Source organism: Thermobia domestica, chromosome 5 (assembly GCF_964235325.1).
Source record: "Thermobia domestica chromosome 5, izTheDome1.hap1.1, whole genome shotgun sequence".
Classification (NCBI taxonomy): domain Eukaryota; kingdom Metazoa; phylum Arthropoda; class Insecta; order Zygentoma; family Lepismatidae; genus Thermobia; species Thermobia domestica.
In genome coordinates, this window is record NC_137458.1 from 307,134,058 (window position 1) to 307,710,773 (window position 576,716).

Consider the following 576,716-nt stretch of genomic DNA (forward strand, 5'->3'; position numbering starts at 1 on the left):
TCTATAACGAGACAATAACATATTTTTTATAACGAGACAGTCTCAAATTTCGTGAGCACCAATAAAAGTATCTACTGTACTTCTTACCATCAAGGCTGAAACCTGCACGGTCGAATTTTTACCCCAAGCAGAAGCTTAATCTGGGTAGTGATGTCAACCTGTTCGGCTCGGTTCAACTGAGCGAACAGCTTCAGCCGGCTCGGTTGGGATGAGGCACCGACTCGGCTCAGGCGAGTCATTGGCTAGAGTCAGCTCCGTTAAAACGAGTCCATAGGCTCGGTTCAAGTCGACTCAACTAAGCCAATGGCTCGAACCGGCTCGGTTGGCTGAACTGTTGGCTTGGCTCACTTCTCAGTTCGGTTCAATAGTGAATGAGTCGAGCCGCTCGACCCGTTGACAACCCTAAACCCGAATCGAGCAGTTTTGAACATATTTGGCCGGCGCCCTATACCTTTAATAATGTTTTGCTAGAGTTCAAATACTTGTTCCTCCGGAACTGAAACCCAGAACCTCGCAAAGCATGTTCTTGCTTCCGAAAGACTTCTCGACGACCAAGATTAGAAGTAATAATAATAATAATAATAATAATAATAATAATAATAATAATAATAATAATAATAATAATAATAATAATAATAATAATAATGGTTGCATTAGTAATAGTAGTAGTATCATTGATAATAATATTGTCTATGTAGGATACTTGAAGAGAGTACCTGAAACTACAGGGTTTGTATGATAAGTAATGAGACCAGGTCTGGAAACATTGTTTTATTGATCTGATCTGTACAGGGACTTAAAAGTTTTCGAAGTACTCTCCTCTTGCGTCGATGCACTTCTGCAATCGATGTTTCCACGCTGCAAACGCCCCCTGGAAGTCAGCTGCCGGCATGTCCTTTAGAAATGTGGTCACGGCTGCTTGGATGGCTGTGACGTCTGCAAAACGGGTTCCTTTCAAGCGTGGCTTCAGCTTCGGGAAGAGGAAGAAGTCGGCCGGGCTCACATCTGGGCTGTAGGGTGGTTGTGGAAGGACTTCCACCCCAATCCGGGTCAAAAAGGAGGTCACTAAGAAGGCGGTGTGGGCAGGGGCATTGTCGTGATGCAACTTCCACCGGCTAGCGATCGCCGGTCTTTTCCGCTTGACGCTCCTGTGCAGTCTCTCAAGGACTTGTTTGTAGAAGGCGGCGTTGACGGCTTGTCCTTGGGGTACAAACTCCTTGTGGACCACCCCCACATTGTCAAAAAAAACAATCAACATTGTTTTCACCTTTGACTTCGACATTCTGGCCTTCTTGGGGCGCGGGGACGCAGGAGTGTGCCACTCCGCGCTTTGACGTTTCGTTTCAGGGTCGTACTGGAACACCCACGACTCGTCACCTCTTATGACGTCATCTTCAAAGTTAGGGTCACTGTTCATGAGGTTCAACAGTTCCTGACAACAATCAACACGTCGTTGCTTTTGTTCGTCAGTTAACACTCGCGGCACCAGTTTCGCACAGATTTTTCTCATTCCCAATTGTTCCGTCACAATCTTGTGCACTGTTGTGTGGTTCATATCGAGTTCATCAGCAATCAATCTCAACGATAATCGACGGTCTGAGTTCAGGAGATCCCTCACTTTTGCCACAGTTTCGTCCGTAGTCACTGTTGTCGGGCGTCCAGCCCTCTCCAGATCCTCAACGCTTTCCCGGCCGTTCCGGAACGCACTGTGCCAACGAAACACCTGGGCTTTGGATAGGGCTTCCTCTTTGTAGGCCTCCGTGATGAGAGAAAGCGTCTGAGTAGCCGTTTTCCCCAGGCGAACGCAAAATTTGATCGCATAACGTTGTTCGATGGAACCCTCCATGTTTGTTGATTTTCCGCCGTGACAAGAATGTTCACAAGGGCTTTGTCCAAGGCTTGTCCGCGCTCCACTAAGGCTCGGAGCCAACTGACGCGCGGTGCGTTGCTTTGCTCGGACCCCCCCCCCTACATCCTCCATCACCGACAAACCCGCTCCAGCGACACGCGCGCCGCGGCGCGGCGAGTCTCATTACTTATCATACAGACCTTGTACATGCATGATTTAGCTCGATTTGGCTTGTTTTGGCTCGACTCGACTCGAAACCCGACCTGAATTCGAGTCGAGTTGACGGAAAGTTTTCGAGTCAAGTTCAAAGATGCCTGCTTCGAGTCGAGTCCGGTTTCAAAGAAAACTCGCTCGAACTCGCTCCTTCCCAACCCTATCGTTTTGTATAGACTGGAAGGTGAAAAAGGATAAAACAGACAACCTCAATCAGGCATGTCATTATTCCGGATAACGACATACGGTTCATTTACCTCAAACATAGACTGAACTATATACCAATAGTTTTCAATGTAGTCTCTAATATTACGTAAAGATTCACTTTTTCTACTCCCCATAACAGGGCATAACCAATAGGCCTATCAATAAATTTAACTCTTATACGTTACAGATGTTGTAGTGGGAAAAAAAATGTGTTTAAATTCATAGTACATTCACAAACGCGACATATTTTATTTTCTTGTATCATAGTACAAAGCAGAATAAAAGTACTATTATAGTATCTACCTAACTTTATGAGCCCTGGAACCCGGACGTTCAATGCCGTATTTACGAAAGCTCTCCATTGACTTCTGTCTTCAGCTAGCTGTGTGTCTATTTCTATTTATGCTAGATCCAGGATAATATGTTTCTCTCATCTGCACCTAGGACTTCCTAATACCCTTTTTTCAGGGTGAGTCCTAAATTAAATAGCAAGGCCACTTACCGAGAATAATCTCAGTCTTTGAATTCCGATTCAGCTACGACATCAGTCTATGCAATTCGTAATATATAAAGCATAAGTCGTTGTACATTTTCTACTTCGACGCATTCCAGTCGGTGCCGCCTTACAGCTGTGACTTCGTTGTCGTAATTCTCTGTGGTGTTTGCCCATTTCTTTTCCCTCCGTCTCTCACATAACAAATTTCAAGCCGTTGTCTGCTAATGTACTAAACTTTATATTGCCCCCATAATCAATGGGGCTGAAGGGACTTGCCCAAATAAATTTTCCGTCCCCTCAGACAACAATGCTTAGTTCAGTGCTATATTACTACAAAATAATACAATTTAGAAACTTATGAAAGGCACTTTATGTTAAATTAATTTTAATCTCTGCTATGAAAATACGATTTGAAATATAGAAAAAAACAGGCAAACATTATAGACAAGAGTATCTAATTCACATGTTTTGAGAAAACGTTTTAGAGAATTTTCTTGGAAGATTTCCTATGACATCAGAGATAAAATCTCTCTAACAGAACTTATGAGGGTAATCCTAGTAAGCACAGTGGCAGAAACGCATATAGATTGGGAAAGTTCCGAAGTAAAGATACAAATGAAGTGGTATAACCTACTAATTCCGTCTGAGGCTGAGGCATTGTTTGTGTACATAAATAGACATCTAGGAGATAGCAAAAAAATCAGATTGAACACAATAAGAAGCAGCAGGGAAGATGGGGTGAGGAGAGGTAAAAAAAAAGAATGTTTTAAATAACAGATTAGTGTTAAATCCATAATTTAGGTTTTATTGAGCTATTAGAATACAATCGCCGTGACATTTAATCTGAAGTTTCGGCATTAACGAGAATGTCATCTGGATTGGGAATTTACAAAAACAGCGGTGAAAGTGTTGCTTGCTCATCTATAAATATTTCGATGTATGTTTTCGAAAGTATGAGCTAGTTTAATCTTGAAATGACTGGAGCAATCATAGACAAACTTGATAGACATATGGTTCAGTTTGGGAAAAATAATGTGGAAAGCACCCCAAGAGTTTGAGTTTGAAGGAATGCCATGAATAATTATGCAAAACGATTGATATTAGGGAGTAGTCTGTAGTGCTAGGGTTCGCTGAAATGAGTATTGACTTCCAATGACATTTAAGTTCAAGTTTATCCACATCGGCAGAAGAACCAGAGGATCGTAGAATGAGAAACAAAATGTCAAAAATGGCAGAATATTTCTCGTATTCATAGTTTTCGAGGTCGGCGAAATGTCTGGCCCGTTTGAAATGACCTCTAGAAGAAGGTTAGTATCCACTTCAAATTGGGCTATTTAATCATACGAATTTGATTAAATAGGCCTACATAATTAGTGGCGGTAGTGTGTCTCAACATTTATGTCAGAAGTGCAGTATTTTCTTGATGTTTTCATTAAGTTTTCATACATTAGGTTGTATGAGTGCCTGTTAGTAAAATCTGTTGAGTATATGTGTAAAAGTAGGTATCCGTCTTTTTAAGTGAACATTAAAGGGAAGTATCTGAACAATTGAATAATGAAATCTTGAAGTTTTACATCCCTGCCTGCTTGGTTAAATGAGACGGGAATGATGAGAAATGAACGAAATGGTGGAACGAAGAAAGTCGAAAAACCGGAGAATCCCAAGAAAACCCGCGCACTTGGGGCGAGTTGGGATCGAGCCAAAGACCTCATATACCAGAGGTGAACGCTCTACCACTGAGCCACCGCAGCATATGAACAAGTGAAATATAACTAAAAAGAGTGGCATGAATAAAATAAAACTTTCGAATTAAAAAATAAATATTGATAATATAAAAGCATGGCAAAGTTGAACCGCCAATCACTTTATTACAAAAGAAATTTTCCTGTTGCTTTTTCGGCTCATAGTAAATACATTTCAGACGTCGCCCAGAGAAAATCTATGAGCGTGCTGTTTACAGAAACTTAATGATCCTTATGTAAGTGTGAATTATCCAATTGCTAGATAGTGACTCTTTCATTTGCATATTCTCGGTTTGAATAAGTTAAGAGTGTATTTTGTTTACATGTTTGAGCTCCCTCGTTGCTAAACGGTAAGCTTAAGCGCCTTTTGGCAGGTTCGATTCCTGGCGGGTCCTGATGTGGTTCGGATATCACATTAAGCTATTTGTTCACGTCTTATTAGCCTCGATCCTGAAAGGGACACTAAAATCAAATCTATTTTGTTTACATAGTAGTCCTCCTAACATTGTATGCGTGTCTATGTTGAAAGCGCGTTGTACAGGCTTGGATTATCCGTGAAACGTAAAGTTTACAATCAATGTGTCTTACCCGTCACGGCTGTGAAGCTTGGACGTTCAATGCACAAACGATTCAAAGATTAAAAGTTACACAAAGAGCAATGGAGAGATGCATGTTCGGAATAACCAGGAGCGGCAGGAAAACTAATGAATAGATTCGCGTACAAACGAATATAGAGGATGGAATCAAGACTGTGAACAAGACGAGGTGGAGATGGACCGGTCAAATAGCAACACGAACAAATGGAAAATGGAATAAAAATGAACCAAATTGGATTCCTAAGGAAAAGAAACGACCAAGACGACGTCGAAATACGAGATAGATAGACGAAACCAAACGTTTTCAGGAGCTACATGGATGAGGATAGCAGGAGACCGAGACTTGTGGAAAGAAAAGAGGGAGACCTTCATCCAGCAGTGTATAAAACGGCTGAATAGTATATATATATGGTACAGAGTGGCCCAAATGTAGGTATCCATAGTAGGGGAAAGTGCCGTATTTTGTCCCCACGCCTAATTTCGTCTCCCTGCTTATCTACGTTGATATGTGCCGCAACTTGGTGGCATATGTTTGAGCTCTCCAATTTCCGTAAAGGAGGAAATTGTGAGCTGGACGTATCGGTGTGAGAAGTCTTTTGTTCTGTAGTGTTTGTTTTGTTGTTTAATAATTATCAGAAGTAAGAATGTTTTGTTTTCCTGGTTGTGACAACAATTAGCACCAAAGGTAAGTAAATGCAGCACAATTTTCTGTCTACAAATAGATTATAATGTCTATTTTAAGATTGGAAAGTTGTAATTGTTTGAAACACGAGTGTTCTGCGCACTTGTTGTCATATTTGAGAATGGATGAGTCCCTAATCTCGTCCCTTTAAGTATACCTAATTTTTTCCCAGGGACGAAATTTGGAACAAACGTTTCTCTCTCGTCTCAGTTTAGATGTTAAAATAATGGAATCTGATGATTCGTTTCCCATCTAATTTCAGATGCCCTTGTCACCGGATCTCCTCAAATGACAAACGTCAAAAGAAAAATATTTCAAGTTGTGTTTCTACTGATATAAATAAACCTTTAGAAAGGGGCATGAAAAGACTTTTTTGGAAAGTTCTGCAGAAAGTAGCAGTAAAATATCTTAGCCTATTGAACCAAGCACCTCTATGTTTCGCCTTGAGTCTCAGCAGGGACCATTTACACCTAAATGAGCAAATACTTTTTTTGCGAAGAACAAGAAACTGAGAAAATGACTAAATTTTACATCATCAAGTGAGGAAGAAGAAGACGACGACGAAGATACCCCAAATGTATCAACTGACAATGAAGACAGCGAGAATGAGGATGTTGACTGTAACATTTATGGAGAGTCCTTCTCCGCAGACAAGAAAGGGGAAGAATGGATACGGTGTACATGGTTCTTTGAATGGTGTCACGAATTGTCTTCTTCCTCTCCTAGTACATCATTTATGTGTGATTTATGCCTACTTTAAATTCTTAAAAAGAAACCTCAATGCAGTTTAGTGAAGCATAATATTTCGTTCTCGACTATTTCTTATGCAGGTTTTTTTTTTTTTTAAGTGACTTCGCAAGTAGCAGGCTATTACGAAGTGGGCATTGTTTTCAAAGAAACTAGTGGCCTAATTGCCATTTTTATAGGCGTAATATTTCATTTTCCGAGAATTTCTTAAGTATTAACGGGTTTTTGTAAGCAACGTTGCAAGCGGCAAGGTATTACAATAGTGGACATTATTTTCGAAGAAACTCCTATTCCTAATTTTCATTTTTATGGGCATAATATTCCAGTTTCCGAGTATTTATTACGTATTGACGTTTTTGTATAGTAGTTTTATAAATAAAGCAATTTGTACACTTAAAACTGAAACTTACACATTCTTTTCTCTCAAAATAATGGGGTACAAAATTAGGAACACTTTTTTGAAAATTAAAAATTCGTACTTTTAAAAATTTTTTTAGCAGTTCTTTTATTTAATTATTATCTATCCAAAGTTCAATACGGCATGTCTTAGCTAAGTATGCAAACTACAATAGTAGACCCTATGTAATTTCGATGTGTCTAAACCTATTATTGTTCCAACAGGAGTAAAAAAAAAAATGGGAGACGAAATTTGGGTACTTTCCCCTATTACCATAACTTCTTATTTCTAACTTCTTTTCTCTTAGTCTTTTTGGATATTTCGATAATTCTGTCGTATTGTGTGTCGCAGCCTTCTGGGTAGGTTTGAAGAACAGAAATGTTGAATGAGGACATCTCGAACACTTGCGCACCTGAAAATTGTAATTAAGATTTAGATGCCGATGTATACCTAATTTTGGGCCACTCCGTATTTATATATACAGGGTCGGATCCAGGATTTTCTGAAAGGGTACACCAAATAACTGCCACTACATTTTAATTAAATTGAGTTTTTTAAATGCTCTTAGGCATTTTTGGTGTGAGTGAGTAATTGCCCTGGAAACGGTAAGTGTCTGCTCTCGCTGAATCCTTTTCCTTCAACATTTAGAAAACTTACTGAAACTATTGATTTTTGCAAAACTGAATGCCATCTTCTCACTTTACTTAGTGTATATTTGCAACGAATTGGGGTGCACGTGCATCTTTGCACCCCCTACATCCGGGCCTGGATACATATCATATTGAAGCAGCCGATTCAGCCGTTTTCTAACCACTGTTCCCCTTTTCTCGGAATAACGAGGAAGTAGAATCTGGCCAATAATAGCAGCCTGTGCTCACGATTGTGTTCGGGAAAGACCCTCAACCAAATTCACTTGCCCTGGGCCGAAGATTGTCTTACGCCGCCACTGCTCTTGTACAGTTTCTAATATCATACGTTTTGCTTACGGTAGCAGAAAACATTTTAACTGGACTTGTTTACTTAAAATTTATAGATCGATTTTTATACGTCTAACTTCGGCATGTTATTTTGAGATTTTGGTCTCCCTGTGGCCCGGCCATCAACAGAAGTGAATAATCGCTTCTTAAAATAAATCAGTAGAACACCTGGATGGTGGTAGGTGAAGCAACCGTGAAGTAAGCCGTCTCAACTCTTTTGCTCTTGGTTTTAATGGAATGGTTAATTCCATTCCAGTCTATTACTCCGAAAGGAAGCATTTGTGTACCCAGGATGGTCTATACTTTTAGTCTTATCTTTGTGTCAGGAATCACCTCCCACATGTTGTCGGTGTTGTTTGAAACACCCTATAAACACTTATCTTTGATTAGAATTATTTGGTGCAAAGGTATTTCATCCTGATCGATCCATAGTTATAAAAAAAAACTATGGATGCAAACATAAAAATAAATAGTTCTTACATTCAAAAACACTGGGTCGCTTTCATTTTGGCCTATTGGAAACACAGTACACGTAGTTATATTCCTGTAGAAAAAAGTAATTATATCTGTCTACTTGAAATTTAAATAGTTTTAAGAAGATAATGCACTGTTAACATTTATGGCCTATAGATACCTAAGGCTCAAGCAGGAAAAGAAGGAAAAAAGGACTCAGGTCTTGCCTGAAAGGGCCATCCCTGTATTTGCTTGGTGTGCCTAAGTATAACCCCTGGAAAAACGTGTCACGATGGTCGAACGCTGGAATCGAATACATGATCTATTGAATGCTTCGCCAACATTCTACCACTCAGCTACGGAGGCTCGGTAAATGATGTCCTATTGAAAAGACTAGTTACATTATTAAGAATTATGATGATGATGATGCGTATTCTGCCTGAAGATCCCAGAGCTAAGAGAACCGATGATGATTTGCCATTGCCTTCCAACACATGACGATATCATTACAAGGATGGGACCTAGAGTTTAAGGTGGGTTCCTAACCACTTGTGTCAAACCGGGAATCCAACAGGGATCCATTGATTACAATATTAACAACAATAGAAATATAAATTTAAGATAACAACAAAACTAGAAAAGAAGCTCTTCTTGTCGGTTATCGTTGTCGGCAATAAGTTATTCGTGAATTCTATATACGTAAAGTCGGATATCACAATCTACTTACTGACAAGCCGTAGCTCTGTTGTTGAGCGTTGGCGTAGCATTCGGGAAGTCATGGGTTCGATACCAGCGACGGACCATCCTAACTGAGATTTTTCCAGGGTTCTCTTGAGTCATACTAGGCAAATGCTGGGATGGCACTTTCAACGTAAGCCCAGGGAGACACCTTCCTTAATCCCTTCTCCTCCCCATCTAGGCCTGAGCCTTAGATACATAAAGGCCACAATATTAAAAATTCAAATTCAAATAATATATCTAATAGATGACTATTCGTATTCTTTACAACATAAAGTTAAAACATCAAAAGCTAGAAAAACAATGATGCTTTTAGCAATCTTAAAACTGACTTTAAAACATAGGGTCCAGTCAGCTCCACTAGATTTTACACACATAATGAAAAATTATCCAAAGTACTCATGTTCCGCCAGTACAGTTTCGTTAATTATGGTACCATCGCGTTTGATTCCTCACATAGTACAGGAATCAAGTAATAAAAGATAAGGCCCAGTTCCTCCCCTTCATTATACATTTAAAACTAAAAAAATACCCAAATTACTCATGTTCTTCCGGTGCAATTTCGATAATTTTGGTACAATCGTGTTTACCTCGTCAGGTGATACAAAAATCAACCGAAAACAAAATGCCGTCCAGTTTGCTCCCTTCATTTTACATATAAAAATTTAAAATAACCCAAATTACCCATGTTCCCCCGCTGCAATTTCGATACTTACGTTACCATCGTGTTTGTCTCGTCACATACTAAAAGGGTCAAGTGAAAACTGATGGGGCCCAGTTTGCTCCCTCCCCTTCATTTTCCATATAAAACTATAAATTTACCCAAATTACCCATATTCCCCTGGTGCAATTTCGATAATTTTGGTAATATCATGTTTGTCTCGTCATATAATACAAGAATCAAAAGAAAAAATGAGGATCAGTTTGCTCCCTCACCCTTCATTTTACATATAACACTACAAGTTCACCCAAATTACCAATGTTATCCCAATGCAATTTCAATAATTTTGGTACCAACGTGTTTGTCTCGTCACATACTATAAGAATCAAGCGGAAAAAGAATGGACCCAGTGTGCTCCCTCCCAGTCTTTTTCCTACGTAACTACATTTACATTTAAGACTACCGAATTACCCATGTTCCCCCGGTGCTATTTCAATAATTTTGTACCATCGTGTTTGTCTCGTGACATACTAAATGAATTAAGCGAAAAAAAAAAAAAGGATGTGTTCCACTTTGCTCCCTCCCCTTCAATTTACATATAGCACTACAAAATTACCCAAATACCAAAATTACCCAGTTTGCTTTCCTCTAACCCAAAAAAGGTATCGGAGATTTGGGTAGCACCGTGTGCAAAAGTTCTATTTTCTATATGGAACTTAAGCCACGATTTTTCAACTATTTGAAAGAAAACCAGGCCGGTACGAGCAACTGAGAGAAAAAAACTTTGTCTTCTGTAAGGGGCGCTTTGCTTTACGTTTATTATATTATAGGTACCGAATTTATTTGTCTTAGTGTGCAACTTGATATTTTCCTAAACCGTTTCTGGCCATTTTTAGATTAGTATCAAGTTGGCCCCACCACTTTTGGACGGAGAAAAATAAATAATGCTATTTGTTTGTGCTTCGTTAGTGCAGGTTAGTGCCCAAATTTCAGCGTTTGTGCAATCAAAATAACAAAGTTATGAACAATTTAAATTTCGGGGCCAACTTGACGTCAAGTTGGCCCCGCTTTTTTCCCTAACTGAGATAGAGTTGATTTTCTAACGTCAAATGTTTGTGCTACGTTAGTGCTGGTTACTACCCAAATTTCATCGTTAGTGCTGTTCAAATAACGCAGTAATAACGAATTAATTAGCGTCAAGTTGGCCCCGCCTTTTTTCCCTAATTGAGATAGAATGGATTTTCTAATGCTAAACGTTAGTGCTATGTTAGTGCTGGTTAGTGCCCAAATTTCACCGTTAGTGCTGTTCAAATAACGCAGTTATAACGAATTATTTAGCGTCAACTTGGCCCCGCCTTTTTTTACCTAATTGAGATAGAATGGATTTTCTAACGTCAAACGTTAGTGCTACGTTAGTGCTCGTTAGTGCGCAAATTTCACTGTTAGTGCTGTTCAAATAACGCAGTTATAACGAATTAATTAGCGTCAAGTTGGCCCCGCGCCTTTTTTCCCTAATTGAGATAGAATGGATTTTCTAACATCAAACGCTAGTGCTGATTAGTGCCCCAAATTTCACCGTTAGTGTTGTTCAAATAACGCCGTTTTAACGAATTAATTAGCGTCAAGTTGGCCCCGCCTTTTTTCCCTAATTGAGATAGAATGGATTTTCTAATGCTAAACGTTAGTGCTATGTTAGTGCTGGTTAGTGCTCAAATTTCACCGTTAGTGCTGTTCAAATAACGCCGTTATAACAAATTTATTAGCGTCAACTTGGCCCCGCCTTTTTTTCCTAATTGAGATAGAATGGATTTTCTAACGTCAAACGTTTGTGCTACGTTAGTGCTGATTAGTGCCCTAATTTCGCCGTTATTGCTCTTCAAATAACTTCTTTATAACGAAATTAATTTGCGTCCAGCTGGTCCCACTTTTTTTCCCTAATTGAGATAGAATGGATTTTCTAACGTCAAACGTTAGTGCTACGCTAGTGCAGATTAGTGTCCAAATTTGAGCGTTAGTGCCGCCCGTACACCGCCGGTACAACGAGTTAACTAGCGTCAAGTTGGCTCCGTCTTTTTCCGCTAATTATGATAGAATAGATTTTCTAATGCCAAACGTTAGTGCTACGTTAGTGCCCTGATTTCACGGTTAGTGCTCTTCAAATAACGCCGTTATAACGGACGTAATTAACGACAAGTTGGTCTCGCTTTTCTTCCCTAATTGAGATAGAATGGATTTTATAATGCCAAACGTTTGTGCTACGTTAGTGCTAATTAGTGCCCATATTTCACCGTTAGTGCTCTTCAAATATCGCCGTTATAACGAATTAATTAGCGTCAAGTTGGGCCCGCTATTTTGCACTAATTGAGGTAGATTTTTTTATTTAATGCAAACAGTTTGTGCTTGATCGTTGGTGCTTGGTCGTGCTTCAATTTGTCCGTTAGTGGTGTTGAAATTACACATCCATGAACTTGGCGTCTACACTTAACGCATTAACGATAAAATTAGTGTCAATCATTATTGCATCGTTAATGATACTTAGTGCAGCAGTCTCTAACGTTAGTGCTTCGTTAGTGTACATGCTACAAGTAAAACAACTTTAGGGTTTCAAATTGGCGCTGGGCCTCACTTTAAGGACTAACGAAATAATTAGTGCATTCATTTGTGCATCCTCAGTGCTTCTTACTGCACTAACCACTAACGCTAGTGTTTCATTAGTGTAGGTTTTTCGAGCCAAAGTAATGGTCCTCGCTGATCTCTCCACACTATGCATTAGTGAAAAAATCGTGCCATTCGTTTGTGCATCGTTAGTGCTTTTAGGAAACACTAATAGTTTCGTAAATGCTTTACTACTCGTGTAGATATAGCCAATTATGTGTCACGAAACTCCCTTAAGAAATATATGGGGAATTTTTCATTGCGTGAAATTCATTGCAAATTTAAAAGCACTAATGAATTCTTCTAGTGCAATCGTTAGTGCTTCTTAGTGCACCATCCCCTACGTTTGTTCTTCATCAGTGTCGCTGCAACAAGTGGAAAACCTTTGTGATCAGCGTGATCTTGATCCCTACTTTAAGCACTGACGAAGAAATCAGTGCTTTTCGTCCGTGCATCGTTAGGCTTCTGGAAAACACTGATTGTTTCGTGAATGCTTCACTATTAGTGTAGACGTAGCAAATTATAAGTTCCAAAACTCCCATATAAAATGCATGGACAATTTTCTAACTGCGTGAAATTCCCGCCAAATTCAAAAACACTAATGACATCTTTTATTGTACTCGTTAGTGAATCGTTAGTGCTTCTTAGTGAACCAACCAATAACGTTAGTGCTTTTTCAGTGTAGATGCTACAAGTAAAAAACCTTTGGGGAGCTAAGTTCACGCTGCTTCCACTTCAAGCAGTAACGAAAAATCAGTGCCTTCATTAGTGCATCGTTATTGCTTCTTAGTGCGCCAACCAATGACGTTCGTGCTTCATTAGTGTATTCTCTAGAACCAAATCAATGATAGGGAGTAATTACCCTATAAGCCCCACTTTAAGCACTAACGGAAAAATAGTGGAATTTCTTAGTGCATCGTTAGTGCTTCTAAAAACGCTAATAGTTTCATTAGTACTTCGTTATTGTTGTAGATATAGCCATTTATATGTCACGAAACTCCCAAAAGAAAAACGTTAATTTTTTTACTACTCAAATTCTCGCCAAGTTCAAAAGCAGTAATGATCTCTTCTAGTGCAATCGTTAATGGTTGCTAGTGCACCAAGTCCGAACATTAGAGCCTCTCATTGTGAATGTTTTTGTAGGGAAGAGCTAGCGTGTAGTTAGCATTCTCTAAGTTTTATTTTATAGCGTCCATACTGTTGAAGCACTAATGTTGGGAGTTCTGCAATAAGACCTATTAACGAAGTAGTAACCATTACAATACACGTCGTCATTAGTGCTTTTAAATTTGGTCTTAATTTTACAAAATGAAAAATGCTACGTCCGTAAAGTTAGCCCCGCACGGTCCTCAAATGCTACTATTTTTTTTACATATTTACAGCTTTTTTAGTGCACATTAGTGCACTAAACACTTACCTTAGTACCATAGTACTTTAAAAGTTATTAATGAATAACTAGGGCAGTTCTAAGTTTAGATTTTTCAACTTACGCACAATTTTATAGTAATTGTGCCACAAAAGTGAGCTCCTCCGTGGCTAAGCGGTTAGCGTACGCGCCTTTGGCGTGGGAGTCCCGGGTTCGATTCCCGACGGGAGCTCATGTGGTTCGGATTCCACGTTAATCAGTAGGTCCACGTCTCATATAGCCTCGCTGCTGAACGGGACGTTAAACTCAAAATCAACTCAACTGTGCCACAAAAGTGGAACTGACACCAGCGGTTAGTGCATTGTTAGAGCTCTATGACACAGTAAGCCCTAAAGTTAGTGCTAGCATATTTTAGGAGTTATAAGTGCATAACTCACTCAGGACTAAATTTAAATTTATCGAATTTTACAATGATTGTCTCGCAAAGGTAGAATAAACGTCGAATTTTTGTACATCGTTAGTACTCCAAAAAGTTCTTACGGTAGTGATATTTAATCTGTAAAGTTAGTGCTATCATAGTTTGGGAGTTACTGATGAATAACTCGTGCGGGGCTAACTTTAGATCTTTCAGTTTTTTGTAGAATTTTACATTTATTGTCAGATAGAAACAACATCAACAACATTAGTCAGTGTATTGTTGGACCTCCATTAAACAGTAAGCACTAACGTTAGTGTTGTCATAATTTAGGAGTTATTATTGAATTACACGGATGGTACAGTATTGAAACTTACTGAAGTTTACACTAATTTCCCCATAAAGATAGGACAAACTCTAAAGATGAGTACATTGTTAGTGCTACATACAACTCAAAACACTAACGTTAGTGCTATCATAGCTTAGGAGATACCAATGAATAACAGAATTTAAAATTATCGAATTTTACTCTAATTGTTTCACAAAGGTAGGACAAAAACTGAAGGTTAGCGCATCCTTAGCAGTCAAAAAAGAAAAACAAAAAACTAGGTACTAACGTTGTACTATCTCATTTTAGTGGTTGTTAATGAAGAACTCAAGCGAGGCTATTCATTTTACACTAATTTAGATTCACATTAGATTTCTCATTTACACAATTTTACACTAATTGTCCCACAAAAGTGGGACTAATACCAGGGCTTAGTGCATTTCTAGAGCTCTATAAAACACTAAGCACTATCGTTGTAAAATCAGGGATAAAATCAGGTTTTACAACTTTTACACAATTAATGTAAAATTCAATAAATTTTAATTTAATTTCGTTCGAGTTATTCACTAATAGCTCTTAAACTATGATATCGTTATCGTCAGTGCTTACTATGTTTAGAGCTAGCGATTACACTACCTTTTGATTGATAATTATTGTAAAATTCGATGAATTTAAATTTAGTCTCGCGCGAGTTATTCATTAATAACTTCTAAATTGAGATAGCACTAACGTTAGTGCTTAGTTTATGGAGCACTAACCTCTGGTTTTGTCTCATTTCTGTCTGACAATTAGTGTAAAATTGTATAAAAATTGAAAGATTTAAAGTTAGCCCCGCCCGAGTTGTTCATTAATAACTTGTAAACTACGATAGCAGTAAAGGTAGGCCTAATGTTTAGTATCTTTTGGAGCACTAACGATGCACTAACCTTTGACGTTTACTGCACCTGTATGGGACGATTATTGTAAAATTCGATAAAACTGAATTAGTCCCGAGCGAGTTATTCACTTATAATTCCTAAACTATGAGAGCACTAACGTTAGTGCTTGATGTTTCGGCAAGCAATAATGATGCACTAACTTTTGATGTTTATCCCACCTTTCAAGAACAATTATTGTAGAGTTCAATAAATTTCAATTTAGTCCCACGAGAGGTATTCACTAATAACTCCTAAACTCACATAGCACTAATGTTAGTGTTTAGTGAACGAAGCACTAACCATGTGAACTGTTTTGGTAGTAATTCAGATGCGTGCGAATCTAAATTTAGACAAGTGGCATTTTCCAGTTTGTAAAATCCCCGCCAAATTTAAAAGCACTAATGAACATATATAGTGTAATGGTAACTATTATATTAGGAGGTTTTATTGCAGAACTCCTAATATTAGTACTCCAATTGTATGGATGCTAAAAGGTGAAACTTGGGGGAAGCTAACTACACGCTAGGACTAGCCCCTCCGCACAAAAGCATTCACGACAAGAACCACTAGTGTTCGGAATTGGTGCACTAGCAAACACAAACGATTACACTAGAAGAGATCATTACTACTTTTGAATTTGGTGATAATTTGACTCAATGAAAAATTCCCCATGTATTTTTTATGGGAGTTTCATGATATAATTTGCCATTCTACACTAGCTACTAGTGAAGCACTAACGAAACTATTAATGTTTTCTAGAAGCACGACCGATGCACTGGGTTTCATCGTTAGTGCTTTCTCGGGAAACTAACATGTATTTAGACCTCCCAAAGTTTTTTCCTTCTGGCATTCAAACTATTGAACCATTAATGTTGGGAGTTAATGCTCCAAGAAGCACTAACGAAACATTAACGATTTTACTAGAAGAGATTATTAGTGCATTTGAATTTGGTGCAAGTTTGAGACAATAAAAAATTGCCCATGTATTTGTTATGGGAGCTTCGAGACATAAAATTGGCCATATCTACAGTAATAGCGCAGCACTAATGAAACTATTAGAGTTTTTTAGAAATACTAACGATGCACTATCGATTTCACTAGGTTTCATCGTTAGTGCTTTCTTAAGGGCTAACGTTTTTCGCTTCTAGCGTCCAACCTATTGAAGCATTAATGTTGAGAGTTAGTGCTCTAAGAAGCACTAACGAAGCAATAACAATTACACTAAAAGAGATCATCAGTGCTTTTAAATTTGACCAAAATTTGAGCCAATGAAAAATTCCCAATGTATTTCTTATGGGAGTTTCGTGACATGCAATTGGTCATATCTACTCTAATAGTGAAGTACTAGCGAAACTATTAGTGTTTCCTAGAAGCACCAACGATGCAATAACAAATGGCGCTAATTTTTTCGTTAGTGTTTGAAGTGGCGACCAGAGTGTAATTACATACTATCATGTTTTGGCTTTAGAGCCTCCACTAATGAAGCACTAACGTTAGGAGTTTGTGCACTAAAAAACAGGAACAATCCACTAACGAATGGCACTACCTTTTTCTTAGTGCTAGAAGTAGGTTAGAAGGTTTTAGCCCTACTAATCCCTACTATTGTTTTGGTTCTAGAGCTTACATTCACAAGCACTTACGTTAGTGTTTGGTGCATTAATAAGCACTAACGATGCACTACAAACGGCAGTATTTTTTCGTTTGTGCTTGAACTGGGGGCAGTGTCAATTTGATCCCAAAGGGTTTTTACTTGTACCACCTACATACACCAATGAGCACTAACGTTAAGGGTTGCTGTACAAAGAAGCACTAACGATGCACTGAAGATTACACAAAAGGAGATCATTAGCGCTCTTGAATTTGGCGGGAATTTGTTGCAATCAGAAATTATCCGTAACTACACTAATAATGCAGTACTAACGAAACTACCAGAGATTTCAAGAAACACTAACGATGCACTAATGAATGACAATAATTTATTCGTTAGTGCTTAAACGGGAGGCTAAGTTATTTATTTATTTTTTATTTTTATTTATTTATTTATTTATTTAAGTTCACATTGGCCCTCCAAATATGTTTTACTTGTAGCACCTACACTAATGAACAACTAACGTTACGTGTTGATGCACCAAAACGCACCAATAATGTACTAATAATAGCACTAGAACAGAGCATTACTGCTCTCGAATTTGGAGGGAGTTTGACGTAATCAGAAATTACCCATGTATTTCTTATGGAAGTTTCGTGACATGTAATTAGCCATGACCTCACTAATAGTGAGCACTAACGAAAATATCACAGTTTTCTAGAAGCATTAACGATGCACTAACGAATGTCATTAATTTCTTCGTTAGTTCCTAAAATGGGGGCCAAGTTCACGCTAGCCCTCCAGAGATGCTTTACTTGTACAACCTACACTAATGAAGAACTAACATTGGGGGTTCGTACACTAAGAAGCACTAACGATTCCACTAGAATAGATCATAAGTGCTTTTGAATTTACCGGGAATTTGACAAAATGAAAAATTACTCATGTATTTCTTTAGGGAAGTTTCCTGAAATGTGATTCCCATAACAACACTAATATTGAAACATTACGAAACGATTAGTATTTTCTACACGCACTGACAATGCATTAACTAATAACTGATTATTCAGCTAGTGCTTGAAGTGGAGGCCAGCGTGAAGTTGGAGCCATGAAGGTTTTCTTTTACTTGTAGCATGTACACTAATGAAGAACTAACGTTAGGGGTTGTACACTAAGATGAACCAACGATTGACACTAATTTTATTGTTAATGCCTCAGGTGGGGGCCAAGTTCACTGACGTGAAATTTCATCACAACTATAGAACATATGGAAGCACGACCAAGTTCTAACATAGCACAAACGCTTGGCATTATAAAAATTCTACCTCAAATAAGAAACAAAACCGGACCAACTTAACGTTAATTAATTTCGTTATAACAGCGTTATTTCAACAGCACTAACTATTACATTTGGACATTAACCAGCTCTAAAGTAGCACTGACATTTGGCATTAGAAAATCCATTCTATCTCGATTAGAGAAAAAGATGGGGCCAACTTGACGCTAATTAATTCGTTATAACGACGTTATTTTCGGGCTCTAACCAGCACTAACGTTTCCCATTAGAAAATGTATTTTATGTCAATTAGGGAAAAAAGACGGGGCCAACTTGACGTTAATTAATTCGTTATAACAATCTTATTTTAACAGCACTAAAGGCGAAATTTGGGCACTAACCAGCACTAACATAGCACTAACGTTTGATATTAGAAAATCAATTCTATCTCAATTAAAGAGAAAAATCGGGGCCAACTTGACGCTAATTAATTTCGTTATAACGGCGTTACTTCAAGAGCACTAACGGCGAAATTTGGGCACTAACCATCATTAACAAAGCACTAACGTTTGATGTTAAAAAATTTATTCTATCTCAATTAGGGAAAAAAGGCGGGGCCAACTTGACGCTAATTAATTCGTTATAACGGCGTTATTTGAACAGCACTAACGGTGAAATTTGGGCACTAACCAGCACTAACGTAGCACTAACGTTTGGCATTAGAAAATCCATTCTATCTCAATTAGGGATAAAGGTGGGGCCAATTTGACGCTAATTAATTCATTATAACGGCGTTATTTGAAAAGCACTAACGATGAAATTTGGGTAGTAACCAGCACTAACGTAGCACAAACATTTGACGTTAAAAAATCCATTCTATCTCAATTAGGGAAAAAAGGCGGGGCCAACTTGACGCTAATTAATTCGTTATAACGGCGTTATTTGAACAGCACTAACGGTGAAATTTGGGCACTAACCAGCACTAACGTAGCACTAACGTTTGACGTTAGAAAATCCATTCTATCTCAATTAGGGGAAAAAGGTGGAGCCAATTTGACGCTAATAAATTCGTTATAACGGCGTTATTTGAACAGCACTAACGGTGAAATTTGGGCAGTAACCAACACTAACGTAGCACTAACGTTTGGCATTAGAAAATCCATTCTATCTCAATTAGGGAAAAAAGGCGGGGCCAACTTGACGCTAATTAATTCGTTATAACGGCGTTATTTGAACAGCACTAACGGTGAAATTTGGGCACTAACCAGCACTAACGTTTGATGTTAGAAAATTTATTCTATCTCAATTAGGGTAAAAAGGCGGGGCCAACTTGACGCTAATTAATTCGTTATAACTGCGTTATTTGAATAGCACTAACGATGAAATTTGGGCACTAACCAGCACTAATGTAGCACAAACATTTGACGTTAGAAAATCCATTCTATCTCAGTTAGGGAAAAAAGCGGGGCCAACTTGACGTCAAGTTGGCCCCGAAATTTAAATTGTTCATAACTTTGTTATTTTGATTGCACAAACGCTGAAATTTGGGCATTAATTAGCACTAACGTGGCACAAACGAGTAGTATTATTTATTTTTCTCCGTCCAAAAGTGGTGGGGCCAACTTGATACTAATCATTTTTAACTATTGATTTTAGCCACTTTTTTTCTGGCTGAGTGTTGGCAACACTAGAAGTGGTGCTTCAGGCTAATCAATACAGTGCATTCACGCATCACGCTCCTAGAATCGAACAAACGAGGCGTCCAAACGTGATAATTTTAAACAAGAATATTCTGTGTTTCATTAAAATTTGATTGCAAGTACCATTTAGTTACTTTCTTGAACGTCCTTGTAAGTCATTTTATTAATTCTGGCGGTACAAAATAAATTGAAAGTACCAAACTCAGTTCCAAATTCTTATTAAATGTGAAGCGATAATGGCTGATGAGGCGTCTAAGTTGGAATTGATGTGCAAAGAAGAAATCGAGAATGACTTTCCTCAGGAAGATCCACTCGAGGGGTTAGGGTGGAACTACGAAATGATGACTGACAACAAAGAATTAATATTATCTACATCGGAAGAAGAGCAAACAATGCAGAATTTTGTAACAACGTATTCTTCGGATGTGAAATTAAACATCGATACGGTGAAATCAGAATTTCCAGTAGAAAATCCTGTATTTGAAAGTAATATAGTAGTTGAGGAAACTTGCGTGTCGTACTCTAATGATTACAAACAATTAACAACAAAAAGTTTACTTGAGCGAGAAAGGTAAGGCTATATTTTCTGTATAGTAATTGGTTCAGATTCATGATGCAGTTAAATAGATTGGGAAATTTTATAAGTAAAAAGCAAACCCGGTACTTCGCGTGAAATCTTTAGCTGTGGCAGATACCTTGAACGTAAATTAATAATCTACAGATCGGAAGTAGAACGGCATACATTGACTAGCTGTACACAAAAGCACAAATGATCGACACCACACATACAAATCTTATAAAGCTCAGACTATCTCGATGAAGTAGTTTTTACTTTATTATTGATTACACATTTGTCACCAATTCTTGTACATTTTTACAATTTGCGTGCTAAACGATAGTGTATAGAGCCTTATGTAAAAGAACAGCGTGACTGAAGGGATCCGAAATTCAAACGTAAAATATGTTGTACTGGAACAAAAAATATGGGGATTTGTGATTTTGCTCACGATTTATCTCAAATTCCCCCAGTCACACTTTTCCGGATAGCTTCCAAAGACATTAGCAAAACATAACACAATAGATAATTCTTACCTAAAGTGGGTACAGATTTATTGTAACGATTCATGCAAAAATTCATTACATATTTACTTTTTCAGGAATTCGGATTTTTGTATTTTCGGTGCTGCGGTAGCTCAGTGGGAGAGCACATCTGATGAGTGGGTTCCTTGGTTCGATCCAGGCTTGAGCCAAACGAACTCTCTGTGGACAAACACAGTATGCGCTGATTTTCTCGTGGTTTCCCGTTTCCTCCGACTTTCTTCTTTCCTATTTCGGTCCATGTTCCGGTAAGAGGTCCAAAACTACACTGTAACCCCTTAAGCTAACCTAACCAAACCTAATATAACGTTATATTATGTAATCAAACGAAAATCAATAGAAAGAAGTGGTGTCAAATACACTAGACTCCCTTAACGGACCATTTTTGTTCCCCTTTTTCATCCATTTCTCATTATCACCGTCTCGTTTGCCGTAGCCGGCATAAAAATTGGACATAAAATTTAAAGATTTTGTTTCCATTTTACTCTATATTCATTTCTGCAGCAGTCTGCATTCCTTCATATAGCTTCACTTAAAGGGCTGCAGTGACGTACATGATAAGAATTGTCTCCAAAAGACACAAACAAACGTGTGCTAGGTGGCCATTTTAAAAACACGAATGGTATATGAGAGAGTCAGGGCCGGAGCGTAGCATGTTGTCCCGAGTGGGTTGCGAACAGGCGCGTCACCGAAAGTGAGTATACATATAAATGAGGGTAGCACAAAGCGATTAATATGACATTAAATTACTTACCTTATGCATTGAATAATGTATTTTTACGCTACTGAAGGCGGTGTAGGTAACATCCTGATATGTTTTAATTGAATAAATATTTATGTTGTACAATAACACATAGCTAACGTAAATTTCGCGATAATGTGGATTCTTTAACTCTCTGATATTTCTATACTTGCTAGCACATTTACTTTTCAAACCACATTTCACTTATAATGTTTACTTATTACTTTGTTTGCGAATTCATGCATAACAGGTTTGACCTTCATTAACTTATTTCTACGTGTATAGGCCTCTCAAAGGTAAGAACACAACATATTTAGAACGTTTACGCACTGTCTAATACTATTACAAATTTGCTATGTAAAATTTACAATTGTGTAAATTTTACAGTAAATATACACCAGTGAATGTTTTCGTGTTGGTTTCTCTGCTATAGAAATTCATTCTGGAGAGTTTGTATACTTCGAAGTAGTGTTATCGAAGACATTTTTATTCAGAAGATATAGCCTATTCTTAATATGTTTCTTTATCTTAAGTGGGGATAAAGTAGTGTCAAAGGAGTAGTACTAAAGAATTTACTCCCTCTCTCTGTCCCTCGGTATATATATATACAGTATAGCGCTAAATTCGTTGTACAAAAGCAGAGGATTGATTCCCGAGAGTAAAACAAACAAAAAAGTTTCAATAAATATAGGGCGAAATCCCCATCGTTTACTTGTTATATTCTGCAGAAAACACGAAAAAATAAATTCTAAATGTCCATAGCTCCAAAACTATGGCATCTACTGTAGTCGGGTCAAGACTTCACTTGGGAACAAGTATGTGCCCTATCCAAAAATACGTGTTGCAGAATCCCCAGGTGCTTTCACAACAATTTTTATAAAGGGAGTTTGACTACGAGCCTATGGTATAAAGTACTCTCCAACTAGCTCTATAAAAATTGCTGCGTGAGTACCTTAGAATTCTAAAACATATATTTTTGGATAGAGCATATACTAGTTCCTTTACTAAGTGAAGCCTTGACCCGACTACAGTAGGTCACATAATTCTAGAGCTATAGAGCTATAATTTTTTTTCCATGTTTTCGGCAGCCTATAACATGTAAACGATGGAGTTTTCGCCCTATGTTTATTGGAACCTTTTTGTTTGTTTTCCTTTCAGGAATCATTCCTCTGCTTTTGTACATTGAATATAGCGCCATACTGTATGTATATGACTCAGTTTTGAGTTCATAATCTTAAGTGTCACTAAGGGGAGTCAGGAACACTTCTCAACTTGCCTCGTAATTTCTCATTGATATTTGTTTCAGTTATAATAATAACAATAATAATTGTTATTATGAATAAGCAATGGTAATTGTATCTGAATGGACATGGTAATTTCAAAAAAGTTTATCATCTCTATTTATTCTCATGAGTTTTTGCTTCTAAATATTGTGCATAAATGTTTTGTTTTGTTTTCTTTAAATATTGTGCATAAATGTCGCACAACTGCTGGAATTTCAACTAATACATGATTAAATAACAGTTTATGCACTATTATTTTTAGCGAAGCAAGTGCAATAAAAGTTTTCAATTTCAAATCAATTTTCGAACAAAGCATACAAGAAATATCCCTCCAAATTGTATATTTATAATTATACTCTTTTGGGTAATCCAGGAAAATACAGTATATAGTTTATTTCACTCTTATAATAAAAAAAAAAAGCAAAACAATCTCAGAAACACTCACTCTTTTTAACATTTACAGTAGCGGAAATTGGAAACATTTTAAATAGAAAAAGTAGGAAAGAGCTCGAAAATCATACCTTAGTTCATATTTACCTTTTGATTTTAAAGAACAATAACTCATTCTACTTGTTTTATAAAAATGATATGATTTCAGACTGTGCCCTTCATTATCAACACAATATCCGCCATTTAATACATCAAAATTCAAAACGGTACAAATAGAAAAATATGGGAATTTGTTTATGCCTCATACCTAGATCAATCTTACCCTTCTCTAGATTCTACAAAATAACTCCTAGTTTATTTATCTCATCGTATATCGATAACATGATTTCAAGTGAAACGCTTCCACGGCGTAAATAAAACATCAAAATTTAGAATAAGTGAAAAATAGAAATTGATAATTTCTTGTTGCCGGCATCTACGGACAATCTTACATCCTTTAGATCGTATAAAATAGAAAGAAATAATTTATCTCACTCAGCTAATAAAAATAACAAAATTTTAAATTGCATCCTTTGCGTTGAGAAGCAGAAAACTATAATTACTAATTTCAATATCGATAATATTTCAAATAAAACGATTGCAAAGTTTTTCGTAACGTGTCGCAGGTCTGTACCTTTAATTGCAACTATTCTACTTCCAACTGTGGATTGTAAGTTCTTATTATTATTGTAAGATCTGATAATTATTATACTGCACAAATTTGGGTTTTATCATATACAAATGTTCGTTTATTTCATTTCCTTTCCTATAATGTATTATAATGCAGTTTCTATTGAAAATTTTCTTTCGCTTTGTTAGCTAAACTGACCTGATACACTTTCGTTAGGGTCGTGGGTAGCTAGCTGTAGATAATTCGTACGTAACTTCACTAACTTAAGTTTTTGCATAAGTATGTATTTTTTGCGCCGTTGTTAGAGAGTTTATCAATCTCTTAGCTACATGATATAATCGTATAAACACTGCACATAGTCTTTTTTTAACTAATAAAATGTGATATTATTACGATATATATTTGTGTGTGCATGTACACACTGCATTTTACACTAAAATCTGAGGGAGTTGGCAGTGGTCAAGTGGCGAATCTAATGTAGTTATTACTTAAGTATGCAGAACACTAGTTATGAGGTTCCTAGAAGGATCCTGAAAAAGAAACATACATACTTTACCAAATACGGGTATTAGATTCCCGTGATGGCATTATCGAGGTTGGTCCCAGATTGTTCCTCTAGGCGAATCTTCCTTAAGCAAGTCTTACATTGCTGTGAATTCACACAGAGTAGGTTTCGGAAGAGTGAGATTAAAGGAGAGTGAGACTGATAGAGAAGGTTCGATTCCGACACACCTTTCGTTCACGACGGCGTCTCACACTCTAATTCAGTACTTGCTTAAGCAACTCCCAGTATCATGTCCCTTGGATAAGATAGTGTGTAGTCAGCTATCTAAACAGCCTCGAGAAAACCTGTCATCAGCGCCAAGTTCACAGGATACTTATAAAGAAAACGGAGACGTTAGCTACAATACACTAACGGGATCGAGTAGCATAATATGTCTATCGACTAATCCTCCCAACAACTGATAACAGTCATTAACTCTAGAACAGTAATCCATTGAAAAATTAAATAATTCTTTAAGCTAGTAAATTTATTACCAGACTAGTTAAAATAATTTATACAGTGAAATTACAAAATGAGAATTCCAAAGTAACTCAGCATTTCATTAAGATTTACAAGAGTTCTATTCAATATCACAGTTTAATCATTTATGTAGTTTATTTTCATAATATTAAACACCAAATTGAATACCCTTGATTTCACTGGCTATCTCACGACTGTAAGGTAGTCTACCTACGTCCAGAAAGGAAAGTATTGCAAAAATAATTTACTAAGCTAGAGTTAATGATCAGAATGACGGGAAGTTGTTAAAGTCCAAAGTTTCAGCCTCCCAACCTTCATATCTGCACTTTCTTTGCCGTTTAGTAGTAAATATTAAAAATTCATTTCTTACATACCTGAAGAAGCTTCAACACTAATATAAGTGTTGACTGACACTCCCTGCGACGACGTTGAACCAAGACCCGCACAAGGTAAACACCACACAAGACTCACCCCCAATTCCCCGAGAATTTCCTTTTCTAATTTTTATATACGCCGTCTGACGTAAGATCACCCACTCAGGAACTGAGTCGGCAGAAGCCGTTCTTATTTTTTGAGTTTGAGATAAAGCTGCACAATTTTATCAAACACTGTCATTCCCTTCCTTTGGAGAAATAACGCAACCCAAGACTTTTAGGATGTGCAGCGACACTGACGAATTTAGAATAATTCTCAGCGTCATACTTCAGGATAACTCAATTCCGTAATTTTCTTAATTGCGTAGAATAGAGATCTCAGAAACGCTCTGACTTTTGTTCGTCACGTACTTCAGGGAATTGTTTGTTGATAATTTAATACGTGTTTATCATTGGCTACTTATTTACGTCAATCTTTTCATCGTGGCTTGCTCTGTTACCTTTTCCAAAGGTGTGGGAGAATTAAAAAGACAATAAAAAATAACAATAATGTTGGCATGGTGCCTACAAGAACCGAATTTCAATAACGAACCTCTACCGATTTTCCCTAAGATTAGGGTCTCCTCACGTCAGTAGTGGCCGAAGTAAATCAGTGGCGGCTTCACCCTAGTTTCAAGACCAGGCTAATGTTACACCGTAACAATATATATATATAATTATCTACAGCTATATATATATCAGGTTACGTACAGCAGATTAAGAATAGACTTAGCAATAGAGAATAACTATAACATATCTTTTCGACAAACTAAACTATTAGTACGTCTAGGAATGGCATCCTCTACTCCACACTGAATTCTTTTGTGCAGGTTTCCTTCGAAGGGAAATGATCATTATGACTATAATTCGATATCTAAGTAAAGTTAGCCTCAATTATGGGGCGCTAACTTTCCTCATAAAATATCGCTGAAACGTTCTTCGTTTTGTTTATAATTTAACCCCCTAGACTCAAATTAAGTGTATTGGCATTACAAAATTATTAATTGTGTAAGAGTCCATCTCTCAACTTGTTGATTTTACATGGAATAGCTCAGCGCTTTCATCTTCAAGTGCACAAAGTATGGACAAATACAGAAAGGTAGTATGAATTGTATAAAGTGTTATGAATGCACGACAGTACTGGGATGATACTAGAAACCTCTTATCTTGGCGAAATATTTTCCAAAGTAGTGTGAAGAAAAAATGGAATCGCGAAAATTGCAAATTAAGGTACGGGAAGATACATTGGAATCATAAAGTGTACTAAAAACTGATATAGAAGAAAACTATAAATTGTGCCTCTGGCTCCATAACCTACTCGTCTGTCTTAGTTGCTTTCACTCTCATGCTCCTACGTTTCTCATTAGTTCATGCAATTAATTGTCGCCTTCTAAAAAACAATAAAAGTAAAAATATATTTATATAGGCAAGTTAGTTTAATGTTTTTTTTTATAAAATCTTGGATCTATATAGATCATTGAAATGACATCTTTTACGACCCAAGTTTATGCCGGTTAGGCTAAAAGAGACGGCGATTATGAAAAATGAATGAAATGGTAGAGTGAAACAGGTGAAAAGAAACGTGGGAACTCCGACGAAACCCACGCACACGGTGTTTGTCCACCACAAAATTTATTTGACGCGAGTTGGGTCAAACAAAGAACCCCGTGCACTAGAGGTTAATGCTGTTCCACTGAGGCAGATCGGCCCCTTATAGACATCGTTTCTTTCCTAATGTAAGGATCATGAAAGAATGCAAAGCCACTTAGAAGGTGCGAAATTTTTAACGCTTTTAGAAACTTTTATCGGAAAAGTGGGAAGAAAACGCCGAGGTATTTCATGTAAAATCAACAAGTTCAAGGACGGACCCTCAACAATTGCAGTTAGTTTTCATATTCAAATAGTATCAACAGTGTGTTAAAAAGGTGGCAAACACAAATTGATTTACCAGACAATTTTGAAATTACAGTTCCCCAAAATACTCATAATTTACCAAAAAAATTGTGCATGAAATTTATTCGATTGCCATGTACAGTTGGCATAAAAGACATAGGATACTATTTTGGGTGCTGTTTTTAAGTGTTTGCATCACAGGTTACAAGAGTTTCCATTATTAGACGTGATTTTTTATTTGTATTTTTTTTCCGTTCTAGATTATACCCTTGATTTCCCAACTTCACTAGTCGATGTCTTAGTCTTTTCTATGGGAACTTCTCTCTTGCCGGCTTTCTTCTCTCTATTCCTTCTTTATTTCCTTTCTTTCCTTTTTCCGGTTAGTTATAAATCAGCATGTTATTGTTACACATTTTAGGTTTTGCACGGTATATTAAACTTCTCTGTATACCCTTTTTGGCTCTTTTCCTTCTATTCTACGTTATCTTTTGTATTTAAAAATACTCCAAGAGGATATAAATTACAAACAAGAAAATCATAAAATAGTTGAGAGTGAATATATTAAACTAGTTTCTCTTCTGTGTCTGCATTAAAGAATATTGTTTGGATGAATTCTTTGCGATTAATTTCCATTAATATCGTATTATAGAATAAAACTGGGTGAAAATGGAATTGAAACAAGAGGATAGTGCTTACAATGAACAGGGATATACTGTAAAATTATGTTCTTGGCTTTGTTTTATTTGTTTTAAACATCATTTTCTTACGTTTTGTTGCCTTTTCCATTTGATTTTTTTCCACTTTAAACATAAAAATACCTGCAATCACACTTATATTATAAGGATCATTAATACAAAAACAAACTTAGTTCAGCTCTTGCAGGTTATTTCCGGGAAACTTGATTTTGATCATATCAGGTTCCTACGTCTTTTTATATATAAAAGTTTTTTTATAGTTTGTGCTAAAGTATGGTATGACTTTTTTTGTTTTCATTGTATTCTCTCGAGCGGCCCCGGGTTCTGTTCCCGGTGGATGCACTCGGTCGGAAAGGTGTAATAGCTTTTTCAGGCCAGCCACCTTAAATGAGCTTTTTCTGGGTTTTCCTCATTCACACCAGGCAAAAGAAGGGGTAGTATCTATCTTACAGGTTCCAGGTCGCTTCCTTCCTTCCCCAATCATTTCTTCAAATATGCATAATGTTGTCATATGTTCCGTGTTTGGTCTAACCTGCAGTAGCACGTTTGATTATATTTGATATTTAATCTATTAATATAGGATTAAAGGGATGTTTCGTTGTTTAATTCTCTTGTTTCTTTTCTTATTTTAATTGTCGGAATATATTGTTTCAATTTCACTTCTTTCATTAAATTTTCCCCGCCTATTTGCCATTTTATTTCCACGAATTCGTCCGGATCTTATTCATTCATTTGAATTTTACCAATTATTTTTAAATGTTTATTAATTTTTTTGTTTTTAGTTGAATTTCTAATTACTTGTCCTAGTACACCTAACGATTAAAGTTTGTGGATTCTGGAGTTACAAGAAATAGTAGTTCTTTCCTCCAGTAGAATTTTTCAGTGTACACCTGATAGCTGGACATGCAATATGAAAGAACAAATATAGGATAAAACATGACATGTTAGGATATTCCAATACTTGGAGCAAGAAATCGAATAGTATAGCATCGCTTAGAAAATCACAAGATAGATGAAATTCCATTCATATTCACTTCTAAAAGGTTGCAATTAATGGAAAGAAAATAAATATAACAATATCATGATACAGAGGCCGAAAAAGGATAAAGAGCGATGAAACTTCAACTCATAATTATAAACAGTGCGTTTAACTTCACCTCCTTTCTCCGCCTTACGGGTAGCTTCCTTTAAAGATAACTCTATCAGTGACAATTGCGATCACAATTTACAATTCTTATGTCCTTGAAAAAAACATGCCGTAATTTTAGGTTGGAAATCGAACTAAGAACTTGTAGAATGAGAGTCTCACACACTGCCCACTTAGTTACGCAGACCGTAACAGACGTTTGGTTAAATTAACAATTAAACTGGCAACTGTCGTCGAGTTAACCCTCTTTCTTTTAAAAATTTAATTGTATTTGCTGTCCTTAGGCGTCTATGGGTCAGCCTTTCTTGATATCTGAAAAAAGCATTTGATTTGTAGATCAAGGTCAAGAAATGTGTACTTACAATCTTGAAGACGTATTGCTGAACTAATATATATATCGGACTAGTCGATAGTTGTATCAGTACCTAACTCGGAGCGCACTTTTCTTTTTGAGCTCTTTGAATACCAAGACTATATGTAACATTTTACAGAAATTAATTTCTGAACTACAATAGCGCAATACCGGTAGAGAAGAATTTAATTAATTAGACAGTTATGATGTTTAAAATCACAAAGATCTTAAACTTTTGTATCGACAAGTTTCTGAATCAGAAAAATCGAACTGTAAATAAAAAAGTTACAAATTTAAGTAACGCACGACCATACGAAACATAAAATAAATAAATTAAAATTCAGTTACTTTTAGCAAAACTTCACTGTTGGAAGAAATTCTTCCGACTACTTGAGAGGAGCGTCGCTGGATTGTCTGATATTATATTTACCTCCGAAATAAACAGGAATTGTTTGTTTGCCCGTAGTTTCTTTTATTTGATTCCCGTTTCCTTGTGCTCCTGTTTCCTTGAATCATAGTGGAAGAACGCAGTGGAAAAAGTGTTAAAAGCTTTTTCAGGCCAGGCATCCTGAATATGGTTTTCCTGGCTTTTCCTTATTCACACCACGCAATGCCGGTATGGTACTTAACGTATAGGTCCTAGGCTGCTTCCTTCCTTCCTTTGTCCCGGATAGTTTGTTCGCCGAAGGAAGTCGTCCCTCATCGGTGACGGGTTAAATGGCCATAGATGCCGAAAGCGGAAAAATTTAAGATTTTATATCCATTCTGTTTGCCCTAATTTTTACTTTCTTCCGCTTAATTCCTTTTTCTTGGGCCGCATCTACTTTACGCTGCTTTCATTTTTAATGCTGAAAGTGCTTCTATAACTTTCCGCTCAGCTTCTCTTTCCCTAGCAGTTAGCCATACACCTTGCCCACCCAATCCCTAATTCTCTAGTGATTCCTCCATTCAACTTCTCAAATCCAAAGACGCCCAGCCACACCTATACATGAGTCACAGACGTACAAGCATTGTAGTCACGTGAGTTAGAGCAATAGCAGACCACTTGTATCTTTAGACTGGTGAATTACAAATTTATAAGCTGGCCGCTCTAATAAACTACAATTTCGTGCAAGGTTTAAACATACGTTCTCGGCAACTACTAAGTTCTTTTAGTCAAACACTCTGCCGTGTGGACGTCCTCAGAGCAAAGTGCCGCAAATCGGGTTTCATGTATATACAAATATTTGTACAAGTAGCGACGTCTATCAGCAAAGTAATAAACTGAACAATAACGAACATCACCAATTGAGTAAGCAAGTAACTGTTTAAATGTGATCCGTTTCCTTAATTGGCAGGAAAGTTCAAACGATCAAAGCTACTCAGTCCACAGTTGGGAATTACAGAGTAATAGCAATTTCTGTTTTTACTTGAGAAAGTGTGTAGTGGGATGGGATCCTGAATCCAATAACTACTGTAGTTATTTTTTAAACATCTACTGTGAAAAATTTATCGCGGTAAATTGAAACTTTCAAAACTTGCAGTTTTGCCAATGCACTAAACCAACATTATCATGAGTACGAATATCTTAAGAATAGTTATATATACCCTAAACTTTCGAATTTACGCCTCCATAAATAAATATGACAATTTTCTAATAAACCCTTGTATTGGTTACACTTAATATACATATCTTAAATTGCAAAATCTTTCAGATTTCAGCTTCTGATTGATAGGTACTCAAACTTCAAACGGGAGTAATTCTAATTGACACTCAAATTCGCCGTAAATTTTTCACACGAATACCACCCATAGTTAACATTTCAATTTTATATCTCGCCTGCTAACAGACGGATTTTGAAAATACTAATGGAAGTAGGTTAAATTGACACTCGTAAACTCAGCCTCAAATTTTTACCCCAACGCACTCCCAAGTATATTCGAAATTAAGTATTCGTCAGCTTGTAAATATATTTATATAAATCAAATGAAAATTTATAAATAGTTGAAGCAGATTTTCCAGATGTACCACGGACAGTATAATTGTGAAGATAAACATATAAAAATAAAGTAATTCACTTTTTCGCCAATAAAACCATGAAGCTTATTTAAATTTTACACAATTACAAGTTTGTATACTGGTATTGGAATTTGCGACTTACTTCATTTTCAATTTGAAAGAGTAATTCCTTAAACTGTGTCCATTGATCATAATTTAAGAAAAATTGGCGTACGCCATCACAAAAACAATTTGGACACTCTCTTGTACATTTTTACAAATAATTTAAAGTCTCTTATAATAACGAATCTAGTTACCGGATCCATAATAACCATTAACTTTTTGCTTCAAGATTATTTTATAATTCCATTTTTTAAAATACTTCATTCTTGAAAAGTAATTGGTGTATAGGTGTTAATTATTTAATGTTTTGTTATGGTCATAACGCATAAAGACTATATTTTTGCATAATTTTGAACAATTACTCAATGTCTTCATTATATCTTCGCGGTAATAATGTTTCATGTTTTCCACTTAAGTGTACTAAAATTCTTTCACCTCTATGTTGTGTTCCTATTAATTTCGTTAATGTTATTTCGTGTAATTTATCTTTCCCAATTTTGGAACTTGGCAGATTTTAAAACTTTAGTAATATTCTTCTTTATACACAAGAAGTCATTTCTTATTCATTATATAGAATATCTTTAAGAATGTTATTCTTTTTCATTTACAGAAGATCAACATTTAAATAATTGTCTTTCAGTGAAGTATATTTCATTCTACATCCATCTTTAAATAAATCACTTTCATTTTATCTGTCATACCTCTTGTAAATGTAGGTGGAAGAAATATTTCAAAATTTTCGAGCTCAAAACTTATTTTTCAAACCTGGTATTTATCTTTTCCATGTTTACACTTTCATATTTTGTATCTAAATCTTGACAACTTCAGCCAATAACTGGTTTCTTTTTTTAATTGTAAACAAATAAGTCTTATTGTTCGGGCGACATTATATAACGATATTGTGTATTTTTAATATCATTACTTGTATTTGCGCGCAATATGTGCTATTAAAATATGCACAAGCTAGTGAGAAGAAGAAAATATAAAAAGAATTAGAATTAATTTCTTTCTTATATTATTGATATTTTTATGTTAACATGGTGATTTGACAATATGTGTTATTCGTCGTCATAGAAACGAGAGATATAATATATAACAGAGGATCTATCTTGTAAAATAAATATGCATGTTATTTAAAGGGTTTAAATGTTTACTTCATTACGTATTATAATAAAAAAGTAATATGAAGATATAGTATTTAAGTGGATTTTGATAAAAGTAGTAGACTAGATTATATTTATTCGAACTGTAAGCTTAAGTGTACCCACAAAAAATACAAAAATAAGTATAGTGGTTGCAAGTTTCAAAGTGTATTCAATATCACTTGCAATTTTTCATTATATAGAAAATGTTTAATTTCAACTTTATGGATAATAATCTATAAAAAATTTTTAATATAAACATATTAAAATACAGTAGATATACAGTCCCGTACTGTATTTTATGTTGGTTCTTATTGCTAACAAACGGTTAAATGCCGTTTCTTTATTATTTGCTCTTAACGTCTTATTATTTATAACTTCAGCCCGAAACAGTCAAAGCAAATTAATACATAAACTACAATGATGTAGTTGATCAATGCAGAAGTGTATACCTACTTTTGTTCCACCCTGTATAATTCATATAAAACTCTTCAAATACTTTCTCATTCTTATGATCATAAGTTCTTTTGACCGTAAAAATCGTATAACAAATTGTATTAATAGCTTCAGCTTCTGCAACATCAAAAATTACAATTATTTCAATCCTAATTTATCATCTGTTTAGAAAACAGCCTTTTATGTACGATGCTTCTAGCTTAGTCATACTTAAGATTCACACGGCAGTAGATGTTATTGCCGGTAGGTCATTTTTATCTGTAGCACTTCCATGTTCTCTAATTTCTATGCCAGAAAAGAAGAAAGGAAAGAAATTACCTACTAATTTTACTCTATCATTAGGAGCAAATTCTTGTCCAGCTTGAACACCTAAAACTTAAAATTTCATATAACAATCTACTCTGTGAGGATGAATAAATATATCACCCACATCAAAATTATTCAGTATGTTTTTAAACTCATTCAAATTATTAAGTGTTCTTCTGTTTGTTGTAAAACTTTGGAACTCATAACTCTTAACAGTATCAATCTTATTTGTTATGGGGAAAATTTTGAGAAAATATTCTTTATTTCTAGAAAACCATAAAATTATTTACAAAACTACCTTAAAATTATCATGCTCATCCTAACCTAACTTCAGCATTGATAGCAGTACCAACTCCAAAAGGTGTAAGTCTTTCTCCAACTGAGTCTTAGTAAATACTTTTTTTCCAGGCCTGATTTTCTACTTCCTATATTTCAAAACATGTCTTGATACTGTTCCTTCATTGTCTCTGTAATATATATCATGTTGTATGCAAGCTTTGTGTAATAGATAAGTAACTTTATCTCCTCTTCCTAATTTTTTTGTACCTCGATTCCCGAATTACAATATGATATACCGGGATTATACAATTTAAATGGAAGTTTATTAATCAGATCGTTTACTACTTCCTTTCCATATTTCTCAGTATTTCAAAATCTTTTTGCTAATGAGTTTAGTATCTTTGTCAAAAAACCTATAGCTTTTGAATTATTAGGAATAAGTTGTGATAGCTTATTATTAATCGTATCCATAATAGCCACTTTCTCATTATAAAATTTATTTTCATCTTTCTCTCTTCCGTCTATAACAATCAATCTTCTATTAACTTTTGAACATCATCTCTGCAAACATATACTTCAAATAGTTTTGTGTCTTTACCAAATTTAGCTGATTTCTTTTTCGTCTCATCCCAAAATTGTTTAATATACATAAAATATTAAAATACGAAACATAATTTAACTTTTTTATTTATTGTTGTCTTGATACATGGGATTGGTAAGTATTATATGCTTATAGTTCTCTATACCTTGTTAAATTCTTCGCGATCTTAAATTAATCACTATTATCATGTTGCATTTTGGATGTTAATAACATTAAACAAACCCTAGATCTAAATGACTGATGATCAACAAATATATTATTAACTTCTGTTCGTGCTTCTTTATCTCCAATTTTATAATAACCGATTTTCCTCGAACCTCTTTTATACCAAATATATGATCACGTATGTATTTTGGTCGATGTAAGTAATTAGCAATTTTTTTCAGAAACAGCAATTGTAGATTCTAAATTTTCTATCTTTTGAGATATTCGAAATGTAATTTCTACTTCTCAAAATGTTTTCGTTTTGGGATCCTCTCTAAATAACGTTTGCCCAAACGACGTTTCTGATTGTGTTTCAGGGTAATATGAATTCTTAACGACTGGGGCAAGTTTTCATTAGAGTTTTGATTTATTTTCTTACTTCTTTAATCTCATTTCCTAAACTGTGAATAACATCAGTTTCTGCTTGTTCGCTTCTTGTATCTATCATATTCTTACTTTTTCCCTTTTTTCAATTTTTAAAACCTTTAATCAGTTCTATCTAATTTATGATTACTCTCAATTTCTTTGTTATTTATTGATTATAAAGAAAATTTTAAACGTTAGACGCTGACGTTAGGGTGTTTGAACGTTGAGATGGGTGGTTGTTGGGATGTTTGAACGTTAATGTTGATTTTAAATGAGTGTCTTGATAAATGGTTATAAATAAATTAATCTTATTCTTGTACTTTACATTATTAATATTTTCGTCATTTCTATAATTATAAAGCCATAATCATCTTTCCTGTACTCAGAGCATATGTTTTTAGATTTATCACAAGACATACCTTCCCCTAACTCTTTACAAACATCGGGGCCGCGGTGGCTCAGTGGTAGAGCGTTCACCTCTGGTGCTTGGGGTCTCGGGTTCGATCCCAGCCCCCGCCAAGTGAACTTTGTGGTGGACAAACACCGTGTGCGTGGGTTTTCTCGGGGTTCTCCCGTTTCCTCCCACTTTCTTCATTCCACCATTTCATTCATCACTCATCATCACCGTCTCCTTTAGCCTAACCGGCATAACTGTGGGACGTAAAACTCAAAGATTTCATTTCATTTTCATTTCATTTTTCTTTACAAACATGGTTAAGGTTATTATCATCTTGACAAAATTTACGTAAAAAAGTAATATTTCTCTTAATAATTGTTTCTTTTGTTTGGAGTATGATTGTGCAGGATAAAAAAACAATTTAAATCCTTGATTTGTTCCTGTGAAACAATCTTTATTGTTGTTCTGATGTTATTTTTAAAAGTCATCAAGCACACCTCTTGAAAAATATTTTCATTCATCAATTTTAATAATAGAGTCATACTCCATAAGTGTGTTGGTATTCAATCCTTAACTTTGAAACAGGTGATAGTAATTTTGCTTCTTTAAATGGTTATTGTACTTGTTGATATTTCTGCTGATTCATGCTTTTGGAATAAATAAAAAAGTAATTATTAGCTAACCATCCTGCCTACATTAAAAAGTTAAATAAGTAAAAGGTCTTACCATCGCCAGATGATGCTGTAATAAGACATCGTATATCATCAGCTAATAACATCCCATTTCTCTTTTTAACTGATTTTTGTGTAATCGTTTCTTGTATATTCCAACTAACAATTTTCTCAAGCATACTCATTGATTCTAGATAAAATGTTTTAACTGTTTCTTTAAATTTAGTGACAAAATTTTTCACATATATATCTCTATATATCATTATAATCATTTCTAATTTTTCTTTAAATGTTTTAATACAATAAACAATGTTTTTATATTGATATTTTTCCTTCTAATGTTTAATTTAGATGATATACCAGTAATTACTCTACTTTCAGCGATGAGTACAATTATATTTTTTTATGCAGATAATGATATTGATAAAATGATTAATGTACAATATGCATATTTACCAAAACGTAACTTTCTTTTTTCTTTAAGCTGTATTCTAATTTTCAAATGATATCTTCTATTAGCTTTTACTATTCCTATCTTCCATTAATCTTTAAAATATTTATTACTTTTTTTATGAAATAATATTGGAAACATTTAGGTCATTCATGTACTATATAATAAATAACTAAGTTGTTCGAGGTTACTAGTGATATTTCTCAATTCAACAGGTAATTACATGTAAATGAATATGTGTAAATGAAACCAAAAGTAAAGTCCGTGTAGGAAAACTTTTATCCAGGAGCTTTCACGTCGAGAATGACCTCAAAAACTCATGTAGACAGGATGGAAGCAGGAACGCTTTCAAAGTTTGAAATCGAAGGCATATCCGAAAGCGACCATTATCAAGACCTAGACACAAATTCCAGGACAATACTAAGATTTCGTAGAAATAGGAGTACAAGGTTGAAAACTGAATCCAGTTAGCTAAGGATAGAATTCAGTGGAGAGCTTTTGTGAAAACAGAATGGAACCATCAGGTTCCACAGATCATTCAGTTAGCTAATTCCTTCTAAGGTAAATAACAAGAATATACAAAGGAAATTTTATGAACAAGAATTAATGTGAATATAATGGTGAATAGTTTGCAGAATGTTTTACGAAAGAAAAGTGATAAAGTGTATGTTAAAGGTTTAGGGTTGATATTTCACATAATAGCTGAATAGACAAAGAAAATGTTGTAGTAGAAATTTCATACGTTTAGCTTTTTATGGATATTAACCGTGAAACGTCTTGGATAAAATATCAAATAAAAAAATCGATATAATAAATATGAGTACTATGGATAGTTCTTACAAATAATATTATCTTCAAATATTATGTTTAATAGGGTGATTTTAATTTACTATAGATAAGAATAATGATACTTTCACTCTAGTAAGTTGCGTAAAAGTGATTAGCATGTTTCCAAACACAATACAGAATTTTGATTTCTTCGAATAGCAACACATTGGATTATTTCAAACTTTAATTTTGTATGATAAGCAGAAACATAAAATACCAGAGTTATATCTCTGTTTTAGAAACTAGCGACGTTATAGCATAATAATATTGATAATTTTGATAGCCACTAACAGTAATAAGCTAAGAGAGACAAACGGAGAAATGCTTGTCCTCATTAGTTTAGTTGCAGTTTCTGCGACCTTAACATTAAATAATTCTTACAAGTAAATAAAAAATGGCATACAATTGAAAGCTCACAGTTACTCAAAGGGCTATATTTGAGAAGGATAATTAGGTGCGTATATCATTTAGCCAAGTTGTATATATCAATAGTCGCAAAGATTAAAATATATATTAAAATTGAAATATTAAATCATTCAGGCGGTAAAAAAATAGAAAAATTTGGTGTACTGCTTGAAATTACGCATTTTTTGAAAAATTTTAAAAGTTGTTATACCCTTCTTTTGTTTCTTTGTCATACTAGTAACAGGTTTAGTAGCTGTAATTGCTAAAAGCTCTCCCAATTACTGATTCTTCTGGCACAAAAATTAACGATGTAATACATAAACATTTTCAGTGTCATCGCCCCTCTATTTTCACCTAATTAGATGTTCATTCCATAGTTAAATATATGAATTTATTTATGTTCTTGTGTTGTCTGATATCGCTTATATAAAAATATGTATAATTTGAGGTAGTAAAACTAATAATATCCTCTTGTTTGGGGAATGGAGAAAGATGAACATTCCGCGATAATTCTCGATTACACATTTCTACAGGACTTTATAAAATATTAGAATATTATTAGAAACAAATTTGTCAAACTTTAACGTAAGACTAACTGGGAACGCCTCACATTTTAGAAAAATGTTTTTGTTCTTATGTTTTATATGCAAGTATTTCCATTCCTTATGTTTACCATATCAATACCGGAGTTTTGCATTTCCTAATTTATTAAATTTCTTCCAGGGGCCGTAAGCATTCTCTTCCCGCCAAACCGAGTACGATTATCTGACGAAAGGAAACAACTTCTCATTCAGATGACAATTGTCACATTTGGAAACAGTTTGATGAAGAATTTACTCGATCACGTTCGGCCATACACGTGTTAAAACATAGAAGTACAAAACCTCACACATATGAAGAACGTGGATTAAGATTCAATCGAATTTCTGATTTAGAAACACACATGTCAATACATACCTTTGGAAAACCTCATACATGTCAAGACTGTGGAAGGGCATTTGGAAGAAGATTCAATTTGGAAAGACACACATTAATTCATGCTGGTGACATGCCTCATACGTGTCAAGAATGTGGCAAGAGATTTAGAGAAAAATCATCTTTGACAAAACATATGTTGATACATTCATGTGAGAAACCATTCACCTGCCAGGAATGTGGAAAGGGATTTACACAAAAGCCAAATTTGACAAAACATATGTTAGTACATACAGGTGAAAAAGCGTATAGCTGCCTCCAGTGTGGAAAGAGATTTAGTCAAAATTCACATTTGACCACACACATGTTACTACATACAGGAGAAAAGCCTCACAAGTGCCAACAGTGTGGAAAGGAATTTAGAAGGAAATCAAATTTGACATCGCACATGTTAATACATACAAGCGATAAAACTCACACATGCCAAGAATGTGGTAAAGGATTTAGAGGAAGATCAAGTTTAGCAACGCACATTTTAATTCATACAGGGGAGAAACCTCACACTTGTCAAGAGTGTGGAAAAGGCTTTAGAGGAAGATCAAATTTTGCATCACACGTGTTAATACATGCCTCTGAAAAACCTTTCAAATGCGTACAATGTGCAATGGAATTTACAAGAAGATCACGTTTGAAAAAACACATGTTAAAACATACAGCTGACGGAGATTACACGTGCCAATAGTGTTGAATCAAGACCGATTTAATTTTTGGACGAAGAAAGACTCCTTCTTTTATGTTTGCCTCATTTAGAGAATTTGTCCTTAATGTGTCTGAAAGCAAAACCTCTATCTAGTCATTTAAGAAGAATGTTTTCCAACCCAAGCTTCAAATTTGACAGTTGCAAAGTACATCTTGACGGTTTACAGCTGGTTTACGGGATTTTCTGTCCCACGAATGAAATCCTTGTTTGATGTCAGTAGTTACAGTCGTAGTGGTTTGTGTTATCACGTCTATGCCAGTCACATACTAAACAAAGATACTTAGTGTTTCTTGTTGCATTCTTGTGAAAATATCTAAAACTTTCAAGCCAACACACACTTGTATCATTAAATAGATCTTTTTATACAGTACAATCCAATTTCGTGCTCATACCATAACTGTTTCCTCTGTATGATTCTCATATGCTACAACAGAACATGGGTGGGCATTTCTAATATGATGAAGCACTGCCCTCAGACTTCGTCTGAATCTCCCAAGAAAAACGCGATACTCGGTGAGATTATATGTTCCAAAGTCTGAAATAAAGCATGTCTAACTTTGCAATAAACAATGCTACCATTTTCCACTAAAAGTCGTCAAATTGTCTTTGTTATTTTCTAATCACGCTTGACTATAACATCTTGAAGTAAAAGACTCAAGCTTCGAAGCGTAAAGACCAACAATCCCGTTTTACTTAAAAAGATTTGTGTCGTGCACGATCCTCAAGCCCATCTTATTACGCTGACTTGAATGCAGATGGGTGAAGTCTACAAATTCCCTCTTTTTTGGAACGTCTGAGGAATCTTGTACTTAATCCATCGTGTAATGTTCTTAAGTATTGTGTATTGGAAGATCTTTACTGTAGAGAGTTAGTCGAATACCTTACTTTTAATTAGAGTACCTTATCTGTTGTTAGATTTAGATAAAAAAAGTAAAAGAAAGCACTTTACATATGTCTAGCAAAACTAGTATTCAGATGTATGATTCCTATTTGTTCGCACCAAATCAGAGTAACAGCAAGTTTCATAGAACAACGATATCCTTGCAACCAGTTTCTCAAATTCCTGGAGCAATTACTGCAACATATGTATGGAGTCCAAGACTTGTCGTGGTCTCAAACCTACAGGCAAAGCGCAACTCATTAGCATTTTTAACTAAACGTCCAATGGTGCTTCTTTGAGCTTTGAACGTTAGTCCACTGCACAGATAACAAAATGTGGTTTATTTAAATACACGAGACATTGTATTTCGCTGCCCGAAACTAAGAGTTTATTCGACACTTTCCTGAAACACAGATGTCAACACTCTACCACAAAAAGGCCCAACGCGGCAAATCAGACAACACCTAAAGATACACCAATAGGCAACTAATAATGCAATCGAACCAAAAATTATTAAGATGCTGCAACATATTGCACAAGTGTTAGGTAACAAAATCTGAACTCGCTTGCCACTAGGTGCTAACGGGCTACTACCTGAAATGAATGTAAACAGTGAACAGATATATGCCAAACAAGTGTTCCCTATTAAAAAACTTATTCACTAGCAGAAAGCTGGGCCAGAAACAAGTATAATTTTCTTGAAACAACATATTAATTCTCCCAAGAAAAATTGCTTGCATCGCAGTACAAAACGGAAAGGACAACGCTGATGCTGCTGCTATAAAATTTTTACAAACTGCTTCTCCAGGTGCCCTTAACCACACCAGGTGGTTGACGCTCGCCAATCGAACCCTTCGTTTCTTCATGGGCACAAAAAATCCATCCAAAAACCTATTGCAGCTTGTAACCTACATCGTTACGGTGTATGCTCCAAGTTTGTTCGAGATAGAAACCCATTCCAACTGCACTGATGGATCACGTTACTTCTATTTTATTTTGGAGTAAGTTAGAAATCTACCCGATAGTGAGATGAAGGAAGCTGCAATAAGATCTCTAAAGTTAAATTGTTATTTTGCCCGGAGTGAAAATATTCTTGCAGATCCAGACATTGAAGTAAGAAAAGATGCAGTAAACAAGATTGTTGTTTTAATAACGACCAATGAAGCTGGAGTGAGAAAATTTTATAAATCATATATTATGATTCATCTCGAAACAGAAAACTACTACAAGATGATTGACTGGAATGCTTCCGTCACAACGCTACCTCCACTTGTAAACTCAATGTCAGGTGAAGAATTGCTGACAAAGAATGAAATAGGACCACCGGAATTTACAGGAATTCAATGTCATTCACAAGCAGTTGAACGAGTCGTAAAAGAAGTTTGCAGGGTTTCCACAAAAGTTTTTGGTCATAAAGCCAGACATGGAATGATTGCTTCATCCGAGAAATCAAGTACGAAATTTGAAAATTTGGATACTAAGCATGTGTTTCTGAAAGTAGATAATTAAGTAATACTTCTTTAAAAATTTTAATGCATGTTTTAGAACAATAAACATATTGAACAGAAAAAAAAATACTTTTTATCATATGCCAATAATAGCTTCATTGTTAACTCAAAGTTGGGACCCTTAAATCAAAAGATAAAAATCTGAAATTTTACATACGAAATTATCTTTACCTGTATCAACTTTTAGAACTAGAGGCAAAAGCTTCTCTTTACATTTCTTGAAGTTCGCCCCGCCCTATTGTACAAGTATTGAATTTAATTCAGCTGCGGCTAGCTTGTTATGAATTCTAATTTCGTTGTAGTTTGGCCGTAAGTAATAATAAGGGGGATTTGCTCCTTACTTTTATTATTTATAATATGATGTTATTTTAAATGAAAGATGTGGGCTTAGAGGTAGCTATAATTTGTAATTTGGTTATAACTTATTTGAGGTGTTTATTATATTTTATTACATTTAATTTAATATTGTACTTTTATTTTAAATTATGTCAGATAATTTACAATGGTGTTATTTGTATACTGGAGAGAATGAATAGAAAAAATCGGCAAAATTTTCCTCCGCCTGTTTACCAAAAACATGTCCTTTTGTTAAAATATAAGGTCTGGCCTGCCCAGTGAGAGTTTAAACGGCCGCTGTATCTTGACCGTGCGGAGGTAGCATAATCATTAGTCCTTTAATTGTAGGCTTGTATGAAAGGCTAGATGAGTGGAAGACTGTATTTATTTGTGATGCTGAATTTTACTTTTGAGTGAGAGGCTTAAATGATTTAAGAGGACGATAAGACCCTGTAGATCTGTATATTTGAGTAGTATTTTTTGTAGTTGATAATAAATATATTTGCTATTTAATTATTGTGTTGGGGCGACGAGAAGATAAATAAACTCCTTTTGTAATTATTACTTTTGAGTATTTTTATGATCCTTTATTAATGATTATTCGACTAAGTTACCTCAGGGATAACAGCGTAATTTTTTTTGAGAGTTCATATCGACAAAAGAGATTGCGACCTCGATGTTGGATTAAGATTTTATCTAGGTGTAGAAGCTTAGTATATAGGTCTGTTCGACCTTCAAAATCTTACAGGATCTATGTTCAGATCGGCGTGAGCCAGATGGGTTTCTATCCTTTATTTTGATATAGTACTTTAGTAGGAAAAGACCAAGTACTAAGAATATTTATTGTTGAGGAATAAAAATAATTAATAATTAATTTGGCAGATAAGTGCATTAGATTTAGGATCTAATAATTGGATGCAGTGAGTCCATTAATAGTGTATTATGATTATATTATAGATGTAATTTCTTATTTAATTTTGATTATTTGCCTTTTAGATGGAGTTGCATTTTTAACTTTATTAGAACGAAAGGTTTTAGGGTACATTCAGATTCGACGAGGTCGTAGTAAGGTGGGTATCTGTGGTTTACCACAGCTTTTTGCAGATGCAGTTAAATTGTTTACTAAGGAGCAAGTTTTTCCTAGTATATCTAATTATTATCCCTATTATTTAGCTCCTGTTTTTAGCTTATTTTTGTCTTTATTAGTGTGATTAAGAATTCCTTACTTAAGTATTATATTGTTTTTTTTCTTTAGGACTATTATTTTTTTATGATGTACTAGAATAAGTGTGTATACAGTAATGATTGCTGGGTGATCTTCTAATTCTTCATATTCTTTATTAGGAGGGCTGCGAGCAATTGCACAGACTATGTCTTATAAAGTTAGTTTGGCTTTGATTTTGTTGTCTTTTGTATTCTTAGCTGAGGTATATAGATTGTTAAATTTCGGTTATTATCAACAGGAATTGTGATTTTTGTGAATTACGTTTCCTTTAGCATTAGTCCGGTTTGCCTCTTGCTTAGCAGGGACTAATCGAACTCCCTTTGATTTTGCTGAAGGGGAATCAGAGCTTGTTTCAGAGTTTAATATTGAGTACAAAGCAGGGAGATTTGCCCTTATTTTTATTGCCGAGTATTCTAGTATTTTATTTATAAGAGCTTTGTTTAGCACTTTGTTTTGAGGTTATATTTTTCTATTTCATTTTTTGTAGGCTAGTATTTATTTCTTTTGCATTTATCTGGGTGTGAGGGACTTTACCTCGGTTTCGCTATGATAAACTAATATATATTGCTTGAAAGTGTTTTTTACCTTTATCTCTCAATTATCTTTTATTATTAGGAGGCACAAAGCTTCTTTTTATTTCTCTTTTAATTTAAGTGTATTAAATTGAGAATAAGTTCTTAGAGCTTTGCTCTGTTGTATGTTTTCAAAACATATGCTTATTCTCAGCCAAAGAACTAGATTTTATTTAGTAAGGAATCTCATAAGGTGGAGAGGTAAGGTACAAACAGGAAATAAGCGAAGTAGATGACTGTGAGAGTTTGGCAGGTTAAAATATAAGGATCTTCGACTGACCGAGCACCGATTCAAGTTAAAAGGAATACTGTGCCAACTATAATTCAAAACATAATTTGATTAATAGGGTAGAATTGTAGGCCCCGTATTTTTCTAATGTGGAGAAATGGTATAATTATAAAAATGAGGATTGATATTAATAAGGCAATAACTCCTAATTTATTAGGAATAGAACGAAGAATGGCATAAGCGAACAAGAAGTACCATTCTGGTTGAATTTGTACAGGTGTATCTAGAGGAGTGGCTGGAGTGAAATTTTCAGGGTCTCCTAATATATAAGGATTCCAGAGAGTAAGTAATATTAAAGCTAATATTATTGTTAAGAATCCAATAGTGTCTTTTGTTGAGAAAGAGGGATGGAAAGGAATTTTATGTTGATTTCTATTGAGCCCTAAGTGGTTGTTAGAGCCTGTTTGATGGAGGAATAGGAGACGTTCTATTGATATGGCGGCGACGATGAAAGAAGAGGAAATGGAAGGCGAAGAATCGATTTAAGGTAGCATTATCTACGGCGAATCATCCTCAAATTTATTGTACCAATATTGTTCCTAAGTAAGGAATAGCTGAGAGTAGATTTGTAATAACTGTTGCCCCTCAGAAAGACATTTGACCTCATGGTAGGACATCCTACGAAGGTTGTTGCTATTACTAAAAGTAGAATGGCAACACCTACTCTTCAAGTGTGAAGATAAAGATAAGAGCCGTAGTATATCCCACGTCCAACATGTAAGTAAAGGCAAATGAAGAGAAGGATGCGCCATTAGAATGTAAGGTACGTAAAAGTCAACCGAAATTCATATCTCGGCAGATGTGAATTACTCTATTAAATGCTAACTCAATTCTTCATACATCGTGTATTGCTAAAAATATGCCTGTGGCAAATTGAATAACTAGGCATAAACCAAAAAGAAACCCAAAATTTCATCAATATGAGATGCTAATTGGTGCAGGAAGACCGACTAAGGCATTATTAGCAATTATAAAAAGAGGATGATACAGACGATTGGTGTTGGCATATGTCTTAGAGGGCCACAGAGGGCCTTGATATAAAGAAGTAATTTTTAGGTACTGCAATTAATGTGATAAATAGATATGTAGCCAGTATAATAGTATTTATTAAGATTGATGTTATGTAAAATTTTATGCCGTGAATTTCTTGATAAAAAGTTGTACAGACATGAGGATCTGGCATAGAAATTATATTTGGTAGAAGAAGGGGGTCGACAATTGTAATGAGGATTAAGAGCAAAGAAATAAGAACGGCTAATAAGAAAAGGTTAGGGGTTAAGGTGAATTTTCATTTGATGCTTGTCTTGTAACATAAATGAATAGAAGTAACATACCCCCTAGAGAAACTAGAAAACGAAAATAAGAGAATCAAGGAGATTCTATTATAATTGAAATAGTTGGACATGTAGTGCTGATGTTGATAATAAGTATTAGTCCTATTGATAAGAGATGAAATATTTGAATTAAAATGAATCTTAAAAGTATTAAAATCATAAGTAAGTTCAGGTTTTAATTTCAAGAGGTAGTTTATTAAAATATTAGTTTTGGAGACTAAAGATAAGTTCATACTTTCTCTTGATGCTTTTAGAATTTGATTAATTAATGGTTGACAAGACCAACGTTTTGGTTAAACTACAAAAGCTTATGAAAATAATATTTGTTTTGTTTTCTAGTTATTTTGGGAATAGCTTGTTTTGCTATTCAGAGTAAGCATTTGATGATGGTTTTATTAAGACTTGAGTTTATTTTATTTTCTGAGGGTTCATTAATTCCTACATTGTTTTAATTTTAGACTGGGGCTATCAACCTGGACGAGTACAGGCGGGAATATATTGTTTTATACTTTATTTGCTTCATTACCACTTTAGATTGGCATTTTTATTTGGAATATGTCAAGGGTACTTTATTAACTATTAATATGAGAAGTGTGATATGTTTGGGCATTATAGTGGTATTTTGATTTAGTTGGTGCTTTTTTTATTAAAATGCATATATTTTTAGTTCATCTTTGATTAACTAAGGCGCGCGTTGAAGCGCCTCTAAGTGGTTCAATAATTTTGGCAAAGGTCTTATTGAAATTAGGGGGCTATGGGCTATTGCGTATTATGTATTTTATGGAAAATGTGGCTATGAGTATAAATTTAATTTGATTTGGTATTAGTGTTGTAGGTATTTGATCAGTTAGATTAGTATGTTTACGGCAAGTTGATGGAAAATCTTTAACTGCTTATTCTTCTGTTGCCCTGCGGAAGCTCATGTGGTTCGGATTTCACGTTAATCAGTAGGTCCACGTCTCATATAGCCTCGCTGCTGAAAGGGACGCTAAACTAAAATCAACTCAACTCTTCTGTTGCCCATATGGGCTTAGTGTTAATAGGATTAATAACGATGGGGTTATGAGGATTTAGAGGTGCTCTTACCAGTGTTGGCAAAAACCATGGTTTTTATTGAAAAACCAAAAAAAAAACGTTTTTTTTTTTTTTTTTGTTTAAACCAGGTTTATTTGCTTTAAATAATTTACTCTATATATTCATATCATATATGGACAGAAATAAGTTTGTTTCGCCTTGATGTTATTATGCAACAACCAGGTTATGCCGGAAGGGGTCACATAAGCTTAAAGCGGAATAAAAACTGCTTCTCGAGTTACATCCGGGAGAAATTGTCCTCCATTTGAACTCGGAACCAGGACCAATTGGCCACGAATGCGATACGTCTGCCGACTCACCCACGAAGGAATCCTGATAAAAATACGTTGTACTCATCTTTACACCCTTCTTAATATAACCGTCAAGAGTCATTTCAGAAGGACAAAAAGATAAACAGTTGCAAAAGAGAAACCATTATACAGAATTACATATGGACAATTTCAAAGTACTACGGAGTACAGAAGAACTAATTTAGTTCAAGTTAGTTAACAACGACTTCTATTGATCCAAATTAAAGAAATACAACGACTTAATTTGCATATCAGTAAGAAAAGTGAATAAAGATACGAATTATTTGAATCCACTTTGGCTCAGACTCATTTATACATAAATAGATAGCAAAGATACTTCTCATTTCACTAAATGCCTCTCGTGGGGTCTGTATGATCCCCCCCACACACACAGACAAAAAGTACGGCATTTCGATGTATTTTATCAATAGTAAACATTGAAACGAAACAATATTTAGTATTTTTCTTTGATTGCAATTACATAACAATAACTACAAAAAAATCACAAAACAAACATTTATAAACTTATATTTAAAAAGTTGCTTTTGTAGTATAATCTTTTTGAGTAATGAATGGGGAATTTAGGTCTGAATATAATACAAATAATATACGGAAGTGAAACGTGATAACCCACAAATGTGTGTTCATCAAGATTTTACAAACACTTACACTTTTTACAAACATTTTTCGTTTTTTGGTTTAAACCAGTTGTTTTTTTTAAAAAAAACAGCTGGTTTAAACCAGCCAACCCTGGCTCTTACATTAATAATTGCGCACGGCTTATGTTCATCGGGATTATTCTGCCTTGCAAAGAGAGAGTCGGAGCGCCTAGGGAGTCGGAGACTATTAGTTAATCGTGGCATATTGTCTTTTATGCCAAGCATGGCGCTATGATGATTTTTGTTAAGAATTGCTAATATAGCCGCACCAGCTACATTAAATTTATTAGGAAACTTAGTCTATTGAATAGAATTGTTGGCTGATCGTGGCTCAGTATGTTAGGATTAGCCTTACTTTCCTTTTTTAGAGCTGCTTATAGATTATATTTATATTCATATACACAGCACGGAATACCTTATTCTAATTTATATTCTTGTTCAGGTGGGAGTGTGCGGGAATATTTATTATTAATATTACATTGATTACCCTTAAATGTATTAATCTTTTTGCGGGGCCGAGATTTCTATGATTGTAATTGCTTGAGTAGGTTAGGAGAAAATTTTAGGTAGTGGAACTAAGGAAGGTTTAATTACCCTCAGGCCGTGGTTTGACCTTTTTCAATTTGTGTTGCTAGATTTGTTTTTGAATACGATAGGAGTTTTCTTATTTGTAATAGGCCTAAATTTTTTAATTAATAGATATAGTGTATTTATTGAGTGAGAAGTTAAGGAATACGAAACTATTTAAAGGAGTACCGTAGCTTAAAATAGTATCAGTGCATTAACTATAGTATCTACAGAGAAAAAATTTTAAAAAACTAAACTTCAGAAGAGTTATTGACAAGTTGATTGCCCAGAAGAACATCATCCGTAAAGAAGATCGAGAAGTGCAATGGAACCTGATGGAGACTTTTACGTTACGCTTCCTAGTAATAGTTCTAAGGAATATTTTCCTGAGAACACCTTAACATCATACACTACTAAACGTCATCAAAGAATGGAATTCCGTGAAAAGGGGGAAGTGGCTATTGTTGAGATTCAATATTCTCATTCAATATTAAATATTAAGGAAAAAAATTATTTTTTTACAGTAGATAGCGAACCTCAGTTCTGGGCCAAAACTCCAAGTTAACACATTTCGTATATATTTTTAGTCAACACAGAAGGACCCAAGAAACTATACTAAGTTGCATAGCCCAAAGTGATATTGCATAGGCTTTTATGACATTTAAAATCATAAAAACTTACATCTAAAAACTTATAACTTATAGTGCTGTCTTTGAATGAAAAAATAGTTTTTGTTTGGTCCAAATCGGTTCAGAAATAGCTGAATTATAAGAAGATAAAGTTTAGTATGCCGCATAGGCTTTATGACATTTAAAATGATAAAAACTCTATAACAAATAAATTTTCAAAGTAAAAAGCAGCAAAATCTGTGCACAGGTGGACCTGAGAGGACTTACGCCTTTCTCTTATTTGTTTGTTTGGTTTGCTTTTGGCTGCCTCTCAGGCTCCTTTTTCTGTTTGTTTCTCTTTCTGTTGCTGCTTCTCTTGTGCCTCCGTTTTCTTTTCCCGACTAGCGCTAGTCTCCATTCACGTCAACTCAATCTGATTTGCTTAGCTTATAGAGGAGAGAATGAAAATCCTTCTTCTGGCTTGGAGGCGACTCGAACCTGCGACGACCATGCGATAACTACTCATAGCTGGCCAGACCATGAGCGAGCACACTCGGCTAACATGTACTCAAAGAAATCAAGTGAAACTCGGTCCTTATATATGAACAAATACTTCTACAAGTAACGCCATCTATTAGCAAAGTGATAAACTACACGATATGCAGCACTATCTACTGAGTAAGTGAGTAACTTCTTAAAATGCCCACCTAGCTAGCAAATATAGCTAAAACATCAATGTTCAAAAACGAAAAAAAATGTCAGTGTTGCCAACCCACTTCCCAAATATTATAGTGTTTACCCAAAATATTTTTAAGAGGGTAGTTTTACCCCCATAGTAATAATGTGCTAACTCATCAAATAAAAAAGTTGGCAAATTTCAGAAAACAATTGAGTTGGCATACACTGCAAAAAATAAAAATTCAGATATTTGAAAAATAAAAAATACTAGCATAATCTACATAAAATTCTAAGACTTTTTTAAAGAATAACATTTTTCCGAAAACTCAAAAATAAATCGTCAAAAAATTCCCGAAAATTTTGAATTTTTGCTAAAATTTGCTGTAACTTCACCGAATATTAACCGATTTTCAAAATTCAAACGACAATCGATAAAGACTTAAAAGTACTATTTTCTTCATGTATAACTGGTTGCCTACCTTTAAGGATACGATTCTAATTTTTAATAATTTCACTAATTATTGATACCTTTGAAAAATAAAAAATACTAGCATAATTGTCACAAAAATCTAAGACTTTTTTAAGGAATAACATTTTCCCGAAATCTAAAAAATAAACCCGCAAAAAATTCCCGAATCTTTTAAATCATTATAGATCCGTTGTTTATTAATCGATTTTCAAAATTCAAACAGCAATCAATAGAGAAATAAATTGACTATCTATTGAATGTCTTATAAATTGTTTAACTCTAAGGATATAATTATAAAAAACTCAAATAAATCCCTTATTTATACATATATCTTTAAAATTCAAATGATATTATGTTCTATATATCCAAAGGTCTTAGTTTTTATAATCTTGAAACTATAAAAACACATATACACTTAAAATTACAAGTTCGGATATTGATAACGAAATCATAAAAACACTTATACACTTAAAACATACTTAAAATTGCAAGTTCGGATATTGATAATGGAATCTTCTGCTAACCTCGTTCTCAATAGGAAACAATGAGTTCTTAAACTCTGTCCACTGATCATAATTCAAGCTGAATAGACAGCCGTTAATATCAAAAACTATTTCAAGTTCGGTTTGCACATTTTTCACAATTACATTGAAATTATTAGTAAGTATAAATTTCTTTTGAGGATCCATTCTAACCACTCCATTTTTTTACTTCTGAAGACATATTCTAGTCATTTTTATTATTTTTTGGATTCACAAAACCGATCCTCATTTGAAATTTACATACAGAACTCAAGAGTTGGATAATTATCTTTTAGTCCAGTGTATTTAATTTTTATTCCATCTTTAACGATCCCATCAATCATTTTATCTGTTAAATGTTTTGTAAATCTAGGTGGAAGAAATACTTTAAACTCTTCACATTCAACTAAAATGCTCTTTACAAACTTAGTTTTAATCCTTTCCATTTTCACAATCTTATATACTGTATTTCATTCTAATTCTCTGAATCGAATAACCTGTTTTTGTTCAAGACTTCCAAGTTTATTTAAAAAATCAATGTGTTGAGCCATCTTTTATTATATAGGAAAAATCGATAAGAGAATACAATCCTGACTCATTAATAAAGACTGTGTGTGGTTGTGAGTTTGAAAGGGGTCTTGAAACGAGACCCCTTCTTGTATATAGATAATTTTATCTTCTTCATCAACATGTGTTCTAATTTTGTATTCGAGCTTCTTTTTTTTTGTTTCTAATTGTCTCGAATTTCATTAAGTATATCATTGATTCTATTAACAATAATTTTTACATTTTCATCTGTTAATTCACCATTCATTAACTTAATTATATTAAGCTCATCTTTAAACAATTCAATTTGATTCACCATTTTTTATAATATTCTTTCTTCGAAGCTATATTAAACCGTGTTCATAGACCAGTGATAACACCAGAAGCCGAAGCAAATGCAGTTGTAATAATTGAATATACTGTAACAGGAATAAACACATTGATGAACCCTGTAGAAGCTGATAGAAGAATTGATAACGTAATAAGAGTAGTATAAACACATTTTATTCTCTTAAACTTCCTTTTGTTTTTCATTAATAACTTCTCAAGATTTAATATAGTATCTTCAATTAACACATTTAAATTCTCACGTGGTATGTTATCTGGAATATTCATTTATTAAATAAGTTTTTATGATATTGTGATAAAAACACTCACAAACTAAACAGATCTAATAAATACATAATTGATTTATATCTTCTCAATTATTTTTTCTTTCTGTAGATCGTATTCTAAATTCTTCTTACCAATCAAAACAACATAACAAATCGTCTTATCTGGTACATCGCTTTGAAAATTAACAGTCAGTTTCAAATTAGTTCTAACACTTACAGTTACTGATTTATGTTTGCTTGTTTTAATTACGAACATTGGCCTATTTTCTAAAAACTCTTTAGGAAAGTAATACATCTCATTGTTTCCAATTGTAGCTCTCTTATATATCGTATACATTTCGTAAGCTTTCAAATACTTATGTTTCGCAAAATCTAAGTTTAAAGATTCTAATGGAAAAGATTCGTTTCTAGAATTACGAAAATTTGATATTCTGAACTTTACAATGATCAAAATAGCTTGAATCTCTTTCTTGATTATCATTTCTATCAGTTTGAAAAAAGGCAATCACAAAATTAGGCATATCAAATTCACTTGAGTTAAATTGTGTGGTTAAATCAAACTCATTCAACATTGATATGTGTTGAATGAAATAGGAATCTTACCTTCTTTTAACATATTAGATTTTAGCAAGGTAGCATAGTTAGGTTCATAATTAACAACAGGCATTCTTAACTCCATATTTGTAATCTTAACTTTACCCGGATGTGGTTGATTGTCCTCATATGTTCCATCTTGTTTCTTTGTTTTCCAAACAGCAAATGCATTATCATCAGAACCACTTCTTTTAAATATATATTTTAATCCACCTTTCCACATAATATCTTTATAATCTGAACAAAATCCTGGCAAAAGTCTTAGCAAAAACACTATTTATTCATCTGTTCTTGCCCACGTAATTCCTTCCCATCCACATTCATCATAGTGATTTGCCTCTGGTTTTGAAATCGTACATGTGTTTACAGCTGTTGAAGTTAAACCAGGATAATCTATAATATCTAATATCTGTCCATGCTTACTAACTTGAATTTGAGAAAACAAATGTGGGAAGAAATTATTAATAAGTCTAATATTTTGACCAGCAGTATATTCTCCATCAGCGTCTCTACCTCTAATTTCAAAAGTTACATAAATATCAGCATAATAAGGATGTATGAAGCCCTCACCCACGTCAATATCAAATTCAATAGACCTGTTTGGCTTATTTAAATTCTCGATTGTTTTTGATTAGGTTTAAAGGATTGTAATTCATATGAATCTATCTTATCCATATTTATTATAAAAATATTAGTAATCGTTTTATGAATTAAATCCATAAAATAAACCCATAAAAACTTAAATATAACTTCTCCAAATATCCTTATTCCTATTCACCTGACTAATAATTTCTGAGAAACTATACCCATCTGTAAACATTTTTAACACTGTAATGCATAAATGTCCACAAATTACCTCGTTAAAATGTTGTGTACGGCTGCTATTGTACTCTATATTATGACCAAGATATTTTACGAGTGTTTTTGGCGGATTACCTCCAAATGAATAAAACACATACTTTCTATTTCCTTTTTTCCAATAACAAATCCAATGCGTTCCTATATTATTACACGTATCAAAATTAACAATACCACACTCATTCTTCCTTAGTTGTTTAGGCAATTCATCACTCATAAATACACCTCTAAAGTTTCTTAAGTTTTTTAACAAGTTGTATTAGGTCTAAATTACTTAAAGGTTTAATTTCTTCTTTTTCTTTACTGTTTTGGAGTTTACGTTTTTTGAAAGCTTACCACCTTGTTTTTCTTCCATTGCTAAGTTATGCCGCTTTTGTTCCTCTAATTCCATTTTATTCTTTTTTGCATCATCTACAGTCTTAGCAATAGCAGCCGCATCTCCAGCAACAGAACCTAGAGCACCTATTAAAGCTAAAATCGTTGGAATAGTAAATATAAAACCACCATAATGAACTTTATTATCATTTGTCTTCATTTCTTTGTTTATTTTCTTAAGTTGTGGTATAGAAAGAGATAGAGACATACGTTGTCCTTTACTTAGTTTTGCTTCCTTTTGTTTGAGTTGTTTGTTAGTTAAAATGTGATCTATATTTAATTGTTTAAGTTCCTGATTAGGAATCGTAAATGTAAAACATTTTAACTGCATATTTATTATATAATTAAAAGCTTTTTATGAAAAATTTCCATAAAAAGTACATATAAACCTAAATCTAAAAATACTTATAAACCTAAATCTGAAAATAGTTATAAACCTAAACCAAATCTTACTTTTGTGTTCATAGCTAAAGCAGTTCCTAAAGCTGGTAAACGTTCTGTTATCAAGTTTGCGTCTTTCTCATGCTAGAAAACTCTTTCCCATGCTTTATTTTCTAATTCTTTGTCTGCAATATGTCGAGAAGATGTATCTTTATTATCTCTGTAGTAAATATCATGTTCTTTACAAGCTTCATCTAGTGGGTTAATTCCATTGTCTCCTCTTTCTAAACTATCTTGTAGTTTTGTAAAAGGTCCGCAAAATTCATAGCCTGGAATATGTAATTCAGGTATCCCCTTCATGTTTAAAATTTTATTCATTAATCCTTTTCCATACTTCTCACTGTTCCAAAACTTTGGTGGTAACGTATTCAATATCTTTATCAAATAACCTATACCCTTTGGATCATTAGGAATAAATTGTGCAAGTTTAGAATTAATCATATCCACTATGCCTACTTTCTCATTGTAAAAGTTATCATTCCCAGCTTTTTCTTCTCCATCTATAACTATCAACCTATCAATTAACTTTCTCACATCATCCAACCATATATATTCTTTAGGTAATTCGTTGTATATTTTTATTCCTTCTCCTGACTTTGGTGTTTTCTATTTCGGTGGTGTTAGTCCTAATGTTGGTTTTATATATTCATCCCAAATGGGTTTAATGATTTCTAGATATTTTTACCTCTGTTAGACCTTTGTTTTCTTCTACTTGGATCGCTATCTTGAAATGCAACATTAGAGTCAATAACTATCTGTGTATATTTTTGTAAATCATCCTCACCATAATTTGTCGGACTCTTTCTTGTCAACAGTCCCATAAACCTTCTGCTCCTGTATAATATCGATTGTTTATTATTAAATCATCACCATTTACTTTAACTTCTTTATCTCCAATCATATTTATTATTTTTCCATCCTCATTATATGCTTGTATTCCGAAAACCTTATCATCTCTTGTTGTATAATATTTTGTAGCAACTTTACCAAATCGTGTCCCTTTTTCAATTGGTTCTATACCTTCTACTTTATCTTTAATTTCTTTTCTCATATGCTTAATTTCTTTAGTTAAACGTGAATTATCTTCACCTATTGAACTATCATAGCTTGTTCTTGAAGGTGTTTCAAATAAATCAGAATCTAATCTTGCACTTTTCTTTACAACTGGAACTAGCTCTTGAATTAGATTTTTATTTTCTTCTGTTACTTTTGCTATATTTTGTCCTAAGCCTTCAATCGCATCTATAACAGGCTGATCTTGTTCTTTATATTTCTCATATTTACCTCGATTAGTTCGTTTAATTTCCTTAAATATTTTCACAAGTTCCTCTTTTAATTTTATATATTTTTTAGCTTCAGCAGCATCTAACACTCATTTATTATATAAAAAATAAAAACGTAACATAACGTGTACGTTCAATCACGTTTTCTATACTTTTAAAAAGTCTTTAATTTTATTTCTGTATTTTCCATTATTCGTTTTCCTAGTCATATCTATTGTTAAGAAACCATGTTGTTCTTTCCAACACCTATTGCAGAGTGATTGTAATTTTTCAAACGACATATCAGATCCAACAAATTCATCATATATTGTTTTAAATTTACATTGTCCTGTCTAAAAATACAAAGAAAATTTAAGTTATCTCTTATTAGCTGTTTTGGTACTTTAGAATATGTTTGTCCAAGATAGAAGCAGTTTAAACCTTTATGCCTACCTCGAGTAAAATATTCTCTAACGTGGTTTTGTTGTTCTAAAATGAAATCATCAAACACAACTACAGAATCCTTCTCACACTCATCTAATGGAATAATCTCTTCGTTGTTTCCTTTTACTATTGCAATTGTCTTATTAATATCTCCTTCTACGTCTTGGAAAAGTTGTATTAACCGTTGATATTTAGGTTGATGTAGACTTTTAGAATAGATATAAACATTCGCATATTTAAGCCAATCTGGCGCTAGTAAAAAATTATCAATCATTAACGTCGTTTTTCCACAACCACTAGGTCCTATAATTAAACATCTTATATCATCAGGTAACAATATACCATTCGTCTTCTTTTTTACAGTTTGGTCTAATAACTTTACTTGAATATCCCATTTATTCATTTTAACTTTTATTATATAATAAATGAAAGTATTTAATTTAAATGGTTATTCATCTGAGCTAAGCATGTACTTACATTATCCATTTGAAAACGATTTAGAAGTAGCAGTTGCAGGATTTTACACAACATACTTAACTCCAAACATTACAGAAAAAAATAAGTTAATAATTTGTAGCAATAGTCCTGTACTTTCAGAGCAGGTCATAGTTCAAACTGGTCAATATAGTTTAAAGGAATTAGAAGAATATATTAAATCAAATCTTCCAAACGAATTCATATCTAATAGGAGTATTAAATTCACCGAAGACAGAAAGACCAATAGAGTTAAAATACTTAGCAGTTTGTGTGATATTACCTTAGATACTATTAACACTGCATTAGGTTTTAGTGAGAAGAAGTTAACTACAAACTTAGAACATATTGGAGATAAGCTACCAAAATTTCATCCATTTGATACTATAAATATTCACTGTGATTTAGCAGAAGGTATGATTTTAAAACATAATGAAACAACACACAACGAAACAGATTTAATAGCAACGTTTAGAACAAATGCAGAGTTTAGAGAACCAATTATATATGAACCTAAAGAGAAGATATTTTTCCCAATACATCACACCAAATTTAATAATATAAAAGTTTCACTTCGAGATGAGAATGGTGATTTGATTGATTTTGTTGGAGCTCGTATAACTGTTCTTCTCGCTGTTAAATAGATATAAATAAATTTTGTATATAATAAATATGGATATCTTTGGTAATACTAAAAGGAGGACTACAAACCTCAATCATGTAAGTGAAGTTTTTACATCAAATAATATAACATGGGTTGATTTCAAAAACAAAAGACTTGTTAATGTAGGTGATGCAATTGACCAACATGATGTAGTAACATTACAACAGCTAGATTCAATCAATATTAATGTTAATAGTCAATTGGAAGGTGATAGAAACAAATTTGAAGATGTATTAAAAACATTACAAGACACATATATAAAGAAAGAAAATTTTCAAAAGAATAGAATGGATACTACTAAATTGATTATGCAAAAAGAAACTATAAATTTATTATGCCGATTGAGAACTAGAAATATTCCAGATCCAATCTTTAGAATATTTAATCTCTCTAGTGGTTACAAATTTCTCTATAATGGAAAAATAATGTACATGGAATTAAGTTTCGATTAACACTTTTTAGAGATATATTTGGGTAATACTTTGATTGAAAATTTACCTGTAAACATTAAAAAGGGTGATACTTTGATTAAAAATTCACCTGTAAAAATTAAAAAGGGTGATATAATTACGTTTCAAGCAAATAAGAATTCAGGTATGGAAGAAGGGCAATTATTGTTTGTTATAATGTACATAGAAGGAGAGCGTTCATAAAACCATTTGCTATATTCAATCTATATAACAACATTCTAATTCAATCTATATAACAACATTCTAGATTGAATTACACAGATGAATTATAAATTGTTATATAGATTGAATTATTGTTTGAATTATAGACTAAGTTATAGAATGTTATATTGATTAAATTATATAGATGAACAGTGTTTGAATTGTAGAAGTTATTATATAGATTGATTATAGATTGATTATAGATTGAATTATAGATTGAAGTTCGTGATCAATTATAGTATTAATCAACAAATACCAACAACAGCATTAATTATAGTATTAATCAACAACAGCATTAATTATAGTATTAATCAACAAATGCCAACAACAGCATTAATTATAGTATTAATCATCAAATATCGACAACAGCATCAAACATATGCTTGAATTATAGTTTGAATTAGGCCGATCTTTAGAATGGTGTTGTTAGTTGAATTAATGTTTGAATTAGGCCGATCTTTAGAATGATGTTGTTAGTTGACTTATAGTTTGAATTAGGCCGATCTTTAGAATGATGTTGTTAGTTGATATAGTGTTTGAATTATAGATTGAGGTTAATAATTTTCCATATAATAAATAGTATGATGTGTTAAGTGTAAGAAATCAACAGATACAAAAATAGACAACATTAGAATAGAACAAACATAGAATGGAAGATATATTAAGAAAGGTGTATGTGTTGTATGTGGTGCTAATAAATCTCAATTCATTAAAAAGCCCGATTGACTAGAAGAAGGTAAAGGTATTAGAGAAGACATTATAGAAGAAATTCATAAACCAGCAAGGAAAAACTATCCCAGGTTAAGTGTTATTGTTAAAGGTATAGATGACTTATGGCAAGCTGATCTTGTAGAAATGGATAGTGGTGTGTTAAAAGGAATCTCTAAGTTAAATAAAGGCTATAAGTATTTGTTAACGATTATAGATGTATTTTCGAAATATGCATTTGCTGTTCCCGTTAAAGATAAGAATGGTAAGAATGTTACAGAAGCGTTTGAGCCAATATTAAAAATTAGAAAACCTAATAACTTACAAACAGATCAAGGTAAAGAGTTTTACAATAAAGAATTTAAAAAGTTGATGGAGGTAAATAAGATTAATCATTACTCAACCTATAGTAAAAAGAAAGCTTCTGTTGTTGAAAGATTCAATAGAACACTTAAACAGAACATGTGGAAGAAGTTCACAACACAAAGAAATTATAAATGGATAGATACATTACCAACACTAGTTAAAGAGTATAATCATCAAATTCATAGAACAATTGGTTTAAAGCCTGTAGAAGTTAATAAAAAGAATGAACAAACAATATTAAAGAAAGTGTATCAAAAAGAATATAAGCGTGGTAAGCTCAATTACAAATTAGGCGATCATGTTCGTATAAGTAAATCGAAAGGGTTATTTGAGAAAGGATATACACCTAATTGGTCAACAAAAGTATTTGTTATTAGCGAAGTTATTCCATCTAATCCACCTACCTATAGAATTAAAGATTTAAAAGAAGAGGATGTACAAGGTAGATTTTACGAACCAGAACTATTAAAGACGAAACACAAAAATGAATACTTGGTGAAGAAAGTGTTGAGAAAGAAAGGTGATCAAGTATACGTTAAATGCTTAGGATTTGATGAATCACATAATAGTTGGATAGATAAAAGTAATGTTGTAGTGTAAATATACAAATGTCTTTTATGGTTATTATTACATAAAAGGTTAGTATGAATAGCGAATCATTCTACTTTTGTTTAAGCTAAGATGAATGATGATTGTTTTAGTTGTAAGGGAGCACCCAAACTCAATCAACCTTCTAAATAAATTAAAAGAAAAGTATGATTGTCATGTGGATGGAGAAGAAGATGATGAGATAATTATAAAGGTAAGGGTTATGTAAATATAACTTTTATGATTATTGATCATAAAAGTTTAACATTAATCTACACTAACCTAATTTTTCATAAAAACGTGTATCAATATCTAGAATAAACCGGGTTATCAATTGTGATTATTATGTATAACCGTTCTACACAAAGGAGAAGTGTTATTATTTCCTAACCAGGTAACCATACACTCAACACAGAACACATGTTCGCATCCTGTTTTACACAATTTAGTTTTTGTTTCTTTGCATATTGGACATTCTTCTGAGTTTTCTATTAAGCATAAACCTGATGAAAGTAACATTAGTTTGTTTCTAAGGCGATCGCTAACATGTCTATTCATTCTTAAGAATTGAACTATATTGATCTTGTCTTTGATTCTCATTATAAAGCTTTCAGAAAAACTCCTATTCCAACAAGCATATACTATCTGACTTAAATTTAAACCTTTGCTTTCAAACTCGAGAATGAATTTTTCGCTTTTATCATCTAAACTAACATATGGCCAATAAACTTTATTTTGGTATTTTCTTACATGTGTTTCATCTAGTTTCGGTGTAATAGCTCGCCAATCGATAAGAGAATTAAATTCGCTCAAGAAGGTTGTTAGTTATTTTCTTTCAATATGACACTTTATAGAAACTATATCCCAATAGAGTTTATCTTTAAAGGTTCTTAGGAACTCAAGTGTGAGCAAATTTGTAAGATAAGAGATTATATCCCAATATAAGTATTCTCTGAATTGTGTACAAAAATTAATAGCTTGTTTCTCTCTATACTTTCTCTAGTTATTTTTTTCAGTGAAGGCAAGCCAATCAATCTCTTCTTTAAACTCATTAAGAAAATCTTCCGTCATTTGTCGAGCATATTCATCAGTGTAGTAATGCCATTTTATATGTCGTCTTGTATGTTCTTTATGTTTTAATACGAATTCTGGTTTTAGATGAGAATATCGCCCATACCTTGTATCATACTTTGGCTCACACTATTTATCCCAGAAAATCATATCGCCATACTTATTAATAATGCTTTCGTGTTGAGTCAGATCTTTTCTTCTTGATAATCTAACCCAATCAATGTGTTCTTTGTGATTTTCAATAAAAGGAAGTGATAGATTATGTTTAAATGTAACTGAATACCAATCTAGCTTGTTTTTGAAAGTATGTAGAAAGTTATCGGATAAATCCTTTATTTCTGAAATGTCTCTCCATTCTTCGACATTTCGATTATTAAGTACATCCATAATTATATTTTTACAAAGTGGATTTTCAAAGTAGTTTACGATATGTTCAGGATTTAATTTTTGGGCCATGTCTTTTATAAGTTCAGTTAGTTGTTGTGAACTTGTGGTAGTTGTTCTGTGTTCGTTGATTAAGGTTATTAGTTCTGCTTTTGTAAGCTTTGAATAACCTCGTATTCCCTTTTCTTTACATAAGGTTTTTAGTTCAGCAACAGTATGTTTAATTAAACTCATAATTACTCTATCGTTTTATATATAAATTTTAAAAAATAATGATCATTTTTGCTAATTTTCTATATAATAAATATGAAGACACATTTTGATATATTACATGATAGGCTTAAACTAATTCATCATGATCTTAAACTCATAACAGCACTACTAGAGAAGCAAATACTGTTAAAGGAAAAAGAATTATTAATAATACAACAAAAAACATATGATTTGGATAGTGATGATGAATATAAATATGGTAGTGATGATTATGACGATGATGAATAAGTTTACAAAAATGATTTAATTTTAATATGTGTATATGTAACTTTGATGGGTTATACCCATAAAAGTCGTTTTCTAATACAACGCGTAATATGTAGACAATGGTAGGAGTGTACAATGTTAAGTGTTGTATTAGGATATATAGAAGTAAAAATAGTACAAAAATGACTAGAAATAATCCGGCGAAGATAAAAAATTGACTAATAGTAAGATTTTCTATATAAAACGATAGAGTAATTATGATTTTAATTAAACATACTGTTGTTGAATTAAAAAACTTATGTAAAGAAAAGGGAATCAAAAGATATTCCCGATTAAGAAAAGCAGAACTGATAGACATTCTTAAACAATATGATGATGAACAGATTAGAAATATATTCCCATTTAAACAAGAAGTAATTGAAGAACCAAGAATCAAAGTTAAATTAATACCAATCGATGTAAAACGTCAGAACATTGAATTAAAATCAAGATTAGAAACATGGAGATTTACAACAGATTATAAATCACAAGATCCACTTGATCAATATATTACTACAACATCTAAAGCCATATTAAACAGATTACAAATTAGCTTAAGTAAACATAGTTCATTGAAAGCTAATCTTTATATAAGTTGTACATATAAAAAAGGTGGAGAAACTCAAAACTTCTATTTTAACACTGAAAACCAAGAAATATATCAATCAAGTAATTTAAAAGAAAAAATAACTAAGATGAAACAAAGATTAAGAACCAGAATGGATGAGTTCCAAGCTAGAGGTTCTGGCTGGGCTCTTATAAACATTAACTTTTTACAACTAGCAATCGTCAAATATACACCATGTAGAGGATCAAGATACATAGAATTACCTAAACAAATTCAAAACAAAAAGGCAGTAATTAATGTAAAGAATGAAGACGAAAAATGTTTCTTATATTCATTATACAGAGCCTTATATCCTACCAATTCACATCCTGAGCGAGTACCGAAAAATAATGAACTTTTGTTAAACTTAGAATCTAAATTAAAAAATATTCATTTTCCTGTAAAACTAAGCGATATTCCAAAAGCTGAAAAATTACTTGATATTTCTATAAATGTTTATGCATATGATAAAGACTATTCAATCTATATACTACATCACACGCAAAACAAGCAAGAAAATCATGTCAATTTATTATATATAAAAGAACAAAATGAAGATCAAGTTAAAACACACTATTGTTGGATTAAGGATTTAAGCAGACTAGTATGTGCACAGTTAACTAAATGGAGAGCTTGAAAATATTTATGTGACAGATGTTTGTTATACTTTTACTCTCAAAACGCTTTAAATAAACATGAGCAAGATTGTTCGTTAAATGAGCCAGTAAAAATAATAATGCCTGAAGAAGGTAAATGTGTTGAATTTAAAAACTACCAATATACAATGAAAATGTCATTTGTGATTTATGCTGATTTGAATGTTTGTTACATAAAGTTATGGGTTGTGAAGAATGTTATCCAGATAACGAGCCATATACGAAAAAATATCAACAACATAAGCCATCTGGATTTTGTTATTATGTCGTAAAGAGCGAGGGAAGTAAAACTAATCCTGATTTGTATAGAGGTAAGAACGCTGCTAATAAATTTATAAGACTGTTAACAAAAGAAGCCAAACACATATCGAACATATACAAACAAAATAACGAATTACCATTAACAAAAAGTCAGAGAAAAGAGTTCAATGAATCTAAATGTTATTGCTGTAAGCAGGAGTGTACTAAAGAAAATCATAAAGTTAAGCATCACGATCATATAACAGGAAAATATGTAGCACCTCTATGTAATAACTGCAATTTAAAAGTCAAAGTACCAAAGTTTGTACCAGTGATCATACATAACTTGACAGGATATGACTCACGCTTGTTTATAAAAGAACTTGGATGTAATAAAGAAGAAATAGATCTAATACCCAATAATGAAGAAAGATACATATCATTCAGTAAAAAGGTTGGAACTATTAAATTGAAATTTGTAGATTCATTTAGATTTATGGCTTCTAGTTTAGACAAATTATCATCAAACTTGAAACCTGAGCAAATGATACATACACAACACTTTTATCCTAATCAAGAACAGTTTCAACTTGTAATAAGAAAAGGTGTTTACCCATATGATTATGTTAACAATTGGGATAGGTTTAGAGAAAGAAAATTATCACTAAAGGAAGTATTCTTCAACAAGCTTATGAGCACACATATAAGTGATGAAGATTATGAACATGCAAAGAAAGTATGGGAAACATTTGACATTAAGAATCTCGGACAATACCATGATTTATATTTGAAAACAGATGTATTATTGTTAGCAGATGTGTCTGAGAACTTTAGAGAAACATGTCTTAAAGCTTATGATCTTGATCCAGCTTGGTATATGACGGTACCAGGTTTAGCTTGGGATGCAATGTTAAAGATGAAAAATATAAAATTAGAATTGTTGTGGGATTATGATATGGTATTAATGGTAGAGAAAGGTATAAGAGGTGGGATTAGTCAATGCTCAAAAAGATATGTAAAAGCACACAATAAGTATATGGAAGATTACGATAAGAATAAAGAAGATTCTTACTTAATGTATCTAGATGCCAATAACTTGCATGGGTGGGCAATGAGTCAATATTTACCGTATAAGTGATTTAGATGGTTAAGCGAAGATGAGATAAGAGAAATATATTTTACAAGTATAACTGATAATTCTTATACTGGTTACATATTAGAAGTTGATCTTGAATATCCTAAAGAATTACATGACTATCACAAAGACTATCCACTAGCTCCTCAAAACATATGTCCGCCTGGTTCAAAACAATCAAAGCTATTAACAACTTTATACGATAAGGAAAATATGTAATTCACTATCGAAACCTAAAACGATGTCTTTCACGTGGATTGAAACTTAACAAGATACATCGAGTAATAGAGTTCGAACAATCAGATTGGTTAAATAAATATATTGATTTAAACACACAGATGAGAACGAAAGCAACAAATGATTTTGAAAAAGACTTCTATAAGCTCATGAATAATTCAGTATTTGGGAAGACTATGGACAATATTAGAAAGAGAGTTAATATTAAACTTGTAAGTGATGAGAAAAAATACGAGATGCTTGTAGCAAAACCAAATTATAAAAGTACTACAGTTTTTTACGGAAAATTTAGTAGCAGTTCACATGAACAAGGTTAAAGTGCAACTTAACAAACCGATTTACGTTGGTATGTCAATTCTAGATTTGTCAAAATATTTAATGTATGATTTCCATTATAATGTGATGAAACCAAAATATCAAGACAAAATAGAAGTATGTTATACAGATACCGATAGTTATATATACCATATCCAAACAGAAGATGTGTACGAGGACATGAAAAATTATATTGATTACTTCGATACGAGCGATTACTCTAAAGATAACAGATATAAGATACCACAGGTTAATAAGAAAATACTTGGTAAGATGAAGGATGAGATTAAAGGTACAATCATAGAAGAGTTTGTGGGTTTAAGAAGTAAGATGTACAGTATAAAAGCACCTCAAATAGATTTAACAGATAAAGACTTTAAAGGTAAGTTCGATAAAGAAAAGTGTTGTAAAAAAGCTAAAGGTGTTAAGAAGAGTGTTGTGTATAAAGAACTTACATTTAACGAATATAAGGACTGTTTGATTAGCCAAAGAGAATATTATAAAAAGATGAATTTAATTAGAAGTTATAAACATGATTTGTACAGTATAGAAGTGAATAAGTTAGCTTTAAGTTGTGTAGATGATAAAAGATGTGTTTTAAAGAATGGGATAGATACTCTACCATGGGGACATTATACGATAGAAGAAAATAAAATATACACAATTCATTTATATAATAAATGCCTAAACAAAACATAATAAAATTAGACTACTTTCGATATTATTGCACAACATGTAAATCAATGGCAACGCAAACTAAAAAAGAATGTACAAGTGACTTCTGTAGGTTTGGAAGATGTAGTAGATGTGAAGATTATGGATATGATTATATTTGTAAATGCGTAAAATAATTTAGTTGTAGTTTTAGATGTAAGTTTTTAGATGTAAGTTTTTGATGTAAGTTAATGATTTTAAATGTCATAAAAACCTATGCAATCTCACTTTGGGCTATGCAACTTAGTATAGTTTCTTGGGTCCTTCTGTGTTGACTAAAAATATATACGAAATGTTTTAGCTAAAAGTTTTGGCCCAGAAGTGAGGTTCGCTATCTACTTTTTACAAACCTGCAAAAAGTGATGAATGGAAATTTGTAACTATTCCTGTACGTTATTACACTAACATTTCTGAATTGCTAAAGATAATTAATACGCATAACAGATTCACAAATTTACATATTTCCTACACGATAGAGTGATATCTGTTTTATACGACGTTGCATTATCACCAAGTGTTACTGCGATTTTGGGATTTGATCCAAACGTTAATTTAAAGAATACCCAAGAAGACATATTTGTGGGACGTTAAACAGAAAAAAATCATCTCTCCCTCTCTCTCTTACGAGGGAATGATTGCGTAAACTATCACTTAACTCAGTATGGTGTTCTTATTCTGTAGCAAATATGAAAATTCAATTTAGAGGGCCGTTCAAACTTCAACCCCCATTAGATATTAATGAGTTCGGAATTTCATTACTGAACACAACGGTCCCGAAAACTATGGATTTGAAACTAATATCAATCATTTTGAATTATTTTCACTTGTGTCGATATCACCCCTGGGAGGCGGCATCCAACCCCTTAGATGATGTGTTATTGAGTACGAAAGTATCGTTAGTGATGGGCAGTGGGAGTATTCCTGGTGGGAAGGAAAATAAAAATGTGAATATTCCCGAGTTTTCCCTGGCATATAAATTCCCGGGAAGGAATTTATTACATTCTTTTACTTTCTTTTCCAATTATAAGAACCAAATGACTAATTACTTCATTATCATTTACTATCATTTAGATCTAGGTTTTAAATTATTTGGAGGTTTAAAAAAATTAAATTCATTGACTGTATTTTATATAATTACTTGATTTTTTTAAAATTGTTCATTTCCCTTACACTAGAAAGTAGCAAAGTACTAATTTATGAACAATTTTGTAAAGTAATCTAGTAATTCTGTAGAGATAGAGGTGAAATACTGTCAATACACCCCAAAACACCGTCAGTAATACGACCCGCTCGGGAGAGTAATACTCCCGGAAGTACGTTCTTCCGCGGGCTACTCTAGCCAGCTGTTTTACGCGCTATCCTAGCCAGTCACAAAATTTATATCATGAAGTACAAGAGGAACAAAACGAGCCCTATATCATGGAGTACAAGGGCATAAGTACTACAAATACTTATTTCCAAAAAAAAGTAAATAAATCACTTTTTAAGTATTATTTTCATATTATTTTAATTTAATAAGTGTTATAAAAATGTAAAAAAAACTGTGAAAAAACTTTCCCCCGGGCCGGGTTTGAACTCGCGCCAAAAGATACTTTTCTTATTAGCATATAGCGCTAGTCCACTCGGCCACGAAGACCGACAGCAACAAGCGTTTTATTTCTGCTATTTTAATGCAACGTGGCAAGAAGTGAATAACGGCAACCAATCAGAACTGTGTTTCTCGTTTCTACTTCCGGGAGAATTACTCTCCCGAGCTAGTCCTTCAGTAATAGATGTCGATCTCTCTGCTGTCTCTGATTCGAATTTCGCTGCAAGAATCAGATATTGAATAAAGAAATCTCTGTAGTCGTAAATACATATAATTTTATGAGGTAATGTTTACATATCAAAATTAAGGTTGCTTCTCAGGATGTTTCATTGGCTAATTTTCGTAACACAGTGTATATTGTTCGAAATTGCATATCTTCTTAAATTAGAGATTTAATAGTATACAGTAAGAACACAGTAACAAAGCACAGTGTACCTCAAATCAACATTTTGTATATATGCTATCCCATACGCTGCCAACCTGACGAAATTTTCATGTTTTCTGGCAGTTACTAACTTAATTTGTTTATACTGTTTGAGATTTTTTCTCATTATAATGTTAGTAGTAGGATAAGTTTAGAAAATCTACTTGCATATAAATTTAAACTGATTCAGCAGTGTAAAGATATGTGGATTTTCTATACAAAGTGTAGTACATGTTTACTTAATAAAACATAGTAAGTAATCATACGTTCATGCGTAGTGTCTAAATACAATAAAATAATAAAATACAATACCGTTCAGATTATACATTTTAAATAATCCTCTGGAGACAACAGTAAAAAGTATACTGTAGTAAAAACGAATTTTATTTTCAAATCATAATATGCTAATAGAATGAAATTTTATTTGTGTTTGTACATAAATTTCCGGAATATTCCTACTTAAGGAAACTTCTCTGGGAATATTCCCGAAAATATCTTCCCGGGAATTTACCCATCACCAAGTTCATCACTGATCACAACGACCCCGAGAACTATGGACTTAACACTTATGTAAATCATTTTAAATTATTTTTACATATATCGATATCAACCCTGAGTGACCATTGCTTCAACCCCTTAGACGATATGGTAATGAGTTCTGAGTTTCATCATTAAACACAACGGCCTCGAAAACTATAGATTTGACACTAATGTTGATCATTTTAAATTTTTACATGTATCGGTATCACCCCTGGGGAATCCTACTTCAACCACCTTAGATGATGTGTTAGTGAGTTGGAAGTATCATCACTGAACACAACGGCCCCAAAAACTATGGATTTCACACTAATATCGAACATTTTTAATATTCTTTATGTCTCATTATCACCTTTGAGGCCCCCACTCCAACCGTCTTAGATTATGTGTTAATGAGTTCGGAGTATCATCATTGAACAAAGCGGCCCCAAAAACTATTGATTTGACCCTAATATCGAGCATTTTAAATTATTTTTACATGTTTCGTTAACCCACCCCTATAAGTGGGGTGGTCCTTACCTCATAAGTGTTGAGATAACTTTGAAAGTAACGTAGAGTTTACCACCCCAAAACGCTTCGTCTTAGTCTAAGACCATCACCAAATTTCGATAACTTTTCGGCTCCCTTGTCTAACCACCCAGATCACAGACAGACATATAGATATACACTAGTATTTAAAGTTATCATATAATATCAATGGCTAAAACACATACAAATATCTTCGTTCCGTCTTCATTTGACACCATGACCAAATTTTTGTTCACTTTTCGACTCATTTCTCTGATCCCCAGACCGCATGCAGACACACAAACAGACGGATGTAAACTTTTATTTATATTCCATATGTATAGGGACGAATGTTCATTGTTAAAATATTCATAGGGTGGCAAAACAATCATTGCATGAGTGTTGTAATTTAACCTTTCTCTCGTTTCATGGGGCCTCGGTGGCTCACTGGTAGTGTTCATCTCTGCTGCATGGGGTCCCGGGTTCAAAATCCTGCTCCCACCAAGTGAACTTTGTGCTGGACAAACACCGTGTGCGTAAATTTCCTCTGGGTTCTCCCGTTTCCTCCCACTTTCTTCATTCCACCATTTCATTTATTTCTCATAATCACCGTCTCCATTAACCTAGCTCGCATAAACTTGGGACTTAAAACTGAAAGATTTCATTTCATTTTTTCTCTCGCTCCACATTTTATTCTTTTATCATTCACATAGTAGCACGGTGAGCTCAGTGCTTAGGGATTTCTTGATTCGTTCCCAGCTTGCGTCGTCAATGTTTGCTGGTCACCGAGCACACACTAGAGACAGAAGCATTTACATGTCATTTAGATTCGCTTATATGTATGTGTTTTTAACGTTAGAATTCCTTCTCATTATCAAATACGGAAAGGCTACGAGTAAATACACTTTATTCCTTGTTGTCTCGAGTGCCTTTATAGTTAAATGAAGACATAAGATACTGTTTTAGTCCTTCAGGTATAATCATGGACCATAACGTTTTAGTAATATATTTTTAATTACCTATTTTAATAAAAACGTCCGATGATAACATTTGTTCACAGCTATCGAATCCAGCGGAATAAGATTCACAAAAAAAACACACACACACACTATTACAAGTTTGAAGCGAAAGACGATGTACTGTACACAGCTTCACTCTGTTAAATCTCACTTACAATTACTCTTTTTCCGTCCTACATACACACATACAAGCGCACACACACGTGATTATCTTTGACAAAACATGTCATAAGTTCACACACATCCTCATAATCGGGGTGTCATTAATCACATCTAATTTCCCGCAATTCTTTTTGCTATGGGAATGTGTTTCAAAGCAATATCTCAGCACGTGCAACACAAGAGCCCTAGGGGACTTGAGTATACAAATTTTCATCCTACGTTGTCAAAACATTATGATATGCTATGAGAAACTCCCGTTATTAGACCTGTTCAATCAACAAAATCCAAAACATTTTAAAATAATCATGAACTACGAGATTCATCTTAGCAACCCAGTGCCCAGGAAACGTTCCCAGGACGAAAAGTATCCAACAAGGGGTCATAACACTTAGCAATAGCATGTTTGATGATTTTCATTACTAATCATCATTTTCTATGGGAATGTGTTTCGAAACTAACCACTCAGTGACCAGCCTATGAGAGCATCTGCATATGCCGTTTCTCATCACACGTTTTCAAAAAAATCATGAAGTACAATATTCACCTTAGCAACTAAGACCAATTTCATACAATCTGGTGAGAAGCTTCGATCATTGAATATCACAGTTCATAACCTGCAGGAATTTCGTGGGAAAAGGCACAGGAGGGACGACGGCGTGCGGGGGTCCAAAATAACTACCGAATGCTATGACAAGCTTCCGTTCTTGTCTTCGCAGAAGCGGGGCGGGGGTTCAAATAACTAGCCAATACAAGACGAGAAGACGAAGAAGAAGTAGAAAAGACATTTTTATCTTGTCTCTATAGCTGGTAGGCATCCAAGACTAGGAGCATAGCAACATACTAGCTTAGGCCGGTTTAGGGCCCCCTGACAACAGTTTTAGGGCGAAAAATTTCCCACGGGGATGTATGCCTGTACCACTACTTCACCTGTATGATTTCAAGTTTATTGTAGGACTGTATACGCCTTGCGAACCGTCCGTTCCGGGGAAAAACCTTTAACCAAAACTTATCTCAATGTGTTGGTTCTTGTCCATCCTCTTCGTGTGAAGACACACTTTTTGCGATTGTCTTTGTTTTCGTTTATTGTACAGTTTTTTCTTTTATCATTATAGATTAAGTTATCATAATAAATTCATATTTCTCTTATTGAATAGTTAAATATATTGATGCAACGAGCCACTGTTAAATTTATTTGTTTTGTTTTTCGTGTTTTGTAATGCAAATTATTATGAGTAATTAATGTTATTGTAAGTTTAAGCAAAATTTTTGTACTGTAACCAAATGTTTTGAAAATATTTACTTGTAATTTTATTTGAGTTTATAGTATATGTGATATTATAGTTTCATAGTAGTAATAATGATTAAAATAATATTATTATTAATAATAAATGAAAACATATATATACATTAATTGCGTTAGTTTTTTAATGTGTTTGATGTTGTTTTTAATAAAAGTAAATATTAAATATGAATGCTTTTCATAATAGTAATAAAATTAATTTGTGTGAAACTTAAGAGTACAAGGTATTACATTAGTAAATATCTTATGTTATAATAAATATTTAGTACATTTATAAGCATAATATTGCTGTGTTTAATGGTAAACAATAAAAGTAATTAGTTACTTAAATTATTGAAAACATTTTAAAAGAATATAATAATAACTGCTTATATTTTGATGTGTTTAAAATTGTGATACTTAAGTATTTTAATACAACAAATATTAATATAATAAAAGACATTAATAAACTTTATTAAAATTATGGCCTAACCGTAATTTCAAATTTGTTTTTATGGTCCATATGTTTGTTACTGTATTTTGAAAAACTTTTTGCCGTATTATAAAAAAATAATTAATGTTAACCTTTTGAACACCTAAAGAACTTGGTGACAATAATAAAGTGATTAGTGTTGCAGGGTTTTGTTTGTTTTTAATTTCCTTAAAACAAACGTTTTGTTAAATATTTATGTAATTATATAGTTTAGCTTATTAAATATTAATAAAAAATTTAAACTTTTTAAGTATACCCTATATAAAAGCACTCTTAAATTTTTAGCAAATAGATGAATATGGATATTTGTGTGTACAATAAAGTGCTAAATATAGTGCTACGTGTAAAATAAAGTGCTAAAATTTAACACAAAAAGCAAACTTCGTTTTCCAAATTTTTGCCTATAGGTTGTCATAGCTATTTTTAGCTTTAACATTAACAGGTAGCATTGTAAGTCCCTTTGCTTGGGAAAAGAACGAAGAGATGGGGGAAAAACTTAAGTTAGTTTGACGATTGCCTTTGGTGTAATAACACCATATAACCCCGCAGTGTTCAAATAAAAAATATAGATGAACAATGCACGAACTTTGTTAAATATGAAATGCATTCAATTACACTGTTTAGCGTATTAAAAGTTAAATGGTATAACGATAAAGTAACACCAAATATTTTGTGCATTGATTATGACAAAAATGTTCCCGAGAAGACAAAATATTAGTTTAAAACATTTGTCTGTTAAGGTTACTTATAAAGTCGTTTAGAGAGCAAGGAACTAGCTGCGCAATAAGAAATTTTTAAGAGCACCCGAAAGAAAATCAAATGAAAAGTAAGCAGATTTGCTCCACCAACGTTAAGTGCATTTCCCTCGAACCACCAGAAATATTTTTTCTGTAGTATTAAAGTGGGTAAAAAGCTAAAGTGTGAAATAATAAAAACGCAGAATGTAGTAAAGTTTAATCGGTGCTTCGGCGACTATCGCGTCTTTTGCGCTTAAAGCGAAGATAATTTGGCCAAGTGTTAAATTTTATTATTATATTTAATATTTTAAATTAAAATGTCAGTGTAATTTATTTCGTGTTAGTGAAATTTGTTATTAATTAAAATCAAAAAATATAATTGCACTAATACTTTTATCATAATTTATTTAAATTATCACCGTGATTTAAATTTGTATGTTGGAATTTAAAATAATTAATTTACTTTTCTCTCCACCATAAATAATTAATGCCTATATAAGATAATAATTTTCGCATTATTGAATTGTATCGGCATTAAAAATAGAATTAAAATCAGTCTTTATGTTAATTCCCCCAAAATATTCCAACACAAACTTAAACCATACTATCCAGTGGCTATGTAATTGGCATTAATTAAAATTCTAAACCGCTATTAAAGCCTAAAGGAGACCTTTAGAATACAGAGGATTAAATCCCGTACTATCATAAAGGCCTAAGCCCTCATAAAAACTGTAGGACTCAAACAACCTGCAGTCATAAGATGGCGCCCGAACAGAGACGTTTGGTAAAATTGCATAAGGGCAACCCTAATTGTATCCTTTATTAAAACAAATTGTTGCGTCTTTCTAGTGTCATTTACTTTTGTTACTTTGGCATTAACAAATCAATCATCATGTTTGAAAATAAAAAATAATACCTGTTTTGCATAAAATGCAGAAAATTTGGAGTGAAACAAAATATCTAATAGTAGAATGTCAATTCAAATACAGAAAAGATTAATTTACATTGCTAGACGTCAAAAAAGCTTTAAAGGTAGATCAGGAAGTATGCGAAATTCGAAAAAGAACTAAGCAAGAAATTGAAAATCTATTTTGGAAAGGAACATATTGTTCATCAATTGTATCTTAGCGTCAAATACTATGATTATGGTATAATGTATTTCGAATGAATGAAGGAACAAAGTTACAATAAATAAAGAATTTCTTTTTCTACAGACTTTACTTCGAGAACATGCTGACACATCACATCTCATCATGTAGATGCTTCCAAAACACTTAAATGATCATAATTCCATTTACAATTGTTATTTCAAACCGTTTCAGAGATACCAAATAAATGAGTAGATTGTCATACTGCTTAAAATGACATATTTGTGATAAATTTTTATAATTATTGTTGCTTTACTTTGCTTCTATAACATTACATCAATAGTTTATGGTGGTTTTAATTGTAACAGGTCGTAGTTCATTATTTTAAACAGTGTTGAGAATTTAAACAAATTACTAAATATAGTCCAAATAACATACCTAAACAGCAAAATATTTAAAGTTACTCGTAATTTGTCTTATGGTGCAAGAATGTTCTCAAAAGACTACGTCTTTCATAGTGTTTAGGCTACTTATAATGTTGTCACAGTTTTCATTCCAGCAATACATGTAAATGCAAATTTTAACTGAAATTAAACGTAACATGAAACTCCCCATTATCACTAGTTGTATCCTGTATTTCTTAGGCCTGGTATACACTTTAGATGAAAACTGTGCTTAATTAAATGTTCTAATTACACCCTAATTACATATCTTAGGTCTGGTATACACTTTAGATGAAAACCGTGATTAATTAAATGTTCTAATTACACCCTAATTACATTTCACTTGCTTTAGTTTGATCATTGACCGCCTCAATCTCGATCCATACCTTTTAACTACAGTGGAAAAAGCCAAGTCCAGATATAAGAAGAAAACGAGGATAAAATGCTTTCTGTTGGGAACACCATGACAAGACGGTGATGCCATTCGTAATACTAGTTTTAACACCCTTATTTCATGTGGCGACGCACGTCACTGAGAGCACCAATTACTCCTGTAAAAACAGTAATCACCGCTCTCACTTACTGACGGACATCACCATAGAAAATAAGGGTGTTGCACCCAGTATTACGATTGACACCACCATCTCGTCACGGTGTTCCCAACACAAAGCATATTATCCTCGTTTTCTCCTGAAATCTGCACTTAATTTAATTTAATTTACTAGAACTTAATTGTAAAGGCAGTGCTGCGGCTATATGAGACAAAGTCTATTGCTAAAAATGAAATATGGGTTACTACTAAGGTTGTATCCCAGATATAATACCCACTGACGGTTGAACCTGGAACACAAGCATGGAAAGCATTAGAGCTAGCAAATTATCTATAAAGAGGTACATCATGCCATAATTGTCAAGAATGAAGGCAAAAAATAAGAAGCGGAAACGACACACTGTACGATAATAATACTTTCAGAATTTAAATTTCTCACAATTTATTTGAGACTTTCGAGATAAGACCGAGATTTGGTCCTCGAGACCGAGATCGAGACAAGCATATGTTGACCGAGACGAGATCGAGACGGCGATTTTTGACTCGAGACGAGACAGCTATTTATCAACCAAGACGAGACCCAGACTGCACAAAGTCTCGTCTCGTCTCGATACCATCCCTACTTTGCATATTCTCCTTAGACTATAACATTTGCGCATGCAGTTAGTTTTCCAATGTGTTCGAAATTGCTTTCGATGAAAGTAAATATTGAATATGAATGCTTCCTTATAATAGTAATAAAATTAATTCATATGAAGCGTGAAAGTACAAGGCACTGCTCTAGTAAATGTTTTATGTTACAATAACTATTCAGTATACTTATAAGTATAATATTTTTGTGTTTAATGGTAAACAGTGACCTTAATTAGTTACTCAAATCATCAAATATATTATTTTGAAAGAAAATAGTAATAACATTGTTTATATTTTGATGTGTTTGAAATTGTAGCACTTAAGCATTCTAACACAACAAATATTAATATAATAAAAGACATCAATAAACTTTATTAAAATTATGGCCCAACCATAGTCCAACATTCGTCTTTCATGGCCCACGTTTTCCTCGCCATATTTCCAAATAGACTTTAAAAAATTTTCGCCGTATCATCATAAGAAAATTTCATGAAAGTTAACCCTTTGAAGACCAGTGGAAGAAACTTGGTGATACTAGTCTAGTGATCAGTGTCGCAGGGTTCTGTTTTTCAGTCCCCTCAAAGCAAACGTCTTGTCAAGTGCCTATATGGTCTAGCTCATCGAATATTAATGAAGCATATTTCATCTTTTTAAGTGTACCTCGTATAAATGCACTTTTAAGAATTTTTCTCTCAGCATACAGACATGCATATGTGTGTGTGCGGCGCGTCTGCTGCGGAAGTCCTGTTGGACCCTCTCGTCTCCAAATAAGATGCTACAATTCGGCATAGGGAGCAAACTTCGTCTGCCAAAGTTCCTGCCTATAGATTGTCATACTTATTTTTAGATCTAACATAAACAGGTAGCATTACAAGCCCCTGTGCTTGGTCGAAGCATGGAGAGACGGGGAGAAAAGCCAAGTCAGTCTGACGATTGCTTTTGGTGTTATAACGGCATGTAACCACGCAGTGATTTAATAAAAAAATGTAGATGGACAATAATGCGCGAACTACATTAAATATGTAATGCATTCAATTACACTGTTTAGCCCATCAAAAGTTAAATAGTGCAACGATGAAGTGACACTAAATATTTTGTGCTTAGATTTCGACGAAAATGTTGCCGAGAAAACAAAATATAAGTTTAAAACATTTTTTCGTAATAGTTACTGTAAAGTTTCTTGACGGCAAGCTGAGCAATAAAAAAATTTAAGACCACCCGAAACAAGATAAAATGGGTAGTGAGGAGATTCGTCCCTCCAACTTTAAATGCATCTCCCTGGAACCACCAGACATTATCTTTCTGTAGCATTAAAGTGGGTGAAAATCAAATGTTTGAAATAATAAAAACGTACAATGTAGTTAAGTTCAATCGGTGGCCCGCGTCTTCCGCGCTCAAGCGAATATAATTGGGCCAATTGTTAAATTCAATTATTATACTTAATAATTCAAATCAAAGTGTCAATGTTTGATTTATATTGTATTAGTGAAGTTTCAGTGTTATTATTTAAAATCAAGAAATTATAATTGCACGTATCCTTTCATCATAATTTAATTAAATTATCACCATGATTTAAATTTGTTTGCTAGAGTATAAAATAATTAATTTATTTTCTTTTCAGCATAAATAATTAATGCTTATACAACATAATAATTTTCGCATTATAAAATTGTAACGGCATTGGGAATTCGATTAGAATCACCCTTTATGTCAATTACCCAAAATGTTCTGACCCGAACTCTGAACCATTCTGTCCAGTGGCTATATGATCGGCTTTGGTTAAATCCCTGAATCGATATTAAAGCCTAAAGTAAACGTTTAGGATATAGAGGATTAAATCCCGTACTATCATAAACGCCTAAGACCTCATAAAAACTGTAGGACACAAACAACATACAGTCATAGTTTAGATTGCCTCTCCACGATTGTCAGCGAAAAATCGTATTACATCATGATCACGTGTGACTATTATTTAGCTATACTATTCCTAGGTGCGTGATAAGGCAATTTCCCACCCCACTTTGCTCTATCACTACGTCTTACTTTACAGACATGTGTATCAAACATTAATAATATACAGTACGGCATTAAGGTCTTTCTACCTCAAAAAGATTACCTAATCGTCGGAAAACATTTTCTTTATGAAACTTATTTTGAAGTAATTAAAATTCAAATTTATGTTTTGGATGTATTGTTTCATTTTGAAATGAAAGTACTAGTGAATTCTAGACAGATTGTTTTGACCACTATCCCCTTAATAATGGCAAAATTTTTACTAGCTCTGGATTTGCACTTAAATGCAGTCACTATATTATATCTACTGCTGTCCTCTTATTCTTATTCTTCTTCAATAATTGATTCTCCTCCTTTTCCAACTGAACGGTAAACACTGTATCGGAGAACGAAGGCAGCGTTGCTAGAGCTACTGATTTTGCAGGAGATCTACTTTTTCAACGTTCTACTGATCTACTGTGAAAGAAAATGAAAAGGTAACAGTCTCCTGCTTTTTTCCTTACTTCGAGAATTCAAAGAAATATTTTGTTATTAGTATTGAATTTTCATTTTTTCCTTACATAAAAAGAAGAAATTTCTCTGTATGCATACACAAAGCTCTGTAAAGCATATAGTTAATAGAGCCTTGATGTATATAATATGAATACAAGGATACAACTATACGCCTTCTTCTATATGCATTATGGTTGGCAATCTTTATGACTTACTGTAAGATTTATGAGTAAGTGTTGTTTAGATTGAGACTTGGGTTGAAAGCAGGGTAAAAGTAGGAGCATGCTGAGAGGACGTTCTTCGCCACTTCCAAAATATATCTATGGCGTCCCGCACTTCCTAAAAAATTACAGTAAGTAAAGATATTAATGGCGGCGGTATGACGTCATGCGTCACCCTTCCATTTCAGAACCAGTTTTACTCCTGGTTGGATGAGTAGCTTAGATCTCTTCTCCACGATCGTCATTGAAAAATCGTCTTATGTTACGATTATATGTGACTGGATTATATTGCTATACTAGGTGTATGATATTTTCCCAACCAACTTTGCTCTTTCTACGTCTTACTTCACACACGTGTGTATCAAACATTATTAATATAAAAGGCTGTATGACAGTCTTTCTATCTCGAAAAGGTTACCTAATCAGCGGAAAACCTTTTCTTTATGAAACTTATTTTCAAGTAATTAAAATTAAAATTTATGATTTGTATGTATTGTTTTATTATTTTTTAATTAAAGCGATAATGAATTCTGGACCGCTTGATTTGTTCACTGTCCCCTTAATAATAGAATATTTTTTAGACCCCCTGGATTTGCACTGAAATGCTGCAACTTTATTTGTCTACTGCTTTCTCCTGTTTTTTTATGTTCGAATCTTTTCTATTTCGATAAAGCAATAGATAAATCTACTGATTGGCTGTTTCACAATAAATTAAATTTGAACCATAATAAAACAGAGAAGTTATACTTTCATCTCAGCAGCTTCACAACTGATACATAAGAATGCTCCTCAGTTAATCTATTAGGGATATACTTAGATACGAAATTAAACTGGAATGTGCATACTATGCAACTTTGTAAAAAATTATCAAGGGCAGTATATGTGTTACGTAAATTGAAAATATCTGTAAGTAAAAGTCTATTAATCACTGCATATTATGCTTTCTTTCACTCTCATCTGTCGCATGGCATACTATTATGGGGTAATTCTTCCGGAGCACAAACAGTATTTAAGTGGCAAAAAAGAGCGATAAGGACGATAACAGGAATTCCAGAGAGAGAATCATGTAGACATTTTTTCAAGGATTTTGAAATAATGACCATCCCGTCCATGTACATATTATCGTGCCTTATTTATATCAAAGAAAACTGTACAAATTATGTTACTCGAAGTAGTGTTCACTCACACAATACAAGGCGCAAAAATGAAATAAATATTCCCCATGTACGGCTGTGCAAAACTCAAAATAGTTATAAATATATAGGGATGAAATTGTATAATCTATTGCCACCTAGAGTGAGAGAAATGGAGATTAAAAATTTTAAATGTTTTTGTAAAAAGTGGCTCTTAGAAAAGTGTATATATAGTATTTCAGAATTTACGGAAGAAATTTCAGTATTAGAATAGAAAAGTAGTACTAGGTAAAATATAAAATATTGTATTGATTAATTAAAATTGTAAATATTATATTTACGCAAACTTAAATTTTGACGTTGTCTATTACAACATCATGTTGTTTAACGACAATAAATAATTCTTATTCTTATTCTTATTCTTATTTCCAATTGATCGGTCTGGCAACGCTGAACGAAGGTGACTAAATATGGTGTTTTCAGACAGCAATTATTCTGTTTTATTAAAATCTGAGCGTATTTTTGATTGCAAATATTAAGTTGCTTCTACCAACGTTCTTATAAGTCACTTGATTAACACTGCCAGTATAAAATAAATTGAAAGTATCGAGCTCAGTTGCAAATTCATATTAAATTTGAAGTCGTAATGTCTGACGAGGCGTCTATTAAGATGGAAATGATCTTCAAAGAAGAAATAGAGAATGACCTCAATCAGGAGGATTTACTCGAAGGGAATGGGTGGACATATGAACTGATGACTGACAACAAAGAATTAATATTATCATCGGAAGAAGAGCAAATAATGGATAAGAATGTAGTAATGCATTCTTCCGATGTGAAATTAAACATCGATACAGTGAAACCAGAAATTCGAGTAGAAGATCCTGCTTCTGAAAGTAATAAAGAACCGCTAACAAAAATAGTGGTTGAGGAGATTTGTGGGTCATACTCTAATGACTACAAACAATTAAAAACAAAAGAATTAGTTGAGCGAGAAAGGTAAGGTTGTATTCTGTATATAATACGTGGTTCAGATTGATAAAGCAGTTGCATGCATTCGGGAATTTTATAAGTAAAGATCAATACTGGTGCTTCGCAAGAAATAGTTACGTATTGGAGATTCCTCCATGTAAGTTGATCATTACATTTTTGAAGTGGCCCGGCATAATAGATTACCTGTACACAAAGACACAAGTGATCGATACCACACAAACAAATCTTATGTAGCTTCTATCTCCATATGGTAGTGATTAATTTATTATTGATTATAGATTTGTCACCAATTCTTGTACATTTTTACATTTTGGGTGCTCCATATATACAGCCTTATGTAAAATACAGCGTGACTGAATGGATCCGAAAATTTCCGACACCCAAATGTGGCATGTGTTGTACTGGATTTTAACCAAAAATGGGTGCAGATATTGTAAATTCATTGCATATTCACTTCCTTTTAAGGAATTATTTTTTTTTGTATTTTCGGGGCTACTGGGCTCAGTGGTTAACATTCATCTCTGGTGCATCCAGTCCTTGGTTCCATCACAGCTCACGCCAAGCGAACTTCGTGGTGGACAAACATTCTGTGTGTCGGTGTTCTCGTGGTTCTCCTGTTCCTCCCACTTTCTTCATTCCCATTTCATTGATTTCTAATTATCGCGGTCTACTTAAGCGAATTCTGCATTAGCGTGGTACATAAAACAAAGGTTTTTTTTTTTTTTTTCATTTTTTTGTATACCATTACCCGGGCAGACGGTTCTACCAAATTTTCAAACATTTCTTGCAGTTCCAGGTTAGGTATGAGCTTTTTATTTGTTTTAGCAGAAAACATACAATAAAAGAGGATCTTCCTCACTACTTATATCTTTGCTGCTGTATTCTAGGACCACGGGAAAATCGAAGAAGTTGAATATGATTTACTTTCTCCCGCAAAATAGTAGGATGTGACACCAGCTTACTTTACAGTGATTATTACTCGAAATACAGTCTGGACGTACGGCATAAAAACAAGTGCATAAAACAAAGACAAACTTGTGCTTGATGAGCATTAAAAGCATGACAGCTATCTAACTGAATCAGGGCAACAGCGCAGCAGGGCACGCGAGCGAGAAGAAAGAGGAGGGTACATAGCGAGCAGGCACATCAGCAGCATACTTGAGGAAAGTGGAAAAACCCTAAATGTCACAAAATGCATGAAGTATGTGTTGCACAGCTTAGGGGGAGGTACTAAATGCCATCCAATAAAGTACCAAAATGACGTCCGAGAAATTGCCCCCCACCCCCACCCCATTGATACACTAATGATCTCTTCTAGTGCAATCATTAGTGCTTCTTAGAAAACCAACTCCCAACATTAGTGCTTCAATAGTATGGACGCTAGAAGCAAAAAATTTTGGGGGCGGCCATCTTCACGTTAGCCCCCCCGCCCAGAAAGCACTAACGATTAAACCTAGTGCAATCGTTAGTGCTTCCAGAAAACACTAATAGTTTCGTTAGTGCTTCAATGTTAGTGCAGATATGACCAATTACATGTCACGAAAAGCCCATAGGAATATATGGGGAATTTTTAATATGGTCAAATTCCCGCCAAATTCAAAAGCGTAATGACCTCTTCTAGTGCAATCGTTAGTGCTTCTTAGAACACCAACTCCCAACATCAGTGCTTCAATAGTTTGGACGCTAGAAGCAAAAAATTTTGGGGGCGCCCAACTACACGTTAGCCCCCCACCTCAGGAAAGCACTAACGATTAAACCTAGTGCAATTGTTAGTGCTTCCAGAAAACACTAATAGTTTCGTTACTCCTTCAATATTAGTGTAGATATGGCCAATTACATGTCACGAAAAGCCCATAAGGAATACATGGGCAATTTTTAATATGGTCAAATTCCCGCCAAATTCAAAAGCGCTAATTATCTCTTCTAGTGCAATGGTTAGCGCTTTGTTAGTGCTTCTTAGAATACCAACTCCCAACATTAGTGCTTCAATAGTTTGGACGCTAGAAGCAAAAAACTATGGGGGCGGCCAACTTCACGTTAGCCCCCCAGAAAGCACTAACGATTAAACCTAGTGCAATCGTTAGTGCATCGTTAGTGCTTCCAGAAAACACTAATAGTTTCGTTAATGCTTCAATATTAGTGTAGATATGGCCAATACGTCCGAGAAGTTTCCCCCCATTGAGGCACTAATGATCTCTTCTAGTGCAATCGTTAGTGCTTCTTAGAACACCAACTCCCAACATTGGTGCTTCAATAGTTTGGACACTAGAAGCAAAAAACTTTGGGGGGTTAATTTCACGTTAGCCCCCCCGCCCAGAAAGCACTAACGATTAAACCTAGTGCAATCGTTAGTGCTTCCAGAAAACACTGATAGTTTCGTTAGTGCTTCACAATTAGTGTCGCTATGGCCAGTTATATGTCACGAAATTCCCATAAGAAATACATGGGGAATTTTTAATTGTGACAAATTCCCGGCAAATTCAAAAGTGCTAATGACCTCTTCTCGTGCAATCGTTACTGCTTCGTTAGTGCTTCTTAGAACACCAACTCCCAACATTAGTGCTTCAATGGTTTGGACGCTAAAAGCAAAAATCTTTGTTGGCGAACTTCACGTTAGCCCCCCCCCCCAGAAAGCACTAACGATTAAACCTAGTACAATCGTTAGTGCTTCCAGAAAACACTAATAATTTCGTTAGTGCTTCAAAATTAGTGTGACTATGGCCAGTTATATGTCACGAAATTCCCTTAAGGAATACGTGGGGAATTATTAATTGGCTCAAATTCCCAACAAATTCAAAAGCGCTAGTGACCTCTTCTAGTGCAATCGTTAGTGCTTCTGAGAACACGAACCCCCAACATTAGTGCTTCAATAGTTTGGACGCAAGAAGCAGAAAACTTTGAGGGGCAACTTCACTTTAGCTCTCCCAGAAAGCACTAACGATTAAACCTAGTGCATCGTTAGTGCTTCTAGAAAACACTAATAATTTCGCTAGTGTTTCATTATTAGTGTAGATATGGCAAATTGTATGTGACGAAACTCGCGTAAAAAAATCATTGGGAATTTTTTATTGGGTCAAATTCCCATCAAATTCAAAAGCGCTAATGATATCTTCTACTGCAGTCGTTAGTGCTTCTTAGAACATCAACTCCCAATATTAGTGCTTCAATAGTTTTGACGCTAGAAGCAAAAAACTTTGGGGGGCAACTTCACTTTAGCTCCCCCCAGAAAGCTTAACGATTAAACCTAGTGCAATCGTTAGTGCATCGTTAGTGCTTGTGCTTCACATATAGTGTGGCTATGGCCAGTTATATGTCACGAAATTCCCGTAAGGAATACATGGGGAATTGTTAATTGGCTCAAATTCCCAACAAATTCAAACGCGCTAGTGACCTCTTCTAGTGCAATCGTTAGTGCTTCTGAGAACACGAACTCCCAACATTGGTGCTTCAATAGTTTGGACGCAAGAAGCAGAAAACTTTGAGGGGCAACTTCACTTTAGCTCTCCCAGAAAGCACTAACGATTAAACCTAGTGCATCGTTAGTGCTTCTAGAAAACACTAATAATTTCGTTAATGCTTCATTATTAGTGTAGATATGGCAAATTGTATGTGACGAAACTCACGTAAGAAAAACATTGGGAATTTTTTATTGGGTCAAATTCCCACCAAATTCAAAAGTACAAGTGATATCTTCTAGTGCAATCGTTAGTGCTTCTTAGAACATCAACTCCCAATATACGTCCGTCAAGCTGGCCCGCACAAATTTCATATTCAAACTAAAACAGTACCAAAAATTTGTACCCAATATGTACCAATTTGTACCACTAAAATTAGAATTTGTACCCCCACCAATTTCGAAAAAAATGAATTTTTGATGGCGGGCCAGCTTGACGTCAAGCTGGCCCGCACAATTTATTTTTCTTTCCAATTCGAACAAAAACGGTACCAAAAATTTGTACCCAATATGTACCAATTTGCACCACTAAACTTAGAATTTGTACCCCCACCAATTTCGAAAAAATTGAATTTCTGATGGCGGGTCAGCTTGACGTCAAGCTGGCCCGCACAATTTATTTGTCTTTCCAATTCGAACAAAAACGGTACCAAAAATTTGTACCCAATATGTACCAATTTTTACCACTAAAATTAGAATTTGTACTCCCACCAATTTCGAAAAAAATGAATTTTTGATGGCGGGCCAGCTTGACGATTAAACCTGGTGCAATCGTTAGTGCTTCCAGAAATCACTAATGGTTTTGTTTTGCTTTACTATTAGTGTAGATGTGCCCACTTATATGTCACAAAGATGTCCAAACTCACGAGGTCGGCGCTCACGAGTTCGAAACTTACGCTCACTCGACCTCAATCTTACGAAGTGAGCGTGAGATAAGGCTGGTGATGTGAGCGTGAGGTTGAGTGAGCTGTAGGTGAGACTGGTGAGGTGAGCGTGAGGTCAGACTGTTGATGTAAGCGTGAGGTCAGACTGGTGATGCGAACGTGAGGTTGAGTGAGCGTGAGGTCTGCCTGGTTATTTGAGTGTGAGGTCAGACTAGTGATGTGAGCGTGAGGTTGAGTGAGGTTAGGTCAAAGTGGGCACCTCTGGTTACGAAACCCCCATAAATACATGGGGAATATTTCACTGGGACAAATTCCCGACAAATTCAAAAGCGCTAATGATCTTTAATACAATCTTTAATACAATCATTAGTGCTTCCTAGAGCAGTGACTTTTAACACTAGTGCTGCAATAGTTTGGACACTAGAAGCAAAAACTTTGAAGGACAAACGTGAAGTTAGCCCCCCAGGAAGCACTAACAATCAAACCTAGTGCAATTGATAGTACATTGTTGGTGGTCCTAGAAAACACTAATAGTTTCGTTAGTGCTTCATTATTAGTGACGAAACTCACGTAAGAAAAACATTGGGTATTTTTCGTTGAGTTAAACTTTCGCCAAATTCAAAAGCACTAATGATCTCTTCCAGTGCAATCGTCAATACTTCTTAGAGCACCAAATCCGAACATTAATGCTTCATTAGTTTGGATGCTATGAGCAAAAAGAAAAAAAAGGGAGCTAACTTTATGTTAGTTTCCTAGAAAGTACTAACGACAAAATCTAGTGCAATCCATAGTGCATCGTTAGAACTTGTAAAAAACAGTAATAATTTTGTTTGTTTCTCTATTAGTTCTGTTTTGGGAGATGAATTTCATTATGTTTCTAATTTTTTCGTATGAAAATGTAATCTTTTTTCCTTGGTTCATATATAAACAGTCATTTTATTATTTTATCTTCTGCATTGTTTTACGATACGATAAAAATTAACTACAATCCTTTGCTAATTTTAGTATGTTTAATTCTGTTTGTTGAGTATGTAAAATGGTGTTTACGGGTTTCGGAACAACGTTAATTGATCTTTTACAATAGTATTATTTATTTGTGAACTTTAGACTTCATGATTCAAAGTTGTATACGAAGATGAAAATGCTAACAAGACTGTAATTAAAACAAGGTGTCTTTACAGTCTATTAATGTGGAGTAATTAATTAATGTGAAGTAACTGTTATTGATTAATATTTTTCCTAACAATTCTTCTAAAGAGATTCCTGTTGTCACCCTGGTTACCCTAGCAGACATCTCCTACGTTAAATACAATTTGTTAACAGGGTTACCAGCAACATACGAAATTTAATACCATACAGTGTTCTACTAATTATTCAATATACACAAACCAAATAAATACAAAGATGGCATACTTCAATAATTATAAATGTATCAACTGATCGGTGATATGTATACACGAACCCAAAAGTGCATTACTACCTGCAATTCTCCTTTTCCTAAAATAGCAGGCAACCCAAACAGCTCGGCGGTTGGGTTGTTCGCAACTTCGAAAGGCGTTGGACTAAACATCAATTTTGTCAGAAATATATCAGTGTGACAAACTGCAAATAAGAGAAAAATAAAAATTTTCTTATGGTAAACTCTAGTTCAAAGTTCGAAGCAGTTGCTTTTGAACCTGATTTTTTGTTTCTTTTTTTCAGGGAACAGAAAAGTTCTGGCGTCTAAGAAATTATATCATATAATATTGCAAATTTGCAAGTGGATGTATTTACATTGCAATTTGTGGTAATAAAGATATAATGATTGTAAAAAGTAACTTTAATTTCTTCATCCATCACAAGTCTTAGGGGCTCCTTATACCTCGTCGCCCCCCCCCCCGCCGAATATCGATATCGAAAATTTAGAATGATATATTCATGTCCATATATTTGCGATATCGAATGTTGATATATGATAATATAGATATCGACGATAGCGTTATCAACATAACACAGGCCTAGGTCCGAGAAGTGATGCTTGAAATATACTGGAATCAATAATCAAATTCTAAATAAGTTCTCCATTTCCGTATTCAATGTTGAGGGGGAAGGGTGTGAACCAGAATAGAAATTTTAAGAAAGAAAATGTTAAGATAAAAGTAGGTTTTCCGTTTCCCCTTCAATACAAAACTATTAAGAGAAAACTATTACTGTAATTTACTTTTTACTTCTTTTTCTGATTGTTATCACAAATCAGCGACAGTACACATACTGAAGTTTACCATAAGAAAGTTTTTATTTCTCTCTTCTTTGCAGTTTTTGGTTTGCCGAGCTGTTTGGGTTGCCTGCTATTTTAGGAAAAGGAGAATTGCAGGTAGTAATGCACTTTTGGGGTCGTGTATACATATCACCGTTGAGTAGATATATTTATAATTATTGAAGTATGCCTTCTTTGTATTCATTTGGTTTGTGTATATTGAATAATTAGCAGAACACTGTATGGTATTAAATTTCGTATGTTGCTGGTAACCCTGTTAACAAACTGTATTTAACGTAGGAGATGTCTGCTAGGGTAACCAGGGTGACAACAGGAATCTCTTTAGAAGAATTGTTCAAGAAAAAGGTTAATCAATAACAGTTACTTCACATTAATTAATTACTCTACATTAATAAACTGTAAAGACACCTTGTTTTAATTACAATCTTGTTAGCACTTGCATCTTCGCATACAACTTTGAATCATGAAGCCTAAAGTTCACAAATAAATAATACTATTGTAAAAGATCAATTAACGTTGTTCCGAAACCCGTAAACACCATTTTACATACTCAACAAACAGAATTAAACATACTAAAATTAGCAAAGGATTGTAGTTAATTTTTATCGTATCGTAAAACAATGCAGAAGAAAAAATAATAAAATGACTGTTTATATATGAACCAAGGAAAAAAGATTACATTTTCATACGAAAAAATTAGAAACAATGAAATTCATCTCCCAAAACAAACTAATAGAGAAACAAACAAAATTATTACTGTTTTTTACAAGTTCTAACGATGCACTATGGATTGCACTAGATTTTGTCGTTAGTACTTTCTAGGAAACTAACATGAAGTTAGCTCCCTTTTTTTTCTTTTTGCTCATAGCACACAAACTAACAAAGCATTAATGTTCGGATTTGGTGCTCTAAGAAGTATTAACGATTGTACTGGAAGAGATCATTAGTGCTTTTGAATTTGGCGAAAGTTTAACTCAACGAAAAATTCCCAATGTTTTTCTTACGTGAGTTTCGTCACTAATAATGGAGCACTAACGAAACTATTAGTGTTTTCTAGGACCACCAACAATGTACTATCAATTGCACTAGGTTTGATTGTTAGTGCTTCCTGGGGGGCTAATTTCACGTTTGTCCTTCAAAGTTTTTTGCTTCTAGTGTCCAAACTATTGCAGCACTAGTGTTAAAAGTCACTGCTCTAGGAAGCACTAACGAAGCACTAATGATTGTATTAAAGATATCATTAGCGCTTTTGAATTTGTCGGGAATTTGTCCCAGTGAAATATTCCCCATGTATTTATGGGGGTTTCGTAACCAGAGGTGCCCACTTTGACCTAACCTCACTCAACCTCACGCTCACATCATCAGTCTGACCTCACGGTCAAATAACCAGCCTGACCTCACGCTCACTCAACCTCACGTGCGCATCACCAGTCTGACCTCACGCTCACCTTACCAGTCCCTCCTAGAGCTCACTCAACCTCACGCTCACATCACCAGCCTTATCTCACGCTCACTTCGTAAGGTTGAGGTCGAGTGAGCGTAAGTTTCGAACACGTGAGCGCCGACCTCGTGAGTTTGGACATCTTTGTGACATATAAGTGGGCACATCTACACTAATAGTAAAGCAAAACAAAACCATTAGTGATTTCTGGAAGCACTAACGATTGCACCAAGTTTAATCGTTAGTGTTTCCTGGGGGGCTAACGTGAAGTTGCAGCCCAAAAGTTTGTTTGCTTCTAGCGTCCAAACTATTGCAGCACTAATGTTTCGACTTGTTATTCTAAGAAGCACTAACGATTGCATTAAAAGATATCATTAGCGCTTTTGAATTTGTCGGGAGTGTGTCACAATGAAAAATTCCCCATGTATTCCTTACGACATGACATGTAATTCGCCAAAGCCAAACTAATAGTGAAGCACTAACGAAGCTATTAGTGTTTTCTTTAAGCACTAACGATTGCACTAGGTTTAATCGTTAGTGCTTTCTGGGGGGAGCTAAAGTGAAGTTGCCCCCCAAAGTTTTTCGCTTCTAGCGTCAAAACTATTGAAGCACTAATATTGGGAGTTGATGTTCTAAGAAGCACTAACGATTGCACTAGAAGATATCACTTGTACTTTTGAATTTGGTGGGAATTTGACCCAATAAAAATTCCCAATGTTTTTCTTACGTGAGTTTCGTCACATACAATTTGCCATATCTACACTAATAATGAAGCACTAACGAAACTATTAGTGTTTTCTAGAAGCACTAACGATTGCACTAGGTTTAACCCTTTCCGGATCCTGGCTTTTTGGGCTATTTTTGAGACTTTCAGTCAAGCAGCTACTGTATCGTCACTATTTATCCTAGGATCATGGTTCATACCTCATTCTCTTCAGAATAGAGCTGGCTTTCGAATGGTACCACTTGCATGCTCATACCATATACCAGAAGCGGGAAAAAATGTCAAAGTGAAAATTTCGGAATTTTTTTCTCGAACTTTGGCCCCACTGGACCCCTCTTGTGTGATCGTAGCCATCAAAAAAGATCTGATAAATAGTACTTGGTATACTGAATGTGTGTGCCAAATTTCAAGTTTCTATCTTGAATAGTAAGGGCGGGATAATTTTTATCAAAAATTCCCACAATGTCCCAAAGTACCATAAAACACTATGATCTCAGGGAAAAAATTCCTGAGACATCCCTAAATACCCTAGGATTATAATCCGCCAATCATTCTCTTCAGAAAAGAACTGTCTTTCAGGCGGTACCATTCACATGTCTCCATCATGTATCTAAGGCGGGATATTCCTGAAAAAAGGGATTTTTTGGGGCAAATTTACCCTTTTTTCAACTTTTGCCCTCTGGACCGCCCTGTTTTTACGCAGAAATCGAAAAAATTTCTGGTAAATACTACTCGGTGGACTGAATGTTTTTGCAAAATTTCAATCTTCTACGTGAAAAAATAGGCCCGCCAGAAATAATTTCCCTACCATTCCCCACTTTTACCCTATACAGAAGTATATTTGGATGAAAATTCACTGAGACATCCCTAATTACCCTAGGATAATAATTCGACCGTCGTTCTCTTCAGAATGGAACTGCCTTTCAGACTGTATGACTCACGTGGTCCTATTGTGTATGTAAGGCGGGGAAATGACGAAAAACGGGATTTTTGGGGTAAAAAATCCCTATTTTTACCCCTTTTCCCCTCTGGTTCCCCCCTGTTTTAGCACTGACATTGGAACAAAAAATCTGGTAAATACTACTCTGTGGACGGAATGTTTGTGCAAAATTTCAATCTTCTACGTGAAAAAATAGGCCCGCCAGAAAAAATTTCCCTACTATGCCTCACTTTTACCCTATACAGAAGTATATTTGGATAAAAATTCCCTGAGACATCCCTAATTACCCTAGGATAATAATTCGACCGTGGTTCTCTTCAGAATGGAACTGCCTTTCGGACTGTATGACTCACGTGGTCCTATCGTGTATGTAAGGCGGGGAAATGACGAAAAACGGGATTTTTGGGATTAAAAAATCCTTTTTTTTTACACCTTTGCCCGTCTGGTTCCCCCCTGTTTTAGCACTGACATCGGAACAAAATCTGGTACATACTACTCCGTGGACTGAATGTTTGTGCAAAATTTCAATCTTCTACGTAGAAAAATAAGCCCGCCAAAAAATATTGAACATACGCTTAGAAAATGAGAAAAGAAATTTTTGACTTATGATGTCATCACCTCCTATGTCTGGACGCAGGACGGTCTGAAACCATACGTAGTGTCTTCTGCAAAGCCTCTGGACTTGGAAAACAAAAAAAAACGGACGAAAAAGCTCAAATAGAAGAGAAATAACGCAATGTCCCATGAAAAGTGCATATGGTACAAATTGTACCATAGAATCCCGAAGGGGTTAATCGTTAGTGCTTTCTGGGGAGAGCTAAAGTGAAGTTGCCCCTCAAAGTTTTTTTGCTTCTAGCGTCCAAACTATTGAAGCACTAATGATGGGAGTTCGTATTTTCAGAAGCACTAACGATTGCACTAGAAGAGGTCATTAGCGCTTTTGAATTTGTTGGGAATTTGAGCCAATTAAAAATTCCCCATGTATTCCTTATGGGAATTTCGTGACATATAACTGGCCATAGCCACGCTAATTGTGAAGCACTAACGAAGTTATTAGTGTTTTCTGGAAGCACTAACGATTGCACTAGGTTTAATCGTTAGTGCTTTGTGGGGGGGCTAACGTGAAGTTGGCCGCCCCCAAAGTTTTTTGCTTTTAGCGTCCAAACTATTGAAGCACTAATGTTGGGAGTTGGTGTTCTCAGAAGCACTAACGATTGCACTAGAAGAGATCATTAGTGCTTCAATGGGGGGGCAACTTCTCGGACGTACCAAAATGTACTTACTTACTTTAGGTTAGATTAGGTTTGGTTAGAGGATACATATCTTTTCTGTAGTTTCAGTTTGTTTCTACACTTACAACAAAATTTTTGCTTGTTTAGTAGAGTATGCCTGTCACTTAATTTTAACAACTTACGCTTCTCATTTTCGTACAGCTTGATAAAAGTCAAACACAATGTGTAACAATCTTGTTATTTACGAACCATTAACCACTTATATTCAAACTCTGATTCCTTCATGAAAAATATTTTACATTGTATTTTACCTATAAATTTTTATTTCGTAGAGGCGTCTGCTCCAGTGAACCGTTAACAAAAATAGTGGCTTTACAGTCTTGCACGTCGTACTTTGATGACTGCAAACAAATAACAACAAAAAGTTTAGGTGAGCGACAAAGTTAATGCTATATTTTTTGTATAGTGACTGGTTCAGGTTGAATTTGCAATTACATGGGTTTGGAAAAGGTAAAGAGCTATACCGGTTTTTCGTAAGAAATGGTTAGGTATAGGACATAGCTCTAACGTTAATTAGTAATATACAGTTTGGAAGTGGCACGACGTACGTTGATTAGCTGTACGCAAACACACAAATAATCGATACCAGACACAAATATCTTATAAAGCTCAGACCATCTCGATCAAGTTGTTTTTACTTTCTTATTGATTACACAATTGTCACCAATTCTTGTAAATATTTACAATTTGTGTGCTAAATGATAGTGTTCAATATATACAGGCCTTCTCTAAAATAACAGCGTGAATGAATGGGTTCGAAAATTTTCGAAATTCAAACATGAAATGTACTGGACAGAAAAAAGTAGACAGTTGTAATTTAACCAGCAAATTATGTTGAATTCGCCCAGGCTCAGTTTTCTGGCGGGCTTCTAAAGACATTAGCAAAACAGAAGATAGATGATAATTCTAATCAAAAATAACTGCAGACTCACTCTAAGAATTTGTGCATAAATTCCTTGCATATTCACTTCTTTTTTAGGAACTGCTCTTCTTTCGAATTTTTGTATTTTCGTTGCCATGGTGGCTCATCGGTAGAGCGTTTATATGTAATGTGTGGGTGCTTTGGTTCGATACGAGCTCGCGCGAAGCGAACTACGTTTTGGACAAATACCGTGATCGTGGATTTTCTCTTGGTTCTCCCGTTTCCTTTCACTTTCTTCAATTCCATTAATTTTTTATCATTGTCTCCTTTAACCAGAATGCATACGAGTGTGACGCAAAACTTAAAGGATTCGTTTTTATTTCTCTGTATATTCAACAATCAATTGTGTGGTGCAGACGGCATTCTCATGTACTGTACGGAGGCATTACTTAAGGGTGCTGCAGTATAGGTACACGATAAGAACTGTTGCGCAAAAGACACCAACCAACTTGTGCAAGGTTGCCCCTAAAAGTACAAGTACTATCTAAATGAGTCAGGACAGAAGCGCAGCATGTTGAGCCGAGCAAAAGCGAAGGGATGTGTTGGAAACAGGTGCGTCACAGAAGTTGAGTATACATGTACATGAGAGTAACACGAAACAATCTATATGACATAAAATTACCTAGTCTACGTGTTAAATTATGTATTTGTACACTATTAAAGGCGGTGTAGGTTATATCCTAATATATTTTCATAGCACATTACTAACGTAAATATCGTAAACATGTGGATCCCATAACTCCCGGATATTTCTATAGTTGCCCGTCATGCGTTAGCAGATTTTCTTTTAAAACTTCACTTCGTTTCACTTATAATGGTTATAGGCACTTTCTGGAGGAATACGTACATAACATGTTCGATCTTCGTTAATTTATTTCTACGTAGATAGGCATCTTGTAAGCAAGAACACACATATTTAGAATCTTTACACACTAGTCTAATATCATTACGTATTGCTATGTAAAATTTACAGTAAATCTGCACTAGTGAATGTTTTCGTGTTGGTTCCTATGCTGAAAATCGTACCTTACAGTTTGTATACTTTAAAGTAGTTTTATCAAAGACACCATAATTTAGAAGAAATCATGCTATACATAATATTTCTTTTTAATCTTAAATTGGGAAAGGAAGCGTCAAACAAGCCCTTAAATCTTTACTCTCTCTCTCTCTCTCTCTTTCTCTTTCTCTCTCTTTCCCCACATATATTTTTAAGAACAATATGGCTTGCAGATAACATTTTACACTCTGAAAGATAGTATTATGCAGGTAATGTGATTCGACGGCGAGAGATGTGAAAATAACAAAAAAGGGCCAGTACCAGTGTCGAATCCATGATCTTAAGGAGCACTAACCTGAATTATTGCAGATCCATAGCATTAAGACCAAGACAAGTCAAGAACAGTTCTCAGTTTGCCTCCTAGTAGCTCAATAATATTTAATTTACTCAGTTGTAACAGTAATAATATTACTAATTAATATAATTATGCAATGGTAATTGTAGCGGAACGTTCACGGAGGACGCAAGAGTTTTGCCTATTTTTGTTTATTCTCATCGATTTTTACTTCAGAATTTTGTGCTTAAACATTTCTTTTATCGCGTAGCTGCTGGTGCTTGAATTGGTACATGATTAAATAACAGCTTGTTCAATATTATAATAATAATTTTTAGGGAAGCAAGTGCAATAGAAGTTCTTTATTTCCATTCACTCTTTGAACAAGGTATACGAGAAATATAGCTGCAAAATATACGTATATTCATAACTGTTTTGTTTTGGATAGTTCAGGAAAATACAGCATATACTTTATTCACTGCTACAGTAAAGAAAAAACGTAGGAACACTCTCCCTCTTCAAAATTCACTGTAGCGCCAATAATCCGCACTATTTTGAAACATGATTGAATATAAAATGTAGAAATAGATCGAGAATTACATCTAGGTCCATACTTACGTTCATTTGGATTCTAAAAAAATAATGACCTACTTTACTTGTTTAATAGTAATGACATGACTTCAAATTGTACCCTCTGTTGTTAGAGAATATCCGCTGTTAGTAGGTCAAAATTCAAAACTTTACAAATACAACGATTGGGATTTTTCTAATGACTCATAACTAGGGCATTCTTACACTTTTCTAGATTCTCGAAAAAATAACTCATAATTTATTTAACTCGTCGTGTATCGATAACATGATTTGTAATGAAAAATATTGTCTTTAGCTTTCCAGAGCACCGTAAATAAGAGTTCAAATTTTAGAATAAGTGAAAAGTAGAAGGGATTGGTGGAGTTTCATTCTTGGCATCTACGGACATTCCTACATCAATTACGTCGCACAAAATAATTACAAATAATTTAACTCTCTCAGCTAATAAAGATGATAAAATTTCAAATTACATCCTTTGCGTTGAGAAGCAGAAAAGATAAAATTGCTAGTTTCAAGTTCGATAATATTTCAAACGGAAGTTCGAAAATTTTTTTGTAATATTTTTCTGACTTGTATTTTTTATTGCAACTATTCTGCATGTAAGATCCTGTAATTTATATAAGACCCAACTGCGAAATGTAAGATCCTGTCATTTCTATTAAATAATGTAAAAGACTACGTTTCCAAAAATTTAGAAAAGTGTAAGAAGGTCCCTAGCTACAGACGACGAATGAAGTTCCATTCGTTCTATATGAAACACATTCTGAATTTGAACCTTCTGTTCGCGTCGCTCTAGACGCTACCGTAAAATATTTGGCGTGGGAGACCCGGGTTCGATTCCCGGCGGGAGTTCATGTGGTTCGGATTCCACGTTAATCAGTAGGTCCACGTCTCATATAGCCTCGCTGCTGAAAGGGACGATAAACTCAAAATCTACTCAACTCAGCTACCGTAAAATATGTACTTGGCAACATGCATTCCCTAGTAGTAGAGTGAAGTAAATCGTGTTTTGTTTTACTAGACTGAAGAAAGAATCTCTACTTACAAGCAAGGGAAAAGTTCTCTATCGTTGTATGGAAAAGTCCTCTACCTGTTTCAAACTTTGGCGTCTGATGTTCTCCTGTTTTGCTTCTGGCTGGTTATGGTATAATTTGAGGTCGTGTCATTTCTTGTAGGCGAATTTAATTAAGATATTATTTTAAGGATTTAATGGAATCTAAGAATATCCCTAGGTAGAAGTCGTAAAAACATTCCCAACCGTCATACTAGAATTTGCTTCGAACTTGGACTACCTATTTTGAATTATTTTCTTTATAACTGCAGAGGAATTAATCTGAGATGAGGTGTATCTTAGGAGATAAATGAAATAAATTATGTGTTAGTTTCTTTCTAGATTTTATGTAGGTGAGAATGGCCGTAGATACAAATTACGCGATATTTTTTTTATTCATTTCATTTCAAAAATGTGCTGTAAATATTCGTATAAATTGTGCCACTGTCACATCCAAGGATGAAGTTTCTACCTTATCATAGTTTTATTATACGAGTGAAATGAATATTTTTGTGAATTCTTATGCGTGAATAAATCACACTTTACATTTTTTAGAATTGAATTTTGTATATTTTATTAGAAAATGCATTGTGAAACAAGGATTTTTAGTTCATTCCGGCTCTTAAAGTTATAATTATTATACTACACATATTTGTATTTTATCATATACGGCTCTTTTTTAATTTCATTTCCTCTTCTGTAATGTATTATAATGCTATTTTTGTTTAAAGTTTTCATTGCTTTTTGTGAGCTAATCTGATATGATACTGTTCCGTTGGGTCCATGACTAGCTTATTCGAAATAAATTTTCCGTAATTTCACTTTAGAGAAACATGCCTTAAGGCTTATGGCCTTCCATGTTGGTATATGACAGCACCACGTTTAGCTTGGGATGCAATCTTAAACATTACAAATATAATATTAAATTTTTCAACAGATTACGATGTGGGCCTGATAATAGAGAGATCTGAGTGGTGGAATTAGTTAATGCTGTAAAAGAAACGCAAAAGCAAATAATATATATATACAAGTTTATAATGAGAATAAAGAAGATACCTACATAATGTATTTATATACAAAGAATCTGTATGGATGGGCTACGGATCTACCATATAAGGCATTTTGATTGCTACATGGGGAAGAAATAGAAGAAGTAGCTTTAACAAATATACTCGATAATAACGATACTGGTTATATTACAAGTATAACTTGAATATCCAATGAATTTCATGATTAACACAGACTATGTATTAACTCCCCAAAATGTGTGTTTACCTAGCTCAAAACTATTAACAGACCTATTTGATAAAAATATGTAATTCATTATCGAAATTCAAAACCATGTTTATTACTTGGTTTAGTATTAAAGAAAATAATCTAGTAATAGAATTTAAACTATCACATTGGTTTGGAAGTATTATATAGATTTAAACATGTAAATGAGTACTTAAGCAATAAATGATTTTCAGAAAGACATCTATAAGCTTGTGAGTAACAACATATTCGGAAATACAGTGGAATATAATAGAGAAAGATATAAGTCTGTACAATTAGAATGTGATCCAGCAAGAGTAGAAAAAACTTCTCACTCAACCGTGTTCTAAAAATATAATTATGCAGAGAATCTATGAGAAATACTATTGAATTAAACCAAATGAAATGTCAATAAACCGATATAAGTTGGAATGAGTATATTAGATCTATCAAAATTTTTAATGTGTGACTTCCATTACGATGATACCAAATATAATAATTAAATAGGAAAATGTTATACAGATATAAATAGCTATATTTATCATATTCAACCAAAGGAAGTATACAAAGATATAAAGAATTATATTGATCACTTGTATACAAGAGAATATGCAGAAAATAATAGATGAAAAAATACCACAAATAAACAAGAAAACACTTGCGATATGAAAGATAAAGTGAACGGTACAAATATAGAAGAGATTGTTGATTTAAGATCGCAAATGCACTCAATTAAAGCACAACAAATCGACCTAACACATAGACTTTATAAGTTCGGTAAAAAAAATATATATATTGTGAAAGTGCTAAAGTACTAAGATAAGTGTTGCTTATAAAAACTCACATTTAATGAATATTAAGACTACTTCTGATTCAAAAGAAATATTATGAGATAAATTTAATTAGAAGTTATAAGCATGATATATATAGTATAGAAATAAGTTAGTATTAAGTCTTGTAGATGATAAAAGATTTATTTTAAAGAATGAAATAACTACCATGACAGGGCGCATTATAAGATAGAAGTAGATTTAGTTTTATATATATAGCTAGATATAAGTTTTTATAGTTAAACATCTATAAAAATTCCATTTATTTAAATCACTTTTAAAAATGCTTTTTCGCTATATTGATCTGGATATAGTAATTTCCGTGAATTATATTTATGTAGATTTTGTATTTAAAAAGCATGAACAGTGCGCTTGGAGTAAGTACTAAGTCCTAGTTCTTGGAGGAAGTGGTCGCACCCGTAATTTACGCGTAAGTGACATCTCGTAGCTTGTTTAAGTAATACATCTACAATATAAATAAAGCCTTGAACATGCGATTTGCAAGCTCTGACTTGAAAACGTTGGTATCGTGTGGGCTTCTTCAATGAAACATGCCAGATTCAAATGTCGGCTTTTACAAGTTATTTCTTACATTCAAAACAAATTTTTGTATGTTCATACTTGTTACTAGTAATTACTTTCTTGCAGTTTTCGTAGATTATCTTAAATTGGTGATAATTGGTTAGTAGAGGCTAAGTGTGGCTTTGTATCTTTGCACTTGTGTTCCTTTCGACAGCATCGATTATACCCCCGACCAGAATGTGGTCTTTATTAGGTTATTCTTGTTTCACACGCAGATATTTTTTCGAATTAATTGACAGGGTTTGACATCACCTTAGTACAGTTTCGCCTTTTTGCTCTGTGAATGCAATGGACAAACTAATATTTGCAATGTTGGCTCGGTGGTCGGACAGTTAATGCGTTGGCGCCTGGAATAAAAAGGCGTGGGTTTGTGTTTCGCCAGGAGCAACTTTTCCTCTCAAAATATATTTCTATATGTTCATATGTATTATTAATATTTACTTTCTGCTGTTTTCGGATATACTTAGATTATATGACCATATTTTAGGTAGGTTAGGTAAAGTCAGGTTTGATTATATATGTTTACACTTTCGTATCTTTGTTTCAAAATCAAGTTCTGTCTGTTCACATTTATTAATAATATTTCTTTCAATTTTAGTGACAATGTGTTAGCGGTAGATAGGTAAAGATAGATTGGCACCAAAGGTAGAACAACACTTTAGCACGTTCGTTAGACAGCATTGTATTGTTTTTCTTTGGCACAGAAAATTACTGCGAGTCTCTGCTGTCCACCTAAACCTTTTATTCACTGTCAGTGCCGGTGGCGTAGACTTTCTAGACGCAAACATTCCGTCAAATCACGTGTCAGCCAGTCATAATGTGCTAGCAGCTTTCTCAAAAATATTATATTCATTATTATCTCTATAACAAGTAGAAAGTGTGTGCGTTAAAATTTTTATTGGTTTCGCTTGGACGTCCAAAAATCTTTTACATTACATTTTAAAACTGGCATACAAGAACATGTTCAGAATTTAACATATCGCGGCTAATTTTTTTAACTATGTGTAGTATGTTATTGTTTATAATGTGCATGAAACTTAACGCAGGTTTCTAGATTTTTAAGTATCCTGTGCATAAGTGACGGAAGTCTTGTAGAACACCTTTCTCCGTCCGTCTGTTTGTAATTAAGTATCAAAGCTAAAGTTATTTTTAAAAATATCGAGAAACGTGTTCTTACATTCCGTTCGGCGTACAAAGAATAGGTTCCACCTCTTCCGTTAACACTCGATTCAAACCTTAAGTAGTTCAAATTAGCCATTTCCAATTTAAACGTTTATCGCCATAGAACGAAAGTGGTAATATTCCAAGAAGCGGTGTTTGCAAACAATTCACTGTTTTAAAAGAACGTTCACGATTATCCGATATATTCTACCGAAACCAAAACTAGTTCAAACGTACCATTATGTCCGGTTTCAAAACTGATTTCGGCAGAGTATAAACATTAAATGCTTCCAAGGTCTTGTTTCTGATAATTATTTAAGCATTCCAAAAACATATGCCATTTCGCCAGTAAGCCTTGTACTCAAACCAAGGTTTGTTGAAATTGGTCATTTTACTTTCAACTTTTATTGTCATAGAAATAAACGGTAACGGAAAATGAGAAGTTATTGTAAGCAAACGATTCTGTCTGTAGATATCATCAATGTCTACAACTCTGACAAAACTGACTACTGTTCAAATTTACTATTGCTGACGGCGTCAATACCACTTTCAACGTTTATCGCCGTAGAACAAAAACAGTAACAGATAAGAAGAAAGGATTTGCTGCCAAGAATTCAGCGTCTCAAGACAACATACCGCTGCTATTTACACTATCCCGTCGATACCGAAACATTTCACATTTGAACTTCGTGTTTAAATATTGATTTCCGCAGAACAGAAAACGGTAAAACATATCAGGAAGTAGCGTTTTGCAATCGATGTAGAATTTCAAGTATAAGTTCAATCTTCTGCATTGAAGTTTTACTCTAACCAATAATGATTAAAACTAGCCATTTCCGTTTTGAACATTTATTGCTAGAGAATGGAAACACATAGGAAGGAAACTCCTTTTAACAAACTGCTCGGCATCAAAGACAACATGACTATTGTTAACAAACTACCAGAACAGGAAGTTGTTCAAATATAATATCTCCGGTTTCAATACTGATTTGTATAGAGTAAGGACGTAAAGAGAGATCGAGATACGGTTTCTTACAGTCAATTCAGATTCCCAAGAATAGGTTACCCCTCCGTTACGCCTCTACTCAAAACGTAAATTGCTCCAATTAGCCATTTCCGGTTTCAACATTTATCGTAACAAAACAAAAGTAGTAACAGCGCAAAGCGGATTTCTGAAAACTATTCAGGATTTATATATCGTGAGTGTCCACAGCACTCCACCAGAAACGAACATGGTTCAAATTTACTCTTCATATTCCAACATATTTGTCAGATTTTATTGCCATGAAAAAAAAATGATAATGTATAAGGAGGAGCAGTTTTCTGCCAACGATTGAGCGTCTCAATACAATAGATAATAACTATCAACGACATTATCACAAAATCAGAAGAAGTTCAAATTTACTATTACTTCCAATTTCAATACTGATCTTCTTAGAGCAAATATGCATTTGCCGTTTCTTGTAATTGATTCGGTCAGCACTTAAACAATTTGATCATTTCCTCCTATGAAATTCAAACTCAAGTTAGAATTAACCTTTTCTAGTTTCAGTTTTTATGGTCACAGAAAAAAATCGGTAATAGATAGCGAGAAGCGTTTTCTGCAAGCGATTAAGCATCTCAACAAATCACAACTACTCGGGATTATACCGTAACCAGAACTGTTTCAGAGTTACTCTTACTTCCGGTTTCAGTACTGATTTTCATAGAACGAAAATGGTAAAAGGTAACAAAATGTGGTTTTCTACAATCGAGTCAGCTTGTCAAGGAAACGTTCTATTTTCCCTTTCAAGATCTGTTCAAATCGGAAGTGATTAAAATACCCATTTCCGGTTTCAACTGTTACCGACATAGAACGGAAACGGTAACAAATAGAGAAGAGCGTTTGTTTTAGAAATGATTCAGCATCTCAAGACAAGACAGCGTAACTGTCGACAACACTCTACTAAAACAGAAAGGGGTTCAAAGTTGCTATTATTAACAGTTTCAATACTTTTTCTTATAGAGGAGAAACGGTAAAACATATTTAAATTCGTTTATAATTGATTTAGTTTGACAAGAATATGTTCCATCTTTTATACTAACTCTCTGTTCACATTATCCATTCTGGTTCCAAGAGGTATCACCATAGAACAGAAATCGGAATAGATATTGACAAATGGTATTTAAAATGGATACAAATTCTCAGTCGCCCACATCGCTATATCGGAAACGAAAGTTTTTGAATTTATTAGTAGTTCTGATATCAGATCGCCATAGAGAAAAACTGAAAGAGGAGATGAAACTTTTTGGAGGCAGGATCGCTTCAGCCTCCCAATGATGGGTTCTCTCTTCTCCCTTAACTTCCTGTTCAAATGAGAAGTGCTTCAAATTAACGATTTGCTGAACATTTATCTCCAAAGAAGAAAAAGAGTAAGGGATAACTAGTTATAGCTTTTTGACATGGATTCAGCGTGTAAGGAACAGGTTGTGTCTTTGATCTTGTTACTCTACTTCATCCAGTTGTTACAGATGTACATCTTCAAATTTGGTTGTTGAATTCTCATAATTGGGAAGTCTTAGTTTCACACTATGAAACGGCATTCACTTTTTTAACTTTAGTATTGGTAATGATAGCTTTTGTAATATATTACACGAGATTGTAACTATCAGTCATAGATTAGAAAATTGTAGTAATGTAAAAATATTTGGCAGCACTTGCGTCACCTTATTTTCCTATGTATGCCATACTTGTCCGCCTCTATCCCTGTGCTAACTAGCTGTAAATGAAAGCAAGATTTTAGCTTAGTGCTAAAGTACCAACAATACAAGCGTAAGGTTATTAGTTTGATTCCTGTTTGGGTCAAAGTTATTTGGTATAAAATGATGTTTTCCTTAATGCATGAAGTTTCCTCCCGTTCAATAAACTTTTATTGGTATTTGTATCACCAAAGTTTACTGATTTGTAAAATTCTAAATTTTATACCACTGATTTCACGTCGTAGGAGAAATTTGCTTTGGATATCAAGCAATTAATGTGAGTGATAATTGTTGGTGTAAACATTTGTAATAGACCTATCACGCAACTACGGTTTTATTTTTTGACGTACGGGGTGTGAGCATATCTTGCAATTGACTAGGAAGGAGAAATTATCTGTTAATCATATTCCAAGATATCATCTCAACTGTAAATAATTCACATGCAAGACCGTATTGATGAAAGTGTTACTTTCCTTCCTGTGTTACCCTCAATAAAACTGGGTAACACAACAATGTTACAAGTCCAGGCTATCGAATTATTTAAATGGTTAAGACGCAGGAAAGAAGACGAATGAATTGAAAAACTTAATTTTGTGTAAGTTACCTAGTTTCAAGTGAACTAGAAGAAAGTAAAGTTAATCCTTACTATAAGAAGTGAACGCATGTCATTATACAAATAATAAAATCCAAATGTCTCAGACGGGTGGGTTGCATCGATTGCGTCAGTAATACGCATAGTGAATCGTAAAATTCTTATGAAAGAAAAAACTAGGACGGTTGATAAGTCTAAAACAATAAGTGGTTATGATACAACAAGATCCTATGAAAGTGGGTGATATGAATCCAGGATGGCTTGACTTAATTCAGGATGATACCCAGTAGAGGCGTTTTATTTCCGAGGTTATGAACCATCGTGTTGGGTTAATAGTAGGGTGAATGAGTTTAGTATATTACCGAATTATACTAAAGTTTAACAGTGAAGTACTTAATTTATTTTCTTCAGTGTTTAACATGTGCTGTTAAAATTACATAGTAAAAATTACTATGAAATCTTCAAGTGAAGGTCAGGTCTGTTGCAGATATTTAACTCCTTTCGGCCTTCATTCATACTTTCGCGAATATATACACCATAAGTCGTTTACCTGCTTGTAACCAGCAAAACATACATCAAATCACTAGGGTGCGACCTCTGCAAGAGTATGTCCAGAAGACCACTACTTAATTTCAACTTTGAATTTCAAATATCATTCACTATATACACGTAAATGTAAGCTCACGCGTAATTTCCCATAGTTCAAGATATGTACAGGTTCTCGATCGTACTTGTTACTGAAATGAAATGTTGAGCAGTTTCAGGACGCACATCTAAAAAGAAAATTGATTTTAACTGACAATATAAACAAATGTGTACTATTTTCAGAATATCTCGGTAAAGGCGGTAAAAGAAAATATTTCCTAAAGCTTTATTTCAAATGTAAATTTCTTTTCTAGTTTCGGCACTGTAAGGGTTTATAAATGTTGAATGTTCATTTCAACAATTAGGCATATAATATTATTTAAATTTTATTCCCTCCAGCAAAAAGTTATATCATAAAGCTCTTAAAACTACGTAGCTATAGTTAGTGAAGAGTGTCCGCTAAGTCTTGTCACGTAAATATTCTAGTGTAGTAACGCGGGAATGAAACAGCTACTATGAATGAGAATTACGCAGGAAGGAAATGTGATTCTTAGACATAGCAGGTTGACACAAAATAAGTATCGCTGTTCATAGAACTCTGGAGAAGTAGCCACTTGACAGAATGCAACCAAACTTGGTAGAAATATATTTGGGAACATGCAGAAGCGAATGGTGTAGAAAATAAAATTAGTTTTAATTTTCGCCACCAGAGGTAGTTGCGCTGTACAACGCTAAGTAAGTGCAGCATGGAAGAAAAATGACATTAGTGATGCGAAATGATAAGAAAGGCTATAATTACCTCTCCAACTCCTTAATCACGCCTGCATGTGTTTCAGTGATTCGGGTTTGAGCGCTCTATGTGCCAGACGTGAAATAATGGTTACCCGGTATTGGCTTCTAATTTCTTCCCACACTCTTTGCCTTCTCACCAAGGGGTACTGGGTTCGTTTTCCGGTGAAGAAACACGTGAGTCGGATCCCATGTTAACCTGTATGTGCCGTGCTAAGAACGTCATCATTATCTCATACGGTACTAGTCACCAGGGGTTTTCTTCCCAGGGATTTTCAGGTCAAAAACCTGGTTTTAGGCAGAACCCGACATCGTCATCATCGCCCACAACACATCACTACACTATGTGGCTATCAATAGGAGTACAAATCAATGTCACACGTCGCACGGGATCATAAATACGGTCTTTCTTTCATTGAATATCAATAATATCATGTCTTCTATACCACACTTACCGTACTTAATGCTGAAGAGAAATACAATAACCTCTGGAAGCGACATTTGACACTAATCTTTTCCTGGAATTTTGGAAGGAGCTTGTATCTTATTTACACTGGAAAGAGTAACACTTAACTTCCTTTGTGTAAGATATCCAAGAATTTTAAACGGACGATTTAGCAAGAAAAACCCTCCCAGTAAATAAGCTACTGACCACGCCGGTATTAATAGCATTGTTAATCAATACCATTAGACGCACAGGAGAAGCAATTACACCACGCATTTCTTATCATTTCGCATCACTAATGTTTTTCTTCCAAACTGCACTTGCTTGGTGTGTACAGCGCCACAATTCCCTTTGGTGGCGAAACTTGGGACTAATTTTTCATTTTCTACACCAATCTCTTCTTCATATTCCCAAATATACTCCTACCAAGTTTGGTTGCATTCTGTCAAGTGGTTACGTCTCCAGAACTCTCTGAACAGCGATACTTATTTTATGATAACCTATTTTCCCAAGGAAATAGATTGCTACACTTACTTAAGTATTATTTTATGAACGGGTAAATGACGTTATTTAGAAGAAAAGTGATGAAAATACTTTGCCTAAAAAAATCTTTTAAGTCGTATCCTACGACACCTCCTCCAGTCTAAGACTTAGTACATGTTAGGATATCTAAAGAAGACTACGTGTTATATTTAAGATGTATGTGTTCACAGATGAATAACATTTCATGACATCCGGATGAAAACGTGGTTTTCCAAAATTTCTTGTGTGCTAACACACTTGTGATCAGAAAACTGCATCACATATTGCGTGATGGATACAGTACATGATATATTAATTTTATGTGCTAATTTTATACATATAAAAGACTACTAAATTGACCGTTTTCATTTGTGAAGACGTACATTACTTGCTCACTGGATTTCAGCAAAGATTTTATATTTCAAATTTCACCTTCCTAACATTATCCACTCGTTAGATACTCTGTTTTAAGCGTGCAATTTAAACCTGTCTCTTTACTTATATTACCTCATTTTAATAACAGTAAAGTAAAGAAGGAAGTTCTCGTTGAGGGAGAGTGCTAACTGGAGTGCAAAATGTAAACTCAAACGTTTCAACCGTTTCATAAGCCAATGTCAAATATGCTGAAAGTCAAGTTTATGTACTGAGAAATAATATGTAGATTGACTATCTTCTTGTTTTAAATACAGTGTTTCCTAAAACACTGGTGCATGTGAGAGTTCATTTTAACTAATAAGATTATGTGCTAAGTTTTCTTTCTCTGTAACAAGAGAGACTCGTTAGGTGACAATTTTTTATGCATATTTTTAACCTTCCTCCTTTCCAGCATTTATTTTGAACACCCTTTTTACTTTTAAAATAACACAAAATAACCATGTAAGTTTTTGACGATCTACATAAACTTAGGATACATTGTTTGATAAACTCTCCAGTAGCACGGCTCAGAACACAGTGTAGGATTTTGTTTCTCCCGAATTGCAACGCATCAAACTATTACAAACCTAAATTCTGTGTGTTAAGTACAAACGTAATATAGCACAATTATTACTGAGTGTCGCAAACTAGCAACGTTACAGCATGCGACTTGGGAATTCTATAAGCGACTACCAGTAATAAGCTAAAAAAGACAAATGGGAAAATGGATGTCATTCTAAACTTAGCTTCGAATTCTACGATCATAATATCAAATATTTCTTACAAATAAATGAAAAATGGCAAGGAATTAGAAACCGGTAGTTAGTCAAGAGGCTATATTTGAAAAAAGTACTTAAATATGCATCACATCTAACCAGGTATATGCAATATATATCAATAGACGCGAACATCATAATATGGTTTAAAATTTTATATATCAAAGAATTGAGGCGGTATTAAAAACACTGCTGCGCAAAAATTTTAAAAGATACTATGCCCTTCTTTGTTGGTCCTCAGAGTAACAGGTTTGATATCTATAATCAAGTAGTTGTCGCATTACTGAAGTTTCTGGCACAAAAATTGATGATATAATACATAAACACGTTCAGTGACAGTACCTCGATTTTCACCTATCATAATATGTTCAGAGCTCCTCCGTAGCTAAGCGGTTAGCGTACGCGCCTTTGGCGCGGGAGTCCCGGGTTCGATTCCCGGCGGAACTCATGTGGTGTGGATTCCACGTTAATCAGTAGGTCCACATCTCATATAGCCTCGCTGCTGAACGGGACGTAAAACTCAAAATCAATCAATGAATCTTTAATAAGATGTTCATTCCATATTGTAACATATAAGCTTTCTTATGTTCTTAAGTCTAATGTGGTATATATAAATGTAGTTATAATTTGAGATAATCCAGGTCAGGACATCATCTTATTTGAACAATAGATCTTTATTGGAACTCTGCGATAGTTCTCTGTTTCATATTTCTACCAGATTGCATGTAATAGTCTAATATAAGACACCAGTTGATAACGAAATGGAATTTACAAGGATCTCGGAACGCATCAAATTTTGTATGGAATTTTTGTTGCTGTATTTTATATGAAAACGTTTGCATTTCTTAGATGTTTCTTATCATTTACATAGATTTCCATTTTCATTTATTGAATTCGTTACAGGAGTCATAATGCTTCATATTTAGTAGGGCACATGGTAACACACACAGGCAAAATCCTACACAAGTGCCAAGAGTGCGGAAAGGGATTTAGTCAAAAGTCAAATTTGGCAAAACACAAGTTAATACATACAGGTGCAAAACCTCACAAATGCCAAGAATGTACTAGGGGATTTACTCAAAGATCAAGTTTGGTAAAACATATGTTGGTACATACAGGAGCAAAACCTTACACGTGCAAAGAGTGTGGAAGAGGATTCAGTCAAAGTTCAAATTTGGGAACACACATGTTGCTACATACAGGCGAGAAATCGCATATCTGTCAACAATGTGGAAGGAGATTTAGTCGAAGTTCAAATTTGGCAACGCACATGTTAATCCACACAGGCGAGAAATCTCACATATGCGCAGAGTGTGGAAAAGGATTTAGTCGAAGTTTTTATTTGAAACAACACATGTTAGTACACACAGGAAAAAAGCCTCACAAATGCCAAGTGTGTGGAAAAGGATTTACTCAAAGGTCAGCTTTGACAGCACACATGTTAGTCCACTCTGGAGAAAAGCCTCACACATGCCAATTGTGTGGAAGGAGGTTTACTCGAAATTCATGTTTAGCAAAACATTTACTAACACATACAGGGGAGAAACCTCACATATGTCGAGAGTGTGGAAAAGGGTTTAGTCAAGAGACAACTTTGGCAAGACATAGGATAATACATACAGGGGAAAAGGCTCATATATGTCGAGAATGTGGAAAAGGGTTTAGTCAAAGGTCAAGTTTGGTACGACATATGTTAATACATACTGGTAAGAAACATGTATGCTAAGAATGTGCAAATGTATTTACTGGAGAATCATGTTTAGCAAGGCACATGTTAATACATACAGGTCAAAGACCTCAACCGAGCCAGATTGTAGAGAGAGATTTAGTTAAATTTCAAGTTTGACAACACGTAAAGAAAAGCCGAAAATAGATGGCGAAATAAAAGCCCGAAAATAGATTGCAAAGTTTCAAGATATGCACACAAGAATGTCAGGTAAAATGGCAAAATAAATAATCACAAATTTCGGGAAAAATTAGACAACTAAACACCTAAAAGTTGTAATAGGGTATTGTTCGTTTACTAACCGTATAAAATGTTTCATTTTGCACTCTGTACTTACCTCTTAAAGTTCTGGAAACTTGCGCAACCCGTAAAGGAATGACATCTAACAATTCGTTCGCCATTCTCCGGTAGTAACAATGAAACTGCAACTTAAGAACTCTATCACATTTGTTCACACGAGCTTAGATTAGCACAACAAATAATAAACTGAAGTCATTTTACTCTACACTAGCAGTTTATATTCATTTACAAAAGGTTTTTCATATGTTTGTTCTCTGAAATTATGATCATCTTTTTAAGATATTCAAAGAAAAGACTGTCTCCTGTCAGAAAGAAATCGCCTTAGATGTGAAAATGATCATTCCGCATCTACAGATGTCACTGGAGCATACTTGAAACGTAATTTGGGAAGGATCCATGTCACTGTCAACAGTTGTATCAGCATCACCTTCCATTACACTAGCAATGTCCTTCAATTTTCCCAAATCTGGATTAGCACATACAACGGGATCACATGCCGAGCGTACTCGCCCTTGTCACCACGTACAACACTAAGATCGTTGAGTATCATCAAAGATTTTAAAAGAAGTAGCAAGAGTTTTTTTTTTTTTTTTTTTAAGCTTGGGAATAGCATTTGTTAACTTTGCAAAATGTGTAGCAATGATCAATAATTCTTCTTAAGCCAACTTTGACCAACCCTAATTGAAGACGCATCATCTTCACCAAAAGTATTAATGATTCTGTTGATTGTTTCAAATTTGTTAACATAATAGAGAACAGCTGTAATCCATGTAGCCGTTGTCAACGGAAATTCCTAGAATATCGCAAGTTTCATCAATTGAAATCCATATATTTTTCTAAGCAACACTTTTACTGATATTGTCAATAGTTCTGTTGTACGCGCTATTAACGTAAGTCTTTCTCAAAGACGATTCACTTGGAACTTTTTGTTTTGTGTATTTCTCGAAAAAGTTTCTAAAGAAAACATTTCCTAACATCCATAGAGGCATATCCGCATTAATTAGAGCTTTACATAGCTCATTTGCAAAACTGTTAGTACGCGAACCGCGATTCGCGACAGTTCCAATAAGATAACTTTTTCACCAGCTGATTTGTGTGTCCTTGCAGAATTGTGTTTTGCAGTGTTTATATGGTGTGTTACAAAATAACGCTTTTAAACGATTACAAAATAACGATTATAAAATAACGCGGAAACAAAAGTTTCACATAACTTACAAAACAGTACAGAACCGTCTGTTAAAAACAGTACGCCCGGGCTCACAAATTTTTCCAACTTCTCTTGTCTAGAAAGACCATCTTTCGGGATTTTGAAATACTGAAACGCACATAATTACCAGTTCTGTATCACGCACGCCTAAGATTCACAATAACTGCCCACCTGGCTACTTCTTGAAACTAAGCACCTTCGATTCCAAGAACCGAACGCTGCTTCAATATTCAAAGAACTGAATACGGACTAGCATCCCCGCCCCTCCACTTGTTACATTCCATCGAGAATAGTTACTATCAGACACCGAGATCACTTGGCCAGATAAGAGCGACTCCGATCTGTAGTATGCTGTCATTCATCAGTAAATAAAAAGTAGTGGAAGAGAAACAAATTGCAATAATGGAACTTATGGCATTTTGCCATGGATTCCGGGCTTTACATAAAATGATACATAAACTTGAAAAGTCATACATACCAAGGATGTTGAAAAGATTTTAGCCGAATTTCACATTTCTCAATGCACATGCTAGCATAAAATTCATATGTGCAACGCGTGTAAAAATTATTTATTAAGAATTCGCACACACACAGATAGCAAATCACATGTTAGTACTTAGCCCTGAAAAGCGATACACGTTCCAAAAGTATCGAGTGATCAGCGTGCAACATACTTTTTTTTTTTTTTTGTCCCCAAATGAATGATTTTTACAAAATCAGATGCTGAATTCAAGGTGAAAATCAGAATTATCGATATTATCACTGTTTTTGGACAGACCACATGAAGTTATACGAAATGTAAATATTTATATATACTTATAATCTTATCTACCATAGTAAGGCATATTATACTAATATAAAATTTTGTTGACTTACGCATCAAATTACTTTCTTTGGTCCCGCACCCTTGCAGATATCTTACGGTGTATCTCTGATGATAGTCTAGCAATACTCAGCAAGTATACTTTCAGCATTGTGCACTGTAATGCTGTAAAATATCAATACCTCATGGAACCGGTTTACTTATTCATCACTTACTACCCCTTGGTTTGAGGAAAATGTCAGGATATGGGTGCAAGACGTGTACCCTTAATAACTTATTGCATCCCATGGGTTGAAAAGTGCTAACTACATCACTAATAATTGCTTTTTAATTTTCAGTGAGTTTACTTTCGAAGACTTCCTCCTGCATGACTCTTTTAATCTGTGAACCAACAAATATGCCTTCTTTAATTTTTGCCTGACTTAAGTTTGGGAATTTCTTCTTAATGTGTTTGAAACCAATGCCTCTATCTAGTTCTTTAACAAAAATCTTCATCATCCCAGGCTTGATATGTATTGATTCCAAAATACATCTTGAGAGTTTACAATTGGTTTACGAGATATGTACTTGTTACAAGGAATGACATTTTTTTTTTCATTAAGGCCAGTAATTACGGGACTAGTGGTTTGCTTGGTCACGTCTATCCCACTCACACAGAGATCAAAGATACTTAGTATATCCTTGTTGCATTCCTGTGAGAATACCAATAAATTTCAAGTCACCGCACAAATGTCCCACATGATTTTTTTTTAATTAAGTGGAGTTCAATTTCGCACTCATAACTTAATACGTCTCCTTTGTATGAGCCGTATATGTTACAGGAACAGACAGGTAAACATTTCAAATATGGAAAAGCACTGCCTTCGTACTTAGTTTGGAGCTACCATGAGAAATGCGACACTTGGTGAAATTATGTCTCCCAAAGTCTGATATAAACCACCTACAATCTTGCAGAAAACAACGCCTCAATTTTCAACTAAATTGTCCTCAATATTACTTTGTCATTTTCTAAACAAACTATTATAACACCTTGAGTTATAAGATTCCAACCACGATTCAAGTCTCGTACAAGATCACTAAGCTCTTACGTCATAAAATAGGTGACGTTAACTGGGATGTGGATGGCTGAAGCACTAAATCTCTCCTGTTGCTTGGAACGTGTGAGGTATATTTTTCTGAATCAATAGTGTAATGTTCTCGAACTTCATGTAGTGGAAGATTTTCAATGTGTGAAATGATTCGAATAGGTAACTTTAAATTAGGGTACTAAATCTGATGTTCAGAGAAGGCCCTATACGTATGTCAAGCAAACGTAGCAGTCAGTTATATCATCTATTTGTTAGTGCCAAATCATATTAAGACCACATTTCATAGAACTACGCTTTCCATGTTTGTAGCCAGTTTTTCAAATTTCTAGAACAAATCGTGCAATATATATATATATATATATATATATATAGAGCTCAAGGCTTGTCTTGGTCTCAACTCTATAGTAAAAGGACAGCTTTTTAACTAAACTTGTAATGCTGCTTTTTTGAGTTTTAAATGTAAGTTCACTACGCACATAACAAAATAAATCAGGTTTGTTTTTAGAAGCACGGAACATTACATTCCGTTGCACGTAACTAAACGCTTATTCAGTACTTTCTTGAAACCCACATGCAGACCACTCTCTACCCGAAAAAGACACGACACGGCAAACCCTATCACACCTAACGAAACACCACTTAGGAAGTAGTAGTAAAATCGAAAAAAAAAATTACAAAAATGCTATAACACATGACATAACAGGCAACACAAATGTGAACTTCCTTATCACTAGTTGTTAACGAGCTACCGCCTGAAATGAATACACAACAGTGAGGAGAAATATGATAAGTGTTCCCTGTTATAACGCAGAAAAGGTGCCATGCAGTAGGAGAAAATTAAACGTGACACTAGAAGTATCCCTCTTTAAACAAGATACTACTTGTGTAATGAAGAAAAACTTTTTATGTGTAAATGAGCGTATTTTTTAAGGTACACTACATATGCAACATATTTTATGTTAAGCATATTTCTGCCCTTCCTGCTAGTGTAATGTTTACCAGCACACCTTCGGTTCATGGGGTTTCGGGCTCGATTCCCAGTAGAACATTGAACGACACGGTGGTTCAGATTATATCTTAAACTCCAGAGCCACGTCTCATATAGCCCAGAATCTCAATAACCAAACAAAATATTAATCGTGTTGTATCACCACCCGCAAAAACACAGTATTTCGCAGCACAAACTTTCAAATTTCTCAATTTTTCAAAACAAATGATATGTTATACATATACGAAAAAAAAACATATTTTCATGAAAAGGACAGATTTCGTGTTGCACAGTGTAGCTGAAGTTGTACGTAGGGGAAATACATGTCAATACACAGGTGAAAAGTATCATAAATTTGGTGATAGGGGTATTGAAAACTAACGCTTGGAACAGCATATTCCTACATATGAATGGAAAATCTAAGACGTATTATATGTGTATAGAAATAAATGTAATCAACATTTGGGAACACACATATTAATACATAAGGTGAGAAACCTCACGTTCCATGAGTATGAAGGAGGGTTAATTCAATGTTTCATTTCAGGAAGACACTTGTAAATCCATACAGATGAAAGATATGTGTGCTAAGTGTCGAAAGGGTTTGGCCGAACTTCATATTTCCAAAAGGGAGACATTCTAAGACAGGGAAAATTTACTGCAAAATCATATTTCGCACCACAGATATTACTACATACATACACACACACACAAAAAAAACATAACAATTAAAAGAGTGATCGAAAGAACTTAGTCGAAAATCAAAGTTTGGCAGCGCAGTTAACACATGCTGGTGAAAACATCATATCTGCCAAAAGTGAGAAAATATTAAGTGAAATTTCACAAGAAAAGACATATTACGACACTGATGAATTTAAGAAAGGATTTCTTGAAAAATCATTTTGAGCACATATCAATATAAGCTGTTGGAATACTTACATTAGCCAAGAGTGTGAAAGGTGATTTAGTCAAAGTTGAGCTTTGGCAAGGCACATGTTAACACATACAGGTGAAATGAAACATGTATGCTGAATTTATTCGATCTTCATATTTGTCAAAGCCCTTAAAGACATGCAGAAGAGAAACATTTAAAGTATCATTAATGTGGTTTTGATTTAATTCAAAAATCACGTTTGGGAACACATGATATTCTTTAGGTGAGACCTCATATGTCCCAATAGTGCTAAAAAGGATTTAATCGAAGTTAAATTATTGCAAGACACATGTTTACACATATACAGCTGATAAACACCATAGGCGCAAAGAGTGTGGAAAAGGATGTATTCGAGTTGCACACGTAGCATCACATACAAGTGCGAAACATCCTAACTGTCCAAAGAGTGGGAAAAAATGTGGTCAAAAAACAAGTTTGTTAGGACAAATGTTGACATACAAATTAGAAATAGTCTATATGCCAAGAGTATGCAAATGCATTTAGAAGTAGTTAACATGCAGCACCACACAGTTCAATACAGATGACATATATCCGGCAAGAATGAGCGAAAGAATTTAAGAATCATTTTTTATAACACATTGGTGTAACTTGTTAGAAGCATCATATGTACCAATAGCTAGGGAAAGCGTTTAGTGAAATGTCAGAGTTGGCTGCATGGTGTTAACACACTCAGCTGATAAATTTCACAGAAGCCAAGAGTGAAGGAAACAATTTAGTCTAAAGTTTTAATTTGACAACACATATGTTAAGAGACACAACTGATACACATAATTTGTGTTAAGATTATAGGTAGAGAATTAGTAAAAGCTCAGAAGTAGGAATACACAAATCGTATACAGGTAGGCCTAATAGACATTTGACGTGTGGTGAATGCGGGAAGGGACTTACTGAAAAATCACGTCGTCAATATCCAGTTTAACACATACAGGCGAGAATACTGGTAACAAATACAAATACAAACTACGATTAATGGACCATATGTGTACACATACAGAAGAAGGCCCTACCCGTCGTATTTGTGGAAGAATTTATGTTGAAAATCACATTTCACAAGACACATTTAAAACAAAATGTAAGAGAGCGGATTTCACAATACATTTCGGAAATCAATAACTATTTATATACTCGTATGTATACACATACGAAAAATATATATATATATATGCCTTTTATAATCAATTAATTTCATCTGGAGAACATTTTGTTCTAGCATCACAGAGATCAGTCAAAAAGTTAGTGATGGATACCGTCTCCTTAAAAGTTGTTTAACACCTAAACTGTTAACGTATATCCCGATTTAATTCTCCTTCCTATATTATCTGCAAGCACATACTGAATTTTGTAAGTTTCGCTGTGAAAATATAGGAACAGAAGGAACTTCTCTCGAAGCGACGCGATATTCCTCAAAAACGAATAGGGCCTATATGTTAAAAATTAAGAAATTAGTTCACCGGAAATTATATGGTGTACTAATAGTGTTACAACACTAAGTACAAATGTATTTTTATCCCTAAATAATGCCATTCCATTCTTATAATCTTATTTTTCATAGAATGCATACGTATATCATTTTAAAACTGCTAAGAACGAAAACAATGTGATACATAAGTTAATCTTGTTTTCTCATTAAATGGTAAGAATAATATTTTCTTTTTAAAGTTCTTCGTCACGCAAACTGTGGCGAAGCCTAAAAAAGAATTACCCGTGTCATGCCCTCCTTGTTAGTTCAGTGAAATTAAAATGTGGATTCTGCTTACACGGATGGTTTCCATTTGTGATTTGGAGGACTAGCTCTGGAATGAACACGCTTAGCTCATCTCGTTTCTATTCATATATTTAGAACAATTATCGGTAACCACTTTTTTATTTATTTATTTATTTTAACTTGCTTAATGTGTCGAGGTTAAGACTATAAGAAGCCTTATCTACCAACTGAACTTCATACAAAATTCAGATAATATAGTTTACAATAGCAAAAAAGTTAGAAAGTGAACGCACATAACACACACACACAAATATTGTAGTGCTACACTAGAATACATAGCGTTACAGTATATCATAAATGTTAGATTTTTATTTCCTTATGCCGAACTTCCATATTGCCTCTTCTGTCTGTTTTGATCCCACACAGCAAGGAATATTTCCTCAACCAAAAGAAAATATTTTCCTTGATTTGCAAAAGGTTTTCCTTCTCTGGAGATTTCCATTCTGGTTTCCCTAATGTATTCCGAATATTTCCCGAAAATATTTTTTAAAAAAATGTTTGGAAAACATTTTAGAAATTACCGAGAGTACATTTTGAGAATGCTTGCCAGAAAGTAAATCCAGGAAAATATTCACAAAATATATTAGAAATATTGTTTTGGATGTATTGTAATATGTTTTTACTGTTCAGAGGGGAAATATTTTCGAAATGATACTAAAAATGTTTTCCATATATGATACGGAAAACAATGAAATGAAATATATTCCATATATTTAAAAAATGTTTTCTAATACGTTATTAACAATATTTTCTATTTTTATGAGAAAATATATTGAATATATATTTTTAAAATCGTTTTGAATATTTTAAAAATAAATTCTTTCGTAATATAAGAAATATTTTTTAGAAATATTTTAAAAAGATTTACTTAATTTTTTACAAAAGTATTTTGGTAATCTGCTCATATAACTTAAATGAAGTATTTCCGACCAATATTTTAGTATTATTTCCAGAATATTTTATCGAATTTTGAATATAAAACGTTAAGGCAGGGAAAGGAAAACATATTAAAAATGAATAGAAAATGTTTTCCGTTATGTTTTGGAAAATATGTTGTGTTTTTAGTGAACCACATTTTCTGATATATTATAGAAACATTTTTACATTGTTTTCAGAATATACTCTTTCGTTACTGGAGAAAATATATTCCTTGTTATATCTGAAAAGTATTCCAAATATTTACCGAAAATATTTTTTAAAAAATGTTTGGAAAACATTTTACGAAGTACAGAAAGTATATTTTTAGAACATTAGCAGGAAAATAATGTAAGAAAAAATACACAAATTGTACTAGAAATATTGTGTTGGATGTAATGTAATATGTTTTCACTGTTGAGAGGGGAAATATTTTCGAAATGATACTAAAAATGTTTTCCATATATGATACGGAAAACAATGAAATGTAATATATTCCATATATTTAAAAAATGTTTTCTAATACGTTATTAGCAATATTTTCTATTTTTACGAAAAAACATATTGAATATATATTTTTAAAAACGTTTAGAATATTTTAAAAATATTTTTTTCGTAATATAAGAAATATTTTTCAGAAATGTTTTAAAAAGGTTTACTTAATTTTTTACAAAAGTATTTTGGTAATCTTCTCATATAACTTAAATGAAGCATTTCCGACCAATATTTTAGTAATTATTTCCAGAATATTTTATCGAATTTTGAATATAAAACTTTAAAACAGGGAAAGGAAAATATATTAAAAATGAATAGAAAATGTTTTCCGTTATGTTTTGGAAAATATATTGTGTTTTTAGTGAACCACATTTTCTGATATATTATAGAAACATTTTTACATTGTTTTCAGAATATACTCTTTCGTTACTGGTGAAAATATAGTCCTTGTTATATCTGAGAAGTATTCCAAATATTTACCAGAAACATTTTCAAAAAATGTTTGGAAAACATTTTATGAAGTACAGGAAATACATTTTTAGAACGATAGCAGGAAAATAATGTAGCGAAAATTTTCACAAATTGTACTAGAAATATTGTGTTGAATGTAATGTAATATGTTTTTAATGTTGAGAGAGAAAATATTTTGGAAGCAATACTAAAAATGTTTTACATACATGATATAGAAAACAAAATAGGTTCCAAATTGACTCTCCATAGGACGTTTAGTCTTGGAGCCACTTTTCATACCGATTTGCGTTAATGCAACGCAAAAGTAGTGTTTCATTTGGCCGACTTAGAAGTCACGCAGAGGTTGGTATAGTTCTGTTCACGACATAAAATGGGCTATTTATGTATGCTGTGATATTTTCAGTTGAAACATGGGGTGATCCTGAAATACGAATTTAATTATTAGTGGAGATTGAGATACAATATAAAGGAATGTTCCTTGCCGGCCTGGCATCATTGGAATTTTCGTATGTTTTTGTGTCGTGCGTGTGTAGTTTTTCAAATTTTAAAAATTTTATTCTCAGTGATATGCAGGATTTATACTGTACCAATTATTATCCGGCGAAGTAAAGTACAGCAAAATAATGTATGAAGCTTAAATACTATCACGTTAAGTTGTGTGAAGCGAAGAGTTATCTAAAAGAAGGAATCATGTATTCTCCGACTTCTGATACGAGATCTATAGGGAAGTTAATGGATCGATTCAGAAGCTACGTAGGTACTGAAAATACTTTTCTGAATAGACCTATAGCCACAAAGCTAAATTTTGACGACACATTCGACCTCTTAAATAAAAGGAAAGGGGATAGTGATGGCCAAAGACAATTACAGAAAAAGAAAAAGGAAGAACCATCAGCAGAGGAAGGTAGATATCGACGTTGGAGATATTTTCGATAAAGTATCTTGTGAGCATAAAGTGTAAAGTTAATGTAAACTAAAATGAGTTGCAATGAGTCTGAGAAAGCAAACTATAGATTAGTCTATTCCGTGCAGTTTTACTATCCGGATCCATAGTGTATGCAGTAGTAGGAGTAGCAGTAGAAAGGTTAGAAGCTCCCCCCCCAGGGATTCGTTGGGTTCTGTTCTCAACATAAAATGGGCAAATTAAACACTTTCCAAAATTTTTCTGTACATTTTACAATGTGTGGATCCGTATAGTAAAACTGCACCGTCTTTCCTGTTCTAATTTGAGGTTCCTGATTGTAAGGGCCAGGCTTGGGTAATAAAATGTGGGGTCAATTACATAAGGCGAGAATAAAATTAATCGTAATGTACAGAATAAATCTGGGATATAGTATACAACAGGTCCTCATCATTTTCCGAGGACTCACGAAGTTCAGTATTTTACGGATTATTCATTGAGGACCTAGGAACTTGAAAATGGGGTAACAAAGCGATTTTCATTTACTTATCGACTGAAACTTGTACATGACATACCACCATTTCTACACGTGGTGCAAGAGTTTGAACTATCCTCGAGTACGGTGCACTTTATGTGCGCCTCTGTAGTGCCCTTGTACTTTATATTTCACTATGTGTGTGTGGGGGGAGAAGGGACTTGAACGCATATTGCATGTCTTGTGCTCGTGGATAGTTCTTACTGTTGCATTACGTACAAATGTGATGGTATTTCATGTAGAAGTTGTAATAGCACACATAAGAAACGCAGATCACGGTGTACTCATACTGCATATTCCAGTGTGAGTACAACATGATCTGGGTTTCTTATGTGTTCTATTACCACTTGTACATGACATACCACCATTTCTGTACGTGGTGCAAGAGTAAGAACTATCCTCGAGTACGAAACACGATGAGGAGCTGTTGTATACTATTACCTTTTTTTTTTTTTTTTTTTTTTTTTTTTAAAGGTTCATAAACTAACCCAAAGTGGAGATGAGTTGTCAGAATACAGCAGCAGTAATGTATTAACGTATACTGCGCTATTCTATTTTAGGTCAGATACTGCCAATATTTATGTTAACTTCTTTAATCGGAAAATTCACTGTTTACTAGCTTAGAGAGTATTTTCAAAGTGAAGAGCTACATTTCTCGAAGCAGATTCAGTCTAGGAAGACTTTAGCTTTGTGCGAATAAATATAGTGTCGTAGAGTTCGGATATACACCATGCTACAGTTCAAAATGACCCGTGCTATGTGGGAACTAGCAAGCACTAGTGCTGTCTGAATCAGAACGGTAAAGGTAGAGGAGCCAGCAAAGTGTAGGTGCGACTGCGAGTAAAGAGTGATATTGAAAAATAGAACAATTTACATATTTCTCCTGTACATTTTAATGGTTTATTCTCGCATATAAGAAGCAATTAAGAAGTTGTCTTTTATTGGAACATTGCCTTCATAACTTGAGTTCATGGTGGTGGCTTTGTGCAGTATGTAAATACAAGCGTATACTTTGAATCAGGGTGGATTGATTTAAATCAGTCTGATTTAAATCAAGATTTAAATTACTTGATTTTTTAAATAAAAATCGTTGATTTAAATCAAATTCCGAAATAATTTAAAGTGAAAATAAGTGAAGTCCCGTTTCTGTTCTGTTATTCCGATTTTATGGAAGATGATAATCATAATACAATAAGACTCAAATGTACAGTATGTACAGCTTTGAAAACAAGTGTCATGCAGAGGATGATTAGGGAAAATCCCGTTTTGAACGGGTAACAGGGCAATCCTGTTTTTTTCTCTTCGTAACATAGGGTTTATATTGTAAATCGTTAGCTATTCCAACGGGGAAATCACCATCGACGTTTAAGACGAAGATTCTTTTGTGTGCGCGTCTATATATTTGTTCCCAGATAATACGGCGTATTTAGAAGTGTCCTATCCCTCTCCGATTTTTTTTTTTTTTTTTTTTTTTTTTTTGTTTTGTTTAGACTTTATAACTTTAGCAAAATTTATGTATTTCGTGCCGCAAGCTAGTTACAATTTCCTTTAAAATATGCCCCTGCCAAATATCAGTGACTTTTGAGGAAGAAAGTGTCACTTTAATAAGCGTTGCTGTACTTTTTCCTTAACTTTTAAATTATATTACCTATTTTTAGGTGATAGGATAAAATCTTTATTATTCGATTAAAAAAGTACCAATAAAGCTTTTTACTTCGTTTTTTCAAGATTGAAGGAATTTTAGAGCACGTTACATATGCTTTCACTTCTCTCTGCGTCGAGACATAGGATGTGAGGACGTCATAAATTAAAAAAAAAATTTTTGTGCCTATTTTTATTATTTTTTGGCGGGCCTACATTTTGCATTCAGAATACTGAAATTCTGCACACTCGTTCAGTGCACTCTTAGTATTTTTCAGATGATTTCAGATCTCTGCGTGAAAACAGGGGGGTCCAGAGGGGCGAAAATGTAAAAAAAAATATATATATGTATATATATATTTTTTTAACAAAAAATAGCTTTCTTCGCGATTTCCCCGCCTAAGATGGAGACATATGAATGGTACCATCTGAAAGGCTGTTCTGTTCCGAAGAGAATGATGTACGAACCATGATCTTAGGATAAATAGGGATGTTTCAGTAAACTTTTACCTGAGATCATGTTTTATACGGAAATCTGGGGTATTCGGGGATATTTTTTGCGGGCTTACTTTTGTATCTAGAAGTTTGAAATTTTGGACACTCATTCACTTCACCCCTTAGTATTTTTCAGATTTGTTTCAGATTGTTGCCTTTAAACACAGGCGGTACAGAGGGCTAAAAAGTAAAAAAAAAGGGATATTTCTTAACAGAAAATCCGTTTTTTCGTGATTTTCCAGCCCCAGATAGCCTACACGATGGACACATTTGAATGGTACCGTTTGAAACTTTTATTCTAGGATAAATAACATGTCTGAGGAAATTTTTATATTACATCTGTGTCATCTGGGGTATGGTGAGGATGTTCTTAGCTCATTGTTAAATATTTTTCCCGCCCTTATTATTCAAGATAGAAGCTTGAAATTTTATACACACATTTAGTACACCCTTAGTATTTAACAGTTGATTTTGAGATCTGTGCGTTAACACAAGGGAGTCCAGAGGGGATCAAAATTTGAAAAAAATCCGAAAAAATCCCGACATCTCTCAAAATTTTCCGCTTCAGGGACATGATAGGGAAAATGTGAGTGTTACCGTTTTAAAGGCTGTTCTATTCTGAAGAGAATGAGGTATGAACCATCATCCTAGGATAAATACGGATGATGCTTGACTGAAAGTTTATAATTTACCAAAAAAAAAAAAAAGCCATAATTTAAAGCTAAGAAACATTGTTTGGGATTGATATATGTTAACGATTGGGGATTAATTCAAAATTCAACCTCAATACTTTCACTTAAATGGCATAATTGGCATTTAATACTAATTTGTAATGCTTTTTCTTCAGTTCGCGAGTTGTATTATACGAGGAGAAAGATTTGATTTAAATAAAAAAAAAATCATCAAAAATGATTTTTTTAAAAAAAAAAATCATGATTTTTTTCCACCCTGCTTTGAATTACGTTTTAAAACTTACACGTCAGATTACGATTTTCATCTGATTATTTCATCCATATTCACATTCCTTATATTTTGATTACTTATATACATTCTTGAACAGAGTCAAATTTTAACTTTCCGGGATGAGCGCTGTAGTAATTTATGGCAGAACGAGCGGATGTATTTTTTGTAACAGTAGAGGTTATACAACTTGATTTTAATTTGTATTGTAATGTATTTGTTTTAGTTTACATTTACGTGGGAATGTACTATTTTAGGTCCGTATAGATTTGCAAAATTTACCAATGGAGTACTACTTTTATTTCAGGAGAGCAGTGTGTAATTAACAGGGTTGGCTGGTTTAAACCAGCTGTTTTTTTTTTTTTCAAAAAAAACCAACTGGTTTAAACAAAAAAAAAAGAACGAAAAATGCTTTAAATCGTGTGAACTTCATGGTGACGTTTCCACATATCAAACCATCCGCATTACATTTATCTACTTTCCACCCTTTAAGCAGGACCACGACCGTCGAACCACAACCCATCTTTCAAGTGTAAACCAAGTAGCGATTCGAGGTGTCCCTCTAAGCAGGAGTCCTCTCCGTGATAAACTTGGTATTTCATAAGGATGTTAAGCCTAAACATACGAAATGAAACCAAATGATATATTTCTACTTGAATGAATGCCTGTTGTTTTATAAAGAAGCCAAGGTTGCTTATAAAGAAGCCAAGGTTGCTTAAATATATTGATAGAAATTGCCAAATTTATCAAGTGCCTACGTAGCTTCCAACATCAGCTTGGATTTGACTTGGTTTTAATTTTATTGAATGATATATACATACCAAATTTGTAATTTAATACCTCAATTTTAGCGTAGTGATTATGATCCGTTGACCTTAAAATTTTACATACAGATACATGTAAAGTAATAACAGGATTTTCCTAATGGCTAAGGCGGGAGTTTCCCGATTTATATATAATTCTAGGTATAATGTTTTTACTTGTGTAACTGTTTGTCTTTTTGTCCTTCTGAAATTACTCTTGACAATTATATTAACAAGTAGGACCATGTAAAGATCAGTACAACGTATTTTTATCAGAAGTCCTTCGTGAGTGAGTCTGCAATCGCATTTGTGACCAATTAGTCCCGGTTTCGTGTCCAAATGGACAATTTCTCTTGGATGTAAGTCGAGAAGCGGTTTGGATTCCGCTTTAAGCTTGTGACCCCTTCCAGCATAACCTTGTTGTTGCATAAAAACACCAAGGGGAAACAAACTAATTTCTGTCCATATTTAATATGAATACATAGAGTAAATTATTTAAACCAAAAAACTGGTTTAAACAAACAAAAAAAAAGTCTAAACCTCCCCCCCCCAAAGTTTTTTTTTTTTTTTCAATAAAAACCATGGTTTTGGCCAACCCTGGTAATTAATAACAATATATGATGATTTTAGTCTTTACATAATCATTAGCTTACGCGCATACGCACCCTCGCTGACGCACTTATTCCTTACGGACGCAACTTCACGCTGCCCCATTCCTTGTTGCGCTCCTGTCCTGACTCGGTTATGTAGCATTTGTAGTTTTTAGTGGCAACCACATACCCATGTTGGTTGGTGTTTATATCACAACCGTTTCAATGGCATTCCTTCGAACGCGTATTTACACCAGTAACAAGAAAGCCTTCCTAAAGTGTCTTTCGTCCAGTAATATAACTCTTCCCGTAAGAAATACTTTAGTTGCTGAGACTGAATTTACTGATCAAAGATTTGAAATGTAATGAATTTGAGTATGTGGAGCTAGGACAGTACTTTATACTTTTACTCGTTATCTGGCGTATATTGTCTTTCACTTTGAGTTCTGTTATTATGCTGAATAAAATTAACAAGTCAAAATACAGATATAGGCGTAGTAACAATGCAGAACGGGCTGTTCTTTTTATTTTTTTAAATATATATATGATAAGTGATGACAAATTATTGTTGTGTTTGATCTAGTTACGCATCGTGGTTTTAGTTGTTAATTATAGAAACGAGCGTAGAGAATCTTCTACAATTCGACTCGATCGGCATTTGTTTATTTGTTCTATGTTAATTATCGTAAAAGTTAAAATGAAAACGCGGCGTGTGTCTTTCTTCAACTGGCGGAAATAATTTTATTGCTTGGGGTTGTAAAACTTCAAATGAAACGTTTGTTTTATATCTTAACGCTTATGCCATGTAGTCTAAAGAAGACGTGAGGATCACGGTGGTTCATTTGTAGAATGCTTACTTCTGGTGCATTGGGTAAGCAGGTCACAATACTTCCTTGAGAATTCTTACATATTTATACAGAAAGCAAATTTAGGAAAATGATAATATTTATTTTTATTATTATATTTTCAGTTTTAGCTGAAAGGTTAGAAACAGCGGAAATGGAACTAGCTAGTTGTCATGCGAGGAACAAAGTGCTGGAATGCAATATGAGGGATCTTAAGACGTCGAAAGAAGAAATGGAATGTAAGCTGAAGCAAGAAAGACAAGCTCTAAAAATAGAAAGGGATCATGATAGAGAAAAGGTGAGTGAACTATGTATGTTCAGATAACGTTCCATATTTATACTCTTTATGCTAAACGAGATGGATGAAGAATGAACGTAAATAATTAAGAAATTACATTTTTGTACTCTCCCGCAGGGAATCGAACGTGAGACTACGTGCCCGAAATGCACACACACTAGTAACTAGATCAGCAGGCAGTACTATGTATTTTCAGATTACGATATTCATTTCTTCTTTTTGTATTAGAACAAGCGTAATTTGTCAGTTAATTACGTTACACAGACACAGTTTATTCAACTGAGTGTGAAATTGGGGGGTGGAGGGACTGTAGGCACGGTATTAAATAGTAGATCTCTCAATGCACCTAGTTCGATCCTAGAGTATGTGAGTTTATGATGAACAACGTGATGAGCGTGAGCCGCAGCTTGAGGCGTGAGCGTGAGCTTTGGCTAAAAGTGTAATAATTGGTTTCTTTCTTTACCAAAGTTTTACATTTAATTCACATAATAATGCCGAGTGAGCGTTAGCGAGTGGAGACGGGTTAGTGCCCCGCAGGGCACGTTGTTTTCTGTTTTTATTACAGCTAAATGGGAAAACGTTCCTGTGTTCTAGAAGATTGCTGCCTTCTTGGTTATGTCACTAACCGTTACAGTAAACAATATAACTTTCTCCACGTTTCTTTATATTAGCATATATCAGGGTTGGCAAAAACATGGTTTTTATTGGGAAAAAAAACGGTTTTTTGGTTTAAACCAGGTTTGTTTGGTTTAAATAATTTGCTCTATATATTCATATCATATATGGACAGAAATAAGTTTTTTTTCATCCTGATGTTATTGTGCAACAACCGGGTTATGCTGGAAGGGGTCACATAAGCTTAAAGCGGAATAAAAACCGCTTCTCGAGTTACATCCGAGAGAAATTGTCCTCCATTTGAACTGGGAACCAGGACTAATTGGCCACAAATGCGATACGTCTGCCGACTCACTCACGAAGGAATCCTGTTAAAAATATGTTGAACTGATCTTTACATGCTTCTTGATATAATTGTCAAGAGTAATTTCGGAAGAGCAAAAAGATAAACAGTTGCACAAGTAAAACTATTATAGAGATTTACATATGGACAATTTCTAAGTACTACGGAGTACTGAACTAACTTAGTTCAAGTTAGTTAACAATGACTTTTATTGGTCCAAATTAAAGAAATACAACGACTTAATTTGCATATCAGTAAGAAAAGTGAAAAAGATACGAATTATTTGAGTCCACTTTGGCTCAGACTCATTTATACATAAATAGATACCAAAAATAGTTCTCATTTCACTAAATGCCTCTCGTGGGGTCTGTATGACCCCCCCACACACACACACACAAAGTACGGTATTTCGAAGTATTTTATCAATAGTAAACATTGAAACGAAACAATATTTAGAATTTCTCTTTGATTGCAATTACATAACAATAATAACAACTACAAAAAATCACAAACATTTATAAACTTTAAAAAAAAATTGCTTTTGTAGTATAATCTTTTTGAGTAATGAATGGGGAATTCAGGTCTGAATATAACACGAATAATATATGGGAGTGAAACGTGATAACCCACAAATGTGTGTTCATCAAGATTTTACAAACACTTACACTTTTACGAACATTTTTCGTTTTTTGGTTTAAACCAGCCAACCCTGGTATATATATAGGGTGTAAAAAAAATTAAAGCATCAAACCTACAGAGGTGATTTGTCACATCAGAGCAAAGGAATAGTTAATATGGACCTGTGGTGAAAAAGTCCATACTTTCGAAGCTATAGGCTGTCGAAGACATAAGAAAATAAACTTTAAAAATCTATAGCTTCAGTGTGGGACCGAGCGCAGTCAAGGAAGACATCACTTTAGAACTAGTATGTGCCCTATTCAGATACCCATGTTTCAGAATTCTGCGGTGCTTGCGTATCAATGGACAGTTTATGAGCACTTCAACTTTTCTGAGTATTCCTCAACTGGCTCTATAAAAATTAATGTGTAAGTGCGGCAAGATTCTGAAATATGGATATTTGGATAGGGCACGTACTAGCTCTTAAGTAATGTGTTGACTCGACTGGGATCGGTCTCACAGTAGTGGAACTCTGGACCTCTAAATTTCCTTTTCGCACGTTTTCGGCAGCCTGTAACTATAGACGTTTGACCACGGGTCCATATGAACTTTTTTTTTTCTTTTCGTGTGCAGAGTAAGAATTAAATGATAACTTAGCTGCTGATAGTCGAATTTCGGTTAAAACTACGCTAGAAGTCGTGTAGCCGAATAGTAACCGAGTAGTACTCAGTGATACTACACTTTGCCTTTTCCTGGATTACTATAGTACGGAAGGTATAACGTCGTTGCTTTCCCGTGAAAAGTTGTAATGACGTTTATAGGGAGTTGCCAGCTTGGTTACTCGTGGCTCGGTGAGCGCAGTGAATGGTGGCTGGTGATTTGCTATCCTCTTACCCCCAGTGACGAACAGGTCCAAGTGCGGGAAGCCAATGACGCTATACCTTCTGACCTTTAGTTACCAAGAAAATTGTCAAAAGGTGTTAACCAACTTACTTGGTTACATTAAGCAAAAGGAATAACAGCTGTACAGTTTTGCGGTAAAAATGGCCGTCTCGTCTTTGTAATTGCTCATTGCACTTAATTATTGCCGGTACTTGGGCTGTTATAGACAATTAGTTATTTTAACCCCTCTTCCTTGGTTGCAGGACTCAGTTATTCAGGATAAATTAACACGTCTCAATTCATCTTTCTTTTCGAGTATCGAAATTCATATATAATATTAAATTAGCTGCAGCATGGGATATTTCGAAGAAAATTTTTCTGGTCACAGTATGAAACATCCTCAGATATGCTAGTTGTCATTGTCGTGTATGTGATGCACTAACCAATTAAAGTAGTGTATACTAATTACGGCTCTCGATTAATTTAATCGTGTGGTTGGCGTAATCATAAATATATTCATCTTTATTAAAAATTAGTTGCTATATAGATATATATGTAGTATATAAGCGAATTTTAAAGGAAAATGTAGACATAGTAACTCCCACAGGATTTTTTTTACAGGGGGAAGTGGGCAAAATGACCGACATACAAGCAAAGACGCAGATACAAATACGTAGAACCATATAATATTTAATGTAAAAAAAAACAAAACAATTATTGCAACTCACTGCTAACTTCACTAACTGTTGTGTGTGAATAAAAAAATTTAGCATATTTTAATACTAATTAGGAAAATCCATTGCTAAAGCAAGTGCTCCCTGCAGCGGGCGGCTATGGTTACAGAATACAGTTTTAGTGTTATTGATACTTCGTAAGTGAAATCCTCATTTAGTTGGGCGAGGAATCTAGAATACAATAGTGCTATGATAAAGAAAAGAGTAAGCTTTTATATTTTAGGTATGTTTTGTATTTGTAACCTGTTCTTCTTTCCGAAAGTATTTTCTCCTTTAGAACCGCCGTGTGGACTTTGTGGTGGACAAACACCGTGCTCATGGGTTTTCTCGGGGTTCTCCCGTTTCCTCCCACTTTCTTCATTCCACCATTTCACTCATCTTTCATCATCACCGTCTCCTTTAGCCTAACCGGCATAACCGTGGGACGTAAAACTTAAAGATTTCATTTCATTTTTTCTCCTTTAGAACAACTTAACTCTGTGCTTCAGAAATGCAGAAGTACAACTCTTGTGTAAATCAGGCGCAAATATATGTATTGAAAATTGAAAGTAAAGATTGCCATGAAAAAAAGCAATGATAGAACGACAGTGTGAAAAATACGAACCAACCAGTGCTAGATAGCCACTGAAAAGCACGAATATTATTAACAGAGTGAGCACAAGGGCGTAGCAGGATGAGCTTGGTGTGCTTCCGTATGGAGCGGGCATGTCAGCGACGGTGGATATGCACGTAACCGAGGGTAGTGTAAAAATTTTATATCCCATACAACTATGCCTTACATCTAATAGAGCTTTACTTCACTCCTGTGGTTCTGCATCATCACTTTACATAATGCCGTGAGTTCATAATAGCTTCCTTACGGAGTACTATGCATTACGTATTACGTATTTCTACCTATGATAAATATTATAATAGATATAAGGTTCCGATATATAGTTACGTGTAGATTGCTATTGCAAAATGAATCAACATAAAAATAACATAAATAATGGTTTGCGCCTTCCATTTCAACTCAGCCAAAAAAAAGTACCATCACCATCTCAGATATTGTTGAAACTTTTTTTTATAGCAACTAGACATGTTTTTTAAATGACCCGTATTTTTTGTTGTCGGATAAGATTTTCCCGCCAAGTAATGGGCCATCAAAACGGGAAGTTCAATTTACGAATTTTAGAGGACGTGGAAAATGGTAAACTTCGTAGCCTCATCATTCAGCTATGGAGACAGATAGTTATAATTCTTGTTGTGGTATGTACACTCATGACAAAAATTATTGTCGCATGTCTATAAATATGTTGTTGTAGGAATATAATTTGATAACGAATTCGTCCGGTATTTCTTATAATGTTAGTATGTGTATAATCGGGAAAGACGATGTATGTGGCAAATTTCATGTCAAAAGAGCAGTAAATAAGAACAATAAAACGAAAATAAAACTTTCTTGTCCATTTAGCAACATTTTGTTTTACTCATTCTAATTTTCGTGTTTGTAATTCTTTTCTTCTGAAATTTACTACGAATATACATTTCCCGATTATACATGTAGTATCAATATTAATAGTACCCTGCAAAATCATTATCAAATTATATTCTTACAAGAAGACAGTTATAGATACGCGACAATCATTTTGGACATGAGTGTACATAGGGATATAAATAAAATATATTTTATTATAGTTTGGTTTGCGCATGCGTATCTTTTGGTACATAAATTAACAAATGAACGTAAGTTTATCTCTAAAGTCGAAGTTTGCGTCGAGCACTTCCGGTTCGAATTTTAAAATTCTATTTTACGGTTGGTAAGACCTAGTTACGCGCTTCTCGAAAAAAAAAAATTGTATTGCTTGTGTGTGCAACCGTCTTGTCGCAAAAAAAATTCGAGAAACCGTCAAATTTTCAAAAATCACCTTTCTCGAAATCACCATAATTTAAAATCCTGAAATGTTGTCAAATTGTTCAACTTCACATGAATAATAAACACCCCAAATAGCATTGTCGACCAATGCTTCATGAATGAACTACAGCCTCTTGAAGTTAGCGAAGTTTCATTAACTTCAATATCACCGTTGGCAACACTGAAAACAATGAAAGTGCAACAATTTGATGATGTTTGTGGTTCACATTCATTAAATAAAGAATAAAAAGTTTCTCCTGGCTCCTTTTTATTATTTTGATCAAAAAGGCTCTCAAATAATAAGATGAGCCTCCCCTTCTCCGTTTTCTTAAACCGATGTAACCTGAGGTGTAAATTACGATTACTAAACAAAGTTTCACTGATTTTTTCCACTCTGAAGTAATTATTTGCTTACACTTCTTCGCTAATAGCATGTAACCATGACAGATGCTCCAATAGGTGTAAGTGCACTCACAACTCGTAGCACGTTGTCGATAGTCACAAAACACTTATATTCTCTTCTCTTATTCTCTTCTGGAAACCTGTACCCTGTTGAAGGTGCATGTGGAAACAAAGAAAAAATAATGAAATGAAATCTTGGGAGTTTTACGTCCCACGTTTATGCCGGTTAGGCTAAAGGAGACAGTGATTATGAGAAATGAGTGAAATGGCGGAATGAAGAAAGTGGGAGGAAACAGGAGAACCCCGAAAAACCCACCAGCACGGTGTTTGTCCACCACAAAGTCCACACGGCGCGAGCTGGGATCGAACCAAGGACCCCAAGCACCGGAGGTGAACGCTCTACCACTGAGCCACCGCGCCTCCTGGAAACACAAAGAACACTGCAATTTCATGTAATGTTTGATTTATTGATAATATTTCTGCTATCCATCACTGGTTATTATATATGTATGTAACAAAAGTTAATTTTTGCAAATTTCTTAAATCTACACTTTGAATTGCAGAAGCTCGATTTTGGGGAAAGCATGAAGTTAGTCCATAGTAACCCGTTACTGCCATAAAAGCCAAAGATGACTTCGGTAAATGCCGGTTACCGGTCGCACACTTTCCCACTTTTTTTTTTTAAATTGTCGAATTCGGTTTTTGGCAACAAGACGAGAGTAATACCCGGAGTTGGTACTTGCACTATACTCACGAATTTTTCTGCTGGTTTAATACTGTGAATCTGTTTTTCGTCTTCCCGTGTTGCCACATTCTTATCCCCCCTCTCCCCAATACGTCGCAGAGACCCTTACCACGGCCGGTTTCACTGAAAAGCAACTGCTTTATCGGACCTGTCTTCATCTTGGACATCTGAAAGCAATTTTTAAAGTGGAATGCAGCACCATCAGAAATCACTGAAACGGTTTATTAAATTGTAGACACTTATTTTCACGTACTCGAACCTTTTTCTATAACGCATATTTTCGCTTTTCTTCGAGTATTTTTAGAATCTTATTCATGGCTATGAGTACGAGCCGAATCGTGTGTTTTGTCATCGCTTATTACGGCAAAACTGTCAGTTGTTTCATAATCATATATCTCTCCCGTAAAGGAGATTTGCTCGTTTCTCCAGTGATCACTCTGAACTTCCCTTTGCAGAATAACAGTCTAATTTAAGCGAAGTCCACATGCAGTAAAATAGAATTTTTATCTTGAAATTTTACACGGTGCTTTCGGTAGCATTTTTTTCCACTTTCATTGTTGCAAACTGTGCCTTCAAAGTTAACGAAAGTTCGCTAACTTAAAAAGGCTGTAGTTCATTCATGAAGCATTGGTCGAGAATGCTATTTGGTGTGTTTATTATTCATGTACAGTTGAACCATCTGACAAAATTTAAGAATTTGAAATTATGATGTTTTCGAGAAAATGACGATTTTTGAAAATTTGACGATTGCTCGAATTTTTTGCGATAAAACGGTTGCATACAGAAGCGATACTTTTTTGGGGGGGAGCGGGTAACTAGGTCTTACCAACCGTGAAAACAGAATTTAAAATTCGAACCGGAAGTGCTCGAAAAAAGCATAAACTTCGACTTTTCACATAAACTTACGTTCATTTGTTAATTTATGTACTTAAAGATACGCATGCGCAAACCAAACTATAATAAAATATAGTTTATTCATATCCCTATGTACATACCACAACAAGAATTATAACTCTACATGTCTCCATTGCTGAATTGTGAGGCTCCGAATTTGACCATTTTCCACGTTTTCTACAATTCATGAATTGTACTCCCCGTCCTTGATGGCCCATTACTTGGTGGGAATTTTTTTTTCGACAAAAAAAAGGCCCCCTTAAAAACATGTCTAGTTCCTATTAAAAAAAAGTTTGAACAATATCTGAGATGGCGATGGTACAATTTTATTATTTATTTATTTTTGCCTCAATTGAACTCAGATATCTAATTTAAGTTAAAAACAATGTACATTTCTCATTAATTTTTAGTTACTATAAAGATGTGACTTAAAATTTGTAAAATACTGTACATATTTTAATTTTTTGCATTTTCTTTTTCTATAATAGATTATTTAAAAAAAAGGTACAAAACGTAAGAAATGTTTATTAAGCACTGACCTGTTCCGAGAGATCAGAAAAAATGATTACGAGCTGGTTTTGGAATGAACATAGCTGTTCTTTATGCTATGTATTGGGTAGTTCAGGAAGTGAGTATTTATTGAATGTTTTATTATTATTATTCGATATGCCCATTAAACCATATAGTTGAGACTATTGTATTGATAGAAAGTTTGACACTATAATATTAATAAATTTTCATAGAAATAGGCACTAACGATACATTTAAATAGGAAGAATGGGTCAAATAGAATTTACTGTAGGCAGCCAATGACACCCCAAAATAAACAAACTTCTGTTCTTTATAATATATCGAACGTAAAGGAACAACATTGGTTGATTTGGCGCTTTATTGATGCATTTCGAAGGAAAAAAGAGAAGCAGGACACAAGACAATGCTTCAAAAAGACGATCCGCCCAAGAAAAGAAGAAAATTCCCGACGAGAGCTCACGTCGTGGTTCGGATTCCACGTTAATCAGTAGGTTCACGTTTTGTATAGCTTCGCTGTTCACGGGACGTTAAACTCAAAATCAACTGAACTGAAAGAAGAAAATATATTCAAGCTGATAAAAGAATTCGCGTACAGAATTTTGAAACTGTTGACATTGCAGAATAATGCTGGATTTGGCCCATAATTCCGTCATGGAATGTTAATGTCATGGTAATTGTAACATAAGACAAAGCAAATTATTCAATAGGTATATTAGATTTCACTGTTGTTTCCTTTCCAATTATCTGTGTTGCAAATACGTAGTAATAAGCAGTAATGCAGTGTAATGAATTGCTATGAAGTTATGAATATCCTTTACGTTAGAGATATTGTAAAGATAACTTCAGAAGTTTACTTTGGGGTGTTGTAGGATGCCTACAGCAAATTTTATTTTAGCCCAATATAGATTCATGCTGAAAAAAATTTCTGCAGGTCATTGTGTCCGATTTTCCTGAAATTAGGATATATCATTCTAAAAACAAAATAATTAGACCCATTTTTTCTGCACTATACAAAAAAAAAAAAAAAAAATAGAACTAAATTAAGCATTTGTTGCAACTGAGACTTTCAGTGACTGTTTGCCATGGCATTTTAAAGAAAATGTGGATCAAATTTAACCTTTCCGAACTTCTTAATTTTAGGTTGTGCAGTTATTTTTTGAGTTTTAGTGATATTAATGCCTATTTTTAAGGCTTTTAGTACGTAATCATCCGGTTTCTATTTTTGAAGTACATTATAACCCATTTAAGTAGATTAACCTATTTAGATATACGGCTTTGCGTCCAAACGTCCTGCTCCGGTATCACAGGGTGGTATAGGAGCAGAGGGCTGGTGTTATTTATCACTAGCCTTTAAGATATATCTATAAGTGAGCATAGTGAGAAGGACCACATATACTTCTACCTTATTAATTTATACAGTATGGCGCTAAATTCGGTGTACAAAAGCAGAGGGGTGATTCCTGAGAGTTAAAAAAAAAAAATCCAATAAACATAGGGCGGAAACTCCATCGTTTATGTGTTATAGGCTGCTGAAATCATGAAAAAATGAATTTAAAGGTTCATAGCTCCAAAACTATGGGACCTACCTTGGTCCGGTCAAGACTTCCCTATCCAAAAATGCGTGTTTCAGAATCCTAAGGTGCTTCCACAACAATGTTTATAGAGGGAGTTTGACTACGGGCCTATGATATAAAGTACTCTCCAACTACCTCCATAAAAATTGTTGCGTGAGTACCTTAGGATTCTAAAACATGTATTTTTGGATAGAGCACATATTAGTTCCTAAGTGAAGTCTTGACCCGACTTTGGTAGGTCCCATAGTTTTGGAGCTATGGACCTTTAGAATTGATTTTTTCATGTTTTCGGCAGCCTATAACACGTGAACGATGGGCTTCTCGCCCTAAGTTTATTGGAACTTTTTTGTTTGTTTTACTCTCAGGAAACACTCCTCTGCTTTTGTACGACGAATTTAGCGCCATACTGTAGGTATCGTTAAAAAAATGTAAATATTAAGCTAGGCTTAATCTGCACTTTTAAAAAGTTTATATCTCTATTACTTTATGGCAGGCATGCATATAGCGGAGTTGGGATTTGGGCACCAGAGTCCAGCGGGCAAGCTCTGTGTCGGTTTTCTACATTATTTATTTAAAAATACTGAACAAAAATTCAGAATAAATTAAATCTTTTAAAAGTTTTTTTCTTTTTAACTCTTTTTAAAGCGAGCTTATCTTCTTTATCTTTTAAGTCGAAGCAGGAAATATAAACCACCGAACGATTTCTGTGTATGAACTCTGTCAAACTCGTAACCCAGCTGAGTTACTTTCCTTCCTTCGCTCAGTAATACTCATTCATCTACAGTTTCCATTTTCATCCTAAGTTAAGTTTATTGTGTTCTGTAATATCATTATTTTAAGTTTGGATCATAGTTTCAATTCTATATTTACACTATAACTTTATTCAGCGTACCAAATTTGAGTGATAGTTATTAAGATATTTAGTATATAACTTCCAAAAGTATAGGAAACAATGTTTTAGTATTTTGGATAGCCTGAGGTAAGATAAAAAACCCGCATAAAACGCTTCGTTTGACTTAACCTTGATTCTGAGATATCTTTCGTTTTTAAATTTTGTCACACATGCTACAAATAGTAATTTTACAACAATTGGTTTATTTTAGGAGTCCACTGTGTTTGGAGGCTATCAACGGAGATGATTTCAAGGTACGCCGCACACAGGTACTACATAGACGGTACCAAATTTGACCGTAAGTAAGGATGAATCCCAGAAAAAGGAAGAAAGTGTTGTGACTCACCTAGTATTTCAGTGTCTTCCTATGTGATAAACTATCATCAGCCTCCCATCATTAGCGCGCGGCTTGCTCAATTTGCAGATTCGTCGAAAAACGTTTTATATATAGAGTGTTTGGCATAGAGACATTTAGTATAGGAAGCCCAAAGTTCATAGCGTCAACATAACACCAATTTAAAAATATAGACTGAAGATCTAATTAATTCTTATTGACTGTGATTTTTTTATTGGCGTAGCTCGCTTCGTGTGATGTGTATGGTACTCATTTAAGCTAATTTGCGGGTATATTATGCTTAGTTTTAATTTATGGCAGTTAAATCACACTTCAGATTCTAAAGTAATGTATAATATACCTATTTCGTATCGCTAAATATATTCTTAGATGAAGGTGACAGAGAACTTTTCAAGAAATAGTTTAACTTATTTTGTGTGTGTTGAGGGGAGGGGGGACGTAAGTAAACTCATGATTCTGCTGCTTGGTTTTCGGTGATTGGTACAGTCATCTTCTGAACTACAATACTAGGGTGTGGGGAAGAGTTTGTAAGGTGCAACTCTGTTCGAACTTTTCTTACAAAGTAAGTGTTTTTTTTTTTATGTTAAATAAAACTTGTTAAAATTGATACACTGATGAGGTGTATATACATTTCAAATTATTATAATGTACGGTATGCAATTAGTAGACTTAAATTAATATAGACTTTTTGTTTATGTATTCACATTAAATATATTGTGTACTACAAATGTATACTTAATGTAAAATTTAATACATTATTACTGTAATTATTGTCAATAAATCTACAGGATTTTGTGTGTCTTTTAAAGGTTCATTCCTTTATTTGGCTTTCGGTTTATGTAATTACAAGTAATGTAGGATGGTGGAATTTTGATCATTTTAAGGATAATTTCTTTATTATATACGATAACTCAAAGAAATAATCGATTGTATATCGCATTAAATATTTACATGATATAAAATAAGTTATTTTCCCCATTTATCATGTATAAATCTTACCACCAGTGGGGTTCTGTAGTATAGACACTGGTTGCCCAAGTACTTCACAAGTTGCGGTATAGTCAATGCGGTCTGGTTGCTTGAGCACTGACTTCAGGAGTGGTAGAATGAATGACTATTCGGAAACAGTGAGTAGCCTAGTGGTTAATGCATCGACACGGTAAGTTGAAGTTACAGGTTCAAACCTTAGTCCAGTCTTGCATTTTCTTTCCTTTTGTAATTATATACTTTAGCTTAGTAGACCTGATTTCTTTATACTCGAGTTATTTCATCATGACTTTCAACACAAGGACGACATGAACCACTCACATGTTGATAACTGGGATGTCTTCCTTGTGCTCTGTCATTTATTCTACGCACTACAATAGCTGTTTTAGTGTTGTGTAAAACATACAACGAAGAGCACAATTAAGACACCTCGACTGTGGACATCTGAGTGGTCCACGTCGTCCTTGTGTTAAGAGTCGTGGTGCAATAAAATGGTTTCATGGTGATATGATCACGTTTTATAGTGATTCTTTATAAGAAAAACTCATTATATACACGTGTTTGTAAGTTTCGTATATTTTTAATACGTCTGTAAGAAACTGTACTATAGCATTTTTTTTAGTTCCATTAAGAATACTTTTCACAAAATGCATGTGATTTGTTCCGATTGTTATTGTTCCTCCATATCATTTTTCAAGGAATATTGGCATAGATATAGAATGTGTGTCCGAGATAATTTAGTTTTCTTCACTTGTATTGCACAGTGCCCCCTGTGGTGTCGTCTTGTAATATTAAGGGATCCCGGGTACATGACAAAATATTTAGATAATATTTTCTGTACATGATAGAAAATATTCAGAGAATATAAGGTAGACAAATCAAAAACATTTTCAAATTACTTTTCTTGGTGTTTTGTAGCAGTAGCAAATGTTAAAAAAATATTAAACTAGTTTCAGACGAATTTGTGCTAACAAAGAAAATATTTACGATTTATTTTTCAAATAGCAATTGATATGTTTTTGATTTGTTATTGTATGTAGTTTCAGAACGTACTTAAAGTACTTTCTAACATTTTCTGGTTTTCGCAGAGAAATATTTTAAATTCTTTCTGAATATTTTTCCGTCATTACTACCATAACACCAACAGTTCGAAATACATTTCTTTCTTCAACCTATAAGTTAGAATACTAGAATTTATTTCAACAAATTTATGTGATGATAGAAGTTTTTGTGTGTTCTAAACCGGTTCCAGTATACACAGACTTCTACCACTCCATCAATTTGTACAAATGAAATCCAGATATTTTAACTTACAAGAGTTGGAAAACTGTTCAGTATTGAAGAAAGAAATGTATTTCAAACTGTAGGTGTTATCGTGGTGATGATGAAAAAATATTCAGAAAGAATTTAAAATATTCTATGTGAAAACCATAAATCGTTAGAAAGTATTTTAAGTACGTTCTGAAACTAAATACAATAACAAATCAAAAACAAAAACATATCAATTGCTATTTGAAAAATGAATCGTAAATATTTTCTTTCTTAGCACAAATTCATATCTAGAACTAGTTTAATATTTTCTAAACATTTTCTACTGTTACAAAACACCAAGGAAAATAATTTGAAAATGTTTTTGATATGTCTACCTTATATTCTCTGAATATTTTCTGTCTTGTACAGAAAATATTCTCTAAATATTTTGTCATGTACAGAAAATGTTCTCTAAATATTTTGTCATGTACAGAAAATGTTCTCTAAATATTTTGTCATGTACAGAAAATATTCTCTAAATATTTTCTGTCATGCACAGAAAATGTTCAGTAAATATTTTCTGTGATGTACGGAAAATATTCACTAAATATTTTTTGTCATGTATAGAAAATATTTTTTGGTATGAGTGGAAAATATTTTAAAATTATTATTTTACAGAACATTAATTTTTGTTAAAAATGGATTAGAAATCTTCAGAAAACATTTCAACTAAGTACCCAATACATTGTAAAAATATTTAGAAAAAATTTCTTTATTTTAGGCAAATGATTTTCAGTGTTATTGGCAAATGATTTTAAAATATTCCATGCGAAACATTTTAAAAACCATTCCGTTAACATTGTATAAAACGTTTCAAATACATTTTCAGTAATGTGTGGAAATGGTACAGAAAACATTTTTTGGAAAACTTTTCTAACGGCGTATAAAATATTTCTACAACATTTTTGAGTATATTGCGAAAATATTTTCAGTATTATTTGGAAAATGTTTTCAACAACATATGGAATATATTTTCTTAAGGGAAGTAGGATACATTTTCTGAAGGAAAATGATGGTACGTTTTAGAAACGTTTTGAAAATATTTCATTGCTGTGTGGGATTAAACACTGCTTCGGTAACAATAAATTGTAAACTGCTCTTTTGAAAGGTGCTAGAGACTTTGACTCACGTACCGACGTTTGCAAAATATTCCAATCACGACACGCCAATTATGTATGACTTAGAAATAAGTAGATCTATGAACAGAAATATTATTGCAAGCTGGCTATTAAAACGTGATCTTGTGGCCCTGTCATGGAATTCGATTAAAAATTGAGGCGTTTCCGTAAGAAAGAAGGTTCTGTAAAATTAAGTGTTTTGTAGAGCAGTACCAAAGAGTGCTATCTCCGCCTTTGCTGTGTCTTCAGCCATTGTAGCTTTTGAAAGAATGGTGTTACATGATCAGAGAATTTTAAGTTAAATATAAAACGTATGCAAGCATTTTCCACTCGCTGCAAACGGTTCTGTAATGTATATCAGCGTCAGTTAAGTCGGTGTTATCCAGATGTGGTACCACTAGTTTCTTTTTCAACTGTGTTGGTAAAAAGTCTTCACTTCTACGCCATGGTTGTACACTTATTAATATTTACTTCAAGTCTATTGCTAGTGCACTATTTTAGTACAGTAGAGCGTCGATTATCCGAACGTCGGTCAACCGAACGACCGCTTAACCGAACTGTGTACTTCGCACCTGTTACTCTCCCACCCTACCGTCCATCATCCCCCTCACTCCCAAGCCAAGTTTCCCACAGTAGTCGCCGCACTGAGCCACCGCTGGCGAAACATTGCTTCTAATGGGGCCTTCATAAGGCGCTGCTGACCAGCCAAGCCGCCAGTCGCTGTGTTTCAACAATCAGCACAGTTCTGTCGGTTTGGCACTGGCTGTAGAAGTACAGTCCTGTACAGTGCAGTACAGTACAGTACAGTACAGTTCGATTATCCGAACAAACCAGTTTTCCGAACACCCATGTTCCCCAATTACTTCGGATAATCGACGCTCTACTGTATTTAAATTCTCAAGTGGAAAATACATTTATAAAATCTCTTGGCCGAAAAAACGAACTGGTGGTGCGAAAACTAAGGGGTGAAAAATTAGTGATGTTAGAGAAGAAAGGAACAGTTCATGCTCCTCGAAACACTGTGTACTTAACTTCAAGTGATTGGCTTTATTTCTTGGAAATACTACCGTGTATTGAACATGCTGTAAAAAACAGTAAAGTTTGCAATGTTGCCTACGTGAATATTTTGACTTGTGTACAGATACTATTCGCAATCATGTACAATCGCAGTGTCTTACATGCTAAGGACTCGCCGGAATCCATACCTGTGCAGATGAACAGAGTATTATTAACGGTATGAACATTAGGTTTCCAAGTGTATCTCTTAATAAGAACAGTGATGCGAACATTGACGGTGAGAGATTAAAATTGGAAATGAAAGTATTTTCCAAACAAAAGCTCATAGATTCAATTATGGCTGATTTATTTGATAGTGTACAGACACAGCCATGGGGAGGGGAAACCAATACTCAACCTTCGGAGGGTATCAACGAAGTGGACATCTGTTCATAAAGAAGAAATTTGATTTATACTGAACAGTGTAGTTATAAATTCAAAAATAAAAATTATAGTGAAAGTGAAATGTTTTATTTGTTTTCTATGCTCGTTTCGTACACTTCATTATTATAGGATTTTTTATTACTGCACTAATGCTTTTTATGATAAGAAAATACTAACATATTTTCTCTGTATACCATGTGTTATGTATAATAATAATAATAATAATAATAATAATAATAATAATACTGAATTCAAATACTTGAAATGTTTGTTAAATAAACGCTAGTTATTGAAATCATTATTATTATTATTATACAACTCTGTCTTAAATATGATAGGCCTTGTTTATTTTGAAAAAAGAAACTTTAAAATAATTAAAATTAAATTTTAAAAACAAAGTCCTATCGTCACCATAATAATAATAATATTGAATTCACACGTATGTTCTAATTTACGAAAGAATAAGTGATTAAGTATTTGAATTCGTTATTATTATTATGATTATTTAGTTATATGATTACGTCATTGAATTAATAAATCAGTGCTAAATTCTTTTTTAGAAACGGTATGAAATTCTTTATTTCAGTGAGTATAAAAATGTTTTATGATATATTCATTTAATTACATAACTGATCATAAAACATATTTATTTATTAGGAAATGGAAGAAAATAATGAATAAAACATTTGTTTTCAGAGAAAAAAGAATAATACAAAGTGTTTATTGATGATGATAATATTTATACCTGATAAATGAAGGTAAGTATAGTAAATATTTTTTTTAAAAAAAAAAAGATTTCGCCAGTTCTTTCTTCTTCATATTCACTCTGCAAATGATTTTTAAAAAGTCACTTTTTTAGCACAACTCATACACAGTTCTTTAATAGTATTTTTGGCCACTTGCCGATGACTCCACAGATGACATTTATGACGATGCTGCTGGTGACGATGATGGAACGTAGATAAAAGTCATACTGTACAATGATGCTGTCCATATAGACGCTGGCGATCTTTTACTCTCTGAAATGAAAAACATTGAAAAACTTAAAATTTATTTTATCTATAATCATGAACAAATAAAACAACAAATGATAATATGTATACAAAACACGTTATAATAATAATAAAGAAGGAGAAATGACTACCTGCAGTAATAGAAAGAATTTAAGGTATTTGAGAATAAGATCCTGAGACGAATATTCGGACCCAAGTGGAACGGAATGGGGAATAGCGGAAACTTCATAACGAGGAACTACATAATTTATATTTTTTACCCAACATTGTTAGGGTCGTCAAGTCTAGGAGGCTTAGGTGGGCGGGTCATGTAGCTAGAATGAAAGAAAGTAGGAACGCTTTCAAAGTCTTGACTGGAAGACCAATCGGAAAATGACCATTAGGAAGACGTAGGCGGGGATGAGAGGACAATATTAAGATGGATCTCGCAGAGATTGGAATACAAACTAGAAACTGGATGCAGTTAGCTAAGGATAGAAGTCAGTGGAGAGCTTTTGTGAACGCGGCATTGAACCTCCGGGTTCCATAGACCATAGAGTTAGTTAGTTAGTTATAATAAAAGGTATCTAAGACAAACGAAAAACAAGAAATAACATCAATAATAATAATAATAATAATGAAATCATGAGAATATGTATACAGGAGAAATGATGATCTGTAGTAGTAAATAGAACAATTGGTGTTCATTTTTCTCTGCAGTTGATGAAAAGGTATAATGAAATTCGAATAAGGACTTTCCTTTAGCTTTGAAGCAAAGGAATACGTATGAATAATGTCCACATAGGGACGATTTCACACTTTGAATTTGTTTATTAATAAATGTATAAGACAGTGAATTTCTACGTAGAAATTGAATATGTTGCATTACATATGGAGGAAATCCAAATGTATCGAAATAGCAGGCACGTCAATCAGTATTAATATATATGGAAATCCAATGGGTACCGATTTTATTAGCGGGATCATAATTTATGATGATAGCTGCAGACAGTGGAACATGCATTGGTAACTCATTCGCTGCGTATACACCTATGTAATGATTATGAAATAAATAATTTGTTTGAAGTGCATCCAATAAATCTAGTGTAGAGGACATCATGAATAAAAATGTAGATATGTACATATATGTTACGGTATTTAGGCAATAATAATAATGATAATAATAATAACGAACCTTTAAAAATCGATTATGCTGTTCCTCTGATCCACTTCTAACAGAGATTGGAACGTATGTGATACATGAGACAGGTATTGGTAGAGGATACTGGAAATGAACTCCCAGACGAACACAACCATGTTTGATGAGATTCCAATGCTGCACAGCGCTAGCTTCTCTATCTTGCGTAATGTCGGAAACAAAGATAGTGTATGCTTGAGGAAAGCCAAGGCGAGGAATATTGTTGCCATGATTGGAAAAGTGAATACCTGATCCACAGAATAAGGTATGATATGAAGAAACATAGAGATTGTTTTCGAAATTTGGTTGTAAAGGTTTTGAAGGTACAGGTTTTCCATCAATGTATAATGAGAAGAAATTGATGTCAAAATGTTTGAAATGAAATGGATTTGAAGTTATCATTCCTGTATACGTAACATTTTGAGTAATCGCCACAATCACTCGAGTTGGTAATACTCCCATAAATAAATTAGCAATTGTTTTAGATTGAAGATCCTTTGGAATGACGAATGACTTCATTTGTAACCGTGTAAGAGGATATTTGGCTGTTGTTGATTGTAGAAGCTTAATATGCCTTCTTGTTTCTACAGCTGGTAGACGTCCAAGAGCATTGCTATATAGCAACATACTAGTTTACACCGGTTTATGCCGCGTGGGAACGTTCCCACGGCCAAAATATTCCGACGGGGATGAAGTGAATTATTCCTACTGGGTTTCTTGTGATATCTTTTGACCCGATATTCGTATTTATCTCCGTTCTTGTGATATTGCAAATTGCCGCCTCGGAAGGTGACATTTCAGATGCCTCTAGCGTCTAAACGAAGCCGCATTCACCCAATGTTCATGTGACATTTTTTACTTGTTTTTACCTGTAGATTCACCTCCCAAATTTTCCGTCATTCATGCATTACTACTCTGTATATATATATATATATATATATATATATATATATATATATATATATATATATATATATATATATATATATGCATGCTAAACCCTTTCATATGGCTACGCCACTGATGTCAGATACGGTACTCGTGGATTACTCACCAATGTGCAGTGCCATTTCGTCCGTAGGATAAGGATACCTTTTCAACTTAAGCTATCATATAATTTGAGGTTACAATCGAGTGTGAACCACCGCTTTAACAAGCTGATCTTATCAATTAACTATATTAACATCTAATTACAATTTTACATTTGCATCTCTTTCCAGTTGTCATTCCAACGAACAGTAATATTTTTTTAACTCTACAATAACACATGTTTTTATATTAAAAGGTGTGCTATATTGTAGTCACTAAAGAAATAGCATGTGGTAATTTTGGTCATTTCAGTGTTGCATTGTGACTGTGAGCCTCACCCAACTGCTTTAAAACGAACTTTTGACAGTTTACGAATGTAAAGGTTTCACAGAAAGATTTTGATTACATAAGTTTTGAAGTCTGCAATAGTTACGTCAAATTATCCGCTATATGGCGCATTAATGTGCTTTTGGTTACCAGCACAGAGTAAACAAGTTGCACAAAAAATCAGGAGAGCGACATATAAGAAATTCAATAAAATTGATGATGTAGTAGTGCTACGGATAATCATGAAAACTTTATAAGTAAATACAAAATATTTTTACATTCAAAATTTTGCCACCCAAACTAATCTTGAACAGTGAGTTCAACGCTTTGTACAAAATTTACAGTTCTTTAGCCATTATACATGGACCACATTCTGGTACAACGTAAAGTAATACCATTATTTTCATGACCTACGTCAACAGGGACGTTGTCCTACACTCGAAAAATAAAAAAATAACTTTGCATGTTTCTATCATACATGCTTCAAATTTCGATACAGTAACAAACATTTATTAGGCCCTCGTTATTCGAAGACAATAGCATGCATTTGAAATAAGGAGAAGAGCTGCGCAAATTTGTATGTTGCACATGGCGCACAGTGTAGAACGAAGAAGTAACGAAAATAATATGTCACATGTACTAATTATTGCGGGAATAGCTGTGTAAGAAAAAAACGACAGTTAAAACAGAGAGATTCACGTTGTAATTATCTTTTCATGTACAAATTACAATACAGTGGGAATAACAAAAGTCAAATATACGTCGTCAGGCTGTACAAGTGTGACTTCCTAAGCAAGGGGGTAATCCGCATGGAAATAAACGAAGAAAGAAATACTTACGCTGGCAGGTTACATTTCTAGGCATAGAAGAGCTGGAAAGAATGCCTCTGAGAAGCGCACAACTGGCGTACATGAACATTAATTAACAACAAGCTCTATAGTCTACACTATGAGTACTGTGCACGAAAATTGACTACATAGTGTTGTGGAAGATGTACAACCACACGAATAATGAGAGACGTTATTGAAACTTTCCACCATTGACTTCAAAACACAGTTGATATCGGCGAAGTATAGATTGTCTAGAAGGTGTAATTCCATGTGGCATTTAACTAATAGTCCCAGCAACAGGTGTGATGAACAAAGAGGTTTTAAAACACTTTCTTTGTGCAGATATCATGTCAAAGGGAAGGACAAGTACACTGCATTTTCCGAGTGGTTACGGAAAGTAAGACTTGGTGAAAGGTTTATTGAACAGATTTTAAATTAGTAGGAATCAGTTTCAACTGAGACACAATTTATTACAACAAATAATTTAACGAAAAACATATAAATATAATAACCACTAACAAACCGATTCCTTGGTGAAATTGCTCCGTAATCACAGTTTAATGTCGGAAGGCGAAGATTAGATATTTTCTCAAAATTCATTCAATTTCAAATAATTCAGATTAAATTTGAAGCTTTCATTTAGTCTCAAAATCTCAATTAGAAATAGACTATCAAATCTAACACTAATAATTACATGCCCATTTGATCTAATAGGAGTCGGGGCCATTCCCAAGTGGGTGACCAATACTCACCTTATCATTAACCGAAAATATAAAATAAAAAAGAGATTGTAAATTTAGAATTAGTGAATATTAATCACGCACTCACAATGCTCCCGTTTCCTTAATACAAACCACATATACACTTTCTATTCAACGTCTCATCTTCACGACACAATTTCGAAACAATTTCACTATCAACGAAACAAACACATTTTGATCGAACAAATCACATGTTGATAGAAGAAATTACCTTGTATAACTACAAGGTTCAATAGGTCAGTTTATCAGACGTAAGTTAGTAGGTGGCAGCACTATAAACTATTCACAGCAATTTTCACCAATGTTTCAAACTCTTAATCGGAATCACAATCTTTGACTTTTTTTTCATTATGCTTCACATGTTATATACGAACCATTTCATTTTTTCCCACAAAAGAAAGCCATTGATGTTAGATAAGGGGAGCGACGTGGCCACCCTGCCAATCCAGTGAACCCTGAATCGTTCAGTACGATTGTGGTTTTGCCATTGACAGTGCCGTCCCGTGATGTTACCAGATACATTTTCTAACTGCGTGTGGCATGTTTTCCGGAAGTACTTGAAACACATCCTGTAGCTTTAGGTGGTAGATTACCTGGGAATCCGTATCTAACTTTGGGAAATCCCCTGCCCCAGCATTTTAGTGTTCCGCCACATGCATATTTCAGCGGAGAAAGTATGACGTCTTATGTTCATTTTTCACCTGCGCTCTGTATGTTGGATAGTTTCCGCAATATTAGTGTCCAAATGTCATTTAGCCGTTCTTTTCATCTTGTAGGTTCAAAACAATGTTCAATTGCCGAACGTTCAAGAGGGTTTTTTCTTGTCTCAATGGCAGGAATGAACTCCCACGAGTTTTAACAGTTATTTACAAAACCCTATATATTTATTTTCGAAAATTGAAAATATGTAATTTAGTTGCTTAATTGTGGTTTTAGTACTAACGTTGCGTATTAGTATGTAAGTTGGCAGTAAGTGAAACAAAAATAATTATAAGTATCTGTACTCGGTATAACTAAAATGAAGAGCTATAGTGCATTCTTATATAATTATATTACTTTAATAATATCTTTTAAAAAGTGTTTTAATCGATACTTAAAACCGTATGAAAATTTTAAATTTGTTTATTGGTGAACCAGTGTAAAGGTGTATCTGTCTACTCCAATGGAATAGAATTGAAACAACTACCAAGGTTCTTAAGGAAAAATTTTCTTCAGTCATGCCGGGCGCCATGTATAATACGATAAATTTGACCAATTTATGTTATATTGTTTGCTGAACTTCTGTCCAGAATGTCAAGCTAAAGAGAGCCACTTTCTTGCTGGCTTTTTGTCTCTTCCAAATACCTAGTCCTGTGTAGCAAAAAATTCTCTCCTGCTGTCATATCGCCAGTTTCACAGATATAATATGACCACTCATCACCTCACTATAACGCGAAATCTTAGTGTATTATTTTGCAAATGATTGCAAAAATCTAGTATTTTCATAAAAGTGCAATTGTAATGTTGCAATAAATAACTATATTTCAGCGAAAAGTAGAACAAAATTAATATGTTTTAATAACATACTAATGGAAATAGATTCAGTTGGGTAATGCTATCACTCCGTCTTTCTAGCTACCTTCAATAAAACGAAGAAAACAATTCATCTTTCCACTATTACATTTGGAAGAGAGAATATGCTGTATTGATAAACTGGGACTGGTTGAATAAATATAGTTAATCTTATTAGTATGAAAGAAATACTAATGACTGTTGTTTGAAGCAACTGTGCAACGACAAAACATTGAATGCAAAATGATCTAACGGCGTGTACTGTGATGTGTATGCTCATATACGGGAAGTAAACTCCGCATATCATAACTCGAGCTACTAAATACCGTCACGTCCAGATGGAAACATGTGCAATGCCAATGTTCAGTGGGCCATTCGGTTTCTGCTTTTAGACGTATTGAATGAAGTTTTAAGCAAAATATATGTTCCATTGAATATATATATATATATATATATATATATATATATATATATATATATATAATGTACACTGTGATTCACCAAATCCTATCAGGGCCTAAATTAAGCTTCTAGTGCACAAAAATCTTTGAAATGAAAAATATTACAAAAGTGCACGTGCCAAATCACATGGTGATGTTTCTGAAATCAGGGGAATATCTCTACGGGGGACCAACTTTAAAATTTTAAATATAAATCAAGAGTGTACTTTGCCCTTATTGAAAAAATCGCTAAATTTAAAGAACTTTAGAAGAAAACACTTTACCATATCTCTTACCGTTTTGGAGCTATATGAGCTCATTAATACGTCTATGCGAGTATTTCCGCATGCAGAAACTCTAAAGGAATGGCAAATAAGTGTTCAAAATTAAAAGGAAATATGAAAGTGCAAGGAGGAAACAAAGGTGCAATTTTCGAAAATACTGGCGTCTCGGAAATACCTCTACTAGGGACGGTCAACTTCAGAATGTCATGTAGTAACAAGGGTTGATTTGCTTGCGTTGAAGGAAGCAGTAAACGTTGGACCACTTTCATAGGCAACAGTTCATGACAGTTGGTACCGTATGGCTTCCACAGAAGCTGAGCTGTTGGGAAAAAAGATGATGACATACGATTTACGATGCTAGTAAAAAAGAGACAATTGGTCGGAACGAAGAAAGAAAGTAACGAAGATGTTATTTCTAAAGAATTGAGCAAAACATGATGAATCTGGTTATTTGCAATGAAGCAAATTCAAAAAGATAGGTATCTATAGGATTGTTTTACCTCCTACAGAGTGAACTAGATGCATTTTTCCTTCACAAATGCTCAAAGTGATGTAAGCGCACAGCATATATTCGCTTTACACAATTATGAGCAACAGCTTCAAGCTCGACCATGTTGATATTCCGGAATGGGATTGTAATCCGTTATGTTATGTAGCATATTGTAGTTGCTCTATTGACACAATAAGGTAGTAAATTCGACCCCAGAAAAGAATAGTAAATACAAGCAGATCGGAAGACCACTGGGAAAACTATGGATTGGAACCTGTTTCAATCCAGCGTTGCGGAAATAGTAGATTTAACTCTTCCCTACAGATGCTAGCATTATGTGCTGAAACCACATCATCTGACGTATATGTAGAGATACATATTCCAACAACAGCTGTAGATGGTCCCGCAAGAAATCACGAAATATTAAATGACCCTAAAAATCAATAGCACAATGACCTGAGTCCCTAGAAATCAATCAAACACATTAATGTTCCATCGTCCTTGGCGATGATCTTCTCACATCTAGCGCGGCTTCTCCGCTGACCACTAATGTGCATTGTAGAGATTCAAGTTGTCATAACTGCAGAGTGTGCTTCATCAGTCCATATAATGAAAACTACGAAATTCTGATGCTCTCACAATTATGTGACAACCCAGATGCAGAATAGAAGAGGTAAGTTACAGCCAACATCACTTAATTTTTGATGCAGAAAAAGATGGTACGGACAAAAATTGTATTTTCACAGAATACGCAGTACATTATCTCGACTGACGTGACGCTCTCGTGTGATCTGTCGTGAAGATACATTTTACATCTGCATTCAATACAGCAGCTGCAAGTACAATAATGACAATGTTTTCATTTTGTGTGGCTCTTCTCCAGACACCATATGTTCGACGAATGTTTCCTGTCTGCTGCATTTGTGCTACTAATTTCTGCACAAGAGTGTAGGTAATAGCTTTGTCGTTCTGGGTAGCGTGAACCCCATGCAGTCTACAAATATTGATATTAGAATGAGGGTCCTGGTATGCATTACCAATATTTGTAAAGAAAATTATGTATTATCTGGTACCGGCACAGGAACCACATTCTAATAGTTTAACATATGTTCCACAAAAATGCCAACTCAGAAACAAATAGAAACCTCTTGAAGTGATTTGCGTTGGTTATTCTTTATGTCCAAGAATACCATCCCAACCGTAACCAGTGGAAGATTTACGGGGTTTGGGACCTTCAGGCTGAAGCCCATGAAATTACATGATTTCTTTTTTAAAAAAAAAAATCTGATGTTAGTCATTCCTGTGCGTATAAGGTGCAAGCGCCCAAAAAGTCTAGTGATTTCTAAAAACAACGAAGTCTTTGTGAGTGAAGCCCCTCTCAAACTATTTTTCTGGATCCACCACAGTTTATAATTTATTTTCCAACAAGAAATTCATTCCTGCATCTAACTAAGTAGAAAATTTGCCTAAATTTAGAATGCAGGACGTTCCAGTAGTAACAATTTCCTATCTAAGCGCTATTTTGGATCTGTGCAAAGTAATCAGGATTATAGACTTCTCCAAGTTTTACATTTTTTATGACTTTAAAACGTTTTACATTTGAATTTCAACTATTGCATCGAAGTCTCATTATACACAGTAGTATTCTACCAAACTGACATAACATTGATGGAAATTTTTGTACGTGATATCCTTCCAATTTTCCCGGCCTTTACAGTACCGTCAACATTATAGCCAAAATAGAGTTAGACGTTATATCTTACGGTGGCAGTTGAAACTCCCTCTTTATGGTTCATGGTTTTACCAAAAGAAGGCTGTGAAACTCTTTTCATATCTTGTGCAAAGTAACCGGTGATTTGCAAAGTGTGTAGGTTAATTTATCATTTCTTAGGCTTGATTCGTGTACTGAACACTGGGTGAAGAAATACCTTACTGTAATCGGGTTCCCATCAAGGAATATAATGTTAGAAAATAACGAAATGTCGTATCAATATGTCCGCCTATTGTCAATCTCAACCTGAATATTTGAGTAGATGTAAAGCGAACAAGAATGCATAATGCCTTAAATACTTATTTAAAGCCGTAAAAAGTGGAAGTTTATATTAGTGCTGTTGAATTTTTGTGACATTTGCGGTTTTCGGTTTTTGAGAAAACCGGTTTTCAAAAAACCGAAAACCGCAAATGCGGTTTTTAAAACCGAAACCGTAAATGCGGTTTTGAAAACCGAAACTGCAAATGTAGTTTTCAAAACCGAAACCGCAAAAGCGGTTTTCAAAACCGAAACCTCAAATGCGGTTTTCAAAACCGAAACCGCAAATCCGGTTTTCAAAACCGACATTTCGGTTTTATGAAATTTCACTTTCTTCAAAAACCGGTTTTCGGTTTTTTCAAAAACCGATTTCGACAGCACTAGTTTATATGTAATTTGACGAACTATCCTCAAACTGCACACTTCGATTTTTCTGGTTTCCTGTCAACGTCCATAATTTCAATTGTGAAAATACATAGTTTTGAATATTTAATGATCAAATTTGGTTTAAGGAATATTTTACAACCCACTCCAGAACATGAATGCTTTGATTAAGGCTCATTTGCGCAAAAAAAAATTTAAGGTTAATACACTACTGGCAATGCCATAACAAATTAGTGCAAAATTTTTAACTTTTTAAACAAACCTCGTTCTAAAAACTTCAAACAATTATCTCTCCGCAGGCATATACGTATGTGTTTGTATGTGTGTTTGTGTGTGCTCGTTGGGATAAAAATCGCATCGAACGCCTTATATGGCGAAAAGGAAAGAAAATCGCTTCGCAGTAAATTCCAATGAAGAGTCGCATTGTTAATTTTAGTTACTGCATCAGTTGGTTGCGTTACGAGTTAAAACATGGATTTTCCCTCTGGAGTAGAAGCATAAAGAGTCTGGCAGAAGAAGCAAGTCTGTCTGAATTTGATACGAAGACGAGAAACAACGTACAATCAAGTAGTGCCTATAAACTAGTACATTTCTATTGCTAGTGCATCGTAGTTGTAATGCCTGACCTTATCTCACTTTTGATTATCCAATTTGGGGGCCCCATGGACCATAGCGTTAATGCGAATCAATCAGGGATGCTTTGGCCCGGGATTGCGTCACCTATTGAAATTTTGCTTATGCTTACTCAGGGGCCATGCACGCTGGTGCGAATCAGTCAGAGGTACCTTGGCCCGGCTAATGCATTTGTATGACGTCATTGAATTGGGATTTTTGGATTAGAGGTTATGATGGTTCTTTAAATTATTAAAAACATATTCTTGATGATTTATTACGTTATGAATTAGTACAGGTTTATGAATGCTTTTTCTCTTCGTTCCCTTTTATGGCATAAAATTTGGAGATTGTTATCCCTTTGATGAGATGGTATATAATTGGACTAACACTGGTGCAAATGAAATCTTTAGTTTTACGTCCCACGCTTATGCCGGTTAGGCTAAAGGAGACGGTGAGGATGAGAAATGAATGGATTGGTGGAATGAAAGTGTGGTGGAAAATTGGAGTATCCCGAGCATGATGTTGCCCACCACAAAACTACTTTTACGAGGTTTGAACCAGGGATCCCATTCAGCAGAGGTAAACGCTTTACCACTGAGCTACCGCGCTCTCTACTGGTGGGAATGAATTAGAGGTATTTGGTTCGAGCTAATGTGTTCGTATGACGTCACTGAACTGGGATTTTTAGCTTGGAGGTTATGATGGCTTGTTTCGTTCCCTTTTATCGAGATAAAATTACTAAAACAAGGTCTTAGATTTCTTTCTTGGTGATCTATTACATTATGAATTAGTAGACCCCAGTAATAGTATAAATTAGTATTAGTATTAATATGAAAGTCGAAAACTTTGGAGCTCCTCCGTGGGTAAGCGGTTAGCATATGCGCCTTTGGCTGGGAGACCAGGATTTGATTCCCGGCGGGAGCTTATGTGGTTTAGATTCCACGTTAATTAGTGGGTTCTATCCTCGCTGTTAAACGGGACGTTAAACTCAAAATCAACTTAACTCAACTCGAAACCTTTGGGAGGAATACTTGCCTTTTGGTTAAGGTATAGTTTTCATTCACGGGACTTATGGGACTCGAACCACGATATTCAATTGTCAAAAAGTGTGTCCAGGAAAGCATACATTTATTAGAGACGCATAAAAGAAGAGGAGGGGCGATCCCGGACTTGGTTAACAATAATAATTTATATCGTATTCGTTTGTGCATTAAATAAAACTGTTGGAAAGATTTAAAAGGCTTCTTTGTTTTTTGACTTAAAATCATATGTTTGAAAGGAAACGTCATCTATATCGTGTTACATATGCTTACGTATTCGTTGTCAGTATCGTTGGCATTGTTTGTTTGAACAAGTAAGGTGTTTAATTGTCAAATAGTGTGTAATGGTTTACTTTGAAAAGATATATTCATTCTTTGAGAAGGAGAAAAGGGATGAGATGAGGTTATTTTGGACCTAGTTAGTACCTCTCGTTTTCGTTACGAACAGTTCTTTCGCATTGTTGTCTCAAGACACTTCATGACTGTTTATGTTGCATTTACGTTCTGTGTTAGAGGTTAGGCCATATAAGAGATTTACATTTTAAATGGAAATTACTGCAATGTGTTTGATGCTCTCCCACCCGGAATTGAACCCGGAGCTTGTCCACCAAAGACATGCACTAATCACTTTACAAATAAGGAGGACAGGACACTTCATGAAGCCAACTAAACCACGGAAAATACCAGAGCTACTAGAATCTTCGGACTCCTAATGTTTTATATAGCTTCGCTGCTGAAGGGACGTTAAACTCAAAATCAACTCAACTCAACTCAAACACCCAAAATTTGATGCAATCAATCAAAAGTGAGCAAATATGATTTCTTTTTCTACAAGATTATATGAGTCTTAATAGAAATGATCATGGGAACGAATCGTGATAGAATATTTGGCGCGCACATATAAAATTTTGTTGGATGAGTCCAAGTTTGGGAGGCGGTCCAATACTATAACTTATATATAGTCTGTAAGACACTACATTTATGTACGATTGATCCGATGTAATTCTACACCCGAAAAACGATATGTAATTGTTAACTTCTGTCAGATATATTCTAAGAAAAACTATAGAATTAGATCTTTTTAAAGGAAAGAAAGAGCACAGATGAAATGTAACATGAAATCTTTAGGCTACATCATTCATTTCTCTGCTAAGCAATTATAGTTCTATTATGAAAGTGTACAAAAGTACGTCGAGTTAAGAAATTTTGAGGGAAGATCCGAACCCGGTAGATTCTCCGTGTGGGTGCGACTCTGGTGTTCACACTAGTTAAATTCAGCATAGTTTTAATGTGTTCATTACAGTTCTCATATTTCTTTACGTTTTCCATTAAATATCGCAAATAGATTACACAATTCAGGTCACATGCTAATTCCCTTCACACAAGACGAGAGAAAAGCAGAACAATGATATTTTCATTTCATAATCTGTCAGCTATTTATTGCATTAAATCAACTTTGGAGTTTCGACACAGTTTAGTTTTCACCTCCAGATGATAGTTAGCTTTCGTCGATTATTTTCTAACTTCTTTCTGAACTTTCACAATCCGTCTGTGCAATAAAACATACATTTTTCAATCGCCCAACAGAATCCTCTACAAAACAGGGTAATTATAAGATTTTACTTACAAGAAATCTTTCGAAAAATGTTTCCGTGTCTAACAGGCCTTAGATTCTCTAGTACTGAGAAAGTACTTTAGGAAAACCTAACACTACAAACCTATCCAGGAGAGTATACGAGAGTATAAAGAATATATCCACCTTACTATCTTTATAGTTCAGCATATGCTTACTTTAATTGAGAAATATAATGGAAAAGAAATAAAATATACTAGCAAATACATTTCTAAATCAATAGTATACTACCACACAAAACATTTTCACTTTTGCCAGTTTGAAATATACTGACTAGTGAGTGAATAATGTTTCTGCTCATAAAGTACAATCTCCGAAGTAAGTTACGCCCCCTTCCCCAAAAAGAAAGAAAACAAAACTTTTCGCTTTTCTCAGAAGTGTTACAGCTGAACACACATTACTGCAAATACCAATGCTCGTCCTTTTCTATTTTGCATATGTTAAAGATGAATGTTGAAATAGAAAAATCAGTTCCAAAATTTCCTTCAGATTAACACAATACGTAAGGTAAGATTTTACTATTCTAGCAATGTTAGCAAGTACAGTATGTTTTGACAAGTTATTCGCTTTTCTTGGAAACAATCAGTTTCTTTAGGCAGGACAACCGTACCCTAAAGAAAAATAAGATATTTTACGTATTCAAAATGAAGTCTTGAAAATATATTAAAATTTAAGTTTATTCTGCGTTAATTTAAGATTGGCTGAGTAAGACTTCTAAACCTCACATTTCTCTGGTACTACAGTAGAGCGTCGATTATCCGAACGTCGGTCAACCGAACGACCGCTTAACCGAACTGTGTACTCGCTCGCACCTGTTACTCTCCCACCCTACCGTCCATCATCCCCCTCACTCCCAAACCAAGTTTCCCACAGTAGTCGCCGCACTGAGCCACCGCTGGCGGAACATTGCTTCTAATGGGGCCTTCATAAGGCGCTGCTGACCGGCCAAGCCGCCAGTCGCTGTGTTTCAACAATCAGCACAGTTCTGTCGGTTTGGCACTGGCTGTAGAAGTACAGTACTGTACAGTGCAGCACAGTACAGTACAGTACAGTACAGTTCGATTATCCGAACAAACTAGTTTTCCGAACACCCATGTCCCCCAATTACTTCGGATAATCGACACTCTACTGTATCTCGGAAAGCTGTAATTTTGTTTGTTCCATTAGTTAATTTTCATTAAAAGAGATTGAGATAAAAATATAGATAACTGATTGAAAGAGTGAGTTATGTACTACTATATTTTTCTATTTTGAATTGAAGTTGATTCTTTAATTGTTTAAAGCGCATCATTACTGGAAATTAATCAACAACAGCCGTCAACGCTGCAAGTTCAAATCTTGATTTGAACGTCAGAAGACCGCAGTTCCTCCTCTCAGCTGCCCGCGTTTCCCTTCTGTACTACACGCAGCAGTCTATCACGCTCGCTGCTCTGTTGTGAACGTGGTAGTGCGATGATGGAATGCATATTCGCAAGCTGAGAATACAGACGAAACGACATAATAACAATATTCTAATTATTAATGTGACGATCGAGCAGCTCTCTAGTTTCATCTTGCTCGTTTCTCCCACATATTTGGAGAATTGCTCACGCTAACACGTAGCGGTTGTCACAAGAGAAAAAATTGATGTACACCAAGAGTTACTTGGGAACAATGGGAACTTAAGTTAGGGGTTGAATAAAGGCTTTTGTTAACATTAAGGAGACTTTATTTACATGATTGGTTAGTCAACATACAGCGCATTACTTTGAGAATCAATGAATATTTACTATCCTATTTATTATCAACAATTCTCAAAGGATAGCAGAAGGTGATATGCAATTATACGACTGTTATTCTTAATCGTGAGAGCTTTACTGTAGGAAGACAAAACATAGTTGAATCTGATATGACATTCCTAATACGAGAAAATGGTTCTATAAGAACCTTTGTTACATACCTTACTGAATTCTCGTAAAGCTGAATAATAAGTCGTTACTCCGATGGTCGTCGCACTTTGATCTCGACTGACTCTGGAACACCTAAGGGCTGACTCTCGAATTGCCTAAGGGCTGGGACTACTGAGACTTTAAAGTATATCGGGTCACACCCAAATCTCGTGGAGATCAGACCATAATATGCGTAAAATATGGAAACCTATTGCCCTTTTAGCCTTCTCATTGGTTCTCACCAACTGCCGCACCAATGATACAATACAGATGACACATATACACGTGTACAATATCTGACGCATGATTCAGTGTCACGCATCCGCAAGCACTGACTAAATTTCCTCTGTTACTGGTATTATCAATTATCTTCACTGAGTAAGCTTCCTATAAAATTGCGTCGTTGTGATAATATCAATTGCCTTCATCGTTTTTCGATTCCCGGTGGGAGCTCATGTGGTTCGGATTCCACGTTAATCAGTAGGTCCACGTCTCATATAGCCTCGCTGCTGAACGGGGCGTTAAACTCAAAATCAAGTCAAGTCAAGCCTTCATCGTTTGCATATTTCCTTCTCTTGTTGCTAACTCTAAGCAAACAGAGAGAATAAAATTGTCTATCAAACCCAAAAATTCAACTTTTCTCAATTAAGGGCAAATGATAACCATATTTTTTAAGTTTATCGCCACATTAAATATCTTAAGGAGCAACAAATAGTGCACGATAATTCGATGGTTCACGTGCTCTTGCGTGCGAACTGCACAAGCTACCAGTGCTGAAAAATATGGGAACTACCACGTGACTGAACCTATTACATCAGTCGAAGAGAAATGTGTTCAGTGTTTCTAATCAACAGACGGAAAAGTTCCATCAAAGTGTGATATTTGTGGCAAGTTTATTTGTAAAAAGAATATGCAGGAAACATAAAACTATGGAAAAACTGTTCGAGAAATAAATAATGTAATTTTTATTTTGTTTTACATCGAACATGTATTTCTCAATAGTATCATGAAAATATTATTTGAAATTTGCGATATATTATTTGCATTTGTGTTTACCGATCCTAAATGCTGCTTGCGGATCTTGTATGACATTTATCTCAATTTAAGAGTTGTATGAAAAGGCTAGCTTTCAACGATAGAAAAAAGTTAAAATAATCTAAGAAGGCTTAAATAGACTGTTATTTGTAATGAAATTGAAATATCAAAACCATTCACAAAAATAAACTTATTTAGGTTGTGCATTTTAGAAAAAAAGAGTTGTTGGATTAAATCACAATTAAAATTATTATAAGAGTAGCAGTGTTAATGGTAAGAAAATTAATCGTCTTCTTGGAAACCAATTAAAAAAGTAAACACATGTTAATGCTTGTAACTGGATTATAGATACAGAATGAATGCTCGTAACTGTTAACAAATTATGATTCTGGGAAAGAGTTCTTTAGAATATTATCAAGTAACAGATAATTTCAAAACAATGAAATTTAAAATTAGAATTGATAACACTAGCTCTGCAAGCTTCGATTGTAATACAGGGCAAATTCTAGGATGGAATGGGTGATTATATATTTCCAGTATATATTAGTTTTTGATCTAAGACGACAAAAGTTGAAACCAGAAGTCGTAATAATTCTACAACTGACGTTTCTTTTTTTATGTATAAAAAGAGCTGGAAGAGATGCTTCTCTTGTGATACTGAATTCACATCATTAAGAAACTGCTTTCCGCCATCTATTGTAGATTTCCTTTCTGGTGATCAGTGCAAAACTCAATAACTATAGTACTTTCGGTTTGTACAAAGGGATAGAAAAGAGAATGAAACCTATTCCTACGACGCTGAATATATATCAAGAAACACCTTTTGCTATTAGCTTCTCTTGTGGTGATGTACGTTAGAATTGGAAATGATTTGTTCTACGTGGGATTTGAATTGAGGGACTGGGATAATGAAGAATATTGCACTTGGAACGCTGAGTATAAAAGAACACAATTTCTCTCAGGATACTCATTTTCCTCTATGTAGAAGTACTATTGAAATCTAAAGTAGAAGTACATTTATTCCATTTATGGTTTTAGTATAGAGATAGTAAAAGTTAGATTAATTGAGACTCTTAGAATAAACCATTATTTTCAAGATTCAAGTATTTGCCTAATGCTGTGCTTTCGAACCTGGAGCAAGTGAAAAGCAAGTAAATGGTCGCAACGAACTGACAGAAACAAACTGCATTCGCAATTACTAATTATTATGAATTTTAAAACAAAATGCGTTAAAGTAAATTACGTACAACAGAAAATAACTCTTAAAAATGAAATGAAATTATTGAGTTTTATGTCCCACGCTTATGCCGGTGATGCTAAAGGAGACGGTGATGATGAGAGATATGGTGGAATGAAGAAAGTGGGAGAACCCCGAGAAAACCCACACACACGGTGTTTGTCCACCACAAAGTTCACTTGGTGGGAGCAGGGTTTGAACCCGTGACCCCAAGCACCAGAGGTGAACGCTCTACCACTAAGTCAATCCCACCAATTACAATGCAGTTCACTCTAAACAATCCAAAAGGTAAACAAACTCTTTAAACTACCTTCCCCCTATTGTAAGCTACTAAAACGCAAACTAATTGCTTAATTTGCCTTCCTCCCTTTTTTGACTTATACATAAAAGCTTGTCGTGTAGCAATCTGATATAATCCCTTATAACTAGACGAACTGTTAAGTCCTGGGAGAGATTTGTAACTTGTGTAATAATTTCTTCGAATACACCGTGTTTTTAGATTTCTTTGATATCCTCAAGTGGTGAGCACCTTTTTTCCATGGGCGCTCGATGGAAAGGCAAGGGGTGTTCGATTCCCGGCGGGAGTTCATGTGGTTTGGATTCCACGTTAATCAGTAGGTCCACTTCTCATATAGCCTTGCTGCTGAACGGGACGCTAAACTAAAATCAACAACAACAAAGGCAAGGGTCGCCCCCCTGAATGTATACGTAATATAGCAAACCACGTATATTAAATAACAGATATACCAGACGTGATACAGCAACCATGGAGATTCCTCTCCCTAGAAAATTTTCTTCGGACATCCCTACCTCCTTCTTATTTCTTTCTTATGCCATAAACATATTCAATCTAAACTTATGTTTCTGTATCATTTTAACATGAAATTTTGAATTCTATTAGAATCATAGACAAAGGCGGAGAGTGAATGTATTCATAGAAATTAATTCAAAAATATGATATTAGGAAAAACGTATAAAGATTGTTAATGTAATGAGAGCATTGTCACGTATTAAATTCAGGTAGAGCGAAATTTTTCATAGTACATTTTGTTAGGTTTTAAATCACATTAGCATGAAACAAGTTAAAGAAAAGAGAACCTTATCTTCTTCCATTATCTTAGTATGAACGAATCGGTGACTCATAGCGCAGTTAACAGATTGAATCGGTCGCTCATAGGACAGTTAACAGTTCCTGTCGCTAATAGGACTGTCGCAAGTGGGAAGACACCGTACATTTCCTACGTTTACAATTTATTTCTTTAAAAGATTATTCGATTTATTCATGTTATATATTGGAAGATACAATTAAGTACTAATACTGAGACATATTATACGACTAAGAGACAATGGCGTGGTTAGAAAATGCAATGATATATCCTACAAATTAATTGTAAGTAAAAAAAAAATGTGGTAAATAATACTTTATATAATTACAGAGAAGCTGAAATTATATATGAAAATCAAAAGAACTCAAAAACAAATTATAGTATAGGAGCAAAAATAGCAAAATAATTGCTGAATATGTCCCAATACAAAATGCTATTGGTTATTAGGCACATCGAAAAAAAAAAATGTTTGCAATAGCAAGTTTGTTGTCCTTAAATACTTTTATATATATATATATATATATATATATATATATATATATATATATATATATATATATATATATATATATATATATATATTTCGCTAGAAAGAAAAGTTTAAGATTTATCAGTGATAAATAAGTTGCGGCGGCTGTAAAGATTTTCTCAACATTATAACTCCCAATTTGCTTCTGGAAGGGTTAGAGGAGAGTCATCTGGATAGATTTCAATAATGTCTAGGTTTCAGAAAGTTAAATTGAACAAAAATTTTAATGATAGAGAATTTAACACGGTGAGATTTCTTATTCTTGGTTTGGAAACAAACATACCCCTATAAATAATCGCGTGTAACTGAATGAAACGCCAGAGAAATTAGAAATGTAGCAAAAGGTAATTCAAATATATTCAAATGCACTGAATGCCAAAAGTGTGAGAGAGTCATAGTGGCTGTGGTCGAAGCTTACTTCTGGTGTGTGGTTCCTGATACCATTCCCGAACAAGTATACTTATAAGTTTGTGGTAGATGTGTCCGTGGGATGATCGTCTACTTGAAATAGTTTTCATGGTTGCTCACGCTCTGGAACTTGTAAGTCACAACTATTGTAGTATTTTATTTTATTTTTTTAACATCTAATAAACCACTAGTTCTCAAACTGCGGACTGCTTCTTAGGTGCGTCAAAGGTAATCAAGGGGATACAGGCTACTGAAGTAAAATGAACTGGGAAATTAAATTAAACTGAAAAGGTCTTTCTTTTATTTATTTCTTTTAAAATCACGATTATTCCATTTGAACACTCTCTTTGATTTCATTTCCATTGTGTTGCTTATGTTCATTATTTTAAGTTGGAGTTTCTTTTAGTGCCTATTTTACTGCTCATATTCTGAATTTTAATTGGATGTTTTGTATATTTATGTGCCTAAAATCTGGTACCTATGTATTAAGAGTGATATGCAATACAAGAAGAATCTATCAAAAACTAACCAGCGACCAAAAAGACACTTTTTCTTTTTCTTTTCCTTCCCTATCTATATCACAATTCGTATAACTACTTAGAGCGTCACTGAACTGAATTCGACTGCCATCTAGTAGCGAAACTCTTAACCACGTCCGTTAGCAATATAAGAACGAGCTACGATTCATAAAATATTTTTGTGTGTCGCATATTCTAAATGTGGATAATAGAGGGTACAGAGGAAGTGTGTTCAAAGATTCCCCATTTCCATAAAGCTTACTACAAGTGAAGTGTTAAAACCATTATTAAAATAGGAGATATACCACCCTTCAAGGTATATTGTCTTATTCACCAACCGTCAAACGTTTATTACGTAAACAGACCTTCTTATGTTCAATTTTGTAATATCTCTTGTAGAATTTACTTGATAAGTTTCCCAAGTATAAACGAATTGAATAATCTCCATTCCTTATCATCAATGTGCACTATTCACTTTAGCGACAAACGGAAACAAGAAAGTAATAATGATTGTAATAATAATAATAAAAAAAGATCGAATTCGAGATTTGGAAAGAGTTACCGTACACAGTTCATGGTACTGAAAAAAGTTTTTTTTTTTTTTTTTTTTTTTTTTTTAAGATCTGTCCGTCCGTTTGTCCTGATATGCACTTGCCTGGAGAAATTACCGTTCAACGTACCACAACCAATATTTAAACATTATATTTTCATGCGGTTCTCCTCGAGAGAAGGGGGTTCGAATTTTTTCTTACCTCTAAATATAATGGTAAAAATGGCTTACCTAAGAATACAAAATTTTTAAAACTCATTTTCTTGAAAACAACTCTAACGATTTTGTTTATTTCTCATAAATGAATATTTCATTCATAACCTGTGGATATAAAATATCTCATTAGCCCTGAAAAAATCTACCAGGAATAGTTCATTCTTGTGGGTGTTTTCCTCGGACATTTTTTTTCAAAAGGACTCAGGTAATTTTGTTCGTATTTCATAAATAAATAAATATTTCATTATTAATTTCATAATGTTGCATAAATCACTTGGATGAGAATATCTACAAAAGGTAGTTTACTTTTAGGCTGTTTTTTTACATTAATTTTGTGAAAAATCACTCATGCAATTTTCGACTTATTTTGGACACAAGATTACTCAGTCTGTGAGTAACGTTTATATCGAAAACCCAAAATATTTAGAAATTATAGGCTGCATAAACATGTAAGCAAAAACATTTAGATATGCTTAATCATTATATAAACGACACGCCTCAATAAAGGTTTAAGAATAAGATTTCTCAGCTATTGGTGTCTATGGCAATCTTAGCCTATCGCGTATGAGGGACGATGACCCTCGGCGGTCACACTCTCTTGGGAATTACAGAGAAAGAAAGTAGTGGGAAAGGAAGGAATCAGTCTTGGACTATTATGTTAAGCACCACCCCGGCATTTACCTAGTGTGAATGAAGGAAACCCAGGATAAACCTTGCTTAGGATGGTTGGACTGAAAAACTGACCGAGCCAGTCACCAGGAATCGAACTCGGATCTGCTCCTACCCAAGGTGACAGCGTTAGCGACTACGCTACGCGGGGCCACACGCCTTCGGTTATTCCTAATAGTTGACAATTAAGATATTACCTGTCTCAAGCTGTGCTGCCTGACGCCACAAGATGTCGCTAGTGTTTGGGTAAATTGCAGACAAGCCGAAGCTTCTGGAAACTGCTGTGTTTATAATAGGTCTAAAAGGAAAAGTCAGGAGAAATAATCAGGAACTCTTTTATGTAGACCTATAAAATATCGATGAAATAAAATATGTATCGATTAAAATGTATAAAATTATTAAATATCGATTTTCTGTGTTAATAGCGCAGTTTCTAAATCTAGTAGTCTGGAGTCTAGAATCACAGATAAAAGTGACATGACGTCATTTATTTGGGAAGCCCACGAAATAATCAATAGAAATTTTTTACAAGAACAGTATAGAAAAATTGGTAACCAGGCCCGTAGCAAGCCCAAAAATTTAGGGGGGCCCGGTAGAAGTTAGGGGGAACCCGACTAGTGATGGGTAAATTCCCGGGAAGATATTTTTCGGGAATATTCCCGGGAAGATTCCCAAAATGGGAATTTATCCGGGAATTTAGGTACAATCAAAAAAAATTGCATTCTATTACTATATTATGATTTCAAAGTTGAATTAGTTTTTATATCCAGCATATTATTACTGTTGTCCACAGAGAATTCTTTAAAATGTATGTTCTGAACGGTACTATGTTACTTTATTAACACTTTATTATATTTAGAGAGTACGCATAAATGTATATTTATTTACAATATTATTCTATCAATTAAATATGTATGAAAAAATTATATAGTAACAGTTTAAATTTATATGTAAGTGGATTTGCTCAACTTGACTCTGTTACTGATATTATAAACACATTAAATTTATAAATATTATAAACCAATTAGATTGGATAAATGCTAGAAGATACATGTCTCACCAATTTATCAACATTTGCGCATTCATAGTATTTATGTTCACAAAATTTGCCAGATACTTACTTATCTTTATATTTTAGCACGTAGGCCTAACATTGCCATACAGGACCTTTCATTCTACGTCTATTCCTAATGGTGGTTCAGGGTTTATTAATAGCACTTCATCTTTGTTTCTACATAATTCTAAATTACTTTACAAAATGGTTCCTTTTCGTCATTTGTAAATTATTACTTTGCTAATTTTGGCTGTTCTTTAGCATTGGGGGCCAGCTTTTGCACCTACTTTTTTGCGATATTCTATTCCGATGCGGTTGTTTTATGGTTTCATACGTTAAATTACGTTACGAACATTAAATTCAGACAGCATTGTAAAGCGAGCGTTAGCGAATGAAGGCGGGTTTGAGCCCCCCATGGCACGTTGTTTTCTATCTTCGTTACCAACAATTCACTTTCTTTTCTCACATAAATCACAGCCACTTACCTTTCCATTTTGTATAAATCCCCTACTGCCCTAAAAAGATGTTTTTGATACATTCTTGACTACTTGAACATCACTATCAACTCATTTCTTCCGTAAATCATCCTATTTTTTGCTAGTTTTGGCCTCCAATACTAAACAATTACCTTACTTTTTACTGCAAATGGAAATGGAACTTTAAAATCATATTATTAGCTATATAAAGTACCGTCAAATAATTTTAAATTTTTTAACCTCCAAATTCTTTAAAACCTACAAGTAAATCATAATATATTAAAATAAAGTAATTAGTCATATGATTCTTATAATTTGGAAGATAAAGTAAAGAAATGGAAATAAATTCCTTCCCGGGAATTTATAGGCCAGGGAAAAAACCCGGGAATATTCCCATTTTTAAATTCCTTCCCGCCGGGAATATTCCCACTGCCCATCACTAGGCCCGACCCAATCTTATTATACTTCATCACCATATTATAGTTCATTTGCACGCCTACCGTGAAATTTTATGGAGGCCAGCCAAAATTTAGGGGGGCTGGCCCCCCTTGCCCTCGTGTATACGGGCCTGTTGGTAACGTACGGGTACCTGCAATTATGGCAACAACTTCATTTTCCAAAAAAGGAAAAAAAAAAGGAACATAAAATCATGAACACGAAGTTGTAGGAATTTAGGGTACTTCAATATGAAGTTTAAATTGGTAAGGTTTTAGTTTTTTGTGACACAATATAGCTTTTTGGACAGTGATGAGTAGTATGTTACAGAATGGCTAAACTGCTAAACCTGACTATTGCACTCTTGGGGCAATACTCTGAGAAATGTTTTTGCTGGGAGACGTAATTCTCTTTGCAAATCTTTAAAAATAAAAAAAAAAAATCGTATCTAAAATAATGATGACTTTTGCAGTGATAATATTTGAGAACTACATATATATAAAATTTCCGATGCCATTCTGAAAACAGAATGGAAACTTTGGTGCGGTCTAGAATAGGAGCTTCTGATAAACGAATTCAGAGAAGGAAGCGATGCAAATAGAAAAGAATTTAGGTAGGAAAGAAAGACAGAGGATTTGGGAAAAGGAAATATAAAAGAAATAATGAAAAAGGTTTTCCAAAAGAAATCATAGGTCTAGGATATTGTTTCTTTTGTGAAGCATCTATTCTGGATAATCTTTGACAAGTCAATTATAGCGACGTACAAAAGACATGTGTTCTCGTTATTGAAACGTATTACCGAAACAAGTGCATTATTTTTAAAAGTGAAGATACATAGTGTCATTGATTCATATAACCTTCCAACAGAACTACTAACCTAACCTTTAAACTACGGAGGTAAATTCTTTATCCTTTAAACTACGGAGGTAATTTATTTGACCTTTAAGCTATATTTAAAGCATTTTCGTAAGGGTTTACAAAGAAGTCCATTACTTAACTTCTATTTATTGACGACACATGAAACAAAAAGTGATACAAACGTTATTGTAGTACCATTTAGAAATTGAAATATCCGTAGTTAAGACAAGCAACAGGGTATTTCGAAAACGAAATATCCCGTAGTTCATAGGTTAAATATAGAAAGATTACTTAAATATGGAATTATCCATTAAGAGCCTGCCTTACTAAAAATAATACAAAATTTACCATTTTCCTTTTGCTTGTTTATTCATCAGTGAAAGGAGATAATGAAATGCAAGTCACCACAATCATAGAGAACGCTATTCTACAACAGAAAATATGAACCTGAAGAATGTTCAGTGTTGCAATCCATAGAAATTACAGTGTTGCCAGAAAAACAATTTCCCTAAAATCTAAGTTAAGGCAGCGAGTAGAGGAACAAACTCAACTGCATTTGGTTGCGTATCATATTGTTTTGGTTTCCTGTGAACTACTTTTTAAATAATAGTTGTATTTAGTTTGTAATAAACAAAATAGTTTTAACATACAGTTATTAAAACTAAATAATAATGTTAATTAAAAAGTAGTTCACAAGAAACCAAAATAACATGATACGTAATCAAATGCAGTTGAGTTCATTCCTCTACTCTTTGTCTTAACTTAGATTTTAGGGAAATTGTTTTTCTGGCAACACTGTAATTTCTATGGATTGCAACACTGAACATTCTTCAGGTTCATATTTTCTGTTGTAGAATAGCATTATCTATGATTGTGGTGACTTGCATTTCATTATCTCCTTTCACTGATGAATAATCAAGCAAAAGAAAAATGGTAAATTTCGTATTATTTTTAGTAAGGCAGGCTCTTAAGCATATCTAAACTACACGTATTAAAAAGGAAAAGAAAATTGGAAGTGTTGAACGTAATCCAAGAATGTCAAAGGGAACACGGTGGTTCTGAGGTAAATCCCTCCCCGCTGATCAAGTGACTAACGTGTGCACCTTTGATGTATGTGGTCCCGGATTCGATTCGGTAGGAGAGCCTTCGGAATTTTGACTACCCTCGATATTTCTGTGTTCGTATTCATGTTCTTAGCGGTTAACACGTTGGCCGCCATGTGCACAATTCTGATGCACAAATCGTGGGGTGCAAAATACCCCGAAATATGGCTTGGCGGCTAACGTGTTTAGTTGCAATTTGGGAAATTAAGTTACTGAGAAATGTTCGGTAAATTAGTTAACATTTTAGCATAATTGTGGGACGTTATGCTGAATAGGAATGGGCACGAGCGAGTTCGAGCAAGTTTTCATTGAAACTCGACTCGAGTCGAAACAGACATCTTTCAGCTCGACTCGAGAACTCGGCTCGAAAAATTTCCTCCAGCTCGACTCGGAACTCGACTCGAATTTGACTCGAGTTTCGAGTCGAGTCGAGCCAAAACGAGCAAAATCGAGTTAAATTCTGTGTATAGTTTCAATTACTTTCTTCAAGTATCCTACATAGACAATGTAACAATTATCAATGATACTTACTACAATATTACAACTTATTAATATTGTAACAGTACCACGTATAAAAATGAAAGTTAGGCGGTTTGAGTCTGAATACTTAAAACTAGTTGTCTGCTGACCTCGGTAGTCGTGAAGTCTAGGAGTCGTTCATGGGGTACTGGGTTTGAGTTCCGGAGGAGCAAGTATCTGGCTCGAGCCAAAAATAGTTAAAAGTTAGAGGGCACCGGCCAAACATGTTCAAAACTGCTCGGCTCGGGTTTAGGATAGTCAACTGCAAGAGCGGCTCGGCTCACAGCTCATTCACTATTGAGCTGAGCCAACAACTCATCCAACCGAGCCGATGGCTCACCTGAGTCGAGTTGGTGCCTCATCTCAACCAGAAGCTCGAGCTGTTTGCTCAGTTGAACCGGGCTTCTGTTTGGGCTCAAAACTTCGACTGTGCAGGTCTCAGCCTTGGTGGTAAGAACTACACTATATACTTATATTGGTGCTCACGACATTTGAGACAGTCTCGTTTTAAAAATCCATTGCCATCTTCTTAATCGAGACGAGGCGAGATGCGAGCAGTGTCTCACCTCGTGAGCAACACTATAAATATTCCACATTACTGCTTACATTTCTCATAGCTTTCGCTTTCCAGTCTAATCAGGCAATGATTTCAAATCGTGTTTAAACGAGCGAACCATTTATAAGACTCGACTCGACTCGAAACTCGATCTTAAAACAGCGACTCGACTTGAAAATATTACCTTTGACTCGACTCGAATTCGCTTCGAGTTTCGAGCCGAGTCGAGTTTTAGCTCGACTCGTGCCCATCCCTAATGCTGAAAGATTTCAGGTTATTTCTTCCAAGAATGTCAATTTCCCAACAGTCATAAACAAAAAAATTTCGTCACCAGGTGCTTGGCAGATTTTGCATCAAAATCAAGTTTCTCGCATATGTAACTACGGATACATTAAGACGAATACTGACACCAGAATTTCGAAGGAAGAAATTTTGGAATGTGGGTAATGAGGAGATAGGATTAAGATTAGCAATTAGATTTCCAGCCTTTTGGCCATGTTAACCAATCACGTATGAGGGGTGACGTCCCTTGGATATCACACTATCCTAGGAAAGGGAAGAAAGGATTAGGGAAAGAAAGAAGCAGCCTCAGACCTGTATATTAGGTACCATCCCGACATTTGCCTGGTGTGAATAAAGTAAACCTCACTCAGGATGGCTAACCTGAAAAAAAAATTACACTTTTTCGAGCCAGTGTCTCCACCGGAAATCGAACCTGGGACTGCTCGCACCAAAGAGAAGAGAAGAGAGCAAGTCATAAAAGTCATAAACCCTAATTATTTTTCAAGGACATTGATTTCCAGTGATGAGGACTATTTCACGTAATTATGTTGAACAGTCTTAATTGTCGTATTCGGAGTGGAAAGAATCTTCAAAATGATTATATATGGTTTGTTATTGTTTATTGTCGCCTATGAGACGAAACAAGAAATAACATTGCACAAGTCTCGTCTCGTCTCGGTTTTCGAAGAATTCCCCCTCCTTTCGTTAAATATACCTTTAACAGGTTGACTGCCATGAGCATCATATGTGGTACTCACCTTATTTTTCTCTGGGGTCATGAGCACCATATATGATGGTCATGCTTGATATCACAAATTACTAACTTATCCAAGTTCTTGAGCATCATATATGATGCTCATTGTCACAAATTACTGTGAGACAATGAGAATCACATAAGATGATCGGCTCTCATTGGTACATTTTCGGGAGAAACAAAATATCGCGACAAAAATGTGACATGGCTATCCATAATCGAGCCAAAGGTAAGATGAAATTTATGGCCTCCTGGGACTAGTAGCCTCAAATCACCTTGGCAGTCAACCTATATAATTTATGCTGTGCTTTTTTTTTCTTCTTCTTCTTAATTTCACCTAAGAGTTACGAAAATCCTTTCATGTCATGAGAGGTGTACGAAGAGTGAGATTTAACGACTTTTAAACCATATTTATTATTGTAGCATATTGTGTAATAGCTTGTTTATTTTTAACGATATGTTGGTATAACTACTTTATCAATTTATAGTCCTTTATGTTATTAATCATGTACCACTAAAATAGACTTAAGATCTGGAGAGGAGGTGAGATCTAAGACTTGGATGAACTAATGTCCAGAAGGTATAATGTGGTTGGCTTCCCGCGCTTGGACTTCCTCGTCACTGGGGGTATGGTAAGAGGATAGCCAATCACAACCAACCATCTACTACACTCAGCGAGCTACGAGTAACCATACTGCCCACTCCGCATAAACGTCACAACAATTTTTCACGGAAGTCGACGACGTTTTACCTTCCATACTATAGTGTTACCCATGATATCAGGTTAACTACCATGAGTATCATATGTGCTGCTCACCTTATTTTTCTGTGGGGCCATGAGCAGCATATATGATGCTCATGCTCGATATCACGAATTACTAACCTATTCAGGTTCTTGAGCATCATATACACGGTGTCTACTAAAATTCCACAATGAAATTTCGTGACTTTTTCGTGACCTTTTCTTTACCAAATCATAAAATTTCTTAACATTTTCAAGAGCGAATTTGGGTGCGAATTAGGCCGAATTTTCATTCATGCGATAGAAATGTACTTTGCTTGCCATTTGGTAGCGTCTAAAGCTGACCATAGACATTTTTGGTGGTGAATTTTGACGTTTTATAGAACAAAATTTTCTAATCTGTACTTACTTTTCAAGTTTTAAAAAAGTGACCTAAAAGCTAAATTTCGTGACTTTTTCGTGATTTTCATGACCGTTTTCTGATTTCATGACTTTTTCGTGACATTCGTGACTTTCGTGACCGATAGATACCCTGATATATGATGCTCATTGTCACAAATTACTGTGAGACCATGAGTATGACATATGGTGCTCGGCTCCCATTGGTACATTTTCGGGAGAAGCAAAATATCGCGACAAAAATGTGACATGACTATCCATAATTAAGCCAAAGGTAAGAAGAAATTTATGGCCTCCTGGGAGCAGTACCCTCAAATCACCTTGGCAGTCAACCTGACATTCATAGAATTTCTCATCTCGTCTCGAAAACGATGTGAAAATTTCTTGTTTTTTTCGTCTCGTCTCGGATTTAAAATCGTACTTCCTTTTCGGGACGAGAGGAAAATTTTATTGTCTCGTGAGCAAACACAACGTTATCGAGATTTGTATGTTATTAAATTTATTGTGCCCAAAAGATATACTAATTGCAAAAATATTTAGATTTCTCTATTGTCTATATGGCCTGTGTACACACTTTGCGTGAGGCAATGGGTCCATTACCGGTGGTGGTAGGGATGTCATTTGGGGAAAGTAAGGAGTTGAGTTGATTGGGTTGATTTTAACGTCCCTTTTCAGCAGCGAGGCTATATGAGACGTGGACCTACTGATTAACATGGAATCCGAACCACATGAGCTCCCGCCGGGAATCGAATCCGGGTCTCCAGTGCCAAAGGCGCGTACGTTAACCGCCTAGCCACGGAAGAGCTCAAGGTAAGAAGTTATTCTGAGTTTCAGAAATACGTTCTCGATAAAAGTTTCCTCGATAAAAGACGTTATCCTATTTGTTTGCTTGCTTTTATTTCTTTTAACTTGACCCTTCTTTTAACAGTACAGGTTTCTGTCCTTATTGATTGGACATTCCTTGCATCACTAAAGGATTAGATGCATCTAATGTAAACTTATTCTACGATATTAAAGGTGTTTTTTTTTTTTTTTTTTTTTTTTTTTTAGGAAACAATATTTCATATACGAGTACTATGCTAATCTGGTTGCTTTTTTTTTTTCAACAAAGTTCAAAGTGATTTTGTCTTCTACATGCAGGCATGCTTTATACGTGTTTGATAGAATTTCGTCCTCACTTTCTAAATCAACTTTGAGAATCTGTTAAAATCACATTAAACGGTACTGATTATTTTTCTTTTCAGCACTGAATATACAATTATAAAATACAGGACAGAAATAGGATTTAGTTATTAGATTTCTTGGCTGTCGGCATCTAGCCCGACACGTATGAGGGATGACATTCCTCGGCTAGCACACTATCCGAGGAAAGGGAAGGAAAAAAGGATTGGGGAAGGAAGGAAGCGGCCTGGGACCTATATGTTAGGTACTATCACGACATTTGCCTCATGTAAATGAAGAAAACCTCACTCAGAATGGCTGACTTAAAAAGATATTACACCTTTCCAACCGGGAATCGAACCCGGGATCGCTAGCACCAAAACGAGAGCATTAGCTACTACGCGACGCGGGCCCTCTCGGGACAAAAGTAAACAACCATAATCGTTCTTTGTTTTAACGGTGCTTTGAGTCGTTCATTTTTGTCCCGTACTTTATAAGACGAGGGCTACACTTTAAGCTTCTATCCAAATCACTAATGCATTCGAATTTTAAGAAGCCCCATCGCGCCGAAATTAAAATACCGCTAATTTTATAGTAATTCTGTGATATCTTCAAATAGATAAAAGATAATCAAAAAGTGCAACAAGACCTCCCTAGACAATATTATTTTCCATGAGATACCGTTATCACCACTCACTTATCTACTTTCGATTCCAAGCCGTTTAGAAAATCGGCATTTATTTTCGCGTTTCTAAACGGTTGCAAACGGAAAACTACTAGGTGACTCGTGATAACGGTACCTCATGCAAAATAATATTGTCTAAGGTGCTCTTGTTCCACATTTCGATTATCTTTTATCTATTTGAAGATATCGCAGAATTACTGTAAAATTAGCGATATTTTAATTTCGCAGTGATAAGACCTCTTAAGCCTCTTCACCGTGAGTTAAACCTGGGACTCTGTATTTCATCAGAAGGCGTGCACACTAACCACTAGACGAGAAGTGTGGTCTTTCCTTATAATAGTATTTACGATCTTAAGAAGCAATTAATACAATATGATTTAAAGTTAGCACCCCCTCCCCTAGAAAAATTTTCTCGCCCCTTTCCCTTCTCTTAAGTATTCTAACTGCTGTTTTCATTAAGAATTGTGCGTATGACTTAACCACCGCATTATACGAAAGAAGTACAATCACAAGGGCTATTTTGTAGGGAAAAAATAAAAGAAAAACGAAAGTGGGTTCATTCTTCTTTGGTTTTCTCTCCCCAACAACTTTTTTTTTTATATATATATATTCTTCAAAATTCTGTTTCTCCTTTTCTTGTGTCAATCAACACTTTGAGAGAGCCTCTTGCATCTATTTGATTGTGTTACAATAATGTATGCTCTCTAAAGCAAAGGAACACTCTTTCGCTACATACAATCAAACGAACAAAAGAAAATCGTTCGATCTTCCAAATGAACTCCAATTTTTATCTTATCCTGTCTTCTTTACCCTTCTTTTCGTAATAAAATTCCCTTTACCTGGGATTTTTTTTCCCACAAGATATTTTCTTCACCTTTCGCCGTTCTATCACTGAATCTTTTTCGCGATAGAAAGAAAAAAAAAATCAGGAATCAGGAATCAATTTGAGTCTAGACGTTAGTTCTTACTTGTATCCATTATGTTCGTTTCACTTCTTTGACCTTCACTTTTCGATGGCCACCCTTCTGTGTGATGGCACACTCAGATGGTAAGGTGATATAGTCACTTCTTTTTATCATAAAAATAGCAGAATTTTTCCCTCTTTTTTTTTCATTTTATTTAAAGCTCCTTCTATAAATTTCGTTTTCCTGTTCGACCCTCTCTCTTAAATTTATTCTTCACGGACCTTTTCTGTGATATTAGGTTTTCCGTTACACCCTCTCAAATTGTTCCTCCATGGACGAGCTGATTGAAACTTCTTTTACTAAAAGGTGGTTCGATCTGAAAGCTTACGGTGAGTACTACGAGTGTTAGTAAAGGTCTGATGTGTGGCCTACTTTCTTTTTTTTATTCTTCTTTTATTTCTTCATCTAAGCCACCTCGTCTGAGGAACCCGAGTTCGAACAAGGGTCGGTCGGTTACAAAATCTAATGACGAATTCCCAGACGACCACTGGTTCGTCACAAACAGGGTTGCCATATGTAAGGAGTATTCACCAACTCAAATAATTTTACCTCTAATACAAAAACTATAGCGTTGCTCAATTGAAACTGAAGGTAAGTCAGGAGACCAGTGGCATTCATATAATTGGAAATACAAATTTGAAACTTAAAGATTAATGCATGTTCTTATAACCGTTACTTTTAACAATTAAAACCAGTATTGTTAGCTATTAACAGTACTATTGGAGGCCGGGGTGGCGCAATGGCAGAGCGTTTACCTCTGGTGCGCTGGTTTCTTCGTTCGAACCCATCTCGCTCCTAAGTTTACTTAGTGGTGGACAAACACCGTGTAGGTGGGTTTTCTCGGGATTCTCCTGTTTCCTCCCACTTTATTCCATCATTGCTTTCATTATCATCATCATCACCGTGTCCTTTTAGCCTAGCCGGCATAATCGTAAGACGTAAATCTGAAAGATTTCACATAACAGTACTGTTACTAAGGGGCATGGTGGCTTAGTGGTTGAGAACATACGTCTGGTGCATAGGGTCCCTGAATCGATCGCCAGCTACTGGTGGACATCTTGTCCGTGGGTTTTCTAGGGCTACTCCCGTTTTCTTCCACATTTTCATTTCACCAATTTTTCCATCATCATTGAATTACCTTAATCATGCGTCTCTCTTAACCTTAAAGGCATAGTCACGATACGTTAAACTCAAAAGAGTTCATTTTTCAAAAGTTATTGAGTAGATCAGGAGTTCCCAAGGTATAAGCCGCGGGCCAACTGCGGCTCGAGAGCAACACTTGTATATTTCAATTAACAAGCATAATTGATTTTTTTGCGTAATTCCACCGCTTCCCACAAATTGGCTCTGGTGCTGCAGTATTCTGGTATTATAAGCTAGCTAAGTCTTAGCCTCCATAAATTTTCAAGTAATACATTTTTTGGAAAGCATTTTAAACGTGCTCTCTTTCTCCTGAATTTAAGTAGCCTCTATAAATATTACATAGTTACAATAAAGTTTCAATGTATTCATAAATTTTACATCATAATTTTTGTACCTCGAAATCGACTACATTTTCAGAATAGCAATTGCTAACACATCTAAAAAATTTTACGTAAAACACTTTTGTCGTTCAATGTTAACCTAATAAATGCATAAATAATTCGTTAGAACTAAAGTACTTTCACCGATTTGCACTTCTTCTGTCCTATCCAATGACCGACTTTCTATGATTCTTGAAAATCGTGTTTTTAGAATGCACTAATTAAAATTATTTGTTCGTGTTATAACAGAAATCTAAACTGGAACGTACTGTTATCTTATCATTAAACTTATGATGGCTCAGTGCTGATGCATGAGGTCTCTAGTTTGATCCCCAACTAAATTCGTTTGTGGTGCACAGTGGCGTATTTAAGATTTTGTTTCGGGGGAACTTTGCTAACTTTCGGGGAGGCTTTGCCTGAAAATGTGAAAATTCTGCAAGATATTTCATATACTTTGCTATAGTAAGTAAAATTTCGGGGGGCTTAAGCCCGGAAACCCCCCTAAATACGCCACTGGTGGTGTACAACATCGTCTTTGTGGATTTTATCGGAGTACTCCCGTCTCCTCCTACTTTCTCATTCCACCATATCTTCCATCACCATTCACTTGCCTTCCTCATCTGTCTTTCGTAGCGTAAAGAGCATAAACGTGGGACGTTAAACTGGAAGATTTTCATTACATTGATTTTAATACACCAAACTTGAATTATATAAAAGCCCAAAATTTCCCAAGCAAATAGCAGCGCATAAACTTCGTTTCTTTTCTCTTTGTTCAAAAAGTTGGTTTCTCCCCGAGTCCTTCCATTTCTACATTCCACGCATGCAAACCAAGTTAAATTTTAGTGAAAAACCAAAAAGATAAATAACATCAAAAGTGAAAAGTCTGATGGGTATATCCAAACTAAACTGGAAACGAAATAAACAAATATTAAAAATTTTAATGTCAATTCACAAATATTAGTAATTTTCAGATTAATAAAAACTAAAAAATAAAATTTGTACTCGTGTAGCTGGCAACAGTGCGTGAAAAATATCTGAAAGATAAAGAACAAGAAAAAACTTGCGTCCCCTGCTGATTGAGAAGTGGCTCTCCATCTCACTTCATCATGTGTTCTCTTTCTCTCTCTTTTATCCGATCATTTTCTATCTTTATATATTCGTTCCGTACAGAAGGAATCGAAAAAGAGCGGGCAAATTCAATCACACGAGTCGATCAACCCAAATTGGATAGAAAAAAAAAAAAGAGAAACATCCACAGAGTGAAGGACGTAGAATAAACTGAACTGCGTCCAATATTGGTCTACCTAAATTGCAATATGGACAAGCAAGAAACGACAGCCGGAAACGATAGGCAGAGAGCCTACAACCAAAATGCTGTTTTGTGATCTTATTTTCACTCAAGTCTACACGTACTGAATCTTTAAAATGCAACATGAGACTTCTTAATATTAAATTACTGTCAAATAAATTGTTGTGTGTCAGTTGTAAATCGTATTTTGTAGCCCAGAACTCAAATGTCCCTTTAGTCAATTATGAAAAATGGAAATCACAACATGTGTACGATTACTAGCATTATAACTACTATAGAAGTATGATGAAAGAATTGCAGACAAACATCTCTGAAATTAATGCACTGAACACAAAATTGATTTTGAAAGTAATTACCAGCGTTCAACTACTGTGAAGTACGTACCTTTAGTGCTAACATTTTAAACCTGATAAAAATGAATCTAGTTCTTGAAACTTGTATCACCTTGATTTTTCAGATATTGATTAGTACGAGACCAATTATTATTCATTACAAGTAGTTTGAGTGTTAAGGGTCTGTGTGTCACTGTTAGAAACTGTTTGCTATGTTAGGAGTCTGTGTATCACTGTTAAGGGTCTGTGTGTCACTGTTAGAAACTGTTTGCTATGTTAGGAGTCTGTGTATCACTGTTAAGGGTCTGTGTATCATTGTTAGAAGTCTGTGTGTCACTATTGGAGTCTTTGTGTCACTGTTAGGAGTATTTGTGCCCCTGTTAGAAATCTACGTGGTTATGTTATTGGTATGTTTGCCACTGTTAGCAGTCTGTGTGACAATGTTAGAGATCTGTGTGGCACTGTTAGGAGCCTACGTCACTGTTAGAAATATGTGTCACTGTTAGGGATCTGTATGTCACTATTAGGGATATGTGTGTCACTGTTGGAGTCTGTATGTCGACTGTCAAGAGTATGTGTGTTACTATTAGAAGTATGTGTGCCACTGTTATAAGTATATATATATGTCACTATTAGGGATCTATCTGTCACTATTGAAGTATGTGTATCACTGTTGGGGATGTATGTGTCACTGTTAAGGAAGTCTGTGTGTCACTATTACGGTATGTGTGTCACTATTAGAGACGTATGTGTCACTGTTAGGGGAGTCTGTGTGTTACTATTAGAGATGTGTGTGTCACTGTTAGGTGTCTGTCTCACTACAAGGAGTATATGTCGCTGTTATGGGTTTGTATGCCACTGTAGGAGTATATGTGTTGCTGTTAAGAGCATGTGTCAGTGTCAGCAGTACGTATGTCACTGTTAGGGTATGTGTATCACTGTTAGCAGTATATGTCACTATTAGGAATATGTGTGTCACTGTCAGAATTATCTGTGTCACTTTTGGGTTCTGTGTGTTACTATTAGGTCTTTGGTAATGGAGATTCCGGTTTGATTCCCGATTGGAGCTCACATTCAGAGGCTGCCCATGTTTACATGCTTCTCTCAGATTTCATATAGCTTCAGTGCTGAAAGGGTCGCTAAATCACTATTGTACGTATAACGTTACGTAGGTTAACGGGTTTCTTGTTCGGTTATTCTACGGGAAGGATGAGGAAAGTGCGGGAAAGAAATGTAACTTAGGACAGAAGCACAAGCGGAATAGTGACTGTAAAATATTCATGATTCGTAATACACTTGTTTTAATAACGTCGATTTGAGTGATTGCAAGTGATATCATGTTTTGAGAAATAGCTGTAACATGAATCAGCTTTACTTTACGAGAAGTCAACTTCCACCGGAGACTAGTGGCTTTAAAGCGATCGAACTTAAAGAGGAATACCCTTCTGGGGGGGTTAGGACAGAGAAACATGAACTTAAAAATCAGCAGGTAGCTATGGCTAAAACTAGTCGGGGTGCAAAAACGTACGTAGAAAGTAGGTTCTAGGGTTTCAGCTCTCATCCTGACTTTCCTGTAAACTTGGTCTAATTTTAGGGGTAGGTGAAAGGGTTATGGAAAAGGGGAAGGAGGTCTAGAAAAAACTTCTGGAGGGATATATTGGAAATTGGAAGTTCTAAAGAAGGTTGGGTTGAAATGGGAAAATCGAAGACTTATAAGAAACGTACATGTGAACTAACAAGAACGTGTTAGAATAGTAAAGGAAATGACAAAGGAGAGTGTAATTGGAAGGGAAGTTCGACAGGAATGCTGTCTCTCGCCAACAATATTTAATATCTATCTAGAAGAGATAGTGAATTCGATAGGGGTGCTGTCTCTCGCCAACAATATTTAATATCTATCTAGAAGAGATAGTGAATTCGATAGGGATGCTGTCTCTCGCCTACATTATTTAATATCTATCTAGAAGAGATAGTGAATTCGATAGGGATGCTGTCTTTCACCAACAATATTTAATATCTATCTAGAAGAGATAGTGAATTCGATAGGGATGCTGTCTCTCGCCTACATTATTTAATATCTATCTAGAAGAGATAGTGAATTCGATAGGGATGCTGTCTCTCACCAACAATATTTAATATCTATCTAGAAGAGATAGTGAAAAATAGCTTATATAATGACAACGACATTTCGGTAGGAAGTAAAACGATTAGGTGTATACTGTTTGCAGATGATATAGCCCTTGTTGGGAAATCTGAAAAGAAAATCCAAAAAAAATTTAGAAAACTTGACTAAGGGCTGTGAAGAATTTTGGATGAAAATAAATATTAAAAAGACAAAGCCATGGTGATTGAAACAAAGCATCCAGTGTCAAATATAGAAGGGAGAAAATAAAACACGTGATTACCTCGATACCTGAGTAGTATTATTAGTAATGATATGAAATGTTAACGTAAAATAAAAGCAATAATAGGAATGGCGAAAGAAGCCTTTAGGAGGAAGAAAATACTATTTTGTGGAACCTTCAATAAAGAGTTGACAAAAAAATACTCATAAAGTGCCTCGTGTGGAGTATTGTAATGTATGGGTCAGACATTACGCTAAAATGATGAAAAACGGCTGGAAGTTTTCGAAATATGGGTGTGGAGAAGAATGAAGAGAATTAGCTAGGTTGAGCGGAAAATGAATGATAAGGTGTTAGAAATGGTGGGAGAGAAAAGAACAATTTTAGATATTATTAAGAAGAGAAAGAGAAACTGATTGGGACATCGGCTAAGAAGGAACTGTATCACTGTGGCTCAGTGGTAGAGCGTTCACCTCTGGTGCTTGGGATCCCGAGTTCGATTCCAGCCTCCGCCAAGTGAACTTTGTGGTGGACAAACACCGTGTGCGTGGGTTTTCTCGGGGTACTCCCGTTTCCTCCCACCATTTCATTCATTACTCATCATCACCGTCTCCTTTAGCCTAACCGGCATAACCGTGGGACGTAAAACTCAAAGATTTCATTTCTCTTTTTTTTGCAAAAAAATACAAAATAGAACGGGAAATTTTGTAAACGAAACGAGAGAAGCTTTTCGAGACGAGACGAGAAAGTATTATTCGAGAATTGAGACGAGACGACGAAACCTTATTTCTCGTCTCGTCTCGTCTCCTTGGCAACAGTAATTATTGCTACCATCATTCACATACAGTACACGGTGGCTGTGGTGGAGCGCTTTACTCTGGTGCGTAAGGTCCCAGGTTCGATCCCCTCCCAAGTAAATTTGTGGTGGATAACATTACGTCCGTAGGTTTCTCGGGGTACTCCCGTTTCCTCCTACTTTCTCATTCCATCATCATTCACTTGCATTAATCATCGTCTGTCTTAGCTCAAAGGGCGTAATCGTGCGACGTTAAATTGAAACATTTGAAAGATATACTACAGATTTAAGTATTATGCCTTAATCAGATCTAAGATTAATTGTTTATTAGTAGATATAAAAATTATAAAAATACGCTTACTTTTTGCCGATCTTCAGGAAATGAAAGTAATATCCAACTCCACAAAGAATCAGGTGTAGATCATCTTCGATCCACTGTAAAACTGAAATTTTAACACTAAATTCCAACATTGACCATTTATTATTATTTTCTTTCACACTGGCGAAAGTTCACGCCAGATATTCAAGCATATTTCCTTTATACTGTACTGCCAGAAGGTTGAGATCACAACAGAACAACGGAAGTTATTGTCAAGGCCCAGGAACTTTAACTTCCTGTTTTTGAAGTGCCGGTACGTACTCTTTCAGGCTAGCTTGCCGCTCGAAATCATAAACATTTAATCGTAAAAAAGACAATGAGATTTGTCGTACTGACAACTGAATTTGGTATGTCACATTTAGGTCGGAAACAATTAGAAAGCAAGTAGCACGCGCACAGTGTAGTGCACGTCAAGGAGTTTGGTTTGGGTTTTGGTAAATCCAACTCTTTAATAAGCTATATTTTTTTTTATCAAATCTATGCTTAAATGTAGCATTATCTTTCAAATTAAATGAGGTATACTTTAAGATGAATGAAGAGTAACTCTTAATCAGACAATCGAGTAATATATTCAAATTCAGAACTTCTCTTTACAAATAGAATACCTTTTTCCACAGTTGTAGTCTTCTAATAAAGCTGCCTTATAGGCGATATATTGTGATGGGGAACGACATATGCTACTGTGAGGATTGATCTTGTATGATACTCCACATCTGCACCCAATTCATGTCTATTTCGTAGTCCGGAATTCACTTGAACAGCGAGTCCTGACTTTTGTAATTTCGATGTTGCCTTAGCACGTAAAACTCGAAAATCTCGAATTCTGATTATAAGTATTAAACCATCATGCTTTGGGTCATATAGATTGTTTTTTGCATCAGGTCCTAGATGGACCCCTTGTCATTATAAACCTTAAAACATTACGAATAAAATTATATACATTTGAGTCATATTGATGCAAATATTGATTATGAAATAAATACATCAAAGAAGAAATGGAATCATAATTCTGTTTGGTTTGTAGGATTTAAAATATCTCTTTAGTGTCTTTACAACAATTGCTAACCATTATGTTTATTTTCCGCTTTTTTAGAACACCTAGTTCACTTCAGGTTATGAACAATAAAGTTACAAATAATGCTTTCCGTCAGAGAAGATCATTTACAGAGATTCAAATAAGAAATATTAAGTTTTTAAAAGTGAAGTTTTTAATCTATCGTCCCTGCAGTGAAAATGAGACAGGGTTCGAAATGAAAAGTACATTCTTTTTTTTTAATTTTAGACAGACGAGAACTATTATTCTCGTCTCGTTTTTGAGACGAGAAGCAAAATTTCACGAATCCTGTGGACAACACAAGTTCACAAGTCTTAGATCTGAAGACCTGTTAATAGTGTTACTTGATTCTAATAGCATTACAATCTTAGAAGTCTCACTAGTGTAATCGTAATAACTACCGTAAAGTACACGAGATACCAAAATAACACAGGTTATATAAAAGTAATGGCAATTAGTAGTTTTCGACAATTTTGTAACTGAAGAAATTAAATGTCGACTAAAAGCAGGGAATTCGTGTTACTATTCGGTTCAAAATCTCTTGTCGTCGCGAATTCTGTCGAGAAATTTCAAGCTTAAAATATACAAAACGATAATCATGCCTGTTGTTCTGTATGGTTGCGAAACATGGTCGCTTACTCTGAGGGAAGAACATAGACTGAAAGTATTTGAGAAAAAGATCCTTAGACGAATATTCGGACCCAAGATGAACGGGAATGGGGAATGGCGGAAACTTCATAACGAGGAACTACATAATTTATACGGTTTACCCAACATTGTTAGGGTCGTCAAGTCTAGGAGGCTTAGGTGGACAGGTCATGTAGCTAGAATGGAAGAAAGTAGAAACGCTTTCAAAGTCTTGACTGGAAGACCAATCGGAAAACGACCATTAGGAAGACCTAGGCGCAGATGGGAGGACAATATTAAGATGGATCTCGCAGAGATTGGAATACAAAGTAGAAACTGGATGCAGTTAGCTAGAAGTCAGTGGAGAGCTTTCGTGAACGCGACATTGAACCTCCGGGTTCCATAGGCCATAGAGTTAGTTAGTTAGCTAATAGCATTAATCCTGTTAGGGTCTTATTTTTACCTGACAAAACGCTAATACCCGAAAGTCTTATTTTTCTTTAACACTCGACATGAAACTATTGGAAACTTTTGTGACATATTCTAGGTTACTGCAAGGAAGAAACAAAAAAGAAGACCGTTTACGGCAAAAAGATGGAATTAAATTAGACAGAAAAGTTGGCAGCGTTGAACACAACAAAAAATGAGTGAAAACCAAAGGCTTAAGAAATAAATAAAAAAAGAGCATTCTACTGAAAAAAAAACGTCTTTATCCGTATGTGTTAAACGAATGAGGGAGGGAAGTTTTCTGTCTTGTAATCTTGCAACAAAATCTTCAACCCTTCTCACGTTCTCACAAGAGAGATCCAAAGAGGTTTACTGTTCACTGACCGCAGATTTAGAAGTTGGACACAAAATCTTGGACAAGACAAGGAAAAGACTCCGAGAAGAAGGAGGCAGTTGAAGGCCAGTGAGCAGTTCCAATTCAGAGCATTTACTTCTTTTGGACTCATCTTTTTTTGTTGTTGTTGTCCTCGAGTTTAGCCACCGAATGACGGCCTCCACAGCTGCTGATCACTAACTGGAGAAAACGCTTACAGAAGGGGGAAAAAGACTACAGAAGTGTCTATTTGGCTCGAGACGATGTGGAGTGTGAGTAGAACTTGCTGGCTGACGAATCTAGTTAAGAATTCTGCATCAGTCGAACAAACCGCAGAAGCTCTAAGACAAGCGGAAGAAAAATACTTGAAATGTCATCTCTTGGATTCTGAAATCTCGTTAGATACGTCTCCCCATCTCCAGAGGGATCTTTCTCTTTCCACCACCCATACTAACAGATACTTCACTTTTTCTTAATGTGTCCTCTTGTTGATCTGAACGATGCCAAATTCCGCTAAGCTTATCTTCCTTTCTGTAGTCAGTGTGGGAAATCTACTAATGTAAAATTATACCTTTATTTTGTTTTTGCATTGTAACAAGTGTACTCTATCAGCAAATTGAAAAACTTCCATGCATTAGCCCTCCCCAGTGGCGTATTTAGGTGAGCTATCGGGCTCAAATTCCCCGAAATAAATTCGTTAGTTTTTCGCATTCCACTTACAATAACAATTCTTCTTACTCTTTCTAAGAATTTCATCGACTTTCCATTTGCTTATGCTCTTTGTTCCGAAATAATACTGTATTTGTCTAATTTCATTTCACGTAAGAACTGCCTTCATTTTTCCTTTCTTTCGTCTATTCTACTCTTCTGTTTCTTTTTGTTAGTTGTTACTTTCTTTCGTTCTTCCTATCATACTTTCGACCGTTGTTAGTTGTGATTCAAGTCGGCCGTCGTCAATAACACAAAAACTAAGAGGAACTGATAAACGAAACTAGTGTTCCACGAACTAAAACTGCAATCAGCATATTTGAGCTTCAACTTGTCTCAACATTTTCTTTCAGATAAAAACGTTCACAGATAAAACTGAATATTTCCATTTTTTTCTAAAATGAAATGTGTTCAAGTTAAAATGAGATTACAAATGTTCAACGTGTGTTTGCAGGAGTGTCATTTCAGATTCGCCTGGGGGAAGTAAGATCCTCCACCGAAATACAAGTTTAACTTTCTTTTTCTAGTACCTATATTAGTAAACAATCGTTTAAAATATATTTAATTCTCAAACTCAAGTGGACAATTGTTCCCTGCTTCCCCATGTTGTTCATAGCCTCCAGAAACAAAATCCTAAATACGCCATTGGCCCTCCCAATTAATATCTTCATTTGAAGGTAATATCGTGTATAACTTGCAATCGCTTCTTCCACTCCCTCGTTTTCCTTCTGCTGGGCTTTCTCTTACGTTCATTCAATACAATTCCTTTTCAGATAGCTGAGTTTCCTTCCCCTTTCTTAACTGTCTTCAAACTCTTTCTTTTTCCTTCTGGTATTCTCTTGTCGTTTTTTGTCCCATCTGATGGGTTAGTAAATATATATGTTACCAATGGTTAGGACAGACTAGTTGCAATAACCAACTACTAAATCAAAGTCACTAAGATTGGGAATGGGGTAGAAGCTGGAATCCACACTGTTGAATAGCAGCTTTGGAAACAGCTGATCTGTGCACAGGAGCATTGTCGTGGAGGTGTCGCTGAGTATCAACATTCTGCATCTTACTTAATCCGAACTATAAATGGCAGCACCTTTTCCTGTTTTTGTGCTAAGGAAGGACAATGCAACCATTTCACCAAGTTTCGTCACTCTACGATTCTTGCGTCACCTTTAGGTTTAGAATATAATGAACGCTCATCGTAACATCAATTCTCTTACGGAAGAGTACAGTGCTCTGATCTTAAAACCATAGGATATAGTGGCTATATTCCAACTGACCACTGCAATGAGAAGTCTGTCATGACAATAAGTAAATATATTAAATCTTCTACTAGTCAAGGTGCCTAACATTAAAACACCAGTCGTTAGTTGCCCGTTCTGATAACGCTAACCACTGAAGACACAAGGAGGTTTTGCGATTTAAACTCTTTTCTTCAACTTTCGTTGCAACATATCTTTCCCTGAAGAGCAATAGAATTGTTGAAAATATCGCAGAGCTATTTTATATCAGGAAATGAATCGATCACTCTCATCATCATCATAGATATTCTGCCATTATTGGAAGGTCACTCGACGCAGCTCAACGTCTTCCGCTAACTACTTCGTCTTCACGTAAGATTTTTTTGTTTTGATATCGTCCATTAATTGCAGACTCCTTCGCCCCTCCCTCCCTCTCTTTCCTGCGACCATACCTCTAAAACGTTCCTCATGATACAGTTCCTTCTTAACCAATGTCTCAACCAGTTTCTCTTCCTCTTCTTAATAGTATCTAAAATTGATCTTTCTTCCCCCACCATTTCTAACACTCATTCGTTTTCCGCTCTACCCAGCTAATTCTCTCCATTCTTCTCCACACCCACATTTCAAATGCTTCCAGCAGCAGGTATCTGAAACAGTGAACAAACAAAATGTTTGTCTTCAAATCCCCAGAAAACGGAGCTTGAACTCCCTTTTTCTGTCCACTCATGACCGGTTCTCCATAGCAGCAATATATGCTGTTATCTTGTACATATTATCTTCTCTGCCGTACTGAATTTTACTTTCTTTAAACAGTAAGATTGCAGTATCAATACTGACTGTATTTCTTTGTCCGCATTTATTTTTCTTATTAATAGAGATGCTTTGCGTGGTATCGTGTTTCTTATTAACCACTAAAATTGAAGTACTTCTTATTTCATAGATTTGACCATTGTTAATTTTTAGCAAATTTAGGTGCCATTAATACACCACAAAGCTCTACATTTTATTCACTGTTTGCATTTAACTTGTCATATCTCAAAATAAACGATTCTTTGTAATTTATTTATGATAGCAGTTGACTTAATGGACTTTAGTGCTTTTCTTTGTAAGTGCAGCTGTCCCTATGCCTTGGATAATTATAATGATGCAATAACAAGGTACTTAGTTTTGAAATTCTCGAAAAGGGGAAAGACCAATGGGAGATCTATGGTGTATCTGCCAAGAATATCATATCATTTTACACTGAAATCAGTAAAATGCTAAATTGAATGTATTGTGGTAAATATAATAGCAGGAGTTTAATATATCGTTTTGGGTCAATTTTAAAATTTTCTACAACATTCTGGTTTAGAGCGTGCAAAAAATATCTTAGGATGGTCATACCCTGCTCTAATCCCTCCTTAGCTACGAGCCTGTTTAATAACTTGTGGCTTGTGGAACCCGCAGGTTCAATGCTACATTTACAAAAGCTCTCCATTGACTTTTATCCTTAGCCAACTGGATCCAGTTTTTATTTTGTATTCCTATTTCTGGGAGATCCATCTTAATATTGTCCTTCTTTCTGTGCCTAGGTCTTCCTAATGGTCGTTTTCCGATTGAATTTCCAGTTAAAACTCATAAAGCTTTCCTGCTTTCATTCTTGTACATGACCTACCCACCTGAGACTCCTAGACTTGATGACCCTAACAATGTTTGGTACACAGTATAAATTATGCAGTTCCTCGTTGTTAAGTTTCTGCCATTCTCCATTCCCGTTCCATGTGTGTCCGAATTTTCGTCTCAGGATCTTATTCTCAAATACTTTCAATCCAGCGAAGTACCGGTAACTAGCAGGGGCGTCATTTAGGGGGGCAGGATGGGGCAATTGCCCCTCCAAGAGTTTGAGGAATGCATATATTTTAATCGATTGTCTACTAATATATTAGTACAAAACGCGAAAGTCTTATGCCGGTGGTGCACTAGCTCCCCTCAAGCTAAGTCTGAAATGACGCCTCTGGAACTAGGGTGGTTGCCACCCGGGGCACGAACTTGCCTTAAAGCCCACCTGACCAATCAAACCAAAACGCTCCTCAAATATTTACCCAATTTTCCACCCTTTTAATCTGACGCCAAGGGCACCAGCGTCACTGTTTCAGTCTACTGGTTACTAATGAGATTTATACTGTAAACAAGAAACTATCAAGAGCAAATTCAAACTAAAGAAGAAAAAGTTAAAGAAAATAGTGCTGCAATTTCCAACCTTGTTCCTTAGCTCTTCCTCCATTACGAAAAGAAAATGGCAGTTCATGGTTCTATTCCCTATCTGTATCTATGCTTATGGAGATTGTCATAGAGGATTCACATGGTATATGCGTACTTATATATATATGAAAGGGGTTCTTCTGGATGTGAAGGAGGGGAAGGGAGTGTGAAATACTGTAAAGATGCAGAGGGGTGCTCCCATATGGATGATATCAGAAGGGCTGTATCGAAATTTAATCTGCCAAAGTGGATATACATGTTAGTGGACTGACCAAAAGAAATACGGGCAGCAGAGTTTGGAAGGGGGAAGGAAAGATTTTAAGGGAAGGGGAGTACAATATGTACGTGTAAAGAAAGTAACAGAGAAGGAAAGAGAAGAAGCGACAACTTAGTTTTGTGAATTGGACCGAGATGATTCCGCATGACAAGCGACAGTAACACTCAGCCACATCGCCTTAACGAACACATCGTGTATAGATAGCTATTGGAAATGAGCTACAAAAATGTCTTCCGGTTATCGACGTCTTTGGACAGCTTACAAGGCGAACTTTACATTATTTTCTTTTAGAGAGAGAGAAAAAATGTTCCTTCTGTCAATAAAAAGGCAAAAAGAAAATGGTGCTGTATTTGGAATTTTCAGTACACACTAACTGCATAACAAAATAACTTAAGTTCTCTTCTTTTTACATTATTTTTTACTGAGCTACTATGATAACTGCCGACAAATTCAACCCTATTTCATACTGGCTTCTCGGAGCAGTAAATCTTATTTAATGTCTACAAGACTATATGTAGTGTGATTTCGGCATGGCATAATAGCTCACTGTTAGCACGTGCACCTTTAGTGTATGGGGTCCCAAGTTCGATCCCTCGTCAAGTAAGTTTGTGGTGGACAACATCGTCTCCGTGAGTTTTCTCGAGGTATTCTCGTTTAACCCCACATTCTCATTCCACCAATTATTCCATCATCATTCATTTGATTAATCATGCACCTCCCTTAACGTAAAGAGCATAATCGTGGGACGTTAAACTCAAAGATTTCATTACATTACATTTCATTTCATTACTGTAATGTGATTTCCTATCAAATCTAAGTTTAAATTAACTATACTAAATACTGTAAACAGGATCACGCGAAATTTACATGTGCAAATAACGGATATAGACAGCCACCGTTAAAGTAACCATTATCCGTTAAAATTTAAACGGATTGACTCCATTAATGAACTGGGCCAGAATAGTCGCTCAAACCTTCTATTGCATAAAACGAAATTCGAATATTTGCTTACATGTATATATGAGATATAGGATATAAACCGTTAAAGTCGCCGTTACACGTTAAGGTGTTAACAGATTAACTCCATTAAAGAACGCGGCTGCGTTAATCAGTCTATCCATCTATTGCAAAAAAAAATACAGAATTCAAAAATTCGCTTTCGTTCAAGGGTTATACTGCGGAGTAACGGATTTACTATACAGCACAGTCTTTTAAGTTTCACTCCTGATTCTAATAACTGTAAGATGTGTAAGTGGAAGTTGCACGTCCTCCATGCAATTCCGGAATCTACTGTAGTGACCGCGACGACTCGTGAAGCCTGGGGTTGTGCGACTTAAATTTGTACGGTATACCATAGTTTTTGCGTGGGGAGTGATGGGTAGAAAGGAAATGCGGAGAATTCTTGAGATGGGGACTTCGGCAGGGGAATTCTATTGTTGAGTCGTTAAGAGGTTCCAACTAGGGATGCGCACGAGACGAGTCGAGACAGGATTTTCCTGACAAAATTCGAGTCGAGACTCGGCTCTTCCAATAGAGAAATATACATTTTTCGAGTCGAGACATCACTTTTACAGCACCTTTTCGAGGCGAGACAGCCACAAATCTTGTGTCGTGTGCATCCCTAGTTCCAACTTTAAAGTTTACGTTATATACTGTATACCACGACAAATGAATATCCTTCGCATGGTTTAAGGTACGTACGTAAGGTGTGGCACTTAGTTTAATTTTCAAGCTTTCTGAACAGCGTTGCTTAACGCGAAACAAAACTCAAACAGCCAAAAGAAATGTCAAATATACATTAACACACGCTTTGAATGAGGAACAAGGCCGGACCTAGGCAATTTGCCGCTCCGTACAATGGCATCATTTTCCGCCTTCTCCTCTCTTTCTCCAGAAGAAACGAATCTTAAAAGCCACAATTTTAAATATGTTTCCCATCATGTACAACGAAAGAGACGGAAAGTGCACTCGTATTCACAAAGATCCAAACAGTACAAATACAATCTCGTTATTTCTGTTTTTCTTTAAATAACAATATATTTATTATGTTTGTGAAAGATAAATCAAACTCACTTGCACAGGAAAGGTGATAATTTTTTGTTTGTAATTCCAGTGCAACTAGTTCTTTTACCTTCATTTCTTGATTTTCCGTCTACACCTGTTAATTAACAAAAAAAAAAAAAATGTTTTCACCTTGAATAATGAGGAACTTGTGTGTGACAAAGACAAGACTAGTTTTCATATCAAAACTGTGATAACTAACTAAATGGGACAGGTGTTCGCTACTGTTCGAGAATTAGCCCAGTTAATGAAGGTAAAAAAACATCAAAGTTCGGAAAAAAATTGGGTAAAGCTGATTTTCCCTCAAGTGATAGACCACTATGAGAGGAACATTTTCCCAAAAGTCCCCGCCCCTCCCCCTGGAGCTTTCCCCCCCCCGTCCCCTCACAGTTAAAAAATGGGCGTTTTAGATAAAAGGCCATATCTTCAAAACTAATGGACATATTGACATGCTTCTCTTTTTCTCGTAATCTGTGAAATGTGCTCTACAATTTCGTATTCCTTAACGTTTTTCATAAACCTAATGGTTTCTTGGCAATTTTAACCTAAAGAGTAAAAAATGAAAAAATTGCCTGCGCCATTTTGTTTTTACTCTTAAATTTCCTTAGTGAGTTGTGATATGGAAAAATGTTTCAAATAATTCTTAAAGAGCATAAAATTATCTTTCCAACGGTGTATATATTGTGTGGGCTACTCTTAAAATTAGCCATGTAGCGAGGTAAGTTTGAAGACAAGCGGGCTCAAATTTTCACCTCAAATATCAGTCACTATGTTTCATTTCGGAAAAAAAAAAGACAAAGCTTTTTGTTTTTCAACTAATAAACCACTGCATTGTTAGAAAAGCATTTTCGTGATATCCCTTCTCTCCTCTGGATCTCCCGCCTTACCCCTTCCCATTCTAAAGTTAAAAATGAGGGTCATCCATGAAAAGAAGTTTTGTAGTTGTGTCATATGATTTTGTTATTAATAAGAAAATATATATTAAAAATGTAGTTTTAATGTGGTTAAATGACTAAATGAGCATTACTTTATTAAAATTAATGTTTCTATTGACTTTTGCAGTATGTTTAGACTGTGTAGGCTGTATGTGTATATATATAAAAGAAAAACTATGGAATACATTTAAAAAGAGTGGAAGAATCAATCACTGTTCCAATTCACAAGAAAAACGAAAAAATTGATTGTAATAATTATCGAGGCATTTCTCTTAACATTCTATTAATAAGATTGACCCTATACGCAGATGAAATTATTGGAGATTCTCAGTGTAAATTTAGTCGAAATCGACCAGATATTTACCATTCGACAAATACTCGAAAAGAAATGGGCATATATTACCCAGTACATCAACTGTTTATTGATTTTAGAAAGGCTTACAACTCGGTAAGGAGGGGAACATTGTACAACATTCTTACAGAATTTGGAATACCGAAAAAGCTAGATTTGTTAAGTATTCAAATGAATTCAGAGTAAAGTCCGAGTAGAAAAATGCGAGCTTCCACATCAAGATTGGCCCGAAACAAGGATATGCGTTATCGCCGTTATTATTCAGCTTCGTTCCGGAGTACGCTATAAGAAAAATCAAAGATAGGAACTAGGGCCTAGAGTTGAATGGTATTCACCAGGTTATGGTGTATACTGATGATGTAAATCTGATAGAACGATCGAAAGAAATGCAGAGGCCTTATTAAACGCTTGCAGGAACATGAGTAAATGCAGAGAAATCTAAATACAAGGAAGTTACGGCAAATAATGAATGCTTTAAAATATCAATTACTAATAATACTTTCGACACAATGGATACTTTCAAATATCTTGGATCAGTATTACCAGACCAAAATCATACCCACAAAGAAATTAATTGTCGACTAAAATGAGGAAATTCTTGTTATTATTCAGTTCAAAATATTTTGTCGTCGCGAATTCTGTCAAGGAATTTAAAGTTTAAAATATATAAAATGATACCGGTAATCATGCCTGTTATGCTTTATGGTTGTGAAACATGGTCGCTTACGCTGAGGGAAGAACGCAGACTGAAATTATTTGAGAATAAAATTCTGAGACGAATATTTGTACCCAAGAGGAACGGGAATGGGGAATGGCGGAAACTTCATAAGGAGGAACTACGTAATTTATACGGTTTACCCAACATCGTTAGGGTCGTCAAGTCTAGGAGGCTTAGGTGGGCAAGTCATGTAGCCAGAATGGAAGAAAGTAGAAACGCTTTCAAAGTTTTAACTGGAAATCCAACCGGGAAACGTCCATTAGGAAAACCTAGGCCCAGATGGGAGGACAATATTAAGATGGATCTAGCAGAAATAGGAATACAGAGTAGAAATTGCATTGAATTGGGTAAGGACAGAAGTCAATGGAGAGCTTTTGTGGTTATAGGGAAAGAGAGAGAGAGAGAGAGAATACATTTAAGTTAAGCACAACTGCACAACAAACATGAGTGAGTGGTTAGATTTCGCGCTTCTATCGTGAAGTCCGGGATTCAACCCCGCATTCGACCATTTTGACAAAAGTTTTTCTTAATACCACCTGTGAATGTAGAGATAGTGCATGTACTGTGAGTCCTGGCTGACTTTCTTTCTAATCGTTTTTAAGTCTTTGTTATTATTAATTACCAGCAGTGATGGGTTTGCGAAGAGGGTTAGGGTGGGGATGTCTTTTGGATTGAACCATCTACCCCGAAATTACGGAATTTCTAAAAACAAACTAAATATTAGTTTTGCCTTTACTCATAAACTTCAAGCTGTTCTCAAATAAATAAAAAAAATGAAATTTTTAGAAAAACTAAGTATTAATAAGAAAAGCCCCTCCCAAAATACTTTTCTAAATCCGCCACTAATTAGTAGTATAAAATGGTCTTCAAGGTTGTATCTGGAAGATTATAGCTGAATATACAAACGAAACGAAATATTTGTTATGCCTGTACTCATAATCTTAAGGAATAAGAATCATAATTTTAATAAAAGTTAGGAATTTTTAGAAAAAAACAAACATTATTCAGAAAAAAACCCTCCCAATATTTTTCTAAATCCGATACTGATTATTTCTATCAAATGGTATTCAAGGTTGTGTCCGGAAGATTATTGTTAAATCATTGCATAGTTACAGTATAACGGAAATGTGGAAGTACGCTCTGACAGACATATTGAAAAACGTACGCTCTGATGGATATATTGAAAAACATAAGTTTAATTATGTGCTAGAAGCTAGAGTACTAAGCTCTAAGAAGTGAAACACGGATGACTAAAAAGAAATGATCTAGAGAAAAAAAATGTCGATAACTCAGAAGTTAAAATAAAGTTAAATAGCTTCTAAAGTTGCCCCCAAATACTTCGTTCTTTATGTTTACTTTAATTCATAAACCACGTGCTCCATCAATCATGATGGTGAATTTCAGAGCGAAATATCGCATTCAGGTCATGGACTCTTATTTAACTTTAGAGTACACTATAAGAAAGCTATTTAAACAGAAAAATCATGAAAATGAAAAAAGCCAAAATTTCCAAAATTCTCGCTTTTTTCCCAAAAAAGCCGGCTTTTTATGTGCAAAAAACCATCGATTCAAAAAAGCCGGCTTTTTTGCATCTCTATGCGAAAGTAATCCATCTTCAATGGCATCTTCGGTTTTGAGGAGTTCGGAAGTGAAATTTGACTTTAGAAAATATTGTTTTCTTTGTGCAAAACCAGCAGAAACTGACACAAAGGCACCTTCAAACCGAAGGAAACCTATTCACATTGTAACGACAATTGAAATAAGAGAAAACATGCTGAAAAAGTGTGAAGAAAGAAACGATACCTGGGGACAGAAAGTAAAGGCCAGGCTTCTCAGTGTTAGCGACCTTATAGCTCCTGAAGCAAGGTACCACAAATACTGTTACAGAGATTTTTGTAGAACTACCAAACATGATCACGGGTCGTTTGGTAGGCCAAAATCAGAGTTGAACGAAGCATTTTCTAGATTATGTGAACATATAGAGAATAGTGACGAATGCCAGTACACAATAAAGGAACTACAGAACCTTTTAACGGAATTTTCCGGTCTCCAGGAAACGTACACAGATAAACACTTGAAGAACCTTCTTAAGGAACATTTTAAGAATCGTTTATTCATGTCAAATATAAAAGGACAACAAAATGTTCTGTGTTTATCTGATAAAGCTAACAAACTGATTGATCAGTGGTACAGAGATAGAGACACAGATCCTGCTACAGAGCGTATGAGAATAGTGTTAGTAGCTGCAGACATTATTAGAGAGGATATACAGAAAATGATGTACGATTTTTAGAAATATCCAAGTGTTGATGAGATCAGAAGTGGAGGGGAAAATCTTGTTCCAGAGACTCTTAAATGTTTTACTAATAGAGTAACAGCAAAGAAAGGAGCTCCAGATACGAAGAAAGATGAACGAAAATGTGCGGTAATAAATCACGCAATAATTTCTGCTGTGAGACCAAGATCGTTTTTATCTCCCATTCAAACAGGTTTGGGATTAACACTGCATAGGTTATATGGATCAAAACATCTTATTGATCTTCTAGCATCAATGGGTGTTTGCGTCTCATACAATGAAGTATCTGTATACATGAAGTCTCTCATAAATGCTGGATCGCCTAAGGTAAATGATGAAGAACTCATCCAATATGTATTTGACAATGTAGATGTTAACGTACGAACACTAGACGGATTAAACACATTCCACGCGATGGGAGGGATAAAATGCATAACACCAAGTAAATGTGTTAAAACAGAAGTGGAGGTGAAGCGAACTCCGTTGGGAACATTTAATCCTGAAACTATTCGTATTCTTTCGTATGCCAAAAAAAAGTCACCGTAGTGGGCTCTCCAATATTTTTGTGGAAGATTTTAATGACTTGAAAGTTACCAGAGGAATTGAATGTCGAACGGTACACCCCATATTTTCAATGAATGTTTTGTGGATTGCAGGCGCAGATATGCAGCCTGGGTGGAATGGATTCATGCCCTCCGTAATGAGTAGAAGAGAAGATTGTGAGGATACATATATATCAGGAATTTCCTTTATAAACATGGATCCTAGCAATCCATCAACAATTTTCTCTGCTCTCAGTTATGCTGCAGAACAATGTCAGAAGCAACGCCGTGCCTGTATTGTTACGTTCGATCAACCATTGTTTTAAAGGCCGCTGAAATTGTAGCGTCAGCAAATCCCAACAGTGAAGTATCAAAAATTATTCTGAGGCTAGGAGGATTCCATATATTGTCTTTTATGGGTGCTTTTGGAAAGATAATGGAGGGGAGTGGTTTGGAAGACCTATGGGCTACAATTTACGGTAAACTGACTGTGAACCACATGTTGAATGGTCACGCATACGCAAGAGCTGTCCGAGCATATAGCCTTACTGCTTGTGCGATTGTTAAAGTGATGAAGAGCAGTTTTCCTGAAATAAATGGCTCTCTTGCATATTTGGAAAATATTTCTAAAGATCTTCTTGAAAAGGGTTTTAATGAACAAGATGTCCTAGAAGAACCAGCTGTTAAAGAAGCTTTGAGCAAATTTAACGATTTCTTGCAGGAAATTAGAACTTTAAGCAGAACAATTAAGCTGTGGGTTAATCTCCTTAGGTGCATTGACCTTATAATGCTGTTTATCTTTGCAGAAAGATCAGGAAACTGGGATTTACATCTGAATACAACAATTCAAATGCTTCCATATTTTCATGCTGCCGGACATCTTCCCTATACTAAATCCGCCCACTTGTATGCACAAGAGATGTGCAAACTTGAATCAAAACTCACAAATCAAGAACTAGTTCTTTTTAAGGAGAAAGGATTCTTCACTATTAGGCGGAAAGGCAAGTACTGGTCAGGAACGTGGTCTGATATGTGCATAGAACAAGATTTGATGCGACCCATGAAATCTGTTGGAGGACTGACACATGGCCGTGGCATTACTGACAATACTCTTTCAAAATGGGTACTTGGAACACCATTCTTTCTCAAAGTCCATGAGGCTGTAGAAGATTTTTTCGGAACAGCAATGCAGTTTAGCGAACAGCACGTTGAACTACGAGAATCCAGAAAGAAGAAAGACTTGTCAGACTTACAGAAGTTTACAGCTTGGTTACAAGAACACAATCCTTTTACAAAGTTGTCTGGTGAACTGGTCTCTTTGGCTACTGGGTTTGTTTGTGATGATTCAATAAACTGTAATCAAGCATACGATGTCGGTTTGTCTACCATAAACAAAATTAAAGGTAAAAATTTCCAAGAACTAAAACTGCACAGAAAAGATATGGTGAAGACACAGGCAGCACAGAAGTCAGCAAGAGTAAGATCAAAAGAGGTCAATATCAATTCTCGACAGCTTTTTAATCTGATTTTGTGTGTCTGTGATAGCGCCAGTAAATTAAAGACATATTTCGAATATGAATTGGCAGTACGCCCACCAGCTCTGTTTGATGAAGTTTCTCTTCGAAAAGGTACAAAATCATCCTTGATGAAAGTTGTTGAAGAAGGAATCATCGAAGAACTAGATGTAAAGGATGCAACATATATTGTAGACGGAGGGTTTCTTCTTCACCATCTGCCATGGCCAAAAAATTGTACCTTTGGAGCTGTCTTAGAGAACTATTGTACACATGTTCTTAATAAATATGGTCAAAAAACTATCGTTGTTTTTGATGGTTACCCTAGTGAGCCTACCACGAAAAATGAAGAACAAAACAGGAGAGCGGCGAAAAAATCTTCACAAGACATAATTTTTTGTCAAAACACAGTCTGTGCCACGGGAAAAGACGAGTTCTTAGGTAATAGAAACAATAAGAAGAGATTATCGTTGGCTCTGGGGTCTGAACTCGTGAAACGGGGATTGACTGTAATAACAGCAGAGGAAGACGCAGATGTTGACATTGTAATGACGGCCATTCAACAGATGAAAACTGCTTCAAAAGTTGTTGTTGTAGGATATGATACTGACCTGGTAGTCTTACTTACTGCTTTGTCTCCTGAGAAAGAAAGTGCTTCTGTTTACTTCTGTAAAGAGAAAGGTGGTGTGACTTCGAACACGGTACTTCAGGATCGAAACACTGATTGAAAAGTTTGGAGATTGCCGGCAACTACTTTTGTTCTGTCATGCGTTTACAGGATGTGACACGACATCGTGTTTTTATAGTATGGGCAAATTAAAAGTAATAGATATGCTCAAATCACCGGAATTTCAAAACTGGGCCAGAGTGTTTTTGGATATTTCAAAATCTAAAGGAGAAATATTATCTACAGGTGAAAAATTAGTTTTGGCTTTGTATGGTTTGGGAAAATACTCAAATTTGAATGAAGCCCGATACCACAGATTTTTGTCTTTGACAAAGAAAAGTTCACTAAGATCTAACTTTGACCTGGCCAAACTACCTCCAACTTCTGAAGCGTGTAATGAACATTCGCTCAGAGTATTTTTGCAAGTACAGAAATGGTTAGGAAATAAACTTCCTGACAGAGAATGGGGTTGGAGGATAGAATTAATTAAAGAAAACGGACGCTTCAAAAAGACATTGAAACCTATTCCCACATCCAAGCCATTTGCACCAGACGAGCTTCTGTACATAATATCATGTTCGTGTAAGCAAGGATGTGGCCAATACTGTAAATGTAAAATAGCTAAAATAGATTGCTCTGCAATGTGTGAGCACTGTAGTGGGCTGTCTTGCCTAAATTCACATTTCTATTCCGAGGAAGAACTTGTAGAATCATCATCCGAAAATTAAATAGTATACTGTATAGCTACGGAAGATTAAGTTGAAAATACTGCAGTAAGCATAGGGGACATATTCAAAATTAAGATGTAAACATAATAAAAAATGTTATAGATATAATTTCATATGCTAATTGACTGAGGAGATCCAAGGCAAAAAATAGGGAAAGGAAGAGCAAACAAAATATTTCAAATTTTTATAGTTTATTTGTTTATCTAGAAATTATTAGATTTATAAAAAATAGAAAATAAAATGAAATAATTTTATCACTTTTTAAGAATAAAACAGAATGTGAAAATTATCAGTGTGTTGAATAGTTTTGGAGATAATACCTTTTGTCAGAAACGCTTATTTTTAAATTTGGAATGGTAATGGGGATAGAGTAAGGGTTAAAGCTTCACAGGGGAGGCAGGACTAAACAAAAATGCTTTTCTAACAAGGCAGTGGTTTATTATTTAAAAAACAAAAAAAAGCTAATCTTTTTTTTTTCGAAATGAAACATAGTGACTGATATTTGAGGCGAAAATTTGAGCCCCCTCGTCTTCAAACTTACCTCGCTACATGGCTAATTTTAAGAGTAACCCACACAATATATACACCGTTGGAAAGATAATTTTATGCTCTTTAAGATTTATTTAAAACATTTTTGCATATCACAACTCCCTAAGGAAATATAAAAGGAAAAACAAAATGGCGCGGGCGATTTTTTCATTTTTTACACTTTAGGTTAAAATTGCCAAGAAACCATTAGGTTTATGAAAAACGTTAAGGAATACGAAATTGTAGAGCACATTTCACAGATTACGAGAAAAAAAAGCATGTCAATATGTCCATTAGTTTTGAAGATATGGCCTTTTATCTAAAACGCCCATTTTTTAACTTTGCGGGGGCGTGGGGGGAAAGCTCCAGGGGGAGGGGCGGGGACTTTTGGGAAAATGTTCCTCTCATAGTGGTCTATCACTTGGGAGAAAATCAGCTTTACCCAAATTTTTTCCTTGCAAAAACCTTTTTTCACTGGGCTAAATTGAGTTCTTTCGTTTGACAACAATCAAACAATTCATGCTGGGAATTGTTTGATCATTTTCTTTGTGACCTTAAACGAATGCGACTTAAACATTATTTATGAATGTAGTATTCAAATAGAAGGTCAGCTTAATAAATTTAACTACCATCAACATGAAGTCTGTTTCCAACGAGAAATATTTATTTTAAATAATATAGTTATGACAGATTTTGATTCCCTCTAAATTTGCCGCCCAGCGCAAATGCACGTGTTGCATATGTGGTAAAGTCAGCCTTGATGAGGCATCGTATAATGTTTGAGTTTAAAATAGTAATATTTTTCTTCATTGTATTTCAAGCTTTAAAATAAAAATGATAGAATTTCTAAGAGGGATGGATATTCATCTCGTTCCTTTATCCGACTGCAATTCATTTCTAGCACCATATGAAATCTGAAGCAAATAGATTCTATAATTAACGCAACTCCAACAGCTTATAAAACATCTAATTTCTGACTTCCAAATATAAAACAGTTAGGCACAGCAGAAGCTCTGACAGAATTAAAACGCAAAATTCGCTATAAATTTTCCCCCTTTTACAAAAGAGTGTCTTCTTAGTTTCATATTATCTTCGCTGCACCATATATTTAAGCTTAGGTGGTTGGTTGATTAACGAGGGGAAGTCAGAGGGCAACCTTATCCATTTTCCCGCGCTCTGTCTCCACACAGATCCCAGCATCTTCGTTTTCCCCACCCCAATTCTATTTCCTGAATCCAGAAACTTTGCCTCTTGCCTCCCAGTGCTTCATTCTCGATCGTAAATTATAGTATTACTGTTAGAAAAAAAAAATAAAAGCAAAAAATATCTTTTTTTTTTAAAGCACTGTTCCAGATTCGCGCGCTTATACTGAAATCTGGCAACCCTGTCTCATTTCACTAATCCCAATGAATAATGCATCATTCTGTCAGTTGAAAGAGCTAATCTGTAGCCGTATTGTAATCATTTGTACCGCGAATAATCTTGGAAGACGCAACAAACCACAGAACCTCATAAACAAACGATATGTTGCTCTGAATAGCAACAGAATATATTTACCTCAAGAAGCAGTTAAACACTTGCAAAAGATAGTTTCCTCTCAGTGGGTCTTCATATTCAGCGATTTCATATCTTGGACTGATGTGAATTCTTACAGAAATTATTGACCTTCAGTGCTTGAGGTCCCTGGTTCGATCCCAGCTCGAGCAGTGTGGACTTTGTGGTGGACAAACACCATGCTCATGGGTTTTCTCGGGGGTTCTCCCGTTTCCTCCCACTTTCTTCATTTCACCATTTCACTCATGTCTCATCATCACCGTCTCCTTTAGCCTAACCGGCATAACCGTGGGACGTAAAACTTAAAGATTTAATTACATTTTTCTTACAGAAATTAACTTTAAGAAGTATTGGATGTGTTGTAGTAGTATAATAGAGTGGGGGAACTACGCCCACCTCAGGAAAAACTGGTCATATCTCAGAAACTACTTGAATGAGAATTTACTTGTTAGTTGTACGGTGTACCTTGATTCTTCAAGTAACGGATTACAAAGTTTCACTTAAAAAAAAACAATACAAAGGGTGCAAATGCCCTCCTTTGTGAGGAAAATACGTCCATTAGGAAAATGCATTGTAAATGAATACACTGCGCGAATTACAAGAAAATATAAAGCTATGGATATTTTTAAAATAAAAGTAAACTGTAGAGCAGCGTTTCCCAACCTTTTTTTCAAATTGTGGCACGCTACGGGTGTAACTTAAATTCTCGCGGTACACTGATCGATATTATTATTATTATTTGTAAACATAAAATACCGTGGTAATTTTTTCTGTAATTATTGACCACCTTCTCACAGAGAAGAAAGTTCGGTCACTGATTTTCCCCCGTGGTAAATCATTATGCTTATTTTTCGTTCTAATTTAAAAATAGAAACCAATTGCAATGAAGTATAGGACTCAGGTTATTAAAAATACACTTTATTTTTCGAAAACTGCATCAAGCCTTTAAGAAGGAAGATCACTAAATAACGAACGAATAAACAAATCTCTTGTACTTTTAAAACACAAATGCAGGTAATTTTTATACATGTTTGCTTTCTCGAAAGTATTGAATGATATTTTAAAATTTCGAAACATGCAGATAAAATTACAGACTCAGCTGTTGTATGGGGTTTCACATTCATAGCAACTATTTCAGCCACAGAACAGCTTGCTTCATGTGTTTTATCAGATACACTAACTTGTTTTGTGAAAATTTTGACTTGGTAGGCTTATTGAGAACAAATACCCCAACGGTTTATCTTTTGAATTGGCATGCTTAGTATGAAAATGACATTTTATCTTGCTTCGTACCATTGCTTCATTGGACTATTTATCCCTACAAACAACACACTCAAGGCGTAGGCAATCTCCTGCAGTCGACTTAAAACCAAATGATGAGTACCTTTCCTGATACTGCCGTACAACACTTTTACATTTACTTACAGATGGAGTAATCTGTAACGAGCTCGTGGAAGCAGAAGTATCCATTTGATTTTCATCACTTAACTTCGCTTCTTTTAACCACAAACCTGTCAATTTTATTGCAATCACACCGCTTGCAATGCCTCCAAGTCAAAACACAGCTGTTCAACAATGTGTTGTTCTGTCATTCACGTGCGAAAGAGTGTTCTGCGTGCGTTTGCTTGACGCGTACCATCTCTCGGTGTTAGTATGAACTTTCAATTGAAATGAAATCTTCTAGTTTTACGTCCCACGTTATGCCGGTTAGGCTAAAGGAGACGGTGATGATGAGTAATGAATGAAAATGGTGGAATGAAGAAAGTGGGAGGAAACGGGAGAGCTCCGAGAAAACCCATGCACACGGTGTTTGTCCACCACAAAGTTCACTTGGCGGGGGCTGGGATCCAACCCGGGACCCCAAGCACCAGAGGTGAACGCTCTACCACTGAACCACCGCGGCCCGAACTTTCAATTGAAGCTTAGCATAGCAGCTAACCGTGGAAATGTATATGAGTCTCCTGCAAATAAATTCTGTTTCCGAAATACTATCTGCTACACAGTAATGTATGTACAATAATGTATTACAGGTCCAGTAATTTTTCCATTGTAGAGGTTCATAGTAATGTGAAATACAAATATACATTTTTCGTATGTCTCTCAATTTGGTTGCTATAAAATTAATAATTTTGTTTCGATTTCCTCGCAGCACACCATCGACCCATTCACGGCACACCAGTGTGCCGCGGCACACCGGTTAGGAAACGCTGCTGTAAACCCCTATATTGTACATGTAGAAACAATGCCGCCTATCTGACAATTCTCAAGGACTCAAGCTTTACAGGACGGGAACAAGAAACTTCTTCAGGTGTTTCTTACCAACACCAAAAATTGAAAAAAATTAATATTCTATTATTGTCAACTTTTAGTTGTCTGGGTGTTGGAAAGAAACACGTGAAAAAGTTTTTTTCTTCCCATCCTGTAAAGCTTGAGAATTATCAGATAGGCGCTATTGTTTCTTCACCGATAATATAAAACAAACGGTTTTGAAATGACCAGTCTCAAAAAGTATGAGAGGAAAAATTGAACCTTACAGCAAAACAAAAGCTATATCTACATTTTGTTTTTAAGATCCAAAATTACAATATGTTTAACACACAAACCAAAGGCTCAAAATATTACATTATGCAATAGTTACACACATATCCCGTAACTTTTTCTGCTCCACTACATGCAGAATGAAGCCATTCGTAGCACATGCCACATCTGTACCTGGCCGGACGCAATTTACCCCAGAGTATACCACTTACATAAGGCCTGTTGTCGTATATACAACAACAGGCCTTGAACACAAGCGATTCTCAAATTCTGATAGAAGCCGTATAACTCCAAGAAACTCAAATATATATTACAATCATAAGAATTCTAATACATTAAGTGACATATTTTGCATCATAATCTTTTGAAAAAGTAGTTAGCGGGTGAAACTATAATATTGACAACACAACAAAGACGACTTGCTCTGCGCCTTTTTCTTCTCTGTCACTAAATTTCCTTGCTCTCCGGTAGCTGGGAGTACTATCCACGTGTTTCTGTCGTTGACCATTTAATCCCTAGAAGGGTGGGCGGAAATCCCCCGCTCTACTCTATGTGCACTGGGGTAAATAGAATTTCACTAAAGAGCGTTCAAATACTCAATCTAATTTCCTGTTGGGACAAGGGAACTATATAATATATATAATACACTAAATATTTAGTTTTCAGTAATATGCCTATCTTGCTCAAGGGGGTTTTAAATCCAGAAATCCCTCCTTGATACGCCACTGAGTATGTGTGTCACTATTAGAAAAAAAATGAATTAACAATAAACATAATCTGCCACTTAGATCTAATAGTGCATAGTTTTCATATGCAGAACACAGAGGAAGGGTACACGGAAAGAAGGTGCTAATCGACATTTTACTTTTTTTTTTTTTTTTTTTTTTTTTAGGAGAAGCATTTTAACCCTTTAATTGGCAACCATTGATAGCATTACCATTAAAATATTTAGTTTGCTTTTATGGTTGAACCACGTCTTCCTGATCATAATTTCGTAAGTTTTAAAGTATTTTTGTACTTTGGTTACAAAATACAGGGTGTTTATTTCAAAGCAACATTGCCATAAAATAAGTCTTATGTGAAGCTTCTGAGTAGCATTGCCCTATTATGGTAAAATATCATAAGAATACTCTCAGTAATTACCAGCAGTTTCGTTGAAATATTTTCCTACAGAGCAAGAAACCACAAATAAAAAAAATTAAAAAAAAGAACTTTCGCGGAACGTAGGAGATAAAGCTTCTACAATATTAAATTTGACTGTTCCCTGATGACAAAGAGTAGAAGTATCTACACAAGCGACCCGCAAATCATGTATATGAATATTGTATGAAAGCAATAATGCCAATTAAATGATCACTGAAGTTATAATTCGTGCGGATAACGCAACAGAATGCGATGTTGCTTGAGAGCAACACTGCCAAATAAAGGGTTAAAATGTTGATGGGCGCCTTCTTCCCTTGTATGGCTTTTTTCGTGTGTAAGTTTCTATGCAACGAGTAACTTTGTTCACAATATTCATAGTGCATTTTGAAGTACAAACTAGCACCAACAACAGGTGGTGTCCACATCGGCTTTTTCGCAAAAATTGCAATGAATATATTGACAAACTATTCAGACAGAAGAAAAAATCAATTTAATAACAAACGACATACTCTTTAACGGGTTCATAGTTAATCCGTTAAATTATGATTTAATTAATGAATTAAAATTGTGTGTTATTCATTTAATCAATTAAAATTTTGTATTAGGTGCCTTCCATTTCAATTCAGGCAGAGCATGTACCATCACCATCTCAGATATTGTTGAAACTTTTTTTTATATCAACTAGACATGTTTTTAAGAGACCCATATTTTTTTGTTTTGTCGAAAAAAAATTTTCCCGCCAAGTAATGAGCCATCAAAGACGGGGAGTACAATTTATGAATTGTAGAAGACATGGAAAATGGTCAACTTCGGAGCCTCACCATTCGGCTATGGAGACAGGTAGAGTTATAATTCTTGTTGTGGTATGTACATAGGGATATAAATAAACTATATTTTATTATAGTTTGGTTTGCGCATGCGTATCTTTTTGTACATAAATTAACAAATGAACGTCAATTTATCTGAAAAGTCGAAGTTTGCGAATTTTTTTCGAGCACTTCCGGTTCGAATTTTAAAGTTCTCTTTTCGCGGTTGGTAAGACCTGGTTACCCGCTTTCCGAAAAAAAATTGTATCGCTTCTGTGTGCAACCGTTTTGTCGCAAAAAATTCGATAAATTGTAAAATTTTCAAAAATCGCAATTTTTGGGCGCCATTTTCTCGAAAACACCATCTTTTAAAATTCTGAAATTTTGTCAGATGGTTCAACTTTACATGAATAATAAACACACCAAATACCATTCTCGACCAATGCTTCATGAATTAACTGCAGCGTTTTAAACTTAGCAAAGTTTCGTTAACTTTGATTTCACAGTTAGCAACACTGGGAACAATAAAAGTGCAATAATTTGATGATGTTTGTGGTTCACATTTATTAAATGAAGAATAAAAGGTTTTCTTGACTGTTTTTTTCATTATTTTGATCAAGAAGGCTCTCTGAAATAGTAAAATGAGCCTTCTCTTACTCCTCAGTTTCCTTAAACCGAAATAATCTGAGGTGGAAATTACGATTACGAAACACACAAATTTTAAGTTTACTTGAAATCCAATAAATTCTGATGATCTACAAAAAGCCTGAACTATTACATCAGTGATGATTTGGAATGCTCCAGACAAAGTCTCAATTAAGTGTGATGTCATTACAGTGATCGAAAAAGGACAAAAAATTAAAAAAAAAAAAATATCGAAACGTTTTCTTACGCGTTCCAAAGAAATTTACTGACTTTTTAAACTCAACAATCGCAACATAAGAATGGGTCACTCGGAATTTTACAGTATTAGACTAAAGTGGGCCAGTCCGCAACCTGCGAGGGAAATGTGTATATGTGTGTGTGTGTATTGTGCAAATTTTAAGTTAGCTGCTACTGCGTTGCTACAAATCAAAGGTGCAGCCTGTATTGAAGCTGTCATGAGTGACCTATTTCCTTTAGTAGTATGATCCGTAGAAAATGACAACTGTCTTCTTCAGGAATGTGGTGAATGTCCTGGAGTGGAAGGAATAAGTGTGGAGTCTTTTAGTTATTGATCCTGATGAAAATGAGTGTTACGTATGCCATATGGGAAAACAATAATCTCGTTAAAAAAAAAACTGTGCCATTTTCTGTTTTCGTATCGTAGATTGCTGGTTTAACTGTAAGAAATGTAATTCACGACTACATCAAGAAAATCCAAAGAGAATTAATTGCTACCGAAAAGCACCGTATAAAATTTCAAGATAAAAATTCTACTTTACTTCATGTGGACTTCGCTGAAAACTGGACTGTTATTCTGCAAAGTGAAATTCAGAGTTATCACCGAAATATGAAACAACTGACAGTTTTGTTGTAATAAACGACGATAAAACACACGATTCGGCTCATGTACTCATAGCCATAGACAAGATTTTAAAAATACTCGAAGAAAAGCGAAAATATATATTATAGAAAAAGGTTCGAATACGTGGAAATAAGTGTCTACAATTTCCCAAACCGTGTCAGTGATTTATGATTGTGCTGCATCCGACTTTAAAAATCGCTTTCAGATGTTCGAGATGCAGACAGGTCCGATAAAGCAGTGGTTTTGCAGTGAAACCGGCCATGCAAGGGTCTCTGCGACGGTATTGAGGAGGGGGAAATGTAAAGAATGTGGCAACGCGGCATAACCGTAAGCAAAAACAGATACACAGTATTAAAACCGCAGAAGAAAAAATGAAATGAAATCTTTGTTTTACGTCCCACGATTATGCCGGTTAGGCTAAGACGGTGATTATGAGAAATGAATGAAATGGTGGAATGCAGAGTGGGAGGAAACGGGATAACCCTGAGAAAACCCACGAGCACGGTGTTTGTCCACCACAAAGCCCACACGGCGTGAGCTGGGATCGGACCAGGGACCCCAAGTACCAGAGGTGAACGCTCTACCACTGAGCCACCGCGCCCTCACTAAAACCGCAGAAGAATTCGTGAGTATAGTGCAAGTACGAACTCCGGGTATTACTCTCGTTTTGATGCCTGGAACTGAATTCGACGACTTCGAAGAAAAAACGGGAAAGTATGCGACCAGTGACGAGTATTCAACGAAGTCATCTTTCGCTTTCGGAAAATGGCGGTTTTTATGGCAGTAACGGGTCACCATGAACTAACTTCATGCTTCCCCCAAAATCGAACTTCTGCAATTCAAAGTGTAGATTTAAGAAATTTGCAAAAAGGAACTTTTGTTACATACATATATGTATGATAACCAGTGGTGCGTAGCAAAAATATTATGAATAAATCATGAATTACGTGAAGTTGAAGTGCTGTTTATGCTTCCACACAGAACTTCAGCATTTGTGACTATCGACAATGTGCTATGCAGAGGCGCATCCAGGACTGACTTCTGGGGGTAATACTGCTACTTAGAGGTACTTTTAAGAGCTCCAAACTCTGAGATCGGTTTTATTTATATATAAAATAAAGTTTCTTTCCCCTAGATCCACTCCTGGACGAGTTGTGAGTGAGCCAACACCTATTGGAGCACCTGCACGGTTACATGCTATTAGCGAAGAAGACACCAACCAAGCAAATGATTGGTCCATGTAATTAATATTATTATTATTATTATTATTATTATTATTATTATTATTATTATTATTATTATTATTATTATTATTATTATTATTACTATTAATAATAATAATAATAATAATAATAATAATAATAATAATAAAAACAGTGAAATTTTGTTTCCAAAGACCATTTTAAGTAAGTGAACTTGAAATTTGTGCGTTTCGTAATCGTAATTTCCACCTCAAATTATTTCGGTTTAAGAAAACGGAGGAGTAGGGGGAGGCTCATTTTACTATTTCAGAGAGCCTTCTTGATCAAAATAATGAAAAAAACAATCAAGAAAACCTTTTATTCTTCATTTAATGAATGTGAACCACAAACATCATCAAATTATTGCACTTTTATTGTTCCCAGTGTTGCTAACTGTGACATCAAAGTTAACGAAACTTCGCTAACTTTAAAAGACTGCAGTTAATTCATGAAGCATTGGTCGAGAATGGTATTTGGTGTGTTTATTATTCATGTAAAGTTGAACCATCTGACAAAATTTCAGAATTTTAAAAGATGGTGTTTTCGAGAAAATGGCGCCCAAAAATTGCGATTTTTGAAAATTTTACAATTTCTCGAATTTTTTGCGACAAAACGGTTGCACACAGAAGCAATACAAATTTTTTTTCGGAAAGCGGGTAACCAGATCTTACCAACCGCGAAAAGAGAACTTTAAAATTCGAACCGGAAGTGCTCGAAAAAAATTCGCAAACTTCGACTTTTCAGATAAATTGACGTTCATTTGTTAATTTATGTACAAAAAGATACGCATGCGCAAACCAAACTATAATAAAATATAGTTTATTTATATCCCTATGTACATACCACAACAAGAATTATAACTCTACCTGTCTCCATAGCCGAATGGTGAGGCTCCGAAGTTGACCATTTTCCATGTCTTCTACAATTCATAAATTGTACTCCCCGTCTTTGATGGCCCATTACTTGGCGGGAAAATTTTTTTCGACAAAACAAAAAATATGGGTCTCTTAAAAACATGTCTAGTTGATATAAAAAAAGTTTCAACAATATCTGAGATGGTGATGGTACAATTTTATATTTTTTTGCCTGAGTTGAAATGGAAGGCATCATTAGTAGGTTTTTAGCATTTATTCCAAAGTTGATCATCCATCTCTCTTTCAACCAAAAGCGTAACAAAAACTACGATTTTTTTTAAAAAAATCATCCATTTTTCAGCTTAAGTTCGCGTTTCTTTTGTCCATTCTGTTACCTCGCTGGGTGAGGGTATAGAGGAGAGGTTTGATCAGATTGGGTTTTCAATTTCTAGTTGTTAGGTAAACTGTAACATAAAATATAACTTATCACATATCATCACTAATCTTCCGCCAAGTAGTTTCCTCCGCTTGTCAAATAGTTCCTTGTTTATAACGACTTATACATAGAAAAAATAAACACAACTTTCGCCAAGCACACAATCGATCAAATTATTCATTTCTTCCCGGTAAATTTTCAAAATTTTGCTAGAAACAGATCAGCAACTTCGGAATTCAGGTTTTTAGTTGATATTCTTTCTTTTTCAAAAAAGGCAACTGTTAAGAAGTTAATCGTTATTTTCTTTTTTCTTTTGTTACATATAAATACAGGGTGTTAATGAACTATATGGACAAACTGTAAGAGGTGATTCCTCACATCAAAATAAGAGAAAAAGTTCATATGGACCTATGGCGAAAATGCATAGTTTCAAAGCTAGAGCTGTCCAAAATCGCGAAAAAGCCCAATTTCAACAGGCCCTATTTTGAATTCCAGACTCTGTGGATGGTGGTCCTTATCAGCGTAAAGGAAGTCATGCATTCACAATCCAAAAGTGCATATTTCATCAATTTTTAATAGGTGTACAGGGTATTCTCTAGACTACAGGGTGTAATTTTCAGATATGCTCTCAATAGAGTTTTCAGATATACCCTAATTTTAAAGAGGGTCCAAAGTAGGCAGGAGGTAAGCCTTGATAACGATGGACATCCAGTGCTTCGGAGGGAAATTTTTAAGTGTTAGGAACCGGCAGCTTCATGTTTTTTGTATTCAGAATAACGTGTAATGCGATGTTTTTTTTTTTTTTTTGTTTTTTTTCCACGGTATATTTCACGTTTCCTACATTTATATGCGTGAAAGAAAACATCGCAGTATGCGTTTTCCCGAGTACGAGAGACCGTGCTGCTGACGATCCTTAACACTTCCGACATCGCACCAAAGGATTCCGTGTTCACTGCTATTAAGACTTATCGTTTGTCTGCTTTGGACCAATCATAAAGTCAGAGCACATCTCAAAATTCGGTTGATGGCATGTCTGGGAATGTCACGCTGCAGGGAATAGTCTGTACACCGATTGAACATTAATGAAGTATGCATTTTTGGATTTAATAACCTAATCAATTAATTGACGAACATTATTTTCCTAAAGCCCCCTATACTTTTGGCAAAATTTTGACCCCCTTAACTTTGAATCCTTTCGTTTGCGCAAGTTGAAACTTGGTGTGTAGACTAAAGAAGACGTTTAGAATCGAATAACATCAATTTTGAATTCAAAATATCAAAGCATATTTTACAACGATTTATTGTAAAACTTAAAATGAAAAGATTTTATACTTTAAATATAGAAATGAATCATGTTAGCCCATGACTTATTTTTAAAAAGTTATAATTTTAAATTGTCATTGCTTTTATATTTATTTGTATTTCTATTAGATGTAAGAGTAAACTGAGAACATGATAATTAACGCATACAAATATTGTACTTTCGTTCAGAATTACACGAATAAAACAGTAATAGAAAATTATGAGTTTTCATAATTAGAGTAGATTTTAGGTAGTTATTTGGTAGCAACTGAACATAGGAAATATACAATATTAAGCAAATTTATGATGTAATAGATTTTCACTGAACTGTTACATGACAGTCTCATGTTAGGAGAACTAAATAACTTGAAGAGCTGATAATGAGTGCGGGGAAAGGGATATATATTGTAAAGGAATTAATGTTGAGTTGAGTTAATTTTAGTTTAGCGTCCCTTTCAGCAGCGAGGCTATATGAGACGTGGACCTACTGATTAACGTGGAATCCGAACCACATGAGCTCCCGCCGGGAAAGGAATTAATGTGTTTATGCCTGGCTCACATTAAAAACTGTTATTAATATCTTATTAATTTTATGCGGACAATGATGTGGGCAACATGTTTTTGTTAATTTTATCTGTGTTTAGTGAAGTTTCGGCGTATTTCTGAAAAAGACAGAAACCTTTTATTATACGAGTATAATTGCTAACGAGAAATATGTGTTTAACGAACTTCCGTTCAGAACAGCCAGCAGCCAACTAATTAATGTTTTGCTGCATCAGCATTTTATGGATGTAATGTGTTTAATGTATTTTTTTTTTTTTCGTCTTGTAATAAAATTACGAAAAACACCTTCCAAACTCCTCCCAACACCTAAAACCCCACTTCTGTGACGTCTGGAACTCGCTTTTGATGTCATCGAGAATAGTCGCCGAGCCTGGGGGTTCTCCTAAATAGCCCCGGTTATTTCCGCCTCGGGGAGTAGCGATCCAAATTTCGAGGAGCAATTTAAAGTTGGAGTTAGTTTCAAAGCTGTAATTAAAGTTGATTTGGACTCCTTCTTCGAACTGGCAGATGGCCGTTTCATCCTGCCAATAAACCAGGACCGAACCTAAAAAGAAAGTGAGTAAAACATCACAAAAACAAAAAACAAAAAACAAAAAAAAAAAAGACGCACACCCGAACGCCATAATAAAAATACTCCTTTCCTAACTAATACTCCTATCCCAAACTTTGTCTTTCTTCTTTTTATAAAAATTCTTTATAACTTTCTCTTATTTCCCCAATAATCTTATACGTCAAAGGACAGCCGTCCAAACCTAGTACCTAAATTACAAGCTAAATTCCCCACTTTCGTTCTTCTAACGGTTAGTGTGTAGGTGGAGTTTCCTTTCACAATTCCTCCCCCACACACCCTTTACAATATAGGATGTTCCTTAATTTTTTATTTCCGAATTTCTTTGGATTCACCCCCTGAAATGGTTCCATGTGGGACTAAATTAATCCAGGAGAAAAATTAGCTTCATTGAATAATATTAAATGGTGCCCCAAGCGACCTAAAATTTTGAATCCGATTACAGTACATAATATATGGGAAAAATCTGGAATAAACTCATGTAATTTAGAAACGGCTGAAGGCAATGCGAAAATACTCTGGATAATAGAAACAGAGGAAGAATTATACCTAATATTGTATACTCGCTTTTTCACAAACCTTTGCACTCTTCAAAAACAAAGCGCGTAACTCAATTTGTATCACTCCGCGCACGAGTATTCAGCGATTGGTGCAGGAGAAAATGCTTCGTCTGTTTCCCGCAATATTTCTGCTTCTGCACGTGCATGTAATCCTTCACTGGTAACCTTCCTGCCTGCATGGCCACCATCAAATATAGCGCGCGCTCTGCGTATTTGTGAGTGGGTGTAGCTGTTTTCCTGTTAAATTAAAATTTTTGTGTAACATTTCAATCCACATATAGAGATGTGCTTTTAATTGAAACTAAAATGTTCTTAGTGTGATTTAAAAATACAATAATTGCTATTTAGGTTGAACAAGTGGAATTTCTTGGGGATTATTTTCTTATGGAAGAATAATGGTCATTTGGCTCATTGCAAGTGTTGCCCACTTCTGCTTATATTTCGGTTTTTTTTTTTTTTTTTTTGTGTGTGTGTGTGTGTAAAGAATCGTAGTCAGACTGTTTAGTCAGTTTCAGAGAACTGGGATACAAATGTTCATTATGTTACCCAAAAGAAAAACTGAGCCCTTGTACTAAATTTCTATTTAATATATTAAATGCATTATACTTCTGATAATTGGAGAGCCTTTCATTGGATATAAAAAGTTGTAGGCCTATTATTTTAAAGATAAGTAAGAAATAAAGATAAAAGCAATTTCACCGATTCGAAGTAGCGTAACGTCTGATGTTAATTCTGTATGTTATAATCAGGGGTAAAAGTGGATCTGAAAAGGTAGGGGTACGGTAGCAAGCGGCATGACATCACGCCGTCCCCCCGCCTATCCTTGCCCATTTTAATTTTTTTAGGAACTGGGGGACGCCGTACATATTTTTCCGAGGTCGGGGATGCCGTTCTCCCGCGTTCCCCCACTTTTACCCCTGGTTATAATTCGCATATCGATTAAAAGAAACGATCGGGTTTAACTCTTAACATACCAAGCGGGGTCCTCTAGGAACCCCAGAGGGCGATATTTGGTGATACTGCTGCAACTATAAGAATCAATTTATTCTCGATTTTTATGTACGCCCTGCATCCGTTTGGGATATACTATCTATTACATAATTAGATCAACGATGCGTTCATTAAAAAAAAAAAGAAATAAAAACACTTGAAAATGTAAAAACTCCATTGTTAAACTTGTATTTCAGATTTACGAACACAAAAGTATAAAATTGTACGAAAAACTGAATATTGCTCAAGTAAACATAATATTTGATGTCAACAATGCTCATTTAACTTAGGTATGCTTTTAGACATCCAAAAAATAATAATTTGAGTTGAGATATTAAAATAATACTTGGGGTCCCCAGAAGACCTCAGCTTGGTAAACAACGTTGACGAGTTAGGCTTGGTACGTTAAGGGTTAAATGAACATTTAAGAGTCGTAAGAATGATTGTCCGTTCTCAGGAGTTACAAAATATCTGAAAAAATCTTCAAGGGATACTAAAATTGTAATCCATTCAATAAATAAACTCTTTCGCTTTTTTTTTTTAATGAACAATTATGCACATGTTCTCTTCCCTCTACTTGAGAGTCACGTAGTGATTCGAAACAGTTTTGAAATGGATGGGGGTAAAAGAGCATATGTTTTAGTACATCTGCTAGTCAAGCTAATAAATATAGTAAGACAACAAAGACTAGAGAACATAGTAAGATCCAATAGCTCTGATTCTAATTTTCTATGTTATCTCTTGACGCTATGGGCAGGCTAAATAAAATTTAGTAGTGATAGATTGAATATTTTGAACCATTAATGCGAACTCCCTGATATACAGAGGACGAAGATTTATCGTCAACCACGATTAGCCATGATTTGCAGTTACAGGGAAAATTTAAGAGATTGTTCAGCCCGGCTTCCAGGCATGGACGTCCGCAGGACTTTTTCAAGGAGATAAAATACTGATTCCACGGAAGGGGGGACAAAAGACCGACACACAAACTCAGTCGCGAATACACAATATTTTGATAAACGAGGGCACATAATACATCAAGTAAAACAACAGTTATTTACGCGCGTATGCTTATTAACTATAGTAAATAATCTATAATACCAGATACTATATTATTTAATATGAATATATTAAGTGTTATAACATTTAAGTAAGCACATTAGTATGTCTTGACATGCACTTCCAAAAACCTTTCAAAACCCAGGGAGGCAACATCCCCTGTGCCCCTTCCCCGCTGCGGGCAGCCATGCTTCCTAGTGTTCTTTGTCTATATTTATATGCTGCTTCAAAGATTCAGGAGAGAGAAAATGCATCTTGGTAATCTATCAGAAGACCATGCCATTTCATTTTCAATCTCCCGCTCTTCGATTTGTTTCTTAATTTGTTAGCTCGAGGTTTTCTATAAACTTTTTAGTCTGTTAGTTGGCAACATTTACACACTGCCGTCTGCGTTGTTTACAAGAGCTGCAAAGCTTCGTGAAAAAACGAATAGTATTGTCACAGCGGCCATCCTGAAATCCGCCATCTTGGATTCAGGTCAATATTTTCAAATAGAAAGAGGGGCATGTGGCATATCGTTTTGAGGTAGCGTTTTACCAGAAGCACAAATCTGACATTATTTTAAAGATAGCTTTAGTCGTGTAAGAATTGTTGCCTGTGAGAAGATTTCTCCTTTTCAGAGGTAATAATTCTTAACGGCTAAAAGTAAAGACATGAGTTTGACGCGAAAAGAACGAAAGGGTTATGCACGGCTTAAAAAGAAAGAGGAACGCTAAAGAAAATGCACTTATGAAAATGATTTGTTTGAACTTTCTACACCAAAAGACATGGAGCAGTTCAAGTAATGAAGAGGAAAACCCAGTTGAGAAGGTTAGAGAAAATGTAAATATGTATGCGTGTGTGCCCGGACCCTCCAAGAGATGTAAAAGTGATAAAAACTAATTTTATTCGTCCAAAACTGGTTTCTGCTCTTGATCGATAAACTGTCACTGATAGAGCAGCAATACATATTCTGACAGAGAAGGCAGAAGCATTAGGCCATAATGTAGAAGAACTAGTAATAATTGGGTATTCCATTTACCGATGCTGAGAGAAAATTCGTAGCGAAGTTGCACAGAGTGCATCAAGTGCGTTAATTGTGCATTGGAACGGAAAATTACTGCCGAATTTGACTGGCAGAGAGACTGTCGAGAGGATATCAATAATTATTACAGGAGATGGTCTTGAGAGGCTAATTGGTGTTCCCATTTTGTCATCTTCAAGAGAAGAACATATTGTGTCTGTTATATCTATAGTACATTCGCCTGAAGAATGGAACATGGTAAAGTTCGTGCAGGGAATTTATTGTGACACTACTCCCTGCAATATGGGTCATGTCAACGGTACTTCTGCTAGAACAGTAGCTCCAAAATAACCTTCTATACCTTCCTTGTAGACATCACATTTTTGGATTAGTTTTAAAATGTTTATTTGATAAGTGTTGTGTTTCGTTTGCATCTGGACTGGATGTTCTTCTATTGAAGTGTTTTCAGAACGAGTGATCTCAAATAGATTGCACTAACTTTATTCCAAGAATTGATGATGATGATGTAAGGAACAATATTTCCGATGTAAGAAATGAAGTGTTGGATTTTGCTATCAAACTTGTAGAAGCAGGACACCGCAGAGAAGATTACAGGGAATTTTTAGAACTGACCATCATATTCTTGGGTGGCATACCTCCTTGAGGTGTTTATTTTTGTTTGCTTGGAGCAATTCGCCATATAAGGTGGATGGAAAAAGCAATCTACTATTTAAAATTATTTCTCTTTCGCTAACAATTTCGTTTAACAAAGCAAATAGAAACGGATCTTCGGAGAGTAAGCATTTTCTGATACGACTATATGTTCAAGCTTGGCTTAAATGTAATCAAGCATCCCATTCACCATTACAGACCTACAATTTTTAAAAGGTTTGTACAGTTATAGACAAATAGATTTTCTAAATTTTCACGACAACTCTGGTACTTGACGGAGAAACACGTAGCATTGGGGTTTTTTTGATGATGGAGTTACCATAATGGAAAAACAAAAAATGGTTGAAAGAATTAAACCTGTAAAGGGAAACAGTGAAGCAGCAAAGAGGCTTGACGCAAGAGATGATAAGATAAAAATTCTTGTGGAAAGAGAAAAAAGTGACTTTGTTACAACAAACACACACATTTTCCTCGAGAAATTTAAAATACCCAAATTGGTTTCTTGAGTGTGATCCAATTTCATGGCCAAATAACAATGACTATCTTCATGGAAATACAATAGTTAAATTCATCCACGTAACAAACAGTGCAGCAGAAAGAGGTGTGTAACTACTGGAAAATTAACATTGTTCTTACGAAAAATGAGGAGCAGAAACAGTTTATTTTGCAGATAGTGAGGGCCAATAGACAATCCTTTCCTAGATGCAACAAAAGTGAACTATGTAGCAAATAAGATCCATAACTTACCAAAAAGCTTCTACATTAATAAGGAATACTGTTTTTCAATTTTTCCAAGTTGTATTTTTTTTCTCATAATGGTCAATGAATCATCTTGATGGAAAAACTTATTTGTAGTTCATAGCGAAACAAGCAATTTGTTTTAGTTTATGTAAAAGACTTCCAAAATTTTAACAAATCTGTGTTCCATAACTACTATAAAATAACCACATCGATGCATTTTGTTTTTCACACGTAAAAACTCTTACATGAATATAGGTAACTTGAAAATAATGCCAGATTTGTGCTTTTGGTGAAATGCTACCTCAAAAAAACATGTCACACGACCCTCTTACTATTTAAAAATTTTGATCTGAATTAAAGACGGCGAACTTCAAGATCGCCTCCATGATAACTTTATACAAGATTAGGTTGCTCTCTACTTCTAGTTCCATTATCCAAGATATCTTTTCATTCCCTTAAGCCGTTTCTAAATTACAAACTTTTATTCCAGCTTTTCAAGGTAATTTCCTACCTTTGAACATTAATAACTTCTAACCTGTAAAAGATAGAAAAAAAACAAATTACACCACTAAATTTCTGAGCTCAAGCTAGTTTTATTTGATGTGTCATACACCCCCCTTCCCATTTAAAAAATTGAATTGAATCCAAAATGGCGGATTTCAAGATGGCGGCCATGAATGACATACACTTCAAAAGTTGCAGCCCCTCATCAAACCTTTGTTCCCATCATCACTTTTTACTTTTCCCGTAGATTTTCAAACTTATGCAGGTGTTCAAGGATTTTTGACTCGCCCCATATACATATATAGGAATTATTGTGTTTGTGTTTGTGTTTGTGTGTGTATGTGATGTGCTTTACTATCTACTTCTTGGATGAAACATGCTCAGAACCCGGGGCCTGGCAGGGTTGCCCCATTTGTCACCCCCAATCTCCGCTTCTGCTTCTGATGCCGCATAAATCAAAAGTTAGCTTCGCAACTTGGGGGAGGAGATATAAAAATGATCAAAGAATGCCCAATAATGTAAGGGAGCGCTTCAGTAGCCTAATAGTCAGAAGTGACTGACTTACGAAACATATTACTATTTTTTCTTATTTTGACTCAGTGAAGCAGGTAATTGGCATTAGTATTAAAATAATAATAATAATAATAATCGTCGATTTTCTCGTAAAACTAACGCATGACTTTACACTCATGAACAAGCCCGTATCCATGAGGGGCTAGGGGAGCCGAGCAGCCTAAATTTTTACTGCCTCCCTAAAATTTTCAAGGTACGCTTGCAAATAAAGTATAATATGGTTGGATCGGGCCCCCCTAACTTCTACCGCTTCCCCCTTACATTTTTAGGTTGGCTATGGGCCTGCTCATGAATATTATATTGTTCACCTTCATGATATTTATCGAAGGTCTCATCTTTGTTTCTTTTCTTTGTTTGTTGAAGACGTATAATTGTTACTTGCTATCTTATTACTGCTTCATAAATCTGTGAGCATTGAAAGGGAGAGTAACAATGGTAGATACTAAATAGGATCAAATTCCAATTTTGTCCACTAGATGTCAGTCGCTGCAGGATTTCGTAGCCATCTAGCGGTTAGTTGTGCAACTTCTATCTACCCTTTGTTCGATAGTACAGAATAGGATATGGTTACCTACCATTAGTCATCGATACCTGTCAACACATTGACTCCCATTTAACGAACTCAGCTAAGCTGATCACTCTATGAATTGCGTAAAAAAGAATTCTAATATTCGCTTCTATTCAAGAGTTTTCGTGTGAAGTAACAGATTCTCCGAATTAGTGGTGCGCACAAAAGCCAGTTTTTCGGTTTTCGTTTTTTTTTTAAACCGAAGCTAGTTTTTCTTTTAAACCGAAGCTAGTTTTTTTTTTTTTTTTTTTTTTTTGGAAATTTTCAAAACCAGTTTTCCACCGAATATTGCTTCGGTTTTCTTCAAAACTGGTTCTGGTTTTCTCCAAACCAGGTTCCTTTTTTTTACTGAAAGCGGTTTTGGTTTTCTCCAAAACCGGTTCAGTTTTTCATCGAAATCGGTTTCAGTTTTTCCAAAACTGGTTCTACTTCGGACCAGAATATTGTTTCGCTGTTCTCCGGAAACCGATTCCGTTTCCACAGAAAAAGTTTTATGTTTTCCAAAACAGTTTTGAGTTTTTAGTTTTTACTAAACCAGTGCGATTGCCGAAGCCGGTATTGGTTCCTTCTTATGAGAAATTAAAATGTTTTAGATGTTCAAATTTGCTTAGTTTTCAATCAAAATTGGCTTTAGGCACCAGTTTCGGTGAAAAGCCGAACCGATCGGATTTCGTTTTTTCTAGAAACTGGTTTCCGTTTTTTTAAACCGGTTTTGGCCATTTAAGTTCTAATTATATGATCCTAACATGCAATTTAAAAAATCCACAGGAACAAAATAAAGTGAGACATGCTGTGTGGTTAAATTTTACAAAACAAATAAACATTTTAACCTGAAAATCAGCTGCTTCACTACCTTAAAATTCGAGGGTAAAAGAAGCAAATATCAACTACATTTGAGGGGGGGGGGGTTGAATACTGATTTTATTTTGCTATATATCAGTAATTCGAAGCCCATCTATTTTCCATTATAACTCGTGATGTAGCATATTTACGCAAGAGTTAGGAACGAGGTTTCAAACTGGAAAATCAGAACAATATTTAATATCATCAGTGGTTTAGTTGGAGCGGAACGCCGTTCTGGAAAATATTCATTTTATATATTTTGCAATTCAGTAATCAGATTGTGCATTATAGTCATTCTGGTAGTTTTATTTTCAACTAAACCACTGAATACGTTACAATATGATGAAATGTCGTGAAAGCGAATTTAAGTAAGGTAGCAAATTTTTGCAGCGCGTTAACTTTTCACAGTTAAAATTTACATCACAAGTGTGGCTTGTTCTCGGGAAATGGAGTGCACAGAATTTTAACAAAAGAAGCTGGAGTTCAAGCACCCAATCCTTACGTGCGCGGAACGCCAAGAATCCAGTGGCACCAAAATCTGTCATAACCAAGGGCGCCCATGTTGTGGTTCCATGCTGGGGCAAGTATAAGCTACATTTTAAATGTAATCTCAAATTTTGCTGTAACTATTCTAAAATATCTATTGGGTTTTCGATCTTCCGAAGCACAATTTCCTCTAAAGGGGGGCGAGCGCCCCACCTTGCCCCCCTCCCTGATGGGCGCCCTTGGTCACAACTATATTATTTAAAATAAGTATTTCTTGTTGGAAACAGACTTTATGATTATGGTAGTGAAAGTTACAAGCTGACCTATTTGATTACTACATTCATGAATCATGTTTAGATAGCATTAGTTTAAGGTCACATGGACAGTGCTAAAGAAAAGCCCAACATGAATTGCTTGATTGTTGTCAAATACAAGAACTCAATTCTCGAACAGTAGCGAACACCTGTTCCATTATTTTAATTATCACAGTTTTGATATGAAAACTAGTTTTGTCTTTGACACAAATAAATTCCTTATTATTGAAGGAGGAAGCAAGTTTCTTTTAAAAAACATCAACAAATATTGAAGGAAAACCAAGAAACAAAGATAAAAAGAGTTAGTTGAACTGGAATTGCAAACTGATATATTGAGATTGAAGCTTGATATTGAAGCCTATAAAAAAGATTACCATCTTTCCTTTGCAGATGTGCTTGCTTTATCTTTCACTAACATAATACATTATTGCTTAAAGTAAAAGTAGACATAACGAGATTGTATTTCTAGTAGTAGTGGGCACAAAAACCGGTTTTTCGGTTTTCGTTTTTTTTAGAAAAACCGGTTCGGTTTTCTCCGAAACCGGTTATCGGTTTTTTCATCTGATCCGGTTTCGGTTTTCTTCAAAACCGATTCCATTTTTCTTTTCAAAATTTGTTCTATTTCTGACCAGAATGGTGTTTCGTTGTTGTCCGGAAACCGAATCCATTTCTACAGAAATAGTTTTATGTGTTTTCGAAAAGTTTTCACCGAAACCAGTCGGTTTTTCGGGTTTCGGTTTTTATAGAAACCGGTTTTCGGTTTTTATAAAAAACCGGTTTTGCCCTCCCTAATTTCTAGTGTTTAATGCTTTCTGAGTGAGAGTCTGCTTTCCCTCTTCTTCGTTGTTCATGATGGAGTAGCATACTTAAAATCCTGGCTTTTAAGATTCGTTCTATCTGAAGAAAGGGGGTGAAAGATGATGCCATTGCACGGGGCAGCAAATTACCTAGAGCCGGTCCTGTACCCAATAATGGACATTTGGAAAGAAATATTAAAAAAAAAAGAAATATATTCGTGTGCAGGCCTTGGATTCTTGAGTTATACACAATCGAATTTCTAAATCAATTCGTTGTGCATAATAAAAGAACAAAATAAATATCGTTTATATTAAAAGAATAATAGTGAAATATACAGAAAAATAAAAATCAAATGAAACACAAGTTTTCATAACTATTCGTATTTTACTTGTTTCAAAAGTTCATTGTGCTTGTAATTGAATTTATTATTATTATTATTATTATTATTATTATTATTATTATTATTATTATTATTATTATTATTATTATTATTAATCTTTAAGTGTATTTTGGCAGATTCATTACATGTTCACGCATTGCTGGAATTAAAATAACCTTCTGATTTAAAACTTATCAAGAGCACTTGTAAAAAATTCAGAAGCCACACGCGCATCATATAGAATAATTTGCATATTCACTTTTAATATGATAAAACCCTCTATGTCTACTTGTAGAAGTTTTCTCACATAGCACACTACTTTCCTGGGATGTTTCATTTTGATCCGAATCATTTAGTTCCCGGGATTATCGGGACAATGAGAAGACATCCCATGCACGTCCTGCATGGGACGTCCTAAAGGATTTCCACGTGGGATGTCCTCGGGACGTCCCGGACAGAGCAGTAGGTCCATGGGAAATCCCACGCCAGACATTCCTAGGTACACACATAAGACTTGTACAGTAACAAAATTTTCAAGATATTATAGGCAATAGCGTTGCAAAACTGATCCCCCATAGTGCAACATTAAGAATTACGATTTACAAAGCTCATTATATTATTTACGTATTGGTAACATTAGTTTGTAGGAGCGACTTCCTCAGCCTCCTCCAGATACCTGCTTCGACTTAACGATACCCTGCCACTAATGGCACACCAGCGGCAATCCTTTGTCGCGTCGCTATATCGACGATCAACATTCATCGCCAAGTGGGCCACCAGGTGTTGGCCACGTTTACGGCATGTGGTGACTATAAGCATCAAAGTCATACACACTAGCCACTAGACCAGAGGGAAGGGCAATTTTATTATCGAATATATAGTGAGTGTGAGATATGCATGTGATATAATACAAAAGGCCCGGACTAAATGGGGGATTTAAAAAAAATGTCAACATACTTATTATACAGTTAGGAGACAATGATGAAATAGGGAGATCCAACATTATGTTCTGTACATCAAATAAGTTTTCCGCCATGGTTATTCTTTACTACTACTACTACTACTACTACTACTACTAATAATAATAATAATAATAATAATAATAATAATAATAATAATAATAATAATAATAATAATAATAATAATAATAATAATTGCCTTTTTAATTACGTGTTCATTTGTATCTTACGGACACATATTCACATAATCATAATAAAAAGTATAAAAATACTTAATTTAAATTCATATTCTTTGCATAGCTTATTTATAGTTACGGAGTCCGTTTCCTTTTCATCCCTCTCCTATTTTTCTTTTGAAAAGAATGAAATGAATTGTACACTTTTGAGACAAACATGACGTCTGAGCGCCACGAACTTCGAAGAGAAACTAACTGAAACACGTCACGTGGTTTGTTGTTTCGTCAGCAGTCGTGTAGGATATCTTAATGTTAAATCTGGCAACTCTGTTCATACACATTTTCGGGGGTGTAATATGTTTGCAACTCCTATTGGTTGACACATTCTTGTAGTGTCAAAAAATAGTGTTGCAAAGTTGAGAACATTTCTCTACGTTGACGGAGTGATGGGGATAGATGCTACTTGATTATAAAGCAAGTTTACTCTAAATTTCAGAACACATTTGGAGCATTGCGTGTATTTTAAGAAAACATAGTATTTACAATGTCTTTAAGACTCGAAAAAGGACTTTTTAGATTATTCGCAACAACTATTTACAGTATGAGGCATTTCAAAGACTAAGGACAAACTCAACATTTGGTCAGCTTTTTTATTTATCCAAAGTATAATAATCATAACAGAAATTTCAACAACAATAATAATAATAAGTACGAGTAATTGAAAGAAGAACGTTTTGTAGAGTTTGTTGTAAGTGAAGTTTAAAATGCACCTTTTCACCAAAGTAACTCTTCATCGAGTTCACCGCTACTACCCAAAATGCTTCATATGTTTTAAATAGTGGTGGGCACAAAAACCGGTTTTTCGGTTTTCAGAGAAACCGAAACCGTTTTTTTTTTAAATTTTCAAAAAAACGATTTAGGGTTTCTACAAAAACGGTTTCGATTTCCTTCAAAAACGGTTTCGATTTCCTTTTTATTATTATGTATGTACGTACTGATTAGATCCGCAAAAAAATAAATCTTTACCCGCGAATATAGGAATTGGGTCGCATTTTTTTAATCCTTGAATGAAGGAAGCGCGAATAAGGAGCTTCTACTGTATCTTCAAAGAAAGACAATAGTTAAATTCATCCACGTAACAAACAGTGCAGCAGAAAGGGGAGTGTAACTAATAGAAGATTACAATAACGTTCTTACGAAAAATGAGGAGCAGAAACAGTTCATTTTGCAGATAGTGAGGGCCCATAGACAATCCTTTCCTAGATGCAACAAAAGTGAACTATGTAGCAAATAAGATCCATAACTTACCAAAAAGCTTCTACATAAATAAGGAATACTGTTTTTCAATTTTTTCCAAGTTGTATTTTTTTTTTAAATGGTCTATGAATCATCTTGATGGAAAAACTTATTTGTAGTTCATAGCGAAACAAGCAATTTGTTTTAGTTTATGTAAAAGACTTCCAAAATTTTAACAAATCTGTGTTCCATAACTACTATAAAATAACCACATCGATGCATTTTGTTTTTCACACGTAAAAACTCTTACATGAATATAGGTAACTTGAAAATAATGCCAGATTTGTGCTTCTGGTGAAATGCTACCTCAAAAAGACATGTCAAATGACCTCTTCCTATTTTAAAAAATTTGATCTGAATTCAAGATGGCGGACTTCAAGATGGCCTCCATGATAACGTTATACAAGTTTAGGTTGGTCTCTTTCTTTAGTTCCATTATCCAAGATATCTTTCCATTCCCTTAAGCCGTTTCTAAATTACAAGATTTTATTCCAGCTTTTCCCCATATACTATGTATTATAAACGTATTCAAAAGTTAAGGGATCACCATTTAAAATTATTGAATGGATCTAATTTTTCTCCTGGTTTAATTTGGTCTCACGTTGAATAATTTTAGGGGATGAATCCAACGAAATTCCTAAATTTATTTTTCCCCATATAAATAAGGACCACACCCAAAATATTATAAACATTATAACAAGGTCTTCTAAAAGACCGATAGATTCCGGTTTTTAGAACTATAAGGGGCCATGCCCCCCTAGAAAAATATCCTAGTTACGCCAATTTCTCATCCTCATACTAGATTTCGTATTAACTTCCATGACTTAATCTCATCATATAGCTGTGAAAATGCTTAATTTTAATTTTAATTAATTAATTTTGAAGTTAATTTTAATTTTAGCCGTTCCTTATTTTCTGTTAATTTTAATGTAACCAATTCTTTTTTGTCATAGCCTAGGACTGTTCCGATAATCGAGAAATCGATAACAATTCGGTAAAATTTCAAAATCGTTTCATCGATAAAGAATTTTAATTTTATCGAATTATCGAACTTTCGAGACTCCCGAAATGTTTGAGACTCTCGAAATGATCGAGACTCTCGAAATGATCGAGACTCTCGAAATGTTCGGGACTCTCGAAGTATTCGAGGCACTCGAAATGTAAGAAACATTAGAAACTTCGAGACACTCGAACAGTTCGAGAATCTTGAATTGTTTGAAAGCAGAAAATACAGAAATATATTAATATGATCGCATTTGTCGAGTCGCTTGAATATTTAGAAAAGTTCGGGATTATCGGAGTGTTCGAAAGAAACGATGTATTCGAGGTTATCATAGTTGTATATAATATGTATCACATATATGCAGAGTGTTCATTTTAAAACTTCTCTCCTTAGCAATGTAGTGAAGGAAAAGTTTTTCCCCACAGATCTGTACAAGGTTTAAGCAGTCTGTCAGAAGAGTGAATAAGAGAAAACATGCATCACCTGAATGGAGTTGGAATCCAAGACAACATTAGTCTACTAATAGTCACTTTGCCGACTGCGCCAATAACGGGACAGGCAGAAAAATAATTTTACATGTGATTTCGGCAAATACAACTTTGCAATAACTTATCAGATGAAAAAAGTTGTTTGACTAGTTTGGCTGCAAGAAGAAATTATTGGAGAAGTGAAGGAACCGAACTGTTCATCACTACTTTTGATAATACCCGAAACTTCGATAATACTCGAAATGTCGATAATACCCGAAACTTCGATAATACTCGAAATGTTGATAATACCCGAAACTTCGATAATACTCGAAATGTCGATAATACCCGAAATTTCGATAATACCCGAAAGTTCGATAATACTCGAAATGTTGATAATACCCGAAACTTCGATAATACTCGAAATTTCGATAATACCCGAAACTTCGATAATTTCAAATACTCGAACGGTTTCGAGTAACCGATGATAACTCGATAAATTTTCACTCCCGAAGTTCGATAGGTCTTCAGCCTTATCGAACACCCCTATCATAGCCTTAATTACTCAATTTAATCTGTTAAAATTGTTATTAACTTGTGCAACTAAGTCTATAACGCCATAAGAATAAATTTCCTTTCTCGTTTTCTCGAAAGATATGAATGAGAATTTGGCCCCAAATATTTCATTTTGTTCAGCCTAATCGATATATGATTTTTGTTTCGAAAAATATAATAGCCTAGTCTTCGGCTAGCTGGGAACTTCGCCCACAGACCCTCGCACTTCTTATACCCCCTAACATACGTTTACTCTTAAGGGGTTTCGGGATATACTCATCTTATTATAGCAATTACAACCAGATCTTGTTTAATTCCCTTCTAAGAGAAACACCGAAAATGCCTAAAACATATCTTTAATTAGCATTCGCGCGCGCACACACACACACACACACACACACACACATTAATTCCTATATATGTGTGATGTGCTTTAGTATCTACTTCTTGCATGAAACATACTCAGAATCTGGAGCGCCTCTAAGCACGGTGTCTGGCGCGGTTCCCCATTTGCCACCCCCGAACTCCGCTTCTGCTTCTGATGCCGCACAAATCCAAACTCAGCCTTGCAACTTGGGGGAGGATATATATATATATATATATATATATATATATATATATATATATATATATAAATGATCAAAGAATACCCGATAATGTCAGGGTGCGCTTCAATAGCCTAATAGTCAAAAGTGACTGACTTACGAAACACATTACTATTTCTTCTTATTTTGACTCAGTGAAGCAGGTAATTGGCATTAGTATTAAAATAATAATAATAATAATAATCGTCGATTTTCTCGTAAAACTAACGCATGTGAATTTACACTCATGAACAAGGACGTATCCACGGTTGGCTAGGGAAGCCGAGCTGTCTAAATTTTTTACTGCCCTCCTAAAATTTTTATGGTAGGATTGCAAATAAACTATAATATGGTGATGAACTATAATATGATTGGCTCGGCCCCCCCTAACTTCTACCGCCCCCCCTGTGGGCCTGGTCATGAATATTATATTGTTCAGCTTCATGATACTTCTCGAAGATCTCATCTTTGTTCCTTTTCTTTGGTTGTTGAAGACGCATAATTGTTACTTGCTGTCTCTTATTATTAATATTATTGATGCTTCCTAAATCTGTGAGCATTGAAAGGGAGAGTAATAATGGTACACACTAAATAGCATCAAGTTCCAGGTTTGGCCACTAGATGTCAGTCGCTGCAGGATTTCGTAGCCATCTAACGGTGAGTTGTGTAACTTCTACCTACCTACCGTTAGTCACCGATACCTGTCAGCAGATTGACTCCCACTTAACGAACTCAGCTGAGATGATCACTCTATGCATTGTGTAAAAAACAATTCAAATATTCGCTTCTATTCAAGAGTTTTCGTGTGAAGCAACAGGTGATCTGAGATTATAATGTTCTAAGTCCAAATTAGTGGTGGGCACCAAAGCGTTTTTTTTTTTTTTTTTTTTTTTTTTTTTTTTTTTTTTTGAAAACCGAAACTAGTCTAGCTAAATTTTCAAAAACGGCTTTCCACCGAATCTTGTTTTGGTTTTATTCAAAACCTGTTCTGGTTTTTTTTCAAACCCGGATCTTTTTTTTTTTTTTACTGAAAGCGGTTTCGGTTTCCTTCAAAACCGGTTGTTTTTCATCAAAATCGGTTTCAGTTTTCCCAAAACTGGCTCTATTTCGGACCAGAATATTGTTTCGTTGTTCTCCGGAAACCGATTCCGTTTCCACAGAAATAGTTTCATGTGTTTTCGAAAACAGTTTTGGGTTTTTAGTGTTTACTAAAATCAGTACGTTTTTTGCCGAAGCCGATATTGGTTCCTTCTTATGAGAACTTAATATGTTTTAGAACTTCAAATCGGCTTAGTTTTCAATCAAAGTTGGCTTTAGGTGCCAGTTTCGGTGAAAAGCCGAACCGATTTTGGAGAAAACTGAAATGTCGGCTTTTCGGTTTTTCTAGAAACCGGTTTCCGTTTTTTATAGAAATCTGTTTTGACCATTTCTAGTCCTAATTATATGATTCTAACACGGAATTTAAAAAATCCACAGGAACAAAATAATCAAGTGAGACATGCTGTGTAGTTAAACTTTGCAAAGCAAATTAACATTTTATCCTGAAAATCAGCTGCTTCACGGAATTAAAATTCGAGGGAGAAAGAAACAAATATCAACTATATTGGGGGGGGGGATGAATACTGATTTTGTTTTGCTATATATCATTAGCAATTTGAAGCCCATCTATTTTCCACAATAATTCGTGATGTAGCATATTTATGCAAGAATTAGGAACGAGGTTTCAAACTGGAAAATCAGAATAATATTTAATATCATCAGCGGTTTAGTTGGAGCGGAGCGTCGTTCCGGAAAATATTAATCTTAGATATTTTGCAATTCAGTAATCACATTGTGCATTATAGCAATTCTGGTATTTTTATTTTCAGCTAAACCACTGAATACATTACAATATTATGAAATGTCATGAAACCAAATTTAAGCAAGGTAGCAAATTTTTGCCGCGTTTTAACTTTTCACAGTTAAAATTTACATCACGAGTGTGGCTTGTTTTCGGGCAATGGAGCGCACAGAATTTTAACAAAGGAAGCTGGAGTTCAAGGACCCAATCCGGGCCGGCTCTACCTTATGTGCGCGGAGCGCCAAGTTTCCATTGGCAGCAAAATCTGTCTTAACTATTTTATTTAAAATAAGTATTTCTTGTTGGGAACAGTCTTTGTGATTATGGTAGTGAAAGTTACAAGCTGAGCTATTTGAGTACTACATTCATGAATCATGTTTAGGTCGCATTAGTTTAAGTTCACATGGACAGTGCTAAAGCAAATGGTCAAACAAATCCCAGTATGAATTGCTTGATTATTGTCAAATACAAGAACTCAATTCTCAAACAGTGGCGAATATCTGGACCATTTAGTTTGTTATCACAGTTTTGAAATGACAACTAGTCTTGTCTTTGTCACAAATAAGCTCCTTATCATTGAAAGTGGAATCAAGTTTCTTTTTTAAAAAAATTCAACCGATATGGAAGGAAAACCAAGAAATAAAGTTAAAAGAGTTAGTTGCACTGTAATTGCAAACTGATATATTGAGATTGAAGCTTGATACTGAATTCTATGAAAAGGCTGACCATCTTTCCTTTACAGGTGTGTTTGCTTTATCATTCACTAACATAATAGATTATTATTTAAAGAAAAAGCAGACATAATGAGATTGTTTAGTGTTTAGACCTTTCTGAGTGCAAATGTACTTTCCCTCGCATTCGTTGTTCATGAAGAGGTGGTATACTTAAAATCGTGGCTTTTAAGATCTGTTCTTTCTGGAGAAAGGGGGCGGAAAATGATGCCATTGCATGGGGCGGCAAATTACCTAGAGCCGGTCCTGTACCCAATAATGGACATTTGGACAAAAATGGACAAAAATCAAAATCAAATGAACCACAAGTTTTCATAATTATTCGTATTTTACTTGTTTCACAAGTTCATTGTGATTGTAAGTGAATTTATTATTACCCAGACAGCATGTTTGCTTGCCGCAAGCTTGCCTGCCGCTTTTATTTGATTTTATTTCGCTTTGGCTTATACACAAAAGCTTATTTCTGCTTAGCGCAAGCTGTATAGCGGGCAACCCACGCTTCACTTGCGAGACGCTTTTCTTTAGATTGAAGTAAAAAGCCAGCGCGCGTTCGATTTTCAGTTGTTCTCAAAAACCACGTGACGCTGACCTCTTACCTTTCGGCGACAAGGTAGTGTTCGCGTTGTTAGCGTCTTATTAGCATTCAGCTTGAATAAAGGACAAACTTAATATATATTTTTTTTTTTAATTGTGCCGTCTAGTACTCTAGTACTTTAGTCCCACGTACCTATAATGTCGCTCTTTATTTCTTCATATTTCAGTAACCATGAGGCATAACGAATTGTAGTAATTATGTATAAAGCATAAATGTGAACATAGATGGCAGCAGGTTTGAGCCTACTTATTTCGCGAAAGAATACAGAACTGTTGCAGATATTTTAATATAAACTTCAAATTTAACTTACAGTATAAACTTTATCTGAACGCTGTATTTAAAGTATAAACACTTTTCTGCGTTTTTATATAAAAAGGTAGAAATTTCAAGTACTCGTGGCTAATATAGCAACATATTAGATATTTGTAAGAAGCAACGGCGCGCTGCTTATGCTAACGTATAAAGTCTTCGTACGCCCAGCTCTCACGTATGGACATCTTGCCTGGTTATCAGCAGCGCCAACTTACTATGAACGTCTGAAAGTTCTCGAAAGACATGCCTTACGTCTGGCCTACTCTCTCGCTTTCGATACTCCCACTGCTGAAATATATCGTCGTGCGCAATTTCCAACTATTTTGCCACACCTCTACCATCTACGCCAACGCTACATAGCGACACGTATCCAATTGGCACATCCCATTGTCCATGAGCTGTTAGACCAAGTTCCTGCTGTACCACGCTATGCCTACACACCACTGGATCATCTGTTAGCAATATACGAATACACCGAAGCCATAGATCAGTATAATCCTGACCGCCGTATCTACCAACGAAATCCACATATATATTGCTCATAACCTCTGCACATGTACCCAAGAAACGTTTTTACACAATAGCCACCTCTTACAGATCCTCGTCAACTTGATTTGCTATTAGTTCCTTACTTCAATCCACATTATTCTATAGCCTGAAATCATTCTCCATGTCATCTACTTCAAAAAGTTCAAAATATCTCTGGCCACAGAGAAGGTGTTGCCTTCTACGGCCCGCCCATCCATTGGATGGGAATGAAACTCTTGTTAAAAAAAAAAAAAAAGCGCTGCTTATCGAACTGGCCACCTGGAATCTCTAACCAGGTAAAAAAATAGGGTATCCGTTGCTAGCGGAGAAAAATAATCTAGTCACTTAGGCGTTACACCCCCATTGGTTTATTTTAGTCGCGATCTTCGTTTATACGGTTGGAGTACTTGCCTCTTTGAGGCTGAGGAAACACCCGTCGAATTATATTTAATACCTCCACGGAGGTTAACACATCAAATTGATTATTTCTGTTGACGACCTAGCTATTCCTCTTGGCTAAACGATTTATTAAGTTACTCTCCTCTTCGGAGGGTAGCTTATACTTTTAACATCTCAGCTTCATTCATCATCCGAGCTCCTATGATGGCTACGTCCAAGCCAGTCATCTCGAAAAAGAAGACCAAAATCCCAACGAAGATAGTCAGCCGATCTCAATACCGGCCTGAGGACTTCCTTGTCCCGCTGGGGCGGCCCACCACCTCCGGCGCTACTGCCAAGTCACGATCATCCTCGACTGACATTCCATCCCTTGCTCCACCGCAGGACGACAATGCCATGGACTTTACCCTGGCCACTACACCCAAGCGACGTCGCTCGTCCTTGGAGTCCACACTGAGCCAACAATATTCATCAGACTTCCCTGTTTTACCGATGAGCAACCGATTTGAGCCTCTCTCTACTCTCACAGCTGACGAGTCTCCTATGATAGAGCCACGGCCCAAAAGCACCAAAGAGATTAAACCACCTCCTATTTACATTTACGGCATCAAAAACACTTACAACTTCACCAAAAGCCTTTGCAAGACCCTCAGAGAATCGCCTCAGGTTCGGCATAACAAAGAACGCATCGTGATTCAGGTATCTTCTAGGGACGATTTCACAACTATAAAAAACTACTGCGAACAGACGAAAACTGAATACGCTACTGGCATCGCCAAAAGTGACCGGCCCGTAAAGGTTGTCGTTCGCAAATTACCCATCGATACCGACGTCGCTGATCTTCAGTCTGCACTATTCACTTTAGGTTTTAAGCCGCTCACGATTCATCAAATGTCTCGTCGGGGCCCCACTGGTGGAGATAGAGTCCTCATGCCACTTTTTCTCATCTCCCTCGAGAAAACTCCAAATATACAGGAAATCTACAACATATCAGGATTGCTTCATTATAAAGTTTCATTTGAGCCTTATCGGCCGCCGAGTGTTCTGCAGTGTTACCGCTGCCAACGTCTTGGTCATTCACAAGACACTTGCAAAGCTCAACCTAAGTGTGTCAAATGTGGGCAAAGTCATTTTACGAAAGCCTGTGCCAAACCAGATGCATCTACGCCAGCAACCTGTGCAAACTGCGGAGGGGACCATCCAGCCAATTATCGCGGTTGTCCCGTCTTTCGCTCCTACTCAGATGCTCTCAAGAAATCAACTCCTTCTGGCCGCAGCTCCGGTCCTACTGTACCAACTTCACTGGACAATAAGGCACCTCGCAGCGACCGACCTCCACAACCAAATCAGGATGCTCCCTCTACGTCTAGCACACCAGATATTGCGTCTACACCATCCGATAATGACTTTAATCTCAATTCACTCCTCACTTACATCAAAACCTTCAACTTTGGCCGCATTATCTCTCATATCAAGAAAGGATTTACTAGACTTCGGGAAGCCACGGATCTTGCGTCCAAGGCTGCTGTCGTCATAGAGACATTTGCTGACATGATTGCTGATGGCTGCTTCTAACCAACCACTCATTCATCACACTATAACTGTTGTAACCTGGAATGCAGATGGTCTTACCGACCAGAAGCGTCTCCTAATTCGTTTTCTAGCAGAACATCAGGTAGATATCATACTTATACAGGAAACTCACTTCACTGCCCAGGTTACACACTGGAGACTGCCCAACTACCAATTATTTCGCCTCGATCGAGTTCAAGGACGGAAAGGAGGTTTACTGATTGCCCTGAAACGAAGTTTCAAGGCTAGACAACTCCTTTTACCCCCGTTACACACACTAGAAGCTCTTGCTATAGAAGTCTTCCTCCCCGGGCTTCCTCTCATATTGGTCACGGGCTACCGTTCTCCAGCACATGACTTAGATCCCAATGATTTCGACGTCATCTCGACCTTGGGACCCAAAATCATATTGGCAGGGGACTTCAATGCAAAACATGGGGAATGGCACTCCAGACGTTCCAACGAAAACGGACGAATATTACACCGGTATCTGCACACATCTCCATTCATTGCCTATGGGCCACCTGATCCAACTCACCATCCTAAAGCAGGCGGAGAACCGGATGTGTTAGACATAGTTCTAAGCAAAGATACCATCTTAGCTACACGTCCTTACGTGATCTCAGCACTAGACTCAGATCATGATCCGGTCCTTTTCAAAATTTCACATCGTCATATCTCCCGTCCTGCACCCGCTCATATCTCCCGAACTACGAACTGGGATGTCTATAAGCAGGAATTAAACTCTTTGCTCGACATAGCCGCTCGTCCAACTTCTCCTGCGGAAATTGATCAGGCGGTCGCCCATCTCACACTTGCTCTACGTACGGCTGACTCCCTCAGCACATCAATAATTCCTGACTCGCAGTCCGATCCACACTGTGACTCTCCATTACTTCGTCTTTATATCCATCTCAAACGCTGGGCTCGAAGTACTTGGCAGCGCACCAGACATCCACTCTACAAAACACTATGGAACACCTTAAGCCGCAAAATCAAGACCATCACTAGACGACAAACCGAGCAGTACTGGGAGACACTTTTTCGTGGGGTCACACTTAATGACACCAAAATCTGGCAGTATTCCCGCCTTTTCCAGCGCCGAGAGACTTCTCGTCAAACTCAAATACTTCAAGGTCCGCATGGGGTCATACATGACGACCAAGGGCAAGCAGACTTATTTGCTGCATCTCTAGAGCGCCAGTTTACACCTAATGCGACTCCTGTCGTTCCTCACATTCGGCAGGACGTTCGGGCCACTATGCGCATGCTCCATTTTCAACCAATACTTCCCCTGCCCGAGGTCGTAACACCAAGGGAAGTTGAGCGTCAAATTTGTCACTTGCCCAACAAAAAAGCGCCTGGAGTTGATCAGATCCGCCCAGAACTACTGAAACATGGGACACGGAAGCTACTCCTCTATCTTGCTGCTTTATTTACAGGCATCCTTCAGGTTTGCTACTTTCCCCGTGCTTGGAAAGAAGCGAAAGTCATTCTTCTCCCTAAACCAGGTAAAAATCCGACTCTCCCAGAAAACTATAGACCAATTAGCCTATTATCTCATGTGAGCAAACTCTTCGAACGAGTGCTTCTCGCCCGACTTCACGAGCAAGTCACCACTCTAGATATACTCCCCCACCATCAATTTGGTTTTCGTGCTAACCACAGCACAACAAGTCAATTAGTGAGGGTAGTCGACCACCTGACTACCTCTTTTAATCGACGACAATATGTTGTGGGTGTATACCTTGATATCTCGAAGGCGTTTGATAAAGTGTGGTTACCAGGCCTCATTTATAAGCTTCGCTTACAAGGCTTCTCTTTACCTTATCTCAAACTCCTCACTTCATACCTCTTTCATCGCTTTTTCCATGTCTCTGTGGGACGGACCAAGTCTGCTCCCAAACCAATTCAAGCTGGTGTGCCTCAAGGCGCGGTTCTTTCGCCTCTGCTTTACACTTTATACACCGCAGACTTACCCATTGTGCCACACTGTTTTCCTGCAACATACGCCGATGACACTGCTTTCTTTACGAACAGCAGCAATCTTCGTCTTTCCTACCACTACATGCAGCGACAACTCAATGTCTTTCAACGTTGGGCTACCATCTGGCGGCTAAAAATCAACGCGGATAAGAGCGTTGCAGTCTGCTATAGCAAAAGACGCAGCAGAGCCATCCATCGTTTATACTATGACAACATTGAAGTTCCGCACCGTCTGCATGCTAGATACTTGGGAGTTATATTAGATCGAGGCCTTACTTTTGGTCTTCATATCAGGGACATTAAACACCGAGCCCTTCGAAAATTGTCTGCCCTCTATACTATTCTGCGTTGCAGTGCCTTAAGTCATGACACAAGACTCCACGTCTTTAAAATGGTAATTTTGTCCACAATCACCTACGCATGTCCAGCATGGCAACATGCGGCACTCAGTCACTTGCGCACGGTCGAGAGTGTGCAAACCAGGGCAGCTCGTATCATAACAGGCCATGACCGATATACGCGTAATCGTCAACTTTTAGAGGACTTAAACATATATCCTATCCGGGACGTGTTACATCAACACCATACTCGTTTTTGGGCCAACCTTCCCCGCCACGTCAACCCCGCTATAGCAGCCATTGGCACAGCGCATACACACCGACGAATTTACAGGACGCCACGGTTGTAGCATAACTCTATACCCACACTCTCCCCCTCACTGCGACAGTTGCAGCTGAAGGTCACATGACGTCGTCGTATCTCATATTCTAACTCACCCCCCACAGGTCTATTCATTTTCTTTTCTATAGCTGTCATCGAGTCAGGGACTTTTGTCCGATACTCGACACAAAACTACACTTTCAAGCTAAGCTAAGCTAAGCTAAGCTGCTTATCACAACTAGAACGTAACAATTATGCTTATTTTGATATTTTGCAGAAGCGGCTCGGAAGCTTGTGTGTTTTCATGGTTGTGCATTTGCTTCAATAATTGGGAAGTTTAGGGTAGTGATGGGAATTCTGATTCCTTTCAGGTATTCGATTCCTTTGGATTCGTTGAGTTCAAGGAATCATAAAAAGTAACGACTACTTTCGTTACTTTGATTACAAGGACTCATATGGCCCTCTGAATCCCTGTACTCAGTTGCCTTTTGGGTTTCTTTCCCTCAGTTCTGATTACCCGTACTCAAACACGTTTTCAAAAGCTTGATTCCTCGTTTCCGTCAATGTATTCAGTTTGGCTTCGTAGTAGTTCGTATATCTTCGGCAGCATACTATTCATAAAGCAATCAAGTAGAATTCTGCTTCGGGTGAGTGAAAGGGAGAAAAGGAAAGAATATATTTAGGCAACTGACTTTAAAAGAAAATAGCACCTCCCGCTTCATCCTCTTTAGAGGGAGTGACACCAGCGAGCGGTGGAAAATAGTTGTTTTCATTCTTCCTAACTTAATGAACACCCAACGTAGAACTGCCATAAGTTTGACAGTGCTATTGTGAATAACTGCGGGGCGGCTAAATAAGACAAAGAATGAAGGGCTGTGTTTCACTGTATTTTAATATACTTAAAAAAAATAGTGTTGGTTATTTACATGAATTTGAAGTGAATTAACATAATATCCTTCGAAAGTAAGTAAATATCGGGAAAATAGAATGAAATTTGAGATTTAAAAAATGTAGAACGCAAAACTTTCTGGCCTCCACTACAAATCAAGCCTTAAAAACAACAGCTACAAGCAGTGTGCAGACTGCTTGGAGAATACCTTGGAATTCCTCCCCCGGAAAAATTGAAATCTTCCGTGACTCAATAGAACTTGGGTTCTGTCCTCCGTAAATATATTAATTAGCATACTGACTACAAGTGACAAATTCGACAAGGTTCAAAAATTTAAGGTACCGGTACTTTCTGCGCAAGAATTGTAAGAGTGGCCTCACATAGCGTAGCCGCTAACACTCTCTCGCCCAGGGACGGATCCAGGATCAAGTTCTGGGGGGGGGGTTGTCATACTGCTACCTCTAAGGGCTCCAATCTTTGGAATGGTTTTTACTTACATATATAAAATAAGAATGTTTCCTCTTCTGGGGGGGACAATCGCCCTGACCGCCCCCCTGGATCCGCCACTGCTCTCGCCTTTGGTACGAGCGGTCCCGGGTTCTATTCCCGGTGGGGACACTCGGTCGAAAAAGTGTAAAATCTTTCTGAGGCCAGCCATCCTGATTGAATTTCCTGTTTTTCCTCATTCACAACAGACAAATGCCGGGATGGTACCTAATATATAGATCCTAGGCCGCTTAATTCCTTCCCCCGGTTAGCTGAGGACGTCAACCCTCATACGTGACGGGCTAATGTAGCCATCCATGCTGAAAGCCCAGAAACCTAATTCCCAATCCTATAATCCTACGGATGAAATAGAATCTTTGATTACGCCTGTATTACGCCTGTATTACGTCGAATCTGATGGCATTTTAACGTTCTTTTTCTTTTGTCTGTTAGTTTGTCAAGATTGAAAGCAAATACTGGAATGTAAATAACCATAATCATAGATAATGGTGTTATGCACCAGAAAAGATGCATAAAAGCAACCATTAGCGTTGATATCTGTAGACATTTGCAGTGTTACCACAAATTACGATTCAAAAAATCTATGTGAAGAAAGCGACTAGAAAAATGAATTTAACGACATTAAATGAGAAATTGTGTTATCTTTGCGGTATTTTAAAATATTACATCTACTTAATTCTAATAATTGTATTTCAAAACGATTTTGCTTATTACAAATGTAATAAAAGTACTAGACAATTAGAACACAGCCGTATATTTGACAATTAGAACAAGCCATATAGGCCTAAGGATTCAAATTGAATTGGAGCTGCTCAAAATGGCAACAGATGGAGACATTTTGTTTCTCTTGTTGTGAACTATCTGGTTCCTTAAGCCATAGCCGGAGAGGGGGCTAGCGTGTAGTTAGCCCCATACTAAATATACTAAAGCTAAATATACTAAATTTATGTTACTAAAGCTGATCAAACGTTAAAAATTGCTGATCAAATTATTGACATAAGAAAAAGTCGAATCGCGGTGTAGGAGGACTGGCCCCCTCATTTTCTAACCATTATTTCTATGTTACTAAAGTTGATCAAACGTTGAAAATCGTTGATCAAACCTGATCGAACAAATCACAGGGGCGTCATTTACGGGGCAGTGAGGGGAATTTGCGCCCCTGAGTTTGAGATTTATTTAGATTTTACCAATAGAATAGTAGTAATTCAGTGAAATTTTATATATATATCAAGGGGTCTTGTCCCCCCAAGCCAAATCTGAAATGACGCTACTGAATTGGCATCGAAAAATTCAGAATCAGGCGTGCAGGGGGACTAGCATGTAGTTACTCCCCCCTACTAAATATAGCTTATATTTATGTGAGTAAATCTGATCAAACCTTAAAAATTGTTGAGCATATCTGATCACACGATTGACATGAAAATAATTTTATTTTATTTCATTTTTATTTTTATTTATTTTATTTTATTATTATTATTATTATTATTATTATTATTATTATTATTTTTGTAAGGGGGTGCTAACTGCACGCAGGTGATTGCAATCTTCCAAAGTCTCCCAAATTCTGTTTTTATATGCAAATATGTAAGAAAGACTGCCAGTGTAAATAGTTGTAAATACATTTAAAAACAATTTGTATATCACTAGAGAATAGACGGCACCGCACCACACTTTTTTTTTTATTACTTTGTTGTTTGTTCGCTTGTATGGCTAAAGCCGTGGATTCTGACCGCTGGACGTTAAAAGTTGTCATGCCGTGAGAAAGGGGAGGAAAACAGTTTAGCTTCGTCGTCCTGTTTAGGAAGCGTGCATAGGGGCGAAGAGGAGAGAGCACTCAACAATCAGAAGAATCCATCAATGAAAATTTTTTTTCTTAACGCATGCGCACTATAATAGCCATATGCTTCCAACGTGTCTTTTTGTCTGTTTCGTGTGAGTATTCGTTACTAAATCTTGTCAATCTGTCCAATGCAGACGCGAATTGATTCCAGGAATCATATGTCTAGCTTTAAATCCGAATCCAAATGAATACTTTGAGTCCTTGCACTCAAAAGATTCCGAAGTGAATCCGAGTCCTTTGAGTTCTTTTCGGTATTCGTTCCTTTGAGTACTCAAGAAGAGTCGTTACTTTGTAACGACTCCGCAAGTAACGACCCATCACTAGTTTAGGGAACAATATATTCTAGCATAGATTTAGTCACACGGTTAAATTATGCTGATTTCATACTGTTTTATCTAAATTCGCTTACTGCAAGCTTCCATATAAATTGTTTCGCTTGCAATAAGCTTATCAGAGCTTGCCATTGATGAGAATACGCTTATAATTGGCTTGTGTTTAACTTGTGAAGACAAGCTTGCCCCAAGCCTTGCCCAGATGTAACTAACTAGCTTGCTACAAGCTTGCAGCAAGCTAATTGGCTTGCATAGTATAGCTTGCGGCAAGCTAATTGACCTTGCGACAGCAAGTTTGTGGCAACTTGCGGCAAGTTTAAATTGCTGTCTGGGTATTATTATTATTATTATTATTATTATTATTATTATTATTATTTATCTTTAAGTATATTTAGACACATTCATTACATGTTTACGCATTGCGGGAATTAAAATAGGAACCTTCTGATTTAAACTTATCAAAAGCACTTGTAAAAAATTCAGAAGCCACACACGCATCATATAGAATAATTCGCACACCCACTTTTAATACGATAAAACCTTATAAGTCTACTTGTAGAAGTTTTCGCACATAGCACACTACGTCCCTGGGATGTCCCATTTTGATCTCAATCATCATATTTAGTTCCCGAGATTATCAGAACAATGAGAAGACATCCCAAAGACGTCCTACATGGGACGTCCTAAAGGATTCCCACGGGACGTCCCGGACGGGACAAGAGGTTCATGGAAAATCCCACGCCGGACATTGCTAGGTACACACATAAGACTCGTACAGGAACAAAATTTTCACATTATGGGCAATAGCGTTGCAAAACTGATCACCCATACGTGCAACATTAACAGTTACGATTTACGAAGCTCATTATATTATTTATGTATTGGTAACATTAGTTTGTAGGAGCGACTTCCTCAGCCTCCTCCAGATACCTGCTTCGACTTGACGATACCCTGCCACTAATGGCACACTAGCGGCAATCCTTTGTCGCGTCGCTATATCGACGATCGACATTTACCGGCAAGTGGGCCACTAGGTGTTGACTAAGTGTTGGCCAAAAATATGCGGCATGGGGCGACTATGTGCATCAAAGTCATACATACTAGCCACTAGACCAGAGGGAAGGGCAATTTTATTATCGAATAACGTAGTGAGTGTGAGATATGCATGTGATATAATACAAAAGGCCCGGACTAAATGGGGGATTAAAAAAAAAATGTCAACATACTTATTATACAGTTAGGAGACAATGATGATGAAATAGGGAGATCCAACATTATTTTCTGTACATCAAATAAGTTTTTCGCCATTGTTCTTCTTTACTACTACTACTACTACTACTACTACTACTACTACTACTACTACTACTACTAATAATAATAATAATAATAATAATAATAATAATAATAAATAATAATAATAATAATAATAGCCTTTTTAATTACGTGTTCATTTGTATCTTATGGACAATATTCACATAATCATAATAAAAAGTATAAAAATACTTAATTTAAATTCAAATTCCTTGCATAACTTATTTATAGTTACGGAGTCTTTTTCCTTTCCTTCCCTCTCCTGTTTTTTTTTTTTTTTTTTTTTTTTGAGAAGAATGAAATGATTTTTTTTTTTGTACGGCCTGGTTTGACGAAGAGATCTAGAAAAAACTGAAAAATACTTAGTGGTGTAGACAATGGGTGTACAAAATTTTAATCTCATATCTTGAAAAATAACTGTAAGGGCGGAAAATTTTTTTGAAATCTCGCACAAGGTAAAAAGTATGTATTGTATATATATATATATATATATATATATACGTAGCACATAATGTAAAAATTCATTGCGTCATTATTATTTATCCTAGGATCATGATTCACATCTCATTCTCTTCAGAATAAACCAACCTTTCAAAGGAAACCACTCGCATGCCCATATCGTACACTAGAATGGGGATATTAGGGAAATTCCGGGAAATTTTCCGAATAAATTCTTTTTTCGACAACTTTGAACCCCTCGGACCATGCCCGGGTTGACGTGGAGATCGCAAAACAAGTTGATAAATAGTTGAAGCCAGTGTTCGAAGTGGAAAAAAAGCAGAGGCAGTATGTTTTATGATTTTGATTCAACATACCTGTTATTTAAATATTGTCTTGATCACTGAAAAACCAGAGACGGTATGTCCTCATTACTGAGAAACCAGAGACGGTATGACATACCACCGCATACCGTTTCACTTCGACCACTGGTTGAAGCTGTACACATTCCGTATGCAAAATTTCAATGTGATATCTTGAAAGCTAAAGACGGATTTTTTTTTTGAAAGTTGCCTTTAAAAAATGAGATGTTACGTCCCCCCTACTCCCATTTGGAGCCAACAATTTCACGATCTGGTTTCAAAATACATCTAGCGTGTTCTGTGGTCCATGTATTATTTTATCAATAAAAAACGGCTTTAAATGTCTGTTATAGAACCTAATAACACTGCATTATGGTAAGAAAACGTACTATGGATCGTATAAGTTTTAAACAATATTTGTCTATACCAACGAATTCAAAAACACTTAATGCACTGTGTTTTGTTTGTAAAAATTTCGCAAATTTCACATAATTATGACCTGTGAAACTAGCAGTAAAAGAAACGTAGAGTAATTTGCTCGAAAAAGATTATAATATGGATTTAGCCCAATTTAGTTACACATTGCAAGTTACTTTAGAGGTGGACCCTCGCTTTTGAACCCTCTCAAAAGCACTAGGAACACTGGAAAACGGTTAGATTAGGCTAGCTTTAACTCACCTTGAGGTTTATACCCATAAGGTTCCGTCTCTTACAAATAGAACCAACTTCTACATTTATTTATCGCATTAAATACAACCTTGCACATTCACAGATCATATAAGAACTTCAAATAACCATTCTTTAACTCTTTTGAAAATGAAGTAAATAGTTTAACGTCCCACGAATATGTCATCGAGGGGCAAAGGAAACGGATGATATTGCAAATGAATTATGAAAGAAATGGTGGAATGACAAATCGGAGGAAATGGGAGAATACCGAAGAACACGGTGTCGTCCACAATGAACTCGCATGGCCTGAGATCGAACCAGCGATCCTTTGAACCAGAGGCGAGTGCTCAATCACTGAGCCATCGTGCATCCGCCTTACCTCATTTCTCCGGTAAATTTTCGGTAAAATATGCTTAAGAAGTAATGTATTTCATATAAGTGTGCTCGTCTGGCTTCGTAGATGATCCATCCTTACAAAACTATGAGGCGAGCATGTTCATGAATTTTTGTATTTCATACCAGTAAAATATGAAAAAGGGGTTTAGAAGCTCTAGATAACAGATTCTCTCTTTACGTCTAATAAACTAATTTTATTATGTAGCTACTAAAGACGCAATCAGTTATAATCTAGGAAAGATATTTAAGAATTTATAGATGGAGACAAGCGAGAAAACTATAATCGAAACGAACATAAAATACTGGTACGTTTTTATTTCAATATTTAAGACGAAATTCAATTCATCTTTATAACTTAAACGTAAAATTATTGTGTTCCTTTGAAAGTATCATTTCTTCAAAACTATTCATCCTTTTTTTTTTTTACACGACACATTCAGATTTAGACTTTAATAAATTAATATGTGTATTACGGGAGCTGGCCAGTGGGTAATTCCAACCAATCAGAAACGTGTATTTAGTTCCTATGACTAGGGTCAAGTGCGAAAAAAATATGCATCGGAAAGGAATGTGATATTAGAAAGAGTTCGCCTTCATTCCGCAACGAAAGAAACACTTAACCTGCACTTGTATGTTGTGTTAAATATAATGGTGTATTGAGAAACAGTTGTACAATTTCATTCCCGTGAAATAATATTTCTATGTATAGAAAAAAACAACAACAGAAAAACATGACGACTCCATTCATCGTATTTCCGAAAGCATTTGACATATAAATTTGAATTTTTGTGCAGATGTTTTCCTTAAATCCTAGGCTATGGTTATTACAGAGTTTAAGCACAGTTCAGTCTCTAAGAGCGTACAGGAAGGGGTTGAACGCATGATGATTTCTCCGTGTGTTCCAGGACTAAATTCCCCTCGGACATACATCTGGTCGTTATCAACGTGGATTATCAGAAAATTATGACGAAATATGTAGAAAGAAACCAGGAAGTATCTACAAAATGCTATTAAGGAAACTTCCTACCCTTTTTCCAGACATTTTATTATAGACCAGAAATTTCAGTGCTCAGTTTATGACGTAATAATTATGCTGGGCACCCAAATTTATACACTGTACGAAAGATCTTGAAAACAAGTATTAGATAATACAGGGTGTCCCACATATAACCGGTACGCCTCACACACGAGATTCAGGTAACACTTTAACAACAACAATGAAGAAACAACTGGGTAAATCCATGCAAAGTGATCGAGAAAAAATAAAAGTTGCCGATCGACCTTTTCAAAAGAATCTATTTTTTTTATGAATGTTTATCCTATATCAGGGTACTTTAAAACAACAATTTATTATTTTTTTTTACAACATTCCATGGCGACGCAACGGCTGCTGCCGTTTTTCATTTTTTCGATTTTAGGCGTTTGCGTTGTTTTGCATATCTTATCATGTATTTGTCCTAACAAATTGAAAATTGCTGGACGTCTCCAACTCATGCAGAGCTAAAACTTTGATCTCTTAACATTTTTGCCTAAAACCATTTGAAGGGGGTGAAATCAGGGCCTACAATAGCAATATTTTTGGTCATTGAAAACATGTTTGAGAAGAGGAAACAACTTACGTAGAGGTCTGAATTTGTGAGTGCATGTAGTCAGGGGTCATAAGTTAATACACAAAAATTTACAGACTTGTAGGTAGAGACCTGCATGGGCCGGACTTGGGCGGGCCGACTCTGTTATTTCTTTGGGTCGGGCCGGGCTTGGGCTGGCCGACACTGATTTCTCTTCAGGTCGGGCCGGGCTTGGGACGATCAATTGCAATTCTTTAATAATTATTGACTTTCGTTAAACGATAATTGGAATAAAGCCAAACGTTGAAGAAGTGTGTCCGTGAAAAATGTTACAAAGAATGCAATAGCTAGGCTATTTACAGTTTGTGTTGCTTAGCGGTTCCACTTTCACTATAGAGGGTTGCAGGCATTATGCGGTAAATTGAGCTCTGACCTTGAAATTCACTGAACTCAAAATATAAAAAGAAGGGGGTAGGAATGTTTTGCCTGTCGCTAAACAATATTGCCATCTTCACTTTATGCTAAAAATCAATTAAGATAGATTTTTGTTACAGGGAATGGAGTTTTTGTTCTCTCTATGACAGGCAAAGTTCTAGGAGGCAATGGTATCATTCGGGAGGCAAACGTTAGGTTGTGAACCAGGGTTTAGAAAATGTTTCTGAGGGTTAGGTCAAATTTAGTACTAAATTTTAAGATTCGGGCTCGAGCTAATTTTTTAAAAAATTATCGGGCAGGTGTCGGGCCAAAAACTTTTAAAATTTATCGGGCCCGAGCCGGGCTTGGGCCAAGAATTTTGAAAAACTTATCGGGCCGGGCCGGGCCGGGCTCGGGCCGAAACATTCGGCCCGTGCAGGTCTCTACTTGTAGGTGCTCCCAAAGGACTGGGAAAAAATCGTAAAGGGTGCATTTTGACTTGTCTCACCTTCTGCTGATAGCGGCATTCTTCACCAGCGCTGCTGTGGTCTGATAAGACAGTGTTACAACTAGAGGAAAGAAACTAGCTTAAGAGCCTTGACTGGACTAACCATTCATCCTACTTTATTTTTCTTCACAACAACAAATTTACAGTAGATTTTATAAACAAAACACCTCTTAGAGTAAGACGTCATTACTTAGTACTTTGACTCCCTTTTGGTCAAAAGCACAAAACGTGCTTTGTTGTTTGTTATAGTACTAAAGGACTAACTATTCCCAACATTTCTTATTTTTCTATCCAGGCCCATTGGAGATATTGGACAGTGAAATACGCTAAATTGGCATAATTCCCCAACTTTACGATTTTTTTCTATAGGCCAAAGAGATGGCTTTCAGATAGTGGTACATTTGTTCTAATGTAACCAGCAAGAGGAAAATAATAGAGGGGAAAATGGGAAAGTTTCCGAATTTTTCACCTATAATTGGGAATTAAAATTTTTGGTGGAAACACTGCCACCAGATAAACAGAAACTATCTGAAAATAAACTTTTGTACACCGCTAATACATCCTACAAGTAGGCCTATCATGGCGATATCTAACAAAGTAAGCATGAAATTAAAAAAAAAAATAATTCTACCTCAGAAATCACCATTTTGTTACCATTTACAGAACATGGTGTATTATAATAAAAAACTGTACTTCCCCTAATTATTCTACCCAAACTTTAAAGTAGCGTTGTGTAGGATAAGGATGAGGCTTTTAGCCAGTGATAAGTTTGTTTGAATGTAGCCAAAAAGAGTGAATAATAGAGACAGAGAAAGGATTTTTTCCAAAATATTCCCCTAAAATCGTGAATTAAAATTTTCTGTAACTGGCAACACTGCTACACATAGATACAAACCATCTTAAAATAAGCACTGGTACATCACTAATATATTCTACAAGTATCATGGCGACAGTTAAGAAACAAAGCTTCTAATTACAGAAAAATAGATTACGGTAAACAGAAAAAGAACCTAAATACAAATTTTTCGTGCGCCCTAATTACCCCATTGTAACGAACGATCTGTTCAGTAAGAACCGCCTTTGTTCAGTAAGAACCAATGTTTGACTGGTGTAAGTTGACTTGTGCTCGAGCGTATAGGTACGGATTTATAAACAAAAATTTTGAAAAATTTCAATATTTTGCCCGAATTTAAGGAAATTTTAATTTCTCTAGTTAGCAGCACTGTGCACGGGCCGGTCCAATTGGTGTCAACAATTAGGTATCCATCCGAGGTATCTACTTATCTACCTGACAAGTCTTAAGGGGATCTCTCTACAACCAACGAAACTGCGGAGAAAAAGAAAAAAGGAAAATTTCTAAATTCGTAAATTCTCGAATTTTTTACTTTGGGCTGAAATTTGAGAAGGAAATTCGACAAGAAACTAATATGATAATCTATGGTCAAACCATATTTGGCCAAAAATAATTATCCCAGGATCTTGTGTCCACACAGGAGCGGATTTAAAAAGTGACATACCGGTGGGTGCCACTTTGGCCACCTGGGTCCGAAAGGGTTAAATAGGAGAAGGTTTTGAGTTTTAAATAGACTCTATATTAAAGTTTTTTTTTAACTTTTGCTTCCATCAATTTCTGTGTTATAGCTTCTTTCCTACTTGTTTTCCTGACGCCGTTACTGCTTTCTCATTATGACATGAAGTTATGTTTTACAAAACAGTTTTAAGGTTCCTAGAATATTTGTAAACAAGGCATTCATGCAGCATTATAAATTCTGTTTTCATCGTCAGTTTCCACTAATTGTTCATAGACACCAGAGAAACGAAGTGTAATATTAATAATTCTTTCCGATATAACTTTGCACACCTTTATATTTTCCCTGAAGGATAATTTAAATTTAAAATAATATAGAGTGCAAAATTCAGAAATAATCTAAGCTGCGGTAAAATTATTTTGTGTGTAATTTGTAAGATGTTTCATAAACTCGCTACAATCAAATAAGAAATTAAATAAAATATCGACTGGCTTCTTTAGGTTAAGTAAATTGTCTCGATGTATAATTCGTGGACACGTTTGTGCGATTACGAATAATGTGGTGATCTCAGTGTTGCCAGGTCTACTGATTTTGCAGGAGATCTCCTGCTTTCTCTACGTTCTACTGATCTACTGCGAAAGAAAATGAATAGTGAACAATCTCCTGTTTTTTCCTTACTTCGAGAAGTTGAAAAATATATTAATATTAAATTTTCAATGTTTCCTCACATAAAAAGATGAAATTTATCTGTTATAATACACAAAGCTCTGTAGAGCATATAGTTATAGAGCTTTACTGTATATAATATGAATCCAAAGAATACAACTGTACGTCATCTATATGCATTATGATTAGCGTTTTTATGACTCTGTAAGATTTACAAGTAGGTGTTGTTTAGATTGGGACTTGGCTTGGAAGAGTGGCTTAGATCATTTCTCCACGATCGTCAGTAAGAAATCGTCTTACGCCACGATTACGTCTGGCTGTACCATATAGCTACGTTATCGCTACGTGCATGAAAAGACATTTTCCCACTTCACTTTGCTCTTTCACTACGTTTTACTTCACACACGTGTGTATCAAATAATATTAATATAAATCGGGACTTTTCCCTTTCATTTGTTCAACGTAGTTCATCGGAAATGAATCCTGCTCTGCTTGTTTCGACTACTGCCCCCTTAGTAATGGCAAATTTTATTGCCCTCTTCTCCGGATTTACATTCAAACACCACCATTGTATGTGTCTACTGCTTTCTCCTGTTTTTTATCTTCCAAGCTCCTGCTTTTCCAACTGACTGGTCTGGCAACACTGGGTGATCTATTACACTCAAGTATAATAGTTCAAATAATAATTCTAAGCCAAGGAAGAAACAATTTATAGAAAATATTTGAATCGTATAGATCTATTTGATCCGCTTTCTCCACCCTTAGGATATGCATTCTAATTATAGCATGATGATAAAAACCTAAGTCAATCCAAGTGCTAATTATGTTCAAACATTCATTTTAAATGGATCCACCATTCTCTCACTGTCGCCATTTTACACATACAAAGTGGAAAATTAAAATGTAATAGAATGTTTCCTTTCCTTCTATTGAAAACGGAAAACTGCTACTCTCGTAGATATAGCACTTATTAGCTTCTATTACACCTCATTTGAACTGTATTTGTAGGTTCTTTGTTAGTTTGGGAATATAATTTAAGATCACCCTAGTAGAAAGAGATGGGGGTTATGTGTTTGTAGACCCTGTATTAAATTATTTTTCGTTGACAAAAATGTCTTACTCCTTCGTTGCATCTCACGGTGGGTCAATGATAGAGCGTTCATCTCCCTGGGGTCCCTGGTTCAATCCCGGCTCGCACCGTATGGACTTTGTAGTGCACAAACACCGTGCACATGGGTTTTCTGGGGGTTCTCCCGTTTCCTCCCACTTTCTTCATTCCACTATTTCATTTATTTCTCATCATCACTGTCTCCTTTAGCTTAACCGGCATAATCGTGGGACGTAAAACTATTTAACCACCACCCACCCTTACTGCATTCTCGTAGTGATTTTAATAGATAGTGTTTCTTGAACTCTTTTTAAAGATTCTTGCGCAATCTATTGAGGGAAGTTCTAACTGTACTTCCGTAAAGTACTACCAGGTGGCAGCACTATGCAGCTTCTATAATATTATGCTTGTACTTTCACAGAAAAGCAGTAGATGTCACCAGCGGAAAAGACTTCTTTGGTTTTCGTTACGGAACTACGATCATGTTATGTTTAGTATGACTTTTTGATTGATTGATTTTGAGTTTTACGTCCCGTTCAGCAGCGAGGCTATATGAGATGTGGACCTACTGATTAACGTGGAATCCGAACCACATGAGCTCCCGCCGGGAATCGAGTTTAGTATGAGGTTTCGCATAAATATAGAATAATCGTAGTAATAATAATTTTATTTCTTTTAGACTGTAATAAATCGCTTTCAAGTATTATGTTTAAGATGATTTAAAAGTATGCCAGTATAAAAAAAGAGTGAAACATTACGAAGAGTTATTTCCCAATCCATCCAGAATTTCTAAGTTGTCTAAGCCATATACGGAAATGTAGTTGGTAAAGTGGGAAAATGTATCATCAAAATGTTATCTGTAATTCGATCCTGACCACATAGTCACAAAAGACCAACCTTCTTTCTTGATAATTACACTCACCTAAAATGCCAGAATGCTATTCGTATCGTAGTAGCCTACGTGTAGTCACATAGAGTACATATAGTTTTAATTTTCTCTCATTCAATTTCATTAATTGTGTCTCAAAATTAATATGTATTTCAGCTTTGCTATATTGTTAATATGTATAATACCGGATTATAAGGCAGAACATACACGCTCGAACATCTTTTGTACCTTTTAGTAACTGAGTTTAGCTCTATTTGAACAAGCACCCAGGGCCGGATTTAGCATTTTGGCGCCCCTAGGCCCAATAATTTTTTCCTCCCCCTAGTCTGGTTAAAGTTACTTTCTTAAAAACCTTCATTAAAAAATTATATCATGCCTATATGTTAATTGCTTAAACACCACTCCACGATGCAATTTTATCTTTAACTTTACCAACAATTATTTGTTCCAATGAACTTCAAAACCAGAATGCTTTATTAGCCTGATTTTTTAAAATCAATTCAAAAAATATGTTAAGTTATGGCTATTTATTTTTATTTCTAGATATTTTTAATTTTTTTTCTCTCGGCCGTGCGCCCCCTGGGAGCTTGCGCCCATAGGCCCGGGCCTATTGGGAAATCCGGCCCTGCAAGCGCCGAACTTTAAGTCCGGTTATGTATTTTCATATCAAATGAAATAAGATATTTTGAGTTTCTCTTTTTTAAGTATCTTACCAAATCTCGGATAATGGGTAGTACTGAGACAATATATGGGCTGCAAGGGAACACTTTTTTTAAAAAAAAAAAAACGCCAATAATACATTTGCATCTCAGTGTCACGTCTGTCAATTTTCTTTTGTTGTGAAAAACATGTTTACTCTATTAATTCATTACATGAAGAAAGCAAATATCCCGTGTCTTCTGTGAATACAATACAATAAATAAGCATAGAAAAGCTAAACTAAACTGGTTTCTTTCTACGTGTCACCCCTCCCAAATCTCAGTCCTTGGGGTATCTTACTACAAGTCTTCTGTTTTTTTTAGATTGTAAGTGTTATGCCTACCAAGATTGAATGAAATTGCTCCAGGCGCTCAATAATTGCATTGCAATATACATTCACATACCTATGTCCATTATATATATATATATATAGACGGCCAAGAGCGCCCATCAGGGGGGCAAAGTGGGGCGCTCGCCCCCCCTAAGAGAAATTGTACTTGGAATATTGAAAACCCAATAGAATTTTTACATTAGTTACAGCAAAATTTGAAACTATATTTGAAACGTCGCTTATACTTGCTTCCCTTGGAAACCACAACATGGGGGCCCTTGTAGACAGCAGAATCTGAGGAGGACTTGCTTGCAAGAGTCCTAGCTGCTTGCTTGATTATGCAAGAGACTCCGAAGATATTTGATCGAGTGTGGCAAAATTTGCTAAGGCGTTGTGCTACGTGAATCGAGGTTGGTGGTCGTCATTTTGTACAGTTACTGTAAGTTTTGGTACGTGTAGTGCAGCAGTAGTTTGTATAAACGAAACCTTACATACTTAGATGTAGTGTTATGCACAATAAAGCAGGTTACATCGACTTGATAAACACATTTGTTATTGAAACGTCATACTTGTTCTCACAGATTGCTGCTACTTCACGATGGCGTGTTAGTTGAGCTAACCGTTCTCGACCTTCGGTTTCCCATCTCAAAATGCGTGTATTGGGACCCTCTATCACCTGTATAAATTTGACCCAAAACGTTATGGACTCTCTCTCTCTCTCTCTCTCTATATATATATATATATATATATATATATATATATATATATATATATATATATATATATACGAGGATAAGTCAAAATTATCCGCAATGTTGACATAACTCTTTTTATATTGTTCATGCTGACCTGTGTCCTCGTTTATTTTATTGTTATGCTGTTGTCGTCATGCTATGAAAGTTTGATTGTAATTTCTTAATTCAAAGTAGGTCGCTTTGGTTGCTTTATAATAGGATTAAATAAGCCAAAAGGGCCATGCAAATCCACATTAATATTCAAAATGTTCAGTTAAAATGATTTTACAAAATACCGAACGCAAAAGGAAAAATAAAAAAGACAAGGATCAATTCAAATTGTAACAAAATGTTAACTAAAGGTAATAAATACAGATTCTATATTTGTACGTAACACTACATACTAATCCCTTTTACTTAAATGTTCATTTTCATTTTACAACCACATTTCACAAAATTTTCAGCATAAACTTACCTATTTAAATACAGACATTCAAATAAATGGCAAACAATGCCTTCCGCTATATTATCTTAGGTCAACTACGCGACTGTCAGTGCGAATGCATAGCATGTAACATCTTTACAGATGGCAGCACAAATCAAAAGCCTCAGCAGCTGGCTACTGCTTTTGGCATCTCACATTACAGACTCACTGACCTCTCTTTGTTTTCGAGAATATTACAGCAAAGAGTCCCTCATTTCTCGATGTCTTCACTCGACGTTATTTTCTTTTTCTTTGAAGACTATTTGTTCCAACAGCATATTTTGTTTTCCTGCCCCAACCTATCCACAGCCTGATTCTCATTGGCTGAACAGATCACGAGACAATAAACTTTCACTTCCTATTTCAGTGTATCCATCTTATGGCAACGCGTGATTGAATAAATTGAGTTCTTATGCATATTGTGTGTTGTTATCAAAGTTGATGTGATTTCTACATGCAACGTTTTATAAAGTTAGCATTTTTATTGAAACAAAGAAAAACACAGCTTGATATTAGCATTTATCAAGTTGATATGATATATATATGTAGACGTAGCTCTTTACAAAGTTACTAACACTTAACATTTTATTGAAACAAGAGAAAAGGCATCACGATATTAACGTTTAAAGATTAAATCTCTCTATTTACAAAGGGAGAGTGATGTGTAAGAAACTTATTTATAAAGGCAGTCAAATACGTAAACGGTATATTAACAAAGAGTGTGTCAACTTCAATTTTCTCACAGTATTGCATAAATCATTAAGCGAACCGCATTCAGCTGTACAAGTCGTAGCTATTTTTGCATTAGGCAATGAATTTGCGACGTCACTAGGCATATAGGAAATAATACCAATAGTACTCCACAGATTGACCCAGTGAGTGCGCCGTTTACGATTAACACATTCATAATACTTTCAGGGAATAAACACATTGTGGTTTATTCTAACAACATAAGTCCTCCTTCCTCTTACGAAATACGATTGTTGAAGGTACTAAAGATATACCAGATTGACTTGATCCCTAGTTTTCCGTTGCAAGCGCTGCTATCTTCTGAAGGAATTCCACTCGCTTTCTCTCGCTTAGCAATAGCTGAACCCTTATTGGCTCAATGCGTGGGTGTGAGCTTTAGTTCGCATTTTTGCCGCGGCTCAAGACATTTCGGCAGCATAATAAGAATGTATTTTATGACAAACTTTGGCCATATTCTTGACCTGTATGTCAGACTCTTCTTTTGTCGGCGCATGCAGATACTCCACTTCGAATAGTAGCTAAAATTCAAGGATAGTTTGCCTAGAAGTGGAAGGGTTAGGGAAAACTAGACTTCTTTGAATATTTCAACTTCAATGTAAAAGTATCATTACGTTCCACCTTTCATCTCCCAATATAACGTAGAACTTTTTTTTTAAGTTACACTATTTTGTAAAGCCTTTAGAGTGATGATCAAAAACAAAAATGTTTTAGTAAAAATTTATGGTGGTGACAAAATTGTTCTACAAATGTAGTAATTAGACTTATAAGAAAGAAACTGCTATTTCCAAAAAAAGCTGGCATTTTTGATCTAGGTTTGCATAAGAAAGAGCATTGTTCTCAACTTTTAGACGTAATTTTTAAGAGAGTACTCCAGTTGGAACCGAAACCCGGATTTCTTGGTGGTCAGCTACAAGATGAAAATGCTCGGATACTTTAACTGGTAAAGCACCTATCGGTAGCAGGCTACCGGAGTTCCTGATTCGACCCCAAGTCGAGATACTTAGAACTATTCGATGCATTTCCCAATAGTAATAACCATTAAATACTTCATGGTTAGGGTTCGGCTCTTGGCTCTAGCCTAAAATTGGTTGAGCGAATGGAACGAAACTTGTAGGATTCATACATGTCTCTTTAGGCTACAATAAAAGCATGAAAAAATAAAATTTTCCATATGTACACAACGGACATATTACTCCAGAAAATCCTTTCGGCTCTTGTGTCTAGCCTAGAATGAGTTGACCAATCAGAACGAAAATTGCAGGATTAATAGCTCTTCAGCCTACAATAAAAATACTAAAAAATAATTTTTTCCATTTGCACATACAAATGGCGAGCGGGGTGCAGACCCTCAAAAATTGAACAAATGGAACAAAATTTAGAAGTTTTAATTCCTGTAACGTCCTGAGAACATAAATAATTTCTATTTTTTTTTCTATTCCTATTTGGAGAGAGCAGAGGGTTCATATTTCTTCATAAAATTCTATGGTTCGGCTCTTGGGTCTAGAATAAAAGGAACGGAGCAATTGGAACAAAATTTCCAGGATTAATAGCTATTCCGCTTACAATGAAAATGAGAAAAAATATTCCTTTTCCACATACACAGGAAGGACGGGTATCTTGACCCTTAAAGTCATCCAAATGGAACACAATGTACAAATTTTAATTCAAGTAGAATACTGAGAACAGAAACATATTTTTTTCTATTCCTTTGTTAGAGGGAGCAAAGGGTCATATTCCTCCATAAAATCCTATGTTTCTTCTCTTGGGTCTTGCCTAGAAGGAGTTGAATTAATGGAATGAAATGTACAATATTCACGAAAAAATAAAATTTACCATTTGTAGATACAAATGTTTGACGACGGCATGACCCTCAAAAATTGTCCAAATGGTACAAGAGCAGAACCATAGGATTTTATGGAGTAATATGCCCCATCAGCTCCCTGCAAATAGAAGTTGCAAAAAATTAAAAATTATTCCTGCTCTCAGGACGTTACACAAATTAAAACTTGTAAGTTTCTTCCCATTTGGACATTTTCTTAGGACGATGCCCCCCGTATCCCTTTGTATAAGCGAATGGAAAAAGTTTTTTTTTTTTCGCTTTTTTATTGTAAGCTAAAGAGCTATGAATTCTGCAAGTTTCGCTCAACTTGTCCTAGGCTAGACCCAAGCCGAACTCTTACACCAATACGCCATTTTTCAGTTTATAAGCTCAAATAATACAGGGCAAGATTCGGGAAAGTATCATCACATCCATTTTGATATCAACCATTCTGGCATTTGTCTGGTATGAAACGCGGAGAAAAGAATTTTTATATGCATTCTGCGTGGAAACAATTAGACACAGCGGACAACAACTCTGCACTTGAGTGACGTAATGCTGTTCGCGATTTGGCTCCCATCTGACCGTCATTTAAGAGGCAGAAAAGTGAACTTATCAGCGTTGCCAACTGAAATAAATATTCGCCATGAATCTAGAAATGTGAGGTATTATTCATAACTCGTACGTTGTACCTTTTCATCTATGTATATCTAGATCATTACTACTAATAATAGACGTTTTATTCCACAAATAAAAATGAAATGTCATCTATGCGTACATAAAGGAAACACTCACCTACATTTCTTCTATTCCGGATAAGTCACCGTCAGTATCCTCTTCTGAATCACTGTTGCTATCACTGTTGACACCACCGAGACTGATAACAACCCTTTCAGTAATTTCATCCATAATTCCTTCTGCTTCCCAATAGTGAGTTTCAATTTGTTTCACATGATTACAAACTGATATCCATTTGTTCCTCCCGATTTGCCCGAACCTAATTTCACGGAGTTTTTGAACATCATTAATTTTGAAAGTTGTGTTTCGTGACGCAACCCATCCTTTCACCAAAGGCCAAATTTTTTCAATTGAATTCAGTTCGGTTGGTAGAGGGTAAACGAAGCACAGAGTGTCCATGGCATTTGGAAATTTCGTCAATTGCAAACTTTTTAAATCTAGATTTATGTAATTGGATTAAACTATACAGTTCCAGCTTCAGCATATTACAATCAAAAGAAATGTTTTTCTCTGTCAGCCACTGCATCATTTGTTGCTTAGTCGAACCAAAGGTAGGTGCTTTTTCCAAAATAACGTTGTGATAGGATGCATTATCACAAACCACGACAGAATTGTGAGGGAGATTTGGTATTAATTTATCTGTAACCCACTTTTCATAATTCTCTTGGTTCATTTGATTGTGGTAATCACCTGTAGACTGTCTTGCTTTCCACATTAATAACCCATTTTCCCCTCCTGCATGAATCATAGTTAACCTTTGACCCCGAGAGACTGGTGTTAATTAACCGTGAGAGCTGTCGTCAGTCCAAGACTTGTTTGAAACGTAAGATGATAATATGTATGATTCGTCTACATAATCTATATTTCGCGCTTGGTTTCGATATTCCTTCATACGTCTCGAGTAGGAAATTCTGTTTTCTCGAATTCCTTGAGACTCGACAAGTACGGTTCTGTTCGTTTTAGTCTTTCTCCACCGAAACCCAAGATCTTTTAGAATTTTTCTAAGGCTTGTGCACCCACTCTGAAAACCTATTGATTTTGAAAGCTCTTCCCTCAGTGTCGAAACAGTAGGAACTCTGTGTTCCCTTTTATAAAAGTCGTAAATTGTTCTCCGAATAACATCACTGTCAAATTCATCTACCAGAACCACAGGTTTCTGACAACGCCGGATTTTATTCGGAGATTCAAAACAAGTTTTCTTAGCTTCAACTGTTTGCCCTTCTTTTTTTATATATATTTTAGATCGTCCGTAACGATACCCCTATAGCCTTCGCTGTTCTTTCTAAAGCTTTTCCAACAGGAATTGTGAAGGTACCTTCTCGAGCTTCCATCTCCATAAATTTAATAACATTCCAAATCATCTCTCTAGCCTGTGAATGGATCTTTTTGTGCTTCACTTTGGAGTTTATAACATTCATAGTCACGTTAATTCACTACAACACACACCGATACACCTACAAACTATTACCAGGGCCGGATTTAGCATTTTGGCGCCCCTAGGCCCAATAATTTTTTCCGCCCCCTAGTCTGGTTAAAGTTATTTTCTAAAAAACCTTTATTAAATAATTATATTAGGCCTATATGTTAATTGCTTAAACACCACTCCAAGATGCAATTTTATCATTGCAAGTTTTTTGAGGAATTTACTTGGTTCTGGGTTTAACAAAATACCGTTAATGTATTAACAAAAGATTGGTGAATAACTTTGGTTTTGTTCAATTTAACCATTTGGGCAAATAAATAAAAAAAACTGTTGTAAAAAAATTAGTAAATAAGTAAAAAAAAAACAGCCAGTTCTCCCGTGTTTGAGATCAATGATGTAACGAAGTTGATGCATAATGAAAAATAGTTTAACTTTACCAACAATTATTTGTTCCAATGAACTTCAAAATCAAAATGCTTTATTAGCCTGATGTTTTTAATCAATTCAAGAAATATGTTAAGTTATAGCTATTTATTTTTATTTCTAGATATTTTTTTATTTTTTTTCTCTTGGCCGTGCGCCCCCTGGAAGCTTGCGCCCATAGGCCCGGGCCTACCGGGCCTATTGGGAAATCCGGCCCTGCACACTAGTCTATCAACACTACACTGGACCAGAATATGATAATAACACCTAGTAACAACAAACACCTTATTTTTAATCTACCAGCACACTACACGAAACCCAGCTAAAGGACAAACCTCCACAAACATCGGAAATATCTTATTTCGAGGGGTGAGTGAGCCATGTCTCTTGTTTTAGACCCTAAGCGAATGGAATGCTACGATTGCCAAAATGTACCATGTGTTCTGTTGACCATCAGATGTGTGGGAGGCTTCCTTTTTCTTTTCTTTTCTTTACTTTTTTTTGTAACCCAAAGGTCAAAATAAGAACTGTGAAAGAATGATTTCCACTCAGTATTACTTAGCATTGTGTTATAGTGGTGTATATAAATCTGAACTTTTGTGTTTTGTGGAACTAAAATACTAGCCTACGTGTATCTATTCTTTTGTGTGTTAATATCTGGGATTGTGTGGATGTATTTGTTTACCCTTTCTTTAAATGCCGGCACGTTCAGGTGTTTGATACATTCAGTTATTCTTAATTTTAATAATTGATTTCAAATTCTCTTATACTTTGGTTACTTAACGCTATGATATGGAAGATAAAAGATCTTTTTTTAAAAAATTCGGGAGCAGTACTACGATCAGAAGTCTAAGTAGGGAAATGATATATAATGTCAGAGCTTACTTTCAGAAAGAAAAAGCAAACGATGGTCTATTTGTTATCAATTGTACCAATTGCAAAAATGGTGGAGAGGATGTGTGATGCTTTGCAAAGAGGCAAACATTTAGTAATAAACAAACTAGTTTTTTTTTCTTTTTTTTTTTTTTTTTTTTTTTTTTAATAAACGATTTAGGGTCTACTACTTAGAAGTTTGGATAATCGCGATCGGCAACATACCTTGCGCATGCATTTCCAATGAGAGGAGGATCAACCATTTCCTCTCATTTTCATCTCACTCGCTCAGGAAGTAACGGTTTCAAAGTACAAAGTTAGCTTGCGCCGTGTCTAATTTTTTTTTTTTTTCCACAAACAGATTCAATGGAAGGAACCAGTGGTCTTACCAGCAGACTTTTGTTTGAGTAACAACATGTTAATTATTCAGTACAATTTAATAATTCATCTTTAGATTAAAGGATATAATAATAGAGGGCAGTTATAATTTCTTTTAATTTAAAGACTCATAAAGAAATATACAACAAACTGAAAGAGTTGATTAGGGAAATAAGCTCAAGTGAAAATAATCATCTTTACGCTCAGGCTCACCAGTATTAAGTATACAATAGGTGTAATGAAACTAATGAGAATGTGAAACAAGTAATCGCAATAATAATATAATAAGATTCCTGGTAACATCATTGCCAAGTAAAGAATTATCATTAGTAAATTAGATATTATTCAATGCAATTGATAACAAAAGACATACATACAAACAAGGAGGATGGGCGCATTGCAGATTGCAATATATGTTAACTGCTGATTCTGTAAATACTGATCGACAACCTATTTTATAGAATTGATCTGCTCCACGCCTTCCACTGTTTAGATCTTGTCGAAAATTTAATACTCTCCATACAAATCACACACCGTCTTTTTAATATTCTCGTATCAGCATACACATTCAACCCGTCTCATGGCTCATGTTCCAAGATGGATACAATGAAAAACATGGCGAAAAGAAGGTTGACACGTGATCCCAACAGTCAATGAAAATGAACCTTGGCTAGGCTGGGGTAGGAATAAAAAAATATGCGTTGCAACATCTTATTTTTGACAGTGGTCAAACCTTTCAACCAGGAATTCACATCAACCTTCATATATGACGGGTTAGAGGCCATAGGTACAGATAATATCATGAAATATGTATAAATAAAATAAATTTCCCGTAAGTTTACGTTTCTCTGCCACGCTTTATGTTATACGTTTCTGTTTTCCTCATACGACGATTCCTTCTTCTTCTTTTTTTTTTTTTTTTTTTTTAGTAAATCAAAGAAATATAGTCTTGCACATTTTAAAAATCTCTTTATAAGTTAATGCGAAGAAAAAATATTATATCAACTTTTTTCTAACACAATGATAACAAAGCAACCCTACGACGAAACATAGTATTTAGAGAGAAAATGCAATAGGCTGAGTTTAATCTCCGCTCTAATCAGCACCTCAAATCTTATGTTTAAGAATAATTTGGTATTATTATCTTAATATTCGTCTGTTAACACTGTCTAAACCATATCTCGGTTTCGATCGATTATAATTCGTCAGGAACAGAATGTACTGTGAACTAATAAAAGCAGAACTTCGAGTGATTATGAATTTCAATATGTCTTACAAAAATTGTTTGAATGTGTAAAAACGAATGTGGAATTCTTAATTTTAAACAACAGTCTACATGACCTCCTACCGAGAATTGTAATATGCTTCTTGAAGTCTCTTGTGTTGCAATGATTTTTAATTAAATTAATCTAGTTTCTAATTAGTTGTCCTACTTTTTATTATGAAACCATGTAATCCTTGTGTTTGTTGTACATAAATTCTGAATAAATTATATATATATTTTTTTTCTTTCCCTAAAACCGTAAAATCTCCTTTTCTCTCTGAAAAACCTGGTAATCCTAATCCCCAATGATAGGATGGCATTTCAGTTATATATAGTTTCAAAATAGTACCAAGAACAGGGATGTTAAACTATTTCATCCATTGGCCACCATATTATTAATCTGCACTTGTTATTCATAATTAAAATTAAATAACCCTAATAATATACAGCCCTAATTTGATTCTTTAATAATTCGAATCATAAAATCTCCAGAAATTATTGAGTCGCAATTATTTGTCGAGTTGAATTTTATATTAAGGTCTCATACATTCGGCGTAAAATTATTTTGTCCCTTTTGGTGTTCTCAGGGGGGATCCAGGACGGACTTCTAGGGGGCGGTGGGTTTATCTGGTGGACTTATCTGGTTCTTGCGTCCAACACTTTAATTAATAACAACTTTGGTGCAGTTTTACTATACGGATCCATAAATTTATAAAATTCTTGCTGTACTGTCCTGTGGGGTTACAACCACAGTTATTTGCTCAATTCTCAGTTCTTTACTGAAAGAATGTGGGGATAGCACTTCGCATGGCAAGAGAGAAAGTACGTGGGGATCTGAGCAGTACAGCGCTGAAGTAATTAATTGGGGATGAATGAAATGAAATGCATGTTTTCTAATAGAAGAAATCACAGAGACGCAAAGGTTAGGAAAGGAAAGGGTTTTACTGTACCTCAGCCATTTCGATAAGATGAGCCTCTTCAATTATCGGGTGAAGCCTTATCCTCCAATCCGTTGAGTGTTTCCGTCTGGTATCGATCCCGGACCTCACGTTCGAGAGTGAAGAACCTCTCGACCTCAGGGCAACAGCTTCCAGATGTCCTGGCCTCTTCGGAATGACACCTCTGTCATGCAGTGGATGGTGAGGGCCCAGGCGTGCCGACCGTCTCTCAATTGCTGCTACGACGACTCTTCTGAATAGGGGTCCAAAGTGTGTTTCTGGCGGCTCCTGTCACACACTTCTCACACCGAGGGTTCCGTGTCCCCTGGTTTTGTTCTACTTCCTAGCTTTCGCTTCTTCCTGGTGCTCCGCACGTGGATGACTAGCTCATCACAATTATCTTGGTCAATAGGGAAGTTTAATTGCTGAAACGGCGTGGCTGAGTTTGTTTTGGTGAAGTTACGGAAACTAGGAAGAGAATGGTAAGCATGAATTTGTATTGGGATGAGGTGACAACATAGGGAAGTCTCTTCTTTATTATTTAATAATTACAATTTCTTGTTTGAAAAACAAAATAACTACATACAGGGAGAATTCAAAATAGGCGCTTAGCCTGATATCCTCTACAAAATTTACAGAAGAAATTTCAAATTTTTTTAGAGTAGTGTACAAGTAATGGAAATATAGTGTGTACTTACCTCTGAGATGCGTATTTGCGTGGAAATTTACAAATTAAATTCGAATGTGAAATGCACGTAATCTCCCATAAGCTGCCATAAATTTTTCGCAACCCTATAATTTCACCATTTTATGTCGAGAACAGAACCGAACTAACCCCTGCGGGGCTTTTAATCCGTTTCCACTACTACTACCCGATCCTACTCATACTACTACTTACTTTTACTCCTATTCCTACCACTACTACTGTACTCTTACTACTACTACAACTACTGCTTACTCCTTCTCCTCCTCCTCCTATTACTACTACACCTACTTTTACTCCTCGTAGTGCTCATTCCTACTACTACTTACTCCTACTCCTATTCCTCCTACTACTACTACTTATAGTATGGATCCGTATAGTAAAACTAAACGTAGCTTGCTGTTCTGCAGGCATATTTTCGAAATACACTCAGCCCTAGCCAGAAAGCATTACGTTTGGCAACATCGCACGGAAACAAATGAATGCTGAATTGCATTTTAACCCGTTCCTACTACTACTACTACTACTTTTACTTTTACTACTACTATTACTATTACTTCTTTTGCTATGGATCTGTATGAGTACAAGGGCAAACTTATTTTAATGAAGGGGGCGCGGTGGCTCAGTGTTAGAGCGTTCACCTCCGGTGCTTGGGGTCCCTGGTTCGATTCCAGCTCGCGCCGTACGGACTTTGTGGTGGACAAACACCGTGCTCGTGGGTTTTCTCGGGGTTCTCCCGTTTCCTCCCACTTTCTTCATTCCACCATTTCACTCTTTCTCATTATCACCGTCTCCTTTAGCCTAACCGGCATAACTGTGGGACGTAAAACAAAGATTTCATTTTATTTTATTTTAATGAAAGAAGTTTAATGAAAACTTTAAAAAATAATCGTTAAATCACTTTCTGAATATTATTTTTAATCTTATTTCAAGTGAAGAAGAAAAATTTTAAAATATAATAAAAAAACTTTCCGCAGAAAGGGTTTGAACCCACGCCAACAACGATTTTCCTTACTGGTATGTTAGGCTAGCTCACTCGGCTACGAGGGCCTATAGCATGTCGGGTTTACTTTGTGCTATATGTAGGTAATGTGATGTCACCAACAGGCTTGTGATATAGACTTCATTTATTTTTTCTACATTGTTGCCAAGCGTTACCCGTTCACAATGCCTTATGGCTAGAGTTCAGTGTATTTCGAAAATACGCGTTCTGCAGAAGGCCTGTTAAAGTGAACCTGCATCGGAGAATGCAAAACCAGACCTCGAAAATGATTGCTGAAGGTACAGTATACATGAAGCTGCATCAGTGCCCGAAGGAGCAGGACGCTCATATTTTTAGGAATTATTCATTGAGTATGTACGACAGGGGCGTCATTTCAGACTTTGCTTGAGGGGGGCAAGAACACCACCGACATAACACTTTCACGTTTTGTATTAGTATATTAGTAGACAATACATTAAAGTATATGTATTCCTCAAACTCTTGGGGGGGGGGCAATTGCCCCCTCCTGCCCCCCTAAATGACGCCCCTGATGTACGAACTTACAAAGCGGGTAACAAAGCGACTTTTATTTACTAATCGACTAATACGAAAATAAAAAAAGAACGTACCTGTACTTTATATCTGCATGTATAGTGCCCTTGTACTTTATCTATGACTATGTGTGTGTGTGAAGGGGGGGGGGGTTAACGCATATCGCATGTCTTGTGCACATGGATACTTCTTACTATTGCACTACGTAGAAAATTTATGGCATTTCATGTAGAAGTTGTAATAGGACACAGAAGAAACGCAGATCAGGGGGTTGTCATGTATACTATTACCGTACAGAAAATGAAACCAGAAAGAAAGAAGTATGTTTTCTGTGAATTTCTGTGTGGATCCGTACAGTAAAACTGCACGACAACTTTACTTGAAACACGCCATTCGTCAATGTGGGCGGGCTATTTTGAAACAATTATCTAAATCAATTTTCATTATTAATTAATATTAGTGATAAAGTCGACTTTGTTTGATAGCTGCGACAACATATATATTAAACCACTTTTTTAAGAAGAATATAATGTCTTGGTCTATACCTTGTTTTTAGTGTACACTTTTGCTCTATTTTGTTAATGTTGGGAAGTTTTCTCTGAATGTGTTGAATTGAAATGTTTTATAAATAAGTTTCTTTTGTATCTTCATAATAACTCACATTTAATTCATAATACACGCCAAGTTCGTAATGATAGTTGTGGTTTGCTGATTTCCACAGTTCGTAATGATAGTTGTGGTTCTGTTTTTCCATAATATCATATAATGCCGAAAATGTTACAGTACTTCTTACTGTTATGGATATATTTTAAGGTTTGTTCTTGTGGTAGCGAGAATGCGAGAATGCTTGGTGGGGTTCCTGCAGACTTTAGAAAATATAAATATGTTGTACACATTAAAGTTTGGCTAAGTATTATAACTCGTAGACATTGTGCTGGATCGATTATAGCCAACAACTGGGTTCTTACTGCAGCCCACTGTTTGGTCGATAATTCTAAAAACATTGTCAGTGCTAATGATGTAGAAGTGGTGGCGGGTGTAAAAGAGTTCCTTTCGACGACAGAAGCACAGATTACACAAGTTAAAAATGTGTATGTTCATCCGGAGTATAATACTGTAAATCTGTTTAATGATATAGCTCTTCTTGAACTGAAATTTAAAAATTTCAAGAAATTGCGAATAGCTGCATTGCCTTGTAACGATTTTCGAGATGAGTTTCCACCGAATTATACTTGCAAAACAGTTGGTTGGGGTGTTATTAACAGGAAGTTTCAGCAAGCGAAAGTTCTTATGGAACTTGATTCACCTATCATCACCGGAGAACAATGTTCAAAATTGTACAGGTATCCAATTCTAGCTCATCGTACTGTGTGCACACTTCATAGTGAAGAAGAAAAAGGCCCTTGTGTTGGAGACTCCGGTGGGCCTTTATTTTGTGATTACAGGGTTGTAGGCGTTGTTTCGAAAGGCATTGGTTGTGCCCAGGTAAATTCTCCTAACGTGTATACCAGGGTAAAGGTGTTCGTTGATTGGATTCAGTCCATTATGAAATATGATAATATAACTTGTACACCATCAGTGGAAGAGGAAATGTCTGCTGCGTGCAAATCGAATATGCGCGAAGTAATATGCATAACTTGTATTGCGTTTAGTATATGTATATTCAATTGAATTGTAAACTGTTGTATTCTGTATGCTTTTTTCCTAGTCAGACGTTGTCTAATTATAAGGCAAACAAACAAAATTACGAATTTCGAAATACGTAACTAGTATAGTCTAAAATAATGTTTTCACTCTAATCAACGTGGCGTTTTAGGTTTTGCAGCTATAGCAACTTTGAATATGGTTTTATAAACAACGCTGCAACTTGGAAATTTCCTGGAAAGACAAGCATTAATATTTGAGCCCGTTAGAAAAATATGAAGTTGCCTCCCTTTAAAAATTATGAAGTTGAAAAAGTAGAAAAATTATTGTCATAAATGTAGTGTAGTGTTATAAACTTTTTACAGTTCGTTTGGGCTTGGTCACAGCCTTCTCATGATACATATATAGAAGGCCATGGCTTGGTCCATTCCATGATTCACTAGTTCACTTGAGTTGTTGGTATTTGACACATGACATTTAAGTATATTGTTTTTGGGACCATTATGGGCATTGTACTTAATGGGTTCAGTTCACATTTGTATTTTATCTATAATCTTTTTATTCTAATGTGATTAATCCATGCTTCATGTTTAATTCAGTATCGTCGAATTGGGAACCAATTTGCTTCAATACCAGGACAGTCGACAACGGATGCAATATATTCTACTTAGCATGATAATGGGAATGTACAGAAGTCCCTCCGCATAATTTTCATCGATCTAGAAAAAGCGTGTGATAGAGTGCCACAGGATCTTATTTGCTGGCACTGAAGAAGCAGATGTGTTCCGAACACATAGATCAGTATAGTTCAAGATACGGATGCTAGACGCAGGACATATGTAAGGAGCGCGTGTGGAATAATAGAAGAGTTCACAGTTAAAGTGGGATTTCATCAGGGGTCTTGTCTTAGCCCATACTTTTTTGCAATTGCGATGGATGAGACTACAAAGAATATCCAAGAGTTAGTGCCTCGGAATATGCAATTTGCGGATGATGTGCTAGTAAATGAGACCAAGGCAGCACTGCAAGGGAAATTAAATACCTGAAATTAACTCATGGTCTTCTAAGGCCTAAGGGGATTCGTTTGATATGCCTATACCTTTGAATAAGTGAACGAATTAACTTAAGAGGAGAGACGCTGGTAGTGGATAATGATATATTTGTCTTATTATGAAAATAGAAGTTTGGTACACACGTTTTGAAGTTTGGTCCTCCAAAAAATTATTTCAGTATTATCGCCTCCTCACCAACTCCCATTCTGTTTGTCAGAAAATGAAATAAAATCTTTCAGTTTAAGGTCTAACAGTTATGCCTTTTAGGGTAAGGAAGATGAATGACGAAAGAAGGCAGGTGGATGATGTTGTAAGAATCGATGCAGGAGGAAGTGGGAGTACCCTGAGAAAGTCCATACACACGATGTTGTCCACCACAAATTGTGTTGGCCATGTATCGAACAAGGGACCTCACGCGTCAGAGGTAAGCGCTCTGCCACTCGGACACCGTGCCCTCATCTTTCATCTTGATATAGCAGAATACAATTATCTATTATAGAAAGAAAATTATTAGGAATGGATTACAGTAGAAATAGTGTTGTTGTAACCAGGGCAATATTTAACAATTAGAATATGTCGGCGCAGTGACGACATAAACTCTAGAATTTATTGCGCAGGTTGTAATGGCAGGACGAACGTTTCGTTGGTTTCTTCTCATCAAATAGATTTTTTTTTGTATTTCAATAACCTTCGCAGTGTTGCCAGCAATACGAATTTATCCCAAAAATAATTATAGGCATATTTTTCATAACAAAGGTTGAATGCATTTGAGCTCAGATTCGTGTTATGTGTATGTTTTTCGTGACATCCTGTCGTTGGCTTTCACCTACAAAAGAGAATATAACCATTACAGTTCTTCTATAACCTTATCTATCGAAGGAAGGTTTTAGAAAAAACAAGTGTAATGTAATTTGTTTTTCACCCTTCTAACTAGCGAAAAGAAAACAAACAAGAAATGAAGAAAAAAGACATTCTTTGCCCCTCTTCACGGGTAAGAACACATTTTCACCCTTGAACCCAAGGACCCCAGCCCCGTCTCCTCCGTCCCTCTGAATTTGTAGTTTACAAGGCCGAAAAGGTCATTGTTGATTAGCTAAAACTAAACCTGTGACGCATTTCTTACACACAGGCTTTTTTACGCAGATCAAAGCAGCAATATACATGAGGACGTTCAGTTAGCAATCGTTTTACGACACAGCCATGTTTATCTTCTATTTTCAGTGATATCAAGCTGAAAAATAAGTAATCGTTGTGTTGCCAACCATTTGTTTTTTGCAGGGGCGTCATTTAGGGAGGGCAGGGAGGGGCAATTGCCCCCCTCTGAGTATGAGATTTATATAGATCTTATCAATAAAATGGTAGTAAATCTGTGAAAAATGCGAAATTTTACTTATATCATGGGATCTTGCCCCCTCCAAGCAAAACCTGAAATGACGCTCCTGGTTTTTTGTATGTTTTTTTCGTAACGATAAGTGGTTTTTCGCTACTTTGGCAGCACTGCTTTCCTCAGAGACCTCATATCTGTCTCGATGTTACGGAATATGAAAGCATGGCCCCTGGCAAATCCAACAAGGTATCAGCTATTAGGCTACCCTGCTACAGTATCTCGAGTTACACATAAGCATTAAATGCAACATAATTTATGTGCAAAAATAACCCTATTTACCCTATAATATCAGGGTTTTACGTATTTTTTTAGTACGTGATCGCTAGTAGTTTGCGATACTTGCAGGATATATTGGCAATAGTCCAACAAACATTTTCCAATATTTTTCTACAGCATGAAATCAGTGTTGCCAGCCATTTTTACAATGGTTTTTTGCGTAAAAATACGCGAATTTTCGCTACTTTTCCTATTTCCCAACACTGGTTACTTAAGGAACCTCATATGAGTCTTGATCGTTACGGAATATGAAATCATGGTCTCAGACGAATCAAACGACGTATAAAGTATTGTCCTACTACAATTATGAACCAAAATATACTTGAATAAGTAAAAATATTCAATTTTCGCCTAAAATACCCATTAATTCTAAGGCTTAATATTTTTGCCGCCTCGGACCATTAGAAAATAATGTCCACTCAGCGTCAAAGTTTGCCCCCACATTTCTGTAATTTTAACAACTAAAGTATTAAAAAGGAATTGATCTAAAAAAAAATGTCGCCCCGACGTATGTTGCCCGATTTATAAATACGGACTTGGTTGTAACCGAACTGTGTAATATCAATGTAGCAGGCACAGTGACGATGTGAGCTTTAGTTTCTTAGAGGCGCAAAGTAGGAGAAAAGTCATTTTTCGGGGGTGGCTATTTTTGCATACGAAAAATGACACTTTTATGATGTTTGACTTACAGTACAACGTATATTTAGTTGTTATTTTCATATTATATAAATTATTTCAAGTAAAAGCAACTAACAAATAAGATAATGTCTGCATATGGAATATTGGATTTCCGGTGGGAGAATATTTACATTAGAACCGATTACAGTGGTTCTAATTACACCTTAAATGGGCTGTTTGCATCTTATATAGTCTCGGTGCTGAGAAAGACGTTAAACTCGTATCTAACCAACCTAACTGAAGATACCTTAGTGAAACTAGACTCAATTGATTACATTATCCCCTATCAGGGTTCTAGAAAATGTTTCAAATAAAATGTACGTTTTTTCCCCCTACAACCCAAATCTGCAACTACTATATACTCTCATCCCTTGTTTTAATGGGTTTATTCCTTTTTTTTTTTTTTTTTTTTTACATGTCAAAAAAGGAAGCCTGAACGGTCACATGTTTCCGATAGTTTGTAAGTTACTGCGATGCCTAATATCTACTGCAAACGTCTGAAGTGACTAATATCTGCAATTACATTGCAAAAGAAAGTTGAATAATACACTACTGTGCACTTTAAGTGGAGCACAATATCCAACCTAGCCGTTTAAACTACTAAATACGCTGTATATAAGTACTTTATAACACAGTATATCAACATTTCTCGTTTAAAATCAAGACTTGTGGACTCAATTGGCTGCTCTAGATTTTGTGCGTCGCTTCCAAAATTCCTTAAATCGTGGGATGAGTTATCTATAATAATAATTATTTTTATATTCATTGACAATGCGAATTATTAGTGAAAAATAAAATAATAAAGTTATTACAGAACTGATAGACTTGACAACAGATCTCCCCTTTATTTCGTGCCTACTCGTCAATTTGAAAAGTAGGTAAGAGTTGAATTATCATTTAACACTGTATCTAGAATCCTAAATTATGGTGGAATCAACAATACACTCATGTATTTTGTTGATGTGCGTGCATATTTTGTTTCGGGCTCGATCCTAGACATCTGTATTAAGTTGGTCACAAGGAAGCAGGTGAGGTTATATTTACATCGAAGTTGAACCACCCGAGCGTGACGTAATGTCACGTCGTATTATTATTGGGGTCAAGGTGGAACAAAAGGAGCCCAGCGAGGCTTCTAATCCCCTTCGCTCGCTCAGCTATATTTCATGACGTAAGGAAATCACTAGTTTATCAATAAAGTTGTTTGTGGAAAATGTATGCATTATATGTTACGTACAAGCGAAAATTAGTATTATTTTCATCTTATTTTATTGAAAAAGGTATTATGAAAATTAAAAAAAAACTTTCCGTACGTCGGGTTTGAACCCACGCCAAAAGTGATTCTCATGAGTAGCTCGCTCGGTTACGAGCGCCGGCAACATCTGACGTTTGCTTTCTGCTATATGTATGCTATGTGGCGAGAAACGAGTAACTCCAAACAATCAGAACCGTATATTTAATACCTATAGCTATGGTCAAGCATGATTAAAATATATACGATGCATGTATGCACTACAAATTTCAATTTAGACAAATACAGATTTTCTGTCAATATTGCCTGTGAGCTAAGATACGTTACTTGTAAACCTTGTCATCAATCTTCCCTGTCACCGGAAATTTGGAATTTCGTTAATTATTCAGTTTTTAAGGTATATACGCTGAGTAACACGTAAAATAAGCCTATACGAACTTTGATTGGCTCAGCTCAATTAACCCACGTAGCATAGTTATTACAATGATAACTTCTTTATAATCCAAAGGAGCAACACAACGTCATGATAAGTAGTTATATGTTTTAACATGTTTACTCATAAAAAACATTTTCCCTAATTACACTTCATTACCTTGCGAGAATATTCCGAAAATAGATCAAAAGGAAGTTCTCTTCTCAATACCAGTTCAAATGTGTCACGCCATCGAAATCTCCACAAACGATTCCCTGAATCTGTACCAAATTTTATAATAGTTATTATTGATTTTAAACTGAATAATTAGAACTAGAAATATTACTCATTTCTTATTGTTATTTAAAAGAAAAAATTTTCACTTTTCTATTTTATCTATACAAGAAAGTAAATTGGCGGATAGAGAGAAGTCGACATTTACTTAAGTCATGGAAGTTCGCAACACTGCTGAAAATGGCGTACTTGTAGAAAATATTTAAAATGATTGTTGTTTTCCTTATCTTTTATAACATTACAACAAAAGCTTTTAGTAGTTGTAATTACAAGTTCTCGCAATTACAATATTTAAATAGTGTTGCAAAATTCATCAATGTTTATAATATATCCGGAAGGGTTTAAGATATCAAAGTGCTGTAAACGGCAAAGTGGTTTGTTTGACAATTGCAAGCGATACAAGTAACTAGATATCATATTATTCCAAGCATTTATTCGAAATAAACCCTTTAAAAAAAACTCAAATTTTCAATCCCTTTCAATTTCTTTCCTATTCATTCCTAAACAAGTCATACTATTACTATGGTGTCCAACGCTAAGGTGCTTTCGATGTACACTTATGTCCAAAATTATTGTCGCATGTCTATAAATACGTTGTTCTAGGAATATAATTTGATAACGAACTCGCCCGATATTTCTTATAATGTTAGTATGTGTATAATCGACAAAGACATGTATGTGGAAAATTTCATGTCAAAAGAGTAGTAAATAAGAACAATAAAACGAAAATAAAATGTTCTTGTCTATTTAGCAACATTTTACTTTACTCATTATAATTCTCGTATTTATAATTCTTTTCTTATGAAATTTACCACAAATATACACTTCCTGATTATATACGTACTATTAGTATTAAAAGTATCCTGCAAAATCATTATCAAATTATATTCTTACAATAAGACAGTTATAGATATGCGATATTAATTTTGGACATGAGTGTACATTATCCTGTTCATCTCCGTTGTGCTGTATGTAATAGAGGCTTCCAAACTTTGGATGTTTGTGATACTATAACATCCTTAGTTTGCAACACTAAATGATAAATGATGTGGTATTTCAAGTTTTCGTTTCACATGAAAATTTGAAATACGAGGGCTGTCTAAAAAGTATCCGACCTTTGACCAGAAAAATAGTTGCGAATTCCTGACAGATTTGGGACCCTAATCCCCTTCAAAGTAGGCCCCTTGTGCTTCCACACACTTAGCCCACCGATCCTTCCACTGCTTAAAACACCGCTGGAAGTCTTCTTTTGGAATGTTGTTCAGCTCCGTCGTCGTGTTCCGCATTATGTCTTCTCTACTCTCAAAACGGGATCCCTTCAGAGGCGTCTTCAATTTTGGAAACAACCAGAAGTCACAAGGAGCCAGGTCTGGAGAGTAGGGAGATTGGCGAACGGTTGTAATTCCATGTTTGGCTAAGAACGTATGGATCAATTGGGATGAATGTGCTGGGGCGTTGTCATGATGGACATGCCAGTTCTTCGCTGTTCACATGTCTGGTCTTTTGCGCCGGACTGCGTCACGGAGTCGTCTGCGAACATCTTGATAGTACTCCTTTGTCACTGTTTGTCCTTCCGGTGCGTACTCGTGATGCACAATTCCACGGGCATCGAAGAAAACAGTCAGCAACACCTTGATTTTGCTTCGCACCTGCCGCGCTTTCTTCGGCCTTGGAGAATCGGGATGCTTCCATTGAGACGATTGTTGTTTTGTTTCTGGGTCGTACCCGTACACCCATGACTCATCTTCAGTTATCACGGAATTCAGATACCCAGGATCAGTGTTGGTGGTGTCCAGAAGGTCCTGTGCAACGTCAAAACGGGTGTCTTTTTGTTCCTGAGACAACAACTTGGGTATAAATTTAGCAGCCACTCGTTTCATGTTCAAATCGTCACGCAAAATTGCATGTGCAGAATCTTTACTCACTCCAACATCTTCTGCAATCTCCCGCACTGTCAAACGGCGATCTGCCATCACCAAATTTCGCACCCGCTCAACAATAGCTGCATTGCGAGCAGTTTGGGGCCTGCCGCTACGCTGCTCACTCTCGACTGATGTGCGGCCATCTTTGAATCGGTTGAACCATTGTTTAATTTGTGTTACACCCATCGCATTTTCTCCAAACACCTGCTGAATCTTACGAATTGTTTGGCTTTGAGAATCACCCAGCCTTTGACAGAATTTGATGCAGTATCTTTGCTCAATTCGTTCAGTCATCTTGCGAGAAACACTAAATCCGACGAACACTACCAACAGCACCTCACTTCGCGACCACCAGCTCACGACTGGCACACGCGAACGCGATGAAAAAATTCAAGCATGCGCATTAAGGTTCCTCCTTCCACCGTGCACGGTGGCGCCGCCTGAGAATCACTACTTTGCGTGGAAAAAATTAAGGTCGGATACTTTTTAGACAGGCCTCGTATATTACAATCAGACATACAGCCATTTGAAAAACATAATTTATACTGGGTTGGCAACACTGTTAAATGTTTCTGGCACGTGAAAATGTCCCCTCCTTATTGTTTCGTACGAAGTTTCGTTTTTTCTCTGTTTTGGTTACTCCATTATTATGATTGGACCTTATAAATGATGAAACCTGCATATATTTTTAATTTATCGTTAAAAATTTTCGAATAAACTAAAACAGTAACACTTTTATTGAGGCTGCTAAAAATTCAAAATCAGAAAATCTAAAACGCTATTCACAAGTTATTATTTTATGCCAAAAAAACTCTTTACACGGTATAACAGTAAGAAAAGGGATTCCGTAAATAATGATGTTAAACTAACATCAAACCCAAAATAACTATTTATAGTTTTGATTTTATAAACTGAATTCTCTGAAGCACAAAATAAAGTGATTTGCAAACTAATAACAAAATGTAGGCAAGACATACGAAAACAAAAATGGTCAGTGGCGAAGCGTACTATGAGGCTCTGAGGCCTGGCCTACCTTGTTTTATACCGTATATTTTCTTTATCTTTGGTTTCTTATAAAATAAAGTGAATATCTCGGTTTCTCGGTAGCAAAATAGTAGGTTGGAAACACTGCGAGTCCCTTCTGTCTCAGCCTCACCAGTTCGCTAAGACAGGTTTACGGGCTATGCTTCTCAGAAAGCGAAGCTATTATTGCTGGGAATTGCACGCATTGTTAGGAAGGTGCGAAGGCTCGCCTCTGGGAGTTTATTTTAGCGTTGAATTCGTCTTTTTTTTAACGCTAATATGTAACAAAATATTTCCTTAACACAGGGGAAGAAGTTCCTGTGTAGAATTATATATTTCTATTAGTTCTCCTCATCCCCCATGCAAATTCCAGACAGAAGAAAGTATGAACTTCACATCAAGATATTTATAGTGGAGCTAAATAGGAATATTCCATTAATACATATTCCGTGTTTGCCTCATATAAATATTTGTTGAATAATATTTGGTCTAGGAATTAATTCGTGCGGGTGGACAAGAGATGGCGCAACGAACGGAGCGTCCCACAGTTCCGTGTATCCACACATGTGTTGCAAACCCCTGTCATCGCGTATCGTTCGTAGTATAGGGCAGTGGATTAAAGCGTCAACAACACCAGTTTGTAGTTAAGTGAACATGGCGCAATTTGTGCCTGATAAAGTGTTTTTGCGGGGTGTCCTGCTGCATTACTTTAACATGCAGAAAAGTGCGACTGAAAGTCATCGTATTTTGGTGGAAGTGTATGGTGACCATGCTCTAGCTGAGCGAACGTGTCAGAAGTGGTTTGCACGGTTTAGAAGTGGTGATTTCGGCTTGGCAGACCAAGAGCGAGCTGGACAGCCAAAAAAATTTCAAGACGAAGAATTGACATCATTGCTCGAGCAGGATTCGTGTCAAACGCAGGAACAACTTGCAGCAGCATTAGGCATTGATCAAACAACAGTCTCCAAACGCTTGAAAGCCATGGGAATGATTCAAAAATGTCACATTGGGTTCCACATGAATTGAAAGACAGAGACGTTGAAAGACGAAAAACCATTTGCGAATTGCTGCTTCAACGACAGAGCAGAAAGGGGTTTCTGCATCGAATTATTACGGGTGATGAGAAGTGGATCCATTAGTAGAACCCTAAACGAAAAAAGGCCTGGGTGAAACCAGGTGAACCAGGTCCATCACAACCAAAACGAGATATTCACTGTGCAAAGGTTATGCTGTGCATATGGTGGGATATGAAAGGTGTGGTGTACTATGACCTGCTGCAACCGGGCGAAACTATGAATGGAGAACGTTATCGACGACAATTAATGCGTTTGAAGCAAGCTCTGGCCAGAACACGACCAGAATGGGAGAACAGACATGATAAACTTATTGTTCAACATGATAACGCTCGCCCACATGTCGCAAAACCGGTCAAAACCTATTTAGAAAATGTCGGATGGGAAGTTTAACCCCACCCGCCGTATTCACCAGACGTTGCTCCTTCGGACTACTACTTGTTCGATTGCATGAACAACGATTTGATTGGACAGCGGTTTACTTCTTCAGAAGATATCGAAACATGGGTCTCTGACTGGATCGCTTCCAAGGATGAGGACTTCTTTCGCCACGGAATCCGTACATTGCCTGACAGATGGGCGAAAGTGGTGGCTAGCGATGGACAATATTTTTCTTAAGGTATTTATGTATTTTGTGTTTGTACTACAGCTTCAATGTGTGCGTACCAACCGCACGAATTAATTCCTAGACCAAATAATAATAATAATAATAATAATAATAATAATAATAATAATAATAATAATAATAATAATAATAATAATAATAATAGTAATATACTACTTTCCGTCTACTTTTGCTTATACAGTATATTCAGTCCTTCGTGTTAAATAACAACAAAAACTACTATGTATATATGCACGTAAAGTCAACTCTAAACAGTGTTAGAAATACAGCTAAGAAAGTATTTTAAAATAAATAGATTTGGTAGTTTTTTGTTTAACTCAATAAGAAAAATAGAATTCTGACTATGATTTTAAACATTTTATAACACATTAAATGTTATTTGTGTTCTTAGTTTGTTGGGCCTACTTGTGGGATTATGCTTCGCCACTGTAAATAGTTGTGCCTGTTTCTTTGTTTGTGGTAAGTTTTCTTTGCCTGTCTGGATTGAATTTAGGAAACCTGTTAAGCACATATATCAAGATGTGTACCGGTTCTTTCCAGGGAATCAAGACAGTACTTGGAATAGGCAGGTTACATAACTTAAATTTCCAAAGTAACAACTACAATATGCACAACAAAAGAGCACTAGGGATATTTGGATTGCACAATTACATTTACTGAGTAACAACTGCAAGTTTTCCTTGCCTGTTGAGATTGAATTTAGGAAACCCGTTAAACACACATATCAAGATGTGTACCTTCCCGGTTCTTACCAATAAACTTGCAGGTAACCAAGATGGCACTCGTGATATACAGGTTGCATACCTTATACTTGCAAGTAGAATCTGCAATGCCAGGTTGAAAATGACTCAAGAGAGCCGGTCCAGGGATTAAACATAAGACTCATAAGTACTGGGTGTTGTAAATGCACTTTCGTAGTTGTAGAATTAACTACAGGGAAAGAAAAGTGGTAATTGAACAAGATAGTCGTAAGATGTCATGAAAAAAAGCTAAAATTTCCGTTTTCCTTATCAAATACCCGACATTTTATGCAAACAAAGCTTCCGTCCCAAAACATCGGTTCTATTGCATCTCTACATGTATCATAATATGCATGTAGCGGTTTTTTCAGTCCAAAATTTACGGAACGGAGGAAAGTTAGCAAAACGGACGCATAATACATTCAAGTTAAAAAATCAAACTAGAATAGAAATTGTTGTAATGATGATTCTAGTTTCTACACATTCATAGTCAGACAGAGTAAAAGATACACAATAAACAATTTGAAATTTTGCGTGAACTTAAATTGGCAGTGAAAGATAAATAACTTAATCTGAAGTACAATCATTTGTAAAATCGTATCAGATCATAACAGTGAGAATGTCTTCAAAATTTCGCTTAGATTGCAAATTTGGTGAGAATTTCTTAATAGGTGTTGTCATAATTTGAAAATTACAAATCCCCGTCAAGCCTTTTGATCAAAAAGAAGAAGAAGAAGAAGAAGAAATATACATACTCATAAATTGTATACATGACTTCAAAAGGAATTCCCCTTATCTTCTTTGGCAAAATTTACCCGATTAATGTGTACTCCGGATAGTTAAGTTGATAAACTTGCGCAATGTTCTCTACTACTCTGGGCTAATGAGGTTGGGTGATTGTTATGAGCGTGAGGTTCAGTGAGTTTGATGTGAGATTGATGATGTGAGTCTGAGGACAAATGAGCGTGATATCCTACTGAGGTCGAATAAACATGATATAACACTGGTAATGTTAGCGTTATGTCGAAATGATGAGAATGAGGTCTAAGTTATGTTCTAATCTTGACGTTGAGAAAGCACGTAATGTGAAAATGATGCGAACTTGAGGTCGAGTGAACGTGATGTAGGATTAATAATATGAGCTTGAGGTTAAGTAAGGTTCGGTGAAACTGGTTATGACCTTGGATGCTGTTTCACGAGACGTACCTCTAACACACTGACTACCTTAACTACACTTTTGACAACTATCGGCGTATTTACGATTTGATCTCTGAAACTCGAGAGAAGTCTTCCATTTTGTACCAACACTGTTTGCTTAATTCAACATATCCCTCCGTCCTATCCATATGATCTATTACAGAGGATCACTTAACACCCGAAGTGGACTTCATAATCGTAAAAATATAGTCTTAATTTTATTTTAAATTCAAGTAAAGCTATACATACTACTGGACCTCAGCCACACCACATTCGCCTGTCGCGACTTACCTGCATCCACTCACGTCACCCGCCCTGGATGCTCGATGTGCTAACCATTTGGGCTACTCGTTGGCATTCGCTTACACAGGATCCCGCATTCCTCGGTTCACCATGAAATAAATCCTCATAAAGTTGGCATTAACGCTCTTAATTTTCTCTCCAGTTACCTCCCTTATAGGAGACAAAAAAAAAGTTAGGGGCTTAGAGCCTTGAGGACTACTTCACGAAATATGTTTTAAATGCTTGTTGAAAAAGTAGATTTGTATAAAATGGCGGGTTCCATCATTGACGAATTCGCCTGTTCTAAGTCGATTTGTTTTAACAGTATATGTAAAAAAAAATACACGGGGGTTAGAGGTGCAGGATATATACAAAAGATGTAGTAAAGTATAAAGGTTGTAAAAAAACTAAATAATGTTGTAAAATAAATAATGTTCTAAATCAAAAAATGGAAAAATTGTAAGAGCATGATACTCCAGTTGTGAAGAAACCCGGCGCCATCTTCAAACCCCTGCTTCTAATTTACCCAGTAACATGATGATTGTATTATGAACGCCCAGTCTAAGTAAAATACATTTTATTCTTTTTTTCCTACAGTTCGTCAAATTGAAATTGTACTACATGATTCTGTATATCTCGGATTTCTTTAAAGTAGTGTTTAACAATATTGCTACATAAGGTATTCAAAAGAAATTCCTTAAACTTACTTTGGATCATAACTTCTCACTTCGTTTGTTATCACAGGCTCGCGATGATATTGCACATGAAATAGGACATAAGAAAATGCATATATTTTAATCATGCTCCACCCTAGCCATAGGAACTAAATACACGATTCTGATTGGTTGGAGTTATATGTTTCTCGCCACGTAGCATAGATATAGCACAAAGCAAAGGCGAAATGCTGAAGACCTCCCTAGCTGAGCGTGCTAACAAGCGAGTTAGTAATAAAAATTGCTTTTGACGTAGGTTCAAACCCGGCCCTAGGAAAGTTTTTTTTAAATTTTCATAACACTTTTTTCAATCAAATAAGATGAAAATAAAACACGTTTTTCCTTGTACGTAATATGTAATGCATAAATTGTGCTTTTCTCCATCGTCTACGTAGATATTTCTGATAGCTCTTGTAAACAATGACATTATAAACCAACACGGGACTAACACGTGGGGCCCTAACAAAGCGAGGTGTTGTATGGATTATCGGGAGATAGAAAGGGGAAGTTGTCGGTGGTACCAGGAGGAGGAAAGACTTTGCACACACAACTTTAGTGATAAAAAATGATTTTCTTAAGTTACGAAACATAGCTGAGTGAGCGTCAGCGAGCGAAAGAAGTTAGAAGCCCCGTAGGGCTCATTTAGTTCCACTTTGATTCCCATGATAATATGTCATACTCATGTGGTAGAACTTCGATGTAAATTTAACTTCACCTGCTTCTTTATGACCATATTTAAACAGATGGCTATGGTAGCGCCTTAAAAACTATATGCAAGTCAAATGTAATGCTCTGAAGTTGTCTTGCCCTAAGATTTTGTGCTATCGGTGTATATTGCGTACATGTGTTGCATTAGAAGTATCGTTTTCATCAGCGTTTGTAGAATGATATTTTAATTGTTGAGCATTTCAAAAATCCTATGGTGTATACCTTTATGAATTTAATTCACTTCGCCCCTACATCTTCATATCGGCTGTTTGAACTCTGTAGCATCCTTCTAGTAGCCTTGAAGGGTATCAAAGACAAGAGACGGTGCTTGTATGTGCTTCACTGTGCATTCTGCAGTTGCGACTTCATGAACAAGATGTAAAACTTCTTTTGATGTCAGAAGATATTGGATTCCCCACTAATTGACCTTCAGAAGGTTAGGTTCTTTCCCTTACATATTAAGCTGGGGATAATGAAACAACTTGTCGAAGTGTTATACAAATTTCGCTTTATATTTAATGTGAACATTTATGTTGCACCGGCATCCCCTGTTAATAAGAAAAAAAAATACGTATTTCATTATATATAAATTGTTTGCTTATTATCACAATTATTCCCACTGCAACCTTCTGGATGCGCTCTCTCACCGTCTCGCCTTACTGTGACAAGCGGAACCTACGCATGCGCGTCACTCAGATGCACATTTTCTGTCTTTCCTCTTGTCGTATGCTATGTTCCTTGGGCTTCCAAGCCTTCTGCAATCATCGGGGTTTTCGTGTGCTTTCTGTTGAATGCGCACGCCCAACTACTTCCTTTCTTACTCTTCTCTTCCCTTGCAACTCTACATTTTGCTTTAGATATACGCTGGCATATTCAGGTATTTCCAACTCTATCTATTTTGAACTAAGCTATAGTTTCTGTACAGAACGTACGAGCGCTATCAAGGAGATAGAACAAAACAGAAAGGTCAATGTCTTTTTGAAGCATGTCCGTTATGTAGATAGTAGTATAAGAATAGTTATGCTTTAATCATAATTAAATGCATCGTAATTGTAATCGTAATTAGACAAACTATTAATCTTCATCATAAATACATAGTATGTCCAGAGGCGTTGCCAGAAACTCTTTGAGGGAGCTCTCACACAAATAAGCATAAACATAAAGCATTCTGTAGAATCACGATCATCGATCTGGTAGAGAGGGCGCGGTGTCTTAGTGGTAGAGCGTTCACCTCCCGTGCTTGGGGTCCCTGGTACGATCCCAGCTCGCGCCATGTGGACTTTGTGGTGGACAAACACCGTGCTCGTGGGTTTTCTCGGGGTTCTCCCGTTTCCTCCCACTTTCTTCATTCCACCATTTCATTCATTTTTCATCATCATCGTCTCCTTTAGTCTAACCGGCATTACCGTGGGACGTAAAACTAAAGATTTCATTTTTCATTTTCACCGATCTGGTAGGTCAAGAGAGCCAGCACTCCCCGCCTCTCGCAAAGATTGCTTGGGCCATTCAGTCACTGGCACGTATCCCGGAGAGATGAGGGGGCATGTCCCTCCAATTTTGGAACACGGGGGACTGTTTTCACCAATAATCCGATTTGAAATTGTGATGATATGTATCCGACTGCCACAAAGGAAAGTGAGATTAAATTGATGTACCTTGACTTGTTTCATTTTTTGAAAATTCGTATTCTTTAATATTTCATTGTCATTAATTATTGTTAGTCATTAGTTATTGTTAGTTATTTTCAACTATTTGTTTAATTCCTGTATTGTGATCATCATAATTTTGCTCAAATAAGAGTATTGTTGCGCCATACATAGTTTATTTTATTCCATACTTTTGGGAAAGTCATTATTTATATTATTACAAAACAAGTGTCCCAAAAATTTTATTGTGGATCATTGTGGATGCATAGGTAGAAACATATCAATTATACTTGTAAATATGCATGTATTGAGATTACAGAATGTGTTCACGGCACTGATTTGTAATACTGATATGCCTGTTATATAATATACAACAGGTTCACCTCAGAAATCAGATTCGTCTACCGTAATTTGTCTCATCTCCCCTACCCCCAAAATAAATCTCAGATATGCCCTCCTCCCTCAAATCTACCCTCCTTCCAATGTTGAAGACATCTCTGCTCTCCTGATCCTCCACAGTATTGTTTTTCAACTTCATAAATATTTAGAACATCGCTTTTAAAAATATATAGGAACGGTCTTACTCGTTCCCCGAATGTTGAAGACAGATTTGCTCCCCTGCCTTCAGTATCTGGATATCTGACAACGAAATACATACGCAGAAACAGGCCCCCAGAGTTGGTTTAAGTACTTTCTATTTGTATCTTCAAATGATATACGTATATACTCAGGCCCATATTCACGAATGGGGCCTGAGTTCCGGACCCAAGTTGACAAATTTATAGGAGCGACTTTTTCAGAACAAGATTGAAGTATGGTATGGGAAGAAAGAAACTAGCCAAGGGAAGTATGCTGGAAACAATGTTTATACAACAGTGGGGCCGAGTTTTCTCGTCACAACGGTAGTGGCAAGAAGAAGCTGAGACAATTGCTTATTAGCTTCTAACGTAATCCACGCACTTGCTTCTGTATGTCCCACTAGGCCACCAATTAAGGGGCCTCCCACTAAATTTTTCATAACCCTATACTTCCCCTCGGAATAGATATGTGTTGCTGATTGCAATAGTATTGTATTGCGCAAGTGACTAACTTTGGCATTCCCACTTCGGAATACCACGCTACGCTACTGGTCATCACTTATGCATAATTGATTCTTCGAACGGGGTTTCCTTTGATATCTTTTGACCCGACATTCGTATTTCTCTCCGTTACAAGGATATTGTATTCCTACATTTCGATTCCCATAGTGTCCCTACAGTGTAGGCATTGTTGCCTTTGTTCATTAACATTTGTTACTTCATGTTCCAAGTAACAACCCCTCCTACAATTTTTCAGTGTAAATTGTTCACTTTTCTCCATGTTTCATTCACTTTCTTTGTGCCCCCCCGGAGCTCCCAATCTTTCGCTATCATTTATGCATAATTGGATTCTTCGAATGGGGTTTCCTTTGATATCTTTTTACCCGGTGACATTTCAGACGCATCTAGCGTCCAAACGAACCCGCATTCACCCAATGTTCATATGACATTTTTTGGTTGTTTTTCCCTGTAGATTCATCTCCCGAATTTTACGTCATTGATACCTGACCACCCTGTATAAAGAACCGGTTGTTAAAAAATTAGAATAGCACCACTGGGTGCAACACATAATGTTTTTGAAATTATTTGTATTACTTGAAATAAGCATTATTAATAAAACAATTATAGTGTATTTGGATAAGTGAAATTTGCCAAAATGAGGTCATTCTAGTACCATCAATGGACTATCAGTAAGAGAATAGCCGTGTTCAGTTTGATTGAAGAAGTGTATAAGTTATTGTTTGGTATCCTAGATAAAGGAGATGTTTAATAATACAATAGTAAAATAAACATTAGGACCACAAAAGCTCGATTGCCAAAAACTGAGTAAAGAACAATTGGTTCCCGTAACCCTATCTTGTTTACCTTAAATATCGCTTACAAATGTTGCTCAAAATGATCAAGTTTTGAAACAAAAATAGTCTCAAAAAGGTGTTTATTTCTTTTATTTAAATTAAAATCAGAATATTATTGAATTGTCGAATTTCGAAACTAAATTAAGGATCCGAATATTTTTTTTCTATTAAAATGTATTTGAAAGAATTATCTGTAAGGTATGAGGCTATTTTAAAAGTAGTTTTAAATTCAAAATAAAGGAATTTTAACAACATATAACTAGCTTTAAAGGCCTATGGAAACAACTTAGGAATACTTAATTCCAGTACACTTAAAGCAGAATTGTTGCCAGTTGCCTCCAGGTATGATTATAGATGTTTGCTGTTAAAAATACAGCATCTGTAGATTATCTCATTGTACTGTGTACCTAAACTATCTTTGACTGCTTCGTTTATGAAATTTTTTGAGTTAACACGATTCTCTCTAAATACGACTCGCTCGGGAGAGTAATACTCCCGGAAGTACGTTTTTTCGCGCGCTACTCTAGCCAGCTGTTTTACGCGCTATACTAGCCAGTTGTTTTAAGTTGGTCACAAAATGTATATCACGGAGTACAAGGGAAACAAAACGAGCCCTATATCATGGAGTACAAGGGGAACAAAACGAGCTCTGTGGGGCTTCTAACCAGTTCCTGTTACTACTATTACTTATCTGCACAAAAGTAAGTAAATCACTTTTTTAACTATTATTTTCATATTATTTTAATTTTAAAAGTATTGTAAAAATGTAAAAAAAAAACTTTACTCCGGCCGGGTTTGAACTCACGCCAAAAGATGTTTTTATTAATCGCATATAGCGCCAGCCCAATTGGCCACGAAGACCGATAACAACAATTGTTTGATTTCTGCTATTTGAATGCAACGTGGCAAGAAATGGATAACACCAACCAATCAGAACTGCGTTTTTCGTTCCTACTTCCGGGAGCATTACTCTCCTGAGCTAGTCCTCTCTAAATTAAATAATGTTCAAACACATTTGTGTTAATCTACCTTCAAAGTAATACATGGTTTTGGATTCAGTTGAGGCAATATTCTGTTTAGCTAAATATACAATGTGTTTGTATACCTTATTATTTGTTTGACTGTAAATTGAACCTTTCGTTTATAGTCAACCGTTTATATCACATTGCGAAGCTAAATTACAAAAGAATTTGACAATTCACCAAGATGTAACACAATACGATTAAGCGATTTATGTAACTTCTAAAGCCGTAAAAGTAATCGTAATTCATACAGTTTACGAATATGTAATTTTAGTTAGTATAGTAATTTTGAAATTAGATATGGATTGTATAGTTAAGACTTAATTACTATATAACATATCATTTTTACTATGTGAGGAGTGTATAGTCCCGCTGAGTATTCAGCACATTCTTGTTGAATGTCCTGAATACTCAGCTCTCAGAAAACGTTTCAGATTGCCTTCTGCTCTTGCCCGTGCTTTGGGGGATTCAAGTGATATGGTTCGCCGGGTACTTGAGTTAGTTTATGCTTCTGGGGTTGCTCACGTTCTCTGAGCTGTTTTAGTGTGTTTCCACTGTTTTATTGCTGCTGCATTTTTAATTTCTGTTAGCTTTTATTGTGTTTCTATATATTGTTATTGTTATATATTTTAATTTATTTATTGTTTTATTTTCTATTTTTCTATTCTATTTATCTTTTATTTTCTCTTATTTAGCAGCAGTTTTGTTTTTCCTATTCTTTTAGCCTTTTTCTTCCCATCTTTTAATTCAGAGCAACCGTTTTCATCGTGACGGGGACATATAGCCTAGCTGCTGACGTCCCCATTACCCCCCCCCCCTAATCACTCACTTACTCACTCATTTTGACTATGTTACATTGCAGTGGGTATTCTGATAATTTTGTTTAGAATTATTGTTATTAAACTTGGTTAAACTAATGTTGATCTGCACCGATGATTTAATGTGCAAATAGATACGAAGTCGGAACACTTTATGGAGTTGACAAGTCTATACGAGTAAAAGCGGACTACAAAAATTATTAATTCTTTTACTGCAAATAAAAGAAAGAAATGTGGACATTTATTCATATAACCGATATGCATTATTTGTTGTACTTTTATTATGAATTCTCTATTAATATAAAATCTGAAGAAAATCAGTTGAATATTGAGTTATTATAATATGTTTGAAAGAAGAGAAGAACTCGTCATCGCTCGTCATGCTATTCCATTCAAACATTGTAAGTGGAGTTCAACAGTGGCCGTTACGGAGAGTGCCTCGTGTTTTGTGGTATTCTATGAGGAAGAGAGTTTAGTGGGCCATTCTATACACCTACGCTACACTGACACTCTTTTTACCTTTACACGTACATACATTCCCTCTCTCTTCTACTTTATTTTCCTACATTTTACACTTCCCACTTTTCTCTTACTTTTGCCTGTTCACCTGGGCCTTCTGCCCTCACACTGTTTGAACTTCTCTCCCGATTTTGACCTATTCCCGACTTTGACATTCCTTTTCCTGATTTTGACTTTCTCTTTTGCTCGTTTTTTACAAAAATCTTCCTTTGTGGAGTGTACACAAGACAATTTGATTATTACATTTATTCATTCGGAATCAGGCAATTCGGTTCGTCCGTACCAACTTTTCGCAGTTTACTGCACATAATTAATCAATTTCTAATCGGAATCAACTTTTACACAAAACAATTTTAGTGATTTGGCCTACTTGACCCTATGGTTGAGGCCTAAGTGTTTTCTGACTCTTCGTGAGTCTTCTGTGAAGTGAAGTGAACATTGTAAGTAAAGGAAGAAGAAAAGTTTTGCTAATAAACATAGTTTAGAGCAAAATAACATTTTAAAATTAGTTTAAACTATAATTAAATATTTGGTAATCACTTAGCAATACTTAGATATTATAAAAAGAGATTATTAACGTTAATGATGGGAAAATCCAGATCAGTCAAAATTAAGTAACAAAGATTTGACATCTTAAGGATAGTTTTAAAATCGGTGCAGCAGCTACAAGTTTCCTGTGAATTTATACAACTAGAAGTTATTCGAAAGGTGGTCGTCCTCCTGGTTTTCGACAAAAACCGTAATAACAGGTACGAAAATTTAAAAATCATCAGTTTTTAAATCCGCTTTAAAAGGGTATAATAGAGTAGGGTAGGGTAGAGTAGAGTACAGTATAGTACAGTAGGGTAGGGTTGGGTTATCTTAGGACAGTTTGGACCCATTTTGTTAAAATTAATAAACAGTAATTTCTCGTCTCTGCGTAAGAATACCAACTGCAGCGTCTTTGTACATCTGCAGTCATGTTCAGAATAACTCGCTAATTCCCCACAATCTAACCATGCAGCAGTGTTGCCAGAGCTACTGATTTTGCAGGAGATCTCCTGCTTTTTCTACGTTCTACTGATCTACTGTGAAAGAAAATGAAAAGTGAACAATCTCCTGCTTTTTCATTACTTCGAGAAGATAAATAATTATTAATATTGAATTTTCATTTTTTCTTACATGAAAAGAGGAAAATTCTCTGTATCCATACACAAAGCTCTGTAGCGCAAATAGTTATAGAGTTTTGATGTATATAATATGAATACAAAGATACAACTGTACGTCATCTCCTATATGCATGATGGTTATCGATCTCTACGACTTACTGTAAGATTTACGAGTAAGTGTTGTTTAGATTGGGACTTGAGTTGGAAGCAGGGTAAAAGTGAGAGGTATGCTGGGGGGACGTCGTTACCCCACTTCCAAAAATATCTATAGCGTCCCCCACTTCCTAAAAAAATACAGTAAATAAACATAGGCAAGGAGGACGGCCTACGGCCTATCATGCGTCATCCTACTATTTCAGAACCACTTTTACCCCTGGTTGGAAGAGTAGCTTAGATCACTTCTCCACGATCGTCAGCTCTTATTTTGATGTAATTAAAATTCAAATTTATGTTTTGTATGTATTGTTTTATTTTGAAATTAAAGTAATAATGAATTCTGGACCTCTTGATTTGATCGCTGTCCCGTTAATGATGGCAAATTTTTTGGTCTCCCTGCATTTGCCGCCACTTTATGTGTCTACTGCTTTCTCCTGCTTTTTATGTTCGAATCTTCTGCTTTTCCAACTAATCGGTCTGGCAACACTGCCATGCAGTAACCTTGCGCGAAGTAGCTCCCTCCGCTTGACAAACAGTATATGTTTATAACCGCTTATATATTAGAAAAAACACAACTTCCGCTCTAATTACAAATTATCAACTACACAAACGAGCAAATTATGCATTTCTTCTCGGTAGATTTTCAAAGTTTTGCTAGAAACGGGCGACCAATTTTGCAACTTAGTTATATATTACGTGTCTGGTGTAGTAGTACTTCCAGAGTAGGCAGAAGTGCACCTTCTGCTTTATTTTTAAGTAGCTATGTTGTCGATTTAATATCGCTGGTAACGAAAATTGCAAATTATCTATAAGTAACTTTAAATTTAATTTAAAAACTACAAAAAAATCTTGCGTAATAAAATTTGAAGGATCGACGCCATGTTAATTGTTTACATTGTAGTAGGTGTTAAACTTTGGTAGTGTGGCGGAACACTTAAACCGGTAAGTGGCTTCATGCAGAAAATTATAAAACATTGATTACTTTCTCTTGAATTTTTAAATATTAAATGGTAGTTCGTGTTGTGAAGTATGAGATCCTTATTTCATTAAAATGATTTTTAAAGTATAATTGCATTCAGTACTTGTAGTGGCCTTGTCGTATGTATATGTGGCCACTTATCGAGCTTATCAGTGAATTAATTCGAAGTGTGCTAAGTAGGAAAGAACATTCCAGAACTATTTAGTGTGACGAGTAGGTGTGGTAAATCGAAATCGAAAATGGCTGGTGCAGTAGCGTATCCAGGAATTTATTTCGGAGGGGGGGTAAAAAATAAATATGAAGGTATTTTATATTAAAATTCCTAAGTGAGTATAGGCTTGTGGAAACAGCACCTAACACAGAAGGTAATAGAACTCTCACATTATTACAAAGTCATGGAGTGCTTCCAATAGGAAAATTATATACATCTTGTGGTAAGGAAGCTGATTTCTTAAAAGAAATGAATGTGTTCGCTGCCAGAAGATATGTACCATTGGAAATTCGAGGGGGAGTTCACCTCTTCAATTTTCAATGGTACTTTCTTCGGTAGAGCAAACTTCAACTATTTTGTGGTGATACTTCTAGCGGCTTATTGGTGCTTGAACAATCGACCAAGTATCAATAATGCTTCCTGGAATCTTGATATCCCATCGAGAACTTGAAGAACTTATTGGTTTGACTTCTGCCGTGAAGTTTGCGTTTATTGGTGCTTAGATTCCTAGGAGTATTAGTAGTAATAGTAGCAGTAGTACCAAGAGTAGTAATAGTTGCAACGGGTCAGAACCCTCAGAGGGGTTAGTTAGGTTCTGTTCTCCACATAAGTACAAGTAGTAGTAGTAGTAGTAATAGTAGTAGTAGGAACAGGTTAGAAGCCCCGCAAGGGATCAATTGGGTTCTGCTCTCGGCAGAAATATGAGCAGTAGTAGTAATAGTAGTACCAGTATCAGTAGTGGTAGTAGTAGAAGTAGCTGTAGTAATAGTATTAGTGGTAATAGTAGTAGTAATGATAGTACTAGCCGTAGGAACGAGTTAGTATTTCATCAGAGGTTGGTTGGGTGATGTTTTCAACGTAAATATAAATAGTAGTAGTAGTAGTAGTAGTAGTAGTAGTAGTAGTAGTAGTAGTAGTAGTTGCAGTAGTAGTAGGACTAGCAGTAGTAGTACTAGTAGTAGCAGCAGCAGCAGTAGCAGAAGTTGTAATAGTAGTAGTAGGAAGGGTTTATAAATCCCGCAGCGTTTTGTTGGGTTCTGTTCTCGACATCTGAATAAGTAGTAGTGGCAGTAGAAGTAGGACTAGCAGTAGTAGCAGCGGTAGCATTACTAGTAGTAGTAGCAGGAAAATATAAGTAGTTATAGTAGAAGTAGTAGGCCTAGTAGTAGTAGTAGTAGTAGGAAGGGGTTGGAAGTTCCGTGGGGGTTGGTTGGATTCTGTTCTCGACATAAGTATAATTAGTAGTTGCAGTAGTAGTAGTAGTCCTAGTAGTAATAGTAGCAGTTGTAGGAGCGGATTAGAAGTTCCACATGGGTTTGTTGGTTCTCTTTGAGACATAAGTATAAGGAGCAGTACTAGTAGTAGCAAGAGTAGTAGCAGCATGAGCATTAGTAGTTGTAGTAGTAATAGCAGTAGTAGTAGCAGGAACGGGTTGGAAATCCCGCAGGGGTATGTTGGGTTCTGTGCTCGACGTAAGTATAATTAATAATAATAATAATAATAATAATAATAATAATAATAGAAGTAGTAGTAGAAGAAATAGTATTAGTAGTAGTGGTAGTAGAAGGAACGAGTTAGAAGCTCAGCTGGGGTTGTTTGGGTTCTGTTCTCGACATGAGTATAAGTAGTAGAAAGAGTAATAGTACCAGTAGTAGTAGCAGTTGTAGTAGTAGTAGTAGTTGGTGTTGTTGTCTAGGAAAGGATTAGAAGCCCCGCAGGTTTTTGTGTTGTTCTCTTCTCGATATAAGTATTAGTAGAAGTAGTAGCAGTAGTAGTAGTAATAATAATAATAGTAGTAGCATTAGTAGCAATAATAATAGTGGTAGTAGTGGTGGTAACAGTAGTGATAGTAGTAGTAGTAGCATTAACTGGTTAGAAACTCTTCGGGGGTTGTTTGGGTTCTGTTCTCGACATAGGTAGTAGTAGTAGTAGCAGTAGTAGTAGTAGTAGTAGATGTAGTAGTAGTTACAGTAGTGCAAGTAGTATTGGTAGAAGTGGGTGAAGTAGTAGGAGTTGTACTAGTTGCAGTATTAGTAGTGTGAGGAACTGGTTTGAATTCCCGCAATGGTTGGTTGGGTTCATTTCTAAACATGTGTGTAAGAAGTAGTTGCAGTAGGAGTAGTAATAGTAGTAGTACTAGCAGTAATAGTACTACTACTAGTAGTACTAGGAACAGGATAGGAATCCCACTGTGGTAGCAACAGTAGTAGCAATGGTTGTAGTATTAGTGGCAGTAGTAGTAGTAGTAGTAGTAGTAGTAGTAGTAGTAGTAGGTACGGGATGGAATTTCCTTGACATAAGTATAAGCAGCAGTACTAGTAACAGTAGTATTGGTAATAGTCTTGGTTATAGTAGCAGTAATAATAATAATAATTGTAGTAGTTATAGTAGTAGACTCTGCAGTAGCTGTAGCTTCAGTAGTAGTAGTAGTGGTACAGTAGTATCAGTAGGGATACAATAGTAGTAGTAGTATTAGTGGTAGAGTAGCAGTAGTAGTAGTAGTAATACAGGGTGAGTCAAAAGTCCTTGGACACCTGCATAAGTTTGAAAATCGACGGGAAAAATAAAAAGTGATGATGGGAACAGAGGTTTGATGAGGGGCCGCAACTTTTGGAGTGTATGTCATTCATAGCCGCCATCTTGAATCCGCCATTTTGGATTCAAGTCAGTTTTTTAAATGGGAAGGGGTGTATGACACATCAAATAACACTAGCTTGAGCTCAGGAATTTAGTGGTGTAATTTGTTTTTTTTTCTATCTTGTACAGTTTAGAAGTTATTAATGTTCAAAGGTGGGAAATTACCTTGATACTGAATGCTACAACACATGTTCTACGTGTTGTACATCCCGTGCAATGCACAACTGTAGTCGCCGCAATCACTCTGACTGCACACGGAGAATGTCTCCTGAAATTTGGTCACATGTTTGTTGGATGCGTTCCTCCAAGTGTCTCAAATCACGGATTGTCTCAGCATACACTATCTGCTTAAGATGTCCCCATAGATAAAAATCAAGGGGCGTTAAGTCAGGGGATCTGGGCGGCCACTCCACGGGACCACGGCGATCAATCCCTTTCCCTGGCAGTTGTTCATTCAACCCTTCACGGACAGCAAGTCCATAGTGTGGAGGGGCTCCATCGTGCTGAAAATAAGATGGGAAAATGCCGTCAGCGTTCAGTGTGGCAGGGAACACAACGTCCTATAGCAGCATCAGATACTGTGGTGCAGTTAAGGTGTTGTAAATGAAAAATGGCCCAATGATGCGGGTGTTCCATATTTGCCACACCACACCATCACCTACGCTGGACTATGTTCTCGACTCGGGTCAACCCAGTTCGGATTTGCGTCACACCAGTGTCGACAATTATGTCGATTAACCTCCCCGTTCAAAGTGAAATACGCCTCGTCGCTGAACAGTATGCCCTTGGCAAACGCAGGATCCAGTTCGTGTTGTTCAGTAGCCCACATGCAGAACTCCAACCGGCGATCAGGGTCATCCTCGTTCAGTTTATGTTGCATGTGCAGCTGGTAAGGATGCCACTGATTGGCGTGTAATATCCGGACAACGGAGGATTGACTTATTGCACATGGTAGGGACACACGACGGGTATTTCGTTTAGGACTTTTCACAAACGACGCAACAACCGCCGTTGCAGTTTCCTCATTGGTGGCAGTCTTTGGTCGTCTACTACGTGCCCTATCTTGAACAAAGCCCGTCTCCCGGAATTTGGTGATCACGTGAGCCACCGTGCTTTGCCATACCGGTTCTCTGTCTGGGTGCCGCATGTTGTAGTCAGCTGCTATTGTCCGGTAGCTGCGTTCCTCCTGTTCACGTGTCAGACCCATTTTAGATCAACCAGAGCAAAGAGAGAACTAGGTCAGTATCAAGGTAATTTCCCACCTTTGAACATTAATTACTTCTAAACTGTACAAGATAGAAAAAAAAACAAATTACACCACAATTCCTGAGCTCAAGCTAGTGTTTTTTGATGTGTCATACAACCCCCTTCCCATTTAAAAAAAAAATTGACTTGAATCCAAAATGGCGGATTTCAGGATGGCGGCCATGAATGATATACACTCCAAAAGTTACAGTCCCTCATCAAACCTCTGTTCTCATCATTACTTTTTACTTATCCCGTCGATTTTCATACTTATGCAGGTGTCCAAGGACTTTTGACTCACCCTGTATTAGTGGCAGTATTAGTAGTAGTAGTAGTAGTAGAAGTGGGAATGGGTTAGAAGTTCACAGAAGTTGGTATGTTTCTGTTCTCGACATAAGCGTAATTAGTAGTAGTACTTACAGCAGTACTAGTAGTAGCTGTAGTAGAATAACTAGTAGCAGTTCTAATAGTGGTAGTAGTAGTAGTAGCATGAACGGGTTAGAAGTAGTATTGGGAATGATTGGGTTGTGTTCTCGATATAAGTATTAGCACTAGTGGTAGTAATAGTACCAGGAACAAATTAGAAGTCTTCCAGGGGCTGCTTGGGTTCTGTTCTCGACATAAATATAATAGTAGTGGTATTAGCAATAGTAGTATTAGTAATATTAGTAGTGGCGCTAGCAGTATTCGTAGTGGTTGTAGTAGTAGTAAGAACGGTTTAGAAGATTTGCAGGGATTGGTTGTGTTCTGTTCTAGATATAAGTATACGTAGTGGTGGTAGTAGTATTAGTAGGAGGAGAAGTAGTAGTAGTAGCAGTAGCTGTAGCACAGATAGTAGTAGTACCAGTACTAGTAGGAACGGGTTAGAAATCTCGCACGAGTTGGTTAGGTTCTGCTCTCTAGTAGTAGTAGTAGTAGCGGTATTAGTAGCAGTAGTACTACTAGTAATATTAGTGGTAGTAGTTGTAACGATAGAAGTAGTAGTAGTAGTGGCAGTGGTAGTACTAGTATAGTGTCTAGAAATTGTTTAGAAGCCTTGCAGGCGTTGATACGGTGCTGTTATTGACATAAGTAGTATCAGTAGTAGTAGCACTGGTAATAGAACCCTCTGAGGGTCTGTTGTTCTCGACATAAGTATTGAGTAGCAATAGTATCAGTAGTAGTAATAATAATAATAATAATAGTGTCAGTAGTAGTAGTAGAAGTATCAATAGTAATAGTAGAAGTGGTAGTAGTAGTAGCAGTGGTAGTAGTGGTCGTAGTAGTAGTTGGAAGGGGTTAGTAGCTCCTCAGGGGTCTGTTGGGTTCTCTTCTCGACACAATTATAAGTAGTAGTAGCAGTAGTAGTAATAATAATAGTAGTAGTAGCGATACTAGTAAGTGAAGTAGTATTAGTAGTATTAGTAGCAGGTACGAGTTAGAAACTCTTCAGGGGTTCGTTGGGATATGCTATCGACATAAGTATACTGTGTGATTGAAAAGTACCGGAACTTTTCCCGCCGCGCGGTTCCCTGGCGTTCGAAAAATGTGAGGGGTGGAGGAAATGTGCGCGGGACCTTCCTCTTTCAAGCGGAACTTGGCCCAGTGCGCTGCGAGCAGCGGTTGAGAAAGCATCGCTGTCCGCGCGAACGTCGTTTTGGTCGTCGGTCACGTTTTTTGAGCGCCGAAGACGTTCACCGAGGGGTCGTACTCGTAGCACCATGTTTCATCACCACTGATCACACTGTCTAATAACTCTTCGTCGGCTTCCACACAATCCAGCACTTCACGACTCATTTTCACTCGCAGTTCTTTTTGCTCCTCGGTAAACACCTTGGGGACCAGTTTGGCGCACACCTTCCGCATGTTCAATTCTTCAGTCACAATTTTTTTGCACTGTCAAATTAAGTTCGTCGCTGATCTCCCGGAGGGTTGTCCGACGGTCCAGGTTCAGGTATTCGCGAACTCGGTTGACGTTTTCATCGGTTTTCCCTGAAGGCCTTGTGCCACTCAAAGATCCGAGTACGGGACATCACATCTTCCCCAAAGGCTTCCTTGAGCAGGTCCTGGGTCTGGGTGAACGTCTTTTTTAGTTTGACACAAAACTTGATGGCGTAGCGTTGGTCAATCTGACTCCATTTTCGGCGCTCAAAAAACGTGACCGACGACCAAAACGACGTTCGCGAACCGCTGCTCGTAGCGCACTGGGCCAAGTTCCGCTTGAAAAAGGAAGGTCCCGCGCACATTTTCCCCCACCCCTCACATTTTTCGAACGCCAGGAAGCCGCGCGGCTGGAAAAGTTCCGCTACTTTTCAATCACACCCTGTATAAGTTGTACTAGTAGTAGTAGTATCAGTAGTAGTAATATTAGTAGTAGTAGTATCAGTAGTAGTAATAGTAGTAGTAGTAGTATCAGTAGTAGTAATAGTAGTAGTAGTATCAGTAGTAGTAATAGTAGTAGTAGTATCAGTAGTAGTAGTAGTAGTATCAGTAGTAGTAATAGTAGTATCAGTAGTAGTAATAGTAGTAGTAGTATCAGTAGTAGTAATAGTAGTAGTAGTATCAGTAGTAGTAATAGTAGTAATAATAGTAGATGTAGCAGCAGTGGTCACGGTAGTTGTAGTAGCAATAGGAATGTGTTAGAAGCTGCGGAGAGGTTGATCGGGTTGTGTTCTCGATATAAGTATAAGTAGTAATAATAATAGTGGTAATGATAGTAATAGGACCAGTAATAGTAGTAGTAGTAACAGGTTAGAAGCCCTGTATGGGTTCGTTGAAATCTTTTCTCGACTTAAGTATAAGTGGTGGTAGTAGTAGTAGTAATATTAGCAGTACTAATAATAGTAGTACTGGTAGTAACAGCAGTAGTAGCACCTGTAGTAGTTTCGTGGTATTATTAGCAGTAGTATTAGTAATAGTGGTGATGGTAGTAGTGGTAGTAGCAGTAATAGTAGTACGAATTGGTTAGTAGTTCGACAGGAGTTGGTTGGTTTCTGTTCTCGACATTTGTGTAAGAAGTACTAACAGAAGGAGTAGTAGTAGTAGTAGCAGTAGCAATAGTAGTCTTATTAGTAGTCGTACTAGGAACAGGTTAGAAATCCCGCTGGGAATGGTTGGGTTCTGTTCTCTATATAAGTATTAGTAGTGCTAGTAGTGTTAGTAACAGTAGCCGTAATAGTCATAATGGTAGTAATTGTATGAGTAGTAGCAGGGTAAAGGTTAGTTCCGCAGGAATTTTTTCGCTTCTGTTCTCGACGTAAGTATAATGAGTAGTAGTAGGAGTAGTACTAGCAGTGTTAGTAGCACTGGTAGTAGTAGGAACGGGTTAGAAATCCTGCAGGGGTTGACTGAGTTTTGTTCTCGACATGTCTTAGTAGTAGTAGTAGTAGTAGTAGTAACAGTAGTACAATTAGTAGGCGTAGTAATAGTAGCAGTAATAGTAGTAGTAGTAGTAGTAGCAGTGGTATAGCAGTAGCAGTAAACAGTAGTACTACTAGCAGTAGTAGCAGTAGTAATAGTATTAGAGGTAGTAGTAGTTATTGTAGTATCAGTAGTAGGAACGGGTTAGTAGTCTCGCAGGTGTTGGTTGTGTTCTGTTCTCGACATAAATGTAAGTAGTAGTAGGGTAGTAACAGCCAAGGGTGCCCATGTTGTGGTTTCCAAAGGGGGGGGGGCAAGAAAAAGCGACATTTCAAATATACTTTCTAATTTTCCTGTAAGTATTGTAAAAATTCTATTGGGTTTTCGATATTCCGAAGTACAATTTCCTCTAGGGGAGCAAGCGCCACACCTTTCCCCCATGATGAGCACCTTGGTAGCAGCAGTAACAGTAGCAATAGGATCGGGAAAGAATCCCTGCTTGGCTAGGTTGAATTCTATTCTCGATATAAATAGTAGTAATAGTAGTAGTGGTAGTAGAAGTATTGGTAGTAGTAGTATTAACAATAGTAGTAATAGTAGTACTAATAGTAATTGGAGTAGTATTAAGAAGACTTAGGGGATTTCAATGCGAAGGTAGGACGAGAGGATATTTTCAAACCGATTATAGGGAACGAAAGTCTGCATAAGGAAAGTAATGACAACTTTGTTAGACTCGTGAACTTTGCAACATCCAAAAACTTAATCATGAAGAGTACAAAATTCCCACATCGCGACGTTCATAAATACACTTGGACATCACCAGACGGAAAAACACATAATCAAATTGATCACGTTTTAGTATATATAAGAAGGCAATCCAGCATACTTGATGTCCGGTCGTTTAGAGGGGCTGATTGTGACACTGATCACTACCTGGTAAAAGCGATAATACGAGAGAGATTATCGTTAAATAAAGGTAATATTCTATGGCCGAAAACGGAGAGATTTAATTTAAAGAAATTAGAAGAGAGCCAGGTAAGAGAGGAATACCAGATTGAAGTTTCGAATAGATTCTCGGTTTTAAACGATTAGGAGTGCACTTGTGTTCAGCATACTTGGATTGAAATTAGAGATAGCATTAAAATTTCAGCAAAAGAAAAATTGAGACACGCGGAAATACGTAGGAACAAACCATGGTTCGACCAGGAATGCAATAAACTATCAGAGAAGAGAAAACAGGCAAAATTACGCTGGCTACAAAATCCGAATGAAATAATTACACAAAATTTCGCAGATATCAGGCGGGAAACTTCCAAAACTTTTAAAACAAAGAAATGCGATTTTTTGAAAGCTAAAATTAAGGAACTTGAAGATAATAGTAAAAATAAATACATTCGGGACGTATAAGGGAATCAACGAATTTAAGAAAGGCTATCCACCTAGTGCTTATATATTAAAGAAATCTGACGGTACAGTTCTCACTGATACGGATAGCATCTTAAATAGATGGAAAGATTCCTTTGACGATTTGCTGAACACGCAGCCAAAAACTAATGTGCGTGGAGAAAAAGAGATACACACCTCAGAACCGTATATTCCAGAACCCAACCGAATAGAAGTAGAAACCGCTATAAAGAAATTAAAGAAACACAAATCTCCGGGTGTAGATGAAATTCCGGCGGAGTTAATTTTAGCGGGAGGCGAAAAATTGTGGAACAAGATACACAAACTCATTCCCCTTATCTGGAACAAGGAAGAATTGACACAAGAGTGGAAAGAATCAATTAATGTTCCAATTCATAAGAAAGGCGACAAATCTGACTGTAATAATTATCGAAGCATTTCTCTTCTGTCAACATCCTATAAAATCCTTTCAAATATTCTATTAGCAAGATTGACAGCATACGCAGATGAAATTATTGGAGATTATCAGTGGGGATTTAGACGAAATCGATCAACTATCGACCAAATATTTACCATTCGCCAAATACTCGGAAAAAAAGTGGGAATACAATACCCCGGTACATCCACTATTTATTGATTTTAGAAAGGCGTACGACTCGGTTAGGAGAGAAACATTATACATCGTTCTTACAGAACTTGGAATACCGAGAAAGATAATTAGGTTAATTAAGGTATGTTTAAATGAATCCCAAAGTAAAGTCCGGGTAGGAAAATTTTTGTCCAAGAGCTTTCACGCCGAAAATGGCCTGAAACAAGGAGATGCGTGGTCGCCATTATTATTTAACTTTGTTCTGGAATACGCTATAAGGAAAATCAAAGATATTAACCAGAGCCTAGAGTTGAACGGTATTCACCAGGTTATGGCATATGCTGATGATGTAAATTTAATAGGGGATGATAGGAAAACAATAGAGAGAAATGCAGAGATCTTATTAAACGATTGCAGGGACATGGGTTTAGAAGTAAATGCAGAGAAAACTGAATACATGGAAGTGCGTCGGGACCGGAATACAGCAAATTGTGGATGCGTTAAAATATTAAATAATGCTTTTGATAAAGTGGATAATTTCAAATATCTTGGATCAATATTAACAGACGAAAATGATATTCACGAAGAAATTAAATGTCGACTAAAAGCAGGGAATTCGTGTTACTATTCGGTTCAAAATCTCTTGTCGTAGCGAATTCTGTCGAGAAATTTGATACTTAAAATATACAAAACGATAATTATGCCTGTTGTTCTGTATGGTTGTAAAACATGGTCGCTTACTCTGAGGGAAGAACATAGACTGAAAGTATTTGAGAACAAGATCCTTAGACGAATATTCGGACCGAAGGGGAATGGGAATGAGGAATGGCGGAAACTTCATAACGAGGACCTACATAATTTATACGGTTTACCCAACATTGTTAGGGTCGTCAAGTCTAGGAGGCTTAGGTGGGTAGGCCATGTAGCTAGAATGGAAGAAAGTAGAAACGCTTTCAAAGTCTTGACTGAAAGACTAATCGGAAAACGACCATTAGGAAGACCTAGGCGCAGATGGGAGGACAATATTAAGATGGATCTCGCAGCGCTAAGGATAGAAGTCTGTAGAGAGCTTTCGTGAACGCGGCGTTGAACCTCCGGGTTCCATAGGCCATAGAGTTAGTTAGTTAGTTTTAGTAGTAGTAGTAAGCAGTAGTAGTAGTAGTAGTAGTAGTAGAGTGATGGTAGTAGTGTAGTAGTACGAAGTTGTTAGTCGTTTCGTAGGGGTTGGTTGGGTTCTGTTCTCGATAGAAGAAGTAAAGTATTAGTAACAGCAGTAGTTGTAGTAGCAATAGTAGAATTGGTATTTTAGTAGTTCTAGTAGTAGTTATAGCAGCAGTACTAGTAGTAGTAATAGTAGTAAGTGGAACTAGTTAGAAGTCCAGCAGGGAATGGTTCGGTTCTTTTCTAGTCATATGTATAAGAAGTAATAACAGTGGGAGTAGTAGTTGTTGTAGTAGTAGCAGTAACACTAGTAGTACTAGTGATGGGTTAGAAATCCCGCTGGGGTTTGTTGGGTTCTATTCTTGGCATGCGTATCAGTGGTGGTAGTAGTAATAATAGTAGTATCAGCAGTGGTAGTAGTATTAGTTGCGGTATTAGTATCAGTGGCAGTAGTATTAGTAGCAGGATTAGCAGTAGTAGTAATGGTAGTAGCATAGGCGCCGGAACCTGGGAGATCAGACCCCTTCAGCCCCCCGAATATTACCGATGAGGGGGCTGAGCCTCCCAATATTTCAATTATGTTTTCGTATCCTTATTTCTTCAAAGTACTTTTTCCAGACTTAGTTTTAGTAGAAAATAGCTACTCAGGTCCGTTTTCATTTTCAGAATATAATATTTAGTTTCCTTTAGTAAAATTAGTGTCGCCAAAGAAGTATTCTTCCGTTTGAGAACTTTTATTGACAAGAGGAAAGAGAATACTTTTTTTTTTTTCGCTCCCAACTTCAATTCTTAACTGGTAACCGTATTGGTGAGCATTGTAGTCCTGGAGCATCAAAACAAACAGGGAGAGAGAGAGAGAGAATTGCCGTCGTTTTATTACTTTATGCTTTCTTTCTAGGAACTCTGGAAGCCCTAGAGGAGCGTGAGTTTTAGTGAAGTGTTTGTTTCATTTATTCATTTATTCCTTATTTGCGGGTAACTAGTGTTAATTGAACATTTGAAAAATGGATCGTTTTATAGTGAGAACGAAAAAAAAGTGCAAAATGAATCCTCTATTTCAGTGATTGACAATATTGATAGTAGTGCTTTTATTATTGAGGGAAACCAAGAGGAAATTTCAATGCCGTCTTCATCTACAGACAGATCTATACCATATAAAAGAACCTTTCACGTACATTGGGGTGAGAAGTTTCCTTGGTAGTTTTATGACGCTAAAGTAAACGCGGCATTTTGTAAAATTTGCAAAGACGCATATGAGAAAAAACTTTTGAGATTTTCATCAAAAATGGAGTTAAGCTTTATTGAAACTGGTTTCCGTAATTGGAAGAAAGCGCTGGAAAGAATTTAAAAAAAAATGAAAGCTCTGATTGTCATTGAGAGTCATTTTCAGAACTTCATGTTCTGAACAGCAAGATTAGTGTACTTTGCCAGCTCTCTGATGGTAAAAGAATTCAGATGGAACAGACTAGAATTACCCTACTGAAGATGCTTTCCAGGACTTCAAGGACTAGCTATAAGCGGTCATACTGACGACAAAAGTAATTTCAATCCTTTACTCCGATTGAGAAGTGAAGACAGCTCTATCCTTAACATTAAAAAAAATAATAATAATAACCAAATTTTAGTAGCCTGTTTTATTCGTCACGTCCCTTTTAGTCAAGTTATCGTTTTTTCCTCTGGTTGTAAAGAAAGCAGCAATAGTAGTAACAACAATCGAACGTTTTTTTTAAATTGTTTCAACTGTGCAAAAATTTTCAAAATATTCCTTCCTAATAAAAATCAAAACACATGCATTGATAATATAGCAATCCAACTTCAGTCCTAAAACACACTAGTTACCAAAATATAATCAAACAGAAAATTTAACAAATTGATCAGCAATTTCAAATATTATACACGAGTGTGGTTACTTGACTTCTGATGACCTACTAGTAGCTAGTAATTCCACAGTTGATTTATTGTGTTATTCATACTAAAAATTGAAACTCTATAACTCAAAAATATGTATCATTTGAAAAGTGGACGATTGTTACGACCGACATACATGAAGCTATTCATACAAAGTAAATTTAGTTCTTATAATGAGCCAAATCACATATCAGTACATATTAGAGAAGTTAAGTACTGCATATATCCGAAAAAAATGAAATGAAATCTTTGAGTTTTACGTCTTACGGTTATGTCGGTTAGGCTAAAGGAGACGGTGATGATGAGTAATTAATGAAATGATGAAATGAAGAAAGTGGGAGGAAACGGGAGAACCCCGAGGAAACCCACGCACATGGTGTTTGTCCACCACAAAGTTCACTTGGCAGGGTCTGGGATCGAACCCGGGACCCCGAACACCAGAGGTGAACGCTCTGCTACTGAGCTACCGCGCCCCCTGCATATATCCGAGTGAGATGCCTCAAAATAATGTTGCACCATTTCAAACTAGAAAATAAATTATTAAATATAAAAGGAAGAGTAACAATGAATAAAATGACATTGTCTACGGAAATTTCTATAGATAACAAATTTTCTCAGTTAAGGGAGGAGGGAGTACATCTTATTGTTGTGTTTTTTCTTTTGTTTTATCAAATATTATGTGTCTCTTGTTGTTGGGTAATTATATTATGGGATGTAAATAGGACGGTTGGTCTCCCCCTCTTAACTGAGAAGTTACCAATTGTTTATATTGCATATACAGTCATGGACATCAATAGCAACTCTTTGGAATTTTACGCATTTATAAGGGTTTCAAAGACGTTTCGGTTGTGGGGAAGAAAAAAGGGCCCGCGAGATTTTCACTGATTCTTGTAGTACTCGGCGAGAGAAATAGATTAGTGAAGGAATTTTCAAACTCGGCGCAGGCAAACATGGAGAAAATCGCATTTTCATATACCGGTTCAAAATGGGAAAGAAAAAAGGGCCCGCGAGTTTTTCATTCCCCATTTTGAACCGGTACATGAAAATGCGATTTCCTTCCCCATTTTGAACCGGTACATGAAAATGCGATTTCCTTCCCCATTTGGAACCGGTACATGAAAATGCTATTTCCTTCCCCATTTGGAACCGGTACATGAAAATGCGATTTTCTCCATGTTTGCCTGCGCCGATTTTGAAAATTCCTTCAATAACCGATTTCTCTCGCCGAGTACTACAAGAATCAGTGAAAATCTCGTGGGCCCTTTTTTCTTCCCCCCAACCGACGTTTCTACCTAAATATGCACAAATATACAATGATATATGCATCCAATTAAAGGAAATTTTATATAGAATCAAAATCTCCTCACAAAAGTTACGTATCTTTATAACAATTGATGATATTCAACAAAAATTAACATTACTTGTTAAGTGAAATGCAAGTAAGTGAAGTTAAGTGAAGCATACCCAATTGATTTTGGGTCAAGTTAATACTTAATTGGATATCCACGCTTAGTAATAACGTCTTTGCATCGTTGTGGCATGAAGTTTACTAAGTTTTGTACTGTCTCTTTTGAAATGCAGTGTTGCCAGACGTCGTTTATTGCTTCAATTAACTCAGCTGTCGTTGTAGGATGTCCTCCACGACCCTTATCCTTCAAAACACTCCACAAATTTTCAATTTGGTTTAAGTCGGGCGAATTACCAGGCCAAGGAAGTTCGGTAACCTGACGTACGGACAGCATATAGTCTTTTATAACTCTGGCACGATGACAGGGGGCAGAATCGTCTTGAGAAATAAACGAACCACCCTTGAATAAATCTCTACCCGCAGGTATCTTTGTCGTTTCAAGAATATGTTTATAAGTTTGTGCATTAACAACACCGTCACAAATGTGAACTTTACCGATTCCACTATGAGTAAAACATTCTCAAATCATTACCCTGGTATAGTACCTGGAAGGTTTTACAACACACGCAAAATTAAGTACTTCACGACACGAGTCATGCCATAAACTCTAGCGCGTGAATTATTGCCATAAATGGTTATTTTTATCTCATCACTAAACAGAACTTTGCGCCTCTGGTCACTTGTCCAATCTTTGCAATTTTTGGCCCACTCTACCGCCTTTTAAGTTGTTAAGGTGTAGGGTGTGGCTTCCTGACAACTCTATGTGAACGCAAACCCTTTGAATTTGACTTGTTTCTCACTGTTCGCGGACAAACGTTTCCCTCCAACTCCTAGCAAGATGTGATGATGACTGAAACCTGTCTGCAATGCACAACCATCGCGGTGCACTGTTCTGTCTAGGCGAGGATTTCATTTTTCAACCATATTTGCCAATTCATCCAATTTTTATGCACCCTGCTTCCCGAATCTTGGCCAGCTGCCTACCCACTGTACTTTTATGCAGTTACAAAATTAGGATAACTTCAGCATTAGTTTTCCCACACTCACTTAATGTTTTAATTCTAGTGTCTTTCTGTGGTGTAATGTCACACGTTTTACCCATGTCGATGTCCGATATCAATAATTTATAAACGATAAATCAATATTCATGGGTAAAAATATCACTTTGAAATTTGCCAGTAAAAGTAACACTACTAGAACAAAGAAATTACGTAACCCAGGGCACCTACACAACAATTAAGGAAGCAGAAACCACACTCCATGCATGGAACGTGGATTACCCTAATTGAGCGCGGACCTCCTGAAAGCAACATCGAGTCATCCATTAAATAAACATTTAACATGAGGGATTTGTGTTTCCTTTCTCGCACATTTTGTTGAATATTATCAATTGTTGAAGGATACGTAACTTCTGTGAGTAGATTTGGATTCTACATACAATTTCCTTTAATTTGATGTATATATCATTGTATGTGCATATTTAGGTAGAAACGTCTTTGAAATCCTTATAAATGTGTAAAATTCCAAGGAGTTGCTATTAACTTGTCCATGACTGTATGTATGTTTCGTTTATTACTGATTTTAATGTGTGTATTTTTCGTGTGTTCTTAAATCCCAATAGAATATTCTGAATGGAAAATTCTTATTAACATTGTGTAACATGGAAGAGACTTCAAGGGTGAGACAAAGTCAAAGGAGTAATTCAGAACAGGATATGAAAGAGATTTTTGGAGGTGTTTGTTAGGAAATTTTCACCAGGCCTTACACGTGGTGAGAATAAGCACTGAATATCAACGTGTCAATTTTCTTTCAATATAACAAAAATTGTGTACGAAAACAGAAAATGCTTACAAGGAAAGGACATGAACCTGTCAACGGGACTTCCTAATCACACCTAGTCCATTCAATAAACATAACAAAGATATGTTCATGCACAAAAAAATAGGTGCCATAGACAACAGACCACGACCCTGGGGCCCATTAACCTTGTTGGTATAAAGAAAATCGTAGACTCGCAGTGAAATAGTTATTGCATTAACACTGTTCATTGGAAAGTCGTGGTTTATATTTCATTCTGTTCAGCATGAAACAAGCTTTACAGAGGTGCTATGTACTGGGACCCATAATGTTCCTCTAACAGAGAAAATGGGGAGAATGTCGAGACAATTCCTTCCAGAAATCCCTACCATCAACTTTTGACCCCTCTGGAGTGACCCCGGGTAAAAGCACACAATCCAAATGTATCTCTAAAAATACTATAAAGGTTAGAAAATGTGTACACCAAGTTTTGTATTGATAGACGGAATAGATATGAGGGAAAATGTGTATTGTTACACAAGCTTGATGAACATACTGAAAATTGGTACATGAGAATAGCATCAAGTAATTCCTACAAAAAAAAAAAAAAAAAAAAAAAAAGAATGTTTGGTGTATTAATATATTACATGCTAAAAGCTCTTAACAGGTAAGGCAAATAATACGCCATGGATGTCTCATATAACCATTATTATTATTATTATTGCTGTCATTATTGACATGTCACTGAGAAGCCTCCATACTCCACGGTCTTCAGCTAACCTCCTCATTTTCATATACGATTTTTCTGTTTTCATATCGTCCATCAACTGCAGCATCTTTCGCCCCCTCCCTCTCTTTCCTGCTACCATATCCTCTAGCAGGGCTGCTCCATATAAATGCGTTTTATTTATTTATTTTTAAATATTTATTAATTTATTTTTGCCTTAATTATGTAAGTTCTGCAGATGAAAATAATTTAAGCTTATCCTGATGAAGATTGACCACTACTGCAATTGCGAACGCTAAGCTTGGAAGGAACATTACAGTTGAGTCATTACATTCTTAGGATCTATTAGTGAGACTTGTAAGATTGCGTTCTTAGTATTTACGTCCGTCCGTCTGCGTTCTTGGTATGTGCGTACGTCTGTCTGTTTCTTCCCACGATACTTATCTCTTGAATGAGTGTAATATTTAATTTCATTTTTTTGCAATAGATGGCTAGAGCGATTACTTCGTTAATACAGTCAATCCGTTAATAACTTTACAGATAACGATGACTACTTATAGCCTATATATTTCATGCCTTCCTCAATTCCTGAATTGAATTACCAATAAAGGCTCATACGCTTTAAGTTTTATGATTAATAAAATAGCTCGACTAATTATATTTTTCTGGTTGGTACAAAATGTTGCACCACGACTAAATAGGCCAAACCACATCTATTTCTTCGTTTATTTGAATAGTACAAAAAGCAAAGATCTTATAAAATAGAGGATCTGCCCATAGGTATCTTCTTCCTATAAAATAAATGAAGCCAAAAAACAACCGTGCATCGGCACGTCTGATTGGCTATTCTCGTTTCCGCCATCGTCTGATTGGCTACTTTCGTTTCCACCATGATTGTTGGCTCAAAACATTGCGATCCTATTGAGCGGAGTGGGCAGAGTAGGGGTGGCGAAACTGTGACGTATCGCTTCAAGATTTTGTTGTAAGGGCAGATTCTCTATTTTATAAGATTCTTAACAAAAAGGTACAAAATTCTGCGCTAGTTAAAATTCAAATTTAAAAATAAAAATATAATATAAAATTCGAAGCTAGTTAAATTTTGAAATTGGTCTGGTTAGTAAAAAAATCTACAAAATGGAACAAAGTTCAAAGCTAGTTAAAGTTGAAATTTAAAAATGTTATACTATAACTAAATGGGCTCATATTAAAGCAATTTCCAATTAGATATTATTAGGGAACATAAGGTGCATCGGTTGCTATATAAATTTTGTAATAACCGCTTTTTACATTACAGAAAAATTGTTAACACTCTTTTATAAAATGGTCTACTATATAATTTACGTTGAATACACAATGCCATCGCTATTCAATGCTCTCGTACTAAATATTAAAAAAATAGATTTTCTATATGTTGTACTGCTTACGAATTATACTCAGCTAAATATTTAACATTTGACCTATATAAAGCGTATTCAAAAAAGACTCTATAAATATTCTTTGTAATGGTTGAAAAAGAAACCAGAGTTTTTATAATGGTTATATAATTTCTGTTATGTTATATAGGTGTTGTTAGAAGGTTCATTATCTTTCTTGTATAATTTCTGCTATATTACATAAAGACCAAAAAAGGGCCTTTAAGAAAAAGCACAAACACCATTCATTTGACACTAAATATAAGATTCGTATTTAGCATGCTCGAAAACACCTATACACCAAGTTTCATCCAAATCGGTTAAAATTGTTATAAAAAGCGTATCCCACATAAATAAATATATTCGTAATCACCATGTTCAAAAACCTCTACATACCGAGTTTAATCCAAATCGATTCAATTGTTATAAAAGAGCATATCCCACATAAATAAATACGATTTTCGTAATCAACATGTTCAAAAACCTTTATACACCGAGTTTCATCCAATTCCGTTATCTTTTTTTAAAATGCTGTATCGCAAACAAATTATCAGACTTGGGTAAAACAAATATTATATTCGTAATCAGAGTGTTCAAGGATCCCTTTATACCGAGTTTCATCCAAATCGGTTAAAATTGTTATAAAAGGGAGCATTCTACATAAATAAATATATTCGTAATCTGCATTTTCAAAAACTCCTTTATACCGGGCTTTATCCAAATTGGTTAAAATTGTTATAAAATGGCGTATCCCACATAAACCATAAGGCCTAGGTAAAACCAAATATAATATTCGTAATCAGCATGTTCGAAAGCCCCTATACCGAGTTTCCTACAAATCGAATAAAAGGGCGTATCCAACATAATGTATTATGCTATTCGTAATTAGCATGTTTTAAAAAGCCTGTACAAAATAAGGGTTGTAAAATCGAGGTATCTGCTTCTCTGTTAAAAATAGTGCGTGTAGCCTTTGGTAATAGGGAATGAGAAAAAAGGCCATGGTATTTCACATCTCTGCTGTGTTAATTAAGGGTTTGAAAAAGATATCATAAAAAAGTACGAGTACACCCTTAAATGATAATAGGGGTTTAAAGGTTGCTATGTTGGAATATGTGTTCGTACTCTTTAATCTCTGCTATGTTCTATAGATGTTGGAATTTCTTTAGATATCATAACCTAATGTAGTCTCTGGTATGTTAAATAGTGATTGGAAAATGAGAACGAGTACATCCCTGCTATGTACTCATAGTCTGTTATGTTAGTATCCTTTCTTGTGTAATTTTTACTATGTTACATATGGGTTAAAAATGTGTCACACTTTTTATCAGCTCTGCTATATTACATAGGGGTTGAAAAATAAGCCATGGTATTTTTCAGCTCTGGGATGTTACATAGAGGTTGCGAAAATATGCCATACGCTCATATAATAGGTGTTCGTAGTGTCTGTGTAATTTCTGATTTTAATATGTGGTCATAGTCTTGTGTAATTTCTGCTATGTTAAATAAATATTAAAAAAGTAGTCGTAAAAAAGAACGAGTACACCAACATACTATTTTACTAACATCGAAAAAGGAGTCATAAAAGAGAAGGAGTTCTACGGGGTGTTCAATTTTCTATAGCTGGGCGATACACGTGACACGGCAAATCGTACGACACTGGTAAATCGAGTTCTTCGTATCATGGGTGACCTGGGAAAAGTAGAAAATTCATCACAAAGTTGAGTCAAATGTCGGTATAACTATTTTTTTTATTTGTATGTTCACCTTCGCTGAAACACCTCCCTACGGACGCAACCCTCAGTTACGCTCCGACTCATCGGCTGCGTTACTGCCCTGCCCTGGTTCGATTTCATTCTTGTTTTTATGGCCACCTAGCAGAAGTGAATGTATTTTCCTCTTAGTTTTTACTGTGTACCTACACTGAATGCTACTCAAGTGAATGTGTACAAAGAAATGCAATCCACGCCGCAAAAAACGATTGCTTAAGATACAAAAAGTCGATTTACTGAAAAGAAAGTACATATCGAATGAATTTGTGTATGGATCCGCAAAATAAATCTGTACCTTGTATTATATTGCTGGGAAAAAGGAAACAAAAGTTAATAGGTAGTAAATATTACATATTACTACCTATTAAATATTAATTTGTAGTAAATCAATAACCATTAAAATATAGGAAGAGAGCACTTTTTAAATATTAAAATATCACTCTCAAGCAGGAAGCATGCAAGCGTGTGCTCACATGTATTTGGACTCCAACACTTGTTTCTAGAAACAATCGACCACCACATGAAATCATTATATGATGTGATGTGTTTTTTTTTAAGACACATTCCTACGCATTTAGAAGAGAAAGTGTGATTACTGCTTGACTGTGTGGTAAATAATTACAAAGATAAAGCAGGATGTTATATCTCTTGGAAATTCTTGTGGCAATCATGCTTCTAGGTACTGCTTCTACAGGAAATTACAGTAGAATTGTTGGAGGAAACGTTGCAGATTTTGAGAAATATAAGTATGTTGTCAATGTTTGGACTCAAAACAGATCATTGCATTGTGGAGGAATTATCCTCAATAAGTACTGGATTCTTACTGTAGCACAGGTTGTTGTTGATCCAGATACATACCAAACATATTCAGCCGAATCTATTCATGTGGTTGCAGGGCAAAAGGAACGAAAGCCAAAGCCTGATAGCTTACGCAGTGTTTCTCGTGTGTTTCCACATCCTGATTATATTTATCCAAATAATGATATTGCGCTTCTAAAACTTAGATGGGGACTAGAAGATTCTGATCGACTGTCTGTGGCTACTTTGCCTAAGGATAATTCTTCTAGTGCAGTCACACCGAACAGTATGTGTACTGTGGTCGGTTGGGGTCGAACTAGTTATGAAGGTGAAGCTCCCTCGGTGCTATTGGAACTTGAGATGCCTATATTGGATATGAATACTTGTCTAAAAAAATTTACATTAATAGACCCGAATACTACAATATGTATCGGAGAGTTAAATGGGACCAAAACTACTTGTTATGGAGATGTAGGCGGACCTCTAATATGTGATAATGTAGTGGTAGGAGTTATTGCACGCTTTGGAAAACGCTGTACTGCCCCAAGTTTTAGCACGAAGGTTGCTGCTTATCTAAATTGGATTCGAGATGTAATGGAAAATAATTCTGAGAAAGATGGTTCAAATAATTCTGAGAAAGATGATTCTAAATCAATTGCTCATCAAAACATTCTTGTAATTCATATAATATATCTCTTTTGCATGTATATTGTTGTTCACACACTTTTCAGTGTATAATACAATTAGTTATGAAGCATTTGAAATTCGTCTTAGGAATATGTTTGTCTTAGTTTTCCCTAAAATAAAACTAGAACTTTTATTGGTAATAGTAATAATAATATCCCCAAAGACACATTTGAATATATTTTCAGAGTTTCAGTTTAGCTGAATGTCGGGAAACTAAATGCGGAACGAGCATTTAATTTGCAAAATGTAGTAAAGTCAGTTCGATATATGTGGTATAGTGGTGAAACAATGTCTTGATACGTGACAATAATGCGACCTAAAGCTCACACCCTCGACTCACTCACACGTTGAACCAATAAGGGTTCAGCTGCTGCTAAGTGAGACAGAGTTGCAGCCGTCAACGCTATTGCGATAGCAGCGCTTGAAACGCGACACTATTTGTCAAGTTAATATGGTATATCTATAGCATTGTGCCTGTCGACTTGGAACCCAACCCTTACTAACGTGTTCTTTTATTGTTGTGAGAAATGCATAAAATAGGTCTTCTTGAGCGACTTATCAGAATAAAAAGGGTTAGCTTCTGCAGATGACTCACCAAATTCAAAGTTTACGAAGAAATGAACAGAATTAGACGAAATTTTATAGTGAGAGTAACAAAAACCGTAGTAATGGTCATCAGTGTATGATCATTAACTAGGGAGAAAAATGAAGTTAAATTCTGGACTGTATGAGTTTGCATATTGGTGTGCTATTTAGCAGTGTTGGGTAAGTTACTTGTAAAAATGTTACGAATCATAAGTTACTTTACTTTCCCTTAAAATGAAACGCGTTACATACCCACAAAAGTAACTGTTACTTTTAATTCCGGAACTTCGAATATCTGAAAAAATATTACAGCAATTTCCGCACTACTACTACAACCACCAATATTACTACTACTACTACTACTACTACTACTACTGTGATTATTATTTTTATATTATTATTATTATTATTATTATTATTATTATTATTATTATTATTATTATTATTATTATTATTATTATTATTATTATTATTACGTTCTGAATCACTTTTTGTAGATGCAAGAACAAATTCTTACTTGACAACTATATGAACATTTTCATATAATGTAACACTGACCAAAATGCCATACTGCGTTACTCTTAGAGATAGGCACGAGCGAATTCGAGTGAGTTTTCTTTGAAACTCGACTCGACTCGAAGCAGATATGTGAGGTAGACTCGAATTCGGGTCGAGTGTCAAGTCGAGTCGAGCCAAGGACATTGTTCACAAGCTTTTGAATTTGGGTTGAAGGTCTAGGGTCAATATCCGGATTCGAGCCAAATATTGTTAAAAGTTATAGGGTGCTGGCCAAATATCTTCAAAACTGCTCGGCCCGGGTTTAGAATAGTCAACGACTCGAGCAGCTCGGCTCACAGCTCATCACTATGAACCGAACCGAGAAATAAGCCGAGCCAACAGCTCACCCAACCGATCCGGCTAGAACCCTCGGCTCAGTTGAGCCGAGCCGAACTAAGCTCGTTATAGAAATATCTTGTGGTCTCGTTATCGAGAGACGAGATGTAAGCAGTGTCGCCTCTCGTGAGCAACACTAAAAGTATTCCATATAACTGCTTACATTTCTCATGGCTTTCGCTTTACAGTGTAATCAGGCCATGATTTCAAAATGAGTTAAAACGAGCTGAACGAGCGAGCCAGTTATCAAAGTCTACTCGACTCGAGAAAATTACCTTTGACTCTACTTGTATTTGAACCGAGTTTCGAGTCGAGTCAGGTTTTAGCTCCACTCGTGCCCATCCCTATGCGTTAGAAAAAAATGGCTGCTTATTCTTATTCTGTTAAAATTATTATATAATAATAACAATGTTGTTATGTTAAATTAAAATACAGAATACAGAGAAGCATTACAGTACAACTAATAAAATGAGAACTTGGGATGAATCAAAACTTGCTAAAATCGAAACATGCTTTATAAAGGTAGTTGTTCCAAACTGTATAATCAATGGGACTCTAGGATATGCAGACTGGTCTGAAAGAACTCCAATAGGCCTATTACATATCATCAAGAAACTATTTTCTAGTAATAACGTAGGCCTACTCCAGTGGTGCCCACCCCCCCTTATGTCCATGACGCACCCCCCTCCCCAATTGTCTCTCCGTAGGTGTTCTTTCATGAAAAAATCTTCTTTTCGATTAATTTTTACACAGCCTCAAACATATTTATATAGATTTTTACCCCCCCCAAATATTTCAATGACGCAGTTTGCGTCATAGCCCCCCTCTGTGGGCACCCCTGCCTACTCATCAGAACACGGTTTATTTATATTAACCCCTACTGTATATCGTTAATTATGGCACCCTATTGTGGATAAATACTCCCCGCCGGGACACTTGACACCTTACCTTTAAATTTTGTCTACCACCCTCAGCTTCCAAGAAAAAGTATTCCTTCAAATGTTCTATAATTTCGTTGTCCATCTTTATAAAAACAACACTAATCAAAGTAAAATAGACTACCAGTACCATTGCATTCGTAGTTCACTCACTGAATGTATTGATTTAGAGCTGTCAAAATCTGACAAAATCTTCCAGGTGCTTGCAATTAGTACACGTGATTTCCCTGAACTTGTCCTCATCTTCCTAAAACAGCAAATGGTATTAAGATCTTATTTGTTTCTCTGTGTTTCGGTCACTGACATACGTAGTTCATGCACCATTGTTCCATTCTGAGAAACTAACTTACAGGGAAGAAATATTTGTTTCCAAAAAATATACATATATTGTAGGCAGTGGCGTATTTAGGGGGGGGGGGCTTCCGGGCTTAAGCCCCCCCGAAATCTTACTTACTATAGTAAAGTATATGAAATATCTTGCAGAATTTTCACATTTTCAGGCAAAGCCACCCCCGAAAGTTGGCAAAGCCCTCCCCGAAACAAAATCGTAAATACGCCACTGATTGTAGGTATATACTCATCTGAAATGTAACGCGAAAAAAGTAACGCAAACCAGGTAAGTTACTTAAAAATTTGTAACGCGTTACAGTTACAGTTACTTAGGAAAAATGTAACCTGTTACTAGGAAACGTTACATAAAGTAATGTGTTACTTCCGTTACGTTACTTCCCAAGACTGATATTAAGTAAACAAGCAATAGAGCATAATATGGCATTCTTTCAAACCCATTATCTTATTAACTAATATAGGATGTGTATGCTGCATTTAAAACAGAAATAAGAGAGCGGAAACTAATGAAAAAGAGTCGCATCTGAACCAAATATGGTGAAACGGGAAACATTTTGGAATGCTATCCCTTCTTATGGGGTCCAAAATTCATAAAATCTACGGAAGAAATGTGTTACTTGATTTCACAATTGGATTGTTCAGGCAATGAAAATGTATCGAGTTCTTACATTTTAGAAGTATAATAAGATACAAATATGGGATGGAAAGTGTGCACTTTACCAAGTAAAACTCCACAAAGAAGACATGAAGTGAAGTAATATGTGGCGCCAGTGTACAAAGTGATCGTAAAAGTGTTGCAAAGCTGCGGCACACGTAAGGCATGTTTTTGTTTCATACTAACAACACAACATTGCTACATGTCTTGCAAATAAGAACAGAAATAACACACTGAACTGCTGAACAAGATTGTACTAGTCATAAACATTAAATACTTTACATTTACTTTGCGATCTTCTAACCAAGATCCTGGTACACCACTTTCCATTGAGATTATGCAATCATGCAAAGTGATTTTTGCTTTGACTCCCATTGTAGAAGTGCGTGCAATCATGCCATAAATAACAACTTTTTTTCTCTATAGTTTCCATTCTTACTGCACCGTTTCATTACCCCTGCCGTACAGACATTCGTTGAAGCCCTAAATGGCGTATAGAGAATCTCTGGCGCAGTTATGTAACATACGTTTAACATGTCAAGCCGATATGATTTTTATGTCTTTCTGAACCCTCTTCCTAGCTTCTATCATTATTCCAATGCCAGGTGTGAAGTTCCTTTCCCCCCAAACATTCGAAGCTGTCTAACTCTGCCCCTATCCATTTCCGGACTATATTTAATAGGTTGACTGTCATGAGCATCATATGTGTGGCTCACCTTATTTTTCTGTGGGGACATGAGCACCATATATGATGCTCATGTTTGATATCACAAATTACTAACCTATTCAGGTTCTTGAGCATCATATATGATGCTCATTGTCACAAATTACTGTGAGACAATGAGCATGACATATGGTGCTCGGCTCCCATTGGTACATTTTCGGGAGAAGCAAAATATCGCGACAAAAATGTGACATGACTATCCATAGTTGAGCCAAAATTAAGAAGAAATTTATGGCATCCTGGGAGCAGTATCCTCAAATCGCCTTGGCAGTCAACCTGGTAATATAAACATTTCCTCTTGTTTTGGTGCCAGGAATCTGTGGTTTTAATTTTCACCATTACTTTTGGGACACCTTGTATTGTAAATTGTTTTGTTATATCAATAACATCAGGAGTCATGCTACCATATGTGCGACTATGTAACAATCTACTCTAATAGCGTGAGATACCAATAAAAATATTTCACCCATGTTTAATGTGTTTTACACGGCGGAAGGAAATATTCAAAGGTAGTTGCTGAATTTTTTTTCGTAGTGCCGCTTCTAACCCCCTCCCATGTTGTTGTAGAGTGATATACTTGATTTCACAACAAATGGTTTGGCAAAAACTGTACATAGCGAAACAACAGCATCTCCTAGACAATACTTTCAACAAAGGCCGACAGTTTGGCGTGGCAGTGTGATTTCTAAAAAATGCAAATTAAGCTTAGGATATACTGTTCACCCCCCACTACCAATTTAAAACAGTAACATATATAAAATCCAATAAAATTCATTGCCTGTGAAAAGTTCACAAAGAACATGGCCCGCTGTAAACAATACCAACTCCCTCTTCACAAGTTCTTCTACATGCCATGTCTCCATTTGTCGATACAACCCTCCAATTACTATGAAACTCTGTTCTTCGATGGTGGAATGGAAAAAGATGACGTAATGACACTATTTTGCAAGAATATAATCACAAGTCAATAGAAAACACGTTATAAAATTTCATTTTTGAGGCTCGTTTTGGGGCTTTCCGATTACCCGGGTTGCCCGGCCCTTGATGCGCCCCTGGGTCTTTCATCAGAAGAGACAGGGTTTAATCTCTCACCATAAGTCTCTCCATGAATACGAGTGCTCCCCCTCGAGATGAGAAAATTCCTGTCTCGAAAAGGAGACGATAAATTTCTTGAGTCTCCGGGGAACACTACTTCAACCAAATTTTACATCACAACCACTATTTTAGTGTTATACAATCCATAATTTTGAAAAAAAAAATGAACTATAAATTAATAAAGTGATTATACAAACACAACGAAGAGCAATTATCAACGTTTAAAGATAAGAAAGTCATTACATAATTTATTCCAATAAAAAAATATATTTTAAAAATTGTTATAGCATATATTTCGTGAGTTTCTCGTGACGTGAAAGAGATCTGATAACTTCCACATGATATTACAAAGAAAATTACGGCATGAATTGACAAAATGAGACGAGAGAAGGAGTTCCGAAAATAGAGACGAGACTAAAAGGAATCTGAAAATCGAGAAGAAAATTCGACAAAAAAAAAAAAAATACGAAACGACACGACCTTCGTCTCGCCTCGTTTCCAGGGGAACAATAATGAACACTTTTGAAAATTTAATACTTAGAAATTGAGAATGATACAGAAATAAGTTTATGAGGAAATAAATTCTTATCTAAGATCATTTCAGCTTCTAACAGCGACATTAACTCGAAATTCTATGTAATGTGTTCACACTTGAAATTAAAATTACTCAATAACTAACTGAAACTTGAAAATGAAATTCAATGTCTACGTTTTGTTTTTCTTTTTGTGCTTCATCCGATAAAGCAAATAAAAATATGTATTCGTAAAAGATACGAGCCTATTAAAAAAATGTCCCTAATCTATTGGATATAATCTTCCCGAAAATCAAATTCGAGAATAAATTAATCAACCATACAAATGGGCTATCCTCTGCATTGAAGCTTGAAGGTGTGAAAATGACTTCCGGAAGTTCGAAGTCCCAATGATGATGTGTGAGTAAAGTTAAGTGAAGATGAGGTCGAAATGAGGTCAACGTGAAGTTGAGTGAGCGTGATGTCGGATTATTGTGAGGAGAGTTCGAGTGAAGTGATGTTGGACTAGTAACATGAGTGTGAGGTTGAGTGAGCGTGATGTCGAAAAGATGTTGCTAGTTCAATGTGGGTGCCTTTGATCCAGGGGCGTCATTTAGGGAGGGCAGGGGGAGGCAATTGCTCCCCCCCAAGAGTTTGAGGAATATATATACTCTAATCGATTGTCTACTAATATACTAGTACAGGAGGTGAAAATCTTATGTCGGTGGTGCTCTTGCCCCCCTCAACAGAAGTCTGAAATGACGCTCCTGCTTTGATCCCGACACACTACTATACATTGGGACAGAATGAGAGGGCTCTTTTTCCAGGAATTCTGAAAACCCTGTTCACCCCTCTAAACCTTCCGCTAACTAGTCTCCGCGACACGTGGTAGAGATTTATGATTTCTTCTGGCTAAAAACCAATGTTGCCTCAATTCCTTTTTCCTAGTTGATTTTTTTTTTTAATTTTAGTTGTTAACTGAGAATAGGAAGGAAAGCTTTCTCCTTATTTTGCCGGACTTTAACTACACAAGTGGATCGCAGGTACGACAACACTGAGAGCAGTGACAGCTTAAACGCTCGCGAGCACTAACCATGGGTTGTGGGGGTGAAAAGAAGCAGTGATGTATACTATCAAATATCCAGCACTTGTAAAGTATGTAATTGTTGGCGAGTTGAAAAAAATGAAATGAAATCTTTGAGTTTTACGTCCCACGGTTATGCCGGTTAGGCTAAAGGAGACGGTGATAATAAGAGATGAGTGAAATGGTGGAATGAAGAAAGTGGGAGGAAACGGGAGAACCCCGAGAAAACCCATGAGCACGGTGTTTGTCCACCACAAAGTTCACTTGGCGGGGGCTGGGATCGAACCCGGGACCCCAAGCACCAGAGGTGAACGCTCTACCACTGAGCCACCGCGCCCCCCTGTTGGCGAGTTGAAAGCGTGCCTGCTTGCCAAGCGAGCAACCAGGTTCGCGTCCTGTGAATTGCTGTTTCCATTTTTTCTTTCTTTTTCTGCACGGTAGCTTACGATCATTGTTGATAAAGGTCTTGCAGTGCCAGTGGCGGCGTTAGGGCGGGGCGAGCGGTGCCCCTGCCCCGGGCCCCACATTGTGGAGGCCCCCGACGGTAGGTAAAAAAAGGAGGAACTTACTAAGGAACCTTTTTAGCATGAGCCGTAGAAGGGCCGTCAAGGTTTATAATCCATACCTTTCCTAAATGTAAACGCAATTAATTGTTAATCAATATTACACAAAATAACGCACGAAAGAACACAAATATCTCTCTAATAAAGCTAATCAACGCTGGATTTCCGTATTAGCTGAAAGCTTCGGGCCTCACTCTCTTTGGGACCCGAAAGGAATTTAAAGAGAAAACTGAATGTAGATTAAAAATAAAATAAATGTTTCATTATCCTGGAGGCTCTCAAAGAAATTTAAAGGAGAAAGCTCTGAATATAGGTGAAAAATAAAGTAAAGGTTTCATACTCTTGGGGGTCCCAAAAGAATTTTAAAGGAAAAGGCTGAATTCAGGTAGAAAAATAAAACAAACGTTTCAATTTCTTGAGGCCCCCCAAAAATTAAAGAAAAATTTGAATGTAGGTGAAAAATAATAAAATAAAAGTTTCACTCTCTTGGGGCCCCAAAGAAACTTAAAGGAAACAATGTATGTGTATTGAAATACGAATAAAATAAAAGTTTCACTCTGTTCAATAACCTCAGAGAAATTTAAAGGAAAAAGCTGAGTGTGGATTAAAATACAGTGAAACCTCTCAATAACGGACACCAATGGGACATGAATTTTTGTCCGTTACTGAGAGGTGTCCGTTACAGAGAGGTTACAGTAATTTAATTTCTCGCAACGGTAATTGTATGGAGTAATATACAGTAGATATATTATTTATGAGCGTAAATACGTAAAATTCAATATGAAAATACTCTATTTAGTACGTATTTGAATTACTGGAAGGGATGAAGGAGAAATTAATTTATGATAAATAGTATTATTGCTGGGGGATGTGTTAATATATTCGTATATTGCAAAATATAATGCATGTATGATCATTTTCTTCCTACATGGGAGGGGAAAGCGGGAGGGAAAGAGTTTTTCATTTATTTCAAATTTTCAGGACCTTCTCAAAATATGCGTTAGGAGCCAACTAACCGGCTAAACTCATTAGCTAGTGTCCTCTGAGAATCCTCAGTACGGTTGCGGAAAAAATATCTGTGTGTGTGTGTGTGTGTTTGTGTACTGGCGGAATGGATGAAAAGGCAAGTTATTGGGAGTGCATATGTTTGTTGACTCAGCCCCAATCGCAAAGAATATCATCTTAGAGAAAGTTGCTTTACTAAGAATGTAAGAGAGGAAACATTGTTCGTTGAAAATGTTATTGTAAAACAAACAACGTTTGTTTTGTTATCTATGAAATTGTCGGAAAGATGCAAGGTCCAGAGGAAAAAGGACTAAATTTGTTAGGGAAGGGAAGATCTTTCGTATAGAATTCTTGGCCATACGACTGACCCTGTATGAGTGTTATAGCTTATTGACGGTTTTCTAGAATTTCCCCAGAAAGCAATTTATTGAGGGCAGAATAAAAGAATTTGAAGTTCAGCTTGAAGCTGTTCTGTTTGATGGTTCACCGGTCTAGACTCATGATAGATACACTTGTGGGGAAAATACTTTTGTCTCCTGTAATATATCGCAGAATCGAGAAAAATTCCTGTCCGTTATGAAGAGGTTATTGAAACGTTTGGGGGGAAAAAGGACTGTCCTCGTCCGTATCTGAGAGTGTCCGTAAAAGGGAGGGTTTTGTTCCATAAGAGAACATATATTTTTGCCGGGACAAAAAAATCTGTCCGTATTATAGAGGTGTCCGTTATTGAGAGGTGTCCGTTAAGGGAGGTTTCACTGTATAATAAAAGGAAGTCAAAGTATATTGTGTTGTTTACATTGTAAGCTATTATTTATTTATTTATTTATTCGTATACCAGTTCAATAGAAGGGTAGAAAGAAGGGATCAACGTATATAATGCTTTATTAGGGTACTAGCATTATGTTGCTAACTAAAAGCTCTTTGGTACAGACGCTATAGTCTTTTTTGTCCTTTACAAGTCGAATTTTCAGCGACCGAAACCCTTTTACATAGCTGTTTTCCCCATTTCTGCTTTTTTTCCCCCGTATGAATATACATTTCAGCCCACAAATTTAGAGTGAAGAAAATGTTCAATAAAAAAAGAAGAGTTCCAACTTTGATACGGAATATGTCCTTTTACCATTTTCGTTCCTCGTAACAATAATTCATTGAACCTTGTGGCTTACATACTGCGCACGTTAACGTTCTGGCGGTCACTTTGTTTGGAGCAATGCAACGTTTGTTGGTATTCTTCCCTAGATCTACTCACCAATGGAATGTGCTGTAAAATCATATAAAGATTGGTCTGACACATGAAACTGACACTAGACGGAGTTCAAAAGCAGAAGCTTTAAAGGCTCTTTCTAGTCAATTGGATGAAGTAATTAATCTGTTGGAAGATCTGCGTGACACTTCGATTGAAAAGCTTGGTATTAGAGGAATTGCTGGTCGTCTTCTTGCAAGCGTCTAGTCATTTAACTTCATCGCTTTACTATATTTCTGGTCTGCAGATCTCTCGTATATTGATCGGATCCAAAAATGCCTTCAATCTCAGGATATGAGTTTCAATCAAACTCTTATTCAGTTACAGACCCTGGTTGACACCATTGATACCTGAAGACTTGAGCTGGGCAAGGAAATCTTATCCGCAGCTGAAGGAAGTTGCAAGGCATTGGCCATAACTGTGGGTACACACAGTAGAAGAAGGAGATGCATGCCTGGAGAAGCAAAGAATGAACCCCTGACAGCACATTCCGAAGTGAAGCTCTATCATTTAGAATTTCATTGCACTCTATCAATGAAATTCTAAATGAGATGAGACAACAAATGTAGGATCATTTTACTCAGATGCATGAACTGAAAGACAGATTTGCATTCCTGTGTTCTATGGCCAACTTTGTGCAACAGCTAGATGATGAGAGCAAGGAAAGGCTAAAACCATGTTGCTATGATTTGGCTTTGTTCTACCTGAATGACCTGGATGGCTTAAAATTATTTCAGGATTGTAAGGATATATTCCGTTCACTAAGGTGTACTCAGAAAGCTAAAGAGCAACTTGACTTTTCCCCACAAGGCATCCTGAAATACGTATCTTCAATGGGGCTTGAAATTTACTAAAGATTGGCAACAGTTCTTCAGATTTTGATAACACTGCCTGTATCTGTCGTATCATGTGAAAGGTCTTTCAGCAAAATGAAATTGATAAAATCATACTTGCGTTCCACAATGAGCCAAGAAAGATTCACGAATCTAGCCATTCTTTCTATCAAAAATTAAATAGCATCCACTTTGGATTTTGATAATATAGTTGAGACTTTCTCAGCTACCAAAGCAAGGAAGGTATCATTCTGAATGTTGGTGGAACACAGGTTAATATGGTAGTGAAAGTACTGTCGAAAGTAGTTTCATGTTTCAGGTAAAGGCAATAAAAATACAAAAGTACCAAAAGAGTAATAAAAAGCCTCAAGATATATCAATTGACTGGTGATAGGTGGTAATGAAAAATAGGATGGTATAACTCATAGAAGAATTCTGTGCTCACATATATTTAATCTATTATATATCCCCAATTATTCAATATATTCAGGAATTTTTGTTATAATATATTGTAACACTAAGTACGTTAGTAAGTGGTAATGAAAATAGTCATAAGTGACAGAATATAAACATGACTGAACTATTAAATACAAAATAATATAATCATAAAACAAGTGTAAAATCTGGAAACAATAGTAAAAAGGACAAGCAAAAGAGAAATATTCTAGTGCTTAAGTATTCATTGATACTTCGGCAAAAGCAGTGGGACTAAATAAACAGTACATTATCACTGGAAAGAAACCTAGTAAAAGATGAATGAAGAAGACACGCAGGGAAGAAATCTATTCTATCCATTATTTATGGATAGTTCAGTAAACTAAAAAAAAAAAAGTATTTGAGTATTGTGTATGATCATTGGAGAGAAACCGAATGTTAAAGTGAATGGGGATAATTGTAGAAGAAAATTCTAATCAAATTAAATCCATTTAGCGTAAATTCAGACAGGGAGAAACTATGAATAAACAACCATATGAGAAATTGTGCAGGAGAAACACCAAAGACGAGAACCGAACAAAAGTATTCTAGAAAACATAGAGCTTACATTTAGAAATCGCATCGGTTATATTATTATTTGCAAATTTTGCAATATCAGCTCATTATTACGTTCCGCACGTAAATTTGACTCTAAATGTATTGTTAGGAGCATTACTTCTACTATTGCATCTAATTATAGTACGCGTTGATACTAGGCTAATATAGGTGTAGGATTATTGATTGTTACGTTTTGTTTGTTCTTAGGATTATGCTATTTTTGTCGTGGGTTGTAGTTTCCGTTACACTTGTATCCCTAATCCTTTTTCTATCATGTCCTCTGTTTGAAAATGAATAAAATAGAAAAAATATGCAATGATAGCCTGGTCCAGTTTTATTTTTAGATACCAGCCTGAAGGCAGTTCTAAGCATTTGAAAAATAGACAGGGGTTCTGAATGTCACCCCCATTTGTTTAATAACTCCCAGATTAAAATGATCTAAACACACACACCAACGGGAAAAGGGGAGGAGTATACAGAAAGAATGGTTATGTAAATGAATGTCAAACGTAGAAGTGTATAAATCACGATTGTTCGAAAAGGGGCCCCGATCTACTTGACTGGCCCCGGGCCCCAGTTTACCTTACGCTGCCACTGTGCAGTGGTTCGAAATTTTTTTGCGTATTCGCAAAGATGGCACATAACAGTGAAGAAAGACATTTGTGTTGTTCTTGGCATTTCTGTTTTGACCATTCGAGTCGTATATTGTATCAGTTTGGTGGATGAGAATACCTTCTTAAGGCTGTTGGACTAGTTCGTGTCTATAAACCTATTCTCAAGGGCGCCAATCCTGGGGAGGCGAGGGTGCCTGGGCCCCTCCAAAGTTCATGTGAGCCCCCGTGTATTTTTATGAATATATATTTTTATATGTATTTTTATTGTTATATGTATTGTTACATGTACTTTTTTATGAATGGGCCCCCAAAGTTACAGAAAAATCGGCGCCCTTGCCTATTGTGTGTTTGTGTGTGAAGCCTAACTTTGGCTAACTGTGCATTGCTAATTATTCTGAATAGTGTTATTTAGTAATGTCAGAGCTAGCTTCACAGTCGCATTTATCAATGCCTATGGGATATAAAGGCCTATACATGTAAGTATTTGGTAACTACTTCTATATCTCATACAAATATGAAAAGTTTCACATTTTGAAATTTAGAACAGGTTGCAGAAATCAAGAGTTTTTACTGCTTCTTGTTGTAAATATTCCATAGAGTTTGGATCTTTAAATATTCGATTAAATTTTTAGTAGTACGTCGACCGTGCAGGAAAAGAAAAACATGTAAACAGAGTGTACGGGACGCGAACTCCGACTGCTCGGTTGGCTAGCAGCCATGTTTCCATTTTATTTATTTATTTATTTATTTATTTTTTTAATCTTTTTACAGAATGTTAACTGAGTGACCGAACATGCCCCAGTAACTTACTTGACAGTTGTGCTCCGGGACTACACATTGTTTTCAACCTTCAAATTTTACCCGTAATAGGGAGTCGCAGAAAATTAGACCCCTAGTCTGAATCAGGTTTAGACACCTTATCCGCCCATATCAATTTTATATCACTAATTGCAGTCAGACTTTGTACCGTGTTCTTGTTAGAAATAGTTAATTTCTACGATCATTTGTGCGACTCTTCGCAGAAAATGGCATCCTGCAATACATTTACATTCACATGCATCCTGCATTAACATACAATTTGAATTTATCATAGAAACGTTTCTCAGTAAATAGATTTTATTAGAAAATTAATAATTTCTAAACTTTGAACTGTCTTGTAAATATTTATTAATGAATGAATAAAATTTTGAAAACAGTTTTACAGGTGGTAGGAAAACCCAATCATCTCTGCTTTCAAAGATGTAGTAATTAATGACTGAAGTATTTTATTTCTGCTAAACTCAAATGGATTCATTATAATGTATGTTGCATCGTAGAATTCTAGGATATACTCATTTAAATGTCTGCTTTCCAAACCTAATATTATGATACTGATCTCAGTTCGGGTACTCTAATTTCTCCTCACAGCCGCTCACTCCAGCTTACCTACTGACCGAAAACACGCTGGTCCACCCCTCGGCAGTCTTGTGTAGGGTGGAAAACATCACCTTTTTCTTTTAATCAGTGTTGTTGATTTCTTTTTATTTAAATAACTTCTTTCGCTTTGTATAATACGTGTCGAGAACTGAGAAAAAAGTTGGGAATTAGAATTAGATGTTAATTGGTTATGAATTTTAATAGCAAATTTCCTAATTGGGATTGAATTTTTAATTAATTCGCAATCTTTAACCGATTGCAATCCCGAACACTGTCTCTTATGCACTGAGGAAAAAGTACACTAATATTTATAAAATGATATACTGTTTTCACGAAAGTTATTGAAATCTGACAAGAATGCATTTATTTTTTAAAAACATTGGCCGGTCCAGGACTAGCTTACGGCTTTGAACTTTTATGAAATAAGATGTCAATCTATTAGCTAGCCAATCTTCCCCCTGCTCCATTCATAACGATCAACTAGAGATTTACAGTACCCACAGGATGGGGTCTTAGCATTAATATTGCTACTAAGTTCACAGTGCTAAAAAGTGAGACTGATACAACCAAGTTCAGTTGAGTTCAGTTCAGCAAATTCAGTTTGTTGCCTTAAGCTCTTCGAATCCTTCATGCTAAGGAATTTAGTCGTAAAAGAAAAGTATGCTCATAACGTTTTGCATGGTAAAAAGCAGAGAAGTAAAAGTAATAACGATATTGATCTCTTCTACTATTAACAACTAAATTCCCTAACTTTTCCAGATTTTCCAGGTTTCCCCTAGCCAAAATTAAATTCTGTGATGTTTTTAGGTCTACCAGTCAACCCTGCATATCGTATAAAACACATAAACCTGAAGTTATGTGAAATACACAAAATTTTCAAGTTTCCAGAAGATTAAAGGGGAGTCTCGGACCCACCTAAAAACGTCCCTGACACCTCGGAACAAACAGTCGCGCACAATAAAGAATTTTTGTCTTAGACTACATGTCGAATGGTGGTAGTTTTGGTAGTAGTTGCGAACCCATATTAAGAAAACAAGAAATCGGGGGTTTCCCCGTTGCCCATTGAAAATGAGAATTTCCCTAATTATCTTCTGCAAGTAACTTGTTTTCATGCTCTTATTGGTAATGTGACGAGCCAGCTTCTAAACTGCAGCTATCTCTGGCTTCGGCACTGACATCGGATTCTTGAATGGTGTCAGTTCATATATTCCTGAATTTGATTTAAATCAATCCACCCTGATTGGGCAATTCAGTCTGGTTGTCAGGGGAAGAGTGGATATTTGTAAGTTGATTTTAGTTTTCTAAATAGTGAAATGTATTCCTGGCTATTTACGATGTTCTAAATGGCACTGTATGCGGACACGGAAGGAACTGTTTGGCGCAAAGGTACACTTGTTTGATTTAATGAAGGGAATATAGTTGATTTTGTAAATAGCCAGTGTGCATTTTCCTTAAGTTTTGTCAAAAACATGGTTTGCTGAGCACAACAGTATGTGAAAACTAGAGAGAGAAAGAAAAACCTAACTTTATCTAACCAACGTAGCGACCAGGGCTCCTACTTAGTAGCGAAGGAAATTGTTTACGATTTTCAATAGGTTGGGGCTTTACTGCGTTTTGTCCAATTTGAACAAAATCCGAGATCTGTCACGGTTCGCTAACAGTCTCGCCTAACCTAACCTTCATCAGTAACAGTCCTATATTTCTACTGTTTTACAACTTATTTATTTACAGGACATCTGCGATGTAATGAGTACATGGATAATATTGTTACAAGAGCAAGACAATAGCACTTCCTTTCCGTCAGTATAATAGAATGTGTACTGTATATTCTTAAGAATATTTTGTCAAAAATATTTTGAATGTGCCTGTATATTTTCCTTTACTTCATATAGTGGGCGGAACACTCGACGACATTTTGACAAAATATTCTTAAGAATACACAGTACACATTCTACATTGCGTGCTTTAGAACTCGTTACACTCGTTTAAACTCGTTACATTGCATGCCTTAATATTGTTAATCTATAGCAGTAACATTATTCACAAGGCAAGTAATAGTGTCTGTGTACAAAATTTAAAATAAATATTTTATAAAATACACTCACGTGCAAAACTTAAGAATAATGCTATTTGCATGATTTATTGCATTCAGAGAATGGTGAATCAGCCATATATTATCGGAATGTGGAATTGCAAATGGATACAGTCCGAAAACACTGGAGGAGAATGCGCAGGATGGGCAACAGAGACGAAAATGCATGGGCATGGAAAAATTCGAAAATAGACCAATGTGGTTTTCGAGGGTTAAGCGTAAGACACAGGATATCAATAGTGTGCGTAATCGCCTCGCACTGCAACACATGCACCGCAACATGATTGCATGCTGAGAATGAGATTATCAAGAAGTGGTTAGGGTATGTTTTGCCATTCCTGCACAATTGCCTCCCGAAGCTAAGGAATGGATCTTGGACCCATTTGACGACGTGCAATTCCCCTGCTAAGCATGTCCCACGCATACTCCATGATGTTCAAGTCCGGTGAGCAACTGGGCCAATCGAATTGTCTGATACCCTGGTGCTCAAGGTACTCATCCACTATGGCAGCGCGATGGGGACATGCGTTATCATCCATTAGAATGAAATTAGGACCCACTGCACCCCAAAAGAGACGACAGTATTGGTCCAAGATGTCATCCCGATACATTGCACCAGTGACGGTAACCCGTGGGAAGACATGCAGAGGTGCACGGGACCCCAGTATGATCCCACCCCATACCATAATTCCGCTGCCCCTGTACTGGTCTACAGTAGTTATGTTAGCTGGAAGGAACCGTGTCCATGGTTCTCTCCAGATGAACACACGTCAAGAATCACTGGTGAGACTGAACCAGGACCCACTGCGAACAGGACATGACGCCATTGTTCCCGGGTCCATGCGTGATTCTCTGGACCAATTCAACTGAGCTCTTCTTTGCTGTGGGGTCAATGAAGCACACCTTGCTGGTCTTCTGGCATACAAGTGTCCCTCAGCCAACCGTCTGTACACTGTAAATCTTGACACTGACGCTCCTGTAGCAGCTGCAAGGTCCCTAGAGAGATTTTTTCTTTCTTTTGTTTTTAAGCCTCTACTTTCCCCTGCCTTCGTCGATTTCTTACGGTCTTATTATAGGGCAGTCGCAACTTGCCTCTGCCTTTTTTCTCTCTCATATACTTTTTTTATTTCACTTTTTCTCTCTCTGCTATTCGGCTTTCGTCCTCGACAGATTTGAGGTGAGGCTCTGTTTTATAGCATGGTACCTAATTATATAAACCATGCCTTATTTTCTTCTCTTTTTTAAAATTACGATTTATATTTATTACAATTATTATTATTATTTTTTACAAAAGTACATACACAGACGATCACAGACATAAAACCTGAAAAGAGACAGAGCCGAAAAGAGACTAAAATTAAAATAAAAATATTAATATAATATATAAAAGTGATATTAAAAATGATAGTTATGATAGTAAAAACACAAAAAATTCCTTCTCGTTTATTAGGAAATCGGTACTCCAGACTTCCTAAAAGTTTTTCTTCTTGTTTGTTAGGAAATCGGTACTCCAGATTTCCCCCAAAATTTCTCACATTATCTTATCTTTATTGTTTATTTACTTTTTATCTAGACTTTGAATTTTGCCTCTTGATAGAACACAAACACTACACATTCTGCACTACAACACTACACTACACTCTCTATCTCTCTCTTCATATATCATAAAGATTTCATTGATTCTGCGTAAACATCTCGGCGAATCGCTTTCTGTAGAGGCATATTGGAACTAACGACGTACGAAAGTTTCAGAAAAGCTCTCTGTGTTGCTTTCAAGTGAGGGAAGTGTTCATCTTATAAAAATAGTTTTGAACTGTATAGTGAACTGAATAGCAAACTCGCTTCAACTCGCCGTGAATTCAACTAGGGTCTCCCGCAACAAGACGCATACACTATCCACATAGCCCCGAGGGGCTCTATGGAGCTTGAAACCGGAAGAGTTTCACCATTTCAGTAGAGAGATACAGGTGGAGATTGTATTTTTCTTCAGATGCTCAATTGATTTTCGAAAACTGTCGTTATCTACTACCAATTTAGTTTTATGGCGATCAATGTTAAAACCAAAACGGTAGATTTCTTCCACTTCTGGTTTGAATGCAAGGTTAAAGGAAGAAAGATAACCTATTCTTGAGACGCTGTATGAATTCCCGAAAATTACTCAATATCTCTGACAGCTCACCTCTGGTGTGTGGGGTGGCCGGTTCGATCCCAGATCGCGCCAAGTGCGCTTTGTGTTGGACAAACACTATGTGTATGGATTTTCTCGGGGATTTTCTGTTTACTCAAACTTTCTTCATTCCACCATTTCATTCATTCTGATCATTACCGTGTCCTTTAGCTTAGCCGACATAACTTGGGACGTAAAACTCAAAGATTTCATTTCATTTCTAAATAATAACCTAATGCATTCTACAGTGCTCTATTCCGCAATAATAGCGTAAAGATTGATTATATGCTTGCAGATTGATATGCAATAACATTGATTATTCATGCAAAGAAATGTACCAACGTTTGCCAGGTAGTCGCTACAAGAAAGAGTGATATTTATTTCGTTCAAATAGTGTTCTCTATGAAACGAGACGAGAAATAAGGTTTTCTCGTCTCGTCTACTAAATTTAATAGGTCTTATCTTGTCTCGATCCTCGAAGGCTTCTTTATATAGGCTCGATCCTCGAAGGCTTAACCATATAACCAACTCACGCGGTTTTAAAATTAGAGTTATCGTTGTTTTCCCCGAACTTGTCAATCAATTCTGTAAATCAGGTTTTCAGTCAAAATCAAGTGAAAAAATATTTCACTTGCTTATCTTTGGAATGCAAATCAATGTCGGGTCCAAATGATCTAGATCCTCAGAAATATTGTAATATTTATTTATTTATTTATTTATTTACTAGCAGCGTTCACCCCGCTTCGCTGCGGTCACCCCGGCCCGCTTCGCTGCGGTCACCCCGGAACGCAATAAACTTTGTTACTTAGATAATTTTTACTTTTTCGCTTTCAAATTGCAAGCGCCTGTCATTTATGTTAACCCGCCGAGTCACGTGCTCATGCGGGTTGCATATACATACGTTTATTTTTACCTATGATGAACTATGGAGACTTGAATGGTCCATTATCTCAAGACACTGGTAATTAAAAATTAAAGTGATATGATAAAAACCATCTAGGGTCCAAATCCTAACAACCCCCCAAAAATGAAAGAAATCGGTTCAGCCGTATTAGCGTGATGAGTTCACAAAGGATTTGTACGTTCTCTTTTATATATATAGATTTATTTATTTATTTTGTGTATTACTATTAGGCATACGCCTGAAATTCCATGATTTGTTCTTTCATCTTCCCAGATATTTCTTTTAAAGTTGCAAGTTTTATTTTTTAAAGTTGCATTCTTTATTTTGGAAAACAAAATATTGATAATAATGTTTTTAGTTTTGCGTTTCGTCTGTTGTGTCTCATCTTTTTCACCCCGCAAAAACAAGACTTAGGCTTAAAAATGGTCAAAAAATTAAAATAGAGAAAGTGCATCCTGTTTGACAAGGCTTCTTATAAAATACAAGTAAAAAGATGTGTAGGCAGATAAGGTTGTCTCATTTCTGATAGTAGCCAGTCTTGCCTTCCGCAACCCTTTCTTCTTCCGATCATATGATCAGATTGTCTAACTAACATAACTTCGAAGATACACACTTTCCACATTATTAGATGAACAATCTTTTCTCATTTCATAACTTGTAATCCTCCCCTAAACTTTTTGAAGATCAGTGAGGAACAATGTTGTGAATGAATCAGGAGAGACTGTATCTGCAACTTCACGAGCAGGAAAAGAAACCCTGGTGATTCTCCGATGCCTGATTTTGTGTTTATTTTTATATTATTTCCAGCGTTGTCACATTTATTTTTAAATGTAATATTAATGAACTATAAGAGCTAGTTTAAAAATAAAAAAGTGAACATATAGTATTGGGGTAGGTTAACATCTGGAGAAATTTTGAACTGCATAAGACAAAGAGTTTTCGTAATACTTTGGAAAGAAGTTCACCATGTTATTATATAGGGATTGATTATCTCAGCTCAAAACGTTAGACACGGCCCTAAAATCAGTTGTTTATCAAAATTCATTTGGAACATTTCCAGCATTTTCGAAATTTAGTTAGCCTTCTGTAGTGTGTTCTGTTTCTTTTTTCTTTCTTTTTTTCTGGATTTTGATTTGAGTTTAGCATCCTTTTCAGCAGCTAGGCTATGTGAGACGTGGACCTACTGATTAACGTGGAGTCCGAATCACATGAGCTCCCACAGAGAACAAAACCCAGATCTCCCACGCCAAAGGCGCATGCGCTTGTTCTGTTTCATCTAATATGAAAGACGAATTGAAGAGAAATTCCAACAGTACCTGGACTCAAATAAGATTCAATAGATTTAAGTAAACAGCAAGCTGTTTAAAAAGTTCTGCGTTTTTATCTCTCTCTCTCTCTTTCAAAACAAGCTGTTATAATTGAGGTTTCGTTCCTGTTCATTGCAAATTGGTTCATTATGAGAGTTACCATATTATTTCGAAAATGTAGACCTAGCACAACATTAATCACTTCCATAATTTTTGTTAAGACTGTTTTTTTCTTAAACATTATGTTAACTAAGTACTTTCTAAACACACACTGTATTTGTATGAGCTGATCTAGTGACGATTCCAAAATGTAGGGAGATGTAAAAGAATGATAGAAATTTTTTAAAAAAATTGAAGATTTGGTTTCCTGAAGAATCAAAATTTGAAAATTTTGAGAATTTTTGAATACAATTTTTTAAAAGTTCTTTCGAATTATATATTATATGAAAGCCTATTTCAGAAGATTTAGAATAAGCCAAAGATAAGCTTCCTGGAACAAAGGTTTACATATATATAGCCATTTTTGTTTACATATAGCCATGATGTTAAATTGACATAACTCTTGAGTATCTCATTAATTTTGAATTGCAATGAAATATTTTACTTAAATTCAATATCAGAAATTCACAACTTTTGTCCTAACCTGTACAAAATTACTTGTTATTTAAGTGTTGGATTTTGCGTACCTTGTTTATAATGAACGTAGTTAATTTTGAAATGGTTGCTATAATAAAGTTGACGGTTATTTCGGTGATATGTTACAAAGTTGACGGTGGTGGTTTTTATCTTAGTTCTTAGTTCATAGTTCATAATGATGTGTGCTACTGCTTGAAATGCACTCCTGACTCACGTATAGTGCTTATAAAATCAGCGCACAATAAAAATGATTTTTTGTTGAGGTATTTTGTTTATTTTTCATACTTTATCAAAATCGTGTGACCACGGTTTCCGCCAGGATTTTAAAATCAGGGGAGTGTTCAAAATTTTAGGAGAGTGTGGGTGTTTGACTTTTAGAAAACATATATATATATATTTACCTTTCTCGTATTATCCTAAAATTCTGCAATAACACAGAAAATGACACCTTTCTACTACAATCCTAACTTCAACAAAGTAAAATATGTTGAATTGACCTTTTTTCGTTTTTTTTAAATTTTTAATTTATTTATTTTAATTTTGCGTGAATACCCATTCCAATCAAGGTAAATAGTATTAACATTAATTCACTTGACTGACGTTGAACTAAAATCTGACGTAGTTTTCTTGATTAATGTATATGTTGACAAATAAACGTCGGATGTTCTACATTCATTATTTCTCTTGTTGTTCTTTGATTTCTATTTGCTCTGCCTAAAATATTTTTTTTTCACGACAGACATCAGTCAGTGGTTAGACTAGGTTAGATGAACTCGATCTGATATCTGAAGTGTTAAAACAACAATATGATATACTAGAACATTTATTGCTAATTGCAGATATTGTACCTTTATCGCGATATTGTAGGTAACTTAATTCGTTTAAATTTATGGCCAATGTAATTTTGTGCTTGGTAATTTTATAATTCTTTTACCAATGTTACTCATATATTCACAAATGTATTAATAGTCTTGAAACCCCCATCTGGTCTTTTGAGGTCAGATCTGTTACTTCCCGGGGGTTCACGAACAGATGGAACTTCCGCCGATGTGAGTGCTCTCCAGATAATGCCATTCACGACGTTCAAATGTCTCACATGTCTTCCGGAACTACTTATGCAAGGAACGTGTAAAATTTTGTTTATAGTTCCAAGTTCTTCTAGACGACGATAAAGGAAACCACGAAGATTCTTTGATCACATTGCACGGTAGCGGTATAATAAAGAAAAACATAACTCACTGGATTATAAATTATACCTATTCTGTTGAACTAATTTAACTTCAGAGCTAATAGATATCAATGACACTGATTTGAAGGAAACCGATTATGTTTTGTCTGCACATTACACTTATACATGAAAATGAAACAACTTCAGTTGATATAGTGAATAATATATATAAATAAATGTACATACCTAAAGATATATGTGAATGTCTATCGTTTCTCGTGTATCAAATCATATAATATTTTATTAACTCAGTTGCTATCATGTACTAAGATATCAATCTGTGGGTGCATGCAAGAACCTGATATGTTACAATTAAAGCATTTTGAAATAAAGAGCTGCAAACTTTTCAGGATATAATACCTACATTTATTGATTTGATCATTATACGAGCATTTTAGTTTCTGTATTTAGTAAATGATAATATCATAATATCCAGAAATCCCTGTCTGGTTATATGCGAACATGTTACGTACTCAATTATTGTAAAGAAAACTGGCCCTTTCGACAGACAGTTCTTAGCGTGTATGACCCTGATATGTTACATGATAGTGATACTATTCACGATTGTCGCCACTTTCTTCCTCTGCTAGCGTTTCTATTTCGCTTTCTACGTCTAGATCTCTTTCGGTATGGTGACCTGCACAAAACTATAATTTCTTTGGCGATGGAGTAACACTCTGAATACATTTGCCACGTTCAAGTCATTTTCAATCGGCTTCCTATGCACTCAAGCAAAACAGTTATCCTAACCGCTCATAAATAAGACTCCAAACAAACCATAAAGCACGAGTGTAGTGTCAATAGGACGCACTGTTGTCGTAACTAAACTTATACCAAAAATGTGTATATTTTGCTAATGTGTCAATAACAATGTTAGTATAAATAACACAAAAACTGTTAAAGAAGTCATTTTAAAGTAAATCCAACATATTACATATGGAGCTATAGAGATTATACAACGCGTTGACTAATTTTGTACATCGCGTGTAAGTGTGTACCTTCTGTATAAGAAGGCAAACAATGCAGCATTGCACTTTTTACCACCAAATCAATCGGAATATCACCCTCAACTAGAAGGACTTGTTGATTTCTCTGTCATATGTAACAAGGAACATGTGGCTTACTTTAATGGTGTTCTGCTTCCTTTGAAGCCGGGTGAGGATGAATTACTAGCGCCGATTTTACTTTCGTAGTAGTCTCGACATTCTGGTGAAATATAAATAAGAAGCTTTCCAAAATCCTTTGCTTTCGCAGGAGACAACTTTCTTCGTCCGAAGTACAGAGCAAGCAATTCCTTGAGATGTGGGTGCTGGCCACTCCTGACAAATATTGATTGTTTGCCAGTTAGTTATATCAGAGTAGGAGTAAGCGATATGGAAAAGACCAGGTTTCCCTTTCGTAATTCTAATTTTTCATCCTGGAGCTTTCTGTATGTAAACAGGTTCATCCTGAACACATTCTTTGCGGAAGACTAATGATTAAACAACAGTGGCAAAGGAAAAGAACACATTTCTCATCATTTCTGTTACTTGGAAAGGTTTGGCTCTTTTTGTTGTTTTAATAATGTCGTCCGGCTGACGTGCAGTGTATACTGCTGTTATAGACCTTTCCTTCTCTTTAATAAATCCAAAATCCCTGTTACAATATAGGAAAGTATGACCAGGTAAGGGAAAATCATGTTGTACATCATCAAAACATCCACCATAGTCTAATATCATTTGCATCAAGAGTGGGAAGAGTAGAATGCGGCGAGAACATATCAGGTTCTTGGACGCTACAAGCGTTAAGTCCAATTACTGATAATATGTGCGCGCCAGCTTTTGGTGGACTTGTAAACTTATCACAACTCTGCATTTTTTTTTCAAGAAGTAGAATGACCTCTGGAGCCTTCATAATTGGCGATAACTCACTTTTCACAAAAATGTCGCATATCAGGTTCTTGCATACACCCACAGATCTATCTTGAAAAGAAACAGGTAAGGATTAATTGACTGGACTTCATAATTATCAAATACGACCTACTATTCTGACGATGTAGGTCATAAAATGGTTTTGTTCTTAACACCAGCATCAACTGACAAATACCCATTGTGACGTAGGTTCTCCATGTGCAAGACGTATTCGGATGGATCGCGAACCGCGGCGGTTTGTCGCAAAAAATTTGGTGGGCCGACGCTGCTAGACGTGGCGGTACCGTTACGTAATTACACGAATGCTGCAATTTTACCGCCATGGCGGTAATAAGGCGATATCCGCTGTTTCTTCTCCTCTGAATCGGTAATGCCGCCATTAAACCGCCAGATGGCCGCTTTGTAACTGCTACTAACCAGTTACACGAGCTCTTCTCTGCCACCTTTAATCCTCTACTCCCAACACTAACAACGTATTGGTACTTAAGGCTAGTTTTAGACGAAAGCATTTATCGTAGCATAAATCGTATCATCGATATCCTACCGTCTAAAGTAGCAAATGCTATAGCATTTCCTATGCCATGGCATTTCCTGCTCTATTCCGTAGCATTTTCCCCAGCATTTGTGGTCTGATTGCAGCGCCGTGGTGTGTTAAAAGGAAGCGAAAGATTTTGTGCCAAATATCCATGCTCTTTGTTTTGTGTGGGAAATTGAATTGTAGTAAAGAAAAATGAATTGGAGTAGGAATGCTCTTTGTCCACATATTTCTGTGTGGTTTTCTTTTGTTAATATAACAGGCGAGAACTGTTGGTACATCCATATAGCTTTAGCTACCTCACGCTTTAGTCTCGGAGCCATTAACGCCGATGTAATTATTAGTCATTAGTACAACTGCAGAAGGTTTTTATTTTGTGTCCTAGGATTTTTGTTACAAGATGTTAACGACCTGGTATGTAATTAGTCATTCTTACGACTGCAAAGTGTGTTTATAGTCTATATTATGATATATTTTGTTATATAAAATTAAGGACTATGTTTTAGTCATTCTTACGAGCGCAGATAATTTTTAGTGTTTTCTGGAATATGTGTTATAGGGTGCTAACAACACTGTAAGTAACTACACTGCAAGGTGTGTTTATATTCTATATTACGATATACTTTTATATAAAATTAATGACAATGTAAGTAATTGGTCATACTGACGACTGCAGGGTATTCCTTATAGTCTGTTCTACGATATCCGTTATTATTGAAAATTACGAAAGACGTACGTAATTAGTCATTCTTACAACTACAAGCTGTTTTTATAATCTAAAGGATATGTTATAGGAAATTAGTAAATAAAAACTTAGTTATTCCTGTAATTGTAAAGGAATTTTATAGGTCTGTACCATGATATGCATTAGTATTGAAGAATAAATAGTAACCATTCTTTCAGTTATCCAAATTGGATTAATTTTTCATCATAAATCCTTTCCATGAAATAAAAGTAAGCAATGTAAAAAGGTTGCTTTTTGATGTTTGTATACCGACAAGAGAGCCTGTGTGAAGTTGGCCCCCCAAAAGTTTGGGCTATACGATATCTTGATTGGGTCAGAAAGTACTTCATTTGGGCTGTTTGGGCAACCTACTTTTAGCGTTTGGGCTACTCTGGAAACAAAGCTACAGCCTCTCAAAGTTTGAGGAGCCAACTTCACGTTAGCCCTCCAAGTGTTTGGGCCAGACGAGATTTTTTTTGGGGTGGGTAGTACTTCGTTTGGGCTGATTGGGTCAGCAACTTTTAGCGTTTGGGGTATGATAGTTTCCGAAATATGGGCTATTAAACCTATTCGAAAAGTGATTTTCCTGCTTCTTTTGTCGGGGCCAACTTCACTAATATGACATTTCTGACAAATACGTTTACTAGAATTGGCAGTACTTTGTGTCGACTAACAGTTTAGGAAGTTTCAAGATTTTGGCTGTATTTGAAACAGAATTAGAGCTTCACAAAGTTTGGTGGGCCAACTTCACATTAGCCCCCAAGTGATTGGGCCAGACGAGATTTTTATTGGGCTGGATAGTACTTTGTTTGGACTGATTGGGTCAGCAACTTTTAGCGTTTGGGCTATTATAGTTTCCGAAATATAGGCTATTAAACTCTTTGAAAAGTGATTTTCCTGCTTCTTTTGTCGGGGTCAACTTCACTAATGTGACATTTCTGAGAAATACGTTTACTATAATTGGCAATACTTTGTGTCGACTAGCAGTTTAGGAAGTTTCAAGATTTGGGCTGTATTTGAAACAGGATTAGAACTTCACAAACTTTGTGGCCAACTTCACATTAGCCCCCAAGTGATTGGGCCAGACGAGATTTCTACTGGGCTGGATAATACTTCGTTTGTGCTGATTGGGTCAGCAACTTTTAGCATTTGGGCTATTATAGTTTCCGAAATATAGGCTATTAAACTCTTTGAAAAGTGATTTTCCTGCTTCTTTTGTCGGGGTCAACTTCACTAATGTGACATTTCTGAGAAATACGTTTACTATAATTGGCAATACTTTGTGTCGACTAGCAGTTTAGGAAGTTTCAAGATTTGGGCTGTATTTGAAACAGGATTAGAACTTCACAAACTTTGTGGCCAACTTCACATTAGCCCCCAAGTGATTGGGCCAGACGAGATTTCTACTGGGCTGGATAATACTTCGTTTGTGCTGATTGGGTCAGCAACTTTTAGCATTTGGGCTATTATAGTTTCCGAAATATAGGCTATTAAACTCTTTGAAAAGTGATTTTCCTGCTTCTTTTGTCGGGGTCAACTTCACTAATGTGACATTTCTGAGAAATACGTTTACTATAATTGGCAATACTTTGTGTCGACTAGCAGTTTAGGAAGTTTCAAGCTTTGGGCTGTATTTGAAACAGGATTAGAACTTCACAAACTTTGTGGCCAACTTCACATTAGCCCCCAAGTGATTGGGCCAGACGAGATTTCTACTGGGCTGGATAATACTTCGTTTGTGCTGATTGGGTCAGCAACTTTTAGCATTTGGGCTATTATAGTTTCCGAAATATAGGCTATTAAACTCTTTGAAAAGTGATTTTCCTGCTTCTTTTGTCGGGGTCAACTTCACTAATGTGACATTTCTGAGAAATACGTTTACTATAATTGGCAATACTTTGTGTCGACTAGCAGTTTAGGAAGTTTCAAGATTTGGGCTGTATTTGAAACAGGATTAGAACTTCACAAACTTTGTGGCCAACTTCACATTAGCCCCCAAGTGATTGGGCCAGACGAGATTTCTACTGGGCTGGATAATACTTCGTTTGTGCTGATTGGGTCAGCAACTTTTAGCATTTGGGCTATTATAGTTTCCGAAATATAGGCTATTAAACTCTTTGAAAAGTGATTTTCCTGCTTCTTTTGTCGGGGCCAACTTCACTAATATGACATTTCTGACAAATACGTTTACTAGAATTGGCAGTACTTTGTGTCGACTAACAGTTTAGGAAGTTTCAAGATTTGGGCTGTTTTTGAAACAGGATTAGAACTTCACAAACTTTGTGGCCAACTTCACATTAGCCCCCAAGTGATTGGGCTAGACGAGAGTTCTACTCGGCTGGATAATACTTCGTTTGGGTTGATTGGGTCAGAAACTTTTAGTGTTTGGGCTATTATAGTCTCCGAAATATGGGCTATTAAACTTTTGAAAAGTCATTTAGCTGCTTCTTTTGTCGGGACCAACTTCACTAATGTGACATTTCTGAGAAATACGTTTACTATAATTGGCAATACTTTGTGTCGACTAGCAGTTTAGGAAGTTTCAAGATTTGGGCTGTATTTAAAACAGAATTAGAGCTTCACAAAATTTGGGAGGCCAATTTCACATTAGCCCCCAAGTGATTGGACCAAACGAGATTTTTATTGGGCTGAATAGTACTTCGTTTGTGCTGATTGGGTCAGCAACTTTTAGCATTTGGGCTATGATAGTTTCCGAAATATTGGCTATTAAACTCTTTGAAAAGTGATTTTCCTGCTTCTTTTGTCGGGGTCAACTTCACTAATGTGATATTTCTGACAAATACTTTTAATAATTAGTACAATTTTTTCTTTCTTTCTTTTTCTTAGTTCTTTGAATGTTATTTGTAATGGAGATGATACTTGTGTCAATTAATTTGAGATAGATTAAGATACCAGTTACTATAAACTCAAATATACGGCTTCGTCTTCATGTAATTCAATTTGAAATTCTTTTTTCATAAGATTTTGTCTAATGCTGCCTAATATGCAGATATCCAGATTTTAGTATTTCATTATACGAAATCCGGATTTCGGCTTTCGTGATTTCATTATCCGAAGTCCGTTTTCGGTTTTTGACATTTCATTATCGGAAATTCTAATTTCGGTTTCTGACATTTCATTGTCGGAAATCCGGATTTTGGCTTCAGTTCAAATTCTAAATCCGGATTTTGTGAATCTCAATTTTTGACTGCGCTAATTTTGTGTAAGTAGTTATCGGCTTTAATCCCCTAAATTTATTTTACTGGAAAACAATTACTGTCTTAATAAACTGTAAAAGCAATAACTTTATAATTGCAATGGTTATATACGGTAAACTAACCTATGACTTGACTTGGCTTGATTTTGAGTTTAACGTCCCGTTCAGCAGCGAGGCTATATGAGACGTGGACCTACTGATTAACGTGGAATCCGAACCACATGAGCTCCCGCCGGGAATCGAGCCCGGGCCTCCCACGCCAAAGGCGCGTATGCTAACCGAACTAACCTATGAATAAGACACTGGTGAAAATTGTATATACTACATACATAATTGAATTGCGTCAAACCTTGAAGAATTATGTCCAAATAATTTTTATATCCATTCATTCTTTCCTTTTTACGTAAGCCTTTTGTGAATACATGGATAATATATACCTGTGTTTTAATGCAGAAGGCTCCAGGTTTGATTCCAAATGGAGCCCCAAGGAGCATACAGTCCTCTAACTAGTCTCCTTTTATTATTATTATTATTATTATTATTATTATTATTATTATTATTATTATTATTATTATTATTATTATTAACAATTCTTTGTAATTTTTAAGCCGAATACTCATCCACATTATATTGTATACAGGGAAAGCAATAAGAAAACAATCTTTTTTTCTCAGTTCGTTTATTTGAAAAGATTACGATGAACACTTCATGTTTCTAGGGAAGTACTTGAATCCTTCTGCTCCACCTCGCTGAAAACGAAATACAAAATTATGAATTTGAAATATAAAGCTTTTCTATGTTTTCGCCCATTTATAAAAGTATCAACGCAGGTGGGTCAAGTTTTTGCTGGAGTCTTGGCAGTCTTGGCATTCTTGCATATTTAATCTTGGTTTTGGTCTTGCATATGCATCCTCGGTCCAGGAGCGTAACAAGGCTGGGGCTACCGGGGCGATGCCCCCGTCCAAAGGCGGTCACGGTGCCCGCAGGTACGGTCGTAAATAAATGGGAGTCGTAATTACATAACATACATTTTAATGGTGACGTGCAGTTTCTCACGGTACAACTTCACACGGTCTTGTTTGTCGGATTAATCATTCTGCAGGTGTCGTGCACTTTCACACGGTCCACCTGTCAACCATTTGATTCATTTTGAAAACGCTTTCACTATAGGAGGAGGGATGACACAGAACAACTGTCAACTAACTAAGAACAGAAAAAGAGCAGACACAAGTTAAATATGAACAATTGCAATTAATACTACAGGAGGAGAGCTTGGGAAATGTTTCACTTTCACAAAAAGAATAATCAAAATAACTTAAGAACAAGACAGAAGAAAAGATAAGCAAACCAAAGTTATAGTAAGGAAGGAGAGAAAATAATAACATAAACCATATGAAATTGAAATAAATAGGAAAAATAATAAGAAAAATTAACGCTAATTAAAATAGATGAAAACAAAAAAGAATAGCAAATGAAAATAAATAAGAACAGAAAAGGAACATAAAAATTATAATCATTAGAAATAGAAGATAGAACAATCACAAATTAAAATAAATAAATAATAAAATAAGCAGCACATCAGAGGATTCAGTCAGAAAGTTCAAAAATCGAAAAAAATGTGCCCGGCCCAAAGCATAGAAAAACGTTGTTATTTGTGAAACACAAAACATTAACTCTATACTCCAAGGCGGTTTGAAGACGAACCTTGTCGTCTTGATATTTTCCCAGCGAACAGCACATCGCTGAGGTGGAACATTCATACTTCTGTACATCATCAATCCATTTTGTACAATTCATAGTTCATTATTCCAGGTTTTGGAGATGGGTAGATGCAAGTTCGAGCGAGTTCTTTTGAAACTCGACTCGACTCGAAACAGACATCTTTAAGCTTGAGTCGAGAACTCGGCTCGGATAATTTCTTCCAACTCGACCCGAATTCAGGTTAAATTTCGAGTCGAGTTCAGCCGAATCAAGCCAAATCCTGTGTGTAATTTCAAGTACTTTCTTCAAGTATCCTACATAGACAATGTAATTATTATCAATGATATTACTACTGCTAGAACTTATTATTATCTGAATACCAAAAACCGAGGCAAGTCTAGGAGGCAATGACACCGTTTACGAGGTTCTCGGTTTGAGTTCCGGAGAAGCAAGTATTCGGGCTCGAGCCAAAAATCGTTAAAAGTTATAGGACATCGAGCAAACATGTTCAAAACTGCTCGGCCCGGATTTAGGGCTGTCAACCGCTCGAGCTGCTTGGGTCACAGCTCATTCACTATTGAGCTGAACCGAGAAGTTGGCCGAGCTTACAACTCATCCCACCGAGCCATGGGCTCAGTTGAGCCGAGTCAAACCGAGCCGATGGACTCATTTCAACCCAGCCTGCTCAAGCCATTGGCTCAATTGAGGTAGTATTAATTCAATTGTTCGTATTTATTTCAACTTGTGTTTGCTCAGTTTCTGTTCTTACTTACTTCACATTTGTTCTGTCCTCCCATCCATTATAGTGAAAGTGGTTTCAGGATGAATCACATGATTTACAGGTGGACCGTGTGAGAATGATCCACACCTGAAGAATGATTAATCCGATAAGGAAGATGGTGCGAAATTGCTCGATAATGAGCACTGTGTGAAACTGCACAGTGTGAAATTGCACGGAATCATTTTAATGGTTTTGGGTGACCACTCCCAACTTCTGCCAAGTGTAAATTTAGTACTATCGTAAAAATTAATAATGACGTAATTCTGTGTCAAAATCTCTTGCAAAATGTGTGGAACATAGCAACTTTCTTCAACATTTGACATTCCACCGATGTATAGTCCAAACAATTTATAAGATAAGAAAAATCCCTACCTATTAGATTAAAAACCTATTAGTTCCGGCAGCAAAATATCTGAAGGTCTAACCCTCTTTCAAATACAGACCAAATCTTAACAGCCCAAAACACTAAGACTTGCTGACCCAATCACCCCAAACGAAATACTATCCAGCCCAATAAAATTCCCGTTAGGTCCAGTCACTTGGAAGGGCTTGAAGTTGGCCCAGCAAACATCGTGAAAGTCCAACTATTTCAAATTCAGCCCAAATCTTGAACTTTGCTACACTGCTAGTCGACACAAAGTATTGCCAATTATAGTAAACGTATTTGTCAGAAATATCATATTAGTGAAGTTGACCCCGACAAAAGAAGCAAGTAAATCACTTTTCAAAGAGTTTAATAGCCTATATTTCGGAAACTATAATAGCCCAAACGCTAAAAGTTGCTGATCCAATCAGCCCAAACAAAGTACTATCCAGCCCAATAAAACTCTCGTTTGGCCCAATCACTTGGGGGCTAATGTGAAGTTGGCCCCCCAAACTTTATGAAGCTCTAATTCTGTTTCAAATACAGCCCAAATCTTGAAACTTCCCAAACTGCTAGTTGACACAAAGTACTGTCAAATTCCACTGATCTTATTTATCAGAAACATCATATTAGTGAAGCTGGCCCCGACAAAAGAAGCAGGAAAATCATTTTTCAAAAAGTTTAATAGCCTATATTTCGGAAACTATCATAGCCCAAACGCTAAAAGTTGCTGACCCAATCAACCAAAACGAAGTACTATCCAGCCCAATGAAAATCTCGTCTGGCCCAATCACTGGAGGCTAATGTGAAGTTGGCCCTCCAAACTTTGTGAAGCTCTAATTCTGTTTCAAATACAGCCCAAATCTTGAAACTTCCCAAACTGCTAGTTGACACAAAGTACTGTCAAATTCCACTGATCTTATTTATCACAAACATCATATTAGTGAAGCTGGCCCCGACAAAAGAAGCAGGAAAATCATTTTTCAAAAAGTTTAATAGCCTATATTTCGGAAACTATCATAGCCCAAACGCTAAAAGTTGCTGACCCAATCAACCAAAACGAAGTACTATCCAGCCCAATGAAAATCTCGTCTGGCCCAATCACTGGAGGCTAATGTGAAGTTGGCCCTCCAAACTTTGTGAAGCTCTAATTCTGTTTCAAATACAGCCCAAATCTTGAAACTTCCTAAACTGCTAGTTGACACAAAGTACTGTCAATTCCACTGATCTTATTTATCAGAAACATCATATTAGTGAAGCTGGCCCCGACAAAAGAAGCAGGAAAATCATTTTCAAAAAGTTTAATAGTCCGTATTTCGGAAACTATAATAGCCCAAACGCTAAAAGTTGCTGACCCAATCAACCAAAACGAAGTACTACCCTGCCCAATGATAATCTCGTCTGGTCCAAACACTTGGGGGGCTAACGTGAAGTTGGCCCCTCAAACTTTATGAGGCTGTAGCTTTGTTTTCAGAGTAGCCCAAACGCTAAAAGTTGCTAGCCGAAACAGCCCAAATGAAGTACTTGCTGGCCCAATAAAGATCTCGTGTAGCCCAAACTTTTGGGGGGCCAACTTCACACAGGCGACAAGAGAACTAGATTCATATTGAACAAATTATTTTTATATTGTTCGCTTTCAATCTACATTTTCTTGTATTTAGAATTGTTATAAGACCAAGATATCAATTGGAAGATGGTTACAAAGAAATAAATTTAAGAAGAAGGTTAGGATTTGGATAACTGATATTTACCCTCTTTTACGCTCTTGATTCAATTTAGCCGTATTTTTTTGCTTTAGACATTCGAGGCAGAAATGACTAAATCGAGAACCGTTTCCTACTAGCAAACACAATAGGTGAAACCTAAAAATACGAGCCCTAGGACTTATAACTTTTGCCAAATTAACTTCCTGCCATTTCGACCGGTGCCATTTCGTCCTCTGCCTTTATTTCTTGCCATTTTGTCCTCCTGCCATTCTATCCCAAATTCAAATTAAATTATCATTTTCTTCTTCTTCTTCTAAGGTAGAATAAGGAATTAAATTCCAGGTTCAGATCTCGAATAAGTACACCTTTCCAGAAATAAACTTAAATTCTAACTTCATTAAAATAAACATACAAAACGACGTATACAAACTGTTAGAGAAGTGAGGAAAAACACGAATGATGTAACCAACATATTACCTATCCGAACCGAATAAAAAAGAGACTCTAATGAAACATACTACAGAAACGCGGTCGTTGGTCTGTATCGTATTAAAGCTAAAACAGAAGAAAATCGATTTGCACATCTGAATTTAAGATGAAATTAATGTTACAATTTAAATAGAGAATTACTTGATGTTTGTATGCTCTTAGTTGTGCTTATGACTCGGTAAAGTTATTTTCAAGAAAATAGTAATTAGTGGCCATTCAAAGGTAATATCAACTTTAATTTATATGTTATCTGAAAATATGTTTTTGTGTGTTATGAAAATGTATCAAATGTCAAGCTAAACAAGTTTATGTTGAGCATTGCTTTCCCTTTTCCTATGCTGTTGCATAGTCATGGCACTAATTACATCTAAAATGAATAACTACTAAATTGAAATCTTCCTCAACACGGGCGGTGATCGCCTCCCACCCTAAAAGAGGAAACTTTCTTATTTTATATATAAATAAAACCCATCCCAGGGTTTGAAGCTCTTAAAAGTAGCTCTAAGCAGCAGTATTATAACCCACCATACCCCCAGAAGTCCGTCCTGGATCCACCCCTGTTTCTCAATAATCAAAATTATCAGTTCTTGAATATATAGGAATTCTATTTTCAAAAAAAGTACTGGATTGAGTATAGCCCGCTCCCCCCAGTGATTTTTAACGAATCATAGTGATTCTAACAATTTATATTAGTTCATAATGAATCGGAATCGAATATTATAAAGATTTAAGATGTAAATCTTGTGGTAAGGAAGCTTTAGTATAAGTAGTAGTAGTAATAGTAGCGTTAGTAGTAGTAGTAGTAGTAGTACTGGCAGTTAATAGTAATAGTTGTAGTAGTACTAGTAGTAGTATTAGGAACGGGCTAGAAGCTCCGCAGGGGTTGGTTAAGTACTGTTCTTGATATAAGTAATAGTAGTAGTAGTAGTAGTAATAGTAGTAGTAGGGGGGGGGGGCTTGAGGCTTACATGCATAGAAATGACTAACATTAGATTAAAAAAAAAAAAGGAAATCATGGAATTTGGCTGGGTTTCAGCCTGGAAGTTCCAAATCCCGTACATCTTCCACTGATTACGGTTGGGATGGTATTCTTGGACATAAGGAATAACCAAGGCAAATCAATTTACGAGGATTTTTTTCTGTTCCTGAGTTGGCATTTTTGTGGGACATAAGCTAAACTATTAGAATATGGTTCCTGTGCTGGTACCAGAAAATACATAATTTTCTTTACAAATATTGGTACTTCATACTAAGTACCGATACCGGTACCCTCCTTGTCATATCAATATTTGTAGACTGCATGCAGTTTTGTGTAGAAAGTAAAATGTATAAGCACTGAAGGAAATCATTGGACAGAAACTTTATGTTCGTATGTTGAACATACTTTTTTGTATGTTGTGCGAAGTAACCCCGCCTATTGGGTTACTTTGCAACAAAGTTTATATTTCAATAACTATGGTCATAATAAACATTTGCTAATGAACTTGCACTGATGTTTTCCATATATCTAGAAAAGTCAAGCAAGTATATGTTTAAAATACAGTGTTCTAAATCATTACGTTTGTAAGTTACATGCGATTTTTCTTTAAAATTCCTTAAATGTTGTGCAAAGTAACCTCGTCTTACGGTAACGTTTTATTCGTATTCTGATTATTTAGTGTCGAAACAAATTCGTGTTATTCTGTACATCATGATAAAGCACGAGTCAGCGAAGATAGTAAGACTAACTGCAAATACTTTAATTTTTAACTGTAGCGGAAGACCCTTTAAAATTCTATTCTGTTAAATAAAATTATGCCCTACGTAACTCTTTCTGGAGCCTTCACTTCAAAACTCTTTCTTAGGGCCGTTACACAGTCACGCGGAGCTCTGCGCGCGGAGTCCCGCGTGGCAAGATTGTTCTATTGGTTCTTATGGGTGCATACATAGTCACGCGGAGGCCTCCGTGCTCGGAGCAGCCTCCGCGTGGCCCTATCCGCGCTCCGTCCTCCGCGAGGCGGATAGAACCATTGAGCAAATGGATGCTTACATAGTCAAGCGGAACTCCGCGCGCGGAGCAGCCACTTCCTTTTAAAATGTAAAGAGCACGGTGCATAGTAGCAAAACCAAAATGGAGATTGATCCAGAAAGACTTATTACAGAAGTTGAATTAAGACCATGTTTATGTGATCCCGCTTGCGTAGAATACAAAAATCGTGAGGTTCGCAATTTTTCCAATCCATTCATCGAACGACCGGACTGACATGCGAAAATAATTGAAGAACTTTTTCTCATCTTCTCGCAAACCTACATACAGAGTCACAAAAGCTCCCTTCAAACTTCTTTGAGTAACTAAGGGGTGACTTTGGAACCGACTATTTTTCTGCGTTCGTTTTCTCTTCTTACAGAGATAATAAGAAGCCATTATTTTCGTTCGATCTTACTCATATTGACTCGCAACACTGACTCAGGAGAATTGTGTATGTAATCACGTGACGCGTAGCTACGGATGACTGTGTAAGTAGACACGCGTAGCGCGGAGGGCGGAAGACGGAGCGCGGAGCTCCGCTTGACTGTGTAACAGGCCTTATAGTAATAAAGCTTCTGTCCGTAACAGCAGGAAAAGGGTATCCGTAAAGTAGTAACAGCAGGAAAAAAGTAAAAACTGTATTGATAATTATACAGTTGTACGTTATGTATAGTGAATTCATATGTTAATTAGGTCTAATGCATATGGCAAACTGCTCAAATAATTATTTATTATTATTTAAAGGAAATTTTATTTAAATTACGCACTCCCCTATTACGAAGATGTCAGAACAAATTATATGGAGAGGAATACGTTATGTTTGCCTTCTAAAGGACATCATATGTGATTGATATAATTATTTAAAGATACTCTTGTTCTGCACTAAAACTTTGATAACTGTAGCAAACTAACATAATTATTTAAAGATACTCTGGTTCCACACTGAAACTTTGATAACTGTAGCAAACTAACCCGTGTAACGTGGGTTCCTGTCACCACGGCATGGCGCGTCCTCAGGTTGCGGATCGAGGAGAAGGCCTCTAGATATAGAGGTTAGCTGCGAATATTCTGAATAAGCAGTCGCGGACAGACGACTAGGAGTGGTCCTCCAGCTTGGGGGTTTGGGTAAGGCTAACACCCTCATCCTGTAAAAAAAAAAAAAAGGTACTTGTTCAGAAACATTCACAAAAGCATCGGACAAGGACTGATAACTTGGCACGACATCAGCAAAAGAAAATGGACATGAGATTTGGAACATGGAATATTAGAAGTCTTTATAGGACAGGCGCGTTAAAATCTGTAACGAGTGAGTTAGAGAAATACAGGATGGACCTAGTAGGAGTTCAGGAAGTTAGGTGGGAAGGAAATGGATCTGTGAATTCCGGAAATTTTACGTTCTTTCACGGGGAAGGAAATAAAAATCACCAGTTAGGAACAGGGTTTTTCGTTCACAAACGAATTTTACCAGCAATTAAACGGGTTGAATTTGTTACTGACAGACTTTCTTTTATTACTCTTAAGGGACGGTAGTGTGATATTATTGTTTTAAATGTACATGCTCCAACTGAAGATAAGGGTGACGATATAAAAGATAGTTTTTACGAAGAAGTAGAACGGATATTTGACCAACTCCCGCGATACCATATGAAGATTTTATTAAGGATTTCAATGCGAAGGTAGGACGAGAGGATATTTTCAAACCGATTATAGGGAACGAAAGTTTGCATAAGGAAAGTAATGACAACGGTGTTAGACTCGTGAACATTGCAACATCCAAAAACCTAATCGTGAAGAGTACAAAATTCCCACATCGCGACGTTCATAAATACACTTGGACATCACCAGACGGAAAAACGCATAATCAAATTGATCATGTTTTAGTAGATAGAAGAAGGCAATCTAGCATAATTGACGTCCGGTCGTTTAGAGGGGCTGATTGTGACACTGATCACTACCTGGTAGTAGCGATAATACGGGAGAGATTATCGTTCAATAAAGGTAATATTCAATGTCCGAAAACGGAGAGATTTAATTTAAAGAAATTAGAAGATATCCAGATAAGAGAGGAATACCAGATTGAAGTTTCGAATATATTCTCGGTTTTAGAAGACTCGGAGTGCACTAGTGTTGAGGATACTTGGATTGAAATTAGAGATAGCATTAAAAGTTCAGCAATAGAAAAATTGGGACACGCGGAAATACGTAGGAACAAACCATGGTTCGTCCAAGAATGTATTAAACTAGCAGAGAAGAGAAAACAGGCAAAATTACCGTGGCTACAAAATCCGAATGAAATAACTACACAAAATTTCGCAGATATCAGGCGGGAAACTTCCAAAACTTTTAGAACAAAGAAACGCGATTTTTTGAAAGCTAAAATTAAGGAACTTGAAGATAATAGTAAAAATAAAAACATTCGGGACATGTATAAGGGGATCAGTGAATTTAAAAAAGGCTATCAACCTCGTGCTTATATATTAAAGAAAGCTGACGGAACAGTTCTCACTGATACGGATAGCCTCTTAAATAGATGGAAAGACTTCTTTGACGATTTGCTGAACACGCAGCCAAAAACTAATGTGCGTGGAGAAAAGGAGATACACACCGCAGAACCGTATATTCCAGAACCCAATCGAATAGAAGTAGAAGCCGCTATAAAGAAATTAAAGAAACACAAATCTCCGGGTGTAGATGAAATTCCGGCTGAGTTAATTTTAGCTGGAGGCGAAAAATTGTGGAACAAGATACACAAACTCATTCTTCTTATCTGGAACAAGGAAGAATTGCCACAAGAGTGGAAAGAATCAATCATTGTTCCAATTCACAAGAAAGGCGACAAAACTGACTGTAATAATTATCGAGGCATTTCTCTTCTGTCAACATCCTATAAAATCCTTTCAAATATTCTATTAGCAAGATTGACCCCATACGCAGATGAAATTATTGGAGATTATCAGTGCGGATTTAGACGAAATCGATCAACTATCGACCAAATATTTACCATTCGCCAAATACTCGAAAAGAAGTGGGAATACAATACCCCGGTACATCAACTATTTATTGATTTTAGAAAGGCTTACGACTCGGTTAGGAGAGAAACATTATACAACGTTCTTACAGAACTTGGAATACCGAGAAAGCTAATTAGATTAATTAAGATATGTTTAAGTAAATCCCAAAGTAAAGTCCGGGTAGGAAAATTTTTGTCCACGAGCTTTCACGTCCAAAATGGTCTGAAACAAGGAGATGCGTTGTCGCCATTATTATTTAACTTTGTGCTGGAATATGCCATAAGGAAAATCAAAGATAGCAACCAGGGCCTAGAGTTGAACGGAATTCACCAGGTTATGGCATATGCTGATGATGTAAATTTAATAGGGGATGATAGGAGAACAGTAGAAATAAATGCAGAGATCTTATTAAACGCTTGCAGGGACATGGGTTTAGAAGTAAATGCAGAGAAAACTAAATACTTGGAAGTGCGTCGGGACCGTAATACGGCAAATCGTGGAGGCGTTAAAATATTAAATAATACTTTTGATAAAGTGGATACTTTCAAATATTTAGGATCAATATTAAAAGACGAAAATCGTATTCACGAAGAAAAAATTAATGTCGACTAAAAGCAGGGAATTCGTGTTACTATTCGGTTCAAAATCTCTTGTCGTCGCGAATCCTGTCGAAGAATTTGAAGCTTAAAATATATAAAACGATAATCATGCCTGTTGTTCTGTATGGTTGCGAAACATGGTCTCTTACTCTGAGGGAAGAACATAGACTGAAAGTATTTGAGAATAGGATCCTGAGACGAATATTCGGACCCAAGAGGAACGAGAATGGGGAATGGCGGAAACTCCATAACGAGGAACTACATAGTTTATACAGTTTACCCAACATTGTTAGGGTCGTCAAGTCTAGGAGGCTTAGGTGGGCAGGTCATGTAGCTAGAATGGAAGAAAGTAGAAACGCTTTCAAAGTCTTGACTTGAAGACCCATAGGAAAACGACCATTAGGAAGACCTAGGCGCAGATGGGAGGATAATATTAAGATGGATCTCGCAGAGATAGGAATACAAAGTAGGAACTGGATGCAATTAGCTAAGGATAGGAGTCAGTGGAGAGCTTTTGTGAACATGGCACTGAACCTCCGGGTTCCATAGGCCATAGAGTTAGTTTAGTTAGTTAGCAAACTAACAGCTTTTTCTTCGCATGACAACCGAATACTTATCTTTTATCAATGGATTCTTTCTGCGACGTTCAATTGTCTCTTATAATACTGGTCGGCAAAATGAAACCTTTTTTTCGCTCCCACGAACGAAAATAGGTGATTCCTATACGTTTCGAGCTCCTGAGTTCGAATCCGTAACCCGTTTTTCTCAAGGACGTACCAGTTTTCAGAGAGGAGGAGGTGTTTCAATATCCGCCCAAAGATGCTGTTCTCCACCCATAATAATTTGCAGGTTATAATTTAAATATCAATATAAATTATGCAGATAAAATTGCATAAAATGTTAAAGTTTAACACTTACGCGTCACTTGGTTTTCTTACTCTTCTTGTAATTACTACAGGTGTCTCGCGTGTCATATTCCAACAGAAGTCTGCCAATATATTCACACTTCATTTACCACTGTAGCGCCTCTCTATGGTAGCTATTTTCTGGTGAAACCTTTCTCCGTGTTCGTCAGAGACCTCCCCCAAGCTGTACATTTCAGGGAAGAAGTCCAGGTGGCAATGCAGGAAGTCTAACTTTAGGGACATATTACATCCCATGTTACGAAATGAAGTAATTAACCTGCCCACAATGTCTTTGTAATCAAGTGACTTATGATTCCCTAGAAAGTTACTGTAGACTTCTCGAAAGGCCTCCCAAGCCTCACTTTTCTCTTCATTAAGCTTAGAAGAAAATGTAGTATCCTTAAAAAGGTCTCTGATTTGAGGTCCCGTAAAATTACGTTCTTTCACCTTGGCCTCGCTGAGTCTTGGGAATATTTTTCTGAGATGATTAAATGCTTCACCATCCCGGTTCAGGGCCTTGACGAAGACCTTCATAAGCCCTAATTTGATATGAAGGGGTGGTAAGAATATTTTCTCCGGATCCACAAGACGTTCATTAGCCACGTTCATTTCCCCTGAGACCAGTTGCTTCCTTGGCGGCCATTGTGTGATGGTGTACTGATTTTTGGCTCGAGAATGACACAAGAAGCAGCAGTGCTCTGTGTAACCTCCTTGTTAACCGGTGAGGATGGCAATAACTTTAAGGTCAGCGCATACAGACCACTGGAACTGTTCGTACTTTATTTTCTGCAATATGTTTCGCATGTTCTCGTATGTTGCTTTCATATGTATAGCATAAGGAATAGGGATGGCTGGCTTTTCAGTGACATTGGGTAGTAACACTGCCTTGAGACTTATCCTAGAGGAATCTACGAGTAGCCTCCAATCTTCAATATTGTAGTTCAACTTCAGTTGTCCCATAAGCGATGGAATGTCACTGCAATACATCAAATCACCATCCTTTGTAAAATTAGGAACTAGGCTCACCTCTCTTTTCCTATACATCAATATATTCACATTTTGGTTAAGTAGATTCCATTGTTGAAGTCGGCTGACTTATCACATGTGGTTCATTAGTGTCAGACACTGGAGCGTAATTGGGATCTGACTGTGTAGTCGAAGATTGTGCAACATCCTCACAAGCAGCAGGTTCTTCATCGGATGAAACATTGCACAGGGTGTATGAGTCTGGTGGTACGGGTACAGGTAGACAAACATCATGCTTCACAGGCCTCCTCGCGGAATCCAAGTTAGGATACTGTATTTTATGCTTCATTATTTTTTGAGAAACCTTTCATATTAGGAACAGCATCGATTTATGTGTACCTTTCAACCATCCTGTGAGAGTACGCGCACAGGAGTTACAACTTTGTTTCGGAGCCCAAACGCGATCCTGGTCGCCGATTTTACACCCGAAGTACAGATGGTAGGCTGTCTTCAAGAATGTTGACAATGGCCTATTTTGTCCATTGAAAATCACTTCCCCACATACGTAGCAGAATGAATCTGTCGAATTGTTGCAAGTTCTCGGCATGTTCGTTAAACACAAACGTCAATATTTTACGCAGAAATATTTTTCACCTATGGTATACACAGACAGCGTAACACCACCTTCTAACACGAAGATCAACTCGAAACTGAAATATTTGTTTCACGCGACAATGTGGTGTATGTCTTGGCGCCTTTTTCCAACAATCTGTCTGTCGTCTAGATAAAAGGGAGCCGACGAATGATTGCAAGTTGATTACGGAACCTTTCTCCGTCAACAACGCCTAGGTTTTAGTGTATGCAGTGTGGAACGACAATAAATCTTTGCAACCCAAGGGGAGGGGGTACGCTTCCGGGGGTCGTGAGCTAGAGAAAAGAATGTTCCTGGGATATAGCCAGTGTTGGGCAAAATCAATTGAAATCAATTGCAATTGATCAATCAATTGAAAGTAATTGCTCTGAAAATCAATTGCAATTGATTTCAATTGCAATTGATTTCAATTTGTAATTGACAATTAATTTCAATTGCAATTGAATTCAATCATAAAATTTGCAATTAAATTTTCGTCAATTGTTAATTGTTAATTGGTCAACAGGCAATTGAAATGTTTAATTGTTAATTGTCAATCGCAAAGGGTGCAATTGAAACATTTAATTGTTAATTGCAATTGACAATTGAAAGTTTTAATTGTTAATTGTAATTGTTAATTGCAATTGAAATCAGCAATTAAAACTGAAGATAAGAAGATGTGAGTATATTGTGTTGTCCACTTGTTACTGTTTTACATATTTCAAATAAGGTACTTATAAGAAATGCTGGATAACTACCATCCGTTCGCCCCCTGGGAAGAAAGCCGTGAAACTAAGTATTTTTTAAATATATTATGTTTATGGTTCTATCCCCCTCGAAGAACTCTATATGCCCGTCATTCATACAACAGGAATGGGCACTAGCGATTTCGAGCGAGTTTTCTTTAAAACTCGACTCGACTCGAAGCAGACATCTTTGAGCTCGACTCGAGAACTCGGCTCGAAAAATTTTCCCCAACTCTACTCGAATTCGGATCGAGTTTCCATCGAGTCGAGTCAAAAAGAGCCAATCCGAGCTAAATCCTTTGTGTAGTTCCAAGTACTACTCTCTTCAAGTGTCCTAGATAGACAATATAATTATCAATGATACTACTACTATTACTATAACTAATTATTATTATAACACCATGTACCTGTATAAACATGGAATAGAGGCGGTTTGTATCTGAATAATAAAAATTGTATAAACATGGAATATAGGCGGTTTGTAACTGAATACTAAAAATTAGTTGACAGTCGATCTCGGTCGTCAAGAAATCTTCAGGAGGCAAGGACATCGGTCATGAGGTTCCAGGTTTGAGTTCAGGAGGAGCAAGTATTCGGGCTCGAGCCAAAAATTGTTAAAAGTTATTGGACTCCAGCCAAACATGTTCAAAATTGCTCGACCCGGGTTTAGGGTTGTCAACGACTCAAGCGGCTCGCTTACAGCTCATTCACTTATCGAGCCGAACCGAGAAGTGAGCCTAGAAAACAGCTCATCCAACCGAGGCAGCTCGAGCTGATGGCTCACACGAGCCGAACCGAACCGAGCTGATTACTTACCCCAACCGAGCCGGTTCGAGCCATCGGCTCAGTTAAGCTGACTCGAACCCAGCCTATGGACTCGTTTCAACGGAGCCGGCTCAAGCCATCGGCTCAATTGAGCCCAGTCGATGGGTCATCCCAACCAAGCCAGCTCAAGCTGTACGCTCAGTTGAATCGAGCCGAGCCGGTTGACATCACTATCCCGGTTGGACTTCTACTTTGGCTAAAAAATTGGACCGTACAGTTCTCAGCCTTGATGGTAAGAACTACAGTATATACTTATATTGGTGCTCACGGCGATATTAACTTGTCCCCCCCCCAACGAATTTCGAGATACTTTGTTTTGCATCTTTATTGCATGTTTTGTGTGGCTTTATGCGCCTATTCCCACATTTTGTGCGTTACCGGAAGTGGGTCAAAATGGGCCTACAAATATGGCGGAACAAGTTATTGCTGTTCCGCCACCAATGAATTTTGAGGCCGTTTCCTTCACATCGTGTTGTGCCGTTTTGTGCGTCTACTTCCACGTTTTGTCCGTCATGGAAAGTGGGTTAAAATGTAAAATGAAATGAAATCTTTAAGTTTTACGTCCCACGGTTATGCCGGTTAGGCTAAAGGAGACGGTGATGATGAGAGATGAGTGAAATGGTGGAATGAAGAAAGTGGGAGGAAACGGGAGAACCCCGAGAAAACCCACGAGCACAGTGTTTGTCCACCACAAAGTCCACACGGCGCAGGCTGGGATCGAACCAGGAACCCCAAGCACCGGAGGTGAACGCTCTACCACTGAGCCACCGCGCCCAGAAAGTGGGTTAAAATGAGTCCCAAAGGTGGGACGAAAATGAATCACTGTTCCGTCACCAACGAATTTCGAGGTCGCTTCTTTCGCATCGTTTAGTGCCAGTATCTTGCCGTTTTGAGCGCGTATTTTCACGTTTTGTGCGTCACCGGAAGTGGGTCAAAATGGGCTTCCAAGATGGGACGAAAACGACCGAGAGTTCCGCCACTATTGAATTTCGAGGTCGTTAATTTCACATCGCGTACCCTTTTGTGCGCCTATTTCGACGTTTTGTGCGTCACCGGAAGTGAGTCAAAATGATCAGATAATATCAATGTAAAAAAAACTGAACAACGAGAGAACAATTAAGAAACATTTCTAAAATTGATAATTTGTGTGAATATATATCCAACAACGTACATATGTTTTCGTTGGGAAGGGCGATGGGGGCTGAATCTGAACGTGAACACTATCGGGTGTGTCACTATACATCTGAGCAACCCTGATAAATATGGATTCAACACAAATATTGTTCATTTTCTACTACTTTTACATGTCCCGATGAACGCCCCCTCAGACCCCCTTGGTTCGAATTTTGAAAAAAATCTCCTCTAGCCCGCAGCCGATACCGCGAAAACTATGAATGTGACACTAACATATGCCATTTTCTACTACCTTTTACATATTCCGGTAAAAGCCCCTATGGTCCTCTGGTTCCAATTTTGAAAAAAACAACTCCTCTGGCCCGCAGCCGATGGGTGCTCTATTTGGAAGTCAACGCCTGTGGAAGTATCACCATTCATCTCAGCGATAGCGAAAACTATGGATTTGACACTAATATCGGTCATTTTCCATTATTTTTACATGTCTCGCAATTCCCCACTCCCGGGCCCGCATGCAGTGGTGGCTAAATTTGACAATCATCGCTAATGAAAGTATCACCATTGATCTCTGCGACCGCGAAAACTACGGATTTGACACTAATATCAGTCATTTTACTTTTACGTTCCCCCCCCCCCCCCCCGTTGGTCCACGGCCTGCAGCCGAATAGGGTGAATTTGGAAGTTAATGCGATCGGAGTTTTATCATTGATCTCAGCGACCGCGAAAACTATGAAATCGACACTGATATCGGTCATTTTTTACTACTTTTACATGTCCCGGTAAACGCCTCCCTGAGACCCCCTGGTACGAATTTTTTTAAAAAAATATATCTTCGTCTTGATCTGGGGCCTAGACCAAGCTACCCATAACCAAATTTTGCAAACTTTCGGTTCACTCGTCTGGTCCACAGGCCACACACAGATAGACAGACAGATGCACAAGCAAACTCTTTATTTTATTTATATTAGAAAGGTCAGATCCGCCGTTATTGTAATAGAGCGGTGCTTGAACGATTGATCGTAGAAATTCAAACTCCGATTAGTGATAATTTCATAGCCTTGTTTTATTACAAGTTTAAACTCTTTAGTCAGTAGAGAAGAGGGCGTGAATCATGGGTCAGAGTTGATGACAATGGGTTTTGGTGGGTCGGTGGGTCACAGTGAGTGAGAGTGGTTCATGGTGGGTGGTGGGTCAGAGTGGGTCACGGTGGGTCGTGGGTCACGATGGGTGGTGAGTCAATTGGTCGTGGCTAAAGTTTTCATTGTCCCACGTCCTCTCTGAAGTTGAAAATTAATTGCCAATTGATTTCAATTGCAATTGAATGAGTGAATTCAATTGCAATTACTTTCCACTGCAATTACTTTCAATCAATTGATTAATTGCAATTGATTCTCCATTATTAATGGCCAACTGCAATTAACAATTAACCATTACTTACTTCAATTGTCAATTGCAATTAACAATTAAATTTACAGATTAATTGTTAATTGTTAATTCAATTAAAATTTGCCCAACACTGGATATAGCCTAGTAACAGTTCTTGGATTAAGATAAAAATTCAGAATTATGCACTCCAAACACGGAAAACACATATTAAATACGAAAAATACGTTTTTTCTGTCAATTATAGAAACAGCACCCCACAAAAAAATAACCTTACGTGCTGGAACTTTCTCGATGAGATATTCGTATTCAGCGTCTCGAAATCTATCCGGTACAACCTTTCACCCTCGTAGGAGGATTTTCATGCCGACCAGTGAAATCAATGATATTGGGAAAATGTTTACTTTTTATGACATTTCAATATTTGATGATCCATTGCAGTTGTCATTAACTATGTAATACCTATTGTATTTCAGACTTATCTTGGAAATTTACTTTTATTAAAAAATCCAGTAAATTACTTTTATGTATTCATTTTTCTTAAATAATTTAAGAATGTTTTAATTGCTACCACTGAGCCACAGCGCCCCCGAGATTAAAAGAGATGAAGTTATTTATAGAAACATGTGATGAGTCATGAGCGTGTGTAGTATCAGTTGTATTTGTTTAAACATTTATTACTGTTTTGTGTAAAAAGTGTGAATCTTTTAATAAAGTGAGAGGGATAGATGGCTATTAGGGTAAAGTGATTAAGAGACTGTTAAAAATTAAATACTGTTCTCATTGAAGCACAAAAACTCTTGAAACTTCAGCGTATGCTTCTAATAGGTACAATGTAAAACAGTGCAAATAAGACGACAGGGAATTGTTTGGGGAAAATCTGGAAGAGTTCGGAAATTCATGCTTCAAAAAAGTATGTGAAACCTGTTATTAAAAAGATCAATTAGATTGTGAATTAATTAGCTGTAAGCGTTCTCTTATTCATATTTTACTATAGTAATAATAAACATTCTTGGCTTCTTAGAAAGAGGAAGCGCGTTTGACACACATCTCAGGAGTCTGGTATCATCTCTATGCCTTCTCTTTACTTCTTACATGAGAGTTACCCTATTAGTAATCTCGTATGAAAAATTTACTAACAAACTTTCTAAAAATTGTAAGTTCTATAGATACATAGAAACTTAAATAGGGAAGTACATTTTAAAACGCACATTTTGTACATTTTTTTCTATTACTGAAAGTAATATATGAAAACAAAAGTATTACAAGTTACAGAACGCAGTCCTTTATAATTCGGACCAAAAAGAAGAAAGAGTACAGATTCAACTTGGGACAGCAGTCATGCGAACTCGCGACCTTTTTGTTAACATGTCGAGACAATACCTCGTATAAAAATTGGTAACATGTGTGGCTAAATTTGGGTAGATTTTCGCGATTTTGTCTTGGCGATGCGCGCCAAGGCTTCAAAGAAACACGAACACTTAAGTACCACTACTGGAAGACTGATTTAACAACAAAATTTCCAAACTGTGCTCTCATCTTGTAAATTAGTTTATATTTCGCAATTGCATTCCGATCATTATTTCTATCCCATTTTGATTTTAGGTGAAGCAAGTTCATCAGCTGTTGATCATAGCTCAAACGAAAGGCATTTAGAATTTGGCGGAAACTATTTGGTAATGATTTTTCGCCATCTTGCAAAATTGACAGAAAGCTGGAAGAAGTGAGCGAGCAGCAGAATATTATTAGAGAAAATATTGCTCCCAAAACAGAGACTATTAGATCTTTCCCTCAACACATAAAACTACCTTGTGAAACTGTGGAAGACGTTAACATCCTGGAAGAGTGGTTACTTCCTTCACCAGACAATGAGCAGTTTCTGGTAAGTTGACATTTTTTTCATATAGAAAAACATCACATAATCGTAAATTTCACATGTGAGCTGTTGTCCTCTTTCCACGGTAGAGGTCTGCAAGAGCCGGAATTTTTAGCCCGGACTCGACCCGGCCCGTGAATTTATAATGTGAAGCCCGACCGGAGTCCGAAATATGTTTTAGCATTTAGATCCGAGCTCATGTGATAATCAAATAAGCCCGAATTATAGAAAACTAACTAACTCAATTAATAACTATTAATAACTATTAATAACTAACTCAAAATTGTATTTTTATTTATAGCAATTAGAAGTTTAATTATGCAGTTGTGCGTTAAAAGTTCTCCAGAAAGAATGTTCTAATAAATATCGTTGTGCAGTATATTTACAAAGTTAGGCCTGAAATGGTCCGAGAAATATGGTTGTATATTTAAAAATTTACGACCCGAGCCCGTGCAGACCTCTATTCCACGGTCCGGTATATTGAAGAGTATGCCTTCAAAACTAGCTCAATCCATTTTAAATATTTTCAGAAACAGCAACTTATGCGTTACTTTCCTGCGGACAAAAACAAATTCTTAGATATGAATCCAAAGGTAACTTTAGAAGTTAAACCTTTTAAATCGCTGTTAATTCTCCTGTAGAGAAAAACTGTCTGCAAGAGGAATATACACGCTGATTAAAAAAGAAACAAAAACGTGAAAATGAACTGAGCGAGTTTAGGAAGCATACTCTTCAATAATTGCATGTAGTCACTACAATTTATTTGGACAATTATATAAATTACGGTGTAACTTAATTAAATTTTTTCGTATCATGTTCGTTGCATGCGAAATCAACATATTCCACACAATCCGACCACCTCCGATTTGTATGAAATTTGGGAAATTTAAACTGTCGGACTGGCCAAGCCTCCCCCTCCCCGTCCGAGTCTAACTAGTTTTTTCACGTAATAGCCTCTATGCAACTTATTATGGGTTACGATCGGTTGTTGATCGTATTAAATACTTACTGAGACTAGTGATGGGCCAAAATGAATACAACGAATTCGATTCATTCGATTCTCCCAAGAATTCGGATACCTCGAATACTACGAAAAAGAATTCGATTTCTTTTTGTATTCGCTTTTGTAACTTCTGCTACACTAATTCTTTCACAATTTATTTTCGGAAGAAAAAGTGTTGTTCAATATTCCGCTAAACCCTCATCATGAGAATATTACAAATAACAAAGAATTACACGGCTATGCCTCTTCTTTCTTTGCCTCCAGACCGAGCAAGCAACAGACTTCCACTGTTAGTTGACTGCAATGCAAGCAAGCTGCAAAGCAGACAGAAGATTCGGATACTTTAGTATTCGAATTCATCTGCAGTATTATCAATTCAGTCATATTATATTTTATCTATTTTTTCCCACATCTTAATTTAGCTACAAGAAATGATGACTTTTATTCTTTTACTGAGTTTTTAGATTTATTGTTGTTTTTTTTAATATGAAAGCGCGCTAACAAACAATAGCAAATATTTTTTGACTTTCGCTTTAGTTTTCTTTTTTCTCCATTCCGCTATTGTTGGAAATATTCTTCATGTTGCGCCTGCGCAAAAGTGCGAATTCGAGTAAAGAATTCGCTTCTTGAATCTAATACACCGAAAACACTTGGTGTTGTGCCTCAATAATAGCAGAGTAAGAACTCGGTTTAATCACGTGTTCCCATCCGCCTTCACCTTGCAAAATTCTCTCTTATTGTCAAGGCAGCAAGGTTCACTCTCGTGCAGCACAAGAAACAACAGTTCAACATCCAATCAATCCACTTCGCGCGTAAATGAACCCTCTTCCTGAAATTGTCTCTGGACATCTCCATTTCTTTCCGTGAATTCGAATTCTTCGAGTTCTTCTGAGTACTACTGTCCGAATCCGAGTTCTCAGTGTAAGATGAGAGCTTGTAGAGTGAGAAGGTCTAGTTTTAACCTCATCTTGTAGCACATACTTTCTAACTGTTTAGCAAGACAGCGGTGAAAATTGATAAGGATAAATCGTGTGGCAATAATAAACAACTATATATATTCGTAGAATTCTACGGGTGTATTCGTAGAATTCGAATTCGAACTCGATTCGTTTTCACAGTATTCGAATACATATTCGATTCGCTAAAGAATTCGATTCGGCCCATCACTAACTGAGACTCAGTTCTTGAAGAAATATTACTCACCTGACACCCAGCGAAGAGTAAAAGAACTTTTGCAGGTTGATTGTTGTGATCAACTTTCTGCGTTTGACTGCGGCAAGTTCGATAACGTAGTGGAATATTTTGTTTCCAAAACTATTTAATTTTTCAGAAGTTGTCCTGTTTGAAGCAAGTAAAATGAATATAAAGGAAGTATCAAAGATTGTAGAAGAGTACAGTTTAGATCCCGTTCGGAAAGTGAAATTGATGATTCAGATTTAGATCCTGATTTCGAAATCTAAAAAGCAGGTGAGTACATAAGCAGTGCTGTGCCGTGGAAAATCAGCGCCCGGGGCAAAAGTATACGACGGCTCCCTCCCCCTGTAGATACGAGTGAATGCGAGGCGCAATAAAATTTACAAAAGTAAACCTTGTTTTCCCTTGATTTTGAGCACTTTCTATTACTTTTTCCTTCCATTTTATATATATATCTTTTCTCTTTTCCTCCCGAATTTTGCGCCCCCTTACTTCGGCGCCAGGGACTCGCCACACCCGCCAAGGAACGGTACTGTACATGAGAACATTCATGTAAAAATATTTGTACGAGGGCCATTCAGAAACTAACTTTCTCACGCGTCCCGCAGCTAGGAAACCTATGTGGCGCTCAGCGACTGTGTTGATGTGAGAGAGTAAGGTTCTGGCGTGGCGCATGCGCCAGCGGAATTTTCCTAGTGCTCTCAGAAGCGTCGTGGTGTTGGTTGAAGATGGAAGTGGTTTCCTATTCCAGCTCCCACCGCGTGTGGAGTGCGAGCAGTTGTAAAGTTTTTGAATGCACAGCGCATAGCGCAGATTGAAATCCATCGTCAGTTGTGCCAGGTTTATAGACCTAACATCATGAGCAAGCAGATGGTGCTTTGCTGGTGTAGACAATTTGCAGCAGGACGCTAAAATGTGCATGATGAGGAGCACAGTGGGAGGCCAACCGTAATCACAGACGACCTTGTGGACTTCGTTCGACGCAACGCAGCGGTCAGTTTCCGCAGATTTCCCGCTCCTTATTACACACCATTGTCGCTTCTTGCACTTCACACGAAGCTGGAGCATTATTTTTCTATTGCATTTTTTTCGTTTGTTCAAAAAGTACGTATTTCAAAGAGCAGTGTAACGCGTACCCTTTCTTACATCACCAAATAATATATTCGTAATAACATCTAAAGTCCAAAACTTGTTTGCAATGTTTTTAGTGTGTCTACCATGATTTAGCAATGTGCTATATTTTTTTTAAAAAAAGCCTAAAACCCCAGGATATTGGAATAAACAAGGTCAATTTAGCCCAGGATCGAAAGTGTTAATAGTGTGAAAAGAAGTCTCACGGCATGGATGTTGTGTTCATTCCGAATGCAGTAGAAATCTGAGGTACGCCACATGCAATGAGCTGAACAAGTGTGAACCAGGCGAAACATTGTCCCATACGGATAACTTCCAGGCTACTTACCAGTCCAAAAAGGGACAAATTCACTGCAATTTTCTTGTAAGATCCTCTGTGCGGTCATACATCCTGATAAAATCGTCATTTATTATATTGTAATATTCGCATTCGGGAAGGTCTGCTCTGGAGTCGTGCCTCTCAAGTTGTTCTGTTTTTCTACATATCCACCTTTACAATCATACTCCACGTTTAACTTTTCCTCTGTACACATTTTCCACAGCCTTTAATCCATTTATAACCGTGTCTAATGCTTTATTTCTTTCCACTCACTCCTGAGTTCCAGCATTCTCTTCGGTAATCTTTCTTTTCCATCGCTTTTGCATGGCCAAATCATGCTATTCAATTTTTATATAAAACACTTTGAAGTACCTCAGTTCCATTCTCCATTTACTTATTCATTTCTTATTGCTTGTGCTTGTTCCTAAATATGTTTAAGACAAACATGTTTCCTTTAGAGCGCCTGTACTTTAGAGCCTGCAATTGAAAAAAAAAATGAAATCAAATCGTTGAGTTTTACGTCCCAAGCATATGTCGGTTAGGCTAAAGGAGGCGGTGATGATGAGTAATGAATGAAATGGTGGAATGAAGTAAGCGGGAGAAACTGGAGAACCCCGAGGAAACCCACGCACACGGTGTTTGTCCACCATAAAGTCCACTTGGCGGGGGCTGGATAGAACCCGGGACCTCAAGCACCAGAGGTGAATGCTCTACCACTGAGCCACCGCGGCCCCGAGGCTGTAATTGCTTTTATGGTAGCATTCTTACTAGTGCACCTATTGGGGCTGCGGCGGCTCTTTGGTAGAGCGCTCACCTCTGGTGCATAGAGTCCTTGGTTTGATCCCGGCTTATGAAATGTGGGTTTTGTGGTTGACAAACACCGTGTGCGTGGTTTTATTGGTGTAGTCAAAGGTACATAAAGCCCTTTAAAAGAATCAAAAGTCAATATACTTATTACTGCTATTAACGTAACTGACGTCTTTCGGAGCGACATTTTACATAAATTTGACATACCTAAAAGACGGAGATAAGCATCAAGATGATGAGGTTATCTTCGCTGAGATTTTCCATGTTTTAACTCATCAATACCAGGCATATGTTGGATCGTACCGTATAAATGTCACATGTCTCGTCCCAGGCATATGTCCCATTCTTGTCACCTTGTCACTGTCCTCACCAATCACCTCATTGATTAAAAAATAATTTAATCGTGGAGCAAAACAAAAATAACTACCGGATATTGATTAACACCACTTAAGAGCAACTTAGGCCAGCTATACGTTATAGGATAGATTTTAGGAAATCTTACGATTTGTGCTAGAGTCAAAATATCAACGTGTATGGCATCAAATCGCATGTCATTTCCTGTGTTCTGAACGACCCTATGAGATTTCTCTTGTTTAAAGCACGCTCTATTTCGAAAAGAAAAGTCGTAAGATTTCGATTTAAGCGACATCAGGTGAAAGTGGAAACAAAATAACTCAAAACAAACAATTGATGTGGTATGCTTTGCTAATTTATCTTCTGATCGTGCAGGTTTAATATTGGTGCACCACTCGAAATAATTGTTGAAAAATTATAATTTGTCACTCATTTCTTTATTATTATTTCCTAAATTATTTGCGCTGAGCGACATGAAAGTATCTTACATAGAATAGATAAAATTTCAAGGGGACCATCAAAAGCAATTAATGAAAACTACAATTCTTTCACGATTTGCCTATAAACACGGCATTCGGATGATAGTATAATAACTATGGTGTAAAAACAAACCAACCTGTGCCAGGTGGCCACTAAAAAGCACGAATACTATTTAACGGAGTCAGGACAGGGCGAAGCGGGGGCCCGAGCGTTAGTAGGGGGTGCGTCCGAAGGAAGCAGGCGCGTCAGCGAAGGTAGTAAAAACGAGTCTCTTTTGGCAATGATACGAGTTTGAATAGCACTTGTCATGGTATCATGCTAATAACGCTCCATTTGTAAACGTAAATTACAGCTTCTGTAAACTGTGCAGAAATACTCCGGTAGTGGAAAATAGCATCACCGGACATTTTTATATACACTCACTGAGGTATACGTTTGGCAGAGGGGGTCCAGGAGAACGTAAAAAATACAAAATTTACAGGAGAAATGGAAGATGCAAGTACTTAGACCTAACAAAATCTAACCTAATGAAACTTAATTAACCTAATATTAATAGAAAATGCGAAATTCTATCTTTTTCTGGAAAATTATGCTGGGTCCTTGTACTAATATAACCTAACCTAATCTAAACTAACCTAAACTAATGTGAACAGAAACTGCCGAAATTGTAACATTTCTTAAAAAAAAAAAAAATAGCTCAACCCCTTCTGCTAAACATTGCCCCTCACTTCTTTTATTTGTCATAAAACACATAACGATTTTACACTAGTAAACCTACACTTATAAACGTAAAATATAGGTGTATTACTTTGTATTTAATTCTATTGTTTGCAGAAATTTGTTCTTTATAAATATGTCTTTTAATGCAAAATATTGAATTTTACCTATAAATCTTCTAAACTGTAGTGCGCCAAAAGTACACCAGCACCCTTCTCATTTTTATGCTTTTTTTAAAGAGGTATCCAATTTAACAATATAGCGCCTGGTATTAATATTAGTAGGATGTGTAGTATAGTTAGCATAGGAATTCATCAATTCTGTACTTGTATTAAATAGAACTATTTCATAGTATTGAAAAGCGTCATTCGGTCAGACAAGAAGACTCCTCACATGTATGGCACAAAACAGTAGGATTTCCTACGAGATATGTCATAACATTTTTCCGAAGATAAATCCTAAGATATTCCCTAGGTTTTATCTTGTAGTGTATAACTGGCCTTACTTTATATTAGTCAACAATCTCCTATAGTAAGGTAGTGTTCTTTAAGAATAACTTGATCAAAGTCTACCCGTAAATGGACAACTATGGTTAAAAAAATAACCCTTCCAGAGTAGACGGTGTAAACGTTTCAACGAGGTTAGTCCAGTGAGTCAGATGCATCTGTCCCAAAGTCTCCCGAAAAGTATGGGAATGGTAGATAGGAGCGAGGAGGGGGAAAAAATCCATCGGCGTAGAATTCCTGGTTGTAATATGTCAATCAAATTAAAATGTCAGTGCTCCACAGTTTTCCTGGAGAGCGTATCAATTTCTTCACAATGTATTTTTACATGTAATATATTTTAGGATATGTTAACAGAATCGCAATAGTAATTTCTTTGTAATTGTTTTCAGATGCAGTTCGGAGAAGCCCATACACGTCGAATGCTTCTGAAAGTGAAGTGCATTCTGTAATACAGACGTGCTTTCGCCACTTTAAAGACAGAGATAGTGGACGTGAAGTGCGTAGACAGAAATCTGATCTTGGTCGAGATGAGCCAACAACACCATGAAAAGGAACGCATTGTTTTTGTATAAGGTTAATAACGTGGTGCCAAAAATAACAAAATTTCCCAATGTGTTAAGAAATCGTTTCAGTGTGAAGTCAATATACAAGTTTAGAATGCACAGAATGTTCCATTGAATTGTCTTGTCTATTTAGAATGTTTAGAATACACATAAGAGAGCAAGGTTACTTTAGTGCTTGCATATTCAACAGAAGTTGAATTTTGTGCAATTTTTTTCCATAGAAAAGGCTTGGTAATGAAATCTTTTCGGTAAAGGATCATTCATTTTTCTCTATTTTTAAGAACATCTGATGCTTAGATTTTGCGTTATCAATTCTGCAGTTAATCTATGCTATGTAAACTCCTATAAATAGGAGTAGCAGGTGATCCTATGAGTGATACTTGTACACACATTACTGAACATGATCAGTCTATTTAGTAGATCTCAAGCTTCAACTGAAAAGGATTCTACTAGTACCCTCATATGTTTAATAATTGTTTCGAAAAAATGTGCATTCTAAACACATACGTTTCGTTCAGTTTTTACTTATAATTTGTATAACGTTTTGTATTTTCATATGACCTCTTTTGCCACTGTTTTGCAAAAAATCTGCTCAAATATATACTGTAGTATGTATATATATCAAGATAAAGTAACGCTCCTGCAGCACATAAGTGTATATTTCATTTTTTTAAACGAGATTTATTATTTGTTCCGTTAAACTGAAGAGTTCAAGTTAATGTACATTTCTTTCCAAATGTTTTTTTTTTTTTTTTTCATTCCTGTAATTACGACGTTAGATCCGCGCCATGAAAGCAGCTGGAACATAGGCATCAAAATTTATAGAAAGATTAATGTTAAGTGTAACGTAAACGTGCATATTAATTCGAATCAGGGGTAAAAGTGGTTCTGAAACGGTAAGGGGACGCATGACGTCAAGCCGTCTCCCGAGCCTATTGTAAAATTTCTTGGGTAGAGCAAATATAGTACTTGGGACTTAGACTTTCCCCATCATTTTTTATTATAAAAAGTTCCTCTAATACAGAAGTATGTACAGTAATATTTTTCTTTAAATACTTTAGGTTAGAGTGTGGTAGGAACCTGATGACCAAGCGTCGTGGGCTTTGAGGTGAGGTAACTCTCTTTATCCAGGCGTCGTGAGAGTGGTTAAGTTTTGTCCGATTAGGTGTCTCTGTCGGTCGTCTATAGTCGGTAAGCTGTCCATATTTGGTCTGCAAGTCGTCGGTAATCGGTCGGATATTGTCGCTATTGTTCGCATATGATCGAGAAGTCGTCGAAAAAGCGGACATAATGACATTTTCCCGATCATTGGGGCCAACTTTGACTAACCATTTATGGACATCGCACAGTGTAGAATTTCAGCAATCTAGGTGGAAAAATTTCAAAATATCTACTTAACGAGAACTCCTGGTGAGCGCTATATTTTGTTTCTAAGATATCCAGTGCTCAATAAAACGATGTTAGTTAGCCGGATACCCACCAGACGGAGTACTACAAGCACGCCAAATATGCACTAACATCTTTGCGCTCCAGGCAGCTGTAACCGCGTCTAATTAGAGCAAAGTTTGCTTCACCTGTGTTCCTTCTCTGTTGAGTGTTAAAAGCTGAAACAGTTGTTGTGTGACTGTGTGGCACTTAATTAGCTAGTGGTGTGTTTAGATGAACATAAATTGAAGTTGTCGGCCCGTTAAGGTCCGTCAAAAAGGTACATTTTATATGGAATGTAATGAGTCATAAGGGATATTTGCGAAGGTATTACTTTTTAATTTATTCGAATTCAGCGGTGTGTTTGTGCTAATATTATAGCTACTACATTTGTGATTCTATATATTAAAAAAGATCTTGTGAATGTTTGCGAACTTGCTTGTATTTGTTTGTTTCTTCCAAAATGACACTTTGGCTTTCCCGAGGGAAACTGTTTGAAATAGGGGTTCAAAGTCCAAGGCAGGCAAAGTTTGACAATTTTATTACTCATGTTTTGCAAGAAATATATAATAATAAAGTGGATATTGAACATGATAATACTTACCTAAACACTACAACATAAATTTGTGTCAGCAAGTCAGAAGCAAATGGGGGAAGGCAAAAAGACCTACACAAGGTTTTCTCCTTTGCCATTCCCGGTGGCTTCATGGGTACGTCACTATTTCCGATGACATTGTTCCTAGCACATGACGAACGTCCACAGTAGGAACTGGTCGGCCAAGAAAACTTTTTTCTGTGTGCGGTTCTAAGGCTAGAACGATTAATGTAAAACATTTTGTACAGTCATCCATTGAAGAACTATTGCAGTACAATTAAGAAAAGAAGGCAAACGTGATTCTGTGGCTGTTGTCAAATAACGCTTCACTGCATCTCTGAATAGAGAAACAACAATTAAGAGACCTCGAGTATCCTTGCTTCAAAAGCCAGCGTCGTCAACACAGAACACTACTCGCCTTAACGGTAGGCTCTAATTTATCTACTCATCAGTATTGATGAATTAGCGAGCAAGCCGAAAAGGTGGGTTCTAAATTATATCCGCTCTCGATCATAGAGTTAAGGAGGCGAAGCACTTGTGCTATCGAGAAGATATTATTACTAGGGAAATTTCAGGGGAAGTACCTCTATAGTCATTCATCGATCACATGGTTTCTCGCTTGTGTCAAACTGAAGAGGTGAGAGAGAAATCACATCTATTTACAATTTCTGCTTTTCACATGATCATCAAGTGGGAATGTAACGGATCGAACCAGAGTCGGTACAAAAAGAAGTTCTCTGAAGAACATTCAGTGATTCAAATCTGTTTAGCATTTCTATGATTCTCTTGCAAGTGTGTGGTGCTACAAACGCCTCTGACACGATCTTCTGGCAAAATCCTGCCATACCTTTTACTAAGTACTTCATCCTATTAAATTTGTTTTTGCACACGAATCGTCTATGTTGGTTATCACAGAAGTTGATAAAATCAAACAGTAAACATATATATTGATCGATACTAAAATCACTCTTAATTTTTCGGAAGTAATCCTAAAGCCAAATTCGGTTTCATGCATGATGGATGGAAAAATGTGTAATGATGTATCCGCATGTCTTACAATCAAACATGTTATCTATGCGGGGTAAAACCCAGTGAAATGAATAAGTTGGATGTGATCATAGGAAAAGAAGTACGAACCGAATTCATTTCGGTCGTTATATCACCTCTTCATGCTTGGATTAGACTCTTTGAATACATTCTCCATATATCTTACCATAGATATTAAATCGAGGCAAGAAAGGGGTTCTGAAATTAAGAACAAAATTACTATGAAGAAGAAGTTCAGGATAAGCTGTAGAAAAAAGGAACTAGGTCTTATAGTTGATATGCCTAAGCAACAAAGTGGCAACACAAGCGATGGCAACATTTTTTTTTTTTTTTAAGGAATCCCGAGCAGGCTGCAAAACTCACTGGAGTGAATCTTGAGTTAATTAAGCGTTTAAGCACTATATTCGAGTGCACAAATTGTGATAGGAAAATTAATTTAGGCGAATTTCAATGATTTGGTAAAGACACTATGGACCTATATCTCCAAAAGTACACCTGGTACCCAATTCCTGTGAGCCTGAATAAAATATTATTGCAAGGAAGAGATATACTTGCGATATGTGTATTGCCTATAGGGCAATTTTTGGAAGAGGCCCAAGAAGGAAGAAATAAAAATTTTACGCGAAAAAATTCTAGAGTGGACACAAGTACGGACTTAATCAATCGACTCCTTTACACCTTAGTTGCATATATAGCAAGTCTCGAAAGTTACCCACATACAAATCGCAGAAAGATGATCCAAGATATACAAGAGTTATTAGAAATCGAGAATTCACTTCCAGAAGGAGAGAATTCCGTCAACTACAATTCCAAAGGCAGATCAAATGAGGAAGGTAGCTTCAGCAATATGAAAAACATTGTCAGGTATTTCTGTTGCTTTTGCATTTCGTACTTGTTTTTGTTTACAACAGTCTTTTATGGTTTAGGTACTTTTTGGGGTCCCACAAACGTGTAATTCACCATCATTTTCAACGTACGTATGAAGTAAGCATATTACATTCTTTATTTTGTATTAAACTGGAGACCCCTTGCCAAAGCTTCTTTTAGTGTCACAACTACCATATTTAACATTGGAAAGTCGACTAGGCTATTTTTTTACTAAAATTGAACTTTTTCCACCTAGATTGCTGAAATTTAACACTGTGCGTCGGGTTGATCATTATGTGCTACTTGGGAACTGTGGTATACCACTTGTAAACATAAAGTACTTCTTACCTAAATTTTGTAAAAGTGCTCCGAAAGTGGAAATTAGCTCCTATTAGTCTTCTTTCATATATAGTCAACTCATTTTAACCATAAAATTACCATTTTTATGGCGATCTACTGTAAATTTGCACAATGCAATGTAGTAAGAAATCATTAAATAATGAAAAATTATATGATTTTTTTTAAAAATTAACAGCATCTCGTAAAATTGCGAAGTACTTTTCTAGGATAATCATTAGTATAAGTGGAAACCGTGCAGTTCCAATTTAGGTACACATACTTAGAATCATAATATATCAATGTCTTTCAAGGGCATTTTTACTCTTGCTGAATGGCGTTGTATTACGAGGTGCAGATTTACTTTTAAAAGGTTTACCTGTTATCGGTACCAATAGAGCGTAGTCCCACAAAAGCTAACAGTAAATACAAAAAGCACTAACCACCTTGCGCTATATAGTTACTAAAACCGAAAATGGTAGGGCTTAAGATTTAGATTTCTGGGCTTTCAGCATCTAAGGCCATGTTAGCCCGTCACGATTTTAAGGGATGACGTTCTTTGGCGAGGACACTATCCGGGGAAGGGAAAAGAAGAAAGGATTGGGGACAGAAGGAAGAGGCCTGGGACCTATGTTAGATATCACCCAGGTATTTGCCTAGTGTAAATGAGGAAAACCTCCTTAAGTATTGCTGACCTGAAAAAGGTTTTTACACTTTTTCGACCGTGTGCTACCATAGAAAATCGAACCCGGGAGCGTTCGCACCGAAGGCAAAGTGAGAATGGTATCCAAACCCCACATGCAAAGATCAGCGAAACCTTTGTTTAGCACAAAATATTAGATTTTTTTAACAGATCATATCATAACATTTACCATGTTAGTAGCTGGTGCAGGTGTTGTTTTGGCGCACATCATTTTAGAAATTTACAGGTAAGATTCAATATTTTTGCATGAAAAGACATGTTTATAAGGAACAAATTTCTGTATCATCAGAGTTAAATACAAAGTAATACACCTGTACATTAAGTTTACAAGCATAGGGTTACTAGTATAAAATCATTATGAGTGCTTTACGACGGATAAAGTACGTGAGTGGATATGAAAGATGGTTCTATTAGATGCTATTTTTCACCGGCGGCGTATTTCTGCACAGTGTACAAGACTTGTATTTTATGTTTAAAATGCATCGTTACTAGTATGAAATCATGACAAGTGCTATTGATACTCGTATCATTGCCAAAATCAACTTCTTTCCACTGTCCTTGATTGTGTTAATACCCACCATCGCTGGTGAGCCTGGTCCCTTTGGACACCCTCCGCGCTACCTCGTGGTCCCACAATCTTTTCTCTGCTTTGACTCGGTTAGGTAGCATTTGTGCTTTTAGTGATCACCTAGCACAGGTTGATTTGGGTTTTCTCCACCGTAGCTTTATCTACACAACCGGAAGCTGTATTTATTCCCAAATCGTAAAAGAATTGTAATTTTTCAGCAATTACTTCTTGCGGCGTCTGAATTTTATCTATGAAAAGTGAGATATTTTCATGTCGCCCAGTGGAACCTGTTAGGGGATAACAAGAAGAAGATTAGTGAAAGAATTATAATTTTCAACAATACTTTCTACTGGTGCGACAAAAGTAAACCTGTGCATACTAATGAAGCGTGTATAATGTAGCGTAGAAAGCAGTCAACTTCATGAACAAATCTATCTCTGATTGGGATATTTCTTCCGCACCTGCACCCGACTTTTTCGAATCATTTTAATATTTTTAATTTTATTCCGAAGATCCGTAGCTGTGATTTTTAAATTCATTTGAAGAATAATTGCTTCTAGTGCTGTTCCTCTGGCAGAAATAGTCCTGTAAAGAGCATTTTTTGAATTCCATAAGCATTAATTTTTCTCATATAAATATAAACGTAATTGCGCATTCGGTAATATCTCAGCTGTACCACAACGGGCTTTTTCCAAGACACTTTTCCTTTCCAATAAAAACATTCTGAAATGAGATGTTTACAATAGGCAACCCAGTCGACTTCGCTGGCCAATCTGATCGAATCGAACCCAGAAAATAGAACGTCTTTTAATTCAGTTGCCATTTGACTTGTCGCTTTTGACCATCAGGCGATTCAGTCGAAATCATGTTTACATAATCGACAGATTCCAAAGTCAGTTCCACAGAGTCGACTACAAATCGACTAAGTATAAACGCTCCATTACATGCGCAACTATGAAAGTGCTTGGGAGTAAGGGGATCCACATAATTGTAAATATACGTTATGTTACTTGGAAACACAAATATGCAAACAAAGAAAACATATCGGGTATTTCCAATAATGTTTTCAGCAATCAGGCTGCTTAGAATACCTAGGCATTCCTCAATTTGAGCTAAGAGCACAATATTGCAGACATAATAGAGATAGAGGAGGGGCTTGTATATATGCAAAAAGGGACCTAAAAACGAGAGAATGTACTAGGTTTAAATATTTAAATGTAGAAAAACACTTTGAAAGTTGTGCATTAGAAATTGTATATTATAACTTTGTAATTGTATGTGTATATAGAACTCCTGACAGTGATATAGAAATCTTTGTAAATAAGATGGACACCATACTAAATTATTTTATAAAAATCAAGAAGACTGTCGTAATTGTCGGGGATATCAACATAGATGTTTTACAGCCGATAAAACACGAGGTAGAACTTCTTCTAGATTCATTTAATATGGAGGCAGTTGTTAAAGTTCCCACACGAATCACAAAATGCTTTAAAAGTGCAATTGACCAGTTCATAGTGAGCAAACATCTTAACTATAACACAGTAGACGTCTTCAACAGTGGTTTTTCAGACCACCTTGCCCAAGTACTCGATATACATGTAACTCCTAATAAAAGTTTTTGTAACACAAGAACAAGTAATGTAGCGTACAAAAGAAAATTTAATGATGAAAATATACAATATTTTAATCACCTCCTCAGGGAAGAAAATTGGAACGAGCTTTACTTGTATAACCAGGTCAATGAAGCTTTCAGTTACTTCATTGACACCATAACATTCTATTTCAATCTAGCATTCCCTGTTGTAAAATGTGTAACTTCAAGAAAACAATCAAAACCCTGGGTAACACAAGGGATCAGAATAGCAAGTAAAAAAATGAGACTTCTTAACAAGGCTAAAACACAAGGAAATCTATCACCATATACAGAGACATATTACAAAAGATATAAGAACGTATATAAAGGAGTTCTGAAAGCAACAAAACAGTTACACAATGACAAAATCATTTAAAAAATCCGATAATAAGTCGAAGGCGTTGTGGAAACTAGTGCAAAGCGAGTTAAGTGTAAACACTCGTAATGATGACGGTAATTTAGAGGTAATTAAAAATGGCAACGTAATTAAAGATCCTCGTACAATAGCTGACCTATTTAATAATTATTACAGCAACTTATCAAAAACGTACAATAGTGAGCTAGCAATGCCCACGAAAATATTCTCAAAAACTTGCAACAATACAATGTATCTGTATCCAGTTACAAATGCAGAAATAATAAAAGTGGTGAAGAAGATGAAAAGTAAATGGTCAGCTGGCGTAGATGGTATACCGCCAAGTATTGTAAAGAAAAGCATTAAATATATTGCTGACTCCCTGTGTTTCCTCATAAATATGACGATCTTAAGTGGAGAATTCCCTAGTATATTAAAAATTGCAAAAGTAAAACCAATTCATAAAAAAGGCGACAAATCAGAGCTTGAAAATTATAGGCCTATTTCACTTCTCTCAACTTTTTCAAAAATTTTAGAAACCATAATGAGTATCCGGCTATCATCCTTTTTACTTAAACATGATCTAATAACACACGAGCAACATGGCTTCCTACAAGGGAAATCAACGGAAACAGCAATATATAATTTTGTAGAAATTGTACATAAAAGTTTAGATAGTAAGGAGAAATGTATAGGTGTTTTCCTTGATCTTTCCAAAGCGTTTGACTTAGTGTCACATAGAAATCTTCTTTCAAAGCTCCAAGATTATGGAATAAGAGGCATTGCGTCCAAATGGTTTAAATCGTATCTAGAAAATCGGCAGCAAGTAGTAGAAATTACATACAGTAACAAAGATACAAACCAAACTACATACTACACATCAGGAAAACAAGAAATATCATGTGGAGTGCCACAGGGATCCGTATTAGGTCCATAATTATTTTTGATATACATTAACGATCTACCATGTAATATTGCTCCAGCAGAACTATCCCTTTATGCAGACGATGCTAATATCATAGTAAAAGGGAACACAAGTGAGGATGTTGAAGGTAATGCAAATGAAATCCTTCATAAACTATCTCAGTGGATTAAAGAAAATAAGCTTAAATTAAACATTGAAAAGACACAAGCAATCAATTTTCATCATATCCGCAACAAACATACGCAGCCTGTTAATATTTCAATTGAAAATAACGGAATAGGCTATGTGAACTCCACTAAGTTCTTAGGAATCTGGATAGATAAAAATCTCTCCTGGGATGTACAAATAACTAAACTTGGTAAAAAATTAAATCAAATTTATTTCGCAATTAAAGTACTCAAAAATGTTTTAAAAGAGTCTACTTTAAAAACGATTTACTTTGGATTATTCCAGTCAAATTTAACATATGGCATTATATTTTGGGGAAATACACACAAAGCCAAGGTAATTTTTACAATACAGAAACGAATAATAAGAATGATGGCGGCTGCTAAACCAAAAGATCACTCCAAACCAATATTTAAAAAATTTCGTATACTCCCAGTACCTTGTTTGTACATTTTAAATCTACTGATATTTGTAAAGAGACATTTAGAAGGTGTTCTTACGCGGGTAGAAGAAAACCATGATCATGATACAAGAAACAAACAAAACTTTTCCATTGTAGAACACAGAACCGTATTATATGAAAAAGGGTGTAAATACGCGGGTATCATGATATACAATAAACTTCCCAAAGATATAAAGACTCAAAAATCTGTTGCTAAATTTAAAAAAGAACTACAGAAATATTTACTAAAACACTGCTTTTACTCGATAGAGGAATACATGAATTGCTAACAGAAAAAAAAACTACATTATCTACAGTAACCAGTGTCGTTGCTTGTTTTTAGCATTTGATATACGTTCAAGGATTTCTACATACACTGCAAGTAATCATTACTCTTACTTTATTTTTAATAATATCTTGCAAAATGTAATGGATAAGATGTAAGGTGTAATGTTTAATTATTAACCTAGTGTATGTAATTTTCATTATTATTGTTCTTTTTACTTTTGTGTTTATATATAAATGACGTGTCCACTTCATATGCATTGCAATACAGTGCTAAATGTATGAAAAAAGGACGAAATAAATACAATACAATACAATACAATACAACGTACAAATACACAGTTCAATGCGTGACGCATAAGTAATTTTATGCCATATACAATACTAGCATATATTACCCGCTTTGCTGGGCTGAAATGAAAATTTAAAGGCATAACTCCGTATTTCATGTGTTTAGTACCCGTGAAATATGCTGTTTTCGTTTTTAATGGCATGGATTTAAACAGCACCGGAAAGATATTGATCATCTCGGCGACTCCAAAAATCATGGATTCGACACTAATATTGGTCATTTTCGGTCATTCCCCCCTTCCCATGTTGCGGGCCATTGCATCGAAAGTGTCACTATTCATCTCAGCGACCCCCAAAAATATGGATTCAGCACTAATATCAGTCATTTTCGATCATTTTTAAATATCTCTACCTATCCCTCCTCCGAGTTGTGGGGTTGAGTTTGAATTTAAACGGGATCGAAAGTACGACTGTTCATCTAAGCGACCTAGAAAACTATAAATTCGACACTGATAGTGGCCATTATCGATCATTTTTATATATCTCTTTCTCCCTTTCCCGCAAGTGGCGGAGCTGATTTTGCATTTAAACCGGATCGAAAATGTCACAGTTCATCAGAATGATCCCCAAAGCCATGGATTATACACTAATATTGGTCATTTTCGATTATTATTATTATATATAGTTCCTCCTCCCCCTTCTCCGTGCTGCGGCACACGGCATCAGAATTGTGACTGTTAATCTCAGCTGCTTCTAAAACTATTGAGTCGACACTAATTTTAGTCATTTTAAATGTTTATTCCCCTTCCCTCCATTGTACCCTCCCCCTCCCCAACTATTAGGGCTGAACTTAGATTGAAACAGCATCACAAGTGTCACTGTTTCTCTCATCGATCCCGAAAACTATGGGTTCAACAATAATATAGGTCATTTTTGACCATTTTAAAATTTCTCTCCCTCTTCCCCTCCCTTACGTTGCTTCGCCAAAGCGAATAGCCTAAAGTAATTCCTGCCCCTAAACTCATATATGTTGAAAATTTGATTTAGATCGGTCGGGTGGTTCAACAGTAATAAAGTCACAAAGGCAGTCATTTTTATTTTATATTTCTTACATATATATCTCCCCCTCCCCTACGTTGGCTCGTCAAAGTGAAACGATACCAAAGGTCCGACCCTCATGTATTTTGAAAATTTGATCGATATTGGTTGGTGCTTCAAAAGTTATTAGGTTTTATTAATTTTTATTTATACGCCCCCTCCCCTAGGATGTACCGTTAAAGTGAAATTACAAAAATGTTTCCAGATCCAAACAGGAGCGTCATTTCAGATTTTGCTGGGGGGGGCAAGACCCCTTGATATAAATAAAATTTCGCGTTTTTCACTTATTTACTACTATTCTATTGATAAAATCTATATACATCTCAAACTCAGCGGGGGGGGGGGGCAAATGCCCCTCCCTGCCCCCTCTAAATGACGCCCCTGGATCCAAACCTCATATATCTTGAAAGCTTGATTGAGATCAGTCAGATAGTACAAGAGTTATTAAGTTACAAAAATAGTCACTTTCAGTCTTATATAAATTTATTTTTATATATATGTCCCCCCTCCTTCTCCTCTCCCACGTTGCTCTTTCAAATTTAAGTCATAAAAACGATTCCAGGCCTGAATCTCATCTATGCTGAAAATTTGATCAAGATCGGTCGAGTGGTTCAGGAGTTATTAAGTTTTATTTATTTTTACAACCCCTCCCCCTCCCCTCAGTTCTAGCATCACAAAGTGAATAGCCTCAAAGCAGCCCAGTCTTGAAACTCATCCATGTTACAAGTTTGATCGAGATCGGTGGGGCGGTTCAGGAGATTGAGTCGTAAATATTCAATTTTGTATATATAGATTTTGCGCTATCCTCGTTTATGTGCATATACATCTCGCTGAAACACTTGCTCCGTAGGGGCGCACCCCGCTCGCATACGCTCGGGCCCACCTGCTGCGCTGCTGTGCTGACTCGGTTAGTTGTCATTCGTGTTTTTTTTTCTTTGGCCAAGTAATACAAGTTAATGTCTTTTGCACCATAATTCTTATCGTGTACCTACACTGAATGTTCCCTAAAGTGAATCTGTACAGAGAATTACAAATCTACACCCATAAAAACGATTGCTTAAGACAAAGAAATTGGTTTACTGTAAAAGAAATATATATGCTATGAATTTATGCATGGATGCGTACAATAAATCTGAACCTTGTAACGTATTTCTGGCAAACAGGAAAATAAAATTAATAGGGAGTAAATATTAAATCAAAAAATGTAAGAATATAGGAAAAAACACTTTCTAAAAATTTAGCGTAAATGATACGAGCACGAAACATCCTAGCGTGTGCTCACATACCTTTCGATTTCAACCCTTGTTTCTACAGACAATCGACCGCTACATAAGTTCATTAGATGGTGTGATGTGTTTATTTAAGATATACATTCCTACTCATTTAAAAGAGAAAGTGTCATTACTGGTGGATATTGTGGTCAATACTAACAAGGAATAAAAGCAGGATGTTATATCTGTTGGAAATGCTTGTGGCAACCACGGTTTTATGTACTGATTCTACAGGAAATTACAGTAGAATTGTTGGAGGAAAACCTGCAGATTTTGAGAAATATACGTATGTTGTCCAAGTTCTTATTTTTAAAGGAAACGAAGAATCTGGTTGCGGAGGATCCATTCTCGATAAATATTGGATTCTTACTGCAGCGCATTGTGTTATTGATGAAAACACTTCCCAAATATATCCAGCCGAATCTATTCTGGTGGTTGCAGGGGAAAAGGAAACAATCCCGTCAGGAAATGTTAGCACAGACATTGCTTCCCTTGTGTTTCCACATCCCGATTTTAGTTTTGCCAAACTTTATAGTGATATTGCGCTTCTAAAACTTAAACGGGGACTAAAAAATTTTGATAAACTGTCTGTGGCCACATTGCCTAAGGATAGTTCTTCTAGTGCAGCCACACCGAACAGTACATGTACTGTGGTCGGTTGGGGTCTAATTAATAAAGAGGACTTCCCCACGGTGCTAATGGAAGTTGAGATACATATATTGGACGTAAATATTTGTAAGAGAATGTACAAACGCGTAGAACCGAATACCACAATATGTGCTGGAGTTTTAGAAGGGGGCAAAGATAGTTGTAATGGAGATTCAGGTGGACCCCTAACATGTGATAATGTAGTGTTAGGACTTGTTAGTTTTGGTGTAGAAAACTGTGGTGCACCTAATTCTCCAGCTGTATACACGAAAATTGCTTCTTATCTGGATTGGATTCAAGATGTAATGACAAATAATTCTGATGAAGATGGTTCTGAATCTCCCGAACATTCTAAATCTCCCGAATATTCTAAATGTCCCGAATATTCTAAATCTACCGAACATTCTAAATCTCCCGCTCATCAAAACATTCTTAAAACTCATATCACATATCTCTTTTGCATGTATATTGTTGTACACACACTTTTCAGTGTATAATACAGTTAGTAATAAAATATTTGAAATTACGCTCAAAGCATTAAACTTTTTTTTTGTCACTCGACCCTTGTGTTGTAAATAGAAAAAAAAATCGTTCGTATTTTTCAGAAATGTACGTTTTTTTTTTAGAAAAAAAACATTGCCTCTCGTTTTTTTCTAAATTTCGTTTTTATTCAAATAGTCATTTGTAATGCATCTTACGTCTATTTAAGTCTGAAATATTTTTATGCAGGTGTAATCAACGTAAAATGCAACATAAATTGAACGCTAGATACTGATACGCTACAAATATTTTACAATTTACATAAATACCATACCTATTAACAATTCGGGTTTCAGCAGTTTTCATGAATATCAACTAAGAAATAAAAGTAGAAATGTTTTTTTTTTTTTAATTAGGCCTCTAATAAGTACGAAAATAATGTCACGAACAGTATAAAATTCTAATAACTTGTCTAAAGGTAAAAACAAATACTAATTTGCCTAATAGTATTATTCTAAATATCATATATAAATAATTTGTCGAGTAGATATATATGATATGCAGAGCCGGCTCTACCATATATACAACACGTGCATTTGCATGGAGCGGCAAGTTTGGAGTGTTCGGTAAAATTTGTCTTAAGTATATTATTTAAATTAAATATTTCTTGTTGGAAACAGACTTCATGATGATGGTAGTTACATTTACTAAGCTGACCTATTTGAATACTACATTCATAAATAATGTTAGGTTGCATTAGTTTAAGATCACATGGACAATGCTAAAGCAAATGGTCGAATAAATCCGAGCACAAATTGCTTGATTGTTGTCAAATACAAGAATTCAATTCTCGAATAGTAGCGAATATCTGTTCCATTTAGTAAGTTATCACAGTTTTGATATGACAACTAGTCTTGTTTTTGTCAGAAACAAGATCCTTACCATTGAAAATAGGAACAAGTTTTTAAAGAAATGTTAACAGATGTAGAAGAAAAATTAAGAAATAAAGATAAAAGAGCTAGTTGCACTGGAATTGCAAACCGATACATTGAGATTGAAGCTCGATATTGAATTCTATAAAAAGAATTACCATCTTTCCTCTGCAGGTGTGTTTCCTTTATCTTTCACTAACATAACAGATAAATATTTAAAGAAAAAACAGACACAACGGGATTGCATTTTTAGTAAGTATTTAAGCCTTTCTGAGTGCTACTGCATTTACCCTCCCCTTCGTTGTTTATGCTGGAGTAGCATACATAAAATCATTATTTTTAAGATTTGTTCTTTCTGGAGAAAGGGGGAAGCGGCAAATTATGTCATTGCACGGGGCGACAAATTGCCTAGGGCCGGCCATGATGATATGTACTGTATATACAAGACATGATTATAGGATGACACAATTTGAAGTAATGCAGGGTGTTTCAAAATTAATATTAGGGTTTTGAAACTTTGTAGTATCTATTACAATTAACTTACAATTATAAATATTATATCAAATGAAAGAGCAACTCAAACAGTTTTGTACGCACGCATGTACATGCATTGTTTCTTCTGTCTGCCGTTAGAAAGAGCAAGTAGCAAAGATGGAGTCTAGAGAGCAGAAAGCTTTTTGTGTTTTAATAAAGACTGAATCTGTAGAGTGCAACTGTCTGTGTGAAGAATAGTAAGGAGACGCTTGCAACTACGTGCTTATCGTTTGCAGTTACTACAGGTCTAAAGCCTACAGACTACAGTTTACGTGCCAATTTCGCAAGTGAAATATTACTGCATAACAATGAAGATTTTCTGGATCGTGTCGTCTTCAGTGATTAATCGACACTTCATCTAAGAGCTAATGTGAACACTCATAATGTTTGCATCTGGCCGTCAGTAAATCCTCCTGAGATGGTACAGTTGAAACGAGACTCCCCTAAATTGAATGTGTTTTGTGCCATATGGCGGAAAGTTTATGGGCCTTTGTCGCCTATCGACTAGATGTGCGCAGTGTGACGAATGAATCTCACATCGAACACTTGTAGCAAAGACTGTTTGAGGTGCTCTTTTACTTGATGCATTGCTTATAATTGTACGTAAAATGTAATAAGTACTACGAAGACTTAAAACCCCGAAATTCATTTTGAAACACCCTGCATTTCTCACCAACATTGTTGGAACTAAGATGTAAAAAGGAGAAGATTTTCCTTATAAAGTTGTTGTTTACAACAACGATATTATTATTAGTCGAAACTATAACTACAACAACAACACGGGCTAGTACTGAAAAATATGCAATCAAATGCATACACTCGGTGGCCCAGGTGGCCAAAGTGGCACACATGGGTGTGTCACTTTTCTAATCCGCTCCTGTGTGGACAGTAATTTAAGATATCGGGATATTATTCTTGCCAAATATGGTTGGACCATAGTTTATCGTATTAATTTCATTTTCTTCTGGAAATTTTCTTCTCAAATTTCACCCCAGTCAAAAATTCGAGAATTTTCTAATTTCGAATTCCCTTTACTTCTTTTTTCCCTGTAGCTTCCTTCGTTGTAGAAAGACCTCCTTAAGACTTGCCAGATAGATACCTCGGATGGATACCTAACTGTTGACATCAATTGGACGGGCCTGTGCGCAGTGTTGCCAATTCGGGAGATTAAAATTTCCCTAAATTTGGGCAAAAAAACTCGAAATTTTTGTTTATGAATCCGTACCTATACGTCCAAGTGCAAATCAACTTACGCCAATCGAACAATTGTCCTTACTTAAAAAACTCAAGTACAGATTGTTACAATGGGGTAATTAGGGTCGCACGAAAAAATCGTATTTAGGTTCTAACCCTTGATTTTTCTAGTTTTCCCTACTTTTATGTTCACCGTAATATATTTTTGATAATTAGAAGCTTTGTTCCTTAAATATCGCCATAATACTTGTAGGATATATTAGTGGTGTACCAATGTTTAATTTAAGATAGTTTGCGTCTGACTGGAAGCGGTGTTGCCAGCTACAGAAGATTTTAATTCCAGATTTTAGGGAGAAATTTTGGGAAAATTATTTGTTTTGTCTCTAGTATTTCCCTCTTGTTGGCTACATCGAAACAAACGTACCAGTATCCGGAAGTATCGTCTTTGATTTGAATTGATTTGATTTGATTCCCTACACAACGCACTATAGAAAGTTTCAATAGGATAATTAGGGGAAGTATAGTTGAAGTTTACAGTAGACCTTGTTCTCTAATTTGAAAGATAACTAAGATTTTTTAAAAGTAGAATGAGATATTTTTTATTGACATGCTTACTTTATTAGATATCGTCACAATACTTGTAGGATATATTAAATATATTACAAAGATACCAAAGCTTATTTTAAGATAGTTTGTGCGTGTGTCATAGCAGTGTTGGCAGCTACAGAAAATTTTAATTCCAGATTTTAGGGGCAAATTTTAAAAAAAAATCCTTTTTGTTTCTATTATTTCCCTTTTGTTGGTTACACTCGAAAAAACTACCAGTGTCTAGAAGCCTCGTCTTTAGCGTACACAGCGCACCATAAAAGGTTTCACGAGAATAATTAGGGGAAGTACAGTTGAGGTTTATAATAAATCATGTTCTGGAAATGGTAAGAAAATGGTGAATTTCTGAGGTAGATTGAGATATTTTTTGTCATGCTTACTTACATTTTAGATATCGCCATGATACTTGTATAATGTATTCTTGGAGTACTAAGGTTTATTTTCAGGCAGTTTTCCTCTGTCTGATGGCAGTGTTTCCAGCCAAAACAGTTAATTTCCGATTTTAGGTGAAAAATTCGGAAAATTTCCTTTTTCCCTTTTATTATTACCCTCTTGCTGGCTACATTGAAACAAACGTATACTACCTGAAAGCTTCCCCTTTGCCCTACACAACACACCATAAAAAGTTTCAATAGGGTAATTAGAGAAGCTGCAGCCCCGGCATATCTGTTGATTTTTGCTTCTGAGGCGTAAAAAGTGTCAAAATTTCATGTGAAAGATGACAGAGAATTTCTTCTTTCCCTCTTAAAATGGAAGCCAGCAACATCAGGATTTCACTGTACTTTGTCAAGACACCAAAGAATTTTTTATGTGACTTGAACCTATATAGCAGCCGTGGTGATAGATACAAAAAATTTTGAAATTCGGTTAGGGATTTTTTTAAATTTTCACCCCTACATTTCCCTCAATAATTTCCCACCCGTCAGCAATGCAACTTACACCAAAAAATAGCCACATCGATTTTCTAAAAAACGATGTCTTAACCATATCAATCTAATGAATGGTTTTTGAGCAATAAGTCACTAACTGAAAATATAGGAAAACGCCAAAAATGACCTGGGTCCGACAGGAATAATCACACAATTTTGCTCGTATAGGTACAAAGAAACAAACGATTTGTAAGTTACGAGGGCTTCCACTCAAGTTCTGTTGTTTATTTCAATAATCTGCAACATAAATCAATAAATAATAGTTGCCAGAAACAAAAACAGACCTTTGGAGAAATTATGAAAAAGAACGGTTTTTTATTGAAAGAAACCTTCACAGAAAAAAACTTTTTTTTTTTTTTTACAACACTACTCAACCCTATCCTCTTGTACTAATCTTCATTATATCCATCAGCCGATGATCACTTCAAAATTTCTACATCCACAAAGTTGCCAGATCGAACACTATTGCGAATAATGTGTTTTTTATTTTTGTTAAACCATACAAATTCTAATAAATTGTAGGGTGTCCGGAATGCACTGGCGGTTTTTAAAAGTCTATAGTTTTAATATGTTCAGAGATACAGAAGAAGAAAAAACATACATTTTAAAGGAAAACTCAGAAAGTTTATTTGGTCTTACTTACAAGTCATTCTAATTCAGTGTAACTCCACCTGACCTCCATTTGTTACTCTTACAATATCTAGCCTGAACTCAATCTCTCTCCACGTATTCTGTAACATGTGAGGTGTTACTGAAGCAATCGCGTTCCTAATAAGGTTCTTCAGTTCATCAAGGTTACGCACCTTTTCACCAGAATACACAAGGTCTTCCACATACCCTCACAGGAAGAAGTCCGGGGGTTAACATCAAGAGAGCGTGGAGGCCAGCTAATTGGCCCATCACGGCCTATCCAACGGCCAGGAAATTCAGTATCAAGGTACTCCCTAACTTGTAGTCTCCAATCTGGCGGGGCACTATCCAATTGGAATATCACTTGAGGTTACAAATGTTGCAACTGGGAAACGGCAAAGTGTTGAATCATGTCTAAGAACACATTTTCTTTTATGGTTTGCTCTATGAAAAACAAGGGGCCTATAACTTCTATGTACGCATGCGGATTCTCAAATCCCCATATTCTAACATTGTGTCTGTTAACACAGCCAGGCAGGGGTGTAGCCAGCGGGTTTTTGTTCGAGGGGCCCGTCATTTTTGAGGGGGGGAGCACCTACAATGTAAAAAGCCAAAAACAGTGTGTTGCAGCTAGTGTGTTTGAGGTCTGAAAAACATGAAAATTGTGTGTTCCTTCCGTTTTCTTAGTTTCTTTTCTTCTTCTTCTTCTTCTTCTTCTTCTTCTTCTTATTATTATTATTATTATTATTATTATTATTATTATTATTATTATTATTATTATTAATTTATTTATTTTACTTTTTCCCTATAAATTATATTCCAGATAGTTTTTATTAAGTTTAACCCTAGAAATGACAAGTTGAGTCTTTCAGCCTCCATTTTTATTTAAAAGCTGCTTAATGAAAGTTAAAGATTTTTAATATTTTATGAATTCTCACAGCGCCTTCTGTATATTCATTCGTGATTGCCTCATTCAGCTTGAATGATATTTTAATTACTTGTTTCAGCTTTTTGTTTTTCATACTTAATCATGACAAAGTGAGCTTCTGAAGCTAAAGTGAAAGGTCAGTACTTTTCTTTTAAATTCTTCATTATTACAATATTCAGTGGTCACTAGATAGCAGCACATGCATTTCTGTTAAACTTGGTAGGACTTTCTAACAACAATAATACAGCTCGAAATTGAACTTTTATAATGCATATAAATGCATATTTCAAAGCTTAGAGCATATATTAGTGTCTAAGAGCATATCTCGCATATTCTAGAAGTGTGCATATTTCAACGTATATAGCAGTATAGATGCTTGCATATTTCATGAATTTAAGTGCATAAAAATCTGATGTCTAATAATGACAAATTCACACTTGTATCTTATGCTTGGAAGGAAATCTCTTCAGTGTACTTTTATCCAGTATGTGTCACGACAATAAATTTCATCCACACAAGAATAATAAGCCAGATATTATTATTCTTAATTCTTTTCCGGTGTTTCAAAACAATACCGACAAGGTTCGGGAGGTGATTCCTGACACCAAGATAAGAAGAAAGCACAGACCAATCTGCATGCTTCCTTTCGGAGTTATAGGTTGCCGAAAATATGAGAAAAAGAAGTTGTTTAAAGGTTCATAACTTCAAAACTATGGGACCTACCGTAGTCGGGCTAAGACTTCACTTAGGAACTAATATGTGTGCTATCCAAAAATACATGTTTCAAAATCTTGTGGTACTCACGCAACAATTTATATAGAGGCAGTTTGGCTATGGGCATATAATTTGAAGCACTCACCAACTACCTTTATAAAAATTGCTGCGGAAATACCGCAGGATTCTGAAACATGGATATCTGGATAGGGCACATAGTAGTTCCTAAATGAAATCTTGACCCGACTACGGTAGATCCCATAGTGTTGGAGCTATGGAGCTTTAAAGCTCATTTTTTTCACGTTTTCGGCAGCCTATAACTCCGAAAGGAAGCATTTATGCACCCAGGTTGGTCTTTACTTTACGTCTTATCTTGGTGTCAGGAATCACTTCCTGAACGTTGTTGTTGTTTTGAAACACTCTGCATATTACAACGAAACAAAAAGGTTGGTTGATTTCTTCAATTATATAGTTCACAACTGTACATGCAGGGGGAAAACGTATAGATATCATTTTACTTATTTTATGAATCTTCTGGATGTTTTTGGAGTGGCAGCATACATGATTTGGACTAACAGCCACCCAAACTGAATGTAACTACCACCGACTAAAGGTGTCTGTTTTTGATTTTAGTAGCAGAAACATTGATAAAACAGATCAATTGACGTAGTACACTAGCTTACCTAATGATGCAAAATTGGCTATGGAACTCTGTCGTAATTTACAGGAGTGCCCAGATAAGTCACAATCAAGCGCAGGTAGAGAAGCATAGAAGTTGTCATGTGTGATCTGAAAAGAAGTCGTCAAGAATGCATCAACAAACATTCGATATATCTAAGAAAAATGTATGTAAACAGCTCAGCAAGATGAGTAGAATTTGTGTACGTTGACAAAAGAAGTGAACCGCTCTCTGTGAGTGATTAACTTTAGGTTCTTCTAAACTATATATACCAAAAACATGTATACTATCAAAACATTATACATTATTTATGTGAGGTATTGCTAACTTTTAACATTTACCATTAAAAGTGAAGTTTAATCAAAGAAACGAGTAAACACTATTTATAACAGTGGTAATCAGGAATAGAGTTATTAACAAGTACGTACGCACAATTATAACAAAATAGAAACATTTACCTGTAGGTATCCGCGTGCATAGTAAATAAAAATACATACAAGCCTCATAGCCTCACCTTGTCATTATACCGTAAAATATCGCAAGCTTTCTTGTTATGAAATAAGCTTGTCATTTCGAGGGTTAACCCAGAACTACTGTCCCGGACCAAACGTTATACCTTTGTGCATAACTGTTTCAGTTTAAGCCCTTGTGCACAACCTATTTACATGATTGATTTTCTTTGAAATTGCATTTAATTTCTTTAAGATTTCTTGACAAAAATATTAATTATTCGTGACTAAGGAAACAATTATTTTAATAACAGCTATATCTCACTTCCTGTTTTACACAAAGTAGAAAAAAGCGAAAGAAATCTAAACTGAAAAACTGAATGAGAACGTTGTTTTTCATCAGATTATCCATCTGATAAAAATGATTTTAAAAAAAACACTCGTTACACGGCCCGCTCGGGAGAGTAATACTCCCGGAAGTACGTTTTTCCGCGCGCTACGTTTTTCCGCCATCCTAGCCAGTTGTTCTAAGTTGGTCACAAAATTTATATCTCGTAGTACAAGGGGAACAAAACGAGCCCTATATCATGGAGTACAAGGGCATAAGTACTACAGCTACTTATTTGCAAAAAAGTAAATAAATCACTTTTTTAAGTATTATTTTCATATTATTTTAATTTAATAAGTGTTATAAAAATGTAAAAAAAAACTTTCCTCGGGCCGGGTTTGAACTCATGCCAAAAAAGACCTTTAATACTAGCATATAGTGCTAACCAACTCGGCCACCTTTTTTTTCAAACCTTCTTTATTGAGAAGAACAAACAAAGTAAATGAACATATTAAAAATTAAAAAAAAGTAAATTAATACATTTGTAAAAAATATGGTAAAATAAAAAAAACGAAAAGAAGAAGAAAAGAAAAAAACTGACATAATGAACAAAGACAATGCAAATATACATAGGTGTCTGCACGGGGCAGGCAGGTTACATTATTATTAGTAGATTTACCACGAGTTATTCCTACATTATCATGAGCTGATGTGATAAAAGTGTATTACAGATTTGTCATCTTTCTGTTTTTTTTTTTTTTTTTATATAACATTACATACATGGACAAAGACTCTGTAAGAACAGTTAAATAGTTAGCAAAAAATTTCCTTTTTCGTGCAGGTGAGAGAAGGCTGGCCTGATATTGCAAATATTGCTTGTATAATTCTATATGATAAGGCCGATTAGTATGCACAAGAAACATAATTGTCTGTATAGTTATCCAGATAACAGCATTGTTTTTAAATGTCGGAAAATAATTAAAAGCAGGACACAAAATAAGTTCTGTTACAGTAAAGCTATGAGGTGAAAGACGACCAATTTTGCTAATTAAAATACAAAAATACATCCAAATGATTGGTACGTTGGAACAGGCATGAAACTTATGTGCTAGTGTATCAAGATTGTTGCAGTATGGGCATATATTACTATTGACAATACCTATATTGTGAAGTTTTTCCAATGTTTCGTATACATTATTGACTATGAAATACCAGGTTGTACGTTGGTGGTGGGTGAGAAAGGAAGCTTTGATGTTTTTCCATATAGCATTCCAATTTTTATGCGGGTGCTTTAAGACAACAGTCGGTATACTAGTAACCCACAAGCGAACATAGCGCCAGTAAAGGTTGTTGACCGAACCAGTTTCAATTGGATCTTTTGCTAGCAAGGCGTATATCATATCAAGTATGACATCACGTAAATGAGGAAATTTGTAGCTCCAAGGAAACACGTGTACTGGCGCCTGAAGGTCTAAACAGTGGAAGCAGACATTGATAACAGCAGCCGTAATCGAAGTCTCGTGTTCACAGACCACCTTACAACTTCTGTGCATAAGAAGGGCACGTGCCTGTGCTTCTATGTGCAAAAAGCCTATGCCTCCTTCACGTGAGGGGAGGTAGAGTTGATTCTTAGCCACGCGTAAGATTTTGGAATGCCATAAGAAAAACAAAGCGTGACTGGTTAACTGGTTAGATATTTTAACTGGCATTGGTAAAATCTGTGCAATGTGGCTGAAAATACTAAAAACAGACGTTTTGAGAAATAAGTTTCTACTAAAAATGTTCATGTTTCGCTGTCTATGAGTTATAAGAAGACTTCAGATTTTATTTGCTGTAAGATTATATGACTGTTCTACTGTTTGATTGATATTATTGTACCACCATACACCAAGTATTTTGACACTTTGAACCGTATCATAGTAGTTGCTATATGAAGCATTGTATTCTGGATGAATACATAATATTTTTGTTTTTCTGTGATTGAGTTGCGCTCCAGAAGCCTGTTGATATAAGGTTAATAACCGTTGTAGGCAATTCATGTCGGCCGGATTTTGTAAACAATAGTGGGAATCATCTATATAACTTTGTACAGTTAGTTTGGTATTGTAGACAGACACACCAGGGAGTAAACGTTCAGTCGCGTATATAAGTGGTGCAAGGGACAAACTGAATAATAAACTTGACATTGGGTCACCTTGCAAAATACCATTATTAATGTTTATTGGGTTACTTAAGCCACCATTAACTTTAATTTTTGACAATCTATGCGTATAAATTCCTCGTACAAGAGAAATAAAGGAGGACCCAAAACCATATTTCTCAAGGACTTTGAATAAGTAGTCATGGTTAATCCTATCAAAAGCTTGAGAATAATCCGTGGCTAAAACAGCAACGGGTGAAGGAGCAGTTGATTCGTGGTAGGAAATGAAATCTCTAAGATTTGATAAAGCCTTATAGATCGGGTTCTGTTGGCCTATTCCATATTGATGTGCACTTAGCAGTTTGTCACTAAACACTTTTATTCGTGCAGTAAGACAGCGTGTTAAAATTTTTAAATCCGTACACAGAAGGGAAATAGGTCTTAAATCATTAACAATGGAAGTGCGAGAATGTTTAGGTACTAAAACTGTAACACCTGTGCGAAGAGATTCACCTAGAACTAGAGTCTGCCTATATTCATTGAAAAGGTTCGTAAGAAAGGGTGCTAAAATATCTATAAAGGTTATATAGAATTCTAGAGGTAGGGAATCAATCCCTGTAGATTTTCCTCGACGGCCGGAAGCAATGGCTGATTTAACCTCTTCTACTGTAAATGGACTAGATAGATATTCTTGATCCTGTTTCTGTAAGACTGTAGGAAGATAGTTGAGAAGTTCGGGACTGTCACAGAAGGAAGTAGGCTTAGCATACAGCTGTTTATAATGATTTGTGACACAATGTATTACTTGCTCACCTACATACACGTGACCGGTGGCATCTTTAAGCTGAGATATAAATTTCTGCTTTCCACGCATGAGTTCTTTGTTGATTTGTACAATTCCGGGAGTTTCTAAGTCGTCATATTGATGTATTTTACTGCGAGTTGTGAAACCTTGGATGCGGCGTTTGTGCATGGCTAATAGGTGGGCTTTAATTTCTTGAATTTGAGGTCGAAAATTGCTACCTTGAAGTTGTTCTTTCATGTAATCTCTTAAGAGAGTGGTGTAATATTGATACTGAGTACAATATGAAGCATTCCGATTCCGACAATATTGTTGAGTAATCACTCGAAACTTCGGTTTGACTCTCTGTTCCCAGAAATGCATAAGGGATCCTTTGTAATATTGATGACGGTGTAAAAGATCTGCCCATTCTTGGTGAATAAGATGGATGTAGTCAGGTTCCTGTAGGATGGAGGTATTAAAATACCACAAGCCGCTTCGTTTTAAAAATTTTGAGACGGGTAGATCAATGGTCATTATAACTGCCAGGTGGTCACTAAAAAAGATGGGTGTAATTTGTACATCTCGAACCCCATGAAGAAGAGATTTACTGATATAGAATCTGTCCAATCGAGAGGAAGACGATCCAGACGTGAAGAATGTATGTCCTGGTTCATTAGGATGAAAATGGCGCCACACATCCACTAAGTCATAAGTTGTTATTAGTTGACGGAGAGCAGACGAATCACTGAAATGAGGATAAGCATCGAGGGGAGAAAGTGTGCAGTTATAATCCCCGGCAAGAATGCATGGGGACTGACCATTATACAAAGCCGGGGGGAGTTCAGTAGCAAAGAAATTATTTCGTTCTCTTTTATACGAAGAACCAGATTTAGCATAGACACTGCACAAACGAATATTTTGTAAATCTCCGGTGGTAATACGCTCACTGGGATGTTGTAAAGGTGCCAAAAAATTGAGATCACTGCGGTAAATAATGGCTGTTCCTGAAGCTGTTTCACTAACACTGGTAACATGAGAATGATTCGGTAGGTAATGGAATTCCGGGAGTGCGACTTCCTGAGCGAACAAAACATCGATTTCTTCTTGGTGTATAAAGTCACTTAGGGCATGGTGCTTAACTAAAGAAGTGAACTTATTGAGATTAACAGTCGCTAAACGGAACGTAAACATAAAAACGAGGAGAGACAAGAAATATAAGCGAGCGTAACAACACATGATAAATAGTAGGTAATATCACTGCAGAAAGAATAAAGAAAAGTACCACAATGCAGTATTATGATGCCACTACAATTTTAGGTACCCCCTTTTTCGGAATTAACCACTGATTTCAACTTTTTTGTGGAAGCTCGCGTTTGGCGTGCATGAATGACAGAAAGATCGTGTATAGGACGCAAGTCCTTACTACATACACTACTGAGTACTTTTTCTTTACTGAGTTTGCGTTTATCACTATGAGTAATTTCTGTATCTGAGTCACTTGTGGAGAGAGTGAATTCTGGTGGAACAGCTAAAGGTACGGTCTGAGAGACGGAACAAGTCTCTTCGACTAAACCAGTATCACTTACCGTAGAAACTGATGTGACGACTGTTGAAACAGCTGGTGCGGTGCTGGGTGTTATGGGTGCTGGAATAATTTTAGTATCCTGAGTTTCTTCTACTTCCATGGTATTAGATGGTACAGGTTCTGCAGGAGCCGATTCGGAGTGAATGGGGGGATCTGCAGGCTGGTTGTCTGATTCGTTCGGTGGATTTGAAGAAGGTGATTCCAGAACATTCTTACAAAGCACGGGAAAAACACTGTAACTACCTGTATCAGGGTCACCGAGGACGACAACAGCAAGCGTTTCATTTATGTTATTTTAATGCAACGTGGCAAGAAGTGGATAACGCTAACCAATCAGAACTGTGTTTCTCGTTTCTACTTCTGGGAGCATTACTCTCCCGAGCTAGTCCTCTCGTTACAGCATATAAAAAAAGTAATGTACTTACAAATTAGGGCTTGTGTATAGCCCGCTCCTCCCAGTTCTTTGTCACCGGAACTGGAAGAGTCACTACTACTACTACTACTACTACTACTACTACTACTACTTATATCGAGAACAGAACACAACCAACCCCTGCCGGGCTTCTCACCCGTTCCTCCTCCTACTACTACTATTGCTACTAACCATTACTACTACTACTACTACTACTACTACTACTACTACTTATATCGAGAACAGAACACAACCAACCCCTGCCGGGCTTCTAACCCGTTCCTCCTCCTACTACTACTATTGCTACTAACTACTACTACTACTACTACTACTACTACTACTACTACTACTACTACTATTACTACTATTACTGCTACTACTACTACTAATACTAAAGCTTCCTTGCCACAAGATTTACGTCTTAAATCTTTATAACACGAGATTCCGATTCATTATGAACTAATATGAATCGTTAGAATCACTGTGATTCGTTACAAATCACTGGGGGGAGCGGGCTATACTCAATCCCAAATTAGTTAAATAGCATTGTTTACGTTATTATTTATAGTACATTTTTTGTCTTCAAACTGTAAAATATAAATCGCAGTAAATTGTGTAATCTGCTGTCACAAAAATTCTACCATGCTATTTTCCGATCGGTATAAAGAAGAGATACCATGCTATTTTTCGATCGATATAGTAAAAATTTATATTTCTATACTATTTTATCGTGAATTATTAATTATGTGTAAACTTTGTTATTTTTAAATGACTGAAGCGAGGTAATCTTACGATTATGTTCTAAAACCTGGTCATTTGGTGGGCCAGGAAATCGTTTGGAAGGCCTGGCCCCGATTTCCCCCCCCCATGACTACACCCCTGCAGCCAGGGCAAGTGAAAAGTTGCCTCATCAGAGAAAACAATGTTGAATAGGAAATTATGGTCGTAATCAATTCTGTCCAGAATTTCAGTAGCAAATGCTGTTCTCTGTGGCTTATCGTTGGGCTTAATTTCTTGCAACAATATTGCACCTTATACGCCCGCAAACGTAATCGTTTGTGTACCACATCGTGCACTGTTGTCTTTGTAATTGCCAAATGCCTGCTCACTGCACGAAGTGACTTCCTCGGGCTACGTGAGAAACACTCACTGATTGCTTCAGAATTTTCTTCCGACACACGCTATTTACCACAACACGCTTTTGTAGTTTCATAACACATCCGTTGATAAAAATTGATCCTTTCACGCCTGGATACTGTTGCGTGATGGAGGATCCTTGTGGCAAACACATCGAAAGTTTCGTTGAAATTGAGCAACACTTTTTGTCTCTGAAAACCACCACACGCATTGCACCTTTTCGACTGCAGACGCCATTTCTGTTTATCGGCGATATTAGGGCCGTCACAGGTAGTTGTTCTTTGAGTTTTCCTTTAATATAAATGTTTTTTTCTTCTGTATCTTTGACCATATTAAAACTACATACTTTGAAAAACCGTCAGCCCCATTCCGGACACCCTAATTTTTTACGCCCTAAAATTTGTTTTTATTAATAACATCCCCGTCTTTTCAACATTTTGCTTATCCGTATTTATTGGTGAGTTCTTTGTCCTAATATAGTTTTTTTTTTTTTTTTTGCAATAAACAAATTAAGCAATTATCTCGGTTGCGATCGTTAATGAGATCAATCCGTTAACATCCTAACGGTTAACGGTGACTTAAACGGTGGTTATCCATATCCCCTATATCCCATATCCTCTCTACTGTCTTTACAAGAGTTTATTATATCTGGGATTAGTTTAGTGCACTTAACTCACGTACATAGATTTATAATTTCATAGATTGTTGAAAGAAAACTGGGAATTTTTAAGCAATACACAACTTATAGTTTTCAGATGATCCTACTTTTTTTTTTTTTTTTTGAGGATTTTATAGGCCAACAAATTCAACAATATAAATAAATCAGGTTCACAATCGTAGCAGGTGGTAAGAAAGGTCATAACGCAGTCTGAAATTGTGCACACAGATCAGTCTGGAAGTTAAGAAGAAGTCCGTCACGAGATACAAAGGAAGTCTATTATTTACTTTTCTGAAAATCTCTTTAAGAACGATTTTAAGAGAACTCATTTCAAAGGAACTACGATTTTCATCAATGAAGTCATTGTATCGTTTTCGGATACGAAGAAATGATTTTGCTAAATTTTTGCTGGGGAAATTCACATTGTACCGGGATTAGTGCACTCGTTTTATGAGATTAGAATAATTTTTATATCTTCAAAACATTAGCAAAATACAAATTTAAATTTGGAAGAAAGTTGTCGAACTTCTTGAGGTCATTCACTCTATTGCCTTCTGGCGAGATACTTAAAATTACTGAAACAGAAAGAAAATCTGAGCGAAGGTAGTACTTCTTATTACTAATATCTATTACAGTTTCGGTAATATACCCTTGCCTTCATCAGACAGAAGTATCATATGATGTATCTGATGAATACAATGAATATTGCCGAAACTATAATAGAGGTTAGTAATAATAAGTGTTTCTTTCTCTCAGATTTTCTTTGAATTTAAGTTATACATATTCAATACCTAGACTGAGTAATTTACTTGAAATCAATATTCCCATTAGTGTTTCTCCCAATTAGAAACTTCAATCCTGAGAATATTTCCGCCGCGCTATGTGAGTCTTCCTGAAAGTAAATGTTTCAGACAGTGTCGGTATAAATTCCCAGAATTATCATTTTCTAATTGATATGAAAAATTAAAGGTAATCTTGATTTCACATGCTTAGAAAGTTAATTCACTGTTTATCTTTACTCTGATGTAACTAGCTAACTCTAAGGTCTATGGAGCCCGAAGGCTCACTGCCGCATTCACAAAAGCTCTTCACTGATTTTTGTCCTTAACCAACTGGATTCAATGTCTATTTGTATTCCTATTTCTCCGAGATTTGTCTTAATAATGACCTCACATCTGCTCCTGAGTTTTCCTAATGGTCCTTTTCCAATTTAGTTTTCAGTGAAAGTTTCGAACGTGTTCCTATTTTCTTTCATTCTGGGTATATGACCTCCACACCTGAGCTTCGTAGACTGGTCCTAAAAGTGTAGGTTAATGCAGTGGCGTGTGGTGATTCCCAAATCTACTCAAAAGTCGAAATTTTACTACAGGTTGACATGTGAAAAGTCGGTAACCTGAAGAGTGCCAAAGTTGTGAAAATATCGGATTTTGAATTTTTATTTATACTGTATATATTTAACACAAGACATCTATGTACAGTCTTTCAAAGGAAGAAATGGAAGTTCCGAATGAAAAGCAATTGAAATTTTTAATGTTCAAAAACTGAATAAAACAGCTCTACAAAATTTGTTTTAACTAATACAATAGTTTTACAGAATTTTAATTTAACTAAACAAAATAGTTTCTCAGAACTACAGAGTCAGCAAAACGTAAACGACACTTGGTGAATTTGAAAATGCACTCCAAAATCATGTCGGAAACCTAAAGAACAGGATTATCGATGGATAGATTTTAAAATGACATTATAAACGTAATGTTATCCATACAAGCTTTGCAAATATAAATGCAGGGGCGGATCCAGGGGGGTCGATCGCCCCCCCCCCAGAAGAGGAAACTTTCTTATTTTATATATATAAATAAAACCCATCCCAAAGTTTGGAGCCCTTAAAAGTAGCAGTATGACAAACCACCGCCCACCCCCAGAAGTCGGTCCTGGATCCGCCCCTGTATAAATGTATATTATTATTATTATTATTATTATTATTATTATTATTATTATTATTATTATTATTATTATTATTATTATTATTATTATTATTATTATTAAGTAAAGGATTTGTTTAGCAGTAAACATTTTGGGCAGCCACATATCCACCAAAAAAGAATACAGCATATATAAAAGCATACAATTCAATAAGAAGCGTGCAATAACAAACACAAATTATGTTAGAAATACAAATATACAAAGTAAGATGGTACATACAACGGTTACAAACATAAAACATAAATCCAATTTCTGTTAATATAAATAATGGAAACTAATAATCAATGAATATCTTAAAAATCGATTTTAAAAATCAGAACACAAATGGCTATCTGGCGTGGGAGAGCTGAGTTCGATTCCCGGCAGGAGCTCATGTAGTTCGGATTCCAGGTTAATCAGTAGATCCACGTCTAATATAGCCTCAGTGCTGAGCGGGACATTAAAGTCAAAATCAACTCAACAACAACTCAACAAATGGCGACCAAAATAAGCACACTCATCACAAGGGAAGAAAAAGGAAAAGATTATCCAAATAAACAAAAAATAAATAAATAAATAAATAAATAAAGAACAAAAGAAATTAAAATCCATTAACGGACTTAAGAAATGGCTGGCGAATAATAGAAAATTTGTGTCGAAATAGATTTAAGACAGTGTAAAATTCATTCGCTGTTTCTATGCTATTTTAAATAAGAGATTTAAAAAAGAGTTCGTGCAAACAAAAGGAATATAATTCCTAGTTTAACAATAAAGAATTCCGATCGAAATAAATCTATTTAGCTTTAAACTTTCATAAAAATGTTATGAAAAAGCTCAAAATCAAAACCATAATGTCTGTAAACTAGAGATAATAAGTTCAAATCTTTTCAAATATTGGTTAAATCCTTATCATTATGTTCCTTCAATTTCTACGTCTGCTGTTGTAGGGAATATTTTGAATTGATTCTATACGCTTTGTAAAATTTTTAGGTTTACAGTTTTAAATTACAATTTCATATTCTAGGTGAGATCTTACATTACATAAATAAAGAATTGCAACACAACTTCTTCAAAGCTAAATTTTCTCAGTTTTATATGTTACAACCTAGAGGTGTTTGTGGAACAGTAATTTAATATCTGAAAGATGATATAGATATTTAACAAATTAAATCTGGTGAGAACTGATGTTTTTATATAACCAGGAATTGTTTTTACTTGGATAAGCTGTGTTGTAAGGCAAAGAATTCATTTTGGACCTATATGCTATAATGTTGATTTTGTTTTGTAGAATTACATAAGCATGAGTTGAAACAATCGTGTGGAAGATTTTAATATTCTCAGGATACAATTAATACTTACAGGTTATATTCTCTGCTATATCGTTAACACTTTCAATCCTAGGGGTATTTAAATTGACAAAGTCCTTTGTCCTTGAGAAAATAAGGGTTATTTTTAGAAATCATATATTCTTAAGTTTTTACTCCAAACGGTTGAAACTTTCAGAAATAAAAGAAAAAGTACCAATCTACTAGAAGATACCAGTTTCTGAACAAGAGCTATTTGAAAAATCACTGCAAACAATAACTTTGTTTACTGGAAAGTAATAATGGTGGAGTTTATGAATGATAATGATATACCTTCTTTAGTTATCTTTCTACAATGACTGAAAGGCATTCTTGGATCAGATTCGCCAATAGATAATTTACAAAGCACTCAAAATTACTTTCTCAAATAAGAGAGCATACAAAATTCATTTCTGGTTTTTATTTTAAATTTTAAATCAACGTATCGTTCCCGAACGACACTCGGATTTAACGTAAGTTTATATCCTGTCGTTCTGGAACTAAAATAGAATTGAAAGTGTTAATGAACAAGAGAAACAGCAGGAGACCCAAATTGGAGCCCTGAGGTACTCCTAAAGTTATGTTTCAAATAGTAGAAATACTTCCCTTATATCCTATCAAAAATTTCTTATTAGATAAATATGAGGCAAGCAAGTTAATAATACAACACGGTAAATTGCATTTCTTTGTTTAGTAACAAATGGTAAGGTAACTTGCCAAAGGATTTAGAGAAGTCAAGATAAATTGCATTTATTTGATCTCTATTATGAATTACAGAAAATACATTATACACTAAATTTAATAAACTTCTTACTGTGGATTTTCCGTTCATGAATCCATGTTTATTAATATCTATTTTCACATGTATCAGATTACATAAATCCACAGTTCGAAATTAACCTCTGATAAAATTAGCTCCCTCGAACCCATTGGGGTGGATGTGGTGACTAACTTTGAAAACTTAAATGGGGACACCATTTTTATTATATATTCGGATGCAAGGTTAAAAAGGTCAGTAAATTTTATTCGGTGATAGATGGCGCTGTAATAAGTGAAAACTAGTATTTGTAAGGTTTCTTTAATTGGAAGCTGTCATGTTTCATTCAATATAAATCTGCGATGAACAGCACCGTTTATATATATAAACGTTTTATCGACTCGTAGTAGGTAGCATTGAAACTTGCTCTGCATTTGTCGTGAATTCAAATAACTGAAATACAGCAATACAATTAAGGGCAGCGTACGGTACTAATTGTTCATGACTACTAAGCATTTTATCGGTTGTATCTCTCCGTGGTTCATGCCTATAGTACGATAGAGGTTATTTGATATTTTTCATATCTGATACTCACTTCTTTAATTAAAAAAGATGTTAATCTAATTGCTGAAGAAACTTGTTTATCATTCACTTCATTTGTTTATTTTCTGTTAATTTTAAAGTGTGTTTTATTTCACTTTTTTGGTACTATTAACTCAAGTGGATGTTTGTTCGCTTCTCTTTACTACTTTTTTTTGCATTTCCTTAATTTGTTTTAAATGAACCAAATTTGCCTGTTTTATCAATTACGGAAAGATGCTGCCGATAGAATGCTTGGCAGCCTGCTATGTACCATCAAACACTGTACCTAATTGCACTGCCATATTTGAATTATCTGAATTCACGCCAAATACAGAGTAAATTTCCACGCTTTCTATCACAAATCGAAAAAAATCTTCATGCATAAGACTGACATGTTTATCGTAGGTATATACAAAATGGCTCATTTTAATCTTTCTACAGAAATATATCGCAGACGGTACAACATAAATGAACCAAACAAAAGCTCAAATAGGAAATGACATGGGGCACATCGAATGGTGTTATTGTGGTACCCCAGGGCCGCCCTTCATGGGGGCCCATGGCCGAACTTTAAAATTTAAAATGAAAACATGGGGCGGGCGATATCCCGTTCAATAGTTCTTCAAACACTAAACAGCGTTGTGGCAAAAGAATTTTTCATATCGGTTACCGTATTCAAAATGACCGCCAAGACATGGTACCTGTATCGGCTAAACCGCCCAGTACCACTAATATGAAAACGGTTGCAGATAAATGAATAAAACAAAAAGTGAAACAGGATAATGGCATGGGGCACGTCGAATGATGTCACGATGCCCCTCGGGGCCACCTTTCATGTGAGCCAGGGCCCAACTTTAAAATTTTAAATGGAAACATGGAGTGAGTGATAACTCGTTCAATAGATCTTTAAAACTAAAAGTGTTGTGGCAGAAGATTGCCCATATGGGTCACCGTGTTCAAAATGGCCGCCAAGGCATGATGCCTATATGAGATAAAACGTCTAGTGCCCATAGAATGAAAACGGTTGTAGATAGATGAACAGAACAAAAATTCGAATAGGAAATCACAGTGGGTATTTCGTACTGTTCCACGGCTCGTGAATGTTGCAACAGAGGTAAAGACGATTAGAGTAAAGGTGTCATAATGCAAAGGAAATCTATTTCCTAGAACATTATTTCTGCAACCTTCTTCCGTAAGTGGATGAATGGCAAGGATCGGCGAAATTTCAAATGAGAACATCAGTTTTGCAAATTAAATTTTCACAACAAAATAATATGAAATCTTTTTATAAGAGATAGATGTCTCTGTAATGAGAGAAAGTAGTTAAAATTCGTGTTAAATGGTACCTTTTATTTTCATTGCAGGCAATGATTTGATACAAAAATGAATCAAGTGAAATTTGAAACAAAATTCTCGAACAATGCAGTTTTTAGAACAATGTGTACAAACGTTAGTTTTATTCTACTGTCATCTGCATGATATTGGTTTCGAATCTTTTCCTTCTGTGTCTTCTTGCATGTTATGTCCAGGGCCTTTTCTTCGTGAGTCTCCTAATCTCTCTCGTCCGGGATGTTTTTTCTTGAGTCCCCTCGCCTCACGAAGATTGAACGAGAATGGACATGACATGACTTTATTTTATGAAGTGCAGTTATCTAATGCATATATCGCGGGTTAGTTTGCAAAGATGTGGAAAGTTAACGGGCGTGGCAGTACAAAAGGTACCATCCCGATATTATTCTAGTGGAAAAGAAAGACAAGAACAATTTCAGTTATAATGGGAGGAGCAGGACCCATTTTAAATCTAATCAATACCACCTGCGAGGGAAAGGTCTTTCCTAGTAACATTGTGAGATCGACTCTTGATCCACATTGGGTCGCTATTGACCCAAAAGGTTACCCTCGACCTAAAACTACCTCAAAAACAATTTTAACCCCTACCCCTCCCCATACCGAATTATCGTACCATACATGCTCAAAAATGAATGTTTTTAAATTTTAGCGGAGGTGGTCGAAAAATTTTGAAACTTTCACAGATCGTAGATACTATCTAGATGTAAACGTGCATTTTTTCCAAAACCATCAATCCGTATTTTCTTTATTTTTTCCGTGTTGAAAATTTCAGAAAATTGTAGAAAAAATTGGGGGGAACACATAGATGATTTTCTGGTTACAAAATTTGTTATATCCTTAGGTACAACACATGTTTTTTCGGGTCGTGAAAGTAATGGCAACATTGTCAAGAAGAAATAAAACTGAAAACAAACGTGTTTTTCGCACAGCTTTTCCTCCATTTTAGGGCCCTCAAGGTGAGAACCCATTCAAACAACCCTTTGCCAAAGTTCACAATTTTCATTTCTCTTGCGTCCCTTCCGCTTCTCTCGTTCTTTGGCTGCTTCGATTGTGTCCATTTCGAATTAGAAATACCAAATAAATCTCCGTAACAGTGGTTCTATTTCAATCAACTCTTGCACAACGAAGTTACACTGCTCGCGGTAGAGAGCGCCACTGTGTGCGGCCACTGATAGATACGAGGAGCCGACGCGAGCCGAAAAAAATAAAGAAAATACGTATCGATCGTTTTGAAAAAAAATACACATTTACATCTAGAAAGGGTCTACAATCTGTGAAACTTTCAAAATTTTTCGACCACCCCCACCAAAATTTAAAAATATTCAATTTTGAGCATGTATGATACGATAATTCGGTAAAGGGAGGGAGTAGAGGCCCAAAATTGTTTTTGAGGTAGTTTTGGGTCAATAGCAATCCAATTTGGATCAAGGGCCGATTTCACTATCTTACTAGGAAACCCTTTACTAGATAAAATATGAGGTTCACTGACATGTTGTCCACAGTTACATTCCAAAAAACTTTCAACGGTAATTTTAGTTGTGATCCTCATTAACGAAATGGTACATACTAATGCAAATGCCTCCCAAACATCTTGCACCCTTTGCATTAAATTCTCAGGTTCGAAGTGAGCGGGCAAAATGTTTGCAAGGTTCCAAAAAATGTACTATTAAAATCTTTTCTTCGCATTTCAGTTTACTCTAGAGCCGTGAAATGACAAATACCCTCTGAGATTTCGTACACAAAGTTTTGTTCTGTTCATTTATCTCTAACTGTTTTCGTATTAGTGGTACTGGGCCTTTTATCTGATACAGGTACTATGTCTTGGCGTCATTTTGGAAACGGTGACCCATATGGACAATCTTTTGCCACAACACGGTTTAGTGTTTAAAGATCTATCGAACAAGATATCACTAGACCCATATTTCCATTTAAAATTTCGAATTTGGGCCCTGGAAACCGTGCAAGACGTTCCTGCGGGTAGCCGCGACAACATCATTCGCCATGTCTCATGCTATTTTTTCTGTTTCTCTTTTTGTTTTGTTCATTTATCTCCAACCATTTTCATACTAGTGGTACTGGACGTTTTATCCGATACAGGAATCATATCTTGGAGACCATTTTGAATACGGTGAACGATATGAAAAATCTTTTGCCACTAAGATTTTTAGTTTTTAAAGATCTATCGAACGTGGTGACACTCGCCTCATGTTTCTATTTAAAATTTTAAAGTTTGTCCCTGGGCCCCATGAAGGGCGGTCTTGGGGAGCATCACAACAACACCATTTCATGTTCCGAATGGCATTTCCTATTTGAGCTTTCATTCGGTTCATTTATGTTAAACCGTTTTCGAGGTATTTCCGTCGAAAGATTAAAATGGGCCACCCATCATTATATATATATATATATATATATATATATATATATATATATATATATATATATATATATATATGTGTGTGTGGGTGGGTGTTTGTGTGTGTGTGTGTGTGACAAACCAGACGTATGCTATATTATGATCTTGAAGCTTTGCTGGCGTCTACTATTAATCCAATGTTCTCGGGATTGCTGTCAGAGTGAGTGTTGCTGTGCTGAGCTTTCGTTACCATACAGCGGCAACTTCTTCAGAGCTATGTGTTGAAGTGTGCTGGTCGTACAGATTATATTGTGGTCTTTAAGAATCGCTGTGTTCCTATTGGTTGTTTTTGTTGGCCAATGGCGTTCTCTGATTTTGCTGGTGGAAACTGCTCTCTGATTGGCTGATGGTTCTTTTCGTACTGAGAAGCTGGATCCAGATGTCAGGTAGATGATAACCTTCGTCTCTGTTGATGAATGGCTTGTATGTACGGATGAATAGAGATTCATGTATTCAACGGATATTCGTCGAAACAGATCAAGACAGCCATGAGAAAATACAGTAACAGAAATTGCACCACAAAAGAGGACAACACGGCAGACAAGGAAAATATTGCAGTTATTCCATATATGGGGAAAATCTTCATCATGATATTGGCCTAGTTACAAATTCTTTATTGGAAGGTTTCAAATCGTAAGTTTGAAATCTGTGAGGCTTTGGTCTGTTGACTTTTACCGAGATAATACCAAAGTTTTGGGTTTTTGGTTAATTTCTCAAGACAATTTGCTATCACACGATTCCATCAAACAACTTATAATATTGGGCATTGCCCTTTGTTTTTAATTTGTTTCTGCCTTTTTTTGGAAATCTAAATTAATAATAGAGAGATTCTGAGTTATCGCTCTAAAATTAACACAAGTGTCTAATCTTTAATTAATAATCAAATAATATAATCCCGGACGTAAAAGGCAGAAGGGAGTAAGTCATTTTTTATCTGAAGATGAGTTATTGCCAGATTTGAAACGCGTGTTCTGATATCTCTTATTCTTAGAAAGCTTGTAGTTATATTATGAATATTTTATCAAATAGCAATAATAACATTGGATATAAGTCCAAAGGCACTTAAAGGCAAAAAGAAGTAAGTCACTCTTTTCTGTCTCTGCTGAAAATTTAAGGTCCGGAATTGGTTTGTTGAAATAAATACTTCATGAATCTCTTTGCGTTGTTTAAAGAGAAACTTTTCTAAATAATTAAGAGAAACTTTTCTAAAAATTCTCTTGTAGGCTATTGTACTATATAGAGCATAAACAGGAAAAGTGCGGGGAAAGTCAAGAAGTGAAAGGAGTCTTTTCATAATATGGGTGTGGAAAAGAATACCGAAAATTAGTTCAGTCTAACTTCAAATAAATAATGTCATTCTGAGAAATAAAAGTGGAGAGAAGAGCAGTTTTCAAAGTAATTACAAGAGGAAAATATAACGTTGTTGCACTGGCTAAGAAGGAGCTATATAAAGAGTGAAGTCGAAAAAGAAACAGTGGGAGGCAAAAGAGGCTACAGTTCATGGACGGTATGAAAAGGGAGAATTATTCACATCAAGACGGAGAGATTAGTTGTAATTGTGGTGGATGCAACTTTCTCAGATCGCGAAAAGTGATCTGAAAGTAACGACAGAGAAACAGTTGTAACGTGCCCGTTACAAGTAACATATATATATAAATTCTAAGATGAATAATGATTAAATAATATTAATGTATTTAATTTAAATATGTGTTAAAGAAGGAGACATAAGCTTTAAAAAAATCACTTTTAAAAATAGGAGAAAAAGAAAGAATGAAATAACATTTGTAAGATTTCCTTTCAATTCACAATCAAGAGCTTCAAGGTCTTGGCTTATGCGCTGGTAGGCGTTTGCGCATGGTCCGAGCCTTGCGATCGTAAGCAGCTCGCCTGGCCTCGGCTAGCTGACTTGGGTAGGAATTTTGAACTGTGCAACATCAGGATTGTTTGGTTGTTTGAATGGCATACGAATCGAAATAGACGTTTGGGCTTCGCTTCGCATTTTCTTGTTCTTGAAGTCGTTGTTATAGAAGTGTGTGATACTGCAGTGAAATAAGAATAATCCTGGTATGTGAGGATTATGATAATCCTAATATTTAATTTAGTGCGATATTACGTGTGTCTGTTTTTTCTTCAAAAACTAGTGAATTTAGTGTTGCTTAAAAAGTTGGTGAAAGTATTGGAAGGGAGGCTTGGTTTAGCTCTCTCTGTTTCTGTTAACAAGTTAAATAAAAAAGTGCATTGATAATACTCAGAATCTCAGAATTATAGTTATTTTCCGAATTATTTCTCATTTTTGTGAATGTGGGAAATTCTAGTTTAACGTCCCATTTTTCTCATTCAGTTACCGTTTCAAATTGGGATCGTTAAAAGTAAAATTTTGAGCATAACCTCACTATCTATTGGATTATTCTTGTTCAATTATTGAGTCCAAGGCAGTTGAGAGCTGGAAAATTCCGAAAATCAAAGGTAACAAGGTGGAAATTCAAAGGTGAGTTACTTTTTCAATTTTCTAGTAAATTGTTTGGTCTGCGTCTATTATGTGATTTTGTGGGTTGTCTTAGTGGTTTCCATTTGGTTAGAATTTCCGAGAATTACACAAAGATTTAACGCGAGTAAGCTCGGTAAATCCAGGGGAAAAAAGATGGAGGGCTTATACCCAAAACCTTGGAAGTGTACATGTTATCTTGTGTTCTTTTCAGGTTTAAAGTTCCTGATTTTGATTAATAGAGTAACAATTGAAATTCCTATTAATTCTGATTTGAATGCGTATAAACTGAATGTGAAAATTATTTCTTTTTTTAGAAAAAGTAAAAAATTGTTTGACATGTTCGAATTGTTTGAGAGTAATATTTGACCGGTTTGAGACTGATAATTTTCTTAAATTACATAGTCTTCGATTAAATGTAATAAAACCGATTGCGGTAGCTTTTCGTCGTAACATTTAATTTATGAACTATTTTGCATAAATTAGTTAAAATAGTATTTGCTGGTACTTATTTCCTGATTAGTTATCTACGGAAACATTTTTTTGATTATGAATGAAAAGAAAATCTTCATTAAGTATTGATTAAATGTGCGAATTAGTTTCTTATTTAAAAGAAAGAAAATATACTAGAGTCAAACTATAGAGGTCCTTGACTGGCCTGGAGTATAGATATTAGCGTCAAGCAAGAGAGGTCCTTGACTGGCCTGGAGTATAAATATTAGCGTCAAACAAGAGGTCCTAGACTGGCTTGGAGTATAAATATTAGCGTCAAACAAGAGAGGTTCTTGACTAGCCTGGAGAATATAATTCAATGTTCAGATTTAAAGATTTATGACACATCAGATTATACTTTCTTGAGATTAGAATATATATTTTTGAAAATATTTTCATTCCTAAAACTGCATGGATATAATATTTGATGGATCCAGATCTGACTGGCAGGGAGGAAAAACACAAATTATTGTAAATTATTGTAATAAATATTCTTCCTGAAATTGTGTTATTATTTGCTTATATAATTAATATTAATTTATGTGTTACTACACCCTCTGGATTTCCGAATTGAAGAAAATAACAGCTACGCTTTCTTGGTGTTTGTGCGCGTAAAGCCTCTTCTCCGGCCATGTTTGGATTTGGTTTTTCCCACCTTGCCCGATAGGCTGCGGATGAGGGCGTTACACAGTTGACAATGGTCTCGGACGGGTCACTCTTATTTTTACTTAAGATACTACCCCTCTAGCTGTTAATCGAAGAACCAGTTAACCTCAATTCCCCTAAAACTTTATATTTGAAGCTTGAGTTTGAGTGGATTGGGTTCTAATGCAACATAAATCATATAGGTTAGGATCTTCTACGGATCCAAACTTGTTAGCTTCTTCATGCTTATTTTATTCGTCCTATTAATACCTATAGTAATTCAAATTGTATAAAAGTGTACTTTTCCATTTTACCGAAACAGAAAACCTTTTCCTTATATAGAAAAACAGATATAAATAGATAGATAGCTTGATAGACATAAAATAACTCGCATGTTTTCGACTCTTTTCTTATGACTTCTAAATTGTGAACAGCTACTACGTCCCTTTAATACTTAATTAGTCATTCTTTTTCGTTCTCTAAGATACACTATTCACTATTGGTACAGTTTCGTTTGTTAACTGGAACAATATACGGAATTTAATTTATCAATTATTTGATTAAACAATATCTGATTACTGTAGACAGGTTTTGATTTTATTTGATTTGATTTTGAGCTCAAAGTTCCTTTCAGCAGCGAGGCTATATGAGAAGTAAGCCTACACCTTAACGTAGAACCAGAAATATATGAGGTCCCGTCGGGAATCGAACTCGAGTCACCGACGTCAATTACTTAGCCACGAAACAGCTCTGCTGTATAAAAGTTAAGAATAAGAATTCGGAAAATATATTGCCCATGATAACCTATGAAATAGGAGAAGCAAAGAATCAGCAAGTTCTTAACATTTTTTCCTTTATCGTTTCGTCTTCATGTATGTCCTGTATCAAATCGTTCTGGCATTTTTAAATTTTATTGGCTTCATATATTTTGGTCTGTAATTACTTATACGTGTATAAAAGTACAATAACAAAATTTACAAAAGAGAACCATATAGTTTAATGCGAAAAAAGCATAAAGGTAGTATTGCTGAAATAGATTAAAATATAAGAGCTAGTGATAAGAATCCACACTGACATCAGATATAAAATCGGATGTATTTTTGTAGTCGCATATGCGCTAGATGTCTGAATGTTCTGAATTAAATCTCTAAATTGAACAATCGTTACTCCATTTTATTCTGTTCATTACGTTTTCGGTTTTTGTTCTTTTTAAATCAAAATATCATTCTATAGTCCCAGAGCCGAATTTAGGTTGTCGGGGCTTTTATATGCTCAGCTGACCTTTGACAACTGACATTTTAGGAAGCAGGAGGGGCCCCATTACTTACATCATAGAAACCAGACAAGTGAACTTTGTGGTGGACAAACACCGTGTGCGTGGGTCTCCTTTAGCCTAACCGGCATAACCGTAGGACGTAAAACTCAAAGGTTTCATTCCATTTCATCATAGAAACCACTGTTGCTGTATGTAACATACAGAGTTGGAGTGGGTCAAGTTTTCTGAGTGGGTCGTTGGTCAACAGAATGTGACCCACCACCCACCATGACCCACTGTGGCCCACCACCCACCGTGACCCACTGCGACCCACCACCCACTGTGACCCACCACCCACCATGACCCACTGCGACCCACCACCCACCGTGACCCACTGCGACCCACCGACTCAGTATGGTCTACCGACTCTCTCTGCTCACTGCATTGTAGACAGTATCTTCTGAAGACTGGTAAATTTGTCTCCGTTTTACTTTCAAGACCTTCATTTCCCTTCCTTTTCCACTTGTTTCTGTCTACCTACCTGAGGTGAGTATATCTAACCAAGTGAAAAAAGAACTTCAGGCACTTTTGCATATTGATATTTTTAATTGTAATAATAGCAATAGGACTTACACTACAACTTGGCTTTCGAGACCTGTGCGTTTTTAGAGCTAACTACTGGAAAAAAATACATTTTTGAATCACTGTAATATATAAAAAAAATGCATGTAACTATGTGTGCCTGATCATCACGGTCAAATTACCAAACCAAATGAAATTACTTTTGGTATATAGTTCGGCCTTAATCCAAATTGGGATGTTATATTGCTTTTATTATAATGCATAATATCCTAAGGAGGTAGTGAGGATTCAAATTTTTGCGAAAACAAATGAGTATCTCGCAAGCCGTTAAACTTACGGAGCTGAAATTCAGTGTATTAACTCTTTATTGAAAATAAACAGAATGTGTCCTAGCATTTTTAAAATTCTCCTTTAAGTGGGGGAGGGGCACTTTTCTATATATGGAAAATTGGTAGCGAGTTGGTTTGTAAAAATTAGGGATGGGCACGAGCGAGTTTTCTTTGAAACTCGACTCGACTCGAAACAGACATGTTTGAACTCGACTCGAGAACTCGGCTCGAAAAATTTCCTCCAACTCGACTCGAAGTTGAGCCAAATCGAGCCTAATCGTCTGTGTAGTTCAAGTACTCTCTTCAAGTATTATACATACACAATACAATTATTATCAATGACACTACTACTACTACTACTTATTATTATTATTATTATTATTATTATTATTATTATTATTATTATTATTATTATTAATTTCAGCACGCAAAGTGTCACACATGTAAATATTTTCGTGAAAGCAGAGAAATGAACCTGTTTTTCCGATTGCCTTTGTAAATAGCTGTGCGATTCTTCCTGTTATTTGAGGAGTGTCTGCAAATTTTGACTACCATAGCTTTGCTCAAATAAATGACACACTGCCGCAGAAAAGTAATATTGTTCTTCTCCTATTTTTATTGCCTCCTATAAAAAAGGAAAGAGCTTAAAACTATTCAGTAAAGAAAAGTCTGAACCTCTGTAGGGAGGGACCTCTGATTAGATTCCGTTTGGTGGTAACTTGTTTACTTGCAGAGTTGCAGGGCTGTTGAACAATAAACCACACGTGTTCAGTTGCAGTCCAGTCTAAATCTGTAAGAACGTTTGCCTCCAATGAATAAGATAAAAGAGAATTTCCGGCCATCTAAACATATTTACCATATACAGGGTGCGGCACGTAAAACCGGCCCGTAAAGTGAACACATAAACTGAACTTCAGTCTCCTTAAAACACGTCTGCAACTTCTCTCACTCGCATGAACCTGTTGACTCAATCTCCTGGTTGACTTTCGAGGACTTCTTGTCATTATCTCCTCCACCTGCATCTTTAATTCAGGTGTGCAGTCAGATGGGCGTCTGTTCCTGGGAGCATTTTGAACCGATCCTGTACGCCGCCATTTTTCAATCAATTCCTGAATGGTGCTTTTTGCTGGCACAGAACGTCCTGGAAATTTCTCCCGAAACAAATTCTTTGTTTTCACAAAAGATCCAGTGAGAATGAACCCTTCAACAATGGCAACACACTCGGGTATCGAATACGGCATTATCACACACTGACACTCACCCGGCTTAACACAACGAGGCCTTTTTCTCAACTGGTTTCGACAAGTTTCACAGGCTGCGGCTGCACGTGACTGCTGCAGGTCACGTAAGTCGACCCGTCCTCGACACGCCATCTCTTAAGGTAGTTGCCAAAAACACAAAATACCAGAATATTACGACGGGCCGGTTTTACGTGCCGCACCCTTATAATTGCGATACCTGAGGAAACTTTTTGGCCCCTGGGTCCCTGCCTCAGGACCCATGGTCCCCGGCCCGGGGTCAATGACATAGGGGTACCTAGGACCACCCCCTCTAAATTTTGGCAGGGTTACCATGGCCCACCCCCTCTAAATTTTGGCAGCGGTACATAGGACCACCCCCTTAAATTTTGGAAATTGCCAAATCTAAAAATTTGGTATGGTACCCTAGGACCATAGTATGTACCTCTATCAGTATTGGGTGTCTATGTCGTTCCCTTTCATGGGTAAAAAATTACCAAAAATTCAAATTTCGGGGGTTTTTGACCTAATTTATCCCCTTTGAAGAGGTATTATTACCCTATATAGTTATATGGGCGTATACAGGGGTCCATTACCTTTCATAAGACATAGGTACATTTATGAACCCCTTGAAAAATTTGGGAGGGGTACCTTGGCCCACCCCTTAAATTTTGGAAATTGACCAATTTAAACATTGGGTATTATAGTACAGGACCCTAATATGTATCATGATAAATTTGGGCGGTCCACCTCATTTCCTTCTAGGAGTACCAAATTGCCAAAATATAAACGTAAGCAATACGTAGTACCACGTGTTTGGTTTTTGGTCGATTTTATTCCCTTTGATGAGGTGTTATTATCCTATATAGTTATATGGTCATGTATAGGGGTCCATTACCTTTCATAAGATATGGGTATATTTGTGCACTCCTTTAAAAATTTGGGAGGGGTACTTTGGCACCCCTTAAATTTTAGAAATTGCTCATTTTATATATTTGGTATTATAGTACTGGACCCTAACATGTATTTTGATAAATTTGGGTGGTTCACCTCGTTCCCTTTTAGGGGTACGAAATTGTCAAATTTTAGTACAACCACGTGATTGTTTTGGCTCAATTTATCCCCTTGGATGAGGTCCTATTACCTTATATGATTATATGGTTATGTATATTGGTCCATTTCCTATTATAAGACATGGGTATATTGATGCACCCTTTAAAAATTTGGGAGGGGTACCTTGACCCACCTCTTTATTTTGGAAATTGTCCAATTTAAACATTTGGTATAATAGTATAAGACCCTAATATATCTATATATATAAAAGAGAACGTACAAATCCTTTGTCCGCTCATCACGCTAATACGGCTGAACCAATTTCTTTTATTTTTGGGGGGTTATTAGGATTTGGACCCTAGATGGTTTTTATCATATCACTTTAATTTTCAATTACCAGTGTCTTGAGATAATTGACCATTCAGGTGTCCATTACGTACAAATCCTTTGTTAGTTCATCATAGGTATAAAAATAAACGTATGTATATGCAACCCGCATGACCGTGTCACTCGGCGGGTTAACATAAATGACAGGCGTTATAATGGTTTTTATCATATCACTTGAAAGCGAAAAAGTAAAAATTATCTAAGTAACAAAGTTTATTGCGTTCGGGGGTGACCGCAGCGAAGCGGGGCGGGTTAACATAAATGACAGGCGATATAATGTTAACATTTACTGCAATCTTCTATGGTTTTTATCATATCACTTGAAAGCGAAAAAGTAAAAATTATCTAAGTAACAAAGTTTATTGCGTTCCGGGGTGACCGCAGCGAAGCGGGGTGAACGCTGCTAGTATTACTATAAATTTGGGTGGTCCATCTCGTTACCTTTCATGGGTACGAAATTGCCAAATTTTAGTACAACCACGTGTTTCGTTTTTGACCTAATTTATTCCCTTGGATGAGGTCCTATTACCTTATATGATTATATGGTCATGTATAGGGGTCCACTTCCTATCATAAGACATAGGTAGATTGATGCACACTGGAAGGGGTACCATAGCCAGTCCCTTAAATTTTGCAATTTTTTCAATTTAAGCATTCGCTATCATAGTACATGACCTCAATATGTATCATGATAAATTTGGGTGGTCCACATCGTTCCCTTTCATGGGTAAAAAAAATTGCCAAAATATAAACATAAGCAATATGTTGTACCACGTGTTTGGTTTTTGGCCCAATTTATCCCGTTTGATGCGGTCTTATTACCGTATATGGTTATATGGTCATGTATATAGGTTCATTTCCTATAATAAGACATGGGTACATTGATGCACCCTTTAAAATTTGGGAGGGGTATCTTGGCTCATCCACTCAGTTTTAGAAATTGTTTAATATAAGCATTTGGTATCTTCGTACAGGTCTTCAATATGTACCACTATAAATTTGGATGGTCCACATCGTTCCCTTTCATGGGTAAAGAACTACCAAAAATCAAATTTTCGGAGGTTATTGACCCCTATTTAGCACGTTATATTGTTTATTACCTCTATATGTTTATGCGTCCTTTTAAATTTGGGAATTATCAAATAACAAAATTCGGTAAACGTTTTTTCTAGGACCCATTGTAAATGTTGGTGTTCCTCTTATGGCCAAATATTCAAAATTTAAAGGTTGTTGACCTATCTTTTGATACGGCTTTATTATTGAATAACTACAGGATTTATTACTTTTTCATAAGACACAGGTGTATTTGGGTACCAATCTTAAATTTTGGGAGGGGTACATCTCTTATTGTCATATTAATAATTGGTAATTGTTCATTGGTTAAGTCATTGTGAAACATTAGTATGATCACGTGATCAGTTATTGACCTATGATGGGATTAGGAGTCCAGGACATTGGTACATTTAAACTTTGTAGGATAATTTGAGAATGCGTCATTGGTATTGATTATTACAGCCAAATATAAACGTAAGCAATACGATGTACCACGTGATTGACCTTGATGAGGTAGTGTACAGGGATACATAGCTAACCTTATTGAATCTTATGACTCATAGTCTTAAGGGAATACATGCTACAACACTGGCAAAGTTATTGTTGATGCAGTTTGATTGGTTGATCACTATCTTTCGTGCAATCTGATTGGCTGATCACTATATTTCGTGCAATCTGATTGGTTGCTGATTTTCTAATCTTTGCTGCATTCAGTTTTAAGTTTTGTTTAACATTTAAAAATCTTGGTTTCGTTCAACATTTTGCACTCACTGATAAATATGATCAAAACAGTTTTTTTGTTAATCGAATAGTTAAAAACCGGATAAAGTTTGACGGTTAACCGTGAAATGTAAATTTTTTAGTTTGAAAATTTTTTGTTTGAAAGTTTTTGTTTGAAAACTCTTGTTTCAAATTTGTGTTTGAATTTTTTTGTTTCAGAACTTTGTTTGAAATTTGTTTCAAAATTTTTTGTTTGAAAATTTTTTTGTTTGAAATTTTTTTGTTTGAACATTTTTGGAAAATTTTTGGTTTCAAATTTTTAAGTTTTTGCACTCATTAGTAAAGAACCGGAACTGTTTAGAACTAAAACCTCTGGCAACATTGTGGTGCAATAGACACGTCAGAACATGGGGTTGTACTTGAAATGAAAGAACACAATTCATTGAAATGGATCATTTTATTAGACTCCACATACATCCATACCAGATATGATCTGGATATTGTCGATACAATGTATTTTGAACTTCTTGCACTGGTTTATCTTTAGCATATAATTTTAATTCCAGTCGAAGTCTTTTAAGGTATATTGCAATATCAATTGGTGGAAACTCAATGTCCATTTGATCACAAATAAACTGTTTATCAACACAGGTATGCACCCACGAACGATGTTGACAACCATCACAATATCTAGATACATGTTGTACAATATGCATAACACATTTTTCAAAATAGTACTTTTTCAGGAATATACTTGTTTTGTTGCACTCTTTCACTGCATGTTTAACACACTGAAATACGTTGATGAATTTGTCCCATTCCGTTTGTGTTAGATACACCATGTTTTGAGGGACATGAAATGTACTCTTTTTACGTAACAGCACCATCTTCTCTTCGAGGACTGTACGCATCACCACTTCATGATTTGAGCCTAATGATTTGACTATGGTCACATTTAGCTCATCATGAAAATAATCGTTCATTTGGTCGATTCGTGAACATAATATTTGCCATTCTTCACAGGTCAGTTGTACACCAAATTGTTCTGCTTTGCCCAATCGAATTACTGGTTCAAATGTTCTAGCTCTGATACCAATTATCACATGTTTTGTTTGAAATATATTTATTGGATAATAGCTTGCGAAGATGAATTCTTTATCGTTAGAAGTACACATCTTTCCTCCTGAAACGCACTTGCTCAAATGATTACGTGGGATGACAGTGTATTGGTTGATTTATAGAACTACGGTTGACGTCATAGGAAAGGAATGTGCTGACATTTGAATTCATGATTTCATCAGTTACTGATGTCATGCTGACCAACCAAATTCATAGATCGCATTCTGCATACAACAACGTCTGACGTCAAAGGAATGTGCTGACGTTTGAATTCATGATTTCATCACAATTGCTGACGAATCCGGCTGTGTACTAAATTCAAATTGATGACTTCGACCCAAGAATCCTTTGTAACATAAAGATACAGATCCAGTATTTAAGAAACGCAGCAGTTCTTCTTCTTTTGATGCTTCCATGGGTAAATATCTTGCTGGTAAAATTATATTCTTATCATTTTCAAGCTTCACTACGATTCCTAATCCAAACTTTGTAGGGATTTCGTTGTAAATCAGTAATCTTGGTAAATGATTTCATCACATCACGTGTGTTTAGAAACTGCAGACAAGTAGCCATGATGATGTTATCATGAATACTAACTCGAACGATACTTATATATGGTGCAAAACTGATGACGTTGCATTATCATGTTCTGACGTGTCTATTGCACCACAATGTTGCCAGAGGTTTTAGTTCTAAACAGTTCCGGTTCTTTACTAATGAGTGCACAAACTTTTAAAATGTCAAACCAAACTTTGAAACAAAAAATTTCAAACAAAACTTTCGAAACAAAAAATTTCAATCCAAATTTTCTTCTCAGCAGTTCCGGTTCTTCACTAATGAGTGCACAAACTTAAAAATTTGAAACCAAAAATTTTCCAAACAAAAATGTTCAAACAAAAAAATTTTAAACAAAAAAATTTGGAAACGAAAAATTTCAAAACAAAAATTGCGAAAAAAAATTTTCAAACAAAATTTTGCAACCAAAAAATTAAAAATTTTCAAACAAAAAATTTTGAAACAAATTTCAAACAAAATTCTGAAACAAAAAAATTCAAACACAATTTTGAAACAAGTTTTCAAACAAAAACTTTCAAACAAAAAAATTTCAAACTAAAAAATTTACGTTTCACGGTTAACCGTCAAACTTTATCCGGTTTTTAACTATTCGATTAACAAAAAAACTGTTTTGATCATATTTATCAGTGAGTGCAAAATGTTGAACGAAACCAAGATTTTTAAATGTTAAACAAAACTTAAAACTGAATGCAGCAAAGATTAGAAAATCAGCAACCAATCAGATTGCACGAAATATAGTGGTCAGCCAATCAGATTGCACGAAAGATAGTGATCAACCAATCAAACTGCATCAACAATAACTTTGCCAGTGTTGTAGCATGTATTCCCTTAAGACTATGAATTATAAGATTCAATAAGGTTAGCTATGTATCCCTGTACACTACCTCATCAAGGTCAATCACGTGGTACATCGTATTGCTTACGTTTATATTTGGCTGTAATAATCAATACCAATGACGCATTCTCAAATTATCCTACAAAGTTTAAATGTACCAATGTCCTGGACTCCTAATCCCATCATAGGTCAATAACTGATCACGTGATCATACTAATGTTCCACAATGATTTACCCAATGAACAATTACCAATTATTAATATGACAATAAGAGATGTACCCCTCCCAAAATTTAAGATTGGTACCCAAATACACCTGTGTCTTATGAAAAAGTAATAAGTCATGTAGTTATTCAATAATAAAGCCGTATCAAAAGATAGGTCAACAACCTTTAAATTTTGAATATTTGGCCATAAGAGGAACACCAACATTTACAATGGGTCCTAGAAAAAACGTTTACCGAATTTTGTTATTTGATAATTCCCAAATTTAAAAGGACGCATAAACATATAGAGGTAATAAACAATATAACGTGCTAAATAGGGGTCAATAACCTCCGAAAATTTGATTTTTGGTAGTTCTTTACCCATGAAAGGGAACGATGTGGACCATCCAAATTTATAGTGGTACATATTGAAGACCTGTACGAAGATACCAAATGCTTATATTAAACAATTTCTAAAACTGAGTGGATGAGCCAAGATACCCCTCCCAAATTTTAAAGGGTGCATCAATGTACCCATGTCTTATTATAGGAAATGAACCTATATACATGACCATATAACCATATACGGTAATAAGACCGCATCAAACGGGATAAATTGGGCCAAAAACCAAACACGTGGTACAACATATTGCTTATGTTTATATTTTGGCAATTTTTTTTTACCCATGAAAGGGAACGATGTGGACCACCCAAATTTATCATGATACATATTGAGGTCATGTACTATGATAGCGAATGCTTAAATTGAAAAAATTGCAAAATTTAAGGGACTGGCTATGGTACCCCTTCCAGTGTGCATCAATTTGCCTATGTCTTATGATAGAAAATGGACCCCTATACATGACCATATAATCATATAAGGTAATAGGACCTCATCCAAGGGAATAAATTAGGTCAAAAACGAAACACGTGGTTGTACTAAAATTTGGCAATTTCGTACCCATGAAAGGTAACGAGATGGACCACCCAAATTTATAGTAATATATATTAGGGTCTTATACTATTATACCAAATGTTTAAATTGGACAATTTCCAAAATAAAGAGGTGGGCCAAGGTACCCCTCCCAAATTTTTAAAGGGTGCATCAATATACCCATGTCTTATAATAGGGAATGGACCAATATACATAACCATATAATCATATAAGGTAATAGGACCTCATCCAAGGGGATAAATTGAGCCAAAACAATCACGTGGTTGTACTAAAATTTGACAATTTCGTACCCCTAAAAGGGAACGAGGTGAACCACTCAAATTTATCATAATACATGTTAGGGTCCAGTACTATAATACCAAATATATAAAATGAGCAATTTCTAAAATTTAAGGGGTTGGCCAAGGTACCCCTCACAAATTTTAAAAGGAGTGCACAAATGTACCTATGTCTTATGATAGGGAATAAACCCCTATACATAACCATATAACCATATAAGGTAATAGGACCTCATCCAAGGGGATAACTTAGGTCAAAACCAAACACGTGGTACAACGTATTGCTTACGTTTATATTTTGGCAATTTCGTACCCCTAAAAGGGAACGAGGTGAACCACTCAAATTTATCATAATACATGTGAGGGTCCAGTACTATAATACCAAATATATAAAATGAGCAATTTCTAAAATTTAAGGGGTGGGCCAAAGTACCCCTCCCAAATTTTTAAAGGAGTGCACAAATGTACCTATGTCTTATGATAGGGAATAGACCCCTATACGTAACCATATAACTATATAGGATAATACCTCATCAAAGGGGATAAAATCGACCAAAAACCAAACACGTGGTACTACGTATTGCTTACGTTTATATTTTGGCAATTTGGTACCCCTAGAAGGAAACGAGGTGGACCGCCCAAATTTATCATGATACATATTAGGGTCCTGTACCATAATGCCCAATGTTTAAATTGGTCAATTTCCAAAATTTAAGGGGTGGGCCAAGGTACCTCTCCGAAATTTTTCAAGGGGTTCATAAATGTACCTATGTCTTATGAAAGGTAATGGACCCCTGTATACGCCCATATAACTATATAGGGTAATAATACCTCATCAAAGGGGATAAATTAGGTCAAAATCCCCCGAAATTTGAATTTTTGGTAATTTTTTACCCATGAAAGGGAACAACGTAGACACCCAATATTGATAGAGGTACATACTATGGTCCTAGGCTACCATACCAAATTTTTAGATTTGGCAATTTCCAAAATTTAAGGGAGGTGGTCCTATGTACCCCTGGCAAAATTTAGGGGGTGGGCCATGGTACCCCTGCCAAAATTTAGAGGGGGTGGTCCTAGGTACCCCTATGTCATTTACCCCGGGCCAGGGACCATGGGTCCTGAGGCAGGAACCCAGGGGCCAAAAAGTTACCTCAGGTATCGCAATTACTACTATATGAAGAAGCTAAGTCATCACTTTATTTACCATGATGTGTGTGGGGGGGGCGCGGTAGCTCAGTAGTAGAAAGTTTACCTCCGGTGCTTGGGGTCCCTAGTTCGATCACAGCTCGCGCCGTGTGGACTTTGTGGTGGACAAACACCGTGCTCGTGGGTTTTCTCGGGATTCTCCCGTTTCCTCACACATTCTTCATTCCACCATTTCACTCATCTCTCATCATCACCGTCTCCTTTAGCCTAACCGGCAAAACCGTGGGACATAAAACTTAAAAATTCATTTCGTTTTTACCATGATACGAGAGGATTTAGCGAACATCATGATAATTGTCAATTCTGGTAAAATTAAGTTATTAGGTGGACTGGATCGGTATTAAACCACAAGGGAAACTTGTTTGGTATGTGTCATTGTATCGAATTGCATAGGAATGATGAACTTTCTTTTCATACTTACTCGAAAGTCAGAAAATGTGGCATACAATTGTTTCCACGAGCTGCCCATATTATACAAATAACAACATTGTTATCCGGAATAGGCTTTTTATAATATTGTTAATAATAATAATAATAATAATAATAATAATAATAATAATAATAATAATAATAATAATAATAATAATAATAATAATATGTAGAAACTAGATGACGATTATTCTTCTCGCAAGAAATTCTAAATATGAGGAATTTAAAAATACCATAGGAAAATTATAAAGCTAAAGACAATATAGGAATATTACTAAAGAGTATTATGAAGATAATTTAAAATTAAGTATGATTTCTTTTGTCACTAGAATTCTTTATAATGATTGATACTAACAGAAAAACAGACTAATAAACCAATATGTTAATACTGAAAAATTAGTAATTTCTCCACATAGCCTATGATAAGATATTCAGAAAAGTGATCAATTTTGAATTATCCCTTTTATTAATCATTCATAATGGAGCCATTTCAACACAGCTATACACAGTCACATATATGAAGACAAGGAGATTTAATGTTGATAATTATGGTTGGAGGGGTTATTCGAGATATATATGATAAAATATTGGAAAATATGGTAAATTTTATGTATTAATTAATTAATTACGAGCATTCATAACGTGAGAGCTGCTTCAACACGGCTATAGCATAAAGGTGTATACCAGGAGATAAATTGATGCCCACATCAATTTGATTAAAGAGGGGTTACATGAGACACATCATGTATAAGCCTATATCCATCTTAGAATACCCCGGCAACTCGGTTTTTTTTTCTGTTCTGGAATTAGCAGTTATCTGAATCACCGCGGTACTCCGCCCGTATTTAGGGTTGTCAACGGATCGAGTGGCTCGGATCACAGCTCATCTACTATCGAGCCGAACCGAGAAATGAATCGAGTCAACACCTCACCTAACCGAGACGTTAAAAACCGATGGCTCACCAGGGCCGAACCGAACCGATTCGGTGGCTCATCCCGAACGAGTCGGCTCAGGCCATCGGCTCAATTGAGCCGAGCCGATGGCTCATTCCAACCGAGCCGGCTCGAACTGTTTGCTCAGTTGAACCGAGCCGAGCCCGTTGACATCACTAGCCGGGTTGGGCTTCCGCTTAGGTTCAGAAATACGACCGTGCAGGTCTCATCCTTGATGGTAAAAACTACAGTATATACATATATTGGTGCTCACGACATTTGAGGCTGTCCAATTTTGAAATTTGAGGCATTTTATCAGTAGTACGATCTACACCACCGTCCAGCGAAAATTTTGTATTGTGGGACCACCATTTCAAATCTAGAATTAACGCCATACCCATTCCGACGGTGGTAACTTACATATATAATGTTGTTACTACCTTCCTACGAGTGTCCCCTCTTGGTTCTTTCTAAATCTGTGACTCCCTACCTACGAGAGTAAGTTTTTAACACGAAATCAATCATGTGAATAAAATTACTCAATCACAGCGAGTGTAGTTCGACGCCGATCTCCAGACTTGGCATCGTGTTCCCACCTGCTGTACTTTTATACATGAAATTACATTACTTAAGGAGCGCAGCCGCGTAAATACGATGTATCCACACGGAAATCCTAGTCCTTTTTCTCTCAATGTATTTATTTTTGTTGTTTTAATAATATACATCCAGTTTTCTCCTTTAAATCTTTTGGGGCCCAAAAAAGAGTGGGGCCCCAAGATATAGCTTGTTTAGCTTACACGTAAATCCGGCATTGTGTAGCCCTATATTATAGTGCTACAGATTCACTTTACGTTTACATTCATTTTTTATTTTCACTTTTTATGCTGATTGTTTCAAAAATTAATATATACACCACTGATACAATTACATAAATCTGTGGTGCTCTAAAAAGTAACAATGTAACTTAAGAAACCACACGATAAACACGCACATTTCGCAACTTAAATTTGCAATTCGTTACATAAAGAACAGCGTGCTTTTCGTGCTAATTATAAAATTTCGATTACATTTTAAGTTTTGCGGATAAGACACCATTTCGTTTTCGCTAACGAAAAATTTGATTATTTATTTTCATTAAGATAGGCTACAGCTTTTGGTATGTGCAATATTAAAGCTATAATAATATCACTGGCTACTTAAGTGCCATCGCCTGGTCATCTCGAATATTGCCGTCAACTTAATATTAACTTGGCATGGCTCTCAACAGATGATATACTGATTCTGAGAATTATTAAAATCATACGCTTGTATAAGGTTAGAATTTCTAACTATTGAGGAGGAAGTTGTACTCTGAAAGGAAGTAGATAATATTTTACAGTTACTCTCTCCTGATTCATTTTCACAATGTGACGTACAGAGGCGGATCCAGGGCCGATTTCTGGGGGGGGCGGTAGGTTGTCATACTGCTACTTTTAAGGGCTCCAAACTTTGGGATGGGTTTTCTTTATATATATAAAATAAGAATGTTTCCCCTTCTGGGGGGGGGCGATCGCCCCCCCCCTGGATCCGCCTCTGGTGACGTAGAGAGGAAGAGGAGCACTCACTCGAATCTTGATCTGTGAAAAGAACTTTAGTTCGCATACTAAAAAATGTCTAAACAAAATTGTTGATACCTCTTTATGTCTTAAAGTAGCTTCCGATTGAAATCTGAAAATGGTTGCGTTCCTTTTTACTATAGTAAGTAGGTCTTGTTTCGTATAAACTGGAAAGTGAAAAACGACGAGAAAAGACAACCTCATTCAGGCATTGCATTATTCTGACTTCCGTTTTCTTTTACCGTACCTCGAATATACAGTAACGGTTTTCAATTTACTCTCTAATTCTGCATAACTACTCACTCTTTGCATTAAACTTACTTGTTTTTAGAACAATCTTTGTTAACGGGGCATGAGTAATACGCCAACCAATGAAATTAACTCATTATTTTACAGATGTTGCAACTAAAAGATGTCTTTAAGTTCATAGCACATTCACAAAACAACTCTTACTTCACGTGCTTCTATCATAGCACAAGGGATACTAAAACGTGAATTAAAATACCTAACCTAACTAACATTATGTGATTTCGATGCCCGGGGCGAGGTAGAATTCCGCGCCCTACACTCACAACACGAAGTTTTTCTTTTCTCGTTCTTTCTTTTTTTGCACTGACTGATCAACACTCATGGGATACCGACCTAACGGGCACCTCTGTGGGGCGCCGAGATAAGGCGTGAAACGGCGTCTGCAAGTCCCTGGTACACGTCCGGAGGAAGTTACACCACACAGTCTGCAAAACGGCAGCTAATTGTGGTCCATTCGTGGGTTGAGGATTCAATGTCCGGAGCCTGCGTTCAAGGGCATCCCAGATATGCTCAATAGGGTTCATATCAGGGCTTTTAGATGGCCAGTTTAGCGGTTGAATCTCACCTGCATGCTCGTCGAACAATTCACAGATGATATTGGCGCGATGTAGCCCCGCATTGTCCTGTTGAAAGACCGCAATGTCGTCAGGGTGTTGAAACATCGCAAATGGGTGGAGATGGTCTCCGAGCAGCTGACGATCAGTCAATGTGTCTTCCAGAACAAGCAGGGGGGCCATTCCATGCGAGAAAAATTCACCCCACACCATCACTGATACGAAAGCGGCCTGGACCACGCCCTCCTGGCATGCAGGATCCATCGCCCCATGCAGTCTGCACCACACATGGTGCCTCCCATCGGCATCGGCATTGTTACTTGTCGGACGATATGACGATACGCCACTGTTGCAGTGTCCGTCCGTGGCGGATGATAAATGCACGCAGAGGTATCCGATGATGCTGGGTTAACAGTGGCACACGTGTAGAGCGACGGCTCCCATACCCGAGGACACGCATGTTCCTACGGATTGTGCACTGGGAGACGTTTGTAGCACGGCCAGTGTTGAATTGGGCCGTGATTTGTTGCACAGTTGCTCTACGGTTTCTGTTGACCACTCGTCCCAGTGTCGCCGGTCTCGGTCACTGATGGCCTCTGGACGCCCGATATGATGTCTGTTGTGGACTGACATCTTCATTGACCCATTTTCGGTACACTCTCAACACGGTTGAAGGTGGGAAGCCGAATTCCTGCTCCACCTCCGAAATCGAATGTTCCATGCGTCGGGCACCCACCGCCATCAACTCACGACGAAGTTGCATTTTACTGGATCATTCACGCCAGTTACCACAACGTCTTACACACAACTGAAGCCGTCGCGGAGCCCTGCAGGTGCCGTTTTGCACACGTACTGTCCACCCGCGAATCAGTGACCTGCTATCCCATGAGTTTTGCTCAGTCAGTGTATAATTGAAGCTGGTTTTGTTGTTATACTGTTTTTTTTTTAATCAAGCTGCTTGGACAGACCATTACAACAGCCAAAAGCGATCATTATGTATTTTTAAAAAAAATAAGAGCTGTTTACAAGAGGCGTATTTTGGACTTTTTGCTAAACTTCACAGAACTAACTTTCGTTGGTATACGGATCTACTAGGGGATCAGTTACGGAAATTTACAGTACAACTATCGGTAACATTTCATACTATCGATAAGAAATGAAATTTCAATACAGTAGAAAGTGTGTGCTTTTAAAATGTTCGAAATTGGTGACAGCATTAATTTCCAGTAATAATTGTAAAATTTTGTAATTTTATTCTGTATGTGAGCACACAAAGAGTATTTAAATTTCGATTCTTTTAATATCAGCAATTGAATGAGTTGAATTTGTTAATCATAGACTTTCTTTTATTACTCTTAACGGTTGGTGGTGTGATATTATTGTTTTAAATGTACATGCCCCAAAAGAAGATAAGGATAACGATATAAAAGACATTTTTAAAGAAGATCACGGGTATTCGACCAAGTCCCTCGATACCATTTGAAAATTCTATTAGAGGATTTCAATGCAAAGGTATGGCGACATAATATTTTCAGACCGGCTATAGGGAAAGAAAGTCTGCATAAGTAAAGTAATGACAACGGTGTTAGTTTCATGAACTTTGGAACATCCAAAAACCTTATGGAGAAGAGTACAAAATTTCCATATCGCGATGTTCATAAATACAAATTGGCCTCGCCAAATGGAAGAACACACAATCAAATTGATCATGTTTCAGTAGATAGAAGAGACAGTCTAGCTTAATTGATGTTCGCTCATCAGAGGACCAGATTGTGACACTGATAACTATCTGGTAGCAGCGATAACAAGAGTGCGAGAGAGATTATCTCTGAATAAAGAGAATATTCGTAATCTGAAAACAGAGGGGTTTAGTTTAAAGAAATTAGAGGAGAACCAGGCGAGAGCGGAATACTAGATTGAAGTGTAAAAATTCTCGTTTTTAGAAGGTTTTGAGAACACTAACGTTGATAATACTTGGGTTCAAATTAGGGATAGCATTAACATTTCAGTACGACATAAATTGTTGCACGCGGAAATACGTAGGAACAAATCATGGTTCAGCCAGGAATACACCGAACTAACGGAGAAGGGAAAATAGACGAAACTGTGTTGACTACAAGATTCGAACGATATAACTACACTAAATTTCCTTGACATCAGACGGGGAACTTCCAAAATGTTTAGAAGAGAGAAACGCGATTTTTTGAAACCTTAAATTAATGAACTTGAAGATAATAGTAAAAGAGAAAAATGGCTTGAAACAAGGAGTTGCGTTTTCGACACTTTTATTCAACTTTATTCTGGAGTACGCTATAAGAAAAATCAAAGATCACAACCAGGGCCTAGAACTAAATGGTATTCACCAGATTATTGTTAAACTATATCCAGAATTTTTTATGGTGTGCTGCTTTATACACTTTAGCCGCAAAGTTCTCTTATAATGTTAGGCTTACAAGTTAGGTCTAACGACATATAAATTTTTCCACATCTATAACAATCCACTAAACCAATCATTGCCAAAATGTAAATATAAATGTTCACTTTAATATAATCTATAATTCCAATCAAAAGCTGATTTAAACAAAAACATATTTATAAAATATAGAACCATGAACAAACACTCAATACATCATAGCAAAAACTATATACTTTGAATCTAAACAATCCACATAATACAGTCTCATTTTCATCTTCTTTAAAACATTTTCACTTTGACATGTGTGTACTTATTGCAGCACTTATTTCCCAACATTTATGGTATATGCTGACGATGTAAATCTGACAGATGATAGAACAATAGAAAGAAACGCAGAGACATTATCAAATGCTTGCAGGCTTAGAAGTAAATGCAGAAAAAACTAAATACATGGAAGTTCACTGGGATCGTAATACTGCAAATTATGGATGTTTCCAAGTATCAAATAATATTTTCGATAAAATGGACACTTTCAAGTATCTAGGACCAAAATTAACTGACAAAATCATATACATAGAATTGAATATAACAATATTTGTCCTCTGTCTCGTCCTAGACAGCAACACTGATTTTAATGATTTTTAGTATATGGCCGGATGATTTCACAGCCTAGATTCTTAATATGTTACTTTAATTAAAATCTTACAGTAAGGAGGCAGGAAAGGATTTCAAATTCATCAGAATTATTAAGAATCTCACCATCCTCTCAACTTTGGAAGATAAAACCTGATACACATATTCTTCATTTAAACAAATTAAAGCAGATCCGTGTTCATGTCTTTTTCAAAATTTTCATTTTAATGGAAAAAGATAGCGAATAATAGGCATCTTATTAATATGTGTAAGGACTTTAGGTTTTCCCCATGTGAATTGGATCCAGCACTGTAACGCTAACTCTCGTGACTTTTGAAAGTCATTGTTGAAGGATGTAGAGTCTTGCATTGGAGACTGGGACAGGGCTAAGCTCGGCAGAAAGAAAGTTGAACGATATTGTTGCTAGTTGGAGATGGCTGGGAGGCACTATGCCGGCATTCATTTCGTTGTTCCTTTCGTTTACTGACAGAGCAAGCTTCAATTCAGGAAATGAAATGAATGAACTGAGATTGATACAAATATGGAAATGAAGAAGTAGTATAAAAATTCTAAAGAATAAATGACGACTACATCTATAGTAAGATTAATAATTATGATTCCTAGTTTGAATTAATAGGAATAACACAAAGATGTATTGTGATAAGAACTCCAGGAAGAATTATGTCATTGACTTACGCAATTAAGAAACTGAAAATACGATTAACATTGGATTGTTCATGGCTTGCCTTACATTCCAAGGAAAAGGCTTTCCTACACGTGTGTGATAAAGCTCTATAATTTCATCTAAAGTGCAGAAAATAGAAACTTCTGTCGGCTCAAGTATCTGCGCACCCGAGGTAGACAATCTTTCCCGTCACAATGACCAATATAAACGGGCAGCAAGTGTTGGTCAAGGAGTCCTTTTCTGTTCGTTAGTAGGTCGTGCTGTCAGTCACGTATTTCAGCTGCGTTCAATTGGTGCCTGACAGTGACAAACCTTCGAACTTCATTTTGAAGATAATCTCAGCAGACCAATAGCCAGCCCACTAATGTAGGGGGGGGGGGGCAATCCAACCATAGTATAGTTCATCACCATATTATAGTTCATTTGCCAGCCTACCGTGAAAATTTTAGGGGGGCGGCCCCCTGGATACGGGCCTGAATCTCAGTCATGTGAGAAATGGAATTTAAAGTACTTTTGTCGTCGGCAAAGGTGTAGGGGGAGAGAGTGAGGGAGGTTGTAAATTCGGACATTAACATCTTAGCCATCATTCATTCATTAACTCTATAGGATTGATAGATTACTTAATACAACTTTCCCTTACTTTTTATTAACACCTTTATTCGCAGTTGTGAGACAACATTTAGATCACAAAGGATAGAGTTAATAAAAAAAAATACACTTACTTAATATAATCAATCTAATCTGTATGGCAATTAATATAATTGTAATCGGAATAATCTGAGTAAATATGATAGTTAACAGAATCATGTATCGCCTCGAAATGGTTGACAAATCGCTAAACAGGACGAAAGAATTTCTCTATTACTTTTTGAAACTTTAATGTAGAAGAATTCAATTATCCTTGTAATAACATTTCTAGTTTGAAAAGATTATTTTATTTTTGATGAAATGGCTTACTAATCTAGAGTCTTAATAACTAAAACAGCTTTGAAGATTGTTGTGTGGTAGGTCTATAGTGCTAAGCAATCTCCTTAGTGTAATCTGGCGAACGTACCTATAACACAGATCACATAGCCTAACGGCAAGATTGGTAACTACATGAAAAAACAAACGTATCAAGTTCGTCGCGCTTGCAGAGACATCTACTCTCGCTGGCAGGATAATGTAACTACTCACCAACAGTGTGATTATCCACCTAAAGAAATCACCAATATCAGCAGTAGATCCATATGTATAACTTAGTTACCAACATTAGCAATGTATCCATATAGCACCTTGACGTAGTTTATAAATAATATTTGCCATTAAATTTAAAATGCAAATATGATGCCCTTCTAGTAGTCCTAATTTCCTATCTTTTATTTTCAACCGATTATTTTAATCGAAAGTCATATTAATAAGATTTGAAATGTCGTTATTGTGTACAATATTCATATAATTTTATCTATTTACAAATTGGAGACACTTTTTTTTCACTCTATGCTTTAAGTGCGAATTCAATAACATTTAAAGAGGAAAAAATGCTAGACTTGTCTGGCAATCGAACCGGTTCTCTACTCTTACAATGCCGGTGAACTATCATACGATTTCAGTTCCTCCCCGATTAGCTCTGGCTCTCCTGAACATTGAATTAGGGTTAGTCTGGACAGCATACCGATACAGTAAGCTAGAGACTGGAATACGACCTCTTGTACACTTACATTTTCATTGTTCTAATTTTATTAGTTTCGTACCTATAAAAAAATATAGTGAAAGAAAAATTAAATCTTTTCCCTCAATTTCTTAATAAATAATGTTATATATATATATATATATATATATATATATATATATATATATATATATATATATATATATATATATATATATATATATATATACGCAATAAATACAATTAAAATGTAATACTAACACGCTTTCAATTGGAATCATATAGTAAAGCGAAAAGTTTCCAAATTAAGGCTGCTAGAAGGTAATTATAGCTATTTAATTAATGTTAGGTAACTATGGATGCTATAGTTCTTAATATATACATTTATTTAAAATTCTTTTATATCTTGTTTGGGTGCATTGCATTGCTCTTCTTGCAGATTTACAGCTGTCTTCAGATTCCTAGCTCCCAAGACTGTTTATTTACTTTAAATTTATCTGTTTTCTTACAAAAGTAATCGTTGTAGATTTTTTCTTATCCTCTCTCCCTAAATGAGAAATCAATAAATTTCCTAACAAAGCTTGGTAGAACATATTAATTGTGTTGAAAACCTTACCGGGAAGTGCAGTGGTATAGCGTTCACGTCTAGTGCATGGGTCTCTGGTTCGATTCCAGTTCGCGCCAAGTTAACTTTGTGGCGGATAAACACCGCGTGCACGAGTTTTCTCAGGGTTCTCCCGTTTCCTCACCATCATCATCCATCTCATTATGATTGCATGCTTAGGCGCACAGCGAATGATGTTTTTAAAAAAGAAAAAAACTTATCTGAATTTGTCTCACCTAAAACACTCACTTCTTCCTTGCTGTTTCATAATTAAAGGTGGACATTTCTGCCAGATGAAATTAAGATAACATTCCCTACCTTTGTCTCCCCATTCGTATGATTTCAGAACGTTATAATACCATCCTGAATAAAGAGCTAAAACATGCATTATTTTAGTAGGCCTTCTATTTCACTTTTCAAACTCGTACCGAATTCCACAGGCGCAATAATGAGTTCAAAAGTTTAGTTTAAGATAACGACTTGGTGCCTCATTCCGTATCAGTTTGCAATGACTTAACTTAAAATAGGAGTTTCAACTTGCGAAGAACTACATACATGTAATAATTACACTTTTGCATTGCTTTGGAATCCGCAAACTCTGTGAATATTATTACGCAATGAATCTCCTGAGCCTGTAGTGATGGAGCTCTAGTATTTGTATAACGAAAGTAAATCATGATTAGGAGAAAGCGACGATTGTAAATAAGAATCATAATTACTACAGTTCCTTTTATTTAACATTAGCACTACGCACTTATTACATAATAACAATGCAACTTAAAAAAGTCTTAATTTTACTATTTACCCGTTATTCCTTGTTTTATTTTTCATTCTTCAATTTACAGATACAAAAACTTCATAATATTGTCTACGTTTTCTACGACATTCAGCTAAGTACTTATAATTTCAAAGTGGAAATAAGATTGTAATACAAATACAAATCCCATTAAATAGGATACAAATCTGTACATGCCACAAACAAATGTGTATGATAAAATATTTATAAGATGTATAGCGTACAAATACTACACACTTTTTAAGTCAATAAAGGATAGAAAATCATGGATAATTAAACATGAAAGAAAGCAAACCATCAATTTTCATTATATTAGAGGCAACGGTAACAAAAATGTACCTATTAACCAATAATTACTTTTTGTTCTCTCTGGTTTTTTTTTTTTTTTTTTTTTTTGTATAATATGAGTCATAAGGTTAGCAATATTCTGGCACACAATCAGATTAGCATCCAAAGTATGCCTATAGCCCCTCGAGTTAACTATATGGAGCTACCCTGCTAGTTCCTCGTTTTCATGTCAATAGCCCGGAATAGCTAAATAAGAATATAATTCATGTGGGATAAAGCCCATTACGCTTAGTTTTGTGAGCAGTAACAAACAGAATCCATGTACCTATACACACCAACTTGTATAATGGTAGGAATAGACTTGTAATCTAACGATAAATGATCAATATTGGTTACAAATATCAAACATAAAATAAAGAATAATAATTTTTGTCAATAATGACCGCTTCTGTCGTACAGACTGTATGGATACTCACGTCTTGTATTCATGATTAACGGACTCTGAAGTAAGTGGGGACAACCAATTTGCTTCTATCTCACACATGGCGTAGTTGAATCGGAAACGCTGGTTCAAATCCTGAAGAGTGTAGTGACTGCGAGCATTAATGCTGACATTCATATTGTTGTCACTATATGTGATAAAAGGACGTGAAGACTTAAAAGCTTCTAGGAATAACAACAGAAGAGTTATGATTCTTGTTTCCTTCAAGTGAGGGAGAACCAAATAATAAGGATTTACTTTATGACTCATCGCATTCTCTCAAATGCAGAAATAAGAGCTATGACGTTTATTCCATCCAATTAAAGTTCAGGTTTCTGTATAAACTTAATGCTTCTGTTCACTTCTGATACCTGTCAAAATAAAGAGATAATAAAAATAAATGAGATAATAAAGAGAGTGAGGTATATGTATTTAAATTACTTCGTGGGATTCCATTATGGTAACCTGTCTTATTTCTAATATCATTATAATCTAGAAATATAAGATTAGCCAATATTCGCTCTTTTTATTTTAACACCACAAAAATTAACTCTATTCTAGATTATGAGGGTGTTTAACCATTTTTGACTCATTCTATTGAACTTAGTATTGACAGAAAATAATTAAGGACCTTCATATCTGCTTATGTGTGCTACGAGGCGCGTTATCCACATAGCCCAAACACATCTGTTATAGATTTTGATAACTACTTCAAAGTGAACATACATCTGGTGTTGGAAGCTGCAACTATCAGCAATTCTCTCATTATGTCATTCAAATTATCGAACCGATAAACCAGCCGTCGACATATACTAGCCAAAACGTTGTAAGTTTTAGAGTACATTTATTTTATCTTAGCACACTTCCCGCCAGTGCACTTGGTTGACCTTAAAGTATTTTCTGCTAGCATTCACGTGAACGTTTTAATCCAATAGTTGTCTTATTGCTTTTGTCGTGTATATGGCGTTAGTTGTCAGCCAGCTCATCAAATGAAATCATTGATTGCTATTTGGCGAGTATTTGAAGTGCTCAGTTGCCACACGCGAATAGGTGTGTTACAATGATTTGTGAGTAGTGTCGCGTTTTGCTGTATTGTAACTGCGTATTGTAACTGTCAACTTAACCGTGCCGTGGCAACAATGTGTTTGCAGACAGATCCATCCTTTAGGCGGGAAGCGTGTCAAGATAAAACAAACGTACTCTAAAGCAATTTCATAGGAGGTGGCTACATCAGTCATACAGACTTAACTTGTCTTCGCCTAACTTCTACATATTTGATCCAATGAAGGTAATCTTACTGGATAGAAGAGCCTTCTACCAACAGGAATATCGGGTAAAAGTCTCGGCTCATCTCGATAATAAACGTATTTCATTACAATTTTCTGGAAGAGTTTAACTTGAAATCTAGGATTATAACGAAATTTCAGGGGCTATTAAAGAAAAATCATGTGCTTCCAAAATACAGAAGCTTATAGTCAGGTGGCAAATATCTGCTGCCATAGCAGAAGACTAAATAGAAAATAGCACATTAAACTTCAGTCCATACTCTACAATTATCAAAATTCAATCAGCCGCATCAGAACTACAATAGTGATGTATGGGTGTATTGTACCATGTCAAAGACAATGGTAATTATATTCTGTACTTACAACCAGTAGTGTGTAGTTTGGTATATGTTGGAATTATTTATCCTTTTCAGCACCGAAGCTATATGATGCGTAGACCTACAGTGGAAGGTGAACACCGAACCACCATAATGAGTTAAAGTTTCAAACCTTTTCCATAGGAATAGAACACAGTACTCATCACGTTATCGAATAGACCAACAGACAAGCCAATTTCAACTCTAGATTTCAATACTTGTTCAAAGAAATGAATTGCCAGTAAGTGAACGAAATATAGCGACGAAGATAACAGCGTTTATCGAAATCGTTTTAAATACTAACATTTAATTCCAGACGCAATAAAAAGGGTAATTGGTAACTTCCCATTGCAAATAATCCAGTTCTCAATATTTAGTTTTGGTGGATAATTATGTGCCAACAAAATAAAACAAAAGAAACATATGGGACTACGATAGGAATTGAAAATAGTATCCATCTTATCGTGCCGGTGCGATAACTAATTCACTACTCAACTAGTCCTGGATCATAAACAAAAACTTTTACATATCACTTTCACCGTAACAGTAAACCGCAGACCATAGTCCGAGTCTCAACTCCGTTACCCTACTTTCGAAATTCCATTGAATTCGCAACAAATGAGAATAATATAACGAAAATTCTATTGCCCCCTCCTTTCTGATAAATCACAATACATACCTAACGAACCAAAGACTTCAATGTATTTCACTTAAAACTGATTTTAAGAACGAGATTAAAAACATATGTTTGTAACCTAATCGTCAAAAGTGCCTTTACATCGCCGTGATGGGTATGTGACCGCGCAGTACTCTAAGAAAGGGATGCTTGCATCAGGGGGCGGATCCAGGACCGATTTCTGGGGGCGGGGGTTGTCATGCTGCTACTTTTAAGGTCTCCAAACTTTGGGATGGGTTTTATTTATATATATAAAATAAGAAAGTTTCCTCTTCTGGAGGGGGCGATCGCCCCAATCGTCCTCCCTGGATCCGCCCCTGGCTTGCATAAGAATTTGTGATTAATTTTGAAGAGTTTTTGACTAAGGAAATAACGTAAGTATAGGGAGTAAAGACACAGATTTGAACCATCAGTGCACTGTCATCTCTGAAAAGATTTGTATTCTCAGTTTTTAAATTTATTGCCTTATATGTTAAGTTAAACACCACATCTGTCACTGATAGCGTAGATCATCTTACTTTTTAAAATTGCCTCTGTAGCCTATTTGTCCATACATTAATCTCTAGACATGATGTAGATAGAAGGGAAAGAAAGAGAAACATCTGTAAGATTTATGTAATTCACTAATAGACTATAGGGACCGACTGACCTAATTACTGCTACTAGCGCTTTTAACTCCTTAGGAATTTACTACGACATGTGCGCAGGACACTTTTCTAAGTCCTAAATCTGTGCGTGAATTATTTAATTTTCCTCACTGTAATTATTTGAGAATGGAAACTGATTACGCTGAACGTGAATATGTTTTGCTGTCATTAAACGTTTGGCCGTAATAAATGTAAATAAGATTCTTATTATTATAAAAAAGACAGAAGTATTTACTCCGTGTATAGAACAATATAATACGGTAACTAAGCTACATCATAATCACTAACGCCCGCAGGACTAGGGGAGGGGGCAAAATACCGATATAGTGTTTTTCGTTTTATTCTCTCTCTATATATAGGTAAAAGTCATAACATTTATCATTGATAGCTCATATCGCCTTTCCTCGCTGTAGCCTATTAGTCAGAACATTAATCTCCAGACATGACGTCGAGAGAAGAGAAATAAAGAGATATGGACAGTGGAGTAACGAATTTTACTGCGCCCTGGATCGATCGATCATCGACTTACTCATACCCGCCCCTACCCCAAGTATTTCAGCTGCTGCGTTATATATACGGTTCCATATCAGAAGGGCCAAACAAAAGGGCAAAGATAGAAAGGCCCGAGTCAAAACGGCCCTACGTCAAACGGGCACTGGTCGAAAGGGGCCCCGCTACAAAAGCGCCCGAGTCAAAACGGCCCTTGGACAAAATGGTCTCCGCAACAAAAGGGCCCGAATCGAAATAACCCCTTGGCAATGCACACTCTTCTCCCAGTGCTCCCGCCATTGTTGGAATCACTTCTGGAACGAAGTTTTTGGAATGTTGAGCAACCGTGCCGTCGCATTGCGCATGATGCCTTCTTTTGACTCATCAAAAGGGCCGGGTTAGAGTCCCGCGACAAAATTGCCCAAGTCAGAGGGACCTGCCTCAAACGAGCCCGGGTCAAAAGGGGCCCCGCTACAAAAAGCCCCGAGTCAAAAGGTCTCCGCAACAAAATGGCCCGAATCAAAACGCCTCATAAAAAGGGTCCGGGTCAAAAGGGTCCCACGACAAATGAACCCGAGTAAAAAGGCCCTGCGTCAAAGGGGCCTGAGTCAAAAAGTCCCGCAACAAAAGTGCCCGAGTCAAACGGGCCTGCGTCAAAAGGTCTCCACAACAAAAGGGCCCGAGTCAAAAGGCCCGAATCAAAACGCCTCTCATCACAAGGGCCCGGGTCAAAAGTTCTCCGCAACAAAAAGGCCTGAGGATCGCTTGTTAACACAACGCAAAAATTTGCGATTTAGGTGGCGATAATAAACATAACAGTTATAATGACTGTCTGCATTTTTGCGTTACGTTACTATACTCAAAATTTTTGCCAAGATTGGTACGGAATGACAACCAACGTCAGCAACAGAGGCGACTCTTGAGGGAAGTGACATTGGTAAAATTAACATTTTACGAATGCAATCCACGAGTAGTTAACTGCGCAAAGGTATGATGGAATTTCATTTACGGTGGAAAACATTAATGGTCTCGAAACAAAAGTTCAAACAAAACACATCAACCACTTTTTGTTCATTGATATGCATATTTTGATGATTATACTTATTATTATATTACTTTTGTTATTATTATTAATAATAATAATAACAATATACAAGATCAGTGGTAGCCCATGCCTTCAAACCAGCATGTGCCACTGTTTGAAACTATGAACATCTACATTAACATCGGTCGTCTATCGATCATTTTATGTTACTCCCTCCCACTCTCCCAAGCTGTGCAAAGGTGTCTTACCCCTTACCCCAAAGCATAGAAAGCAAACAATATTTTCGCAAACACAGCCAGGGGCAGAGAGGGAGAGACACAGAACCAAGGGCGGATCCAGAACTACTTCTGGGAGGCGGTGGGCTGTAATACTGCTACTTAGATCTACTTTTAAGAGCTCCAAACTCTGGGATGGCTTTTATTTATATATAAAATAAAGTTTCCTCTTTGGGGGCAATTGCCCCAATCGCCCCCTGGATCCGCCCCTGCCTGTTCACAAGTCCTAAAGCTTTGAAAAACAGAAATTACAAGAACTTGTGAAATCTAGACTCGTATCTTTTATAGCTTGTAAAGTATTAGACTAGTAATTTTGAGAAATAGGCCACAGATATCACTACCTCTTTTAATCAGAGTAGTTCCCCAATTGCCTCTCAATGATGAATCTACATCGAAAATTCGATGTTCGCTCTAGGACTTGAACTCCAGACCCATGAACACTAAAGATACCTACAGTCCTCTATACAGGAATACATTATTTGAAGAATTTTTGAAATTGAAACTAGCAGGAGAGAGATCACTTGAACTAAATCAATGAATGAACGTAAATCCCCTCATAAATATCTGCATAAATAGTATATGACTAGTACGTACCACTTTCAAGCGGCTATCTAAGAAAAATGTGAGATAAATTCATGTGTTTCTTTGATGCTAAAAACAAAAACAAAAATAAATCCTACAATGTCCATTAAGTAAATTGCGGAGTACTGTTCAACAAACTATGTATTCTGACGTAAGATACGGAGCATTAATAAATATCTTACGTTGACTATGAGCAGGGGCGGATCCAGGACCGACTTCTGAGGGGGGCGGTGGGTTGTCATACTGCTACTTTTAAGGGCTCCAAACTTTGGGATGGGTTTTATTTATATATATAAAATAAGAAAGTTTCCTCTTCTGGAAGGCGATCGCCCCCTGGATCCGCCCCTGCACAGAACGCACACAGCTCGCTGTATAGCTGCAAGAGATCCATGGGTAATTTTAGTTGCCCTCTTGTTACAACGCGTTCAGTCAAGGCGCACATATCAAGGTCAGTTCCGGCAGTAGAACACGCAGTTGACTGTTAGAAAACAAGTGCAGCATGCAACTAGTACCTCCTGTTTACTTTTCAATAATATTTTTCACTTTCATGTGTACAGGTCACGTATTGCGTAATTTAATTGACGTGTTGTGTCAAGTATATATGCTCTAAAAAGGCAAAAACATGTAACTATATTTCTTTTCCTTTTTCTATTAGCCAGTGGAATTTTGTATGGTTGTTTCGACATCCTTGTAGTTTGCTTAGGATTACTTCCTCTTTTTAGTTGAGCTTTTGGTTATGAATACCACCGCGACAAGCCGTGTCTTATGATAGCGGCGTATTTTCGCCCAGAGAAATTACGGAAATAATAAATAATGTAGATTCAGATGCTTTTGAAACGGACGACAAATGTAGTTTGTAGGAAGATTCTAGCATCAATTTATGTGACACATACCTCTTTCTATTTAAAAATATTAGAATACAATATGCGGCATTCAAGATGGCTGCCATGATGTACACTAAATCATTTAACGCAGTTTCTACACCAATGCCAAAATGTAACATTTGCTTTTTCTCCATCTGTGCGTCTCTTTGTTACTGCCCTGTCATGATACATTTTTTTCTATTAGATACATATGTTAAACATAGCACACTCTGTCTCAAACAGATGATGTGTCATAAATGAGTTCACATTCTCATTTGTGGGAACATTCAAGCCTAAGCTGAAGTGTAAAATCATAACCTTTTACATTTAAAACAATATTGTGTGATATGCAATATGGTTAATTCAAGATACCTTCCATGGTGACCACACTCCAAATCAATGCGGTTTTTGCAATAATACCAATTGTATGTAACATTTATTTTTCCTCCGTCCACGCATGTCGTTATTATTGTTCTGTCCCAATACTTTTCACTAACCCTATATATAGATCCACATGTCTTCTCACAGTAAAATTAATCTAATCTTTTTTACAGAATATTTTTATATTATACTTTGATCCAGGGGTAAAAATAGAATTTTAGAACTAAGTGGAAAGTCAACAATAGATATACTTTGATTAGGCTATGTCAGGAGAAAAGCAACTCCGAAATACAAGAGTGCAAGCAAACTTTCATGGAGAACGACTTAAGAGATAGCGATTGTTGCAGAACAATCAACAAGCAAACAAACCTAATATCACCATTCAAATTTCCTATTTGTTACTAATAACCACAGATATTTTTCCTTCTTTTCACAAACACTTCAACTTACTAAGGGGACACTATCCCCTTGTGCATGCCTGATCTCCACTCTTGCTCTGATTTCAAGCTTTTTACCCGTGGAACCGTATTTACCGGGCCCTTTTGACCCGAGGCCTTTCTGACTTGTGCCTTTTGACTCTGGTCTTTTTGTCGCGGAACCCTTTTTTACCAGGGCCGTTGACGCAATGTCGTTCTTATTCGTGCCCTTTGGCAGTGGGGCCCCTTTTGACCCAGGCCCGTTTGACACAGTTCCCTTTCGACTCGGGCCCTTTCGTCGCGGACACATTTTTACCTGGGCCTTTTCGACGCGGGGCTGGTTTGACTCGTGCCCTTTTGTAGCAGGTCTCCTTTTGACACGGGCCCTTTTGAATCGGACCATAGCCTTCTATATGTTCCTAGCCACGAAGTGAAAATGGCAACGCCGCATTATCTGTCATAGGTAGTCCGATGGTCCTGCCTAGTGGTTGTAGGGGATGCAGTAAACACGAAAAAGCAGGCATACGACCATACTTATTACACCATGCGTGATATGCGTGTTCTACGATTATTATAGTTTAAAGCGTATATTTTGCAAAAGAAAAGGTGCATGAGCTGTATGAAAATTACAGTTAGTTCTGGACAATACGCACGTGTTTCATAAGAATATTTACAATGCTCGATGAAGTTTTACTATACGCATCCATAGATTCTAAAATGTACAGTAAAATTTGGGCAAGTCTTTAATTTGCACATTTGACGTCGAGAACATAACCCAATCAACTCCTGTGGGACTTCTAACCCGTTCCTTTTATCACTGGCGCAAATCCCGGGGGGATGAGGGGACATGCCCTTCCAATCTTGTAACTGAGGGAGACTGTCCCCCTCAATAATCCCATTTGAAATGTGTTTTTGGGGAGAAATTTGATTATTGTCCGATTGCCACAAAGGAAAGTGAGATGAAATTGATATCCCCCAGAATAAACCTCAAATCTCCAGGATAGTGGCGGATCCAGGATATGATCAAGGAAGGGGCTAAACCATAGTTTGCCGCTGTATCAAGTGTAAAGCAGGACTGAAGCCCATTTTATCCAGTGTATACATGAGCATCAAGGGGAAACTGTAGCCCTCTTTGGATCTATATATAGATAGAAACGGTCTTACCCCCCCCAATGTTGAAGACAGATTTGCGCCCCTGTTTACTACTACTGCTGCTACTTATATTATGAATCCGTATAGTAAAACTGCACGCTAGGCTCTTATTGAATGATTTTTAAGATCACAAAGAAATGCTCATTCTGTTTTTTTTTTTCATTCATTAAAATCCTGTCAATGCAGAAACAGGATATAAAGGGGGAGGCTACAGGGACCGGGCCCACCTAAAATTTTCACGGTAGGCTTTCAATATAATATGGCTAGATCGGACCTCCCTAACTTCTACCGGGTCCTACCTACACTTTTGGGCTGGTTACGAGTTTGAGGATATATATCAGTAGAGGAGGGAGTGTCGTTAGTTTAACCTGGAAAATTGTCTCAAAATACCTTAGAATGTTAGAAAAATGGGACCATAATTTGTAAGTCCAAAAACTATGTATGTAAAAAATAAAAAAAATATTTGGCACATGTACTAGCATATTTCGTTTTTTTTAAAAAAAACTGAGGGTAATGTGGAAACACCCTAAAATTACAATAAATCAATGTGTATACACATAAAGTTGTTTGATCATAGTATGTTTTGAATCATAGTATGTTTTAATCTGTAGATGAAACAAAGATAACAAAAGATTTTAAATGATTACAAAGTTAAAAAGCTGATAGTTACAAAGTAAACAAATTTCGATACAAGGTTTTGTTGTCAACAGACAAAGACGTTATGTAGGTAAGTCTTATTTGCAGATATCACACATATAAATGTCAGTTTCCACACCGGCACACTCAAAGTGATTCCATTTCTCACATAATTGACATTGAATCCATAGTTCACCACGCATATCTTTCGAAAATAGATTCCCATAAAACATGCACAGGGCGTCTTTTTCGGTGGGCGCTTCTACACCAACTGGAAGATAGACTGCAGTTTTTTTTTTTAATTGGAGGAGGAACTTTGGGCATTTTTCTAGTTTTCTTACCGGCTGCAGGCGGCTTCTGTTTAGGTTAAGTCGTACTCTTAGATAACGATTCCTCGAGCTGTTTTCTCTACGGAGACGATGTGAAAACAGCGCAAGAACTCGGCTTACGGCCTCTATTCGAGGGCTTCCTCTTCAAAAGGGGTATTTTCATGATTTCACATGGCGACACACAAACTTTTGAACATGTGCTCAGAACGTTGGGATCCTGTGAAGAGGTGCTCGGTAATATTAAGAATTCTAAAGTACAAAATTCGATGTGTTACAAAATTGCATTCCTCAGATGTTTACTCTATCTACTCCAATCTTGAGCTAGTTACTGAACAGTATTATACGCTCTATAGAACTAGTTTTAAAAAATAATTATCCTTGGCACTTCCATAAGTGCAAGCATATAGCGAGAAAACATGTTACGGAAAGCACGTCATAATAATTCGCAAAATACGCACTCAAGTTAATTCAGAGACGGACATAGTAGAAAAATGAAATTAAATATTTGAGTTTTACGTCCCACAATTATGCCGGCTAGGCTAAAGGAGACGATGATAAGAAATGAGTGAAGTGGTAGAATGAAGAAAGCGGGAGAAACCCGAAGAAACCCACGCACACGATGTTCGTCCACCACATACCGGATATAATGGCACGCAGAGGAATAATAGTCGCGTCACACCGAAATGGCAGTTCATAGCTTTTGTTTTCTTTCACAGTTTATAAAATAAGCTACAGTGGGTTGGGTTAGGTTCGGTTATTTTTTTTATATATATTTTTCATAGTTGACAATCAGCTACTGCCAATCCTCCTCGCGGCGGAAACTCATATAGTCCATTTCTTATTCCAATGTTTTGATTCCAAAGCATTAGACTTTGCGTTTTAACATTACCACAAACTTTCTTAACACTATTTTTGTCCCCTGTACATTTTACTTTCTTCGAAGTAGATCAAGTAAACCAGACCACATCCGTTACATCGTCAGTAAGTTGATTTTGTTACAGGATTTAAATTGTGGGCATTACTTCCGAAAGTGTGTCGTACATTTTTACATTCGAATTCCGATGTTTCTCACGTGAATTGCATAAATAAGTCTTCCTTTACCACATGAAAGTGATAATACCCACACTTTTGCACATCCTTGTAATTTTCCAAAACACAAATTACATAAAGAACTCAATCCAAAGTTTTGGGGGCGCGGTGGCTGTGGTAGAGGGTTCACCTCCGGTGCTTGGGATTCCTGGTTCGATCCCAGCTCGCGTCGTGTGCTTTGTGGTGAACAAACACCGTGCTCGTGGGTTTTCTCGGGGTTCTCCCGTTTCCTCCCACTCTTCATTCCACCATTTCACTCATTTTTCATTATCACCGTCTCCTTTAGCCTAACCGGCATAACCGTGGGACGTTAAATTTAAAGATTTCAATCCAAAGTTTTCTCGCGACCACAAGATACAGCCAACCAACTATTTCACGTTTCCTTTGCTAAGGAGATTTTACTAATGGGACCTACAATTTTTGGTAGACTCCGATTCACTGCGTTCAATTGCATCCTCAGTGGATTTGAACCAGCAATCACGCGTACCGAAGGAATGTGTTCAGATCCTGCAGCGACTGTCTTAAATTTGCTGTTCCCGAAGAAATTAACTTTACTTAATCTTAAGTATATGTGGTGAACATTTAACATCCTTCTCGAATACAGCATTAAAAAAAAGTCACTTCATTCCGACCGTCACTCGTAATATCCGTAGTTTGACTTCCAGCTGGACAGCCATCATGACTATGTTGGTTTTCATGAAAACTGGGATGAGTATATAAGTATGCAACTGGAGAATAATTTTTACTAAGAGAAAATGTCTTCGAATAAGAAACCTACTTTGAGGAAAAAGGTTTTCAATGTAACGTCTCCTCCCCAAATATAATTGATTCAAAAAAAAATCGCTCTAGGGTCCAGGGTAGCGAAATAGGTACACAGAAGCTTAGACTCCGAATCCTGAATTTTTAATACTCCCGACCCCTTTTAATTTGTAGGGCTATTTTATACTTCGTTATATTAATTGATAGACGCAGCGTATAAGGTGTTTAACCAGTCAAGGAGAACCACCAAGCTACGTTTAGAACTTTGCTAAGCAATTGTTAAGTTTGCTATTTGATTTTCATATTGGTGCACAATATGGTTGAAGCTAAAACTAATCATAGCACCTTCTGTCCAAAAATAGTTTAATAATCGATGCATGATCACTACAATAATCGACGTTGCATCTAAACGATTAGTATGATGCATCTTTTTTTTTCATTCATTTAAAGTAAGACACAGCACGTAGCAGCGCGAACATTATAGTATGAATAAGACATAAAAACGTCAATAGTTCATCAATTCAAGTCCCGAGTTCCAGTTCATTGCGTTTTCACCTTCCACTTCTATAAATCTTGTTTGTTTCATTTTCTGACAGCCTTCCCTCTTCCTGTCCCAACACTTTCATTTCATTACAATCCACTAAGAGTCCCGTGTCTAATATGTTTGTAAATAGCATTAGTGTGTCCGATGAAGCCAAGTTGTTAAATGGCGAAACGTTACACATTTTAATTTTTAAATAAAGCGCATTTGCTTTGCTCAGCTATTATTTAATTTTATCCCGAACTTATTGATGTGTAAAGGTCTGACTTTATTTTCCACTGATATTCCTTAATTCACACACATATAGAAATCCCTGTACAAAATATCAGTCGAACTTTTACACATCAATACATCAAAACGCTAGAAATAAGCTACTTAATAGTATCATGCAACTTGAAATAAATTTTGTAACGGGGAAAATTAAAGATGTAATACATTTTGACCATATATTTTAATTAAAAGTAGCACAAAATATTAATATCAACAGAACGCTCCTACAACGTTTACACAGCAAATAAAAATGTAGAAGTATTATGTACAGTACACCACTAGGCGAAACGCTTAGTATTTAACTGGCACCAATCGCACATACTCGTGCTTTTTTTTTTGCCGGTTACTAGTAGCTGTTCGTTGGTTCTGATTAGGTACACATTGAAAATTAATAGATAATAATACTATTTCTACTACATTTTTCATAACTTCTTCAATTTTTCCAAAGATACACTAAAATGTAACATTTGTATTGCAATTTGCAATATACCTGTGTAACATGAATAACACAAAATAAATTAATCAACAAAAAATTTAAACTAAAATTGTTAGATAAAGATTTAATATTAAACACATGGGTCTGTGAAAACAGGAGCCAGTCCTGCCGTGTTAATAGTGTATCATGACTAAATTAAGTTTTATGAATTATGAAGAAAGAGCAAGAAGTTTCCTTTTCTTATATGATGTCGACTTGTCATTTTTTAGTTTTGTGTAATTGTTTAGAAGAACATTGCTCAGAATACCACATACAATACTAAAAATAGACCGAGAATTGGTTCCACAACTTTTACAACTATAATTTAGATCAATATAAAATGAATTGTCTGAAGAGAGTGATTTTAGAGTCAATGTTTGTAGAACACACTTTTGGGAAGTTTGTCGTAGAAATATTTTTAGTAATTCTTCACTATTAACAATATAGTGCAAAATAGCATACATGTGAAACAAAATAAATTTTATTTGATCTGTTGCTACGCAAAGTCCTTCCCTTTGAAGGTAATCAAAATAAGGATTGTCTATATTATTTCCCTTACCAGCCACAACTAAACTTACACATTCCTCACATGTCACTCTTTTTCTAACACAATGAGCTGCATAACCAGCCACATAGATCATCGAATCCTCGTCTATGTCGTCACAAGATTCCAAATAGGATGATTTCAATACACATTCTAGATCACTGGTGTCACAAGACTGATCAGAAGTGTAATCCTGTAAATCTTCAGTACTTGGTAGCCTTAATACATGCTGTAACCTAATTTTAGACTCGGATTCTAGTATCTGCGTATACGAAACATTGTAGTTACATCCTGACATGGACCTATAACAACTGAATCGTTTTTCTAAATTATCACTCTGAAATTTGCCAGTAAGCACATACTCAACAGAAAAATTAGAAAAACAGTAGGCTGTTAATTGGATCATTACCGTTGTTGTCTGCATGAGTGCACCGTAAGTGTCCTTGGTGAGTGATACTGTATTAGGATCTTCGTACCATGATTTTAACCAGTCCACAAATTACTGTAAATATTGAACTCTGGAATCACTGTCACTGGTAATAGGCATTGAATATTCGTCCCTTTTAACTTTCCCTTTTAACATATTTTTGACGTTCATTACCTTCCACCATTTGTTTATTATTTCCAAGAATTTCATTGTTCCTCCATATTCACTGTTGTTCGTAAGGGCTGCAATAGTGGTATCATGAAAAATATTGCACACAAACTTTACGTTTTGCCGTTCCAAATTGTTAGGGTACAAAGATTTATTGTTCAACTTATACGCCTTCCGCAAAATGTTTTCCTCCTCGCTTTTATGAAATTCCCGCAAGTGACTGAAACAAGCTTTTTGCAGCTCACCCTCGTATGGATACACAAATGTTTTTTCACTGTTTTTCAAATTTAACCAACAGTTACGTATATTCTTAAATATATGTACACTATCATACATAAGAAAATTTTTTTCTCCAGGATACTGTGGATTAGTGAAGCTATAAGATCCACTAGCAACAAATTTAAATAGACTCTGATTAATTCTATTATTGTCTGTGATTATACACAATACCTTGAAACCTACAGTCTGAACATAGCTGATTACTTTTTGAACAATTTCAAACAGTTGTTTCCCTGACATTGCATTTGCTGGAACCAATTGGACAACCTCATGAAACCTTCCAAAACACGAACTTAACATGAAAGTTTGAACAGTGGTGGCTTGTTCTGTTGGACTGTTTTCAGCATAACCTGTAATTTTTTGAGCTTTGTAAGTCAAGCAACTTTTAATATGAATTTCATCTATTAATAATGCTACAATTCTTTCAAAGCTACTGAGATTTTTAAAAATACACTTGAAATACACTTCATTGCTTTTCTCAATTTCAGGCGAAATATTTAGTGAGGAAGACAATGCTTGCAAACGCCGGACACTTGGCAAAATTAAGAAGTTTCTCAAAATTGCATATACTTTTACAGAATGACTGTATACATGAAAAGCAAACACTAAAGTGTGTTTGGAATACCTTCTTAGTGGGGTATTTAAAAGCATAAGCTGATCAAGAATTAAATGTTCATTAAAATTATCCTTATCTATATATTTGATTGCAGTCTCTATACTGTCACAACCTTTACTTATATAATAACTGGAATCACGTGTAACCTGAGTCACGTTTGCATACCTAGACAATAGGTTTTCAATCTGAGACCAAAGACTGAGTTTCAAGTTACTAGGTAAAATCCAATTAAGATCCTTTGCTGACAACTCATAATTGCAAATCAACACACGAACACTCATGTCATTCTTAACAATTATGCTGTTCATTACAATAATTTCTTCAAACTCTTGGTTAACATCACAATCGATATTCAGTATGTAAAAATACACATTTGAATTAACGATTTTCACGTTCCATTCACGAAGATTTATTTTTGTTGATAAATCATTCACAAAATCACTGAAATTTTCAATAACATCTGAAGACAAAAACTGGTTAACTTCTTCCTCATGTCTTTGTATTATTGTCCTCCGTCTTTCTTCTGGGACCTTCATAACGTTTTTCTGACGAGACAAATACGAAGGAAGATTTTTGAATATATGAGGTACGGCTCCATCCACCAGCTTCGGGTAAGTCAGATCAGTCGTATGTTTGTTTCCTACAGAATCTGTATACTCCTCAGTTCTGATAATCTCAGAAGAGTCAAAGTGGTCTGAACACACCGCTGAATATTTCGTTGGATTCCAATTACTTCTTGGTATTGCGCTTAACCATTTCTTGAAAAGTTGTTCGTCTTTGGGGAATGAGAATGTTGACTTTGTACCTTCAGGTTTAAGAGTACTGTCATAGTTAGATTTGCATCCTGGGACGCAACACCGTCGTGGCATCTGAAAAAAGAAAAGTATCACAAATTACACAGCAGAACAAATTATCATGTACACATACATAAATTAACGCCCTTGTTACTAGCGTCCAACAACAACATACACTGTGTTTTAAGAAGCAGTTAAACGTTAGCACAGGAAAAAAGGGAAGGGTGTAACGCTCCCGCGCTTAAAAGTGAAAAACCATCTAGTTCGTCCAACGATCCCACAAAAAATTCTGTAATAAAATTTTCAAGCAAGGACGATTCGGCAAATCACAATACAGTGGGGTGCTTTAAGAATCACAGCCGTGCTCCTGAAAAATTGTTAGTCTCTGTATATATAAATATATATCCCTTAAGTAAATTACGTAAAGTCAAGAATTAACAATTAAAGAATTAAGATCTTAAATAATTTCACTAACAATATATTAATTCAAAATCAACTAAATTCAATTTAACAATTTATTTTCTTTAACAGTTTGCATTAAAACCAGAAGAAAATATTACAGCAAATATTACTTTTTAATCACCCTATATATAATTCAGATCTCATTCAATCCGTAGTATAACAACAATTCCAAAAATTAATAAATATTGAAAGTTCACAATTCTATTATAAATTCTTATATTAAATAGAATGATTTAATTTGGTCACACCGTCAATCACAGACTTCTACAACTAATCAAATTATAAATTGATAGAATTATTTATAGGTAAGCCAATAGTCAACCGACCAAATTAGATTATAAATATAATTATTTTAAAGCTCAACAAAAGTTAAATAAATGAACCAAACAGATTTGAATCAAATAATTAATTGCTATAATTCGGAGACTAGATTGTTACAGTTAATCAACGAGTCCTACTTTTTTTTAAGAGAGTAGTGTTGAAACCTAAATATTTAGTTTGGGACGCTATTTCTAAATCGAGAACTTTCAGAAGAAACGTTATCAATAACAGATTAATCAAACAATAATATGCGAAAGACCCTAAACAGAACCTAAAGCAATATAATTAAGTTTCAAAAAAAACTCCAGAAAAAAAGGGAATCCGACAATTTCAGAACTGAGCTAACTCCCAATGAATAGTTTCAGAGAACAATGATAATCCAAGAAAACTATTAGATCTGGCCGAAGATTTTACGGAACTACGCTAAACTTCGAATCAAAAAACTCACGTGAACTGGGAATAAAATTTGCTACTCTAACGCCAATCGGAAAATTAATTGCAAACAAACGATAAATTATAAGTTCAAAGAATATAAATTAGAACTAAAAATTGTAACAAACAATTTTTAATGAACCAATTCAGACGGTTGATTTAACAATTAAATAAAACCAAATTGAATACGAAATAAACCCCAACAACAAGAAATGTCGTTAAAGCACTGAATCGAATTTATTCTTCCGTAATTTTAATTTGAAAGCTAGCTTCATTCAACTAGATCAAATAAACCAAGAGTACCGAACTTTAATAATAATCCAATGTACCAACTATGAAAGAAATCTTCAAACAATAAGGCTGACGTCGCAAAAGTACTCTCAACTACAATCCGAATGGGACACTAAATAAAAAAAACTATCCACAAATTAAATTACTACGACAAAATTACTCAAAACTGAAAGAACTAAAAAAGGACGCTAAATATAAAAAAAAACTTTTACAGAATTGACTATTAACGGAAGATTACTCAAAATCGAAAAGAATTAATTGTGACACTAAAGCAAACTAACCGAACTTCAAACCTAATTAATTACAAAGACCCTGAAACTGAAACAAATGAGACGAGAAACTAGAGCTACTAACCTCCCAATTAATTATACAAAAATAGTCAAAATTGATGCAACTAAATGGGGACGCTAAATTAAATCAACCTTGAGACCAATTAACCAAGAATACTAGAAATTGAAGCAACTCAATGGGAACGCTAAATTAAATAAACTTTGAGCCCAATTAAGCAAAAATTATTATGAATTGAAGCAACTCAATGGGAACGCTAAATTAAATCAACCTAAAGATCAATTAACCAAGAATACTAGAAATTGAAGCAACTCAATGGTGACGCTAAATTAAAACAATCTTCAGACCAATTAACCAAAAATACTAGTAATTGAAGCAACTCAATGATGACGCTAAATTAAATCAATCTTTAAGCCAGTTAACCAAGAATACTAGTATAATTGTAGCTGCTCAATGGGGACGCTAACTTAAATCAATCTTTAAACCATTTAACCAAAAATAACAGTAATTGAAGCAACTCAATAGGGACGCTAGCTTAAATCAATCTTAAACCAATTAACCAAAAATAACAGTAATTGAAGCAACTCAATGGGGACGCTAAATTGAATCAATCTTTAAACCAATTAACCAAAAATAACAGTAACTGGAGCAACTCAATAGGGACGCTAGTTTAAATCAATCTTAAACCAATTAACCAAAAATAACAGTATTTGAAGCAACTCAATGGGGACGCTAAATTAACTCAATCTTTAAACCAATTAACCAAAAATAACAGTAATTGAAGCAACTCAATGGGGACGCTAAATTTAATCAATCTTTAAACCAATTAACCAAAAATAACAGTAACTGAAGCAACTCAGTGGGGACGCTAAATTAACTCCACTAACTAAACCAAAGTCAATAGTACCTCAAACAGAATATTGAACACAAACTATGAAAAATCCACTGCTTAAAAGCAGAGAACTTAACAACCCAAAAGAAAAACAGAGAGAAAGAAATACAAAAATAATATTTCTTCACTTACCGCAATTACGTTAACTGCTGGGCTTTCTTTTCCTTTCTTCTCAATGGAAATTACAGCAAACAATTTTTCTCAATCGGAAATAAATCCAAACGATGAATAATCAAAATGATTTTAAAAGTCCAAAGATTTCGATAACAGTAACAAGCGACGTGAAAGCAAAAACCACAAAAACAGCAATGAATTCAATTAGAATAAGTCCCTCTTAGATTTCAAACACACCCACTCAAACATGCATACAGCAACTCGTTGACGTGGCAGAACAGGAAGCACGGATGGGATTGCTTCGGTACTGCGAAATAGCACCTCAGGCAACGTTCAATTCTTCCTAGCTTCTGGCGCGAGGAAAGCAAGGCACCAGTCACGAGGAAGAGCGCAATGGTACAAAGTTGACTATTGACGTATAAATACATAAAACTCTATATAAAACATCTCTATTACTTTTCAAAGTGATTTCTTTTCAGTTTTTCCTCACAATTAATGTCTCTTCTTTATTCTTTTATTTCTTCTTTTTTTTTAAAAAAAAGAAAGAGAAAGTTCTTTATTTTTGTATTATTTTCGCATAAAAATAGTCCATTTCACACCCATAGCAGAACGTATTTCTTAAATGCAATAATGCCCGTTGGTTGTAGAGTCCAAACAACAGGGTACCTCAAAAGTTCAGATACAAAAATTGAAATTGACAGAAAATATTGTGACGATTAGTCCAAGCTGTCACAATTCTCCCTGGCCGAATTAAAGAAAAATTCGAATAGAATTTTTCTTGTACTAGGATCCAAATACAGTTTCTGTGAAAAACTCACAACAAAAATATAAAATAAAAATGTATTAAAATATGATTTTTTATACAAATTATTCACATGAGACAAATAATAACCACGTGGAATATTTCTTTGGCTAGCCAATATACAATCTTCTTTTAACTTAGTTTCAACATAAATTGAAGAATTCTCAATATTTGTAACAATAAAACCTAAGAAACACCTTAAAATTTATCAACTTTAAAAATTACTTAAAAACTTACTTTGAATTGTCTTGCTACCTCACCTTACAATTTTAAAATTTATATCACAAAACAAATATTTCTTTCGAACTGTAACATTCTCAAAAATTTCTAATTATTACAAAGTTTCAAATTATAACAAGAAACTTACAGTATTACTAAAATTTCTAAGACTTACGGAAATTTGTAATAATTACATTTAGATTTATTTGTTGAAGATTTTCTTTAATCAACATTTCTACGTGGAAAATACTTTTTAACTTCTGATACGTGCACTCGTTTGTAAGAATCTTGACTATCATCCAGGTTCGAAATTAGTACAGTATTTGGGGTCAAAAATCGTCTAATAACAAACGGTCCTTCCCACTTGTCACTTAGAGACTTCGAAATTTTATCAGCCAGAGAGGATTTAATATATGTTCTAATCAATATTTGATCTCCAACCTTAACAACTACAGGTCCTCTGATTTTAGATAGCAATTTTTTCCTTCGATTCCAAGCCTTCTCCATATTTTGAAGGGCGTAATCCCAGGTTTTAGATTTATTAAAAGCAGTGAAATCAGGACTATTATCTTCCAACGAATTTCTAAAGGAGTTGATACAGGACGTCCATAAAACAATTCCGCAGGAACAGATTTAAGCCCAGAATGTTCACATATATTTAAAGAAAATTGAATCTCCGGAATCAATTGTGCCCATTCTGTTTGTTTGCAGGAGCAATATGCTCTTAAGGAATACTTAAGGGTTTTAATGAATCTTTCAGAAATGTTAGCTTCAGCATGATAAGGAGCTATTTTAATATGTTGTATTCCATGGGAAAACAGAAAAGACTTAAATTGCTGAGAAATAAAGACGGAAGCATTATCAGTAGAAATTGTTTCCGGAAAGCCAATTCTACTGAATGTTTCCAATAATTTGTTACAGATTACCCCTGAGTTTAAGGTTCTCATTTTCTCTAAAAAGACAAACCTAGAAGCATTGTCGACACCTATAAGAATGAACTTAAACCCGTTAGAAACAGGAATAGGGCCAACAACGTCTATCATATAATTTTCTCCAACTCTGGTCGAATATTTCGATGACAATAGACCCATTTTCTTTTTGTTATTATCCTTTATCCTCTGACAAAGTGGACAAGTTCTCACATAATTTTTAACATCATCTACGATAGTGTCCCACGTATATCTTTTCATTATTTTAGATAATGTTCTATAAGCCCCTGTATGACCACCGGACAAAGCATGATCGTGAAAGTATTCGATTGTTACTTTTTGTAGGTCTTTGGGAATCATAATTTTGTAAGGATAATTAAATGCCTTACTCTTCTTCATTAAAATCCCGTTATTCAGAACAAAGTTTCTGATACTTTCTCCATACTCTAATCTTTCGATAAGATTTCTTAATTCTGGGTCTTGTCGTTGTAAAATATCTATGGGCTCTTTAACAAGTGGAAGAGACCATGAATTAGCAATTCGCAAATTCTTTTTCATTATCGCGAGTCCAACAGGACCATCCACTTGAATAAACTCAAAAGGGTCATACATACGGGTTAAGAAATCTGCAACTAAATTGTCTTGGGATCTTATATGCTTAACAGTAAATGAGAACTGACACAATGTTTCTACCAATGGTCCGTATTTTAATAGACGTTTTGAATTCCTTAGTATCCAAGTCAATGATTTGTTATCAGTAAAGACTTCAAACTCATTGACTAGATAGTGCCTGAACCTATTGATGGCTTTTACGAGACTTATAAATTCTATCTCGTAGATACTACGATGTCGGTCAGTTTCTGTTAATTTTTTGGAAAAAAAGGCAACTGGGAGAAGACGATTATTGTCGTCATACTGAAAAATACAAGCTCCAATGGCTTTCCCTGACCCGTCGCAGTGCACAAAAAATTTCTTATTCAAATCAGGAGTTTTTAAAACCACATTATCTATCAACATTTTCTTCAAATTATTCAAAGTTTTTTGATGCTCTACTGTCCATTCGAAAGGTTTCCGAATGGAACGTAACTCACTAATAGGAGCCATTAATTCTTGCATACCACTAACAAATTTGGAAAAATAATTAAATAGTCCACAAATCTTCATTACTCCCCTTCTATTCCTAGGAGGCGGTATATTCTGAATAGCAGCTATTCTGGAAGGATCGATTTCTATGGTGTTGCCATCTGCCACAAAGCCAAGGTATTTGATTTTCTTACAAAAAGCAAACTTTTATCTGGCGAGATAGTAACACCATATTCCCTAAGTCTCTCAAATACTAATTTTAAAGTTTTCATATGGTCCTCAACATTGTCTGACGCCACTAAAACGTCATCAAAATATACTCTTACACCTTGATTTTTCATATCCCCCAGAATTTTCTCCATGGCTTGTGCCAAAAGACAACTTCCAGTCTTAATTCCCACTGGGACCCTCGTATATTGGTAGCTGCCCTTAGGAGTGACAATAGTCGTAATTTCTCGGGAGTCTTTGTGTAAGAGAATTTGCTTATAAGCTTTTTTCCAGTCTAAAGAACTGAACACACGCTTACCAGCTAGACTGGTAAGACACTCCTCTAAATTAGGAGACGGATAAACGTCATCAATAATTAAGTTGTTTGCTTTACAGAAATTTCCGACTATTCTATACGTATTGTTTTTATTTTTAACCAAAAAGCAGCTACTACCAAAATTCGAGTGGTCCACTTCTACAAGTATCCCTTGAGAAACCAATTCATCAATACAATTATCAAATATTTTTTCCTTACCCTTGGGTATGGGAAACGGATTTTCTTTAAAAGGTTTAATTTCTTTCAAGTATAATTTTCCTTCAAAATTTTGTAAACCCCCAATTTCATTAGAAATAACATCTTGAAATTCCTTACGAATCTCGTCCACAAATTCAGGAACGCCATTATCCGCGTATCGGTTTTCATCAGAAAATTTTTCACACGCTGAAGGGATTAAATTAGGTTTCAAATCTCCACTATTATGTTGGCAATTTTGGGGGAAAAGTTTGCTATTTTTCCTAACGAGTTCATAAAATTTGTTAGATTGTTCAACGTCTAAGTCTGAAACTTCAGAGTCACTTTCAATATTATTCTTCTTGTTCTTCATATTATCGGAAGGACAGAAGATATCATATGTAGTTACTCCTGCTGGATGGACTGCCTTCCCCCTTTCAGATTTGCAGTGCCTCTTCTTGTTTACACTATTCTCAGAAGAACGCAAGATATCTTTAGCCGCTCCTCCAGATTGGACTGCATTCACATTTCCAAACTTACAAAGACTATCCGGATATGTAGAAAATCCTGATTTATTCTTTTTCCTTCTATTCTTCTTGCGCCTAGGTTTGATGCAGGTACTTCCATCCAAACATTCTCCCTCCAATTTAATTTCTTCCGTACGGCAATCATCAAACACTTCACTTCAAATCCGTCCTAGATCCACTCGACAAGAACTCGGTAAATTTGGTACATCTCCAAGATCGATAGGTTTACTTTCAACAAAAGATGACAACATGGGATCAGAATCGACACACACCTGCAAACCTCGGTCAATAGAAATAACTTTCCCGTCATCTTTAATTCGTTCTGCATCATTAACTATCCCGGAAGTGGAATGAGTTTTATCAAATATTTCTCGAAGCTGATTTAATTGTTTATCAGTAGGAACCGTTATTTCAAGTAACTGTTTTTCTATAGTGAATAGATCAATATCGCACTGCACTCCACAATCGTTACGAAGGACTGGAGTTGTAACCATCCTAAAAAACAACGAAGACATTCTTTTATTTTTCCTTCCTTCAGAATTCGGAAAATTCAAACGTTGGTCAGAACGAGTTCCAAGCCTGACTCGAGATTGCACTTGACCAGAAGTATCAGTTAACGAGGCCTCTTCCAATCCATAATGCAAAACTAATGTTTTTCTATTATTACGTAATATTAATTTATTCTTTGAATAATCAACTACTGACGATGTTGTTCGGAAGAAGGGTATACCAACCAAGCAATCACAAGGAAGTTCTGGCACCACTCTGAATTTCACATTTTCGAACCACCCGGATAAGTTCAATGTTAAACTAATCTCCATATTACTTAAATATTCAGTTCCCAAAGGAGCTCTAATATTTTCAGGCTCAGTCTCTACCAAATAGTTCTCCAGAGCACACTTCCTAACAAAATTTTCCGTTGTTAGATTATACGAGGAGCCACTGTCCACACAAACCGAGTTTTAACATTATTAATAATTGCATCAACAAAAGAAGCAATAATTCATCAGATTGCGAGGGAATAGCCCGATACTCAAAACGATGTTCAGGACCCCTAGACGAAATTCGTTTAGAAGCCAAGACATTATTTCCGACCAAATCCTTTTGATTAAATTTAGATTTACTAATGTTTCTTTCCGAATTATTTCTAAAAGAAAGCTGACCTTTATTAACACCTGCTACTGATGCCCCCGATTTAGCACCCATCTTTTTCATATATTCAAGTTGTTCTCTAAACTGCTTAGAATAATCACTACACATTTCTCTTAATTCAGACAGTGATTTAGGCACATGCCTCTGAAGCATTCTATATCGAACTGATGGATTCATTCCATCTAACAATATACTAATCAATTGGGATTCACTACAATTAAATCTCAAAACAAGAGATGCGTAATAAACATCTTCCACAAACTGATCTACCGCTTCATTTAACTTTTGTTTTCTGAATAATCTTTCAGATACTAAAGAATGTTTTACAGTATTTGACACAAATCTATCAAGTATTTTACATTTAAATAACTCCCATGAAGAGTTATTATTGATGGCATGTTGTACTTCCACTTGAAAATCTCCTTCACTACGTGTTAACAAAGCACTATAGATCACTGTCATTAGGCAAGAAAATTGCTCCAATATTTTTTCAACTACCAGTAATATATCAAAAACTATAAAACTATTTCTACCATCAATAACTTTAAACCCTTTTATTTTCGATTCAAAACATTCAATAGATTTCTGAAAGGAATATTTATTTATGTAATGCGTAGTGGTACTAACAACTGCATTATTACTCTGAACATGGTTATCATAATTAGAAAAATTATTCGACAATCTATCAAAACTTCTATGATCATGAAGCATTGTCCTACCCCTCCGAAACATGCCTATAGGAGTCGAATTTTTAATTAAGAACACCCTCTTATAGTAATCAGAAAGACGCTGATAATTGTTAGTTGGTCTATCACGATTTGGCAACTCTGAACTGTTCTCAGAAAATTGAAACCCCACTTGCCTAGGCATAACTGGACTAAATGATGAATTTTGACTAACACCTGTAGGAAAACCAAAGTTCTCTCTTGTAACTTGATTAGTCTCCGCAGGCATTGGTGTAGGAGGTTGAGCAAGACAACTAAAGTTCCGAGGAAAAGGCTCCTCTAAACTATAAATTCTCGAATTATCTCTGTCACGATCATATAACTGGAAAAATTGACTTCGAGGGGGTGTCAGACTCATTGTAGCCCTACCTAAACTATCATTTGACATATTTGTCAAGTGCCCAGTCTGATCTATAGTAACCAATCGTAGATCATCTTCTGAATTATCAATACGAGCTGACTCTTCTCGCGAAAACATTTTGAATTTTAATTCAAGACAAAATTTTATCAAATGTTATAAAAAGGCAGTAATTATTGACACAAAAATTCAATTCAATAATCAAAAATCAAATAATAACACATAAATGACATCAGTATTTAATATACAGGCTACTACTCACTACACTTACTACTAATTATACTAAAGAAGAAATAGATCTACCCTCAACTATAAGCTGCTTTCAGAAATATACTACTTTATATGCATTCAAACTTCCGTTCATCCAAATATATATATATATATATATATATATATATATATATATATATTTAACAGACTATCTTAAATGGATGTGGTCAGCAAAACAAACAATTCTCAATATTCATATACATAAACAATTTATTACCTAACAACAGAATGAGAAACTAACTGAACCAATCCAACCTCAATTTATTAATTCAAATCCACAATTTCCCATACCAAATATGGCGAGGTGCAAGACAAATATAATATGGTGAGATGCAAGACAAAAATAGTGAGATGCTAGACAAAAATAATATGGTGAGAAGCTAGGAAGAATCTTTGTAACGCTCCCGCGCTTAAAAGTGAAAAACCATCTAGTTCGTCCAACGATCCCACAAAAAATTCTGTAATAAAATTTTCAAGCAAGGACGATTCGGCAAATCACAATACAGTGGGGTGTTTTAAGAATCACAGCCGTGCTCCTGAAAAATTGTTAGTCTCTGTATATATAAATATGTATCCCTTAAGTAAATTACCTAAAGCCAAGAATTAACAATTAAAGAATTAAGATCTTAAATAATTTCACTAACAATATATTAATTCAAAATCAACTAAATTCAATTTAACAATTTATTTTCTTTAACAGTTTGCATTAAAACCAGAAGAAAATATTACAGCAAATATTACTTTTTAATCACCCTATATATAATTCAGATCTCATTCAATCCGTAGCATAACAACAATTCCAAAAATTAATAAATATTGAAAGTTCACAATTCTATTATAAATTCTTATATTAAATAGAATGATTTAATTTGGTCACACCGTCAATCACAGACTTCTACAACTAATCAAATTATAAATTGATAGAATTATTTATAGGTAAGCCAATAGTCAACCGACCAAATTAGATTATAAATATAATTATTTTAAAGCTCAACAAAAGTTAAATAAATGAACCAAACAGATTTGAATCAAATAATTAATTGCTATAATTCGGAGACTAGATTGTTACAGTTAATCAACGAGTTCTACTTTTTTTTTAAAGAGAGTAGTGTTCAAACCTAAATATTTAGTTTGGGACGCTATTTCTAAATCGAGAACTTTCAGAAGAAACGTTATCAATAACAGATTAATCAAACAATAATATGCGAAAGACCCTAAACAGAACCTAAAGCAATATAATTAAGTTTAAAAAAACTCCAGAAAAAAAAATGGAATCCGACAATTTCAGAACTGAGCTAACTCCCAATGAATAGTTTCAGAGAACAATGATAATCCAAGAAAACTATTAGATCTGGCCGAAGATTTTACGGAACTACGCTAAACTTCGAATCAAAAAACTCACGTGAACTGGGAATAAAATTTGCTACTCTAACGCCAATCGGAAAATTAATTGCAAACAAACGATAAATTATAAGTTCAAAGAATATAAATTAGAACTAAAAATTGTAACAAACAATTTTTAATGAACCAATTCAGACGGTTGATTTAACAATTAAATAAAACCAAATTGAATACGAAATAAACCCCAACAACAAGAAATGTCGTTAAAGCACTGAATCGAATTTATTCTTCCATAATTTTAATTTGAAAGCTAGCTTCATTCAACTAGATCAAATAAACCAAGAGTACCGAACTTTAATAATAATCCAATGTACCAACTATGAAAGAAATCTTCAAACAATAAGGCTGACGTCGCAAAAGTACCCTCAACTACAATCCGAATGGGACACTAAATAAAAAAAACTATCCACAAATTAAATTACTACGACAAAATTACTCAAAACTGAAAGAACTAAAAAACGACGCTAAATATAAAAAAAACTTTTACAGAATTGACTATTAACGGAAGATTACTCAAAATCGAAAAGAATTAATTGTGACACTAAAGCAAACTAACCGAACTTCAAACCTAATTAATTACAAAGACCCTGAAACTGAAACAAATGAGACGAGAAACTAGAGCTACTAACCTCCCAATTAATTATACAAAAATAGTCAAAATTGATGCAACTAAATGGGGACGCTAAATTAAATCAACCTTGAGACCAATTAACCAAGAATACTAGAAATTGAAGCAACTCAATGGGAACGATAAATTAAATTAACTTTGAGCCCAATTAAGCAAAAATTATTATGAATTGAAGCAACTCAATGGGAACGCTAAATTAAATCAACCTAAAGATCAATTAACCAAGAATACTAGAAATTGAAGCAACTCAATGGTGACGCTAAATTAAAACAATCTTCAGACCAATTAACCAAAAATACTAGTAATTGAAGCAACTCAATGGTGACGCTAAATTAAATCAATCTTTAAGCCAGTTAACCAAGAATACCAGTATAATTGTAGCTGCTCAATGAGGACGCTAACTTAAAATAATCTTTAAACCATTTAACCAAAAATAACAGTAATTGAAGCAACTCAATAGGGACGCTAGCTTAAATCAATCTTAAACCAATTAACCAAAAATAACAGTAATTGAAGCAACTCAATGGGGACGCTAAATTGAATCAATCTTTAAACCAATTAACCAAAAATAACAGTAACTGAAGCAACTCAATGGGGACGCTAAATTGAATCAATCTTTAAACCAATTAACCAAAAATAACAGTAACTGAAGCAACTCAATAGGGACGCTAACTTAAATCAATCTTAAACCAATTAACCAAAAATAACAGTATTTGAAGCAACTCAATGGGGACGCTAAATTAACTCAATCTTTAAACCAATTAACCAAAAATAACAGTAATTGAAGCAACTCAATGGGGACGCTAAATTGAGTCAATCTTTAAACCAATTAACCAAAAATAACAGTAACTGAAGCAACTCAATAGGGACGCTAGCTTAAATCAATCTTAAACCAATTAACCAAAAATAACAGTATTTGAAGCAACTCAATGGGGACGCTAAATTAACTCAATCTTTAAACCAATTAACCAAAAATAACAGTAATTGAAGCAACTCAATGGGGACGCTAAATTGAATCAATCTTTAAACCAATTAACCAAAAATAACAGTAACTGAAGCAACTCAATGGGGACGCTAAATTAACTCCACTAACTAAATCAAAGTCAATAGTACCTCAAACAGAATATTGAACACAAACTATGAAAAATCCACTCCTTAAAAGCAGAGAACTTAACAACCCAAAAGAAAAACAGAGAGAAAGAAATACAAAAATAATATTTCTTCACTTACCGCAATTACGTTAACTGCTGGGCTTTCTTTTCCTTTCTTCTCAATAGAAATTACAGCAAACAATTTTTCTCAATCGGAAATAAATCCAAACGATGATAATCAAAATGATTCAAAAAGTCCAAAGATTTCGATAACAGTAACAAGCGACGTGAAAGCAAAAACCACAAAAACAGCAATGAATTCAATTAGAATAAGTCCCTCTTAGATTTCAAACACAGCCACTCAAACATGCATACAGCAACTCGTTGACGTGGCAGAACAGAAAGCACGGATGGGATTGCTTCGGTACTGCGAAATAGCACCTCAGGCAACGTTCAATTCTTCCTAGCTTCTGGCGCGAGGAAAGCAAGCCACCAGCCACGAGGAAGAGCGCAATGGTACAAAGTTGACTATTGACGTATAAATACATAAAACTCTATACAAAACATCTCTATTACTTTTCAAAGTAATTTGTTTTCAGTTTTTCCTCACAATTAATGTCTCTTCTTTATTCTTTTATTTCTTCTTTTTTTTAAAAAAAAAGAAAGAGAAAGTTCTTTATTTTTGTATTATTTTCGCATAAAAATAGTCCATTTCACACCCATAGCAGAACGTATTTCTTAAATCCAATAATGCCCGTTGGTTGTAGAGTCCAAACAACAGGGTACCTCAAAAGTTCAGATACAAAAATTGAAATTGACAGAAAATATTGTGACGATTAGTCCAAGCTGTCACAAGGGGAAATGTTGCTCTTTCAGGCCAACGTATTTACACCCCCTATATATATGGTATGCCTACTTTGAACTTCTGGACCTAGGAAACAAAACTTGCCATTAGGCTTATCATCAAGAGTAGGTTACTACGTATCGAAAAGTGCGAAAGGTCTCCATCTTTAATCCAATATATACGGCTGAATTTCGTAAATCGCCTCAAAAGCATTGACCAGATGTTGTAACAAGGCTTGGTCAGGAGGAGGAGACTCCAAATAGCGAAGCGGGTTTTAATATTGACGTTAAATCGTGTCACAGGTTTAAAAGATTTTTAAGATCTAGATTAATATTTTCAAAAACTCTAATCATGACTTTGTAATTAAATATCTATACACAAGGTCTAATAAAAATGACCGAATTCTTTAAATAATGCTAGAATAGTTGTAATGACAAAAACGAATGCCGAACACATCTAGTGGCATCTCGTAGCAAAGTATTGGTTTCTGCAGTGCTCCTCCTTATGCATTAGTTGTCAAGATAAACTAATGAACAATTCATATACATCATAGATTTAATCAGAGTCCCTCCCTAGCCGAATGATTACGCTTAGCAGTTTCAGTGCGAGGGACCTCGGAGTCAATACCCAGCGGTGACTCAAATTTTGATGTTCATCCGGGACAAGGGAATAGATAACTAGCCCACAATATGAGTAACACTAAGGTTTTAGTATTCTTTTAAGAACGAGGCCAAAGTGTTACTATTTTTAATTTACTATTAGTAAAGCAAAATAGTCGAACTTTATCTAGCAAATTAAACACACTAAAGCTAGAAGTAGCAAACATATGTCCCTCTAGACAATTTTATAATACCATGTATGACAAACAGACAGACGTAACTCTAAAACTTCCATCATCGTTTCGTTAGATGTACGTACCTACCTTTCAAAGCTCAACTTGATGTCAAATCGTCCTAACTCCACCTTTCCTTACCTCTCAGCGCCAAGGACACGTGATGGGGTAACGTCGCTTTGATACGAAGTAGGGCATTCAAAATTGTGTACATCTAAAAAAACGATGAGCGAATTTTTGGAGTTACGTTTTTGTCTGTTTCTCACGCATTGAATAGCTATTTAATAAAATATTCCAGTATCTAAAAAGTGATTCACACCACTGTCATTCTCACTGGTCCAACAATACAGGGCAAATATTTCTAAAAACAGATAAAGCTATGAAAATCTGTATCTGCAGGTTGATAGCCATTGAAATGGCTAAAACTATGAACTATATAGCAATACCACTGGTGAAACAGTATTACCAATCCTAAAAATATTCTTCTTCGAATTGCAATACTCCAATTTATTACAAATATGAAATTTATATAAAAATCCAAATTCAGAGATGTATCACTTTTTACGCAGTGTTGCAAACTTACGATACTACATTGTTACAAAAGCTATATTTTTAGTATTGTCCCCCCTTATATCTTCGAAACAAATTTTGAAAATATTTTCTGCAAGTCAATAGCCAGTATGAGCAATGCCACGAAAAAAAAGTGTTGAAAAAAAAAGCCGGATGATTCAGGGTAAATCAAATCAACACCTTCATTCAGCTGCAAATGCATTCCTACACCGATGCGATATCAGATAATAAATATATGCTAAACCACAAATCTGTAGTATGTGGGCTACTCCATGTAGCAAATCAAACAGTATTTGCAATAGAGTGCCGATTATCCTATATAAGCGGGGTGTGGCCTGGTCGGACGACGCGGACAGTAACAAATACATTTAAAACTGACAAAATACATTCATTAATCTAAAACTCAGTCAAACGAACTTCAAATTTATACTGTATGTACTACAAAGAACAATCAACCCTGACGAAGAAAGCTGGTAAGTGTCTTTTCTTTGCCAGCCGTTTGACGTATTTTATGGACTTTTTCTATTGCCAACCAGGTCGGATAACCGGACACTACTGTATTAAGAAAAATGTTGGAAAGACGATGCATAACTTTTGTTTACCCATATCAATACCAAGTTTAGAACTGTCCGAAGGTTGTACATAATTGCAACAAAAGATTACTTTTTGACATTAATATTAGTTGTTATGAATAAAGTCAGAATGGCTGGTTCTCTCAAGGTTGGAAATCGTACAATACTTACTGTATTGTCACATGATTGCAGACTGTGTTCTCATATAGCGCAATAGAAAAAAAACCATCGCACCGTTATTGTCAATAAAGTGATTTCAGTTTTGCATTCCTTATCAGTATTCAACCTTATGTCCCTCACAACTGTGCTCCACCTGCTCCAAGTAGCGAAACAACGGAAGGTAATTGACACCAAAAGTACATAATGAAAATGTCAATTTTTTACCTAGCGAACCTTCAAACAATTTTTCCCTGAAGTAATGAACAGCTGTACTTCCACTCTTCAGACAGCCAAAAGTGTTAGAAGAATGGTCTGTCTTGATCGCCTGTCAGGTTAAATGAAATAGAGTATTCATTACTCTTCAGTTCAATACAAGAATTACACGCCACAAAATAAATATTATAGCTAATTATTAAAATCTAAGTCTAAAATATGAGAAATGCATAAAAAAATCCTCACAGCCTTGGCAGGGGTTAGAGCCATGAAGTCTCTGATTACATGTTATCATTAAATCCACGTTTCGATTAACGCCAAAGATGAGAGAATTTCCTGTGTTTTTTTTTTTAATTTACTGTTAACAAACTTTGTATAGCAAGAAATCATATTTAAATGTAAAATAATTACCGTTTCTCAAGTCGGCTCTAATTTCTTTGGTCACCTATATTTCTTCTTAATGATTTTTCTTATATATCCCTCATTGGTAATTCTGATTATGAAGTCATAAAACCTGAAAAGAAAATAATACTTTAATGAAAACGCACTACTCAGACATCAGTTGTATAAAGTATAAAATACTTATTATACTATAAGTGCAGGGGAAGGAGTGAGCGAAGCGAACTGGCTGGGTAAGGTAAGATTACGCACTCCATTTGTTTTTGAAGGATTTTAAACAGATTTACTTCCACTTGATTCGTATCATCGCGCCACTTACACATACTTAGGCTAATGCAAGATATAGTGGAGAGATATTCAGATAAACGGACATGTACTGTTGCCGTAGTCTCCTACAGCAAAAGGATTTATGATTCTATGCCCCATAAAATTTCCATGGCTAAGTTTTCAGTTCCCTCGTAAACAAGTATGACTCTAGTGTTCTAAAAACACTCAGGAAAGTGAGTGTACTAGTTGCCCAATGTGTACAGCTATCGGAACTTCCAGATAAATGAGAAAATATTAAAGACACTACATGACATTCAATTTTTTACTTTTGTCTATAACTATCTGCACATATCCTTTATCTTTTTGCGAAGTTTTAACCAACAAATCGGAGTTTTGGCAAAATGTTAATCTTTCTGGTTTCTATTAAATATCAGGGGGGCCAGCCTAACCTAATGTACCTCAAGGCGCTGGTTTACTTCTGGCGCACCACATTTTGCAATATTTATAGGTAAAATTCAAACTTTCATGAAAAGACATCTTTATAAAGAGCAAATTTTTACAAGCAATAGAATGAAATATGAAGTAATATACCTGTATTTTCTGTTTACAAGTGCAGGGATACTAGTATAAGATCCTTATATGTGCTTTACTAGAGATAAAATGAGTGCATATGGAAGACAACTGTACTAGAAATTATTTTCTACCTGCGGTGTATTTCTGCACAATGTACAGAAGTTTTATGTTCATGTGATAAGCGCTATTAAAACACGTATAACTGCCAAAACTCATTCGTTTTCACTACCCTCGCCCATGCGTATACCCACCTTCGCTGGCGCGCCTGCTTTCTTCGGACGCAACATTGCTGACGCCCGGACTCTCAAGTTTCGCCCTGTACTGACTCAGTTAGGTAGCATTCGCACTATTTAATGGCCACCTAGTACAGGTTGTTTTGCGTTTTGTGACTGTAGTTTTTATTGATACATCCGGACTTCGTATATATACGTAAATCGTAAAAGAATTGGGATGACATTTAGTGTCTCTCTCAACTCCTTAATTTGTCTATCGTATGTCGAGAACACAACCTAACCAAACCCTGCGGCGCTTCTAACCCGTTCCTACTACTACTACTACCCTACGGCTACTCCTACTCCTACTACTTAGATTGGGGGCGAACTAAATATCAGTTAAGAACTATATCTTTTAAACAATTTCTTAAGATGGCCCCTTTGAATTTTAACTATGCCATGTGATATACTTTCATATCGCCCAGGGCAAATCATTTAGGAAACAATAAGAAGGAAATTAGTGAACTAATTCTAATTTTTGAACAATTATTCCGAGTGGTGTGCCAAAAGTAAACTTGTACGAACTAAAATAACTTAAGTAAGAAAATAATGGAAACAGTTCTTAAATCTTATAGACCTGTATTGGCTCCCTGATACGGAGTTTTATAAATATTTCTTAATCTGAAATTGCCAACGGGGTATATATTTGGCAAAAATTTACTTTGGGTCGCACAGTGACTTCAGCCTTGTGATAAAGGTACAAAACAGCAAACCCTGCGGAGCTTCAACCTCCTTCGCTAGCTGTCACTCGCTCAGCTATGTTTTGTGAACTATTGCACTAGATATCGCACCAAAGAAACAACTCTTCCAGCAGAGATCTTACATGTGCGACTAAAAGTAAAGAATTGCCCACATTTGTTCAAACCTATACACGAACATTAATGCTAAACGAGAGATAGTATGGTTAGTTATGGTTTGTTTAGGTTATGTTCGAGGAACCAAAACATTAGAGGCAGTTCCGTAAACTCTACCAACCTAGAGTACAAGGGCAATTTTATTTGAAAAAATATAACATTTTCCCCTCGCAATTAATTAATCAGCAACGTAAAATAATGGTGCGGTAAAATTATTAGGGTGACGTTTAGTGGAAGACCTGAACAGAAACCCGGATATTGTCTCTTATACACACGATTATTAGTATGATGTAATATGTTGTGCTGTTGGTAATATGTTTTGCAGTTGGTATCCTGAATAAAATATTACGCAACAATTGAATATTCTAGAAAAAAAAATTAATACAGTAAAAATAATGACAAGGTTAGATCCTTATGTGCGTTTCAAGTAAAGCGTCTCATATTATACGAAACTAGTAACACTAAAATCGCGCGTTATTTGATTGATTATGATGAATATGATTGTTCAGAAAATATGACTAAATCGGCATGCTACGTTCTAATTTCAACAACAAAAGAACGAAATTTAACTGGATAATTCAAGAAAATAAAAATATACACTATAAAGTAAATGTTTGAAGATTCTACTTACCATTATTTATCAATATTTTCCTTATCAAAAATGAACTTCATAACAACACGCCACACATAACTTTCAATTCAAATGAAGAAATCCAGTTCCAGTTATCTTCCTTACGGAAGATTTATATAATAGAAGTTCCAGCCTTAGAGCCCTATGGAACTAATTTTCTATATTTTCTACTACTAATTTTCTTATATATATATATATATATTTTTAAATAAGGTTATGAATTAAGATGGCTCGTGCCAAAATGGCCGAACTATCTCGTTTTAATCTCAATTGTCTTTCACACTATTAATGTAAAACAAAAAGGATCAGCGGCACATGAACACGTTGAAATTAAATCACAGAGTTTTAAAATTGTAACACATACCACAATTGTCAAAAAATACTAAAATAAATTAGTATTAATTGATTAAAAACTGAGAGCAAAGCTCTCCACTATTCATAATACACACTATTTCTCTTATCCAAATTCAGAATCATGATAAGAATCCTGGGAAGAAACAATGACTACCTGCCGCGTTGCCAATTCTCCTACTTCCACAGACAAAGGATATACAGACCGCAAACTTCCAATATGTGCAATGGAAATCAGTTTTTATCGTCTGCACAGTGAAAGAGCCAATCAGCGCTCGGGTGGGTGGAACGATGTGTCGTCCCGGGTGAGATGGCGCTGCCATCGGTCTGTGAACGTGACGTCATGGGTTGTCATAGTAACCAGAGGATTGTTTTCGTCTGCTTTGAATTACAAGTGTTAGACGCAGTGCAGAATGATTAGCTAGCTTGTGTTCAGCTTTTCTTGTACAGCCTCTGGATTTGACATTCCTTTCCAGCTTTATATATATATATATATATATATATATATATATATATATATATATATATATATATATATATATATATATATATATATATAAATCAGATTTTTCTTTTTTCCCTTTTTTTTTCGAGTTCACTGAAAATGCCCAAGTTCTGCAAAATACGTCAACATAAAAAGCTGTTCCCCAAATGCAAGTAAAGGAGCCAAAGAGTAATAGTTTTAAATAAAAATTCCTCCTGTGGCTGCGAGTGTGTGCACAGACAAAGGATATCCTTTGTCTGTGCTCGCAGCCACTCTTCCACCACGTGCTAGTATCCTAACCCGCGCCCAGTGAGACAAAGCCTCGAAGGTGGCGTCAGATCGACTGATTAGTTCCGTCGTCGTTGGTGCAGCGGCGCTACTGTTCCCGAAATTTCCAGTTTGCCGCGGAGTTTGCGGTCTGTATATCCTTTGTCTGTGCCTACTTCGCGGCTATGGTATATAGAAGGTTGTGGCTATAGCAATCAGCCATACAGCCTGCCCACCCAATCCCTAATTCTCTAGTGATTCCTCCATGCAACTTCTTAAGTCCAAGGACGCCCAGCACACCTATACATGAGTCAGAGGTACAAGCACTGTGGTCACGTGAGTTAGAGAAGTAGCAGTACACTTGTAGTGTTAGACTGGTGAATTACAAATTTATAAGCTGGCCGCTCTAATAAACTACAATTCCGTGCAAGGTTTAAACATACGTCCTCGGCAACTACTAAGCTCTTTTAGTCAAACACTCTGCCGTGTGGACATCTTCAGAGCAAAGTGCCGCAAATCGGGTTTCATGTATAAACAAATACTTCTACAAGTAGCGACGTCTATCAGCAAAGTGATAAACTGAACAATAACGAACATCACCAATTGAGTAAGCAAGTAACTGTTTAAATGAGATCCGTTTCCTTAATTGGCAGGAAAGTTCAAACGATCAAAGCTACTCATTCCAGAGTTGAAAATTAATATCAGTAATAGCAATTACTGTTCTTACTTGAGAAAGGTATGTAGTAGGATGGAATCCTGAATTCAATAACTACTGTAGTTATTTTCGAAACATCTACTGTAAAAATTTTTATCGCGGTAAATCGAAACTTTCAAAACTTGCAGTTTTGCCAATACACTAAACCAATACAGTGAAACCTGTCAATTTGGCCACCTCTCTAAGTTAGCCACCTGCTTATCTTGGCCTAGTTCGTCTTGAACCTGCATTTTCCCATAAGACATATGTTACTTACTACTCTATTAGTTGGCCACCTGTCTATCTTGGAAGTTGGACACACTGAAGCAATGTTTACCCTATGATGATAATGATAAATTTACCTGCGTATCTCGGCCACGAAAAATACAGTTTTGCTTTTTTTCTTAATTCTTTCGAATTCCCATATGAGAGGCAGATGTTCTGTATTTGTGACTGGACAGAAGAAGCATAGAATCGCACGATTTGTTCTTGGAGGTCAACGGCCAGAAAACTACCCTCATAAAAGAGTGGTGAAGGAAGATGTGAATAAGAAAAAGCACGTACAGGAATTCAGGAAATGGTTGTATTTATTTGTTTACCCTGTCTGTTTTGGTAAAATCATTAGCTATATCGGATCCTTTCATTAGTGGGAAGCTTTAGTAATTCCGGAAAATTCTCAAGGTTAAAGCTCAATTGTCATTTATTGGCACCTGACTGCATGTCAAAGGATAGCGGAGGTTTTGAGATATGAATTCCCTCAAGATTTTCTCAAAACATCTTTTGCTCCGAGGGAAACACTTCTAGCTCATTAACAAGAGGTAGTTGTCTACAATGTTAGAATGTGCATATCTGCCAAAAAGAATAAAGCAAATATGTCTAGAATGAACCACTATTCAGTAACAACTGAACAGAAGTCATATAAATTGCATATGAATTTCTCAATTTATAACTTATCTTTTCTTGTTTTCAATTTGAATAACGCAGTATGCTATAATATCAATTTCAATAAACTACGTACATACACTTATATTTCATGGTTGTTTGTGTTATTGTGTTTTCAATCCAAATAATCCAATGTACCAGACTAGTATTCAGGAGGAGAAAGATATGCATATATATTAAACATACTATCAAGAGCGCCGATCCTGGGGTGACCGAGGAGGCCCGGGCCCCCAAAGCTCATGTGACCCCTATTTTATTTATGAGTATACAATATTTGGTGTAATTTTAGTGCAATTTGCCTTAAAATTTTCATATATATACCTTCTGCATCTGAATGCCCCGTCCCAAATTTACAGAGAAATCGGCGCCCTTGCATGCTATAGTAATATTTTCTAGTACTGTATATTTTTATGATTACTCTATATACATTATTTATAAGTAGCTGTCGTGCCACTTCTTATTAAAACTTTACAATCAAGTAATACTAGAAATCCTATTCTAAAAATACACAAATCACAGTTATTTTCTGTAAGTTGGCCACTTTTCGATGGAACCGATGGTGGCCAACATAGACAGATTTCACTGTATTATCATGAGTACGAATAACTTAAGAATGGTTATATTTACCCCAAAATTTCGATTTAACGCCTCCATAAATACATATTCTGACAATTTTCTAATAAACAGTTGTATTGGTTCCACTTAATACACATACCGTAAATTGCAAAATCTTTCAGATTTGAGCTTCTGATTGATAGGTACTCAAACTTCAAACGGGAGTAAATGTAATTTACACTCAAATTCGCCCTAAACTTTTCACCCGAAAACCACCCATAGTTAACATTTCAATTTTATATCTCGCCTGCTAACAGACAGATTTTAAAAATTCGAATGGAAGTAGGTTAAATTGACACTCGTAAACTCAGCCTCAAACTTTTACCCCGACGCACTCCAAAGTAAATTCGAAATTAAGTATTCATCAGCTTGTATATATATTTATACAAATCAAATGAAAATTTATAAATAGTTGAAGCAGATTTTCCAGATGTACCACAGACAGTATAATCGTGAAGATAAACATATAAAAATAAAGTAATTCTCTTTTTCGACAATAAAACCATAAAGCTTATTTAAATTTTACATATTTACAAGTTCGTGTACTGGTATTGGAATTTGAGACTTACTTCATTTTCAATTTGAAAGAGGAATTCCTTAAACTGTTTCCATTGATCATAATTTAAGGAAAATTGGCGTACGCCATCACAAAAACAATTTGGACACTGTCTTGTACATTTTTTACAAATAATTTAAAGTCGCTTATAATAGTGAATCTCGTTTCTGAATCCATAATAACCATTCACTTTTTGCTTCAAGATTATTTTATAATTCAATTTTGTAAAATAGTTCATTCTTGAAAAATAATTGGTGTATAGGGTGTTCACTATTTAATGTCTTGTTACGGTCATACCGCATAAAGAGTATATTTTTGCGTAACTTTTAACAATTGCTCACTGTCTCCATTATATCTTCGCGGTAATAATGTTTCATGTTTTCCACTTAAGTGAATTAAAATTCTTTCACCTCTATGTTGTGTTCGAATTAATTTCAATAACGTTATTTCGTATAATTTATCAATCTTGGAACTTGACAGATTTTAAAACTTGAATATCATTCTTTTTAAACAAGAAGTCATTTGTTATTCATTATATAGAAGATCTTTGAGAATTTTATTCTTTTCCATTAACAGAAGATCAACATTTAAATAATTGTCTCTCAGTGGAGTATATTTCATTCTGTATCCATCTTTTACTAAACACTTTCATTTTATCTGTCATAAGTTTTGTAAAAGTAGGTGGAAGAAATATTTCAAAATTTTCGAGCTCAAAACACACTTTTCAAACCTAGTATTTATCTCATATTCTGTATCTAAGTCTTGACAATTTTAGCCAATAACTGGTTTCTGTTCTAAGTTTATAACGATATTATTTATTTTTAATATCATTACTTATAGGGGAAACCGTATAGTCGTTGGCACTCTGACAATTATTGGCACTTTCCTTAGTTTTTTCTCTTTACTAAGGAAAAATGAATACGTGTTGGTAAAAATTTCCTGCAGCTGGCAGCTCTGATCCTCTCTGCCCGCGTTCCCGTTGTTTGTTTTGCCGGAAACCTTTCAGTTGGAGGCAAGCTCTAGTCGACAGTGGAAGCTATTTGGATTTTTCAATTTTGCAGGTAATTCTTATACTTTTTGTTAAGGATATCTATCAGCTTAAGAAAAATGTAATTAGTTTGCTATTGTTTAAAATGTTCTAATATTTTTTGCACGAGAGGAATTGGGTCTACTAATCATTCCAATGGTACATTTTCAACCGATTTGTTTGTCCTGCGAGTGAATGCATGGGGTGCCAATAACTGTACGAATGAAAATATAAAATGTCAGTTATTGGCACTATAGTGCCAATCACTGTCTCTGATGCTGAAGAATAAAATAGCTTGAAAACTGTCCGATAATGCTTTCCATCTCCACATCTGTTCTTGGTCAAAATTTTAGTTTCCTACTCTAATAAGTAACAGTTATTGGCACAGTGCCAAGAACTGTATAAATGACCATGCCAATGACTGTAGGGATTTGCAGCAGAATAGGTTCTGGTAATGAAATATGTCTAATATGCCTATTGAAATTATTTGTTCATTTAGTCGAGTTCAGGGGCAGACTGGCAAAGTTTGGCCCACCCGGCTGAGTTACAGAGTTAGCCCACCATCAAAATTTATTATAATAGTTTGAACTTTGAGTTACAGCAAGAAAGTATTTTTCAAAACTCAGCTAGTCGGCCATAAAGTGCGCGTGGTCAGACACAAACATAGTTATTAACAATAGCGAGCTAGCCTAAGTCAATGTGAGTAACGGACTAAAGAAACTCCGGTAAAGAAAAGTCTGCTGTGAGATTCAAAACGTTAGTCCCAAACGTCTGGACGGTTATGGACATTGTTGGTTTTAGCAACATGGGCATTTATTTTCTACTTTTTTTTTTAATGGTAGGGCCTAGATCAATGTCAAACTTTAATTATTTCATATAAAATTAATTACAAAACGTTTTCTTATTGTTGCAGAAATCGGCACGCAATGCCAAAGATTGGAAGAAAAAGATATACACTATAACAGAGAAGTGCTTCCCTTTAAGCAATATCAAAAAGTGTAGGAATAAAGACAGATCGAAGCAGTATGGCGTTCCTCGGTCTACATTACAATTCCATCTGAGAAATCAAGATGCGAAATCATCTTCCGGACCACGACCCATTTTAAATAGGAAGAACCATTGTTGGTGAAATTATTAATAAAATGTGCTGAAAAGAGTTTTCCCAGAAAGAAACAGGATATTCTTAAAAGTGTTCAGGACTTTCTCGTGAAACATCCTCGTTCTAATCCGTTTCCAAATAACATGCCGGGAGATGGATGGTATAAATCGTTCTTTCAAAGAAATCGTAAGGTTGCGGAAAGAACGTGCGAATCTGTTACAGGTGCGAGTGCTTGTGTAACAGAAAACGACATAAGATCATGGTTTCGTAATATACAGAAGTATTTTGAAGCCAATAACCTTACAAATGTTCTGCAGGATGCAACACGTGTTTACAACGGTGATGAAACAAACTTTTTGCTTTGGCCGAAAACTGGAAAGGTGTTAGCGGAAATGCAAAGGAGTCTTTAACAGTTTTTTATGTTTACTTTCAGTGCTGCAGGTGACGTAACACCCCCAATGATAGTTTTCCCTTATGTTCGTGTGCCTAATGATGTGGCTCTATCTGTGCCTACAGGATAGGGTATCGGTCGCAGTGAGAACGGGTGGATGAAAGCCGAAGTACTTTATGGATATATAGGTAATATGTTGTATCCGTAATTAAAATCGAAAAATGTCAAGTTCCCGATTATATATTTTGTGGACGGTCATAAAACTCATCTTACTTACCAACTTAGCGAACTTTGCTGGAAGCTTCAAATTGAACTCATTGTTCTGTATCCCAATTATACAAGAATATTGCAACCTGCTGACGTTGCCGTATTTACACCATTGAAGGATGGGTGGAAGCAAGTGGTACGAGAGTGGCAACTTTATAATCAATTGCAGTCTCTGACGAAAGCTAAATTTGCTCCTCTGTTGAAACAAGCACTTGACACTTACATTTCGCCATCTATTATACAAAATTTATTTAGGTCATGCGGTTTACACCCATTTGATCCCAACGACATAGATTACACTAAATGCTTTGCAAAAACAATACAAACAGTTCAAGAAATATGCGGTGGTAATGAGCAAACTAAGGATGTAGTATTAATCAGAACCGAGTTTGAAAGTATAGTAGGAACTGATGTAATGAGAAGACTTCAGGAAGTTGACAATGAACAAGTCCTTGTAAATAAGAACAAAGAACTCCATGTACTGTATCGCTTATTTCAACATTTTATAGATAATAGTAGGCCTAAGTCTTCGGTAGAGAGATGTGTTAATCTTCAGTCGGGGCAGGCGAACAATCAGCAAGGTTCACCTGTATCATCTGCATGTATCCAACTCAATGATTTCAACCACTCAGACACTGCTAGTGATGCTCATACTCTTTGTGAAGTAAACCCTAGTACACCTACCAATGGCAGTACTACAGATGCAAATGCTTTACAAAAAGGTTCCGGCTCAACTCCAAAAAAGTTAAAGACCGAACACCCATTGCTGCTAGATGTTTTAGTATGGCAAGAAACTCCTAAGAGAAAGGGGAAACAAAATGTAGAAAGACTGCCGTTTGTAAGAACGTCTCATAAATTTCAAGCTATTTTGCAAGACAAAAATGAAGAAAGCAATTAGCTGAACAAGAAAAGATCAGAAAGCAAACAAGGAAGATGTCTGAGAGAAAGAAACAACAGTTAAAACGCAGAGGAAAAGCATCTGCAAAGAAATCAAAGCATGAGGTCTATCTCGATTGTTCAACGCAGATAAGCGGTCCTTCAACTTCTAACCTTGAACAAGACAAAGGACTGACTGAATCATTACAAAATGGAACGCTCACAGGGATGCTGAACTTCGATTCGTCATCAGCTGCGAGAAGCAACGTAATATCCTGCAAACACTGTTTTCAGCCATTCTTTTCGGGAAGGATGGATCTTGAATGCGAGTTGTGCCACAGTCGTTGCATTCCATAGTACCATAAAGAACACATACCAGAAGACATAGAAGATGGATTTGTGTGTCAAGGGTGCTACGTTCTACAGGATGACAGTGAATGTGGCCTCAGATGAGGACGAGATTAATGAAACGGATTGACATAAATCATTGAAACATACAATTTTGATTGTGCATTTCCCATTTCTTTAATTTTAAAAATATGTTGTGCATTCCCCGGTTTGAATTTGTTTTTACTTCATAATGTTCAAGGTCTAAAATGTCTATTTCTTGTCTATTAATACATATAATAACTGATATTACTTCCAGTCAGGCCTACAAGCCTTATTTCTGTCAATCGTATCTTCTACTGTATGCTTTATAATAGTGCCAATAACTGTCCTCATTGGGTGCCAATAACTGTTTTTTGAGTGCCAATAACTGTAAGATCATTGTCACATTACAAAATATATTTTTATAGCCAAACTTTACATTTGTATTGTAATTTCTCTACATATTATTCAATTAGAGATTCCCAGAAAGTATATATTAAAAAATCTCCAGTATATGTTATAAAATAAGTCTGTTATAAAGATATGAATGAAAACAAATCCTTAAAGTGCCAATAACTGTATGGTTTCCCCTATTTACGGGCAATATGTGCTATTAAAATATGCACAAGCTAGCGAGAAGAAGAAAATATAAAAAGAACTAGAATTAATTTCTTTCTGATATTATTGATATTTTTATGTTAACATGGTGATTTGACAATATGTGTTATTCGTCGTCATAGAAACGAGAGATATAATATATAACAGAGGATCCATCTTGTAGAATCAATATGCATGTTATTTACAGGGTTTAAATGTTTACTTCATTACGTATTATAATAAAAAAGGTAATATCAAGGTAAAGTGTTTAAGTGGATTTTGATAAAAGTAGTAGACTAGATTATATTTATTCGAACTGTGGGCTTAAGTGTGCCCACAAAAAATACAAAAATAAGTATAGTGATTACATTTTATATAGTAGCAACAATAATAAGAATCGTAATAAACTTAGGAAGCAGATAGTCATTGGATCTAATCTGCCTCGAATTTAATTTTGTAGAAATTTCATAGATGGCAAAAATTTTCAAAATAGGAAAGAAAGAACTGTAGAAGTAAATAACGCGCAAGACTGTATTCCGGTTTATGACTTTCAATGCAACTTAAACAAACTTTTTGGTCATGTAACTTAAGCTAAAGTTACGGCGTCCGAGAAAACCGTATTCAATTGATTTTTGCTTTATTTCGTTTTAAATATCGATATGATTTCGTTCCTTATTCGTACTTTATTTGAATTCTATAAGGATAATATAAATAAATATCACTGATAAAAAATTCATAATATATAACAAAAGATCTAGAATATAAATAATGCTTATCATCCATGATTAACATAAATGACATTTAATCTTTAAATTAATTCTTATTATGATATTTTATTTATTTGTTATAATGTTATCTTGTTTCGTTCTAGACATTGTCGCTATTTCATTTATAATTTGTACTTTGAATATATATATATATATATATATATATATATATATATATATATATATATATATATATGTAGTGTAGTCGATCCTTTCTCGTTCAAAAGAAGAGAATAATTTAGATTTGTTAACTTTGGACTTATCAGTGTTAATGGCATCGAAATGATTAACTTAATTAGGACCCAAAATAAATAACTCGTATACCATATTTTAAATGTACCGTCTCTTATCGTTGATGAATTTTATGAATAATTAGAGTAAAATTAAGTATGAAAATTAAACTAAACATTAAAATAATATTAATATAAAGTGAATATGATATATAATTATATGGATTGTAATTTTTATATGTACGTGTGTTTTTGAAAAACTTCGGCAATTATTATGGAATAACTAGCGGTTCAGGATTCTTTTTTTAATTGTAAACAAATGAGTCCTATTGTTCGCGCCACATTATATAACGATATCGTGTAGTTTTAAGATCATTACTTCTATTCACGGGCAATATGTGCTATTAAAATATGCACAAGCTAATGAGAAGAAAATATAAAAAGAACTAGAATTAATTTCTTTCTGATATAATTATTGATATTGTTTATGTTAACATGGTGATTTGACAATATGTGTTATTGGTCGTCATAGAAACAAGTGAGATAATATGTAAGAGAGGGTCCATCTTGTAGAATCAATATGTATGTTATTTAAAGAGTGTAAATGTTTCCTTCATATCGTAATATAATAATATAATATAATATAATAAAAATATAATAAAATAAATAAATAAATAATAAAATATATAATAAAAAGGTAATATAATAAAAAGGTAATATCAAGATGAAGTGTTTAAGTGGATTTTGATAAAAGTAGTAGACTAGATTATATTTATTCGAACTGTGGGCAGAAGTGTAACCCTGAAAATACAAAAGTAAGTATAGTGGTTGCAAGTTTCAAAGTGTATTTAACAATCAATATCACTTGCAATTTTTCATTATATAGAAAATGTTCAATTTCAACTTTATGGATAATAATCTATAAAAAAATTTTAATATAAACATATTAAAACACAGTAGATACACAGTCCCGTACTGTATTTTATGTTGGTTCTTATTGCTAACAAACAGTTAGATGTAGTTTCTTTATTATTTGTTCTTAACGTCTTTTTATTTATAACTTCAACCCGAAACAGTCAAAGCAAATTAATACATAAACTACAATGATGTAGTTGATCAATGCAGAAGTGTATACCTACTTTTGTTCCACCCTGTATAATTCATATAAAACTCTTCAAATACTTTCTCATTCTTATGACCATAAGTTTTTTTGTCCGTAAAAATCGTATAACAAATTGTATTAATAGCTACAGCTTCTGCAACATCAAAAATTAATATTATTTTAATCCTAATTTATCATCTGTTTAGAAAACAGCCTTTTATGTACGATGCTTCTAGCTTAGTAATACTTAAGATTCATACGGCAGTAGATGTTATTGCCGATAAGTCATTTTTATCTGTAGCACTTCCATGTTCTCTAATTTCTATGCCAGAAAAGAAGAAAGGAAAGAAATTACCTACTAATTTTATTCTATCATTAGGGGCAAATTCTTGTCCAGCTTGAGCACCTAAAACTTGAAATTTCATATAACAATCTACTCTGTGAGGATGAATAAATATATCACCCACATCAAAATTATTCAGTATGTTTTTAAACTCATTCAAATTATAAAGTGTTCTTCTGTTTGCTGTAAAACTTTGAAACTCATAACTCTTAACAGTATCAATCTTATTTGTTATGGGGAAAATTTTGAGAAAATATTCTTTATTTCTAGAAAACCATAAAATTATTTACAAAACTACCTTAAAATTATAGTGACCATCCTAACCTAACCTCAGCATTGATAGCACTACCAACTCCAAAAGGTGTAAGTCTCTCTCCAACTAAGTCTTAGTAAATACTTTTTTTCCAAGCCTGATTTTCTACTTCCTATATTTGAAACATGTCTTGATACTGTTCCTTCATTACCTCTATAATATATATCATGTTGTATGCAAGCTTTGTGTAATAGATTAGAAATTTTATCTCCTCTTCCTAATTTTTTTGTACCTTGATTCCCGAACTACAGTATGATATACCAGGATTATACAATTTAAATGGAAGTTTATTAATCAGATCGTTTACTACTTCCTTTCCATATTTCTCAGTATTTCAAAATCTTTTTGCTAATGAGTTTAGTATCTTTGTCAAATAACCTACAGTTTTTGAATTATTAGGAATAAGTTGTGATAGCTTATTTTTAATCATATCCATAATAGCCACTTTCTCATTATAAAATTTATTTTCATCTTTCTCTCTTCCGTCTATAACAATCAATCTATCTATTAACTTTTGAACATAATCTCTGCAAACATATGCTTCAAAGAGTTTTGTGTCTTTACCAGATTTAGGTGATTTCTTTTTCGTCTCGTCACAAGATTTTTTAATATACATAAAATATTTAAATACGAAACATGATTACCTTTTTTATTTATTTTTGTCTTGATACATAGGATTGGTAAGTAATATATGTTTATAGTTCTCTTTATCTTCCTAAATTCATTGCGATCTTCAATTCATCACTATTATCATGTTGCATTTTGGATGTTAATAACATTAAACAAACTTTAGATCTAAATGACTGATGATCAACAAATATATTATTACCTTCTGTTCGTGCTTCTTTATCTCCAATTTTATAATAGCGGATTTTCCTCGAAGCTCTTTTATACCAAATATATGATGACGTATGTATTTTGGTCGATGTAAGTAATTAGCATTTTTTTTAGAAACAACAATTGTAGATTCTAAATTTTCTATCTTTTGAGATATTCGAGATGTAATTAATACTTCTGAAAATGTTTTTTCGTTTTCGGATCCTCTCTAAATAACGTTCGCCCAAACGACCTTTCTCATTGTGTTTCATGGTAATATGAATTCTTAACAACTGGGACAAGTTTTCATTAGAGTTTTGATTTATTTTCTTACTTCTTTAATCTCATTTCCTAAACTGTGAATAACATCAGTTGCTGCTTCTTCGTTTCTTGTATCTGTCATATTCTTACTTTTTCCTTTCTTTTCTATTTTTAATACCTTCAATCAGTTCTATCTAATACATTATTATTACTCTCAATTTCTTTATTATTTATTGGTTATAAAGAAAATCTTTGAACGTTAGACGCTGACGTTAGGGTGTTTGAACGTTGAGATGGGTTGTTGTTGGGATGTTTGAACGGTAATGTTGGTTTTAATTGAGTGTCTTCATAAATGGTTATAAATATCTTAATCTTATTCTTGTACATTACATTATTAATCTTTTCGTCATATCAATAACTATTAAGCCATAATCACCTTTCCGGTACTCAGACATATCTTTTTAGATTTATCACAAGACATACCTTCTCCTACTAACTCATTGCAAACATGTTTAAGATTAGTATCATCTTGACAAAATTTACGTAGAAAAGTAATATTTCCCTTACTAATTGTTCTTTTGTTCGGAGTATGTTCGTGCAGGATAAGAAAAACAATTTAAATCCTTGATTTGCTCCTGTGAAACAATCTCTAATGTTGTTCTGATGTTATTTTTAAAAGTCATCAACCACAGCTCTAGAAAAATATTTCCATTCATCAATTTTAATAGAGTCATTACTCGATAAATGTGTTGGTATCCCATTCTTAAATTTTAATTTTTCTTCTTTAAATGGTTGTTGTACATGTTGATATTTCGGCTGACTCATGCTTTTAGAATATGTGAAAAAGTAACTATTAGCTAATCTTCCTGGCTGCATTAAAAAGTTATATAAGTGAAAAGTTTTACCACCCCCAGATGATGCTGTAATAAGACATCGTATACCATCAGCTAACAACACCCCATTTCTCTTTTTAACTGATTTTTCTTTAATCGTTTCTTCAACATTCCAACTAACTATTTTCTCAAGCTTACTCATTTGTTGTAGATGAAATGTTTTAACTGTTTCTTTAAATTTAGTGACAAAATTTTTCACATGTATATCTCCATTTATCATTATAATCATTTCTGATTTTTCTTTAAATGTTTTAATACAATGAACAATTTTTTTATGTTGATATTTTTCTTTCTAATGTTTAATTTAGATGATAGACCAGTAATTACCTTACTTTCAGCGATGAATACAATAATATTTTTTGTTGCAGATAATATTTATAAAATGATTAATATACAATATGCATATTTAGTAAAACGTAACTTTCTTTTCTTCTTTAAGCTGTATTCTAATTTTCAAATGATATCTTCTATTAGTTTTTAGTATTCTTATCTTCCATTAATCTTTATATTCTTTATTATTTTTTTCATGAAATAATATTGGAAAAATTTAACTCATTCATTTATTATATAATAAATAGCTAAGTTGTTTGAGGTTACTAGTGACACTTCTCAATTCAACAGGTAATTACCTTATGAATTGTATAACAATTTAAGTATAGGACTTATTTCATTTTACAGTACTTATTTATTTGCAAATGTTAGACAAAACAAGGATTATGTCTGGAGATAAACGTGTGCTTATACTAAATGGAGAAATAGCTTAAAGAACGCTAAGAATTATTTAAATTTTCGATTTATAAACATAAGATTAGCAGATAATATAAGAAATAGAGTCAAATTGAAACACGTGATATAATTTTGTTATTGAAAAGTTCAATAGAGTTCTTGGATTTAATTATGTACCAGTGGTAAAGACTGAAACAAATGTTGGAAATATATTACTAAAGTTCTGTTCTTTTAAGAAATTATTTTTCAAAGAATTATTGATTATGGTATAATTATTAAAGATAGTGGTTATACTCACAAAGAGAGACGACTTACAGCAACATTTAAAACATGCAGAATTTAAGCATAGTGTTATATGTATGATGTTGTTTATCCTTTATTATTTTCTGTAACAAGGTATAAGATTGATGAATTTGAAGTTCAAGTAGCAGATAAAAGAAAAAGCTAGATCTTTTTGGTGGAGCAACTGAATGCTAAACCTTTAAAAACAAAGTTTTTTTCCTAAATAAATAAGAAGAATGTGTTCAATTAAAAGCTGCGCGTTTAGTATTTCTCAAAATGATTTTATGAAAAAGATTATAAATTCTCCACAAAAACATTGATCTATTTTTTGCAGCAGTTCGAGCTTTAGGAACACCAGGTATTACGAAAGTAGTAGATAAAGAGAAAAAGAATAAAGAAAAATTAGAAGAGCAAAAAGACATAACTTATCAATGGAAACAAAGAAAGGTGGAGATAGAAAGTTTTATCAAGAATATTTAACTAAATTCGACATACAAAGGTCGGTGAAAAAATTAAATATAAACAATACTAAGGTGTGTAAATTTAGATAAATTAAAATTTGGTAACACATTGGATACATTGAAAAAATAAGAAAGTTAAATATGTGTTTGGTTCTTAGGAAGGAGTAACACCTAAACCACTAATACATTATATTGGAAATCAAAATATATTTTTTAAAGATAATCGCATAGAAGACTTTAATTCTGTTATTATGTTATGTGCTAATGTTTTGCAATTAGCTAATGGATATTCTTTTAGCGATGTAATGTATTTACAAAAAATGAATGAAAATGTATTTAGTTTCCTTTATGGATAATTCCATAAACATTTTCGTAATCAAGCAAAATGTAGGCAATGTGACTAAAAATGTATAAGGAAAATGCTAATGATAAATTTCAATATGAAATGTATTGTCTATTTGTTGAAAGATACAAAATTTTAAAGATATAAGTAATCTAGGAAAAATTGATGAGATAGTCGATATATTCCTTGGCATGTATATGCAGATAAATATATATATATATATATATATATATATATATATTTCAAAAATAACTAGAGATTTTATAAGGCAGTACAATATTTGTTACCACTCTAACTGTATAGATGGAATAGTAAGAGCTTGAGGCATAAAAAAACCTTGGTAAAAACTATAAAATAAATTTTCGCCACAATTCTGTCGTGTATAAGCTTTACAAAATAGACTTATATCAAAAGATATTGAATTTAAAAATATACTAAAATATCAAATATCAGTGCAGGATGTCTCAAAAGCACTAAAGAAACAAAATACTCGAAATTTTGTAGTGATGCTTTTTTAATACGTCTTCACTTTACATATCAGAAGCCATTCACATTATTTAGAGAGATACGGTGATAAACGAATTTGAGAAATTATATATCATTTTCTGTAAAATTTATTTTTGTATACGATGACCATATGACTTATTTTTTGTATTGGCTATAAAAAGACGTGGTATAGATGTCGGTAATGGTATTAAAAATTCCAAAATAATTACATTATAATAAAAATGTTATCCGAGAATACCATAGGAATTAGCATTTTCTATATTATGCAATTATATCTTTGCTAATACTATATATAGGAAACATGATTTTGAAAATATTAACATTAGTGAAAAGCTGCTGGATTATTAAAGAATTTAGACGGTGTTTATATTTGATGAATATAGTAAAGATACTTCAAATAACTGTTAGAAAGCGAAGCAATTTAGTGAAAAGGAATTGGAACTATTAAATAATTTTGATCATGTTAGCATGAAGCAACTTAAATCAACAGAAGATAGTATTAAAACTCAATTTGAAAGCGATAAAAAGTTCCAAGATGTATTAGAATATTACGAGACACATGTGTAAAGAAAAATGGTATTGATACTAAGGTGCTCGTTACAAAAGAGTATTCTGAAATCGTGAAGAGAGAGAGTTTCAAATTAATTATGCAGAAACAAACTACAAGTTTTATTATATCGATTGAGAACTAGAAATGTTGAAGACCCAATTTTCAGAATAAGTAATCTTTATAATACTTTGAAACTTCCTTATAATTGAAAAATAGTGCATATAGAAAAATAAAGAATATGTAGATACATTCTAGATATAGGTTCTTAAACAACACTATAGTTTAAAATTTTCCTATTAGCGTTAACATATGACAATGTTGTTTCAAGCAGATACATTTAAGCTATTTAACAAAGAAAATTATTGTATGTTATTATATATGTAACAAGAAAATCCTAATTGTTTTCTATATAATAAATAGTAATGGTGATTTATTGTGTTAAGTATAAGACATCAACTGATAAGGGTAAAGATACAATTAGAATTGAACACAAAATAAAAGATGTATAAACAAGGTGTGTGAGATATTTGTGGAGTTAAGAAAACTCAATTCGTAAAAAAGAAAGATTGGTTAGAATAAAACAAAGGTGTTAGCAAAGACATTATATAAGAAATTCACAAACCTGCAAGAGAAAACTACGATATTAAATGTTGTGAAAAAGGTTTTGACGATTTATAGCTAGCTGATCTTGTGGAAATGGATAGTGGTGTTGTAAAATGTAATTGTAAATTAAATACACGTAATAAGTATTTAGTAATTATAATTGATGTACTTTCTAAATATACGGTTGCTATTCTTGTTGCTGATAAGAGTCGAAGGAGTGTTATAAAAACATTTGAATCAGCATTAAAAGTATGAAAACCTAATAATTTGCAAACTGATCAGGGTAAAGAATTTTATAACAAAGACTAATGATTTGATGAAGAAATATAATATCGATCATTACTTGCAGTGGTAATGAAGCCTTCATTGTAGTACATTGTAACAGAACTCTTAAAAAAATCTGTAACAGAACTCTTTAAAAAAAAATCATGTGGAAAGTGTTTACTATTCAACGAAATCAAAAATAAGTGGATTTACTACAAGATTTTGTTAATGAGTATAATAATAAGAAAAATTGGTATAAAGGTCGTAGAAGTTAATAAGAAAGATTAGCAGTTAATATTGGAAAATTTGTTTAAGAAACGATATAAGCATGTTAATACTAAAATTGGGAGTTCGTTTGTATATCAAAAGGTTTGTTTGATAAATGATATGCATCAAATTGATCAAAAGAAATATTTTTATTAAAGAGGTCACTTCATCTAATCCTTACCAATAGAGCGGAAGGAATCAATCATCGACACATCTGATTGTAATAATTATAAGGCATTTCTCTTGCCAATATCCTATAAAATTCTCTCAACATTTTATTAGCAAAATTGACCCCGTGCGCAGATGAAATTATTGGAGGTTATTAGTGTGGATTTAGATGCATTCGATCAATTATCGACCAAATATTTACCATTCGACAAATCTAAGAATTGGGAATACAATACCCCGGTACATTAATTATTTATTAGCTTAGAAAGGCTTACGAATTGGTTTGGAGAGAAACGTACAATATTCTCATAGAATTCAGAATACTCAAATATATTTATATTATTTAATATATGTGTAAATGAAATCCAAATAATGTCCGTGTAGGAAAACTGTTATCCACGAGCTTTCACGTCGAGAATGACCTCAAACAATGAGATGCGTTATCGACATTTTTATTCAACTTTGACCTGGAATACGCTATAAGGAAAATCAAAGGTAGCAACTAGGTCATAATGTTGAATGATATTTACAAGCTTGTGGTGTATACTGATGTAAATTTAATATTGGATCACAGCAGAACAATAGAAAAAAATGCAGAGATTTTATTAAATGCTTGCGGGAACGTGTGTTTAAAAGTAAATGCTGAGAAAACTAAATGCTTGTGTTCCGTCTCCGTATGTAGTGACGGCAAAAAACTGAAGGTAACGTAGAAAAATATAAATAAATCGTTGCCCAATAAATTGAAAATTTTTCCAGGGCCACCTTTGAGAAACTGAAACTTGAATGAATAAATCGTTTAATTGTGTTATGAAATACATTAATAGTAAAACTAAGGATGTGGCTCTAAGATAGCTGTTAAAGTAAATATAAATGAAAACACAAAATGCAATTTAAGATGATGGCGCAGAATTTAGGTTGGTAAAATAAATATCTATGGTCTGTAGGAATGTAATGATTTATTGTTTAAGGTTTGCTCAATGTGTCAGTTGATTACATTACCTTAACATATTGTGCTAACTACAGAGCTATCGTCAATCAAAGTTGCTCCGTGAAAAATCTTATCCATATTCTTCCGAGAAATCCGGTCTTCGTGATTTTGTTCACATGCTGTTAAACAAAAGCCCACCGCTTTTACTTCTCGATAAAAAGTGTTATACTTTGAATACTAAGGAATATCCATAATCAACTTGTCGTGACGTGAATTGAAAGTTCTAGAAGGTTGAGGACATACCTCCAGGGTTGAGCACCTGATCCATTACCCTCAATCGATCTCACTAAAGGTGACATCCTGCAACCTGAACTTACTAATACAGCCTGATTAAATTACTTAACACGAGCTTCATAAAGTATGCGGATGTAGACCAGATCATTCTGTAGAAAGAATAAACAAGCATGTTTGTCAATATCAAAATATTGACTCGACAAAGTAACACACCAAAGTATATCTGACAGGACAAGATGTGTATTGTGTACAAGTAACAAGTAACGGCAAATGTTACGATAAAGAATATGATGTAGAGATGTGAAAGTGAAAACCTTTTAATGAATCTAGATTAATGATCCATTTTTTTTATTTTATTTTATTTTTTTTAATACAAACTCTCCAAAGAAGCTTGAAGCTATATGAGTTCAATTCTTCTTAGAAAAAAATGAAATTTTGCAATTGATAACCACTGGAATCGAAAGAAGCTATTACGGGACCATATCTCCCGATATGAAGCACATGGAAGTTCGTTGGGATATTAAAATTTAGAGTACGGAAAAATTATGGATGAGTTAAAATATCAAGTAATAGATTTGGTAAAATGGTTACTTTCAAGTATCTAGAGTCAATATTAAGAAACGAAAACCATAATCACCAAAAAATTAAACGTCGACGAACAGCAGGGAATTCGTGCTATTCATTACAAATTTCCTTGCCTTGTCGAATTATGTCGAGGAATGTAAATTTGAACATATATAAAGCGATAATCATGCCAGTTGTGTTTGGTCGCGAAACATGGTCGCTTACTCTGAGGGAAGAACATACACTGAAAGAAATTGAGAACAAGACTGAAACGAATATCCGGACCAAGGAGAACGGGAATGGTAAATGGCGAAAACTTCATAATGGGGAACAACAAAATTTGTATGTTTTACCGAACATTGTTAGGTCATTCAGTCTTGGAGGATCCGGTTTGTAACTCATGTAGACAGGATGGGAGGAGAATCGCTTTCAAAGTTTGAAATCGAAGACATATCGGAAAGCGACCATTATCAACACCTAGCCGCAGATTCCAGAACAATACTAAGATCTAGCCGAAATAGGAGTACAAGGTGGAAAACTGAATTTAGTTAGTTACGGATAGGATTCAGTGGAGAGTTTTTGTGAAAGTAGAATGGAACCTTCGGGTTCCACAGACCATTTAGTTAGCTAATTCCATTTAACCTAAATAACAAGAATATTTAAAGGAAATTTTATGAACAAGAATTAATGTAAATATAATGATGAATAGTTTGTAGAATATTTTACGAAACAAAAGTGATAAAGTTTATGTTAAATGGGTTGATATTTCGCATAATAGCTGAATAGATAATGAAAATGTTGTAGTAGCAAGTTCATTCGTTTAGCTTTTTATGGATATTAACCACAAAACGTCTAAGATAAAATATCAAATAAAAAAATCAATATAATAAATATGAGTACTATGGATAGTTCTTATAAAGAATATTTTCTGCAAACGGGGTATTATGTTTAATCGAGTGATTTTTAATTTATTAAAGAAAAGAATAATGATACTTTCACCTTAGTAAGTTGTGTAAAAGTGATAAGCAGGTTTCCAAACACAATACAGAATTTTGATTTCTCCGAATAGAAACACATTAGATTAGTTCAAACTTTAATTTTGTATGTAAAGCAGAAACGTGAAATACCAGTTTTTTCTGTGTGTTGCAAACTAACGACGTTACAGCATAGTAAAAATGATAATTTTGATAGCCACTAACAGCAATAAGATAAGAGAACCGAACGGGAAATGCATGTCCTCATTATCTTAGTTGCAGTTTCTGCGACCGCATCAAATATTTCTTAAAAGTAAATGAAAAATGGCAAACGATTGAAAGCTCGCCGTTACTCAAAGGGCTATATTTCAGAAGGATACTTAGATATGTATCTCATTTATCCACGTTGATATATAACAATAGTCGTAAAGATTAAAATATATAATAAAATTGAAATATCAAAGCATTGAGGCGGTATGAAAAAAAATAGGAAAATTTGGTGTATTGCTCGAAATGACGCCTTTTGTGTAAAATTTTAAAAGTTGTTATATACCCTTCTTTGTTGTCATAGCAGTAACAGGTTTGGAAGCTGTAATTGCAAAAACTCTCCCAATTATTGAATCTTCTGGCACAAAATTTAACGATGTAATACATAAACAATTTCAGCGTCATCGTCCCACGATTTTCATCTAATTAGGTGTTCATTCCATAGTCAAACAATTGAATTTATTTATAGTCTTGTGCTAAGTCTGATATCGCTTATATAAACATATATATAATTTGAGGTAGTAAAACAAATAATATTCTCTTGTTTGGAGAATGGACAAAGTTTAATATTCTGTGATAACTCTCGCTTACATATTTCTACAGAACTTTATGTAATAGGATATTATCAGAAACAAATTTGTCTTGACCTATAACGTAAGACTAACTGAAAACGCCTCACATTTTAGATAAATATTTTTGTTCTTGTATTCTATATGCTTGTATTTCCATTTCTTATATTTACAATATCAATAACGTAGTTTTGCATTTCCTAATTTATTGAATTTCTTACAGGGGCCATAAGCATTCTCTTCCCGCAAAACCGAGTATGATTACTTGACGATAGGAAACTACTTCTCATTCAGATGAGAATTGTCACATTTGGAATCAGTTTGAGGAGGAATTTACTCGATCACGTTCGGCCATACACATGTTAAAACATAAAAGTCCAATACCTTACACGTGTGAAGAACGTGGAATAAGGTTCAATCCAATTTCTGATTTAGAAACACACATGTCAATACATACATTTGGAAATCCTTATACATGTCAAGACTGTGGAAGGGCATTTGGAAGAAGATGCAATTTGGAAAGACACATGTTAATTCATGCTGGTGAAATGCCTCATACGTGCCAAGAGTGTGGAAAGAGATTTAGAGAAAAATCATCCTTGACTAAACACATGTTGATACATTCATGTGAAAAACCATAAACGTGTCAGGAATGTGGAAAGGGATTTACACAAAAGTCAAATATGACAAAACATATGTTTGTACATACAGGTGAAAAACCACATAGATGCTACCAGTGTGGAAAAAGATTTAGTCAAAATTCACATTTAACCACACACATGTTACTACATACAGGAGCTAAACCTTACAAGTGCCAAGAGTGTGCAAAGGAATTTACAAGAAAATCAAATTTGACAGCTCACATGTCAATACATTCAAGTGAAAAAACTCACACGTGCCAAGAATGTGGTAAAGGATTTAGAGGAAGACAAAATTTAGCAACACACAATTTAATTCATACAGGGGAGAAACCTCACACGTTTCAAGAGTGTGGAAAAGGCTTTAGAGGAAGATCAAATTTTGCATCACACATGTTAATACATACGTCTGAAAAACCTTATAGATGCGTGGAATGTGCAAAAGGATTTACAAGAAGATCACGTTTGGAGAAACACATGTTAGAACATACATTTGTCGAACCTTATAGGTGCCAATAAGAAGCTCATGCCAGTCACCAATTCCCATGAATGTTGTAGAAAATATGGCACAAGACAGAACTGTCAAACAGGTAAGAACCTTGAAATCTACAGAAAACGTAAAATATATTAATTGAGAAATCATACATACCAAAACATATGTTTTGAACATAGAACTTAAAAACCAAACACGTTCAAGAAATAACGAATGAAATCAATGTACACTCATGTCCAAAATGATTGTCGCATATCTATAACTGTCTTCTTGTAAGAATATAATTTGATAATGATTTTGCAGGGTACTTATAATACTGATACTATGTGTATAATCGGGAAATGTATATTTGTGGTAAATTTCATAGGAAAAGAATTATAAATACGAAAATTAGAATGAGTAAAACAAAATGTTGTTAAATGGACAAGAAAGTTTTATTTTCATTTTATTGTTCTTATTTACTGCTCTTTTGACATGAAATTTGCCACATACATGTCTTTGCCGATTATACACATACTAACATTATAAGAAATAGCAGGCGAATTCGTTATCAAATTATATTCCTACAACAAAATATTTATAGACATACGACAATAATTTTGGACATGAGTGTACAACAAGAAAACTTCTGTCACTCAACATTAATAATCTGACCTTAAAGAAAAACGCTCAATTCGTTGGTAAAAAGCCAAACAATTTATCACGGCACGGTTTTCTTGCGCAGGCCGCCACAAATTATACGAAATGTGCATGTTAACATTTTGGTCTAATGTAGGATAAAATGATTATTATAATAATATTAGATTTAGTTCAATAACCTTTTAAAATGCTTTATTTGTCGCTTATGCTTCTAGACATCAGGAGCATCTCCGCAAATAAGTAGCAATAATCAGCAAGCAGGTTTTCAGCATACATGCACTCTAAATCCCGTAATCTTAGGAAAGTGTTGCGTCTTATGAAAACTGCGCACCAAGTCTATGGCAATAACTTCATAATTTTCAGTGAGCTTAGCTTCGAAGATGTTCTCCTTTATGACTGATTTAATCTTTGGACCAAGAAATATTCCTTCTTTTATGTTTGTCTCATTTAGAGAATTTCCCCTTAATGTGCTTTAAAGCAAAACCTCTATCCATTCATTTAACAAGAATGTTTACAAATCCAAGCTTGAAACGTAACGGTAGCAAAATACACCTTGACGGTTCACAATTGGTTTACGGGATGTTTTCTGTCCCACGAATGAAATCTTTGTTTGCTGTCAGTAGTTACAGTCGTAGTGGTTTGTGTTATCACGTCTATGCCACTCACATAGAAAACAAAGACACTTAGTGCTTCTTGTTGCATTCTTGTGAGAATATCAATAACTTTCAAGCCAACACACACGTGTACCTTTTAAATCTTTTTATTCAGTAGAGTCCAATTTTGTACTCAATTGTCTCTTCTGTATGATTCTCATATGCTACAACAGAACATGGGTGGGCATTTCTAAAACGCTGAAGCACTGCCTTCGGACTTTCTGTCAATCTCCCAAGAAAAACGCGACACTCGGTTATATGTTCCGAAGTCTGAAATAAAGCAACTGTAACTGCAATAAACAATGCTTCCATTTTCCACTAAAAGTCGTCAAATTGTCTTTGTTGTCTTCTAATTACACTTACTATATCATCTCGAAGTAAAAGAATCAAGCCTTGAAGCGTGGAGCCCAACAAACCCGTTTTATTTTAAGAAGGTTTATGTGTCGTGCAAGTTCCTCAAGCCCATCTTATTACTTTACTTGGATGCAGATGGGTGAAAGTCTACATAATCCCTGTTCCTTGGAACGTCTGTGGTATCTTGTTCTTAATCAATCGTGTAATGTTTTGAAGCTTTATGTATTGGAAGATCTTTATTGTAGGGAGTTAGTCGAATAGCTTACTTTTAATTAGAGTACTTTATTTGATGTTTGACTTATAAAAAAAAAGAAGGAAAAAAAACCTTTACATGTGTCTAGCAAAACTAGTATTCAGTTATATGATTCCTATTTGTTTGCACCAAATCAGAGTAACAGCAAGTTTCATACAACAACTATTTCCTTGCAACCAGTTTCTCAAATTCCTGGAGCAATTACTGCAACATATGTATGGAGTCCAAGACTTGTCGTGGTCTCAAACCTACAGGCAAAGCACAACTCAAGCGTTTTTAACTAAAAGTGCAACGCTGCTGCTTTGAGCTTCGAACGTAATTCCACTGCACAGATAACAAAATACGGTTTACTTTAATAAACGAGACATTGTATTTCGCTGGCCGTAACTAAAGGCTTATTCATCACTTTCCTGAAACACAGATGTCAACACTCCACACACTACCACAAAAAGACACAACGCGGCATATCAGACAACACCTGAAGAAATAACACTAGTTTAACTAATAATGCAATCGAACCAAAAATTACTAAAATGCTGCAACATATTGCAGAAGTGTTAGGTAACCAAATCTGAACTCGCTTGTCACTAGGTGCTAATGAACTACTACCTGAAATAAATGTAAACATTGAAAAGATATATGCAAATATTTGTTCCATATTATAACACAGGAAAACACTTATTCTCTAGCAGAAAGCTGGGCCAGAAACGATCATAATCCTCTTGAAACAGCATATTACTTCTCTTAAGAAAAAATATGTGCTGGATGAAGTTTAAATGAGCGTATATTGCAAGGTATTTTAACATATGCAACATTTCTGTCCTTTCCGCTGCTCTAGTGTTTAGCAGAAGCACCTTCGGTGGACGGGGTCTCCAGTTCGATTACCAGTAGAACTTTGAACGACACTATGTCTCAGATAGAACCTCAAACAGTACGCCCGTATCTCATATATCCTTGTTGCTCTAAACGTACGCTGAATTTCAATAACCAAAGTAATCGTTGATCATATTGCATAACCACCCTTAAAAATACAGTAATTCACAGAACAAAATTTCAAACTTTTCAATTTTGCACAAAATAGGTATCTCATACATATAATCACAGATTTGATTTTCTAATGCAAAAATACATAAAAATCTGTTTCCATGTAAAGGACTGATTTCGTGTTGCAGTGTGTCTGAAGATGTACGTTAGTGAAATACATGTTAATACACAGCTGCAAAATAAGTTTTTTGAAGGGGGTACAGAAGATTAACGTTGCGAACAAACATATTACTACATATGAATGAAATATCTAAGATGTATTAAATGTTTATAAAGCGACTTAATCAACGTTCACATTTGGTAACAGACATTAATACATAGTGTCACAAACCTCACATTCCATGAGTATGGAGATTTAGTCAATGTTCAATTTCAGGGAAACATTTTTAAATCCATACAGGCCAAAGATGGAAAAGTGCCAAGTGTGAAAAAGAGTTTAGTCGAATTTCATATTTCCCGAAGACAGAGATTGTAAGACATAGGGAATGTTTATTGAAAAATCATATGCCTCGCATTGATCATTTTTGGCAGCACAAATATTAGTATTTTTTATCCCAAAGCGAAGCGATATGCCTCGAAAACTTTAATATATGTTGAAAAGCAAAAAAAAAAAAAAAAAAAAAAGTTCAGCGATGTTTTATCCTGCACTGACACTGTTATAACACTAAGCACAAAAGTATTTTTATTTCGAAACTAATCTTATTCTTTTTTACAGCTTATTTTTCTTAAAATAATATGTATAACATTTTAAAACATATAAGAACTGAAACAATGTGATAAGTACATAAATCTTATTTTATTTTCTCATTAAAAGTAACAAGTTTGATCGTGGAGTAAGTGGCAAAAACCCGAGAAAGGCTGATCCGTGTCATACCTTTCTTGTTACTTCAGGGAAATTAACAGTAGATTCTGCTTCCGTGGATGTTCCCTATTTGTGATCTGGAGGACAAGCTCTGGCATAAACAGGCTCAGTTTACCTCGTCTCTGTTCATATGTCTACAATATTTCTCCGTAACTACGTACTGTATCTGAAAAAAAAATAGTTTGTAAATAGCACATTTCTAAGAAATAAACATCGGTATATATGAAAGCTTTTTGGCGAACAAGAAGCTCGTATCTGAACTAAATCTCTGAGCAACTACTAGCCGGATGTGAATGAAATTCAATGGGTAAGAAGTCCATTGTCTAAACATTGAAAACAATTATTTTTAATGGTCAAGCCAAGGTCAGGCTTTGTTCGAAATCATGGTGTGTAGTGTAGTTTTGTAAGTCGGGAACTTCTGACTTTAATTCATTGGCTATTATTTATAACACTCATGCACAACAAACTATGTATAATCAAAAAAAAAAAAAACTCAGAAGCTCTGTATTTAAATTATATACAATATCCTTCATTATTCCGATTTCTTTCTCTGTGATATATGTAGTTAAATTTACTAGCTGTGTTTGCAAGTAGAAAGCAGAAAGGAAGAAAAAGGATTCTTAAATATACAATACTAGCTCGTGCTTACCAGAATTGTTAATGGGCACAAGTTTGACAAGTATGGTTCTTTATCTTAGTTGGGACTACACTTTTAATTGGTGTTGAGATTGTACCATGTACCAATTGGGGAGTTACCTGGATTAAGAGATATCGAATTAAGGTCGAACAGCCAGATATACTGGCGCCTTAGAGGCGATGGACTAACCACGCATCTCCCAGTTGAAGAATCGCGTGTTTCCTATCAGATCTCCATGAACTGCGAGAGAGCGTTTAATATTTTCCCCTATCCGTTAGCAAATTTTATCATTTCTTCCTACTGAATAGACAAGGTGTAGAAGGCGATTGCCTCTGAATATCAGAAATATGCTTTTATTAATTTTTTTTATTAATATACTAACAAAACACGTGAAACTTATGTCACTCGACAATCTTACTCGCACTGGCAAAACCTGAAATCATCCAACTGTTCTGTACCAAAATGGCCACTTATTTGATTTGGCTATTTGGATATTAAGGAATAAATTGATATCGTGCGTAGAAATTTCCCAAATAGGCGTTTTAATATTATATTTGACATTTTTATCATTGCAAGTCATGCTGCTTATAAACGCGCAAGGACAATCAGGTTCTATATAGCCGTGGCACAGCACTCAATCCAATTTCAACGACAATTTGATCATTCCAATTTAAGGTATGGCCTTGGGCCCAGAACATATGGAATTCAACGTACTATATGTCGTCAGCTTTTGGCTTCAAACGACGTAGGTCTGACTTTGCAGACCATATGTGTAAAGGTTTCTATAATGCCTTGCTATTTTTTGTAGGATAACTCAAAATTTTCAGTCTGAATCCAGTAGCCAGATCAGAGAGTATCATCGTCATTTTAAATCATAGAGTTCTAATTCACCCAAAAGATTTTGCTTAAACTAAAATATCAAGTTACCTTTAGCGACTGGCAATGAAAAGTTCAAATTTGCAAGCAATTCAGTACACAAATATTTGTTTGGGGATTAAATTCACTACGCATCAAACTCGTATTTCCAATAGTCACTTTTCGAACAATGTATATAGGGGAGTTTGTATTGTACTAGTTTTATTTTTGTATATTCATATGAGGAATTTGTGACAAATTGAGCCGAAGGAACTAGCGGAGTGATCTCGGGCGTTCAGCTTCTGATCATGAGGCGCAATCCACTAAGTGTTCGAATTCCCCTGAAGAGCAGGGTCGGAATTTTAACTGTCCTCAGTATTTCTGTGTTCCTGTCCCTGTAGTGTTTGGAATATGTCGAAAGGACATGACGTGCCAGTGGCGAACAATACTCCGGTTGGGGCGATTTGTTTTAAAAAGTTGTGACAGCAGGAAACTCCCGTTGCAACTACCTGAGTTCAAATCTCGTCGTGGCAATTATTAATTTTTCTGAATGGGAAGATAATGTTTATGTAATTGGTATTGTAATTTTGTTATTCCTCTATTATTATTATTTTTATTAGTATTAGTATTACCACAAAAGGAAAGAAAAAGTAACATAGTCGAAGGTATTCATAGGAACAGAAAAGATATACAGTGTGACAGATGTTTAATAGGTTTACACTTAAACGCAATAATATTACTACGTTTATCGATTTACAGATAGAATTATCATCTTATGACGACAAGAAATAGAATATAAGTATTTGTTAGCTGATAACAGTAATACATTTTGTTCCGCCCTTCTTCTAGGTAGAAAGATGAAGTGACATCTTAAATAGGATCATTCCCATGACTAGGGTTGTAAGTTCGATTACTCTTTGCAATTTGTGCATCTAGGAACAATTCCCTGGAACACATTTTTGGCCCACGCTACAGCAGTAAGGACCTTTTTAGCCTTTTATATTCATCAGTTCTTCTCCAAACACGTAACTTGCCTGACAGTTACGAATGAAGGTTGATAGGGATGAAATTTTGTGTTGTTGGCATTTCACCTGTGAACGAAGTCGTCTCAACTCTTAGACCCAGAGAAATTGAATAGTTTTCATGTTACAACAAATTAGAAGAATTGGTATTGCAAATTATGAAAATTTCCTGAATTACTCCATCCGGACTCGAACTTGCGTCCCCAGCATTATGAAACTAACGCTTAGGCCACTACTCTAAGACATCACTGTTCTGGGAGAAGGAAAAATTGAGCTGCAGTGAAATCAAGAATTACACTCTTTTACGATTCCAGTGTAGTAATGCCGAGACTTTTTGATTTCAATCATAATAAAATAGTAAAGTATTATGCACAAAGAGTAGTCCAGAGCAGTCAACTTTAAATTGACAACTCATACGTACGGAGGCGCTGGCGTACGCTCTCGTCTCGGGTCCTGATTTTTCACGGCACAGCATTGGACAGATACTGGTGTTTCAGGGCACTGGATTATTTTTTTAAAGTTAACTAATTTAACGAACCTTCCTCAGTAACTTGTTTCCTATTTTTACGCGTTTTACTCACTTTTACAGTTTTCCCACTAACTCTTTAAGAAAAGAGACCAAAACACAGAAACATGGAGGGCAGTAAACATCACAAACACTATTCGCGCGTTCTTCCCTTGCCTGAAGTAAAACAATAAAATATGATGAACATGCAATTTTTGGTCTTCCATCTTCTATGTGGTGTCAAATCCAGAGTTGGAGTGGATCAAATGGATCGATTTTTCTGAGTAGGTCCTGAATCAACAGCATATAACCCATTGCGACCCACCACTCACTATAACACTGATTCACCGACCCATTCTGCTCTGCATTGTAGACTGCATCTTCTGAACAGCATATTTTTTCACCCTCGACCCTAGCCATAGAAACTAAAAACACGTTTCTGATTGGTTGCAACTTGCGATTGTGCAAACCTGGTGTATGTACTGTGTATTATAGTAGTAATAAAAAATGTCACTTTGTTGGAATTGAAGAAGCAGTTGAGGTTAGATTTATATAATGGCAGTCAAGGTGGAAGAAAACGAGCCCTGCGGGGCCTCTAACGCGCTCCTCTTCCTCCTACTACTTATACTGTGGATTCGTATAGCAAAACTGCACACGTAACGTAATCCCTTTTGAGTATTATTTTAATTTTATTTTACTGAAAAAATGTTTTGAAAATTTTAAACTATAATTTAAAAAAAGAGAGAGAATTAGACTAACAGATGCTACTGCATAAGTGACATTGCTGTAAAATTCCACCGAAATGACGACGCCTTACTTGCGAAACTCAGTTTTAAGAAGCAGAGGGAAACGCCTCAAGAAGTTCATATACCACTGCCCCGTGAGACCCTGTGAGACTCGTATTAATCTTTTCACCATCAAAAATGTTAATGAGCAAACTTGTTGCAATACTCATAGACCACTAAGCTAGTTGCTAGTTGAGTAAATTAATTATTCCTCGTCCTCACGGAAGTTATAATCTTTAACTCGAGTTTGTGATTGTTTCTCAAACTGGGATTCGAGATCTCACTTAAAACAACAGTAAAGACTAAAACTGGCTCACCTAAGTAATGTGAAATACATGAACCCCTTACGCTATTATCACTCCGTTCTCGTCAATAACGGAATGGGAGACCCCCTCTTTCCTTTGTGCGGCTCAATTAGACAGTAAGTAAACTAGTATTTTCCCCCTTCATTTCTTTCATGGGACATGCAGGCCCACATGGAAAAAAAATCCGACTAACTTAATTGGAGCCATGTCCTTTATTGCCATGAGCGTTGAACGAAAACGAAATGTTTTCCTCCAACACACCCATTCCACCGATAGAAAAATACCGTTAATCATCATGGCTAGATGACCGAGAAATCGTGTTCTTCCTCTTCTTCTCTTCCCAAGTTGAAGTCCGAAGGGGAGTGCAATAATCAGATCCTCACTAAATGGTGAGTGGTCAGCTCCTCCAGAATTCACTTTCGGTATTAATATAGAAATTGATGCACTTCTTTCCTACACACTTCTTAAAAGAACTAATATAACTCAAATTTCATGAATAAGGTGTGGACAGCACACTCTCTGAAATCAAACCAAGAGAATTTAACCAAAAGCAAAAAAGTTTTTAGTCACTTCTCATAGTATGTCTCACTGTCCAAAAAAAGTAAAATTGGCATCCGTAAAACAATGTGTGGTTAACGAATGACAAAAACTTAATTAAACTCGCTCTTTATAAATGTTATGTTTCAACATAATGAACTTCGTTAACACCCCTCATTAATGTGTGGTACACACTTCTTGTTTTTGAACAATATTTAAGTCGTAAACGCGGAAACATTAGAGCCTCGTTTACACATAATACTTACACGTACTTGTCAAAAATCGAAAAGCATGGACCTGGCGTGATACTATTCACACTGATGATTTTCAACTGAACCAAACTTTTTGTACGAAGTATACTTCTTCCCTAATGACCCCATAAATTGTCACATAGAAACAAAGCAATCAGACAAAATATTGGTGATTATAGGAACAGCCATTAAATAATTAATCTAGCGAGTAAAATAGTCACCATCCCACGGATTTTTCATCTCTCCTGTACTCATTTTTGATGTCATATTTAAGACCAATGACAGTACATATGTTACAAGTTACTTGTTTCAGGAGACCATTCCATTGAGCTGTGCAGATGACTGCCAAGTGCCCCAAAAGTGCCAGGACTCGAGATGACCCGTTGACCCTAGAGACAGAGCCCAAAAAGCTGAGATTATACGTCTGTTCCAGTACAGCAGAGCAGAATGTCTTTTCACTGTCTGCCCTAGTTAAAAGCCTGTCTGGTGCATACCAAAGGCCTAACCGCAGAAGCAAATATTCATCGACACAGACTGAAAATTCTATCCTCTATTCATTACAACATGTCGTTCCAGTGCGCAAAAACATTTCTCACACTTGTGCGAGCCAGGAAGGTTACCAAACTTTTGCTGAATCCGTGGTAATGAACTTGCATGAAGTTTAACATTTCCATACTCCAAAAGCTATATTTCCCTATCCAGGTCAAAAAGATTCAAAACTCTTATTTTTCGATACAAAAAGGGACAGCAACGCTATACTCAAAAAAATAATACCCGGTGACTCTATTCACTGTATGTCTCCTGTTATGAACCTGACAAAAGAAATAATACAAGAGTAATAAGTAGCAGTGTCAACTCACCCCTGTGAAAACTGGACAAGATAGTGACATTCCTAGTAACCGCTCCGTGGAAGTGGGCATTATTGTTCTCTTCAATCATATCATCTATTAAAAACAGTTACCCAAGGATTATTTCTTTTCACCAGTGTTTTGCAACTTCACAATTATACCAATAACTAGAGGAACTGATATTCAGGAACTTTCAACATAAACTTCCGGTGTTCCAGTTTGTTCGACAAGATATTTCGGTTATATTTACTTCTACGAACTATCAAATCCAGGAGAGAAACCCATCAGTGCTGGACCCAAAACGTTTGGCAGTCAACGTGGAACTATCGGTCTGCATCTTGTACAGCCTCGTTGCTAAAGTAAAGGACAGTGAACTAAAACCGAATTTAAGTAAATATGTTCCACACGATTCGTCAATAATGCGATTAAGCGAATTATATATGTGTTCTTGCTCTTCGATCATCTTGTTATCTAACGGTATTGTTTTATTTCATTTATACCCGTAAAGTAACGTTGCAATATAAGGCTAACGTTATAAACATATCATAATGCATCTGTTTTTCCGTTAACATCTCGACGAGCCTCATATTATGTTTGTCAGGGATTGAACCTGGAACCTGCCATATATGTCTCACTAACCACTATATCACTATGTATAGAAATCAGTGATAGTAACTAATGCCTGTAGATATATCATCTTCCTCTTCAAATATAGTTTTCTGAGAGGTAAAAGACGTAAATTTTATATTGTAATGTATATTGGAATTTTTAATGTGGCAATGTTATATAAAAAATAAGTGTTTTAAAAAGGCTATTTTGTCAACTTGTTGTTAGTAGTTCGTCGATGAAGCGGAAACTCTGCATCCTGTTTGTAATCGCATTAACTTGTATGCTAGAACAGTACTTGTGTGCAGTAATTTGTGTATGATAGAACATTTGTGATTATGTGTAAGAAACTTCAAAATGTGCATTTTCAAATGATGTATCAATCACTACTTTGTATGTAATACTTTGTGAAATACATTCATACAAAACCCGATAAATCATATATATATATAGTGTCCCATGAAGAAGTGCCAATATTTTGGGAAATGGTAGTATGAGTGATTCTAAACAAAAAAGTTCATATGAACATAGGTCATAATCAAAACGGTTTGATAAAGCTACATGTTGGAAACTAATTATCTTTATATTGCGTATTGCTCACCCTGTACTTACTCTACAAAGGTGATACACAGCGGATTTCAAAGGTGATAGAATGACTTTTCCAACGTTATGCAATATTTGCCAGTGGTATCTTTGGAAGAGAAGTTATTGAAAAAGAGAAAGATGGCGGAAAGGTGTGGTTCGTGTGAGGATGTTATCCAGAAAAATGAATATTTTCTACGGTGCAGTGCGAGTTGTGGAGGAAAATTCCACATTGAATGTAGAAACATTACAATTTCTAAATTTAGAAACATGAACAGTGCGACGAAACGAAGGTGGAAGTGTGGAAATTGTAGGCTTAATATCGAAGACATACAAAAGGGGAAGTCAGTGACAAGAACGTCGACTGAGGTCAACAACCAGAGAGGGATGGAGGAAGCGAAGCAGCCCCAAGCCACGACCATTGCAAGAAATGGCCGTGCCCAAGCATCAACTCAACCACCAAGTGAAAGGGAGCTAAAAGCGGGGGAGCAAGAGGGGAAAAAACTTGAAGACATCATAAATGATCCTATAGACAACCTTGGTGATAGTTGTCCCGTATCTGAACTTCTGTCAGCTGTGCGGGCATTAAAAGAAAGTGAAGTGTTTATGAGCCAGAAGTATGATAAAATATACGAAAAACTTTTGGCATTAGAAAATCTAAACTCTGAAATTGCTAAGGAAAATACAAAATTAAAATCTGAAATTGTGAACTTACAATCAGAGTTAGACAAGGCAGAACAATACAACCGACGGGAAAACCTGGAAATAAAAAATGTCCCTTTTAATAAAGGTGCAAATGCCGAAGCAGTTGTAACGGCAATTGCATTTGCTATCGGGGTTGAAGTAGACATTGAATACGACACTCATGCAGTGCATTGGGTACCAGTTCCTTCCAAACCCACACACAAAAATATAGTAGTGCGATTCGTCAACAGGCGGAAGCGAGACCAGTTCATGAGGGCAGTAAAAAACAAAAACAAAACTAATGAAAAACTCACGACTCGTTCCATTGGTTTTCAGAATACTGTGCCAATTTATGTGAATGACCATTTGACACCAGCAAGGAAAAGACTACTGGGTATGGCTATGGCAAAAAAGAAAAAGCAAGGTGGCAATTTGTGTGGACTGATTCAAATGGAACGATCTATGCGCGAAAATCTCCGCAAGACAGAGCAATTATAATTGAAAAATGCAGTGATGTGGAAAAAATATCCTAAGTGCATCTTTCGTGTTTGTATTTAGCTTCAGCCACATGTGTTTAGTATCAGAAAGTGTATTAGTAAACTTGTAGAAGTAGTGTAGTTGCTAATTGTTGTAATGCTAGTAGTATTAACAGTAGGAAAATAGTAGTATCGTAGTAGTAGAAATATTGTATAGAATAACTATAATCCTTGTATGATAGACTGTGACATTGAAGATCCAATATTTGACCACGTTCATCCGTTTTTAACCTGTAAGAGTGTAGAACCAAATGAGGTCGACACCCACATAACGATCAACTTTCACTATTACATCTAAATATACAAAACTTAAATAGTAAATACAATGAATTTCAAACATTCTTAAGTCAAATAAAAACTGAGTTCAGTGTCATTGCTTTAAGTGAAACTCATCTTAAACATGAAGAAGAAACAAATTATGTAACTTTGCCTAATTATAATTATGTAAACAAATTAAGAAACTATAATTGCAACAACATCCGAAAAGGACATGGAGGAGTAGGCCTGTACATTAGAACGTCATTAAATTATTTTATTCGCGAAGACTTAAACGAAATCAATAACGTTAACTTATGTGAAATGTTATGGGTTGAAATTGTGAGTGTGTAGCCCCCCTCACTCCCATTCCATTTTAAAATTTCCCAGTTACTGTTGGCTGAATTGGAATGAGGCTTCATGTACTGTTCGTCGACGCAAACTGTGTTTTGGTTTTATCTTTGTAAAAGTTGGCAACCCTGTGAGTGATGACTCGTGCTTCCTGTCCACCGAACAAAGGAGGTGCAAAGTGGTTATGACAATCTAAAAAAATAGTCCCTTGAATTCAAATGCCATCGTAAAATACCTTTACTGTTTTTAACACTTTAATTATTTTGTTTTAATGGTGAACTTATTTAACGCCCTTTGATATTTGTATTTCTGATGAAGGATATTTATTATGAATATTTATAAAATCTTTTCTGGCATGCTCAGCGTAAACATACTGACGATGAGGCAAAAAAAGCCGCGAAAGGTACTCTAAGTGGTTATGGCGGTTGATTGGTTTTACTACAGTGACGCCCGAGAAGAATATCAAAGTTTTTCCTCGCAATCCTTCAAGATTTAATAAGTTTGATAATGAAGAGAATAAGCTAAATCTGCGCAGGTATATAAACATAAAATTAATACAAAATCTATGTTCGTATACCAAGACAACGTTTAATATGTGAAATCATGTAAGCAACGAGGCATGATTAAGGAACCTACACAAGTAAAAGGGTGAATTCCACTTGGAATTGAAAAGTAATAACTTCCACGGAAGCTAAATAATGACTGTCCAACGAGCAACAAGAAGCATAGAGAAATCTTCTTCGTAAGAATGACTACATGATTCCCCCCCCCCAAAATCCATCAATTTATAGTGTGGTTAAGTGTGATACCGAAATGGCGTGTGTTTAACACTAGTGCATTGCGTAATATAAAATTTGGCCGGCATTCGTAGTGCGTCATTTTCCTTAAAGAAAGGAAGAATAAAATTAAAAATATATAATAATTTCTTCGCATAAATTACACATTTATAAAGTTTTGGGCTCATGGTATTTTGGTACATGTTAAGTAAAAATCACTAACAAAATGTTGTAATGTCATTAACGTAAGTACTATACATAACCTGTGTTAACTGAATAAAATTTACATACGATCAATTTCTTTATGTACAATTACCTTTACAGCATTTCTGCACAATCACTACCCAAAAATGGTGGATGTTTTCGTCTAGTAACTTGTACTCATTCCGCTATCGCCAGCAGGCGCGGCAAGGACGGTGGGCGCTCGTAGTTGCAACCTCCATGAAATAGTATTTTGGTTCGCGATCCAACTTGGAGGTTTGCGCACTCTCTATTGTAGTATTATCATTTTTGTTGCGAATGCCTTTTTCATGCCAATGGCTAAAATCCACCACAGGTAAGCTGTATTGAACGGGAGTTGCTTCCAGCAAGGTTATAAGATTTGGTTATCCCGAATGGAATCAGGTAAGGATCAGACTCTACCAGTCACAAAAGTGGTTAGCTCGAACAAGAATTAGACCCTTGCAGGCCATAAGAACGGCTGCCCCGAACTGGAACCGAACCCAACACGATCCAATCGTGTTACAAAAATGGCGCTCCGAAACAGGAACAGAACTCCTTCACCGTTTATGTAAAAAGTAGTGATTTATGTGTAGAAACGTAAAGGTATAAAGTATCTGACTCGTACTTAGAAATTTTCTGCAATTGTGAAAAATGGATGAAAGTAATGTTCAGTTAGTGCTGGACGCACTTAAAGCAAATAAAACTGAAATGCAAAATTTACGTGAATCTTTAGAAAACAAAATTGAAAGGGTTATTGAACAAACTAATATGGTACGCGAATCATTAGAAAATAAAGTTGAAAAAGTTAATGAGTCTTTAGAAAGCAAAATTGGAAAATGTAATCAATCCTTGGGAGGAAAAATAGGAAAAACCGGTAAACAAGGTAACGTATGGGAATCTTTAGAAAGTACAATTAATAATTTTGGGAAATCTTTGGAAAGTAAATTTGTGGAAGTCAATGAAATAACTGTAAAGCACGTCAACGATAAACTCCAGGCACAAATAGAAGTTGCAAAGAAAGAAATTTGGGGTAAAAGTGAAGAAAAAGGGGTCCAAGAAAAAATTGAATCAATTGAAGCTCCAATTGAAAAGTCTAGTTGTGCAGATGTAGAACAAGGGTGCCAAAAGGTAGTAAATGAGTCAGTTTTTGTTAGCGCTTGCAATGGTAAAGAAACAAGTAGTCAGCCAGTGTCATACAAATGTAAAGGTTTAGTTAGCCAAACTGTTACGTCATGTAGGCCTAGTGTTCGTTCGAAGTTTAAACAGAAAGTAAATGCGTTGAACAGAAAATATTTGTCATGTTACGGAGGAAAATGCACTGATAGGTTTTGTACGTGTAATTGTACTAATGTAGTAATATTAATGAATGGAGGCAAGAGAATGCGCTCTTTACTCATTAGTCATATGTTGAATTTAATGGAGCTAGGATGCGTCCAAAGCACGTCACAAACAGATAAGTTAGCATGTATTCCAAGTAATGACATATGTTCGTACTTCGTGAACATAGTTAGGGTTCAGATTGACAAAAAGGAAAACGGTGGTAACAGTTCTCACTTGGTTGTGATAAATGTGTATGTTGCAAGTTTCAAGCGCATAAGGTTTTATTGTTTTCTATGCACCCAAATATGTGTAATGAATGATGAAATCAGTTCAGGCACTAGTAGCGTCAATGAGAATAATGTTAGTGGAATATCATGGCGCAAACAAGTTTAAAGTTGTCGAAATAATTTTAGTAAGTTGCAGTACATTTTGAGTAAATCCGTCAGTAAGTATAAATATTGGTCACAGCGTAGTAAGCACACGTCCGATAAGAAACGAAAGTTGTGCAAACTGAAACGAAAAATAAAAGGCATGCACAAAATATTGCGATCTTTTGAAAGAATGTCAAAATTTGTCCGTAGGAATTTTAAGAAAACCCAATGTCAGCGCAAAGGTAACTCCATGGTAGCTAATTTTAGTGAAAAAAGCAATGTAGTCGCTTCAGAGAAAGCACAATCAGAAAATGTAAGTGAAAAGCGAAATGAAAAGTTGAAATCTAGTAAATCTTGTAAGTTGTTCAAAAGGTCAAAAGTCAATGCGAAAGGAAATAATATGCAGAAGTTAGTTGTTAAAAATCATGATGGTGTCCGTGAAAAATGTAGAAATCAGGTAAAAAAACCGTGTTGTAGCGAAGCGTCGAAAATTCAAAACAAACGTGAGAAAAAAGCAAAAGTTAGGTTAGTCAAACGAACTTGTGCTAGGTGGCACGAGCATTCAGTAACAGTGCCTATGCGTAATCACACAGAGAAAATGAGAAACCAGGTTGATCACAAAAGTAAATTCAATGTTTCATACAAGATTAGGCAGAAAATTTCACGCAACAAAATTTTGAACGAAAATAAGTGCAGTAAACATAATTACAAAACACGTGAAAATTGCAAGTTCGTGAAGCAATGTGGTAAGTTGAAAGTCAAAATTTCTGTCAATATACGATTTGTTGTTGCTACTGACAGTGAAAAATCATACGCGTATGGAAAGCCAGTGTTTATCAAAGTAAATATTTGCTGCAAAAAACATACAAGCAATTACGAAGATGTGTTTATTAAACGTTTTGGAATAAAATTCAAAATTCTTGTTGTACTTGAAAAACCAAGAGTAGGAATTGGATAAAAATATGCTTGCGAGAAAACTGGATCGTGTACATTTTGAAAATTTGACCGTAGCAATGTTTAATATACTTGAATATTACAAAAAAAAAAATGAATGCATAATATTGATGAATGCAAAATTAAATATTTCCTTTTTGAATCGTATGAAAATTAGAAATTGAGAAGATTGGTAAATTGTTAGATCCTTTAACTGGTAAATCAATTGTTTCACATTCAGTGGATAGACTTAAGATGTGGAAACCTACGAAACAAACTCGTAAAATCTGGTTAAATCTTGCAGTAAAACATAGTTCTGAGAAATACCATGATGTAATTTCAAGCGAATTTAAAAATTCAGATCTAGAAAGCAGTGTTGAAACTGTTCTTTGCAATGCATTAACTACAACACCAGTATGTTTATCTCAAAGTGTTCAATCCAGAAGTAATAACCAACGAATACATAAAATATTGGAGAAATTGCTAGATATTGATAAGTATTTGAATTTTCTGTACTGTAAAAATTTATGTTCATCTGATGTATTGGAATTTGCGTTAGTAAATCTACAGAATCCTTATGTGGCACTAAATAAACAAGTACAAGGAATGTAAAAAAAAAAAAAAGTCGTTTCATATGATATATGCAGGCATCTGTGACCCGCTATGCGACTTCCAGATGGCCGTTGATATTTCTTTTCCAAAGCAATGGAAAAACCAGCAAAGAAATATGCCAAGTCATGGAGATGAGGTTCCCCCCCCTTTATGTGTAATGGGTAATGTAACATATTTTTAATGCTCGGAGTAAGCTATTTTGGTAAATCCCATTCTTTATTATTTTAAGTTTTTAACCTTGTATTCTTTAATTCGGCCTCATCTCGGGGTGGTAGAACAAATAATTCATTGTGGGTAGGTTCCTTCGAAATTTAGCCAGGCAGATCCCGTCGAGTGATCAGAGAGAGTCATAACTGAATTATTACGTTGTAAAAATTTAGCTGTGAATCTTTAAGGCGCCGATAAATTTTATTAAATCTCGACAAAACGTATATTACTCAATATTATGCGAAAATAAAGTTTTTAATATGTAAGATGTTTTGAAAAATTATTTACTAATGAGAGAACTTATTTCGTATATTCATGTCACTATATTATTGCATTATATTTGAAAATTAACTTGTAAGTTGATATAGTGTTGTTTAAATGTTGAATTTTGAGTGTTTGAATGATAAAAATTGCATATTATTAGGAGTTATTTCGAGAATTAGTTATAGGGAAGCATATGTTGATGAAAAGGTTATTTTTGCATTTTATGTGTCATTTTTCTCATAATATTGAAAAATTTCATGTTTAGTACGATAAGAATATTTAGTGTAAGATGTAATAATACGAGTCAGATACTTATACAAAAAAAAAAAAATTGAAATCTTATAATTTAAGTAATGGTGTAAAAGGTATATTGGTTTGATGTTAATAAATAGAATATGAATAGTATATAATATAAAACGAAAATATAATAGATAATCAATATTATTCAACTTATATTGAAATATTGTATTATGAAAAGAAATGTAATCTTATATTTACACATACAAAAGAGCCCATTTAAAGTATATAGCCCATAAAATAAAAAGCCCATCTACGTTTGTGTAAAGTGTTAATGAACCATAATGGATCAAATGTTAATAATGGAAGAAAGAAGAGGAATAATAACCGGAAAAATAACTCTAAGAAGAGGAAACCCAATATCCCAGGGTTCTGATAATCTTCAAAGAAGATCATCGTCCATGTCGCACGCCATTTGTGAGTGTGTAGCCCCCCTCACTCCCATTCCATTTTAAAATTTCCCAGTTACTGTTGGCTGAATTGGAATGAGGCTTCATGTACTGTTCGTCGACGCAAACTGTGTTTTGGTTTTATCTTTGTAAAAGTTGGCAGCCCTGTGAGTGATGACTCGTGCTTCCTGTCCACCGAACAAAGGAGGTGCAAAGTGGTTATGACAATCTAAAAAAATAGTCCCTTGAATTCAAATGCCATCGTAAAATACCTTTACTGTTTTTAACACTTTAATTATTTTGTTTTAATGGTGAACTTATTTAACGCCCTTTGATATTTGTATTTCTGATGAAGGATATTTATTATGAATATTTATAAAATCTTTTCTGGCATGCTCAGCGTAAACATACTGACGATGAGGCAAAAAAAGCCGCGAAAGGTACTCTAAGTGGTTATGGCGGTTGATTGGTTTTACTACAGTGACGCCCGAGAAGAATATCAAAGTTTTTCCTCGCAATCCTTCAAGATTTAATAAGTTTGATAATGAAGAGAATAAGCTAAATCTGCGCAGGTATATAAACATAAAATTAATACAAAATCTATGTTCGTATACCAAGACAACGTTTAATATGTGAAATCATGTAAGCAACGAGGCATGATTAAGGAACCTACACAAGTAAAAGGGTGAATTCCACTTGGAATTGAAAAGTAATAACTTCCACGGAAGCTAAATAATGACTGTCCAACGAGCAACAAGAAGCATAGAGAAATCTTCTTCGTAAGAATGACTACATGATTCCCCCCCCCCCCAAAATCCATCAATTTATAGTGTGGTTAAGTGTGATACCGAAATGGCGTGTGTTTAACACTAGTGCATTGCGTAATATAAAATTTGGCCGGCATTCGTAGTGCGTCATTTTCCTTAAAGAAAGGAAGAATAAAATTAAAAATATATAATAATTTCTTCGCATAAATTACACATTTATAAAGTTTTGGGCTCATGGTATTTTGGTACATGTTAAGTAAAAATCACTAACAAAATGTTGTAATGTCATTAACGTAAGTACTATACATAACCTGTGTTAACTGAATAAAATTTACATACGATCAATTTCTTTATGTACAATTACCTTTACAGCATTTCTGCACAATCACTACCCAAAAATGGTGGATGTTTTCGTCTAGTAACTTGTACTCATTCCGCTATCGCCAGCAGGCGCGGCAAGGACGGTGGGCGCTCGTAGTTGCAACCTCCATGAAATAGTATTTTGGTTCGCGATCCAACTTGGAGGTTTGCGCACTCTCTATTGTAGTATTATCATTTTTGTTGCGAATGCCTTTTTCATGCCAATGGCTAAAATCCACCACAGGTAAGCTGTATTGAACGGGAGTTGCTTCCAGCAAGGTTATAAGATTTGGTTATCCCGAATGGAATCAGGTAAGGATCAGACTCTACCAGTCACAAAAGTGGTTAGCTCGAACAAGAATTAGACCCTTGCAGGCCATAAGAACGGCTGCCCCGAACTGGAACCGAACCCAACACGATCCAATCGTGTTACAAAATAACCAATCCCAATTTCAAAAAGACCATTGTCATAGGAGTTATCTATAGGTCACCTGATAAAAATTATGAGGAATTCAAAAATTGTTTAAATTTAATACTAACTAAAATCAATAGCGAAAATAAATATTGCGTATTTGAAGGGGACATTAACATTCATTTGAATGATGAGCACGAAAGCGTAGATTACATACATATGTTAAACAGCAATAGAAACAAAATGTGTATAACGGTTCCCACCCGTATTCAAGGATATACACGTAGTATAATAGATCACATTGGGACGAATAAATAGTAAAATAGTAAAATAGTATCAGGGGCAATAACAACATCCCTTAGTGATCACTTTCCTGTTTACATGTCAACGTCACTGACATTAGGAAATTTAAACAAAAGAGTACGGGAAGTCACTACTCGGGATTACAAGAAAATAAAGCAGAAGATAAAAGAAACAAAATGGTCCGAAATTGGAGTGTACACTACAGCATGCCCATCAAAAGCCTTACAAATTCTTCAAACAACAATAGAGAAGTGTATAGAAGAATGCACTGTAACGAAGAGGTGTAATAATAAATACAACATACAAATCCAACCGTGGATGACGATGGCTATACTTAACTCAATTAAAAGAAAGGATACTCTTTGGAAAAGAAGTACTCAAAATCCATTCAATTTAGGGCTTCGCGAAAGATACAAACAATATCGCAATACTTTAAAGAAAGTTATCGAGAATGCCAAAAAGACCTATTATATGAATAATCTGATAGAAGCAGGGAATAATATCAAGAAAAAATGGGAGATAATCAAATCGGCAATAAATATTCAAACAAAGGGAAAACATGCGGAAATAAATATCATTAATGAACGTGGAACCCTTATTAATGACCCGATAAAAGTAGCAAATGAGTTCAACAGTTTTTTCGTAGGAGTTGGGACGGACTTGGCGGCCAGTATAAAATCATTATCGGGAGACCTTTCTCACCATATATCTCGAAATGTTGAGGCAAGTCTATTTCTCAGGCCTGTTAGTGAAATTGAAATATGTAGCATAATTAGGGCTTTACCTAACAAATAAAGTACAGGACATGACAGTATAAACACAAAAATTATCAAAGATTCTATGAAGGAAATAGCACCCATTCTTGAACATACAATTAATAGAACTTTAGAAACAGGAATATTCCCTGATGGATTGAAAATCGCGAAAGTAATACCAGTGTACAAAGGCGGTAAGAAAACATGTAAAACTAATTACAGACCAATTTCGATACTCCCTATTTTGAGCAAGATATATGAGAAAGTAATCTATTCCAGATTAATAGAGTTCATAACAAAACATAAAATAATAACTCAAGAACAACATGGGTTTCAGAAAAATAAGTCTACACAACTTGCCATTAATAGTCTTTCAAACTACATCTCAGATGCTCTTGACGAGAGTAGTTATGTGATAGGTGTGTTTATTGATCTTAAAAAGGCGTTCGATACTGTAAATCACAAAATATTACTGCAGAAACTACAATGTTATGGAATACGGGGAGTCGCTTTGAATCTTATGAACAGCTATTTAAAGAATCGGTTGCAATACACTGGTGTGAATGGACGCACATGAACCACAGCACTTGTAAACTGTGGAATTCCTCAAGGTTCCATATTAGGGCCATTATTGTTCCTTTTATATATTAACGACTTGCCATGTGTATTGAAAAATTCCCAGTGCTGTTTGTTTGCGGACGATACAGTTATATTCATGAAAGGACCAGAGCTTAAAACAATACAGAAATCGATTAATTTTGAGTTAGACAGATTATGACAGTGGTTTCGAATTAATAAATTAACTTTAAATGTTGATAAAACTAAGTGCATATTTTTTAGAAACAGACATAAAATGCAAAACATAAATAACTATCCTATTACAATAAGCTCTCAAAAAGTAACAGTTGTTGAAAACATAAAATACCTAGGTGTTTGGTTTGATGAGCACTTTACATGGGAGAAACATTGTCCTGAAATCAGGAAAAAAGTTTCGGTACACACTGGGTTATTGTTTAAAATATCAAAAATGTTTCCGGAATCTATCAGAAGAATATATTACTATGCATTCATACACCCATACCTTTCGTACGGAATCGAAGCCTGGTATGGAAACTTAAGTGCTGAGCTTAAATATAAGCTCCTTGTTCTTCAGAAGAGAGTAATAAGAATAATAAAAAAAGAACATTTTCTTGCACATACAGAACCGTTATTCCATGAACTGAACATACTAAAATTAGATAAACTTTATCTTTACAGAATAAATTGTCTAATGTACAGAATCCTCAAGAAAGATGCAATTATATTTTCAACACAATTTGTTGAAATAAAACACTCAGTTAGTACACGTGCAAAGACAAATAAAGAACTTGAAAAACCAAAACCACGATTAAATTATGGCATCAAAAGCATCAGGTACCAATGTATTAAGGCCTGGAATGCCCTTCCCCTAGGTATCAGAGAACTACAAACTTTTAGCAAATTTAAAAAACAGCTGAACGAGTATTTAAAAAATTGAGACAATACCATGTTAATATGTCATTATTATTGTTATTTTACTATGAACTAACTAAGTATTTATAACCTCATGTAACTTTGTGTTATCTACATATATTAAGTATTACCCGCCATCCTATAATATGTAAATAAGTTCTGCAAGGGAGAACCAGAAACAGCAGAAGCTTGGCCTCTCAATGAATCGCTATAAAGATTGTTAAGTAACTGTTTTGTACTCATATACATATTAATAAATTCTAATTCTAATTCTAATTGAGGGACATTTTGGAATCACTTTTGCCATCCAATTTCTTTAAATAACTTAAACTTTCTCAAATTTCTCTCAACAGCTTCCTTTCCAAGGACAACACTACCACATGCTGCATACCGTTGGAAAGGTCATTCAACTACCTTTCAAATTCTCTACGTCTTATCTCTGAACAACAAGTTACAGGGTGAACAATACGCAACAAAGTCAAAAATGGTTTTGAACCTGTAGCTCTCAAACTGTTGAGATTAGGACCTAGGTTTGTATGAACCTTTTTGCTTAGAATCACATTTATTGCCATATCCCAAAATATAGCCCCTTCCTCCTGGGACACCCTGTATATATATATATATATATATATATATATATATATATATATATATATATATATATGTACAATACCGCTTAAAAGTTTCGAACATCCCGGACATCTGTAAGCATCTATTGTGATTCTATTCGTTGAATCGAGGTCTGACTGAGACGTACTGCAGATGATAGGCCAAATCATAATTCTTAAAGTTGAAACAAAATAAGACAATTTGATATAGATATTGTACAATATAAACAAAAGTGTGAAAGGTGATTCAAGATGTTAGGATTTTCTGGAAAATGTAGACATCGAGGGTCAATATAGTGACAAAAATTTGAAAGAGAAAATAGTTTATCAAATTTTGCAGTTCTCTCTAGCTTGTTGATATGGTAACGTTTAAAACGCCACCAATGCTACACTTTTAAAACTGCTTAGGATGGTTTCGTATGTTCCATTGTTGCTCGTTGATATAGTAACAACGAGCATTACACATACGGTTTCACAGATCGAAAATTGAGCAGAAAAGGATGTATATTGACCGTCTAAAAATATTTCAAAGAATAGCGTTTTCAGCGTTTTTAAAGCCAGCATTCTCTTCATTTAAAAATGTTATTGATAGTATATTCAATATTTTTATCAAATATCCTATACCTTTCAAATCGTTAGAAGTAAATTGTGAGATTTTTAAAATTGTACATATCCATAATACCTACTTCTTATTAAAAACATTCTTTTGCAGTTTTTTCTTCTCAATCTATCTATTAATTTTCTGACATCTTCCATCTATGCATATTCTTCTGATAATACGTTATGTATCCCTTTTCCTTCTCCAAACTTTGCTGTTTTGTTTCTTGCCGCTGTTGGAACAAATGTTGGTTTCATATACACATCATAAAGAAGTTTGATAATTTTGTTCATTTTTTTTATCTTTGTTATATTTTGTGTTCCTTTCGCTTGGATTATTATTTTGAAATGCAATATTAGAATCAATTACTATTTATTTATATTTCTTTATGTCATCATCATCATAGTTTGTTTGGATTACTTATTATTAAGACCTCCCATAATCCTTCTGTTCCTATATAATGTCAATTATTAATTATCAATTCTTCATCGTTAACATCAACTTCCCTAGCATGAGTGTTATTTTCGCATCTCCATTATATACTTGTATTCCGAAAGTCTTATCATCTCTTGTTGCATAATACCTTGAAGCATTATGATTGAAATGTGTTCCTTTACGAATTGCCTCTATTCCTTCTACTCTGTCTTTAATTTGTTTCTTCACTGTTTTTGTTCTGTTATATGTGTATCACTTTCACTTAAGAATCATTATACGCAGGTGTTACTACATTTAAGTACGTTTAAATACATTTACATCTAAATTTTGAAACTTTTTAATTTTATTTTCAAATTTATCATTATTTGTTTTTCTAGTCATGTATATTGTTAACCCTCATGCACACGCGCTAAATTTTAGGACTTAAACACACGTGCGGGGTATTTTACACTCCATCTGTCATACCTATTTTACAAAAAAATGCGTGTAATTGGGATGTAAGAGTAAAATTATGTAAAATTCACCCTTTTTTACGAGATATAATTTTTTTAGTTTTTTTTATTTCATTCCCATTTTAAAACTAAAGTATTTTACCCTGTTTTTATGTTATACTTTCCATAAGATGTTATAAAACATTTTAATATATGTGTTTAAAGTTTTATTAAGTGTTTCTTGTGTTTGTATGTGTTAAGGAGTTGAATATATTAAACAATCCTATGTATTTTCTCAGAGATTCATTTCATTATTTCTTTAAAGAAATAACATTAAACATTCGTTACTTGCAAATGTTCAAAACAACATGTACTTGAGTTTTCTCCACTAAATGAATATAAAAATAGTTCTTATAATACATGTAGAACGAAAATAGAATAATATCATATGAAATGAAAATAGAAACTTTTCTAACCATATTACACCATTTACTGTCATTTCCCCAAGCATCAAGAGAAAGAACAAACTTTTGATCAGGGACACACTTTTCACAATACACAAGGCTATGCTTCCTGCAAATCAACTTGTTGCAATTCCAGCATTGTGATTGAGTTTTCCTGTCCTTTTAACACAGGCATATTTCACAGCGTCCAGAAGCTCTTTTTTCTATCTCCTTTTTGGGTTCATCTCCAAGACTACTGATGTGCTTAACTGCTGCTTTCAGTTGAATGAACAGGAAATATAGAGATGGCCTAAATGCAATATTTGCTCTGCAAAGCTGCAAATCCAGTTCCTTTAGGAATACCCTTCTGGCTACTTGGTTTTGCAGTTCAATGTTGTTTTTGGAAATGACAAGAGCATTTGTAACTGCAATGTTTAGCATGTCAAAAAACAATGTAAGTGGCCAACGCTTACACATTCCTGACACAGTGTACGTTCTGCACAGCTTGTCAACAACATCAATGCCGCTTTATGTAAATTATAATCAATTAGCATAACAGGATTGTTTTTCTCCCCTATGTCGGGATCAATTTTGTTGTCATGGTGCATTGTTCATGGCACATGAACTCTTCTAGGCTTGGGAGCGTAAGAAGTGATGGCGATATCCTTGAAACAGGCGAATAGGCTTGAATATATATTCCTTCCGCTTTTTGATATTATTTCCTGCGGACCGTACCCATACAACACAGTACTCTTATTCACAGTCTTGTTCAGTAGTTGCATCATGCCCACTTTCATGTAGATCATCATCTGTGTCACTAGAATCGTTAGGAATCAGCTCTTCATCACTTTCAATAGAATCAAAGAGTTTCCTTATTCTTTTCTCCTGTTTTGCAACACTATCCATTTTCTGTCCTCTCCCACACTGATTAAAAAAAAAGTTTCCCAGAATAATATTGTTCCTCTCTAACTAAAAATAATATTAAATACACGGTTTTTGAAAAGATAGGTTGAAAACTTGACAAAAAATATATTACACAAATACACGCGCGGGGTGAATTTCAACCCAGCCAATGTTTTATGATCGACACTACGACCGCTTAACGAAAACTGAGTTTTGGGAAAGTGCCATCACAAGTTGCAGCCTGAAAAATAGCTGTAAGCCGAGGGCGCAACAATTGCTTTTCTTTTTCTAACACAAAAGGAAATGGCTTGGGGTGGATTTTACCCCAGCGCGTGTGTTTAAAAGTTAATAAACCATGCTCTTCAAACCAACACTTATTGCATAACGATTGTAATTTTTCAAACGAAATATCAGATGCAATAAACTCATCATATATGTTTTAAATTTATGTTGTCATGTCTAAAGATACAAAGAAGGTTTGTCCATAGTTAGTTGTTTTGTTACTTTAGAGTATGTCTGTCCGAGATAGTAACAGTTTAAGCCTTTATGACTCAAGAGTAAAATATTTTCTGATATAATTTTCTTCTAAAATGATATTATCAAATATTGTCACAGAATCATTCTCACATTCATCTAATGGAATAATGGGTCATTCCATATGAAATCACCAGATTTGAAGTTGAAATGTGGCTCATATGTTTTAAATGTTCCTCAAAATTTCTACATGTGTTATGATACACAAACATAACACACCTATAAAATTTTACAGCTCTACTTCAAAGAAGATTCCTCTAGGAGCCATTCGAAATTCGAGGGTTTTGTGCAAAAAAAACTTAAGTCCACCCTCGACTTAAAATACTGAAACCGCTAGATCTCTGGAGATACTGAAGCTATTTGCAAAAGGTTTTCACTAAAACTATCTTAGAATTTGTAGCATGTAAAACATTGTAATAACGAACTTCTCAAGTAGGGTTAAGCATATGAATTTCACCATGAAAGACAAAAAAGAAGAAAATATGTCAAAATTTGCCAATTATTTCTGAAAAAAGGCCACCTAACATCAACTTCAAATTTTCGAAATAAGTAACTCAGATGTTCTTCTTTAACATATAAAAAATTAGGAGGGTGTTCTTAGTATGCTCAAGAAAAACAAATTATGACGATGTAATTTGAGGGTGGATTTAGGCCGTTTTTTGGTCAAAACCCCCAAATTTCCAATTGTTGTTTCCAGTTTTCCGTGCTGAAAATATTTATAATTGTCAAGACTGAAGTCATTTAATAAATGAATTATGCCAGAAATTTCAAACTTCAAATACCATTGATGAAAATACTCAGATACTGTCATTAGTTCCAAAATCATGGTCAATAATGTGAAAACTGTTGAAACATTTCAAACAACGTAATATCTCGTTCGTTTAGCCCAGATGATCAGAAAGGAGCATGGTATTTTAGCCAAACCTGGTTTTGAAAAAGAACATAGCATTACTGCAAACAACTTTAATTTAGTCACAGAATTTTACAACAATGATGAAGCGCACTTTAATGCTATATTTAGTGTCTGTGGCAGTAAGATATTCTAGTAATAAACCCAAGTGGGGTTAAGCATATGAATTTCACCATGAGAGAGAAATAAAGAAGAAAAGTATCAAAATTTTGGATTTTTTTCTGAAAAATGCCCACCTAACATCACCCTCAATTTTTTGAATAAGTATCTCTGGTATTCCTGTTTATCACATAAAAAATTTAGGATGATGTTTTCTGGTAAGTTGAAGGAAAGAAATCAAGTCAAGTCTCATTATTTAATTTTCTAGTAATACGACTAGCATGATGAAGTATGGTCCTTTACAATAGTTGATGATACTTATGACAAAAGGAAAGTGGAAACACGTTAAAAGTAATTTATAAAGTTCTTTTAAAACAATATGTGCTTATTACAAAGCGTATATACTGCTGTTTCATTGAACCAAAGAAACACTGAACAATAGTGAACTATTGTCATATAATACACAGATAGCATTTACATATTTGGTTAATTTTAAGCAATTTGAAATAGTGAGTCTAAGATCTCTTATCATCAGTTTCAGAGAAGCTCTTCTCAATAGCTTGAATTTCTCCTTCAGAAATGATGTAATTTCTGCCTGTACCAGCTGAAATATTGGCTACTCCAATATTAATCATGCAGTTTTCAGATGGATTCCGGCATATGTCAGGTGTTTTTGGCCAGAAAAATATCTTCGTGGATCCATGGGGTGAAGGAAATCCCCATATTCCAATGTGACGATGTTCCTGTGAATTCTCAACTACTTTTCCAATCTACCATTTCTTTTCATAAGTGCACGCAATAGATTGCTCACATGAAAGGTCTTTCGATTCTGCTCGAGTATTTAGAGTGAATGAAGTCATTGAAGAAGATATACGACTGACTTCAAGTTTTAACTGATGTGCTTATAATGATGATTTTTATGCTTCCGTTGCAATGTGATGGCTTTTGCAGTCCTTATGAATCATTGGACGAACATTTTCAACATCTTTCGTCACACAAAGTTGTGACGTTGGTTATATTTTGAAAAAATTCGGAGAACTCGACAACAATAAAAATCCGGTTATCCAGTGGCTTCTGTAAACTAGCATGTCTGGCTAGAAATTTCAGCGTACCACCTATGCCATCGCAAACACCACTGTCGTGGCTTGTGGCAAAATAGTTCCATTCACAAGTGAGTCCAAAATCACTCATGGAGTCATAAGTTGACAAAGGTTTGTTTAGAGTTTATATGTCGGGCTGCTGTTCCATCTCTAAAGTAGATAACGTGTTTAATTTGAGGAAAAACATCGTTAACGTACTTCAAAACAAGTTGGAAAGCATAAAATTTAGCTGTATATAGCTCTATGCTCCTTCCTGATCTTCTGGGCTTCAGGATCGAGATACTAGGTTGTTTGAAATGTTTCAAAAGTTTTCATATTATTGACCATGATTTTGGAACTAATGACAGAATCTGAGCAGCTTCAGCAAGTTTGAAATTTCTGGCATAATTCATTTTTAAAATCACTTCAGTCTTGACAATTATAAAAAATTTCAGCATGGAAACCTGAAAGTAGCAACTGGAAATTTAAGGGTATTGTGCAAAAAAGGCCTAAATCCGCCCTCAACTTACGTTGTCATAATTTGCTTTTCTTGAACATACAAAAAGAAAACACCCTCCTAATTTTTTATATGTTAAAGAGGAACATCTGAGTTATTTATTTTGAATATTTGAGGTTGATGTTAAGAAGCACTTTTTTAAGAATAATTGACAAATTTGACATATTTTCTTCTTTTTTTCTATTTGATGATGAAATTCGTATGCTTAACTTCATATAGGAAGTCCATTATTACAATGTTTTAAATGCTGCAAATTCTATGATTGTTTTAGTGAAAAACACTTTGAAAAAGTTTCAATCTTTCCACACGTCTAGCAGTTTCAGTATTTGAAGTCGAGGGTTGACTTACGTGTTTTTTGCACAAAACCCCAAAGGTTTGAATTTCTTATACAGAAGTTCTCTTTGAGTTAGAACTGGAAAATTTTAAAATTGTGTTTCGTTTGGGTATCACAACATTTGTACAATATTTGAAGAAAATTTAAAGCATATTAACCATCTTGATTTGTTGATTTCATATGGAATAGCCCTAATATCTTCATTATTCCCTTTTACTATTGCTATTGTGTCATTAATATCTGGAAAGAGTTTTATTAGTTTTTGATATTTAGGTTGATTTAAAGTTTTAGAATAGATATAAACATTTGCATATTTTAACTATTCTGCTGCTAATAAATACAATATCAATCATTAATGTAGTTTCTCCACACCCACTTAATCCCATTTTTAAATATCTTATATCATCTCCTAATAACAACTCCATTCTTCTTTGTCTTCGTTGTTTTTTTCTGTTAACCTTACTTTATTATCCCAATTATTCGTTTTGTTTATTATAATATTACTTTATTATCCCAATTATTCGTTTTGTTTTCATTTAATAAATAAATTAAATGAAAACATTTAATTTTAATTTTTATACGTCTGTATTAAAAATGAATCTACATTATCCATTTGAAAACAAAGAAAAATTTAGAAATAGGTGTTGCAGGATTTTACATAACATACGAAACTCCAAACATTACAGAAAAAATAATAAATTAACAGTTCATCTAAATGCATCTGTTGTTGATCTTATTACTGGAAAATATAATACTATTCCAATGCAAATCACAGCTCCATCTGACCAATACAATTTAAAAGAATTAGAAGAATATATAACAAATTCGATTACATAATATTACTTTAGGAACTAGCTTTAAATAATTTGTATATAAAAAGGGAAAAATAGAGTTAAAATATTAAACGACTCTTTCGGCATAACCTTAGATACTATTGACGAAGTATTAGGTTCCAGTGAGAATTTATCTAGTAACAAAGAATATGTTCGAGATAAGGTAGAAAATTCCAATCTTTTGATACTATAAATATTCATTGTGATTTAGAAGAAGGTATGATTTTAGAGCATATTCTCACAACATATAACAAATCAAATTTACTGTCAACATATACTATCGACGTAGAGTCTAGAGAACAAATCGTAGGCCTAGAGAAAAAGTATTTTTCGAAATACACTACAATAAAATTAAAATATGAAAACTTCAGTTCGAGATGAAAATAATGATTTGATCAATTTTGATAGAGCTCTCATAACTGTTAAATAATCTCAAATTTTATATAATAAACATTGATATCTTTGGGAATATAAAGTTAGAAAAAGTAATGCTTCAAATATTAACATTAGTGAAGAGCAATTAGAACTATTAAAAAATTTAGACGATGTTCTTAATAAGGAAAAATTAGAATAGTAAAATACAATATTAACAGTCAATTAGAAAGCGATAGCAAAAACTTACTGCATTAAAATCATTACAAGACTCATATATAAAGAAAGATGATATTGATACTGAGATACTCATTACAAAAAGAACTATTTCAAATAATGAAGAAAAAATGTTTTAAATTAATTATGTAGGAAGAAAGTATATGCTTAGTATGTCGATTGGAAACTAAAGATGTTAAAGATCCAAACTTTGAAATATCTAATAGCTATAAATTTCTCTATAATGGGAAAATAATGAATATCTAATTAAGCCTTGATAGACCTATTTTTAAACATTATTCTAGTTGAAAATGTTCCTTTATACGTTAGAAAGAGATATATAATGGCATTTAAGCAAGTAGAGAATCAGTTATTATTTTCATTATGTGTGTAGAAAGAGAACCTTAATAAAACTTATATTTGGAAATTATAAAAATTAATTCCTTTTCTAAAGTTAAACTTCTATCCGAGTTGGATAACACTACAATCAAAAATATAATGAAATCTTAAGAGTAGCGTTCAGCTTAATTAAAAGCAGAATGAAATTATACAATTACTATGTCGCTTAATAACAGAACATGTTGGAAAACCCATGTGTTTAGTACGTAAATTATCTACTACCTATAAATTTCTTTCTAAGAGTAAAAAATTTATAAGGATTTATGTCTTCATACAAATTTTATAGATATTTTCAATGTAACTCTAACTTAAATTTTCCTTCAAATTTTAAAACAAATCATAACAACTAGACCAACTAAAGATTTTGATTTCAAGCATGGCCAATTATTACTTGTAATTATCTATATAAAAAGAGAAGATCCAGGTAAAAACGAATCAAATTGTGATGATGAAGATGTGAATGTTGGTAATATTATATTAGATGATGAAAGTTTCTACGTCTTACGATTTTCTATGTAATAAATAGTGATAATATATTGTGTTACGTGTAAGAAGTCAACAGTTAGGAAGAAAGATCCTATTAAAATACAACAAACAAAGAATGGAAGATACATAAGGAAAGAAATTTGTTCTGTATGTGGTACTACTAAATCTCCATTTGTAAAAAAAGCAAGTTTAACTAAATGAAGATAAATGAATTAGAGAAGACATTACAGAAGTAATACACTAGGGTGGGTCGTTTTACCAATTTTTTTTCGGAACGAAATGTAATACTTGGCAAAAGTGGCCTACCCACATGGACATTATAGGTTTAGATTTTTTGTCAATTCGGATAATATCTTCTGTGAGAACTATTGTTTCAAAATTTCACTGAAAATTACAAAAAATACCAAAATTGTTCATTATTTTAAGTTATGCTAAAGTAAACATTGTTTTTGGTTTATACATGCCAGATGCTATGAAAACTGACATTCATGTCACAAAATGCCAGTTATATGCCCCTGCGGTGGGATAGGGGTGCCTCCTCTGGGGCCGGAAAAGGGTGCAAATTCAGCACAATTAAGCGTTTCTACAGCTATTTTTGTCCTTGTCTTTTCCTTCGACTGGTGTTTCATAGCGGTAGCAGAGCATTGTTATTTTAAACAACGACACTCCCACCTCTCCAGCTCACAATATCACATCGCTCTTCTACAATCCCGATTTGTCTAACTCAGCGTCACAGTCAGGAACGAGTCGGATACTTTCGAATTGGACGCCATTTCTCAAGTGCTATATTTTGTTACTGTTGACTTCAGCTTATATGAATTGGCCGTTACAGATAATAGTTTGCTAACCACTATTTTCACAGAAAATACGCCAGTTCCTTCTTGATCAAAGAGATCTCAGAATTGGTCCCATCGGGTCAGTTGATTTAGCAGTAACAAAACAAATGAAGAAAAGCGCTTAACGTTCGTGTAAAAGGCGTGGACATGAGTTTTCTTTCTCAATCATCTGCTTCATATGACAGCCAAAATTTCAGTGACAATGAAACACACCTTGAAGACAAAGCAGAGGGTAGCTCTTCTGAGGAAGAAACCAAATCCAGAGACGGAACATCTAAACCGAAGCTAGATTTGACTGAAACTGTTATGATTGCTCAGAGATACAATTTAAGTGAGAGGGCTGGGCACATATAATATCAACTATACTTCAGGTAGCTTTAAAGGCTGGACTTATAACATCTCAACAATATAGTGACATAAAATCTGCTTTAATTGTTGGCAGGAACAAAATAATCCGTGCGAAACTTAAAGTTATTCGGAATTTAAAAGAAAGTTCTAGAAATGATGATTCCATTAAAACCTCTACTTTGATGGTCGAAGGGATGACACTAAAACACACACATGCATCATTAGAGAAGAGCACTTATCGTTGGTCACGTGACACCATCGTCTGGCTCTGCACATGACGAGTCCACGGCTATTTTCGAGTACTTCATGAACCAACTTAAAGTTGGCTTTGATGAAGTTGAGGTTCTTGGGTGTGATAGAACAAACACTAACACTGGTTAGAAGGGAGGTATTCTTCGAAAATTAGAGGAACCTATGCAATGGGCTATTTGTGTTTTGCATTTTAATGAACTGTCGTTCCGAGCTCTCTTCACGCATATTGAAGGCGCTTATTCAAGCTCTATTCTTACACAGGTTCCATAGGCTCAAAAGTATCTGGCTGTGAAAAGCTTCCAGTGATGCCATTCAAACCAATAAAATGTGACTTACCTTATCATAGTCCAGAAGAGCTCAGAAAACTCAGTAAAGACCTGAGATACTTGTTCGAGATATCTCAAGCTATTGACTCCGGAGCATGCCTTCTATGATCCCTAGCAAACTAAACAAAGCTCGCTGGTTGACTACGGCAAACAGAATTTTAAGATTGTATATTGCACCAAAGAAACCAACCAAGAAATTAGTAGAAATTGTGACATTCATATTTACAGTCTATGTGGTTATGCAATACCGTGTCAGATCAGTCTTCCATTGCTGATGATCCTCGTCACGTCTTTGAGACCATTCATAGGTCTAGGTACTTACCAAGGGAATACCAGGCTGCAATCCGTTCATTCATTCAGACGAATGCATTCTTCGAAATCCCAGAGAATGTTCCCGCCGTGATAACTGATGGTCGACTTGCTGTCCGACAAGATACATTACATAAGATTCTTAGTGCTCGAGAAAACGAAGCAGGGAATCTTCATAACTCCATTAGATATAACATCATTCCCAGTCTGAATTTTGAGGCGAAAGATTACACTGAAATGATGTTTTGGGAAAGCACTGATGTCTCAATAACTGTACCACCAGTTCTAAGGACGGTATCAAACAAACAGCTCATGGACAAACTTTCACTTCCTGACAACACTGTGCCAGAATGGTCCTTCATTGTCTATCCATGCCACACGGTGGCAGTAGAGCGGATAGTGAAATTAGTCACTGAAACTGCCTCCCGAGTATGTGGTAGTGATGCTAGAGACGGTATGATCAGTTTAACCTTACTTTCTAGACAAGCTGTGTATAAATTTCAATCAAAGTCCGAATTTGTGAAAATTTTTCCTGACAGTCACGATCGAATTAGTTCATCCGGGCCTACATATGGCTGGTTGGGTGGGTAGGGCTGGCGGAGGAGCCTTAGGTGCACCCATCTCCACGTGGTGGGCTCTGGGTCACTTGGCCAGGCTATATGGCCAGGTAAGCGAGGAGCTGCACAACCGCTTAACTGTACTGAATTTGCCCCCTTTTCTGGCCCCATAGAAGACACCCCTATCCCCCCCAAGGGCATATAACTAGCATTTTTATACTTGAATGTCAGTTTTCATAGCAACTGCCATGTATGTAACCAAAAATATGTTAACTTTAATATTAATAAAATTAACGAACAACTTTGGTATTTTTTGTCATTTTCAGTGAAATTCTCAAATTTTGAGGCAATAGTTCTCACAGAACACATAATCCGATTTGAAAAAAATTCTATACCTGTAATGTCCATGTGGGTGGGCCACTTTTGCCAGGAATTACATTTAGTTCTGAGAAAAAAGTGGTAAAACGCTGCACCCTAGTAATACACAAACCGGCAAGAAAAACTTTACAAAATTAAATATTGTTAGAAAAAACTGATGATCTCTGGTAAGTTGACCTTGCCGAAATGGTTAGTAGTGTATTAAAATGTAAGGGATACTGGGGATGGTTGTCACAGGGGTAGGTTGACACAGTGCGAATAAAATTCGTATGCAACAGTTGGTACCACCGACACTTTTGTCAGAAAAGTGCCTACGGATGGCGCATTTGCTTATGTACTTTCGTTGAAGTCAGAGGGATCTCTAAGAATTTAGAAGAAGAAAACGTTTTTTTCGAATTTTTACACTTCTAGTTTTTGTGTGATTTGACGTAGTAAGTTATTAGTAAAGAAAACAATGAGCGGCGTATTTCAAAGGTTACTGTTTCGTCTGCAATAGGTATTGAGGTAAACAGTGTGTGACCAGTAGTTATTCTTTGCAGAAAAAACATAAACTAAAATGGCGTGCTGGGGCTGGTCGACACAAAAGGTTTGGGGCAGATTGACACGTGTATCAACCAGCCCCGTTTGGTAATTAAATACTTTATGAAGGTATTTCTGTAAACGTTTAATGAATATTTTTTTTTACTTTTAAAAGTTTGTAATATTTCTTTTCTTTAAAACTAGTTTGGCACTGTTTATTTATTTTTTGAAACTTAATTAATAATTATTTTAAAAAGAGGCTCCATTAGGTTCTTTTTGCAAAACTATTTCTTACATGCTCGTATGGATAATCCATTTATATGGATAGCTCACAGCGTTGCCAAATCTACAGAAGGACTTGCGTCGTAAATAATTACATAAGAAAATCAAACACTTGCCATGAAGAAAAATTACAGGTGAAAGTTTGCAGTTGTTAAAGTTGAAAAAGTGACCTAAGATTGACCTGCTGATGTAAAGAATAATCAAATAAAGATCTCAGATACAACCATGTGTCTTATAAAACTCCTCAAGGTAGTAAAACTATACAATCAGCTTACCTGCTGTTCTTGTAGCCATACTCGAAATCAAGTTTTGAATTTTCTCAACAGGATGGGGATTTAGCAATTTAAGTTAACACTAGTTATTGTTAGGTCAATTTTATTACTTGGAAAATAACATAAATAAGAAGTGGCCTATTTACCAATAGATACCAATTTTCACGAGATCTTCGAAAAGTTAGAGGGCCTCTTATAGCCTATACTAACTGTAGTTAAATAGCCTATTACATCTAACTGTCTTGTTTTGTCATTAGGCGTACACACAGAGCCACGGATGTGTCGAAACGACGCAAAAATGCATGTCGTCAAATTTTGACATCTTAACGCATGTCAAAATTTGATAACATGCTTTACTTTGTCATTTTAACCTATCCTAGCACGTCTAAATGATCTTCTTACATGTCAAAATGATCTACTTACCATGACCTCAGTAGTTTTGACATATTAAGATGTTAAACATGATGACATACATTTCTGCGTCGTTTTGGCATGTCCATGGCTCTGTGTAGGCTTTTGTATTATGATGAACAGATCTACACAAGTCAATTTAATTCAGAAAATGGTGCGCAATTACCAAAGAAAGACTAATAGATCTTTGGGTGTTAAAATTCCCTCAAACTGGAGTGAGAAAGAGATTACTGGAGCAGATTGGTTTACGTCCTTTCTAAAACGTCATAAAGATCTATCCATTAGAAGATCAGAAGCCACAAGTTTAGCCCGAGCTTCTGGTTTTAACAGGAAGAACGTGAATGAATTCTTTACGAATCTCAAAACTGTGTTGGATCGTTTGAAATTACGTCCAAGTGAAGTGTGAAATATGGATGAGACTGGCATTACTACTGTGCAAAAGCCTGACAGAATAGTTGCACGGAAAGTGTGGAAAGAGGTAGGCAAGATAACTTCTGGTGAGAGAGGACAGATTACCATTGCAGTTGCGGTATCTGCTACTGGCAACAAAATCCCTCCTTATTTTGTGTTTCCCAGACTTCACTTTAAGGATCATTTTGTGCGCGGAGGTCCCATAGGAAGTGTTAGTGGATCAAACATATCTGGATGGATGAACGAAACTAACTTCCTTGTCTTTGTTAAGCATTTTGTGAGAGAAGTTCTTCTCCTACTGGACAACCATGACTCCTACCTTTCCATAGAAGTTTTAAATCATTGCAAAGAAAATGGAGTTACTATATTATCCTTCCCTCCTCATTGCTCCCATAAGCTACAGCCTTTAGACCGAAGTGTTTTTGACCCATTCAAAAAATATGTGAACTCGGCGGCAGATGCGTGGATGAGAAATAATCCGGGACGTACTATGACAATTTACGACGTTCCCGAAATCGTTAAAACTTCCTTGCCGCTGGCAGCTACGGAGAATATTCAAGCTGGATTTGCAGCCACTGGCATTATGCCATTCCATCCAGACATTTTAGGATGTGGACTTTATGCCAGGATATGTGATCGACAGACCTAATCCTGAGGAAGTGAATGTAGAGAATGCAGGAACGGAACAAACAAGCATCAAAGAGTAGAATAGCATCAACAATTCGCAAACTGAACTTCAGCCGGTTGCCGGAACATCAAGAACTACAAACGAAATTGCGTCTACAATCTGTGCCTAAATCACCCGAAGAAATAAGACCACTTCCAAAAGCTTGGCAACGGAAATCGTATCAAACCCGACAAACAAGAAGGCGTCAATCCGCAATATTAACAGACACATCAGTGAAAAGAATGTTATAAGGGCAGAAGAGAACGGCAAACTCCAGAAACGTGTCACGTCCTGGGAAGAAAACTAGAAGAAACCTTGAGAATAATTTCAACATATCTAAATCATCAGATGAAGACGATATATGTCTGGTTTGCACGGACGTTTACACCAATAGTAGACCAAACAAGCCGTGGATCCAATGTTATCGTTGCAAGAATTGGACTCATGAGGCATGCACTGACGGAAGCGAGTTTTATTTGTGCCATAATTGTGACTCAATGGACGATATGTCCGAGTGAGAAAATAATATGACTAGGTAGGTAGCATAAGAAATACTTTTATTTCTTCTGTTTTACTTGGAAGCAGCCTAGAATAATTTATATTAGGCTTATCCATTTTGTATTGAATTAACATGCACTTTTGATAAGATTTTCAGTTGTCCTTTTGAACTAAATGCAGACATGATTATAGAGAATTTGAAAACGTAACCCTACACACATTTTTAGTTAACGTACAATATGCCTAATAGTAGGCCATTTTGTATTTTTATATTATGTTTTGTTCAAATAATAGTTCTATTAATCATTGATGAGCTTATAGCATAAAATATATAATTTCAAAATAAAAATATAAAAGAAACTACAAAAAAGTATGTGAATTAGGTAGCATAGTTAGAAATATTTTGCACTATTCTGTTTTACTTGCAAACAGCCTAGAGTATTACTTGTAACAGTAGGCTTACCTATTTTGTATTAGTTGTAAGAATAAGCAGTTTTGATAAGATTTGAACTTCTACTTCTAAACTAAACACAGAACTGTTTCGCTTAGATGGAATTTGAAAACGTAACCCTACACACATTTTTAGTTAACCCACAATAGGCCTAATAGTAGGCTATTTTGTATTTTTATATTATGTTTTGTTCAAATAATACTTGTATTAAACATTGCTGAGCTTATAGCATAAAATATGTAATTCCAAAATAAAAATATGAAAGAAACCATGTAACATATAACGAACTAACTTTATTTATATATATATATTCTACTATTTATATTATTTATTATTAAAACAAAACAAGACAAACTTATAATTATACATCCTCAAATTACTGAAAGAAACAGGTTCTTGTCTCATCAAAACACCCGAGCCATCCTTTGGTTCTCTTTCCACAAGGCGAAGTTTTTGTTTATATTCAGTAAGCGTACTATATCAATTAATACTACTATTACATAGTGAAAATTGAAATAAAATATAGTAAATATAGAAGAGGATACATTTATTTCTCCATGGAGTAAAAGAAAAAAAGAACAAAAAAACAGAAGTTGTCAAGACAAATTAATGGATAAACATATTAGAATATAAAAGAAAAATAATACAATCAGTTGCGAAGGAAATTCCCCATCAACTTCATAGAACAGTAACATGCATGGAATGACATTAATATTGCTTTGACAAAACATTCTATCATTAAGTCCTTCAACAGAGGACAAGAAAAAAAATACTTCTATTTCACTTACAACTTCAAAAAAAATATTAGATCAATTGTTTAAAGATTTAGATTGACTTATTCAAAAGAGTGACTATGTATCATGAAGCTTTCAATAATAAAAAAAAAATTGTCTATCTACACATATATTATATATGTGGAATCACCATTTTTGAGGCCAATGTAATCTCACATTTCAGGAGGCAAAGAAGGATCCATTAAAAAAATAAATGAAGGTAATTTTTCAAATGTCTTTAAACGATATATAACTAAATCAATGTCATTTCCAAGTTCTTGATTAATAAGTTGTAGATATATAATGGGTAAAGTTTTTTTTTCACTGTTTCCCTTTTCCTAACATGAAAAAAAAAGTCTTTTTTTTAATCACAGATGGACCATAGGTATGTCACACTACGTGGATAATCATCGTTTGTTATAGCCGTCTTTAATATCAGGTAAGGAATGAAAAGAAATACTGTTCAATACTTAGTTTCCCCGACAACGTCACTTCACTATAGCTTTTCTATGCAATTAACTTTCAGATGGTACTGTTCCTTTTAAAGTTTCCTAGGTAAACAATAATATGTATGCTGGATCATATTTCCTCCACTATTTGCCAAGAAGGATTGATGAATAACGATTTTATGAAAAAGACTGTAATTTGGATTGTCATAAACTGAAGACTGGGAATGTCCACAATAGAATAGTTGGATGTCCTTACGATGATGGTTTTTGTTTTCTACAATGGCGTCTCTCTCGATCTATTAGAACTGGTATGTTACAATATTGACTTTTAACTTAAATAGCGGGCGGTACAAGCGGCATCGTTCTTTCCGAAAAACCTATATAAAGTTCAAGACGATCTTCCAAACACCAGTTTAAGTTCGACGAAAGATTACATTACAACTCCCCAACCAGTGGCTAAACTGTCTGTTCAATTTTGTAAACAAAAGAGAGAAAAGCGTGGATGGAACACTATTGATCAGCTGCATCTCTATCACTTGACGTTACAGATAATTATTTACACACGCACGAGGGGTCTTACAAAGTTCTACTACAATTACAACATTAACTTCGTAATACATTAGTATGGCATTAGAATGCAGGGGATAGTCTCGTTAATGTACGGGTCTATTCAAGAAAAACGCTCCGGCTTCGAATAATATACCTTTTATCAACATCATATTACCTCCGTCGACTATCTATTTTTTTAAACATATTTCTGTATAATTGCAAACATTCTTGCATCTATTCGTCGCAATACAATATTTAACATTACGTTATTTCATACAGCGTTACTCATAAACGCGAAGATTAATTCTCATCTTTCATATATTAATAAATCTAGAAGCCATTTAAAATCTAAATCACAAAACCCCGCATAACCACTAGAGTAGCGTTTACTCAACTAACGCATCGCATTTCGAAATTCCACCTGCAATGGCTCAATTACCACAAACATAAATTTCGACCCACTTTAAATTTCAACCATAATAATTCGTACGAATGTATGTTTTTTTATATATATTTCCCTTTTCATGAAGTTTTCAAAATATACACCAGAATCAATAGTTCTGAGCTTTTATAAGATTTATGTAACTATCTTCAATATTTCTACCGGAGAATCTAATTAATTTGATACATAGTTTTCAAAATTCGTGTTATTATTATTTCTAGAATATCAGAGTAGCAGTTTAAGATCAACACCAGACTTAAAGTATCACCAATGAGAGAATTTTAAAGTTTATTAGAGTATAGCTTTACCGTTTTTTTTTAACATTAATTTTTGGATAATATCACGAGACATTAATATTCAAAATCACGACATCTTTCAGCCATCGAGGGACATGAAAATAAGAGGGATTCAGGAAAAAAAATTTTCAGGAACTATAATCCTCTATGACGAATCTGAGTTCGAACCCCACTCAACGCAAAACATTTAGTTACACAGCATCAACTGTGAGCTAGGGTCATACTTTCAAGAAATCCAACTAACGATGAAAAACATTTTTAAAGGAAATAAAAGTAATCATATTTTAAAACAGACGAAATACCAATGGTCATATCACAAGTTTAATAATTCTAATTGCAAATAACGTTCTTTAGCCTAGCAACAATCAGCGCAACCAGAACATATAGTCAATAGCTCAGGAACGAAGGAAAGGGAAAAAAACATTAAATTTGGGCAATTCAAAATCAACGTTTGCTCTGTTGACAATTTTTCAAACGAGTAAACTTTAATTTCGAGTATACTAAATAAAAGAAGGGCGGAGTATTAACCCATAAATAGTTATGTCCACAATGCCATGAGACTACACAGTAAACAGCATCTACAAGCAATTGCTTATTCCATTCCTTACTAGTAATATTGGTAGTCTTATTGAGGTTATTCTTAAAGTTTTAAGATGCACCAATATATTTCTAAATATGCTACTATCTCAAATTAAGATCGCCTGAAACAAAACACTCTCACTATAACCGATTATCAAAGGTAAATTAGTCTAAGCATTCCTAAGCAGTCAATGTCCATTTTCTAAAATATTTAATTTCCTTATACACATCAAATTATAAAAAAAAATCCTCTGGGCAATCAGCTTATGAAAAAGTTAGCGAAAATAAACAAGATTATGTAATAAATTCTATGAAATATTCTTTACTTATATTTAGATATCGTCGGGAATCGAAGTAGGAGGCAACTACCTGAGACTGATGAAAAAGTGTTTCGGTAACCTTTAGTTAGCTAAAGCATATGGCTCTCCTTAGGAAATCTTAAAATAATATAGTAACATGTGTCACTACGCCAACATACAAGATCTTGAATGGCATAGGTACTGACGAGAATCGAACCGAATACATCTAGGACAAAGTTTCTTATGTTCAACTATAGAACTGACTATTATTATTTACCCAAACCTTTGAATTTGCTACCAGACGAAAAACATCTTTTGGTAAAATAGGGGAAGTGTAGGGAGGCTAAACCGAGCATTGCACCTATGGCTCCCCATTAGGAGCACCTCTCCTATTAATCGGATTGTTACTACATAACCCTACAATACTTTTTAGCATAAGTAATTGAATGGATTATTCTCTGCTATTAGCTTTACTCACAGTACCGTATGCAATAACCAAAATAATGATCTCAAATTAATATCCAAACTATCCTAAAATAAGATAATAATAATTTTGAACTGTGCAACTCGATCGTACCTTAAGACTAGTCACTTTCAGAGCGAATATGGTACTACATAAGGCTTTTTTTTTACTTCAAATGCAACTAATTTCACAGTATACCTCGATTTTGACAGAACAATATCTATTGAATTCGTATTAAATGAGAAGGTTAACTATTCCATTTAAAAATGAATTAAGCTTATATAACAAATGTGTACGAAATTGCTGGATTATTGTGCTAGTATCATCGAGCAAGACATATTGTATTAAATTTCTGTATAAAGTAACCATTCTAGAAAACAATAACTGACAGACTGAGACATCCTCTACTCGCCTGCCCTAGCTCGCTGAACGCTGTGGCCTCGGGAGGTTCCGGTAAAACTTTTGGTACAAAAAGAAATCGAGATCTTCCGCAGCTCATATATCATAATGCAGTAATTTTTGTAACCTGATATAGTAGCTTGAAAATAGTGATTATTAAACTTCATACTAGAAAGATTCAGTGGTTAACCATCTACTACCAATTAAAATCCTAACATCCTATTTTGAGTCTACTCCAACGCTCTCTTGATACTGACTACAGGAAAAAAACGGGTCCGTCTTCCACAGGTATATATATATTTCTTTTAGCCTAATTAGGAATAAATTCCGTTTACGGAGGTAACCAGGGAAAGTACAAGAGATCCTGATGTGCTTTTGAACTATTATAGTAAACATGTTTTTTTTATTCACGAATAAGTGATTTCTTATTTGCTGTATCTGTATTCTTATACGAAAGTTGTACTTCATATAGAGAAGCTCTGAATTTCTAAAAACCAGCATAAAACATTCACATTGTAATTCGACACTGTAATTGTACCAGGTGATAAATATAGTCATTATAGTTAAATATAGCTAATAAATATTGAGACAGAACAATTAACTGAAAACTGCGTTTAACTGTTGTTATACGGCACGCGAGCACATCTCAAAACAAGTCGCGTCTGGTGGGCATTCAAGGCCTGCATAATCCTACACTCAACAATGGAATTATGAACTTACTGAACATTCGCAGAACAAAATAACAGACACAGTGAATAGCATATTTATTACTTAGAGAAAAGTCGCGCTTTGTCTAATCCTCAGTGTTTACTATGCAAATATGAAATAGTATTGGCCACATGACGAAATCTCTAATGATTTATCCTTTCCACAATCCAATTTTGCCACACAGTGTTAGTTATTCTTCATCGGTAAGACTATCATCACTTATATCAAGCAAGTTAACAATAAACATGGCGGAATAAAAACAAATTCTAACAATTAAATAATTTAAATTTCTCTATGTTCTACTTTTCATATCAAGAGGTAATTGCTGTCATATACAATGATAATTACTACAACTATGGTGCTAACCCGGAGAGGAAGAAGAGAGAGATTCGGAAATTAGCCACTCATTATCATAATAAATTCTGTTACATACCAAAATGAAGAATTATGGTTGACCCCTTTTATGTCTTCCTTTCACTTTCAAATGCCAATATCACAACTTAAATTTCCGATAGGCCTAATTGTTGAATAGTTGGGAGTCAACTTGAAGTTTCTCTCTCTCTGTTATAACTTACCGCTTAGGTTGGGGAGGTTAACATTCATTTTCTGTCATTCTTTCCCTACATTTCGAACAAAACCTAGGGAAGCTAAATTACAAGATCTTATTTTCTTCAACCGCCGCCATTAATTACACTCTCCCCTCTCGCGTTCTTTTTGAGCGAGAAGAAGAAGAAGAAGAAGACTATTAATTGGTCTATACTAAGCGTGATTTGGCTCACAGCTCTGATTGGCCACAATCATAAAATTAGTGGAAAGTGGTGAAGAAAATAAAAAATATTCTCTTCTTCCTTTTCGAAGGCACCGAAATGCAGTATTTCACCTCTATATTATGACAAGACACTAACTCGACTAATTATTGTTTTTATCAATTACTAATCACGAAATGTGTTTAGTAAAATTTATACACAGAAATAATGTTATTTAGTATAATAAAAATAAAAATTTCTAGACTATTACTAACGTAATTTAAAATATCCTAAATGAAACGAAATCATTCGAGGGTTCGTTACATTTCTCTCGGCGCTTTGGGAAAAATTTTGATAATTCAAAATTTTAACTATATGCTTAAAGCTTTTTACGTAATCTTATATTTATGCTAATATTTTACCTCAACTAAACACAGATTGAAGTTTCTTCGGTTATTTTGTTTATTTACATATTATTTATTGGGAAAGGATAATCTTTCAATAATTCTTCCCGTTTGCGCAAGGAACAATTAAATAATTTTACATTATGAAAATTCTGCGTACCTGCATTTTCTCCATTTAAAGTATGTAGTACTGCACTATTTCGTAAAATTTTACTTATCACATACGGTCCTACATAACATTGGAGCCATTTACTGGTTTCTCTCTTAAGAGCAGATGACAAGTGATGGGTTTTAATCATCACTAATTCACCTTCTCTTAATACCAGTTGATTGGGTTGTTTGTTCTGAACCCTCTTATTAGATTCTGAGTGGACAATTAAATGCTTCCGATTTTTATCAACAGCTTTTAACTCAGGCGGGCAACGAAATGACCTTTTGAAAGCATCTGTAGCTGAATAAGATAGAAATATTTCTGAAGGAGTACATCCAACACTAGCACAAAAGGAATGATTAAGCAACTCCTGTATATGTTGAAGGTAGTTCACCCAGTTTGTTTGATTGCTTCCACACTCTAGTCGAATAATTCGGTTAAGCTCTTTGTGACTACGTTCGGTTACGCCATTGCTAGACGGAGAATAGCTAGATGTATAGATGGGTTGAATGTTCTTTTGCAAGCAATAATCCTTCCAGTGTTTAGAAAGAAATTGGGTACCTTTATCCGAAATAATATAACGTGGATATGGGAACAAATAAAAATAACGTTTCTCAAGTGTGGTAATTATCTCTTTTGTATGGGCCGTTCGCAAAGGGAAATAACAAACAAAACGTGTATATATGTCTATGATCGACAATATATAGTAATATCCTTGACTCCCTGGAAGCTTGCCTACGATATCAATTCCCAATTTATCATGTGGAGCTTCTGCTTCAATATGACACTCTTCTTTCATGATAGCGCGATTGGAAAATTTTGTTTGCGCACAGTGAATGCAATCACGTATATATTGTTTAATATCTTGTTTCTGTCCCTTCCAATAAAACAAAGATCTGCAAAATTGGAAACATTTCCGGACACCAAAATGTCCTTTATGATGAATTAACTGAATAATCTTGGTAGTGTTCGCTTGTGGGATTACCAACAGCCATCGCCCTGTGTTTCTTACTTTATAATACAATAATCCCCGATAGACGGTGATGTTATCATTCTCGCGAGCATCTTCGAACCATCCTTTTAACTTTTGGCAGAAGCTATCCGTCGCCTGGTTTTCCCGTATGTTTTCCAAATCAAAGTCTGAATAATCAGATACTGCCAAGAAATTAACGTAATAGGTTTCAAGCTCGAAGCTGATTTCCGGAGGATTCCGGCTTAAGGTATCAGCAACGAAATTAAGCTTTCCAGTATAGTGTTCGAATATTAAATCAAATTTTTGAAGTTTTAACAAGATTCTAGTAGTACGAGGGTCCAGATTCTTCAATGTGAAGGCATGTGTAACCGCCGCATTATCTGTGTGCACATAGGTTCTGTGCCCCATTATATACTGTTGAAAATGCTCACAAAGATATAAAACCGATAGAAGTTCTAATTGAAATACAGATAAGGACAATTCATATGACTTAACTCGCCTACTTGCATAGCCAATCACGTTTTGCTCCTCTTTATCATCCAGATTTTGAGCCAGGTATCCAGCCAAATTCTCCATACTGGCATCACTATATAGATGAAAGGGAAGAGAGAAATCTGGCTTGCCTAATGCCGGCGGTTGACTCATTATTTCTCTTAATTGTTTAATTCTTTCTAACGCTTCTTGGTCTATAGTAAATTTTACATCTTTTTTAATCAAATTGTAAAGTGGTGCTGTCAAACTAGCAAAGTTAGGCACAAATTTTCGGCGCCAACCAATTAATCCCAAAAATTTACGCATCTGTTTCTTACTCTTGGGTGTAGGGAAACACCGGATTGGTTCATTATGTTTTGGATCTACCTGAATCTTTCCTCCATCTATAATATGTCCAAGGAAATGAATTTCAGTTTTAATAAAACTACATTTTTTAAAATTAAGGGAAAAATTTGCCTTTTCAAAAATTTCAAATGCCTTTTCCAAATGATCCAAATGTTCGTCTACGGTATTACTCTTGACGAGAACATCATCCAGGTACAAAAGGATAAATTGGTTCTCGGATGGGTTAAAGAACGTATTCATAACATGTTGAAAAATGGCAGGGGCAGACTTTATGCCTTGGGGAAGAACCGTCATGACATATTGACGTCCCCTATATATGAAACTTGTGCACGGGTACGAGTCTGGATGGAGACTTATACCGTAATATGCGGATGAACAATCAAAATTCGTGAAGAAACGGGCCTGTCCAACTCGGTTTAAAATTTCTGCAATAGGTTCTACTTGGACCTTAGGTGCAATTACCTTTTTGTTAGTAGCTCTAAGGTCCAAGACTGGACGAACACCTCCAGTGGCTTTCCGCACAACATGCACTGGATTGCGATAGGGTGAAAGTTGTGGTTTTGCTATCCCCAAATCTATCCACTTTTTCAACTCAATTTCAAATTCATCCTGCATTGCTTGCGGAACTGAGTAATATGGCCCAACGACAGGTTCGTTATCTATAAGCTGAATTTTGTAGGGAGTGGTCCTAATTTTACGCGGATATTCTGAAAACAGCCACCTATATCTAAGTAAGATTTGGCATAAGCGTTCACGTACTGACCCTGATAAATCTGTTCGAGATTCAACGTATTGTTTTATTTCTTCGATTGTAACATTACAAGAAGTCTCTAAAGTTGGTTCAGTCATACTTTCCTTCTCTGTAAAAAGGTCAATATTATTATCTAGATTAGCAGAAGAGATGGCAACCAATAAAACATTAGGCTGATCAGTTTTGATTTTTACCACATTTCCGGCCAAATCTTGTAATTGAATTTCCTTATCTTTACGATTAATGATCGCCTGATACTTATCAAGAAATGGACACCCAAATATTAGATCCGTGCGGAGATATTTTATCACAAATATAGGGATTTCAAAAATATGCCCTTGAATATTCAAATTAAAGGTCTGTACTCCTTGAATAGAAAATTTCTCCTGACCTGCGAAAGCTCCAACAGTTAAACCAGAGTACGGACGAAGTTTTGCAGATGCAAACTTGCTATTTATAGACTTCCATACACCCCAATCCATTACGCAAATTTCGGCTCCTGTGTCTATCATACACTTTAGATTTACTCCCCCTATTGTTCCTTTAATTACAGGTGATGGAGAGAAATAATGTCCTCCGTTTTCTGACACTTCATCTTCGATAACAAAATTAACATTAAATCTAAGCTCACTGGTGATTTCCGAATTAGTTAAAGTCAGAAAGGGATGACCTACATTCTCTGAGATTATCTTTTCTAAGCTTCCGACGGAAATCTCTCTTTCGCAGTTACGTCCTCCCATCGCAGAAAGTAACTGCGAATCTAGTTTTCCGAGCTGTGGGGTAGTGCTTCCGTAGGAGGATTAGAATCATTATTGCTATTATCTAAGGGCGGTTCCCTATCTAGCCTTCCTTCGGAATTCAGACTTCTTCCTCTAGATCTAGGATTTCTCTGTCTACCACGACCATTAGATCCAACATCTCGTCCCCCATTATAAGTCGGTCTTTCATAGGTTCCACCTCGAAAAGGGTTTGAATTAGAACTATTACTATTACTCGAATTACTCCTATTAAGTGTATTATCTCCTTGGCGATCACCATCGTTCGGTCCTCTAGGTCTCAAATTCTGGAAATTATTTCCCCAGTAAGGATTAAAATTCTGATAACCTCGCCGTCCCCGACTAGGATAACTTGGATACCGATTACCGTTTGTCCAATCATGTTGACTTCGACCATTCCTACTCCCAGAGTTCAACGAAGAATAACTTAAGAAATCCGTTTCGCTACTACTGTCCACTCGGTTATTAGATTTAACACCTCTAAGTTGTCTAACATTAAATCTACGATTATTAACTGGTAACTTAACATGAGGGAACGTTTCTTTTGGGTGTCCTGACAGAGCAGCTACCTTACTCATTAGTTCGTCTACATCTGTGCATAAGTGCGCCGCAAGTAACCGAGATTCTTCAGATGGGAGGCAATTTATTACAAGATCAATAATCTCGGCGGAATTAGGTAATTCCGTTATGCTGTAATAACACTCGACAAGATACCAGGTAAAATCTAATAGAGTAGGAAATCTAGACTTATCGTATCTCATCGCATGCAATGCCCGTTTCTGCGCACGTTCAATTCTATCATTACAATACTGCCCTTAAATAACCTCACGAAATCTGCATACGTGTGGATTTCGTGTGCAACTGAACGATACCACGCTTCGGCCGATCCAGTAAGACATTTCTCTGCTATTAACAACGCGTGAGTATCTGATAACTGATATAAATCCATACATCTTTGTAATTTTCTCAAAAATTGTCGAGGAGCACCGGGACTGATGTCCCCCGAGTAAATAGGAAAACTATTTAAATCTTTCATCTTTAATCCAGATTGGAAAAAAGTTCCAATAGACCTAGTTGGCGCTTGGGGTATGGGTTGATTTATTATTTTCAAAGATGGATTCTCACCTGCAGTTAAAACTGGGCTCCCTCCACAAGGAGGTTTAACCCCTGGATTTTGTTTTAAATTAGGCACCACATTTGGCCTAAGGTTACTCCACTCAACGTTGGAGGCTCTATCAATAAAAGTGAAATCCATAGGTTTTTCATACTGTGTCCCATTACCGACGTCACCCCCATTATAAGGCCAGTTAGCAGAAATGTCTTGTAAATCAGGGTTTCGACTCTCAACACTCGGTTTTAATGTTACAGGAGGGATGGGATTTACAAGTCCCCCATTCGCTGATAAATTACTAAACAATCCTACCGCATCAACGCCCTTTTCGGCAGCTTTTGTTTTCATATGATCAATAGTTTGTGAAGGCAATCTCGTACATGGAGTTTCTACATTAGCAGTCCCTATTTTATATAATTCATTGACTCTAATTTCTAACTTTTCCATTCTCTCATTTACATAAGCAACTTCCCCTTTAGTCACAATTTCAGACAACTTATTCCTCCATTCCTTCTGGTCTGCGCGTAACTGCTCTAAGCCATTGCATTTTTCAGTTAACTTTTTCTGCATTATTTGAACTTCTGATTGACATTGATTTACCTGTGGCGTAAGAACTTGTACATTTCGATTTTGATTATCAACTACTACCTTAAGAGTATCTACCTCAGATGTTAGATTCTCAACAATTACTTTACAGTTAGTTACATCTGTATCAGTTTTTTCAATATGCTCATTAAGTTCATCCGCCACTAACTTCAATTCCATTTTGGCTTCTAACTGAACTTTATCAATTCGTACCACTAAATTATTAATCGAAGCCGAGAGGTTTTCTCTAGTTTCAGCAAGTTCCCGCTTCAAATCATTACTACTTTCATTTATATCCTTTTGTATACCTCCCCTCATATCTAACATCATTTGTTGCATCATTTCTCTAAAAGCTTGTAATGACACGGCCTCACTCGACACCTCTCGTATAGGGGTGGAGGTGGCACGGGGGACACCCGCAGGTATCTCCTCATCATTCTCATCATTAACTTTGTCTTCCTTAGCCTTCCCATTGTTAGTTAGCACCGACTCGAACATAGACGTTTTACATTTATCACAATACCATGGAGTTACATTCTGCATCTTACTATCTGTTTCCGAAGTCTCCGGAAGACCGAGACACCTGTAATGATGCCAGTAGTTACATCGGTCACATCTAGCAGCATACTTATTTGCTGACTCATCAGAATCATTTCCACAACATCCGTACTCATCTTTAGTTTTCGTTATACTACCGAGACTATCTCCCGTATTATCCATACTTTTTTCTTTACATCAATATCCACAAAATATGAAAATTAGTCTTAATGGCAAGAAAATTATTATACTTTCTCTCATGTTATACAATGTCTCTCTCTCTCTGTCTTCCTTCGGGTTTTATGCACCATAGTTGCAGCAATTACCATTTTTAACTAATTATACCTTAACTAACATTGAACCAAAAGATAGCATGGTCTCCAATGAGACAAGTCCTAAGTCAACGGTCGCCAATCTGTAACATATAACGAACTAACTTTATTTATATATATATATTCTACTATTTATATTATTTATTATTAAAACAAAACAAGACAAACTTATAATTATACATCCTCAAATTACTGAAAGAAACAGGTTCTTGTCTCATCAAAACACCCGAGCCATCCTTTGGTTCTCTTTCCACAAGGCGAAGTTTTTGTTTATATTCAGTAAGCGTACTATATCAATTAATACTACTATTACATAGTGAAAATTGAAATAAAATATAGTAAATATAGAAGAGGATACATTTATTTCTCCATGGAGTAAAAGAAAAAAAGAACAAAAAAAACAGAAGTTGTCAAGACAAATTAATGGATAAACATATTAGAATATAAAAGAAAAATAATACAATCAGTTGCGAAGGAAATTCCCCATCAACTTCATAGAACAGTAACATGCATGGAATGACATTAATATTGCTTTGACAAAACATTCTATCATTAAGTCCTTCAACAGAGGACAAGAAAAAAAATACTTCTATTTCACTTACAACTTCAAAAAAAATATTAGATCAATTGTTTAAAGATTTAGATTGACTTATTCAAAAGAGTGACTATGTATCATGAAGCTTTCAATAATAAAAAAAAATTGTCTATCTACACATATATTATATATGTGGAATCACCAGTTTTGAGGCCAATGTAATCTCACATTTCAGGAGGCAAAGAAGGATCCATTAAAAAAATAAATGAAGGTAATTTTTCAAATGTCTTTAAACGATATATAACTAAATCAATGTCATTTCCAAGTTCTTGATTAATAAGTTGTAGATATATAATGGGTAAAGTTTTTTTCACTGTTTCCCTTTTCCTAACATGAAAAAAAAGTCTTTTTTTAATCACAGATGGACCATAGGTATGTCACACTACGTGGATAATCATCGTTTGTTATAGCCGTCTTTAATATCAGGTAAGGAATGAAAAGAAATACTGTTCAATACTTAGTTTCCCCGACAACGTCACTTCACTATAGCTTTTCTATGCAATTAACTTTCAGTTGGTACTGTTCCTTTTAAAGTTTCCTAGGTAAACAATAATATGTATGCTGGATCATATTTCCTCTCCACTATTTGCCAAGAAGGATTGATGAATAACGATTTTATGAAAAAGACTGTAATTTGGATTGTCATAAACTGAAGACTGGGAATGTCCACAATAGAATAGTTGGATGTCCTTACGATGATGGTTTTTGTTTTCTACAATGGCGTCTCTCTCGATCTATTAGAACTGGTATGTTACAATATTGACTTTTAACTTAAATAGCGGGCGGTACAAGCGGCATCGTTCTTTCCGAAAAACCTATATAAAGTTCAAGACGATCTTCCAAACACCAGTTTAAGTTCGACGAAAGATTACATTACAACTCCCCAACCAGTGGCTAAACTGTCTGTTCAATTTTGTAAACAAAAGAGAGAAAAGCGTGGATGGAACACTATTGATCAGCTGCATCTCTATCACTTGACGTTACAGATAATTATTTACACACGCACGAGGGGTCTTACAAAGTTCTACTACAATTACAACATTAACTTCGTAATACATTAGTATGGCATTAGAATGCAAGGGATAGTCTCGTTAATGTACGGGTCTATTCAAGAAAAACGCTCCGGCTTCGAATAATATACCTTTTATCAACATCATATTACCTCCGTCGACTATCTATTTTTTTAAACATATTTCTGTATAATTGCAAACATTCTTGCATCTATTCGTCGCAATACAATATTTAACATTACGTTATTTCATACAGCGCTACTCATAAACGCGAAGATTAATTCTCATCTTTCATATATTAATAAATCTAGAAGCCATTTAAATCACAAAACCCCGCATAACCACTACAGTAGCGTTTACTCAACTAACGCATCGCATTTCGAAATTCCACCTGCAATGGCTCAATTACCACAAACATAAATTACGACCCACTTTAAATTTCAACCATAATAATTCGTACGAATGTATGTTTTTTTATATATATATATTTCCCTTTTCATGAAGTTTTCAAAATATACAGCAGAATCAATAGTTCTGAGCTTTTACAAGATTTATGTAACTATCTTCAATATTTCTACCGGAGAATCTAATTAATTTGATACATAGTTTTCAAAATTCGTGTTAAATACAGTATTATTATTTCTAGAATATCAGAGTAGCAGTTTAAGATCAACACCAAACTTAAAATATCACCAATGAGAGAATTTTAAAGTTTATTAGAGTATAGCTTTACTGTTTTTTTTAACATTAATTTTTGGATAATATCACGAGACATTAATATTCAAAATCACGACATCTTTCAGCCATCGAGGGTCATGAAAATAAGAGGGATTCAGGAAAAAAAAAATTTCAGGAACTATAATCCTCTATGGCGAATCTGAGTTCGAACCCCACTCAACGCAAAACATTTAGTTACACAGCATCAACTGTGAGCTAGGGTCATACTTTCAAGAAATCCAACTAACGATGAAAAACATTTTTAAAGGAAATAAAAGTAATCATATTTTAAAACAGACGAAATACCAATGGTCATATCACAAGTTTAATAATTCTAATTGCAAATAACGTTCTTTAGCCTAGCAACAATCAGCGCAACCAGAACATATAGTCAATAGCTCAGGAACGAAGGAAAGGGAAAAAAACATTAAATTTGGGCAATTCAAAATCAACGTTTGCTCTGTTGACAATTTTTCAAACGAGTAAACTTTAATTTCGAGTATACTAAATAAAAGAAGGGCGGAGTATTAACCCATAAATAGTTATGTCCACAATGCCATGAGACTACACAGTAAACAGCATCTACAAGCAATTGCTTATTCCATTCCTTACTAGTAATATTGGTAGTCTTATTGAGGTTATTCTTAAAGTTTTAAGATGCACCAATATATTTCTAAATATGCTACTATCTCAAATTAAGATCGCCTGAAACAAAACACTCTCACTATAACCGATTATCAAAGGTAAATTAGTCTAAGCATTCCTAAGCAGTCAATGTCCATTTTCTAAAATATTTAATTTCCTTATACACATCAAATTATAAAAAAAATCCTCTGGGCAATCAGCTTATGAAAAAGTTAGCGAAAATAAACAAGATTATGTAATAAATTCTATGAAATATTCTTTACTTATATTTAGATATCGTCGGGAATCGAAGTAGGAGGCAACTACCTGAGACTGATGAAAAAGTGTTTCGGTAACCTTTAGTTAGCTAAAGCATATGGCTCTCCTTAGGAAATCTTAAAATAATATAGTAACATGTCACTACGCCAACATACAAGATCTTGAATGGCATAGGTACTGACGAGAATCGAACCGAATACATCTAGGACAAAGTTTCTTATGTTCAACTATAGAACTGACTATTATTATTTACCCAAACCTTTGAATTTGCTACCAGACGAAAAACATCTTTTGGTAAAATAGGGGAAGTGTAGGGAGGCTAAACCGAGCATTGCACCTATGGCTCCCCATTAGGAGCACCTCTCCTATTAATCGGATTGTTACTACATAACCCTACAATACTTTTTAGCATAAGTAATTGAATGGATTATTCTCTGCTATTAGCTTTACTCACAGTACCGTATGCAATAACCAAAATAATGATCTCAAATTAATATCCAAACTATCCTAAAATAAGATAATAATAATTTTGAACTGTGCAACTCGATCGTACCTTAAGACTAATCAATTTCAGAGCGAATATGGTACTACATAAGGCTTTTTTTTTTTACTTCAAATGCAACTAATTTCACAGTATACCTCGATTTTGACAGAACAATATCTATTGAATTCGTATTAAATGAGAAGGTTAACTATTCCATTTAAAAATGAATTAAGCTTATAAAACAAATGTGTACGAAATTGCTGGATTATTGTGCTAGTATCATCGAGCAAGACATATTGTATTAAATTTCTGTATAAAGTAACCATTCTAGAAAACAATAACTGACAGACTGAGACATCCTCTACTCGCCTGCCCTAGCTCGCTGAACGCTGTGGCCTCGGGAGGCTCTGGTAAAACTTTTGGTACAAAAAGAAATCGAGATCTTCCGCAGCTCATATATCATAATGCAGTAATTTTTGTAACCTGATATAGTAGCTTGAAAATAGTGATTATTAAACTTCATACTAGAAAGATTCAGTGGTTAACCATCTACTACCAATTAAAATCCTAACATCCTATTTTGAGTCTACTCCAACGCTCTCTTGATACTGACTACAGGAAAAAAACGGGTCCGTCTTCCACAGGTATATATATATTTCTTTTAGCCTAATTAGGAATAAATTCCTTTTACGGAGGTAACCAGGGAAAGTACAAGAGATCCTGATGTGCTTTTGAACTATTATAGTAAACATGTTTTTTTATTCACGAATAAGTGATTTCTTATTTGCTGTATCTGTATTCTTATACGAAAGTTGTACTTCATATAGAGAAGCTCTGAATTTCTAAAAACCAGCATAAAACATTCACATTGTAATTCGACACTGTAATTGTACCAGGTGATAAATATAGTCATTATAGTTAAATATAGCTAATAAATATTGAGACAGAACAATTAACTGAAAACTGCGTTTAACTGTTATTGTACGGCACGCGAGCACATCTCAAAACAAGTCGCGTCTGGTGGGCATTCAAGGCCTGCATAATCCTACACTCAACAATGGAATTATGAACTTACTGAACATTCGCAGAACAAAATAACAGACACAGTGAATAGCATATTTATTACTTAGAGAAAAGTCGCGCTTTGTCTAATCCTCAGTGTTTACTATGCAAATATGAAATAGTATTGGCCACATGACGAAATCTCTAATGATTTATCCTTTCCACAATCCAATTTTGCCACACAGTGTTAGTTATTCTTCATCGGTAAGACTATCATCACTTATATCAAGCAAGTTAACAATAAACATGGCGGAATAAAAACAAATTCTAACAATTAAATAATTTAAATTTCTCTATGTTCTACTTTTCATATCAAGAGGTAATTGCTGTCATATACAATGATAATTACTACAACTATGGTGCTAACCCGGAGAGGAAGAAGAGAGAGATTCGGAAATTAGCCACTCATTATCATAATAAATTCTGTTACATACCAAAATGAAGAATTATGGTTGACCCCTTTTATGTCTTCCTTTCACTTTCAAATGCCAATATCACAACTTAAATTTCCGATAGGCCTAATTGTTGAATAGTTGGGAGTCAACTTGAAGTTTCTCTCTCTCTGTTATAACTTACCGCTTAGGTTGGGGAGGTTAACATTCATTTTCTGTCATTCTTTCCCTACATTTCGAACAAAACCTAGGGAAGCTAAATTACAAGATCTTATTTTCTTCAACCGCCGCCATTAATTACACTCTCCCCTCTCGCGTTCTTTTTGAGCGAGAAGAAGAAGAAGAAGAAGACTATTAATTGGTCTATACTAAGCGTGATTTGGCTCACAGCTCTGATTGGCCACAATCATAAAATTAGTGGAAAGTGGTGAAGAAAATAAAAAATATTCTCTTCTTCCTTTTCGAAGGCACCGAAATGCAGTATTTCACCTCTATATTATGACAAGACACTAACTCGACTAATTATTGTTTTTATCAATTACTAATCACGAAATGTGTTTAGTAAAATTTATACACAGAAATAATGTTATTTAGTATAATAAAAATAAAAATTTCTAGACTATTACTAACGTAATTTAAAATATCCTAAATGAAACGAAATCATTCGAGGGTTCGTTACAACCACTAAAAAGTATGTGAATTAGGTAGCGTAGTTAGAAATATGTTGCACTATTCTGTTTTACTTGCAAACAGCCTAGAGTAATTTATATTAGGCTTATCTATTTTGTATTAGATGTAACAATTAATAAGCAGTTTTGATAAGATTTTGACTTGTACTTTTAAACTAAACACAGGACTGTTTCGTTTATATGGAATTTGAAAACGTAACCCTACACAAGTTTTTTGTTAACCCACAATAAATAAAACAGTATTTTGTATTTTTGTATTATGTTTTGTTTAAATAATAACACTAATAATCATTTCTGAACTTATAGCATGAAACATGTAATTTCAAAATAAAAATGCGAAAGAATACACTAAAACTATATATGAATATATGTGTGTGTCCACTTTCCCCATATATTGTATCAACCAACCCAGACAGGGGGCTAGTTGACACATTTTACCCACCATCATTTTAACACGTCTAGCTGCCATACTATAAGAATAATAATATTCATTGCTGTTAAAATTAAAAGTAGATACTCTGCCGAGTCTCCCAATATTTTGTTTTATTCTCTAGGCTAAATACTTTACCAGTTACACCCGAAAAATGTAAAAGTGTGTATACCATCCCCGGTCTCCCCTATAAGTGAGCATTCCTCTATATTTTGAAGGTGCTAGAAAGCCTACTAATTTATTCCTTAATAAGATACACCAATTTAAAAAAGGACGGACAAATTCGGACTTTTGCCCCAGTATAGGAGGCAAAAGTGCTATCCGAATGGGGCAAAAGTCCGCTGAAATACAGGAAGTAGGAAATCGACATACAGGCATTTTTATTGAATTATTTTACTTTCTACAAGAAGATAAACAAAGAGCATACGAAGTGAGCATGAAGTGATTCTTCGTATTAAAAAAGGTAGACTAACCAAAAAGATAAGTTTATCTCACTTGAGAAAAACTCAATAAACATACAAAGTATGAAGTTATTCTTCGTATTGATAAAGTTAAAATAGGGAAAAAAGAAATTATCCCACTTATTTACGAATACCACAAAAACACACAAAGCATGGATTTTTCCCCTCGTATTGAAAACTTACAATAAAATAAGAAATTATGCTATCCCAATTATTTATTAAAAAAAAACAGAAACATACGAAGCATGAAGTTTTTCTTCATGTTAAGTTATACTAAAATAAAAAGTAAGTCATCCTTACTTAAGAAAAGCTCAATAGACACACAACGCATAAAACTTTTCTTTTCATCAACAAAAAGAAGAAATTATCCCACTTATTAAGAGAAGCACATACATTTATGAAGTGAAATAATTACAAAACCAGGCTTGGGTCTAGGCATTTGTCACATACGAACTGGCCTCCTTCATAAGCTGTGAAATCATGATGCCACCATTCTTCGCACGAATTACACATTATCCAGTCCTCATCCGATAGATCGACATATTTGCCTTTACACAATGGACATACATATTCCACTACTTTTGAAGTTGAAATTTCAACGGATGCAAACAATTTCTTCCGTGAGGCTGACTTCTTAGGACCCTTCTTCTCTTTTTCTTCTCGAGCAGTGAAAACCTCTCTTCGTAGTGTTTCTAATAGCAAAGAAAAAATCTCCCTCAGCACCGATGAACCAAATGACTCCAAGAGTACTTTTCACGCCTGAACATATGGATTCAGCAATACAAACAGGTAGTGTTAGCACTTCTGACTATTAATCTTAGGCCCTGTTTACACCACTGAAATGTGAGTGGTGCCATCGGTGCACTAATCAGTGTTCAGCGTGGCTTCCCCAATTTCAAAGATCAAACTCCATACAGGCCTACATAACTTTAATTAAGCTAAAGAAATCCTACGTAGCAAACGAATTTAAATAGGTCTACTATAAGAAACTGAAATTTAAATTTAAGAATAAAATTATTTACAAATTTGAGACCTGGGGCAAAAGTCCGCGTTCCGATTCTTGCCCCACAAAAAATCGGACTTTTGACTCATTCGCATTTGTTTTAATTTCAATGAAATGCTGACGTACCGTAATAACTGATATCGGAAAAAGGGAAGATAGTGTATATTTTTATCAAGAAGTTTTCATGTGAAACAGCAATAAAATAAGTCGTGACTTCTCCCATGGACTGTAGTGCTATTTCCCATAAAACAAATATTATTTCAAAGTAAGACAAAATGTAATTTACCTCATTGTATTAACAAATTTCACCGCACGCCTTTACAAACATGGGCAGTACACCGCCGCCATTTAATCTTTCTGCAGTACAAGCAGTGTTGGACAACCCCAACAAAAAGTACCCCAAAACTCCAAAAAGGAGTTTTGCCCCCTGCGGACTTTTGCCCCCGGACACTCTACTATTGTTACATCTATGTTGACACTGTAATTTCACGGTGACACTCTGGAATCTCTGTAGTATATCATTCCAAAAAGTGAACATGAAAGCTGTTTCCATCCTATTTAGATGATTCAAGAGGAATATGGCCTCATTTCTAACTAGAGGTTTCTGAAAAGAATCATCGCTTACATAAGTAAGGGTTTGAATTACACTATCCCAGTTCTGATATATACATGTACAAGCCTCCTCTCGTGCTGACCAACGTGTCTGTGATAAAGATTTTAGTGTTTTCGTCCCTGGATACATGAAAGAAGCAAGTAAATACCAGCGTTTTGTTGAACTGGAAAAAATGTAAATATTTTCAAGCACAGTGAAAAAAACATGCTTCCCTACAACTGCTTGTTGCACTACTTCTGACCAAATTCAAAGAATGAGCTGCGCAGGTCACATAATATGCTTTAGAATGTATTTCTAATTCGAACCTGTATATGCCCCCGACATATTGCTGGCATTGTCGTACGACTGACCTCTGCAATTAAAGATATATTACATTGACTTTATCCCTAGTCTTCCGTTGCAAGCGCTGCTATCGGCTGAAGGAATTCCACTCGCTTTCTCTCGCTTAGCAACAGCTGAACCCATATTGGCTCAACGCGTGGGTGTGAGAGGGTGTGAGCTTTAGTTCGTATTTTTGCCACGGCTCAAGACTTTTTGGCAGCACAATAGTAAGGTCAATAGAATGTCTAGTCAAAATGTGTATTACAGCTTGGGCTAGATTTTCAAACTTCTGACCTGGATTTGACAGCAACGAAATAAAATTTTCAACAGGTTTACCCTCTTAATTCAGCTATCTTAACACAAAAGCTAACTGATCTGTATGCGAAATATCTGGAGTTAAATCAACTATTATGGAGAAATATTTGCTTTGCTTCATGCCATTAATAAGTTCTTTCTCATTCTATCAGTAAGCAGTTCAATAAGTTCATCACAAATTGTAGAAGACAAGTAGCTTGTATGACCTTTCCCCGGATTTCCATACCGTTCAATATGTTCCGCAAGAAATGGTTCCAACTTGGCAGTAAACTCTAAAGACAGCATGTATTGTCCGTTGTGCAGACAACTGATTTTTCTTCGTGACCACGTAAGGGAAGCCCGCGACTTGTCACCTTCTTTACGACAGAAAAAAACACTTCTTAAGACACTAACCCAGTATGTATGTTCTGTCTGAATATGTGATTGAAAATGGTTTCCCAAGGTCCCAACAGATTTCTGCCTTGTTAAGATTGCCAACTCGCGCAGTTTTGTGTTCTTCGGAATTTTCCTGTGATGCTAGTATATTTGAAATATTTTTCCTGTCTGAAATGCCGTGAGCAGTGCCGGATTTAGGTTTGATGGGTCCCTAAGCTATTGAAAGTAATGCGGCCATTTATATATATATATATATATATATATATATATATATATATATATATATATATATATATATAGCTTTTTTTTCAGCGACAAATTATTGACATTTTTGAGGTTTGAATATATGCTATATGGTAGTTTATGGACCTAATAAATATCTAAATACTTTTACACATCACATATGTATTTTATTAACTTACATATTGATCAACCTATTTACAACACAGTGCAAAATTCTTTAGAAACAAAATACAGATTGATGATCTAGTCTCTGGAAACTTGTTATAACATGAAATAATAAGATGTCATATATAATGCAAAATGCTAATAATTATACAGGGCAAGTCAAAACGATAGACCCGATTCAGAATGTTATTTTGTGAAATCTAATAAACATATGTTATTGTGAGACATGCGCTTCGAAAGTCTAAGTTGCAAAGTTTAGTTTCCACCCAACGTTTCCACTTTCTACCGGTAGGTGTCAATAGCGATTAGTTGAGGAAAATGGCATTGAATGAAACGCAGAGATCTCTTTGTGTACTTCATTATCATGTAAACAAATTTGTGACTAGTGTACACATGGCTTGACTTCATGTGATTTCTTCTTGTGGGGTTTCGTAAAAGATCATGTTAACGTACCATTACTTCCAACAACACTGAATGACCTGCGTGTCCGCATCACAGCAGCCATTGGTAATACGCTGGTGAAGAAAACGTCATTTCCGCTTCCTGTTCAGCTAGCTGGTTACAAACAAACCAGCTTTGAGCGGGTTATATGAAGAAGTTTACATGGTACTCGCCTCTGAATATGATTTGTTTCGTTTCCGGATATAACCATAACAGTTTCCGAGGTGCATGCAATTTTTTGTTTTGTTTTGTTTTCCTAAGAATTAAATTAGAAATATTGTACTATATATAATATATTAAAGAGAAACAATAACAAAGCCGAACTGTACAACAAGCGATATAATAATTAATTATTTATTGGGCGAACAGATATATATCGCATGTTTTTAAAGGACACTTTCTCTCCTTGCATATTCTGCCAGAAATTAAAATACACATATTTTTAGCAAAAAGCTCCCTTGCTATTTTTTTTTTGTTTGTTTGTTTGTGACATTTTTAAGCTAATATATATTAATACTCAGAACACTGTAAAATCGAATCTAAGTAAACTGTGAATCACACATTTAAAGGCATAATATAATCCTTGAACAATGCCTGCCCCAGTATGGAGTATGATTCTCGCCTACCTCCGCTCTTTCCGACCTTCACCAGCGTAAGTTTGATAAGAATTTTACCCTTGTAGTTACATATACTATGTCATATGTATAAAAAATTGAAACTCTTGATACAATTGAGATTTGTGGGCAATGGATGATTTTAAAATTGGCAAATCGGCGTTACACATATATATGTAAAACAACCGCATTTAAGTAAACACAAGCTAACCTAACCGTACCTTACCGCATATGAATGTTTGTAAGAGTATAGTGTCGCAGTACACCTACACCCGTAGGTGAGGACAATACTCAGTCGGTAACAAGAGAATAAAAACTAACCGAGTAGAAAAAAGAGAAAGAAGAAGAAGAAGAGAGGAGTGGTAGGTTTTTCGGCCGACTGATGTGCAAAAAGGCAAATTGAAAGTATTAAGTTCTCCGGGCTATAACGAAGACTGTGTTATTGTGGAAAGTAAATATAGACAACGTAGATTGTGTCAGATATATGGTCTGTCAAATATATAGTAGTGTAAAGATTGTGAGTAAAACTTTTGTGACAGTGGGAACAGTGTGCAAGTAGTTCATGGCACATGCACTTGTGTAAGCTAACTGTGTCATTCCAATAAATCAAATGTGTAGAGGAATGTACATAATTTATTACAACAAACACAGTCAGTAATTTATAACAAGGTAAGTGGTGTTTCTACACTGAACTACCGTAACAGATTATCACACGCTAATCACGCGCAAAAGGTGAGTATAACAGCGTGTACCTGCTGCAGTCTATTCATACGTTGATTTACTCATGTTGTAGCACGTGACCTTCACGGGCTGTAACTTTCATCTACCGACGGCGACATAAAGATTATGTTCGACTCAAAACTCACACATATCCGCGTGTGAATTTGTGCTATAAGTGTGTTTACATCTGAAAGGTATTAGTGTAACAGTGCATCGAAGTAACTAAAGCCAACATTAGGCTTAGAAGTGGTAAATTATACAGTGTAAGTATGGAGGCGAGTGCAGACAACCAAACAACGACAGAAAACATGGACATTCTTCAAGTGTTGCTGAAAGATATGGCCGAACAGTTACACTCATTTCAACAAGACACAACAGTAAAGTTGCAATCACTACAAAAGGTAATGAAAACATTCGCAAAGAAATTGGTGACCAGTTCAAGTCATTCCAAGAAGACACAGCAGTGAAGTTACAGTCATTACAACAGGATTTGAGTACCGACATTATGTTAGTGCAGTCTGAATTAAATAGTAATCAAGAAGAGGTGAAAAACCAATTACAGACACTCCGTGAAGAGATATCTGATTGCCGCGACACTACAGAAGTGCAGATAGCAGGCTTACGCTCCGGATTAAACGAAGTAACTCACATCATGCAAACAGTGCAAGAAGGTGTCAGTCGATTGTATATTGAAGTGGAAACACTGAAGACTACTAGCAACGAGCTGCAGGATCAGCAGCAGACAATGAGGAAGGACATGGAAGAGATGCAAGTAAATCAGGTGGAAATTCAGAAACGTCAAGGTGAACAGGAACTACAAATCCAAAATTTGAAACAGAAATTTGACCATATGGTTAGTCACCAATTTGAACTACGTAAAACATCGAAAGTGACAGAGGGACCAATGAACCAAATCGTTGATCCAAGCCCAGACAGTGACTCAGAGGGTTCTTCGAATCAAGATGAGTTAGTTTCACGATGTTGTAGAAATAGAAAACACCGAAGACAGGAATCATCACACCATAATATATCAGAAGAAAATTCAATAACCCAAGATGGACGACCGAGTATTTCTGTGTGGTCTAATGACGAATCGCCAAACATGCCCAATTGGAACAAGGACCGACTATTTAATGGTACACCCAATAAAAAGAAAAGAATCTATCCAGGAAAAGTCGTAGAAAATATTAACCATGAGGAACTACCGTGTTCAAAGGTTTCCAGTGGAAGTGTAACGCTATTGAGAATGAGTGATATCAAGCATCTTTCACGCTTCTCAGGTGAATTTAACGGTCCCTTGGTATCGTCATTTTTAAGCAAGATTGAAGAAGAAGCTAAAGTTATGAATTTGTCCCATGCCCAGTTATTAAGTATCATCCCATTAGTACTTGACGAACCAGCACAGTCGTGGTTCAAACTACAACCCAAGCCATTTAAGACTTACCAAGAATTCAAGATATCTCTTTTAGATACGTTTCAATCAACTCAGGTTATATCTAGCAAGTTAGCAGCTTATAAGAACACTAAGTTTGACCCAAGGGTGAACCAGTCTGTGAAGCAGTTTGCAATGGAACAGTTTCAGAAGTTGCGTGAATTGTGTCCTACGTTATCGGAAACGTATCTGTTATCAGACGTCACTGCGTTGCTACCATGGAAATACCGTGAGGTGTTTGTGATTAAACCGGCGCAGTCTTTCCCCGAATTTTTGTCTACTATCGAGCGTGTAGAGTCTTTACGAAGTTGTGAGATGAAGAACCGTCAAGATAAGAGTTACCATAAAGCGAGTCCTAAACCTAGTGTGCACCAAGTTGTGAAGAGCAAGTCTAGCAAGCGGACTGCACAAAGTGACGAGGAAGGAGGCTACCAACAGCAGAAGAAATCGACGCGGGGCAACAAACGCAAGGGGAAACGATTTCAGCGGAGAAGATGCAAAAGTGACGAATCGGCATCCGAAGAAGGGATGAACGAAGAGATCAGGAACCAATTTGAAGTAAGGTCCAGACAAAGTGATCCACCTGCGGTTAATAGCATGTTGAGGGACAATAGTAATTTAACCCATCATGCACAATGGAATCAGACAGAACACATCAGAGGAAAAAACGGCAACCAACCGGGAAATGCATCGACCGTGGGTTGGTAGGCCCGCAACCCACGTCCACAGTAAGGCTTAGGGCCCCTCAGCAGAGATATCTAGTGTGCTTTTCACATGCTAGGAGTAACCCCGAAGAACGAAGTGATGTTGAAGATGATTATAATAAAGAACTGGTAGAAGAGGTGGTACACTCAAGTTCAAAGATTAAGGTTAAGGTAAACGGAGTGACCTTAGTCTCTCTCTTGGATACCGGAAGTGAAGTGTCATTGATGACTCAAGAAGCGTGGCAAAAGGTGAGTTATGATGTGTGTCATCCTCGGTTATTTCCTGCATCGGATATCACTTTAGTAGATTACTCGGGTAAAGGTAGAAAAGTTCTTGGTCAAATTGAAATCTTGGCAAACATCGAAGATATTGAAATGAATATACGAGTGTTTGTTGTTAAAAAGATGAGCCAGGACTTGCTATTAGGATTAGATACCCTGGAGAAGTTAGGAGCCATTATAAATTTCCGAGATAAGACTGTAATGTTGAAGTCGCTGACAAATGATAGTATATGCAAGATGATACCTATATTACCAGATGAAGAGAACGCTGAAGAAGTCTATCTGTGTCATAATCAGAAGAAGGACAAGTCATGCCAGCTATTCTATGACATGCCCAATGAAGAAGAGCTGAAAGAAGTGGTTCGGAATGCAGACGCCTTAGATGAAGACCAAAAAGGAAGATTATTTAATTTACTTAGCGAATATCGTGATATATTTAAGGATCATCCAGGACGTTGCAGAGGTTATCAGTATAAGATGGAGGTAAAAACAGATGGTGCAATTGTACGCCGGCAATATCCCATCCCTTTGAAGTATCGCCCACAGATTAGACAAGAGATACAGAAACTTTTCGCAGCAGGGTTAATTCAGCCCAGTGGGTCTATACATTGTAATCCGATCCTTGTCGTCCCAAAGAAGGGAACGGACAATATAAGAATGTGCTTAGACCTCCGTGAAGTGAACAAGCACGTATCGTTGAAACCTATTAAAGCGGAGCCTATCGAAGATATATTTGCTAAGATTCAGTATAAGCCCTACCAAACACAAATTGATCTCGTCCAAAGTTACCATGGGATACCATTACATCCCGAGTCCAGACAGTTTACCGCTTTCAATTTCGAAGTTGAAAATTGGGAATTTACCGTCGTGCCCTACGGTTATATTAATGGATCATCAGCTCTGTCTTTGGCATTGCAACACGTGCTACCGATCCAACAACTTGGTTCATCATTTGTCAGGTATATAGACGACCTTCAAATTGCAGACGACAGCTTTGATGAACATCTAAAACACCTCAGGATATTATTCCAAGCTATTCGTGAAGCCAATCTCAACCTGAATTTAAGGAAATCAAGTTTTTGTCGAATGGTTAGGCGTTTCCTAGGGTATCTTGTAACACCGAAAGGGATCAAGAAGGATCCGGAAGCCATCAAGCCAATACTTCAATATCCTCGGCCCACCAGTATAAAGATGTTACAACGCTTCTTGGGGTTCCTGCAGTACCAACATCGGTTCCTAGAGAATTTAGCTGAAGTAGCCGCACCTCTGTACACTCTCCTGAAGAAAGGCAAGAAATGGAGATGGAATGAAGAATGTGAGCAGTCTTTCGAGAAGTTGAAGCAGATGGTAGGCGAAGATGTCATGTTAGCCCATCCTGATTTGAATAGTGAATTTATTATTAGAACGGATGATTCATATGTTTCGCTAGCAGCATCCCTCCAACAGGTTCAGAGTGGAAAAATGAAGGTGATACACTATGCTAGTCGTACACTAACACCGGCTGAGAAGAATTACTGCTCTTCGGAACTTGAATGCCTGGCAATAATGTTTGCAGTTCGAAAGTGGTCCAAATTACTGCTAGGACATAAATTTAAAATTTTATGTGACAACCAAGCCTTGTCCTGGTTGAGAAATGCTAAGAAATGGAATTCGAGATTACTCAGATGGAGCGTGGAACTGCAGCAATATGATTATGAAGTTGTTCATGTGAAAGGGACACACAATATAGGACTAGATGCCCTCTCCCGAGTAGCAGCCAAAGATGAACAAAAATACCATATCCATACATACCAGACGTTTAGAAATGAAGTTCTTGCTGTCAAACCACGTGAACTACAAGATGCACAGAGAAAGGACGAATGACTCTTACCTATTATTCAGGCTTTGGAAGGAGACAACGACTCAGAAGATGAACTCAGGAAATATAAAGCACACTATCAAATCGACCATGGAATACTAAGGATAAGGGACTATCACTTTCCTGACAAGTGGAGAATATGCATACCTAAGGTGTTGGTGCCATGTGTAGTGAAGGCATACCATGATAACGCTGGACATTGGGGATTTGATAGAACATTGGCCAAAATCCAAGAATCGTTCTACTGGAAGAGTTGCAGAGTTGACGTGAAGAACCATATAGCTAATTGTGATCATTGCATGAGGATAAAACCTGACTATCACCCTACGGCTCGTTTGTTGAAACCCATGCACCCTGACAGAGTGCGACAATGGATTTGTTTAGATTTCTTAGGTCCGTGGCCTACAAGTTATAATGGCTATAAATACGTCCTAACTGTAACAGAAGGATTCACAGGTTATTTGGTAACTTATCCTGTCAGAAATGCAAACACGAACGCAGTCCTACGTAGTCTGGAAGATTACTTTAAACATTTAGATATCCCTGAAGCAGTAGTATGTGATAATGGCATGGTATTCAAAAGCAAGAAATTCGTAGATAGAATGGACCAATGGAACATCAAAGTTCACTATACCACTAGATACCATCCCCAAAGTAACTACGGTGAAAGGAACCACGGAGACCTGGTTAAGTTGATACGAAACTTGTGTAGCAGCCATCATGACAAGTGGTATTATCATCTCCAACAGTGCGTCAGGCTGATGAACCACGCGATTTCTAGTTCACTGGGGACGTCGCCAGCTGCCCTGATGCTGAATATAGATGACAATGCAGCAGCCAATCGCTACTTCGGAATGCAAGACCAGATTATTGATCACGAAGTGTATCAGAGAGACTGGAAAGGAAAGTTATTAATGGCCAGCATGAGAAAGAAGTATAAGATAAACCGGGACAACGATCGCCATAACAGCCAGCAAACGCATAGACCCATAGTCCATAGAGGAGACCTTGTTTTTGTCCGGCAGCATAACTTAAGCAACTTACCTCAATTGAAGATCAAGAAATTCTTCAACATTTTCAAAGGTCCTTATATATGTAGAGATATTTTAAATGATAAAGTTCTTCTTCTGGAAGATCCACAGAATGGACAAACCTTACCACTTGAATCCATGGACAATGTGAAAATTTGGAACCCAACCCCAGAAGTTAAAAAAAAATGGTTGGAGCGGAGTGAGCAGAACCACAATGGACGTGTGTAAATAGTAATTGTTCGGACAGTCCAGAAAATAATAAGTTGTATGTAAAGTGTGTTATTAGTGATTTTTCGTGTACCTTGCTTGTCTTTTCTTTGTTTTTTGTTCATTTACGTTAGTATGTTCATATATTAGTTTAGCAGTATTTCATTATGTTTCATAAAGGGTGTCACTAAAGTAAAGATATAGAAAGGTGTTTATCCACAGTAAGGAGTATGGGTTCGAATCCACGAGGATTTATTGATCATCGTGGGATAGCCCGCTGGGCACCATTTGTCGCAGTACACCTACACCCGTAGGTGAGGACAATACTCAGTCGGTAACAAGAGAATAAAAACTAACCGAGTAGAAAAAAGAGAAAGAAGAAGAAGAGAGGAATGGTAGGTTTTTCGGCCGACTGATGTGCAAAAAGGCAAATTGAAAGTATTAAGTTCTCCGGGCTATAACGAAGACTGTGTTATTGTGGAAAGTAAATATAGACAACGTAGATTGTGTCAGATATATGGTCTGTCAAATATATAGTAGTGTAAAGATTGTGAGTAAAACTTTTGTGACAGTGGGAACAGTGTGCAAGTAGTTCATGGCACATGCACTTGTGTAAGCTAACTGTGTCATTCCAATAAATCAAATGTGTAGAGGAATGTACATAATTTATTACAACAAACACAGTCAGTAATTTATAACAAGGTAAGTGGTGTTTCTACACTGAACTACCATAACAGATTATCACACGCTAATCACGCGCAAAAGGTGAGTATAACAGCGTGTACCTGCTGCAGTCTATTCATACGTTGATTTACTCATGTTGTAGCACGTGACCTTCACGGGCTGTAACTTTCATCTACCGACGGCGACAATAGTACAGGAAATATAGTTCATCTCGTTTTACATAAACTATAATTGCTCCATCCTATCCATCTACGCTAAGTACGCATGAAAAATACTGGATATTTTTTATATATATTTATGTTTAATCTACGAAAACAGTTCTGTGCAAGAAAATTATTTGTGTAGAGGGAGAACATAGAAACAGCGTTAAAAATGTGTCATGGTTACTAAGAAATTGAAATGCAAATTCACTTGTAGTGATTACTAGCCCAGGCTAGCGTACGCTTTTCGTACCTGTCTTTCTTTCCATGCATACCCACCTTCACTGATCAGCCTGCTCCCTCCAGATGAATCCTTACATGCGCTCGAGCTTCAACCTGCCCTTAATAATCATAGATGTAGTGTTAACGTGAAGTGACCACCGAGCGTAAGTTGGTACGTGTTTTCCTTATGACTTTTAATACATGTATATGCTGGCATATTACAAATCTGTACGCCGTTTGTGGCAGACGAAAGAAAATAATTCAGATAACATTAGGATATTAAGATATATATAGAATACTTAGAGAGTTATACCTTGTAAATAATTATTTCTGGTGACGCATTTCAACTTTACCAGTGCCAAGCAGAGAATGTACACCCGCTAACAAAAGAATGAAGAATAAATTAAGAAATTATTTCCACGAAGAGATGATAAGTTTTAAGATCAAGTGTTCGTAATTGTATATTCTAAAATGCATTCGTTATTTTAGCACTGTACTCCTTTGTTCGAAATATCTGATCACTAATTTTAAATAAAATCAAGTTTCTCTTCCATAATAAACAATTGCACTGAAGCTAAAAAAAAAGAAAAAAAAGAAATGTTAAAAGTATATAGCATAACTATTTTCAATAATTTTAATTAAACTCAATCTCAAATTATTACTAATGGGTGCTCATATACGTGCCTCGGGATTCTCACTCACTTGTGTCCAGCAAGTTATTGGCGATCGCAGTAATTAAAATGTAGAGTAATTTTATTTCATATTATGATAAATATAGGCCTCCTCTACTCATAGAGTAAATATATTCACTGCTATTCGTGAAAAATGTAGCCTATTTTTCATAATTTTAAGTTCGTCTTTCACAGGACTCACAGGTGATACATACAACGCCATTGAAACTGCCTTAGCAACCACCTTAGCAACAGGTTGTTTGTAACCAATATGGCTGCGCCCAGTAAAATTCACAGCAGACGACTTCACCAGCGTATAGTGACCTCAAGAATGCTGGAAAAGGTTTGGCAGGAGATAGACTATCGGCTTGATGTGTGCCGTGTTACGCGAGGTGCTCACATAGAGCATTTGTGAATGTTCCAAGAAACCTTTCTTAGCACATGTTTCATAATAACATGAGCTTTTAGATTTCACACAATAAATTTCTGAAATCGGGTCCATCATTTTCACTTTTCCTGTACAGAGCATAATTAATATGACATTATGTCATAACCTACACAAAATACAATTGTAATTAATAGAATGTACTTATACAATATCATCATAGTAGTTCACTCTGTTCATTCGGACAACAGACTTTTATGGACCCGCAAATAAATCCCGAATCTAGAAATAATTGCAGAACGAAAGCAGATTAATGGATCATAGTAACGGTATATCATGCAAAATAATATTACCCAGTCACTTTTCGAAAATAATATTATGTTTGACTTTTCGATTACTTTTGTATATTTCGAAGATATTACAGGAAAACTGTAAAATTGGCTGTAGTTTAATTTAGTCCTAATTAAGTTCCTTGTAGATCTTCTCTGCTTCCTTCTGCGTCAACTATGATCAAAGCTTCACTCCATGCTTTAATATGTAGAAGTCGCAACTACCGTGTAATTTCAAATTTTTTCTATTCAGGTTTTTTGTTAAAAATTCAAAACTTTCCAGAGATCCAATGTAGATAAATACAGTCTGAATATCACCCAAGGTTAATAAGTATTGCCTGAAGCTCAACTACACTTTCAACCAATCGTGTGAGTTTTTTAAAGTCAAGTTACTAGAGTAGCCCAGGCCAAAATGTAATACAACCACCGGAAATTACACGAGGTGTAGTACGACGCAAATTCGCTGATCAAAATATCGTTAAAAAACGTCACTGTTAGACTAAAATGATTAAAAAACCTTTTTATTCTACTGCTGTTAAAAGATTTAGGTGTTTTACCTTCTTATGTAATAACTAGTGCCGATAGGCCTAACACATTCAGGCTGCTGCATATTAACTTGTGCAGAAGACAAATTCGCTTGTGCAGTTCTGAACATAATAGTACATAACAAAATACAATGCGCTGTTTATATAAAAACGCACTATTCATGTCTAAATTGATTAATTCGTGCTCCTCTCCTTTCCCTTGGTGAACCATTACTGACACACTACAGATCACTATCAAAATGAGTGGCAAGGATAGTAATTCTGAATATTATGAAAATACTTCGGACACTACTTCTAATATGTACAATGAAATATCTATAACTTCGCGATATTAAAATATCGCCGCTTAGGGATGTAATTTCTTGATATTTTACTATTATTTCGCATGCTTGTCGTTTCAAGTCTTCTTCTTAATGAACTCACTCTTACCAGCCCGATTTTTTTTGTCGTACTAAAAGAGTACGAGAAAGGGCACCACTAGAGTTCTATCAGTATAGAAGGCACCATAACACTTATAGTGTGAAGTCTTATTAAAGTAACGTAATGTAATGGCAGGGAAACAAGGTGCTCATTACAAGCAGGACTCTGAAACAAGGGACCCATTAAAAGCGGGACTGGAAACACATGCCCCATTACATGCAGGAATGGAAAACAGGTGGATCACTGCATACAGGGCTGGGAAACGGGGTCCCATTATAAACGGAGCTGGAGAACAGGGCCCCCATTAAAAGCGGAGCTCTAAAACAAGGGCTCCATTACAAGCGGGGCTAGGAAACAGGAAACCCATTTCAAGCAGGGCTGGGGGTTCCATTAGAAGTAAAGCTGGGTACAAGGGAAACTCATTACAAGCGAGACTCTCATTACCTGCTTCATAAGAGCCTAGTGGATAACAATAAAAATGCCGTTGTTGTATGCTCTTCTTATCTTATTTCCTTCTCTTATTGTTTGGAAATTATATTACAGCTAGTTTTGTCTTTAAAATATCCCCCCCCAAAAGAGTGGGACCACAACCTATAGCTTGTTTAGCTTATATGTAAATCCGGCACTGGCCGTAAGTTGCGATCTTTGTGTTGCCTTTGAATAACCTACAAGATGCACAATAAACAGCACCAGTGCTACACGATTATGTCAAATAATTCCGTAAAATCGATTCGCCATGTACAACTTTACGAAAAAAAGCGCTCTTAGTTAAAAACCTTGTCTTACCTGCTATGAATCTTTGCGATTTTTAGAAAAATCGTTTTCAGTGTTTTGATTAATTCCACGTCTTAGAAGAATGTCAATTGTAGACTCATTCAAACACCACTCGGCAGGAACGTCACTAACGAAATTGCACTCTCACTGTCAGAATCACTAACTCCTACGAACTGAGGAGATACTATTTTAAGTGTACTTTCTTCCTCCACTAAACCCACAATATTGTCAACATTTTTTGTTTCACAGAGTTCACCCGTTGTAACCGCTTCTACTTCAGTTACTGAACTGCTCCCTGAAATCACTTGTTCCTTTCGCCTGAAAAATGTATCCACTGTACCAAGCTTTTTCTGTAAGGTTGCTTCTTTTTCACACTTTTCGTTTGCAAGTTTACCATAAGCCACCACTCTATTCTGTTCGCTTCATGCTGCTGGATATATATATATATATATATATATATATATATATATATATATATATATAAAACTTATACTCGTCTGCGTATAACAGAAGTGACTCCGAGTAGATAAATAACACAGTTCAAAACAACCACTTTTGCAGCCCATGCGAAAGGTACACTCATTCACTTAACATCAGTGTCAAAAATGACCGATTGAATTTTCTTTTGGTCTGTCTGTTTGTATTTTAATTTATTTTATTTTTCAAACTCACATTGTACAGGCAATGCGACTGTGCGAGTTTCAAACAATCAGTATTGTTTGTCGCCTGGCCATTGGCTTCGTAAGGGTGGTGAGAGATCCACGGTTTATTTACAAAAACAAACCAGCAAGATGGGGTGGACGGCTTGGATTATTGTCATTATAAACGATAAAAGTCACAGCATGGATTAAAAAACAAAGTGATTGAGGCCTCAATCCGAAACAAAGGGAGGCAGAGGAGACGAAACATTTCTCGAAAACACATAAATATGTTACACCAAGGTTTCTTTCGTATGAAGCGAAAGTGTTGCAAACTATTGATTTGAAACATGGTTTCAAAGTCCTAAATTCTTACTGTGTACGTAAGACATTTTTTCTATAGACCTATATTCTGGAGAAAATATTTGCCGCCCCTAGGTACCTGCCTAGTGGGATTATTTGGTAACACGCTACTGCCTGTAGCCTAGACAGCATATTCCTGGGACGTAAAACTCAAAGATTTCATTTCATTTCGGTTACATAATATTCATGGTTGGTAATAGAGCACTCTGTGCGGAACAAGTGATTTTGTGTATGTTTAGTTTCTCCCACAATCTTGCAAATATAATATTTCCAGTATCGCTTCTTTCAGAAAACATAGCTCAGCGAGAGAAGCGGACTTCTGGCTAGCATCACAAAATTTACCTGTTTGGTGATCTGTGTACACCCCGCACAATTACTTAGGGGTTAATTAAATATTGGTTCTTATAAATGTTCTGCACAAAGTACACTCTTACCTCGTTTCTTTAGTGGTCACCTAATAAAAGTTGGGATTTGGGACGACTTGGGCAATGAGGACCAGTTGTCGACAGGGACGAGATGGATATCATTCGATTCGTATTAACAAGTAGATCAATAATTTGTATGCCATTTTTTTCAGAAAATTACATTTTAACCAGAAAAATTATTAAAAATTCGGGATTTTGGGCAATGGGGACCAGTTGTCGCCAGGGACGAGATGAGTGTCATTCGATTCGTATTAACAAGTAGATCAATAATTGGTATCCCATTTTCCCGAAAATTCAAATTTAACCCGGGAAATTAAGAGAATTCGCGATTTTTAGCAATGGACACCTGTTGTCGACAGGGACGAGATGAACATCATTCGATTCCTCTTAACAAGTAGAACAGTAATTGGTATGCCACTTTCCCAAAAATTAAATTTTAACCCGGGAAATCAATAAAAATTCGGAATTTTGGGCAATGGGGACCAGTTGTTGCCAGGGACGAGATGGGTGTCATTCGATTCGTATTAACAAGTAGATCAATAATTGGTTTGACATTTTCCCGAAAATTCTATTTTAACCCGGAAAAATTAAGAAAATTCGCGATTTTGGACAATGGGGACAACTTGTCGAAGGGGCGAGATGGGTATCATTCGATTTTTATTAACAAGTACATCAATAATTGGTATGACATTTTCCCGAAAATTTAATTTTAACCCGGGAAATTAGGAAAATTCGGGACTTTGGGCAATGTGGACAAGATACGACAGAGTCGCGTGGGCATCAGTCGATTCGTATTAACAAGTAGATCAATAATTGATTTGACATTTTCCCGAAAATTCCATTTTAAGCCGAAAAATTATTAAAAATTCGGGATTTTGGGAAATGGGGACCAGTTGTCGAGAGAAACGAGATGGTATCATTCGATTTCTATTAACAAGTAGATCAATAATTGGTATGCCATTTTCCCGAAAATGCAATTTTAACTCGGGAAATTAATAAAAATTCGGGATTATTGACAATGGGGACCAGTTGTCGACAGAAACGAGATAGGTATCATTCGATTCGTATTAACAAGTAGATCATTAATTGGTATGCCATTTTACCGAAAATTCAATTCTTACCCGGGAAATTAAGAAAATTCGGCATTTTGAGCAATGGACACCTGTTGTCGACAGAGACGAGATGAGTCATTCGATTTCTATTAACAAGAAGATCGATAATTGGTATCTCATTTTCCCCAAAATTGAATTTTAATCCGGGAAATTAATAAATATTCGGGATTTCAGGCAATGGGGATCAGTAGTCGACAGGGACGAGATGGGTATCATTCGATTTGAATTAACAAGTAGATCAATAATCGATATGTCATTTTGACGGAAATTGACTTTTAACCCGGGAAATTAAGAAAATTTGGGATTTTGGGCAATGCAGACCTGTTCTCGACAAGAACGAGATGGGTATCATTCGATTCCTATTAACAAGTAGACCAATAATTGGTATTTCGTTGTCAAGAAAATCCAATTTTAAACCGGGAAATTAAGAAAATTCAGGATTTTGGGCAATTGGGACCAGTTGTCAACAGGGACGAGATGGGTATCATTCGATTCGCATTAACAATTAGATCAATAATTGGTATGACATTTTTCCGAAAATTCTATTTTAACCCGGGAAATCAGGAAAATTCGAAAATTTGGGCAATTAGGACCACTTGTCGACCGCGACGAGTTGGGTATCATTCGATTTGTATTAACAAGTACATCAATAGTTCGTATGCCATTTTCCCGAGAATTCATTTTTAACCCGGTAAATTAAGAAAATTCAGGTATTTTAAGCAATGGGGACAAGCTACAACAGAGACGGGTGGGCATCAGTTGATTCGTATTAACAAGTAGATCAATAATTGGTATGACATTGTCCCGAAAATACAATTTTAATCCGGGAAATTAATTAAAATTCGTGATTTTTGGGCAATGGGGACTAGTTGTCGCCAGGGACGAGATGGGTATCACTCTATTCGTATTTACATGTAGATCAATAATTGGTATGCCATTTTCCCGAAAACTCAATTTTAAGCCGAGAAATTAAAAAAAAATTCGGGATTTTGAGCAATGATGACTTCTTGTCGACAGGGACGAGATGGGTATCATTCGATTCCAATTAACAAGTATATCAATATTTGGTTGCCATTTTTTCAAAAAATTCCATTTTAACCCGAAAAATTATTAATAATTCGGGATTTTCGGAAATGGCTAGCACTTGTCGACAGGGACATGATGGATATCATTCGATTCCTATTAACAAGTAGATCGTTAATTGGTATGCCGCTTTCCCGAAAATGCAATTTTAACCCGGGAAATTGATAAAAATTCGGGATTTTGAACAATGGACGCCTGTTGTCGACAGGGACGAGATGAATCATTCGATTTCTATTAACAAATAGATCGATAATTGGTATATCATTTTCCCGAAAATTCAATTTTAACCCGAAAAATTAATATATTCTGGATTTTTGACAATGGGGACCAGTTGTCGACAGGGAAGAGATGGGTATCGTTCGATTCCTATTAACATGTAGATCAAGAATTGGTATGCCATTTTCCCGAAAATTCAATTTAATCAAGGGAAATTAATACAAATTCGGGATTATGAGGAATGATGACTTGTTGTCGACAGGGACAAGATGGATATCATTCTATTCGTATTAACAAGTATATCAAAAATGGGTTGCCATTGTTTCAAAAAATTCCATTTTGACCCGAAAAATTATTTAAAATTCGGGATTTCCGGAAATGGGGACCACTTGTCGACAGGAACGTGATGGGTATCATTCGATTCGTATTAACAAGTACATCAATAATTGGTATGCCATTATGCCGAAAATTGAATTTTAAACCGGGAAATTAAGAAAATTCGGCATTTTCAACAATGCAGACCTGTTGTCGACACAGACAAGATGGGTATCATTCGATTCCGATTGGTAAGTAGATCAATAATTGGTATGCCATTTTCCCGAAAATGCAAACTTACCTGGGAAATTAATAAAAATTCGGAATTTTTGACAATGGAGACCAGTTGTCGACAGGGACGAGATGGGTATCATTCGATTCGTATTAACATATAGATCAAATATTGGTATGTCCTTTTCCCGAAAATTCAATTTTAAGCCGGGTAATTAAAAAATTCGGGATTATGAGCAATGGACACCTGTTCTCGAGAGGAATGAGATGGGTATTATTCGATTTCTATTAACAAGTAGATGAATAATTGGAATTTCATTGTCCCGAGAATTCAATTTTAACCCAGGAAATTAATAAAAATTCGGGATTTAGGGCAATGGGGACCAGTTGTCGACAGGGACGAGAAGAGTATTATTCGATTCGTATTAACAAGTTGATCAATAATTTATTAATTTGAAATTGAAATTTCCTGAAAAGGGCATGCTAATTATAGATCTACTTATTAACATGAATAGAATGATTATCATCTCGTCCCTGTCGACAAATGGTCCCCATTGACCAAGATTCCGAATTTCTATTAATTTTTCGGGTTAAAATTGAATTTTCGAAAATATGGCATACCAATTTTTGATCTACTTGTTAATATGAATCGAATGATACTTATCTAGTCCCTGCCGACAACTGGTGCGCATTGCCCAAAATCGCGAATTTTATTAATTTCCCGGGTTAAAATTGAATTTTCGGGAAAATGTCATACAATTTATTTATCTACTTGTTAATGCGGATCGAATAATACCCTTCTCGTCCTTGTCGACAAGTGGTCCTCATTGCCCTAATTCCCCTATTTTTATTAATTTCCCGGGTAGAAATGAAATTTTTGGGAAAATGACACACCAATTATCATCTGGTTGCTAATACGAATCGACTGATGCCCATCTCGTCCCGGTTGACAACAGGTCCCCATTGCCCAAAATCCAGAATTTTTATTAATTTCCCGGGTAAAAATTGAATTTTCGGGAAAATGACATACGAATTATTGTTCTACTAGTTAATAGGAATTGAATGACACCCATCTCGTCCCTGTCGACAACAGGTCCCCATTGCCAAAAATCCAGAAATTTAATGATTTTCCCGGTTAAAAATGAATTTTCCGGAAAATGGCATACCGATTATTGATCTACTTGTGAATACGAATCGATTGATACCCATATCGTCCCTGTCGACAACTGGTCGACGTTGCCTAAACTCCCGATTTTTTATTAATTTTCCGGATTAAAATTGAATTTTTGAGAAAATGTCATTCCAATTATTTATCTACTTCTTAGTGCGAATCGTATAATACCCTTCTCGTCCTTGTCGACAACTGGTTCTCAACATTGTCCAAATTCCCCTGTTTTTATTAATTTCCCGGCTAAAAATGGAAGTTTTGGGAAAATGGCATACCAATTATCATCTGGTTGTTAATACGAATCGACTGATGCCCATCTCGTCCCTTTCGACAAATTGTCCCCATTGCCCAAAATTCCGAAATTTTATCAATTTCCCGGGTAAATATTGAATTTTTGGGAAAATGGCATACTAATTATTTATCTACTTGTTAATATTAATCGAATGATGCATCTCTCTTCCCTGTCGACAATTGATGCCCATTGCCCAAAATCCCAAGTTTTTAATAATTTCCTGGTTTAAAATTGAATTTTCGGGAAAATGGCATACCAAATTTTGATCTGCTCATTAATACGAATCGAACGATACTCATCTCGTCCCTGTCGACAACTGGTCCTCATTGCCCAATATCGCTAATTTTTATTAATTTCCTGGTTTAAACTTAAATTTTCGTGAAAATGGCATACCAATTACTGGTCTACTTGTTAATACGAATTGAATGATACCCATTTTGTCCCTGTCGACAACTGGTCCCCATTGCCCAAAATACCGAATTTTTATTAATTTTTCGGCAAAATAGCATACTAATTTTTCATCTACTTGCTAATTCGAATCGAATGATACTCATCTCGTCCCTGTCGACAACTGGTCCCAATTGCCCAAAATCCCGAATTTTCTTAATTTCCCGGGTTAAAATTGAATTTTCGTGAAAATGGCATACCAATTATTTATCTACTTGTTAATGCGAATCGAATAATACCCTTGTCGTCCTTGTCGAAAACTGGTCCTCATTGCCCTAGTTCACCTATTTTTATTAATTTCCCGGGTAAAGAGAAATTTTTGAGAAAATAACATGCCAATTATCACGTGGTTCTTAATACGAATCGACTGATGTCCATTCGTCCTGGTCGACAACTTGTCTCCATTGCCCAAAATCCCGAACTTTTATTAATTTCCCGAGTACAAATTGAAATTTCGGGAAAATGGCATATTATTAATGATCTACTTGTTAATAGGAATCGAATGATACCCTTCTCGTCCAAGTCAAGAACAGGTCCCCATTGCCCAAAATCCCGAATTTTTATTAATTGCACGGGTTAAAATTGAATTTTCGGGAAAATGGCATACCAATTATTGATCTACTTGTTAATACGAATTGAATGATACCTATCTCGTCCCTGTCGATAACTGGTCCCCATTGCCCATGTCGTCCCCAAAATATGGTTCGTGTTTTATGAGAGAGTTTTTAGCATTGGTCCACACTGTACTGAGCCTTCCTGAAGCCAATCTGCAAGTAGGACTTGAGTTTCTCATATAGCTCATGCTTGGATAAAAGAAATACAAAGTTATAACCTAATCTGAAAGTGTACGAAATGCGTAAAATTTAGGTAGAAAAGTGTGTTCGAGTAATGCCATACGTTTTATATGCACTTACTTATTTTAACGGTACTATAGCACTTTAATTTTACAGTAGGAATTAAATTTTAAACTACCATTACAAATTCCTTATATCTAGTATTATTTGACACCAAACGGGCAAATTGTCCTAACTCGTTCGTGTTTACAATTTAGTGGCTTCTTTGAGGGAGAAATATTATATATATATATATATATATATATATATATATATATATAACATTTTTCCATCAACGCGACTGAACATTTTTATTAATTCTTGAATCACTTGACCGTAAAAATCAGTGTTAATCTTGTATAGTTGCAGTTCTTCAACTTCTGAATTTTCCACGCAGCACAACCAAACACGCCATTTTTATACTTTTACCCACGCCAAACTGTGTTTAGACTAAGGCCTAGGCTGCTCTACATTAATTAGTATTTAAATGCGATTAAATGTAGTTTTTTTTTGTTCTACATATTCAAATCCAATATTTTTGAAGCACAGCCATGCTACTTTTTAATGTTCATTCTGGCAACGCTGGTTCCTCCTCGAATCCGGCAACGAAGCAGTGATGCCAATTGAAGGGAAATTTCCCTTGACGCAGGGAAATTTTGAGTAAATTTTAGAGAAAAGGGAAAAAGGGAAATTGCTTGTATTATCTCAATATTGCAGGGAAATTTGAACCTCTCTTCAATCATTTTTAGATTGAATGTATTTTCGTATCTAATTAATCTAATTAAAATTCAGTATAAATTCAACATCCTATTTGTTCAAACACAATCCGTTGCACATATTTCACATAAATTCTCACAAGTTATCTTGCTTTGCATTCGTTAATATTTATCAATATTACACGCCGATCAACATATTCAGTTAAATTCGAAACATTACAACAATGCTTATTTAAAATCTTTTATCAAAATTAATCTTCCCATTGTTGAATTAAATGCAAAGCAATAAGATTAAATATTTCTCAATTAAATTATCACTCCAACTATTATAACAGTTTGGTTTTCCCAATGAGAAGATGTTTTTCCAACCAAAAAATTGATTCTGAAGAGGATTAATCAATGTAAGAGAAGAAAATCTGCGTGTCGTGAATGTAAATATGTATATATGGGCGAATGCTGGGTCATTAGTGTATGTGTGTTTGTGTAAGTTTACAGATTTCCTGGTGACTGTGTGCACAGAATTATAAATTCTTAAGAATTCCGCATCTCTAAACTTTGTATTGTGCTTACGAACATTCCTCGTGTACAGCCAAAGACAGTAGCAGCTAGAGTTTTCTTTGTAACTGTTCGTATTCGTTTCTGTAAATATGGGAGTTCTGTTCTTATGTAAGTACATACCAAATATATACTTAATAATTTCTTTGTACGTTAGGTTACATTAATATTAAAATCTATCATGATATCTATAATAAAAATTAGTTACGTAATATTTATTTTATATTTTTTATTATTTATTTAGGTTGTCCGTCCTGACCGAGGTATTTATAGGGTTTTTCCTCAATCACACCAGGCAAATGCAGAGATTGCACCTTTAACATAGGTCCTGGCCTACACCTTTCCATATCCTTTCCCCTCCTCTATAGTGACGCCTTAGATGCCTAAACAATTCAGGCATGGCAGAATGAAACCACATGCAGCGTTTTTACCGATTTTCAACGACTCAATATAGAGGTAACCTGTCACTAAAAAACAGAGCCCGATAGACAAAGACTAATTTCATTTTCGAATTTAGCACCCTCGACTTTCCTGAGAACACTATTCAGATACTCTGATTCACTGTTCAGATACTTATGACAAAAACCAAGTTTAACAGTGTTACCTACAGTAGATTAAAAATACAGGGTGGCGCGTATTGTATCTACCAGTTGCAGTTGGCAACCCTGATCAAATGCGCGTACGAATGCTGCGCATGCTTACGGCACTGAATAGCAGGGCCTCTGGCAATTAGTTTACCATGGAGCGGTGGTCTGTGCAGACGCGAATTGCGGCGGTGGAAGCCTTTATCCGAACCGGTTCTGTCAGTGAGGCTCAGCGGGCACTGCGACGAAACAGTGATGATCGCCATGTTGCTATACCCGAGAGACACAGTATTCTGAGATGGGTGAGACAGTGGCGGGCCACAGGTAGTGTTGTGAACCGGAAATCACCAGGTCGTGGACGAAGTGTTCGAACAAATGTAAACTTGGAACGAGTGCGCGTAGCGATGGAACGCAGTCCCAAACGTTCAGCACGGCGACATGCACGAACATTACATTTGACACGACGTTCATTGGGTCGTTTGCTGGGTGATTTGAAGTTCCATCCGTATAAACTGCAGGTGGTACAAGAGTTGAGAGCCATTGATAAGGAAAACAGACTCAATAACTGCCAGAACATTCTTGAGTTGATTAACCGAGATCCACTGTTCCTCCAACAACTTTTGATGTCCGATGAAGCAATCTTCCACCTGACTGGGTATGTTAATAAGCAAAACTTCCGGTATTGGTCTCAGGAGAATCCTCGTTCATTACATGAAAAGCCTCAAGGTAGCCCAAAAGTTGTGGTATGGTGTGCAGTTGGAATGTGTGGCATTATTGGTCCCTATTTTTTTGAGGATGACGCCGGACATGCAACAACTGTAAATTCCGACCGCTACTGCCATATGTTACAGACGTTTCTCATTCCGGAATTGCAGGAAAGGGGTGTGATCAATAACGTTTATTTCCAGCAAGACGGTGCTACGGCACACACGGCACGCCAAAGTATGTCTATACTCAGAGAAACATTTCCAAACCGCGTGATATCCCGATTTGGCGATGTCTCATGGCCATCCCGTTCCCCAGATTTAACAGCTCCTGATTACTTCCTCTGGGGATATGTTAAGGAAAGGGTCTTTGCCAATCGCGTGAAGACAATTGACGAACTGAAGACTGCCATTCGTCATGTGATAAGTTCCATTCCACAGTATACGTTAATGCGTGTGATGAATGCCTTCCCACGTCGCCTGCAGCAGTGCATCCAGGAAAAAGGCGGACATTTACAGGACGTTATTTTTAAAGTTTAGTGAGCTCCTTCGACAAGTGTTGTACAGTGTACAAATTGCCAGTCCATATACTTATATTCCATAACAGTTTTGCATTAAAACTTGCATAACACACCTTTGTATTTTCATTTGAAGTTGGTAGATACAATACGCGCCACCCTGTAGATTCAGATTTAAAAAATAACCATAAAGTATCTTTTCGAGAAAGAATATTAGTACCTTTAAAAACGGTATATTATACACCATACTATATTCTTCTGTGCAGGTTTCGTTTTAAGAGAAACGATCACTATAAATCGATATTTAAGCAAACTTAATCTCAATTTTAATTATGCGGTGCTAACTTTTCTCATAAAATATCAGCGAAGCGTTGTTTGTTTGTTTTTAATTTGCCCCTCTACAGTTCAGATTAAGAATATTATCAGTACAAATTTATTAATTATGTAAGGGTCCATTTCCTAGAGGTTTGTTTTACATAGAACACCTCAGCGTTTTCATCTTCACGTGCACAAAACATGGACCAGTATAGAAAGGCAGTATAAAATATGTCAAGTGTCAGTTACATGACAGTACTAGTTGATGCTAGAAAAAACATATGTTGGCGGTATATTATTGAAAATAGTGTGAAAAATATATGGAATCGTGAAAAGTTGCGAATTAAAGTACGGGAAAATATATGGAAACATAAAGTGTGTTAGAAAATTGATATTTAAGGAAACTGTAAATAGTGTTTCTGGCTTCATAACCTGCTCGTCTGTCTTAGATGCTTTCACTCTCAAGCTCCTAATCTTCTCATTGGATCATTGCTTAAATTCTCCCGTGCATGAAACAATATAAGCGGAAAATAAGTTTTAATAGGCAACTTACATTAATTAATTTTTCTCATAAAATCATGCATTTATAAACATCATTGAAATAAAATGAAATATTTTACGTCCCACGATTATGCCGGCTATACTAAATTTCACGGTAATGATGAAAAATGAATAAACTGGTAAAATGAAGAAAGTGGGAGGAAATGGGAGAATCCAAGGAAACTCACGCACATGGTGTTTCTCTACAACAAAGCTTACTTGGCGCGAGCTGGTGTCGAGCCAAGAGCCCTATACACCAGATGTGAATGCTCTACCACTGAGGCATCTCATCCCCTTATAGACATTGTGCAACGAAGAATGCTAAGCAACTTTGAAGTGCAATTTCTCATGTCATTATGAAACTTCTATCCGAAAGGCGGGATGGAAGTGCTGACCTATTCCATATAAAATCAACAAGTTGACAAATGGATCCTTACAAATTGCAGTTAGTTTTCATATTCAAAATAGTATCACCAGTGAGTCAAAAAGGTGGAAAGCTCAGATTGATTTCGAAGCCAGTTTTGCAATTACAGGTTCCCAAAATACTCGAAATTTACAAAAAAGAAAGAAAAAATTGCTTGCTGATATTTGTTGGATAGGCATAAGCAGGTGGCTTAAAAGACATACAATACTCTTTGGGTGCTACTTTTAAGCCTATGCATTACAAGTTACAATACTTTCCATTATCAAACCTGATATTCTTTATTTATATTTTCTTTCTAGATTTCCTTTATCTCCCTTCTTCGGTTAGCTACAACGCAGCATTTTATAGTTACGCATTTTAGTTTTTGCATGATATTTGAAACTAATTCATTCCTGTTCTCCCTCTTTTTTTCTATATTTCGTTTTTTTTTTAATTTTTTTAAAATACTTTAAAAAGATGTGCATTATAAACATGGAAATATATAAAATAGTTGGAAGTCAATATAGAAAACTAGGTTCTCTTCGTTTTCATTTTTTTAAAAATATGTTATTGTTTCAATGAATTCTTCGCGATTAATTGACATTAGTATCGAGTTAAAATAGATAGGATAAAATCTGATTATAATGGGATAGTGCTGACAATCAACAGAAATAGCTTGTAAAAGTTTGTTCTTCGCTTTCTATCTCTATTCCAAACATCATTTTCTTGTGTTTTGTCCTATTTTCCATTTGATTTGTTGCCACTCTAAACACAAACATATCTGCAATCACACACTTATATTATAACGATCATTAGCACAAAAACAAAGTGCGGTTTAACTGTTGCAGGTTATTTCCGGGAAACTTAATTTTAAGCCTATCAGATTCCCACGTCTTTTTACCTATAAAGCTCTGTAGTTTGTAAAAAGGTAAAATATGACTTCTTTCTCGTTTTAGTTGTATTCTTCTTGACATATTCTGTAGTATATGTTTATCTAAGTCCAGAAATGTATTTAATATTATATAATTCTTTCTGATATTATCCTATGCCTTACGTTTTAGTTTATTACTAACAATCATAAAGTTGTCATTTGTTTTGCCTTTGGTCTAGCCTGCAATAACATGTTCGATTACATTCAATATTTAATTAATAATGTAGGATTTAAAGCGACCAAATTTCTGTGTTTAATTCTCTTCTTTCTTTCCTTATTTTAGTTATCAGAATACGTTATTTCAATTTGTCTTCTTTAGATGAATTTTCCCAGTCTATTTGCCATTTTCTTTCGACAATTGCGTCCAGCTTTAACTAATTGAATTTTTCCAATTGTTTCTAAAACTTTTGCTAGTTTTTTGTTTCTACCTCAATTTTTAATTACTTGTTCTAGTACAGGTAACGACTAAAGTTTGTAGAGGTTGAAGTTTCAATTAATAACAGTTCTCTTCTCCAGTAGAATTGTTTCGGTGTATGCCGGATAGCTCGACATCCAACATGATAATACAAACATTCCCCTAAACATGACATGCCAGGATATTCTTATGTTTGGAGCAAGAAAAATGAATAGTTCAACATCGCTTGGAGAAACACAAAATACCAAGTACAAATTCCATTCACACTGACTTCTGAGAGATAGAAATTAATGCAAAACAAACGGATATAAAAATATGCATCATACAGAGGCAGTGAAAGCATAAACACGGACGAAATTTTAACGCGTAAGGATAAACAATCTGCGTTTCCCTTTGCCTCCTTTCTCTGTCTTCCTATTTTTACCACTATACCGGTAAGTTCAGTAATGATTGATATTATATTCCTTCATCAACTCCTTAGTCTTTGTAAAATTCTTTACCTTTATCACTTTTAAATTATTAGGGTTTCTAACATTTAATGCTGATTCAAACTCTTTTGTAACACTTTTTCCACTCTTATCTTTAACAGGAACAGCAACCACGTATTTAGAAAAAAAAAATTATCGTTAGTAAATTTATAACCTTTGTCAACTTTAGAAATAACTTTTACAACACCACTATCCATTTCCACAAGATCAGCTTGCCATATAACATCAATACCTTTCTTAGCAATATTCAATATTATACTTTTGTAGACTTCTCTTGATACTTACATAATAACATACAATAATTTTCTTTTTTCAATACCTTAATTTTTATCTGCTTGAAACAATTACTTCATTCTTTTTAATGTTAATAGGAAAATGTTCAACTAGCATATTGTTTAAAAATATATTTAGACAGTGTCTATCCAGACTTGATTCTATATGCTTAATTTTTCATTATAAAGAATTTTATAACTGTGAAATAAATTAAATATTCTGAAAATTGGATTTTCATCATTTTTAGTTCTCAATCGATATAATAAACTTCTACTCTCTGTCTGAATAATTAATTTAACACTATGTTTCTTCATGATTTCAAAATATTTTTTAACGAGTTTTCACCATCTTTATATATGTGTCTTCTAATGTTTTTAATACATTGTGAAATTTATATTGCTTTCTAATTGGGTTCTCTTATATTGTCTTATGCTAACATGGTCTAAATTATTTAATAGTTCTAATTTCTTCTCACTAATATTTGAAACAACTCTATGATATTAATGAAATTCTTTTTTTTAGCAACAACGTCTAAATTCTTTAACAGTTCTAATTGTTTTTCATTAATGTTAATATTTTTAGAATAATCTTTCTTATCTATAGTATTACCAAAGATTTTCAAACATTGGGAAAAAACATCAACGGTCGTTACTACGCCAGTAGTCGTCATTTATACACTAAAATCCTTAAAATAAAATAAAAAAGCACATGAGATTAAAGATTCAGATATACGCTGCTAGCTTCGTTACACTCTTTCTTACAATGTCACCTGACGTGTAACGACAAAACCCTCAGTGGAAGAATGCTTTGGAAAAAAGTAGCGAAGTGTGTGATGAAACAACGTGCAGAGGACTGTTCACTTGTGTAAAGACTTCAGCGAATCAGTTTATTTTTCACTTATCAAAAGCGATACTGTACTTTTTATTAATCTGAGTGATTCAGCCTTACATTTAATATGCTTAGAATGTGTTTCTAGAGTTAGCACTTCATAAATTTGCATCATTTACAGGCCCATCGTATATAGAACTATCTGATGTAGTTAAAAGCAAACAAGCTTCACTTACGAAAACAACAAAGTTGAAAAACGTTTTTATATTCAATTTTTTCTGCATTACATCGTGTATAAAAAATCTACAACGACCATAAAATATATGCATGTTTTTATAGACAAGGAAGAAAAGATAAAAGATATTGCTTTTCCTGTAAAACTAAGTGGCATTCCAAAAATAGAAATAAGACTCGATATATATGCATTAATGTATTTACATACACGAAAAATATATGTGTACATTTCATATAATACTCAAAATTAAAAAAAGAAAAGAAAACACAATTTTGATGGATTAAAGACGTCAGTAGATTAGTTAGTAGCAAATGATTAAATATAGAGCTCGAAAAGATTTATGTGATAGATGTTTGTTATACTTTTAAACACAAAATGCATAAGATAAACATGAGAAATATTTTTCTGCTCACGTAGTTGCTGAAATAGAAATGCCATTTTTGATTTATGCTGATTTTGAAAGTTTGCTGCCCAAGGTTGTGGGTTGTAAAGTGTAATCCGGAAAATGAATCATATACAAAAACATAGAACAACATATGCCATTCGGCTTCGATTATTATGTTGTAAAAATTGATGTAACTAAAACAGATCCAATTATATATATTAATATAGATGCCGCTTTAAAATTTATTACAAAGTTAAGATAGAAGCCAAAAAAATCAAATATATTAACAAAATAGCAAATTGCTTTTAACACCTAAACAGGTAAAGGAATTCAATAAATCGAGACATTGTTATTACTGCAAAGTAGAATATACTTTAAAAATCATGAAGTAAAAAATCGTGATCACATAACTGGAAAATTTGCAGCTGCAATATGTAATAATTGTAATTTAAAAGATAAAGTACCAAAGTTTGTGCTAGTGGTTATTCATAAAAGGATATGATTTCCACTTACTTGTAAAGAGCTAGGAGTAATAAGAAAAATAGATTTGATACTGATAATGAATAAACAGCGTTATATATCATTCAGTGAAAATGTTGGAACTCTCAAATTAAAACTTAGAGATTCATTTAAATTTACCGCATGTAGCTTAGTCAAATTATCATAAAACCTAACAAGGGAACAAATAATTCGTACAGAACATTTCTAACCAGATGTAGGGTAATTTATACTTTTAATAGAAGCTGCTGCTTATCCTTACCACTTCTTAATGACCGGAACAAGTTTACGAATGGAAATCTACCACCAAGAGAAGCATTGTTCAAAATTCTTACAAACTCAGATATTTGTGATGAAGAATATGAGAACGCAAATAAAGTATGGGAAACTATAAAATTAACAATCTACTTTCATATCGTGATTTCTATCTAAAAATTGATGTGTTATCAGCAGATGTGTTTGAGAATTTTAGAGAAACATGCCTTAAGGCTTATGGCACAGCACCACGTTTAGCTTGGGATGCAATCTTAAATATTACAAATATATAATTAAATTTATCAACAGATTACGATGTGGGCCTGAAAATAGAGAGCTCTGACTGGTGGAATTAGTTAATGTTGTAAAAGATACGCAAAAGCAAATAATATATATGCAAGTTTAAAATGAGAATAAAGAAGATTCCTACATAATGTATTTTTAGGCACAAAGAATCTGTATGGATGGCCTACGGATCTACCATATAAGGCATTTAAATTGTTACGTGAGGAAGAAATAGAGGAAGTAGCTTTTACAAATATAGTCGATAATAATGATACTGGTTAGATATTAGAAGTATAACTTAAATATCCAATGAATTTCATGATTAACACAGACTATCTATTAACTCCCCAAAATGTGTGTCCACCTGGCTCAAAACTATTAACAGACCTATTGCACCAGTAATTCACGCGTGAGTGACATCTCGTAGCTTGTTTAAGTAATCCACCTACAATATAAATAAAGCCTTCAACATGCGATTTGCAAGCTCTGACTTGAAAACGTTGGTAACGTGTGGGCTTGTTCAATGAAACATGCCAGATTCAAATGTCGGCTTTTACAAGTTATTTCTTACTTTGAAAACACATTTTTGTATGTTCATATTTGTTACTAGTAATTACTTTCTTGCAGTTTTCGTAGATTATCTTAAATTGGTGATAATTGGTTAGTAAAGGCTAAGTGTGGCTTTGTATCTTTTCACTTGTGTTCCTTTCGACAGTGTCGATTATACCTCCAATCAGAATGTGGTCTTTAAGAGGTTATTCTTGTTTCACACGCAGTTTTTTTTTACGAATTAATTAACAGGGTTTGATATCACCTTACTACAGTTTCGTCTTTTTGCTCTGTGAATCCAAGGACAAACTAATATTTGCAATGTTGACTCGGTGGTCTGACAGTTAATGCGTTGACGCCTGGAATAAAAAGGCGTGGGTTGGAGTTACGCCAGGAGCAAGTTTTCCTCTCAAAATATATTTCTATATGTTCATATGTATTATTAATATTTGGTTTCTAAAGTTTTCGTATATACTTAGAATATATGACCATATTTTAGGTAGGTTAGGTAAAGTCAGGTATTATTATTATATATGTTTACACTTTCGTATCTTTCTTTCAAAATCAAATTCTGTCTGTTCACATTTATTAAAAATATTTCTTTCAATTTTAGTGACCATGTGTTAGCGGTGGATAGGTAAAGATAGATTTGCACAAAAGGTAGAACAACACTTTAGCACGTTCGTTACACAGCATTGCATTGTCTGCCTTTGGCACAGATTACTGCGTGTTTCTGATGTCCAGCTAAACCTTTTATTCACTGTCAGTGCCAGTGGCGTAGACTTTCTAGACGCAAACACTCCGTCAAATCAAGTGTCAGCCAGTCATAATGTGCTAGCAACTTTCTCAAAAATGTTCTATTTCTTATTATCTCTATAACAAATAGAAAGTGTGTGCGTTAAAATTTTTTTTAGTTTCACTTGAACATCCAAAAATTTTTTACATTGCATTTTAAAACGGGCATACAAGAACTGGTTCAGAATTTAGCATATCACGGCTAATTTTTTTAAACTATATGTAGTATGTTACTGTTTATAATGTGTATGAAACTTAACGCAGGTTTCTAGATTTTTGAGTATCCTGTGCATAAGTGACGGAAGACTTGTAGAACACCTTTCTCCGTCCGTCCGTTTGTAATTAAGTATCAAAGTTAAAATTATTTTTAAAAATATCGAGAAACGTGTTCTTACACTCCGTTCGGCGTACAAAAAATAGGTTCCACCTCTTCTGTTAAAACTCGATTCAAACCTTAAGTGGTTCAAATTAGCCATTTCCAATTTCAACGTTTATCGCCATAGAACGAAAGTGTTAATATTCCGAGAAGCGGTTTTTGCAAACGATTCACTGTTTTAAAAGAACGTTCAAGATTATCTGATATATTCTACCGAAACCAAAGCTAGTTCAAACGTATCATGTCCTGTTTCAAAACTGATACTGCAGAGTATAAACATTAAATGCTTCCAAGATCTTGTTTCTAATAATTATTTAAGCATTCCAAGAAGATATTCCATTTCGCCAGTAAGCCTTGTACTCAAACCAAGGTTTGTTGAAATTGCTCATTTTATGTTCAACCTTTATTGCCATAGAAAGAAATGGTAACGGAAAATGAGAAGTGATTGTAAGCAAACGATTCTGTCTGTAGACATCATGAATGTCTACAACTCTGACAAAACCGACTACTGTTCAAATTTGCTATTGCCGACGGCTTCAATACCACTTTCAACGTTTATCGCCGTAGAACAAAAACAGTAACAGATAAGAAGAAGCAATTCGTTGCCAAGAATTCGGCGTCTCAAGAGCACATACCGCTGCTTTTTACACTATTCCGTCGATACCGAAACATTTCACATTTAAACTTCGGGTTTCAATATTGATTTCCGCAGAACAGAAAAAACGGTAAAAGATATCAGGAAGTAGCGTTTTGCAATCGATGTAGAATTTCAAGTATAAATTCAATCTTCTGCATTGAAGTTTTACTCTAACCAATAATGGTAAAAACTACTCATTTCCGGTTTGAACATTTATTGCTAAAGAACGGAAACACATAGGAAGGAAACTCCTTTTAACGAGCAGTTCGGCATCAAAGACAACATGACTATTGTTAACAAACTGCTAGAACAGGAAGTTGTTAAAATATATTTCCGATTTCAATACTGATTTGTATAGAGTAAGGACGGAAAGAGAGATCGAGATACGGTTTCTTACAGTCAATTCAGATTCCTAAGATGATTCCTAAGATTAGGTTACTCCTCCGTTACCCCTCTACTCAAGCGTAAATTGCTCCAATTAGTCATTTCCGGTTTTAACATTTATCACAACAAAACGAAAATAGTAGCAGCGCAAAGCGGCTTACTGAAAAGTATTCAGGATTTATATATCGTGAGTATCCACAGCACTCCGCCAGAAGCGAGCATGGTTCAAATTAATCTTACTTCCCATTCCTACATATTTGTCAGATTTTGCCATGAAACAAAAACGGTAATGTATGAGGAGAAGCAGTTTTCTGCCAACGATTGAGCGTCTCAATACAATAGATAATAACTATCAACGACATTATCACAAAATCAGTAGTTCAAATTTACTATTACTTCCAATTTCAATACTGATTTTCTTAGAGCAAATATGAATTTGCCGTTTCTTTTAATTGAGTCGGCATTCAAACAATATGGTCATTTCCTCCGATGAAATTCAAACTCAAGTTAGAATTAACCATTTCCAGTTTCAGTTTTTATGGTCACAGAACAAAATCGGTAATAGATAGCGAGAAGCATTTTCTGCAAACGATTCAGCATCTCAACAAATCACGACTACTCGGCATTATACCGTAAGCAGAACTGGTTCAAAGTTACTCTTACTTCCGGTTTCAGTACTGAATTTCATAGAACGAAAATGGTAAAAGGTAACAAAATGTGGTTTTCTACAATCGAGTCAGCTTGTCAAGGAAACGTTCTATTTTCCCTTTCAAGCTGTTCAAACCGGAAGTGATTAAAATACCCATTTCCGGTTTCAACTGTTATCGATGTAGAACGGAAACTGTAACAAATAGAGAAGAGCTTTTGTTTTAGAAACGATTCAGCATCTCAAGACAAGATAGCGTAACTGTCGACAACACTCTACCAAAACAGAAAGGGGTTCAAAGTTGCTATTATTAACAGTTTCAATACTTATTCTTATACAGGAAAAACGGTAAAACATATTTAAATTCGTTTATAATTGATTTAGTTTGACAAGAATATGTTCCATCTTTTATACCAACCCTCTGTTCACATTATCGATTCTGCTTTCAAGAGGTATCACCACAACAGAAATCGGAATAGATATTGACAAATGGTATTTAAAATGGATACAACTTCTCAGTCGCCCACATCACTATATCGGAAACGAAAGTTTTTGAATTTATTAGTAGTTCTGATATCAGATCCTCAAAGAGAAAAACTAAGAGAGGGGAAGAACCTTTTTAGAGGCAGGATCGCTTCAGCGTGCCAATGATGGGTTCTCTCTTCTTCTTTAACTTCCTGTTCAAATGAAAAGTGCTTCAAATTAACGATTTGCTGAACATTTTTCTCCAAAGAAAAAGAGTAAGGGATAGCTAGTTATAGCTTTTTGACATGGATTCAGCGTGTAAGGAACAGGTTGTGTCTTTGATCTTGTTACTCTACTTCATCCAGTTGTTACAGATGTACTCCTTCAAATTTGGTTGTTGAATTCTTATAATTGGGAAGTCAGTTTCACACTATGAAACGGCTTTCACTTTTTTAACTTTAGTATTGGTAATGATAGCTTTTGTAATATATTAAACGAGATTATAACTATCAGTCATAGATTAGAAAATTGTAGTAATGTAACAAATATTTTGCAACACTTGCGTCACCTTATTTTCCTATGTATGCCATACTTGTCCGCTTCTATCCCTGTGCAACTAGCTGTAAATGAAAGCAAGATTATAAGCTTAGTGCTAAAGTACCAACAATACAAGCGTAAGGTTATTAGTTCGATTCCCGTTTGGATCAAAGTTATTTGGTATAAAATGATGTTTTCCTTAATGCATGAATCATTAGTTTCCTTCCGTTCAATAAACTTTTATTGATATTCGTATCACCAAAGTTTACTGGTTTCTAAAATTCTAAATTTGATACCACTGATGTCACGTCGTAGAAGAAATTTGCTTTGGATATGAAGCAATTAATGTGAGTGATAATTGTTGGTGTAAACAATTGTAAAAAACTAATCACGCAACTACGGCTTTATTTTTTGACGTGCGGGGTGTGAACATATCTTGCAATTGACTAGGAAGGAGAAATTATCTGTTAATCATATTCCAAGATATCACCTCAACTGTAAACAATTCACATGCAAGACCGTATTGATGAAAGTTTTACTTTCCTTCCTGTGTTACCCTCAATAAAACTGGGTAACACAACATTGTTACAAGTCCAGGCTATCGAATTATTTGCATGGTTAACACGCAGGAAAGAAGACTAATGAATTCAAAAACTTAATTTTGTGTAAGTTACTTAGTTTCAAGTGGCCTAAAAGAAAGTAAAGTTAATCCTTACTATAGGAAGTGAACGCATGTCATTATACAAATAATAAAATCCAAATGTCTAAGACGGGTGGGGTGCATCGATTGCGTCAGTAATACGCATGATGAACCGTAAAATTCTTATGAAAAAAAAAACTAGGACGGTTGATAGGTCTAAAACGACAAACGATTATGATACAACAGGATCCTATGAAAGTGGGTGATTTGAATCCAGGGTGGCTTGACTTAGTTCAGGATGATACCCAGTAGAGACGTTTTATTTCCGAGGTTATGAACCATCGCGTTGGGTTAATCGTAGGGTGAATGAGTGTATTACCGAATTACCGAATTATATTAAATTTTAACGGTGAAGTATATAATTTATTTTCTTCAGTGTTTAACATGTGCTGTTAAAATTACATAGCAAAAATTACTATGAAATCTTCAAGTGAAGGTCGGGTCTGTTGCAGATATTTAACTCCTTTTGGCCTTCATTCATACTTTCGTGAATATATACACCATAAGTCGTTTACCTGCTTGTAACCAGCAAAACATACATCAAATCACTAGGGTGCGACCTCTGAAAGAGTATGTCCAGAAGACCACTACTTAATTTCAACTTTGAATTTCAAATATAATTCACTATATACACGTAAAAGTAAACTCACGCGTAATTTCCCATAGTTCAAGATATGTACAGGTTCTCGATCGTACTTGTTACTGAAATGAAATGTTGAGCAGTTTCAATACGCACTTCTAAAAAGAAAATTGATTTTAACTGACAATATAAACAAATGTGTACTATTTTCAGAATATCTTGGTAAAGGCGGTAAAAGAAAATATTTCCTAAAGGTTTATTTCAAATGTAAATTTCTTTTCTAGTTTCGGCATTGTAAGGGTTTATAAATGTTCAATGTTCATTACAACAGTTAGGCATATAGTATTATTTAAATTTTATTTCCTCCAGCATATGTTTAAAAAAGTTATATCATGCATAAAGCTCTTAAAACTACGTAGCTATAGTTAGTGAAGAGTGTCCGCTAAGTCTTGTCACGTATATATTCTAGTGTAGTAACGCGGGAATGAAACAGCTACTATGAATGTGAATTACGCAGGAAGGAAATGTGATTCTTAGACATAGCAGGTTGTCACAAAATAAGTATCGCTGTTCAGAGAACTCTGGAGAAGTACCCACTTGACAGAATGCAACCAAACTTGGTAGAAATATATTTGGGAACATGCAGAAGCGAATGGTGTAGAAAATAAAATTAGCTTCAATTTTCGCCACCAGAGGTAGTTGCGCTGTACAACGCTAATAAGTGCAGCATGGAAGAAAAATGACATTAGTGATGCGAAATGATAAGAAAGGCTGTAATTACCTCTCCAACTCCTTACTCACACCTGCATGTGTTTCAGTGATTCGGGTTTGAGCGCTCTTTGTGCCAGAAGTGAATTAATGGTTACCCGGTATTGGCTTCTTATTTCTTCCCACGCTATTTGCCTTCTCACCAAGAGGTTCTGGGTTCGTTTTCGGGTGAAGAAACACGTGAGTCGGATCCTATATTAACCTGTAGGTGCCGTGCTAAGAACGTCATCATTATCTCATACGGTACTAGTCACCAGGGGTTGTCTTCCCAGGGATCTTCAGGTCAAAAACCTGGTTTTGGGCAGAACCCGACATTGTCATCATCGCCCACAACACATCACTACACTATGGGGTTATCAATAGGAGTACAAATCAATGTCACGCGTCGCACGGGGTCATAAATAAGGTCTTTCTTTGATTGAATATTTATAATATCATGTCTTCCATACCACATTTACCGTACTTAATACTGAAGAGAAACACAATAACCTTTGGACGCGAGATTTGACACTAACCTTTTCCTGGAATTTTGGAAGGAGCTTGTATTTTATGGACACTGGAAAGACTAACACTTAATTTCGTTTTTTAAGATATCCAAGAATTTCAAAGGGACGACTCAGCTCAAACCCCCTTCTCGTAGCCACTGACCACGCCGGTATTAATAGCATTGATAATCAATGCCACGAGACCCACAGGAGAAGTAATTGCACCACACATTTCTTATCGTTTCGCATCACTAATGTCTTTCTTCCACGCTGCACTTGTTTGGTGTTGTACAGTGCCACAATTCCCTTTGTTGGCGAAACTTGGGACTAATTTTTCATTTTCTACACCAATCTCTTCTGCATGTTCCCAAATATACTCCTACCAAGTTTGTTTGAATTCTGTCAAGTGGTTACGTCTCCAGAATTCTCTAAACAGCGATACTTATTTTATGATAACCTATTTCCCCCAAGAAATAGATTGCTCCACTTACGTAAGTATTCTTTTATGAACGGGTAGATGACATTGTTTAGAAGAAAAGTGATGAAAATGCTTAGCCTGAAAAAATTTTTTAAGGCCTATCCTACGACACCTCCTCCAGTCTAAGACTTAGTACATGTTGAAATATCGAAAGAAGACTATGTGTTATGTTTCAGATGTATGTATTCACAGATGAATAACATTTCATGACATCCGGATGAAAACGTAGTTTTTCAAAATTTCTTGTGTGCTAACACACTTGTGATCAGAAAACTGCGTCACATATTGCGTGATGGATACAGTACATGATATATTAATTTTATGTAATGATATGATATATGCTAACTTTATACATATAAAAGACTACTAAATTGACCGTTTTCATTTGTGAAGACGTAGATCACTTGCCCACTGGATTTCAGTAAAGATTTTATATTTCAAATTTCATTTTCCGAACATTATCCACTCGTCAGATACTCTGTTTTAGGCGTGCAATTTAAACCTGTCTCTTTACTTATATTACCTCATTCTAATAACAATAAAGTAAAAATGGAAGTTCTCGTTGAGGGAGAGTGCTGACTGGAGTGCAAAATGTAAACTCAAGCGATTCAACCGCTTCATAAGCCAATGTCAAATAAGCTGAAAGTCAAGTTTGTGTACTGAGAAATAATATGCAGATTGATCCTCCTCCTCTTTTAAATACAGTGTTTCCTAAAACACTGGTGCATGTGAGAGTTCATTTTAACTAATAAAATTATGTGCTAAGTTTCCTTTCTCTATAACAAGAGAGACTCGTTAGGTGACAATTTTTTATGTATATTTTTAACCTTCCTTCTTTCCAGCATTTATTTTGAACACCCTTTTTACTTTTAAAATAACACAAGATAACTATGTAAGTTTTTGACGATCCAGATAAACTTGGGAAACATTGTGTGATAAACTCACCAGTAACACGGCTCCGAACACAGTATAGAATTTTGTTTTCCCCGGATGACAACGCATCAAACTATTACAAACTTAAATTCTGTGTGTTAAGGTTCCTGTGAACTCCCCCTTGTCCGAGCACTTCGCCTTTTCGCCACCAGATGCTCACTTTTTCATTTAGCAATCACTGCTGGTACCTCTACTGGGAAGAACTGAAAGATCGTACCGCTCAGTTTGAATGTGTCCAGGATATCCACAATTGAAGTGGGCGGGGAGAGGAATCCAACAGTTTTTTTTTTTCGTGCACCTGCAGTTAGTCAGAGTCTATTTATACAAGCAGTGTTGTTCAGCCGCAGGGCAAAACCTCAACCATTGATGAGTAACATAATTTTTTTCTTTTTGCGGGTAGGAATAGAGTTTTGTACGAAAAACGGGAATTATGTTGCAGAGAACGTCATTCACATCGCGTTGACAAATTATCTTTCGTACGTTTATCACATGAAACTCTTTTCTTTTTTTGATTATTACCAGAATATGAGATAAAAAGAACCTAAATGGTTCTTTGTATACAGAAAACAGACAAACAATACTAATATTTTCTTACATATCAGTATTATATGATTTTTTTTCTGAAGTGTATGATGCATGAAAAATGGACAAAATGAATTTTGACTTTTCTATTTGTCCCTATCCTTCTGAGTAGAGAGAATGATGTGGCGCAACTAAAGGGCCTGCAGGGCCCGCAACATTGAGAGGCCCAGAACAGAAAGAGGCCCATTTCAGTTTCGAAGTTAAACTTTATAATGTTAAGATGTTAAAAATTATGTGATGTTTCAACTATATCTCATTTTTACCTATGAAGACGGTAACACCTGAGCGATTATTTAGTAAATTAAATGCCAACAAAACTTTTACTGACCAGCGAAAACATTATGACCACTTGCTACTTTTTGAACGAAATCATCTGGCTGAGATAAGAGCTACAAGGCATAACACAACCACGCGCCAAACACGACAAGAATCTCATTCGATTAGTCAGTGTGATGCTTGTGCCTTGAATGGGGAAGGACGACGATATATCAGGGTGACTAAGTGGCTGGGAGCTTCATTTCGGAAACAACGCGACTTGTCGAGTTTTCGCGATCTGCCGTGCTTATGTATTTCAAAGATGGGAAAAGAACAGTGAAACCAGCATCGAACCAAACAACAAAAAGTGGGACGACCACACCTCATTAAAAATGTCGGATGTCGTAGACTCTCGAATTTGGTATAGCAGAATAGACAAAAACTATAGCACAATATAATAATAATAATAATAATAATAATAATAATAATAATAATAATAATAATAATAATAATAATGTGCATTTTTTGCATATGAGCAAGTTGTGACTCACTAGATAGAACATAGAAAGTCAAAACTGTTCTCTGTAAATTTTACGTGACTCATGAATGTGGAAAGAGGGGGCGTCCGTTTAACATTTTTGCGGGGAGGCCCATTCGTCCTTACTTACGCTACTGAGAGAATGTAAGGTAAAATAATAACACCAATATATATATATATATATATATATATATATATATATATATATAGATAGATAGATAGATAGATAGATAGATAGATAGATATAGATAGATAATCCTGGCGCAACAGTCCCTTGTGATCTGAGCCTGCAGCGGGCTTATGTTAGTAGTAAGCACAACCACACCCAACGTCGCCGGCTGTCTAGATTGAAGTCCGCTATCTTTTAGTTTCCCAACTTTTCTCTCGATATTTGGTCAACACAGAAATGTTTGAGTGCCACACCGGGAATTAATCCCTGGACGATGCACACCGTATCACTTTCGCTAATCACTTGGTAAAATTCAGGTTAGGGTGGTACTGAATTAATTTTGGAATATGCCATTTCTCATAAGGTAAAGTTCAAAAGTATTGTGACATAATTAAAAAGCTCATTATCAACCACGTATTCTCGCTATTTATATCACTAAAAGTTTTCGAGTTATGTGTCAAAAATGGTTGAAACACTTGAAGTTAGTTTAGTAACTTGAAGAAGATAGTGGACTTATACATACATGATTAGAATTGCTCCAATTTTTATTTTTATTCTTCTTTCTCGTAAAGAAATACAAAATCATAATTTCAACCATTTTGTTACATTTTTCATAATTTGAAGCGCGAACAGCCGGTTTCTTTCCTTACGTTTTGAACTTGGGATTTATATTCTCCTTGTCACTTATCGTGAAAGTCATATAATAACATGGGTCACAAAGCTAGAATATCTTATGCGACAGAGGTAATGACAATTTTTGTCATTTCATCTCTCAAGATCTGTTAAATTTGACATTTATTGAATGATATCGGTTTTATAATACGAATAAATTTTTCGCAATAAGGTGCGTATAGTGGTCGTAAGAAATGGCAAAAGCTACCACTGGCCTTTATAGTTTGACTCATGCTTTTTCGATCATGGTATTCCTCTTAAATTTTGCAAAGGACAGTATCATTTTAATTATCTTAACCTAATTTCCTAAAGCATCTCATTCGTACGCTAAAAGAAAGATTTCTATTTTTTATGTATAAGAATTCAGGGGATGCAAATTTATTCAAAATTCCTTTACAATTAAAGCCGCCTAAACAGATATTCCTTCGAGATTTCTGTATTTTGAAAACAATTCACGATTTCAGTTCTTTGTATTTACTTGTTTCCATGTTTATTTATATCAATACTGTATGATCAGTTCCCAGAATTATTTTAGTTCCCCGGTAAATCCATTTATAACAAGCTCCAAATACTGCTACAATTTTAATGTGGTTTCAGGAGAATCTGCATATCTCATCCTTTTGTTACTCTCTATATATTCATCTACTACGTAAACAAACATCAGTGAAAGAAAGAGGCTGAGAGCTAACATGTGCTCCGTGAGGAACGTTGTCATACCTTGCACTGATATATCTAGAGAGTCTAGTGTTGCCACGAGACGAAACGAGACAAGACGAGACTTCTGGCTGTGTCGTCTCGTCTAGAAAAGATGTGTCCGTCTCGTCTCGTATCGAATGGTTCTGTCTCGTCTCGTGGCAACACCAGAAAGGCTGAGGCCCACAAAAGAGCTGTTAAACCAAGTGGTTAAAATTATAACTTTTAACCTAGTTTGGTTAACAGAGCACAACACAAAACACGACTGCAATCCTCCAGCAACGACTGCTTAGTTTCGACTGAACCCGTAATTACTTCGATAGGAACATTTGTCAATACCGTCAGTACAGACGAAAGGCAAGATTTCCCCATTTATTCTGATATCCTTTTTTCAGAACCCCTGGCGCCACTTCAACAAATAAGGAGGCCTATGTAACTTTCCCATTTAAAAAATGGTTTATCTTCGAATAACAGCACAAAAGGATAAAAAAGATAAATTTTATTGTCAAATCAGAATCTTTTTCGAAACTCAGTGTCGAGAAAGGCTGACACGTTTCTGTCTTGGTTCGGAACGAGAAAGACCATGAAACAATAGTTAGTTACTGATAAAATTGCCACTTCTACGCATACTTGTACTTCTATTAAAGGATTTTTATACGTAGATATCTCCACCAGCCCCCGGAATAAAATCTTCTGAAACACTGATCTCAATGAACGCTTTACATTTGTATTTGAATCTGGAGCACTATCACAAAATAATTAAACTTGAATCGATTGAAAAATGGAAGTGAAAGCTGTTTGTAAGAATCATTTTTAAAAAGTGCTTTAGGTATTCCCTGTTCTTTGTAGGGTTTGAAACGTTGAATCATTTGGATCATTTGAAATAATAAAAGATGGTATACATTTCGAAGGCAAATAATTTATTCCGAGTTAATAAATTTTTAAGCAAATTCAGAAACTGTGTTGGTATTTTTCGAGACACGAGACAAGACGTTTTACGAAACGTTTCGTATTGTATCGTGTCTCTCTTCAAAGAGTCCTGTCTCGTCTCGTTGCAACACTAAGAGAGTCTTACGCATTATCTTTCCAAGAAAATGAGCTAGAAACTTGAAAAGCACATTCAGTCAATTGTTATCATAGAATATACTATGGGCATAGCCGCTGTGTGTAGAAGGTGACACAGGCGGAATTTGTTTTTGGCGAGTTGGAGCCGTGGGGCTCTATTATTTGGATTGGAAACATTGGTTCAAAAATATTTTACATTTAGCATACATACATATACACATCATACGTACACACACACACATACGTACATGTGTGTTACATATACTTTAATTAATGTGTGGACCTAAGGACAAGGTCCGGTTCGCCCACCCAAAAACCGCCTCTGGGAGGTGGATTGGAAGCGCACCCCTGAAACATAGAATTATGCTAATCGTAATCTTCTGAGATAGACAACCCCCCGAGGAATAAGTAAATAAATAAAAATAGTTTATTAATGTTTATCTTCCGTATACAATTAATTGAAAAATTTTAGTGTCTCAACAATGAGAGCCATATACAGGTGATCCTGCGTTCCTGGCGGAACTTCCCTAGTTGCGGACAAAATTTCATACTATAAACTCTTTTCGGCTCTCTCCCCCACGGTAGTTTTTTTTTATCTATTATCTACTCCCTTGGAGTAACTGTTACTCTGTATTTTCACGGGCTTGCAACCGTCAGAATGAATATCTTGGCTGCCTTCCCAGCTACCCAATCAGCATGCAATAGATACATGCAATAACAATCAAATCCCACACAAACTACTCTACCCATCAAATATTTTAACATGGAAAGTTCTTTTACGCAACGTATTTCGTTTGTTTAAAATGGAATAGACCTAAATACATCTTTTTTTTTAATGTTCTTCTGGAGATTCAATACCGAGACCGCTCACATTAAAAAATGAGAGAATTAGTGCTCTGACAATCTGGTAGAAATACAACATGCCATATGTACATTACTGTGATTACATTGCTATTTATTCAATGATTATTTTGCTTAGAGTTTTCTTACTCTCCAGGGTACTCTTCAAGGATATACAATTACTCTTCACTTATGTCGCGAAAAAATATTCAGCTTGCAAATTTATTTCGAGAACTTCTCATTCCCTAATACATGTTTATACTCTCAATTTGTGCGTACAACCGACAAACTTACACAGAATCTCAACAGAGTTCAAATGTGAGGTGTCTGCTGTGAAACAAAGGTCAGTTATATGGGAGGGAATTTTAGAGTGCAGCTCTAGGAACACTGTGGGCTTTTAGAGTGTAATTCTAGGAACGCTGTAGGGGGCCATCCCGCTCCACCTGAGACAAAAAAAAAAGAAAAAAGAATGAAAAGAAATCTGGCGGTACACAACTAATTCACACTGGTTACAAAGCAGGCACAACAAAGTTCTGAATGAAATATGTTTATTTTTTTGCACTATTCCATTTTCCGAACAATAACATTTACCGATGACTTGTTAGCCCCTCCACCACAGCCACAATGAAAACAAATTCAATCGGAATTTGGCCAGCTCGTTTGATCACGAATAATTATCGTTTGATCCCAAGCATAATGACGTATTACACACAATTTGGCTAGGGCTTGTTAGCCCTTGATAATCGGCATGTACCATTCCATAGACATTTCAATCGTAAATAGGTAAGCAAAGTTTCGTTAGTTTCTGGTAGAAAGTATGACAGATAAAGTTGATTGTTTATTTAACAATGGTGGCCTCTAACAATGAAACTAACAACAACTCAAATCGACAAGTACCATTTCATAGATAACTCAGTGGTAATCCGATGGGTGTGCCAAGTTTGGTCAGTTTCTGGTACAAAATATAGCAAAGTTGATTCTTTGTTTAACGATGGTGGCCTTCAACAATGAAACTAACAACAATATGTGGAATCAACACGTACTGTTTCCTAGATATTTCAATCTTAAATGAGTGTGCAAAGTTTGGTTAGTTTGTGGTAGAAAGTATGTAAGATAAAGTTGATTGTTTATTTAACAAAGAAGAAATCCAATGATTGTTTATTTAACAATGGTGATCTTCAACAATGAAACAAAAACAATATGTGAAATCGACACATACCATTCCATAGATATTTCAATCTTAAATGGGTATGCAAAGTTTGGCCAGTTTCTGCTAAAAAGTATGGCTGATAAAGATGATTGTTTATTTAATAATGGTTTCCTCTAACAAGAAAACTAACAACAATATGTGAAATCGACACGTACCATTCCATAGACATCTTAATCGCAAATGAGTGTGCCAAGTTTTGTTAGTTTGTGGTAGAAAGTATGGCAGGTAAAGTTGTTTGTTTATTTAACAATTTAGAAATCCATCGATTGTGTATTTAACAATGGTGGTCTTCAGCGACGAAACTAACAATACATGAAATCGACACGTAGCATTCCCTAGACATTTAAAACTTAAATTTGTGTGCAAAATTTCGTCAGTTTCTGGTAGAACGTATGACAAAGTTGATTGTTTATTTAACAATGGTAGCCTATAACAATGAAACTAACAACAATTTGTTAAATCGGCAGGTACCATTCCCTAGATATCTCAGTTGTAATCCGATGGCTATGCCAAGTTTGGTCAGTTGGTGGTAGAAAGTGTGGCAGATAAAGTTGATTGTATATTTAACAATGGTGGCCTTCAACAATGAAACTAACAACACTATGTGGAATCCACACGTACCATTCCCTAGATATCTCAATCTTAAATGGGTGTGCAAAGTTTCTTCACTTTCTGGTAGAAAGTACGGCAGATAAAGTTGATTGTTTACTTAACAACGGTGGCCTCTAACAATGAAACTAACAACAATGTGTGAAATCGGCACGAACCATTCTATTGATATCTCAATCGTAACTGAGTGTGCCAAGTTTGGTTAGTTTGTGGCAGAAAATATGACAGATAAAG

At 35.5% G+C, this 576,716-nt stretch overlaps 7 protein-coding genes across 8 annotated transcripts; all 7 read left to right on the plus strand.

Annotated features, from left to right (window-relative positions):
• The first annotated feature begins 19,993 nt into the window (after positions 1 to 19,993).
• On the plus strand, positions 19,994 to 473,403 carry LOC145686773 (uncharacterized). Of its 2 annotated transcripts, none has more exons than XM_081760429.1 (2): positions 19,994 to 20,574; positions 473,344 to 473,403. In XM_081760429.1, exons 1-2 carry the CDS (start codon positions 20,240 to 20,242, stop codon positions 473,387 to 473,389), a joined length of 381 nt encoding a protein of 126 aa, XP_081616555.1. In that variant the 5' UTR covers positions 19,994 to 20,239; the 3' UTR covers positions 473,390 to 473,403. The 2 variants fall into 2 exon arrangements, with proteins under 2 accessions (XP_081616555.1, XP_081616554.1); XM_081760428.1 differs by lacking the exon at positions 473,344 to 473,403 and adding an exon at positions 38,641 to 38,865 and having other exon boundaries at positions 20,000 to 20,574.
• Positions 78,881 to 110,476, plus strand: LOC145686771 (uncharacterized). The gene is made up of 2 exons (XM_081760425.1): positions 78,881 to 79,424; positions 105,898 to 110,476. The coding sequence occupies exons 1-2, from the start codon at positions 79,072 to 79,074 to the stop codon at positions 106,718 to 106,720; spliced, it is 1,176 nt and encodes a 391-aa protein (XP_081616551.1). The 5' UTR covers positions 78,881 to 79,071; the 3' UTR covers positions 106,721 to 110,476.
• On the plus strand, positions 115,725 to 134,046 carry LOC145686772 (uncharacterized). Its single transcript, XM_081760426.1, has 4 exons — positions 115,725 to 116,631; positions 122,623 to 122,795; positions 130,411 to 130,550; positions 133,131 to 134,046. The coding sequence occupies exons 1-3, from the start codon at positions 116,355 to 116,357 to the stop codon at positions 130,417 to 130,419; spliced, it is 459 nt and encodes a 152-aa protein (XP_081616552.1). The 5' UTR covers positions 115,725 to 116,354; the 3' UTR covers positions 130,420 to 130,550; positions 133,131 to 134,046.
• On the plus strand, positions 256,501 to 257,815 carry LOC145684943 (anionic trypsin-like). The gene has a single exon (XM_081757296.1). It carries the CDS (start codon positions 256,851 to 256,853, stop codon positions 257,754 to 257,756), a length of 906 nt encoding a protein of 301 aa, XP_081613422.1. The 5' UTR covers positions 256,501 to 256,850; the 3' UTR covers positions 257,757 to 257,815.
• Positions 299,808 to 300,734, plus strand: LOC145684944 (duodenase-1-like). Its single transcript, XM_081757297.1, has one exon. It carries the CDS (start codon positions 299,825 to 299,827, stop codon positions 300,722 to 300,724), a length of 900 nt encoding a protein of 299 aa, XP_081613423.1. The 5' UTR covers positions 299,808 to 299,824; the 3' UTR covers positions 300,725 to 300,734.
• On the plus strand, positions 367,271 to 368,290 carry LOC145684564 (snake venom serine protease ussurin-like). The gene has a single exon (XM_081756956.1). The coding sequence runs from the start codon at positions 367,322 to 367,324 to the stop codon at positions 368,288 to 368,290; it is 969 nt and encodes a 322-aa protein (XP_081613082.1). The 5' UTR covers positions 367,271 to 367,321.
• Positions 473,404 to 510,390: 36,987 nt separating the features above from the next.
• Positions 510,391 to 511,041, plus strand: LOC145685632 (uncharacterized). The gene has a single exon (XM_081758022.1). The coding sequence runs from the start codon at positions 510,391 to 510,393 to the stop codon at positions 511,039 to 511,041; it is 651 nt and encodes a 216-aa protein (XP_081614148.1).
• Positions 511,042 to 576,716: the final 65,675 nt, after the last annotated feature.

Bases quoted from the DNA above. Each gene is read 5' to 3' on its own strand.
- LOC145686771 (XM_081760425.1), top strand. From the start codon at position 79,072: ATGTCTGACGAGGCGTCTATTAAGATGGAAATGATCTTCAAAGAAGAA. The intron at 79,425-105,897 runs GTAAGGTTGTAT...AATTCGTTACAG, and splicing joins GAATTAGTTGAGCGAGAAAG to GAGTCATAATGCTTCATATT.
- LOC145684944 (XM_081757297.1), top strand. From the start codon at position 299,825: ATGTTATATCTCTTGGAAATTCTTGTGGCAATCATGCTTCTAGGTACT.
- LOC145684564 (XM_081756956.1), top strand. From the start codon at position 367,322: ATGTTATATCTGTTGGAAATGCTTGTGGCAACCACGGTTTTATGTACT.
- LOC145685632 (XM_081758022.1), top strand. From the start codon at position 510,391: ATGGATGAGACTGGCATTACTACTGTGCAAAAGCCTGACAGAATAGTT.
- LOC145686772 (XM_081760426.1), top strand. From the start codon at position 116,355: ATGAAGCTTAAATACTATCACGTTAAGTTGTGTGAAGCGAAGAGTTAT. The intron at 116,632-122,622 runs GTAGATATCGAC...TTATATTTTCAG, and splicing joins AGAACCATCAGCAGAGGAAG to TTTTAGCTGAAAGGTTAGAA.
- LOC145684943 (XM_081757296.1), top strand. From the start codon at position 256,851: ATGCCGAAAATGTTACAGTACTTCTTACTGTTATGGATATATTTTAAG.
- LOC145686773 (XM_081760429.1), top strand. From the start codon at position 20,240: ATGGCTGATGAGGCGTCTAAGTTGGAATTGATGTGCAAAGAAGAAATC. The intron at 20,575-473,343 runs GTAAGGCTATAT...AATTTCTTACAG, and splicing joins AGTTTACTTGAGCGAGAAAG to GGGCCATAAGCATTCTCTTC.